Genomic DNA, 520,271 nt, shown 5'->3' on the forward strand with positions numbered 1-520,271 from the left:
GTTTTAGTCGGGGCTGCCTTTAAGAGAAACACTTATAAACACCCCTGAAAGCAGCTCGGGGGGAGTCCAGGCGAGCTCCCAGGACAGGTGAGGAGGCGGTGAGCCCCAGGGCAGGGACCCGCCGGTGTGCGGCCACCTGAGGAGCCCCGGGACCACCACGGCACCGCTGCCGCGGGGCCCCTGTGGGGGGGGGAGGAGAAAAACAAAACCAAAAACGCTGTGAAAACAGAGAGGGCAACCCCAGCCGGGCCGGGGAGGGAGGGAGCCGCCAGCCCCCGCCTCGTCCCCGCCTGAGGAGGGGCCGGCGGCCGCTCTCCGCCCTCACCTGCCCCGCGGGGCCGCGGCGCCCTCACCTGCCCGGGGCGAGGCGTGGCGGGGCGGCGCTCGCCGAGGAGCTGACATGGCGCAGGCCGCGGGCAGGAGCGGCGGCTGCCGGCGCCCCGCAGGTGAGGCGCGGATCGGAGCTGAGGGCTCGGGGCTGGGGGCTCGGGGCTGGGGGCTCGGGGCTGAGGGCTCGGGGCTGAGGGCTCGGCTCGCCGGCTGCGGGGCCCGGCGGCCGCCTCCCGCAACAGGTGCGCGGCCGCCCCGCCGCGGGCTTCCCCCGGCTCTCGCCGCAAGCCGCGGCCGCAGACCGGAGCCGGGGCTCCAAGGGGCTCCGCAGCCGGGCCCGGCCGAGCTGGGCTGACACCCCCCGGCCCCTCGGGCGGCTTGCCCGGGGCTCTGCCGGCCGGCCCGGAGCACCCCGGTGTCTGCGCTCGGGGCCGGTGCGGGGAGCCGAGACCGGCCGCCAGGTCAACCCGGGCCGTGGGCCGCCAGGTCAACCCGTGTTCTGCCAGGCGGGGTGAACGCCTGCGGGAGCCGGGTAACGGAGGCGAGAATTGGGCAACCCTAGGCGGGGGCCTGCGCCCTGCAGCAGCCCGGGCCTTGAAGCGAGCCCGCAGCGAAGGGGTGGCCCTGTGCCTTGCTGCCAGGGCGTTGTGGGACCGGTTCGTGTCGGCCCAAGGGCGAGGAGGGTGCAGGGAGGAGGTCTGGGCTTGCACCAGCGGATCGGCCGCTGCATCGCCGCTGTGGGCGCAGATGCTGCTGGCTTTGGGGAGCGGTGGAGGGGTTGCCCCGCTGGCACGCTGGCTGCAGGTGCTGCTTGTTGGGTTGTGAAGCCCTGCTCCAGCTTGCAGCGCTCCTTTCTTTGCCCCTCCTCGCACAGCGCGGTTCCCCTCACCCTTTGCCGGTCCCTTTGCTGCCCTGGCACACACCCGGGTTTATCGCTGAATCCCACAGCGAGGATTCCCATCAAAACAACATCTGAGCAGGCCGTATGGCTGTTGGTTAATCAAGCGCGTTTCCACAATGCGATATTCTAATACACATCTTATATAATCTGGTGGGAGTGCGGTAACAAGCAACAACTGCGGGCAGCCCCATCCAAGAGCTGCTTTGCGTTAATAAAGTTAAAGGCATGCAGCAAAAAGGCAAATCACAGCCTTCCCTCTAAAATTCCCCTTCAGAAAGGATGCACCTCTTTGGTTTCAGGGTTAGCAGCCACGCCAGCTTCACTTTCCACAGGAAAAGCAGGCTGCTGGTGCATTGTTTTAAAGCTGCTTTTAGCAGATTGTTTTCAAACTCTTTACCTTGCCTTGTTAATGCGGTGGTTTTGGTAACTGTGTCGTCAGGCTCTTTTGTCTATCAAGGTTGGAGATGAGCTGACAGAAGTGTATTTTATGTGTGTGTGGATTTGAACAGGCTTTTGGCAGAGCCCTTGGTGCAGAGAGAGCTGTGAGGGCACCACCACCCAGCGCTGCCTGCGAGCGGCAGGGGGACTCTGCCTCACCTGGCCTCAGCCAGATGTATGGGGCATTTCCTGCCTCTTTATACAAAAACGAAGTCAAGGGTTTGTTACTCTTCTGCAAGCCCTCTCCGGTTAAAGCCTGCTCAAACCTTGGAGTACCGCAGTGAGTCTTAAAATTCAGGCTCGCTACTTGATGCTGTAGCTCTGAGTGCTCTGACATAGAAACTAATTTATCAGTAGCTTGTGGAATGAAAACGATGCAGCTAAATTAAATATGAAAGTGTGGGTGGGGGCTATAAAAAACCCTATAGAAGCCACCCCTCGGCTTTAGAAAGCCAGAAACATACTGCTCCTTAGCATCTCTCACTGGTCAGGTAGTGTCTGTGCAAGGGCTACGCACCCTGGAGCAAGCCATTTGATATTCACATTCATTAACGTGAGCCAGGATGCTTTTCCCCACCCACTTCCTCCCAGCACTGCCAGTGTTAAAAAAGACATAAACCAAAATAGTCCGGATTTCACAGAATAATCCGTCCTGTTAAAGCATTCTGGAACAACTGGGCTTCGTGATACTGCCTCTATAGGAAGAGGGTCTCTGCTGATGTCACTACGTTTGTGTGCACCATCATTTCACTTTGGCTTCATATTGAGAATGGATGTTCTTTCCTGTGTGTTACTTCAAACTTTAAAAATCAGAATTTGCAATAGTCTGAGACTGCTGCTGTTTTATTTTAGTGATGATTGGTTTATTACTGGCACAGATAAATAAGTTTAATACTTAGCAGCTTGGAGTTATTTGTGGTGTTAAATGTAATTAAATGTGATCAGCGCAATAATTTCCTCAATTATGTAAATATTGTATAATCTTGCAACAATCTTCTTTTCCACTTGAAAAATGTGTACAGGTCTAGATACACAACAAGCCACAGCATGCTGCTAATGCTGTGGTGGCTCTCCACATGCCCACCTTTCCTGCAGGAAGGAGACCTCCTGAGTATGACTTCTGCTGCACAAATGCAGCATGCTGCTAGGAACTTCAGCACAACAAGCCACATTGTACGTGTGTAAGGTGAAAAAGACTGTGAGAAGATGGTGCACCTGTAAAACTGGTTTGGATTTAATTCTGCAGATGCTCCTGAGTATTGATTATGTAGTTGTGTCATATTTGTTTTTATTAAAGTGAGTCCTTGCTTTCATTAAAAGAAGTAAAAGATGTATTTATAATCTCAGTGGATTTTGAGAAAATTCCTGACAATATGAATTTTGGGAGCTTTGTCAGAGCTGAAGAGAAGTGACCTGAAGCTGTCCATTAAGGTGACGTGCAGAGGGCAGGCTGTCTTATCCAAATGGCTGGAGTTGGCAACTCTGCCCCCTCTTGACTTTCAGAGTCTTTGGAGATGCAGGTGGTGCAGTGACTTATGCTCTAGGTTGACAGTCAAAGTACAACATGCTTGTGGGGGGAAAATCAAGCACTGATTCCTCCATATATGGAGGAATCCACATCTGTCTGATACTCTCATGTATTCTCCTTGGAGAATTAGCCCAAAACTCGTGGCGTTTCAGGTTCACCTTCCAACAAGCACACTGGGAAGATGCCAGGAGAGTGCTGGTAATCAGCACAGCACCAAGTAGTTCACAGGATCTCACCTGCCAGATACTGTTGGTAATACAGCAATGGAGAAAACTTTAATTTGGTCTTGGCGCATTGCCTTTTCTTTGAAGTATTTCACATTTCTACCAAAACGTTTAGTACATGCGCAAGTGCCCTTTGTTTTCAGAGTGCTTTACAAGCATTTTGTTCTTTTGATGTGTGTGCAAACTGGGTATTTTAAAAACACGCTGTTTTTACAGACGGAAGCAGCGGTGAGCGTGCCCAGGCCGTAGTGTTAGTAGGGTAACTGGCCCCGACGACTTCTGTCCTCAGTTCCTGTTTCCTGCTTCACTGTCAAGTCCTCATTTCCTCACTGCTTTTCCTCATCTAACTGAGCTGGCACCGAGGCTGTGTGATATGTTTTACTCTAGGGCCTGATCCAGTGTTCTGCTGTTACATGTGCAATTTAAAAAGCGTTGGCTAAGAATGATCTAATGTGTTTTTATCCGTCATGGCACGCGTTGTGCAATTCTTGTAAGTAGTCATACTATGCAAATCCATTTAATTAAAACTGTGGCAGGACGTGGAAGACTGAGGGCTTCTGCTCCTTCTGGAGTTAAAGCACCCAATTCAATGAATGAATGAAGAGTAAGTTCTAGAAACTGCTGTGTTTTTATGGCCTTGACTTCCAGAAGCAAGTCAGCTCGTTGCTTATTTGAAGCTATTCGGAGTGCATCCGAACTCTTGACAGAGGGATTCTCATTAGTCAGAAAGATGTCAGTTTACCTTCTTATTCTCTAGCATTTTATATTCAATGCTACTTATTAATGCGAGTGGCTGCCTTCTTTCCACTCTCCTGGAAGGAAGGAAAGTGATGATTATATTAGATGCTTAATAGTCCAAATACGAAAAAGAAAAAAAAAAAAAACTCCTGTAAAATAATTTACTAGTTCTTTATTATCTTCTATATGTGTAAGTGAGATATCTTTTGAAGAGAAGCTTAGAAACTTCTGTAAAGATGAGGTTATTCTCCTTTTTCTCAGTAAGAGGTGTAGAAGAAGGAGAGGATTCAAGAGCAGTGGTCGAAAAAAGAAATGTGCATGATGTTTGAGGCAGTGGTTGGAATAACAGATGCAAGTAATTTTTCTGATGTCGGGAATACTTCTGCAATTTTCCACTTATAGAAAATGGTTCAAATGAGCGGGGGGAATCCTGTCCGTCTCTTTAAGGCTGTATTGCTCTGTCCTAGATTTACATGGCACTGAAAAGAAAGTGTCCAGTTCTTTGATGCTAAGTAAATAGCTGTTTTCTCAGGCCAAAAAAAAAAACAAAAAAAACGACTTGCTTGGTTTTTGGCCTGATTTAAAACCCACTGAAGTAAGCAGTAAGTAAATGCAAAGACTTGAATCTCATGGAGAAATTTATGGAGATATCAAATTTGGAGTTTAGTTAGCGTGCCCATGTTCTGATATTTAGCATTGTCTGTTATGTTTTAATGACTTCTTAAAGTTTTTGAGATGATGACTATCAATGTTTAAAATGTCCGCACAAAATATGGTTGCATGCTGTGTTCCATTGTCACACTGATTATTTTTATACAGTTTTTGGCTGGTAGGTACATCGTACTGTTTTTGCAGAACAGCATGGGGAGTCTTAACCATACTTGGATTTTTCTGATCTTTCTTTGGATAAAGAACCAATTGGAACCCAATTCCCAAAGGAATCTCATGCTGGGAGAACTTGTCTATAAATGCAAAATGCCATGTCCCTTCTTGATGCTACCATGTAGGATAGGGACCTTATCCTGTAGGATATGGATACCTGTATGTAGGATACCTTATCCTGACCTTCAGTACTAAAGCAAATCAAGAATAGATTAATGAAATATCTGCAATCTGGTAAGGAATTTATATTAAAATAATATGTTGACTCAATATATTTTTGATATCAAATGCATTTAAGGTGAGGGAAAACTTTCTTTTTTTTTGCTAAAAGGCCTTTAATTGTTATCCAAGAGCAGAAATTGAACTGTTTTTATTTTATATTCAGTAAAACTGAAGAACAGGATAGTAAAGAGATTGTGGATAATGCTCTAAAAGCACTAAGGTACATGTGACTTCTCTGTTCAGCTTGTGTTTGTCACAGTCCAAACTTTTTTTTTTTATTGCTTCAGTAGTTGCTGAGTATCTCTTAGAGTGGTAATAATAATAAGCTTATGCAAAGTACTTTGAAAGAGATGAAGTACGTTTATAGGAATCAGTGAGTACTTTCCCCAGAAGCCTTCTTCAGGATCCTTCTGAACATTCTGTTTCTCTCCAGTTGCCTCAGGCTTCGGGGTATGCAGGTGTCAGAAGGAAGGGGAGAGCAGGCTGCCCTGACTTCTGGAACTGGATTGAAACATCTGCATCTTTCGTGTCTTTCTGTTTTGGGTTTGTTTGTTTGTTTTACTGTCCTTCTGACTGGCAGTGGGAAGGAAGGGGGAGCTTGAAGGCTGGAGGTTAACTCAATGGATGGTTAGCTGGAGGTCTGCTCAATGGGTGGTCGTGTCTGGGTTGCACAATAGTGCCAGACAAGAGAAATTTTATATTATATCTGCTCTTATCCTAAGAAAACAGAAGGAGAAAGATGTCAAATTCCTGGAAAATGCAACTTTTTGAATGTACAGTGAGTGTCTTGTGGAGTGGAGGAAAAATCTGCATATTGAGATTCAGCAGCATCTTATGAGTGCTTCTGTATGCAGGGCTTTTCATAGGCGATTTGTCTATAAGTTGACCTTTTCTTCCTTTTGTAACTGTATATGATCTTGCATTCAATTGGCTTCATTTTCTGTAGTGTAACCTGACGTGCCCAGTGATACAGGATGGCTTCTAGATAGTAGGCTTGGCATGGTCTTTCTACTGAAGACGTACACAGTCTGAGTTAGCACCATCTCTGTCTTGTCTTCACAAGGATTTCCCTTTCTGTCAGTTAGTGAACTTGTGCTGGACACAGCCTTTTGTCTTTGCCCACTCCAAAAGAGCAGGAAGGCTCACCCTGCCGAGCAGAGCAGAAGGCCTTGGGCTGGCTGCGTGCTGCTCCTCAGGGCGGTGCATGTGGCTCGTTACACTTCATGTCACAATAATGAGCTTCATGTAGTGTGTGGATAGTTACAGGGATTGAGACAATCCTCTGAATGAAAGATAGAAATCTAGAGTTCAGCCATTGGAAATGATCAGATTACCCGTAGTAGACTGCAATAGGTGTCACAGTGACTGGCTTCAACCTGCTTCGCGTTTAATAGGTTGAGATATCAAGCGTTAATGTATGGTGTTAAAGCAGACACGTCCATTAGCACGTTGTTATAAATATTTATATGTCCCAGATCACAATATAATTATCCTAATAGTCTTTGTTCAAACTGCTGTTTGAGACTGTTGCGTATCAGATAATTCCTCGTGCAGGAAATTATACCTATCAAATCCAGCGGGTGAAAGTGGCTGTGTTTAAGTGTAGTGGTTCATCTGATAATGACTTTAACAGTGTTGTAAAAAGGAAAAATATATCTCTTGCCCTCAAGGTAAGAGTTGCCCTGGAGTTGTCCGGCTCCATCTCCTGAGAGCGTCAGTACGGGCTCTGCCGTGCTTGTGGTGGTGTGCACTGTGCCTAAGGGTTAGTGAGGGACGGGAAGAAATGAGTGAGAGGGGATATATAAACAAATGGCTTGTTTTTTAAAAACCACCTGAAGTTATGTGGTGTTTTCCAGGAGGTACTCTTGTTATCGGTTGCAGGTGTTTTGGATGCAATACTGTGAGGCATTCAGGAACACGTTGTGGGGCTGGCATAGCTTTTCGCCACAGGGCCTTTGAAGTAAAATCGTGCTGCATAGGTCAGATCTGCTGTCGATCATATTCCTGTCAGAATTCACCTCAGCGTCAGTAAGTCAGCAGAGGGGAACATGCACCAGTGCCTCAGCCACCTGCGCCTCTTGGCACACACTGGCCTTGGTAGGCCTCTAGCCTATGTTAGAAGAACTCCATGCTTGGAGCAAGCCCCTCGTATGGGCACAGGGGTCCTGCAAGGACCAGGGAAGGCAGCCTTGTAGCTGTCCTCCATGGCTCCTCAGAGAACCTCCTGAGGAGGACACCTGTTTCAGCAGCTCCATTTCCCTCCTGTCGTACCTGTCAGCTTGGAAGCCCCTCCAGACAGGCGCCTTCTGAGGTGCTGGATACTTCTTACATCATTTAGAACAACTATTTACATGGCTTGGCAACTAAAGGTGAACAACTGATGTCGTTTCAAAAATAACCACAGGGCGAAATGTTTAAATGGGCATCCTTTCAGGAGTCCTTTCTCCCTGGCTTAAGACAGCACGAGGGAGGGGAGTTACACTCAGTTGAGCTGTCATGTAGCTGCTGGTTTCTGCTACTTTTCTTTTGCTGGAACTCTCAGGCACATGTGAAAAGTATTCATGATACTAACTACGTCCCACTTTCTGTGGCTGTGTGGTGTTTGTGGCAGGCAGGTAAGGGGATGGGATTTGAGGAATGGAGCTGTTGCTCTCATGGGACAGTGTGGTAGGCGGTATAAACCCTGGAAGGTAAATTGCTGAGCTGCAGAACAGCTTGTTTTAGAGAAGTGATTTTTTTTTCTTTTTGCCCACACCCTGCAGCACAGAGCGTCTTTACCTGTGGGCAGATGTCATCGTGTACAGCTTCTGTGTACGCCCAGAGAAGCTGAGGTGGAGCCCGGTGGCAGGGCATGGCTGGGAGGAGACAGGGCCACAGGAGACAGAGGTGGGCTGCGGGCTGGGTGCAGGACTGGTGCCCAAGCACAGGGTGCTTCTTCTGCTCCGTGGCTTTCTCAGACAGTGGGCACACATTCAGCTGGAGAGGTTTGAAGCAGGTAAAGACTTGGGTATCACATGTGAAAGGCACGGGGTGTTGTGTAGCGGCGCTGGAGCTGTGCATAGCGGAGCACGCAGGCTGCAAAACTTGTGAGCAAGCACTCACAAGTCATAAGTCTGTCATAAGTGGCTGAAGAAAGTCCGGAGTGCCAGCATATAAAGTAAACCTCGTGGCGTTTTAGTTAGCTGGTTGGCTGTACTTTGCTCGTTTTGCAAAGCGGACGTTAACAGTTGGTGCTATAAAGCCGCAGCTGAGGTGCTGAATATTAACTCCCAAAGTCCTTTCGCTGTCCTGTGTTACCTGTACAAGCCAGAGATCCTGATCGCTGAGTTTCCACACACGGAAGAGAATTTTCCAACACCTGCCGGTAACTGTGGGCGTGTGCATTCCTAATGCAAGAGGTGTGCCGCGCAGGGGAAGGTGATTAAGGCGAGGGGAGGGGAGACAACACACACATATATGGGAGAAGACTCATCCTCGTTGTTTTCATTTAGATTAGGCTTAAACTCTAAACACGACTAACAGAGCAGCTGGCAAGAGGCAGGTCCATGCCCGGGGCCTTCCGGGCGTCTTCTCACCCGCTGCTCATCGGCTTGTGCAAGCGCAGCCCCAACCTCTGCCGGCAGCGAGGGGCTGCCCACGGCCACCAGCGTGTCGGGGAGACCTCCCTTGGTTAGGAGGTGTCAGTGTTGTCAGGGCAACTGCTAGCAGCAGCGGCGTATCGTGTTTGCTCCTCTTGCCTTGCCTGCTGAATATTTCAGCGTGCCGAAGCTGGCAGAGGGTCGCGGGGAAGGAGGTGCTGCGGCGAGGAGCCCTGAGCTGCGGGCTGGGGTCCGGCTGAGGCCGGGGAAGGCAGCGACAAGGAGCAGCATCTGAACCGACGTGCCTTTAGTTCGGGCTTCTCCTGGAGGTGGGGGAAGACTGCGAGCCCTTCGCCGCCGAGTGGATGTTGGCGTCTGTCAGCTGTTTGCATACCGCTCATCCGTAGGGGATCCATCAGAAGCGCTCAAATGAGCAGGCAGCGTTGCAGCTAGCTGCTGGGCAGGGGCTGCGGTTGCTTACTTTTTTTTTCTTTTTTGAAATAAGCAAGAGGCAGCGACAACATGCCTGGTTCAACTACTGGCCTCCGTCAAGAGCGATTGAAGAAGACAAGTGCCAGGCCAAATCCCCTGGGTTTATTCACCATTAACGAAGAGGACGAGCAGCAAAAGAACGGCAGCTCCAAGAGGCTGAAAGGTATGCCGTGGCTCTGCAGCCTGGGCTGGGCTGGGCTGGGAGCGCAGCGCGCTGCACAGCCGCCACAGCGCCTTGCTGGCTCCCGTGTGTGCTACCGAGAGCCTGACAGCGACTGGCGCAGTTTGGCGGCGCGTATTGGCACCCGCAAATGCCCCGTGTGTGACAGATGTATGTATTTAAGCCACCCCGATTGTTATGCAATCGCCTGCTTTGGATGTGAGAGAGAAAGAATACTTTTTAGTTATTAAGCCTGTTTTCAGGCAGAGATAAGGGGCCTGCATCACAAATACATCAGTGAATTTGTGTGCACAGTCTGGATAAATACCTGTAAAAAGAGCTGGTGGTAGGCTTAGGGAATACAGGACGGAATAGCAGCCTGATAGAGAAGACAGCTTTGCCACAGACAAGATAAAATTAGCTCTACTTCCGTGCATGTGCATAAGGGGCAGTGTGCCTTTGGCAGAGTATAAAAATTATATATACATGTTCAGATATGCTGACTTTGGTAAGCCTGACTAAAGACAGGGCTCGCTAACAAATTGTAGCTGCTGAAGAAAAATTATTTGTGGTGTTTAATGTAAGTGAGTGGTGGTGGTGGAGGGATGCTGATGGTCATGGATTTATATCAGAGGTCTGTCAAGCCTGTGTAGCCACGGACTGCCTTGCACAATGTAATTAATGCTTTCCACCTGAATCCTAGTGCTTAAATTCTGTTGGTCTGGCAGGGATGCTGCCTTAGAGTTGTGACTGGAATTTTAAGTTTGAACCATCAAAATTCTGATTCTTCTTCAGTGATCAAGTGATTACATTTACATAACCACTCCTTTTCATTGTCTTATTCAGGCGAGGAAAGAAATTGCACCAGATTTTTTGTTTGTTTGTTTACAAAACATCTGCCAGTTTGTAGCCTCAAGATAGTGTTTCGAATTTGAGACATTACCATTCTACCATGTAACAGAAGAGGCTAGCAAGCAAGCATTTGAATAGCAAATTTATAGTATGTATATTTATTACAGCTAACAAGCTGTTTTCTTTTCCTTGAAGTAAAAAGGTAGCTTGGTAGCTCTAACAAAATTCCGGAGTTTTGAATTTGCCAGGGTTTGCAGCCTCTGCTTTTCTTCATCATCGTAAAGAACTCCACAGATTTGAGCGTCATGATAACATCATATTGCCAGTCATTGTTAATGTGCCCATTGTGTTAGGTCTTGTGTACATAGTTACTTACTCTTCCGTACATTTGAAACTGCCCATATAAAATGGAGATGCAAACTCTAGTATGAGGTCAAGTTTTTTAATGTTTTAAGAAGGATTTGAGTTTCCATTATCACCCTCTGGGTGACTTCCAGAGTCAACAGTCCATAAAGCAAAGAATCAATAATTTTCCTGGTTTTGTTCAATGGCACAGATAGTTTAGTTTCCCAGGGTAAAAGTTCTTGTTGACTTGGCTGCTGTTTTCTGCTTGCAGCAATTATACAGATGTGATTATCCTTTGCTTCTTTTGTTAAAACTGAGATCCCATTTTTGATTTGTCTTTTTTCTTTTTATTGCTGTGAGATGTAAGTAGACGTGGTAGTACGTGGTTTGCTCTCTGTGCTCCTAGCACGTGCATGATGTTTCAGTAAGGTAGTAAATCGGTGATCTACCTTGAGTGCTCTTAGTGAGAAATAGCACAGCAGCTTATACTAAATCTTCTGGAAGGACACTCACTTGATTTTCTTTTAGTAGTTAATAGAATGGCTCTCACCATCTCCAGACTAGCCCTCGCGTGCTGATGCACGCAGTTGTTCACCTGTCTGCGGGTGCGGGCAGGAGCCCCGCACATGTGGGCTGCAGGTGCTGGAGGTCGGAGGTTGCTCCTCTACCTTGTCTGCTTCATCTCAGTTCTCGACCTCTCGTTTGCTGTATGCTCAGCCACTTCTGCAGCTGCTGAGATTTTTCTTTTCTCTTCATTCCCAGCACAAACAAAGTCAGTGCCATGTCCCTAGGAGGTAGGATGTCATCTCTGCTTCCTAGAATCGTGCCGAGCCTCTCCTTTTACAGCAGTTCAAGACCCAAGAGGCCTTTAATGGTCTGATACTCCGAAGTAATAAAGCAGTTCCTTCCTCCATTAAGGATATTTGAATATCATCCCAGGTTTTAAAATGTTCCCCATTTTGGGTAGTTCAGGTCTTTTCAGAATACTAAGTCTTGCTTTACAGCTCGTATGAGGGTTGTTTTTGTCAGCTGGGAAATAAATATTTGTGGGGATCGTAAGCTGGTTAACAGTTGTGAGATTTTCTGTAAATGGATTTCAGTATCAGCCATTTCTTTTCTCGTCTTTGGCTGTCTCTGCTGTAATCTGGGAAGTCAGGTGCACACTGAGTTTGTTCTTCCAGAGTAAACAAATAATGACATGAAAGTGTTTGTCAGGGATTTTATTTTTTATCTGGAGATATTAAAAGCAGTCTCTGTAGCCACATGCCCCTAATACTTCCTTTCCTTTGATGTGAATTGTTTTCAGTGCTTTTTCACCAAATGTTTTAACTTCCTCTCCTCTCTTCTTTTCCCCCGCCCCTTCCTAGCAGTTAAATGCATATTTTAGGAGGGCAGAAAGAGGCAGCATTTGACTTCTGGATTCTGAATAGTGTTGCTACTTGCCTCTGTGTATCAATTAGCTAACTGATAGTTAGAAAGGTAAAAGAACTCTATTTCATTTTCCTTCAGTCCATGCCTGAGAACTTCCTACAAGCCTGATTGCAAATTCCATTTGAGCCTGCATCTATTAAGACAATATTCTTAATACTCTGATAGGTTTGATGGGATTTTTGGCTGTAGCTGTTGGTCGCAAGGGGGTGCGTGGCGGGGGCATTCCCTTGATACATTTTAGTAGCTAACTAACAGTTCTGCTGCTAAATCTGCTCCTTGAAAGTCCTGAAAGTTGCCTTTCTCCTTTTTCCAAAACACTAGTTCAACCAAAATCTGTGTCTTGTTTGTAAGCCCAGAGTGGTGAGACTTGGCATAGGTACCCAAGCTGTGTGGTAGTTACACAGACCGGTGACTTCCAGGTAATAAATCCTGTGTGCTGCTTGTTGGGTGAAGTCTGAACTTGAATTAAGGCTCAACTTCCTACTGGGATTAGCATCTACCTAAAACAAATCTTGCAGGCATGTCTGGTTTTGTTGTGTTAAGCAGCCTTAGAAATCAATCCACAGCAAAGTGGTATGCTAGCGTCTCCAAAGTGACCTTTTTGACATCCTAACATTGGCACTTGCATTTTCAATTGTTAGAGCTGTGCTTCTCAACGCAGCATTGGCATTTACAGCACATTTTTCACTGTGTCATTTACTAGAGGAAAAAAGTTGGAACGTGTACCTCTTGCTGCAAAAGCCTCACTTCTGCAGTAATCCGAAGTGTCTGGATAAAGTAATGTGCTTTTCTTTATCTGTTTCCTTCCCAAAATATACCACATATGGAATATTTGTCATGCGTGACTATTTGCTTTATTTAGGCCTCATATTTACATCAGCATCAATATTCCCATAAAGCTTGTGTTGTGGAACAAATATGGTTTCTGTGACTGAAGATGGCGTGGGCGTTTTTTTTTTATGTAGATCACAGCATATCTAGATAGATAGTAAATGAAATGCATCCATCCCTGTGCGTGTGTGAACTGTGGCTGCAGGCACAAACAGCTCAGTTCACCTGAGCATTTCCCTCTCCTGCCATGCTGATTTTGTGCACCTGGGCTGTAGTCTCAGCAATTACTCAGCTTTATGAAATTTTTAAGTGACGCCTGCTCCCCTTCCTCCTTTGCTGGGGAGGGGGAGGTGAGACCTCTGACGATTTTTTGTGTTAAGTTTCTGAAACTATCACGTGAAGAGCATAGAAAAGTGATGCTCATAATTCTGGGTTATCCATTTCCATAATTAATGACTGAAACATCTACCTTATTAGGAAATACTTATGGTAAATGAAGGAAAAGGAAGTCTCAGCAAACCTAACCGTCAAATCCTTCACCTGTCTGCTGATTTGAAACTGAGGAAGGGGACGTACCTCTAATCTGCCGAGCAAGTACTGCTGCAAATAGAAAGCCAGACAGCTGTGCTTTTGGTCTCTGGACAGTCACACTGGTTCTTTGTCATCTCGGAAACAAGCAAGAGAAGGGCTTTTTCCAGCCCTTTGGTGCATGGCAGTGATGTCTGTGATCACCAGCAGATTCTGCTGCTGTTGCCCGGACGGCAGTGTTTTTGTGTAACGCGTGCTTGAGCTGGAAGCTTTGCTCATCCAGGGAGACGAGGGAGATTTCTTTCAAGATGACTGCTCACACGCTTAATTTGTCTTCTGCCTGTATAAGGGGAATAGCAATTCCTTCTTAAACTCAGATCAGCTAACTTTGAATTCAGTTGTTAATTTGTACCCATGTGTTTATACCCAAATGTAAGAGGCCAGAAAGAGGAGGGGATTCGGCATCTTCAAGGGCATTACACTGATAGTCCTGGAAACTGAAACCGTATACCTACAAAACAGGTACTGCATGGGGTGTGGAAGCACAATCTTATCCCACGCTGTGGAGTCTCTGCCTCAGGCTGGATCCGGAGTGACGGCTTGGTCTCTGGCTTCCACCCCGCTTCACATCAGCACAGCTGCACGGGGTGGGGGCTCTCCAAACGGGGCCTCACGGCACCAGTCAGAAGGCTGGGGTTCATTGGGGGCAGGACAGTAAGCAGCTGCTACAGGCTGCTGAGCTGGCTCACCAAAATTGGCTATCAGAGGTTTTTGGGGCAATTGGTAGCCTTATCTTGCCCGTCTTCATTTGAGGTAAAGATAGGGGAAGGGGTGGAAGGAAGGAAGGGAAGGTACCAGTGGTCATTACAGTACAGGATAGGTAAAGGGGTAGGGCTGAGAAACCAGGATGATGTGGTCTGTGAGTCTGCACCTGCTAGTGGATTTTGCTCATGTTTCTATGCATGTACTCCTTCCTTTCTGCTAGCCAACACCAGAAGGTGAGAATCCAAACTATCTGTCATTTTCATGGATATTAAAAACCAACCAAAAAAATGTACATTCACAGCTGGATTTGTAGCCCTTGGGGGTCCAGAAGGATGTTGTGTTATTACCAAAAGCTGCTACAAAGCTGTCTCCTCAAAGGACTTCATCGTTCATAGCTGTAGGTGCTGGATACCGTGAGACAACTTGTTTGTAATAAAGGCAAGCAGATCCTAGCATTAAGTAATTTATTTGTAATAATGTAATGTGACCACGCTGGAAGTCTCAGGGGCAGTGGGGAGTGTGTCTGCAGGCCAGCGGAGCAAATCTGATTTGTTCGGACTCCCTGGCTCTTGGAGTGAAAGTCGCAGGTCTGAGGACTCGGCGTGTGTTGTAACCCAGCCCGTTTATCAAAGGGTGCGTGGGGATTGCTGAGCGCTTATCTGTGCTGGGCAGGAATCATCTTACTTCTAGCTCAGCTCCCCCAGAACAGGCTCCCACTGCTCACTCTGGACAGCCGTGTCCGTATATTTTGTCAGCTGATTTTTTGGGGCAAGCAGCCTGTGATCTATTCAGGCATTCAGGGAGCGTACCTGACATCGAGTGTGCAGATGGCAAAAATCCAGAAATGGGCAGAGTTGGTTGTCTTTAAAGTTTAACAAGATACTTGTTAAAAAGAATCCAGCTGGACTTGGCATGCGAACTGAGGATAATCCTAATTAGTGAAAAGACTGAGTTCTGCAAAGTAACTTCTGTAAGTCACCAGGCTTATTGCAAACAAGATATAAAGGGTAGCAGAGCATTCGTCAGAGCTGTCCAGGTGAGAACAGGGTGCAGCACTTGGTCACTGTACGTGCGGGAGGGACCAACAGATCCGAGATCAATTTAATTCAGACCACTCTCAAGAAAGTTCTGTACAATAAGAGACACACACAAGGCTAATAGCAAACAGCTGAGTTTTTTCCTTATTTGTTGTAATCACTGTAAAAATAGTTGTTTTAAAAATCCTGAATTGGGAATGCAATCCAGGGGAAGGTGCATGTGAAAGTTTTATGGTCATTTCTTATCTGAGGGAAAGAAACCTGGGAAGTGGTAGATCCACCCAAGGATCTTGAACTTCTCTGTGGTCTTGTAGCATTCTTTTTTCCCCTGCAAACACACATATAACAGTTTTTCCAGGTGTCACTATGGTAATATATAGTTGGAATGAGACGACACCAAGAAGAAGCAGACCTCTGTGGCCTGTCTGTGCTGCAGTACAAAGCCTGGGGTACCAAGCCTGGGCACTCCCGTGCTTGCATGTGTAGTGGGAAAATGGGACAATAGGTAAGCACACAAAAAAGTTTCTTCACCTTTTGTGAAGAAACGTTGCAGTAAGATCCCCTGGTGGCTTTGTGACTGTAGCGTTGTCAAGAGTCTCCTGGCACTCCTGCTGTTTTGTGAGCTTGCTTGGAAACTGCTGCATCCATTTGCTCCTTCAAACTCACCTTTGTATCCAGGCAGAAGCCTGGCTTTATTTTTAACAGAAACCTTTGCTTGCCGTATCGCCCTGCGGAGAGCTCCAGGAGAGCTGGCATAGACTGGCTGTGAGCAAGTGATGCTGGACCTCCTCCCACTGCTGGGCTCAGCAGAGTCACTGGGAGCACGTCGTTTCCCTTGCACAAACTCACACGTATGCATTCTCTGCTTACTCAGCTACCCACGGAGTACTTTTTGTTCTTTTGTTCTTTTTTTTTTTTTTTTTTTTTTTCCTCCACGCTTCTTTAAATTCAGCCTGTGCTTTCCAACCGGAGAACTTGTTTTTCTGGTATTTGAGAATGAAGAGTTCTGCGTGAAAATGTCCCGACAGAGAGCCTTGTGTCATTGCCAGAAGTCTCTTCAGAAATGAGCTGCACTTTAAAGCCACACAAAGGAATCATTTAGTCCAGCCTGCCCAACCCCAGGCCGCAACAGTGGGGTGTCTGGAGGACAGGTGCCGTGATGATCGATGCAAGTTGGTCTATTTTAACGAACAACCCTCGCTCCCTGGGAAGGTGCATTTCATAAAGTGCTGTTTTTGCAGCCAGATGCTCCTTGAAACTCACACACCTGAGTTTCACCTGCACTGAAGCATGGAGTGGATGTTAATGGCTGTGGGTAAGGCGTATAATGACAGTGAGGGAGGCTATGGGCAACATTTCATCTGCATTTATTTGCTTGTTAAATGTCAGCAATGAAATTAGGGAATATTCTAAAATGTGGGCTTTCACACCTCATCGCTTGAGGCCAAGTATTCCTCTCGTTCAGAGGAGTGGAATCTGGTTTGCTGAATTCCACAAAAATGTCCCGTCCTGGTGGTTTGTAGGTTTGAGTGTGACAGCCATTGAACATCCACATTGTCCCAAACCCATCTTTAATGGTCTGCACGTGGAGATGTAATGGAACCACTTAGGCAAGCTTGAGGTAGGAATTACTCAGGGTATCAAGCAGATTGATGAAATTTTCGTTTTATGCTGGCAGTTTTGGAAGAGAAGCCCTTGAATGCTCGCTCCTGTTTCTCCTTTACATGATTAACTTGCTGCTGATGGCTCAAGCAGGCAACGTGATGTTCCTGTAGGCGCATCACCCTCACCTGGCTGCGGGCTTCTCCTGGGGTTTGGGGCAGGCTGTGTGGTGGAATGAATCCTGAGCTGCTGCGCCAGGGCTGGCAGCCGCACGTAGCTGCCCTGTGTCACCATTTGTTTGGGCTGGGGAGCTGGTTAGTGGGTTTGGGCCAGAACACACCTTCTGTGGCTTCAGTGGGATCCTCATTGTTTGCCAGATACATTTAGAAAATAATTGTTCGCTATTGTTAACGCTGGCAAGTAGATTATCTCCCAATTGTGTCAGATCTGCTGATGCCTCCTTTTATAACGAGGCATGTCAGCCTCATGGCCATGTCTCCAAAAGCAGGAAGACAGGTTGAGTGTTCGTGCCTTGAAGTATTTCTGCCTTTCTTCTGGCCTTCCTAAGTCACCCTTTAGCTTTGTAGAGGCAACACGTTATTCTGCAGGGACCAGCTTCCAGTTCGTGTCAGGGGCGTCCTGACCTGCGCAGGTGCCAACAAGGGAAAGTGGGCTCAAAATCAAGAGTTTGAGCAAACCAAGCACAGGTGTCTGAGACTGCTGGGAAGCAACATGTGGAAAGCAGCAGACTGCGAGGGGCAGGAATCCTGCAGCTGGTACGTCCTTCGCTTCAGGGTAGCAGAGGATAGCTCCTTTTCTGGTGCTGGTGCCTGTACAGCTGGCTGCGGGGGAGGCAGGAGTCTCCCGTGACAAGTCACAGGGACTGTGAGCCTCGTCTGAGGAACTGCAGATGAAGCTCTTATTCCCCTTGCTGCTTGGTCTCTCGTTGGGATTAAGCAATTTTTACAGCTGCAGGAATGGGTTGTAGATTTACAGTTTTTCCTTAACCTCAGTAAATTGTTTCCAGTAGTGTCTTTTGGAGGCTGGGTTTAAAATCAGCCCGGAAGAGGAAGCAAAGAGTCAGCTTGCTGAGGAGCTGAGTTACCCCAAAACCTCAGCAACCCCAGAGAAATACCCAAGGTGCTCAAAGTCCCAGAAGGAACTGGTTAATGCACTTACAGAGTTAATTCATGGTCCAATGGCCAGGTGAATGACAACCAGTCTTTATTTTTATTCTTCTGGTACTGCTGCAGTCTGAACCTCCAGTTGTGCCTATTAATTGGCCTGATCCCTCACATGGCAGTTGACTTTCACAACCAACTTTCTTCTGGGTTGTCTTCGTACATCTGAAGCAGATGTAGGGAGGCCTGTCCTATAATCTGCCGTGCCAGGTACAACTGCTCACAGATCTCTCCTGTGATCTGGTGATGACTTTAGTTTAGCACTGGAGTGTTGTAGAACAAGCTTTAGGGCCATTGCAGTCCCCTGCAGCTAGGAAAAATACTCCAGCTGGAGGAGCTTTGTATTCAGAAGAGCCCTGTTACAGCCCTGTGCCGTAGCCACCGGGTGCTGCATGGTGTGAGGTACTAGCGATGTGCTCGTCCTCTCCGTGTCAGGAATGGGATGCCTCTGGGGGATCCGAGTGCAGTGGAGAATTTTTATTGCCTGTGTAGTGAGAGGAGATGAGGAAAAGGAGTGAGGAAGCAGAATAACATACTTTTAAAAGTAACATTTCTGAATTTTGATTTGATTGTTGGGAATGTGATTGCTTGAGGTAAGCCCATCTGACTAGTAAAAACTCCAGTGAAGAGTCCTGTTTTCAACTGATTAAAAATCTCCTAACATCCTAAAACCCATCATTAGGTTTGCTGGAAGGCTTGGTTTTCCTTTCTTGAGTTCCAAATCTTTTTCAGCTTTGCTTTAAACTCCTGCACGAGCAAGTTTTATTACAGAGCGGCTGGCTGAGCTTGGCTCACACCGTTGTATCTGAGCACACAAAGCTCCTGTTTCTCAATTCTGTTTCAGAAAGCTTTTCAGACAGCGGTTTTGGAAGTTCAGGTTTATCCAGTTACCCACCCTTGACATGGGGAATCACTCATTTCTGCAGCCAATTTTTTTTTTTTTCCTTTTCAGTTTCCTCATTATCTGCGTGCTGACTAATGCAGTAATGAATATTACACTACGAAATTTTGGCTCGTATGCTGAGGCACCATGAATGAGATCAAACGTGTCTGAGCTGTTTTGGAGGACACATAGGTGTGATGTCAGTAGCAGTGTGGTGGAAAACCAACCGCTGAACTCTCTTGCTTGCCATTGCTCCTTAACTGCAACTGCTGGTTCACTGAGAAACGTCAGGTGAGGAAGGTGCACCCCATCCGAGGCCTTCAGTCCACACAAACTCCAGACAATGCTACTTTCACATTTTATGTGCATTCCCTTTTGTTAGGGAAAAAAATAAAAATGTTTCCCTCACTCTCATTCCCTCAGTAGAGGAAGAACGCTTAAAGTTTGCAAAAAATGCTTTTGCAGCCGTCTAGCTACAGTACCCAACTGGGTTTAGTTGCAGTCTGAACTGCAAAGTAAGAGAGGAGTGGGGTGAAGAAAAAGCAGATGGCAGCTGCCATCTGTAAACCAGAAAGGACAGCAACAACCAGCTGCTGAGCGAGGTACTGGCAGTAAAACCAGGCTGCAGACCAAGCAGCACGTGCCTGACACGGTGCCTGGGTTATCAGCATTTCAGTGTGTTCTCGCACTTCCAACTGGCTTTTTCTGAAATATTGCATCATGCATCTATTTACTTCTGCGCCAGGCTTTTTATTCACTGACTTATTCTCGCACTGAGGTAACAAAATGACTGTCAGTTTGTGTTCAGGGAGTTCTTGTGAGCATCGCTCTCCCCGTGAGTTACCTGGATGGCTGCTCTGACCCACGTTAGCCAAAGTGTTCTCCCACCATGGTGATGTTTATGATCGCCTCCTCTTTTTGTTAGGCTTTTGTTTGATCACCATCCTTACAGGTTTCACTTGTTTGCAGCATCTGCATAGTGAGCAACACTCCAGGGCTGGAGCTTTTAAGGTCAAGGTATGCGGGACTCATCTTCATCTCCTGTGAAATGAAGGCAGCATGTCCATGGTCGCAGAGTGTTTCTGAATCAGCTCCCGATCCCAAGGTTTCCACAGAAGGGATTTATGCTGCAAACAGGCCCTGCTATTGCTTGGCAGAAGCAGGAGTGCAGCGTGCCGTGCTGCTACTAGAAGCTCTCTTTAGCACTCGGTGAAGATTTAGCTTAAATTTTCAGTAAAGTGCTGTCCTTTGACTTTTCTCTAGACCTTGATTTTGAAGCTTTTTTTATAATAATGATGCTGTGGAGTATCTGAAGTGGGCTGGTAGAGTTACTGCATGCTAATAAACGGGATGCTCTGTGGAGTCAGCAGGATCCAACAGCTGTAATTCAAAGTGAGAGTTCTGATTTATTTTTTTTCTCTATACAAAACCTTCTGTAGCATATATTGGGGGGGAGGGGGAGTGTTTAATATTTTTGGAAGCTTTTGTTCTTCCCCCTTCACAACCAGTTCTCTGCCACACAGCACCCAACCTGAGGACCTGCTCACTCTGGCACTGAATGTGAAAGTACAGTGAGGGAGGAGGCTGGGAACGAGCAACAGTCATGAAAGGCAAGAGAAAACACAACAATATAGCTCCAGTGCATCACACAGGAGCATGTTCTTCGCTTGGGGGAGGCGTGTTTTTAGTTATAAAGCAACTGTCTTCTGAGACTGGTTGTTGGAAAGTCAGGTATTGATTAACAGTCCTTCAGAGAGCTGTGCTGCCATGACTGCCTTTTGTGCCTTTTCACATCAAAGTTCCTGTGACAAATATCACGTCTAATAACATTTTACAGGAACAATCTCTGTTTCCCTCTCTGGGGATGGGAAATTCATTTCTGCAGGACTTCCTAACAACAGTGATTACAATAAGAGCTTTCCCATCTGACTGCAGTATTTCAGCCTGAGTAGGGATTATTGAATATTACTCTGAAAAACAGCCAGACAGGGAAGCTTTAATTACTTGTGGCTGAGCAACAGTGCGCTGACTTCCCATTTTCTACACAGCACTTTCTCCTTTTCTTTTGACCCAACCTATCTGGTTGTCGTTTTGCTCTGGTATTTAAATTAGATCGCATGCTTCATATGTAACATAGCATAACATATATATGTATATATATATAACACAATATGTTTCTCACAAAAGAAGAACATGGTGCTTTGCTTGTAAACCTTTTGAGAAGACTTTTCTACATGCAAGTATTAAAAGCTGTTGGGAAATTGCTGTAGGCATAGATTAGACTTTCATTCTGCTTTGCCCTCTGGGATCATTAAATGGGGAAATCCAGTGGGATCTGGCTTTCCTGTTATGTAGCAGATACTGCATAGGGGGAATGGGCAACTGCATGCTGAAGTTGCCTTCCAAATACCTTTACTTTATGCTGCTGTAAAGAAGTGCAAAGCTGGATAACATCTTATACTTTAGTTGAGCAAATCAACTGCATATTGTGACAAAAGTGCTTTGCAAGCTGTCATTGACAAATACTCCAGTACTTGAAATCTGATTATTTGAGGAAGAAAATAGATAAGCGTTGCAAAGGCATTTTTTTTTCCCTTTAGGTAAGCAAAGTAGGAACACTTAGATACTAGGACAATGTGAGGGTCTCCTTCTCTCTTTCTCTCTCCGTCATATGACAAACTTTGGCAAAATGAAACACACAGTGTGCAGACCAAGATCCTAGATCCTCTTCTTGCTCTCTTAGAAGTCAAGTACTTTTCTTCAAAGACATTGGGGAAAATTCCTGTTAGAGCACTGCTTGCAGGAGTTAACAACTAGGTGAACACTGAATTTTGTAGTCTGCTGTCACAGCTGAGAAGACTTCCAGTGGTATCAGGTGGCACCCACTATGGCTCCACTAAAGCACTTCAGTTTATTAGCATTTAAAAATCTAGGCTGCTTTCCACAGTCCTTAAAACCTTTTTCCAAAGGTCTTTTAATAAAGTCCTATCTGAATGAGTTGAAACTGAGAATTTAAAAAAAAAAAAAAAAAAAGTGTGTGGACAAGACTTAGTGACCTTGAAGCTTTTAACATATTGCATGGGATGATTGTAACCAAATAGGCTGCTCTTCTCCAAGCCACAAATGACTTGCAGAGCTGTCATCCTGTCCTTTCTAGGTGTAACTTATGGCTAGAGCAGAGTTAAGTCTGTCATAAGAAGGGGTGCTACCTGTGGGGAATGTTAATTGTAGAGAAGTCTGTTTTGGCAAGAAAGTTTAAGATAAGGCTTGTGCAAAACCACTAAAAAGGCTCAGCTAACTTTGTCCCCGTTGTAATTCTTTTGAAGTGTTGAATTTGACCTCCTGTTTTCAGGCTTAGAGCACTTAGTTTTTCTCATGGTAATGGGCTGAAAGAGCTTAATGCTGCTTATTTGGTCTCTCTGGCTTATTTATTGACCTGAACCGCATTTGGCAAGTAAATAATTAGCTGTCTAATTGTTGCTTGAAAGAAAGTAACTGTGCAGTATCCATCTCAAAGAACAGAAAACTTCCAAGGGCGGGTATATCTCTAGTACCTAAAGCTGCCTTCAACAAACTGGTGCAATCACAGGATCAGAATCATTTAGGTCGGAAAAGACCTCTAGGATCATCCAATCTAACCTTTAGCTTCTCATCAGTCTTGTTATCTTCTGAATGAAATGGACTGCTTTGCAGCCCGACTATCAAGGTATTGCACTTTTTGAGCTGTGGTGGCCTTGAGTAGGCTCAATTCGACTCTACTGCATTTACTTTACTGCGAGCAGTGTATCATGAGTCAGAGAGGGAGGTGTTAAAAATGATGGGTTTTGGATGTCATCCAGCATGTATAAAGCTGGCACTTTCAAACACAGAAGCTAGAAGCGATTGTGCTGGTGCCATTGGCCTGCGCCTTAGAGATGGCATCACAAAAACAGTGGTACACTCAGTTCTTTGGTGTGTGGCTTCTGAAGTTTTAATTATTTAATAATGAACCCATCTCCAAAGTCATTGGCTAGCTTTGAAGGCTTGGGAGTTTTTGTTTTGTTTGTTTGTTTGTTTTGGTGCAAGCACTCTAACTTGTGCTAATGAGGCACTGCTCTAAGATGAGGCTTTGGCTGCAGTGTCCTCACTGTCCGAAAAAACGTCTTGGAAAGTAATGAGGTACATGTTTCTGCTATTGAATCAAATAATAATTAACTGTCCCATGGTTATTCAGGCTCTTTTCACAGGTCTAGTCATTGCTGTGTTTGATAGTATGTGTTTTCTAAAATTTATCTACCAAAATTCTTGTTCTTGTTCCTCAGTTCAGAGCTTTTTCCTCAAAGAGTTGGCAAACACACAGCGTTGCTAAATGCAGAAGAGACTGTTCTTTCTGCAGCATTTTGTCTCCTAGGAGAAAGGAGAATTTCTTGAAGGAAGTCACACCAGCACCCGAGGTGCAATTCCTGATCATTCTCCTGGAAGAACCCGTGGATGTGTAGTCATACATAGTTGCAGAGGTGATTGTAACAAACATGAGTGGTAGTGCTTCAGCAGGGCTTGTGGGTACTGCGCTGTAGTGAACATATAACATTTTGTGACACTGCACTGAGAAGTTATTTTTCAAAATGTGTTCATTTTGTAAAGAAAAGAGCCTACCTACTGAATGGCTAGCTGAAGTTCTTGGGTCTTTCCTGTAATAACATACTAGTGAAAGTAACTTTTTATTTCTTTAGCCTGAATTTGTAGGACCTGCAAAGTGGTGGTAATAAAATGGAAATATTTTTAATTTGTTAACACTACCTAACTGCAGATTACAGCACCTCAAGCTTCCACATTCCGTCCCTGTTTCATTCTTACTAATGAATCATAAATACTCTACTGCTTAATGCTAACTTCTTGCAACTAAAAGTTTCCTAATTTTGCTCAACAGTGGAAGCCATGACTACTTCCACAGTGTAACAGGCATTGTTGTTTAGGTACATACATTTATGGGATAACTCTTAATAGCATAGTTGAGGCAGGTCCCCTTGCTAAAAGTTCTGAATGTGTAATTGTGGGTAAAGATGGTTATTTTGCACAGTTGGATCACGTTGTTTGGCACAGAGGGCTGTTTGAAGGTCTCCAAGGAGTGGAGATTCCATAACCTCACTTGAGCATCTGATGAATCTTCTCAGACTGCCTGGATCACATACAAGCCTTGTTCCTGGGAAATGGTTTGTGAGGACTAGAAGAAAGATGTATTATTCATCTTCCTGGAATAGGAACTGAGGAGCACTTCTGCTGGCCAATTACCCTGCTGTTCTCTTGTTCTAGCTATAGCACGTCTTGAGCAGGTTGTTCCAGGACATCCCTTGAAGTGTTTTAACTGAAAAGGGCAGAAGGGATCTTTACATTGTTCTTTTTGGTCTTGTGTCATCACGCTCAGCTCTTTTCTGAAAACGTTCTTTGGGGTTAGGGGAATGATTTAACATATGATATCGGCTTTGAGAGTCCCAGTGCTGTGATTTAATTGAGCTCCTTGGTGTTTTACATACTAGCTTGCTGCTGAGAGCTAGGGCATCACCCATGCAGTTGCAGACCTGTGTAATCCCCAGAAGGGTGACTTTTACCGCAGGATAAATCTATCAAGAGAGAGAGTTACACAAAGTCTCTTTTAAAAAGCAACAAGAACAAAAACTTTACTATTTTTCTTCTAGGGAATAGGATAAAAGGACAGAACTCACATAATAAGCTAGGAGCAAAGCTACCAGTACAGTCAAGGAACCCTGACTTCCATTTATTCTCATCCTTCAGTGAATATTGACTTTTGCAGAAAATAAATAGGTTTTCTTACTCATAAGGGTTGGGTGGTGCTGGGGAGGGGGAGTGATTTGTTCAGGTTTTCAGGAGCTTTTTCTGTTAACGCACTAAAGAGTTTGGTGAGGACCTACAGCGGAAGCACGTGCTTTGTCAAGGGAGTTTCCAGTCCTGCAAATCTGACTGCCTGCTAATCAACAGAAATTAAGCAATGAAAAAGTATCCATCTATTCATGTTTTGATAAGTGAACAATGAAAAAAATATATAATAAACCTGTACTTGTATCATAGATACAAGCTATTTTATTTTTGATTGGCTATTTTATTATGGAGATAAGTATAGACACAAAGGAAGTCGTGACACTTCTGTTTTTAATTAATTCCACAGGATTAGGTTGTTCCTCACAAATAGGAGGTTTAGGCTTAGGAAATGGGAGACCAAGTTCCTAAATACTGTGTTAAATAATGCTTTATCAGTGTCTTCTGATGAATACTGATAGACTGAAATGTGAAGGAAACTTCACAAGGACAAATAGATTTCCTTATTTACAATGTTTTTAAGACACTATCTCTAGAATCTTTTGTACTGCTTTAAAGGGAGATGAATTGAAAGATATCGAAATTTATCCTTGAATTTTTCAGGCATTCTCAGGTTTTCTGATATTTTACATCTTTTCGCGAGCCCCCTTTCTCTTTCTTTGTGTAGACAGGTTTGTGCCGAAGCAGCTTCCTCCTCCTCCATCGGTGCTGCCCTAGGCACCTGGTAGCTGTGTCAGAAATGCAGGCCAGCAGAAGCGGCAGCTCCTGTGAATGGTTTCCCGTTCTTTCTCTTCATGTCTGTTCAACACTTTCTGTGCTGAACCTTCATGGAAGTTAAGTCTAAAAAGTTAAGCATGGAGTTAAAACGGCAGCTTGCCCACTAAGCAAATACAGTGCCGCCATCGTACCGCAGCTTTTACGAGGGCAGGATAAAAGCTGTGATAATGTAGGTTAATGTTTACGCTGTAAGGGCTGAACTTTAGCCCAGGGGAGCCCTAGACTGTCTCGGGGAGCTGAAGAGAAGTCGAATCCCTCCTGTTCCTGTTTGCAGTGATCCCAGGCAGCCCAGAGAGGAGGAGAGGCCGGTAGCCCTTCGAGTGACAGGCCCGTGGCAAGGCCTGCCGCTGAGCCATGCTGCGGCTGGAGGCTGCGCTCCTTCTCCTCCTGCTTCACCTGAAGGTGAAGCCTTGCCTGCCCGTGGAGGGCAATCCCCTGCTAATCCGGGGAAATCCATTTTGTCTCGGTCAGTTGATACAGGCAGCGATCTCCATGCCTGGCCTGCGCTCCCTGCCTCCAGGAGTTGAGGCGGGGGTAGCGCCAGAGCCACCGGCTGCTGTCCTCTGCCCTGCGCCTCTCGCCACAGAGCTGGGGCACTCCTCTCCTCAGCTCCAGGGGCTGCCTCCAGTGCACTCGGCAGAGCACTGAGGTGCTGGAGAAGACAAAACACGAGTTAGCCTGATGTTTGACGAGGGGCTGAGGGGCTGGTTTGGCACTCTGAGGTGTGTGACCCATCTTTGGTCCCTCTGAACACTTATCACACTGGTCCTGACTTATTTCGCTCATCCAGCTTCTTACCTGGTCTTACTTGAAGTGGAAATACGTCAGCCATTAGCTTTTCCTAATCTCTGCAGAAAGAGAAAAGTACGAAGAAAACCACATTATTCAGTTTCATAATGTTTTATTTTTTATTTTTAAAGAAAACATCCATCAATGCTTGGGACTGTACTCCTGTAGAGTCAACTCTGTATAATATTAAAAGAAACAAACAAGTACCCTTGTCTTTACCTGGCCTTTTTATAAAAACAGCACATTCTAAGTATTTGAATGTACCCTTTTACCCTTATGTTTGGTGCATATACACGTGTATTTTAGCTCTGCATGGAAATACCTTTCAGATGACCGTCTCTTTTAACCTCAACTAAATCATGTTTATTAAAAATTAACTTCAGAGGTATAAATTCAGCTTCTTCCCTCTTTCCAGTCCTGGCCCATTACGAAGGCTAGCGTCTAACCCTTCCTTGCGGCAGGGCTGTTCAGTCTTCCTGCCCTAAATGTATCTAGGGCATCCTGCAGCAGCTCTAGCACGCTGTGTGGCTATTTTTGGCAATGTAGCTTTTGTCTGGCAGTGCTAGGGAAGGATGGCATATGCTCCGTGCATACATGCTGGGCATGTGACTCATTTAAGGATGAATGATGTGGTTTGGTTTTAAAAAAAATAATAATAATAATAAAAAAGTATATGTACTTATCAGTATTAAAAAAAAAAAAAGCTCTCTACGTAATGTTACAAAGCAAACAAATTAATCTGCTTGACTGCATGAAATTTCATTTTCCTTTTTTATGTAATTGTGTGCTCAGTGGACTGTGCATTAGGGGGTGAATTAGCAAGTTAATTTACCCTATGTGTCCGCAAGAGAATAGCTTTTACGTCCTCAGGCCTTATGATCCAAACAGCAATGTGAATCTATCAGAATACACAAACACTGGTTTTTATTTTTAGAATCACTGTAGCAAAGGGCTTGGTTTAACCTGTTCTCTCTTCAGATTTTTAGTTCTGTTTTACAGTCACCATCAATGGGTTGTGTGTGCTTTTTTTTTTGTTTTGTTTTGGTTTTTTTTGGACATGTTCTGAATGAGCTTGTTGTGTTTTCTTTAAAGTGTTTTTGTTTGTTTGCTTCCTATCCTTTAATGTGTGCTGTACCTCAGGGGGACCTCTTGCAGAGCAAGTTACCTGCTCCTCATCAGAACAAGGATGGTATAATTAATTATAATTAAACTTCACTATTAATAATCAAAGATAATTGATGCTTACACTCTGTAATTTGAGTTGCAAGCTCAAGACAAGAGTGTTTAGCAATCTGCCTCCCTAATGTTCCACAAAACCAAGCGGCTTCAGGCTCTGAATTTCACAGGAAGGGCTCTGGAGCCTCAGTTCTCCTTTTGGCCATGGGGTAACCAGGTCCTCCAGCCAAAACTGGGGCCCAGTTGTACCAGTTGCAGGGCTGAAGAAGCAGATTTGCACCAGAGAGCCAGCAATTTGAATAAACGAGATGCTACAAAGGGCTGAGGACAGAAGCGCTTTCAGGGAAAGGCCTGGATCCAAGCAGTGAGAGGTGAGGTGGGGTTAGAGCTCCAGGGGCTGCCACTGGCGATGGGTTGGTGGGAAGGCTGTAGCAGGATCAGGCCCCCAGCCCCACGCCAGGCCCTTGGTTGGGCTGACAGGGCAGAGCTCTGACCGCTGTGGCCTTCCTGAGGGCACGGCTGTGGGGCAGCAGGCACAGCACCCGCAGGAGGTAGCCCTCGTGTGCCACTGGTTTGGTTTAACAAACTCATGATGTGGAGTCAGAGTGTTTGTAATGCTGGAGGTGTTGAAATGGGAGGGCTAAACACGTCACCAGCTTGCTGGTGCACCGAATCCAATCTTTATTTTTTTTGTTACGTACTTGAATTTTCATAATAAGGGACTTTCATAAAAGAATTATGTTAAGCCATAATACTTCTCACTGTAAGGTGTGTAATACTCATATGTAAAACATCATATAAAAAACGTAACATTCTTTCACAGGTATTTCTTTTAGATTGAATACTCTTTTTTTTGTTTGTTTGTTTTGTTTTGTTTTGTTTTCCTGAGGATGAAGAAAGTAATGTAGCCATTGTCAAGTTGCTAGTAACTGACATGCTAAGCAGTGGACAAAGTATTGCCATCAGTGATTGCAATGGGCACATTGAAAAGGCTCATTTGTTACCAAGCCAATAGAAGCACATCAAGAGTCGCCAATGCCCACAAAATGCCAGGTGCCATAAAGCTTCAATACTAAAATCTTGGACATACCTAGGAGAGCAGTCTGCATGTGTACATGTGCAAAAATCCTTCGCTAGCACAAGATTCCATCTTTATTTACTTTGTTTACCTTGAAATGCATCGTGGGTTTCTTAGTATTCCTTAGTATTGCTGTGAGGTGATCCTTGCAGGAAGCTGTCTGAAATTTTCAGGGAGTCGTTTTAAAAGGCAGAAGGCCCATCCAAGGCAGACGTGGAGGCTCTGCTGCCCTACTTCTCCGTGTTACTTGGGGGCAGGCTGGAGCTGGCCGGCCGAGGCCTCCCTCCCGGTGGCGTGCAGCGCGATGGAAGTGGGGCAGTGTGGTAGGCAGCTGCCGGCACCAATAACCGGCGGCTTGAGCTGCTTAGCAGGGGCTAAGCCCAAATCTACTGACGCAGAGCACAGGGAAGTACTCGGCAGACTTCTCCCCCTCCCTGCCCTCGTATATAATCTCATGATGCTGTGGATGTGGCAAACTCCGTTTTGATCAGTTGTTGGGCCAGAAATGGTGATAGCGGGTCAGATTTGACCTCCAAGGGCTATTTTGATGGTATGCACCTTCACGGTTCCTGAGGCTGCACCTTTTCTTCCCATGAAGTCTCCTTCTTTCTCCTCCCAGCTTGCATAATTGCCAGCCTGAATTTTTTTAAATGTAGGGTAGGAGGCTGAGCGAAGCCGTGCAGATGAGGTGATACGGATCATGCTATGGACTCGCAGTAGACCTCAGCAGTGCTAGCGAATGTACAGTACTGAATATAATGGATGAAATAGGTAAGCAGCTCACCCTTCGTATTTCCAGAAATAATCCTTTCAGATGGCTTCCCAATTAGAATTTTTAAAGAGAAAACTCAGTTATCTCTAGCCAGGGAGTGCATTTAGTCTTTTTCCCTATTTACTTTAATTTCTGATTAATTTTTAAAGAGTCTGATGTGATAAGGGGGCTGGGGAAGAGTAATCCGAGTGCAGTGATCTTTTGATTTTGATTTTCCAGGATACATTATCTAATGGGAGATTTATGCAGTCGATGATAACAGCAAGCAGCAAAGTTATTTTGGGATGTTTTATAGCTCAAAAGGGACTGTTTTGATGATATGTCACTATTCTGTTTTAAAAGCATGAGAAACTTGAATTACTGCCTTCTTTAGTACCTGCTTTGTATAACTGTCTACACAATACTGATTGTTTTCCAAAGCACCAGGCTTCTTTTAGTCAACTCTGGACTCTTAAGTAGGTATACTCTGGATATATAGTGTAGATACCTACTTGCTCACAACACCATTCAGTCAGTTTAATTAATTTTAATGTCAAATTTGTGAGACTGATGGATACAGAGGATGGTAATATGCAAAACAGGAAGGGACCTGCCTGTCTGTAATGAAATCTTTTATATAAGCGAAGGACTGTGGTTGCAAAAACAGCTACTGGTTTTTGGGGTTGGGATGTTGTGTTGTAGTAACTTTGGCATGAGAACATTTCCTTTTCTTCAGCTGCCCTGGGCAAGACAACTGCAGAAGGATGTTCTGTGGTGAGAAAGCTCTGTGAGAGGAGTTACTCCCCATGAGGAATTAGCAGAGCTTTTTGCAACTTACGACTCTTAATCTTTTTAGTTATTCAAGTTCGTACACGCAGAGCATGGAAGCAAGAGTATTATTTTGTGTTTTTCCATTTATTAGCACTTAGCTTATTTTCTGGTGACTAAGCCTAGCAAAATTTTTTAAAAATGAGTAAATTTGCTCTCTCATATGAAGATGCTTTTTTTTGCTGTCTCGTTTGGTCATGCAGCATGCCTGTTTTCCTCTTCAGTGGTTGCCTGGTGTGTTTACTCTGTAAGCTCTCAGGCAGAGCTGTTCTGCCATAAACTGTGGGCCGTGCCACGATGGTGTCTGTTTTGTTTGCTGACAGCTGTCTCTGAAACAATAAAAGAAAATGCATTTGATTCATTAATATGAATAAAAAAAAATCTTTTTTCCTGTGCTATGGCAAGTGCTACTTAACATACCTAAGAGTAGCCTGATATTTAATGTTGGCTTGATGCTGTCATGCTTTATATGTACGACACCATCACCGGGCCCTTATTTCCCTTTGTGGTGTTGTCCTCCGTACCCCTGGTGCCAGCTGCAGCAGTGGTTTTATTGTGTGTATCTTTTCTGTTTGTTTGTTTTGTCCATTGGTGCCTGGCATGCAGGGCTCTGGAGCTGATACAGAGGTGGAAGCCAGCAGTGGAGGTGGAGATGGAGAGGGCAGCAGCTCCAGGTGTAGCCTTGTGTTGTGGTGCCTGATCTGATGTCTGCCACTGCCATCTGCGTAAATCATGGCTGTCATATCAGCCTTGTTCTGAAAGTGGATTGCGTGGAAAGTTCCTTAATAATCTCCAAATCAAATTACGACAGTGAATTATCTGGATTTTTTGGATGCGTTTGGTTAAGGGAGGGTGGTGAAACTTAGTGCTCCTGGAAATAAAGGATTGCTAGCACTATCTAATAACTCATTAGTGTACGTATACACTTGGCTTTTTGCCTTGACGGCTACAAGAATCTCCTGTTTTCATTCTTGAGCTTAGGTTGTAGCCCTTTCCTCTTGGGAATGGAGGATTTAGGCAGGGAAGCAAGGGGATGCTGGGCTGTGGAGTAGCAGGGATGTGAACAAACCATGGCTGTAAGCTGAGACCACCACCCACACTTAAATGTAAGTAGGACCTTCAGGTAGGAAAGGCTTCAATCTGTTGTATCACTGCCAAAGTCTTTGGAAAATGGGTTTGTCAGAGTTACTAATGTAGGTTGCAAAAGCAGTGGAATTCTGCAGCAATCAGATAATGTCGCAATACAGATAGGGAAGTCTGGTGTAATAAAAAAACATTGAAGGATGTAAACAGAGACAGGATTTTGTTACAAGGCTTTGATTGGAGAATTGATAGAAAACAGAGCAAGCCTGTAGGCTGTTAGGGCTTACGTTGATATAATTCCTTTAACTGGTTATTTTTCAAAATAAACTGGAACATAATTGTCAAATTACCTAATTAAACAGGAAATTCCTGTTTGGGGGGGCTTTTTTTTTGTTACAAAAGATAAATACGGGGCTGGTATCAATTTCTTCAATGTTTCTTATATGAAAATACTACCAAGTGAGGCGTTAGACTTCTCTTGCTATTATCCACTGCTGTGATGTACTTGTAAGCAGTGGTATAAAACCAGACCTGCTACAGTTTGTAAAATGTATGTACAGGGACCAAAATTTGTAAATGGGATATAAAAGCAGGGGTCGAGATTGTGCAAAATGATGCAAGAAGGAGGGGAAAAAAGAAAAGACTTGGAATAGATTTGCACATAGTAATGTTCTTGTGAATGTATTTCCTAGAGTTTCTCCTCCTTTCCCTCATTTCTTCCTGCCACACAGCTGCAAAGCAGATCCATATAAGCAGAAAGATGGCATTGAACAGGGGCAGCTGAAGGTGCCGTTACTATGAAATAGAAGGTTTGGCTTGTTGTTGTTACCCCTCAAAATGAGGAATTGTGTCGTGGAGTCTAGCTTCCCTTGTAGCATTCTTGGTTGGGGTTAGAGTGATGTGATGTTAATAGGGTGAGAAGCCCAATGCGCACCCCAAATAACTGAACAAACTCTTTGATCAAGTGGAAATGACAATGCTTTTTTCCTTCCTTCTCATTTTCCTACAAAAAGATGTACAGGTTTCTTGCTCAAAAAGTAAGTAAAATAAAATAAGAATCTGTAGATCAGAATATGGGTGGTGTAGTCCGTTGCTCTTTTCTCTGTCATAGAAATAGGATGAAAGACATTTTTTTCCAATGTATGCAGAACAGGCGCCAACTCAGATCTGTTTCAGGCATCTGAAGCAAAGGAACCAAAATTAGTCTTCCTGCATGGATTTTTTTTTTCTTCTCTAAGCAACAGAAGACTTGAAATACTCATGTTGCTCAGCAGCAGAACGTATTAGAAAAAAGTTATTTATTCAGGCACCTGAATGAAATGAGTGTGCAGCTTGTTGTTCTTCAGAAGTGTGCAGCGAGTGCATGAAGCAAAACGACACATTGAGATTTGGTAACAAATGTTCTTTGGAAAACTTCAGCATTAAGCTACCTGGAAAAAAAAAAAAAATCCAGTCTTTTAAATTGTACCATTTTGGAAATTATGCTCTTAAATGAAATCCTGTGCATAGCTGAAGCTTAGCTGGTGATTTTGTATGCTTCCTGTAGGCAAGAAAAACAAATGTAAAGGTCTTAGTAAATGGCTGCTACTTGTACATATCTATTTTTAGAATATTATGTTTGTGGGTTTTTAAGATATCACAGGACATCAATGGGCACGGCAGATTAATAGGGTCGTGTATCTTTGACTTTCAAGCTTAGGTGGTATTTTTAACACAAGGAAGCTGAAAAAGCATTTGAAACCACTGTCTGCTATTTTTAACATGTCTAGCACTTTAAAAAAATCCATATAATCCTCTTGAAACAGATGGCTACAGTGAGTTAAAATCCCACGCTAGGATTTGGGCTTCTACCTGATGTTGAAACCAATGTCATGACAAAGGGATGCATCACTGACCTGGAGGTGACAACCTATTTCGGACTTGTATTAAAAAAAAAAAAAAAAAAAAAAAGCAATGTAAAAGCACAAAGCACATGGACTTATGCAACAGTTTGCTTTCCTGATTTAACAACAAAAAAAGTAAAAAAGTCTTCAGTATTTACGTGTGAGAGCTGTGGATCCCTCTGGATTTTGATTTGTCTGTTATTTTTATTTCTTGTAGTTCGTGCACTATCTCATCCTTTTCTATGCTATGCTGGAATATGGAAGTTAGTGGTAACTAACCGTCCCTGAACTTCTTTCATGTGCAGGAAGAAAGGCAGGAAGCTCAGGTCTTTCTTTAACTTCAAATCCTGTAATCACTTGAGCTGCCTAAGTGAAGGCAGGATTCAAACTCAAGTTATTGTTTGAGGTAAATGCAAGGATAACCCAGGCAGGGTCTGGGGGACAGGGCTGAGGTGAGGAGGAAGGTGTTGGTGTTGGTTTTGGAGCATACTGTTTTTTTTATTTTTTGGAAAAAAAAAGCCATCTGTCCTTCAGCTGTCTATAGGACTAGAAGTACTGTAATGTCTCCAGAGATGGTGACAAAGTGTTGGTGTTCTTGTCCAGATAACTGGAAATAATTTAACGCAGTTGGTGATTAATAGAGAAAGGGCGTACTATTTCACTGTGCTTGCTTCCTGCTTTTTTAAGGGTAAAAGGATACAAACGAATGGGAAGTGTTGACACACACTTCAGTTTTCACAACACAGTCACTCAGTGGCTAAAATGTATCCCAGGTGGATCCCAGCAGTTAACCAGAGGTTGCCCTGCCCCCATCTAAATGCAAAATTAACTTGCCTTTGCCCGGGTTGCCACAAAATGCCACAACTACAAGGATCTGCTCTGGCTGTTCTGCTCTCCATCCTCGTGATGTGTACCTTTCTAAGGGGCGCATCCTGCCCTGCAGCCCCACTGGGCACAGCCCAGCCACTCCGAGGATGCGCCTGCCCCTCTCCTGCGCTGCTGCCAGCTCTCCGTGGGGATGCTCAGTGCTTGTGCCTGCCTTCTCACCAACCTTCCTGCCAGCTGTGGCATTTGAGAAGCTGAAGCACAGAATGTATACTAGAATATGGAAGTGCTTCAAGAGATGTCAGATGCTTTATGGAAAGCTGAAGAAGTCCTTGAAACTGGCAGCTCACAGTATCTGGTGCTTCTAAGGCTCTTACTGCAAAGCCTGCTTTAGTGTTCTTAGTTCATTGTTCTAAGACCTGCAAATAGCACTTGAAAAGGCAGCAAGCGTATAAATACCGAGCTTATTGATGACACATTACATTTTGTTTGGTGTCTTCTTAGTGAGACCTATATGAAAACATGCCTTAGTGTGCTGGGAGTGTTTCTGCATTCTGGTTAAAATGTAGGATAACCGGGCAGCTCATAGGAGGGCGTGTGGGAGGTGTGAGCTGATCTTGGAGATGCATTCACTTGGGAAGCTGAGTTTCTCTGGACTTCAGTGACAGGTTGCTGTTAGGCGCGTTGGCACATGCTAGATTTAATCTCCCAAAAGCTGGTGATGTGACACAATGTTTTTCTCTCCGCTCGTTTTACCAAGAGGGAGCGTTTCAACTTGGTGACGTGCCCTGCTCTCCATTTCTTAATGCGGCTGCAGCTGATGGCTGCAGTGAACTGCAGAGCAAGCACGGAGCGCATTAGGAGGGATGTGGGGCAGGGAGTGGGAGCCCTGGTGCTCCTACAGCCCCTAGGAACATCCTGAACAAGCAGGATTGCTGCTGGGCCTGCCCGACGAGTAGTTCAGAAAACTGGGTTCTCGTGAAATAACTTGATACTGCTACAGCCATGGTTGATTTGTGTTCTTTTAGCTGATGAAAATAAAGTGTGTTTGTGCTGAAGAGTGTTTTTGTTTTGTGTGGTTATAAAAAAAAAAATAAATCTCTGCTGCTTTAGCGTATACTTATGCAAAAGTACAGGAGTGCTGGTAGTCTCACGAGGACAGATTTGGATGGGGGAATTTATTACCTTTAATTAAATCATAACCAAGTCTTTCCTTCAGCTGTACTGAATGCAAATATAGCTCTTAATCTTGCAGACTTTAATAACCTGAATGCATCTGCGGGGAAGCACAGACGACATTCCGTATGACTGCAGCAGGCTTTGAAACGATACGCCTAAACATGACCTGTAAGCAAGGCTGAGGCTCCAGGTAGTCACTTTCTGCAGCTTTCACACAGTTGCTGAGAGACATCCAGTCCCACAAGCCTCGTAGCCAGCGTCCCCGAACTCCTAGTGCTTAATGAAGGTGTGCCCCCAGACACCGCAGGGCCTGCAAACTTACAGGCAGGAGCGTGGCCTCGTTCCGCATGTCAACCTGGAGCAGGGTCTGTGACCACAGTCTGCAAAGCCTCCTCGTCTATCCTGGGACAAAGCTCTTTGTGCATTCGAGTCGTGGTGAAATATGTTCATTTGCAATAATAGAAGCATCTGTTAAATAAAAACACAAGACAGGGAAGCAGAGGTTATGTTCTTCGGGGTCTTTCCTTGCTGCTTCAGCCTTGCAGCTGGCTGGCACAGTGGCCACAGAGCCTCCCGAGGCTGCTGTAGCGTAAAATGTGCATCAGCTTCTGCCCTTTTTTTGTTAAAAGCTGCTATTCCTGTCTCCTGGGCACGGAGGAGGATGTGGAAGGGGTGAGGACAGGAAACAACAGTAAAAAACCTGACTCTCTCTTGTCCCTTTCCCAAGCCTGGGCTCTGCTTTCCGCTCTCTTTTCCCTGCCACATGGTGCTTAGGCCTGTAGCTCACATGCTAATACAGAGTGATTGTGTGATTTCCTTCTCCAGCGCTTTTAATTAACACTTACATTGCTTCATCTACACAGCTCTGCCTGCCTGCATGCCTTCTCTTGTTACAGCCTCCTAAATAAGTGATTTAAGAATTTGATAATTATATACCTTGGAAAAACTCGATTGTATAATCATCTTGCTGGATTCAAAGCTCTCCTACTCACTCTGTAGCTAGTTTTATGGTAAGACAGGGTATGATATTACTGATGGCAAAACTAGGAATGGATTCGGTGTTAGCTTTTGGGACTTTGGGCAGTCCGTTAGGGACTGTCGGAGCTGAAATCTCTTGACAATAAATTTTCTCTACCACGTGGAAGCAAGGGGGACCTGCTTTGGGGTAGAAGAAAATATTTATTGGTTGTTGGTTAAAAACTGTAAGTTTTCTGATTTAACTCAGTGATGCCTTACTCTGTTCCTATTGGGTTTAGTCTCCAGCTCGTCAACATCAGCATAACATGAAGTGCTCCTGGAAATCCCACACTGGAATACATTTGCTTATCATCATTAATATATATATTTTAAATAATGAGAACTTCAGTTGTCCTGTAACAAAATCATACTGCTGGAAGCATAGAAATCTGCATTTTTGAAATGCGGTCTCAGATGAAACCATCTTGGGATGGTTGCTGCAGTTTGCTACATCGCTGGCCCCATCCCCTGCAGTTTGCTGGCGATGTCTGTGGCTGTTAGGGGGAGCTGCGTTTGCTCGTCCTTCCTCCGCACCCAAAGCTGTAAAGGCAGGAGCTCTCGCAGATGGTTTAAAGAAGACTAGAAAAATCAACCAAAACAAGCAAGCTCTCAGCCACTGAGGAGCAATCTGCCAGCTGTTACATAAATGGAGAGAAATCCTTAGAAATCTGCACTAAGATGTCTGCATTTTTAATACGCTGTTAAGCACTTAGCCCTGGGGAGGGGAGGCCCGCAAAAGGCTTTTTCTCCATCTTCTGAGTCAGTTCTGCTCAGCAACTGTTTCCCAACCAGTCTGTGTAAGCCTGAGTGCATGCACTGAAAAGAAATCTTCCTTGGTTTGTGGCTGGTTCAGTGAACAAGGTGGCTGCTTAAAAGCAGGGGTGTTTCGTGTTGCACATCATGTCACCCTCCGCTTTCACCCCAGCTGACCTCAGCGCTGCAGGAGAGAACACATCCAGCGATTAATCAGCCCGCGCTCATTACTTCAGGTCACTTGCATGGCTTAGGCAGAAGAGGGGAGAGGAGCAAAAATGCAAATGTTTTCAGCCATTTGCTCGTAAGGGTAGGATGGAGCAGGACAACCTGGGTCGCCTGCTGCGGTACAGTAAGTTCTGGTGGCACGTTCCCTGTCGGTGGTGGAGCATAAATGCAGCTGGCCTCTTGGCTGCTCCTGCTGCAGCTGTAGCGGAAGGGCTGTCATGTCTTTGGGGTTGGGTTAAGGGCATCGTGGCTGCTGCTTTTTGTCCTACCCAGCTTGTTCTGTGGTAGGAATCATTTCTGGCTTGTGATCAGTGGAATGCGGTGAGCTTTGGATCTCATCAGGCACACAAGTATCTGTTAAAAAAGACAGGATTCTTTTGAAAGTAGTTTACAAATAAATATGAAGAATGAACCTGTTATAGTTAATTATTTGTCTGGTGTTCCATGTGTTTAGACAACTAAGTTCTCATAAGATTTGTTTTGAAAGTTTTTCTGTGGAAAAAATGTTAACTAGTCCTAAGCAGTGATGCTTAGCCAGTAGTGAGCTTGGTACGTATTCAGGACTTTCTGGATGATGCTACTGAAATTCAAGGGGTGTTTTGTTTCCATTTAACTGTTGTAGTTTCTTCTGATTGTAGCTAATAAGCCCAGAGGAGGCCATAGTTGTTGCCTGTCTTTCTGACCTCGTGACTTACTTTACTGTCTTGTTGCATCGGACAGGAATAAAGTGGAAATCTGCTCTGCAGCAGTTACAGATCCCCAGCCAGATCAGCCCCAGCTCTGGGGAATAGTGTGAATGTGCTTGAGTCACAGAGTGGTGCCTCGGCTTCAAGCAGATTTAGGTGTTAGGTATTGGAAGGGGTGCTGGTAGGGTGGGAGCTTTGGTTGCTGCTGCTATGATGAAGTTATTTAACATATGGAAGTACGTAAGCTCTTTATCTCCCTATTGAATACATCTTAGAGCCTGACCCACAGTAGTACAGTGCAATGCACGGACTACCTGGAGTGCAGTGTCCTTCTCCCAGGTTGCTTTCAGTGTCCTAATAATCATTACAATATCTAATCACAGATTAGGCGTTTAGGACGAGGAACAGTTTCCAAAGCCCGTCGTGATGTTCATTAGCTCCTGGCCAAATGACTCACTAATGGGTCTTTAAGAGATGCGCTTGGAACATACGCAGAGGATTGTTCTTCTAGCACTGATCTGCTGGGAGCATCACAGACAAATTCACATCCTCCAAATATAACAGGAACTCTTCCAAGGGGAAGATAACACAACTCCCTAGAATGTTTTACAAGTTTACAATATTACCAGTTGTCGTCTCCTATAATCACATCCTTTGGAAGGTGTAATGCTGCATGCTACCTGCGTTTCTGCCAAACAGGGATCTGACAAGCAGTCTGTGGCATTCACTACAACTTAGGTACCTCTGAGGTGGTACAGTACTGTTTTGACAATGGAAATACACCCCTTTATTCCGCTGTAAAGGGGGAGGAGAACGAAGTGATGGACATCCTGCAAATCAGAACAAGCTCTACCAGTCTGGTTTTAGTTCTACCAAAATTAAAGTCACCTTATTAATTTCTGGTAAGATGGGGAAAAAATGGACTGCTGTAATTCACTTTGTTATTTCACATTATTTATCGGAAAAATAAAAGATCAGGGAGACTTTTACTCAGGAAGAAAAGTCCCAAAACTAACTCCCAGCTCAGGATCTAATCTCACTGATTTGAGATTATTGGTCCCATCAACATAAAATCAAATGTAGACAAAGTAAAGCTTGTGTGTAGGATGCAGATTTGTCCATTTTCTCCCTACAACCTCAGATTAGAGAATATTACTTACAGTCGCTTTTTTCTCTAGCTGTAGCAGAAGTGGGAGGGTTCATTAGTATAGCTAAATTTAGCCTGCTCTTAATTAACAGTTGTTTAGGAGGAGGTGACCGCTAGGAACTACCTACGGCTAATTATGCAGGTATGATTATCAGTTCACTGTTATATTAATTGCTGTTAATTACTTGTAGTTTGAAAGCACATGGCTTTAGAATTGTTTTTTCTTAGACCCTTCCAGAATTTCAAAAAATGAGGGCAACTAAACCCTTTCCCGCTGGCTTAGCACCGTGGCACTGATGCGGCCCCATCTGGAATCAAGGGCCGTTGTTCAAGGCCGTGGAGGTGCCAAACAAAGATCCCTGTGCCCAAAGATCTGACAGTTTAAAGCTGTCAGGATGCTCAACAGCAGCCAAAGGATTGTGTTTCTGTAGATAAATAACAAAAAACAGCCTGTTGGAGAGGCGTGGTGGCCAGGGCACTTCATTCTTTGCAGGCAGCGTAATTCCAGCCCCAATTAGTCGGTATTGTATGAGAGTCCTGAAGAGAACTATAATTTAGCAAGAAAGGCCAGCACTTTGTCCTACCTTGACAGCTACAGCCAGTTCCTCAAGCACTTGTTTCCTGCAACCTCGCTGAAGATCCCAAGGACGTGTCTGATGCTAGCATTTTGTGCTCAGCTTTGCGGCAGCACCAGACCAAGAAATCAGTAGGCCTTGTGTCTTTGTGGCTTTATTTTTTCATACTCTATTTCTCTGCTTTCTAGGCCCTCAAATAATATTTCCCAGTTTCTTCTTAAAGCTATGTTAAAAGAGGTTAGCTATTGTAATTTTCCTTATTAAGTTTTTGTTTGTTTGTTTTGTTTTTTGAGTTTGCTAAATGTAGATTATTTAAACTAGTCAGATACCTGCTTACCTGCTAGGTATTTGACTGGAGTTGGAAACCTGTGCAGTTTCCCATTTGCTATTTAACTTTGGGGCTGCAGCAGCCCAGTGTTGTGAACTGCTCAGCAGCTTGTGGGGCCGACTTCATATCGGGTGCCTGGATGCATTTGGGCTGCTATTTGAGCTTGGCACGCTCAATTTCTGCAGCAGCTCTGGCTGCTGCATCCAGTTCTGCTGAGAGCAGCTTTTGGTGACCTTGGGCCTGGGCTGGGGCCCAGCACTCCTGCTCGAGATTGCACGGGGATGCAACAGACAACAATGGGCTCGCCAGGGGCTCTCACACCTTCCCTGTAAAAACAACATGAATGGGGTGCATCTCGAATGCCCGTGCACAAATGCGTGCAGTGTGAGGAGCAATTAGAAGTCCATAGACAGCTGCAGAGCTGTGGCCTCACTGGATTTGCAGAGACAGGATGAGGCAGCTTGCAGGCTCGGAGTGCTGCAGTGTGTGGGTGCAGTCTCTTCAGAAAAAAAAAAAAAATAGTGTCTGCTGCAGCCCTCCTGAGCGAGAAGGGGAGCTGCTGCTGGCATATCGCAGCCGGAGGAAGCCCCACAGTCACAGGCTGTGGGACTCGTGGGTGTCTTCAGCTGCTTTCTCAAAAGGGCAATGCAGCTGGTGCTAGGAGCTGGGAGATGACTTCAGGGCATTCCAGGGAAGTTCTTGCTGCAGGTGATCAGTGAATTGACATGGCGAGATGCTCTGCTGGACTACTCACAGACGAGCGGGTTGGTTATGTAAAGGTTGAGGGAACATTTAAACTGCTGTCTTGCAAAGCTTGGCTTTGCAGACTGCTTTCTAGTTGCATCAGCTTCTGGCATTGATATTCCATTAAGAGGAAGAGAGATGCTTATTGGAAGTAAAAAGTGCTGACGAGTTTGATTTTTTTTTTTTTTTTAATTGCAAAGCTGGCACAGCAGTAGGTAAGCACTTACAAACCTACGCTAACTCACACTTCAATTTTTGGAGCTAATGTTTTAGAGTGTATTGGACAGAAACAAGGTGCATCTTGTTGTGTCCTCTGTTGTGTGTCTGTGATATGAAGCCTAATTGCTCAGAGCATAGGCAGAAATGTTCTTGAGTTCCCTGGCTGTGCTGTCAAGGGGCTGTAGAGCCAGGTGATCTGTCTTACCCAGCTGCAGCCTGTGTGGATATGCTAGTGATTGACTTTAAAACATAGGTTGTGTGAGCAAAGACAAAACAACAAGGTAACATACCATATTATTTCAGTCACATTCCCGAGTGCTTTCATCTTTTAAGAGTTCAGGACCTCATTAATGGTAAGCTCTTGCCTGCCTCATCCCATGGAAAATCCTGTTCTCTCACAGATGAAATGGATGAGACGTGAGTTAACCAAGAAGGGACGTCCAGGGTTAAAGTGGCGACAAATCTTGTCTGCTCTGGAGGAAATCGTTCTGCTCCCAGCACAAACGTCCAGGTCTGGTTGGGTGGTACAGCAGGTATGCATACAGAAAGAGGAGTTTGATTAAAGGACAGACAGGCAGAGGAAATGAGCAATTACAACTTAATGCTCGTCTGGGTCAGCAGGAAGGCAGGGGCTGGCAGTGCTTTTGTGGAGCGTGGCTTTGAGAAGCTGATGTTCTGCTCTCCGTGACACTCAGCACAGCAATTGCTCTAGCTTTGGTTCACTGTGGGAGATGGGCAGAACGATGGAAAGCACTCATCTGGAGCTTGTCTGCAGTTGGTGAGGCTCTGTTAATTACAAAGGCCCTATCTGGACTTGCAGTGGGGCCTTGCAACCTCTGTGAGTCGGTCACTTTGAGTCCACGCTCCTTGTAATGCAATACGAAGGCCCGGAGCACCACTGATAGCCTCTGGCTCCCTGTGGAAGGGGAGTCAGAAGGGCATGGCTCAGGCAGGGCAGCCTTCTAGGAAAGGCCATTTTGGAGATCACTTCCACCACCCCAAAGCAGGGAGCCTGGGCAGCAGCTAGCGCCTGGCCTGGTGCCAGCGGTGACTCAGCTCTGTGGCCTGAGTCTGGCGTAACCAAGCCTTGGCGTCTGCCTCCCATGTAAGCAATAACTCGATAGTATCTAGTTAAGCCCCGAAGTTGTCTGTTTGGGGATCCAGGGGGTAATTTGTGAGAACTATTTTGTTGTTGGTACGCAGCCAGATCAGTTCGGTGGTTGCGCACAAGGAGACGTCATGGCTCTGACAGCCAGCCTCGCTGCCTCCTATCCCTGCGGACAGGGAAGAGCTGGAGGACAGCGGCTGAGTGACTTGCCCGAAGGGGAAGCAGTAATCAGGGCTTGTCCATCCCTTCCAAGGGCACAGAGGGGAGGTCTTATTGCCCCTGCTGAAGCCACTGGCCCTGTTGCCCCTGGCTGCCAGGCCCTGGAGCAGGCTGCCAGCGTGACTGAGTGTGGTGGAGGATGCATTGCCCTCTGGACTCAGATTGCAGCATTACGTTGCACATCTCTTCTCTTTTTGGTACCGTTTTGTAATCTATACATCTTTGTGTGATGCTGAAATGGAGCACTTAATGCTCATTACAAAGGATTAGATAAAGTTTGGGCATATTCTGGTGGCACAGTTGAGCCACTTGCATTGAACACTCTCACTTGACAATCACATTTTTCTCTATTTTTGTTGACCAAACAGGAGAATCCGTGCCAAGAACATATTCTATAAAAAGTTCTGAAGATACACACGGAATGCTGTGGTTTAGTCTAGCAATCCTTGTAAAACATCTAGTGTTTAAAGACAGAGACCTAACCACTGTATAAATTACTGTTAACGTGTTCTCATTGTCTCTGAAGGACAACCCAGGCGCCCTTCATGAAATTCAGAATTTATTCCACTCCTGGTGATAGCAGAGTTTTGCTTCATTTTAATTTTGACCAGTCCATCACCGTTAAGCTGCTGCGAGGAGGTGGGAGACTCAGAGGTGTAAACTCTTGCCTCTCCATCCAGAATAAAGACAGAGCCTCTGTGGGCTAAAGAGCTGTAATGCCGTGCAGCGTTTTCCTGGTGGTGTTGTAAAACCAAGATGTTTTGCATGGTAAAATAACTGGGTGAGAATTTTATCCTTCTTATACTTGATTTGAATTTTACAAGGCAGATGGCAAATAATTAAGGTTGCATAACATTTCCCGTTGAAGGAGGCTCATTTCAGGCTCTTTACACCTCTGCAAGATTTAAATGGTTCAGCCCCGGTTTCACTTTTTCTAAGTCCTGTTCTTCTTTTGCTTCTTTATTTCTCTCATCTTCAGCAACTGGACCAATATCTGAAGAATGAGACTTGGCAAAATAATGCCTTTTTTTTTTTTCTTGAAAAAAAATCTTCATAGCAGTCTCAAGGCTGGTTTAAAGCCACCAAGCTTCGAGGAGAGATTTGATTTTATAGCAATGCTTCCTCCTGTCTCCATGAAAAGCTATGCAAACTGGCAACACAAGTCACAGTCAGCTCATAGCTAATAGGGCTGTATTAAACATAGGAGTGCTAAATTTTTGTCCATTTTTTTTTGGTTGAACTGAGGCTGCACCCTTTGTCACCAAAGCTTTGGGCTCATCAGCGTTCGCATGACTTGCCGTCCCCACAGATCAAGCAAGCACGCTCCTCCCCGGAGCTGCCAGGGCTGAGCAGGACTTTTCCTGGGCTCCTTCCCATCTCTGCAGGCTGCTCCTGTGCTTGGGACACTGAGCAGCGAAGTTTGCTCTCCTCCACTGCTGGACCAACCTGCAGCAGAAGGTGATCTGAGGCCACGAGGGAGAGGTGGGGAGGAGGTGTTTGGGTTGGAACGTGGCTGGCCAGGAAACTACAAGGACAAAAAAATTAGAAAGGTGGGAGAAGTGCAAGGTAGCAGGTTCAGGAACAAGAGGAGGAGGCAGTAAGATCAGGAAAAGAGCAAAGGATGCAGTTCAGTAGAGAAGGGGGAGGAGGAGTGCAGCTGGCAAAAAGGAAAGGAAAATATTGGCAAAACATGTCGTTTTCCCCATCTGGTGGTAGGGCAGCTTGGTCTGCCAAATCAGCTTTGTCAGAGAATGCAGCATTTAGGTTTCCTAAACTGCTTCCATAATCTGTTGGCGGGAGGCTATAAAATTAACTATGTATTTTTATGTTTATGGTATTTTTTTGTGCATTTTTGTGTGGTTTTGTTTTTAGTTTTAGGTGACTACTATGTACCAGTACATAATGCAGTCTGCTTGTTCACATTGAAGATTCCAAGTTCAATCAGTGAAAAGTCAGGAAATCTCACAAAACTTGCCTGTGCAACTCGATTTAATATCCCCTATATATACTACAGATTTTTTTTATTTTTATTTTTATTTATTTTATTTTTTTTTAAGTATGTGATTGTGTTCTTGGAAGTTAGCAGCCCTCTCATCAGTAAGGCTACTCTACGGTGAATGAAGTCAGGCTTTGACCTGTCTCAGCTGTACTGCTTATGTAAAGTGGTGAAGGAACAGCTTAATGGAAACTGCATTGCAAACTGTTTTCTAGGTCAGTGTCTACAAACCTTTTGGGATTGTAAACAGTTTGTAGTTTAGTTATTAGAAACATTAGTCCAAATACAAAGGTCTGTGCAACTTCTAGTCGCAACTTCTAGGCATTCATTGCAAAATACCGAACACTTGAAGGGTTTGGTTTAAAATTACTTCTGATTTTTATTCTTGAATGTTTAAAACTTGGTGTTAAATAGATCTTGATTAGTGCAAGATACAGCACTTGGACATTTTACTTTACAAATGCTGTGATTTCATTCTTGTAATACAGCATAAAAGAAGATCTGAAGAACAAAGCACTAAGTTTAACACTTACGTTCTCTGTCCTGTCCACTATATACAAACCAGCCAGCACTGTGGTGGGGGTTTCCCAGGTAACGAAGGCACCAAATGAAATGACAATAATACTTTTTTAACACCACCTTTGACTTGTTGGATAGCTGCACTACCTACACATATCCAAGTAGAAGAACTGTGAGGAGCCAATGGGAGATTTTTTGTCGTTTTTGCTCCCTTAGGAAAGCAGACTAAGAATTGTTGGGTTTGATCTATTCTCTGTAGCAACCAATTTTTACTCATGTTACTTCTCTGGAAGATTTAGTTTTCAGGGGTTGTTAACACCTGAGTACTGCTGAATCCTTTCAGACTGGTTTTGAAATCACAGAACACTTTTAAAGTAAAAGCTGGATAGTCAGAGAGAAAAGGTTTCCCTGAAGACCAGAGGGGGTGAAAAAAAGTGAATTTTATGCCTCCTAAGGGTAAGAGCTGCAAATTATGGCAGTCAGGCAGTGTAAGTATCAAAACAGCTAACAATCAAATTCTTGGAAAGCAACAGACACAGTAATTAACGAACTAAAAGGAAACCTGCATGAAATTCAAATGTTTCATGTCTCTGCTATGAATTAATAGTTGTGTATGACAAACATTTGTGTTGCCACTAGAGTAGTCTGTGGCCGTCTCTAAGAAATCAGCTGCACAGTTTCCACAGAGCAACAAAATCTTCTTTCTGATAATGGTTATGTACATTTGGGGGCAGCATGTAAAGATAAGATCTACTACCAAGTACTCTGGTACTCATCCTGAGATCCCAGGAAGAACCTGGGGAAAGATACACTTTGTTTTATCAGTGTACCTAAAATAATGAATTATTATCATAACAAGAAAGCCAAAGAAGAGCTCTAATAACCACTTGATGTGTTCATACTAGAGAGGCTTAAAAATAAATGTTAGTGTTATTTGAGGATTGTATGCAGGTATATGCAATGTTAAACATGTAATTTCAGAAAAACTTTACAAACGAATGGTGTGTTTATAAAGCCAAAGATGTAGAGCTCAGAAATAATTAGGTTGGTTTTTGCAGCCTCAATTCTGTGTATGCAGTGCTGTAATTAATTATGAGGTCCTGCTGCTCGTATGTGAAGCAATGCCTCCTTCCAGGAAGTCCTGCTTACGGGCAGCTGAGTGAGGAAAAAATCACAGTGAAGATTACAGGAAAGAACTGGCCCCTGAACTGATGTGATGGTCACCTTGAAAGACAAATTTTTCAGTAAATGGTGTCTTGATAATTTAGTTAATCTCTTGACTGGTTGTGGCTGCATTCATCTTGAGCCTCCTTAGATGTGACGCCCTGGTTCTGGTACATTTTTTATTTTTGATAGTGAATGAGGTGATTAAGGCTCAGTCATGCAATAGAAATACATTTTTTTGAGTCAATGTTTCAGCTTTGTTCTCTGCCCAGCAATGGTAGGAAGCATTCCTTTTTGCTTTGCTGTTTCAGAATATATGCATTTTGCATCATATTAAATGCTTGTTCTATGTAGCTTACAGTTATAGGAAATACCTTTTATATAAGGAGCAGGAGAAGAATGAGAAAACTTGAGTGTTGCTCTTCCCCTAAGCAGTTACAGCATCCACTCTAGTGACCTTTCACTGCAGGAAGAGGCAGGCGTGCGGAAAATTGCCTCTTTTCCTCGGGCAAGTGTGGTTTGATGAGGGCAATGGCTTGGACGCACGGGTCCGGGAACTTAGCTGCTGAAGAACAGCATGCAGTCTTTGCAGCTTTAAATGTTTCAGAAATCATTGTCTGCACAGAACAGGGTGTGTAAACAAAACTGGGCTTCTGTGTACCTCTTCCTGCTGTCTTTAGCTGAGGCAGGTTGTTGCTATAGAGACTGGCAGTCATAATTCATGCTGTGTTTTATTAAGGCTGGAAGGGTAAGTCTGGACATCCATGCAAAATGCATGAACCTTGCCCAGGAAGCTCTGCAGCACTGGACCAGTTCCCCACAATGCTTGCACTGAACCCACCAGCTTGTAGGTGGTCCAAAACTTACCTTTAGGAGAGAAATCCCAGTGGATGTCCCAGACATTAATCTAAGCGGCCTAACATGGTGCTGTGTGAAGATAATTAGGTGCCAGAAGCGGTGTGGCAGTCTCAGGGTAATGCTTAACTTTGCTTCTCAGCCAAGAGGAGCTCTCGTGTTGGCCTGGTGTTGACCCAGCTCTCCTGCTGTCAGTACCTGAGCTAGCTCAGCAGGCTGAGGCAGTAGATGAGACCCACATGGCAATTAACTTTTTCCTTAGCAAACAAGGTCATGGCACTTGGATATTTAAGAAGCTGCATCTTGCAGGAATCTCTGCAGCTTCCATAGGCAATTACAGTCAGCGTCAGTATTACCCCACTGTCCTCTACAAGGAGCACTAAATGTCCTAGATGTTAGCATTAAACAACACTACTTCCTCCCCGCTGTCCCCCATCCCCCTTTCTTGTGCTTTGAGCATCCTTGTTTCTAGTGATTCTTTAGTAAAAGGTTTGAGAGGGTCTCCCGAAAGCCAGTTGTCGGCCCCTGTTCCTTTGGGAGTAACACACTTCTCAGTCTCCAAGTCACTTGTCTGTTTTTGCAGATGTGTTTTTGTCATTGCTGACGGTAAGCTGAACATATCCTTAATTCTACAGGCTAGGCTGATGCCCCCTTTCCCTTGTGATGAGCCCTCATTTATTCTTCCCAAACAAGCCTTCCCTTGCAACACAGTCCTCTTCACAGAGGCAACAGCCTCTGAAGCTGAAGAGCTGTTTAAAGCAATTATGGGATGAAGGCCAGGAGCCCACTTAGTTTGGCAGGCACAGTGATTTTGAGTTTAAAGTAATTTAAAGAAAAGGAGGTGAAATCTTGGCTAATGGAGATCTCTGTATTGTAGGTGGCTTTTGTTAGGCGTGGAACACAAAGGGAACTGGCTTTCGTGGGACAGGCTTGCAATTAGGAGTGCAGAGAGCTGCTGGAAGAAGCTCTTTGGGGTACTCGGAAGGTCAGAGAGCTGGTGGATGTGTCTTAAAAGCATTTTGTGGTCAGAAGTGGTCAGAAGGAGAGCTGTGTTATAGGCCTCTTATGTATCCTTGTGTGAGGAGACAACTTTACTAGAAAGAAGGATTTGAAAGGGAATTGTGCTGGTTTTGAACCTCCTTTCTTCTGCTTGCAAGGTTTGTGTCACTTCATTTTACTATATTTTTTCAGTGTTTTGTGTTTCTTTCAAATTCTTGCAACCTGTTTTGGGGTGAAAAATGCCAGAAGCATCCTCTTACTGAGTGCAGTCACCAGTTTATTACGCAGACAGCAGAGCTCATCCTCACGTGGGGTACACCCCCCCGCCTGGATATGGTGTGCCCGTAGGGGGATGTCCCCGTATGGCAACAGCCCGTGTAGGAAGGGATTAATTACCACGAGACGCACAAACAGTTGTGCCTGGCTTCTGGTGGCGTTGCCATGGCAGAAGTGCCACCGCCCGCCACAGGCCTGCGCAGTGTCAGGGTGGCGGAGCGGGCAGCTGGAAGCTGTTCACCTCATGGCGCTTCATCCTGTCAGGCCACGGCGGCCCGGACAAATTTGGGAAGAGCTGAAAGCACGGAGGAGAGCATAGTTATGCACCGAGTTCAGCAGGGGTGTGATGGCCTGTGTATGTCAGCGGGCTGGCTTCTTGCCACCGAAAGCACAGAGTCAGGCTGTGAGCTCGTGGGAGTCTCCTGAACTAACCTTAGGTACAGTTCACTTCATGGAATATTATTTTTAATTAAAAATACGTATTGTATCAAAATAATGTTTTTTGTTGTTGTTGTTGTTTGTTTTGGTGGTTGTTGATTTGGTTTTGTTGGTTTATTTCTGTATTTACTTTTTTGGGGGGGAGAGGCAGAGAAGCCATTACCTTCTCTTATTGCAAAGCCGAGACTAAAGAGGTTGCTTTGTTTTCAAAAATACTTAGCTCTCGGGATCAAATTGCTTAACAGAGCAATCTATAGCAAAGTATCAATTTTTCCCATCTCTCCATCCCCATATTGCCATTACTGGAGTTGCTGTCCGTGTTGCTGTAGAAAGCAAAGGCTGCAACGCGCAGCGGTCGCCGTGCCCTCTGAGCGAGGGGGTATCAAATAATGCACGCTCTAGGTGCTGTCCCCGGCTCCAGTGGCTTGACCTTGGGATCAGTGCGACGGTGAAAGCAGACAGGTCTGTGCCTAATTCTCCAGTTCCCGGGGGTAGGTGTCAGCTTCCTCGTGACTTGGACACTCTCACAGGAATTACCTCATTGTCTGGAGCAAGCTCGCTGGTCAAAGTCCAGAAAAGTGACTTTCACTCAGTGAAATGTACAGGTGTTCCCTTTCGTCCTCTGGAGCAGCCTTCAACACACAGCCATTAGGGCAGCTCACAGGAGCAGGTCCTGGCGTGGGGGTCTGTCTGCTGTAGCAGGAGCCAGTGCTGCCCACAGCACTCCCAAGTCAGGAGAGCTGCTGCTACTCTTGCACCTGGGGTGAAAGTGTTTTGTCCTTGAGGAAAAGAATCATGAACTAACAGTTGTAGGTCTGATATTGCCCAGTGTTTGTACACTGCCTGGGACAGGCTGCAGAGCACATGATGTTGGGGTTTGGTATCTGGAAATGAGTTCACTCAGCTAACCCTCAGCAGGTAGCATCTTGGCTTTTATTTTGGTGATGTGTAATTCAAAAGCTTCCTTTCATGTCTCTCATCTGGATCTGGCCAGACTTGCCAGCCAGAACCCCTGCTTGGCAGCACAGGCTTCTTCAGTAGCTAACAGGGACCTTTTTTTCCAGTGTTCCTCTAATATTGATATTGCTGTTCTATATTGCAGTATAATGACCTGATACAATTATCCAGAACAAATATTGAAATATTGTGAATATTCACATTTTTATAAATGCCATTACATTTTAGCTTTGTGTTTCTTTTTTTTTTTCTTTTTTTTTTTTTTTTTTTTTTTTTTTGAGAGCCTAAGCAACATAAGGGTTCTTCCTGCAAAGGTGCTCAGGTTGCTGTGTTGTCCTATGGTATTTAGTATTTCAGAATTCAGTACTTTAAAAAGCCAATGCAGTAAGCCAAAAGTAATTTTTTAGGAATAGAAAGCAGTTACACAGTTTTAACTTAAAAAAAAAAAATCCCCATGTGTCCCTTTTTTTGTAGATACTTGTGATATCCAATTTTGTCTGTGGATTGTTTCTAAAGAAATCTGTTCATGCTTCCATTTTTAAGTGTGTTACAACTTAGTGATGAATTAGCTGCGACAATTTAAAATTATCTATCTTCCGAGTCTACAATATGATGAAGACAACAGCAACTTTTATACTACTTCATGAGTAGTAAACAGCAATGCTGAGAAGTTTTCATTTCTGCTTAGCTCAGCCAGGACAGTAGAGACTGAGGAGTGTCAGTGACTGCGTTTGTATGGCAGCTCTGATGGTAGACTTCTGTGATAAGTGCCAGAGGAAGGAAATTCGGAATAGTCACTGTAGCTTGGTATCTTTTAACTTACTTATATTTGCAAACCAGACATTAAGTTCCTCAGCACTGGAATTATGAGAAGATATATTCCAGCTTCAAGCTTCTAAGAATAGAAATTATTCTAATGCATGTAAAATTAATTCTAGGCACATTTAATTGAGGTGTAAACTTTGCTTTACTGTTTCAGTGAGTAAAAATAAATTCTAATTACTCTATCACTCCTTTGAGTCAAACCTATATTTGTGAATGTACTATGCAAATACTGCAGTTTAGACTTTAAAAGAATGGGTATTTTCCATTTGCTAATGTTATAAATTTCAAAAAGCTTATGTCTTAGACTGTGAAGGCACATGTTAACTATATTCAAAATAGCAAACTGGTCTATTGTCTGCAAGTGCTCTTCATTTTACCCCAGTTACTTCAACAGTTCCATCAACCTACCTCCCTTAACAAGAGAATTGAAGTTTTGACATCCAACCAAAATTAGGTGCATCTCTTCTTTTAAAATGGAAGTAGAGGTCTTAGTTTGGAATCATTTAAATGTGTTACATTTAAGCTTATTTTTGTGAATTCAAGTGTCACAGTTTTTACAGCCTTAGTGCTATGGTAATGGGCAGACCCTTGTAAATCTTTTCTCTTTTTCTTTTAAAAATAATTTTATGAAGGGTGTTGCTAATGAGAACACTTTGTTACAAAAGGATTTCGCTTGAAGCTCTAATGGCTTAAGCAGACCCAGTTTATTAACAGTTTTCTGTAGCATTTGGATTAAGAAGCCTGAGGATATTGGTTTGGAAGTGTTTCAGTTTTTCCTCTGAAGTGGTAGGTCTGTTAGGAAAGTTTTTCTAGCCTCCATTTATGAACCATATAAACCAGGGCTCTTAAGAGGGCTTCTGGGTTTGGATGGAGGAGAGGGGGCTTGACAGTAAGTGTGCAGGGCATAGATTTTCCTCCCTGGTGCTTCAGTCCTGCTCTGCCCCCAGGGGTGTAACCTGAAAGGATGGCAGCACTGTGCCACCCACCACTGCCTTGGCACCACTGGCCCACAATGGGCTCACACCGCCTGGACTGAGCTGCTGCAAAATTCACATCAACAGCACACACTCTTGTCCCTTCTGCAACCTCTTCCTCAGTCCTACAGTCCTCTCTTCTCTGGAAGCAAATGATTGCTTCCCCATCCTGTTGTGTGAAAAAATCTCAGGTTTGAGCTCACCCCCAGTGCTGCTCCAAGCTGAGCCTTCTCTTTGGGGGCTGGCAGCAACCTACAAGCCATCAGGTATTGGAATGGAAGCTTTAAGTTCCTTTTTTCTTTTTTTTTTCTTTTTTTTTTTTCTTTCCCCTGGAGGGGAGAAGAAGGAGATACTTTATATGTGCAAAAATGCTGATGCTCGGTACCTGTGTTTCTGCACAGTTCAAGTGTCAGAGCAAACCCCTTAGACACAGCTGTTGTGAATAGTACATACAAATGAATTTCAGTGATGAGAGGGTTTGGTTTTGTGTTCAGATTTTTGTGGTTGGGTCTCTCTGCTTGATCCATCTTCGTGCTCCTCAGCAGGGCCCTCCTGTAGCTTGTGGTGTTTGAAAGTAAAAGAATTTTCTTGCTATCTTGTTTTGAAGGACTCTGATAACTGTTCTGTACACGTGCACGAGAGCTTACAAAAGCAAAATGGACACTGACTGTTGGTGTCCTCTTTTTACAGTCAGCAAATAATCTTATGAAAAAGCATGTACAGGTCCTGAGCTGCGTGGGCTGCACCATGTGCTTGCTGCATAAAGGGAATAAATGAAAGCAAGGAGCAGCCTTGGCTCGGCGTTCAGCTGAGGCACAGCTGGAGGAAGAAGGTCTGTCAGGAGGTGCTTGTGTCCAGGGTCAGCCCGACCCCCGGCACCATGCAGAGGTGCTAGGAAATGTTTGTCTCCAGCTGTGCTGAAGCAGATTGCCGGGCCCACTTCTCCCCAAGCTCGTCTTGTTACTGACAAGTGGATTTTGTGAGAACTATTATCTTTAACAAGCATGCATGTGTGGTGGTGTGTGTTTGTTTGTTTTTGATGCTTTTGTTTGTTGTTTTTTTTGTTTTTTTTTTTGAAGGTTTATTGTGTCCCAAATTTCGGAGGCAGAAAGCGACCATAACTTTGTCCAGACTTACTCTGAAGGCTTTGATATTAGACATCCAGTGGCATGATTTTACCTTTTATCTATCAACCAAGCTGCACGCATCTTATAAATGTTTTGGCCAACCATAGATCTTTCTGACCTATATCTCTAGAGAGATCACTGTCCTCTGTTCCTAGGTTTCCAATCTTAAAATACAAGTAGAAGATCAGCCTGGAGCACAGGTATGGAATGAATGCAGAGCTTACTCCTAGACCAATAAACAGCATTAAGGCATTGCTTAATATATTGCTTTGCCAAGTATATACATGGATGCTATTGATGATGCAAGGAATAAGACACGCTAAAGATTTGCAAGATGTTTTACTGTAAATATGAAGAGCGGTATTTACATGTGTACATGTCAGCGAGGTCACGTTCATCATCTGTGGATGTCAGAAAAGACAAAAGTCAAGAGCAGTAAGAAAGCTTTCAGTTGTGTTGGACTTTGTTGCCTCTGTATCCACCGCCAGGATCCTGGCTCACATGGATTTGTCAGTAGGATAAACATTCCTGTTTTGCCATTAGGGGGAATTTCACATCCAAACTTAACTCTTTAGTCTTAAAACTTTGTGCTGTTGCTTTCAAACAGAACAGCTAGGTGCTGAATGCTCAGACTTTTAGGCTAAGTCAGGTATTTAGGAGTTAGGTGTTAATGTGGTTTGGCATCCAAGCTAGAAAACTTTGTCAGCCCTGAGCTGTATCTGCACTTTGAATGTAACTCTCCCAACACAGCAACATTTGTGAACTGGTCGAAGTGCCAGCCAGCCATGGGTCCAGGGGACAGACTCCCTTTAGTCCCTCCTCCTCAGTCCTAGCAGGGTCTTTTCTCCTGGCTGTTTTTCACTGCTTCTGCTTCTGCCTCACACTTGTGGAATTAGAGCACACAGTGGAAGGCCGTGCCCACTTCACCACACAGCGCACCCTGTGCCCTGAGGTATCTGAAATGGCGGACGTGTGGTGGCCGCGTGCCTTGGGCTAACCCGTGCGTGTGCTCGTTCCCATTTCTGCAGCCATGGTTCGGTTCCCCATTTCCAACACCCACAGGGTGCGGTTCTGTGAGGGGTGCTGGGTGTGCCCTGAACCTGTCACTGGTCCAAGCACCATCTTTTGTTTGTGGTCTCCAAGTGCCCCCTCACACCGCATGTAATCTCTTCAGGGTGCTGCTTCTGGAGGTAGAGGCCCCGTAGCAGAGCTGCCTCTGCGCTGTGGCTGGCGGCCTTCCTCAGAGGATCAGAGCCTCAGACCCTTGCCAATGTGATAGGGCAAGCACATCAGGGTTGTATGCCTCAGAGGGGAGAAGTGAGGCAAGCATTAGGGAAGAAAAAAATCAGAAGAAACATCAGAAAATGCCTGGTGGGGTGGAGTGAAGAAGGCAGAGCAAGACTCCTCTCTGTGACACAGAGACAAGACCAGAGGCACAAGACTGAAATACAGGAGATACCATTCAGACATAATTAAAACTTTTCTGCTGTGAAGAGTGGCCAAACAGTGGCACAGGTTTCCCAGAGAAGCTGTGGAGTCTCCGTCCTCGGCAATGTTCAAAAACCCAATGGGGCATGTCCTGCTGTAGGCAACCCCACTTTGAGCAGAGGGATAGGCTTCGTCATCCTTTCCAGCCTCAACAACTCTGGTTCTGTAATTGTTTTCCCCAATGTATCTGCACTATTACTCAGTCTGTCTTCAACATTTTATGTTTCCAGAATGCTTCACAGAAAAATATCCTCTTATTTCTAATGCTTCTGTTAATAATCATTTTCCCTCCTTGGGAAGAGAGTCGTTCAAGATAAGCAACAGAGCAAGTACTAGGGAGTTGAATGGTGTCTCTCCTGGCACGTGTTAGGTTACTGAGTCTTGCTGGAAACAATTTTGTCAATATGTAAATTTGGATTTTAGATGCTTAGTTGTCTCTCTGATCGTCTGTTTGTGTCTTTAGACCAAGAAGTATTTTGTGTGGGAGTACACATGCACTGGCTTCTTAATACTCGTGCCAGTTCTTATTCGATATCGAGTGTCATTAAAATTCATGGCTGTGCCATCTGTTCCTTTCTTCATTGCTTGTTGTGGTCCTGTGCCTATGTACCGAAACTATGTCAAAATATTCCAAGGAAGAGTCAGAGGAAAGGAAATATGGAAGAAATGTTGCTCTGTGTAGCTAGGCTCTGCTACAAGTGTATTATCTGGATTATCTGGACACTTAAACCATTGCTTTGAAATTAAAGGAGTATCGCATAATCCTACAGTGCAATGTTTGAGGAAAATAATGCACATGCCCTGTTGGAGGCATGCAGAGAGTCTTGTGTTAAAGCTTTTAGAAGATCAGTGCTCTCACTAATGCTCAGAAACAGTATTTTTAATATTTACAGCAGTTTCCTCTTCTATCACATGATGCACTATTCAAAGGTAAATGAGCTCACAACGTAGATTCCTCAAGCATGACAGCGGGTCTTTCTCTGAGAATATTCTAAATAGCTGTTTCAGGCAGGAGCACAGTCAGTTTCCTCCCCCAAACTAAGGTGGTACTTTCTTAGTAAGATATTATATATGAATATTTGCACTTACTCTTATATATGAATAAATGCACTTACTCTGATGAATAAAACACTCATTTTCAGGTGTAGTTCCACCCATTTGGAACATTGAAAGGAAAAAGTATGTTTTTTGGTAATGGCAGATCCTACTAAGTTTAGAAGTGCCAGTGTTCAGTGCTGCTCAGGTTGTTTCACAAAAATCTGTGGCCTTGCTTATTGGTAGAATGAATCCTAAGCATGAGGCCTTTTAAAACAGCAAAGTGCTAAAATCTTTTGTTTGGCTGCCTGTTATGCCATGTTATGCCTGCTCTCATTCTGAGCTGGAATCAGTATTCATTAGGTTCAACAGCAGTTTCTTGTATGGACTAAAAGAGACTTAATGTAGCTGTTCCCTCCAATATAGAAGAGGATTGTCTTTTTTGTACAATTTAAATTTTCACTTTTTAAAGTGAAACTAATGCAGGAATGCTGGTTTAGGTTTTTAAAGCTAAACGTTTTTTTCCAACTCTCATTCCTGGAGAGATTTTCATTTAATTGAGTGTTTTGTTTTGTTTTTTCCTCCTCTCAGCTATATCAGTATAACTTTCTTTTTATCCTTGCTTGCAAATACTTCCTAGCTGTCTGTGGAGGGGTTTTTGGAGTTATTACAGTCTGTCTGTGCACTCATCCCAGATTGTAGTGCTCTGGAATCAAATGCTCCTGTAGTGGAGCTCTTGAAGATGAATCGTAAGCTGAGAAAATCGTGGCATCTAATTTCCTGCCTTAGTTTTCAAGTAAGTAGATGCTAAGCCAAGGATATGGTGGTGATCTGAAGTATGATAATGAATCTTTTCATTTTCCTTTATAAACAGTCACTGAAAGGGCATTCAGAGCACTAGAATTCTCTCTTTCTAGGGCCTGATTAGATGTCTAATAAAAATATTAAGAAATCTCTCCTCACTAAGACTTCATTTAGGTCATAAATTGCTCTCTGTTCAATTCTGGGTAATGGGTGCATTAGTAATTGTGAAGTCTGTGAAGTTCTTACTGGTATCTTGTACCATACCTTCAGAAACCTAGGGTATGTGAGTCACCTGTACCAACACAGTTTTCTTGCCCTGCATTGCAATATGTTTGCTCTTTCCAAGTTAGCCTTTGGTTTCATTCAGTTATTTCCACTAACTTGTTTTTATCATTGTGATCCATTCAGCTGCTTCAGGAGGGAAATTTTAATTTAAAAATAAAATTTAAAAAAAGATCTGTTCTTTGGAAGTAGTGGTTTCCAAAGCATCACTGAGAAGGGAAAAAGAGAGGTATTGTCTAGCAATATGGTTAATTACACCTTTTTTCTTTTTTTCCTTATTTTAGCAGCTGAAGGTTCTAAAACACAAGACAAGAAATTCACTTCAGGACAAAGCAACACTGGTACTAAAACAGGTATGCCCTTCTGCATGTTTCACATTGTACAGCTATTTGCCTCAATGGTACTTTAAAAACAGAGGTCTTCCTTTTAAGGACATTTAAGACGTTTTATGCTCTTATACCTCTCTTAATGTTTCAGTCAAAACTGTGACTGTTCATACTTAGTTAGGCTGGAGTCTGTGTTCACAAAGAAGCAAAAATAAAAAAGCTCCTTGTGGTTTAGTGCAGCTTAGGAATGCGAGCTGGGTAGCGAGATAAGGTTACGGAAGCCACTGTACTTGCATCTGGGCTTGCACTAGAATCTGTTGTGGACTTTCTAAAAACGCTTCTGTTAGGCTCTTCCTCGCTCATCACAAAGTATGCCATCTTCTGTAGTGTACTCTGTGCAGCAGGCAGATGTTTGTCATTTCCACACCCCACCTGACGGGTATATTGTGTGGTTTTAATTCAGAGTTCACTAATGCTGCACTTACACAGTTAAGATGATGTACAAAAATGCTTAAAGTAATCCTTGATGCCATGTGTCTGTTCCGTTTGCATGCTTAGACCAAGATCCAGATCACCACTGAGATACCCGCGTTTTCCCTGTGTTGCAGCACAGGTGTGCTGCACCTAGTTTGTGCTATTGAGGGCTCAGCATGCTGTAAGGACCCCCGCTTCAACTCCTGGGCAGCCTGGCAGCTCAGTGGCTGCTTCAGCCTGACAGCATCTTCCCAGTCCCCAGTCTGGGTGCCTTTGGCCTCTGTCCCTGCAGGGGAGCAGTCCTGGTGCTGCCTGAGTTCAGCTCACCCCGTGTCAGGCAGCGCTGGCTGCAGCACCAGGAGCTGACTGCTCTCGGTCAGGCAGTGGGAAGAGCAGGAGAGAATGCATTAACATGACCCACTTTTATGATGAAAACACAGCTCCTGGAGTTGTACAGTGTTTAATACCCATTTTATCCTGCAGTAGTTTAATCCCCGTCCCTCACTTCTGAGGCGGGTGTCCTAGATGCTCCCATGCTCCCTTCATCTGTGCTGCTGTATAGGAGGGGGTGCAAACACCTGGGCGCAGGGTTCAGCTCTGTGCCCAGCTGATCAGAGTCCCTGCCTTGAAGAGAGGATTCCTGAGAGCTGTTTTTGTCCTTTAGGCTGCATGAGAATTGTATGTCAAACATTGTTTGAGTCAGAAAGGAGAGACTGTTTGCAGCAGGAGTGACAGCTGTCATTGTAAAGGAAGTCATTGTCTGGAAGGTGTCTACAGGCTGAACAAATATTAGGATTCAAGGGAAACACAGGCAACTCTGAATGTGTGCGTGGGAGTGGGCAGGGAGCTAGACAGAGGGAAGGGTTTTTGAGATCCAAGCATGTATCTTTTCAAATAATGCTGTGGCTAACATATTTCTCCCGGCAGCTCCCCCCTGAACTAGCAAACAAGCTGGCTGTTGTTTTCCACTCTGTTTCTTTTAGTTTCAGTAATGCGAGAAATTGGAACCCTAGGAGTCGAGGACAGAAAGGAAGTAGCCATTTGTGAGAAGAGGCTGAGAGATAGATGTATGTGAAGACTGGTAGTAGTCTGAGGTAGTTTTGAAGTCACACTGAGTGCAGCTGGTAGTCACTCGAGCTGTAGAGACTGGCCATATATAATTCTTAGGTATGATAGCTAGGTTGGAATTTTTCAAAGGTTGTAATTTCTACAAATGCCAACTGAGTTTGAGAGTTCAGTGTTAATTATCTGGAAGCTTTGAAAAGGCCGTGGTTTCCTTTTCTTAATATAATGAAGGACCAAAAAAAGACTGGCATTTCAGTGCTGAATTTCTGAGGGGTGAGGAGAAAAAAACAAACAAACAAACAAACCAACAACAGTAAAACTATGACACCTAAGCTACTTAAGTGGACTGGTATCAATAAATAAATAATTTTTTTAAAAAAATGAACTCATGGTAAGCACTACAAGTTCACAAAAAGTGCTATTCAGGCACAGAATTTCAGCAATAGAATTTCAACAAAATTAATTTTCCCTTAGTAGAACTATGGCTTATTTAATCTCCAAACGTTGCTCTCTGGCATGATGTTAAGTATTTGTATGCTCTGTCTTACAGCTCTGCTTATGACAAACCTAGTGAAGCGTATCAGAACAGGTTTCTGAGCATGAGTTTCCATGCTTCGCATCATAACCAGACTGCAACTTGTTGCAGCAGCATGGTTGTCCTGGAGTGTCCTCTCTAAGGCTTTGCACTCACCCAGCTACCAACCCTTTCTGTAAGAATTGAGGAATTCTGACGGGACTTGTTACAAATGACATTTCCCACTTCCCCATGCAGCAACGTAAAGCTACTGCATGATGATGAATCTGAGCTCGATGAGCTTGTATGTATGTCCTGGTATTCCCACTAAAATGCCAGTCCCCTGGTATTTGCCTGCTGGGTTCTTAACAGAGACAGGAGAAATGAAATGGGGAGCAGTCCCAGTGAACTTTCTATTTTGCAGCAATCTGAAGCTATGTACTTGGGGTCTCAGCATATCATATTGCAATTGTTTGAGGTCGGGCTTGTAGCCTAACTATGAAAACTCGTCATCAAGGCCTGGGAAAGACATTTTAACTAATACTGTAAGACTTGGTCCAACTACCAGTAGAGCAAAGGCAGCATGATGGCTGGTGTGCTACAAATGTGGTTTCCTTGTGCCAATATTGATCTACTCCTTTGTGCCCCCAAATGTATTAAATATACATTTCTTGTACTGAAAACCTGCTCACATTCTGCATAGCCTGCAACTTCGCATGAATTCCTTGGGATTGTTCTAACAGCCTGGGGTGCTGGGAGGGGGGGTGGTGTGGACACTGTCAGGTGTGTGATACAGAAAAAATAATTGGATATCTTGAAACAGAATGTCAGAGGGCAGTTTTAAAAATTTATTTTATTCCTCCTATGGCTTGTAATTAGGAATTCTTAAGGGAGACATTTTCAGTTTGCCTGTCCATATAACCCTACTGCCTCTTTGAAGACTTGCTTCCTCTCCCCTGATTGGGAAATCTCTCAAGAAAGTAGGAAAAAAACTGAAGGAAAATAGTACGTTCTGAAAGAAGTGGGATTTCATATTATTCCCCAGGGTCTCATCACTCTGTCAACTCAATGTTACACTGACTTTGCTGACAGCCCCTGAAGGGAATCCTTGTTTTCCAGGGGAATTCGTATTGGGTGTGCATTATTCCAGTAGCACTAATTACTCATGTTATAGAAATTCATGTTTTGTGACTTCTGTGTGCCAGCCACAAGAGAGAAGGAATATTATTACCCTTTTGACCTGCGTCTGCATGCTGAAGAGGCTGCATGCAAGTCAGTGCGTTTCTCAATATCAACCTAATGTTAATTTCCACCATACACTGGGCAAATCTGTGCAATGGCATGGCTAGATGGAGTTTCATAAATGGCAGCACTGTGTGCTATTTAACCAGCGTTAAAGGTTTGATCCGTAGCTGGGTGATGGATTATCTTTGGCTTTGGTGACTTGTTCACTTCTTGTACCTTTCATCGGAGCTATAATGTTTGAATGTTCTTCTTCCTACCCGCTGTGCAGTGGGATTTCTCCCAGCTGCTCTTTTCATCAATACTGACACCATTAATTGAGGCTGTATTCTCTGGCCATTGCTGAGATGGACATTTTTCACTGGAAAGAATTTAAGAGTAGCTAAACTGCAGCTAGCCGCCAGTGGAGTCTTTCATTAAAGAAGTCATCCTGATGCAGAATTCTGCTGGAGTATGAAATACACACTGCTGATTTTTGTCTAATTCAAATAACTGTGTAAAAGTCAGTCTAACATCCCTACTTCAGGGATTTATTTCTGCACATACATATTTTTAAACCTCATTTTTATGACATTGTTTTTCTAGTATTTTTTTTCATAGGTATGCAGTCTGCACACACAAATAGGCTGACTTTATGTGTTTGTGCAGACTGCTTATTTATGTATTCCTACTGAATAATGAAAAGCATCTCAGTTATAGATATCTCCGTTTTTATGTGCACTTCCATGGTTACAGGAAGTTCCACATACTTCTTTACTTTAACATGAAATATTAAAAAATAGAATTCACTTCCATATTAAAATAAATCGTACTGCTTCATTATACACAGAAAGCTTTTCTATTTTCTGTGACTTTTTGTTTGTTTGTTTCTTTGCTTGTTTTTGTTCAAAGCGGACTTTTTCAGTGCTAGTGAAAAAGCAAAAAATCAACAGCTTTCCAAGTTTAACAGAAGAAGCTAAGGATGAGTAGGAAATTAGTTTTGGCAGCATGCTGAGATGAATAAGGAGCTCAGATTTTTTTCCTGTTTGGTCTTTGGCTCCACTGCTGAGACTGGAAGTAGGATGTTAGCTGTTTAGCATTTTGTTGTTTTCCAGATAACTTATTTTGTGACACTGAGCACATGATACTTTCCAACCAAACGTGAATTTTGTAGTCAAGAATGGCTCTGACACAGATTTTTCATAGTACCCTTGGTCTTACTGCTGTGATCCAAGCGTCAAGTGGCAGATATTTTTAAACAAATTGCAGGACTAAGTCACAACTTAAAAAGATAGTTGAGGAAATTCTCTCATTCTTTACTGGTATTGCACCATTCCATGTACGTGCTGCACTGTCTTACCATGTCAGCCAGAGCTTTTAACACATGCGTGCACAAACAACATCTGTAGGAGATCAGTATCCTGCTGTCTGAGTTCTCACTCTTCAGAACTTCAACCAGAACTGTGGCAGTGTTTTGAGCCGACCTGTTTTGCATGCACACTGAGCTTCTCCAGCCGTGTGGAATAGGACTGAGTTGTTTTTTGAGGCAATACTGGTGGGAAGAGGGTGCTGCATTATAATTGGAGAATTTCCTCTGAATGCATTTTGGAAGGAGGTTATGGAATAATGAACAATATTTAGTCAGAGTGCTTTCAAGCAGCCAAGTTGTTTTAAGCTAGGAAAAAAAGAAACATTTTCCTCATGAGTTTTCACAGGCAGTCGTCTTGCTTGGAACATTCAGGGTTACAACTTAGTCCATTTTGGGGGAGCATTTTACATCTTGATAATTACTGCACATTCATAGTTTCTTAATTGTTCTATATTTTTTACATAAGAGGGATTCAGGAAATGGGATCTATTTTGAAAGTAGAATGATTACAGGTGCTTAATATTCATTCCCCTAAAAACTTGTTTATGTTGCTATTGGATTTCATACTGTATAATTAATATTCTTCTCCTTCCATTTGCAGACTACTCACCAATACTAAAGGTTGATGACAGGCAACGGCTTGCTAGAGAAAGGAGAGAAGAACGAGAAAAACAGCTAGGTAAGGCCTATTGTATTGTTTTGCTGTTGCTTTTCTTATTAACTATCATTTACATTTCATGTTTTTGCCAGTTTGCATTTAGTAGCATTCAGAAAATCGATCATGCTAGATAGGCAGTATCATGCCGGAGGGACTATTACATCTTTAAAGTAGATCTTGTAATTCATGCACATCTCGGGATTCATTGTTGCTGTACCTTTTTTATAGCTGTTACTTAATCTGAATCTTTATGAATATGACAGAGGAACTCTTTGTCAGGGAGTGTAGTGATAGGACAAGGAGTAATGGCTTTAAACTAGAAGAGGGTAGGTTTAGGTCAGGTATTAGGATGAAATTCTTCACTCAGAGGGTGGTGAGGCACTGGCACAGGTTGCCCAGAGAAGCTGTGGATGCCCCATCCCTGGAGGTGTTCAAGGCCAGGCTGGATGGGGCTTTGGGCAACCTGGTCTGGTGGGAGGTGTCCCTGCCCATGGCAGGGGGATTGGAACTAGACAATCTTTAAGATCCCTTCCAACCAAACCATTTTCCCCACAACTTAATAGAGTGGTGCTTCTCCCCTCCTCAGAATATTTTGATTTTAAATATCATGGCACACCTTCATTTCTCATTGTTTGAGATTTAAAGATATTCAAGAGCAGGCTTGAGCCAGAGTCACCCAAGAATTAAATATTCAGTAGCTGTTAAGCACCTGATTTTCCTCATTGGCATCCCTGATACAACCAGGAAAACAAACAGAATTTAACCAGGAAGTGTGTACTTCTGCATGTGAACAGCCGCAGTTGCAGAAGATGAGCCAAGGCCTTAGCTCCAAGCAGGACCGTGTTGTTGCTGGGTTAACTGATAGCAGCGCTGCGTTGCATGCTTTACTGATGCAATTGCAGAACTGGCCAGTGTAAGCATGTCTCACCTTGCACAAGCTACTGACCTTCTGGGTGATGACTGCGAGGCACTAGAAGTCCAAAGGAGCTGGGGCACCAGATACTGGAAAGCCTGCTGGCTATTGAAAGTGAATAGTGTTGGCAACTTCAGTGCTCTTTTGACACAGTGAGGTACTCTTCAATAAGGGAAAAGTTCCCCTCAGCCTAAGTCATCTTTCTCTGAGGCCAGTGTGGGAATTCACTCCCTTATCTCAGCATTCATTCAAGGTACAAATCGCTTTTCATTGTTATTACCTTTCTATCATGCACTAATAACCAACTCAGACTATTCTGCCATAAAATTTCCTATACTGTCTGAAGCAGTAACATACTTGTATCCCAGCCGATGGGAGAGAATGAGACATATATCCAGGGGACAGAAATTAGTCACACTGCTTAACGCATTGACTTTATGGCATTGCAGGAAAAAATACACAGAACTGTTGCTTACATTCTTAGTCATCATTGTAAGTAACAATGCTGATGAGTTCACTTGGCAACAGGGTCTTGCCTGCTCCATGCAGTCTTTCCCTAGCAATACATCTAGTGTGAGCTAGAAGCAGCTTCAGGAAAGCTGCAAAGGAAAAGAAGGGTTATTTAATGCTCCGGAGGAACTGGCCATACTTCAAAACATCCAGTTTCTCTTTTAATGTGTGATAATGTGTGCAGGGATCAGACTCAGAAGAGCTGCTATTGGAGTTACTTGGATTTCTTTTTGGCAACGATGTCAGAAATATCTAGGTGCTGAGACCTTTCCCCAGACTATCTTATCTTTTGCTTAGTTTGTGTATGTGTTAGATCCTGTTTCATTATGGTTGGTTAATACATCTGGAGAGAGCTTGCTTGGAACTTCAGATACTGGGATTAGTCAGCTTGTCAGCAGCATAACTGAGGATTAAGCAAGCAGTTGCTCAGTAGCACTGAGAGCATGCCCACCCCCACTCTCTGGTGCACCAAAAGTATAGATCTTGTAAAATGATAAAAGGAAGAGAGGCTGCTGCCCCTTAGCTACACAGCAGCAGAATGTGGCAATGTAGAGAACGCTTCCATGTCGCAAATCAAGGAGTATTTGATGTTACAGTCAGTGGGAAATTCAAACAAAATATATTTTTTTCCAGTCTCTTCAAATTGATTTGCATCAGAGGAGAATGAAAACAGTTCTCAAATAATGCATATGTGAGTAACCACACTGAGTCAGCCCAAATGATGTAGGTAATGATGATACCCTGTAAGGTAATCATATTGTAATTTTTATTTATTTATTTTTACATGCTGGGCTTTCCAGTATGGGAACAGCTGTCAGGACCCACCTTCCTCCACCTACTGGATTATGGCTTGAATCATTTTTAAAGGCATATACAATAACCTTGAAATAGCTGAGCTTTTTTGTCCTAAAGTATAAGCATAGAAACAATACCTCACTCTATATACAATACTCTTCAGATGTCATTTTTCATTCTCATGCTGATGTGATTCTTTTTTTTCCAGTTAGAACCATAGAACCACAGAATGGTTTGGGTTGGAAGGGACCTCAAAGACCATCTAATTCCAACCCCCTGCCATGGCAGGGACACCTCCCACCAGATGAGGTTGCCCAAAGCCCCATCCAGCCTGGCCTTGAACACCTCCAGGGATGGGGGACCCACGGCTTCTCTGGGCAGCCTGTACTAGGGCCTCACCAGCCTCACAGTGAAGATTATCTTCCTAATATCTGATCTAATCCTACCCTCTTTTAATTTAAAGCCATTACTCCTTGTCCTATCACCGCACTCCCTGACAGAGTCCCTCCCCAGCTTTGCTGTAGGACCCCCCTTTAGGTTCTAGAAGGTCTCTGTAAGGTCTGTCTGGAACCTTCTCCTCTCACGCTGAACAACCCCAACTCCCTCAGCCTGTCTTCACAGGAGAGGCACTCCAGCCCTCAGATCATCCGCATAGCCCTCTTCTGAACTCACTCTAATCCTTCCAATGTCCTTCTTGTGCTGGGGCCCCAGAGCTGAACACAGTGCTCCAGGTGGGGCCTCACAAGAGCAGAGCAGAGGAGGACAATCCCCTCCCTTGCCCTGCTGGCCACACTTCTTTTGATGCAGCTCAGGATACAGTTGGCTTTCTGGGCAGCAAGCGTACCTTGCTGGCTCATGTTGAGCTCATCAACCAACACCCCCAGGTCCTTCTCCTCAGGGCTGCTCTCAATCCATTCTCCACCCAGCCTGTATTTGTGCCTGGGATTGCCTCAACCCAGATGCAACACCTTGCACTTGGCCTTGTTGAACTCCATGAGGTTCACACAGGTCCACCTCTTAGGCCTGTCTAGGTCCCTCTGGATGGCATCCCTTCCCTCCAGTGTGTCGACTGTACCACACAGCTTGGTGTCAGTGGCCGACTTGTTGAGGGTGCCCTCAATCCCACTGTCCATGTCACACACAAAGATGTTAATTAGCAGTGTCCTTTAAGAGGTTGCAAACACTGTGTAGTTGGACATGCAAAAGCATCACTTTATGATGGGGTACACTGCACAAGCACTGTTTAGACCCTTCCCCACCCTATTCTTCTGAGGTCTTGTATTAAAATGCCATTAGTCTCATGGTCCAGGATAAAAATAAAATAAAATAAAATGTTCTATTCTAGGTGGCCTTTCTTGAGAAACAGAATGTCTTTATTCCCATTTTCTAGCTTCTGTAATTTTGTAGAACTGTATTGTAACACCAGCCATAGTTATGTTTCTTTTTCAAACCTGGAGAGCCCTGGTTTATTGCCATCTACACCATAATAGCACTGATGACCTTCTTCTGGGACATGTTTTAACTTTGTACTAGCCATGCATGCATTGCTAGGCTTGTTTTTGGAGGCAAGAGGAAATCTTTGTTTCTGGCTTGCTGAAGTGGGTAATATGACAAAATGTTTAGGACAGGATGTCCTAAAAATCTGCTCCTGGAGTTGAGGTTGGTGGTGTATATATATAGACTTAGACCCTTCAGGTTCCAGAACAAATGAAGGTTACTGGCCCATTTTAATTAATTTATCATAGATAATACTTCCATGCCTTGATTTTTTCCCCCCTCAGGTTTGTTTCTCATGTTGTAATGATGTTTTGCTGTAGGATTGGGAGAGATGCTTTCCTTTAGTTTTCCTGACCTCTGATTTCCTAGCTACTGACAAATGAACATTTGTTACTGGAATGATGTGACTTCTCGTGAGAAACATTTCATGTCACATAAAAGCAACATTAAACTGTAGGTTGTTTTTTTTTTTTTTTTTTTTTAAATAAGTTGATGTGGAATCCTTCATTCCTAAAAGGGAGAGTTCTGCACATCCCCATGATGTATGAGTGTCTTGTGTCCTTGCGTGAAGAATTCTCTTGAACTAACAAGAAAATTGAAAGTTGTGTTGTACTTTCATCTGTATACTTGTCTGCAAACATGATTTAGGAGCTGTCTCTTGAGATTTGTATTCTAGTACAGCGAAGCAGAGATCTTTACAATGGCATGCAAGCTTCATTTTTCAGTGCAGAGCCTAGATAATCAGTCATTCATGTCATGTGAACCATAGCAAAGAAAAATCTACACTACATTAAATATCAGGTTTCCTGAAGTTGTATAAATGTGTGTCTTGCTGAAAGAATAGAGTTGGATTTTGGTAGTATTTGAACATTTGCCATACGACAGTAAAACATAGGAAAGAAGGGATCTTTTTTTTTTTTTTTCTATAGAACTAGAAGCTGAATTTAAACTTAATTAGTTTTTTTTGTTTTTTTTTTTTTTTTTTTTATTCAGGGGATCTGCCAAGTTTAGCCAAAGTTGAGACTTTGAGTCACCTCAAGAGAAATTATTTTTATTCCCCAAAGAAGGGAATAAAAATAATTTGTGTGTTCGCTTCTCTAAGTGATGGTAGTGATCTGTAAGACATTTGTTTCAGCAGCTTGAGCAGTAGGGAATCGTATCATTTATCTTCTCTTGAAAATTAATTTGCTCACTCCTCCTGGTGCTATCATATGGAGTACTAGTTTAATTGGTTTGGTGTTTGTTTACTGGGCAATATTCTGATATTATGGGAGAAGGGGGGTTGATTTGAGCCTTATTTCCACTCTTGCTTACTGTATACCTTTAATTTTTGTTCAAGTTCTGCTGTACAGTTGTTGATGTGGCTTTCACCATGGTGTAATGGGTCAATGTGCTCTGCACTCTTGAGGATTTGCTTGCATCTAGCAGTAGTATTTTAGCTGTGTTATTTCACTTATCACACTTATCACACTTGGGGGTCTGAGTACCTGTTTTCTTTTCAGTTAAAGTTAAGAGAGTAGAAAAAATGAGTTCTGTCATCTTTGTTGTCCATGTACGTGCAGCATTTATACATATAATAATTTTGTGTGTGTGTATATACATATATATATATATATATATAATTACTTCACTATAGGGTATACACTGCTTTTGAAAAGCCATCCCCAAACTTTCAAAAGGTGACCACCTTGGCTTTTTCTGCGTGTGACTCATGTTTCCCATGACTAATAAGCTGCATCATTTTTTTCAGCTATTTTCCCTCTGAGAATTGCCTTTTCACGTGGGCAGAAATGAAGCATGGCTGCTAAGCCATTACTTTAATTTTTTTATTCCCCTGACCATGTGGTAATGTTTGTATTACTTGTTGATATGCAAATACAGACCTTTAAAAGACTGTTAGGTTAATCTTTACGTGATTATATAAACAATGCTTTCACTGTGTCCCAGGCTCTTCAGAAGCCATATTTTCATTCTGCGCTGTTTCTCCTAGCACTCCTTCCCACAGTGTGCACGAAGTCAACACCCACCCTTTAAAATACAAATACTGCATCTGTGTGACACCAACCCTCTTGGGTCTTGTGAGATGGGAATGCCAGGAGGGGCTCTGGTCGGTAAGGGCATGACCCGCCAAACGGAGCTGTTCGTAGAGGGCAGGGCGAGGGGAGCTGTCGTGCTCATCTTGGCTCCAGCCCAGCACGATGGTTTCATCCTTGCTTTAGATCAGTGTCAGGCTGTGCTTGCCACTCTTGGCAGTGCCTCATACTTGTCAGGGGTGTTTTGTGGAACAAACCATAGTAGAGAGCCTGGTCAAAGTGGTCAAAATTTTAATAAAAGCTAATGCTTCTTTTCACAGAGAGCCTCACTCTTGGCATTGACACATTGGCTGCATCTTACTGGCAAACTGAACGGTGGTGAAGAGCATTCCCCAGCATTAAAACTTAATTGTTCCTGATACTAAACTGTTTGTTCCTGGCAGGGTTTTGGTGCCAGCCAACTCTTCTAGCTGATTCCCAGACAAGGTTTGGGAATTGGCAGAGAAAGTCCCTGGGCTTTTCCTACTGTATTTTGAGTACTGTCACCAATTTGAAGGTAAAGGTTTAGTAGCAGGGATGAGTTACTCCATGCCGGTTGGTCTTTGGGCACATTTGTTAGCCTAGACCTGGTTCTTAATAACTGGAAAAAGAAATAAAGGAAAATATTTTTCTACAGGGAAAGTTACTGGGATTTTAAAATGGTTTTAATTCTGACAGCCTGAAATAATGTTGTACAGTATCTTAGTCCCTGATTCTTGAGCAAACTGTTTTAAGTCTTACATCTATGCATATTTTATCTACACTAATCCTGCTTAGACGCTGACCCTTTTCATCACAACTGTAATCCTAACAAGGACATACGGCTGGTTTAGCTTCTGGCTCTGGGAACAAAAGAAGGTAATCATGCCACCCAAGTTAACTTTTAACCTAAGGAAAAGTTGTATTCATCTTAGGTTTTAGAATGTGTTTGAGCTTCAGGTTGGCTAGATCCATTGCAATCATAATACCAACAGTGTATAAGCACTGAAATAATATTTAAAGGATCACACTATGCTATGTGTTCTTGTCCTAACTGAAAATGATCATTGGCACAATATCACATCAGTAAAAATTATAAATCTGCTGGTGAATTTTTCTTGGCTTATTTTGTTCTCTGATGGTGAGGGACAAAACTTTCTCCCAATTTCCACAATCAGAAGCCCCACAGAAACTGGGAGGCAGTGGCATTAGTTAGCATCTGAATCATTTTGGGATGTCCTCAGAGGTTCTGAGAGTGCCAGAAGGGTTGATAAGACCAAAAAAAAAAAACAAACAAACAAAAAAAAAAACACTATTTTTAAGGAAGATTAGTTTAAAAATTTCTGTGCTGTATGTCCCTCAGAGCGTGGCTACCAGGGAGAGGCTGGCTTAGCGAATGTGACATTAACTTCAGCTGTAATTACAGTTCTGAAGTTCACCTTTTAATTCAGTCAGTCAGCCATTTCTGTGGACCGCTGGAACATTCCCCTTTTTGGGTAGGGTTAAAGCAACACCGATCCATTTTTCTGCTAAGGCAGCAAGGAGGGGATCACAGTCTCAGGCAGCGCGGAGCGGGCAGCCAGGAAAGGTGAAGCAGTGGTCAGAGGAGAAAGCTACTGCTGAGGTGAGTGTTGTGAAGTCAGGAAAGAAGGCTGGAAAGCTTGCCAAGGACTATGAGCTCTCTAGTCAGGTAAGCTGTCTGTCCAAGGTGAGCGCAAAAGGCAGGCTGAGAAGGGGCAGTGCTGATCTGCCCTCGTTATAGGCAGTAACCAGAAGAAAAAGGGCTGAAGCGAGAGACAGCAGAAGGGCCGGCACAAGGGGAGCTGGGAGGACATCCAGTTGTTCCACATGGACAAGCAGAAAATAGAAGCTTTGACACCTCATGCATGCTCCTCTTTCCCTCGCAGTCTAAAGCCCTGCAAAGCATGGCACACTGCATGCCTGAAACCGGATCAGGGAAAGGTGCTACAGAATGTGTTACACAAAAGAAATGTGTGTGGTTTGTAGTTAACTGAGCGTCTCCTGCATTAAATTAGTTAATTACAGTGTAAAGTTGACTGGTTTCAAGTCTTGCATGTCTTTTACTATTGAATTATTTCTTTCAGGATTAATCTTGTTTTTCTTTTGCTCAGTTATTTTGCTACTTCAGAATGAGGTGCCAGAAGCGCGGTCTCATTATGTTCCCTTGTAGTCTAATCCAACAGTACTCGTTTGCAAACAAGCAGAAGGTATTAACCACATGTCTAGGGCTCAGTTTCTAAATCCTGTTTTTATGCTCTAATTTCATGTCCTTGTATCGCACGACTGCATTCCAAGCTATAGATTGTACTAAGTAAAGAGAGAAAGCCAAGGTGTGAATTCTCTTTTCTACTTTCCAGCTTTAACTTATTCATGCTCCTCTGCTGTTTAAGCTTTCAGCACACAGATACTATTTGAATGACGACTGAGCTTCCTTTAAATGATTCTTGAATGTTGTCAATGAATGTTGATAAAGGGCTCAGCCCCAAGAAGAAGCCTTTTCTTTGGATTGTGTCCCTTGCTGGAGTCCAGGATTGGCTCTTAGCGCAACTTCTTTAAGAGTGACCATAAAACTGGGTATTTTCCCCTTCCACATCCTGGAAATCAGCTGCTCTTCCAAGTTGGTTGGGCCTTTTAGAGATACCTTCTGTTTCCTCTAGGCTCATCCACTCCTTCTATCTGCCAGCAAGATATATGGTATATGTGTCCCTATCCATGAAACACAGAAGCACACCTGTGCATTCAGAATAGGACTTAACATTGTTTATCCTAGAATAGGCTTTTTTTTTTTTTTTTAACCCTTGAGTAAACTTTTACCTTTCCTTTACCTTACTTTTTTTTTTTTTTTTTTTTTAATTTCTGTCTTGGGTAGCTGGACAAAAGTTTCTGCAAATTCATATATAGGTTCATGAGAATGAAATAAAAAATATATTTTGAACTCAGTTTTCCTTCATTTTTTTCCTGAAATAATCATCAAACACCTCAGGATATTAATTTGTTACTGTATGTGCCTGCCTTGTAGATGGCAACAACTGGGTCTTAAGTTTATGCAAGAATAACAGCAGTGCAACCAGGAAGCAGTGAAAATGAGAGATGTGTGTTTCTGGCTCTAATAAGAGAAAATTAGGAATTAATACCTCAAAAGAATAAAAACAAGACTCTGTTTCTATATCTGTGAAAAAGGTAAATTATTGAAAATAGATGTTACATTTCCTATCAGAAAACAGGTGTGTTTGTGTCATAAATCATGGTTATATGTACCAGTTAAACACTTTGTCCGAGCATAAAATTCGCAGTGCCCTCATGTTAACAGATGGATGTATATATTGTCTGTTGCCTTTTGCCTGTGTCTTGGAGGTTTGTTTGAATTTATTTTTTTTTCTGTTATAATTTATTCCAGCCTAAAATTTCCATTTGTTTTGGTAATCCATCACTAATTTATGGTTCTGTTATTGAGCAGTTTTTCCTTATCAAAAAGCATGAGTTTATTACCTCTTCTGCTAGGGGCAGAGAGTCAAAGAGGAGTGTTACTATCCAGAGGTTTGGTGTTCTGATTGTCTTCCCAGCAGTGAGAGTGTGTGTAAAAGTTAACTCTTTTACATACTAAGACATAAAAAATATTTGAAGCCTTTCTCTTCCTGAATTACCTCCTAAAAGCTCAAGTATGCTAATTTCATTACTTTTTCTAAATGACATGACAGGCCAAAGCCTACAGAAACAATCATAAATAGTATCCCAGGAAGGTCTGACATTAGTGACAACAGATGGAGCAAATAATCTCCACGTTTTTATCGGGCAAATCTGTGTTCCAGTGGCATCAGTTAAGAAGTTTATCTTTGCTTCCCTTAATTTCTCATATCCTTCAGGAAGAGCTTTATTTTCTGTAGATAACCAAGGAGCCTTTCCCTGCTGTGTTGCCATCGTAAGCAGATTCCAGGCGTGGAAGGTTCAGGATGATCTCAGAAGCTGTGGAAGTTTGGCCCACAGGATTGTGTTGTTTTGATATGCTCGCTGGACTTCTGGGACTCCTGGGTAAAAGCCAACACGCTGCAGCTACGTAGACTTTGACAGCATCTGCATGTGTTCGTGATCTCGGCATATGCTGACAGAAGCCATATTTCACAACTTTCCTTTTAGTTCGGTTTGCATTAGCCTGGTGTCGGCATCGATGAGCTCTGTCTCTGCACTTACTGCACTGGCCTGCTGTTAAATTCGGCAAACTGCCAGAGCTGTGGCTGGGGTGAGGGGAGCTCAGGTGGGCTGTGCTGCCCCGCAGCCCTGCTGCTTGCCTGAGGTGTCCTGTGACAGCAGAGCCCAGCAAACCCCTTTGACAGTACGTCTGCCCTGGCCGACAGCTCTGTACCTGGACCAGTCACAATTAAAACTGGCAGAATGAAAAAGACTTGGAAGAAACCCGGCTTTAACCAGGTTGTTTCTGTGGCCCGTCTGATCTCAGTCCTGTGAGCAACACTGTCAGCCTGGAGGAGGGCGACTGCTGCTCCCTTTGGGGGCAGCCAACAGTTCAGTTAAAATAGTCATGAAGTATCACCAGAAAAATTAAAAGTATATACTATTTTAAAAGGTTTTCAGTGGGGAGATCTCAAGTAGTAATAGTGTTAATTTCTCTGAAATTTTCATCAAAGATTCAGGAGAAAGAAAGAGTTCACGTGATGTTTGCAGCACAGAGTTCACAGGTTCACAGCTTTAGTTTTATTCTTCTTTCTTTTTCCCTCTAAATGTAACCTCTTTAGAAATGTCTTTTGCCACCTCGTAAATGGTATTAATGGCAAGTGGTTGGGTATAGTTTTATTTTTTGAAGAAGTGTAGTCAGTTGAACTCGGTCACCACTTGTAGTGAATCTTTTCCTTATTTTCTGAAGAAAACAAGATAAATGCACGTGGAGTACATGAAAAGAACAGTACAGTTCTGATGCAGCTGCCTGTTCTTGGACTGACCCTCTTATACAATCCAGCCGTGCAGAGACTAATCGGCAGAGGAAGCTTTCAAAAATCTCTGCACCCTGCTGACACGGTCACAGCCGTTCTGCCCAAGACGTTGGCTAGCTAAGTCAGGCTGTTAAGCAGGAGGTAAAGACAGAAAGAGGAGACTACCTCCGAGGTGACAACTCTTACACTTCAGTTCTTCAGGATGTAGCCCAAACTGTTGGAAAAGGTGGGCTGTATCCCTTTGCTCAGTCTTCTCCAGACCTTTTCTGGGCAATAAAAAGCATCATAACAGCTCATGTAGTCCAAGGAGAAAGGTAAACCGTAATGAGGCCACCTCTTCGTCCATCCATGCTCTTGATGAGCTATTGGACAAGATAAGGGCAGCAGATGCATGCAGGTTAATCCTACATTTGGAGCACTGATTTTGGGTCTATTTTGTTATGTTGTAAGGCTTTAATATAGAAGGAGGAGCTTTTGCAGGTTTCAGTTGGACCAGAAATTGCTTTTCTGCCGTGCTCTCCTATTTTCAGCCTTAGCTGGCAGTTCAGATTGCCACTCCAAATCACTTCACTAAGTTAGCATAGAAAATTACTTCTATAAATCTTCTACTGGCTCTTGCATCAGCATTTTGCATCTGTAGGTGTCAATTTTCTCAACTATTTTTAGTAATTATCTAAGCAACTGCGAGTTTCTTTATCTGTGATAATTCTGGCTATGTTAGTTTATTAAATTGCCTGCAAATATCTGTCTGAACTTTCATTCATCTTGCCTAGGGGATGTCTTCTGTCTGACGGTAGCTGTTGCACAGACATCTCTTTGCCAGCCTGTATTGCTCATGCTATCTGCTTTTCTCAGGAAAGCATTTGAAATCTGAAATGTTAAAAGAGATATTTTCAAAATATGAACTTGTCTTCCCGGGATGGAGATTTTCAAGAGACTGTGTACGTGAGGTTTAGAGTATAGTCTAAATTCTTTATCAGGTGAGAAGGGATGTGTTTGAGGAGGCAGGAACACGCATTAGAGGAATTTGGTGAAGACAACTGCTGGACTTATAAGAATTGATAGCAATGTCTGTTCTGAACACCTAGAATCAGTTTGTTTGTTTGTTTTATTTGGTTTTGGTATGCTGTTAAACAACACAAAGCTCTGCTAAGTAAAGGCTAGAGTTGCTGTCCTAGAGTATAGGATTGTAAAAATAGGCTGCTTTTTCAAGACTGAATTTAAAAAATGCTGCCTCAGTCTAAGGAAAAAAAATCCTTACCTTGGTAATTGAAAGGTTTTTTGAAACTGCTTTCCTGATTTCCTGCTTCTGTTGCATTATCAATGAATTCCTTTGCATTATTTTCTCTTGGGGTTCTTGGTGGTTTTGTTTGGTTTTGTTTTGTTTTTGCTTTTGTTTTTTTTTTTCTTGTGAAAAATGTATTTCTTTACATGCATTTACATGTATTCCTGTATTCCCATCTGTCAGTTTGTGAAGATCAAGAAGTATGCCATTTAAAAAAAAAAAAAAAAAGGCAAGAATTTTTTAAAACAGTAATTTCTGGGACCTAAAGCTTTCAGGGCAGAGAGAGGTCCAGTGTACCATATGTAACTGCTTTAATGTGAACTACAATTTGAGCATGAGTTCCATGAGAAGTCATACCTTCACAAAAATTCAGAGCCCGATGGGGAGTAAAAGTCCTCATGTATAGTGCATCTTGATTTATCTTGATTTGTGCTTCTGTAATGTTATCCAGAGCTCTGCGGCAGTGGAGGTATGTAACAGATTAAAGCTCACTTTTAGTCTGATTTCTTTGGCTGTTGAAGTTTCCTTCAACAAGTTTCCTGGTTAGCTGTTGGTACAGGTAACAGTCCAGGTATTGCAATTATCACCCCAACCACTTCTATCAAAAGAGATCTGCACTGATCACTAGAGGTATATAGTGGTGCTAGGGTTTCGTCTTTCTTTTTGCAGTGAAAGATTACAGCAAAGTAGCATGGTTTGTACAACAGAAGTGTGTTCACATATATCTGACTTAAGTACTTATGTATTTTAAGACATCCTTGCTTGCACGCAGAAACTGTATGCTTAAATAATTTGACCATTTCTGGAGGTAGTTCATAGTAATTAAATTTAAATTGAATTAAATGAATGTGTGATCAGTATAAACGAATTTTTAACACATGAAAATATTTTAGGAAATTAAGTATGTCTTAAGAAAAGGACTTCAAAGCTTTTTTCTTCAAAAGTTATTCAGATTTTATTAAAGATTTCATCACATACTGCATGTAAATATTTTTATTTCTGATTTTTCTCGTAGCTGCAAGAGAATCCATCTGGTTAGAAAGAGAAGAGAGAGCTCGGCAACATTATGAAAAACACCTAGAGGAGCGCAAAAAGAAGCTAGAAGAGCAGAGATTAAAGGAAGAGAGAAGGCGAGCTGCCGTAGAAGAAAAACGAAGACAGAGATTAGAAGAAGATAAGGTAAAAAGGAACGTCATGAGAACACTTTTCAACTTGCTTTCATTGTAAGATATGGTACCATCAAAATTTTTCTTTTAAACTTAACAGCAAGAATGTAATGTAAGCCGTGGTCAGTATGAGAGAGAACTCAGAAGAGGATTTTATTAAGCCTTACAGGCACAGATACCGCTTTTTCAAGTGCCCTTTGTGAATCTGTTGCAGTGAAGTTGAGCGTATCTGGGTTGTAACATGTGGCACTACTCAAAAATTCCACAGAAAAATACAAATTATGTGGTTCCTGTATGGTTGTGGGCTAATTTTTAGCCATTTGGTATACGAGTATTTATGTCTTAGTGACCTTCTAACAGATCCTTCAAGACAGTGAGTGTGTCTATAAAATAGACTTTTGGCTGATTTGTTCCAATTAAGTAGGGAACTGCTTGCGGTGTGATCTTAGGTAAGTCAGCTCATCCTTGCATTTTTTGTTCCTTCTCTCTCACTGTCCTAGTATTTAGTTGGTGAGAGATTCAAGGTGGGAAGTAACCCTGGTGTGTGTTTGTGCAGCAGTTGCCATAATAGGGCCACTGTTTTTTCTCTGCAATTCTACTTAAGTTGGCAACACACCTTACATTTTCAAAATTACAGTTAATAGTTCAATTTATTTATGGCTTAATTATTGCTTAATCCTGTTCTAGAATTAGGTTGGTTCATCTGAGTGTGTGTCTTACCAGACAGCGCATGAGCTTGAGCACAACTCCAAGATGCCTGCTAAGTTTAGTCCATGGGGAGGGTAGCAGCGTTTGAGAGGATGAATTTTAAAACCCAGTGGTATCCAAATGTATTATCCTGTTGTACTCAAGGAACGACATGAAGCTGTTGTACGTCGCACAATTGAAAGAAGCCAGAAGCCAAAACAAAAGCAAAACAGGTGGTCCTGGGGAGGAGCGCTACATAACCGCATTAATAACACAGGTAAAGAGGGAGGCCTGGTTTGTTAGCCAGTTTCCCTGCCCTGCCAGTTAAAAGGAATTTACTTTGCTTCTTTTAAAAAGACGGATGATTCAGTGTATGCTAGTTTTAATTCTCCACTCTTGATTTTATTATGGCTAGCAATGGCATGTTTCTGAGATTCTTGTGTAGTAAAAACATAACAAGGAGAAATCTGAACATAACTTAAAAGTTTGTTTCAGGATTTGACTAATTCCATAATTCTACTTTGCTACAGCTTCTCGCTTCTGCTGCTTTGCTGTTGTGTTTGTCTGTGTTGGTGTGCTTGTGCTATGTCAGTTTTGTAATGTGAGCTACTGTGTGCCAATGTTAAATATCATGGCTCAAAAAATAGTTCTGCTGGAAATGACCAAATACTGATATTAAAACAAGCCAAGGAAGAAAATTTATTCTTTGTGATAAGCTATCTGTGCCTTGTACAGATATTCGAGGAGACTGGAAAAGGCCCCCTTTTCCCTAGAAAAGCTTAGATGGGCAAATCAAGTGAATTTTTGCTGTATGCTTCATTCCTCAATTATCTTCTGTAACTGAATCTGCCAGTCATTAATTTATATATGCCCTATTAAGTAAGACTAGCCCAAAAGAGAGAACATAGTATATTTCTTTCACCAGAAAGTGATACTTAAAAAGAAAAGAACTCTTCTCTTTCTACTCTAACATGTACATTTAAATGCATGCAGCCTTTCATTAAGGAGGGGGAAAATGTTGAGAAAAGAATAGTCTGAAATTTAATTTGTCATATATAAGCTCAATAAACAGTTGTTTTCATAAAAAGTTACTTTTTTTTTTTTTTTTTTGCTTAACTCTGTATAACTTGATTTTTATTTTCTTTACTTGGAAAATCATTGTCTTGCATTCTGTCCCTAGGTTATTTTTTTGAATCATCATTCACCTTTCTCGATTTAGCAGGCCTGGAGCACCACTTCAGATCTCTGGGTGGTGCTAGAAAACCTGGTACATAATCACTGTGGTTTGTTGATTCCTTTACCCATAGCTAGTTCTCAGGAAATGAGATCATCAGTAACTAAACCACCCTCATGTAGTTGCGATGCATGCTTAACATCATGTCGATAGACTAGAACTGTTGTTAGTCCCAGATTTTGTTGTTGTTACTATTCATTTTTAATATGGAGAGTTATTAATGGCTGACTCTAAAGATCTGGCACAATTCACCAACCTGATATGTAATATTCTGTCTACTGCAATTCAAGGAGACCCAACTTAAATCTTTTGTGTTTTTTTTTTCCTTTAAAATGTTTTTGGCATACTACACGTCATGCTTACTCTGCACGTGAAGACATAAAACCAGCTGCTTTGATGCATACGTTGCTCAGTTTTTAATAACAAGAAACCAGCAGTCTTCTAGGCAATAGACTGCATTTGGCCTGTTCTACATTCATAGGTGTCCTGTTGCCAACATGTGCACGCAAATCCTCATGCTGAATTTCGTTCACTTGAACAGTGCTCATAGATCCAAGAGAAATGTCGGCATGCCAAATGCAAGTGCTGATTTTCATGCAGTCATTTGTCAGCTTCTGAAAGTTGTTTTATGCAGTATATCCTCTAAGCCAAATGTAGAATTTTTTTTCTCCTGTATTGATCTACTCTATATCCTCTCAGATATAGATTAGGTATCAGAGATCAAAATATAAATCCCCTTTCTCACAAATACAGTTCTGACCAAGTTCTGTGACATATGATGCCCATGTATCCTGTCTCCAGTACTGAACAACACACAACACTCATAGATCAATGCAAAATAAACTTGCCAGCCTACAGAGGTCTTGTTCATATCCATAATAATGATGTTTTTCCTTTTAAAACACATTTCTGAATTTTCATTCCCCCTTCCGTTACCTACTTTGCTAGTTCTGAACACTCACTGAGTCATCCTAACATTAGATAAAGTGAGTAAATGATCACATGGGATAGGGGAGAATCTTTCTTTCTTTCCCCCAGCCAGTTACAGTGAGTCCTATGTAGTTCATAGACCTGGGGAGAGTAAAGGCAGTTTTCATGCACTGTATTTCTATGCATTTTTCTCTACCTACAGTGAATACACTTTAATCCACTAGATGAAACAGTTGAATAAAATGTCGATGTACTTGTCATAAACTATTGCAGATAATCCTTCAGCGTCCTCCTCCTTAATGTTATCGGTGCCCTGCTCTTGTGTCTGCTTCCAAAACAGTATGTGGATGTATCTGTGGATACCCAGAATATGAATCAGTGGAGCATTTAGGCACGTGCTCAAGCCTCACTGGATTTCAGCGTGGTTAAATGCTTCATTGAGTACCACTGAGGCTCAGTACATGCAAAAATGTAAGCAAAAGGAGAATGAGCTCTCCCAGCATCTTCCAGTTGCCATATCTCTGAATAGACATTTGCAGTAGAAGATATTTAGTTGGTGCAATTAGCTCTTTTTTGAGGGAGAAGAGAAAGCATGTAGCTGGACTGTTCAGCTCATTCTTCCTCTTTGGCCCTTTCTAACAACTTTCCATGGCACATACACACATGCACAAAGCACGTATGATCTGCATTCTTGAAGGAGCCATCATCCTCCCAACAGGGTGCAGATGCTGACTCTGCAGCAATTGCACAGGCAAATGCTGTAATGCTGCTCTAAAACGCAGAGAGACTAAAAGCAAAATAACCCCCTTTAGTATTGTATACCACGTGTGCATCACAAGAAGTCTGTAGCCTTCTACAGAGATTCATTTTCTTTATCTGTGTGTAGTTAGTCAATCCAAAACTGCAACTTCACAGCAGGTAGAAAATGACTCTAGTGGGAAATGCACCACTTTCACAGAGCTATGGGAGTGATATCTTTGAATTCCTCTTGTATTTACCATTGCTTCCCATGTGGACTAGCCTTCCCATAATCTTTCAGTATGATTTTATTGCAATGCTGACCATCTGCCTAGTAACAGTGCCTTGCCCAATGTCACTTTTGATTCAAGGGTTTTATCTGAACAACCTCATGTTTCCAAGCCCTTTCCCTGAAGCTCTCTATTTTGAGTCATGAGCAAGGGGGTTCTGACAATATTGAAAGGAACATGGAAATACCATCTTGGCTACTAGTATCTACTTCAACTCTTCCATTAAGGTCCTTGGATTGCAACCTGACTGACAGTCAGTGAACAGAATATTTCAGACATTTTAAATTTAAATTGGACAGTTTTGTGCCCAGTCTTTGAGTCACCTGTACAACGTCTGCTGAGAAGCCCTTTCTATTTTGAAAGTTCTTGTGGTAGAGCAGGAATGACCTAGTCATGTTTTCCTCCTCCCACTAGTGAGCTAGGAACTGGCATTACTGCATGTGGGCTGTCAATTAGCATTATCTCCATTTGTTTTAGATCCAGACAGGCGGTCTGTTTCAACAATGAACCTTTCGAAACATGTTGATCCAGTCATTAACAAGCGGCTCTCCTCCTCATCTGCAACATTACTAAATTCTTCAGACAGAGGTACAGTTTCAAAGAGGAAAAAAAAAAAAAAAAGCGAGAAATAAAATGTTCTATACTGATGTATGGCTTTGCACGTAAAACAAGTTTCTGAAGTCATTTTCTGTACTTTATCTAAACGGAGTGAAAACACTCCAAATGTGAAAAGTAAATGGTTGAACATCTCTTTTCCTGTGAGAAGAAAAATGTGTTTCTCATTTTTAAAACAAGAGAATTTACCTACACAATCTTCCTTCAGCAAACGATAAAAGCGGTGCTTCTGTCAGGTTTTTAGTAAATGAGGTACAGCAACTGAAAGAACACATCTCTCCATACTGCATGCAATCATTTATGACCTTTTATTTACATTAGGCCATTTTGTCATTATTTTGCTTTTCTTTTACTTTGGTAGTTGTTCTTGAATATCTTAGAACATGTTGCATGAAGCTTTAAAGCAGTTATTTTATTACCACTTCTGATTTTTTCTTTTAATGCAGGGATATGGGGATTTTTCATACGGTGTCTGTTTATTGACTTTGTCTTTTCAAAGATTGCTTTACTTTGGTGTATGTTTTTGATGTTTACAACTCTGCACAACTGATAAACAATCAGGCTTTTATAAGTTAAGGTAGCTGAATTGCTGCCTCTGTTCTGGGGTTTTATGGGGTTTTGAAGCACTGAGCCAAAAGGAGTTTAATAAAAGAATGTCTCTTGTATAACTTGTGCAAATAGCTTTGTAGTAAAGTACTCGACAGGGATTTTTTGTCCTCTACCGAGAATGAGAAGTTCTGTCCCATTTAAATCCAGATAAGTGCATATTTTCAGAAACAATTTTTAGAATGGAGCTTCAGTTGTATTGCAAAACCGATTCGTAGGCATCATGATTTGTATGGTTTAGGTGCCATGTTTTATGTGCATGCTCGTATGTTTGTTTCAGATTGATTTAACCATGTTAATCCTTGTGGGTTAACACAGTTGTGGAGTCTGGTAACCTGTGGAAAATAAGTTTTTTTCAGGAAATAATTTATTCCAAAGCTCCAATGCTTTTTCACTCTAAATGTGGAAACCTAAATAGTTTTAATTTTGTTACCTTTTAAGGTGTGTGTGTGTGTGCATATATATATATATTGTTTCCAGGTGGTCCTTTGCCAGGGTTGATTCTTTGAGGAAGGATCTCGGGAGGAAGAGGGAACAGCAGCAGGCATTAAATATGAAGGGTCGTATCCTATGGGTTGTAGCTTGAGGTGCTATAGTTTTTGCCACCAATTTCAAATTCTGGAGAAGTTAGACAGTACTAGGCAGTCTAATGACGGGGAGAGGGAAGGAATAAAGAAGTGAGGTCCATACATAAAATACTTTAAATGCCAAAGCATTCCTTGCTGGGCATCTCCATTAAAACCAGCACAGAACTCCTCAGAAGTCTCATCTCTTTTGCAGACTACAAGACAGAAAGCAAACCCAAATGCTATAAATGCCCTCTTGCTTGTGCAGTCACATACCCTGGTCTAGCTGAGCACACTGGGTAAGTGCTGCTGGCAGCCCAGGTGGCCTCAGCATCTTAAGACACGTGCTTAAAGGAATGATCTGCCTGTCTGCTCCCCTTTTCACCTTCCAGAGGGCACCCAATCATGTTTTGTCTTGTAACACATACTCCTACCCACAAAAGAGGGAGCTGGAGATGAGGATGATAAGCTTACCCTAAGTGGCTTACAGCTGTCATCAAGAACATGTCTTCTGTTAAGCAGTAGTTTATTGTTTTTATTTATTTATTTATTACTATTTGAAGGATGGGATTTATTATGGCCCAGCCAAATACAACAGTTTTCATTAATGAATTGCCTGATTAATTTCTATTAAATGCAGTACTGCTACATAGCTCTTTATGAGAATTTTATGATCAGCAGCTCAAACAGGCTTTTATGTGAGTGGTACAGGTCTGGATAGTTCAAACTTTATTATAAAATATGAAGAAACACATTCAGCTGGAGAAAGCTGCAGTCAACCAATGAATTTTGGTAATGGTGCTTTGTAAGGAAAACTTAGCAAGTGGATACTGTTGCAGATAAAGTATGACTTTCTTAGTTTTGAAAAGCAAAACCTGCACTGTAGTTATGTTCTTCTTCCTCTGCAGTGAGAGAGTTTCAAAACATGTGGTGGTCTTGATCACTGCATCACCTTTGCCACGTGTATAGAAGTTCAAGGGCTCCAGGGTTGTTACCTGCTGAAGGAGAACCTAAGGACAGAATAGTCTTTCCCATCTGCTCCTCAGCACTTTTGCGTCTCTCTGTGAGCAACCACCACGTATCAGTGAGAGTCTTTCCTTTGCGGTGCTCATCAGGAGACCTGTTAAATCCATGCCTCCCATCTGTTGCTAGAAGTAATCAGATGCTGTTGTTTGCTTACTTAGAATGTATTCTGCTGCTGCTAAGACAACTTTCCAGTGTTCAGGTGGTACATATTGAAGATAAATACAGATGACTGTAAGCAAGTCACTGTTGCCAGCTCCCTGACACTTTGTGGGATGTTGTTAGTTTTGTTTTGTTTTGGTGGTGATGGACTTTTCTTTTTTTCTTTTTTTTCTAGTCACAAGTTAGGCAACAAGGACCTTCATTAATATGTTTTAGCTAGCCTGTTAGTAGCTGGAGGTAGGGGAACTTCCACCAGTATCTCTACCAGGAATGTGTTTCCAACATAGGACCAAGAAGCAAATAGCCCTGAGATTAGCCTAGCATACCATGAGAGGAAAAAACAAAACCAAAAACAAACAATCAAAAAAACCTTTTCCCCTTCTCAGTCAGGTGTTTTGAAGTATTAAAGCTTGAAAACATCACCCCAAGGCTTTAAAAACAAGAGCAGCAAGAAAAAAGATAAAACAAAATGACTTCAATATTTTAAAGCTGTTATTATTTTCTTAGTATTTTGGGACACTCTTTGTTTTGTATTCAGCTTGCTTCAGTGTGAACTGTACACCAAAGCCCAGTTGTTCAAAGAATTTAGTTATTAATGCTGTTGTACTTGGAACTCGCTGAGCCCAGGTTTATCTGGCTGTTCTGGGTTGATGGTAATGCTAAGGACTGGTAGGGTACGTATTTTAAGTGTCAAGAGTGGTGTTTTCAGGGAGCTGTGCATTGGGAAAATTCCTTAAGCGATGACGGCGATCTACAAAACCTACATGTGTTTAAATGAACTCCGACCTAAACCCGCTTTAGAGATTTAGGGAGATTCACCTCCAAGCTCCTGGCTGAAACTATTTTGACACCTTCAGACCACTGCTTGAAATAGGCCAACAAAACCCCGCGCCTGTCTCTTAGCTCCCAGTTGGAGCATGCCAGCTAACCCTCTCCCAGACACTGCCTTGGTGCCGCTGGTTGGGGGCTGTGGGCACAGCACTGCTTCCAGCAGGCAGGGTGAGCAAGGTACGGCCTCTTCACAGTATTGTGCTGTGGGGCCTCACATGTAAGATCTGCAGCTGGCCCCCAGGACCAGATTGCATTGTGGCATTTACTTATCAGCTTTTTGCAGCTATACAAACAAACTCCAATAAGTTCTCGGTATGTACGGTGATGACTTATTGGCCTAAAGTTTCAGGGATCACTTTCTAAGGTGTGGAGCCAATTTCTGTGTAGCATTCTTACTCCTCTGATGAGTTGTATGGTCTTTGTTAACGATGGTGGAAGAATTTCTCCAGACTCAGCACCTAGTAAAGCCTGAGATGACAAAAAAGAAGGTGCTGTCCTGCAACAGTAGGCTTAAAAATGATCATACTAATCACAGTGCACAGTGAAGAAAGGAAGCAAAGATATTGCCACTGTTGTATACAGTTTAATGGAAGTCCTTTGATTTTTTTTTTTCTTCATTGTTAAATAGCAAGTTTAATGATGATGTGTGTGCTGTAATGGAGGTCTCTTTGGTGTATTTTGTGTCTCTGTATAATCTGTGCCAACACACAAAGGAGCTATTAATCCCAGAGAGCGCTGGCAGCAGTACATTATGTAAGGACACTTATCCAGAGAGCCTGCTGTGTCGGAGAGTGCTATATTTCTCTATTAATGACACTTACTGAGTTAGCAGAATTTAGGGGAGCAGTTTGAGAGATGAAAAAACAGCACCGAGGGCAGATTAGGCCATTGTGTTCTCATAGGACGAGATTATCGAGATCAGCCCCTCTTTTCATGGGGCTCACTGTGGAGTGAAGACAGATTCCAAGTTTACAGCTATTAGAAGTGATGAATCTCCTGTGTTAAAAATGCAATTTAGTCTCAGCTTTGTTGCAGCCAGTCATGTCAATGAATGTTTTAGAGACTACACCTCCTCAATTCAAGTGGCAGGTTTCTTGCCATAGACACCAAACTTAGGGCAAGGAATGCTGAGGTGTAAGATGACATGCTTTCACCCCCAACACTGAGATTATTGCTATGGCCTAAGCTTAGTACAGTGAACTCTGGGAACTAGTTGAATGTTTTGTTCTGTTATGCTCCTAGTAACACCCTTTATTTATTGCATCAGAATATCCAAGAACCATCCAGTTATATTGAACAATAATTTATAGGATTCTTTTGGATACTCCTTTGCTGTAATTAATGTTTAAGTATTATTAAAAAGAAAATTAAAAAAAAAAAAAGAATTTTTATAAGGCAAAGGGAAAATACTGGCAAGCTAAATTTGAGTGTTAGCAGCTAGATCAGCATGCCTAAAGTGTTTTCAAAACAGACTAACAATGCAAAAAGTTGGGTCTTGTTACTGTTGTAAATCAAAAACTTGTCATTAGGGGGATTTCTCACAGAATTAGTGATCAAGTGCACACCATGTATAACTGAGATGACTGTAGCTGCTGAGCCTGGTATCTTCAGCTCAGGCACACTGTATCCTTTTGTGATGCTTTGACAAAGCCTCTTTCAATGGCACAAATCTGTATATTAATAAAAAAACACTGTTTTTTTCTAGGCTGGAAGACTGCAGAAGTTGTTTTAGAAATTGATCTTATTTATTTGTATGTAGTATGTAGAAAGAGTTTGGGACACAAACTTTTTCAGAGTCTGTATTTAGGAATGACAATAGCTCTCCTAATAAAGAAGTTATCATCCCATTCTTGATAGTAGGGAATGTGGGATATGTGCAAAATAGCAATATTAACCTGAACAATTTAGCCTAATGTTACAGGCAGTAGCACAAAATAAACATTCAGCACTGTGTGCTCCATAGGAATTCCTCTACTAAAATTGAATAAGAATAAAATGCAAAACAGAGTGATTGTATGGTTTGGGTCTCTAAAGCACGGTTTAAAATTTTCCATGGGTATGTAGCAATGAAGTTGCAATACTAATACTTCTGCAACGCGAAGTCCTTTGCAGTGTCTGATCTAACATCTTGCTTGTATGATGCACGTTCAGCTCGCCGTCTACAGCTCAGTCCATGGGAGAGCAGCATCGTTAGCAGGCTCCTGACGCCCACTCACTCATTCCTGGCACGAAGTAAAAGCACAGCTGCTTTGTCTGGAGATGCAGGTAAACTTCCAAGAGCAGAGACTTCATGTCTCAGCCACTTACTTTTCCAGGTTCCCTGTGGGATGCTGTAAAGTTACCTATCTAATCAAGCGTGTACGGTAGCATCCCAGAATGAGCTTGAAAAACATGGACTAGATGGCGTGACAGCATGAAAACTTCTGCTACACTTTCTTGTTTGCTATGCCTCTTTCTCTTTCTTCCCCCAGCTCTCTCTTAATTTATCTTTTACTTCTTCATCAGTGTAACAGAATAATGTAACACACACAGGGCAACAGTGTCATGCTGTCAGTGGCTGTTTAAGCATGCTTGCAGTGCTGTAAAGAGTGGTTTCAGCACACCCACTGCCAATGCTGTGAGCTGCTTTCTGCAAAGAAGTTGCCTTCTGCAGCAGGGCACTTCCTACAGGGAACGTGTTGGACTTGTAAAGTGGTAGGCCCTGATTGCAGTGGATTTAATAGCATGTAAAGTTAAATGTGCAGGTTTAGTGAGGTTTCAGTAATGGTAAAGTTCCGTGCCAATCCCAGAACGGCTCTTTGATATGCCACCGAGAGGAAAATTAGCACACAAAAATATGTAAATACAGCAAGGTGATAACTTAGGGCCCAGGCAAAACTATATTTCAAAGACAACCAGGACATACTGGTTTATTATGTATTTTAGGCACATGACAACTGCCTTTTTTCTTATCACAGGTTGTTTTATGATCACGCACTAGGGATTTTACCATAGCAGGAGTATGCTGCTGCACATGCTGAATGTTTAAGTCTAGGCAAGTCTTTCCTGTTTAATATGGGTAGATCTTTATTTTAATTAAAGGGCATAGAAGGTAAGAGGGAATAGAGATCTGCTAAGATTACTTTTAAAGAAGCTTTCACTTAAGAACTCTTATCACTAATTAGGCTGCAGTACGTTTCCATTGGGGGTAGCGCTGGAGGAGCAAAAATGTGGATGATATTCTTCAAACAGTGGAATTAACAAGTAGAAATGCCTTTTAGAGCTTCATGTCTTTTAAAGCAACAGCTTCTAAAATGAAAATTTAATGTCATCTACCAAGCAGGATATTGGAAATTCATCTCTTCACTAGGGAATAGCTGAGGAAAGTGTCTTGATTTTGTTAGTGGTTACTTAACTGAAGCAAGTATGAAGACTTTTCTGTGACTGCTATTGTTTTATACTGAACAATAAGCTCTAAACTGAACAGAATATTGAGAAAGATTGCAAATAGCACAGTCATCACTTTGAGGTAACTCCCCAGAAATGCCTTGTCTACACTAACTGGAACTGTACCACCCGGAAAAATAATCCATCTTTTCATTGTTTTCCAGGTATTATTCTCTAGGAGCAATAATTGCAGTTCCTTCATGCAGGACACTTCCTGGAGATTAATGATCAGGTGGTGGTAATGGCTCACAGCTGTGCTCTGAGCACTCCACTCGTCCCAGCCTATCATTATGCCCTAGAAAATTACCCTGCCCTTTGGCTGTAAAGATGAATTACAGTGAAAAAAAAAATCAAAATCAAATTAAATGTGGATTCATAGCCTTAAAAATGAAGTTAAGTGAACTATTAGGAACTATTAGGGACATCCAGCATAAGAGTACATCTGGATCTTTTTTTTTTTAAACAAAACTCCAAAACCAAAATGTTTTTTTAAATAACTCTCCAAAAGCTCCTCTCTGTATGTAATCCTGTTGGTATATCCTGATTCACTGGGAGTGTCTCATATAGCATTGTTTGGCAACCTTGCAAATGAAAATGTACTGCTTGTCTTTCAGCATTTATGATGTCATCCTCTGTGGTAACTTCAGATAATCAGCGTGCAGCAACAGAATTGATTCACAGAGGGTGAAAAATGCATAAATTATAAGCTGTTTAAGTGTATGTTTTGCCACTGCCTCCTGTCTGGTTAGATATGCTCAACTGAAAAAAAATAAAAATGTTTTCTTGTTTTTCAATTTTTACAAGTCAGTCACCTTTTAATACCTCATTAAACGTAAATCCCTATAAATAAGTCAAGCATGAGTGCCCTTGCTATAAAATTTACATGAGACTTCCTTTATTCATAACGTTAATCTCTCAGTGTGGGAGAATTTGCAGTTAGGACTGTTAAGTCCATGAAGTACTGTTAAGTCCGTGAGCTGTAACAGCAGCTGTACTGCAGTAAGACTGGAAGAAATAACTGTGTAGAACTGTGTGTTCTTTCAAGTGTGCTCAGAGGGATCTAAAGGCAAGAAATGTTTTCTATTTAGGAAAATGAGGATGTCATTTTTTAATTATTTCTTTTTAAGGGGTGGTGGGTAGAGAAGCTATCCTATAGAAGCTCTACTCTTTTCCTTCAAGCAATGTCCCGAATAATAATTATGCTAAGACTATACTAAATGACCAGGAGAGAGACAATCAGAAACAGACAAATAAAACTTTGCAGCGGTAATATAATTTTCAGGTAAATCAAGAGAAAGTCTGAGAATACCTCACCGCAAGTTTCCAATGATGCATCTTGCAGTGTCACATTTCTCTTTGAGACTGCCATCAGAACACCATACACCTAATAATTTGCCATTGGCAAGAGATCTATTGGTAATAGTCTTTGTCCTTGTGCAAACCAAAGAAAACTGCCTTCCTGGTTATTCTTTCAAGTATTTATTTCCAGGCTGATTTATTGTCTTCGGTCTGCTTTTTGTAACATGTAAAGTACTTTGCTGTCAAGAATGTGTTCAAGATGGCTGTTACTGTACCATTATCAAGAAATATTAAAAGTTCTTTTCTAGGCTTCAGATATTCTTTAAAAAGGGAATTTTTAAAAAAACACATTGCTTATTAAAACTTGTAGAAAGCAATCAATATCACTGATTTCCCAGATGAAACTGTTTTCTCTTAGTGTGTTTTGATCTTTGTGTGTCTCCTTTTATTTTCCTCTACTTCCAAGGCCAATTAATAGGAATTCAATTTTAGTTTGATTGTTTTCTATTCCCAATGTAGTTGAAATTCATGTCAATGCATATACTAAGCTAATCAATTTCAGACAGGCTGTTTTGTCCAATGCTTTTTCAGAACAACCAGCTGTGTAAAAGCTTAACAGAAAAATATTTTCCACTACCCAGTTATGTGACATACATCTTAATTTATTTAAAAGATATTATTGGTTTACAAATGGAAAAGTACACGAGTACTTACTAGAATTGTGTCATTACTATACACATGGCTAAGCTAAGGTATCAAGTTATGGTTCTGATTTGAGAATTAGTCATTCCTCTATTTATTAATACCTTCTTTCTTTTCTCTTTCTCTATTGTTTCTTTTCCTGCTGGCTTTCCTCTGTCAATTCTCCACTGCTGCTCTCTAATTAAAATTAATAATTAACAAAAACAACCAACACCGTAGTTATCCCCATTTGTCCCCGTTCAGCATCTTGCAGCCCCATCAGCCCTCTGTCCTACAAGAGCATGAGCTGTAGGAATGCAGCAGACCGAGCAAAACTTTTTGCCTCTACTGATGCTATTGGACGCAGGAGGACACCTCATCTTGCAGGGGTAAGCATGCCGGTTGTATGTAAGTTGGTGTCTCAAGCCGTAACCACCTGATTGAATTTCTTGCTGGAATAGGAATAGTTATGAATCTGATACTCAACTCTGCAGGCCCCCACAGCCCCCAGTTTGTTCCATTGTTGGTTGGATTTTAACTGTGTATATTACATTATCTGGTGACATAGCCCGATAACACACTAAAGAATCTGCTTGGAAAAAACACCCATGTTTGTAGAGCAGGTACCTCAGCTTCTGATGAGGCACAGAGGCTGCCACGCAGAGTTGTCCTTTTCACTTGTGGATTCTCTGATTTAAAGACCCAAGGCGGTGTTGCAACTTTCCCCGGACAGGAATCTTTTCCCCAGCCACCTGTTTTCACCTGTTATACAGGCAGACCAAATTCATACTGACTGCACTCCAAGCCAACAGGATGCAGTCAGTTTCATTTAAAATACCATTTTCTGAACCTAGGTAGTTATAATTTTTCTTGTACTCTGCAGCCTGAGTTTTAGAGTATGATAAGTGTGAAGTCATCTCTGCAAATGATTTGTGTAAGCAGAGCTTCTGTTTTCATTTGGTCTGATGGGCAAAACAGCAGGAGGCAGTGCTGCTATTAATATCTTTGTTGGAAGCAGTGTTAGATGAAAGTAGCATGAATCATAGCCAGTATTAATCTTTGAGGCAGATGACAGTCTATTGAAGTTGAGGCTGAGGCATAGCTTTGGGGTATGTGTGTAGAGAAACCTCACACTATGTGAAGAGAACATTGTAAGCTCCAGGGCTATCAGTTTGGCACCTCTCAGGTCTTTCTCATCGTTTTGTTTTTAAATTAAAAAGAAGGAAGGTTGATATGTTTTGGTGAAGGAGATGATGTAAGAATAACGTTAATACCGAATGACAGAGTTAAGAGCTATTTTCAGTAGCTTGCATGTTATGGAGAACCTTTTATTTTATCGGTAAACTTATGTAGGAATTCAGGTTTTTGGCTTTATTGAGAATAAACCTGCTGATGCTGTGTTTTCGGGACCAATGAGGTAGATCCTATTTAGACAGTTTTTGCTAGTGAGTCAAAATTATTTTTCATTTTAATTCATTTATTCTGGCTCTGTACGCTCAGATGACTTGGGTGATTATCATCATATTAATCAGTACAACTCTAGTAAATGATATTGGCAAATAGCTGGCTAATTACTCTCAAGTAACAACTTCTGGATTGAAGGACCACCTGTTGCTAATATTAAGTGATGTTTCTGGCAATTTAAAATAACTAATTGTATCCATAACATCAAAAAACAAACAAACAAACAAAAAAAAACACTCCTGGACTTATGAAGATAAACCAAAGGTTTATGTGCTCATGAAGTTGTTTTCCATCGTTCTTTTGCAGTTGTTAAACTGATTTTCATTTCAGGAGAGAGAATTGTTACAGAGCTCTTAACTAGTGCTGCATGCTGCAACTCCAAACATGTTTATTTGTTTTTAAATAGAACGATCTTTCATAGTTCTCATCATGAGATAAAAAATAAGGAATGAAAATGATGAAATCACTATGACACACAAAAACCAATGGCAAAAAAAAAAAAAAAGGTGCTGGCAAATCATCCAAGAAAAAAGAGAATAGGATAACTGTTGTACCATATTTCAGGGCTGCAGGGCATCTGTGGTGTTGATGCATAACCATGAAAACAAAAACCCTGTGCTGTATAGGGACTGCAAATAAGTGGGAGTCTGGGGAGTGGTTTGGTTTTTTTTTGTTTGTTTTTTTTTTTTTTGTGAAATCCGGTCTTTATGACAAATAAGAAGCAGAGGAAGACACTGTGTGGCAAACAGCATAGATCAAAATTTAGAAGGTAACTTTTTGCCTCTGTAAAAATTAGTGCCTTATGTGTAAAGACAGTAGAGTGCATAATTAAGAAGGATTCTTGTTGTCGATTGCATATTTACTGACAGACAGTGTCAGACTATGGAAGCTTATTAATGAACTTGTCAAACAGGCTGTAGAAACTTCTGACTCAGCACTACTTTTTCTCAGCCCCCTAACCCTTCATCCTTAACTGAGTTTGATTTGCTTTCTTTAGCCATGTGAACTCTGGCTTGACTTTGTCTTTTTGTTTGCTGAACTATAGACTGACAAAAAAGAAAAGGAGAGAGACCATTTGTCATCTACCTTCTCAGCCAGCTTTAAAGGAGGTCATTTTTCTTCCAACCCCAAAACTAGATCACCAGCTCCCTCTCCAGTTTGGTAAGCCAAGTACATGCTTAGCTGGAGGTTGAGCTATAGGCAGCTCTAATTGTTGTATTAATTACATGTTAGTCTCCACAGGAAAATCAATGCAAACTTATTTGGTGGTATAGATTTTTTCTCTCTGCAACAGAAGAAAGATGGTACTGCTTTTAGAAAAAGAAATTGCTGTTGCTTTAAGAATGGGGTAAAATGAGGAATGTACTTGCTTTCTTCCCTCTTGGCTGGGTCAGTGCTCACACTTCTGGAGAGTTGCAAAGAGAAGCATTTTGCATGAAAGCTAATTGCTTGCTCCAGGAGTTCTGCTTGATAGCAGAGAAATAGAGAGGTTGTTCTGTATTTAGCTATTGCACTTATAGAGGTGATATGTAGGTGGTGTCCAGCAGAACGTGTCTCATAGCGATTGTCACTCTTTGTGGTTACACAGGCATGCATCAAAGTCTTTGCCTTCTTTGCCTGGCACACCCAAGCAGGTAACTTCACCTGGTTCCTCCAAAGTGTCCTCTGCTCAGGCACGTCCTCCTTCTCCTGGCAATATCCGGCCTGTCAAAAAGGAGGTCAAACCTGAGAGTGAGAAGAAAAGACCAGAAAAGGCAGATGAAAAGGTCACTCAAGAGAGGACAGAAGAGAGTAAAGGAACATCAGCAGGTGCTGACGAATCTGCAAATCAAGAAGAGGTTGCTGTCCACACAGAGGTTGGTCAAGGTAAGGAGAGATTCCCCTTCAGATTAAGGAATGCCTGCACATCTTTCATGTTCTTTTTTCACTTTCTCTGAAAGTAGCTTTAAATAGTTTTCTGTCAAGTGTTAATCTAAATTCTTCAGAACGTTCCTGCAGGTGTATGTTCATTATGAGAGAAGTGTAAGCAGGCTGAAGCCCTTGTGTCTGTATCAGACAGAACAACAGGCAGGCCTGCCTCGCACAGTGTGGCTTCACATCCCTTTTCTCTAACCTTTTGGACCAGGACTTTGTCCCTCACAACAATATGCAATTTCCCAGACTCTGAAGTAGAAGAACAGTGGTCTAAAAGCTAACAATACAGGGAGCCATCACGTAAGGGCGAGATGCGTGGTCAGAGTGCCCCAGCTCTGCTAGGCACTCAGTACAGAGGTACTGACAGCATTAAACTGTACCAGCTTACCTATAATATTGAAAGAGTACCGCATCATAGGGAAGATTGGCAGGACAAAGTAGAATGCAGAGGAGAACCAAAGAGAGGAGCAAATAGGAGCATGCAAAATTTTTCAGGGAAAAAGTTATTTAAAAAAAAAAAAAAGAAAGAAAATCAACACATCTACAAACCCTGAAAAGCAGCAAGGCAGGAAAAAAAAAAGTAGATACAAACTAAAATAATGATCATAAAATGTATGAAGTGGAAAAGGTGAATCTTAAATTGAAAAATGTAGGTCTGTTCTAGCAGACATTTTAGACCATTGTAAGTATGGTAAAAACTGTCTCAAGGATGGGATAGAATGGCCGTTGTGACCACTGCGATTCCCAGGGTGGGTTACCTGGGGTCTTAATTTAAAGCTCATAGATTCCCTTATGATTGTCCTTCAGAAAACAGTTTTAAGTGTTAGTAATGCTGTATTTAACTGCAGGGTGCGTAGTTGCATGTTGATCTTCTGCAAGAAAACCTGTTGTGAATTGATTTGTTTTTAGTAAGTTCTGTTACAGTAGTTGCAATCTGGTACCTAGGTCCTGCCACACAAGGTGCAATCCCACAAACAGCTTACAGGATGGATGAAAATAATAAATGGATGCTATGGTAATGGATCTGTTGGTAACGGGCATGTGAATAAGGGTTAAGATAACTGGGATGATGGTGTGGGCTTTCACTGCTTTTCTGATAGCGTTTTTGTAATGTCACAGAAAAGGAAAACATTTCCCTTTCAAAGTATTTCAGGGATACAGCTAAGGTAACCTTGCAAATGTGTACAGGCTGGACTTCCCAAGGTCCAAAGTACAGGCCAGAGAAACACAGCGATGCTTGATTGCCTGCTTAGCTCAGGAGGAAGAGAGGCTCAACTTCTCTGCAGTCGGTCAATATTTGAGTTAGTGAAAAGGTTACTTAGCATGGAAATAGGTTATCTGTGATAAAGGAATTTGAAAGTCAGGTAGTTTGTATTCACAGCAGAGAAACAGGTAGTGGAGAGGGGCAGAGGAGAAGTGGCAAGCAGCATTTCAAATTGGATGTATTTTATCAAAACCAGAGGACCAAACCACAAGTGGCTGGAACCCTGTGACTGAGACGTCAGGCATTTTACATCTGAGGCTAGAGGACAGGCCTTGTGCTGCAGGGGGAGGCCCAGACTGCCACAACAACCTGGTTGAATCCAAGAATCTAGAGGGGAGCAAATGCAGCATTTGTGTCTAAAGCGACATTGCTGATGTCTCCTGCACCTGAGCTGCAGGTGAAAAAGAGCTGCTTTCAGCCTCAGCCTGAACTGCCCCTTAAATTATCTGGCTCAGATACCTGCTGGATGGGTAGACACAGGAGCCTGGAGGTCAGCTGGTAATGATCACTGATTGAGCTATTCAAGCTTTTGCAGTCAAATGTCATGATTTCCCCAATTTCATTATAATTTTAATGGTATTTTGGGTGTGCCTTTGCAAGCTGTCATCATCCTTTCTGTCAGCAGGCCAGGTGCGCACTGAATGAGCTACTTGTTAGCCAGATGCATCACCTGAGGGAAGAGGTGAACCCCAGGCAGTGCAAAGCTGTGCTCCCTTCAGGAGTGACAGCCCTGCCTTGGTCCATGTCAGTAAATGAAAAACGACCGAGGTGCAGGAACTCTGTCATTTCTACTGTTAAACTATTACAAGTAGTCTCTGGTATGTTTCTGGTCTAGGTTGTAACTGCAACCCCACATTTTCTTCTGTCCCCAGGGCTACTAAGAGCATAGCTTTAAAGGATTCCCAAGCTTTAGGAGTGTTTTTTTTTTTTTTTTTCCTATCTGACCAGGGTTTTCTGAGTTCCCCACTTTGTCTTGGGGGTTAGCCCAAGCCAGGGCTGCTCCCAGGGGTGGACCAAATACCCGCTTTTGCAGTGTGAGGCTAAACTGTGCCACTTCACCTCAGGGCTAGGGAAGAGACCCTGGTACTCTTCAGATGTTGTCATGGTGTGCCCATAGCCTTTGAATTCAAGATGAAGGCCCAGCAGCAGTTATAGAAAGACATGCCTTTATTGTACTTGATAACAGAAGATAATTCAGTAGATGAGAGCACTGAATACATAGAAAGGAGCTGAATTTGTGTTTGTGTATAATGAGGTGTAGGAGGGGGCATCAGAGAGGAAACCCTTATTGGAAGTTGTTGGTGAGGTGAGAAAAATAACATTCTGAAGAGTGGTTAAAAATGTAGATCTGTCATCTCCTTGTCATTCCTGATGACTTACTTCACATGTATCTTCTTGGGCTCTGATTTCCTTGCCAGTTCAAACACTTCCTGATGCATTTTTGTCTGCACTGCCAGATGTGATTACCCTGAGAGTGCTTCCTGCAGTTAGCTTGTGTGTTGTTAATGGTCCCTGGCCTCTAGAGAAAACATGTAGTTTAGGTGCTCTGTACCTGTGCTAGAAAATGACAGGCAAACTTGCAGAAATGTGAACAGTGTTTAACTTGAGAAATATCTGTAATGCCTTCTCTACCGGGTGGCTAAAGGCAGCGAAAGCTGATCCTGGTTAAAAAATTATTATAAAGGCAGGTGCTCACCTCACCATTGTAAAAAATAATGAAAATAAATAAATAAAAGAGGGAGGAAAAATACCTCAATGAGAATAATTTTAATAACTTAGTGACAGCAAAGTCTATTAAAGTTTGAACACAAGCTATAGTTTGCCAATAGTGGCAAAGCTTGTAAGAAGGTATGCTCTGGTCCTGTGTGTAGTCTTGTGGGTCATCATCCCCAGCGTATGTTGAAAGCACCTGTAGGAATTCTATTTGTCTGGTAAAGGTTGGAATAACTGCAAAACTGGTGCCAGTTTGTGCCTTAACGTTACTTAAGGTTACTTCAGGCAGCTGATGCTTGAGATCACAAAGTCACCAAGAGAGATTGGCCTATCATGAAAAAGTCAGGCCCTGGTATTCAGTTATAGACTATCAAACGGAAGAAAATATATTTTTGTATTTCATTTCTGGTGTTTGAATAGAATCAGGAGAAAATTAGCAAATGTGATGACAGGGACTTTCTGAGACAGCGTATCTCCTACTGAGACCCTCTCAGACTTTATTCTTCTGATGACAAAGTTAGCTTAGCCTTTCAACTGAAGCTGCTTTCACATGTTCTGTAAAAGCATACTTCCCTTGAGCAATATGTATCCTTAGCATCTAGATTTTTTCCCTCTGAATCATTTATAAAACCATGTAAGCTTGAAGATACTTTACAATCAATTTTGAAACTATTTTCTGTTCCCTTCAAGAGAAGTGTGTATGTGCACGTGAAAAGTGAGAGTGTGAAAAGTGTGTCATCTTGGCTACCGTGTCTGTGCAAACCACTTTTCCATCCCATCTATTTCAGCAGCCAGCCCATCCTTATCTCCTGCTCCACCAGCACTTTCTCCGCCACCAGCCCCCGCGAAGACCTCTGCAGGTACAACTGATCCTGAAGAAGCAACGAGGCTGCTGTCTGAGAAGAGGCGCCTTGCCCGTGAGCAGCGAGAACGGGAGGAGCAAGAGAGGAGGGAGAGAGAAGAGCTTGAAAGGTGATCCTAGACCTCTGCAGTGGAGAAGAAATGTTTTTAGCTGCTTCATAGCAGCTGTTTGTGTATTTTGTCGTTGTATTGTGATATACGAAGCACAGTACTGAACTGCAGGAGACACAAGTTCCTCCCCCCAAAAAATTGTTTTCAGTTGGATTTCTTCATAGAAGCAATATACACCTAAGCAGATCTGTAAGGTTAAAAGCTATCCCAAATAGATATGTACTTCATTGGCAGTTTAAAATAGAGCATTGCTGAATGCAGGAACAAGGCAAAGTCAGTTAAAATAGACTGGATTCCCAAAAGGCTCATGACACTGTCCCTCTCAAAAGAAAATAAGCTGCTGTAGTGTAAGCATAATAGGGTGAACAAGCACTAAGTCTGGAGGATAGAAAACAAAAATTAAAGAATAATAATCTTTCTCAGTGAAAGGAGTTTTCACCATCTATTCTATTCAGTGCCTTCATAAATGAACCTGAAAGGACTTGTGGCCAATGAGATAATGCTGCTCTTTTAGTGAGATGAAAGCCAGTCAGGAAGAGTTTCAGCCATATCTTACATTGCTTACATAAAGGAATGCATATAAGGAAATAATTATTACTTATGTAGTGGTGGTCTCTGGACTAAATTATTTCTCATGGAAGAGATCTTGTGTGGAGATGAGTATATGAAAGCATCAGATGAGTCATAGTCAAGAAAATACGTGAACTGTTGCGAATTACTAGAGAAGGATAACAAAATAGAAAATGTTATTATGAACTATCCATGGCGAATCCCCCTCTTGAATTTTGTATTCTAGAGAGAGTAAAACTAGAAAAATAAGTAAAGAAAGACATTGAGGATGATCGGAAGTACAGAACAGCTCCCATATGGAAGTATAAAACAGCTCTGAGGGAATGGCATGAAGCTGCATTGGGGTGGTTCAGTTTGGGTATTAGGAAAAGGTTCTGCAACTGAAAGTGTGGTTGGGCACTGGAATGGGTCCCTTCCAACTTGGGATATTCTGTGATTCTGTGGGGACTCTCGTAGATTATACCCACACCTAAATAGGTGAGGATTCTTCAACTGGGAAGCCCTCTGCTTCTGAGTGAAGATATGATAAGTTACGAAGTCCAGAATAGTTTGGGATAACATCAGAGGGGAAGGGGAAAAATTATTTGTTCCCATAATGGGAGCCAGGATGGGGGGTTTCAAATGAGATTAGGAGGTAACATGCTTAAAAATTAGCAAGATTAGAGAGTTTTTATTTAAATTCAAGAGTCATTGCTGCAACATCAATCGGGTTCTGAAACAGTACACTATTTCGAAATACGATTAAATGAAATAACACAAGGAAGTGTCTCTTAAGATGCATTTAAGTCAACGGTACTGCTTCTGAATCAGAAAGTACCTGAGCCATGGATTGGTGGAAGCCCAGCATATACCAGAGAAGTAATGGTATTGCCTTGCCAAATTTTTAGATTGTTCCACAGGGCTTCACCTGTGGCACCTTCAGGAAGCAGAACAGATGGCTTAGCCTGACCCCCTTCGGATGTTTTGTTGTTCTCATGAATGAAACAGCAGCACAGCCTTCATCCAGCTGTTCTGCAGTGCTGGTGTCTTGGGCTAGGGCAATGCTTTTTACTTTCTTTCTTTCCTTCTTCTTCTCCTTATACTTGTTTCATGATTGCAGGCAGAAGAAGGAGGAGCTGTCCCAGAGGATAGCTGAAGAAAGAGCTCGCCGAGAAGAAGAAGAAGCTCGCAGACAGGAAGCAGAAAGGAAGCGAAAGGATGCAGAGGAGGAGCGGGAAAGGGAGGAACGGCTGCGCCGACAGGCAGAAGAGAGAGAACAGAAGGAGAGAGAAGAGATGGAGCGTATTCAGAAACAAGTATGCTCCCCTCCTGGAATTTCTGTGCCAGTCTGGTTGGCAATAGAGTAAATGAAGCCACACTTCTTGAGCAGTACCTCAAGAGGGATATCTAAAATTTAGATGCTATATAGGGTTAATAGGATTGTGGCTGACTTCATTTCATGGAGTGGTTCAAAGAGTAAAGATGTAGTTTCTTGGCAGAAACATGTGGTAGGAAGTGATTTTTTTCTTGTAGAACTTACTTATTTTAGAACAAACCCTTTCTTAATACTGATAAAATGTGATTAAAAAAAAAAAAAAAGCTGTGGAGTTGTACTGGGGGAATTTAATGAATGGTGGTGTACCAGAGAGCTATTTGCCCATACAGTTGTAGAAAGTCTAGAGGCCAAGATAACTAAATATTCAGTTGAAAACATAGCACTGCTGATTTCTAATTCTATGTGCAATACTGCTTTTGGAGGGCTAGCAGGAAAGGGTAGGTTTTTATCACTTTACTCGAGCCAAGGAGCACCTTTACCTGGTGTGTTTCTGCTAACATCAGTACAGCTACTCAGAAGACATGAGAGTTAAATGAATCAAAAGACAATTTTTCAATGTGCTTTCATTTCTTTTATGATGGGCATAGTGTTGTTTTACCTGCTTTTGGAGGGACCATGGTAAGTGCTTTGGATAGGAATCTTCATTTTACACGATCTTCTACTTTTTGCAAATTCCCTTTCCCCAAAAAAAGTTCAGCACTTCAATCTGCCTCATAGATACTAGGCTTCTTCTGGTGCATAATTAAATGTATGCATCTGAAAAGGAAATGTTTTAAGGATTGTGTTCAGGTGAACATAACTTAAAAACAAGTTTTGATTTTCAGATTTGTAATGCCTCTTTGAAATGTTAAATTAAGCTACATCCACAATGTAGCACTCAGAAATAAAGGATGGCCAAGTTTATCTGAATGATACAGCCTTAACTAATGAACTGTTGTAGGAGTTCCATCCTACAACACTGCCATGTTTGTGGAGCAAAGCCTTTCAGCAGTATATTCCAGTGAAGTTTCACATGTAGTTTAAAAAAAAAAAAAAAACAGGCAGGAATGGAAAGTTTATGCAAATGTACCTGTGGTGGTTTGTTCTTGGTCTCATTAAGCAATGACTGTTGGACAAATAAAGCATTCTACTTCTTTTGTTTGACTTCCAAAAACATCCAGCACTCAATACATGAATCTCTTGAATGCTTTTCTGGCTGCTGTTCTAATGCTGAAGGTTAGGAAATGTGTTTGTCATCTTATCTGCTGTCAGCACATACCACACAAAACAGGCACACAACCAAATAAGATGTCCAGTATCTAATTATTCATCTTTTCCTCTTATGTAAATCATGGAGATCAATCAAGAAATGTACAATTCAGCCTGAAAAGGTCGTTGGCAACTTTAAATCCCCATAGTGTTTTTCCAGGGTGTTGTAGATACATATAGATGAGCAGCTGTCAATGTTATTCTGTCCTTAAAAAATAAATTTTTCCCTGCTTCTTTGTCTTACTATCAACTCAGAAAGAAGAGGAAGCTCGCCTACGGGAAGAGGCAGAGCGGATTCGCTTAGAACGTGAAAAGCATTTCCAAAGAGAAGAGCAAGAGCGCTTGGAAAGGAAGAAGGTAACAGTACATGCTGAGAAACTAATTCATCTTGTCTTAGCCATTTGCTTCCACCTCAACTGTAGAAAGTTACTCATTATATTAATGTGTCCTCAGAAAAGTTGAGGTCCTCTTCTGTGTAGCCTGATGTGAAAGTGAAGAGAATATTGCCAAGAGTAATAAATAATTTATCTTTTTGCAAATGCATTTTGTTAAATGCAACTTTGATAAATGACAGGCAGCTATGGTTTGGGAAGGATAATTTTGAAGTACTACCAGCAAACATTATTTTACTCCTTTACGTGTTTTTGCAGAGGCTTGAGGAGATCATGAAGAGAACTAGGCGTGTAGAAGCTGTAGATAAGGTCAGTGCTGCTAACTTGACATACGTAAATATTGGGTACATTTCAGTTCTTCCCTCTAGTGCCATTTTAAATTTACAAAGCTGTGCTTCCTTTGTAGAAACCCAATGACCAGCAAAATGGACACATATCAAAAGCAAATATTACTGGAGAAGCAGGTATTGTACTCAACTGTGCCCTGAGCACAGCAGGTGAATAAATACCTATTAAGCACAGTGACTTGAGATACAGTTCTGAAACTTGGCACACTAATTTGTGATGAAGAAAACCATTAAAAGAGTATATCTGAAGTCTTAGCAAACATCAATGAGTTAATCTTTCTGTATGGGTAGTTAGCCATTACTAAATGAGTCAACTGTTTCAGCAATTTCATTACATTGGTATTTAACAAGAGGGAGTTGTTTACCAAGTTTCATAAATTGTAAAGTAAAAAGAAACAAGTTGACCAAGTTAGCTTTGACAAGATCACTGATTTTTCAGATTCTTTTGCATAGTATTAGAAGCGCGATCAGTCATCAAAAATTGTTCATAACCCTAAACATTCCCCTGTGATGTCTCTCTTCCACAGTCTTTAGTCACTTGGTCTTAATTTCTGTTTCTTTTCTTTCAAAAGTCAGCGCTTACAAAACCTCAGAGTCTCCCCGTCATACCCGCACTCAGTCTTTCCTTCTCTTCTGTTGCCTCTGTTTCTGTGTGTGTTTCCAGTCTTTTTAGGTAAAGTTTTATCTAAAACTTTAATACTCACAATAAAAGAAGCAAAAATTCAGCTTATATTCAACAATAAGCAAGTATGAATTAGCAGAGTTGAAATATACTGAAGCCAATCTATCAAATAGCTTATCTTATTGTAACATAACATGCTAAATGACGGTAATCTTTATTTCTCTTTAGTATTCATGTTGAGTAACAGACAGGACAAATAAAAGCACTGGCTGCTGGTACTGCCTTTTTGCTTGGTGCTTAAAGTGAACACACTAATTAGCACTGCCAGGACACCTTTTGACACAGATTTCATTATGTATATTCGGTAGTTACTTGTTTACATGTTATCCTTGTAAATAAAAAACAGTTTGGAAACTGCTAATACAGAATGTGTCTGGAATGCCATCTGTTGCTGCAGGCACTGCTGAAGTTGCTATAAACCATTTAAATAATTCTTGAAAGGAAAAATAGCTCTGTAACCTGTGGCTAGTGCTTTCCTTCCAGAAGCAGAAAATGATTAGTCAGTTCTCTAAGGCAGAGGAGAATTTGGACCTCCATTTCCCCAGTGCCAAGGGAAAGCTGGAATCATTCAGTGACTGGATAAACAGAAAACTGCGCTCACCCCCCAGGGATGCTCTACTGTTTGGCTTTGCTTTATCTAGATATGCTGTTGAGTTAAAGATACAAATTAATGGACATATTTCAGCCAACTCTAACTTTCCGTATTACGTTGTAACATACTTTTTCTGACCATGTGCAAATTTTGATTTTTTTTCTCTTATTTTCAGTCATACTGTTTGGAAAAAACATAAGGAAGCCTATATAGGACTGGCCAAATCACACAATGAAACAAAATTCATCACCTTTTTGTCATTTACTTGACCTCTGCTTCAGAACAGGAGATAATTCTGCCTTTCTAAAACAGAAAAAACAGTCTTCTTTTTAAATGTCAAAATCAATGTAAATTCCTCTTGGTCTGTTTGTAGAAGTGCTAAAACCTATATTGCTAATATCTTCCATATAAAAACTTGCGATAAATCAGGCTAAGTCGCTCAGTTTAGAAGACTTTGGTCCAAGCATTTGGAGCATAGCAAAACCAGGAGCAGCTGATGGAGGATCCTCAGGTGATCTAGATAAATGCACCCAAGCCTGTGAATACTGAATTGTTCTCGTGATTATTGTAACAGATGCTTGGGTGCAACTGCTTCCTTTTTCTCAGCTGTATATGAATGAGTATGACTGTAGATACAACACAGAAAGCTGTAGTTATACTTTAACAGAACATCTTGAGGCAGGCCAGGGACATCACATGGTCTTTGTTATGTAGTCTCCTTTTATGCTGCTCTTTGTAGCCTTTTATAGTTGTGATTTAATACTTGCTGAAAGAAATATCCTTCCCATGGAAGTGTTCCCTCTTTATTTCCTTTTGGTTTACAGTCAGTGATCAACTTAGGAGCTGAGAAATAACACTATGAAATCGCTGATGTCCCAAAGTTCTTCTATTCCATTCTCTATTGCATCTTGAAAAGTGCCAGCATAATATTCTGTCAGATATCAGCCTATTGTGGCCTACGGCTTATGTGTTGGAATTGTTCATATCATTGTAAACTGACTAGTCCTGTCCATAAAGCTTTAGTTTTGAAATTTTTGAAATTTCAGACCTGAAACAGGGCTGAGGTGCCCAAAAAATTTGACAAAGGAAGAAGAGGAATTAACAGTATTTAAAAATTGTAGCTTGCCATGACTGTGTGTTTTTTGTTTGTTTGTTTGTTTATATATATATATATAAATATATATATATAAAAAAAAAAAAGCAACAAAACGGCTTTCTCTCTCTAGTCATAACAAGTCCTGTATCTCTCTTGGACCTTTCAGGAGGGCCTCAGCTTCAGCATGCAACACAATCTCCACACAATGGGAAACACGTCACCTGCATGCACATGATTACTTCAAATCAACCCCCCATAAATATGGACAGGTAAGAGCATTGCTAAGTATTAGAGGGTGTTTACAGGATGGGAAATACTAGAGTAATAAATTATTTTTTCAGATCCAGGTATTCATTAACTAAATATGAAGCACAGCTGTTCAATTAGCCTCATTTCCTGTTTATTTTTTTGTATCTTTTCCTGTGTTCAGGAAAGAACTTTGTCATCTTTCACTTAGCAGCAACCTATTTTTGCCAAGTGAAGAATTTTGCAAAAATACAGTGCATTCTTTGCAGTGTTTGGAAGAATGTGTTGCTGGGAATTACTACATAAACTGAAACTTAATGGAAAGGGCATTTTTTTGTGTGTGTTCCTTGAATGAAACTTCAAAAAAACTACTCTGGATTTGCAGGGTTAGTTTTCTTGGTTCAAATAATGAACACTGTGCTTTCAGCCTAGATGCATGGATTTTCGAACTGCTCAAAGTATTAGCAAGTTTTGAACACTAAGCAAAAGTCCTTCATATGAGGTACAGAGCTCCTCATTTTGACTTTGTATTTTAAAAAACCTTTGTCCTCTATGAAGGAGAGTTTGTGGAGGCAGATATTTAACATTAGGAGCTCTTTGTAGTCATGAGGCTAGTCACTGAGATTTTGAGAAATATTTGAAATGCTTGAAACCTCTGTGTTGAACCAAATCAAATCTGTTACATAGGCATGAGCTGTCAGTTACTTCAATTCCAGTAACACAGAAAGCCAAATAATCCCATAGTCCTTTCATGTTTTATGCAGGTAATGTCAGAATATGCATGGAAAAACTTGAATGTGGAAAGCCATCAGACAGTCTGTAATGAGCAGTATGCTTCAGGGTGTGATTGACACTAATTGAAGGGGGAATTTGCCCTCTCTCTGTCCTTCCATATGCCTGGGGGATCTTAGCCTGCTGTCATGCCAGCAAAGATGCTCCTGCTGAGATAAGTTCTGTCAGTGACATTGAGCACTGGACTGCATTAGATGAGCTGCACAGAGCCGTCTTATAATTATCTCAGGCAACTATTAAATGTTAATCACTCCCAACCTTAGATGCACCTTGATATTTGTAGTATCAGGCGTACCACACTAATGAATGCTGTCGTGTAGCATTATATTTGCTATGGAAGGAGCATCCGAATAGCCAAAGTGAAGAATGAATAGATGAGGCTGAAGAGCAGGAACAAAAAGGGGAAGTGTATGTGAGGAAGTGCATGTGAAAGGAGAAAGTGATATGCCAGGACAGAGCGCAGAGGGACTCTGCTTTGGAGGTGTATCCACACTGAATGGTAAGGCAAGGGCTGACGCACTTGGTAGCATCCTGGTGTTAGCTTAGCCCAGGTGGCTTGATAAACTGTTGGAAGGAAGACATAACACAGATTTTATCACGTGGTAAAAGCCACAGGTGCCAACAACATTGCTACTGCATCTTGTGTTGCACAGGTGTCTGGCATGTAGAAACACCTGGTACTGTAGCACATGCAACAGATAGAGATGGTCTGTGTGAGCACTTCGCTCCAGCCCTACAAAAGATTTGACTTGTGTCTGGAAAAGTCCTGAGCATGTTTTAAGGGCAAGATAGCTCAGATTTGTGCCCAGAACTTGAAAAGGCTTTGCTTGGGGGACTTCTGGAAATGTGTGCATGGGAAAAAAGGAGAGAGTGAAGGAGAGGTAAGGTCTAAAGCAACCATGAGTCTCATTGCTCCTCCTGCGGTGTTTTGTAGGGCAAGTCCCAGGCTGCAATCACTGTTTCACTGGGCCTGGGACAGCGGGAGTGTATGTGTTGGTGTGTCTGTTTGGTGAAGCTCTGGGGTCCAGCCTGGGCGCGTGTCTTTGGACAGGACTGATGTTTTTTGTTGTTAAGTGACCGAGCACAGAGTACCTGTACTTGGGGTCACTCCTCAGATGCTGCAGGCAGCAGCAGTACAGGAGGAGGGTGACTGTGAAGGCTAGTAGAGGTTTATGTGAGGGTAACAAGTTCTGTGCTGACTGCTGTGGTAAACCTTCGTCCCCGATTCCTCCCCATCATGTCATGTCAGCTGTGTGGCTAGGATCCGATTAGGAATAGCATGCCTCCTTCTGTGTTCGTGCTACAGTGTAGGTGAGAAAAAAATAACAGTTTTGGTGGAGCTAAGGCAATTCATTTCAATAATTCACTATCTTCTGTTGCTGCTTTTGATTAGCAATGTAGATCTCATTGTACTGGAACTTCATTAGCCTTCAAAGGTCATTATTCTTCATAAATCCTAATGCAAATGCTGTAATCTGTGATATTATTTACCAGACCTCTATTATCAACAACTACTAGTTTTATCAATAAATGTTTATTGCAGATGATACCTTGGTGCTATCATCTATCACACCCAACAGGGGGAAATCCAGATAAACAATTTAATGCTAGAATACTAATGAAGAATAGTGAATTACTATTCAGGAGGGGGAGAAAGAACAAGAATCCAAGTGTATTGTGGTGGAAAAGGCAACACTAAATATATTTTAAAATGGAGTGTACTGTGGAAATTTTCCAATCAGATAGTGAAGTATCCAGAATTACCAAGAAAACTGGTAGCTCATGGAGATGCTACAATATTATTAATAGTTTGTTAACTTCTGTGTCGATGCTGGTCATTTTGTGTGGGTTTTGTCCCCCAGCAACTGGAAGAAGTGAATTTGAAACATTAGTTTGAAAATAATACATTATGTTAAAGTATTTTCAAGCTTCTCATAAACTATAAAAATGTTCCGACAAAATTTCTTCCAGATTCTAGTTTTTTATGTACTATACTGAACAGCAGAATCCTGGAAGAATTGCAATGGTAGAAGTTGGAGTTGAATAACCAGTACAGCTACTTAAGTCATTTCTCATGTGGAGACTTCTGTTTCTTCTCCACTTTCAAATTATTTGCCAAAGTTGCATTCTGCCTGCTACATCTCAGAAAGCTGTTTAAGTACAGTGATCGATACTGATAATACTTTACGTGTTTTTCTCGTTTAATTAATTACTCTTTTTATTTTTTTCTTTTTCATTTTTTGGTTCTTCATAATAAATGCCTACACTGGGCCTCAGTGAGAGCTTTTTATCTCATCTGTCTCTCTCTATCCCATATAAAGGCAGTTGGTAGGTTAGATAACTAATTGCCTCAATCTCTTGTCCTTGAAAAAAAAACCAAAATGTTACCAGGTTCAAATAGTTATATTCACAGTTCAGTCTGTAGGTTGGCACACTTCAAATCTGCTTTAGTGCAGTGTTCCCCTCTTTAGGACTCCAGCTTCTCACGATTGGCTGTTTTCAGTGCCATTGTCTCAGAGAGTTAAAAATAAATGCTGCTTTATTTTAATCATCCAAAGCTGGGGGGCCATTCCGCTGTTAATGTCTACTCCTGACAGCTCTGCTAAATCATGTCAATAAAAGAGGAGACTGGTACTGTCTTTCAGATCAGGGATAACAGGTACAGAAATACTTTGGCACATTTCCAAGGATTGTAAATCAGTTTTTTTTATTTTTTTTAGTGTCAATCCCAGATGGATGATCAGAAAGACATACTAAATTCTGATTTCTTTTCATTCTCATCTTCTCTCTTCAAAGTCTGTAGGAATGGGTTATATCTGTACAGGTCTTGGTCTGAAATTAACCACATCAAATGTAATTTTTCAGTAGTTTTTTACACTTTTTGGATTTTCCAGTTCCTTTTTTGTTATATTAACTGCTCTTCTCTCAAATACCTCCAGTTTATCTTATTAGTATGGATGGGATGCATTAAGATCAAAATGCGAAACTGTACAAATGTTTCTTTTTTTAAGCTCCCTTAAAATGAATCTGTCCTTCAGATGCTTGCAAGACTGTGATGTTTGGAAATGCTCTGTGAACAATTCAGCCAACTTTTTTTTATTATGTAGTTATCTTGCTTCAAGCACAGTTATGGTATATGTTAAAATGCCAAAATTACCTGGCTATTAGAAATGTACCTGCAACGTCATGTGCCTGAAATGGCATGATGGACACTGAGACATTGCTAAGGGTGGAACACAAGACAGTAAAAATAGTTGTTGCATGTCAAAAATTCATTACTTTCTTGTGTTCTTTGTTTCAGTGAACCACAGCAGTCGCTTAGGGAAAGAGATAAATACCAAGAGATCCTCTGCCTAATGAAGGGTTGCTATGTATTGTGGTCCAAATGCATAGGCTCAGGTAGTCCCTAAGCTGTTAATTATCAGAAGCTGGAGGGTATACCAATCTCCTAGGAATTTGTCTAAGCTGCTTCTGAGCTTAGGGCCTCTAAGATGTCCAGTGGAAATGAATTCCACAGTTCAGATTTTTTTTTTTTTTCCTAAACATGCTCCCTAATAATTTGTTGGGAGTGCCACCTGCTTATAGCATAAAAAATAGAAACTATCTAGTCATGGTTACCTCTTCTGTGCCCCCTTTGTGATTGTATAGACTCCTGCCTTGAAAGACATCTTTCAATCTGAATCCTGGTCTAACTCAGTGTGTGAGTTAGATGACTAATAGGTACGATGAACTACTTATCTGTAAAGTTAGCTGATCAATCAGATAGAAGAACTAGTATCTCTTTGCAAAAACAAGAGAGTTCTCTTTATTGTCCCAGTACTTGCTGAGGTACTTACACTGCTTAATTTATAGGCATGAGCAGTTCCCTTTTTATCCCTCTTTCCTGACCTATCCATCAGATTTCCCAATACTGTGTTATTTTACCTCTGGTAAGGTTATTGGCCATACCCGGGGACGCAATGAGTAATAAGACACCTTATAGTGAATAATAACCTAATACCTACACATGATAGAGCAGTTTTTGTTGGTCCTAAAGCATTTCACAGATTCTGTTTTTCATCTTATAGATGTGAAACTCTGGCACAGAAGGGGGATGTGACTTGTGGTCTCTCTCTGGCAGCCAGCAGGGTTTCTGTGTCTGCTTTCAAACACACACAGTGAATCATGCTTTTCATTTTGAAGTTTACTCAGCACACCCACAGATTAAAAAAAGGGGAATTGACTTTCTGAAAAAGATCTGATGATGGTTGGAAAGACTGACATGCTGGTTTTCATACCAAATCTTTCCCGTTCTCACAGGAAATCTGGAATTTGGGCTTTGGATAAAGTGTTACCACCTTTAAAGTGCAATAATTATTCTGTCTCTTGGGAAGTACTGTAAAACATTTCTGCAATTGTTTGCAAAGAGTTGGTGACCAAAGAAGCCAGTAGATGAAAATAAACCATATGCCAATTACAAGCTAATTAAAAGCAAAACAAAACAAAAAAAAAACTGCTAACTGTACTGTCAAGAAAAAATTAGCCTGTGAAACCATGCCACCTATTCAGAAATGGCCTGAGGAAGCTGATAGCCTTGTTTAAATACAGGAAAACTGCATCTGAGCCTTTGTGGCTGAAGCATTTCCAAACAGCTTGAACAGGGGTGGTGTCCAAACAGGGAACATACACCCAAAATTGCCGGGATCTAACTACTTCGGGCCTTGAGAAGCACCTGTGAAAGATCATGATTTGTAAGTGATAGTTGGGTGCATGCTCTTATGGAGTAGCTTTGGGTCCTGTTACCGCCATCCTGTTCACCAAGCAGCCCCTTAGTTCCTCCTGCGTGGCAAGGCAGTGCATGCTGTGTGAAGAGACAGCAGGGTCTGACAACACAACAGCTAATGTACGGGTTGGGAGACGAGGGCAAGACTGACACACGACTGTGAGGGTGTGTGTAACTTGAGCGTAACTGTGCTTGTAACCCTCATGACTGGGGGAGATGTGTAAGAGCTCACTCCTAAAGGCACCTCTGTCTAATGGGAGATGGGAAAATGGGTGATGTGAGGGATGCTGGGAGGTGCTGCTTTTGGTTTGGGCATGATCAATGGGAGAAGCACAGAGTCAAGTAGCATCTGGTAAATAAGCTGCAGGAACTTGGACAAGGTGAGGAACTGAAAGGAGAACTGACTTGGTAAAGGAGTATTTTCTCTGAGTAAGTGGCAGGTAGAACAGGGTCCTCAAAAACTGGAGGCAGGTGGTGATCCAAAGAGTCACAAAAATGACAATGACCTTATCTAAGCACAATTACATTGATTTGCAGTAAGAGGAGAGGGGTATCGTAGCATTCAAATACAGCAAAGGTTTTGAAAGCTGAGAAAGGCCATAAACTGCATTAGGTGGGTGGCTCAGGATAGCAGTGGTTGTGCTGGAGAGGTTGCTTATTTACTGCTTCCCATTCCAGTCACTTCTCAGAACTGCAGTGTTGCTGAGGGTCTCTGGCGTGCTGGGTATAGCGTAGCCAAACGTAAGGACTACCCCGCCTGCTTGAGGGAAGGCATACCTAGTACCGTGCTGTAAAAAAAAGTCTGCTGTGGTAATAGCATAATTTTGTTTTTAATGGCTAAACAAATGCTCTGGATTAACTTAAATTTCTGTAATGTTGCTTTGACGAGGACTAAATTTCTGTTCTAGATTAAGTATATGAAGAAATACCTATGTTTCTCTTTCAGTAATCTCAACCCAGAGAAAAATACAAATGAAAACGGAATGTCTGTGCAGAATGCTAACTTTGAAGAGATCATAAACCTACCCATTGGTTCTAAACCTCCCCGGCTGGATGCCATGAACAATGATGGAAGCAATAGTCCTGGAATTCCTTTGAATCCAATTTTAGCTTTTGAAGATAAGGGGACTCTTTTGCCTCAGGTAGATAGTGTTCAAACACATCAAACAGCAGGTAGGTTTGCATTAGCTCATTAAAATTAGTAATATGTTGTAATTGACAGAATCCCTAGAGCTTCTAATTGATAAAGGTTGATCAAGCATTGTACACCTCCGATTCTCTGGGGAAGGGAGCATGTCTTCTCTTTGTAAAGCTGGGCGTGCCAGGTACAGACAGATGCTGCGTGAATTTTGATGGGCCCTCATTTTTTGCTGGAAAGGGGCTTTCAGCTGCACTGCACTGTTTGCCTTTTGAAATTGTTTGAAAATGTTTGCCCTGTGCTTAGAAGTGGAAATGATAACAATGACAGCTGCTGTTCTTCTCTTATGATCTGCACTCATGTTCCAGTTCTGCAGATGTAATATCTGATATGCTCATGCAGAAGGGGAACAGGTAGCTGCTGCCTTTTATGTACAATTCTGAGGGTACTTCCCTAATCAAGTTCTTGCTGACGTGAATACTGATGGAAGGTTTGCAGCACAACAGATTTTTCTGAATTTAAGCGTGACTTTTAAAGGATGTTAAGTAAACATGTCCATATAGAAAATTAAATTGGACTACCCTCATTTATTTTCTTTTTCTGTGGGTGGAAAATATAAGAAAAAAATCATCTTGTAATAAAATAGTTGCGTAAGTGCATAGCATTGTGAAGTAAGCACTGCTCCTGTTTGCTGACCTGTCATTTTTGATGCCTTCTGTTGTAGAAGTGATCTGATTATTTCTTCTGAAGAACCAAAGGTGATGTAAGCATCTCTGCAGTCATTGGAGTTTCTTCCATGCTATGAAGGAGTGTTTTATTTTTCTCTCCGGTTTTTTAAAGATTTCTTGAGTATCTTTTTTTTTGGAAGGACTTTAGCAAAACCAGCAGATGAAATGATGGGAATAGTCTTCGATCACCTTTCCAATAGTTTTCATCACTAGAAAAATCATGCTTCACGTGCATTACTTAAATATGGCTTTTTCCAACAAGCTTTTTTCTGTTAGTCAATGGATATTTCTGCATTCCTTAAGATACAAGACACTGGAATCTGAAAGCAATGGGCTGATTTGGGTGGTGGGACTGATTCTTTTTTAAAAAAGATGGGTGTTGGTTTAAAAGGCATAATTGTAAAATTGGCAACAAATCTTTTACACTTTGTGGTTCTAATACTTGAAAAATAAATACCTCATTGCTCTACAAGTAGAGTTAATGAGGTGTTTTATTTAAACCTGTTGGTTTAAATATTATTGCAGAGAACTCTAATTATGGGGGCAAAGTATAGGCTTCTGTATCAGGTTCTTGTAAATGTAATTCCTACAGGGACATTCTGTAAATTGAGAATCACTATGATCTTCTCACATTTTCTCTAAAAACACAAAACAAGGCAGGTTTTAAAATGTGAAAATTTGAAAGCGTTATTTTTTCACAGACAAGAGGAAAAACTATTGTTCTCCTAGATGATGTATTTATGAATTTTTGTTCAGTAAAGAAGTAAATTGTATAATTGAATAAATTAGAAAAATGTGCTAAAATGATACTGCAAACTTGATTTATTTTTTTTTTAGTTACATTCATGTTCACAATCCTATAAAGGATGTGTATGCACAGGCATGCACATACACCCACACAGGGAAGTACCTTGTTCCGAGTCCTGTAAATTGCTGCTGTTCCCAATGATGGAAGACATTTCCTTTGCCTTATCAGACTATTGAAGACTGTGTGAAACCTGAACTATTTGATTTTTGGATGATAAAGAAGGTTCGGGGATTTTTTTGGTTTTGCTCGTTTCAGAGCAAATGGCAAATGGTCATTGTTTGTGCTTTTTATGTAGCCTGTGATTTTCATAATGCACTACAGTTTGACTGATCGGAGGAGCAATGCAGGTTGCTTTCTCTTTAGTCTGATGTCGATTCCTACCATCCCTCACTTTTGGTTGCTGTTGGTTAAACACTAAAATCGTGCACCTTTTTATGCTTTGATAAACAATGCTGTTGCAGGCAGAGCTCACTAGATACTTCTGTTGGAAACACCCACTAGGGCTTGATGTGTCACTCACTGAAGTCCAAGAGTACGTCCTTGGCTGGTGGAAATGGGAGCTATGAGGCTTCAGTTCATGCTAACAGAGAATGGACCAGAAAGATTCTTGCACTCGCCTTAGTGAGCACTGCGCTAGGCTCTCAGGCTGTGCAGAAAGTCTGTGCTAGCAAAAGAAATCTTCTGAGACAGAAGCTGAAGAACTTCTGAAGTTCTGCTGCTGCCAAGTGTTTGTCTTACACAGGAGATGGGATAAAAACAATGGAAAAGCAAAAAGAGACCATCTGCCAGAATACACGGATGGGAAAAACAGCCATTCAGTCAGAATAACTTTGAATAACGGCTTGTGACACAGTAAAATTAATTGGGATCCTTTCTTGCTTTCTTTAGTTTTCCATGTACATAGCCACAATATTTTAAAGTGACCAAAATCTGTAGTTTTTCTTTAAACCGATGTTTAGCATGTAAGTACCAAATAAAACTTGTTTGAAATATTTACTTCTATTTATATTTTGATTTTGTTGCATAGGTGGAGCAGGAGTCAGTCTGTGGTGGAAAACTCTTCTCGCTATTCCTGGTCTTAGGTTTCCTTTCTTTAAGTTTCCTCTAATCTCTTTACTAGAAGAGAAACCAGTGCAGGGTCACTTACACAACTATGGACAGAACAAAGATGCAGCCGGTAAGACTTAGCTTCAGTTTTATGTCTGAGGATTCATTTAGGCTCAGGCTTAAGCTATGCTGATCTTGATTACTTCTGTGAGACTTTACAACACATGGTTTGTTGTTTGCAGTATAGAGAAGAGTCTGATTCATTTCTTGTATGTTTTTTGAACTGGGTTGTAGTAAAAATAATGTATAATTATTTAGGAGTTATTAGATTATTTAGAGACTCAGCTCCTTGCTCACATCTGAACAACAAAACGGATACTTATGTGGGTGACATTCAGGGAGTGGGCAACATTGGTCATTACAGCACAACTCCTGGGCTATCCACCACTAGCTTGTTTGATTTACACATCTCTTACCTCCTTATTCCTGAGGAAGACTGCTTTGTTATTTTCTTTCTTGCTACGACCTTGAAGTAATGTTTGCAATTAAATATCTAAGAAAATTAGATAGAGGACAGACTCTAATGTCATTACGTATCCCACTGGACATAAAGTATTGCACTAATTTTCTTTTTGGTAAATGATCTAAAATCACCTAAGGAGGTGGCCTGAAGTTTGAGATCTTCGAGTTTCATTCGTAGCTGTGTCATTCAGCTCTGTTTAGTCTTCTGCTTCAGTGAGCCCTACTGCCTGGGAGTGAGCGCGTGGGTCTCTCACGTGAAATTTCAGAAGAAAATTCCTGTCTGTCCCATTGAATATTGATAATTCCGTACTGCTTTATCTAAGATTTGTCTACTCTGTTCTTCAACAGGGCTTTTTGCTGTGCTGTAGAGAGGCTTTTAAATATTTGTTTGGTTTGGTTGTTTTTTTGTTTTGTTTTGTTTTTAACCTTATAATTGGAGAGAACTTGCAGTTACTGAAATTAAACATTAACCTAAAAAAAAAAAAAAAAAAAAAAAAAACACAAAAAAGCCTACCCTAAGCACCAAACCAAAGCTTAGAGATTTGGGACACTGTAAAATGGTGAGCTCTTACTTGGCAGAATGATTTTTCGAGATCTGCCTCAACATGTATTCCATATTTGTACCCAGTAGCAGCTCTACAGCTGTGTTTTGGTGTGGTACCACAGTCAGAAGTACCCCCAAAGACTTTTCTATTTTGTTTTCCATAAGAAACTATGCTATCTGGGAGCAATAATCAGTATAAAAGAGTAATCCCAAAATTTAAGTATTCCAGTCAGTTCAACAAGAAGCTTCAGCCAGTTTCTCAATGTTAAAAACAGTAAGTGTATAGATCAAAGGTGTAATTAGATTATTAGTAAATTATTGGTAGTACTAGATGACTATGATTAGATTACCTTTCTCCTAGAAATAAAAAGCTACATTAAAAAAATGAGTGCCCTATAAGTTCAAGGCTCTCTGCTACTTTTTTTTTTTTTTTTTTTTTTCTGAAAAACACTGTTTTGATTGGCAAAGAGAACCATGAGACAGCTATGTTCCCACTGGAGAAAAGGGAAGGGAAGGCTGTTCAGTAACCTGTGTACAGATACAAAAATTAGTTGAATTCAAAACTAAGCATACTAGTACATTTTTGGCTTCTCTTACTCCTTTTAAAATGAGATATCAGAATATAAGATCAGTTCCTAATTTTGTCAAATTTGTTCACTTTCCCTTTTGCAGGTCCCTTTGGAAATAATGTACCAGTTGCAGAACATAGATTTCTGTCCTCAGGCACATCTCACAGGCCTTTCGTGGTAGCTGCTATATTCTGAACATGCTCTGTGCAATGCTCGTAACATTTACCTGCCTCAGTGGGCCTTAGCTCTTGTGCTGGACAGTGGTGCTGGTAGTGTATACAAGAATCAGCCACAGTGCTTCTCTATTCTTGCTTCTTACAAATTGTTTGCATTTTTTCTGAGAGTTGTCCCTCCATGGTTACCTTCTGCAGTAACCTGCAGGCAGTTTTCTACTTCTATAGAATGTGTTAATGCAGTTAGTGTTGCTGGGGTATGCTCTGAAACAAGATATGGAACAGAAATAAAATGGAGACGAATGCAAAGTAGCCTGCATACTTGAAATGTGCCTCTTCGGTAGAATCAGCCTTTTGCCTGAATAAAACCTCATGAATACAGCTTTTTCTGATTTTTGGAAGGAAAAACAAAAAAACAGCGAAGATTATCCAAGCATAACATGTGTTTTCCAAGCAGCTGGAAGGAGCATAGCCGTGGTCATGAAGCACACTTAAGCAGGCAGACAAAGCATCCGAGGGATTGTCTTTTGACCTGGTCCCGTTCTCGTTATTGGAACATCCCTTTCATAAAGGTGCTGTGCACTTGCTGCTTGTACAGTGAAACTGCAAGTAGCAGGAAAAGTTTAACTACAGGAGCCAATGGAAAGAGTTGTCCTCACAAAAAGTTCTTGGATCTGGTAAGTTTTCATAAGCTATCCAGCTTAAATACTAACTCTCTGTGTGGCAAAGAGCTGCCCTAAGGAGCTCCTGTGTTTCTTCTGTTTGTTGGCGGACTTGCTCAAGGAGTTTGGCCATTTGGCTTTTCCTGAATGCTAATGAGAATTCTGGATCTGAAGAGGAAAAAGAAGCGTTAGGCAAGCTGCAGTAATTGTCCTCTCCAAGTGTTTTCCCATGCATTTTAATGCAGATGCTTACAATGTTTCTATTTTTGGTTGGATAAGGTTGTTGTTTCTTATTACAGTGTAAAAATATATAGAAGATAGAACAATATCTTTCTACCACACAAAGTGGATACTAGTTCGATTTTCATTCTTACAACTGTTCAAGAATGTTTGCTGCTCACTTCTCCTGATCCAGATGGCTAAAGCACAGTTGGCAAATTCAGCCTTATGTACTGTTTCTGTATAGCAGATACAAAGATGTATCAGGGTCTTGGCACTGGCTCTACATTTGTGAAGATACACACTATATATTATTATAAATTATTACCATATTATCTCTCTCATCGTTAGTCAACTTATATATTATATATATTAAAAGGAACAGAACTTGAAGTATAATAAACTAAAATTTCAAAACTGAAAAGCTTTTAAGCTGAGTCTAGTGCCACGCATCCTCATATTGGACAAAAATTTGGGTTCTGTTTCTTTCAGATCTGAAAGCCTTTAGTTCAAAATAAATAAATAAATAAATGAAATCTGCCTTTACTATCAGATATTCTCAGTTATCTTAAAACAGGTAAGGTAGCAGCTACCCTCAGGTTTCTTCTGGTGAGCAGGGCCGGCCCCAGCGGCAGCTGCCCAGCAGTGTCACTGCAGGGCAGTGCAGGTGACACACGGTGACAGGGCCGTGCCTGTGTGCCTCTGACGGGAGCAGGCAGCGTTTGGCAGCACCCAGCAGCGAGGACGTACCTGCTTGCAACCTGCAGAACGTGGAAATGCCCAGCTGCTGGAAGCGAATCTCTTGGTGCGAAAGAAAATTCTCGAGGTAGGCTTGAATCTCTCTGATGTGACACTTCAGCAAACGCATCATTTTTTCTGCGTAAATGGGAGAACAACCGGAGGTCAGCAGGAGCCTTTAAAACACTTCTAAAGCTGTTTGTTGCAATGACATTTAAGGTTGGCAATGACCCATCTGCCCTCAGCTACTACCAGGGTCATGGGAGGGAATGGCGAAGGGCTTCCAACCCTTAATGGTAGCACTGGTGCTTCAGGTAAAGGATGTGCAGGATTTCTGCTGAACGGGCTGCCACGCTGGGGAGCCCATCCTTGTGTGAGACACGTGCTGACGTGCAGACTGATCAGCCTTTCATGCTTCACCCATTTTGAAGCAATAATGCTGTCGGACTCGATCACTTCTTGAGGGTCCACTCTGTTGCAAATAGTCGATGGTAGGATTGGAACAGGTTTGTATTTTCCCTTACTAGAGTCCCTCCTCCAGTCTTCGGTTTCTCTCACATCTAAGGATTAACATCTAGCCATGTTTTTTTAGAGAACATGACAAGAATAATCTGGACACCTTTTTCTTGCAAGTCTGATGTCCTCAGCTGCATAGGGCAAGTATCTTGGGCATAAAACTATTTGTCTTCTGCAGGTTAAAATTATGCTCTCTTCATTATCTCTCACTGAAATTTAAAATGCATAGACTATGTTCTCAAAACCCACTTCATGGCTCCTGCTAGTCTATTTGAGAGTTACAACAGCAGTGTTTGCTTCAGGAAGATGCTTTCCTCCTCCTGATCAGGAAGGAGAAGTGATCTAAAATTTTGGAACACAAAAACCCTTGCAATTGTCTCTACCAGCCTCTGTTCCTATATGTGGGGAATGCCCTCACATTGTATATACTGGCAGAGGTCACACAAAGGTGCAGCAATGCCTCGTCTGAAACATTCTCATTTCCTTGGTGAGGAGTATTTTACATCATCCCAACTTTCTGCTTAAACCTGTTTTTAAGGACCTCAGAACTGGCTTACGGGCTAGCCCTGCAGAATGGTAGTGCATGAAGAGGGCAGCAAACACCTGACTCAGATCTTTATCTATGGTCCCTTTTCATCTCTTGGCTTTCCTGTGCACTCATGCACTGCTACGTCTGTATTTCTAGGGTGAGTGCAGGCTCTTTTGAGCTAACAAATTAGCTGAGACCAGATGGAAGATGACAGAGGAATGCTAAAGGTTGCTCAGTACCTGACAGCTCGCTCCTTTGGAAAAAGGCTCATTTCTCTTCAGACAGCCATAAATATCTTTGAAAGCACAGTCAGTGCTGTGTGACAGTTACCGTGGTCTATCATGTGCTGGATGATGGAGGCAGCCTGGAAGGATGGCTCGGTATGCTCCACTTGGCCAGCCAGTCTCACCAAGCGCTTCGTCAGGGGTTCATCCATCCGCTGGACCATGCGTAACGTGGCTCCTTCTAGGAGACAGAAAGACAGGAGAGCAGTCTGTAAGCAGAAACTCCAGTGCCCTAGAAAAGAAGGTAAGAAATCTGCCAGAACCCATAGCCTAAATCAGAAATCCTTTACAGAGTTGGAAAAGCAAAATAAGTGCTGAACCTCTGCAGTATTTCTAGGTTGCAAAGCCTAGGGCCGTGTGTTGAAGTCATGCTCTCAGTCAGGTAGGTCACTGGATTTGCTTCAGAGAAAGGCTGTGGGATTTCTGCCTTGTTGGGTTTGTGTTCTGAAAGACTGCACCATTTTGTGCACAAGGTTCACAGCTGCTGGGCACCTCTGGCAGAGTTAAATAAGGCATGTCACTGGCTGCATGGCAGCCACAGCAGATGCCAGATTATGGCAAAACTTCCAGTGAATTTAAAGGAGAGACCTGGGCTTTGACTCCCGTTAGGATCACTGAAGGATGCGAACGCTTCTCAGAAGAAGCCATTCGTGGTGAGGTTGCTTCCCTACCTTGCTTTGTCAGCTCAGCAAGGCAAGACGTCACGTAGTGAAGAGAGTCTTCTCGGATGTCAATAGAAAGCAAGGCCTGGAGGAGACCTTCAACACACGGGCTCTCGATGATTCTCTGCAACAAGAAGGAGATCGATGTTCAGCACTTCCATCATGCTTTGGTGGTGCCCAAGGGCTTCAGAAGTACTGCGTGTCTCTGAGCAATACTGAGGGCTAGGACAACGTGATGGAAATCTCTCTTCTCCCAGATCTAATGCAGCCAGCTGACAAACACTTTGAATTGTTCAGAGAACACCTGATTTTAGGTGTTTCCTAGGGCCTGCTGTCTGTGGCATGTTCTCATGATCACAGAGCACTCCTGGACCTCAAAGATTTCACTGGTTTATTGCCACCCTATCGGGTTGTATGTTAGAATTAGGCTGTCGTTTGCTAAAGTCTTGGTGCAGAGGTGAATAAGATGAGTACTGCAGGGCTGAGCATGGGGAAACGTGGAAGTTTACCAGATTCTCTGCATCTGAGGCTTTGAAAACTTTCTAGTGTTGAAATGCTCTGATCTGCAGGAATAGGAGGTGACCTCTGACGAAGGTGAGTCCTGTTTCTGTGGAGGGTTATTACAAATTAAACATTTCTGTGTACACCTCATTTTTTAGGTTGAATCTGCTATGCCAAAGGTGGTTTGGGCCAGCACATCTCTGCATCGGGATCTATATTTTAGAGACTGAGTTGACAATGGATAGGAGACTTAGCCTGTGCCTACCTGGATTAAAAGCCCCTGAGACCAAGGAATGAATCCTGAGGGAGTCACCCATAGGTGACTTATTAGGGAAGTTGAATCTCCAGCTCATAGGGAAATCCTAATAATGGGAGCTGCTCACGCCTCCGTGAGGGAGCTCAGATGACTGCCAACAAAAGAGATCATCTTTTTTGTATGCTCATTTTATGTTGCGATTTTTTAACTTGCCGCTTAGTGATTGAAGTTGGATTCAAGACTCCTGCCTTTCAAACTGTCGCAGTCTGTGTCTTGCTGCCATAAAAACAACAATTTTTTCCCTCTTGTCACAAGGACTCTGATGTGTTTTAGAACTGACCCTGGAAACCTGGCACTCCTACTCTTGTCTGTGGGTGTGTTTGTGCAGTGAGTGATAAATATGTTACAAGGCACAATATAAAGCTTTTATGAAAATGAACCAGCTCCCTGCTGATGACAGGATGAAGTCACAAAATTTAACTGACAAATATGGCTTTTTTTCCTAAAGCAAACTTTGAAAGCATGGTCCATTTTTACTTCTCATGTGGGCCTTGAGTTTGAGGAAATGCATTTCCCTGCAAAAATTGATTTCACGACTATATAAAATTAATATAATTCCTATCTTTGCTAGTATAAGTGAAAAATTTTATTGGAACTTCACATCCCCATTTCAAACTTGCTGAAAGGTTTGTCCCATTCCTCATCATTAGTCAGGTTCATGGACCCATAGCAGAGTTTTCCTTTTGAGTGGTTTAAATCTATTCCAGGTGGATTGAGTGCTCTCTTACATCATGGGAGAGAAGGACAAAGGAATGCAAGAATAATCTTTGTCTGCAGAAGAGACAACTTTATTTTGCACTGTGGTTTGGTATTTCAGTCTAAATTGATCTTGATAAAGCTAAACAGAGCACAAGAGCTTCAAAAATGGGAATTAACAATGTAAAAAAGGGAAGGAAAAAGATGTTTCTAAGCCTGAAATCAGGCAAGTCACAGAAGCAGAAAGGTTCTTGTTTCAGACACTGGATGTGTCAGGAAAGCAGTGTCTGGAACTAGCAGTAATTGGATAACGAATGAAGGAAAAAAATGTAATTAAGTCCCCAAAAGTGTGTACTAGAAAGTGAAGCAAAGGGCAAGGATTTTGGTGCATTCCCTTCCCCCTCAAATTGATTGTTTTTAGTGGCACTGTTTGATTGAGGTGATAGAAAAGTGGTACTTTCTAAAAGTGGCTAAGAGAACTGAGTATCCTTTAGAGGTAAGGAGAAGAGAAATGCATCTGTGGATGTGGATTTCATTAGAAAAGTCGGTGGTAGAGGTCTGTAGCATCTTGGCACAAGTATCTGGCCAAACAGACATAATATACATCAGGAGCTGGGAATATATTTAACAAACTGGGAGTGAAATTAGATCACTTTTGAATGCTATATATAGATAAGTGAAGGCATTTGAAGAGTGAGAGCTAGGAAATCAGGATTCAGATTCTAACCAACCATGGATTTTCCTGAATAAATTATTTTGGAATATCTTTGCCAGAAATATGTTTTATATCTATGATGTGGGAATTCAAATTAGTTAACACATCACTTATAGGAAAAAATAGACATTTCTTGTTTTCTTTAGCTTGTTTGCATTGTACTGGAAAAGGAAAACCTTTCCCCATGGCACATCAGGTCCTTTTATTCATACAATTTTGTGCAGAGTACACTTGGCATATGGTTTATAAGTAATAATAATAAAACCTTTCAGTGGGTAATGCTGGTTTTATATAAATGGAACCACAGCATACCAGGGTGTAGTTCAGTGAAAAAAACGGGTACCCACCTCTCTGTTTTTGGAAAGGCTCAGGTTTTTGATGATGCAAGCAGCATGGCCAGCAATCACAGGGTCTGTCGTATGTGCTGACAGGAGCGTCCCCAGGCTCTGCAGCAGCTCGGCACACACCAGGGCGTCCTGGGAAGAGCAAGCAGGATTCCCATTACACCCTGTACAGACAGCACCAACGCACAGCAATGCAACTTTGCAGCAAACTGTGAGAAGGGTATTGCTTAGTTCCTTTAATCCAGCAGCAAAGCAGCTGCACCCAGTGCCTTTCCTCCCAAAACACGGTCTACTGACTGGCACTTGCTATAGAGAGCTGCAGCCTCTAAGGTCCAGTTTTTACTCTATAAATGTCTAGAATTTATTCTTCCTTTGCAGCACCTTGCTTGCATCAAACACTCCCCAGGGGCTGCTGAGCCATGTGAGCAGTAGCTCTTGTAGCCAGGGGAAGGATGTGTGATCCTGAGTGGGAGGAGGAGTGGTTGGGACAGGAGTGGAAGGCGAAGGGAGTACTTGGAGAAGCAGCAGCAGCACTGTGTCCTTAAGTACCCCAACTATTTACCTTCCCAACAGTAACGACTTCACATTTAGGATGTTTTGTGATCAGGCATCAGTTTAGTAACATGCTCTGGCCAGCATCCTCTGAGGTGACATGTAAGTTTCTCTGCTCTGTGGTGAATATTTTAGAAGGACTTACACGGAGTCCCTTTCTCCCTGAATGTACTCTTCCTCCGATCACCATATTGATACTAAATGGATCAGACCTCACAGTTTGGGTCACTGCCCGGGCAGTTCCCTCAGTAACAGTATGGATTAAGGGGACACTGCTGGTTGTGAGAGAAACCTGATCTCAGCAGGCTCTGGGATAGGTGTACAGTTGAAAGCAATGTAGGATTTCCTCTTGGGATATTTTTTCTTTCAGTCTGTTTTCCTTAAGAATAAGTTATTTGTGCAGTTCTCATGTTCATTAGTAACAGACTACTTTATTCACATTACTTAGAAAATGTGACATTGGCGAGTGTGTTCAGTGTAAAACAGGTCATCAGTCCTATATACAACTGAGAAAAATGGAGGAATTCTGAGTCTGGAAAATGTCGGGATGACTGAAGCAGCATGGAAAGAGGTCTTTAAAAATAGCGTAACATGCATCTTTTTTTTTGCTTAGATTAAATCACAAAACTATATCTTATTTTCTTTTACCTGACATCTCCACTTATGTTCATTTTAAGCACTGTCACAACCAGCAATCCTAAAATCAGACATGCAAATAGATGGAAAAGGCAATACTATGGCTAAACTCAGACCATTTAAAGAATCCTATATGCAGGTATGGCTGTAAACTTTCTCTAGTTCTACTTTTCCTTCTCTTTAACAGTAGAAACCACATCATATTAGATTATCCAATTCAATTACCATTAATGACTGTTTTCTGTGCTTTTGGACTGTGTGTCCTCTTTTCCATATAATCCCATTGACTACAGTACCATTATTTGATTTGCTGCAGCCTGAGAGGAGGAAATTGTCTACAGGCTCTAAATGAACTTTCCAATACATAATGACTTCCCTGCCAAGCTTCTTCAGGTTATGCAGCCCTACATCAGCAAGTGACAGTACTCTAAATTCTGCTGAACCTCTTTCTAGGCTGTTGTGCAGCTGGGATCCAGATTTTGTCTCCTGGCTCAGGCCTGCACAGCGTGAGGAACCACGAGAGAATCTGAGTGGAAGTGGTTTGAGTGGTTCAAACGAGTATTGACCCAGCTTCTCCCCAGATTCAAAGTAAAAGAGCAAGGAAAAGCGTTCCAGCAGCACCTATGCTCAGAATTGCAGTTCTCTATTCAACCCCCCTTGCCAGGATAAACGTCATCTGTCCCCTGTTTGCCAGGTAGCACGATGGGAGCGAAGCAAAGGTCTTTGCATCTGGAGTGGGAAGTCTGCAGCATCACCTGGAGCTGGCAGATCCTTGTCATTCTGATTTCCAGGGCAGGAATGTGATTTAAAAGGCCATTTCCCACAGAGACTGACTCTTTCCTTACTGTTTTAGTGCTGGACTCTCCTTTGGCTGAGTAAAATTCCCCTGCAGGAGGGAAGTTGTCCAGCACTTGCCAGGAATCGCTGTCAGCAGCCAGGCCAGGGGACCAAAAGAAAGGGGAGGGGAACTCGTGCAAAGCACCCTCAGAGTTTTGATTCGTGGTAATGAAAGGGCAGATGAATTCTGCTGTATTGTATCTTGTGTGGCATTTGCAATAATTCAAGCATCACTTGACTTGGTTGTAAAGGTTAGCTTTGTGAGGCATTTTGTTTTCCAGCAGCTGTTCCCATGGAGAAATTCCTCTTTCAGGCACTCAGAATTCAGTCTGGGTGAGTGAAAGAAACCTTGAAAAGCCTTGAAAAACCAGGCCAGAGCAGGCACAGAGGTGGGGAGGCAGGCTGTGAGGAAGGAGAGGTCAGCCTCTTCTCAGAGCGTGCGGGCTCGCTCACACAAAGCAGCCACGCTCGCTCCTCGGGGCCAGCCCTGTTTGCTCACTAGAACAAACCTGGAGATGTAGTAATGTTTTTGCTGTGCAAATAGCCCCCAGCTAACTCTGCCTAGGTCAGTGGCAAGCTTGCTGAGAGCAGATTGTGTGTGGCTGCAGGAGGCAGTTCACACGCCAGGAGGGTGTTTGGTGCTGGCACGGCATGCTCAAAACCCTTGGGAAGCTCTGTGCTGCCTCGGAGGTGTTCAGCTTTCCCAATTTGTCCATTGTGTCCCCAAGTTAGAGGAGGCCAGATTTGGCTTGTACTGTGCTGTGTACATGCAACAAGGTGTAAGACACTCCAATACCCTGGGGACATTTCAAATCTCAGCCACAAAAGGCAGAGGCCAGCTGTGGTTACCCAGGCTGTCACTGCTGCTTAAAGCAACCTGACAGGAGAGGTTCTTGCTTCTTTTTTCTCTCTTTCCTTTTTTTTTTCTTTATCTGACCAAACTATCACTCCTAAGAGGTTACTGTTACCTTAAGATACCTACGAAAAACCCTTTGTGTCCACATTCCTATGGATGCCTTTAAACACTGTAATGGAAAAGCATATTTAAAAATAATAATTTGTTGATCGCTGCTTACTGGTTTCGCTGTTTTACGTGGAGGTTGAAAGTACAGCAGAAGTGTCTGCTTTGTTTGTTTGCTGTAGTTTATCTCTAGTCAGACTTTGTGTGTTTGCCTGGCATTGCACTGCTAATGGTGGTGTTTGCCCTGAGTGTGGGGAAAGGAACCATCCTGTATCCGAGGATGTGAGGAAGGATGAGTTCCCCTACCTGGTTGTGCGGGTGCTGGGACAGGATCCAGAGCAGGGCGACGGATGCGCGCCGCACGGCCTCGCTGCCAGAGGCCAGGAGAGAGCACAGCTTGGGCAGGACGTCCTGGGAGACCATCTCAGCCTGGGTGTCCGCTGGTTTGGGAAGATGATGGTGAAACGTGATGAGGTTAGAGGGGATGTCCCGATCTCTGTGGGATGGGACAACGCTGGGTACTTGGCTGTAAGAATTAAACCTCGTTTGTGGGCTCCTCTGGCCAAAAGATCAATGCAGGTTTGAAAGCAGCTTCGGACACCCTTCTTTTTGTGTCTGAACCTTGGTGAGAAGAAACGAGGGGCATTTTCTGAGTGCTTCATTGGCCTAAGGCCTGGTGGGAAGGCAGCAGCTCCTGCTGCAGACAGAAAGGCCTCCCCAAGCACCATCTGTCTCGGTCATGGCCCTCTCACGCCTCCCCTGCTACCTCAGCGAGCGCTCCCTGGCACTGGAGGCACCGCCAGAGCAGCCAGCAGATGGAGTCCCAAAGGCCACAGAGCCCACGCCAGGGAGCGAAGCAGCAGTGCCTTCACACCCAGCTCCGCAGTCACTGTGACAGCTGGAAAATGAGGTGCCTCTGCAATTGCTAGATGAACACCTCTGCTCCGGACCCTAAGGCTCTGGCACTGAGAGTGCGGCTTCTCTGCTTTCATCTCCGGAGTACGCCACAGGAGTGGATCACGGGCATTTCATAGGAGAGGATATTTTAAGAGGATGACAAATGCTTGGGAGAAAACTTTGTTTAATGACAGGCAGATTCGTGCCTTGGGAGAAGGCAGGCCCCTGCTCAAGCAGCAATTTCAGGAGACGTTCTGTCCTGATCAGGTTTAATGACTGGGGAACACGGAAGGGAGAGAAGGGCTCTGTGCATGCAAGACCTGTGCTGGCTCTCTCACGCTGGGTACTCCCCCTCATGCCTGGGAGCTCTGAGGCAGGTTTAGTTGGGCATGCTGCACCTCCCTCTCCTTGTAACATCGAACTAAAGAGTAGAAATAAGTGTCTCTGCTTTTAATGTGAAAGGTTCCCAACCCGTACTGCTTGCTTAGAAAGGCAGAGAGAGAAAGGAAAAAGTGTGTTTTGTTTATCTCCAAGATATTACTTACCACTGGTAGCCAAATTTCTTAGGCAAACACATGCCTGGCTTGACACCTGCTTGTGCCAAACAGAAAAAGAAAAAGAAAAAAAAAAAAGAGAGAGAGAAAAAGAGTAGTGGATTCAATAGTGCATGGTCTTGACTATTGTACTCAAAATAAATGTGACAACACTAGCAAGCTACCACATTATCTTCAGAGCACAAGTTTTTGTACACTTTTTTTTTGGTCAAAGTTTTGACAAATTTGTTTTAACTTCCTCTAGCATTAGTCATTAGTCATCCTGTTGATGAGGAAGAGAGCCAGTGAGGTTCAGTTGTTGGTTTAGTTAAGAAATGTCAAATCAATTACAAGAAAATATATGGACTGAATTTGTTTTCTTCATTTGCTTTGCTTTTTTTTTTTTTTTTTTTCCAACGAGGAGGGACTACACAGAATTTAAAGTTCTCCCCTTTAAATCCTGAATTGGATCTTAGTGAAGTTTTTTCAGTGTATGGCTCCCAGCAAAGCAAGGTTTTCTAGATGTTAGGCTTTGAAGCTATACAGTCAAAGCTAAGTATATTGAAAGAGAGAGAGAAGTAGTAGCATAATAGGTGCTCCAGATACTTGCAGTCACAAACACAATGATCACAGATAGCGAGAGCCCAAACAGACCATTTCACACAGAGTTTCAAGTTTAAAGAAAACAGGTCGTCTTAGCCTAAAGGAAGTGTCCAGGACTTTAATGATTTCCCTACGTATCTATCTTTCCTCATGGGAAAGATGCCACAGAGGCTTTGGTGCAGTATATAAGCGGAATTGTACAATGCTGAAACTGGTAGTCGAGTTTTATAGTTCTGCTCTGCTCTGATGCTAAACCTTCACACAAAGAGAAAGCTACAGCTTTACCTTGTCCACAGGGGAGGATAGGAGAGAGGTGAGCACACGCAGCAGGAATCTTTCACCGGTTCTCAGCATGGCTTCGTGGTGCTGAGCATTCACTGCTATGTTGCTCAGGGCAGCACAGCTGTAATACTGCAGACAGACAAGAAAAAAACAGGGAGAGAAGCAGTCACCGTGATGACACTGAAGAGCATAAAAATAAATCAGAAAAATGCTCAGATTGAGAACTGATGAAAATAAAGTGCTTTTTCATTTTCAGGTATTTTGTTGGGTAGGCATGATAACGGTCTGAGTGGGCTCCCTCCAGGACAAGCAACAGCAGTCGTGCTGTGGCAGCGCACGTTGCACAAACCCGTGAGGTCCCTGGGTGTTTGGGAATGTGCTGCTCTGCTCACACCTAAGCTAGCTCACCTACATCTGCTGTATTATATGTATACTTTGTTTTACTGAGGCTGGATGTAGTCACTGCCCTAGCATGCCAAGAGATCATTTTCAAAGGATTTAAACGTTAACGCTAGGGAGGATTATATATATTAAAGCATGTATTACTGGGGAGGTATAATTAGAAGAAACAGGTTGAACTGCAGAGAGGGAAATTTTAAGATGAATATGAGGGAAAGCACTTTTGGAGGCTCCAGCACTTCAGACTTTTACTAGAGAACTGAACAGAGATAATATAAACAGTGGAGGAAACAATCCTGTGCTTCTCTGGATGAATGAAATAGCGGATTTTAAACTTTACAGCTCTGATTTATAGTTCTTCATTAGCAAACTTTTAAACCAAGAACCAGTTCTCTGTTAAGTATGCAGAATCACAAAGAGGTGTCTGGGGTAGGCATAAAGTAAGAAGATTTCCCACGCATGTATAAAAATGAGGGAAAAAAAAACACTTTGCAAGTTATGCTTTTTAAAACACTTAGTAAAATTGCTTAGAGCGGAAGATCAAAGGATGCCAAAAAAGCAGCAGAACAGGCCTATCAGCAACTGGTCTGATGATCCAAAAGACACAGAAAGGTAGCTGCAGAGCAATTCTGTGCATGCTTTAGTGTGCGCTGGCATCATAAGCTTTCTCCTGTGGAGCTAACAAATCAGGTGTTTTGAATAGATGGTGTCTGACCAAGCTGCGTGTCACCAGGATGCTCTCACGTGCCGCCCCACTTCTCTAGAGAAACCTTCCCCTCTCTCCACCTTCTCATTTCCCAGTTCTGTGTTTTGTGCTCTCCCTACAGTCATGCTGCTCCTATTTGAAACTCTGACCTGCCTGAGCCATACCTGCACTTCTGAGTCAGGAGACTCCAGCAGAAAGATGAGAACGGGCAGGGCTCCTTCCTTGCACAGGACCTGTTGGATCCTCTCTGCCATTAAAAAAACAAGGTGCTGTTAGTGTATCCTTTCCCTTCCCTCCCTCTTGTCTAGAGGCATCATTCAACAGGTATATGCACAACTGACAGACTCTAGAGAGCGGTGACACTCATCCAACCATCTGAGCACAGCGCTGAGAGTTTGTACAAGACAGCAGTATGCAGTAATTTCAGCAAAATGACTAGCAGGCTGACTGATCGTGCCCTTGCTGTTTTTCCGCTAGTCCTGTTCAGAGAATCACAGAATCAATAAGGCTGGACAAGACCTCCAAGATCCGACTGTCAATCTGAATTGTTGGAGAATCTGGAAAATACTCAGGTACAAAGTTCACTGTGATTTTCATATAAAACGAACAAACAAAACTTAAACAAAATACTGAATAATAGCGGAAGTGTAATTGCCAACTCTAACAGTTCTTGCCAACCAGTCTCCCTACCATATAGAGATAAGAGGCATTACTCAGGACTGTGCTATCCAGTTGTGTGGCACAATGATGCCATGTGAATAGGAGGGATTTAATGTTGTCTTGTTTCAGAGCTATTGTATGGTAGCTCTGTTGCAGAGGACCAAATGCTGCTTTTGCTGAAGCTGTTAGCAGAAATCCCAGGAGCTTTTAATAAGAACAGAAGGTCCATAATATCTGTATTTTGAATCATCCAACATCAGGTTAGGGACATAAGTCAAACAATCCTAGAATTTGACATTAGATAAGCTTCTGAGATCGCTTAAAAGTACTAGCAGATTTCTGCTAGCTTTATAGACCAAACTATTTCTTTAATAAATGATTTTTCTCTCTCTTTAATGATCTAATTCCTTGTACTTTAACTCCTTGAGGTTGAAAATCAAGCCTTCCTGTTTTGGGACTACACAAAAAAGGGCTTGCATTAGCTAAGGATAGGCCAAATTGAAATCATCAGCCTATGTGGTATCATCAGTGAATACCACAGTGAAAGGAAATCACTCATTGCTCAGATAAGCTTTTGTTCTTGCCTTAATTCTTTTGAATTATGTATTTTTCTATTGGTGAGATGTTTTCTTTCAGCAATTCTAGCTAAACCATTAGTCAGAAGGTACCTGATTGTGTGAGGTTGAGAATTGCACCAACTGCATTTTGTTGGACTCTAGGATCATAGGAATTGGCAAGAGACAGTAGGGGGGTAACTCCTCGGGCTGCACCAATAGCATCTCGGTTGGATTCTGGGGAAGAAAATCAGAATAAGGAAGAAATGAGACATTGCCCAGCAGTAGCACCTTACTGAGAATCAAGAGCAGGACATCTGGCAGGACTAGATTTCTTTACAGTTCACTTCTCTGATTCTTTTGTATAGATCAAAACCTCTCTGCGTACTCCAGGGAACCTCTTAAAACTTTCAAGAGCTCAAAGCAAAAGCACTAACTTGTGATTTCTATATTTGTCATAGCTCACAGCTGTTTCACTGCTTTTGTTTTGTGAGTGGGACGATTAAGATAAAAGCAATGCAACTCTCCTTGAATGGGTTAGCAGAGTGTCATGCTTGCCTTGTATCCCTGCTATGTTTGACCAGGCTATTCACAAGGTGCTAACCAAAAGCTATGCAATTAACTATGGATAATACTGAAGTAATTTAGCAGGGTGTGTTCAGGACCTTCTCTCTTTGAATGCGTCTGTACCACCCCAGGGAAAGCTACAAACAAAGCACAGGTTTCTTAAAGACAGAATTTGCCTTAACTACTGGAATTAGGAAAGATTCTGCTTCACTGAAGTGGTGATACTTCCTTGCACGGCAGTGTATTAGGTGGTAAAGTTGTATTCACCATCCTGGAGTACAAGAAGAATTTAAAAAAAGATCTGCAGAGTTCCTTGGGACCACTGGATTAAAAAAAATAAAAAATAACAGTAATACTTAAATACTACTACAAAATACTATATCAAATACTATATAACGTGTTTATATACTGTCTAAATACGTATACTGCATATGATAAAGTTATACTATGCTAGGCAATACAATTTAATTTATTAAAAAATCTGCTTTTACTTCTGCTCCTCTTGTTTTGGACTTACTGTAGGTAGCCTCAGCTGAGTCTTATGGAAAAGAGAGTCCTTCCCTTGTGCTCTTCTCTACACCTCTGCCAGGAGGCCAACAAAACATTTGCAACAAATAACCTGCTGCCACACTGAGATGGCTATGGTCCTCTCTCACTGATTGTATCTTATCTCATTTACTTATAAGCATACTAATGGCATGGTTTTGAAATAATGTGTTCTTCTTTGAAGTCGATGACTTTAAAATGTGAATTAGACCAGTGAAGATTTCTCTCAGTATCACAGTATTCTGCAGATTTCTTCACAAACAGAAAAAGTAAAGTCCATAGTATATATCGTTCATTGTTTATTTGAGCAAAACTAAAGTCCTTTGGAGTTTTATTTGAGTATTGATTTATTTATGTACATTTCTAGACAGTTTAAACAATGGCCAGTCTCTGAAGGCTTGCTAGAAAAACATGAAGCACAAGAAAGCAAGAAATGTGAAGGTATTTGGATCAGATCAACTCTTCATGTGCCAACTAACTTAGAGAGCTAAGAGAAAAAAACATTACTTGTATATCTGGGGTTGTTCTATACTGGGGAACTGACACACAGATGATCCAGGATATCTACTCAAGTATAGCTCAGCTGAGATTAGCTTAGTGTTCCAGAATAGTGTTCTCTTTTTAGTGTTCTTTTTGCCTTCACATGTATATTTTATACTTAAGGAAATGCTTTCATGCTGGAAAAAAAATATTTTCAATTTCAAGTGAAATAATTGTTCTGGGAAAAGACGTGTATTTAAAAATAGCCGGGTCACGTGGAAAGCAATTACACTGGTGAAATTTTCAGGTCAATTTTGTAGACGATCATTTCTCCAATATAACAATCGAGGGGCTGGAGCACCTCTCCTGTGAAGACAGGCTGAGGGAGTCGGGGTTGTTCAGCCTAGAGAAGAGAAGGCTCCAGGGAGGCCTTACAGCGGCCTTCCAGTGCTTAAAAGGGGCCTGCAGGAAAGCTGGGGAGGGACTTCATCAGGGAGTCAGGTGGCAGGACAAGGAGTAATGGCTGTAAACTAAAATAGGGCAGATTTAGATCGACATTAGGAAGAAATTCTTTGCTCTGAGGGTGGTGAGGTATTGGCACAGGTTGCCCAGAGAAGCCAGTTCTGCTTCTTAAAGAAAGAAAAATCTTCAAGGTACATAGTGACAGGGAAACACATGTCCCTATCGTATTCTAAAGTAGGACAATCAATAACATCTACTCTAGCTGGGTTTGAATAACTCACCTGGAAACCTGCGTCTACAAATTCTTTCTTTCCACTTTCTGCTCTTTGTGTGCTTGAAAATTTTTCTGACAGTACAGCTTTGAATGTGCACTGCATCCTTTTTGCTTAGCTTAGTGCAGATGTTCAGGCCTCCCTGCACCCTTGCTGTGAACATTGAGTTCTGCTCTTCTCTGAGAAGAGTTCTTATCCCAGAACTGATTACTTTCACTCACAGGTTGAAAAGCTGCAGATAATTGCAAATGTACGTATGTCCTGTTCCTGTGCGGGCAAATGCTGGTGTTGGAACAAACTGGCCTTGAAATCCTTTTAATCTGAATGGTCTTGTTTGCTGTTTTTGTTTTCAGCTATTTCTGGCAGCTGGTCAGTCTCGGACATTGCAGTTCACATGTATAACTTGCAGTCACATTTCTAAACAGCTGCACTCTGCACAGTCTTGGATGGTTATTGCAGCAGAGTTTAGACACATTGCCATTCTTGGATATATAGATTTAGTCACTTCAAAGCTATCTAAAGGATCTTCCTGATTTTGTTCTGCTTCCGTATTTATCTTTTAAAAATCATTCTTAAGCATGAAGGGCATACTTGAAGGCCATGGCCAAACAGAATTCTCAAATGGACCCTATAAGGTATCAGAGTCTATGAGTCAGAATTAAAGTTTACTGAATTGCTTCTTGCTTTAGTCTCACTGCAACGGTAGCAAAACATACTCTGAAAAAGAAATAAATGTATCCAGTCCATCTAAAGCCTAGTTAAGCTGAGACAGAGATCTTCAAACCTGCTCTGAATCCCAGGCAGCAACCCAACCTATGTGTTTACAGCACTGCCTACCTCTTTGTTCAGCAGATGACTTCCTATACAGTTTGAAAGCTTCTTGAGTGTTTAACATGAACTACTTGTGCTCAGAAATACACTAGCTTTTTAAAGAGCATGCGGTAGTGTTAGGTGACCATCCTCAACAGAGAATGAAGGCAAATTGCATCTGAGGGTTCCCAACATCTTGGGATAGACAGAAACATCTAGGAGGGCCAGAGAACCTTCAGGACTAAAGAATATCTTGAGGTTCCTAAAGGAGTCCCTTCCTCTGTGTGTCGCTTAAAACAGGCACAGGAATCTGCCTTTGTAGATCTTCAGGAGCAAAACTTCACTGACTATACATAAAGAAAGAACTCCTAGTTCAAGGCATCTAAAATTTTAGTGATGAGATGCCTAATTAAAGCATTTAAATTAAGTGATTTGCCTTCCATACAAAGTAATATAGAATGCAGTGTACTTAACCTGACTGTAATAATATGCAATGATTAAAAATATATTTCAAAGGGAAAACTATTTTAAAACCTGCAGATAATTGAAAGATGGGATAAAATGCAAATCAGCACTTTGATGTAGTTGGATCCTGCTTATCCCCCTTTGTAACATAAGTACCTAAGTGAGAAAGTTACACATCCACCCTGCCTCTCTCAGCCTTCTGGGAGACCAACGTGGTAACTTTTCTTTTGGTAATTGGGGCTGAGCTTTGTTGCAGACCCTTAACAAACTGATGTCTGCGGGACATAGCAGCAGAGGAGGAGAACGACCAAGCGATTAAATCAGTTGCAGGATGACAACAGCACCATGATGCAATGATATAATGAGCAACTGCAATCATCAGATGTATCACACAACGTATTTTCCTGGTTGCCATTGTAAAAAAATCGGTGAGACCCCAACTGGAATACTGCACATTTCTGGTTACCTGTATTTCAGAAGAGATGAATTCAAAATGCAACTTCTGCAGCATTTATGTATGTCTTCTGACTGTAACAATGCTTGAGGTATGTGGTATCCCAAAACAGCAGATGGAATCGCTATGTTCCATTTCTGGAACATATACTTTATGCCCTGAAGGGCTATGAAGATAAATGGAGAGCCTCATCTACAAGAGGAGTTTTAAATGAGCTTGGCTGAGAAAAAGATCTTAACCAGAATCCCAACATGTTGAATTTCTGATATAAGCACACTAAAATTTGCTGCTGCCTCTTTTGACTCAAAGCAATTGCAAATAAGTTGTGTCACCTTGAAATATGTCACAAGAGTTGAATGAATTCACTGCAGAGGAGAAAGGGAAAGAACAGCATACTCACCTGAAACAGCCAAAGTCATGGTGCAGGCACAGGAATTACACTGGACAGTGGGATCATCTGACTCAAGCAGGTCCAGAATTGGCTCAAGTAAACCCATTTGCACAACCAGTTCCTTATCAACTATTCATAAATTCAAGAACAAATGGACAAACCAGGAAGTAAACAGTTAATGCCTTTGTGAAAAGAATATATCTTCCTTTGATTGCTTTGAGGCATATCTTATGATTACGAAAAATGGACCTAGCATAGAAACAGCCTGAAAGGCACGCACAAGCTTGGTTTGCTTATCTATCTTTAGACTCAAACAGTGTAAGAGATGTTCAGATGCTCCCAAACATTTCTGCTGGAAAGTCTGTTTTCAAACATAAGGTTCATGAAACTACAACTGCTCTTTTCCAACAGGTTCACAATTTACTCAGATGCTCCCCTTTTTAGTCCTGAAATCTACCTTAATTTTTTTTTAACTTGTAAATAGTGACTTGATATTATTTGCAGCAAGATCCTTGAAAAAAGAAAATGAAAGGAAAAAATAGCTTCAATGAAGACTAATCCTATCTTCTGTTGGTAGGGGATAGAGTGATGGATACCTGTTGTAGCCCAGGTGCCAGGGAGTGCAGTAGTAGATGAAATAATAAATTCTCCATTGAGGATGAGTGGGGCATTAATGCCTTGTCTATCAAGCTCTACTGGGAAGTGTGTCATCTGCAGTTCCCAGGCCTTATATCAATTAGGTGGGCCCTACTAGCTACAGAATAAAGCAAATTCTACTAAATTCTACTAAACATCTAAACTTTTTTTTTTCCCAATCCGTAAGCATTTTAAGACCGAGGCTCAGTTAATAAATAACAGGGAAATGAGCACCACCTCATAGACTGAGTTTGTTTTTGAGCGCCGTACCTATTGTTTCAAAAGTTAAGTGGTGGGCTCTCAATCCAAGAATGAGAGCAGCATAGCTATTCCCACATCAGCCTGAGAAAAAATTATCAGCCTTTGCACACAGATCCAAGATTTCTTGCCACATGATATAGCATCGGAGGCCAAATATATCCTGATGACACCAGAATCTATGTGGTTTGCAAACAAAAACAGACTCACACCTGTCCTATCTAGAACACAAAAACAGGATTTTGGATTTGTGTAGACTTAGCTATAGAGATGTGCCCTACCTCTGCACTAAGTCTTGCTGAACAGAAGCTTTTACACCAGAACAAGAAATATTTTGTTAATTACTCACTATTTCCTTCCAGCAGAAAGTTGACAAGGGACAAGGAAGACATCTGTTGCACCTCCAGGTCAGCAGACCGTAGTAAGGCATAGAAGGGTTCCAGATGCTCTGCTGGCAGGGGAATATTCACTGCAGGAACGAGAGGAAACACTCAGAAGTCTCATCATTAACCAGGGTTTCTCACATTTTTCTCTTGTCTTGGGCCCCAGGTGCTACCATACATGTAAATGGGCTGAGTGGTGTTCCCCACCATTTAAACTACCTTGCTACTGGCAAAACAGGCCAAAGTTCTTGAACAGGTTTTGAATAATCAAGTACTTCAAAAACATTATGGGAAGAGAACCAACATGCCTTGCTACCAAACAGGTCATTCCACCTCACAGCAGCTCCTCATGTTGTGGCGGTCTGCACATTTTAGCCAGAAGAAATACATGGGATAAAGCTCAAGGTAAAATAAAGATAAATAAATAAATAAATAAATAAATAAATAGCATTCTTCTTGATGCTGCTATTTCTGCCTTTATACACGACCCAAACTCTTGCTGGAATCTTATTTGGCATATCAAGGGTGACTTCTGCTTGTTTAAAAAGTACCTCAGGAGCCCAGCACTCCCATGTAGTAGTGGGTACAAAGCATAATGTTTCCTTCTTGTCTCCACTACAATCTAGCCTCTAGGGCTTTGTCCTCTTTCAAAAAATATATAATATTAAATATTAAAAGATCACTACATGTATGTCCATTTCCTGCCACCAGACTTTTAACTACGTGACTCTCAGGAGATTCAGAATACTCTAACTACTTGGGATTCTGCTGATTTTTTTTTCAGAAGTATTACAATTAGGTAAATGACAATCTTTTATAATGTTGAGATATCTTCTCATAGTAAAACCTAGAATGACTCTGCCCGCGTGGCAATGACACCTTTTCCATTTTCCTTGGCAAGCAATATAGCATGAAAGGAAAAAAACTTGATTAATGAATCTAAGGAAGTTTCACAGTTCGAAAAGATAATTTTATTTATAATTATGTGAAAAATTTCTAATGCACTGAGATAACTTACTGTGCTGGCTCATGTGCAAATAATAGAGAGCAGCAGACTGCTGTAAGCCCGGGTTTTCTGAGAAAGCTAAGGTCCTCAAGGCTTCCAGAGGGTCCTTTCCAAGTGGTGACGTTTCAAAACCTAAAGATATACAGATATAGCACAGACTCAGTTACACTTGAAAAAGGATGGTTCACACAGAGAAATTAAAGTTTACAGCCAAAAAACACGTAAAGATATTTGTACTGCAACAACCCCATATAGACCATCTGCCCTTACTCATGTTTCCAGGAGCAGCTGCAATAAAGGAACCTGGAATAACCCGTCCTTGGCAATGGCTCTTATGGTGTTCTTGAAACTAGTGATTGGAAGCAAGATAAATTATAACCTTTAGACACTTTTATGCAATCTAGTATAAATGAAGGTGTTCTTGTTCTCCATAAAACTTTATCTCTTCCTGAATCACACATCTTTGTTAAAATATATCCACCGAAAATTGTGCTCTTAGTTATAAGCTATAGAAGAGGTACGTATTTTTAATTTATTACTTTTTATTTTTGCTGTGGTTCTATTGCAGTATAATAAAGGATATCAGGGACCAGCAACACAGATTGCAAATGGACTTGCCTCAGGCTCAAATTCCTAGCATGAATCTACCTCTTCTTGAGAATGATAGTAGGAATAAACCAGATGTTCAGTAATAACCACCACGAGTCCAGCAATAGCAGTCACACATGACTTCTGTAAGTCACTGTATGATGTGCTTGTAATGCATGGAATGGAAAAAAAAAAAAAAAAAAAGGCCATTGAACCAATGCTCAACAGTATAAACTGCTGAAAAGGTAATGTAGGATAATTCACTGGTGGAGCACAAAAGCTCAAGATGTATTTTTAAACAAGAGATTAAAGCAGTATTTTAGGTAGAAATGTCTCTGTGAACAACAAGATCTAGCTACTTTACTTCCCATGGGATAACAGATGTGGGGGATGTGAGGAGCGTGAGCTTTCACATGCCTCAATGCAAAACTCAGACAATATCTCGAGCCATTAAAAGCTGCCATGTCAAGAGTAACAAACTCCTACCTTCAGGGTTAGGTAAGTGTTTCACAGAAGACCTGCTTCATATAAAGCTCAGTTTTGTTTAATAATTAACAATAAACACAAAGGGAAGGCCAGTGTGTGTAAAGTTTTAGAAAAAAAAAAAAAAAAACAATAATCTCTTCCTGTGGTCTAATTCCATTCCTCACACACTGACTATCTGAATCTCCCACATAGCTGTGCATTTTTACCTACTTCTAATATCAAGCATTTGCTGCCCTAGCTAACGGCTGAGTATGACCAACCACAAAGTCTTTCCTTACATTCCATCTGTCCAAGTGTTAGCTCTCTGATTATTATATTTTTTTCCAAAATTGAGGATGGGCTTGCCTCATCTTGGAATCAAATACACAGGCAAGTGTTTAAAGAGGGATGTGTCTTGGTTCTCGTTCTGAGATTTCTGTGCTTCTATCTATCTTGGCAGCAGGATTTGGTCACTCAGAGAATTAACCCTGGTCTGCTCTCACAGACATTGGGACCTTGCTGAGAGCATGCACGGCCACCTCTGCACTGCTGCCACAGAAGCTCAAGGCTCCCTGCTGCTGCACCCCAGCTCCTCGGGAGCCAAGATGGACCAGCCCCTTGTAGACCCATCTCAGAGAAAAAGGGATTTCTCAGGAAAACATACACAATCTTTTCAGGAAGCACCTGTGTGGGTGCTACAAAGGACCATATTGCTCTCACTGTTTTTTCCAGACCACCCTTTCCTTACACCTGATCTGTCAATGCACTCTTACATGGTCAGGAGCATGCTAGTCTTTGGAATACAATGTTTGGCCCTGGAAAAACTGTACACAAAGCTGAAAGGTCTGGTCCTATTCTGGATATGGACTTCTGGATTTAGCCAGTGCTTGATAGGCAACAGTTAGTGAAACACATCAACAGCACGGGGACCCCGGCACCCACAGAGTAAGGACACCGGCTGAGGCTGACCCAGGCATGTTCCAAACAAGCAGCACCACAACGGCCATGCCAGAGGTTGTCCCATGACAGATCGTTCCAAACAGCATTAACTGTGTCACACCAAGGGTAAACGTCTCTCTTGGTCCACCTCACAAGATGGTTTTACGTCAAAAAGGCCAGTAAAGAAATAGTAGTTTGTGGCGTCCCGCACCCTTCATGCAAATGAGAGTAGAAGGCCCTGCAATTTTGTCTGTTAGCTTTAGCCCAGTGTTGTTAAGCTTAACACAATACGTGTGAGTGGCTGTGAGACAAAGCACAAACAAACAGGCAACTGCACCCCCTTCAAGTGTGAGACAAGAAATGATTTTAGGCTGGACAACCAACAAGATGAATTCATCCAAGAAGACATTCTGTGACTGTAGGAATGAAATAATAATAAAAAAGCTTTCCTGTTAATACATTGTATCTCAGGACAGGATAGAGAGGATACCCAAGGAAGATAAGGGGGGGGATTAGAGTTAACACGTAAAGCATAGGAGGTATTTTAGGAGTGATGGGATCTACTGTGATTCAAGCAGAATCCCGTGATGGTGTTCAAGCCTTGTGTCTGAACATTTCCACAAAAGCACTTACTGCAGATCAGCTTCTTGCAGCCTGAGAAGCCCTGGGAGCCCCATGGCACTTGTCCCAGGGTGACTTTGACCTTCCCCATGTACAACGCAGGCACCCTCAGCACAACCCCAGCTGTGCTGCAGGCAGCGCAGGGATGGATGTGCACACCGCAGCCAGAACCACGCCGTAGTTTGCCTCGAACAGCTTGGGGCTCCTGCAGTGCTGTGCAGACTCTTCCCAGCTTTGACCGGACTCACAAAGTTAACTTCATTTACCAGAAGGACTTGCTTATAAGAAACATATTTGCATGAATTATGTTTTAGCAGTGATGGCACCGCAGAAAGGGGCTGACCATTTGTACCCAGACCAACTGCTGTGCCGCTCCAGCTCCAGGTGTCCCATGCACACAGCGCTCTGTAGCTCTGTCCTTTCCCACACCACCAAGCTGCTCTATGCCCCACCTGTTTTCAACCCCCCAAAAGCATCTCCTTGCCCTTTCACAACCCCTTCAAACAACACGTGCTCCTACCTCTTTCGATGTGCTGCAGAAACTCTTGTGCTGTCACCCGCTCGTGGGGCTGCAGGACGGGCTTGTACAGCTGCCTGGCTTTGGAGCTGCCCTGCTTCAGGCAGGAGCATTTGATTATCAGGGTTAAGCACTCCTTAATGCTGTGCAGCAGGTCCGAGGACATCCTCTGAACAAAGGCCACGAAGTCGCGCAGCAGCTGCATGCACCGTCCACACAGTTGACCCATTCTTGATCCAAAGCAAGATGAGAAGGAAAAGGACGGGATAACAAGTTTCTTCACAGCTCAGCCACAGCACTAACTTGCTGTTTGGTGTTACAGATGTCAACCCTACACCGCGTGCAGCTCCTGTAAAGGAGACAAGCTTCTGCACGAAATATTATTGCAAAGGCCAGACCAGAGCCATACTCAAACACCCTCCCTTTGCTTGAAGAAAAGTAAAATAATGCCCTAAACTCATTCTGCGGAGAACAAGCAGAGTTTAACTCCTGGAGTATCCACCAGAGCCTTCGTGAGGCTGGAAAGGCTGTGGGGTAATGACAAAACCACCTTCAGACTCCGCAGGGCAGCCTTGCACATGAAAGGAGGCACCACCTTGTCTGCATGTGTACAAGCAGGGCTGCCAATGGGAGAGGAAGATCAAAACCAACCAACAATTAAAAAAAAAAAAAAAAAAAAAAAAAGAAAGCTTGCACGCTAACAGGTTTTTCCAGTTTGGGGTAGGCCAGAACAAAAGCCCCGTTGGGCAAACAGCTCCCAACTCAGTCGGGTGAGACTGCAAATCAGCAAGGGTGGAAATTAAAAATACAGTGGCCAAGTGAATTTAGAGCGATGTTTTTCTCCTGCTGAGCAAATCCTCCAGAGCGGGCCGGGAAAGTTGATGATATTCCTGTAAAAGTCATCTGCAACTTTTTGTGCAGAAAAAGGAAGCAAAAAGAAAAAGGAGCTGTTCTCCTCTTACCCCAGTCTTTTGTGTACTTCACCAGTCTGGCGCACATGCCCACCCCTGGTTGAACAGTTTTATGGATGCCCTAATTAATTTGTAACATTCTTGAAGTTTTTGAGTGAAATCTGGTTTGATTCAAGATTCCCTGCATTGGGAAACCAGCAGGTGTTGGTCTGATGAATGTTGATCACTTTTATTAACTTCTCTTTATCCACAGATTTATTCTAACCTTTACATCTGGTACACTTAGTGATAAGTTTTAGTCTGGTTGTTCTTTAGTAGATCAGAAGTTTCTAAAGAACTCACGTTTGAAAATCCAACCTCTTGCTTTACACCCTTCTCCAGACAGTAGTGAGCAGCCCACCCAGACCTTATGGGTCTGCCTGCTTCCTGCTGTTTCTTCTGTCACTTACCCAGGATATAGTTCCCCTAAATACAAACACTACGGGGCACAGCTAAGCCCACCTATCCCCATAACCCAGCAGGTGTGAGACCTCTCTCTGACGTGCAATCCCTTACAAAGAATCAAGACTTTGATTCTTCTGGCTACTTCCTTGACCACCTTTCAAGCCCACTGACTTCTGATCCCTGTCCTGCTTCTTAAACCTAAACAGCCAGGCTAATATGCCTATTTTCACAGCAGGTCTTCTGGACTCTTTTAGAGGGAACCTTCTAAACTGTGGGGAACCTGTGTGATTTTTAGGTTCCCCTTCTGCCAGCCCTTGCTTTTCAGCTTCTGCTTGTGATTGTTCACCCCCGGGCCTCCATCCTAAAAGCAGTGAGGTGGCAGATCCCTGGGAACCCACCACAGATGCCTTCTGTCTCTTGCTCTGTCCTGTCTACAGAGCAGTGTGGTTGAATTGTTACTAGTTATTTTCAGGTAACTTGAACTGTATTGCTCTGAGATGAGAAAAATGTAGGAGTGCCTTAACAAGACACTTGTTAGCAATGGCTGCATTTCTGTAATATATCCTTACTGAGCATTTCAAAATGCATTACAAACCTTACAACAGCTTTCCAATGTGTCTGTAGGGAAGATAGTCATAAAAAGGTTCAAGAATAAGTTTCAGAGCAGCTGAGCTCTTGTAACTCCATTTAAAATTAATGGGAGTTAAAGGAACTCAACAGACCTGAAAATTAGGCTACAATTTGCCTAAAGGCATAAAACTCGGGTACACCAATACTTAGTCTGATGATTCAGTCATGAAATTGTCTTTGGTTTGAAACCACTACTTGAAAGCAAGTTTAGGAGGCTAGTTTGCGAGCCTGCAAGCCTCCTTTAAAATCACAGTGGCTGTTGTACACGCTCAGGTTGCAATCAGAACCCTAATGTTTTTGATCAGTTGCATGACCTAGATGTGATTCTTTATCTGATTGAACAAATGTCAGCTCAAGACTGCAGAAGTAGAAGGGAAGAAATTAGTAGTGCCACGGCAGCGTTTAACCTTTTTGTTTTTACTCATGTAAAAAACATGTTCTAAGTAGTAGAAGCCCCACAGCCCACCTCCTGATTCTTTTTCCAAAGGGAAAAAAAAAAAAATATATATATATATATATATATATATCCTTTTGTGAATTGCTAAAAACAAGTCTCTCCAACCCACCTCCATTCACACGTGTGCAAAAGAGGCTTTCGGTCAGCAACCTGACTGTTTGAAGACTGGTTGGAATTCTGTATAAACTGCCTTTGGAAGGTTTAATTAGTTTGACGAACAATAGCTGGATGCTGTAACTAAATGGCACTTTCAACAGAGTGCTTCCATTGGGCCAACATTTTACCCGATGTGCAGTTACTCTGGAGGGGACAGAAAACACTGGTTTTGGGCACAGTCCCTTAGGCATCTGATATCCGATATCCCTGGCAGGTCAGTTTTCTTTTGAATTATGAAAGAAAAATCTAAAACCACATTTATCCATCATTAAACTCATCAAGCATTTCACTCATGCAGAATGCACTCATTTCACTGCCTGAAACACTTCTGGTAATGGGAGATGCTTTATCTAGTTTCCAATGGTGCACCTTCAGTAGCTCAAAAATGACTCTCACTGGGGGGATGTATGCAAATACTTTTTTGTACTCTTCTTTCAAACATTACACAGCACTTCTTCATTTTAACAGGCCCAAACAATCCTCAGACTGATACGAATAATGGAAAAAACAGGGACCAACACCTTTATTTGAGCTATGCTAGCAAATGCTTTCCTCTTAAAGGAAGAAAATGACAGTCCAGGCTCCAAATGTTAGAAATACTGTTACCACTTCACTGTGATTTTAATCTATCTGTGGAAAAAGGATTTTGAGGGAGCTTAGGAGCGAAGCAAGGATGGAGAAAAGTGTGCTAGTCAAATAAGAAAATAGATAATAGATAGTTACTAGACAGAAAATAGATAAGAGAGGAGTGCTTAAAAAGCAGCAAATTGAAAGAATATACCTACAATACTCAAGAATACAAAACTTTAAAATTTCAGCTAACTAATTTTGAATTTTATGAATTTGGCCCAGATAATTTTTTATTGCAATCTTTGTCTTGTACGTGTTTCTTTCACTCTTCTTTCTCCCTTCTGTCTGGGATTGTGGAAAACACTGTACAATTCAGAAAGCTGTAAGATCTTGGCTTGATTTTGATTTAAAAGGTCATGGCTCCCCTAGTGCCTAGCAGGTCTTTATTGTCTCTGTACCTGAGGTTAAGGTCTCCTCACTTGTACTAACTCAGTGCAACTGCTAGGAAAAACTGGATATGTGAAATGTTGTGGCTCCAAAATAACACAAAACAAAACAAAACCTACCAACAAACCACAGGTATTAAGTTCGTGAACTGGATTTACCATTGACAAAATAGCAAAAGAAAATAATGAATTAGAAAAAAATAGCCGAGCAAGCAAAACAGTTCTAAACCCAGATTCTGATGTGTAAATTACATTACTACTAAGCTCTTAAAAATAAATAAATAATATATATATATGTGCATACATAGATATTCACTGTTAAGATTTCAGAAGAAATTCAGATTAAACAGAAAGTGACTATAATAATTTAAACAGGGAGGGAACCTGATGCCAGGACTCGAGAGATCAAGTTTTGTGAAAAACTGCCAGGGGTCTCTTCATTACATAGTTAGGCAGCGCTTTGTTTGCATTCATTATAATTTCTGTAGTGTATAAAGGAAGTTGCTCTCCCTGCATTAAATCCCTCAGCTGAGGAATTTGCTCATCTTGACTCAGAGGCAGAGTGCCATCTACTGAACCATCCCCTTTACACAGCACTCTCCAGCCTGTCCCACTCCTGGCTTAACAAAATTTACACAAGGGGGCTGTAAAACTGAGTAAAGTTTTAATCAGAGGAAAGCTGATTTAGGTGTGATTCGCTATTGTGCAGTAACAGCTGCAAGTAAAGGAACAGACCAACACCCATGACTTGCAAGTCTATGCTCCTGTTTTATGAAGACTTATTCTGCTCTTCTTAACTGATCTTTGGACTTGAGGTTACATTATCATTTCATAACACTTGAGAGCAGCATTCCCTGACAGATGCTCAGATTTCACTGCTAACTATTAACCGTGGACTTACCCATATATTTATCCTTTCTGTTAGTGCTCAGGAGATGTCCAAGTCTCAGCTGACTCACTGAAAAGTGAGGATGTGTGATAACAGCCAGCAAGAGTTTTGCTTGGGCCAGTGATGACACAGTACCACCCTGTGGCTCTGTCTACCTTTATTTTCTTGTTGCCTTGACCCTCATACTTCATTGTAAATTTTATGGACTGTTCCTGTATTCAAATAAAGTGGCACCTTATGTCATGCTCAGAACTGCCATGTGCTATGATAATAAACATATAAATAGGTTTTAAAAGAAAAGGCAGAAACAAATTGTTGCAGACGGCAGTGCCACAAATATGTCAAAAGTGTCAAAAGTGTCCGTAGAGTCTGTAAACCATGGAAATTTGATCAAACTTCATATAAACATCTGAAAAGTTGTGAGGAAATTACCACTCAAAATCAGCGAGTCAAGTACGTGAAGAAATATACAAGGTTGAAGAACAGAGGTGACCCAAGGCCATTGGGTTGTGTTTAATAAACAACACCCTGCAAAAAACACTTGTGTGGTGTGTTTCAAGGCAAGGGTCCTGGTGTTGCACTGAAGGATCGTGTAGCCTACAGCCCAAATGTCGAATTCCTGATAAAATAAGGCAGTAAGCAAAGCTTGAAAAAAGTGCACCATGTGTCATTAGGCAAATACGGTTGAAATAATTAAAATATATTTGAAAAAAAATCATATTATAATATATATTTTTTCTTCTGTACCCTTATTATGCTGTCTTAAATACAACGGAGACCTGAAGAGTAGAAGTAACCACTCTTTCTAATTGTCTCAATAAGATTTATCCCACATCTCAGAAAACCGAGGGGAGAGAATCATAGAATATCTCAAGATGGCAAGGCCCCGCAAGGATCACCAAGTCCAACTCTTAGTATGCTGCTATGCAAATTCACTAAAGGGAAATGACACAAGTTTCACACAAGTCGTCAGGGCCATTCAGAAATGTCTGTGTGCAGCCACAAGAATTCAGGAAGCCTCACCAGCCCCAGCAAGCTGACTGCAGCCCGCAATTTCATTGTCAAGCACTCCCACATTAACAGTCTCATCGTTGTGTATAGCAAAAGCTGTCGCACATGGGCTGCACTTGAGTTACAGGTTAGTTACCTTGTAGAGGAAAAAGTGGAAAAGGAGGAAGGGAACTTGTGTGTAGACCAGGCTGCTCATCAATTAATTGCAGCTGAAATTGAAATTGCAGGATGAAAACATCCCCTGTGTTTTTGTTCTGGCACAGGCCGTTTATCGGTTGCTGCCTCTGTAGAAAGCTATGTATGAAGTACTTAGCAGCCAAAATAAACGATATACCATATTGATAAAACAGCCATATAGGTTAGGTGTAAGTAAGCAGCGCTTTATTTTCTCTACATGGAGAAGAGCAAACCAACATTACAGGGTTATGTCTGCTTCACATCTTCCATTCCCTTTTCCTTCATCGGTTGGTTTTGTCTGCCTGTAATTGTCCCCTGAATTTAAAATCTCAGCAAAAACTGCATATCCATCGCTTTCTGCTCATATTTATGTATGTGGTGGAGTTTTTGGGGGTGTTCAAGGAAAGGCTGGACGTGGTGCTTGGGGACACGGTCTAGCGGGTGACAGTGGTGGCAGGGTGACGGTTGGACCAGATGGTCTCGAAGGTCTTTCCAACGTTAATGATTCTATGATTCTGTGTACTGTCCTGCCTCATGAATGCTGTTTTTTTAAGAACACACGGGCAGCGTGCCGCCCCCCCCCCCCTCCCCCGGCGGCAGCGCGCCCTGAGGCGCTGTCCCGGGGCCCGCCGCACAGCGGCTGCAGCGCTGCTGCGCCGGGTGCCGATGCCGCTGGATGGCCGCGCTCCCGGCCCGGCAGGTAACCCCGCGGCGTGAGGGGAAAGCCGGCGGCCGAGCAGGGCTCGGCGGGGGACAAGGCACAGGGCAGGGCAGGAGGGGAGCGGGCAGGGCAGCGCCGGGCAGCGCCATCAGCGCACTCCCCCCTCCCCGCCCCGCCGCCCGCCATCTTCCTTGCGGCCGGCTACCCACAACCAAGATGGCGGCGGGCGGGGCGGGCGTCCCGCTGCCCTCCTCCCTCAGCCCCTGAGCGGATGTGACGCGGGGCGCGGCCGCGCCCCCCCCCCCCTCACCCCCCCTCCCCTCGCTGCCGATGGTGCCTCGCTCCCGCCTCCCCCCCTTCCTCCTCCTCCTCCTCCTCCGCCCAGACGGGAGATGGCGGGCGGGCTGCCGTGACGCCGCGCGGCCGGCGGGTGAGCACCGGCACCGGGACCCGCACCGGGAGGGGAGGAGGCCGCGCTGAGGGGCTCCCGAGGCGCCCCCCCCCCTTGCCGTGCACGCGCCCCGCCCTTCCCCCCCCCCCCCCCCGCCGCGTGACCTCCGCGCGCCGCAGCCATTTCCCGCCCCCCCCCCCCCCCCTCAGCGCTCAGTGAGGAGGGGCCGGGCCCGGCCCTCAGCGCCCTGAGGCGGCCCCCGCCGGGCCCCGGCGGCCTCGTCCCGTGCCGGAGCCCCCCCGGGAGCCCCCAAGGTAGAGCTGGGGCTGGGGGGTGAGGGCAGGGCAGGGCAGGGGGCGGCCCCATCGCCCCCCCCCACCCCTCCCCGTGAGGCGGGAGCGCTGTGAGGGGGGTGTGGGGTGGGGGGGGACCGTGTGGGGCCGGGGCCCGGGGTTTTTGGGGGGGGGGGGAGCCCCTTGCCAGAGGGGCCTGCGCCGTCCCGGGGCGTGCTCGGCAGCCTGCGCAGCGCCCTGCCCTTTGTTTGCTGCCTGCCTCTCGCAAATCTTCGGTTTTCTGACCCAAAAAAAAAAAAAAACAACAAAAAAAAAGGTATATATATATTTTTTTTTTTCTTCAGCCTGTGGGAGCGATCCTCTGTTAAGGCGCTGCGTCTCGCCGCCTGTTTGTCTCCAGGATCAAAGTTTGGCCCTGGCCGTGGCTGTTAGGTTTTACTGCCGGAGGACCCAGGGGCATGCAAAACAAAGGAGTTGGGGTTGAGTAATGGTTGGTTTATTGTCAGTGTATCAAACCGGCCCCCGGAACCGCTGCGCTCGGCGTGGGCAGGGACCGATGGCGAGCGCGGGGCTCCGGGAAAATGCTGTTGTCTTTCCCTTCCTCCCTTCTCTTTCCCCTCACATTGCCCTAGACAAAAGGGGGCTAAATGAGAAGGGGCAAAGCCCCTGGCTTAGAGGTGCGCTTCACGCAGGCAGCTTCTTGTGGCGGGGAGGGTAGGAGTTGCTTCCTCCTACTCATCCCTTCTGGCGCTGAATGACAGGCAGAGAGAGCTGAATGGCAGGAAGAGGTTTGGTGCCTTACATGTAGCAGTACTTCGGCGGTGACGGCCTCTCCTGAGCACCGAGCGACTCCGCAGCTTGAGCAAGGCTTCTGTGGGCCTGGCTCTAACAGCAGTGCCGCGGCTGAAGGCTGTAGCTGAGGGTGTCTTTCTCGGGGACACGTACGGGGGAAAAGCTCCTGTTGCCATTGGGGATGCAGAAAACTTGGAGTGCTTTTAGGAATTTAGAAAGGGTCAGCAGGGAGCTGTTGTTTGTAGCTAGGGTGCGGGTGTTTGGATGGATTAGATTCAGGCTGGTTGCGAAGGAGCGATTGTGGAGTATGGGCCTGAGGAATGCCACGGAGCATTTGGGGCTTGTTTACGTGTAGCAGAGGTAGGTGAAGGAAACTACTGAAGAATGCAAGTCTTCGGGTTACAACGGTGTTTGGTCTGACCTGTGAGAGTTTTTCCAGAGAGGTATTGTGAAAAGGTGCACTGCTGCTTTGCCGTTGTGCTGGCAGTGGCCCTCCCACAGCCTTGCTGTAAGCTGGGTCTGGAAGCTGATGTGGCTCAAAAGCCAGCCTTGTCTTTTTCTCCAGAACAGTTTTGTCCTGGATCAATTCGCTGATCCAGCTCACCAGGTACCTCTGAGTATCAGCCTTGGAATAAGTGAGGAAGGGAAGAGACGGCCTTTTTGTATTCACAGCGTGCTCGCAGGCTCCTGTAAAGAGATCATAGAAACCACCCTCTAAGGGCATATCAAAACACTGTTAAACAAATAACAACATAAAACAAAACAAGGTTAGATACCCTGTTGCTTTGGATAACCAAAAGCACACAACTCCTTCTTGTGTACCAACAAAATTCTTAGAAATAGGCATTTTGATTTCTGTGTTGTTAGAGGAGAATCATGCTAATACTTGCCTATTGTTTTACATCAAAGAACAGCTGTCGATCATATGATGGCTTTACAGAGCTGATTTTGCTATTATTTGGATGCTGGCTTTTGACTTAATTTACAAATATATTTTCTATAAAGAAATTAAGTTAGGGAAATTGTGTATTTTTGTACATAGAATGTACAAACATCCTTATATGTTTTACTGTTCAATTTCCATGCTGTAATTCCTATCAGGTCTCTTTAGTCTTTGCAACTGTGTATTATGAAGATGATCTTACACAGGAAGAAAGTAAGAGGGGGGAAAAGTGTTCCTTAGCTCTTACTTGTACTACCTAAGATAGTTTAGTTAAATTCATTATGGTAGTTTAGTAGCATTCTGGGCAATGATTATCTTACAGTCACTGCTGAAATGTGTTCTGTTCTTATTTGTGAGGTACTGCTGGTAGTTTGCGTACATTTTTTATGTACGAAAAAAGTCAGGGATGCAGAGAGTGGATAAAGAAAGTGTGGTTATTATGTGGCAGATAGGCAAGCACTGAATAGATGCCATACGCTACTGTCTCAGTGAGACTGACTTCCCTCTAATTTAACAGCAACTGTAACAGATTCTTTGCGATTTCTTGAAGGTTGTTATTCCCCCCTTGTTTTGTCCCGGTTGTATAATCCTTATTTCTTTGGAAGCTTGAATCTCTGAATGAAAATGCATTTTGGCAACAGCTTGTGAATTACTTTAACAAGATTTTTGACTTAAGTCCTACTGACAGGTTTCAAGTAATGCTTAAGCAAGAGTAATATAGGCTACTAAATAAGTATAAGTAAAATATAGCTAAAATATAGTGGTTTGCTAGTGTAAATTGGGGTGGCTGTCCTAAAATGTCGTCCAAGACTTCCACGTGGTGTAGAGCAGCCAAATTGGTGTGTTTAGCTGATAGGTTTTATCTGTGGTCTCCGTATTCTGAAAGCATCAGTGGCGTAAGTGGAGGCTCTTAAAAGTAATGTTCAGAAGGAACTGGAAATAACGTTCATGTTAGCTTTTCTGTCTTTTATTTTTCTTTTGAACACAGCAAATGCTATTTCCTCTTTATTGTTTGGCTAGCAGTAGGATAAGCCTGATCCTGTTGTGTGTCTTGTTTTGCTTGGTGGTCATGCTCACTGGCTCAGGCTGGTACAAGACACCCAAACGCACGCTGTTATGGTAAGAAACTTCTTGACGCTCTTTGTGGTCCTGGATGCACCCCAATATTAATTTAATAATAATAATAAAAAAGCATAGGTTGCTGTGTCAAAGTTTTTTTATATTATTATTATTTTATTTTTATTTAAAAAGCTAAAGATCCAGGTTTGTTGCTGCTGGTGGTTTTTCCCAAGCTAGTTTCAGGGACATCTGGGGATTGTGCTGCTACCAAAGGAAGCAGTCCTGGCTACTGGCTGTTTTAACATCCCCTGTGTTGGCCCAAGTTTTTGGGGCTTTTTGTGCCAAGTGGTTGTGGGGCTGTGTCATGAGCCATATCAGAAAAGTCACGTGTGTTGAAAGCAGTCCTGATGTTTCATGTTTTGTGAGCCAATTCCCAACGTGGCTGCACTAATCCTTGTGCTGGCCTAAAGCAGAAGACCATCAGGAACATGATATAATGGTAGGAAAGGTGGGACCGTTCCTTTATGCTAGTGGTGCCAGCTTATTCTGATTTAAAGTATTGTAGAGGTGCAGCAGCTTCCTTCGTAATACCTGGATTTCTCTAGAATTGGGGTGAAATGCTTGAGAGCCTAGCACCTCTTTCTCCACTTGTAGGGTAGAAAGCAAGGGAAAAAGAATTTTGCATGGCCAGAACAGCATTGGTGTTTCAGGTATAGACTGTGTTTCTAGCAGTCTTGGTTCCTTCTTACAATACTTGGTGTTGATGATGACATCTTGCATCACATCCTTCACAGGCACCTTTGCAGCCTCTGGGTCTCTTCAGAGACTGGTCCAGAGATGAGCTTCACGCAGTGAACAGAGAGCAGCTACTCTTTTGCTTTAGGGATTTCAGTGTTACTGCTTAGAAGCACTATGCTCAGCACCTCTCTTCTGTTGTTACCTGGCATGATGTTGCAACTTCAGACTGTGACGGGGGCACTGGGGTGTCCACAGGAACAGGCTGCAGGTGATTTGTATGATACCACGAAGCACTGCTTTGTAGCTGTGACACTTTAGGACCAATACCTACTTTCTGCAGAAGAGTGAAACATGTACAAGTTTACTGTTATAAAGGAACGGTTTTCCTAGGTGGTTCTGTATGTATCACTGTGAGCTTTAATAGAAGTTAATCAATTTCTCATTTCTTTCATATTGTAAGAATATTTACGTAGGCAAACCTTTATTCAAAAAACAGTCAAACAGTCGTTTCATTTTTATTAAGTATGAGTTCTTTAAAGAAGAGATTTTGCATTTGAAGCTTTTACCTGCTACAATTAAATGGAAACAAAGCTGAAAATAGTTGAAATTTTCTATTCAGTATTTATTTTCTTTTTTAATTTAATATTTCATGTATATTTTTTATGCTAAAGTCAAGAAGGGTAGTAGCTGTCATGGTTGGACATGGTATAGCCAGTGTCTGTTTGGGGGGGAAGAATAAAAAAAGGCAAGCAGCTACTTACCGCCTTTTCCACCTGCTGGAAAAATTCCTAAAACTGGTGCAGAATGGTTGCCAGGGTTTGAGCTACAGTAATTTAAGATTCTGCCTACTGCCTGGAGGTTTTAAAGCTGAAGTCATGGTCTTGTTCTGTATCCTGAGGACATAAAAGCTCGTCTAAAACAGGATTCTGAATTTCAGTTAACACTAAGCGATTGTTTTTAATAAAAAGTTGGAAGTAGAGATGGCATTGAAGTGTGTTAAATATTGATTTAAAATCTAGGACTGAACTTCAACCATTTAGCTGAAGTTTGTATTACTTTTTCTGTATTAGACTTCTGAATGCCTTAATTAACCTTTGCTAGCTAATACCATCTCGCCTTTTGTCTAGACAAGATCTGAAATGGTCCGATACTACTGTACTCCTTCAGAGACTCATGCTTGCTGATGATGAGAAGTAAAAACTTAATCTTTTTAAAGCATGTGTTTTGTAGAAATTGGAAATATCTTGGTCCCTACTAGTGAATGGTAAGTGGAATTTTGATAGTAGGATTTTTAAAACAAGTGCTATATTTCTTTTAGGTGAGGGAAACATTAAAAACATATGAACAAGCATGATAGAGGAGCAGTGAATGTCTTATGGCTTTGGCTTTAATGAATAAATTGAGATGCAGAATTTCTGGGAGATCCATCTGTACTGAACTGGGACAAAATTCGGAGCCACTTTGGTGGAATTTGCAAGTTTTCTTAATGTCAAGTCAGATTACAAATGTGTATGCACGTATGTATGCATATTTGTGTGTGTGTCTGAAGGCTTTGAGGTAACTTAGGTTGAGACCAGTGAAAAGTTTGTACTTCTGAGACTGTGTTCATTATTACAGTTATGCTTTGTGTTCCTGGAAAAAAAATTCTGAAGAAAGAAATGTTGGTTATTTAAAGTCACATATGTATTTTAAATAAGCTATAACAGAGTAATGCTTGTATAACTGCTGCAGAGAAACCTAAAAATAAAGCTTTTATTGTTGTGCTAAGTTCCCAGCCCGATTATCCTTTCTGGGGAAAAAAAAATCACCCCAGTTAAGTCCAAGGCGGTATGTCAGAATTCACAGGTTGTGTATGAGTTCGTCACTGTTCTCTTTGCCGCGTCCAGCTGGCTGTGTGCTGTTCTCTTCCCCCATAACCCAGCTGTGGCACTTGTTTGGGCCTTCATGAATGAAGCCAGTTAGTTGACCTAGCCGTATGAAATGGTCTCTGGGTGTCAGAAGCCTTCTCGCTGAAGGACCCACCGGGTGCGAAGGTTATGCAGGACTGGAAGCCGGCCAGGAGGAGGAGTGATCACAAATGGAAGGGAAGTAGGGCTTGCCCCTTGGCAGTGGCTAACTCTTGAGCTGCTCCAGTCTGTAAAATGCAGCTTCATCCAGTCCAGGAGTAAATGTGCCACTTCTGAAGTGTTACCTTTTCATGATAAACAGTTCAATGTTTGAAGCACTTCAGCAAAAGGAGTTACTGACCTTTTAGTAAAAGCATGTGTCTCTGACGGTCTCTTTTTCTGTTCTGTAGGGATCAGTATTGCTGAAAGCACAAACAGAGAATTCTGAAATAATCGCTTCATTGGCACTGACCAACGGTTTGAGGTAAGATTAATTTAATTCTATTTTTAAATGTTCTGATTAAACTCAAACATTCAAAATGAGAATTGATTTTGTTTTCTTAAAATTTATGCTTGTGATAAACTGAACTATGTAAATCTCTGAAATTAATGCAACTCTTGTAAAGGTCAACTATTGTACAGTGTATACACACTTGTCTTACATAAGAATGCAAGTGTTATTGTTAAATGCTGGGAAAATCAAACATTCCTTTTTTTTTAAAAAATGGAGACTGGGTTGTGTTAAACTTATAGCACGTGTAAAGTTTGGCCTGAAATTTTCTTTTAATAGCAAAACATTTTTTTTTCTATCACTCTAGGAAAATCAGTGTACTTCACGTCTTCAAGAGTTTAAAAACTCTAAGTTTGTTGCCTGTGAAGCATTTAATCATGAGAGATGATAGTCCATTTTCTGTGAGTTTAATTGAACCCAAAGAATTAGAACCAACCTTCTGAGTATAGGTTATGTGAGTTTGCTTTTTTAATGGAAGGAACAATTTATAGACAGCTGACAACATATTCTTCTCCGAGTTGAAAAAAAAATAAATCTTTCTTAGCCTAAACTAAGTTTCTAATTAAAATTATATATATTATTTATTATATTTTTTCCCCTGGGCTAGTTTCAGATGAGATTAATCTCTTTGGGGCCACACAAACTCTTTGGTACTGTGATGGGGGAAAGTTATATGGGGCAAGAGTGACCAGCGATAAGGGAAAGGTTGCTCAGTATTTTTTTTTCTTTTGGTTTGCTTATGTGGGAGTAAAATCGCTGTAATTTTGTTAACTTTAGGCTGCAATGCTGTTTATTTGTCTTTACATAATTGATAAATCTCCTATGTAACAAGAAAGCTTATGTAAATTTCCATGTGACAAAGCATGCTTGTGTTGAGCTTATATTTTCAATACAGTAATTTGGGGCTTTTATTCTTGTTTGCAATACATAAGTTTGCTTTAATGGTTATTAAACATTAATAATTATAAATACTGAGCATATTAAGGACTGAAAATGTGAATAGTTACTTGTCAACGGTTTATATTGAGGTTTTCTCATGTCACTCACTATTTTTAAAGCTGGGCAGTCTCAAAAGAAAATGTTAACGAGGCAAAGTTATTATTAGTTAAATGAAATCATTTTTTTTACAGTGATTGCTCTGCAAAAGAAAAGGTGTGTTTTTATGGGTAGTGGTAATAGATTCTAAATGTTTCTTATGACTGTACATAAAAAAAAAGATTATTATTATATTGTGAGATTATTTTCATTTAGGACTCAATGCTTTTAATCTGTTTCCATAGCTTGTGTTGAGCTGAAGATTGTTAAATTCTGCTGTGAGCTGTATTCTTTATCGAGTTACTGTTAAAATCTTAGTTGGCTATGGATTTTACAAGTAGTTTAAAAAAAACAACAAGGTGTGGGGTGGATATATTGAATGGTGGAATATCGGATCAGACAGATTAACTGTGGGATATTCATTTTGTGGAACAAAATGAGACAACAACAAAACAAAAACTTGGCAGATCTGGGCAGTGTTTATTGTGATAACTGTAAACTATATAAAATTAATAGAAGGTTTAAATTTAGTTTTAGATTAGGTTTAGTTCAGATTTAGGTCACAAATATGTAATAGTCCAGACTTCTTGCATTTTCTGTCTTAGTTTGTAGAAATGTTTTTTTTTATTTTTTTTCCTGTTGCCTGTGTTTCTCCTTCCTTAGAATCAGTTTGCAGTTGAACCCGGGAAGCCTTAAGCTGTTATCTTCTCAAACTGCTTGCACTGTAGCTGTGTTAAATTAAGTGTTATGTTCTTTAAAATGTCATACATTGAGATTTAAGTTTAGATTAATAAGATTTATTAAGATTAATAAATGTACTCATACAGTCTCCAAAGTTGTTTTGTTTAGGAAATGCTATACTTCTTTCTAATACTGTAATTTTAGGGCATAAAAATCATATTCACTTATTTTTTACATGGTCTCTAAATAGTTTCCTCCCTCTTTTTCCCCTCCCCTCACTGCTTTTCCATTTGGGAAGGAGTGTATCTACTGGGAAAAATGGGTCGATCTAACTCTAGATCACATTCTTCGAGATCAAAATCCAGATCGCAGTCCAGCTCTAGGTCAAGATCCAGATCACACTCTAGAAAAAAGAGATACAGGTAAATTGATGCCTTACTTACCACATGAAAAGTTGCATTTAGTATTTTGGGGTTTGTATCATAATAATCTTACTCTTGCATGAATCTGTGGCAACAGTGAGCCTAGTATTTTACTTCATTTCAGGCAGTAGGTAGATTTTGCTGTGAATGTAACTAATTGTAATTGTTTACTCTTTGCCTGTTTTGCCCTTTTCCTTTATCTCAGGATGATATCAGAATGCCAGTGTTTCTTCTTGTATTGTGGCTGGTTGGTTTCAGTCTCCCCTCCCCCTTTGCGTGATGTTTTCTTTGTCCATTTTTTTTTCCCTGGGGCTTATTCCGTCTTTGTCACGTAGCTTTTCAGATCTGGAGTAACTTGAGGCTTCTGCAGATAAGCTTTTCTGTGCTATGTCTTCTCAGTTGCCTCCAGCCTTTTCCTCCACTTTCTTACTAGTGGATGTTACAATCTCTAATAAAAGGAGTGGCTGAATTTAATGTTTATGGTTTTACCAGCTGCTGCTGTCTGCTGGCATAATAAATTAAACTGGAGGTGATGAAACTTCATGGTCCAGGCTGTGAACTGTGGTGGTGGCTGAGGAACTGAATGCCATGCTCCAGAGTGGTGATAATCTCTAATGAAATAGCAGGGCTGGTAATGTCTTAGTCTTGTGATGCTGAAGTCTTAAGTTGCACAGTCCTTAGAGAACCAATGTTTATTAAGATCCTTTATGAGACAGGAATAAGTAACAAAGATATATTGAAGAATTTACTTTGACTGTTAGTCTGCCTTCTTTACAATTCTGACTTCATTTGAGAGATGAGCATTTAGTCTTGAGACACTTTTTTTTTTTTCTTTCTCCGATGGTCAAATGTTAACGTTTGCTTTTTAATTTTAGTTCTAGGTCTCGTTCAAGGACGTATTCGCGATCTCGCAGCAGGGATCGTATGTATTCTAGAGATTATCGCAGAGATTACAGGAATAATAGAGGAATGAGACGCCCCTATGGTTACAGAGGAAGAGGTAGAGGGTATTATCAAGGAGGAGGTGGTAGATACCATCGTGGAGGTTATAGGCCTGTCTGGAACCGAAGACACTCCCGAAGTCCTAGGCGTGGCCGTTCACGTTCCAGAAGTCCAAAGCGAAGGTCTGTGTCTTCACAGAGGTCCCGGAGCAGATCTCGTCGATCTTACAGATCTTCCAGGTCCCCAAGGTCCTCTTCATCTCGTTCTTCATCCCCATACAGCAAATCACCTGTCTCTTCCAAAAGACGTGGGTCTCTGGAAAAGCAGGCAAAGAAAACTGAAGGGGCTCCTTTGCAAGATAGCCCTTTGAAAAATAAATCACAAGATGAACAGAAAGATACATTTGAACATGACCCATCAGAGTCTCTTGACGATTTTAACAAATCATCAGCAGCTTCTGGCGACATTTGGCCTGGCCTTTCAGCATATGATAACAGTCCAAGGTCACCCCATAGTCCTTCTATTGCCACCCCACCTAGTCAGAGTTCATCTTGCTCTGAAGCCCCTTTGCTTAGCACAGTCCACTCAGCAAAGGACACACCTCAACATTCCCATTCCATTCAGCATAGTCCTGAGAGGTCTGGCTCTGGTTCTCTTGGAAATGGTTCTAGCCGTTATAGCCCTTCTCAGAATAGCCCATTGCATCACATCCCTTCGAGGAGAAGCCCTGCAAAGACAATCCCATCACAGAGTGCTCCCCGTGAGGAGCCTCGAGCACGTTCATTTTATCCTGAGACTGGAGAACAGGAAACTGCAAAAGGTGGAAAGTTTCTGAAAAGGTAAGAATTAAACTATACAATTAGCATTGCATCTTAAAATGCTCTCTATAACAGAGTTTTGACAAGATTGTCACTGCTCCTTGAAAATTGGGGCTGGGATTCTCTTGAATATTTTTACTAATTTTAGTCTAGTTGAATTGAGTTTCCTTCGTACAGACTTTTCAAGTTATTGGCAAGAGACTAGTGGAGATAGGGACCTATATCCTTGAGGAAGATTGTTTTGTGTTGTTCCTTCACAGTTAATTTTCCTGTATCCCATTCACTGTTAAGAAAAATCTCAAATGGATTAGTGGATCAGACATGCCTGTTTGACAGTGACTCCTGTTCAAGTACTTTAACATTTTAATGCTTCATGTAATTTGAAATGCAAATCTTCTGGAAGTTTGAAAACCCAGATGCACAATGATTTCTTGGTTAACATAAGCAGCATTCGTTTCTAATTGTGTGGTGAAGTATGACAACTTTGATGCCTTGACTTGCATTACTTAAGAAAGAGGGTAGGTCTTGATGTTCTTGGAATATAATCCTATCGATAAAAGGGGCAGTGTTTTTAAAGTGGAATGTACATTTTTCCAAATAGTGTAAAATTCTCATGCTCAGTGTTTAATGTATTTGATACAGCAGTAATTGGGGGAAAAAAAAAGTTGTAAAAATCTTACTGTTGCTAGATTGTGCCTTTCTAATGTGCTACATACTTCAGTGGATTTCTTACAAAATGAATTATAGACAAAACTTAAAAAAAGATAAACTATGATAAAGACTATGCTATGTAGATTTGATTATATGTTTTAAATGAACTTGTCCAGTTAGTGATTTATTATTTAAAAATATCCTGATAGAAGAACAAACATCTGACTTGCTCTAGGTTAGATGTATTGCAGCTGGTGAATGGTTTAGGACCTTTATGAAGGTATAGACAAGGCAGTGTCTAAAATCGTTGATTTATAAATGTGGTTAGGACATACAGCTCTCCGGCATATAGGAGAGCTGCCTTCTGAAGGATCCCTGCTTATACAGAGTGTAGCGATTGAAGAGCTAAGTCTGTGTCAGAATAATTCAGATTTGAGTTATCAAAGTTTATGTGAACTTGATGGGAAAAAAATGGCTGGTGTAAGAGTGTGTGAATCCGCGTACCAATCCAGGATAAACAAACCAACCAACCTCTAACTTTTTATAAACTCAAATGGACAATTTCTACATGTTCTATGGAAAAGCATTATTTTCTTCAGATGCTTGCAGTAGTACATAAATGGCAGTTGGTATGGTATTAATGGTGTGCAGAAAGTTACTTGCTAAAGTTGAATGGCTTGGAGAAATGTATTTTCTAGTTGGTGGTGTGGGATGGACACAAAAGAGGAATGCAAGTGAACTGGAATGAATGCAATCCAGAGTTACCAGTCTCTTCTTTGCTATCCACAGGTACACAGATGAAGAGTCTAGAGTATACCTGCTTGATAGGGGTAATACCAGGGAGAAGGAGGCCCAGAAGGAGAGAGGATCAGAAAAAGGGAGGACAGAGGGAGAAAGGGAATGGGAGGATCAGGAAACATTAGATTATTTCGTTGATAAAGAGACTGGGAAAGAAAAGTTTAATGACTCTGAAGGGGAGGACACAGAGGAGACAGAGGATTACAGACAGTTCAGAAAGTCAGTCCTGGCAGATCAGGGTAAAAATTTTCCTACTGCATCTCATCGGAATGCTGAGGAGGAAGGAACCAAATACAAATCTAAAATAACAATGAAGGGCAATAGAGAGAGCGATGGATTTAGAGACGAGAAAAGTTATAAGCCTAAAGAGACTGGCTATGTAGTGGAAAGGCCTAGTGCAACAAAAGATAAGCACAAGGAAGAAGACAAGAGTTCTGAGAGAACGATGAAGAAAGAAACTCAGTCACCTGAGCAGGTAAAGTCTGAAAAGCTCAAAGAACTCTTTGATTACAGTCCCCCTCTACACAAGAATCTGGATGCGAGAGAAAAATCCACCTTCAGAGAGGAGAGCCCACTTAGGATCAAAATGATAGCCAGTGACTCCCATCGTCCTGAAGTTAAACTCAAAATGGCACCAGTACCTCTTGATGATTCCAATAGGTAAATTATTCTGCTTGACAAAGTGGTTCTCCACCTGCTTGCAGTGTCGCTCATCTTTATTTAAACTAGTGGTTTCTTTTTGTGTGTCTTTTTTGTTGTTGATGCATTTTAGACCCGCTTCCTTGACTAAAGACAGGCTGCTTGCTAGCACACTTGTCCATTCCGTCAAGAAGGAGCAAGAGTTCCGATCCATCTTTGACCACATTAAGTTGCCACAGGCCAGCAAAAGCACGTCAGAGTCATTTATTCAGCACATAGTGTCCTTGGTTCATCATGTCAAAGGTATGTGTTCAGTTTACCATACTGAATATACGCATCTGACAACTGCATTTAAGACTGTTTGCTGTCTCTAATATGGGAAGATTTCAGCCCTCTTAATATTGATTTAGACTTTTCTTTTTGAGGTACACGTAGAATAAGTAGCAACAGAAGCAAGTATCAAAAAGCAAGCGATGTAGAGCATAGTAGCAGTCATATTATATTTCTTGATAAGTTTTAAAGTAGCACAAAGTTTTATTTTTTCGCAGTGAAGCTTAAGCATACTACATTAGTCTTTTTTCATCAGTTTTATTTGAATATCTTTAACGTATAATTTTATATTAAGGGGTACGGTGTGGGTTCATGGGTGTCTTTTGCACTGTAAGTACAATGGCATCTCCTTTTGGAGCACCTCAGAGCTCATCTCCAGGTGTTCACTAGAAAGCACTTTTATAGTCTCAAAATAGAAATTGTGTAAGAAATCGTACTCTAAATGACATTAAAATACACTGGTACTTCATTTTATTCTTATTTGACGACATTGTAATGCTAGAGACAAAAATTTCTCCTGGAAATTCATCATGGTAGGAAGTTGGCATTGGCTAAGTCTCCACTAAATAAATTATATACTAATAGTTTTCTAATTTAGCAGTATTGGCTGTTGCTTACTATAAGAAGACGAAAACGCAATTTTTTTCTTCTTGCGGATGTAAATTTTTTCCTTGCGGAAAAAATCTGACAAAGTGGATGCATTTTATTTAGGTCACATACTGTCAAAGTCTTCTTATTGAAGAGTAGATAACTTCTTAAAATCCAAAGTTTCAGTGTATCTCTCTATAAGCATTGTTTTAAAGATACTTTAGCGTATAAAACTGCAAAGATTTGGGTGCTAGAGGTATGTTCTAAGATTCCCTCAAAAGTCATTGTTTTCAAAATAACTTCAAATGACTAAGACCAAATGACTTCCTGCATTTTGAATTACTTACAAAGAAAAAAAAAGTAATAGCAATAATTGATTATGTTAATATATTAGATTGAAAATGTTATTGGGACACCTGCTTAGCGTATAACCACTTTTGTTATAAATTTATCTGCTTTTCTTGATTAGTAAAGAGACTGAAGGATAGATCCAATGAGAGCTTCTGTAAATATTGGCTCATATGGCACATGTGCAGGCTGTAGGTGAAATATTGCTGAAACTCTCACATATTGATCACAAACTGTTTTTCTGTAAACTTTGATGTGTTAAATTAAACAATCAACTGTTAAATATGACAGCTTAACAGTATCTGTTCAAGTTTTTAGTATGTGTAAAGTTATGGCTGTTTTTTGAAAGGAGAACCTCTCTATGCATTTCAGATGTGCTGTGGTCTATGATCAGATTTAAGTAACTCTTTTGACAAAATGAAATTATGTTCATTATTGGTGTGATGCGACCAGTCTGAACAGCTCTTTATTAATGTAGAGCTGAAAATGCCCAGTGATGTTTTCTTTTTCATTGTAACTAGGTCCTGGAATGTGTTTTGAAATGGCAAAATCCATGTTACAAAAGTAAAATAGCTGTTGAAAGATACAGATGCCAAACAGGCAAAGTTGAACCTTCTGTCTTCCTGGCAAAAATGGCATAAAAACAGAGTTGCTAGCTCAAATTCCTGTGTTTGATGGAATTATGATTGAGGCACTACCCTTGTAGTGGCCGTTTCAAGTTTTAATGGTTGGTTATGAGACAAATACTGGATGCCGGGCGGTAAGTTGATACAGATGTATGTTGACCTGTTAAGCAGATAGCTTGCTTCATATGTAACATTTCATAGCTCATGACTTTATGTATTTCTATATTACATTTAAACACATTTGTTGAGCTGGTTTAAAAACTTGAGTTTTGCTGTTGCTAATTTAACTGTCTCTGAAAGCAAGAAAACTTGTCAGAGAAGTTGTCAGGTTTGCCAAGATGCCAGATGCTTAAATGAATTTATTTACATATAGATGTGTTAATTGTCTTGGATTGCTTATCATCACAACTTCAAAGAAAGAAATTATATTACTTTAAGAAATGACTTGTTAGGTCATTCATGTAGTTACTGAAGCATACGTTACTTATTTAAGTGTGTTCACTGAATTAGCTCTTATTTTTAGTTAAAGTTGAGATGAATTGTGAAATGCACTTCTTGCAAGTATTCATAACTCAAAGTAACCTCATTTTGTCTGATGGGCAAAGTAGAAAATCACTTAAAAATTGTTCCTTTATTTCATTAGAATAAAATGTCACTGAAAATGAGCAAGTCAAATCAGTAAATGATGCTTAAATTACATGTAATATAGTCGTGGTGTAGTTCTAAGTAGACTTGCAGTGATGTTTGTGCACTGTTAGTTTGTTAGGATTACAGAAATGTGTAAGAATAGGGAAGACCCCACACTTGCTTGTCCTTCTGATACATTTACTGAAAATACTATGTTTTTGCCTGCTACTTGCCTTTCTGTCAGGAGTAAAATACCTGTCAGTTGAATTAAACTAACGAAACAGTGTTTTTCTATTGTAACCAACAGAGCAATACTTCAAGTCAGCTGGAATGACCCTAAATGAGAGGTTCACTGCATATCAAAAAGCTACCGAAGAGCACTGCACTCGGCAAAAGAGCCCAGAAATACATAGGTATATGTTAATTGCATGTATTTCAAATAATAATAATAATAATATCTGCTTATATTTCTTTTAAGAGGTCAAAATGTTTTTTAATCCATATAGAATAATTTGTCAATTCTTATGTAAATACAAAAACCAACCCAACAAAAACAAATGGGGAAAAAAAATATGTAAAAGGAAACTCATCTGAGCCAACTCTGGCTTCATCTGTGGCTTTGTAGCAGATGTCTTCTCTACCTCTATCTCATGTAGGATATATTTACTTTTCTCACATGCAGTGTTCAAATATTGAGGGGCATATGTCTTGAAGATGAAAAGAAGCCCAGTACATGCATCTTTATTCTTCAGTGTGAATGTTCCATCTCATACTACTTTAGTTTTTGTGTCTGTTAATTTACAGCAGTTTTTTGAGAAATCTGAGAGCCTGAAAGGTAAGAAGGTAGGCATGCAGATGTAGTTTCTGATCACGTACTTTACTTACATGATGCAGTGTACTGTATTTGTGTTGCATGTGAGGATATATTATCTCCATATTCCTTAGTGAACTGCATAAAATCTTTAACTGATGAGTAATTTTAACTATACAGCAAGCTATCAGTTTTCATGATTTTTTTGGGGGGCTGGATTTTGAATTGGCTATAAATATATTGATCTTATTGAAATAACTCATTAAATACTTTTTATATCTTGAAAGCTCTTCTTGAAATGTGAAAAATCAAACTGTTTAATGTATTTATCTTTTGTGTACATCAAAGAACCAAGGTTTTTAATTTTTATTTTTCTTCTCTGTTCTGATCGTGGGTCTTTTATATGCAGAAAGTTTGTTCTTCAAGAGTGCCTTTTTGTTCAGATTTCTGTTGAAATGTGTGAGGCCATAAACAATTACATACCTGTATGGCTAGACACTGCTTTTATTTTTCATTTAGGAGGATTGACATCTCTCCAAGTGCCCTGAGGAAGCATACCCGTTTAGCAGGTGAAGAGAGAGCCTTTAAAGAAGAAAGTCAAAAAGTAGGTTCTGAGTAAATGTCATATCTGTATTTCTAAACTTAATGCGATGTTTTTCTCTTTGAAACTGAACTTTCCCTTCATGTGAGTTTGTGTACAGTAATCTTATAAAAGAATTTGCAGTATGTAGAATATTTGTGTTTCAGAATGTTTTTTTTTCTTTAAATAAAAAATCTTAACAAGAAGACAGTCTATGTAGCATGATGCTAGCATATTGATAATGTGGCTTAGAAGGTCAAATTTTCTCCCACCCTTCCTTTCTTCTTTTTGATACTTCTTGGCAATTTTTGTGGTGCTACTCTGCCCAAGGACAAAGAATATGAGGAGGAAAAAAAAAAAAGTACTGAGGTGCTCAGTGAGTAGTATGGCTGAATTGATAAGGTGCTTGTGGTCTGCTAAAAACAATTAACCAGAAAAATATGTATGCTTAAATAACCTACCAAAAATGTTATTGTCTGCATCAAAAAATAGACATTCTGTTGGCTTGATGGGAACGCTTGTTTAAAATGTAAGTTCTTACCTGTTCTCTGTATAGATCTAGCATGTAAAGGGCCTCATTTAAAGTCAATTTGTGTGCTGAAGAGTTTGTTGTAAATTCTGTCTTGCCTTTTTAAAAGTGGAGGCACAATTTGCTTTTTTGGATTCTCTTCTGGGTGTTTTATCTTAAAATTTTGTTCAGAAATATATTTTTGCTTACAGGGGGATAAAAAATTACGGTGTGATTCTGCTGATCTTCGGCATGACATTGACCGCCGTAGAAAAGAACGAAGTAAAGAGCGAGGAGACTCAAAGGGTTCCAGGGAATCCAGTGGGTCAAGAAAGCAGGAGAAAACTTCAAAAGATTACAAGGATTACAAATCTTATAAAGATGACAGGTAAATATTTTAAATCTCTACATAGGTTTTATCTTCCAATTAGCCTTTTTAAATTGTAAGCTTAATTGCTTTCAATTTTCCATGTATACTGGAACGTTTAAATTTAAACAATTAAAATTATTTGTTTTACAGCAAATATGTATTATCTGTCTTTTACACGGCTTATGGTGGATGAGGACAAAAACTTTGGAATAGCAAGCTAACACTGAAAAAAAAAATGACAAATTAATCTGTCCTATTATCCAGGCTACATCAGGAGGTTGGACTTCAATGCAGTACATTTCTATAAACAATTTGTGTAAGAACTTTGGTTCGTTATGCTTGATTCCGCACTTTTTCAACTCATAACACCCAGAGTATGAGAATACTACTGATATTTAGGTTTAACATGGGTGAGAAGGGGAATCTTTATTTTTTTCTAAAGCCAGTGGGCTGTTTTTAAGAAAACAAAATGTTAGCATATTTCAGTGGATACTATGTAGCAGTGGTAAGAGTTACTTCAGGTATAACCTTCCTTTGAATAGTATTATTAAAAATCTTGTAAGTTGGGTCAAAATAGAATTATTGTGGGATTACTGAAAGTCTGGCTTTGGGATTTACTTTCCTGCTTTGTACTGGATATACAATGAAGTTTTACTTACGCTTCCTGTTTGCCATATACTTTCTGACTTTGGTATCCACATTACCTTCCACTGGCTAATTCCATACAGGCACCTACATAGGGCAGCCATATGTTCTAAACAGTGTGCAAACTGAACTATGTAAATGTATTATAAAGGCATTGCCTTGAGGGTTTTCTGCCCTTTGGTTTCTGTTTTTCTGCCTCAGAGGAAAGGCAGGTCTTAAAAGTAACAGAAACTCTTCATGGCATCAAAACGTGGAAAAACTCATTGCAGTTTGCAGACTGCTGCTTTCCAACTCATTAGCAATAATATACATTTAGTACATTTAAACGTGTAAGAGGAGGCTGGAAAGTGAAACTATACTTCACCTTAACATCTGAAATACATAATGTATATGTGACTTTTATAATAAAAGGAAGGGGGATAGTTTTTTGTAAAATATAAATAGTCATTTTAGTGTAGCATGTTGCAGACTGTCTAGTACTTTTAAAATAGCACATAGCATGTCTTTTTATTTTTCAGTAAGCAAAAAAGAGAGCAAGACCGTGCTCGATCCTCCCCATCTTCCTCCCCATCTTCTTCCTCATCCAGTTCTCGAGAAGAAAAGGATAGCAAGAAAGAAAGAGACGAAGAGTTCAAAACTCACCATGAACAGAAAGAGTACTCTGGTTTTGCAGGAGTCAACAGGCCAAGAGGCACCTTTGTAAGTTGCTCTTTTCCTGTTCTTCCCCCAAATGATGAAGACGCTAACAATAACTGTAGTATAACAGATTAAACGAATTGTTGCAGTACTTAATGTTAGGGTAGACATTTTTTGTAGCATTGGTTCTTGAAGTAGGTTCTTGAATTCTTTTGTGATTGTACCAAGCCTTTCATTTTTCCAGTGTTGTCCAACAGAAGTTTGAATTGGTGTACAAATATACACTAGCATACTATTAGAGGGCCTAGTGTAAGGGTGGGAAAAAGAGTTTCTTGTTTATTCCTTGCTATCTTGTACTTATGCTGTTTCCTAACAGAATATTAAAATTGACCTTTCTATAAAGATGAAATCTTGTGATCTGTTACCTCTTATGCCCTGCAGTTTGTGCTTATCCCCCCCCCCCCCCCAGTAGTTTTCAATTTGGCTTTGCCATCCTTTGTGTGTGATGTCTGCAACTTGTTAGAGAATGGCACATAATGAAAATAGACACTAACATTGAAAACTAGTGAGGAGAGGAGGTGGTATACTGTTAGTTTTCACTGTTTCTCTAGCATGGACTAGCCACAGTGAGCATGAAAGCATATTAATTTAGCTCTGGAATGTGTTTTGGGAAGTGCCATGTTGATCTCCATGGTCATCTTAAAATTATTAAAGGTTAAAATTGCATATTAGTGTAGCTTACTGGTATTTCACTGGGAAATGTAACAGCATTAGAAAGATTAAGAAACAATGGAAAAGGCCTTGAAAATAATGGACATCTATAAAAAAAAAAAGTGCCTTAATGAAAAAAATGTCTATTTGTAGGTGGAAAGAAAGTCAGACTTAATGGTTAGGAGTAATTTCATTCTATAGTAATTCCTTTGTGTAGCCTGTAGTTAGAAATAAAAAAAAAAAGTGAAAAGGCATCATTTGGTATAAATGAACCTAGAGTATTTTTTGTAGTAGTATAAAAGAAGTTCTGAACTTCGTAGAAGAGAGTGTCTGAAATGCACGTGGTATGTGCAACACTTAAGGTTTAAATCTTCCATCTGAAGAGCTTGTAGCTACGTAAAAGAAAAAAAAAAAAGAAAATTTCAAAGTTCCAAATTTCTAACACTAAAAATGCATCTTTTTCCTCCTTTCTTGTTATTCTTATATACAATTATACTAAGGAACAGCTATGTAAGTGTATAAACACGTGGATGATAAAGATGTCAAATATGACAATATCAGCACAATTTCTGGGTGCATAAGGTAACAGCACAGCATTAAACAAAAGTAGAACTCAACCCTCTCAAAGAGAATCAGTTGGAAAAAAGTCTCATAATTAGTGGCAGCCTTGCTGCTTTATAAAACCAGATTGTACATATTGCGAAAGATGGTAATTCACATGAAACGTAAGCAGATGTGAATGGACAATTCATTAGCAATCTACTAGTTCAACTGCTGTCACCTGCCAGTTCTGACTATGAAATAACTGGGCGATGTTTCTTAAGGACTGTGTGGTCACTCATAGGCTTACTGACCAAACTGTCTGATCAGGAGAATCTAAATAGGTAGGACGTGTGACTTAAACCTTCTGCTTAGGGCTACAGCCTGGGTGGCATTGAAAGATTATGGGCTGGCTAGTGTAAAATGTCTTTGTAATTCAGGCTAACAGTGACTGAATTCAAGTAAATACTGCCTTGCTTTTGGATTAAAAAAAATGTTCTAGTTGCGAATCTTCCCCAGAACAGGAAGCCTTGACACCTTGGGGTGGCTGGGTAGGGGAAATCTTAATGTAAGCTAAGCTGTCAGTTTGGTAGTAAATAAGTGTTGATTTTTCACTAATGCTTACTGACAGACTAAAATGTTTAATTCTAGGATTGTTGGTACGTGGTATAAAAACATAAATGCTATGGGTAGTTTTGAAATAGGAATATAGGAAGAAGGATGAATCTTTTCACAGAAAGAAGAATCTTTTCACAACATTATCAGTAGTATCCAACTGTGCATAACAGCCCTGATTAAAAGGAAGTCTCTTCCTATAGAGAATGTATGCTCACCATTTTGTGGTGAGCTTTGCAATAAATAGGCCTGTAAAGGCAACGCCTTAGTGGATTTCACCTCCTGTATTTCTTTGCTGGAAAGATAACCTGGAAAAAGTGTTAATACAGTGTCAAGGAAAGTGCTAGATACTCTTCTTGAAGTAACTATTCTAAAGAATTCAGTCCTAAGAACTAATACTGGGAAATGCTGATCTTACTAGTAGCTGTGACATTGTTTTGTCTCTTCATCCTTTTTTCCACGCTGATATTAGTCGTTATGGTGTAATATCATAAAGCTTTCAAAGCTGTTGGAAATCAAACATAGCTATCCCTTTCTTACGCAGCTTTCATTAGCTGATAGTCATGCTGCTCTCTAAATGATCCTCCAAACAACCGTGTTTCTCTGGTATATTTGTAGGTTATGTGAGCCTTTTACTAGACTGTTTACTAGTCTGATTTCCGAAGTACTTTTAAAGCTGTCCAGCATAAATTTTGCATTAAAGGTATTGGAGCTTAGTGAAAGTAGGTGTGCATAGGGCTACTTTTTCAAGTTAGTTAATTATATCTTTTTGTCTGTGTTTATGGAACGTTCTTCATTTTAATAATTGTAATCAATTTCCAGTCATGTTTTTGTACAGTTAACTCAAAAAAAAAAAAAAAAAAAGCCAGCACAGTTCTGCGTTTTTATACTAGGCTGTTTATGAAAAGCATGTTCTGTAGTAACTGCAGGTTTTAAGCAATATATCCCAGCCTAACATTTCTTTTCCTCTTAAATGGGGGAAATCTGGATAAATTCCTCTTTATTTTCTGCAAGCTAAAGACAAGCAGGCTAAGGTAACTGGATATATTACTACTCATCATACTGAGTTAAATATTTTGTTTATTGACATGACTTCTTAATCCTAACACTTCAAAATTCTGTTGATTATAATAAAAATAAAAAGAACACTTGAGATACTTATTTTCACTTCAGACGTTGTTACTCTGCACTGTATATAGTGTTGATGCTCTGAGTAAGGAGTTTCCTCATCTGAAATTTATCTTGGCGTAAGTACAACAGTGAATCTCAATTGAGAATGAGTAACACAAAGTAGACGCTTGTTTGAAAATTGCATTATTTGTATGTACTCTAAAATAATTTCCTAATAACAGATGTGGCTGACCCAGTGAATGATTTTGCTTTCCCTTGACAACTCTCCCTCTCCTTCAGTCTAATTTGTTTGTTTCTTTGCAAACAGCTTCAGAAATTTCTTGTGACCTTTTGTTACAACAGGTTGCTTTACCAGCAGGCAAAGGACATTTCTTTTTGATTGTTGTAGGTGAATTTAAACCAAGAGCTCAAATGTGTTTCAACTCTTAAACTTAAGAGAATCATTATATAAAAGTGAATGCTTGAATATATTACGTAAGGTAATGTGTAAATTTAAAATGGTTCTACACTTGTAATTAAGAACAGAACAAGCATTTTCAGTAACAGACAACTTGAGCTTTTCTTTGTGGTTTTATGTAAATGGCTTAAATAACATTTTGGTTAATCAGTTTCGAATTAGGGGCAGAGGAAGAGCCAGAGGAGTCTTTGCTGGAACAAATACTGGTCCCAGCAACTCAAATACTACTTTTCAAAAGAGGCCGAAGGAAGAGGAATGGGATCCTGAATATACCCCAAAAAGCAAGAAATATTTCTTGGTGGGTGTAGAGAACTCAATATCTTATGCATGCTTTTGTTTTTTCCAAGTGCATTTTGTATCTGATGTTAAGGAGATTGACAGCTGCAAGTATAGAAGTCGCATGCATGTACAAAAAGTGACTGTAGTTTACATAATCTAGAAAATACCAGAATTGTTGCAGTGCCTGGTTCTGCTTATCTTGTCTTTTCTGCAGCAGGCTGGCAATAATAATTTATCTCCAAAATGTATTCATCAGTGAGGTAGGGAAGAACGCATACTCAGGTTATTAAAAACAAATTTTAAAGCAAAAAGACGTGTGCTGTATCTTCCTGGATTTCTCTATGTATGGCACTTGAGCTTTGTTTTACGTTTGTCTGCAAATCTGCACAAGTGAAAGATGAGGAAAAGCTGTGGATGGATGTGGGCCAACTTTGTTATTAGCAACCTTTCTGGTCTTATCTGGGTAGTGTGATAGTCATAAGAAAGCAACATTAGTTTTGTCTTTTTCCAATCTGGGTTATGAGGGGCGGACTGCTGATGTAACTGCTCAGTAAGTAGCTTAGTAAACTGATTTCATAGCCTTTGCTGCAGCTGGCTTCCCTAACAATGCAAACTTGTAAGAATGTTGTTTCATCATCAAAAAACGTTTAGTGAGGTTGAGACCTTCTCCTGTAGCGTTAAGTTTTTCACAAATATGTTAACAGGTATATGTAATATGGTAACAGGTGCAGTAAGTAATGCAACTGCAATTTGTGTTCATTCATACAGAGTTCTCTCTCTGTCTCCCCCCACATGTAGAAACTCTTCTGACGTATAAAACTAGAAATGTGGTGATCTATTCACTAAAGTTCTATGATAGCTAGAGCAAATTGACCAACTGTAGCCCTTATTTCTTTTCTCATCTCCATAAATCTTTATTAAAGAAAGCTACCCTGTAACTATTCTAATAATAATGTATAATGGTTATTAAGCTGCTTTGTTTGGGTGTGATACATTTAATAATTTAGACTTTTTTCCAAATCTGAAGTGTAAAAGAAAATAAATTGAAGTAGGTGTCCCTTGCTTTAAACATTTTGTATTAAATAATTATCTAGGGTTCATCTAGTGCATGGAACAGTCATCAGAAGACTTGGCTAAACTGTGTAAGGCTGTATTTGGTAGCAAGACAGCAGACTGAAATCTTAATATTAACAATCAAGCTTCTCTGGTTAATAAGCTTAAAGTAGTTTAAAACTTATTTGCCTTATTTTGCACAGGCAAAGCAAGGTTCCTGAAAACTGCTTTCAATTACCTTTATTAATAAGTATGAAGAACTCTCTACCTTAAAGTAAAAAAAAAAAAAAAAGTCTTTCATAAACACATTCTTAGAGGTTCTTCCATTAAAATGACAGTTTCTTTGGGGGAGGTGGGCTAAAAACCAATGAGTACATATTTCTCATGACTGAAAAGTGTGACAGAGCCAATTTGTTACCCGTGACAGGGAGACACGCAGCTAATAAGGGCTCTTAAAATTTTTTATCAAGGTGTTTTAAGTTTTAGCATTTTAAATTGTGAGGACATGCTTCATAATGTGATCTATAGATTATTTGAACTGTTGAAGTTCTCTTGTTTTTCCTATCTATAGTCTAAATTTGGTTTAGAGTACCACTGTTTAAAGAGGTGTTCTAACCTTATCGTTTGGTATTATTGTAGCATGATGACAGAGATGATGGTGTGGATTATTGGGCCAAAAGAGGAAGGGGCCGTGGTACCTTCCAGCGTGGCAGAGGGCGTTTTAACTTCAAAAAGTCAGGTAGCAGTCCAAAGTGGACACATGACAAATACCAAGGGGATGGGATTGTGGAAGATGAAGAAGAAACAATGGAAAACAATGAAGAAAAGGACAGACGCAAAGAGGAAAAGGTAAACAGTTCAGTAAATTGCAGATCAGACAACTTCTCTTGCAGTAACTCAAGTAATGGTGGGGGCCAGGGGGAAATCACTTTAAAAGATTTTCAGATTGGATATGAACAGTTTACAAAAAGAATATTTTCTTTCTTTCTACAGGAATAACCCTGGAAGAAAGCTGAAAGAGCAGCTTTTGCACCACCCCCACAACATTTTTAATATGTTTTTTTTTTGTTGTCAAATGAATGTAAGCATTTTACTTAAATTTTACTGTTGGAAAGTAGTTTAGAGGGATTGTTTTTTGTTTTAAGCCTTTAGAAAAAAAAATCTTGATATAGTAAACTATGTTAATGATCGTACAGGTAGAAAGTAAAATATTTGTAACAACTTTTAAGAAATTTTACTGTTTGTTATATGCAGTGTAATTCTGCTTTGTCCAAATATATGGTCAAGTACAACTCTAAAAGTTTTGATTCTCCCCTATGTCTGTGTTTTATTCTGAAGTAAACTTGCAGCTCTGCACACCTGAAATCTTGGAGGAACATTTTTTTTATCAACTGATTACTACTTCTATGTTGCTTTTTTATTAAAAGTGGTTTTAATGGCACTTATCCAGTAATAGGGTGAATGCAAATAGATGAGCAGTAACGTTGATTATACACTAGCTCACAAGAATCACATTTACACAGGATGATGGAATGATGAACCTGGATTCTCATGCTAGAGGGAGCAGCCAGAATTTTATCTCGGAGAGTGAAATTGTCACTGTTCTCTAGTTAGTAGCCTGAGGAATACAAGTTTATACTTTCTCTTCTGGAATGTGAGTTCTAGAAACCTACTTCCAGGTCACTGGTGCTAGAAACTCTGAACAGATCTGAAAACTGGAGCTCTTTCACTCTCTATTTCTACAGCTAGTATAGAAGCTAGTATAGAACTATCTACGGCTACTTTAATTCCTGTAACTTGTGACCAGAACAGAACAGTGATATTATGGTTACCTAGTGATTTGTTTTGTCATTAAAAACAAACAAACAAAGCCCACACTTCTCTTGCTAAAGGTAGCTTAGGACAGTGTTTACGGTTTTGTAAACTTAGAGTTTAAACATACTGCGAGAGAAAAAAGGTGCTGTCCATAAAGTATAAAGTATGTGTTGCATTGTAAGGGCCAACAGGAATTACAGTTTGTTTTTTTGTTGATAGCTTAGTCATCAACAGAGCACTTTAGTAGAGGAACTGATGGCAGTATCAGTCCATCTTTTGTATCCATATTTGTTCCAATTTATTAAACTGCCTCTTTAATTTCTTTATATGGGCTTCCATCTTCAGGTAAGTCATCTTGCAAGAGTAAGTCAGTCTTCTATCACATCACTGACTTAACTGAAATCTTGGAGGAAACAAACAAAAAACACCCACCACAACCCCCTCTGAAAACGCAAGTTATTTTAAAACCTGAATCAGTAAAGATATTTGGAATATACTAAACACTTCTGTGAGGTGCGTATTCCATTACAGTGCCCTGGAAGTACATTCCTTTAGTATCCCACTTCGTACACTGTGTAAGTTATAACTTGATGTGGTTAGCTGAAGCTGTGAGAAGTGAGTCCGACCCTCTTTGACACAGTTCCCGAACAGTTGTGCTCCTCTCAATGTTACAGCCAAAGTGCAGAAGTTAGTCTGCAGTATTAAAACTTAACAACACCAAAAAACACCATCAAAACACAAAACCAAATAAACATACTTCACTGGTAAATACACTTTAACTTACAGAATATTAAGGATGACGGTAGCATATTTGAATTACCAGAGCAGTGACATTCTGAGCAAATAAGACTACTTGTTTGCTTTCTCAGACTGCTATGGAGAAAGTAAACCTTAATGTCCTGTGTAGTATTGTTCTTATTTTGTCCCTTAAAACATCAGTTTTGAAAAGAAAAAACAAAAACAAACAAAAAACCACTTTGGTAAAGAAAACTATTATGTGTGCTCTCCTAGTAGCTTTACTGTTACTAGTTAACCGTCTAACCTATCCCTAGTAACTGGTAGAAGGCAGAATAGTGCTCTCCTACCTCTATTAGAAGAAACTGGATTTCAGATTGCACTAGTTTGCCAGCATCTGCGTAGAAAGAGAAATAGGATTAGTATTTGCCCTTCAGTGGTGGTTACTAAAGGGTGATTCCTGCCTTACATTTTAGGCAGGCTCCCTTTCTGCAGGATTTGCTTTTACATGTGCAGTACATCTTTTAATAGATGTTTGACATGTAGAACGTACTCTTTTTTTAAATAAAGCTCACGTAAACTTTGTGTATGGTAAATCAGATGAAGCAAGAAAGGGAGCAAAACAAATCTGGCAACAATGTCAGAGTCTATCAATCCTTCCACTTGTATGAAATGTTTAAATTAAATTTAGAGTTAAGTGATTGATTCTGACTTTCTCTCCAGCACTGAGACAGTTTCTGAATCTGCTTTACCTCTTCGTGGTGTGTTACTGGTGCTGGTGCAGCTAACTGCACTAGGTGAGGGAGGCGTTTTGGTTTGCGTTTGAGGTGCCTGCCTTTAACCAGCTTTGAGGCGAAGTGCTTTGGGTTCCTCCTATCTTTCCATGTTGATGTTTTTCTATCTTGGATAAGGAGGTGTTGGAGCAGTTGGGTAAGTATATTTGCTGAGGAACAGTATTGCAGTACTGATATTTTTTTAAATACTGGTTAAAAAGTCCATCGTTTTCTCAAACCCTCATAAGCCTCTGGAAGTTCAGTGCTGTTACTGCAGCTTTTATTGCCAGTACTATTTCCTCCTTTAGGAGTCTCATTAAAGTAGATCTCCAGGATCACAGCAGCAGTGTGGCGAGGTTAAAAGGACTCAACCAGTGTATGTGCTTCAACACAGCCCGATTGCTTTAGGCGTGACCCTTTAATGCAGGGGGTGCCCCCAGCCCTCCCCTCAGCCAGGGCGCCATTCAAACGCGCTTCCTTCCCGACGCCCCCCGCGCGCGCGGCCCGCCCCCGCGCACCGATTGGCTCCGCCCTGCGCTCCGCCCTCATCCTATTGGCTCGCTCTCCTCTCCGCCCCGCCCCCGTGCACCGATTGGCTGTTCCCCCTCCTCCCCACGCGCGGAGCGGGTGCGGGCGGGCGCGCGGCCATGGCGCTGCTGCTGCAGCTGCTGCGGCGGCTGCTGGCGCACCTGGGGCAGGTGAGGGGCGGCGGGGGGAGGGGAAGGGGGGGCGCCTAACGGCTCCGGGCAGCCGTTAACGGCCGCGCTAACGGCCGCCGCGCTCTGTCCTGCAGGCCTCGCTCCTGGGGAGCCGCGCGGCCGTGGCGGGCCGTGCCCTGCAGCGCTGCCTGCCCGCCCCCAGCGCCTCCCGCGGACGCCTCCAGCAGCTGCGCGCCGCCCTCAGGAGCTGCCGCCTCAAGGTGCGCCGGGGGAGGGGGCGGGGGCCGGGGGCCGCCTCACGCTCAGGCGCGTAGCTGGAAGTTATCCAGGGGCTCGGCTGCGCTCCCGGGGCTAACGGCTGCTCTGGTCCCCAGATCGCAGCGGTGTGGCACAGGAAGGAGTACGGGCCCACGCGGAGCGTGGTGCGGAGGCTCGGCACGATGCTTTCCCTAGAGCCCTACCCCAGGCCTTATTTCCAAGTAAGTGATTTACTGCTATACGTATCCTTCACGTGTATTTACATTTCCTAGCTCCTTAATGTAGTAATAACTAATGTTCTGCTTACCTGATGCTCGGTATTTTCAGCTTCCTCACAGCACTTTAAAACTTTTTTGCGAAGGCAAGATTTTCAATGTGTACTAAATCCAGTTTCTCTACACACATATATTTGCTTATTTGTTCTTAGCTTGTACAAGACCCGTGTCCTCCGGATTATGATGAGCGAAGCACAGCTCCTGTAGCTCCATCGCTTGCTGATGTCTTGTGGGTGGCACATGATGAGGGGCAAGTATTTGCTAGATTCAGGTAAGTACAAGTATGTGTGCAGAAAGGGGTAATAGCAGTAACTTGTGTCATCAGTGCTTTCCCCTCCTTCAGCCTTTTCAAGGTTCTTGTTAAACCAGCCCTGCAAACTTTGTTTTAAGGGAGTTTCTGCTCACCTGGAAGTTTTTATAGCGCAGAATATTCTCACCTGGAAGATTTCTGGTGCTGGGTATTGCCTTTCCTCTTCCCAATAGCGTGTCAGATGCGTTAATGGTATTTTAACTTGTGTTTAACTTTGTACGCATGTCGTATATAGAAGTCTTATAGAGGTATAGAAGATTTGGATACTTTTTTGTGTTTGTGTCTACATTGGATAATGTAATTGTACTTCATGCTGGTGTGTGTTTGTCCATGATCGTTGTGTACTGCTTGCTGGTAATGAAATTGCAAGACATTAATAAAAAGTGTGTCATCTGATTTTGTTAGAGAACTTGTGATATGGTTGTGTTTCATTTCAGCACTCCTCAGCTGTTACTGTCAAATGACCTCAGTCTTTTGTAGCAGCTGCAAAATCTTAAAAATATAAGTGTATTGTTAAAAGGAACTCTGGCCTGTTTTATCCTGCTTGGTGCTGCTTATAGCAAGTCTAACTCAAAGATCCATGGAACTTCAGTTTTCTGTTGTTTCCATTCTTTCTTCTTCCTCCTCCTCTTCTGACTCAGTGGGATGTTTTTCAAGGACAAGTGTTGTAATCTGTATCTCTTCCTTCTGAGCCAGTGAGATTTTTTTTTTTTTTTTTTTTTGCAAATCAGAAAACTGTTGTAGGTGTGTTTTGAAGTAAAAGGGTAAGTGTAGCAAAAAAAAAAAAAGTCTGCTTTTGTTTCAGTCAAAGCTTAGTGGATTTGGAACAAATAAAGTGAACTTAATTTCTTCCTTTCACAGTCTCATTCTGATAGTTTGAGTTTACACTCGTTCTGTATTGAAAGATAAGGTTCTTACTCCGTCAGTATTAAAATTCATGATTATTCTCCAATGTGTTTTCTGAAAGATTACAACTTCTTTGTCACTTGCAGAGTTTGATAAATGACTAGAATGTGTGAAGTCTAGTTAAGAGATCATTGTTATCTGACTCTTCCCTGCCTTTTATACTTACTGTTTCATGTAGAGAGGAGGGAAAGGCACCCCAGTCAAATTGAATAGTAACAGCTCAATCCTGTACCATGACCTTGCAATGTCTAATTTATCCCTGAGTAAGTTATCTATTTTGATTATGACTGTTCAGGATTTTTTTATCTTACTTGAACTGAAGAAGACTTAAAACATTTTCTTAACGTTATGAATAGTGAATTGTTTTCTTAAATAGTTTGTGAATTTTATGTCTTGCTGAACATTGATAATTTGCTTGGACAGACCCTGAAGAAACCTTGAGATTTCTTTTGCTGGCTGAACCTTTTAAACTGTGTTTTCTGTTTCTTTCTAGGACTGAATTATGGAGAAAAGAAAAAAGTACAGCTTATCATGACTTACATCCATCTACAGATTCTATACCAAGTGTTCCAAAAAACAGTATACAGAAAGACAGTCTTGTTGATCGAGCAGCACTTCAGAAAATTTCTGCGCTTGAAGATGAGCTGACTTTTCTTCGTGCTCAGATTGCCACTATTGTTGCAGCACATACACTGGGAAACATTCCATCGCGTAAGCCTTTCTGGTTTGAAGTAAACCAATTTTCCTTTACTGCGTCAGAGATCTTGTTCACATCTAACCACGTCTCTGATATTGATATAGAACATCTCTAACTTCTTCACCTGAAGTTATACCAACAAAATTTACTGAATGTATTTTTTTTCCACCGTTTGTGCCCTTTGTTTCCTGTCTTTGCTTTAATTTTTTTTTTTAATGCCATCTTTCTGATTTTGAATGCAGTTGATTCTAAGTGATCTTCATATTCTTTTCCATGTTTGTGAAGGAACTTAGTAACAACACTATTAATAAACCACCAATTACTGGTTTTGTTTAAAAATATATATATATATAACCTTAGACTTATGTACCATTTCTGACAAGTTATCAAAATATTGAATAAAAATATATGGAATTGAAGCTCAAGATTTAAGAGAAATGAATGCTACAAATTATCTAATGTCTAACCACCACTGGAGTACCGAAGGTAGTCTCCAATATGAACTTCAGTCTTCTGATTTTTTTTTTCCTTAAGTTTTGAGGTCACAGTTGTGTTGTATGCTAACCCTAATGTGGTTGTTGAAACATTTGAACTGATACAAGACGGTTCAGGGGCCTCTCTCTGTGCTTCGACTTGTTGTTCTGTTGTCACTTTTTGTCTCTTCTCCATTGTACTCTGTGCATTTTGTAGTCTGTTTTATGTGCTTTGTGGTTTTCTTTGCTGTTGCTTCATCTGGGTTATTCTAACCTTCAGACCATTGAGAATGATCTATGTGTAGTTGCAGGCTGCTTTCTGTTGCAGGTTTCTGATTTACCTAGTACATGGATGAAAGACACATCAGAGCAGCCCAGACCACCTCAAATCCATTATTTCACGTGTTCTGAGTCTGTGGCTTTGAAATCAAAATTGGTTTTAGTTTTAAATGTAATTATTTTCTTCTGTGATGTTATGTGTGAGGTGTGTAAGGAATTGCTTTTAGAGGGCTGTCTTATCTTGACTTAAAACAGAGGCATACAAGACGTTGCTTAGTATTATTAATTGCTAAGGTATTACAGACTATTGATAATAAAATCCCTGTTTTTCTTTTGACTGCATCCAGAAGCCTTTAAAACATTCAGCATTCCAGATGGGTCTTACCCAGTGCCAGCCATGACTTCTACGCCATTGTCCGTCTCTCACAATCACTTTGTAATTCCCTCGCCGCCTCCGCTCCCTTCTGGTGCACCATCTGCTGTTGATGCTAGTAACTCAGCGATTGAACTCATCAAACAACGCCGTGCTGCAAGAAATAGTGCTTTGACTGCAGCTGATGGTGCTGATCACCAGAGGACAAAGAATGTTCCTAGTATGATGGATGTTTTGAAAGATCTAAACAAAGTTCAGTTGCGTGCTACTGAGAGGTAGGTTGGAATTCAATGCGTGTCTGATCTACCTAAGGCCATGTAACCGTTACAGCGTTTGAGTATAAGCAGAGAACACCACGATGAAACAAATCATTTAATACGCAGCTACTGCTGACAGACTGAAGTTGGCAGCGTTTACGTTCACGGCTTGGAATGTGACATGGCTTTTAGATGCGTTTGAAAAATGCTGAATGTAGCATTTAAAACTTCTCTGCTGCACTAGTATACAGATCTCAGGTTGTTTGCATCTGTGTGTGTGCGCGTGACTTTTGTGTCCTTTTTTTTGTTGAGACTGGGTCTGTCGCAGGAAACTGATCTTAACAAATACACTTTTTCATTCACTGTGAAAGGACTGAAAAAGTGTCTTAATGTGTCCAGAATATTCTGGTACTACATTTGAAGTGTTAAAGCAAATATGTGCTGTATCTAACTGAAAGCGTTTCCTGAATTTAAATAGTGCAATTGGATTGTGATATTTTTCATGCTATGCCATTTTGATTTTAAGAGCAGTTGACCTTACAAAGATGCTTTAGTAAAGACTGTAATACCTCTTTGTGTCAGTGTTGGTCTGCTATACCAGATGTGATAGAAGTTGTCAGATGTCTTTTCTGAACTTGTGGAGCTGGAAAAGCATGTAAGAACAATCGAATCTCTACTGAATAATAGGAGCTCTTAATGTGGGAAGAATGTCACCAAAAATGATTGCACTCTTATTTCAGTACTTTCTTAAGTGTGAGTTTTATCCCTGAAAATACTTAGCACAAGTCTTGGACAAATTATCTATATGCAATCCTGGAGCATACCTTCATGCTTTTGATGATATATTTATACAGTAAATAAAGCAAATACAAACTGCACTAAGGAAAAACTATTTCTTGATGTTTCCTTCTATGTATGGTGAAAGAAGAGAGTGAAACGTTTGTAATGACAGTTTTAACCGCCACCATGTTAGCAGGGGCAAGTTGAGTAGGAAATGATAGGTCTGCACCTGAAATGCTCCAGGATTTAGACGTCTACCCGAATACTGAAGGTAGAACTTCACTGCCAGACTTGCTGCTAATGCACAATGACAGCAGTAAGCTCAACTATTTGGTCTGGAAATCACACTTTCTGCTAGCGCAAGTGTGCATATATCTAGATTTGTTTCAAATACATCAGTGCTTAGGATGTTTTTTGTGATTATTTTCTTGGATTAGTCACTAATTTCTATATGTTAGGCTTTGGGGTGCTAGATGCTGTTTTGATTTTGTGCGTTTTGCTGTCTTGATTTTGTTGAGAATGCTTTTTTATAAATTAAAATAGAATCATGGAATGTCTTGGGTTGGAAGGGACCTCAAAGATCATGGAGTTCCAACCCTCCTGCCATAGGCAGGGATGCCACCCATTAGATCAGGTTGCTCAGTCTTGAGTCTAACCAGGTCTTGAACACCTGCAGGGATGGGGCATCTAACAGCCTTTCTGGGCAACCTGTGCCAGTGCCTCACCACCCTCTGAATGAAGAATTTCCTTCTAACCTCTAATGTAAATCTTCCCTCTTTTAGTTTAAAAACATTCCCCCTTTTCCTGTCATTATCGTTTTTAAATGTAATTACTCTGAGAAATTTGTAATTCTTTTTCTTTCTTCTAAGACCACAGAAAGGCATACTGTTCTGAACTTAAAATTAATGAAATTTAAGTCAAATTATGTTGTAAAAGGTTATGAAATGTGTTAGTAGTAATCTCCAACTAACATGCCTTAATATAGCTTATGAATGAAACCTGCTATGCAAACTGTACTTTTTTTTTCTTTCGCGTTACTTTAACACTTTCTGTTGATTTATTACCACTTTTCTTTAAGGAACAGCATCAAGTTTTATTTTTGAACTAAGAATCCGGCTGACGAGTTGTTGGGTGTACTGTTATTAGACCTGTCTGGTTAATTGCTTTAAAACAACAAAAGCAGCATTATTTGTGCGATCAAGGATTTATAAGACGAAAATATATACAAAAGTTGTCTCATAGGATTTTAGATCGCTAAGCACAAGATTAAGGACGGGAGATAATAAATTTTCTTTCTTTGTAGGTCGCCTGGAGGCACTCCTCTTTCTAAACCCAAAAAAAGGCTAAGTTCAGATTGGGATCCAGTTGCTATACTGACTCATGCACTAAAACAGAAATTTGCACATAAATTTGAAGATGATGATGATTCACTGGACAAAGAAAATAGATCTTTTGATAGCTCCCCATTTTCTAGTCCAGAGATCCCACTGGTATGTCTTTATGTAAGAATGTGTTTTTATATTCTTGAAATGACTGCAGTTTTCATGGATAGTAGCAAGGTTTTGGAGTCGACAACTTTTCTACAATGATTTTAAGCCATCAGCTTAGCTGTTTCTTTCAAGTGTAATCAAGGCAGAGAATCCCAACAATTTATTATGAATGGATTTCAGCTGGGAAATGCTTTTCTAGATACACCAGAAGGAAAAAAGTTAGACTGACTCTAAAAACTCAGCTCATCGTTGGTTAAACTGTGGACATTGGCTCGATAGTAACTAACAGGCATTTGCATATAGAAACTGTATGTGCAGTTAGTAATACTGACTATTAATTTGTTAACTAATTTTACAAATCAAGATGCCAGGAAGGTAACAGAAGTCTGCCTAGCATGTGCTGAGTGTTCAGAAAACAAAATTAAAGCGTTGGGTTTAGTATCTTCCCTCTTGTGCAAGCATCATTTCCACATGCTCTGCATCTTTTATTCTGAACATTGTTGCAGAGCCCCTGGAAGATCCAGTTCTTTGCTATGAACAAGATGCTGGTTTCTGTAGAGCAGTCCGCAAGCTACTTTAACTTCTGCAGTCCAGCGGGTACTGGTGGTTATTCACTAGAGACATCTGTAAACCCCAGAGCTGCTTAGATGAGACAGACAGAAATAGGTGGAAGTAATTTAAAGCATCTCTCTCTGCTTAGCAATTACATCTTTTCATCTGTGAAATGAGCGAGATACAGAATCTTATTTGGCACTGTGTGTTTTTTTTTTTTTTTCTTTTTAATAGCCTAATGGAGAAAAATAGTATTGGAAAGCATGTGGTGGAAATCCAGACATTCTTTGAAGGCTGTAGCTATACTCATGGCTAGTTGCATGACTGACAATTTAAAGAAAACTAAGATGTGTGTTTCTTTTTCCTGCTGTAACGATTCTTTGAAAAACTTTAGCTGGCACAAAGATTTTTGCGAGGAAAACGTAGCTTTTATCTTATGCACTGTAATGAATCATCCTCTCTTGTACAGCCTATATAAATTTCCCTGTGATTTTTTATTTTTTTAATTTTTTTAAGGAAAAATCTGAAACTTGTAAAAAGCAAGCAAACAAAACAGCCAGGCTTGTGTTTTGGATGCAACAGACCATTGCATTGTGTAGCTAACATACCTGATTCTAGATATGAAGATTGAAGTTAGATCCTGGAAGGGCGTGTTTATGAATCTTCTTTTGTTCCAGGTTCTAAGTTAAATTATAGTCTGGAAGAGGGACTGATTAAGGCCAGCATGTTCAGGAGCAGATGAAGGAAGATGGGCTTTTCTGGTTGAAACAGGGGCTTGATTGCAAGATCATGCTTATTTTAATTGTTTATCCTTGAGTGTTCTGAAGAAAAATGAATGTAAAGCAATTTATTGGGTTTATCTTATTCTTCCTAGATTAAGTGAAGTGCATAAATTCTCCCAAACTGCCTTTATCGTAAACAGCTTCTCATTCAGTTGTCTTGGATATAATTTTATCTAATTCCATCCCTCCTGGCCAGGTTGGACGTTGCAGCCTGAAATCAAGTGCAAATTCTAGCCTCGTGAGAACTGATGAAGTTAAAGTATCAACGTGGAAAGTGAGAGCTCATATTTAACTGATGGAGATTTCTGAGGAAACTTTGTAGTGTGTGTGTAAGTGGCAGGCCCACTCTGTGAAACTGCTGTAATATGTTCTAGAATGTATCTGTCTTATGCTGTTAATGTTTGGGTTGTAGGGCTTGTAAAACTGCCTCTTCCTTCTCCTTAGTTTCCCAGCAGCCAAACTGATGAATGTGATGCTTTGTGAGAAGCACACAACCAAAAAAAGGGTTTTGTTACTGTAGAGCACTGTGTCTGAAACCTGGGAAACTGAGAAATACAGGAAAGAAATGTTTGTGAAAGAAAAGTAATTATTTGTGTGGCAGCTTAGGTGAGCACTGTCTCTGTACTTCACTGTAAATACTGAAGATGTATAAACTTCTGGACTGTATTTGTATAGCTGACTGTATATAACTAATGGTAGCTAACACTGTGATAAAGTTTCCTCAGTTTTCTTTGCAGTCTGCTAATGTGACTCCTTATTTCATGTGCAAGCAGTGTTCTAATTTGTCTTGAGTCAGTAGAGAAACTTTCATGTTTGTGAAATTTTGTCTTGCTGTAAGTATGCTACATGCTGTCTGTTAAATGCTTATCATGTGGAGGAGTTTTTCTTTTGAGACAAAAAAAGACCTTGTAGAGACATCTGCTAGCACATAGTCTAAATTCCACATGTAAATGAACATTAATTGTATCATCTCTCTGGCTTTTCTGTATAAAGTCTGTTTCGTTCACAGAGTTTATAAAATAAAATTTCCTTTGTATTACAGATGTGTGTGATAGTGACATTTTGTGTTGTGGAGTCTTGTATCTTAAGAGCTGACCATATTAGAAGACTACTTTATTTTAGATAAAATAAAGAGCTTACTTTTTTCCTGTTAGAGGCCTTGGAGTCTCTTATTTACAAATTTGTTGTGATCCACTGCTTACAATAGCTGCCTTCACTTAATCTTTTGTCTAATGATCCATTATCAATTGAACTGTGGATTGTGTCCCTTGTATGTACCATGCACCTTCTGTATCCCTACCCCCTTACACAGAATAGAATGACGTCTGGATTCCCTGTTACTGCCAAGTCTTATTTGTACAATTACTAGAGGCAACTGTTCAAATCCCATACTTTTGTTTTAATTCCAGAAGTTACCTTTTGACTAAAATTGGAGCTCATAGAATTTCTAGGTTGGAAGAGACCTCAAGATCATCGAGTCCAAATTCTTTTTTTTTTTTTTTTTCCTCACAGAATTTCTAATTTCATGATGTAACTGTTGTTCTGTTTTCAGCTGTGAGGCTGGGTGCTTAACCACAACAAATACTTCATTTTTTAAATCATGTCTCCTATATGTTTTTTTCTTGAATTTAGTAATTTTTATTCTTTATTATGTTCTCTCATTCCTTTTGCAGTCCGTAACAGCCTGCCCTTACCTTTCTCTCTGCTTTTAAAATACACATTTTCTACATTCTCTACCTAAGCCTCAGAACTGCTGTGAAATCCTCACAGAATAGCCAGCTTGGCCCTCTGCTTAGTAATCTTAACCTCTTCTATCAAAGCTCTCTGTTGTCTTTTGTCTGCTGCTCTGGTCTCTGAAATACTAGGGCAGCAGGGAACAACTGTGAAGGAAGTCCATGGGCACCTGCAAAAAAGGATATGAGGGCAAGGGGGTCCTGTTGAGAGTAAAGCTTGTGAAAGCGCTCCCTTTTTTTCAGCATATGAAGTGTGAAGAGGTGGAGCAAGCTCCCTCTTCTGCTATGCCAGCCTCCGTAGAGCCAGGGGCTCCCTGCGTTTGTGACCATTCTCTTGAGACTGACAAATGCTAAGGTGGAATTCCTGCTGAGAGACTCTGTAAATCTGGAAAGCTCTGGACAGTGTAGTCTTTTCTATGTCAATTGCTTTATGTGATCAGTAGTTTCTTTTCTTTGGGAAGAACTATTATTTCGGACTCTGTGTGTATATCTTCTGTTCTCTCCAGACTGCAGTTCACAGCAGGGATTTGGGATTTGAAAGTGGATTCCCAGAACTTTAGAAAGGAATTATCCCCACAATTTCTCTTGATGTCACTTAAGCCAAGTATCTAGTGCCAGACTTCAGAAGCATCTAGAAATTTTAATGAGCTGTTTGGCCCTCCAGGTTATTGGGTAGTATCTCTGATTTTTGTGTCAAAGTGAATTATGCTACTACTTTGTAGTAGTCTGTACAGTTAATACACTTCCTTAGAGGTGTGGGGGAAAGTCATGGTCCTGTGTAGGATTTTTTGTTCCTAGCTATGTACTGCCTATGTATGTTAAGAGAACAGATTCTTTATTTTACGTAGTTCTAGCTGTAAATTTGATGAGGTGATGAACCTGGCGTACCTTGAGAAGTTTGGGAGAGATAACTACTAGCATCTGACAGTTTCAATATAAAGAAGTTGCAAAATTTAGTGATGGTCAGTAATGAAAATGCAAGCACCCATTGCAGAAGAGATTTTTCTCCCTTTCAGAATGAATCATCTTATCTTTTTTTACCAGAACATCTGTATCAACAGCTTGGAAGCAACTTGATGTTGTCTAAGGTTATCCATGCCCTGCTTACCTACAAATAAACTTGTCTACATGTGGTCCCTGGATGAACTGCTCAATGGCAATACAACTCCTGGCAATACAGGGGTTGGGTGAGGAGACTCAGAATTAAATTACCTGAACTGTAAGAACATCACTTTTGCTGACAAATTCCCGTAAAATAGAAGACCTGTCTTGATACTTATTACCTGTGACGAACAACTTAAATGTAACTTGTTATGTCTGCCTTTTTAGCTACAGAGTATGGGGGAAAAGCACAGCTGAGAATATGCAACAGTATCTGCTGCCCTCAGTCTATTGCTCTTTTCAGGAACTGATTACATTGTTCTTTAGTCCTACTAAAATAATTATATATGGGGCTCTTGCAAAAACCTATTTGACAAAGGTTAAAAAGGTTAGACTTTGCCTTCCTCATCTGAACTCTTGGGGTAAGCCCTGCAGGCAAATAAGTGGTTAGTAACAGTGCTAGTGGTCAAAACAGGCATTATAACCCCACTGGGATGAGAGAAATGAGTGAGAATTTGAGATTCAGATTATCCTCAGTCATTGGCATGATTTGATTCAGCAACTTGTGGCTAAAGAGTTGTTTTAAGATGCAAGACCTTATTATTACAACTCTAAGTGAGAAAATACTGTTGTTTTCCTGAACAGTATTGTCCTTAATATTAGTAATTATTATTATTTTTCTTTCTCAGGCATTAGTATTCATGATGCTGAACAGTTTGGCATTGAGAGTGTATTGCTATGTACAGTCGAATGTATAGTTTAATGAGTATTAATAAATAATAACTTTATTTTTTATCTGTTCATTTAGGCATTGAGATTTTATAATAAATCAATTTATGTTGTAAATATAAGATTTGTTATAAAATATAAAAAATGTTCTTCAACATAATTTAATAATAACTTATTATAGAATCACAGTTAGAGTAAGTTACTCAATATACAAGGTCAGCTAGCTTCAGGTGAAACATCTTGACAATTGTGCTAAGGTTTTTGAAAAGAACTGAAATGAACAACAGTTCCTTTAGGGATTTGATTTAGGCTTGAAGGCTTGATGGTTCTCTTAAAGTTTTAATGACAAACCTCTAGAATTTGGAAACTGACAGGGTTCAAGACTGTAAAACCAAGCAGGTTTTCACATACATGTATTATTTATCCTGCTTTATATTCTTTATATGCCTGACATTTCATAAATTTTTCTTCATGTGTCAGCCCACAGCTCATTCTTTTCCCTTTTATCTTGTTTAGGAAATTTTTTGCCAGATACAGAAAATGCTTCTTGAAACTTTTGAAGTGTAAGTCTAGGCATTAATTACCAAATTCTTTCAAACTACCTTTAAAGCGAACTTTTCATAATTGACTTTGTAGAGACTAAATGGTAGTTAAAAGATTTATAGGACTAAAAGGACACTAATTGATTTTGTGATTCTGTTTGAGTTCCAAACTAGTGAACTGATTCATATTTTTGGAGGTATTTTAAAGGAACACATTGTCCTTTCTCAGTTCTATTTTAAAGCTCAAACTTTTGTTTCTTTTTCAAAAACTTTTGAAAATCTTTTTTTCATGGATAAAATCTACACAAGGTGGGTGTGTGCTTCTTATTCAGTTATATTTTTGCCTTACTTACATAATTTAGTATAATTTAGAAGTGAAGTCATTGTCATGTTTCTGCAACAAAGGTACTAAATTTTTTTCCTTTGTTACACTACTGCTTGCATGCAACGGCACATGTTTTGTAGAATATATATTTTCTAGTTATTTCCCATTTGGATAACTGACCAACCTCTTGTCTCAATATTTCTTCCTGGGTTAGCACAGTCAGACTGTCTACCTTGGACACTGTCTCCTTCAAGATTTACTGTTTCTAAACTATATGGATTATTAAAAGAGAATATTAATGCTCAGGGGATAAAAGAAACATGTTAAAAGTAAGAAGAGAGCATCTATTATAAAAAAGGCACACTTAAACCATCAGTTTCATCAGCAAGTATGCTGGCTTTAATTAACAAAAATAGTTCTGCCTCTGAGAAACTGGAAATAGATAAATTTCATAGTGATAAATATATGAGCTTCCCTCAGAGACCCTCACTGTACTTAAAATTATCCAATTTAATTTCAAAGATTTGTGTTGGAAGTATGTAGCTTAACTAGAAGGAATAGGATACCTACTGTAAATCACCAATGTATATAGAGAGAAACTTTCATTTTTCGGATATTGTTGAAGTATGAAGCTGAAGCTACTGTAAATTGCATAATAAAAATGGACAAGTATCAGAAAGTAAGCATAGAAGAGATTTTGTAAGAAAACGAAGAATCTAAAAAAAGTTATCAAAAATAATGGACATGTTGTGGGATTGAAAAACTCAAGTTATAAAAAGAAGAAAGACATGCACTATGTCTTGTTACATTTACCTGTTTATATAAATAATTCTGGTTTTGTTTCTTGCAGTTTGACTGACACATCAAAGAAACACAGAATGGTCGAGATTGGAAGGGACCTCTGAAGATCACCTAGTCCAATAACCCTGCTGAGCAGGATCATCTAGAGCACATTTTGCAGGATGGCATTCAGGTGGGTTTTGAATATCTCCAGAAAAGGAGATTCCACAGCCTCTCTGGGCAACCTGTTCGGTGCTCTGTCACCCTCACAGTAAAGAAGTGCCCTCTCATATTCAGCCGGAACTTCCTGTGCTTCACTTTGTGCCTGTTGCCTCTTGTCCCGTTCCTGGGCACAGCTGAAAAGAGACTGGCTCCACCCTCCCCTCAGATATTTATATACATTAATGAGATCTCTCCTCAGTCTTCTCTTTTCCAGGCTAAACAGGCCTGGAAGATCTCTCAGCCTGTCCTCGTATGACAGGTGCTCCAGTCCTCTCATCATCTTAGTAGCCCTCCTCTGGACTCGCTCCAGTAGTTCCATGTCCCTCTTGTACTGGGGAGCCCAGAACTGGACACAATACTCCAGGTGTGGCCTCACCAGGGCTGAGTAGAGGGGGAGGATCACCTCCCTGGACCTGCTGGCAACACTCTTCTGAATGTAGCCCAGGATACCGTTGGCCTTCCTGTCCACAAGGGCACATTGCTGGCCCATGGTCAGCCTGCTGTCCACAATTAACCCCACGTCTCTCTGCAGAGATGTTCTCCAGCAGGTCAGCCCCCAGCCTGTACTGGTGCTTGGGGTTATTCCTCCCTCAGTGCAGGACCCTCCACTTGCCCTTGTTGAACCTGATGAGGTTCCTCTCCGCCCAACTTTCCAGCCTGTCGAGGTCCCTCTGAATGGCAGCACAGCCCTCTGGAGTATTATCAACTCTTCCGAGCTTTGTGTTGTCAGCAAACTTGCTGAAGGTGCACATCCTTTCCATCATCCAGATCACTGATGAGTAAGTTGAACAAGACTGGACCCCTGGGGGACGCTGGCCTCCAAGATCAGCTCGGGTTGGAAGGGACCTTAAGGATCATCTAACTCCAACCCCTCCCTGCCATAGGCAGGGATGTCACCCACCAGATCAGCTTGACCAAAGCCCCATCCAGCCTGGCCTTGAACACCTCCAGGGATGGGGCATCCACAGCTTCTCTGGGCAACCTGTGCCTCACCACCCTTCTACAGTGAAGAATTTCCTCCTAATGCCTAGTCTATCCTCTTCTGGTTTAAGACCATTCCCCCTTGTCCTATGCCTTCTTTTGGTAAGATGTATAAAAGTTATAAAACGTGCCTGATTTTTACCCCAGATGAAGCTCCCATGCTGGAGCAGTGTGTTTCTGAAGGACTGCACCCTGTGGTATGGCTCCTGGGCTGGCACTTCATCCTCTTGACACCCTTCCTTCAGATATTTATATACACTAATGCGGTCTCTCCTCCATCTTCTCTTTTCCAGGCTAAACAGGCCCAGTACTCTCAGCCTGTCTTTGTACGACAGATGCTCCACTCTAATCTTTTTTTAGCCCTCCTCTGAACTTGCTCCCTTAGTTCTATGTGATGTGTAAGGCGCAGTCTGGAAGGGTTCTTGAAAAGCCTTTTCATCTCCTGGTGTTTGTAAATGTTTCAGTGGTTTATATCCATGGACATCATGCTCCATACGTACAGCTTAGACCATTTTGTTTACAAGCCCGCTGTCTAACGGCTGAAGTAGTTTCAACAATATATAAAATTATGTTGTGGGTAAAGGCTAAAGAAGACAGCTGTATCCATTTGGGAAATATTTTATCCTTTTTAGTATTATTTGCCCAGCTTATTTTTAAATTATTATGCTTCAGAAATATTTTCTCCCTTTAATACCAGTCACTGAAAAAAATAATTTCTATTTATCATCCATTTTATAATGTATTTTTTGTATCTATAATTATTTGGCAAAGGACTGTTTTGTCTGTTCATCTGTGGGCATGTGTTTATAAAATAACTATTATATATAACACACAACATATAAAGATAGAAGAGCATTTATCTTCTGTATATTAGTATAAGATAACTGATACTAACCAATGTATCCTTAATTCTGTTACGAATAAATAAAGTCATTTGGCCTATGTTTAACAGAACTAGAAAATAATTGACTGAAAAACAGAGAACTTAATTTGTCAAGAATAATTTCTAATTCAGAAGACTTGATGAGCCTATTTGGGAAATTTGGGCACTTAATTGTTAATATGAATCCTAATTCATTCAAACGTACATGGAAACACCTAAAATTTGAACTTGCTGTCCTAGCATAAATGAGGTTTCTAAAACCTGTGTTGTTTAAGAGAGCTTTTTCTTTAAATTCAAATGTTAATGTTTTGCAGTTGGAGTTTGGAGTAGTTGTTTGACTTGCAATATCACAGCTTTGTTTTAGCTAGCTATTATCTAGCTACTCAGCTGAGAGACATTCTTGATTGTGCTAGACGTTAGTTTCCAGAGCATTATTTATTTAGAGAATTAGTTCTAACAACTACTTATAATAATCAAAAGACCATTCTTCTTATATTCATTATTTTTCCCAATAATCCTGTCAGCAGGATTGTTCTCTCTGCAATGGGGATTTGATTTGTTTGTTGAAAGAAAAACAATGGAGTCCATTTGTTCCAGCTATATTTGTAGTCCTCTTTACATTTTTGTTCAGGTTGTTTGCCTGAAAGGCTGAAGAAGGCTCTAAGAGCAGGTTATTTACATGTGTGAGCAGAAGTGTTCAGACTTTCATTTTTGTTGATATTGGAATAGAAATACTCAAACCTCTTGTTTAAGACTAATAGAAGTATCTAATTTCCATGGGTCAGAGAACCAAAAGCAGGAGCCTGAATTGCCATATTTAGGCAGCAGTAACATGGCGTGGAGGGGTGGAGTTGGAACTGGCTGTGGTAAATTCCCTTACCAGCAAAAAACACCTTAGAGTAAAACAACTTTGAAGTTTCTGAAAGTTTCTGAAGTTTCTGAAAATATTTGATGAAAATCTTTCATATATTCTGTGGCTGAACTGTACGTACTTAACCACAAGAGAGCAGTGTTTTACCAGATCTATGCTGTAAATCTTAAATTTAAATAATTTTATTTTGTCGGTAATAGGTCTAACAGTAAATCCCTTTATATTTTTATCTTTTAGCGATTCTCACTAGATTGTAGAGGCACATGTTTCTAATTTACTAGTGTTACAATGAACTATATTTATTGTACTTGGATTAATAAAAAGTCAACATCAGGCTAATTTATTCTTATGCACAAAATAAACCTGCTACTTCGTTTCCCTCCATGTTTAGCATCTAGAACAGACAGAAGATTTTATGTGGTGAATTAAAGAGCTTTTCTAGCAGAAAGCTTTTCCTGAAGAAATATCCTCTCATATCCCATGTTAAAAAGACTCGGAGAAAATTTCTGTCTGTGATGTAGTACCTAAGTAATGAGAATTGCCCCTGAATTGAATGGATTTTTATGAACAACTTTTAGATTCTACTGGAGAAAATATGTTGCTACTTTCTGATTCAATATCAAAGGGACCATCTGGCATAAAAAAATTACATTTTTTTTTCAGATGAAAGATTATACTTTGCTCCTATCAGTATGCACACCCTTTGCTCTTTATGTGTAAATAATGATTTGAACAAATTTAGGTGCAATCTTAAGACTAAATAAGAGTAAGTTTGCAGAAAGCGTTAACTTTCACTGATGCTTCTGCATCACTATTGATTTCATCAGAGTTGCTGCAGTGGAACTTAACACAGCATTTGTCTCCAGATTAAATAAGCATACCTAACCTATACCATACTATAGTTCACCTTGAACTATGAAGAACTTGGGATATGGTCCATCGGTCTGCTGCAAGAGACTAAGCTGAAAACAGAAAGATTTCATCTTCCTGAAGTTAGTTTTATGATAATTTGCTGAATTTGTAGAACATAATCTAGAAATAAAACATAGCTTTTAGCTTGGCTGCAACATTTAAGTGAAGGTGTCTGTTTCTGCCTTGTGTTTCAGAATTAGAGCCACCTGCTGTAATGCAGAGCAAGCCACTGAGCAACAGCTGCTGGGTAAAAGGAGTACAGAGAAATTCAAAGTAAGCTTAGTTTTAGTTTCTTCACATTGTGTTGTTGCCTTACTATTGTTTAATGCACTGTGATCTTATAGTACACAGACTGTATTTGTTCCTTTTTCTTCTTTTTAAGGTAGTAAGAACTGTAGAAATATCCTTTAAAAGTTACAAAACCACAGTAGTTGTCATTGAGGGTGGTTGTCTGTGCTACTACTGGTGAGTTTTTTCTTTGTCTTTCAGATTGCTGTTATTCTGTATGTGCATTCCACAGTTTGTTACTTATTTTGTCCAGATGGTATTTTAGTTGTCTTTCTTCCATTACCCTTTTTCAAGCAATTATATTGCTTGAATTGTATACCGTATTTGACTACCATCTACTGAGGCAGACTTGATAAACCAGGCTGTTTTTGTTACGCTCTTTGCTTGTGAGGAAGTGTTTCTGAATAAAGGTCAAACTCAATGTTCTTGTTTTTAATTTTGTTAAGTTAGGAGCTACTGTACCAGCATGTATAGTGGGAAAGTAATCTGAAAGTCAGTGTGTTTTGTAATAATAAAAATATCTAGTTTGAAGTTTTACTTTGATTTGACTCAGGTGAAATGTGGGCATTATCAGCAGCTCCTGTTCCTTATCTGCCCTTTTGACCATTCAAATGTTTTTGAAATGGTTGTGTTTGCTTCTATTCCTCTTGTATTCCCTGTCTGTGTTTATACAGATTACAATAAAGTTTTGCTTGTTGTGGTTTTACAAGGGTCTATTTTTTTTCCCTCCAAATCTTCTAGTATGTCTTCAGTCCTTTAGTTATTTCTCAGTAATGGCATAGACTTTTTAAAGCTGTGAAGAGTATACATGTACTTTGTGTTTTGTATGTTAGAACAAAGAGGCTGCTAGTGAAACTGATCTCTACAAAATAGTCTGCTCTATAACCTAATTTGTCAGTATTATGTTTCTTACAATGTTGAATTAGAATTTTGAGATCACAAATAAAGGAATATTAACATCTGGTAAGTTAAACAAACTGAATTAGGGAGATCCCGCTACGTGCTTTGTGAGCTAGTAGAGCTGTTGCTAGGAGAATAGCCTGAGCTAGAGAGTACCCTAAGCTAGTAGTTGCCTGGGGAACCCACAGAAACTTGCTCTACTTCTACACAGCTGTACAAATTTGCTATCTTTTTCTTTCCCATAGACCTCCTTCTCGCATAATAAGAGCTATGGAGGAAGGAGGTTGCATTGTGATCATAGGACCAAGTCCTTATTCTCTAGCATACAGATCTCCATTACAATCAAGACCAGTGATGTGTGGTCAGACCTTCACTGAGCAAAATAATTGTGAAGAGCTGATCTGATGTGAGTAGAGGGTCATGAACATCACGTGTGGTAATGGTCACTTGTGCTTTAATTTGAAAGTTATTGCTGATCAGATGATTAAACAAGAATTGAAGTCTCACTAATTGCATAGATTTTAGGGGAAAAAAAAAGTATTTACTTAAAAAAAAAAAGTCACTATTTAAGCAATTCTTCTTTAAGTAATTCTTTTCTAATGGAGGAATAAGTTAAATCTTGATGGTTAGGAGTGAAATAAAAAGACAAACAAACCTTGAACTGTGGATGCTTAAACAATGTGAATCTGAAATTTCTAAAGAAATGGGCTGAAGGAGGCCTTTGGCCTTGTATGTTTGTTTTGAATAAACCTTGGAAAACTATTGTGGTATCTAAATTTTCTTTTTAAGTAGAGTAAAATGGGTAACTTTAAGTCAATTAACATGTGTCTAGTTCTAGGCAAAAAGATTGAATATGTATGGTGAGATCCTATTGCAGCTTTGGAAATGTCTAGGTAATTACTGGATTAATCTAACGTATCTTTGTTAGAAAATAGATATTTTAAATTATGTTTGACAAAAAATAGCTGTAATACAAAGTGTATTGTTAATTAAAATATAGTATTCATATTATCCATAAAATACATGTTAAATAGATGTAGAACTGATTAAATGCCACATAATAGTAAGTAAGGAAGTGTTTCCGCTGGGATTATAGGGAATTCTTCTAGGTTAATGAGATTAACCTAGATTAACATGCTTTTAGTAATGAATTTGTGGATAATTAAAAAAAATAATAATAATTTAATTTTGAGAAATAGTGAAGATGGGAGTGATGGCAAATGATAATACTGTAGTAAATTAGGTTCTCAGAAACAGAGTACGTTCTAGTACAGCTGGATGGAAAGTGATAAAGGAGTTCTCTCCAAATTGTGCAAATTTATAGTTTGTGCCTGGTATTTTTCAGAAACAGAAAGTCTGTTTCTGTTTACATTGACCTGATATGGCTGTGAATGCACGAAGAGAAATAATAATAAATAAGGTACTAAAAAACTCTTTTTCTGACAGAGAGAAACATAATAGTAACCAGTAGCAGGAAGTGAAAGCTAGAATAATTTAAGTGAGAGTTCATTTCAACGGTGAGCGTGACATCTACAATAGGAAGTGGTGGTTTTTCATTACTTGTTCTCTATACTATAACCTAAAAAGTAGTTTTAAAGTAAATTCTCTACAGAGTACAGAAATATAAAGAACACCTTGTTTTCTCCCTCCCCCCCAAAAAAAACAAAACAAAACAAAAAAACACACCAAAACCCCTATAAGTTCTAGATGATCAAAACTTATTACATTTAAAAGCTCAGGTCTCAGGTAAATGAATCTGTTAGGTGAACTTTCTAAGAGATTTTTCTTGGCTGAGTTACCTCTCAGAAAATGAGAAGTTATTTCTCTTTCCTTTTTCTCAGTCGAATTAGGAGTTCCTTATGTTACCTCCTGCAGGAAGCTCTGAAGTATGTATATTTTCTAATGTATTTATCATAGCTTATTTCACAAAGAGACCAGCTTTTTATTAAAGGTATTTGTATCTTTTACATTTTAAAAGTACTTTCCGTTTCAGAGGGAGGAGTCTGTGCTACTTCTGAAAGTGCAACTCTGCTGATTTGCAGAGCTTTAAGAAGAATCCATACTCTGATGGATCTCAGTAAAATTTAAGTTCGTAGATGTGCTGTGCCAGCTGAAAAATGACATCTGCATTATTATATAAGATGTTCCTGAGAGCAATATAACACCCACAGGCAAAACTCTAAGCTGTCAAGTAACTCAAGAGTGATGATGTAACTTCTCCCTTTAAATTAATGATACTGAGGTACCAGAAAGAATGAACTGTAGTTGGACTAGCGAAGGAGTAAACTCTTTCCCAGAAGAAAACAGCAAAATGTATATACATTTTTAAACATACTTATGTCTGATCGGTTCACTTTTTCCACAAAGTTGAAGGAGATGAACTACTGTATCATTAAAATAAATGCTTTCCTTTCAGATCTAGTTCTCCACAGGATCTGTGGTGGTTTTCTTTTGAGTTTTGAAGTAACATGAATTTGTTATTAAATTGCATGTTTTGTGAAGACTTGTGGTAGAAGCAGCATAGCAGTATTGTTCATATCTCTTGTAGGGTTCTGGTCTAGTAGTAGAGTGCTCCAAAACGTTACCAAAGTGAAAATAAATAGATTCCATCTTTAGCTAGCATTTCATGTACAACGTGACTTTTGAGCTATAATAGCAAAAAATGGCAGATTGTTTTGTAAGCATCCTATATTTGAAAGGCCAGGTTCTGCAAACATGTAGGCTTACATAGCGGAACTGCTCAGAAAGAAAATGAAGGCTATTGGTAATGCAAGGTTACATACTGGTATGTTTAAACCTCGTGCAGAGGAAAGATGTGGCAAAGAAAGATTAAATTCAGGCTCTCTTCCTACACTTTTTCCTAAGCAAACACTTCTTCCTAAGCTTTTTGCTTTCTAATAATTGCATGGAAATATATTTATCCAATACAAAATGTGCAAGATACAAATAAAGTAGTCTTTGGGGAAAAAGTAATCTATCTTCTTGAATCTGACCCTGAATCTACCATATGTTTTAGTACTTCCTATTTTCTTTGGATTTTGATTGCCTGCAGTGACTAGCCCTGAGTTTGCCTCCAGGTGTTGATAGGTCCTGTTATAGAAATGAGGCCAGGTATCAAATACATGTATAGATGCAATGCTGGTTTTATTTTCTTTGGAGTTACATTTCTTTCATGAACATGCTTATGCATGAACTAAGTTCACAGGAATCCTCTGAATATACAAATAAAAGCTTTGGATTTGGACTGTAACGGTTCCTGACCTGCATTAGTAGGGCATGAAAGTTTTGCTCTAGACCAAAGCTTGATTTATGTCTTAAAGTACATTTTCTACAAGGTTATGATTTTAGTAATACTTGTTTTTATCCATGGATTTTCTTTTTGTTTATGTAAATGTTCAGCACCCTTTAACCTTTAAACACATAGCTGAATTTAAATGGTTTTTTGTCGGAGCGACTTCCACTTTTTTTTTTTTTTTTTTTAATTTTTACTCTGTTTTCCCTTGCTTGGATTTGGGAAAACGGAAGCTCTCAATCTGTCTGTTCAATTATTTTTATTTTTTTAGTCATATTATTTTTTCTTTTGCTGTTAAGTTTGGTGATTCATTTCAACATGCTAGCCTACATTATATTTGTATTGAACCATTAAACATCAACATCTATACAGACAGTGGCTATGCACAGTAGGAAGATGTATTGACTTAGCTGTTATTGAAACTAACACTGCTAAAATCCATTGTGGAACATTCTGAGTGGTTTTCCAATGCTGACAATGTAAAACTTCTGGAGAAACCATCACAACTCCATCCATATATAGGACAGATCTCCAAGGGGTTTCCTTCTAGAATCTGTTCTGCAATCCAGCTTGCATTCAGGGACATATGGAAATGCTTTTTCTTGTGATTCTGAAGGATTTCTTTCTTTCTCTCTCTCTCTCTCTCTCTCTCTCTCTTTTTTTTTTTTTTTCCTTCCAGAGGATGCATTTAAAATACTGTCTAAATAACACTGAAACCAAAGATATTTCCTGCTCCTATATTTGACTCTGTTGTGGCATATGCTCTGCACAAACTGTGAGCATTGTTTCTAAAGACTTTGAGGTAACGGATAAATTCTGCCTTTAGAAGCATGCCAAAATCAACAAGAAGAGTCCCAGAAGTGGCAAAATGTCTATCAGCAATAACATTTTTCACTTAGAAGCATGCACCTGTGGAGAATATCAATGCTTTTAATATTTTCAGTTAAAGTTCACAAAGCTCATATATGTTGCACGTATCATAAATAACATGGTCCACAAATGAGAAGTGAAATTAAAACTGAGCAATGATATTAAGGAGAACTAGATACTGGAACTGAACCAGAGAATTGCAGAATTCAAAGCCAGGCTGGATGGGGCCTTGGTCAACCTGATCTAGTGGGTGGCATCCCTGCCTGTGGCAGTGGGGTGGGAACTAGATGATCTTTAAGGTACCTTCCAATGCAGGCCATTCTATGAAAAGAATGGCTGAGGCTGGAAGACCCTCTGGAGGCCTTCTGGATCAACCCCCCTTCTCAAGCAGAGACACCGAGAACAGGGTGCCCAGTACTGTCCAGGCAGCTTCTGAAGATCTCCAAGGAGGGAGACTCCACAACATTTCTGGGCAACCTGTGCCAGTGGTCCATCACCCGCAAGGTAAAGACGTGCTGCCTGGTGTTCATATGGAACCTCCTGTGTTTCAGTTTGTACCCGCAGCCTCTTCTCCCGGCACTGGGCATCATTGAAAAGAGCCTGGCTCTGTCTTCATTGCGCCCTCCCTTCAGGTATTTATACACACTAATAAGATTCTTCCCCTGAGCCTCCTCTTTTCCAGGCTAAACAGATCCAATTCTTCCTGACACTCAACATAGGAGAGATGCTGAAGTCCCTTGGTATCTTAGTAGCCCTCTGGGGGACTCTTTCCAGTATGTCCATGTCTCTTTTGTATTGGGTAGCCCAGAATGAGACAGTATGCTAGATGTGGCCTCACCAATGCTAAGTAGAGGGGAAGGATCACTTCTCTTGACCCGCCGCCTATGCTTTGCCTAATGCAGCCAAGAATACTGGCAGCAAGGTTGACTGGTTGACTGGTGACTCCCAGGACTCCCAGCTCCTTTACTGCAGCATTGGGCTGCCCCCAGCATGTTCTGGTGCTGGGTTTGTTCCTCCACAGGTTCAGGACTCTGTGCTTCTCCCTGTTGAACTTCATGAGATTCTTGTCAGCCCACCTCTTCAGACTGTCAAAGTCCCGGTGGATGGCCTTCTTGTCAGTCTCCCATGTCTGACTTTGTGTCGTTTGTGTGAATATGCTGAGGGTGCACTCTTTCCAGATCATTAATCACAGAATCACAGAATTTCTAGGTTGGAAGAGACCTCAAGATCATCGAGTCCAACCTCTAACCTAACACTAACAGTCCCCACTAAACCATATCCCTAAGCTCTACATCTATACGTCTTTTGAAGACTTCCAGGGATGGTGACTCCACCACCTCCCTGGGCAGCCCGTTGCAGTGCCTAACAACCCTTTCAGTAAAGAAATTCTTCCTAACATCCAACCTAAAACTCCCCTGGCGTAACTTTAGCCCATTCCCCCTCGTCCTGTCACCAGGCACGTGGGAGAACAGGCCAACCCCCACCTCGCTACAGCCTCTTTTAATATACTTATACAGAGCAATAAGGTCACCCCTGAGCCTCCTCTTCTCTAGGCTGAACAAGCCCAGCTCCTTCAGCCGCTCCTCATAGGACTTGCTCTCCAGGCCCCTCACCAGCTTCGTCGCCCTTCTTTGGACCCGCTCAAGCACCTCGATGTCCTTCTTGTAGCGAGGGGCCCAAAACTGAACACAGTACTCGAGGTGCGGCCTCACCAGAGCCGAGTACAGGGGGACGATCACCTCCCTAGCCCTGCTGGTCACACTGTTTCTGATACAAGCCAGGATGCCGTTGGCCTTCTTGGCCACCTGAGCACACTGCTGGCTCATATTCAGCCGACTGTCCACCATCACTCCCAGGTCCTTCTCTGCCTGGCAGCTCTCCAACCATTCCTCTCCCAGCCTTTAGTTCTGCTTGGGGTTATTGCGCCCCAGGTGCAGGACCCGGCACTTGGCCTTGTTGAACTTCATACAGTTGACCTCAGCCCATCGGTGCAGCCAATCCAGATCCTCCTGCAGAGCCTTCCTACCCTCGAGCAGATCGACACACGCACCTAGCTTGGTGTCATCTGCAAACTTACTGAGGGTGCACTCAATGCCGTCATCCAGATAATTGATGAAGATGTTAAAGAGGACTGGCCCCAGCACCGAGCCCTGGGGGACGCCACTAGTGACTGGCCTCCAACTGGACTTGGCTCCATTTACCACAACTCTTTGGGCCCGGCTATCCAGCCAGTTTCTAACCCAACGAAGCATGCGCCAGTCCAAGCCAAGAGCAGCCAGTTTCTTGAGGAGAATGCTGTGGGAGACGGTGTCAAAAGCCTTGCTGAAGTCAAGGTAGACCACATCCACAGCCTTTCCCTCGTCCACCCAGCGCGTCACTTTGTCGTAGAAGGAGATCAGGTTCGTCAAGCAGGACCTGCCTTCCATAAACCCATGCTGGCTGGGCCTGATCGCCTGCTTGCCCTTCAAGTGCCGCATGATGACTCCCAAGAGGATCTGCTCCATGAGCTTCCCTGGTACTGAGGTCAAACTGACCGGCCTGTAGTTCCCCGGGTCTGCCCTCCGGCCCTTCTTGTAGATGGGCGTCACATTTGCTAGTCGCCAGTCAGCTGGGACCTCCCCCGATAGCCAGGACTGCTGATAAATGATGGATAGGGGCTTGGCCAGCTCCTCTGCCAGTTCTCTCAGTATCCTTGGGTGGATCCCATCCGGCCCCATCGATTTGTGCACATTCAAGTGCCGTAGCAGGTCACCAACCAGTTCTTCGTGGATGGTGAGGGCCACATCCTGCTCCCTGTCCCCTTCCACCAGTTCTGGGTACTGGGTATCCAGAGAGCAACCGGTTTTGCCGCTAAAGACTGAGGCAAAGAAGGCATTGAGCACCTCCGCCTTTTCCTCATCTCTTGTAACTAAGTTTCCCCCGGCATCCAGTAAAGGATGGAGATTCTCCCTAGTCCTCCTTTTTGTGTTGATGTATTTATAAAAGCGTTTTTTGTTATCTTTAACAGCAGTAGCCAGATTGAGCTCCAGATGAGCTTTGGCCTTCCTAATCTTATCCCTGCACAGCCTCGCTACATCCTTATAGTCATATAGTCATGGCCATGTAATGGAGATGTTAAACAGGACTAGAGCACATATTGATCACTGGGGTACTCGTTTCTGGCCTCCAGCTAGACTTTGCACCACTGACCACTACGCTCTGGGCCTGGCTGTTCAGTTTTGGATCCACCTCCCTGTTTGCTCATCCAGCCCATACATCAGCAGCTTCTCTATGAGGATCCTACAGGGGAAAGTCCAAACTTACTGAAATCCAGGAAGACAGTATTCACGGCTACCCCCTTGTTCATCAGGCTGGTGATTTCATTATAGAAGCTTATGAGGTTGGTCAGGAATGATTTCCCCTTCGTGAATCCATGCTGACCGAAACAATAGTAAAAGACAACTCCCTGTCATTTAAATACTTAAACAGGGAAATGTTTTCCCCGAGGTTTGAAAATCCTTCCACTGTATATTTAAGAGAAAGATACAGAAATACTTTCTTTAGTGGTAAATCCATTTGCACTCCATCCCTAGAGCAAAGCTAAGGGTGAATTTAGACAGAAGTTCATTTCAGAAACAGTGCAACAGACATAATTTCTCTGTTGGTAGGAAGGCAAGGCAGTGGGAGGATGGCAACAGAAGTTTTGCTGTCTTGACAATCCAGTGTCTTCAGCAAATTAAGGACATGCTTTCTAATCAACTGGTTATACCAAAGAACTTTGGACACTTTCTTTTTTGTTTATTTATTTATTAGTTGTCATTCTTTGACATGATGAATACTTACAGCAGTATGTTAAAAAAGGTACAGTTAAGTCTCTTGGCATCACTGCATAGCAGTCACAGCATTTTCACACAATCTAGTGCTTCCTTTCAGAATGATGCATATGGCATATATACGCACATATGGGGGCTGATTCTTGGTCCCTGTGAAGTTGGTGGGACCAGTGTTTGGCCCGTAGAGTTGTACAAGATATGTGAATATGTATATATAAAATGCTTTACAATAAACATGACATATACAATCTTGAATTCAAAGATAAGCAGAATATATTTTACATCCAAGTCAAACTTATGCTCTGCACTTAAAGTTTATGTACCTAAAATATTGGATGGATTATAGAAACAAATAATACAATAATAGTTTGCACCAATCAAGGTATTTTGGATACATATTCATGATATTAATGGCATGAAGCTTGCCATGTGTGTTTTTTAATATTATTATTTTATTATTATTTTGTTTGGGTTTTGGCATGTCTTTTTTTTTTTTTTTTTTGATTTGCAGGATCTTAATTCAAATTTAAGTATTAGCTCTGTAGACCATGAGCTGGGGGTGGTGGCATCAGGAGGGGAATGGGAGAACCTTATGGACAGCTTAGCTGAGTATCTTAGAATGTAAGGCTATAAATTATGTATGTTATCCTGACTGATACCTGGAAATAAAAAAGTGACTACTTGAGTGTTTCTCCTTTCCAAGGAGAGTCGATTTGGAAGGGCTTATATGCATTCTGTCTGTTTTGCTGGAAACTTCTAATAGTTCAATCAGAGCTTAGAAAAGCTGGTGAGATAACTATGCAGTTTGAAAACTGGTTTATTCCATTTACTGTGGTAGCAGCCTTCTCACTGATCATTCTGTGACTTTGCTTTTTTTTTTTTTTTCCCCACAAAAACCAATACTTCATACAAAAAATATCAACGTGTTCAATACTAGGTTAGACAGAACTGCAGATCCTCCATAGACTCTACTTAATGGCACCTATTCCTCTGTCTATGTTTTTCAAAAGCACACATTTTTCATACTCCTTTTTTTTTCCCTGTTTTGGTTGGTGGCCAGAATGTTGACCCTTAGAAACGCAAAGGCAGGTCAAACCTTTACTTAATGAAAGTGCATACGTATGCATTATTTTAACCATGCTAAAAAATTCACTTATCACCACTCTTTTTTAAAAGAAAAATAAAATAATTATTTACACAGAATTTGTCTCTGATGAAACAAAATCCACATTTAAAGAAACCGAGTTTTAATCAAGTGAACTGTATTTGTGTGGCTTAGTTAGTGTGTTAAGCTCTTGTTTTTACTGATTCTCTGCTTCCTTCATTACATATATGAAAAGCCTAACTATTTTAAAACTGCAGAACCTTTTAGCTGCACTGTCCCAGTAAGAAAGAGAAATAATTTACATGGCCTTTCTGTAAAATGGCTAATAGGGCTGACAGCACAAACATCCATATACTTGATATATCTGCATATAAATTTTTCCACTCAGTTCATCCAGCATTCTGTTGGGATTCTGGGGAGAAATCCCAGCACCGAAATGTCCTCCAAACCAGGGAATACCAAGCATGTATCACAACAGTGTATACTGAGCACTGGTGCTGTTGAATCGGCCATATCAGGTCTGATTTGCCGTCGTCTATGGGGAATCAAACAATAGCATTTTGCCTTACAGACCCCAATGAATCTCATTGCCAGACATCTGCTGCCAGAGCCTAATTTTTCAGTTCACTTCTGTTTAGAGCACCTGAGGCAAATTGGTCCAGACCCAGTCTTGTGTAATGGGTTTGGCTTACAACTACAGAAGCATTTCTGGAGGCACCCTGAACCTATTTCAAACATTGTTTCATTAGACAAGGTGATTGAAATCTAGCAAGTATGTTCGGTGTACCCAAACCCTCACCCCCAAACAAACAAAAGAAAAGCCAAAAAACCCCACAAAAACCAAAGCCAACAAACCCCCAACCCCCCAACCAACCAAACCAACGACAACAACAAAAAACCCTGTTCATTTTAAGAGCAGCTTTTCAAAGTTTATTAGGAAGCTTTAACTTGGTGAGAGCAGTCTCGTAATAGGCCCCATAGGCTCTAATTACAGAAAAGGTCTTGGTTGTGCTGTAGCTATAGCAGATCTTGATGTGCACTAAGCTCTCCTGTTGGACCTATTTTCTGGAAGCTCCTCAGGAACAACACAACAATGTGTCTGTCAAGAGCTTTTTATGCTGCTAGACGCCAGGTTTATTTAACTAAACCTCAGAACATTTTTAAAAATTCTTTGAACTAGATGGAAAATGGCTTCAATTTCTTAGTAAAAAGGCAAAACAGGGGAAATGATATTCTTTTGTAGGTACTTAAGTGCTTGTAGGCAGCACATTATACTGCTTGTATAATGTCCTAATAATTGTCCTAAATCTGTCAGAAGAAAAGATATATCTAAAAAGCCATAAAGCAGTGATACTCCCACCCCCACCATCAGGTGGTTAAAAAGGCGTTTATGTCCTATAGTTAGAAATAATTTTATTCTACAACTCCCTCTCTTTGATGGTTATAGTACTTCTAATATGTGAGTCCCATTTAGAAGAGGGAGGAAGGTTTTCTACCACTTACAGCTTATAAAATGGTAGAGAAGAAAAGCATCTCTCCCAAGATGCTTTGTTTTCTCATAGTTAGTGATTTCACCTTCCTATTTCACTGGATTTCAGTCCCTTTCTCTGAAGATACATGTCCAATAAATTAGTAGACTAAAACATCCCTTACTAAACCTTATGCTTTTTGTTTTCCTTTAAACATATTAGTCACCTTATGCGCACAAAAACTTTGTCTAACAAAGTCAATGTTCCCTGCAATGGAAAAAAAATTCTACATCTCCCTTGCACTTCTTTAAGTGAGCATTATCTTTCTCAAACACCTTCTAGTGCCTATTTAAGTGCTTTCTTTGTTGGCCTGTCCAAAGTAATCGTGTCCAAACATGTTTATATGGACAGATATTTTGTAAAAGAGTTATGCTGATTTGATGTACTGGGGGCTTACAACAACATTGCACTTTGACTGAATACAATTAGTTTTTTCTGGGGGCAGGGGAGAGGACAATCACTTTGGTGCAATACAGTAGTGTCCAAGAATGCAATCTCATTGAAACGATTGAAGCTTAAGGAAAGCTTTACAGAAGAATATCTGATCTGAGGTTATGACATAGATAAGGCCATGTATCTTTCAAAAACAAAGAGAACATAGGGTTCATAGAATTCCTCAGCTATTACGGTAGTTAAAAGGATTTTTCTTAACAGACTGCCTGGAAAGTATTTTATTTCCTTCAGTGAGTGAGACAGATCTAGCAGTCAGTTGAAGTTTTTTTGTTTTATTTTTTAAATAAAAAAAAATATAAATGCATTTAGATGCCAGCTATCTAAGTAGGGAATGTGGGGGAGAATATCAGCTACACTACAACATCACTCGAGAAAACAATCGGACTCCAGAATTACTAGAATGTCGTGCTTTGTAGATCACTATGCTATTTAATAGAAATTCACACTCTAGAATAAATGTTAGTTGTGTTGAATTGTCATATTATGTGGTGTTGCTGTGGGGTTTTGGCTTTTACCTTTCTGTTTGTTTGTTTTTTGAACTTAAACTTCAGGCTCTGTGAAGCATTTGCCTAGACTGAATGTGCAAGGTGCCATGAATTAACAGCATGGACCCATATGGAATGTGTTTGAAGTTTTCAAGAAGTTATCCTGCCAGACTTCATTCCTTAATGACCTTTGATACACCTTTGATAGTGGAAAGGCAGTTCAGAATCATAATCGTATGGTTTTGGCAGCTATCAGAAAATGAAGGATGCTAAAAGTTAAGGCTTTTATCCACAAACAATGGTGTATATTAATAAACTCTATACCATATTTACAAATGCTTTCTCTTGTATTAAAACTAACAGTATTCTGTTCACAGTGCCAATGTTTTTACAGGTAGCAATCCCACAGTACTCCAGTATTTTGGCATGGGAATCAGTAGCGCTTCGTATTTACAGAAAATGTACACGTATGAATATAAACATGTTACTTGAAACAGTACTCAAAAGATAGATCTGTTCATGTTTTAAAGGTTTAGACTGTACAACACCTTCCCTTTCATTTGCGAGGGAATACTGTTCCTTGCAACAAGAAGATGCCTGTCTTTTATCCAAAGTGGCATAAAAATGATTACCAAAATGAGCCTTGTTACACTGGAGTTGTGTATATGGAGAGAAACTTCAGTCCAAGGTTTATAGATCTGTTTAGTGCACAGAATACAAAAGTTAAAAAGGTTTTTATTTTAATTACTAAAATAACCAGATTCTCTCTGCCCTCTGTGAGCGCTGTCTCACTCAACCAGTGTCCTCTGGGTTCTGAAGATGCTGGTGGTTTAATGTGCAGCCCAGCTGCCAGACTGGAAAGTGTATGGTGCTCTGGGCCTATATACATATGTCACAGTATGACTCATGGTAAATGAATACATAACCAAGAGTGCCACTATCTCCTCTGTTTTCTCAGTAATCTTCCCTGCTTCATGGCAGCAGTAACTGGCCCGGCTTCAGTACTGCTGGCTGGGACTCCGCATTCAGGCAGTTCGTGATCAGAAGTGACGAATGGCATCAGGCATGCGCAGAACGAAGAGGGGGAGAGGAAGATGAAGGAGATCCAGAAAGGAACCCAGCAGAACCGTGGGTTTGTTCATGAGGACCCTTACAGCTTCTGCTTTGCTGTTTCTTCCCTTTCCATGGTCTTGACAACAGGCTCTTAGCTCCCCGGGGTTTTGCTTGCTGCTGTGATCAAGACAGAGATAGCAGTGCTATAAGGAAAAGTGCAAAGCTGCCACTAAGGAGTCTCTTCTTCATTTAAAGTCTGTTCCTGGCTGCCAGTCACTTGACCTGAGTGGTCATTGCTCCTACTACTGCTGTGTTGCTTATGGAGCAAACTCCTCCACTTGGCCTTGTTCCTCCTGAGATGGTTTAGCATATTTTCAGATAAGGGGGTATCTCCTGTAAACTGGGCCCACCTCTCAAAGAGTGGCTCTACAATGTACGTCATGAACCCTGGGGAAAGAAAGTACAGCAGGTGAGGAACAAATTCATTCCCTGAGGGCATTTCCCCAGAGAGTGCCTCAAGAGAATACAGCAATACAAGTAGCAAAAACCTTGAAGAGAAGTAACAATAAACCCTCCAGCAGTTGTCAGCTCCTCTTGAAACTGGCGACTGCTGACCAGCGCATATAATGAAGGTCTGGATCTATCTGTATGTGTAAATAAAGTCAGAGACCATCCTACTCTGAGATTTCAAATTAGAAAGTAACCTATGTACAATCACATGTGATGGTTGTGATTTTTTTCCATACATATTAGAATGACCCCTTTTTTCCTATGTAATGATTCTTTTTATTGAATGGTTGGTTTGGACAGGTTTCTTTTTTATTTAGGTTGAGAGAGCTGAGAATGGGCTGTAGTGGTGTCTGGGCACCATCATGTACCTGAGGTCATCACTACAAAAGCAATGAGTGCTGCTGTGGCTATTCTGCTTCCCATTCCAGAGCTTTCCGGGCGTGTATTAACTTGAGGGCTTCTGTATGCTATGCTGTATGTCATAGATGCCTTTTGTACTGCAGAGTGCAGACAAGGACAGTGCTTGAAATTTGTGCGCTGACCTTTACTGTCACATGGGAAGACTATGCCACAGCTTCTCTGCGTCAGAAAGGTTTGTCTATTCTGACCCACAGGGGAATGGCTTTAACTTTGGGTTGGCTTTTGTACGAGTACAGCCGACAACACCTACTCTATGCAGGGGTGGCTTGTATTTAAGTGAATTGTTACAAAATCTCTTTGATAGAAGAAAACAAATGAAAACACTTTTAAGATTTAAACTGCAGTTTGATTCCAACAAAAAGGAGCTCAGAAAAAAACAAACGTTTTAAAAACAGCTGTTTTCTTGTTGTGTGGGTACAGAGAAAATGTAGTACGTTTATTTGCACATCATGTCTTACGTGTCTGTAGGCTGCTGTAACCTTTATATGGTTGGGTTTATAATTGTGAAATGGCTGGACAGGCCTGACACAAAATGAAATTGCTATCTGGGGATTGCTGCAAACCCTGTGGCTGGTGTCTGAGGTCTGCCGGGTTCTTCTAGTTAAAGAACATTGACGTCCATGTCAGGACTGTTAGCTGAGTTGCCAGCATGAATGGAAGAGAAACTGTGCAGCTTCATGGGGAGTGAGCAGTGCAGGTGGGACTGGGGGAAGCTCAGGGTGGGTAGCTGTGACCTGAGGTGGCTCTAAACTGTAAGCTGTGGCTAACTTTGCTGTATATATATATATATATATTTTTGCTGCTCCTAAATGAATTATTTATGTGGATGAGCCCTGTTTAAGTTTTATTGGGTGTTTGAACCTAGCTGCAGTAAAGTTTTTACATCAGTTAAGCTGAACCTGATCTCTCTGGTAAAGTGAATCAGCTTTGCCCAAGCAATTATGTGAGAGAAAAAGCCCACCAGTATTATCTATTATCAGACAATTTCTTTTAAATCATTGCTTTTGCCTCGTTTTTTCTGGCAGGAGGAAAGGAAGATGAACACCTTAGCAGCATTTGTTCAGCTGTGAGACAGGTAGTATTGTATGACTACACAGCTGTCCACTTAGCATCCTCTGCATATGGTGTGAAACTGCAGATACATTTATGGGAACACCAAATGCAAGCTAACCACTGGGCTGCTGAGAGTTTTCTGCAAACACTGCCCTGGGATCACTCTCCCTGCTTGAGATCAATCTGCTGTCCTGCACAGGGAGGCTGTGGGGATGCCAAGGTGCAACAAGTGGGGAGAAGTGAAAATTGCTCAGTGCTCTACAGTGTTTGTGGAGGACAAGTTAAAGCGTTGAAAAAAAGATGGGAAGATGGAAAAACTTGTGTCCTGACTTCTTGCCCCTAAATCTCCAGAGAACTGCTACTAGGGGAACAATGAATATGGTCTGAAGGCTCTTAATGAATCAGTCATCTTTTCACCTCCTGCACCCAATTCTGCAGCAACCTGCTACTGCAGGAGCATTGTGATATGGAGTGTTTATGAAGAATCTGTGGGAAACTGGACAGAAAAATAATGGTGACACCACTTTAAACTGGAAGGCTTCTCAGTATGCTCAACTGTTGTGGGGATGCTTTCTCTCATCATCACAAATAACTGCTCCGTTGAAATAAGCTTGCACCTGGCTGATCATCCTCGAGGTAAGGTCATGTGTCATCTCATGAAGTCAATCCTAGATCAAGTGTTCGGGATTCACAAAGTTGACCTTGGCTGTTGATTCACTGGGTTTATGTCACAGATGGATTTTATTGCATATCGTGTTTCAGTTTCTGTTTGAGCTTGTGCCATACTGTGATAAAGATGAAGAGAACAGGATGAAGCTAAAACTTACCTATTTGTATGCTTGGTATTGTATCCTTCTGCTGATTACAAAGAGGACTTATTTCCAGTTCAAATTTTTGTTCCAGGTCACCTACAATGTAAAAAGAAAATAATTTGCTGCCACTTATGTCTGTTCTCCATACCTACATCAGACTTGTATGGTGACTGCAACTATGTGGATTTAATCAGTTGTAGTCTTGCACCAATGAAAACCATGTTAGATGTCTAAGTACCTTCATTTTTTGGACTTTTTTTTTAAAAGCATCTAAGCATAAACTTTTTAAAGCATTTTTTCAGCATAAACTAAGCAAGCATAGAAAGAAAAATATCTCTAAGGAAAGGCGAGTTTTGAAAGAACTTTAAATGTGAGCACTTAAGTGTTCTGAGGACCTTCGTTTTAAAAAGAGCTTCTCTCACTTCCTACTAGAAAACTGCAGAAAACATATTCTAGAAAAAAATCCTCATCTTGGTTAGTATGGTTGTGTGAGTTGCTCTTGTGTGCTTGTGAAAATTGCTGTTAAAGGCCAGCTCAATAGAGCCTGGCAGTACGGACCCTTTCCTAGCCACCGCATGGGAGGGATGAGACCTGCTACCTATAAGCTAAGCTGTGCTGCTTGTCCTTTTTATTTACTAGTATATTTACTAATAAGGATGTTGTGAGTGCTGTTTAGAAGAAACATTCCCATAAATCAGACAAAACATTACATTCAACCTCAAAATAAACATTTTGCTTCAAATCCACGGATTTTGTTTAAAAGCTTTTTTTAATTGTCCTGTCTGATTTTTGGCTTTAGTGCTGGCTGGCCTCTATAGCCCAGTACACACTATGTGCATTTTTAAGCTTTCCCCTTCTCCTCCCTGCAGCACGAAATAGCTTCTTAAATGTAAGTGAGGGGCATGTTTTCAGTTTTAACTAGATATTTAGGAAATACCAGGGAAATGTTTTGAGCTTCACAAACAATCAAAAGGAACTATTCATCAACACTGAGACAAAGTGAGTTTATGTTTCCAAATGTGCAGCTTGTTTGTTCTCTTCTTCCCTTCTACCCACTTCAAGAAATCTTTGACAGATAAAAGAGAACTCCAGTGATGTAAGTATGCTGGGTTCCAAATGGTTTGCATGTATGGCTCAAACTGTACCAACATCTTGTCTTTGACAAGCCATTTAATTGAGAAAGACAAGATTTTTCTTAGCATGGTAAGAACTTAAGGGATGGTCATTTTTTTTTTTTTTTGTGTTCCAAGTTGCTAGAAAAGTAACTGCATGAATTGGTTGCTGAGAACTCTCACGCTGGGGGAAACCTTTCAACCAATTTTACCACCTCTAGAGAAACTGAGCATGAATGTTGTTTAAACATGAGCCATTTTCTTGAATCTTGTTCCTCGCCAATTCCAGCTTTATGTAAACAAATCAAGTTGCATTATGTTCCCTCTGTTCCTAACTGACTTTTGAAATGCCCATTCAAATGATCCACTTTCAAGGTTTTTGCTGTACTGAGATGCTCGAATTTCTTAGGATCAGGTTAAACTATTTTTCTATGAAAGGTTTGTGTTAGGAATTGTTGTAGGGATCAGCTGCTCCCTGAAATCTAACTGATGTGTATATTTTATTTAGTGATAGGTGTAGATGCACCAGATGATTGGAAAATCAGGGTTTGAGTCTATTTAAATGGCATTAGAAACATTTCATACAAAAAAAAATTCAAACTTCTGTATACAGCAGGAAGATTAATCAATGCATTAATTATCTGCCTCATCTACAGTTAAAATTCCGACCATAAGAGCTATGGTTTCCAAATACCAACCTTAGTGACAAAAAAATACCTTTGTGCCTCAGCATTGTGTGTAAGGGGGTAGCGAGGTCTACAAGAATATGTTTTTAAGTGGTAATGGTATCTAAATACAATATTTACTGTTTTTTCTTTTTTTTTTTTTTAATCACCAAGATTACACAGCCACCAGTGACAGTCAAACCATTGCTTCTGTAGGTTCTCCCACATAATTGCCCTTTTCCCCCTTGTTACAGCTCTAACTCGTCTTGTATACTCCTGTGTCCCCTTTCAGAGGTATGTTATAGAAGTTTTACTAATGCATCTTGAGTCTTAGGGAAAAAGCATAAGTTTGTAAGAGCTGAGATTGCTGTCTTTCACAGCATTGTCCCTCAGTACCCCCCAATGGTGAGATTTCAGACAACTGGGACCCTGTCCTCATGTTAGATATTGATTATGCCTTGGCTATACATCTGACTAAATAAACCTGCATCTTGCAAGTGGCTTATGTTGCTTCAAAAGCATCAAAGACGTTTCACCAGCTTGAACTGATGCTGGCTAAAAATTAACTTGTTGAACTATTTGTCCTTGTTCGTTAATGTTCCGGACTAACTGTACTAGGTACCAGCCCAAATGTGGCTTAACTCAGTACTGCAGAGTTTTAAGTGAATTGAGTACTTCATTGTGTGCTCTTCCAGTGTTTGTACCACTTGCCTTAGGCTCTCAGGATGCTGCAAACAAAGAATTTAGCAGTGATTAAACTCTGCTGCACCCTGTCCGTGTTGTAGCACAGCATGACCTTGCCTATGCAGATAGAGCCAAATGGTGCAATTACTGTGTTTAAAAAAGGCCCTGCATGACTGAGCTCTCTGCAGGGGTCTGAAAGCATTTGCAATAGGTTCTAGCAGAGCGTTGGCTTGCCTACTTTGGCCATTTGAAGCATGTTAGGGAAGCTTACTGTGCTGGGAACTGAATTTGAACTCTTTCTCTGCGGTTCTATGCAGAAGAGTGTGTCATATCTGGGAAACACGGAGGCTGAGCCTCCTGTAGGAGTTGTGAGAGTCTGAAAAGTGAGATAAAATGCAGTCACTAGCAGTATGATGCTGGCGCAGTTTCAGCTCACAAGAGCTAACGACGGCTGGAGGGTTCTCAGCGAGGAACCAAGCCGTGGGCTCTTCAGCAAAATTCAAGAGCTGAGGCACGGCACAGCTCTGCCTCCCTCCTGCTAGAAGAGCAGCTGGGTCACGTAAATCCTCACTGCTCCTCTGCTCCGCCTTCCTTTCCAGATGAGGCAGCGTGTCCGTGCAACTGCTTGTCCTTGAGGGAGATTTCAAGGCAAAGGGCTGAACGCTCCCTGCCAGGGTCAGCCCTCTGTCCTGCTGCACACCGTGCCTGAGAGCAGGCGGGGAGGGGGCTGACCTTGCCGGTAGAACTCCTCGCAGACTCGCTCGCTCCACTGTTTGCTCAGGTCCCACAGCCGGCACGGGTTGCAGATGTCAGCACACTTGAGCGCAATCTGAAAGCAAAGGGGAAAAGCAGAGGTGAGACAAGAAATTATCTAGCAGGGCTTCCAACGGTCGTGAAACTCTCAGGTCTCACCAGTGATGGTGGGAAGGGTTAAGATCACCTTTTGGATACTGAGCCTCACCCAAAGCTGCCTTTTGAGGAAAGAGCATTTACTTAAGCTGCAAACAAACCTTTCATTCAGCCCTCTGCTTTACTGTAGTGAGAACAAGAGGAGGGCCAAATTCCAAGATGGCAAAGTCTTTTGGATATCCCTTGTAAGGAGTAAGCCAACAAAAGCTTCAGGTTGGCTCCTGCCGATTGCCTGGCTCAGCATCCGTGAGTGATGATGAGGGAAGGAAGAGCCAAGCTGGTGTAAGGCTGTTTGGGCGTCGTTCCTCTGTGGTCTCAGTGAGTGACCTTGCATCCCACTTCAGCTACACTTCATTTTAATGTCCACGTGCTTTTCCTTACAAAGCACAGGGCCCTGTGCACCGCCTCTGGCTTGGTTTCACTTAGTTAACCAGGGCTATTAAGTGCTTTGTAGGGGAATGAGTACAGGAGGGCAAAAGAATTCTAAAATCATGTAACTGCTTCATAAAGTGAGCTATGTAATGGTCCATCCATTACTGCCTTGGAACAAGATGTTGTGTACCTCACTTCTTCCTAGATAGACCGAACACAGTCAGTAAGTTTGACAGAGGACAGAATTCATTCTGGCACCCGGAGAGGAAAACATAAGAAATATTTCCTGTATAAATTCAGACCTGTGAACTGGAGGAGGGAAGTCTCCAAAGTCACTTTTCTTTCTGGATTAAATTGATTAGCCTTAATGTTACTGTGTACTTAAAAGAGCATTCCAGCCATTCTTTAACATATCCTGACCAGTCTAGAATTCTTGTTTTTTTTTTTTACTTCCACAAATAATCCACCAAACAATTAAATCTCACTATGTCTCTGTCCGAGTTTTTATCTGTCGTCAAGAAAGTGCACGAGGAATTTTTTTTGCCATAGTTGAGATCTGTAATCCTTGTGCCTCTGGCATTTGCACAACTTTCTTGCCTAATCTGTCCAGAAATATGATAAACCCATCATCCTGCCCTGCACAGGCCGTGCAGGAATCTGACAGAAGGCCGTGTTTCTTGGAGGACAGACGAGCAGATTGCTACATTTCCCACGCTTCTGGAGGGAGCAGAATTAACAGATCAGCACTTCTTTCCCTGCAGCTGTCACCTTTCCCGTAACCTCAACAAAGTGATAACGTGTAGATGTTTGTTTTGTAAATGACAATGCTCACTTTAACTCCTTTGTGCACTTAAGAGGGAAATTGATTCTCCCCAGAAGCATGTATATACAGCTACTTTAATCCCAATAATGCTTTAATAGGTAGAGGTTTATTCTGAAGGGCCTGTTAATGACTGCAGCTTAGCTGGGAGAATCTATTTGATTTTTAAATAAAACATGGTTTCTTCATTAGCTACGATTCAATGGCGAAGCCCCTGCTGCCATGGCAACAGCTGCCTCTGCAGCAGCACTTTCTGAACATCAGTCGCAGGACCAGGGCTTGGGCACCTGGTGTCAGCCTGCCTTGGAAGAGCACCAAGAAGGGTGCTGCTCTCCTGCCCATCACTAGGAAATAACACCACTGAAGTGACACTTGTCATAGGGAGAATAAAATCAAGGCATTACCTGGGAAGAAATGTAGTGTTCTGGAAATAAAGTAATTAGTGGCTTATCATCATTTCTCAGCATATGGCACTCTCCTCCATCTGTTGCATTGCCAGCTTTTTAACTCAAGGAGCTCACATAAGGAAACATGAGAGGCACCTTATGCTTGTCTGACATGCCAGGTGGCAGAAGCAAAGTGATTATGACACTAGGTAAGGCAGTGCTGTTGTTCAGAAACACTATCCCTATGTTATTCTAACGTGTACTGGGAAATAGCATGACTTGAAAAATGAGTAAGAAAACAATAGTGGAAAAAAAATAATTTTAAAAGTTACCTGAAGCATAAAATGTCTGTCTTGTGCATCCTCCAGCCTCAAATCCTGATTGTCAAGGTGAGACTTCAGGCGGATCAAGAACTCGTTCTGTCTGTTGATGTCTGTTGCCAAGATCAGGGAGCCGAGCTGCTGCTCGATGTCCTGTCTGCAATTAAGGAAAACAAGCCTCTTTAGTCATGATACCACTGAACACTTAACAGTGCAAAACAACCTGCTATGGGCCATAGCTAGCACAAAGTTTCCTTGTTCTTCATGGATCCGATCTGGTCTGCGTGGTCATTCTCTGGTGGGGTGGGCAGGGTAAAACTGCTCTAGCTGCCTAAAGGGCTTCAGAAGGAAAGGATAACATGGAAAAAAAAAGTTTGTGTAGGTGGTTCTGACAGCTTCCAAAAAGCTCTAGGAAAGGAAAAATAAACAGGATGGAGCATCTAGAAAAATGGTCATGTTTTACTTCAGCTGCTCGGAGCGGGGTGCTGAATACTGCAACTCTACAGTAGGCCTGAACAGAAGTTGTCAGTCTGATGTGAGGGATTTCTGGAGGAATATGGAGCTTATTGCTTCCAGGAAACTTGTTTACATTCTTGGCAAGGTCACCTGTGATTAAACCCTAGTATTGCAGGCTGTTCATTGGCTCCATCTCCTTTCCTTGGTGGGAAAAGCACTGAACAACACCAGCAGGTAGGAAACGAGCATCACCTTGGCCTAGGCGATGAAGTTGCTTTTTTTTTTTTCCCCTCACTTCACCCAGAGAAGGTGAAAAAGGAACCCCACACCTCCTCTGCAATATCTGGGATTCCTTAGCAACCTCTTAGCTACTTGACCAACTCCTCAATTTTTCTACTACATGCTTTTTAGTCATTAAATCTTTCCATGTCTGGTTGGTGCTGTGTAAAAGAAAAATGACAATGGATCTGAAAAGGTCTGCTCTGGCTGGGATGCCCAATGTTTCCACTGACCCTGTCCATCCTCATGCTGCAGAAGAGGCAAATTCTTAGAAAATACTTCTGCAGTATAACTTAGTCTCGTGATTTCATACTGGCACCAAGAGAGAGCAGGATGTTTAGCCTACTCTGAAGTCTGACTTCTCTGCCTGTGTCCTTTTGAGAAGAGTGAAGGAAACCAAGGATTAGTTTTTCAGTGATGATTTCCTCTAGCTGACACTTACGTCACCTCCTTGGGCAGGTGGGCGAGGAGCCGTGATTCTCGAAGCATGCCTATCGTAGATCTCCAGTGATGATTTTCTAGCACTGAAACATTCTGGGATGAATAAAAGGAATACATAAAGGATTAGGTAAGTGCACATGGCACACATACACATTTGCCATATCACTTGATGCCTAGAGCTGGTTGGAAATTATTTTCTGTAACAAAATGAAAGAGTTTGAGCCTAAAATGTGTGCTTTTTAGCCACTTTTGGGTACGAGGAAGTGCTCTGGATTTCTAGAGTTAAGGACGTTGTGCTTCTAGGTTTCCTAGCTACGGTCAACCCTGGAGTCCTACTCTGCATTTTTTGAGCCCTGCTGTGAACAGAGGAGTTAATCACATCTGAGTGCAAGGTAGCTTACATTTTAAAAGATCTACTAACAAAATAATTAAATCATGATTGCAAAATCTTATCTAGCTTATGGTTTACCTTGTACTGATCCCAAGCTGACTTTTCAGGTTCTACAGTCTGAATGCGGAGCAGACAAGTAAAAGAAAACTGAACTGCCAAACTTCCCCTGAAGTCAGGGAACTGGAAGCTCCTGGCAGCTGCTCAGTGAAAACAAGATACCAGCATCACTAAGCATCTGCAGGCTTCAGCAACAGAGTCTGCAACAAATTTTGAGTCCTTGTTTGTTTGCTTCCAACTAAGTGGAAACAAAGTTAGACAGGAAAAACAATAATCCCAGGGAACAGAAACACAGCTTTGTAGGTCGTCTGCAAATTATAACAAATTGGGTATCTTGTGTCTGATGATTTCATATTACTGTCCTAACACACAATGCACTTATCAATCATCAGCCATTTAGTCCACAGAATGCTTTCTACCACTGAACAGTTCAGCAATGTAACTTTTTCAGAAACCTCTAGCGCAATTTTTACAACTCAAACCTGTTTGCTGCAGTGGCACAGCTCAACAAAAGACACTCCAATGAACTACTCAGTCCCTGAACACACACAAAAAGCACACAGTACAAATGAGATGACTGTCACCCAGCAATGGGGACACTCTTGGGAGAATTGCAACATCTTTTGGGCACTATCTGTGGCTTTTTCAGTAGAAGAGCACTAGATTCAAACAAGCAAACAACAAACAAACAACCCAACCTTTTGGGCAGGTAGCAGAACAAGGACTCCACCTTGTTGCTACCTTCTAAGAAACTAGCATCAGCATCCCTCTCTCTGGCCACTGTCAGTCTTTGTCTCCTTTCTACACAGTCACACAACTCTGAGCTGTAGCTGAAGTGGTGCTGCCTTTCCCGTTGGATGTGATGCACAGCTCCACTGCTCCAAGAAGGACTCAGAATTATGTTCGCCTTAAGGTTTCCCTTTCCTTCTTTGTTATCCTACTGTATGGAACGACCACTGAAACAGAAAAGATTGCCAGTGTCCAGATCCAGTTTGCATTTTGGCTATCTTTCCAAAATTTTCTTGACATTTTGTGCTCAAAATTACTGCAAAGTTGAGAGCACACAAATTTGATTGATTTGCCATTACTATATTTTCTGCACTACGCTCTGCTGCTTTTTGAATTCACATATTGCTTCCCTAATAGAAATTACCGATACAAAAAAAAAAACAACAAAAAACAAACAACAAGAAAACAATTTTCCAACCATCAGAACAAGCGAGGCAATGTCTAAATTACTTTTGACAGCAACTCTGTTCACCAGCCAACTTAAATATCCTTCTCGTTTTGCCTAAATACATCAGGATGGACTTTTGCAACCCTGTACCCTGACCAAGAAAAACACGGGACTACAGTAGGACACAATATCTTTTTTCTTCTTTCACCTTCCTAATCTCAGAGCTGAATCCTGGTACCAGTGGTTGCTCCAGGTTCATGGGCTGCCGTCTTCCTGCCCTAAGGTAAAGTAGACAAACCCTGCCTGGCTGTCACCTTTGGGAAGGCTGATGCTTGCTGCAGACCATGACTGCATGCACAGTTCCTGCAGCTCCCATCTGATATCCCCAGCCCCTGAAACCTCCTCTCAGCCGAGGTTCCCTGCAGAGCATCCCACGCCCCCACATCCTTTCCAGAGCTGCAGTGGGATAGAGCTCAACAATTCCCACTGGGTTGTCTTAATTTCTCTTCTACCATTCTGTGATGCTTCAGATACATCCTTCCCTTCTGTGCTTCAGAAGGCAGCATGGTTAAAGAGTTTACAACTGACTGTCAGCTTATCATTCAGTCAACTTCCCTGCATTTTCTGGGACCTCAGTCTCAGATTCAGCCAACCACACAAGCTATAGGCCTTTCATATTGACGAGTTGTCTTTTGAGCTGGGGTTTGTTGACTATAAGACGTATGACTTACACGTTATGCTTAGGGGCCTGAAATACCTGGTTGTCAGCATAAGTGTGCAAGCAATTTCTCAAAAGAAACCTAACAAGATGATTACAGAAAGTTCTCTGGGTAGAGAATGCAGAGCAAGCTTGTCTGTGAAACAGATCACACCTGGCTAGCTGAGGAAAAATATGGAATAAAGTGAACTTCAAATCAAAACACTGTAGTTTCATGTGTTAAGTGCCTATGTTGTTGTGTGCTCCTCCACCCCCCACCTCCCTTACTGTTTATTGGATGATTTTTCCTGTTTATTCTCCTATCCATCCTCAACTACAAGAGGAACCCCAAAAGAGGTGTCTTGGATTCTGTTGTCTCCACACCTCTATTGGCAGTATCCACTTCTAGCCACCTTCACAGAGCAGAGCACATTGAGAGCTGGGGCTCATTGGCCTCCTCCCTGACAGACCTCATTTTGTTCCTGGAAACTCAGTTTCCAGCCCAAATTTGTACCTGCTTTGTCATCTCCCCTGTTTCCCCACAAGTGGTCTGGAACTCTAAGACTGCTGTGCTCGTGAAGAGAAGGACCTGCCAGCATCTACATCTCAACACTGCTCCCCTGGGAAGGAAGGAGCACGCTGTTGCTTGCTGGTCCCTGCACACACTTAATTCCCACTTTGGAGCATCGCCCATCTTTGTTAAACAAATGCTTTATTTGCATGGCAAGAGGCTCTTTTTCAGTTTTCTCTCTAACTGGCTCACAGCTGAGCTTGAGAGATTGCCAGCCTCTGGGCTGTCTTACCTTACTGTACTGGCCTAGAGCTCTCCCATGCTCCGTATGGGAAGCCTGCTTGCCTAACGTTTGGCCACACTGAAGGCCAGCCAGAACAGGACTGAGTGTGTAGGCATCCAAGAACTTCCTTGCATCCAACTAATAGTTACTCAACAAACAAACAAACAAACAAACAAAAACACTTGGGTATCCGTTCCAGAATATTTCCACTCCTGTAAATTTCTGATCTTTGCCTGCTGCTATATGAGAACTTAAATCGAAGCCGCTACAGTGTCTAGTATCTCATGTTTAAAGTACAGGGAGCAGGGAAAAGGAGAGGTCAAGTTAACAAGTGACAACTGAGCATGAAGTCATATGACTCCCCTGTTAAATGCAAGCAGCCAGAATCCCCGAAGCTGTTGCCAACAATTAGTAGTCAGCTATTCCACCCAGGAACACTCTACTGCCTTATTAAGTCTAATTGCCATTAGTTATCTGATGGCTTAGGCTGGGGGATAGGAGATAAACCATGCAGGGAAAAAAAAATCTATGTGATGGCTTACAGACTGGTGTTTTCAACTGTGATTTTGAGAGAGGTTGCTTCACCACTTCTTATTTTTTGAAAAACCATAAGTAGCACAGATTTATTTTAAAGACTGAATGCTAGGAAGTCTCTGTCGTATCAGAGGATTGAACCCTAAAACTGGGTTTCCCAAGACTGGGAAAGAAAAAAATCCTATATTTTATTTTATTTTATTTTATTTTATTTTATTTTATTTTATTTTATTTTATTTTATTTTATTTTATTTTATTTTATTTTATTTTATTTTATTTTATTTTATTTTATTTTATTTTTTTACTTAAGACTATTGAAAGATCTCCAATCTGTGACTAGGCCAGTCACAAGGTTTGGAGTCTCTGAGCATTACCATGTCCTGGCTGAGGCTCCCATGGCTCAGCCTTGTTCCCAGGGCTGAAGGAAAACCGAACCCTTACATATCCAACTTATGTTAAACACCAGTGCTGCTTGAGCAGGGCAAAACAAGACAGAACCTCCTTACAAGTACTTAGCAAATCACAGCAAACTCTTCATTTACTATGTATAGAAAGGCACCCAGCTATTAGTGAGTCTTCCTCAGTTAGATTTATTTTTAACTGAGGATATTCTGATTCTGACACCTTTTTAAAAAGGCTGAAGCCAATTCTTCCAAAGGATAGAAATCACTACAATCTCCATTTGTTAACTACGAATTACAGTTAGTGCAACCAAAATGATTTATGGCATTGCCCAAGTGTGTATATATAAACATAATGTAAAGAATAAAGATGTGCATATACAATAAAGTACACATGTACACGAAGATAGCTTGATTGTACATATATGATAATTATAGATAAAATCCAGAGCTACAGTAATTGCCATGGACCAAAGCTAGAAATATGTTCAGGAAGGACCACAAAAATCATCAGAGGATGAATTCACTGATAGTTATTTGAACAAGAGGATATATACCAGGTGAAGGACAACACTATATTTACCCCAGGCTTGTATTTCTCTGAGATGCTTTACTGTCTGCTCTTAGAAACAGGATATAGGTCTAAACAACCTGTGGCATGACCTGTGGTGGCTGCTTTTAAGTTTTTTCTTTATATCTCTAGGCATGGTTGTGTAAATATCTACAACTATTTTTTCCCCTCTATCTTCTATTTCTTTTTTAAATTGCAACATTCGTGAAACGTTCAGTTTTCCTAGAGCCACATGAAGCTGAAGTTTCTTTTAACAAAATGCCAATTTAAGACATTCTTGTTGTTTACTTCTATGCTGAAGGAAAATGAAACAAACCGTTTCTCTGATTTTAAATCTCCTACCCAGAGCTCCTTAACCCAGATAATCTACATTAGAAATAACCAAAGCAACTGATTTGGCTTAAATGTCCTCAACAAAACTGCATATTTCTAACTTCTTTCTCATGTCCAGCAGCTTTACTATAAGAAAAGATGCCCAGTGAGAAGCATAGCTGAAATTGTTCAGACTTACAATGTAGGTCATTCATGACTGTGAAAGCTCACTGCAAGTTGCTTAGTCCCTCCTTGACATTATTTTACATATTACCAGTCTGAAGAGTGTTTTTACCTGGTACAGGCTGGCAAGGTGGTGCTTAGTTTTGATCAAAAAGGGCTGGTTGACCCCTGGATGATCCACATCATGAGCTGCAGCAGCTAGCAGTCCAAGCATGATGTCCGATGGGGTGAGGAAGTTGGCAAGCTGAATCACACATTAATCACAACAAGAACACAAACAGTAAACACTTCCCCCTTCCCCCCCACCCCCTTTGGCAGATAAACAAACCAGCTGACATCATGGCACTGCTCAGTTTTGTAGGAGTACACAGATGTCAAAACTAAAATTAATCATGCTCAATCTTTTTGAGGCCATTATTGAAAAAAAAATATAAAGTATATCAGACTACATCCACATGTTACAACAGCTTGTATTCCTTATCCTTTTATTTTTCAGGACAAGATATGGCTTGTTATACGAGTGTTTAAGCTTAGTCTAGAAGATTTAGTTTAAAAAAAGGAAGTAAGTGTACAAGCAGGTCGTTGTATAGTAGCATACGCTAAAATGCGTGCCCACTTTTGGTGTCCCAATGCCATATTCAGTACTTTGAAATATTGATGTGAGGGGCGTATTCCCTGAAGTGGCTGACGCATGGGCAGACATTGCCTTCTACTGGCTTTGCTGGGAGCACTGCCACCCCAGGTGGAGGGCTGGTGCACACTGCCACAGCAGAACTTGCCAGAGCTCATTTAATAGAGCTCAGATACATCATCTGCATATGGGAAGAGATTTCAGTAGCTTGCTTGGAGTGTCTGGAAGCTGTAGCTGACTTTGCTACTGACTTGTTGGTGACTTCAAGTACACAGTCATTTTCTGCTATCTAAAAATAGTTTTTTATTGTTGTTGTTGACATTTGCTCGTTTTTTAATCCTGAGAAAGCAATTTGAGAATTATCTGAAAGCAACATCAGCGTGAAAGGCTGTCATTACCTTGGGCTCCCTTAGATAGCAGTGCATAGCTTGTGTGACGTCAGCAGCATGGACAGCATTGTGGTATGGGTTTTGGCTGTGGTAATCTTCTTGAACCATAACTGGGAACCAAAACAGAAAACAAAGACCCTTTTGTCTCTGGATTCCATGCCCACAACTGGCAACTGGACTTAAAATACAATTTGGGGTTTTTCAGTCAGCTACCTATGGGGTTTCTTCAAATACCTGTAGCTTACTTAGACTGGTGCTCTTATTGGGATACCTTCAGAAAAAAAAAATGCATGAAAGGATTTGTGAGGCCCATGGGGATACACTGGGTCTAGTTCATAAATCAACTCTTTCTTGCCTTAGTGAAGGCTCTCATTCAGGAGTAAAATAAATAAGGAAGAAAGGCAAATTTATCCACAACGGAGTGTAATTATTTAGGCTGCTGTCATAGGGGAGCAATATGTCATTACAGCAGTACTGCCTATTTTATAGCAGCAGGGGGAGAGGCCCTGACATCCTGGCACCATTTGCTGTTCAAGGACTACAGTTCAAGGCATTCCCACTGAAAATCAAAAGATAGGGCATTTGGTTATTTGAATCAAAATCTTCGGTGACAACCACACGATGCTTCCCTTTTAAAATACCAGTCCTTTTTGTGTCAGTTTGTGGAGCTTTAAGTGTACCATCTGAAGACTGAGTGCCACTCAACTCTCATCTTGCACTAGTAGAGAAAACCACTGAGGTTTGTGCCTCAAGCTCATCTTCTCCTTGCAGCAGTGCCCACACTGTCAGGGGATCCTGGGGCAACGCAACTTGAATGGTGGAAGCCGCATGCGGCCTTGCCCAAAATGCTGTCCTTGACACCATCAAATTGATGAGACAGAAAGGCAATGGGCAAAATTAATGACAGTGCTCACCTCCAGCATGGGCCATTCCAGAGGAGTCCTAGCCTTCAGTTTGTTTTCAGCTCATTTGAAGTTACAGTCAGTAACTCTTTAAACCCTAACTAATTCTGGCTCTAATTATCTGAACATCCACCTCATGTCAGGAGCTAGCAAAGGCAAGGAGAAGTCATCTCTCTCCACACTGGAGGAAAGCCTTCCAGAAGAAACAGTCGTGTGTTAGTAAAGAAGAGATCCTGCCTTTGAAATGTTGTCTGACAGTCAAACAAAACGGCATTCAGCTGCATTCAAAACATGATGCAGAAAGCAATTGATTTTGGCCAATTTCTTCTTTTGGTTCGCTGACAGCATGGGGCTAATATTTCTGTTGGCAGTAACAGCAGCAGGGGCTTTCATCAACACTGTTCAGTGTAGACAGCTTGATATAATTTGTTAAATTTTGCACATAAGCTTTTAACTGCCCTGGGTCTCAGTGGTCTATTAGTCACTAAAATAATGTTGCTGTACCACAATTGTATTGTGCACGGGTAGGTTCTGCAATGTGTGTCTGCCTGTGTGGGCCTCCTCTGCCTGCCACATCTCTGCACGACATACTTTTTTTTTTTAAATCATCAGTGAAACTGCAGTACTGGGATTTTTAAGTCCAATACAAAGTCTTTTAAGTTTCTCCACTGACTTAACAGGTACTGAACGGAGAGTCCAGGTACCTGTAAATTGTACACTTATATATATCACAGAAATGTTTTACTGCAGTTATTGTAACAACACTGTCATTTTACATAGATAGGCAGAACAAGACAAGACCTTTTTTGCGGCCCTACTTAAGCTGTAACCTGCATTTAACAACAATTTGGAGGTGACCACTTACCTAAAAACCTATGTAACGTAACCATATCTAGCTGGAAATGGTGAATAAGTCCATGCACGTTGAAGAGGTGGCAGAGCAGTGTTACGAGACTGTTTCCTAAAAGCAGAGAGGAACAACTCTCAGATTCCTTTAACATGGAGTTACCAACCACGCAAGACTAAAAATTGACTAAAAATTTTGGTAGTTTCCTAACTATTAGTCAGCTCCTATCACTTTAGCTCTATTCACATCTGATTAGATGACACTCATAAAGTAGCTTATCTAAATTACTCCCTTATACAATCAAGACTTGACAGCATGGCTGTGTCAGTGCCATTCTGTTGTCTAGTTGCCATGAAGTCGTGCTTGCTATTTCAGCATGACACAGGAGGCCAATTAACATAGTTCAACTGGAAATCTTTTGACAAGATTGTTTGAGAACCACAGCATCTCCATAATCCAGGTTACCTCCAGAAATGAAAGAAAGAGTGAATGGCTCTTCTGCCTTTTTGGCTTGCCGTATTGTACTAAGTAATTAATTAATGACAATTCTGCAGCTTGTAATTAAAGTTTATTTATTTTTTTTTAATGGCTGTACAAACACGTACACAATCTACATACCTTTCTCACCTACAGCTGCATCTCACAACAATGATGCAAACAGGAAAAAATGAGTTACTGCATTTACAGTCTTAAGTCCCACTGTAATATTGGTCTTACTGTGAATTCAATACTGGCAACATTGACAAAATTGAGCCTAGATATCAATTATATATCAACTGTACTATACTAGACATACACACAATGTTTAGAACTGTTTGCACTGTATAATTCAGTACCAACGTTTCCAGAAAAGTTCAGAAAAAACCTCAACCAACCCCTACAAAGTGTAAGCAATGTCTGAAGGGAGTCTTTTCTCATTTAATATAACTCGGGAAAGAAAACAAACATATGTATGAAGAAGACATGGAAACTTACTTGGCCTTGGCTACTGACTAAGGGCATAGAAAGTAGAAAGGTAATTTAGAAGAATTATATTTTTACCTCCCTTGCTATTTGCCATCCTTTCCACTCTTCCCTGCCAGTCACTCAGCTAAATTAACCTCTAAACCAACTTCTCCTACATCATCTGCTGCAGCTGAGTCTATCTGAATTGAGGGGTGAGGACTGGGGAACCTAATTTCTTTAAGCAATTCAGAAAGGCCAATGGTGTGATTGTGTCCTCTTCAGCAACTACCTGACTAAGAGGCACTGCGTAGACATCAGTGAGGATGTGCTGTTACAGGCATATGTTTAGATAAAAAGTTTCACAAAGTTTTAGTTTTTTATTGACTTTTACTATTTTTCTATCCAGAATAAACACAAAGCAAGGATATGTTTGGTTAAAGGTACTTTATATTGACAGGAATTGCCTGATTATCAACATACCAACCAATGTATCTTATAGGTCTATCTTAAAGTAGCTTTGGAGTTTCCCATAAAAGGAACTGAAATACTTCCTTGAAACTAACAAACAACTCATAATAAACAAGCAAAAGGTGATCATAATAAATGTAAGAGATTAGATTAATACAAAAAATACACTTTATAAACATTATCCTATAGTTCTGAATATTCTGGGAAAAGCCTGAAATGTTCAAGGGTATGATTTTAAAAGGAGTTAATTGTATCAATTTTTTTCAATAATCTAAACTTGAAAAATTTAGCAAAATATTACTTAGGAATTTTTAGGATAGTCGTATATAAAAAGATCTTAAATATATACACACATTTCTTTTGAAATTACTTACCATTTGTCAAGCGGTCAAACAAGAAAATGTCAAAATCCCACATTCCCACTTTGGATAGCATATGCTAGAAAAACAAATTCAAAGAGGCAAATGATGGATATATCAAACTGTAAAGCAGATTTAAATTATTATTCCATATTAATCACAGGATTGGTTTCCGCAACTTTAAAGCTTTGTTCTGGAAAGGTATAGACATGTATTTGAAGTTATCAGAAGCCAGGAACCAAATTTAGTTACACTGCATAAAAGTATCACTTGCACTTTTAACTGAGGAGGTTTCAAACTTGACACTTAAAAAGGCCTCAAATGGAGCGCAAAACATGGAATAACATAAAATATTATGAAAACAATTACTTTTACTGCACAACTTTTTTAACATTCTTTCATGTCCCCAAATCAATCCATTACAAACTCTCCTAGGATTTTATTACAGTAAAATACAACTTTAGATCTCATGGAGAATATGAACTACATTTTGATAAACAGATAACCCAAGTACAATTTTTATGAACTTAGAGTGCTTCTGTGAAACACACTCAGCCATGCAGAAGGATCCATTATTGCTACCATATGTAGCATTTTTAGAGCTGCATCAGTTCAGCTAAGAGATCGAGACTGAACAAACGGTATGACGTATACATATATGAATGGCAGATGGGTGTTCACTCCAATTGCTTTGTCTATATTCAAACTAGTTCTGGATTCTTAATTATTTCCTAACACCTCATACGTAACCTTTTCCTGCAGAGAGTAAAAATTTTCTAGGCACGTAATCTCAGTGCCATCAGTTTTGTTAGCAATGTCTTTAACAGGAAGCATAAGAGCTGCAAAATTATAATATTATGACTATCATGAAGTTCTATGCAGTGATTGTTCCCTGTTTGCCATTTTGCCAACTTTGCCATTATGGGTTTTCTTGTAGGTTGCCTAACAGCTGCTCTGGACCAGCTGTGAGACAGGGGCTTTTTTTTCTTTTTTCCTTGTTTTCTTCTTTTCTGAGCAGATAAATTAAATCTTGCATTGATGTTGTATGTATTTAAATCAGTTACTCAGTCAGGGATACTTCATTTAATAAATCCAGATTATAATTTCAATTGAGAGAACCTGAAATTGTGGAACAAATTCAGACATTTTCTTGTTGCTTTGAGATTAAGTCTTTCAAGTTGTAAATATGAAAGAGGAATGGACAGTACATTTTCTGTAAGACAGGCAAGTAACACGGGTCATTTAAGAAACATCAACCATACACTTTTTTGTCTCTAAACACTGAGACAGAACTGACAGTCTGGAATATTATTAAAAGACATGGAGGTCTGGAGACCTTTCTTACCCTTGCTTGCCCAAGGTAGTCCTCATCCAGCAGGTACAGAGAGGCTTGCGGTACAATTCCACGCAGTAACCGGGATGCATGGAAATACCTCTGAAAACTTAACAGTCTTTTCACCTTTTTCTTGGTGCCAATTTCCCCTGAGAGTGTTGTATCTGTGAAAAAGAATCAGTACAGAAACCATGAAACCCAAGATCAAGGATGACAGTCTCAATTACTTAAATAAAGAGAAATAGCAAAAAGGCTGTGATAATGATAACAGAAGTCATCAAGTTCATGTTTCTTGCCAATCCTTATGAAGGGGCAGTATTCAAATTCCTATACTTCAGTACAGTATATTTGTTTAGTTCAGAAAGAAAATATGTCCCAGTAGACAGAGCACTAATGTAGGACTTGGAAAGTCTGAGCTCAAGAGACTGCCTGCCACAGCCTTTAATGCGATCCAGGCTAAATCACCAGGGGTGTAATATATCATTATTATGTAATATATCACCTAACCGTAGATGTGCAGAGGAAGCCTAAGTGACAAGGCAGAGTCAGGCATGGGAAACCTGCTCTCACTCTTATGTGCCTCTGTTCTGTATCTATAAAACTGAAAATAGCATTACCTTGCTACTTCACAGAAGGGTCATGAGAATACATCAGCATTGCAGGGCACTAGCATACAGAACAATCAACTTAAACCTTAATGGAGTACATAGCAGGAGGATTGAAAACAGTAAGAACTTTTTTTTTCAAATCTTCTGGAAAATGCATATGCTAAAACCAAGGTACAGTGAGAGGGAGGTGAATGGGACGAAGTAGAAAACACCCATATGGCTGTTTGAACATCTTATCCTTCCGAATGGTCTCTTACAGCATGTGATGAGGGGATTAATATGAAGCTACAGATAGCAAATGAGACAAAGGACAGGCATCTATGCCACTGACACAGCACCATGAGTGGTTGCTGGTGAACAAATAGAAACCATTTTTTATGATCTGTAATAAAATGATACTCCTTTTTGTAGGTGTGCAGGCAGGAGGCTTCTCTCTACAGACAGAGCTTGCAAGAAGTTAAGAGCACTTCCTTACACAGGATAGTTTCCTACTCTCAGGTTAAATTCACAAAAAATCAAACACCACAAAACCAGCCACACCAAAAAGGACCTCAAAATACAGTCTGAAATCACAAATGCATGAACCAGTTTTGGAAGAAGACAGAAAAGAGAAAAAGAAGCAATAATAGGTTAATAATTATCCTTCTTACATAGTAAAGCAAATTATAAATTAAAAAAAAATAATATTTCAGTCCTCCACTTAGGAAAGGAAGCATATAAAGGCAATTCCTTCATTTTTTAGTTACACAAAAGAATACATTGTTCTCACTCAGGATAATTTTAATTCCCTAATGCTGAAATTTCCTAATACTAGGAAATTTTCATATCTGGCTAAATGTGCCACAAAAACCAAGGTAGTTTTTACACAGTGATTAAATCTGTAGTCAGAGTAATTAAAATACTTTATTGTTAGTAAGAACAATATGCAGGCTTCCTAAAGCTGATAGTGGTTTAGGTTATTTCACCTGAACTTTTAACAGAACCTCACATACAGTTGCAGTGTTTTCATTATGTAGTCTGGTATAAGTTTTGGAAAAAGAGAGGACAAACTGGACATTTGTTAAAGGCTATTAAGATTCAACAGAGTTTTGTTGATGAGAGGAACACTGTAAGAAACTGAAGGTTAAGCACTCCTTTCACAGAACAGTAATGATTGCTTAAGATAAGATGCCACACAGTAATTCACTGGATTTCAGGTTTAAATAAGAGCTCCGGAAAAAACGCCCATGAACTGAAGATGTTTATCTCTATTCTGCTATTTCATTTTATATATAAATGCTGAACCTTTTTTCTGCTATGAAATTAAAATATGACTTTGTATGCTACTGTTATGAGTTTTACTATTCTTAATTTTTTTTTTTTTTTTTTTTTTTTTCAGAGAAGTTATTAGTTTGTTTGAACCTTAGATGGGTCAGTGCTTGATTTCTCCAAGACCAGATGTGAGCAGTTTCTGTAGCAAGTTTCTTCTGTATGTAATCCAACTGCTATCAAACATCACCGCTACTGAGTGACAGATAGTCAGTAACAACCACCAAAAATGTACTTACAAAACTGAGTAACAATAGCTGAAGTATTTTCTTAGACCTGTTGCAGGCTTCTTGTGGGTACCCATTGTGTTCATAACACAAAAGCACACAATAATTTTATTACAACTTGAAAAACCAAGAATGCAGACAGTAACAATGTCACTACTGTAACAGCCAGAAGGTTAGATTTTCACTTATCCTGTGCCAGTACCTGCCTTAACTCTCTCTCACATTTTAAATACTGGAACAATTTTATGGTTTATTGAAAGGGTGATTAACATAGGTGCCCAGTTATACAGTGACATGTGAAAGAACTGTTAGACTTTTTAATTTTTTTTATTTATTTTATTTATTTATTTAGTCTTTTGCATTTCCTTTCACTTAGAAGTGAACTTCTAAGAAGTTGCTGGCATTCAGTTTAATTCCCAAATACCAAAACCCTCTTAAAATTAATTCCCTTTTAAAACTTGTGTCAGCTGTTTCTTGACTTCTCAACTTTGCCTAAAACCAGTCACTGCTTCCAGGTAATGAGTTTGTATTTTAATGCATGGAAAACTTCCATTTTGTGCATTAAAAACAGGTAGTTGCTCCAACTAATTTTTATCTAAGTTTACATCTGTTTTCTCAGTTAAACACGGATGACTGAAATTACCACCTATTTTCCTTTACCCTTCCTTTAAAACTCAGATGTGGAGTTCCTATGGATGATCTAGAGGTGAAGGTTTGGGCAGAGTCCCAACAAGCAGCTGTACACTTGAAGAAGTGCATATTTTATTCTGTGTATTGCCAGGCTATTTCAGTAGAGCAGATAATACTTACCAAAACACTAACACCTCAGGTTGAAATAAATAATTTCTTATTGTGAACACACTTTCTGAATTGAACCGTTAAATTTGTTGCTGCTGCTTTGTTATATTGCTCCATAAATTTGTCACAGATCTCAAACGAAATGTAATCCGTGGACCACCAGCAGACAGCACCTCTGAAACAGGACCTGCTGCTTCAGATGAGCACTATATTACAATATGTTATGCAAAAAAGGTTACCCACAATAATCTGTTGTCCTGTATTTCCATTCTTATGAGAAGGAACTCATGTTATTGACTGAGAATTATAGGAAGTGTATTTTCAAATTGGGCTCTTGACAGAACAGTCCAAATCCTGCACTGCATTCTATCCACATGCTTAAGGGCTATCGTGCTAAAACCGTGTCCATGGTCATTCCAGCAATAATTGATTTGTCTATGAGTCATAGGACTTGTCAAATTATTGCTGTGACCTTTATTGGGTTACTAGACCATCCTCAGTAAGGTATCTCATTATGATGGGGCCTTACATAACTTTGGTCTAACACTCTGCCCCTCTCCAAGCACAACACCCAATCATTACCATCTCATCAGCCCTCTCTGAATCAATATTAAACAAACAAAAAATACAACCATATGAAACAGAGACAAAAAGGATGCTTAAAACACAGGAGCAAACAGTGAAGCAGTTCAGAGCGAATGCTGAAATTCTGTCTTTCAGCTCAACAACTGGGACAGAATCTCCCAGTAGTGAAGAGCCATTCCTAATGTACGGGATCCAGCAGCTGACAGAAAAATTGAGATGCAATCTTAAGATGAAGTTAAAGGTTTATGTGAATAACAGTTACACTCTGAACATACCACATCCTAATTGACAATTCTAAATTTCAATTTAAATTGTAAATGTAAAATTTTGATGATTACACCTGATTTAAGTCATGCAATGACTTTGAAACTTATGGGTTAATTAAAAGCTATTTCTAATTAGATTAAAATGAGTTACAAGTGAATCAAAAATGTCTTCACAGATACCAGTCAACTTCAGTTGTGGAACTAGGGGTACTAAAACATATGCTATGTTGTCTGGCTCAGGAAAACAAGCTGCAAGGCTCACATGGGAAGGATGTAGTAATTATGTGCAATTTTGAAATGAACATGAAAGACAAGCAAGAGCATCTTTTGTTTATACCCATAAAACTTCTCTTGAGAACTGTGTTTATCTTTAATCATTGTTGCAACTTCTGAATGTTTTGTTTACCTAAAAAAGGATCACATGTCTCTCAGAGATGCACATTCTCTTATCCTGTTGAGTTACTGCCTAGCATGGTGGTTGGAGAATCTCATCTTTGTATACTAAACAAAGTCACTGTAGGGACTGTACCTATATGTACCTATATATCTACAGAAGCGTCCATATGAGCTTTTGTCACAAAGCTTAACATCTGCTTTCAAAAACACAGCTTGCCTGTGCTCACAGTGCATCTCCTGGTGTGTTTTAGCAGGCAGCAAGAGTAGCTGCACTCTTCGTTAGGTCATTTGACATCCATATCATGTGTATTTGCTACCAGATCATGGACAATTTCTGGATACTGCATATAGACTTCAAGAGGTTAATAAGCTCTAGGAATCAATGTTTCCATTCTATTTTCTAACACAGCTCCTCCAGTTACATAGATCTGCTTGCTCTACCACAATCTACAGCTCACTACACCCCAAACTCTGTTATTTCAGGGAAAGAGGTTTCCTGCAGTAGGAACTGCTACGAGTTTTCTTTCAGATTTCTTTCATATTGCTGTGCTGCATGTGCCCGCAGGCAGAATGAACATAAAAATTACAGAGGTTATGTTAACAATGGTTGAGTTAACATCCAGAAACGATCACATAAATCAAATTTGGACAAGGATGTACTTAACTCTACACCAGACATTCATTACAGTGTTATTGTTCTTTTCAAGTAAACAAACTTGGTTACGCATTCAAATAATGCCTCTAAGTTTTCTTTCACAGCATCTCCTTTTTTATTTTATTGCACCTCAGTGCACAATAAAAGCAGGTCACTCAGCAGTATGAGTGGATAACAACAGGCTTATTAATTTTCAAAAGCCAACTGATTCAGAAACAGAAAATGTTTTTCTCTTCTTTCTAAAAGGATGCAAAATAAAATCAGTATATACAAATCAGGTCCTCAAACATCTGCTTTTGACTCATATTATTTACAATACCCTGTCCCCTCTTCTGAGGATGTAGAGACATACAGTACTCATCCACTGCTCTTCACATTTGTGTGTGTATATATATATATATATATATATATATATATATGCCTGAAGAAACAGGTAGGATTGCCAGCAAAAGTGCTGAAATATCTGGAAGAAAGCTGGAGGATCAGGCCAGCAATTTACTGCCCAGAACGTTTGCAAACAGAGAGGGCCCTGCAAAGGGATTTGTCTCTGGTCCTATGCATTGGGGAGGCAATTTCCTGCACTGGTTCCTCGTCTGACAGCCTACTAGTAATCCATGCATTTAGAACTCAAGATACATTTAATTGACTTTTGAGGAATAGTTGGTATTTGTCCCTTATTTTTTGGTTGTTTTTCTGGACTAATCATGCCAGGCATTTAGATCACCTTTACTGAAGTCTTGTTTGGCATATCCAATGCATGATTTGGTTACTAATTTTTTCTTATAAAGATGAGTGTGTAGCACTGAAGATAGAGAAAAGGCTTGTGTGAGAAACTGGTAAACAGATTTGATTTATAAATGGTAAGATTATACCAGTACCAAATTGATCATCTGAACTTACGTTGGTCACCACAACTAAGACAGCAGAGATGAACACCTTGCTATGTAGTAAATATATGTATGTATATATATCTATACTATATATATATATATATATATATATATATATATATAAAATATATAAACACCTTACTATATACATGTAGTGTCTACGGATAAAGTGTTGTGCTGAAAGCTATTTAGAAATCCTAAAGAGACTTCCTCAAACTAGAGAGGAATACAAAAAGTTTTTATAAACATTGTGTTTTCACCTGTTCCTCAAACACACTTAAAAATTGAAAAAAGCTAGGTGGAGGATATGCCAAGTCCTCTGTGAAATGTCTTAGAAGCTAACAATGCACATAGTATTGCAAAGATTTTCAAAGACGTTGAGTCTAAGTAACAATTAGATTTTAGGGGCAGGACTTATTTGTCCTTTTGTATTTTATTTTTTTTTTTAAGTATCCTGCCCAAACCTTTTTTTGCTACTGTAGTATAATTGTTAATTATACTAATATTCAAAATATGTAAATGTAGGTGAGTAATGACCAAGTAAAATAAATTATTTCATTCACAGTCTTCTTTATCCTTGTAGTAAATAAACAAAACACAATGTATCAAAACTTTTATAAGGAAGTATGAGCAAACTGTGTTCTCTGCTCCTTGACTTTTGATAAAATTCAATTTTAGAGGTCAAGTGCTTTCTGTTAGCTGCCATTGTTTGCATGGGTTACAATTTTATTAATTCTCTTTGAATGGGTAAACAGTCTTTCAACTAGGAAGAGGCTGGGAGAAAGAGTGGGATTCTGAACACAGAGAAAAACAAAAAAATCAACAGAAAAAAAAAATCCAAGCTGAGTCAAGATTCCATTCTTCAACTACCTGCACGATTGCACAAAATCAGTGAAGTGCCCCGTTTACAGAAGAGGTGCTTGTATGCTTCTTTGGAAAACATGGTTAATGAAATGTGAGAGGTTCCGGGACACCAATTTTCTAGGTCACCTCGCTATGGGGTTTCCTCCTCTTCAAACATTGTGCCTCAGGTAATGGTGGCTTGTAACTTGTCAGTTTCCGAATCATAAAGTTCCTGCACAATTGCTGGCATCTTGAAAAACACTAGTCATATAGCTTCCCTCCGCCCCAAAACTTTTGAGAGTGTTTGCAAGAGACTACAGAACTTAAGAACTATTATAAAAATTATCCTACTACACCAACTCCTGGAGAAGCCAGGCTTTCAGAGGCCAATTAAGTAACAGAATATTAGTCTTAACAACAGGAAGAGGAATAGATTATATCCAAATTTAAGATGAATGTTTCTCCTCACATTTTACAGCCTTTATTGGGGGTCATCAATCATCTTTATGCAAACAAACATTTTGGCATCTCTTACTAAGCCTCCTACAAGCACTTAGGAAATGGTATGTTGTGTTCCGTTTCACCACAAAGTCTTTATCAATTCAATATGAACCTCCACTTTGCCACTTCAATCTTTGTACAGGAGTACAGTCAGAACCTTTTTTTTAAATTTTTTTATTTTCCTAAAACTGAAAACTGAAAATGTTCTATAGCTGATTATAGTTTCTCTAGCAGGAAATGGTACATCCCCTCTCCTTTCCCTCCCCTTGAGAAAAAGCAACATAACCTGTAATAACAGCAAACCTAACTTCCATTTATCATCTTAATGATCCCTTCTCCTTGTTCTTTCTTTTCCTCTGGTCATTTGGAAAGTATCCTCAGTGTTATCTTCAGTACACCCTTTCCCTTTGCTAATCAGGCAAAAGAAGGTGGGGTGGTAGAATGGGTCACGCATCATTTGGAAAATTTTAAAGGGACATTCTTGGTTGAATTGAATCCTAAATCTGTATTAAAAATGTTACAAACCCGCATAATCATGCCAGTGTTCACTAAGGCTTTGTGTTTGCTGTGCTGCTTTTTTGTTGCAGTTGTTCTGCTTGCTCTCATGAGTTCTTCTGAAGCATTCATAACCCCAACTACGGCATTTTGTTAGCACATGAAAACACATATGTCAATCAGTTTTACATTCTGGCTTTCATATTCTATAAATGAAAAGCAAAAGCTAAACAAGGAACATGAATGGCAGGAAGCAGAATATACATTTCAGACTACCTTTTTATTAGGTTTTGCCAATAAGAACTCTGAAAAACAAAAAAACAAAACCGACAACAAAGATCAAAAAATCCACCCCAAATCAAAAAAACCCAACTTTGTTATTTGATTGAAGGAGGATGGGGGAAAGGCAAGGAAAGACTGGGATGATTTCTAGAGACATGAAGAAATTTTGAATGTGAAGTATTACCAGAAAAGAGTAAACAATCTCCATGCTGCCACACTATTAACAGAAACTCAATTCCTCTTTCTTGAATAGGAAACTGAAAGCAAGGCCATAGGCTGACTTCAGTTCTGGAAATATTCTTGTCATTCAAACCAGACGCAAGCTAACCAGATTAAGAGGCCTGTGTGCCTTCAGGATGTTGACGAGTATCTTTTGGATGTGCTTATCCACGAGGAACTAAGGGAGGTATTATGTAGAAATGATGCAGACCTCATGAGATCTCTCACTTTCTAATTTAATAACCATCTGGAACTTTGGACTCATCTCCACAGGCTGGGTTGGGATCCGAGTAATCCAATCAGTCCTTTAAACTTCCTCACAAGACTTTTAGTGTCCTAATTTAACCCGGGTCAGAAATATCTAAAAAGGCATCTCTCACTCCCACTTCCTTTTCTAGCCAAAGGCAACAAAACAAGACAGTTAACCAAACTTTTTTTAACCTCATTCATTTGGGTTCAAGTTACTTGATGGTTCAGTTTTGGGTTGGTGGCTGTGGTTAAGTTTTATTTTCCCTGGAGATGGGCCCTACCTGAAAGTCTTGGAGTTGTTCGAAATCCAAAACCAAAAATGAATGTAAATTTTGCAAATGGATCTTTCAGTAGACAAGCAGAAACCACAGATTCAAACGTCCACAGACGTTGGTTCTTTGAGATGGAGACTTTTTCATGAGTTCATATCTTTCCTTACTAACCCGGACAACACTTTTCATTTCTGTAATACCTAGTTCATCACATGCTGGCATCATCTTATGTACAAACGAACTGAAAAACTTGGGCTTGACTTAAATCAGACTGCAAATCAAGGACAGACTTAATAGTAGACAGAGACTTAATAGTAATCATCACCACTACTAATCATCATCTGTTACTACAAACATACAATCTATACTAACTTTAAGCAAAGCTTAAAATGTGCAGTTTTTTTTTTTTCGGAGGTCACAAGTCACGTACTACATCCTTTCCCTGTAATCCCTCCTATATCAATACACAGATGTAAGCGCTGTCAGACACTTTGATACTGTGGAGATATACTGTGGGTAACGAAAGAGAGAACTGACACTGGGACAAAAACAAAGTGTCCCTAATGCAGAATTTTTCAGGAAAAGTTAAAAATGTGAGCAGAAACAGTTTTAATATTTCTCAATTTGATACAGAGAAAAACTTAGTAAGAAGATAGAAACTGGAGAATCACTGTGCAAGTCTTAAGAATTTCCTTGTCTTTTGATAAAGAATGACAAGCAAATTAATAAATGAAAAGTTATTCATCTGCCATGTAACTTGCTATTTTGTTACTCTGTTTAATTTAATTTGGCAATAAAACAAAGCATCTAATCTAACTAGAACATGGCAAGGTCTGCTTGGTTATTGCTGCATGCTCACCTACAGCTCTAGGCTTATCACAGGGAATTCCCTCAAACTTTTAATTAATGCAATGAAGAAATGTACCATTGCAGTTACCAGCACAACTCATCATGGGATAATGAAATCTCTCTTAATCAATGTACATTAGTCACTGGAGGGATCTGGTTCAATGACTCACTGAGCAACTTTCTCAGTCAGAGAACTGAATTACAGCTGCCTTACTACTATGACCCTTTATTTCTGAAATCCAAACCATGCTTTGCTAAAAGAAAAACTGGATCAAGTTAAGTTTTCACTGCAGAGGTGGTTCAAATTCTAAATTACGTTGCACATATTCAGATTAACCACTCTTTTGTCAAGTGAATGCACAAAAGTTCATTTAATTTACAGAAATGGAAAAAATGCCAATAAATGGGCATCATTAATTTCAACTGCGTTAGTTTCAGTTACAAGCAAGATCTACCAAGTTCAGAGTTAAATTCTCTGCAAATTTTGGAAGTTTTGGTTTGAAGTCAGTATTACACAATTTATACATTATATTCACCTGTTATATGGCACTTAATACTTGCTTATTCCAACCTATTTCTCCTTCAGAAAGTAAGAATTTGTCTTTTCTTTTTCCACTGCATCCATTTTAAGGCATGTCTTACTTGCATGAAAAGAAAGCTCTTTCTCCATTTTCCTATAAGCCTACAAGGTTGTGCAAAGCTTGTATCCTTCCATTTAGGAGAAGTCTGTGAAGTCTGAATATTTCATAAGCTCTCTTGTGAGCAAAGAACCTCAGGTCTGCCACGTTCAGCTTTTTATTTATTTATTTATTTATTTATTTTTTCCTGGGGCATAGCCATGGCCATCAGGTCGTGCCCTTGCCTTACTGTGGCAGGATGGGAAAATGGAAAGCCTCCTCTTCATGTGGTGCTGGCTAACGAGCACCATCTGCTGCAGTTTTACTGGAGAGTGGAGCTGCTACATAGCTTCCCCAAAAGCTTCTGCCTCAACACTGTCAGTGCATACATGTATCTGGTTGGCCATGCAAGTCTCCACACATCACAGGCACTTAGGTGGCTGTGGTTCCCCCCAGCACAGAACATAGCAGATGATCTTGTGGCGAGGAAATATTTCACATGCAGTTTTGAATTCCAGAATTATGTTACAGTCCCCAAGAGCCATGGGTGCAACTACATCTCAAGGAAAGCTCGCAACTAGGTCCAGTAAAGAGAGGATGCTAAAGCCTTGCATCTCCTCCAGATAGGATGCTGTAAAATACTCATGGTCCTCACGGTGTGGCACTGACAAGGTGAAATAATGCCCACCAAGTTTCTGTATATTACAGGGAGGCACTGGAGGAACATTTAGATGGCATCACAGATGTTAGCTCAAACAGCAAGAAGCTAGCATTAATCCAGTTGGCTTTGATTATGGCTATAGAAGATCACATTTTGAGAACACAGGAAGTTTTCCTATCCAAAAAGACTTAACAGTGTCTTAAATTACACAGCGACTTTACTACAGGAATCCAGAAAAAACAACAGATATGGTCTATTTGGTGTTAACCCTTGCTAGCCAAAGTAGGGAAAAATCCACTAATTTGAATCTGTAAGCATGTTCAAAAGGTTACATGTAAGTAATACTGTGCAACACCCAACTGCAATGTCCTGAAATCTTTTAAGAAAACTTTAAGTCTTCATTTAAGAGTGAGCTTTAGTGTTTTCTTGTACTTTAAAACAAGGGCAGTACTGTTACTTGGAATAATATTTCACATGGTATAGGGAACTATTTAAACTCCATTTGTCTGAGTTGGTGAGAAGCTGGAATAATATTTATGATCCACTTCTTTATAACTTCTGAGGATATCTACCATAAAATTTCCTCTGCCTCATCCCTCTCTTACTGTAGCAGCTTTCAATATACAGTTAGTTGCTGACTATCAGTTATTGCCCCCAAACAAATATAACATTGTGCCAAAAATTCACTGTAAGTATTAGATACTGTTAAAAAATGCAGTAGTGACATTTATGCATATTTCATTAGGATGTGTATTACCATGTTTTTTGATGCTTGTAGGATATGCACAGAAGAAATTGATTTGATAGATGGATATATATGAACAAATAATATAGAAGCCTGTTTACGTCCTGGCAAAACACATTTGTGCACTCTGACAGCGAGGGTCTTCATTTACCTGTAGGCCACCAAGTGAGCCAGGCACAGTGAACACCTACAAAGATGGTAGCCTTGTGCCTAGAAATCTCACTTCATTTTGGAGTGAAAAATTAAGCTGCTACCACTCCCCAGGCAGAAAACAGTAAGCACAGAAAAATCTGAACAAAATGAGAAATCCAAAATCAGGATCACTAGTTTTTCTTGCAGAGATCCTGATCAGACTTAGTGGCTTCTTTCAGATGAAGGACAAGCAATAAGAAGAAAGAACAAAGATACATAAAAAACCTGGCTGCCCTGCCCACGTAGGAGCAGAGGTGCCTGCAGAGAGAGGCATCTCTTTTTAAGCTCAGCAGCCAGAGCAGAAGAGTTCGGCAGACTGCCCTGCTGCTTGTATGATCAAAGGCAGAGAATTCATCAGTCCTCTCTCCTCCCGGGCCTCTCCCCAGACTACCCCTGAGCAGCACGAGCACTTCCCTCAAGCTGGCAGGACCTGGAGGATGGCAGGACTCATCTACAAGGGATAAAAGCAAAAGCCCTGTTTCCAGGAAAAAAAGAAAGCTGAAAGTTTCTTTGGTTTCTTTAACCAGGGAAAGAACATATAATGAGAATTTTAAATAATGTGCATGTATTCAAAATAGAAAGGAAATAATGAATGCATTTAGTCATACTGAAACGTGAATATAAATTCACTTCTACTTCATGAATGAGAATTGTTTTTATTTTCTCTTAGTCTTCTTTTTTTCTCTTTATTTTCTCTTAGTCAACAACAATATTTCCAGCTAGCCTAAAACAGATTTTTCTTCCATTTTTCATTGGCAAACCAGGACTAAATTATCCTCAGAGGTCTGCTCAATCAGCGTGTTGTTCCCTGTTTGTCCTGGGAAATTTTCTGGACACATGTTATCCGTTATGCCTTTCTACCACAGCCATAGCAAGCACTCTGATGGACTTATGACCTAGAAAACACCTTTTATGAGCAAGGCTGAAAGCAAACACTTTGCCAAACTGCAGTACTTTCTCGCCAGCTCGTGCGAATGCAGCAGATCGGAGCCCAAGTCCTCCCCTTCCTATCAGCTGCTCCTTCTCCTGATCTCCAGCCAGACCTTTCCCTTCACAGCTGGTCTTCTTCTTCCCCTTTCCAGCCACCTACCTCCTTTCTCTTCCCAGTTATTCTGGAAAGCAGTTACAGAAAGAAGATTTAAAACTTTGTTTTCATAATTGCTTTTTAATGAAAAACATAATCGCTGGAAGATTAAAACTGTAATCACTAAACAAACTGTTGGAGTTTCAGTCTGTTTTGATGAAGACCGTGAATAACTTTTGTTTCAGAGGTTAAATGGAGTGATCTGTACTGTACATGGGGACACATTGCAATTTGCCTGTGTCTGAACACAGGAGTTAGTACAGCATCCAGACAATGCTGTAAGGCCCAAGACTAAGAGCTCTCTGTTTTCTATTTTATTTATTTACACACTGGCTACTTGGCTTGCATCATTATAGAGAATTCATCAGGTGAAAAAAAACAAACCAAAACAAAAAACTGTATCCTGATTTTTTTTCCCCCTTTTAAATTTACCCTCTTTTATTTACAACAGTGGCAAAATAACTTCAATCAAAATGAGGTTAAGATTATTTTTAACAGATGTTCACTGCTGGCCTGACCCAAAATCTATTGACGTCAATGAGAAGACTCCATGGGGCTTTGGATTGGGTTCTAATTGTTGGAAAAATTAATGTTATTGTAAACCACTGGTCAGCGCTGTCACATGCTCCCCTTCTGTGCCAATTCTATATGACCGGATAACAGACTCGCATAAATCTGTTCCAACTGTTGGCTAAGAGGCTAAAGGACATAGGGATTTATCTTTTTAATTCTGAAACACCCCCCTGCCCCCACCTCCCCCAAACACGCTCCATGGCACTATGGTATTTACTTGACGTACTCTGCATTATGGACACTGTTCATGTAATCAAAACATTTCACAGTCAAACACTACGTGGAAATAACAGAATTATTAATGCTGACTGCATGAAGACAGCTGAACAACAGATATGTATGAAATGAGATACTTCCATTCATGTACTTTCAATACTGATTTAAAAAAAAATTACAGATGTTTTTTAAATTCAGTTGCAAAGGAAGGGTTGCACTTACTGTTAAGAAGACGGAAGTCTATGAACGGGTAGGAGCCGCGGCGCTCGGAGAGAACCCCTGTCTGACCTCTCACCCGTGCATCTCCTGAAAAACACAAGATCCCCAGAGACGTTAATAGGGGCAGCTGCTTTCCTCCACTGTTTAGAGCTAGATCTATTTTCTGTTCAACATGACGACGCGATGCTCCTCCAGTGGGAAAACTAAGGACCAAAAAAAATCATCTCCCATGACATCCCTGGGTAATTGAGTAAAGCAGTACAGCTGATCCTCTTATCAGAAAAAGCCACAAGAAAAAACATGTTCTTCCTATGGAACGGCTTCTTGTGTACTGAGAACACTCTCAGCATTTCTGGAGTATAGTAGATATCTAGTATTCTTGTCCAAAGACCAGTTGAACGTTCACTGTAACGGCATCACACATGAAAGGTTAAACCTTGGACTAGACTTACGGGCCAGCAGACCTCCAAAGCTGTGGGACTGGTCTCAAAATCATTAGATAATGAAAAAAAAAATAGACCCAAAGTATGAGTTTTTTTTTTTTTTTTCCATTTTGCTTGTTTTTGTTTTACTTTCTGCTCCTTGAGCATTCTGGAAAACATCATCTGCCTTCTCCTCATACACAGAAGCTGCTTTATTTAACCAAAACCTGATGTTCCCAGCATTATTCTACAAATTTAGTATGTAGCATTATGAAGTGACAATACGATGATACGAATTAATATCCTTGTGTAATTCATGTTGATTAATACCTGACTTGCCACGTAGCATTGATGAAATGAAAAAACTCATTTGAGAAAGCAAAACACTACTCAGCATGCACAAGCGGTACAAAAATCTCTTTTGAAGTAGATAGGAAGTAGCAGAAGCAGATGTCACTTTTACACTTCTCTAACTTTAAATATCTTGTACAGTAATTTCCCCACTTCTTTGTGTGAAAATTCATCAGACCAATACCTTAAATATTCTTAAATAAGATTAAGTTTGGATATTTTAGGGATTTATATCAGAGTACTGTAGTTCTTTTAATACCGATTGCTCCTCCACAGGAGCACAGACCATCACGTTGAAAATGTACCCACAGTACTTCCAGACAGCTCACTCTGCAGGCCTCTCTCTCAGAAGTTCACAAAATTATGAATTATTAGTTATTTTGAATTGAGCTTCCTTTGGGATACAAATGCGGTATCTGACTAATATAAACAAAAATTATTGAAGAATTTGGCTGCTAGTGCAAGTTTCTACTGCTTATATTTAAAAACAAGAAAACATCTTCCAGCATGAAAGAAGGATCTAGTTATATGCTGTTATTTTTTCTATCCGATGCTCACTTAAAATGTGCTTACAATTATGCATAAGGGAAGAAAGCCAAGCAGAATGATTAAGTTGACTATCTGAGGTGGAGAAAAACTTCTGTGCCCTCTAGGGGTCCTTAGAGGTACAAAAGACAAGAGTGTGCACTCAAATTAAGAATACATCAAACACAGTCACTTTAGATTAAGAATACGAATGTATTTTCTCTGATCCTTATTTTTGTTTTGTTGTTTTGTTTCTAGAGACAGAACATGTGCTCCCTGCATCCATGCCTGCCAACCTGCAGCTCTCTTGCTAGCTGAGGAACCAGCCCCAAACCCTCTAAGCTGCTGTTGACCCCACTTATCCCTTCTGATGTCAGGAGGTGAAAACCTCTGCCTGCTCTTCAGCTGTTGCAGTTCAAAGGTATGAAAACAGCAGGGGTCTACCTTCATCAGAAGTTTCAAATCACTTGCAACTGTGGTAACAAAGGCATATAAACCTATTCCTGAGTCTTAAAGGGCAGAAGGGTGGGGCAAATGGGGTTTGTAAAATGCTGAAGTGAGATCCATCAACACTCATGAATCAGAGCTCCCAAACCAGCACCCTTATCTAAAAGCACTGCTCACTACCACAGGTAGACCGATCAGATTGGCTGATTCACGCAGGTAAAAAGTAATAACGGCAAGCATATGGTGCACATTATACGAATAAAAAATAAATAAATAAAAATCAGACAGGCTTGAGCCTGTCACTAATACAAGCATCAGCAAATTAAGAACGGGTGTAAATTCAGAGCATGCCTTGATTGAGGATTTTGTTTTTTCTGTATGCACCAATGAATTAACAGGGAACTGCAAATAACCCCCTGCATTAACAGCCTGATAAACATGTCACTCCTGACTAAATCAACAAATACTTTGAAAGAAAAAAAGAGAAATTCCAACTCCAAAAATCTGAAAAAAAAACCACCTCTAACAACCATACAATACCGTAAAACCAGAAAGGATGATTTTCTCTCTGGACATGAAAGAGAGTGAGTACTGGAGAATAGCAAAATCATACATGGTTATGTATGGGAAATCTGCCTCTCATCTTAACAGTATGATTCCAAATTTTGATGAGGAGAATGTTAAAGGTAGGGAGACAACTGGAATGCAGAAGAAAACACAGTGTGGGCTTGCCAAAGGTAGACCATATAAGATAAAATCTGATTTTGAATTACCTCAAATAAAATAGCTAACTGTTAGGCAAGAGAGAAAAACAACAACACTATAGTGTATTTCAGCCATATGGACTTCATCAAGCACATGAGAGAAGGCAAGAGATAAGTACAAAAAGTGTAAGCTGGAAAAAGACTAAAGGCAAGAAGATAACAAGGTGCACTGAAAGGAAACTTCTGCTTGGGAACAATTACTACATGGTCTTTAAATGATTCGTATTGGGAACAGTCTTAAATGTTATTAATGATCTTAGCATAGAAGCAGGAGAGAACTAATGAAAATTTTTGAAAGATGACCTGAAATAGTTAAGGGCTATGCACGATGACCAATCAACTTGCTATCAGACCCATGCTCTTCAAACTAAGAAAATGGGAATGAGTTTTAACCAGCAAACCTGAGGTTCCTGAAGTCATGGAAAATTACTTATGTTTCCTATCAACTATTTTTGTCCTTTTACATTTTTTAGACAATAGAAGTCTGGGTTGTGTCTAGCATTACAGGAATCTATATGCAGAATAAATCTGTATCCCCACTGGCATAGTCAAAGCCACTAAAACCCTTATATTCCAGGATCATTAACTTTACCCTCAGGAAAGGCAAGTTTCTGATGAGTCAAAGATGTTATCAAGTAGCTCTACCTCATCAATCTGTTATTTCAAAATACTTCGCCAGGTGCCACCTAGTCTCTTTCTACATCATTAGAGAAAGATTAGTTAGGAAGTGGTGGTGGGCTAAATCAACCACACCTGCCTTCCTCTATTTTAACTTGGCGCACTGATTTGGAAAACTTTTATATTCTTCTCTATTGCTTTTAATTACACATAAGTACACTCAGCAGAGATACTAAAAGTAGGGATTGCACCAGATGTGTACCACACCACATGGTTTTTAATTTCTGAGAGGCAAGGGCCGTTAGCGGCAACACACCAGACTTTTGCTCTTTGACAGATGACCTTTGAGGGGAACTTTCATCAGGTCACGAGACCTTTACATGTCTTTGCTCTCCACCTTAAAATCAAGCTAAGCAATTGTTCTGACAATTTATACAATTAGCAGCTTTAGATAAATAATCCTTTTTGGAGCAAAAGGAAGGATTCTGTGGAAACAAGGCAGGAAATTTTGACAGCTCATTGTGTTCCCAAGTGAAACAAACAGGGTGAAGGGAAACGGCAAGGGTACAGGTCCTCTCTGGCTCCTCTGGGCTGGAGTTGTGTGGCTGGAACATTTACAGTCACAAACACAAAGAGCTGTGCAGCCAAGCCACCACGAGAGCTTCCAGCGGAGACATCTCCCAGTGGCTGCAGCACACTTCGGTTTTACTTTGTCCTCGTTAAAACAAACAGATAAGAAAACAAAGCAAACAAAACGAAGAAAGCTGTGTTAGGTAACAGGAGCCTGTGTGGCACATTAGGTAACTGATGGCATGTGACTGACACGCATGGCAGCCTGCAGTCACGGGAAAATCAGATATGGGGCAAGAGCCACGGGGCTACGGCACCAATAGGGCAGCGTGGCTTCAAGACGGGCAAAAGGGTTAAGAGAAGAAGGAGGCAGCTCTGAGCCGCCTCGTACATCTGGAGAAAAGAGCCATCTGCACCGAGGAAAACAACTTCTCCAAGGCTTGCCTGAAATGACGTGGGATTCAATTTCACTGAGCAAGCACAACAAATTAAGAGAGAAAACAGGGCTGAAGCTGGGACAAAACAACTAAGCAGCTTCATGCAGCAGCAGAAGTAGGGACGAGCCATCTAATTATTGATTTTATTTAGTATACAGCTCCATGTGGTAAGTCAGAATACCACAGAAAATTCACAGGAGGTTACAAGTATTTATTCTAGTCAGACTTTTCTACAATTTTCATCCAAATATTTCTTAAGATGACTGTTTTAGGACACATCCTGCAGTTTCTGAGCGCTCTCCATGGAAAACAGAGGGGCAGTAATAAGGCCTCTAGTGGACTCCACAGAGTCCCTGGCTCCTTCACTGTTTCAGTTATGAAAAGGCTTGGGATTTCTCAGATGGAGGAAGATGAGCTGGTAATGTTTTAAACATCATTCTGGTTTGGGTGGAAACTTTTCTAAAAGAGGAAAGTGTTGCTGCGTAAAAAGTTGGCAAGCTGCAAATAAAAGTTAGATTAAGAACAAGTAGCAGAATTACTGAATTATTTTTAATTTGAAGATGTTTATTGCTTGTTTATGGTGATTTGTACTTTTACTTGTTTGGATTATTTTCCTTCGGTTCTCCTAGTGTTGTAAGGATTATAATTGTAAATTCCTGTCTGCAGAAAGTGCTTTTTGCTGATTTCCTCATGTGCATAAGATTGAAAGTGAACAAGAACATTTCCTCTGAGCAGATACAATGACTGACATTAGACCTTTAGGAGTCAGGACGACTCTCCTTTCCAGTGGGAGAAACTGGGGAAGGCACCTCACTCCACTTGTATGCACCAAAGTTTTAAGTACCTGAATGTTCCCAACCATGAAGTTTTCTGAACCATATGATGCATGGCTCTGCCATTGCTGGTTACCGTCCTAATTAGTTCTCAAGTAGTGTATTCACTCAATGCATTCTGCAGCTTTGTTTCAGAAGGTTTTACAAAGGAAGACAACTGTTGATAGTCCCTTTTTACCAAAAGGGGATAAAATGGTGGAGTAGAACCTGACACAGAAAATCACTTAATTCCCCTCGCAGTGGTCTACCTTGTGAACACACAAGCTTCAGAGGCTGATAAGTAAATAAATGAACAGACTAATACTTGTACTAGTACTGCAGCTTTCTTGAAGCTTCAATTAAAGTTTGAAAAGTTTTGCCTGTTTCCTTTTACAAAGGAGAAACTTAAACTTGAGATCTGTGAAAACAGGCATTCTCTGTGGAGATTTCAATTTCAAGGAAAAAGTCAGTTAGATAACAAATATTTTGGGCTACTATTATTATTATTTTTAACCTGTCAGTTACTTGAGTTTCAGCTTTTCAAAACTCCATCTCCAGACCTGCAACAGTTGCAAATTAAACATTTTACTCATCCTCTGTTTTCTTACAAAACTCTATTCAAAGTAAATTGTGGCTCTTACGTCAAGCATGAACAACTTGCACTGCCTGACTGTACCAGGTAGCTGTAACTTCTGCCCTCCTTTACTGACCAGAATCTGTACACCTGCTGTATCTTATTTTCTTAATGCTATCAGAGCTGTTTCTGCCAGTCTGGACACATGCTGGAACAGAAATCTGCTTGTAGAACCCTCCTCCGTACTAAAAGTGTCCTGGTGAGATCACTTACACGCTGATGCACTGCCTATATATATAGCCAGAGGAAGACACTTGGGTCCACAGGCATGCCTTTAACAGCTCGTCCAGTCTGGCAAATGGACATCTAGAGTAAATGTAACTAAAGTATTTCACAGACACCTTTGAAATCCTTCCTTAAACTGTATCAGTAACTCAGGAGAAAGGATTTTGAACTGAAATATCTTGAGGCAAAATTATTACAGCATGCAGCCTTTGAACTGACATCCAAGGGGATGAAGAAGCTGCCGCAGAGAGCCAGGTAACAGCAGTCATCAGAAACTCAGATACTTGAGCAGCACCCATACTGTCCTCTTCCCATACCTGTCGGTTCTTGCTTGAGCAAACCCGGAGCTTGCAGAAATAAGTAGCTACATACAACTGAAATAATAGTGAGAGACGATTACAACAGACAATCCTACATGTTCTAAAGAAGGTAACTTTCCAAAATGTCATATTTCCAAATTGTTATGTTGCATTGGAAATGCTTACAATTGTTTCTGAGCTTGATAATGCACTATGAATTATTGCCTTAAGGTCAGATGTATTTCATGTAACCTTAGGTGTAAGTCAGTGAAGAGAATAGGTGCCTCCGCCCAGTGACTAATGCTTAAGAGACTGATTGCCTTTAAAGCCGCATGTTTCTGATTTTTACTGCAGATTGAGTCTAGGACACCTCTGCTCCTAAATTTGGTGCCACAGCTATAAGCGCAGCACGATGAGGGAAGAATCCAAGACTTTGTCTATGAAGATCGTGTTCAGGCAGCTGAAGCCACATCAAGCCTCCTATCTGTGAGAAGGCTTTGAACTATGATTAGCCCTGTGACTGCTAAGACTTATTTTGTAATAAATGCAATAGATACACACACCTTCAGTTCCCACCAATGTGTGAAGGCACACCCTCAAATAAATACAGTGTAATCTCATCTGTGCCCTATAATCCCACAGCTCAGTTAAAGAAAAATCACACTTGTTAAGCAACACTAATTGGACTACTGAAATAACTAGGTCCTTGATACTACAGTGTGATACTTAACGCTCAGTATTTTCTAGCCCCACATCCAAAAGTTTATATATAGAGTTTGCATCAAGTGCTGAACCACAGAATACAAAGACAGAAAGGGAGCATAAGAACATGGGTAAATCACACAGACTGCTTATTCACAAGCAAACTTTTTAGTTTGGAGAAATGAAAAATTGAGACATTGGAGTTTGCCAGCAGGAATTTTGAAAAATTCAGCCAATGGCTTTTGTATACAAAAGAAAAGACAGACAGACTCTGGTACCTGGCAGCAAAGAACAAAGTTACAGAACTAAAAGCATGAGGCAGGTCCTGAAAAAAAAAAAGGAAAAAAAAAAAAAAAGAAAAAAAAAAGACAGAAAGCACAGAGACATGTGTAATTATCGTGTTATAATGCAAAAGGCAGAAATCATCTATCTCCACCTCTGTTCCTGAAGGAGACAGCACAGACAACCATGGTAAACATTTTGCTTCTCCTATATCGTAAACATCTAGCATTTGCTATGTAGAGGGCTGAACGCACTACTGAAAGCTGAAAATGAAAGCCTGTGAGAACAAGAAGCTAGGAGGAGATGTGATTCTGCTTTTTTGAGTGATCCATTTATAATTCCCATTCTTGCCTGAAGCTTATAGCACTCACAAGCAGCAGCCTTTCACTGATGGCATCTTGAGAGTCTCACTGCTGCTGTGGTCCAGAATAGCATCAGCACTCAGAGTAGTAAAAGAGGTCCCAGAGCACTCTGCTGGATCAGGAAACCAGACTTGCTGCGGACAGGCTCCTTTTCATAATCTGAATGTTATCATTTCTAGCTCTAGTGCTAAGAACCATCTGTCTGTATTTTGAGGTTTTTATATTTCATTATTATTATCCCGTTAGTGTCTTCTGTCTCCAGACATTGATTACTGACTTTCCAGAGAAAGATGATATTAATATAGCTAGGGCACTGAACTATCTAGATAATTCTTGTCTTTCTACACTGTTAGATAGCTTGCAAATTACTCTGTGCTGCAGGATGGAAGCTATGTAAGCAGACTCAGGTATTCCTATCGCCACCATTACTGCTGCACGAGAGCCCTTCTGGGAAGTGGCAAGACATACTGGTTTTCTCACACATGATGTTAAATCTCAAATAATGCCTTAAAAACTAAAGGATATGTTCTGAAATGTTAAGAGCTGTAATAAAGGTAATAACATCAGCTACAGCATGATCTTAGCAACAGGTAGGCTGCATTGCCATGGCAACTTTGAAGATAATATCTTACTGTCATGTTACTTTTATCTCTCTCCCAAATAAAATATAGCATAAACACATCATTAATTGTTTAAATTGTACTTCTTGTAGTCTTCTGCCAGACTCTGAACTACTAAAATAAACATGCATTTAATAACAAACTTCTAAGGCTTGTACACTTCCAATACTATATACGCAAATTTGCCAAAATAGGTTAAGTAGTTTAATATAATGACTTTGATTCTGTGTAAAAGAAAAATCACAAGGAATTTGTGTTTTGTCTAAGACCAATGCTAAAAACAGGTCTAGAGTTCTGATCTATAGGTGAAGTGCATTAGGCCAAAATACTTGTACTGCCAGTGCCCCAAAGATAAGAGTTTTCTTCACTCACAGTTACACCCAGACCCTAAGCCATCCAAACTATAAATCATTTCCTTACCAGAAATAATGTTCTAGAGATGGCTGCTCTTTCAGAAACCCCTTTGCATGTGGCGTCTCTCTCTCTCTACTATAAGGATTTCTGATTTGAGCATTATCAATGCTTATAATGATTCCACTGTAAGGACACGACGTAACTCCCTGAATCTGCCAATGCAGGTTTTACAGTGGAAAAATAGTTTCTTTTTTCTGCAGAAAGTTGAGGTAATCATATGTTCCACTAAGGTTGCTTTACTGGTCTTCATTCTCATTGCTTACCTATCTATAATGTTTATTAAATGATTTTTTTAATGTGCATTGTTAATGGAATCTTTTTCATTCTACAAGTTCCTCATGAAGAACTGTTTGCAAGTACATGCATTTTATAGGTTGGTTGCAATGATGGGTTACTTGAGCCACAAGGCATCGTTCTCATTTGCTGTTCAGGCACTATTAGGTACACAAGCAGAAACCATTTGATGCTACAGTCCACATGTATCTAACATAGTCAATGATTAAAATTTGATATATTTGATATACTTGTATAAAATAATAATTGATAAAATGTTATTAATAATTAATGAACAGAAGAATTATAACTCTGAAGCTGAATAGAACAATTGGAGCTTGCTTTTGGGAAACATTTAATAATCTGAGAGTAACATTTCTGTGAAAGAAAAAGAGGGGACATTCCTGAACTTTAAACACAGGATGACAATTATAAGTCCTCAGCTCATTTCCTGGTTTCCTATGGAACAAATAATGTCCTTTCCATGCCTTGCTTTTCCGTTTCTGTGTTTTGTTTGTCCTGTGTAGACACTAAGCTTTCTGATGCAGGGCAACAGTGGTCCAGCAGTATTGTGTGCCTGTAGTCCAGGTCATGGTTTCTACATCACCATTACACAAACATTACTTATCTTTGTTTTTCATACTAGCAACAGTTAAGTCATACAACATCCAAAGAAATTCAGTGTAGAAGTTTTTGCTCATACCATCAAAAAAACCAAACCATATTCAACTCTGAGAGGACATCCAAGAAAATTCCTCTCTTTTTCCATGGCTTTGCCCACAAGATTTCTATGCTTTCTATCTCCAGTAAAACTACAACAGATATATATTCAAAACTGTAAGTAGTAATGCAGTAATTACAATTGCAACAACACATCGCCTACTCCTGTAATGCTTAACATCATCCAAATCTGAGTGTCTCTTAATAGTTTTTACACAATGGCAGCCTTGCCTGTGGAAGAGTTGAGTATGAATTTAGGATTTACTCCCTTTTTATGTTGTACTAGAATTGCTTGGCTGCCAATTCACTGCACACAAGAAGAGATTTACTATTGATTCAGACAGTCTTGCTGTATCTTTCTGTCTCAAGATCATATGATGCTTGCACAACACTTCAAGGTACATCAGTATGGAATCAACTTTATAGACATAATCAAGTGAGACACTAAAGTAAACGTCTCAGTCTTGTGCATTAACCACAGGATCATCCTAACTCATCAGTTGCAACACGTTCTTCATCTCCTCTTTTCCACCCCCCTTCTGCACTGTACGTATATATATATATTCCAATCTCTGGCGTGACTTTTCTTCCTTCCCTTCTCTTTGCCTCAGTGGTAATTCAGCCTCCCCACAACTTACTGTTTTCTCCTGAGGCTGGAGCATGGTATGTTCATCAGCATTGGCCACTACTTAGCCCTGCTGATGGGGCTCCCCCAGGAGTCTCCATGGCTGGGAGACAGCAGTGAATAAGGAAGGTGGGGAAGGAAGTGCTGCTTGTTGTCTTGGCAGCACAAGAAGATGCCTTGAATGTCTTGCAGGAGAAAACTTTGCTCAATGCCTGAAGCTTTGCTTTGAATGAGAGTTGTACCCTACACCTGAGACTGCACCAACAAATATTTGAGATTAATGAAGGTCTTTTATTTGACTTTTGTTTGTCCATCATCATTGACTTTATTTTTTTTTTTTTGTATTCAAAACCATTATCTGTGGCCAACAGCTGCAAACCTTCTTTCATTTTGTTTTGAATCTGATTTAGTTTCTCTGTGATACAAATAACTCCATAACTCAGTGAATTATTGAACAATAAGGCAAGAGAACTTTGTCCAAAATAAGGTGTTTTGGACCCCTGTATCATTCGCTTATTCCAGACGAGTATTTCCTGAACTAGCCCACATTTTATCATGTAATATTTCTTCATCAGAAAATATTATTTTGGTAAAAAAGCCTTTTTCTTATAAGAATGTTTTTCTGATAGAAAACAATAAAAATGACATATGTAGATAATACAAATATTTGGAGTGGAACCTTTTTCATTTTGATGCTAGACACAGGAATAAAACTGCATAAAGTGGAAGCAGATCTTGGCTGTTCTACAGCTTGGAAAACGCCTCTCTCTTCCTGTTTTTACACTGTATTTTTTTTAAACAACATATATACCTTGTTTATTATCAATTAGATCTTGAAAACAAAAACATAAAAACACCAGAATCCTAGCCTGGTTAGAATTAAGTGAATATGCTATCTCTTGCAAACATTTCCATTTCTAACATGGATAACCTTGAATTTATTTACTAAGAAAAGGAAAGTTCAGGTTGGTTACCACAAAGTGTTTCTAACACTCTATGTTAATGAAACTAGATTGATTCTGTCTCAGTCTTTTTTTTTTTTTTTTTTTTTTTTGGCTAGGGGAAACTAAAACTAATGCTTTCACTGTTCTGTTCTTCTTCTTCTGTGTATTGCAGTCCAAACTGAAGGACTGAGCATGTATGTCTATATATAAACCTATATGTACCAAGAGAAGCCTCCCTATAAACATGAATGTGAGGGAATGCATTTACAGCCATATTAATTTATAAAAATAAACAATATTATGATGTTATTAATACTGTGATAATACTAATTTAAATACAAAACCAGTATTTTTCATTTATTGAAACCTGCATTTTCAGTAAATAAAAATCAATGCCTATTTTAACAAACACAATGATCAAGTTTTTCAAAATTTAAAAAGGAAAAATATTAGAGGGCCATTTTTCAACAATACTACCAGGTCATTAAAGATATTCAGATATGATCAATACTGAACTATTCCGTAGCTTGGGGAAATTAATACAAACTTTCTGTGGCCAGGATATTTCATGGAAGCCCCCTCTCGTGTTTCTCACACCCTCCTCTGAGGCAGTTTGTATATATCAAAGCTGGAAAACGACCACTAGGCTTCAACAGATTGCTGATGTGGACCATCTTCTGTGAACGCTACATACATAAGCATCCAACATCTAAAAACTTAGAAAAGCTTCTGGGGTGGGCACAAGAGTAAGCTCTGGATCAGTCTCAGGTTACTCTAACACTAGCCTACTCTCTGCATTCTCTTCACGCTTATGGTTCATTTGTATTAAATATTTACTATCTAAAGTAAAATTAAATAGCAGTTTAGCTTTATTCATAGCACATTCCTAAGAGAGGTAACCATGAATTGGCTCAAACAAAAACAATCAGTTACATATTTCTGTAATTAGAAAACTGTTGACCAACAAATCTAATTAGGTGCTTGCAAAGGCTCGTATTCTGCAGACCCTTGTTTCCCTTGTTGTGGTGCACAGTTCTTTCTAGCTCAGCCCCTTATTCCAGAAACTGCAAAAAATTAGTATCTGAAAGGGAGAGCAACCACCAAGATATGCAGAGAGGATTCAGCACAGCTCAGTGTAACCAGAGCCCCTTTCAGTGATCCTTTACACCACCATCTTCTTCCCTCATCCCATAATTATGTACACCTAATTTAGACTTGGGTTTGACATTGAAGTAATGAATAGCAGTGTCATGTTACGGCCCTGCACCAAACACCAGCCTTTGGGAGGGAAGGCCAGGCGTCCTAGAGGGAAGGACAACCTGCCTTGCCCTAACAATTTTACATTAGAAATGCCAGGTCCTCTTGTTGGCAGCCTGCACTGCAACACTGCCTTTCTCCGCAACGAGGGATGAAAACAGAAGCTGAGGTTTTTGTCTCATGTTTTAACATGTTCTTAGGGAATTCAAATAATTGCTAAAGTCCTTCAGAAAGAGGAGGAAACTGCAATCTAAAACTTTGAATACAACAAACAGACTTTTTTGGGTGGAGGCAAAAAACACTGGGATGTTTTTATAAATCCCAAAGGAACAATAGACTGTACAGACAATAACTTAATTTTGTCTCAAAATTTACCTTTAAATTACCATTTAGCAACCCAAGAGTTCAGAGATTCATTGAACTGATCCCTTACACAGCAATCCAAATCCACAGGCTCCTCCTCACACAGTATTTTAAAGGAGAAAGAGCAAGACAGTGATTCTGTATTTGCTCTTCACAAACCCCTGTAAATTCCAAGAGAGAATAACTCTGGCGAGGACTTTTTTGGCATGCGTGTGTGAAGGCATATAAGAAGTATTTCTCGACTCTTCATATGCTTGTGCAATTCATACTAAGCAGAGATTTTATCTTTTTTATTATTATTCTGGGAATTGCAAGACATAACACAGAAAAATCAGTAAGATTGTATTTTTCTTCAAAACAGATCTGCTTGAATAAACACTGAGTATGTCTTAAAGTAACATCCAGAAAACACTGTGCTTTTCCTAGACTCTACCTTAATCGTATATTCAGTAGCTAACAATTACCAAGGAAAATTCAGGAACTGAATGAAAGAAAATCTTGATTGGTGAGACTCTACTTTCAACTGATATATAATGCAAAGGTTCCGCAAATTAGATTTAGAATTTAGAAATTAGATTTAGAAAAGCTATTCAGAAACTTGCTAGAAACCCCACAAGAGCCTTCCCTCCTCAGGTGTTTGGCTAGGTCTCACCAAAGCTGTGAAACACTGACCTAAACACATTAAGAATTTCAAAAAAGTCAAATTCTAATGTGGTTCCATGCTGACACGGAAGTCCAGCTCATTATTATCACATTAGTGAAGAATGTCAGAAAATTCTGCCCATCATTGTAAAACTGACTAACATTTTGTACCAGGCTATAACACAAGATGCATATTGCTATACTCTGTTAGTCCCCACACAAGCGTAGCAAGGTAATGTATACTGTATTCATGGATGTTCGAACACAGATCCAGGTATCAACTACATGGAGAAAGAGGTTGTCTAGAATTCTGTCAATAGGCAGGAGTGTGCCTAAAATCCTGTCAAAACATGTATTTTCCAATTCTCCTTAAACTAAGCTTCCTTTTTTATCCATCCCCAAAACCTCATGCCTGAGTATTTCTCTCTTCAGAATATAACAGGAACCATCATAACATAAAGGGATTGTTGTAGAAAAAAATAAATCACTTCTTCCAGCACCAGGTTATTTGTATGGCAAGTACACAGCAGCAGTGAGCTCCCGGTTCAGGTTTGTTTTTTCGGCATGAGATGTTCCTATTCTCTGTTTTTCTAAAATAGAGCTCAGCAAATGTTTTTTCCTAGAGCTGAGATATCAGGTACTGGTGCAGAATTAAGGCATTCTGTCCTCATGTTGGCTCTTGTGATTGCTCTGAGAAGAGCTGTCAGCCCATCACCAGGTGCCTCAGCAGCCCTGGCTGCAACTGGCTGCTGGGCAGAGACCTCTTGCACAAGGGCCAGTGGAAGTGCCTACAAGTGGTTACTCCCCACAAGGGAGTTGAACAGGCTGTTCTGTTTTTTCATCTGGAAAGATACATCTCAGTTTCCTGAACCAACTTTCCATTTGCACATAAAAAGGGAAAAAGTTTTCAACCCCTGTGGCAAGTGGAAAGGGGTTCTGGATGTGACCCAGGTCCTCCTGTATCTTGATCTTCTCTGTGACCACATTTTCCTACCTCAGAAACTGACATCATCACTGGGGCCCCTGACGATGCAGATGTGTTGCTCTGAGTTGGAGGAACAAGAAGGAAGGGACAGGTTGCCCCAAGCCTTCCACTGAAGGATCGGCACAGCCAGTGCTCCACCAGGCCCCTGGGCAGGGGCAGCAGTCACCGCGCCCGATTTTTCCCTCTTGTCAGAAACTGACTGAGTGGCTGCACTTGCATTCAGATGCTGTGGAGTCTGAGGAATCATAGGGGTCAGTGCAAGAAGAAATACAAGTTGCTGGGGGAGGAAAAAGCCTCAGGCAAACAGTACCCTATCATAATTATAAAGGCATGGTATTCTCTTTGCATATTCCTGAGGAGTGTTGACTTCTGATCAGAAAAAGATCTGGAAATTACAACTTGAATTTTTTTTTTATATTCAAGACCTTGATTCAGCAGTCACAGGACTTTGCTCCTCAAAGCCAGCAGTGACACCACGCACTCCTACGGCAGTCATGTCAGGCTGCAAGGGCAATTCAGCAATGACCAATACACTTTCAACAAAATACATTCAAAAATAATTTATTTATTATCTTATCTTTTTTTCCAGTCAGGTAAAAACCTGGAGTGGAATCGGCAGAAATTTCAAAAAATTGAGGTTAATATTAGCTTTATAAAATACAATATATTTAACTGCTAGTAAGAAGCAAGCCTTGTATCCATCATCAATATTAACACATAGAAAGGAAAATGCTACATCATACAATGATATCTACTGGAATTCAGAAGATTATGGCTACAGAATGATTATCCTTCAGTTATTCGGATAAATAAAAAACAGGTCACCTATTTTATTTTTTTGATTGGTCTAATCTAATGAGATACGTAATGGAAAAACTGAACTACTTTTTAAAAAATCACAGGTTTGGTAGGGTAGTAAATTACTGCTTTGGGCAATAGTTGTCTAGCAGTTATGAAAGGTAAGATATCAGATTTTCTGTCTCTAAGTTTCTCACAGAAAAGTGTAGGTAGCTAAACCAGAATATAACAGGAACTGTTACACTACTACACAACTACTAGGTACTAGAAAAAGAAGTTCCATTCCCTACAACAGTGCCTTTCCTCTGTACCATCGTCAGAAAATATGCATGACTGAGAAGGAAAGTAGTAATGATAGAGTACAAATATTTTCTTTGGAGTACATTTAGGATAGGGCTGAGGGAGAAGAGAGACAAAGGGCAACTATTCTACATCTTTCCTCACTATCCAGTTATAAGTTCTTTCCTTTTTTTTTTTTTTAAGTTATTTATTTTCTTCAAGATTTTATTTACTTTTGCTAAGTCTTTATTTTCTGTTGAAATCAAACAGATGTTAGCTCCCTTGCAATCATATGTCATCTACTCAGCAGTGGTGCATGTAGCATTATGAAAACTTTTTATAAATATTAACATTACATACAGTAAAAATAAACATACTGGAAAAAACACACACATACACAGACACACAAAAAAAAAAACACACAAAAACACACCACCACCAAACCCTACTCCATAGGCTATCTTCAAATATCTTGAGACGATTTCATACCCTAGGCCTTGCAGGGCAATATTTCTTGACCAAAACAAGCTTATACATTTGATGGATTCTGGAAAGAAATTTTTAACTCCCTTAACTCTCTAATCTTAACAAAAGTAATAAATAAGACAGGTAGCAGGAATATATTCATTTCACTGAAAACTGTTCTGCACATCCAAAAAAGCACCATCTCTACCTACTCTCCAAAGGGTTTTCTTAGTTTGTACAATATAATAAAATTTTAATAAGACCTTGCATTATTATTTTTGTTGTGTGTCAGATTTGTATGAGTTCTTACCCTGCTCAATGAATTTGAGGGGTTTTCCCCTACCACTATATTTTTTTTTCCAATATAGCAGCCACTTAACATTTCAGATTTATCATAATTATTTTTATGCCCAAAGACTGCCAAGGGTATGTGTTTGCTATTCTATTGCTTTTAAGAGGGAAAGTGGGTTTGTATAAACAGCCCTACATCATTTGCCTGGCAAGCTATCCACTCCATCTGTGAGCGGCCCTTTAGTCTGGAAGCTCCTGCCTAATTGCTGCAGACAGATGTTCCCCTGCTGTAGCTGTAGACACCACGGAGGCTCCTGCCATGTTAATTAGCAGCTTAAAGACGTTCCACGATCCATCCCCTAATTCAAAAACCTAATAACCCTTTTGCACAGCAGAAACATGAGCTTGCAACTTATCTACAAAGACACTTTCCTAAAAGCAGTGTTCCTCTACATCCACTCTACCTGCTCAGTGGCATTTTCTCTGTTAAGAGACCACCAGATATTTTACTATTACCAGATAACTAACTTATTGTTCGGCACTGTATAGCTCATAGTGGAGCTTTTCTGTTATGACGTGAAATTCATCCCCTGCTGTGTGTATGCTGTGCTGGGTATACAGACACACATGCTATGTTACCAGTCTGTCAATATGGGGGAGTGAGAACTGTCAATTCACTAGAATGAAATACAGATGACAATCAGTCTCTTCTTTTCTTTAATGGCATCACAAATATCTCTACTTTCTTTCAGGAGGAGGAGTTTCTCCTCCTAAGGAGCATTGATTAAACAAGGCTTGTATTGAGTTTGCTAACTTTTCTGTTTGCTGCTTTGTGTAGCTATCATTTTGATCCATGAAGGGCTAGACTTGTAACCTGCCTACTGCCTCTACCCCAGCACAGACTGCTGCGTAAATATCTCCCTCCAGCATCTGGGGACTGTGCACAACAGCAGTTCTCGTGTTCTCAGATGTCTCTTTCAGACCACTCAATAAATGCATGTCTTATAATGGCATGATGATACATCTGTCTTTGCTCCATATAAAATACACTTTGGACAAGACTTCATCCCTCTAACACTTACTGAAATAATTTTTATTGGCTGACCTTTTCACCATAATTTCATAAGCCTCTACACTTTTATCCTCTTCATCTTGAGGACACAAATACATCCCTCTCACAAACATAAACCCTGGCTAATGCTTTTACAACCTGCTGAATATCACCAACCGTAGTAGGAAGCTCATTGATGAAAACTACTATTTCTCTGAAGTAAGAGGCAATCATTACCCTCATTATTTTTCCAGTCTTTTTAGTAAGGCCTCATCTTTTCTCTGTTTTAGCCTTTAAAGGAAGGTCCAGTCAGCTCCCCCCTTTGTTAACCATTCAGTTGTACATCCCACTCGCCTGGGTGCCTTTTCTCTTTTCTTTTTTTCCACTGTCCCCAACATGTGGAAATTCACCCCAGCTTGTTGACTGTGGGTTTTTTAACCTCTCCTCACCCAAGCAGTAGTCTCTTTTTAAGATAGTTTTGGGCAGCTACACTGGGAGACCAACGATGCACTGCAGTTGCCACAGACTGTTACCAGGGCACAGAGGAGGAGAGATCAGTTGTTCAGAGCTGTATTTTATCCTTTCCCCATCCTATGCTTCATAATACACAATTCCCTTTATTGTTGTCTTTACAATCCAATTTCCAACTACTTTTTCTTGTACTTATTATTTCAAATATTACTACCGCTCCGATACAGTGTAGCACCGTTTTTTGCTATTCTTCCTCTCGGAATTTTTATACTTTCAAAAGTTAAAAAGAACAGCTTGTAATTCAGTATTCCTCTTTTGTCCTCATCATATCCTGTATGACAGACCTGTTCCTTTAAAACAAACAATAATCTTATTCAGGCTATTTATGTTTGTTTTGTTCAGCCTACTTTTTGCCAAAGTTGTCTGGGACACTGCCTGAAACACTCTCATGTCTTCCCACGCAAGTTGGAAGACTCTAGTTCTCTTGAATTTTCTTGAATTCAAGAACTGGTTGCCCGCTGAGGCTGTACCATCTCCATCACTGGAGTTTCTAAGACCTGACTGGGCAAAGCCCTGGGTGACCTGGTCTGAGCTCACAGAAGAACCTGCTCTGAGCAGCAGGTTGGACTGCAGATCTTCGAAGGGCCTTTCCACCTGCATGGTTCTGGGGATTTTAACTCGATGTCACAACATCGTTAGCAGTTGGACTTGATGAACTTAGAGGTCTTTTCCCGCCTAAATGATTCTATGATTCTGGGCTTGTTTGAGAGTAGAGGATGGCAAACTTGCAGGCAGCTCCGGATGATTCTTTACCACTAGAGCTGTTCCTCCAGGAATGGAGAAGACATCTTGTCTCAAATGTTTAGCAGGATCTCCCCTCTCCTCTGTGGGAGAACTCCATTATGTTCCTTCATGGATGTGTATGTCCCCCATATTCTTTGAAAATTCTGCTCCTAAAAGAGGGGTTTCTCCTAATTCTCCATGTCTCTGACCCTACTAATCATTTTTTCTACATCAGCTTTAATCCCATCAAATCTCATTTCCACTGAAGATTTTGAGAGCTCATTTCTGAGACTAACCAGTGAAGCCCACCTCTTATGGCAATGTCAATTTATTTTTCTTTGCTTTGGCAGAAAATAGAACAACATCTTGAACTCTACAAACCTCATCTGCTGTAAGTTAAAGTTCTCACTCTGATTTTTTTTTCAGTGCAACTGCTTTACAAAGCCTCTTCTGAAGTCAATTCCCCCACCCCCCATTCATCACAGGCAGGTCTGCAGGTTGCAGACAGCCAGGGTGTAGCACTCTGTACCATCTAACCCATTTTTCTCTCCATCACAAAAAATCAATGCCCCTCTTCACTTCCCCAGCTGTTCCTTTTTTTTTTTTTCTTTTTTTTTTTTTTTAATATGTCCTTGTACACTGTGGGTTCAGATAGTACTGAAAAATGCCACTGTAATATCAATATAACTGCATTAGGAATGGAATAGGCTTGAAATCCTGTAAGAAGTCTTGCTTAAGTGTTAACCTCTGTTCAGAGCTGTTGAACTATTAGGCTGCCAAATCCCTGACAAGAATATGGTTGTTATTAAAAGCCGATCTTCTCAGCTACAAGACCTCACTTGAAGTTCTGTAATTGCTAGTCTGGGGGACATATTTCACACTGCAGTTTAGCCTCATGTACTCAGAGCCAATGAACATTTTCTTTGGCTCCACGATGCATTAGACCTTCAGCAAAGTGCAGGTGGGTAGGTGGTGGTGTTCCAAATCTAAGCCCCTCTTGCCCACTAATTGTTTGCTTTTTTAATTTATATTTTGATTTTGTAACAGCTTTCCCACAGCCTCTTGTATGCACTCATCTGCTGAGGTGGATGCAATCTCTTGCTATATAGATGCATGCATCTCATTTCCCTGATATTTCTCACCTAAAGGTATCTATACTGCAGCTAACCACCAGTAGAACAAAGTTTTGATAAACAGTTTCCCTAATCAATGCAACTAATGAAAGCCGCTACATATGTTTGCAGAAATAATTTAAATCTTGTGGGAAAAGTTCCTTCTTCTACTCATTGTCTCAATTGCATGACACTGAAGCCATGTTTTATTCCTGGAGCTGTTCAGCTTGGCAGATTTACACCAGTAATTTGTAAGATTTTAAAATATAAAACATTGTCAGGTTCTAGTTGGGCATTTGGCATCTTTCAGACAACATGCCATCGTAAGACATTATACGATGCTTTGATCTTTGAAGTTTCCCATGCATTAATTGATTTTTAGAATGCAATTGCTTCAGAGTACACATGATCCATTTGTTCCTCTCAGTTAAAAATACATATTTTAAAACACTAAAATTGAAAATACATGTGAGCTACCCAATACCAAAAACAATAAAGACAATCATAGTAGTCTCATTATAGGTCATGGTGCCATCTGGAGAGAAAGGTACTGAACTAACATATTTTACTCAGCTTGGCTATGTCATCTCCACATTTGTCTATACTATCCAAAAGTTGTCCCTGAAATGCTTCCCATGTTTTACTGCTGCAAATATTTGTGCGGCAGCCATGACAAAAACTGACTCATCTGAAAAGAAACAAAAGCAGTCCAGTACAAATTGGGTTCTCTCAGGCACATCAGTTTCCCAGTTATCACTCAGCATCAGCACAGAGATGGAAAGCAATTACATGAACATTGCCACTAGAAATGTTTACATGGAACTTCTGTATAGGAGTAAAATTCAAGTACTTTGTCCTTGGTTTTATTTATTTATCTTTTGACCATAGATCGCACATATTAATTATTCTAAGGATAAACAATTAATACATGATCCAGGACTTGTCTAAAGGCTATATTGGCAGAGCAAAAAGTGGCTTAATTTGGCCATGAACTAAAGCAGGCTGGTGTAGCATTAGAGCAGCTAAGTGCCTGAACAACCCTCCAATAGGAACAAAAGCTGACCACAAAGAAAAATGAAATGTAAATATGTATAACCACACTTTAAAGATCTTTAGGATGTGATGTCTCCCACAGCAGTGAACTGAGCTAGTCAAGATTGATCCAGTGAATGTTGTTTATCAAGGGAAACAAAGATTTAAACACTGCAAATATTTCAGGAACAGGTCTTGTTCCCAAAATTTCGTTGTACAGTGTGATTCTGAGATGAAGAACTTTGAGAAAAGGATTGAAATCAGGAAAACACACCATCCTCTTACTCTCCTGTTTACATTTTTATTCACTGGGAAAACAGATGTTTGAGGAAAAACTGAAAGAAAACACATAGGTCCTGACACTGTTACGTCTCCAACAAATACTGAAGATTTCTTATGTGACTAGTGAGTAAGATGGAGAAATATACGAGGCTACAAAACAAGTTTTTCAACTAGTATTGTTAAGGGTTACTTTCCACAAAGCCTTCTACAATGGTCAGGTGGATTCTGTCCAGTCCAAAATATAGCAAGAAACACTCAGGTTGCTTTGAAATACAAAATCCACTTCACAGGTGGGAAACTGATGCTGGAAACTGAATCTGGTTTCTGAGAATCTAAGTTTTTTCAACAATCAGGTTTAAAAACTCCTTCAAGTCAAACATGACCAATCATTTACCCATTTATTAATTAGAAGGTTTGTCCTAAATTAAAATATTTCAGTCTCCAAGAGATTTCTGCACCTCAGGACCAACGTGGAGAACAGGGTGGCATCTCAGGCGTTCAGTACCTGTCATACCTACAATAGGCAGATAAGTGAAAAGATGCACTCAGATGACCACAGCAGACAAGCAAATGAAAACCACCACTCTCGCCCAGTGTGACTTGTTTTGAAGAGATTCCATGGCACTAAACATCACTACGACATACTGAGCAAGGTGGTATGGACCGATGTGGGCTGGGCCCAAGTTTTGAGATTCGCCTAATGCAGCCTAAGGGAGGGGTGGCTCCTGATTCTGGGCTCCAGGCCACAAATTCACAGAGTACACACCATGCCTTTTTTTTTTTTTTTTTTTTTTTTTCCCTACTTGGATGCAGTAGAAGGTGAGTCAGGTGCAATTGAAGCCCTCTATCTGTCAGGACAATGCACACTGCCCTAGAGTAATTTTTCATAATCAGTACGGCAGAAGCAGGAGACAAATGGTATATACCAAAACCCACTCCTAACTAAGGGAAGTGCTGATTCAGAGAACTGAAAATCAGATGAAAATTAACAGAATAGCTAGAAGAAAGCTGCATTACGTTCTTGAACCAGGAGAGCATTAAATAACTTCTATTCCATCATCATAAGATATAGATAATTACCTATCACTAGAGTTTTGAACTTCAGATTAATACATTTTGTGAAACCTTCTCAGAACTTAGGATGAACTTCACAGGAAGTCTTTATAGGAGATACTCGTCCCAAGGAGGTCACATTGCTAAGCAGAACAGGAATGGCTTTGAAAAAGAACTTGCACATTGGCTGAGGCAAGACAATAGCCAGTACGGATCCGAAATGGCTGCAATGTACCCAAGAACAGGCTACCAAACAACTGCACAAAATGAAAACGGCAACAGAGACACATGCCCAAAATTTGCGGGCACACAAACGCTGCAGTACAGATGGCTGCTCTGAAAGATGTAAATACAAACAAAACACCCCACTGCCTAGAACACGATGTTCTTTGGTGTGTCACGGCTAGTGTGACATCTTTAAAAATATCTCATTTGTTAGGTACGAAAGATGATATGTAATTACTTCTTCACAGTTCTACAGCAGGTCCAACATCCCTTCTCCTTTGTGTGAAAAATCTATTACAGTCGTCTCTGAGCACTTCATAATTGTTCTCCATTAGTAAAGATTTGCATGATATTACAGCTGTCACTGAATGTCAAGGCAATTTCCCTGTTTTCTTTCTTTGAATCCTTTTAGAAATTCAAGTTTAAAAGAGTACCTACCGTAAACATGTTCTAACAGAGGAGACTGCTAAACAGAAAAAAAACACCTAAAGGGCATGAGACCGCAATTTCAAAATATCTTGTCATTACAGAATTGACATTAATCAGCTCTAGCTATGAAGACTTTCTATTTCTTTTTGCACCCAAAGAAATGTCATGAGGAGTGAAGAATTCAATTTTTGTATCAGACAATGGTACCAGGACAGGGCGGAACAATCTGTCACTCCACTCGGAAAGTCAGTAACGTGATGTTTTTAATTCCTGCAGCTTCGGTGCATCTCAAAAAGACCCAAAGATTATCTTCAGAAAACACACTTCTGAGGATTACATACCAAAACTGGCTTTAAGTTTTTGAAGGCCTCAAAGCTGCCAGGAAGAGAATAGATCATGAGTGCCTCCAATTTCCAGCTGCAAGCCTAGAGAAGAAGCAAACGCTGGAGCTAAAGCGCCCTGGCTGTACCCAACCCTGCGTGGCAGTGGACCAAAAAAAAGATTCAGAATAAGCATCCTGATATTAAAGGAGTTCTTGTAGATTACATGGCATAACCTTGAGCTTGGTGAGTACAAGAACCCAGGCTGCCGACAAAGCTTCAGTGGGCGATGATCAGCTAATGCAGCTGATTATGCTGGTGCTTGCAACAGATTTTTTAAGAGTGTCCTCTCAGAGCCCAGAGACCCAGCCTATGTGCTGCATTATTGACAAGTGTAATTAAAAATGGTACTGATGTCTAATCAGAAAGATCAAGAGTTTGAAAGAAATACATAAGGAAGTCTTTCATATTGCCATTTAGATATGGAAACGGAACACTCTGGAAAATAATATAAGGCAAGAAGAAGGCATTGGCTGACACAACTGGACTACTGCTTATAAAACTATTCCTAAAGTAAATGTAGAATTTGGCTGATATTTTTAGTATGGGTGTATCTTTAATTTATATTTAGAGAAGATTATTCAGGAACTACTTATAAAAACATAAAGGGACATGAATAGGAGAAAGATCCATAGGAAAACTGTCCCAGGCAGATTCATTTTCATTTTGAATAACCCATCTTGCTTCCAAACATAAATCCCCTTCATTATCACTATGGAGGAAATCTGTTTTCCTTTAAAAAGCAATTAAAAATAAGTTTGTTTGCATTCATATCTCTGTAGCCAAGTCTTCGTGTCATAAAACAACTGTTACCATTTACACTATTGGGTCAACTTCTCAGAGAGATTAGTAAGGAGTTGTGAGGGCTCTCAGAACTGTTATTTCCAAGGATCACAGTGTGGATCAGGACAGAATCATGCAGAGGGAGCTAAAAGGGAGCAGCTGCAGTAACCAGTGGCCATGCCATGACTGAATGGAGCAATTCACTCCTAATGGCTCCATGCTGTCCATAACAACCAGTCCAGGGTAGAACATCCTACTTGAAAGAAAAGAAATGCCAAGTAGTAATTTTTCAAATAAAATTAAAAAAAAAAAACGGTTCTTGGAGGTTTCAGACTACATGAAACACAAGATATGTCCCTATCAGCCAAAGTAAGCAGAGAAAATACTGTGAGACTGTTTCCTTGCTGAGGAGGGGGACAATGAGAAATGTAGAAGGCTAGAACTGTTTTAGATTGTAATTCATTACAAATTAAAAGAACAACCAATAAAACCAAAAAACAAGCAAACAAAACACCAACCTCCTTCCTCCCCCTCCCAAAACAAACAAACAAACAAACAAAACCCCCACCAAATTTCCCCAAAACAAAAGTATGCATAAAGCTGTAGCACAGCAGAGATGTTTCCTTAGCGATTTAACATATGGAAGGATAATATCATTTATTTGGAATGAGGAAACAGTTCAAGATTGTGGTCTACATTTCCACACAGTAAATATTTAGGAGAGACATCAAAAGCATGCTTTAATTGCTAACCTTTACTACATAACAAGTTAAGTGACACACAGGCATCACTCAGTTGAGGGGAAATTTCAACTTTAAAAAAAAAAAACACTCTTCCTATTTTTACTATTTAACATCACACTAAAGTAAAGACAGTTGCACAAATGAAGAGCTAAGAGCATTGGCAAAAGAGCAAATCCTAATTCTGTGAACTTTACCAAAGATTATTTTGGCAAAAATCCTTAACAAAAACTCCATAAGCTTTTAAGCAGATGGGGGGACAAGCAGATTTAGGCCCATCCCACAGAGCTACACAAGTAGGCCGTTCCCCTTCCCCGTGACTGCAACGGAAGGGATCTGGGGTAAGCAACAAGGGCTGTGTTTGCTGTTTCTCTGTCTGGTTCTCTGTGCTTTCAGAGCTGCTGGGCACTGGCAACAGAGCAGGCGAGCAGGCTGAGGGCCAGGCATCTGTGGGTATGCAAGAGCTCCAGGGTGCTCTTACCCTGGCAATGTAAGAAATGGAAGAGGGCTTGGGAAGAGGGCAGAGTAAGGAGCTAAGATGTAAGTTCCTCTTGTGTGTCTGATCCATGCCTTGTCCTGCCATCAAGGTGAGAGCTTCCAGGTTCCCACCCCAGCCTTCCAATGAAATCTCTGGGGGAGGTCAATTCCAGGGAAAGAAGCTCATTCACAGCCCATACATCCCACTGAGCATTCCTAGCCCCTTTTCCTACGTAGTTATCTGCTTCTCTCAGTTTCCACTCCTTTGTAAGGCCTAGCAATTTCCACTAGTCTTTCTCAACTTTCCTTGTGCTGAATTTCATTTACCAGCAACAAAAAACTGAGCTCTGCTGCCATCAAAGGTAAGGACAAAATATGAGTTCCCGTATCATTGTTCCCGGAGTGCAAAATCCAGTTTTGCCCTCTCCATTGAGAAACCTTGAGCGGGCCCTACATCAGACCATCAGAAAGTAACCTCGCTGCCTCGTAGCGGAGTCTGAGAGAGACTTCAACTACTTCAAATATTGAAATGCAGGCATTTACATGCTATCCATTACAGGTAGTGGTGCCCAGAAAAATGTCCGGTTGACTAGACTTCCACCAGCTGTAGCAGGAGCTGACATACCTAACTACAACACCTTTAAGCATCTTTACTTGGAGCTGACTCACCGACCCCTACTGACCAGGAACAAAATTCTCTAGGACTACAACTCTGGAACAAATCATGTAGAAAGGAAATAACTATGTTAAGTGCTGGGGGTAATTTATAATAATGCAAAAATTCTGTTAGTGCACCTTATTGTTTGGGGAAAGGATGTGATGAAATATTTTCAAATGATATCTGACACAAAACTAACCTGATTTAAAGGCTATTAATTCAACAGTATCAAGGGAAAAGAGACATTTCAATAAGCTTTCAGCAGAAACCTATTTTCTGAATATTACCCAAGAACATTTTAGTTTGCACTGTGCTATCTTACTGCAAATTCTTACTTTCCCAGTCTCAACTCAGGAAAACCGTAAGATCATAAAAACGCTGCTTTTCATAGCAAGCTATGTTTAAACCTAACTAATTAACCTAAACCCTAGCAACCAAATACTAAAACTACACAACTATGCTTTGTGAAGTCAATACTCAGAAACTGGTCATGACCACAGTAATTGTAATTGTGGTCAAATTCATTGAACTACACAGTATGATGCCCATATCTGAATATTTACTAACTTACAGCTTACCACAGTTCATTAACTACACCCTCATACATTCCTGAATAGCAGTATGTGAGATGCTTTCAGGCCGTACAAACCCATTACAAGACAGGAAAACATCCTTTGTCAGCTAGACTACATCTATAAATCATTGTTGTCTGAAACTACTGAATACTAATTTAAAGGCTCCTGTTGTCTTTCCAAATTCAGTCCCACAATGTAATGTAAAAATCTCCACTCAGAATTTCTAATACTTCTAATTCACAGCACCTGCACAGCACCCATATGCAACAAGAGAAACTGAGAATTTTCAGCAATACACGAATGAAAAAGGGATCTTCAAAATGTAGTAATGTAGTTGTGGGGGGGAGGGGGAGGCAAAGTGTGATTTGAGTCAGCATGACATTTACAGCCAACTGAAGAATGCTACAAAGGTTAGGCAGTGTTCAGTGAATTTTCATATATATATATACGAAGTCCTGCTTGCATAATTGAATTAGTGTTAGAATGAGCAGCTTTCATCGGTGGAGATAAGGTTTTGCTTTAATTTCGTGCCTTTAGTAGGCTAACAGAAAGGTGATGTTTTTGGTCTTGGCAAATAGTCACAAAGAAAGTTAAATTGCACGTTGGCTAGATTGGAAATACTGAGAAAACTCCATCTCACAGCATTTTTGCTCAGCTTCCACTGTTTTTTAGGTAAAGAACTTTAATTTACTCTGATAAATTAAACAAACTTACCACCTTTGGATCAGCAGTAAAATTACTTAGACATTTCTCTACAAGCATGCAAATTAACATCTATGGCTGTGACTCTATGCAGACCTATATATATATATATGCAATATATATATGCAGAACACTTAGTTTGGTCCAAATCAAGTCAAGAACCACATAATCAGTCCTTGCATGATCAGCAGCCTTCATGTCCTCAAAGTAATATTGAGATAGGACTTTACAGATTTTTGTGTAAGTATACATTTAAACTAGTGTGGGCGAAGCCCAGAAACTGTAGGGGAAATATGAAAACACTAGGAAAAAAAAAAAACAAAAAAAAACCAAACACTTTCTTTCAGGCCTTAGAAGATGCTGTTCTCTGTGTGGTTTATCAGTGTTTTGGGGTCCCCCCTACAATTTCCAAGAAATGGGTCTAAAATATCAGAGTATTTTTGAAGCATGGGTGCATCTGCAACAGGAAACTGCACTGTAATATAAATTTTGCAAATACGCCCCTTTGGATAGCAAACAAATTCATCTAATTTTCTAATTTTTTTCTAGGCTTTTTTTTTTTTTCTTGTCATTCTATAGTAAGTTGATAGAAACGGCAGTTTTTAAAAAGTGCAGACATACTGACTTAATACTGGCATAATATCTCCAGTTAATTACAATTGCTAGCATCTGCCCTATTTGTAATTCTTAGCAGATACCTTTCTATGGAAAGAGTAAGTCAATGAACAAAAGTACTTTACCTCCTGTGTATTTTTATTACATAATTTATTCGTTATACTGTTATATCAGGATGAGAGAAAATAAGACACTTGTAAGAAAGGAAAACTTAAGTCATTACATGAATATTTTCTGTGATTCGCATCTTTACACTTACAAGAAATCGACCTCTCTGTGGAGAGGTTCATTAGTTCCTCATCAGTGCTGCAAAGAGACAGGTACATGCTGTGCTTTTCTGGAGAGACTTTTTAACTCTTCTTGCTTTTGTTTTTAATCTAAAGCAAACTCTATGCTTAGTAGATATCTATGAGCACTTACAGTATTATTTTTGAGTTCAGTGGCTCAGTAACAAAAACTTGCATTAGAAGAAGGATTTTATCTCTCTCTCATCCACTTCTGGCCTCTTGTACTTCCTTTGTTCACCTCTCTCTTATCAAGAGAGTTGTACAGAGTTAAAAATGTACAGCATCAGACACTTCGTGCTACCTGTTTAGTGCTGCCAGCCATCTTTGTGCACGAATCCCGCAGCACGGCATCGCTGGTACAGTGCAGTTTATGGCATACTGCAAAAGGACAGGCAAGGTTTTGATAATCATTACATTTATCACTGCATCCTCCATATTCAAGCTAAATAAAATACGTGTTTACTATGCCAGTGACAAAGTTTTCAACAGCTCATAGATGACTAAAATCTCTGAGAACTTGAATGTATCTCTGTTTAAACAGAAGGAAAATGGTGGGTAAATAAAAGAAATTCATGCTTACCATTTAGCAACAGATTCTTTCCATGATTTCATTTTTTGTAATCTTCCTGTCAAAAGTTGTTTATTTCAAACACAGGCACTGCTGAACAAAACCCTACTAATCTATCCTTGCCGCCTCCTCCTGTGCTCCAGATATATCAAAAGGTAATTTTCTCTCCTTATTTTTGTGTAATTGATTAACGCGAAGGATGTGTACTTTTCATTTAAAACCTTCTTTATGAAAATCTGAAATACCATGGCTTAGATATCAGCATTAGGTATTTATTAGATATAAAGCGAAGTACTGTCAAACCTGACACTCAGAACAAAGAAATCTCCTTTACCCTGCACCTCTCTACTCTCCAAGTTGGAACATTATTTCCTGTACCATGCTTCTGACCATAAAAGACTGTTCTAGTTAGCAAATGCAGTTTAAATTTCCAACTCTATTTGTATCCAGCACATCTGCTTGCCTAAAAGCTTTCGTTTCTTTCATTTAACACAGAATCATACAGTGAGGTGAAACAGATTTGGAAATAAATGCTCAGGCTTTCAGGCTGGGTACATCACCCAGAGCATGACAAGATGTTGCAAATGCATTTTTAGGATTTCAGAAGAGAAATGAGTTAATTGGATAGGACTCTCTCTTGTGCAGTCAGCAAGAGACATCACTGATGTGGCTTGCAAAACTGGAGGCTCTGCATAGTGCCAGGTTCAAAAGAGGCAGCTTGGGAGATGAGAACATCCCCGGATCTCTCAGCCCTTCTTCATAGGAGAGGTGCTCCAGCCCTCTGATCATCTTTGTGGCTCTCCTCTTGACCCACTCAAACTCATGTCCTTCTTGTGCTGGGGACCCCAGACCTGGATGCAGTACACCAAGTGGGACTGCACCTGGCTTGCTTGGTAGTTGCTCTAAGCGGCCTTTGAGGGGTATGACTCCAGTAGCAGGCGTTGCTCAGGCCCAGTTCTCTCCTCTCCGGCAATGTTCTAACACTGTCTTTCTCCAGCTTCTCCTTCCTAAGAATTGCCACTGCTGTCCTGTAACACTGAGTTGCTTGACACTTAGGAAACAACCAAAATCAGCTTGGTTGGACTTACATTTTGAAAATTCAAAGCCATTAAAAGGATCCACAGCTGAAAGTGACCAGATAGTTAGAAAGGACAGAAGTAGAGAATGCAGCCTGATGATTTCTTGTGTCAGCTATGTTTCAGTCCCTTTCTACCATAAAATCACCTTCAAGCCCAAACCCAGTACAGCCCTAAATCAGCAGTAGGGATGTGCCTGATATGCACATGATTTCACCAACTGAACAGCAGACTAAGTCTGAATTTTGACCAAGCAAGTCTATCGCTCTAATTAAAATAATAAAAATAAATGTAAAAAAAAAAAATCCTGCTCCAGTCCCTATAGGGTAAGTCAAATCTACAACAGAGTGTTATAACAGGAATTTGGACCCCTATCTATTAAATTTCATAACTTTTTAATTTACACATCTGTGCATAAATAAGTATCACTCATGATTGCTCTCAACAACTTACTGTTGTGTTCAGTGACAAAATACATAACCTTGAAAAGCCTCACCAACCCAGCATTTCAAAGGCATTTCATAATTGTTTACCTCTTGGCCTGAACAGTAGTACTGTATGTACAAGGCCCCCTTGAACTTGTGTTAACTCAAAATTGCTTAGGAACTTTTCCTCAAATGATTCTTATTTCTTCAGGAAACAAAAACAAACAATAATTATGATATATTTGAACAAAGGATTTTTGTTAGGGCTTTTTGTTAAAAATACAAAATTCCTTTTTCTTTTACTCCAGAAAAGCAGTTTTCATTCCTACTTATTTCAAAGGAATGCCTGCAATTTTGCGGTATTATGCAAACCCCAATTAGCAGTCCACAAGGTGTTTTGAAAAACAGTGCCTAATGTGTTACAGACACACATAGTGGCCAACTTCCAACAGGCTGAAAAAATGCCTTTTTTGAAAGAAAGTTTGGGAATTAAGTCACTTCAATTTTACTGGGAAACACTGATAGAAATAATTCTTCCAACAGTTAATAAAACTTTTTTTATTATTATTATTAGTTGTTGGTTTATGTTCTCTTACAGGAACAGAGCAGGATATTTGTGGCAGTCGAGCAATTTGGTTTACTTCAGTCTTTCCTTAAAATCCAGTTCTGCAACTACTTACTGCTCAGCAAAGTGGTTAGTGTTACAAATCATAACTGTTATTTCAGAACAGTTCAAAACACATCCATTGATTACATTTGTTTATTTAGATTTTCTTTTCAGTCTTCTGAACCTAATAACTTTTTTTTTTTCCACCTGTGCTAGCATGATAGAGCATGCATACATAGGAATATATAGGATGCACTACAGAGCAATATACATGACCAGGTTTTACAGCAATATGAACTGTAAGGGATAAGGAATACTATTCACTCTGGATGTTATCTTTAGCTATAAGATTGTCACAGATCAAAAAGTCCCATCTGACACAATTTATCAGCATCTCAGAAACAAGACCACTGATTGAAAACACCCAAGGCAACACTGACACACAGAAGTAACAGTGAAGTTACTGCTTGTCCCAAGAGCTGAGGTTTTGTTTCTCCCTTCTTCACCATATTTGTGGATATGTTTTATGATATCAAAAGTCAGAAAGAAGGTAAAGGATACAAAAGAGGATATTACATACATATGCATTTCAAATGCTTGTGACTGTATTACGACGCCTATTTTACATTCCTTTAGTTTCCTTTGCCACTGAAGAAAAAACCCTCATCTTTTTGTCAGTAATCTTTTACAACAGATCACACCCCAGCCAACTCCAATAAGCACGTTTTATTGCTCAATTAGGTTTTTTATTTCTATCATGCCTAAGAACAGAAGCTAGATCTTCAAAAGCTTAAACGTTTTTTTTTTTTTTTTTTTCTTGGCTTGAGTTCCACACACACGCGTCTCTAAAACTCCCATCCTTTCTCACTGACACATAAAAGTTCCCGGTCTCTCCTTTTTCCACTTTCTAATCATGCCTCGGTTCCTCATGAAACTCCAAGAGGCCCTGGCAGGCTCTGCTCTTCTCTGTGCCTCATTTGCTAGCGTGAAGTGGAGCAGAGTGGGCCTTACTGAACAGACTGCTGAAAGGGAGAAACCTTTATTAAAGAAAGATTGAACAATTATCTAGAACTTTGACAATTTTTCTGAACTTGTTTTCTAGGATAAGATGCATCTCTATAAACATCATAAATTTCAGGTGAGCAATCTAGAGATACTGTAAATATTCGATTAGGTGAGTTAGATATACATGTGAACGTATGGGGATGAGCACCATTAATTATTTCAATAGCAACTCAAAAATGATTTGTGTGTTGTTTTACCCGAGATCTCAGCTTTTCTGGCCAATTGCCATTTTACTCTTCCTTGTTTTAAAACTTTCAAAAGGAAAATTAAAAAAAAAAAAAAGTTATTTGCTTTACTGCTATAACATCAGTAAATTAAGTGTTTCTAAGGAAGGATCAGAGCTTCAGCTGAGTGATTCTTAACCACAACTTTGGCTCTACTTTATGATTTACTGGGTCTCAAGCAGCCAAAATGGGGTCAGATGGTGAAAAACTTTCCCTTCTGGTTGAATTGCCAAACTGTGAAATTGGGCAGGTTTCTAGGTTGAGTCAGTTACAAAATATGGGGCCCAATCTGTTCTGTGACAACAACCGTGGCTGTAGCTGGTCTTCCTAACAGGCCGCTGCTTTCAATAGCACAATTTGGCAGACACCAAACTTCAAGGATAAAGTTTTTATTTGAAGGCAGAAGAAGATAAGGCGATCGTATTCAGAGTGTATATTGTTTTACGATGTAACTGCTGTTTTGCCGAAGGCCCCATCCCTGCAGCTCTGCTGGGCTGAAGGAACTTCTCAGCTCCCTCAGTGCAGAATGAGCTTTTTAACCTAAGGAACTTGTGGGGCAGTAACTTGAAACTACCACAGTGTTTTCCGAAGTTATTATGCATCCATATCCGCATTCTCCTCCGTTGTTTTGGAGGTGAACTACATAGGACATGATGGGAAAAACTCTGTTTTCACTTCACTGGTAGGCCTACCCTCTGCACCAGAGAGCAGCCCTGACAAGAGTCCAGAATGAGGAGGAATGTCCCCCATCTTATCATTTCATTAATATGAAGGCTCTCTAAGTTTCAAAGCTGGAAACTTGAAGACCAGATTGTAGGCTTTTTCTTGTTGAATTACAGAAGTAAGAAAAGCCGCCACTCTGAGCGCAAATAAAGTGTGTTTAAGGCTTGGGCTCTATTTCAAGTTCTTATTAGCTCCTGGAAGGGTGCCACCGCAGCTCAAAGTCCCTCCTGCCTGAAGTCGTACAAAGAGGTCTGCATCAGCACGAAAAGAAGACTGTTCCTTTTGATTCCCCGTTTGCAGTCCCGATCAGCTCTGTGCAAACCTATTCGAGATGCACCCGAGCAGCCTGAGCTGGAGATGCAGGCCTGCTTTCAATCTTCACGTCTTCCTGCAGCCCAGGAGACGTAACCCCGTGCCACACAGCAAGAAGGCTCCACCAGACCACCACTGATCCCAGGCACAGATCACCTGTGACATGTCAACACTGCTAGCCCTGAGCAGCTCCTGAGAGCCTCATCCATAATTCATGCTTCCTTAAAGTGGTTTCTGCGTGTATTTTGACGGCTGACACTCCACGTTCATTTCTGATCTGTTGCACACTGGCATCTGAGAGCTCTAACTACTAGCTGACTTCCCCAGCAAGGCATTAAGTTACACACAGAGTCTTTGTTCCCCACCCCCCCAAAAACCTAGCACCTTTCCTGTAAACCAGTTCATGCCTTAAGCAGCTAAAAAGGAAGCAGAAGAAAGTCGGTTCCCTCCCCCACTCTGCATCTTAGGGCAGACTAGCAAAAAAAACCTTCTGCAGCGGTCACCCACTCGCCTCCCTCCTCTCCCAGCTATCTTTTCGAGCAGTGGAGGCTGCCCTTTGAAAGGCAGCTCTCCTGGTAACAGTTTGCAGGTTGCATTTTCGGGGCCTGTCACTGGTGATTTAGGATAATCGTGCTCTGCGGCTCAGCCAGCCTGACTTCTTGCCTCTTGCAGCTGCCCATGCAGCGTGTGGCTTTCCACCCAAATCAGGCAGGAAGATACATACACCACTCCAGCCTCTAGAACAGGACCTGGCAGGCAGCTTTTTTATTTTATTTTATTTTTTGTATAATTTCCCCCGTGTTTCTTAATTTGTGGAAACATCCTGTAAACAGAGACGGCAAAATTAAATATTTGCCCAGCTCTTCCTTGGTTCCATTGTAACTTCTGTGTTTGCAGATTTTATATTTGATAACAGAGGGAGAGAACCAACAGAGAAAACAGTTTTAATTTTTCCACCCAAAGAAAAAAAAACAAACAACAAAACAACAAAAAATAGTAGTGCTGTCCCCAAAGGACAGAATGCCACCTCTTCTGTGCTTTGTCTCCTGTACACTGCCTACCTTCTGCCAACCCCTATTTCCTTCAAAAGTTTGCCCAAAACAGTAAATTCAGAATAATCTGCTCTCTTCCTCCTCCAAAAGGCCAGAGACACCTATTCACCTGCATCAAGCCTTAAAGAAAGCATTTTTTTATGTCACCCTCAGGAATGAGAGCCTACAGTGGAGGTGATACACACTTCCCTCCAAAGAAGTTTTTGATTTATATAGCATTTAAGTAAAATAGGCTATTTAGATTTGTGATGTCCTTTAGCACCACACGGGTAACGTTTAAGAAGCCATTCTTTCCTCATTTCAGTGCTGATTATTTTTGTTTTCTCCTCCACCCAGTATAGTCAAACTGCTGGGTTAAAAGTTAAAACCCTTTTAAAAGATTTTAAAATAGTCATCCAACTGTTCCAATTTCCCATGGATTAGTTGCACTCTCCCCCAAAACATCTGTCTGGCATTCATATTTTTACATGCTTTTCTTTTTACTATCATGCTGCTTCGTATTATTTGATCTCTGCTCCTTCCACTTCTGCCTCTGTGTGTGGCTCAAACTGTCCCGTGTTATTTTATCCGTCTCAAACCGTAAGACCAACATGGGAGAGACACAAAGTCTTGCTGTTGTTTTCCACTTGTGCTTGCTCAGAAGAGGTTGAGGACATTCTCTTGATAAAAAAAAATATTTCTGGGAATAGGAACAGAACTTTTGAGCAACATTATTAAAGCCAAAGAAGCTTCTACTGTCAGCACCTTACCAGTTCACTTGGGAAAGCTGCTGACTCCTACAAGCCATATGGCTTTGGTGGTTGCCAAGTTCAAGATCCGTAATACAATGAGGTTTCCACAGAAAATTAAGTCTAGGTACCTACTCTTTCCTAGGGGAAAAAGGTGAAAGAGAAGCTCCCCCCACGGAAAAGAATGTTCCCCTCCTGGCAGGGGTTAGACATCTAATTTAAATAGTTGCTGGCTGTGAGCATGACTGTCCTCACGTGTTGACAATCATTCCAGTAGCTTTGTCTGCTGTAACTAAAAGGAGGTGTGGAATGATACTTTGGTAAAACTATGGGTCCTTAACTTGAGCGAGTGACCAGATATTTCTGAGGCAATTCACAAGCTGTTTACACAGACAGTGAAAGCTGTGTTTGTGGAGATTAACTGCCTGCAGACTCCAACAGGACAGTCTTCTCTACTATGTGCCATCCTTCTGTGAAGGAAAAGATGAGGAAATAAAATTCTGTCTGTAACAAGGAGGGAGAGATGTGCGTGGGGTGGTGGTGGTGTAAGGGATGTCAGTCTTCTGTTGAAAGGGGATCAGTGAAAATCTGCTTTAGAGAGAGATGAAGACTGCAGGAAAGGAAGATTTAAAAGGATATCTAAACCAGAGAAGAGGCAATAAGACTGCAGGGAGACTGTGGGAGTCAGTTAAGCTGGAGACAGAGGTGTGTACTGCAACAGAAGAGAATTAATTTGTAATGGTCAGCCTAGTCACAGAAATTTGGAAGGATGCTCAAAGGCATGGCAGCTGGCAAGCACACCAGGACAGACTTTGCAGTAGGAGAGAACAAATGCCTGCTAAGAGAAAAGCAGGACTTGATAATGATGCTGAAAAAGGAATCCTGTAACAAACTGGTGCTGTGCCTTTCTAACATGGAGAACTGGACCAGGAGATTGCATTTAGTTCTCCTCTATGTTCTTACCTTCATCTCTCTATCTGATCTAAAGTCAGCATGAAATTCGAAGTCATTAAGATTAAATGTGACTACAGGGAAAAAAAAAAAAAAAGTTAAACAGATGACCAGAAAACACAGATTCACAATAACAATCTAAGTAAGCTTCAGTAGCTCTGCCTCTACTTTGTAGTGGTGCTCTTAACTCATGCTGCTAACAAGGTCACATGCAAAACATTTTTCTGTCTGTATGACAAGACAGCTAAGTATAGTGCGCTTTCCTCTTCTAGTCATTTGATCCTATTCAAAACATATAATCTCCCAGGTCTCCAGTCTGTGCAAAGCCAGACATCAGCACATTTTTGGCTACGGGGCACCTACAGAAAAGATTAGTGACAGTCTTGTGAGGCTTGTGTTTACAGATTCTGTCAAGGGGCCAACATTTAAATAAGGTACCTTGCATTTTCATTATGAGAATTCCAGCTCATTATTAGCAAAGTTAGTTTAACTTTCAGTCTGTTATGCCAGAGACTAAGTACAAATTTAATGATGTATATTGCTGGCAATGGGGGTAGGAAAGATCCATTCTAATGTAATTCCACTGGGAAATTAAATGAATTTGCGGAGTCTGCCTAGTTAGAAGTTATAACTTTATTCTGAATTCCATTTCTTTAATATAATTATGATTTAATAGCTACGCACTTTCATTTTATGATCCCATTTTACAGATCTCTCAAGTCAGAAAAACAGAATGCTGGATTCTGTAGGTGGCTTAAGCATTTATTTGACATTAATCGGATAGCTTCTCAGACACTTAAAGTCAGACCTGTATCTTAATGAACCACAACTTCAGACCTAATTATTAGTGAAGACTGAGCATCCAGGTCCCACCAAAGGTCTGTGAAATCTTGTCAAAGATCATACATTTCTCTTGAGTACATCACGTAGGTAAGCCAGGCAGAAGAGAACAGTAGACCTCCCACTGCACTCATGCCATTCTACTTAGGACAGAAAAATCTCTTCCACACGATTCTCTTACTTTTTCTCCAGACAAAACACGGTCTTGAAGCACACTTCTGTTTTAAGATACTTAATATTATTTGCTGCACTACACCCTGCACACAGTATGTTATCTGTACTAGCCAGTTAAATCCTGCCATCCCTTTTACTTCTACCACTCTAAGTTAACTAGCATTGAGGAGGAAACAGAAGCTCTCATACTGAAACCTTCTAATTACTCATGAAGCTGAGCTACTGTAGTTCTGTAACTGCTCCTCTACCCTAACTTTTCAACATTTTGACTGCAGCTTGTCTTCAACATGAGCTCCCCAGACTGCCATAACTTGAGTTGCTATCCTTGCTCTTTTCTGTCACTTCATCTGAGATGCGTGAAGCTAGGAAAAGCCGGTAATTCACAACTCGCGAGATGTTCCTTAAAAAAAAGTCTCTGAGAGTCAATGCACAACTGCATCGAGCCCCACTTATCTGTGTCACCCTGCCCTTGATCCACAGCTGCAATTATGGTTTCCAGTAAGAAGGCAGGACTACTTGACAGAAAGACAGTGGGGGGAAAGCTGTGCCAGCACTGATACATAGCAGTGATAGCTTTCTTATTCTAGACTGACAAGGAGGGAACTCAGGATGAAACTTAAGTGCTGTGTCCTAGTGTATTGTACAGCACTAAAGAAATTCCGCTTGTATCCTTTCAACTACCCTTTGCAAGTCTTCTGGAAGTGCCCCCTGTTCCTCGCTGCCCTGCTTTCTTCATAGCTGTAAGTTTACTGATTCTAAGCAGTGTGTTCAGGCTGACCTTGCTTGGAAAAATGTGCTGACACTGCCTCACCTTAAAGCCTCCCTCCTTTGCCATTTTAGGGCTGCAGTCCTCCCTTGTGCAGTAAATTCTTCTCTGTTTAGTCTCTTTTCCAGTGGTTACAGAAAGCAACACACCTCTTTTACACACACTGAACTTGAGTTCAAGAAAGGCCGTGAGCTATTGCCAGTACTAATTTATTCAGTTAGCTTCAGCTCCCAAATGAGAGCATGATATGTATGCTCACTGGGGCTTCCAGGAAGAAGAGAAAGCAAGTATAATAGACTAGTTGCACAGTATGTAGAAAGTTCAGCATCTCTCAAAAGCAGTTTCCTCAGTTTCTCACTGCTAATGTGCTTGAGCATTATCTGAACAAAGTAATCTGCAAACAGTATGTACAGAATTATTCCCCCCCCTCTCGTTTTAAGGACACAAACCTGCATGAAAAACCCAAGCTGGATCAAATCACTCTTTTTGGCATTTCACAGGAGCCCAGTCTCTCTTACTCCTTTATTCTCTCAGTTCCATTTGGAATTAGAAACGCAATTGCTGAATTACTGTGAAAGCAGCTGTTCCTGCAGCATATCCACTCAGGCTGGAAGCAGGAACTACAAAATCTTCCATGAAAGCCTATAATTACAAGATTTCCAGCTTAAGTTTTGCACATATGAACTGTTTGGAAGATGTTTGGACAAACAAAGTTTAAAACACACAGCTATTTGGATAAGCACCTGAGTGCTTCACTGAACCAGCTCTACTGATAATCAAGATACAGGTATAGATAACCCTAAAAGAAATAGATGCTACTGCCATTAACTAATGGAAAGGTTGTTCACAGAAGCACTTTTTCTGCACTAGAGTACAGCACTAGAACTAGAACTTCACTGGAGTGAAGCACTAGACACTGAAGAAATTAGTCAACAGCTATTAAAAACAGACTAGTGGACTGTGTACTTAAAAGTTTTTTCTGCACCTCTCAAAGTTTTGTTAATTTAAGAATTATTCTCTGCCTGCATTTTCCAATTATTCTGCTTACTTTTTAATCAAATACTTACATGGCACATTTGTGTAGCACACTATTTTTTGATGATTTTGGTATATAGCTCCACCAAGCTTCAAACCAATTCCTTCTACTTAGCTGAACCTACTTTACAACTTAACTTTCAAGAGCAAAGTTAAAACACTATCGTGTCATACTTAGTTCAGAGTTAATCTGACTGATTTGTAATTCCAGCAGCTAAAAACAAAACATTAAATCCCAAGACAGTGCTTAAGCAACTGGGAATGAACCAGTGCCTGTCACAGCACACTGTTCTTAAAACCCTCCAGGATACTGCTGCATCTTTAACTGCACCTGCACAGAGAATCTTTTAAGTAGGCCTTAAAGGTAATGCTTTGCCCGTATCTTATGTCAGGGATAGCAGGAGAACACTGAGATTAACAGTATACAAAGGGTACTGCCTCTGTACGAGCTGGAGCTGGCTATGGAAACAGGAAAGGATTTCATGTTCTCCCGAGGGAAACAGAACTCTACACACTTCCCTTTCAGAAAGGATCACAGCTGGGGAAGTTTACAGCAGTTTCTCCAAAAGGTCCCCGTCCATACAGAGATGCGTAAAACCCATGAAGCCTTCTGCAGGCTTCATGCTACTGAGCATCTTGGTATAGAGCAAAACTCATGTGCTTCAGTGCAAAGGCTCTCCCTGGTGTCTGAGAAAGCTGAACCATGTCCTCGTTTTCCTGGACCAGGGAGCACTCACAGGGAATGCCAGCAGCCTCTGCTAACCGATTTCAAAGGTTTCATTTGCTGGGAGAACTTTGTGGATACCTGAATATCAGGATATTCTATTCAAAGAGCAGTGGAAGGACTTTGTTTGTCAACTGCTAACTGTAATAACGTATGGATCTGATGGCAATACTACTGATGATGAGCCTGCTAAACTCTTGTTGCATTTGAACTGCCTCTTTGTATACGCCTGACACCAAACCATGTTCAGCATTGCAGCATCAGTAACTTTCACAGAACATCTCCTTCTAGCAGGTGACAGGTTAAGATGAGGAAACTGTATGATCTTATGGTGATAGAAGGAGGAGAGAAGGAAAAACATAGCTGGCTCTCCACAGAAGAGCAGAAAGAATGTTTTATCCAGGAGGTCAATAAAAAGGATTTATTCCTTCTGTCATGCAGAGTTTGTTTGTTTGTAGCTATAACAGTGATATAAGAAATTATGTGCTGCAAGCTGAGGAAAAAAAATGAAGAACTGTGACATTTTTGTCTTGCATTTGCAAGTTTACATCAAGAACTTGAAAAGTACTTCATAAGTTACTGTGATTTATCCCATGATTAACCAGGCTTAAATGCTCTTTTTAGAAAAATGTTAGGACTTTAAATAGTTTTTAACAAATGTCAAGGCATGTTTCAAGCTGGAAGTCTCAAGAGGGTTTCTTTTACATATTTACACTTTCTAGCCCAGACTGAGAAGACAGCAGGACTAGCATATTTTACAGCATCACAGCCCAAACTGGGTGCATAATTGCTGTGAAGAAACAGCCTGAGGTCAGGTGAGTTTTGTCAGTCTACCTAAAACTTGCACTGCTTCTGCAGTACAGCTCTGACTCAGCCAAGTTTGTCCATTTGGGAAGACATCCCTTAGAAATCTGACAGCAGCAAAGCATCATGTTAGCAATCCTAACTAACATGTTTTAGGACATTCTGAGGGCAGAGCTCTGGGAAGGAAATCATAATAGTTAATAGTGGAGAAAATGATGAAATGGGCACCCATTTCCTTGTCCTGCCAAGAAAGTCAAACTTGCACTTCCTGAAGCAGGACTACAGAAAGCTGTTTGGGATGCATGTCTCCAATAAATAGTTTTAAGAAATATGACAGACCACAAGCAGTAAGTTTATCATGAAGGACAGCTAAAATAGCAAACATTGCATACAATGCTCTACTCCTGTCTTAGAAGCACTGGAAGCTAGATGCAGTACCAAGGCTCCCACAATGCATTTTAAATGTTTCTCTCATGACATTTAAGCAATCAGAAAATTATCACCACTAGCCAGGCATGGCTAATATCACTGCTGCTTTCTATTGGTCGCCATTTATCAGTTTAATTCTTCATATCATATAAAGCACTTGAGAGTTAATTTACCAAAGATAAAAGAGTGAAACAAAGAAGCACACAAAAATAAAAATTTCAGAAGCATGTTTGTATTACAGTGCAGCAGCTTTTCCTTTTGAAATACTTTTTATATATAAAGCCCTACTTTTGGCTCCTGATATTTAGCACAGCTTCACTGACAGCAACAGATTTCTCCACCATTTTACAACTGGCTGGAATTTGCTCTATTTGTGTTTATAGTTTTCAGCAGACTGCTTCTTTGTTTCTAGTTGTCATATCAATAAAAACTCTGTCACTTTCCCAGCACACCGGCAGCATTACTTTCTGCATGCTGGCCAACATCCAACTTGGGCAATTACATTTTATCTGCTAACTTTAGCTATATACTGTAATCTTCTTCCTTCTGTTGTGGATGTACATAGCTGAACAGCTGCTTGAAGAGCTTTTCCAAGTATTTCTGCAAACAAATTTTGTTTTCCGACATTCACAATAAAGCAAACAAAAATTGTGCCAGGAAGGCCAAAGTGAAAGACCATTCAGAAATTGTTGAGATTTTTAGATTATTTCTTTGTTTACTTTAGGTCTAGCACTTATTTCCAAATATCCCCAAACACAAACAAATCCACAACAGAAAATTTACATAACAATTAAGTAGGAAAGAATCCTTGAAAAAGCCCTTAAAGGTAGAGTTCAGTGAAAAGTTTCACCTCCAACAAAACAAATCCATCCAGAGCTTGGCTGGCAAACATATCAACTCATTTTGACAGATGCAAAACCAAAGTCTCTTAATATCAGTTCAACTTTTCATTCTAAACAGCATTTTTAAAATACTCCTAAGATAGGTGCTAAAAAAGGGCCAGAATTCAAACAGTGACCATGATTTAATGTCTCAAAAGGGTTTCTTTTTGATCTTTGAAGACAATTCTCTAATTAGCACAGCATTTTGGACAAAAATAAGTGCGTATAAGTGCATAAAAAAAAACAACGTATATTACTGACCTGTGTTCAGCCAGTAAACTGAAGAGTTACATCTGAGCAGCACAACCTACTGATGTACTCGGAATTTGGTCTTTTATCACTTGGTCTAAACACACCCGACATGATAGCTATACCTCATACAATCTAATTTTCCCTGTTCTTAGTGAGACCACCATGCATGGTTCCACTGATTTAAGCAGCTCTACACGAGAATACAGAAGAGCACATTTTCTGTTCTTGGGTGCTGGAATTTCAACACAACAGCTGGAGAGCAATCAAGGTTGCCACAGGTAGCCTTGATTCCATCAAATTCACATTCTTTGTCTCTGCTAAGTGTAATGGATTTAACAAGTCTCAACATAAGCCTTAAAAAAAAAGAAAAAGAAAAGAAAACCTAACTTCAGAAAGACATTGTAAGCAGCCCTTCTGCCTGCTGTGCATCTCTCAGTGGGACACAAACAAAGTTGTTTTCGATCTAAGGAATAACAGAAGAAACTGGTCAGATGCTGAGACAATGGCACTTGATAGTTTTTGTGCTTTATTTATCACTGGGATCTACATCTGTGGAACCTACATGCTCAACAGCAACTACACAAAACGATGAACTTTCCAAGCTAACCCGCCATTTGGCATAAAATGATTCAGATTTAATCATTTTATGGTTATTAATTATTGCAATGGGACTATAAAAGCATGCATGAGTTTCAAGACGTCACTACTAAAAATGATTCAGCAAGTAATGACAGGATGGGGAAGCATGAAGTTTATTTTAACATGCACAGCATGATTAAGAGTTGTTCACCACAAAAGAAAAATGAAGAGGAAGGCAGGTTTCCTTGGTTATCATGGAAGAACTAAGTCTTTGGAGGTCTTGTGAATAACTTTAGGGAAGTCCTTTGAGCAGTCACTGAAGAAGTACACATACGATTTAACTCTGACCTCTCTAGCAGGTGTATCACAGGGTCGCTCAGCAAACAGCTGTAAGATCTGAAAGAGCAAGGCCTGTTGTGCAGCAAGGTTTGGATGATGGCAAGAAGTTCAAATAAATTGCTGAGCAGGGAAGAAGGCAGTTGACTGAAGAGGGGTAGTAAATGGACACACCAATAACTGGGGGAAATCTTCCCAGCAGCAAACTGTGATAGGACTGATGTGTGGTACTGCTTGTTTTTCCTCCTCATGGCAAAGGGACTCATCAGTTAACAATGAGTGTGATGCATGCATGAATCAGAACCTACATTTCTGAGAAAACATCTACAGACAGAGAGAGATAGGTGGAAAAAAACATTCAGAGTTATTTCAAAAACCCACAGAGATCAGTGTCTCAAATGGCCTCGATAATTCTAAGTACCACGGTACTTTCTCTGAAAGCCTTGCAAGTCTGCACATGTGCAAGGCTCTAACAGTACAGAAAGTCTCACAGGAGTTATCTGGGATGATCGCTGTAAATCTAACAGGTTGTGAGGTTTCATGAGGAAGAGTCTTACAGGCAGAGCTATACCTGTTCCTTGATTGGGTTTGTTTAATCTGCAAAGTTGCGGCTGAACTGTAAAGGAGGGTGATAAGAAAGTTAGGGTCATAAACAGAATACATTTCCCTCCTAGGCATCAACATGGTTTCAGTGCAGAAATATTTAAATAATTCAGTTGTAGGAGTATCAAGACTTTATTTATATATATATAGGTAAAAAACATTGGTTTGCAAATAATCTTTGAAGCACCGCAAGGAATGACAGTGAATTATACCCATTTCCCACCCAATGCATTTCAAATTAATTATGTTCCATTATTGCACTTTCTTACTATCACATGTCCAATTTGAGAATGTTAAATGGCTTGTGGCACAGCTGATGAGAGTCCTCACCAAACCACACTTTTGTACTGATTTGGTCAGGGATTGAAACAGGGAAAGAAAAGAGTTACTAAGCAACAGCAGGCCAGGAGCAGGAGAAAGGTCTGCAGTCTTAATTGACACTAACTTTAAAAAGCAATGCAGCAATAAGAGAGGGCTCAAGATGTGAATTTTACTGCTTTGGAAAGGAAAAAAGAAAGAAGACCAGAAATTCTAGGCACTCAGTCTCTCTGAGATCTGGGTTCTTCGTTCATCCCAACCATAAGCTGCATGATGTACTGCAAAGACTTTTTTTGCAGGGACATTCAGTACCTTATTCTTAGTTCTGAATAAGATGAAGAGCCCAGATACAGTTCTTGAATTTGAGAGCCCAGGACACAGAGATAGCTCTGCTCTGTAATAGCTACCTCAGGAAATAGGAATGTGGTATGATATAAGGCTATATGGGTCCCCAAGACATCCACAGAACTGATATCACATCCAGATATAGCTCTCCTTCCCCGTCACTACCTATGGTTAAGAAGGTTGTTCCTTTCTGAAATGCCAGCCCAAAGCCAGGTCCAATCACTCAGGCTAGGTCAAAGGAATTTGCTTTGCTAAGATTGAAGAATCTCTATTAACATGATCAAGCAAGGCAGAAATCCTGAGAGTTTCCTTGCAGAATCCATATCTATTTCCTTCTCCTCTACTGTAAGCAAAATAGTTTCATGAGCATGTGATAACAGAACATGAGTTATCACATGAACACTTACAAACTTAAATGAAAAAGCCCTTGATGTGGAAAGTGCTGTGAACTCTACTGCTGAACAATCAACCTTTATTTGCCTAACTAGCAGTACCTCAAGCAGAAGTTATTTGCTTTAGCTTCACCTGAAGAAAACCTGATCTCCTACTGAAGCAGTACCTTTTTATAAGATGCAAGTTACATATTTTTTTTCTTAAGGAGCTTAACGCATACAAAACACCCACCAAGCCAAGCACCTCAAACTACTGATCCTTCCAAATGATTTTTTTTTCCCCTATTGCTACAATCTTTGATTTTGCACGTACTTAAGTACACGGGATTTCAGCATTTACTGGTTTTCCCACGTACTCCAGTGTACTTCAAGTGACTAAAATGAAACCACAAGAGGGAAAACTACTAGGATGACTGTTGCTGAGGAGGAAAAACCAGCAACCCAGGTCTGGTTCACTTGAACTGTCTGATGATTCGTATTTAAAGTGTTGAGGGCTACAGTCATCTTCTGCTCTGATTTGCAGTGCTGCAAGTCAACCGAGGTTATGAAATCGGATCTGGCACCACGAAGGAGACTGTCCCTTCACAGGATACGAGTAATAGCCACTTGAGTAAATGCAAGTTACTCATATCCTGCTAGTGGAATAATCTGTCTCTGTACATTCATGCACATTTTTAGTTGCCTCCAGGAATCTGAAGGCGAATCTCATTTGTTACCTAATGAAATTAATTTCACTAGATCTAACACAAGCATACTGAAAAACCACTATTACTCATACATGAGGTGCAACCGATGCAGCATTTCTCAACTTCTGTTTGATTAGGGTCCATCTCTGAACGCTCACCATTCACCACACAAACCTCAATCTCCCTGGTTGGCTGCTTAACATTCCCAGCTGATTTGCTCCAAGTCTTAAAGAGCAATTTGACCTCCCCTTGCTTTATCCACAACAATCTCACTTATTATTCTTTTAAACCAAAGTGATTCCCGCACAGCAGGGAGGCAGGTTTTTCCTTCTCTCCAAGGATTTTCCTTGGAGCCTGAAAACTTTTCTTCCCTTTTTCAGAATACAAGTAAACCATGCATTTCTTAGTTTACCTGCAAACATGTAAAATAACATACAATGACCAACTGGCTGACCTTGGCCAAAAGCGATGCACAAATGCAGGTTTACTTTTCAAGTTTGTACGCAGAGTTACATGCACACACGATAGATACACACACACACACAAGCACTTTGAAATATCTGCAGTGATGTTATTGTACGTAAGAAATTAAATTATTCTGGTATGAAATACTGTAAGATAAAGGTCTCGGTAAGTGGAGCAGCAAAGGAAGATGAAGATGTGATCTTTGAAGACTGAAGGCGCCGGAAGAGGTCGGTGACCAGGTTGCGGAGATAAGAGAAGCCAGAGTTCGGAAGGCACAAGCCACAAACTTTCAGCAGGCCCATTAAGTCAAGGTGGCGTGATGACAGGAGGATAAAAGAAATATCAACTGAGGCTGAGACAGTCGCTGGCTTCTGAGCCCGACTTCAACAGGCGGCATGAGGTTTTGAACCGCGAGAGATGTGGTAGGGCACGGGGAAAGACAGAGCATCAGCTAACTGGAAGTGAGAGGCGCCAGGCTAACGTGACAGCTCGTCTGTACCCAGTGCGAAGCCACGAAGTCCGGTCGGGACTTCAGTGCAGCCTTCGGCACGCTGCCGTATGGTCCCGCGTTAGGAGCACACCGAGCCGCGAGGGAAGGCAGCGGCACGGCGCGGGGCCCCCCCGAGACCCCGGGACGCCCCCGGGGGAGGGAGCCTGGCCTGAAACGAGCCCCGCACGCCCGTGGGGAGCCGAGGCCGGGGCGGCAGCACCGGGGAAGCCCTGGGCGCACGGCGGCTGCGGCCGCCCCCGCTCCGGCAGCGGCGGTGGCAACCCCCCCCCCCGCGGCGCCCATCCCCAGGTCGGGGGGAAGGCAGCCGCCGGCAGCGCGCCCCTGAGCCCCCTCCAGCCCCCCGGGGCTCTGCCCCACGGCGGGACGGGGCCGGCTCCCCGGCAGCCCGGCGCCCCCTTGCAGGGGGGCGAGGGAGACCTACCTGCCGAGCCGCCCAGGGCATCGTCGCTCTCCAGCACCCCTCTGTGCTTCGCCCCGCGCAGCTCCCCCTTGGATTTCCAAACGAGCTTTACCATCCTGATCATCTCGGGCAAGTCCCAGGCCAGGGTCCCCTGCTGATAACCGGGCAGGCTGCCCATGGGAAAGGGCATCGGCTCTTCCCCCGTCCTCCTCCTCCTGCCCGGCTCTGCCGCGGGGAAGAAGCGCTCCAGCACCGGCATCCTGCCCCGCGCCCCCCGCCGGGGAGCCGCAGCCACCCCCCGGCCCGAGCAGCCGCGATGGGCATCCAGAGCGGGGCGGGGGCGCCCGGCCGCCCACCGCCGCCGCCCCGCGCAGGGGGCGCGCCCCGCAGCCGCCCGGCCCCGGCCCCGGCCCCGCGGCTCCCCGCGGCTCCCCGCGGCTCCCCGCGGCTCCCCGGGACCCCGGGTCGCCGGCCCCGGCCGCGCTGCTGCGGCCGCCCTGTGCGCGCCCTCAGCCCGCCGCCAGGCGAAGCGGCTGCCGGGCAGGCGCGGAGCCGCGGCTCATGCCGGCGCCGCGCAGCGCCGAGCCCCGCGGCGGGGGCGGGGGCGGGGGCTCCGGCCGCTGCTGCCGGCGGGGGCTGGCGCAGCGCGGATCGAGCCCCAGGCGGCCGGGGCCAGGGCCGGGGCCGGGGCCGGGGCCGGGGCCGGGCGGTCGCCCCTCGGGTCGCCCCGGCTGCGGGGCCCGTGAGGGTTTGGGCCTCCCGAGCGCAGCACGCGGGGTCCCGGGGTCGCGGGTTCGCGTCCCGGACCGGGCAGCTCGGCGGTGGCTGTGCGGGGCGGCCCTGCCGGCAGAGATAAGGGGGTGGAAAGGAGAGCGGGGGAAGGCAGCGGGGCTGCGGGACGGTACCGAAAAGTGAGAGTTGGTGTGTGTGTGTGTGTGTGTGTGTGTGTGTAGGGGTCTCCCCGTTACTTTGGCGGCAAGCACCACCAGAGTGGGTGCCCATCAGGCCACTGCCTGGTGGCTGTAGTCACTCGCAGGCGCCAAGGAGAAGACAATTATTCACCCCGAGTCTTTAGCAACAACGCACAAAGTGCTCTGTCTCGTACAGAAGCGAAGTGGCTGCCGTGCCAGGGCTGAGCAGGGCCCGGCCAGCACCTGCCTCAGCACGGCCGCTGCCTCTGGCTGGCACCACGGTCACCCAGGACCCCGAGGTGCCTCCTCTTTTCAGAAGTTTTATTTTGCCTTTATACAGGCTGTTGCTGTTGGTACTGGTCTGTCCCCAAGCCATTACTCCCAACAGGAGAGATGGTCTTGTGAACCTGCGCTTAGCTTTCAGTAAATTCACAGAAGAGATAATTACATTTTAGTGGACACTATAATATTTCCACGCATGCTATTTCCTCTGCTCTAGGACTGTCTGCCACACTTATCTGAATGTTCCCACCTCAAACTGGCAACTCCAATACTAGTTTTCCAAAAAAACAGCCTTATTTTGACTGTAGGCTGCAGTGCTGCAGTGCTAGCACACTACGCTTTCAGGTGACTCTGTCTTGAAAACCGTGAAGTGCTTCCAAAGAATTATACCATTGTTGTCCTACTGTTATTTTGCAGAGTCCTTAGCGTCAGGATATCCTGACTCTTGGAACAAAGGGGTTAAGAACAAAGAAAACAAACAGATGATACACAATACAGTAGCAGAAGCATAAACACATTCATACAGTGTATGGTTATAAATCTTGTGAAAAGTCAAATTTTACTGTTTTTATGTTATATGGCTTATTAGGTTTTTAATATTGGTACATGTTGTGCAATTACTTTTTAAAGCAATATTGTTTCTGTTAGGGATAAACTAGGCAACTGAAGTACAAATTGCTTGAAGACAGACTCGCCTACTGAGCGAGTTAGACCTTATCCCCAAACTACTTTATTTTGGTTTTGATGTACAAGAAGTTCCATTAACTTTTTTTTTTTTTTTTCAGTTATTGTTTTTCATCTTTGTTTACCTCTGCACTTCCTGCTCCCCGCTGGGACAGAAGCAGAAGTGCCAGAAGTGCCAGAATACCGTGAAAGAAAGGCTATCCTTGTGGCATTTCCAGCTTGACTGCATGCAAAAAATACCAGATATCTTGGAAGAGAATGTATTCACAGATACATGCCCAGCCCAATGTTTAGATAATATCTGAACATTTAGGTGCTTAACCAAACTTAACCACCAAATCTCCTGACTGTAGCAATAAGCAATCTTCTGAGTTTTCAAAATCTACACTACTTTTTGTATCCTTAAATTTGTGAAAAGTTTTGTGTTGACTGTGGTTGGGTCACTTGAACACATACCTGCCTTGTGGATACGTTCAGGCAGTCAGAACTGAAGAGTCAATTGTTGAGACTTTTTTTCATTTACAGTCTACAGATGCAAAGCAGGAGGCCAGTCAAAAAAACAAAGTGAAAACATGATCTGTTGTTATAGATTTATTATTTCAAGAAACTACATAATAAATGTAGCAGATGGTGTGTCTATTTTTTTTTTTTTTTCTGGGGATGTCAAATAGTGTCAAATAAGAGTGGCTGCTCTAGATAGCTTGTAGTTTCTTTCTTCCTGCTTTCTGGTCAGTTTGAGGATCAGCAGTTGCAAATAAATAAGTTGTGTAAAAAATGTCTAGCATTAATGAGTCTACCTGTAAATGAACACATCTGATTCTTACTGAACTTGTGCCTTGAAATTGTACAAGATCCAATGATTAATTATCCTTAACTCATCTAAGATTTCTGCTGTGATTAAGTGAATTTCCCTTTGTCTTTTTTTTTTTTTTTTTTTGGTGTGTGATAAGAGTGGAGCCAGATCAGCGCTACTTACAAGAAAGCCTGAAAGATCGATATTTGATTATGAAGTTTTTGATATCAAAAATCAGCTGTAGCATCACTTTCAGAGACTTTCAAGACACAAAAACATCAGAATTTGCAGGTTCTATGTTTCTCTGACTTCAGCTGTGCTGTAATGATTTATGCAACTTGAAGATGTGACCTCGCCATAACACTTCTCACTTTCCCAAGGCACTTGGGAAAAACCATCAGAATTAAAACATAACATTCCTACACAGAAGTGTACCCAGCCATTTGTGACTGTATTTAAAGCAGCCCTTGAACAAGGTTAGCTCACCTAAAACTTCTCTTTTGCCTTCTCAACTCCAACTAAATTGGAAGGAATTCTTTGAACAGAGATGGATCACTTCATTGCTTCTAACTGCATTTCTTGAGTCAAAGAAGCATGAGTGATAACAACGGTAGTATAAATATGTTGGCTCTGGGCCTTCTTCCTCTTGAGAAGCAATGCCAGTGGACAGGTGACCAAAGTCAGCTCTGAAAACCTGACAAAGCAGTGCTTATTTTCACAGGTAGACACGAGAACTGGAAAAGACTTGAGGAAAGGAATATTGCGGTGGGAGAAAAGGGAAGGGAGTAAGCTGACAGATTAATAGCTGGTGTTTCATAATTGGTGTGTCTTAAAAAGTTTTACTTGTTTGCTTATTCACTCCAAAGCTATGCACCCAGAGCAGCAGCAGCAGAAGTGCATGCCAGATGGTAGAGGAAGTGCTTCGTGTATCTTTCCAGTCTACTGAAGCCTGCAGGGCCTTCGCTAGCCCACTGCTCTGGTTTTCATTGCAAGTCCCTTTCTTCCCCTTTTTTCTTTTCCCTTCTTCAAATAAAAAGGAGGGAGGGGGAAAGAAGAAAAAAAAAAAGAAAAAGAAAAAGAAAAGAAAAGCCATGGTTTAAACTGGCAATAGCACCATCCTTTTGGCTTTGAGCTACCCTGGCCTGTGCCAAATACACTGTCTCCAGCAGCTCTCCCACAACAAATCAGGCCAGACACACAAAAGCTGTAAAAAAAGAATGGTGAAGAAAGATCCTTGATTCTCCCCTCTAGCCCCCCAGCCTTTTCCTTTTGCTTCCCTCCCCAAGCTTCACTGCCCAGCAGTGACCTCCTGCTTGCCAGTACTGTCAGTGATGCTGGGATCTCCGGTCTACAACTTTGCTGACAGCTTCCTTAGAGCAGAGGCATCTGTGCCTTTCTGTATTAGAAGAGCAATGTAAAGGACAAGTTATATTCTGTTTTTCCTGGCACTTCTATCTGAGAGCCAATGTTCGAAAAAATGCCACACAAATTGTTAGGATAGCAGATTCATCACTAGTAGAAATTGTCTATCAGCTAACCCACACCACCTTTGTGTCACAACTTATGTTAGTGCATTCCCAACTAGATACCTGAAAAGATCTGATATTGTCCGTTTATACAGCACATTATTAAAAATAATGGAAAAACAGACTGCCAATTTTTTCAGAAGTGATTAGTTAAGTGCTCCAAGTTTAGAGACCAGTTTCAAAGATATTATGATAGTGATTTTTAGAAAGTGTAAAGCATGTGTCTTTAGATGGCACTCATTAGCAGAATCGGCTTAAGTTAGTAGTCACTTATGAAAACTATGTCTTTGCCTCTGTCCTTGGGGTCACAGATTCATACAGAGACAATAGGACAGGCATTTGCCTAGGGTCAGAACCAAGTGATGATACCATCAATGGCATCAAGCTTTAGAAGGCTTCAGGGGTGTGATGTGAGTTTAAGAAAATAAAAGATTTCAAATTGTGGTATGTCATTGTTACACATAAAGAAAAAAAAATGGGCTGCACTTTTGTAGGGCAGCATAAAAGGGGCAATAAAGAACATAAGAGTGTGAACAAATAACATTTAGAAAAGACAAGGGAAAAGAATGCTGGAGAGGACTGGAGGTTATGACAGAGGACACATAAGCAGGCAGAGCTGTGCGGAGCTTACACAAATTTTTCTAATGACCTCCTGCTTTAAAAATGAGCTCCTGCTTCTTCATTGCTTTAAAAATCTTAGTATAATTGTCTTATTCTTTACCCCACATTTGTCTCATTCCAGATGTTTATAATTTTAATTTTATTCTTATTAATAAGAACAATTGCTCTTAGCTACCTCCCTCTGTTATTACTGGTACCTTATTATACATGAATATTTTTGTATTTATTTGAAGACAATTACTGTATCTTTGCTCCAGTCTGGACATGCTAAGTTCTCTAAGCCCTGCATCAGAACTTTTTCCCCCAACCCTAACATAATTTTAATCTATTATTTTTACTTTGAATTCTTAACAATGTACTTACATATTTTCATGCGTACTCAAAGTACATGGTAGGAGATTTTATTTATCTGCTACCAACCCACTGTTAAGGGTAGTGAGATGAATTTCTAATGGAATGGTAGGATGCACTATTTATTATTGCCTGAGCTGTATGCAGCATCATTCCTTGAGATTCTCACCTAGTGGGAAATGTTAAACACAGTCAGTACTATAGGTTCATGGTAATCTTACAGTTATTGTGGATACTTGATCAGAATCCTTTGGAAAAGGTTCTGGAAATGGAAGACTGAGGATCACTTGAGTTCTGTAGGGCAAGGAGTCAATTTCTTTTTCATTCTTAGCACATGTGAGATAGCACATTTTTATGATTAACAATTTGTACTACTAACTAAGCAAAAATGTTTGTGGTAAAGGAATAAACAGAAGTCCATAACTAATTGGAAACAGTGAGGTTGTGTAATTTTTCCATTGCCTGCTTTGGAGAATTAAAAGTTCAGCATATTAACTATGATGCTTCAAATCTCCCACATTCTATGGAGCATTAAAGAAAATAACAGACATTGGAGATAATAGAGTCACATCACCTATAAACAGTTAGAAAAAACTCATTGCCATCCCCAAAGAAAGCTCTTATGCAGTGATCATTGTAATGGTTTTATATTGGATGGTATTATATTGGATAAGCAACATGGATATTGGAATGGGAGGTTCAGAAAGCTGCATCGAGTTGAAAATGTAGGTAGAATTCAGGTAGGCTTAAAATAATAACTTATTACATGGGATAGTGGAAATGCTATTTATCGTTTTAATAATCCTGTAACAGTAGTAACTACAGCATCCTGCAGGATTCCTTTTTGCGAACAGTTTTAAAAAAAGATTGAGTAGAAAAGGGGACTAACCAGGTGAGAGATGCATATCGCTTAAATACATAACTAAGATTGAACAGTCTCAATGAATTCAAAAGGATTACTGCTGTCTTTAAAGTTGAACATGTGCATACATATTTTCTCAATTAGAAGATAAGTATCTAAAAATTATGGCAGCAATGTGAAAGATGAGAGATGTGTCACATTTGAAATATTTCTTCTTTCACTTATTATCTTAATGAGATTGTATTAGTGGCTGTATAGCCTATTGTGTCCTTGCCCTTTATGGTATATGGAAAACACTAGCAACTATGATTTTGTCTTTTCTTGTCTTTTGCCATTATGAAAATAAAGTGATTAGCCAAGAAATCTTCATTATCTATTTTATCTAGTTTAATTTTTTGTCAAAGAAAGCACATTATAGTAAGAAAAAATGGGACATAAATAAAGTGATAAATGCAGAGGAACAATAGGGCTTGCTTCTTCACTTGTAAATCAGATATTGCAAGATCTGATCACTAAATTTTTCCTTTTAGCTTTTCCCTGTTTGCATCATGCATAACAGCAGCGTGTGCAATTTGCTGCAGGGATGGAGAGGAGATACAGATGAGAAGTCATGGGAAAGGTCTAACTGATGCACAAACAAAATAGTGAATAAACTAAGCTCCCTCTGACCTAGATTCTCCTGACTGCAAAATCAGGCCATATTTACTGTAATCAAGCTCTTAGCGTTTCTTACAAATGCATTTGTGTAAATGTAGCTACACTGGTATTAGCAACTTTGGACCTCTGGTGTCACAACTGTGCTGGCATTTTATGACTGTGCTATCAAACCCCATTGATAGTCATGCAAACATGTGTTGGCTCTTTTTCTTCACTAGAGCTTCCATTCCAAATGTAATCTTGATGCTGCAGAAAGAAAAAAACTGTGTAGGTAGTATCTATAACTGGTTAAAGGCATCCACTAGGTTTGCAGATGGAAGGGAGGTTTTCTGGAAAATCTGTTTCTCTCAGACTTATTTGGGCAGGCTGCTTTCAGTAATGTAGTTCCAGCTGTAGTATGCTTTCCAAGATATCCTGACCATATGTAAAACCATAAATGTTTTCCAGTGTTTCCTAAGATATCTGCTACAATTTTCTTTTCACTCCAGACAATCACACATCATTTTGTAGGGCTCTGCCCAGCTGTTATGATAGGAGTATACATCTAGATACACAGTGCTTGTAAGATACTTTATTTGAACAAAATGCCTGATTGATCAAAATTGTGGTAAAAGAAGAAAGTATTAAGGTTATTCTGGCAAGACAGTCATGCAAATGCTGTACTCTGTGCTTGTTTTTTTTTTTTTTTTTTTTTTTTTTTTTCCCAGACCTCAGCAAGGCATCAAGATGTAAGATTTGGTCACAGTATTGACATCCATAAACAACTCTTTCCATCAGTAGCAAAGAAGTGACTTCAGAAGTTTTCAGGTGGGAGAATCAGGAAGAAATTTCCCTTTAACTATCTGCTCAGTACTTTCCAGCCCAGGGACTACATCCGCCTCTGCTTGATCTGTTTTTCTGAGGTCCACAATATCATATGTCAAGTCAATTGGAAGACATGCCAGTTACTTCATTGCAGAATTTTAAGACTTTTGGTTTGTTCTCTTTAGCTTGCCCTCTGCTGACAGAAAACCTCTAATAAGAACAACAGTAAACTTTTCAGCAATCTTTGGGGGAATGAAAGAGCTAAATGTGAGAGTGTTTTCCCACATGCATTTTCAGCTACTCACCTTTGCACTTTGAAGATGCTTTATTCAGAAACCAAGCTCAGATTCTTAGAATGATAGGCAGTGTCTTGTCTCTATAAGCACAGACTTAGCAAAATGTCACACTTTTTGAAGTCTGCAAGGTACTGATCACACTCAGAGCAGTTTACTGAAAGATTGTGTGTGTCCATTAGCCAAGGAAAGAAAACTTCAGTGCTCAAAGGAGCCAGGGACAACCCTACTCCCCAGTTCTGTATTGATATTCTCCACTTTCTATTTAGCTCTATTCATAAACCTGAGCATTTTGAGAAGTGAAGATGTTACAGAATCTTTGTTACTGTGTCCTAAAACTAGACAAAAAAAAAAAAAAAAAGTTTAAATGATGGTCTAGTTTATCTCCTTGCTAATGTTGGCTTGTTTTTAGTGGAATACTATGCATAAATTAAATAACTGAAGTAAAATTATTTCTGTTATTTTTATCAGGAACTTCTTACGCACTTCAATGAAACCCATTACATAGTTTTTGCTGTTATTTTAAAATATAATATCAATGTTGAAGTAATACCAGATGAAACTGGTTTCAACCACCATTAACTTTGGCTTTTCAGAAAGGGAAAGAAATCCTCTGGTATTTCCAGCCTCGGTTGGAACGTTGGCACAGGAAACAATTTAGTGGGGCTAGCATGCAAGGAAGTGATGTAACTTTTACCAGATTGTGTGACTATGTGGAAAAAAAATCAAACATCAGTTGGCCTATCACCCTATTAAACCACTAGTTTCCTATGCCAATGAATTGGAAAATGAACTGCATCTCTTTTGCTGACATTTGCCATCTGCATCAGCTGCTTTTTTAACACCTAAATCTCAGGATTCCAACTATGCCATCACATGTGCTTGTATAACTCCAATAGGAAATACTTATTTAAGTCTCATTTTTGCATGAACATGTACTTCCTTTTCTAGTCACAGTGCAAACAGAAGTGCATGCTCATCTAAGACTGCCTGCTGGTTCCTTAACACTTTAAAAAACACAGTTCCTTAGTTCAGAATACAATCACTAGCATAATAAAAACAGTATTAATGGTAGCAAGTTGGAAAGCAGAATTTGTTTCATGGAAATGCCAGATTTTCTTTTTTATTAGGAATTAGAAGTTAAAACCAAATGTCCATCAGACAGAATTTAAAAACCTTTCAGTAAATTACTTCGGAGAAAGTATTTTTTCTTTTTGATGTAGCAAGTATTCTCTTGAGATAGCTTTAAAACACTGCATTAGAATAACAGATTCTATAACCTGATATTTGAATAACATTTAACCTGGTATTTGAATAACATTTGAATAAACAAGTTAGAATATTAAAGACTAAATAAATTAACAAAACAATAGTGAACAAAAATTACCAGAAAAGGTCAGAATGTGGTGCTGGTTGTTTTCTTAACAAAATGAGAAATGAGAAGCAACTTTTCCTCCCTGAAAAAGATGTTTATACATACATATATATATATATATATATATATATATTTTTTTTTCTGAAAAAATTAACACTGCTTTTTCTAATACAAAACTCCACTGAAAAATTTTCAGCTAGCTTTAATAATCTTAGTGAACATTTTCTATCTGAATGCATTTGGAAGTAAGGGTAAGCACTGGACAATGCTAATGCAGGGTAAAGAGATCAGTGGCTTGCAGGTATGCTGTATGGAGCACGGAAGAGACAGGAAGATCTGATAGCATCTCTGTAGTGCTCTGAAATAACTCTGAACCAACAGTGGTAAAAAAAACACAGACTTAACAGCTCTGAATTTAATGCCTTTTCCTGTGGCTGCGACCAATATCTTGGGATGTACCGTGGTAAGAGGAACTAGCAGAGTTTTGCACATGGAACGAGTTTTAAACTATGGAGAGAAAAATGGTCAGGAGTGAAAGAAAGCTAAAAGAGAGCTATCCACATTCAGTGATTTGTAGCTGTCTACTATAGTTAATTATTTTTGTTTAATGGAAAAGACAATGAAAAACTCTTAGTAGATTATAAATTTAAATCTCAAAGGCAACTGTAAGTTTTATTTAACATATACATCAGTTTTAAGTTATTTTTATAACTTCCCTGCAGCATTAACCAAGTATAACTTTCCTAATTGTTTATTTTTTAAAAATCTTTATTTATTTATTTATCTATCTATTTATTTATTTATTTATTTTGATTACTAAATGTCAATATACTTCAGTGTGTATGTAGGTGTGCAAATCAGTTTGGTTTAGATCAGTTTGGTAACAGATGTCTATGTGGTCAGAGCCTCGTTTTACTAGATGTTTTAAACAGGTCCCAATTTTCATTCAAAGCTCAGTGTAAGAATCTCAAATGGGATGGTCACTGAAGATACAATTTAAAGTACCCAAACTCATATCTGTATCTCAAAGCTTGTATCTTCTGTCTGGCTCAAAGAGGAGCCCTGTGCAAATAGCTGGATAATATAACCAGCCAAGTTCTGTGCTGTTATTTGGGTAGGCTGCTTGCACCCTAAATTACAATAATGCATAGTGGAGTAGCGTTTGGCACAGACTAAATGCACTAAATTATAACAATTGCTGTTTAACAATTGTTTAGTAGAATTCATCACATCTTTGGCAGAAATTCAAACAACCAAACTTTCCTTCTTTTTGTTTTGAGGTTCAAAATGTTCCATTGCTCTCTAAATAAATAAATATTGGAGACAGCTGTGATCCTCAGTTTCTGTGGAGATCAGAAGCGGAAGGATGAGAACAGTCCGGAAAGTGCTACCCTTCAGTTGTTTCCAGGCAAAAGAATCTGATGAGAAAATCCTCATCTTAGGTTTTCTGTCTGAATTCCAAGATGCTAAGATAAATTACAATAAACATTCAGAAATTTAAATATTTCTTTGAATAAAATGGACTCACCAAAGCTTTGAAGCTTTGCAAGTTATCTACTTAAACATATCAGTGATACTGCTTGAAAAGAGACCACCCGATGAAACTGAACATGTACAAGTCTATGGGGCCTGATGACATGCATCCCAGGGTCCTGAGGGAGCTGGTCGACGTAGTTGCCAAGCCATTATTCACCACATTTGAAAAGTCATGGCAGTCAGGAGAAGTCCCTGGTGACTGGAAAAAGGGAAACATCGCTCCCATTTTTAAAAAGGGTAGAAAGGAAAACCCGGGGAACTACAGACCAGTGAGTCTCACCTCTGTGCTTGCGAAGATCATGGAACAGAACCCTCCTAGAAGCAATGTGAAGGCACATGTAAGAGAAGGAAATGAACTGCTACAGCCAGCATGGCAAGGGCAAATCCTGCCTGACCAATGTTAGCCTTCTATGATGGAGTGACTGCATCAGTTGACAAGGGGAGACAAACCAATGTCATCAGGGTCCTACATGACATCCTGATCTCCAAATTGGAGAGTGATGGATTTGAAGGGTGGACAAATCAGTGGCTGAAAATTGTCTGGATGGCTGCAGCCAGAGAGTTGTGGTCAATGATTCTATGTCCAGGTGGAGGCTGGTGACAAGTGCTGTCCCTCAGGGCTTTGTTTTGGGACAGGTGCTGTTTATATATCTTTATTAATGACATAGACAATGGGATGGAGTGCAAGTCTGCATATGACACCAAGCTGAGTGGTACGGTACAGTCAATACAACAGAAGGAAGGGATGCCATACAAAGGGACCTGGACAAGCTTGAGAAGTGAACCATGTGAACCTAATGAGGTTCAACAAGGCTAAGTGCAAGGTAGTACACCCAGGTTAGGGCAATCCCAGACATGAGCACAGACTGGGAGAAGAGTTCATTGAGAGCACCCCTGAAGAGAAGAACTTGGGGGTTCTGGCCTCGTGAGGCCCCACTTGGAGTTAAGCATCCAGGTCTGGGGCCCCCAGCACAAGAAGAATGTGGACATGTCAGAGTGGGTCCAGATAAGGGCCACATAAATGATCAGAGTTTCTGGAGCACCTCTCCTAGGAAAAAAGGCTGAGAGAGATGGGGCTGTTCAGCCTGCAGAAGGGGCTCCAGGGAGACTTCATTGTGGCCTTTCAGTTCCTATAAGCCCACTTAAAGGGGGCTTGTAAAAAAAGATGGAGAACATCTTTTTACTTGGGCAGATAATGATAGGACAAGGGGAGATGGTTTTAAACTAAAAAAGGGGAGATTTAGATATAAGGAAGAAGTTCTTTATTCAGAGGGTGGTGAGGCACTGGCACAGGCTACCCAGAGAAGCTGTGGATGCCCCATACTTGGAGGTGTTCAAAGCCAGGCTGAATGGGGCCCTGGACAATCTGATCTAGCTGGTGGGATTCCTGCCCATGACAGAGGAGTTGCAACTGGGTGATCTTTAAGGATCCTTCCAACCCAAGCCAGTATGTGATTCTGTGATTCTATGAAAGTATAAATTCAACAAGCTCAGACTTTGAAGCTTTAAAAAACAGCAGTGATAATGGCCGTATGAATATTCATAAGAGAAAAACTAAAACAGTCTTGTTTTCAGAAGTTGTCACAATAATTTCTCTTATTTATGGGGATTCATTTTATTAATGACATTTACTGCCTTTCCCTCTCCTTTAGACAGCCTCTATGGGGAAATAATGGACAAAGAAATGTGCTTTACTAATGGTCTTACATCTCTATAGATGTCAGCACAAGAGCATCCAAAAGATATGCCACACATTACATACACCCTCAGCAAGTAGTTTTTTTTTTTTTTTTTTTTTAATAATCAGATACAAAGTAACTTCCTGCTCTGTCACATGTTGCTTGCATGATCCTAAGAAATTCCTCTGGCTATATCTAAGCTGCCTAAACTCAGGAGGTTTCTTCCAAACTTCCAGGTTTGATGTGAGATAGCTCAGCACTGGGATGAGATCTGGAGCCTACTTCTCACTTCTCTCTTGCCCTGATTTCTCTGTGAAGAAGACCATGGATATAAGCTGCAAAAGCACCATGCTACACTGGACAATGTTGGCTGATTAGGAAACCAGGACTAGGTAGCTTATAGAGTATTATACCAACCATGTTGTATAGCTGTAACTGTTTTCTTATGGTTAACATGGGAATAGTATTACTTCAGAGGAAGAAAGCAAACATAAATATACTATGAACAATAAACCTTTAACATAGCTTGGTAACAGAGGCTTTATAACTCTTCTTAGATGCTGACATATTTTTAAGGACCTGTTTTCAAACAGCTATTCTGAACTATTATGATTTATAGCTATCTGGTCACCCTTAGAGTTTAAGTGTAATTGGCAGGAGTGCACAAACAACAAATGCATGTTGAAATGTAACACTGTTAGCCCACTTCAGAAATGATTGTGTTTTCTTCAGGGAGCTGAGTAGGAGTTTATCACTTTGCAATGCCTGTGAGTCATGACAGGTAGCAGTGGCAGCTCTGCATGACCTTGAAAGTGTTATATCCCCAGCTGACCTCCATGCCCGCGTCTCAGCCTGCAGGACATGTGTGCAGCCTTCTCCTGGGCCAGGTGTGGACAGGGACAGAGTGCTTGCAACCACTGCTGAAATCCACAGCAGCAGGTACAAGAGGTGTTAGGTATGTCCAGGTGTCAGTCCATTTGTTATTGACGAGAGTTAATAACATCTATGGCTGCTTTTATTCTGAAGAAGTATTTTAAATATTTTTTTTTCCCTTCTGCACTTGAACATCTTTTTCTCTTCTATTATTTTGTGTTGTCTTGCCAATAATATCTGGCCTATTAGATGAGGAGGCTGTTACAAATTAAGGTAATAGCTACCAGCTCTACTGTCCACCCATGGCTGAGGAGTGGCCACTACTGAAAAAAGAGGGATACAAAGGCTATTTTTATCCATGTTACTTGGCTCTATTCTGAGGGAAATTTTAAAATAGTATGGTGACCAAAGCAATATTTTGGTCAGAGAAGTGGGCTAAGGACCAATTCTAAAAATAATCTTTAATAGTGACAAGTAATGAGGGCCCCATGTATTGTTTGGGACAAGACATTTCCCTTAATTTACCACAGAGAAGAGTGCTTACCTACTTCATCTTTTATTTCAGCCCCAATTATGACTGATAGGTCAACTGAATAGAAGCTGTTAGAAAAGGCAGCCACAGCCCTCACTTGCAGCTCAGCCTGTGTTGAGCAAAGCCATAGGCCTGGCTGGAGGCTCTGGAAGCCAGACCCACTCACGCTGTCAGAAACTACCCTGCCTGGCCTATCAGAAGCACTGCGTGCTGCAGTACTGAAATTACCTAATATTGAATCTTGTGCTTAGCTAACTACCAAAAAAATGTTGCTGATGCTGAAGTAAGCCTATTTGCTGAGTGAAGGGAAAATCTCTGGGAAAAGCTAACACTGATACACTTTTCAACATAAGCTAATATGTATGAAGAGCTGCAAAACATTAAGGTAGGGAGGCAGAAATTCCTGTATATGATCATTCTGCTCCATCCAGCAACAGTGGCTCATTCTTGGGCAATACTAATGAACTTGAAAAATTGTCATTATCAATATCTATAAAGAATTTTCATGCATTTATGTATAATATTTTCCACATTACAGAAGATATTTGTTTCATTTTGTTGTTAAATTTTGATGAGAGCTTACATAGAAATCCTCCAATTGTGCTACATTAAAAAATATGTAAATGTATTTAATCCCTTTTCATTATAAGATAATAGATGTTAAAATATAGAAGCTGCAAATTTCTAAGAGGACTGATGAATTGGGTGTCCCTATTCCAGACAACCCATTCTGAAGTACCCAAATTAATTGATTTTCGGGAACTAATGAATAATTATCATTTGACTAAGAAGGATATCTTTTTAAGGAGTTACACATTGGTATCATAAAATCATTGCCTGAGGTTTTAAGTTATGCTGGAAAAGGTATAATAGCTGAGTAAAAGGCATCATCATTCCTTAAAGAGCCAAATTTCCTTAAATATATAGTATTATGTTTCTTGGCTGGACTAATTCCTCCCACATCATGGAATAGTCTCTGCATTCACAGAGCATGTCTAATTGGGTGATTTTTCTTCATTCATTTCTTCATTTTTTATTCATTCAATACTGCTCAATGAGAACTGTATTTTTTCTAGAAAACATATCCCCCTACTGATGCTCATGTATATGCAGTTTGTATGTTGTGCACTCATGGAAAGACAAGGCAAAAAGCCACTCAATCCTACATGTGCACTTGTAGGACATTGAGAATTAAAACCATAAATATGAGGCAACACTAAATTCCCTCTTTACTCCTCTGTCTGAATTACCTCTGCTTATTTTTAAAAACTGGAGGTTGGACACCCATTGCAATCAAGTATTTTAAACTCTCTTTTTTATTTTTTACTTTTCTTTCTTTATTTTTATTTTTATTTTTATTTGTTTTTCCTTCCCTGTGATTAGGATATGCTGTTTTTAAATACAACTCCTCAGTAGATTGGCATAAGAAAATTTTGAGCAGACAAGTGAAAAATGTTTCAGTTATCCGATTCTTCACATATGAGCCCTCTCACATTCTTAATACCCTCTTTTATTACCCTTTCTTATTACCCTTTCTTATTCTCATTCCTATTTCTCTTCATCGAAGAAACTCTTGAGCTAATCACCTGTGGCTCCAATAGAACAAACGCAAACAATTCAATGATTTATGTAAGGTATTTTCACTGCTATACTATGAGCTGAAAAGAGCTCTCAAAATCCCTGTGTCTTTCTGTAGGCTGTCAGAAAGCCTCAGCTATAAAACATTCTTACTCTGGACATATAAAGGTACAAACGAGGTAAGGAGAAAACATGCTGCTCACCTCAAGATGCTATGTGCACAGAATGTGAACAGAATTTACTACTGTCAGCATTGTGCAATATATATTCTTTGATTAGAGCTGAGACCCATCATTTGTATTCTTTAATTCCACCACTATACTTTAACTTCTGATGCCATTTATTTCCCGTTTTCTCCTGTTTTAAAAATCTTTTTGCCTTCTCTTCTTCTCCTTCTCCTTCTCCTTCTTATGTAGTGATTTAATGAACTGAGAGAATACTGCTCAGGCTTCAGAACTGGGAGATTTTTATTACAGAGTTCCATAATTTCTTTTGTAAGTGTATTTAATATGTTGAATCTATGTGTGAAAAAATATGCATCAAAGTATGTTGGATCTATGCATAAACATGACTAAACAAGCCTAGAATCATATGAGTCTTGATATTTTGGCTCAGTATCAGTCTCTTAAAACTCTTTTCTGACTTCACTCACCAAAACCCATCTAGAACTTCAGCCAGGGTTATCTATTTCCACATGCAGACAATGATGCTAAAAGGGCTTACAAATATTAACAGCAATTCCATAATGATAAGACAACAAAATGAAATATCTCCTAAGAGCTCTAGTAGATTTTTTTTCCCCCCATATAAACCTAAGAAATTACATTGAATCCTAATGTGAAGCCTAAGGAATTACATAGCCCAAGTTTCAGGGGACAATTGATGACAGAAACAGTAATTACAGGAAAGGTTACCTCAAAGAACCTGAGTTCCACATCAGTAACGAAGTGTTACTGATGAACCAAGAAGATAAGGCTACCTTTACGGAAAAACGGGAAAGGGTCTAAAAACAGATATTCCTTTTAACAATGGGAAAATATCTGGAGAAAAGCCAAAGCCTCATTTATTTATGTAGCCATTATGTAGCCATTAGGGTATTATATGTATGGTTGCCATGCTAAGAATTTGAAAAAGAAAATGAACAACCAAGAAGCTGTTTAAACAAAAAAGCCCTATCTTTAAAGGTAAAATATAGCATTTACATTAAGGTTTCAAAATGCTTATATGGATGGTTTGTGGATGTTTATAGTGAGAAACACAAAATGTGTTTTAGCGTATGAGAGAGAGAGCAAGTGAGCACAGTATGGAATTTGGCTTTCTATCATGTGATTCAGCAAAGAATTGAATGAGGAGATAGGTATCAATTTTCTGGTGCCAAAAGAAGTGAAGGAGAAGGCTACTGGGATTTGCAGCTGGCTGGAGTCAGAAGAATTACTTTGTCTGTTGTAACTCTGTGAGCTTTTGTGTGTTTGTTTCCCTGGGGGCAGGAGCTAGTACCTATTGTGATGTGTGTGATAGTCCTTTGCTTCCTGGCAGCAGCAGATCTCCCACCCAATGACCAATTGCCTCAACACACCAGAGCAGACTAGTCTGCTACTTCCTGAAATCTCCTGGGTCAGCCAATGAGTGGTGTGATAAAAAAACTTCCATTACAGTCCCTAGGGACTCAGCTTTAACACAATTTCAGCAGAGGGACAGTGGGGCAGCCAGAGAGCTGAAGTGGAAAGCAGAGGAAGGTGAGGACAGGAGTAACAGATTCCCTGGGTCTTGTGAGGTTTCCCAGCATTTGGGCAGCCCAGGGTCACATGAAATTGGCAAATTCAGTCACAGTTAATGATTGACTCCACCTGTATGGCATCTGGAGTTCTTATTGTATTGTAGGATGAAATGAGCCAATGTGTAGGCAGAACTTGATGGCAACAGAAAGTACTCACTACAGCTACTTCCACTCACTAGTAAGTGCTCACTTCTCTACTTCTGCATCTGTTGGGGGATGTACATGTCCCACACTCTTGTAAAATGATAACTTCCTGGACTTCTGATTTAGCAGAGTCTGATTTTTACCCTGACAGAGCAATGAAATTCCAAGAGTCCCAGGTCTGTAATTTAACAATAATCATGAAGCCCGTAAATCACAACTTTGTTTAAGTAGGACCTGGTTAGGTCACATCTCTTAAAGATAAATGAATAGGAAAGATGAAAGTGGATTCAGCAGAGAATGATTATCTTTGACCACATATTATAAACAAGACTGCCTTATGCCTTTAAATCTGGGTTAATTATGGTTTTCTCCGACAATATCCAATTACATGACGAATAACCTTGGCGTCTAAGGCAGGAACCTCTGATATGCGTCACTTCTTACCTCAAGAAGACTGTTTATCAGAGTTATCAGTGCTGGCTGCTGAAAAATCAGCCTGCTATTGTTGCATTCTCATTCAGAGCACGCTGTCTTCCAAAACATCCAAGCAGACCTGACAGACTGACGGCTGGGAGTACTTTGACATACTCTACCAGAGGGAACTCCTGGGGGGAATAAGCTGACTGCATTCATTGCACTTCTTCCTTAATAGTGTGTGATAATGTAGCTGGGGAATGCAGGGGCAGGCTCTCCTGTGAGAGACAAAGCAGCAAATACATATAGGAAATCTTCAGTGCATATTTCTGATTTGCACTGATTTCATTCCAGGATCTTGTTAATACCAGGAGTTGCAAAGTATAAAAACTGAAATATCTTGCAGTGGGAAAAAAATTCTTTTTATATACTGGGATCAATCACTTTCAAATACAATGAAACATTATATTTCTTATTAGCCCTAGATCCCATAAGTAATAAAGACTGAAAATTGTTGTTATAACAGCAGGTGTTATCATTAAAAAGTTTCCTAAGAATGGATTAGAAGATAACGTGAATGAAGTTTGTCCAGAAACATTTTGTACTGCGTTAGAATAAGAACAGTTTTATAGAGTGGAAAAACAAGGCATGAATTTCCTGACAGAAGTTTTTGGGATATTCTTTAATAGAAACCGTTATTTGATATGTTATTTATTTAGCAATTTAGCTATATAATGTGCAAATTATCTGTGGATTTGCATTTAATATATTTAAATCTGGTTTAAATTGTGGGTTATTACTTTAAAAACATCCACTGCTAGAAAGAAAAATTATCTTCCCAGGCCTTTCCCAGAAAAAAAGAAGCTTTTAACTAATGGCTAATAAAACTTTTATTAATAATTGAAGACTGTTGATGATCAGTAGCATTCTACAGCTGCCATGTGTAGTTATTGCAGATGAGACCTATCTGTCTGTTTCTTACTGACTGTGAAAGCATGCAATAGGCCATCAAGATATTAAGGACTAGATCAAAAAAAAAAATGTTCCTGAAATGGGACTTAGAAATTCCTGTGATTAAATCCAAGGGTAAGACCCTGAAAATTCACCCTTAGCTTTTGTTTGACATTGAAAATGCTTCATCACAGTGCCTGTTACAAATTTCTTGTTTGCTTTCATGCTTTTAACCATAAAACCCAGTAGGTGTCTGAAAGATCTGAATATAAGTATGCCCAGAAGCATCTCAAATTGGGGCAGATCTCAGAAAATACTGCTGTTTTCCTGTTTGCATCCTACTTGCATCAGCCATGAAGCATTCATCTATCAGAATCTACTTGTGTTCAGTCCAGCCTGGTGGTGCACACCAGGTACAAGTTGCAGCTCATCACAGACTCCAGTGGTGGCCATTAAAAATATGATCAGGGAAAAAAAACTACAAGCATTCTGTATATAAAAATATGTTCCCTTTATATAACAATAAAACTGTGCATGGAATTTACATAGTAATTAAGCATTTTCAAGCACAAATTCAGGCTGGGTAGAGAATGGATTGAGAGAAGTCCTTAGGAGAAGAACTTTGGGGTTTTGGTTGATGAGGAGCTCAACATGAGCTGGTAATGTGTGCTTACAGCCCAGAAAGCCAACCATATCCTGGGCTGCAAAAGGAGTGTGGCCAGCAGGTCAAGGGAGGTAATTCCCTCTGCTCTGCTCTTGTGAGACTTTACCTGCACCCAGGTTTGGGGCCTGCAGCACAAGGACATGGATGTTATTAGAACGAGTCCAGAGGGGGACCACAAAGATGATCAAGGGAGCACCTCTCCTGTGAAGACAGGCCAAGGGAGTTGGGGTTGTTCAGCCTGGAGAAGAGAAGGTTCTGGGGAGACCGTATTGTGACCTTCCAGTGCCTAAAGGTGGCCTACAAAAAAGCTGAGGAGGGACTCTTTGTCAGGCAGTGTTGTGATAGGACAAGGGGAAATGGTTTTAAACTAAAAGAGGGGAGATTTAGTATAGATATTAGGAAGAAATTCTTTACTCTGAGGGTGGTGAGGCACTGACGCGGGTTGCCCAGAGAAGCTGTGGATGCCTCATCCCTGGAAGTGTTCAAGGCTAGGCTGGATGGGGCTTTGAGCAACCTGGCCTAGTGGTAGGTGTCCCTGCCAGTGGCAAAGGGGTTGGAATTTGGTGGTCTTTAAGGTCTTTTCCAACTCAAACCACTCTATTCTATGATTTTCATGAGTTATCCATGAGGAGGGACAGATTCAATTTCATTGTCTGCCTGAGGCAATGCTTCTTCCACAACCTGTAGCTCCCACCAAAATGCCTTACCTGCAGCATGAGGTGAGCTGAGCAGGACCACCCTGTCTGCTCCCTGCTGATGTTGTGTCATTGTGTAACATAAATTCAAAGTTTGTGTTGTACATACGTGCAAGAGTGTGAAAACTGTAGTGTCACAGTTGTGATGTGGGAGAATGGGTATCTCATCTGTACTTCACAGGCTGCTCTTGCATTTCATTACATGACTTTATGGGGACTCCAGGTTCAGAGACCATAGTGTAGAAATGCTTCTTCAGTAGTATGGAATTTTATTTGGAACAGATTATGCTGTAATTTTAAAAATTATTATTTTTTTTGTCTTTTAAAGTGATTATTTTATTTATTTATTTTCAATTTAGACTGAATTTACAGTAACTCTCTGTGGTTTAACAGTTGGTCAAGTGCTTGTGAGCAAAATGAAATGCAGGAGTGAGAGTCCTCAAGTGAACAGGGACAGTTTGTCATTAGTTTCTTCATATTCTTTCCCTAATTGTCCGATAAGGTATATGCAGATGCTTGCAAAGCCCTGCTGTGACTAGAGTGACTGTTTCAATACTTGGTAACTATAGAGGACAGAACCTGCCAATTCCCCATTCCAGTTTTGCCACTTCACTTGGTGGATACATATTTGAGCATACCCTTTGAATTGACATTTGCATGTCTCAGATACGCTGGGACTTAGAGACAAATTGATGTGATAATTCCCCTAGGAGAAATTACAAATATCTTGCCACAAAGTCTTGCGTTATATACCAGCCAAGACCTTAGGGTAGCTTTATGAGGGTAGGGGAAAATGCAGATAAAAACTGTTCTACCAAGACTGATGCACTCATTTTGATAGCCTGGCTTTGGGAAAGCTGATTAAAAACAACCTTTTTTTTTTTTATATTATAATTAAAGGCTAACTGTCAAGTGTTCGTACAGCAACACTCACAGGAACATGGGAGCAGCTGTTGCATTGGCCAATTGAAGAGGGGGTAGGATGACTAAAACCCTCCTTCATTCTTGTCCCTTGCCCAATTTAATCTGATTTAGAGTGATGTGTTACGACACATTGCACCAAGAACTAAAGAGAATGAAAGGCCAAGTTACTTATTTTACAGTTGAAGAAGTCCTTTCTTAGAGTGTCATAATAGCTGCTTTCACAAAATATATACCACAGCATCATCAATGAGCACAGGGAATTAAGAGCAAAGTTTTTATCTCATCTAGCAGCCAGCTCCTCCATCAGCAGGACACTCACAAACAACACAATAGCACTGACCTAGCATTGATGTGGGCACTTTCTAAATCAACTCCATCATTCCCATTATGTCATCCATGTCCATGTGTTAACTCAACACCATCTTACTTAATGTCAGGTAAATTATTACCACAAAGCTGGGTCACTGCATTTGCATAAAGATCCAACCTACTAGATCTCTGTGAAAAAGCTCAAACAAGAAACGTGGTGGAATACTGAATTTTTGGCTAATATATATATATATATATATATATATATATATATATATATATATATATAATATATATATATATAATATATATATTTTGTCAAAAAGTTTCTGAACTCTGCAGTGATTGTTTCTATTTTTTAGAGAAAGTTAGTACTCATTTACTCCCACAGACAAAATTTCAGTTGCCACTTGGTAAAATTTGACTCAGAGATGCCGTAGGAATTCCTCAGGTGAACTTTAGCATGTCTATGTCATTATCCTGTTTTCCTCTGTGACTGATGTGATTCAGACAAGCTGTTCCTGCTGTGAGGTGTCACCAGGGGCTCCTGTCATATGCTGGAGTAACTCATTGACAGACATGGTGATGCACATCCCACATAAAAGACCAAAGTATACAGTCCTTCAGTGACCACATTAGTAAAATGCCATAGCACTCTTCTGAGTCTGAAGCTAGTTACTGGCCAAAGGTTTTTCACTTGAAGTTGTTGCATTTCGCTCTCAAATTTTCATCTTTTACTGAAGTGTAATAACACAATCCAATTTCAAGAAGACAGTTTTTGTCAACTATGTCTGAAGAAACTTTCTCCAGCCAGCTTAGACATGTATCAAAGGCAAGGGAGTTTTTGAGTAGAAGAGAAGCTGGGATAGGGGCAGGAGAAATGAAGACAGGAGCTGAATCGTGGCCTGTGCTTATGTGGACCTGTCCTTCTGGTGTTGCTCCTACCGAGGGATTTCAATGTGTCCATAACAGGAGATCCTGCAGCACATCTCACTACTTTTCAGGCAGTTTCAGAAAAAATATAAAAAACAGACGGATGAAGGTGCTAGTAGTTTAGTAATTCCTACAGATGATCTTTCCATGTCGAGGAAGAAGCTTTCTGGCAGGATGGTATTAGAAGGATTTATGCTGTTCCCTCTTCAGAGCCTGTTTTGCAGAGGGAGGGCTTGAATCTGCACAGCTGCCAGCCTAAAACCTTTCTAGATTTACTACTGGAAATTCACTTAAAATTAAACATCAGCAACGCCCTCCCCAACACAGATTAAGAACAAAAAATGTCAAGGAGGAAATGTTCAGGCTAAAGAGAGAATTGTGGTGCTTCTGATTAAAAACAAAATCAAACTCTCCCCCATCCCATCGTAGGATTTCAAAAAGCTTTCCAGCACACATCTGCCTTCAGTTTCCTCTTTGTTTATTCAGTCATCAATTATCAAGAGACTTTTTGTTTTGTCTCAATGAGCTGCACAATTTGAAGCAACTGTGGTATCTAAGATGGTTCTGCTTAAACCAAACACAGATTCTTTCTTGGCACAGAGAAACTGGATTGGATTAAAATAAAAAATATCCAAAAACAACAGAATTTTCTCTACAAACTGTTCTGAGGGTTATTATAATGTCATTTTCCCCCGTGAAACAAATAATACACAGACTTCAAACACCCTGAGTGCTGTTCTCAAACAACAGAAAATAAATGAGATTAGACATCATGATTTATGATGCTTCCATTCCTTCTTTTTAAGAAAAGGGAAATATGTTAATAATTAAAGTCACATAAACTTGGATTCTTTTGGCTTCTAAAATATTGTGACATGCACTTGCCTAAAAAACCCTTTAGGACAAATGTACAATGACAGCAATTGCACTTGCATCTTGGAAGTGGTAGCTCCCTGGACATGTTATTACCTCTGATTAAACCAGTGGATTAATGCCTGCGTTATGCTCTCTGCTGATAGGAAGAAATTACAATGGAGCATCTGCCCATTCATCTTCCTTTTCCAGCAGAGCTCTGTCAGTGACTGCTATTGATGCTGCATCGTATGGCTACTGAGAACTCGAATAATTTTTTCTACCCCTTTGCTTACTTTGTTATCCTCCCAACTCATACCATAATTTTATTTGAACATTAACAGAATGTCCGGATGTATTGGCAACTTGACCTGAGGTTTCCATAGCAAAGCAAGATAATACCAATTTAACTATGATTTTGTTGCATGGCAGATACTGACCCAAGTCTGTAAATATGAAATTGTGGAAACCAATAGTTAAAGACATTAGGTTCCATTAGAAAGTCCTTTCAGGGCTGTTAGAACAGAGGGAGGTACATTTTCTGTCTTTTCCTTAGACAAACAATGACCTGTCTCTTGATAAATGCCTGTCTCAATGATTAAAGTGCCAGCGCATTCTGAGACTTGATGAAGTGCCCAGTCATGTACCTTAACTATAAATTTGTCTTTCTACTTCTGTAAAAACCTGAAACACAGTTCATGGAGCAAAAATACAGAAGCTTCCTTTAAAAATGATGTCAGTGATTTCAAATAGTACTTAATAACAACAACAGGACAAAAATACTTATATCTGTAGAACCTATCTTTACCTACTGTTATCTAATTGGTTGAAAGACACTGAAAATAAATCTCTCTTCTGTTATCACCATGATAATATATTTCTTGTTTTGATAATGTTATATGACTTTGATGTCAGTATATGACCAACTCTATTTTCAGAGGGAGATGTCAATTCTAGACCATTAGTCCTTGCTTTCTTTCAATAAATTTCTTTCAAGAAATTTCTACTTATAAATTGTATGATGCTAGCATTTCTGAGTTCTTTTCATTAGCACTGTTTGTTATATATAAATATATATGTGTAAGATGCTACAATATTAATTTACATCTTGTATATGCGTGCATAAAATGTGAGGATTTCATTAGTTCATGCCAATAAACAAAGGCCTGGAATATTATTAATTCATCTGAATTAAGTGTTAAATTAGATTTGCTCTGTATTCATCTATAAACTTGGTGTGAAATCCTGACAGAGTTAAAAGACATTTTACCTTAGGTTTTAATAAGGATAGCATTTCACATTGTGTTAAATCATATTTACCATTCCTCATGAACTTGTCCTCATTTCAGAGTACAAGAAACACCTGATTAGGTTCTAGGTTGCATGCACAAATTGATGGCATGTATACTGGAAGCAGGTAAGCAATATCCAGGAAAACACATGCTCAAAACCCATTTAAATTACAATTTATCTACATTCTTTGCATCTTCAGTTAAACCATAGCTGAATGCAGTGAATGGTCCTGAAAGCACTGTGTGGATACAGGAATCTGTGTATTAGAGCAGCCAAGGGGTTAGAGCTACAACTGATGATGACTCTGGCAAGGTTCATAGAAGCAAGCAGAACAACACAAGAGCAGAGTCAAACAGCTGGCGCTGAAGACCCAATGTCTGTGCTGTATATGGTTTGGAGGATTTAGTTTGGCCTATTTGTAACATATTCCCATGGACTAAATGTCTACCAGCAGCTAGAATGCACTAGAAGCGCTCCTAGAGCATGTAGCTTGCTTTATTTCATATGAAAGGAGTCCATTTTGTGCATAAAGAGACTGCTCCGCAATACAAACAGAAGGCTGAAGTAAATTGGGGTAACATTGAAAACACAAATGTAGAGACACCATCTACAACAGGCTATGGAGTACCATCCTTAGAAAAGTTTCCATGGGATAACATTTGCGTTTAAAATGGTGTGAAAATCAAAAACATATTTTACATATTATTGGCTGAATTCAGTCTTCACATCCAAACATTCTGTGACACTGTTGAGTTTTCTACTCACAGGACAGCGTGACCATCAGGCCAATTTACACCTCTCAGAGTTCTGAAAAGTCTTTTATCATGCTTTCAACTTTATTCAACTAAAATTCAGGAGCTTTTCAGATATCAGGGGAGATCCTCCAGCTATGTCACACAAGAGAACGAGAAATTAAGACTTCAGAAAAGCAATGAGAAAAAAAATAATTCAATAAATAAACACAATTTGCTATCTACATTACTACAAATATGCTGAAAACTTAGAAACTTCTTAATCAGTTAGCAGGGAGAAACAGGCACTCTTTCAGCAGGATTCCTCGAACCAGTTTTAGACATCTGCTTTGCAATGAGCCGAGTGTTAAGGAAATTTGTCTTTCTATTCTTTCTGACTACAGAAGGGAAGATCAGATGCTGGCTATAGATTATTTTTTTAAAAAAATTATTAATATTATTTATAGATTTGTCAGATGACAACTATCCCAACCATCTTTAGCGTTATTTCATCTGTGTAGTGAGAGGAATGCCCTATAAGGGAAATACAGTAATAAAGTCATACTCTCCAAAGTCTTCTGCAAGAAATAAAGTAATCTCTTGAAATGGACATTTGAGATTCAGAAATTCCATTTCTTGTTGCTAAATCGAGTTCTCATAATATTCAGAGTCACACTCCATGATTTCATGAGCCCAGAGCCTTAAGTATTTGGATCAGATCAGGGCTTGAGCAAGCACAGTGCTAGACACTGTGACTGATCCGTGCACTGGAACATTTTTCAGCCTACGCATATTTTGGCTTCAGTAAGAATATGTAAATACTTGCTTAAGTAGTTTGATGATCAAGGGATGGTCTAAGACATCAACTTAAAGCTTTGAGGAATATGACATGCATAGGAAAGAAACAGATATAGATTAGAAATTATAATTTTATAAAACAGAGAAAGGAAACTAAAGACAACAACGAAAGCTAGTTACCTAGCCAGCAAGGCCAAAGAATATCAGGCATTTGATTTTGTAGCTTTTTCTTTATGATATTAAAGATGAAAAAAAAAAATCCTACAAATAATATACTCCCTGTTCTTAGCAAGAATGATAAAATTATTAACATCATTTCAGAACAGCAAATTTGTTTATGTCCAAGATACAATGAGACATTTTTTATAATATAGAGCAGAGAATAATATGGGAAAATGTATTCTCAAGCCGAGAAGCTTACAAACATTTAAAACCAGGGACTGATAGCTTGTGAGCACAAGAACTCTACGGCTTTCTCAGACATAAATCACTCTTACTAAGGGTAGCTACCTAGTAATCTGTAGGAAATTGCAGAGACTGTGAAATTACAAGGTATCATGAAGTAATAATTAAAGAAACAAAGATTAATTGCTAGAGATGAGTTCAAACCACAAAATACGAATTTGAACAATTTAAATGAAAGTTTGGAAATACTACATTTGGACATATCATTATACCTATGCTATCATAAAGGCATAGCTGGTTGCAAAACTGTGGGTAAGTGTTTTACTTTCCAGTTTGGTCCCATTAACATCTCTAAATTGTTTCTTATCCCCTTTCCCATTTTGTGAGAGAGAATTATTACAGCAATATTAGTCACAGCACTTTTCTGTACACCACGTACTTTGGGTGAACACATCCCACTCATAACAGTTTGGACAAAGAAGATGGGAAATTACGTGAATGCAGTCCATGTTTAGGCACAAGGTTAGGCATGAGAAAAAATCAAACTGTGAGGCAGCAAACTGAATAGGCGCTTGAAATCTTTTTTCCAGCAGGGGATAAGCAGTAACTCATGTGACAAATACCATGAAATAAGATATGAGATCATCATCTGTAAATCAGTCAAGCAACTGTTTCTCTACTCTATCTAAGAAGTGTCTATTAAAAAAAAAAAAAAAGTAATAATAAGGGATGGGGTCTGGGAAGCAAAACTTGGGATTTTCCTTGTGTTACATATATGCGCTCCCCCAGGCAGAGTGCTAGCCATAGGTTTATTTGCTGTCGTCCCAGAGCTATACCCATCATTTTTCCCTGTGTGGGGTCAATAGGTAGAACAGTAGAACAGACAGTGCCTAACCCCAGGCTGTGTTGCCTTTAGCTTGGTGTACCCATCAAAGAAAAAAGTGGGTGCTGTGTTTTTTTTTGGGGTGTTTTTAATTTTGTGATCATTTCTTGAGCTTTAGTACCTCAGCTGAATCCTCTGGTTCCAATGAATGGCTTCTGTAGACATGAGCAGCAGAGCAACTCCCCCTTTTACAGAAGGCCATAGTGGTATGTTTGCATCCTAAAGTCAGTGTCAAATCCTAATGCATGACTTCCTTATTACTGTGTTCCCTCCAGGTCCCCTGATACACCCATTTCTCTCCAGTACCAAGCTCAGACATAGGATAAATCTGCAACTGTTCAAGTTAGTATTTAAGTGATAGGGGAAAAAATAAATTTAGAAAAGCATTTTATATGCCTACACAACATGCCAATGTCAGTTTTTGTCTCCTTCAGTACCCTTGTGAAAAGTGTAATACCGTCAAGACAAGTGGTTTCAGTCTGACCTGATTTACAGGACAGAACAGGATAAACAGGTGATCGCTGTCACTTAGCTACCAGGCTATATAATCACCTAAAATAGTAATTAAATCAAAATTACTGCAATACTGACAAAACTTTCAAAAATTATTCTAAGGACCTCAGAAAATTTATCTGTATATATATATATATATTTATAATCTCTTAACCAAGTTAATCTAATTGTCATGAAACTAGAAGATGGGTTTGATATTTACATTCTTTGTGGTGTGGGGCATAAAACTCATGATAAATAAAGGCAAAGAGTTCCTACTTGTTTAGCATGAAACCACAACACAGTGATGAAGTGGCACCATGACAGCGTGTGTACACTGTCAACCCCTTGACAAAAGAGTCTCTGTTGCAGCCTCGTGCCCACCAGTTTGCCGCTTTCTGTGTCCAAGCTACTCTCAAACGTAGGCAGCCTGGCATCTTGACCGGGGCCTTCCAGACAAGGCACAGCCTGATGCACGTAGCCTCCTCTGCACCACTGCAGTGAACAAATAATGAGTGCTCTTGAAGAAAGCAGGTGAGATTCAGAAAATACTGCATTTCGGGAAGAGACAATCAACCAGGGAGGAGGCCTTAAGTGAAGTGGCACAGAGAAGCAGTTAGCCTCTGTTTTGATGGGAGTAAGGTTACAGAGATACCACTTTCTGAATGTGTGTACAAACATAATTGCTGGATCATGAGTTAAGTGTTATTTTTAAGTGTGTTTATCCACTGCAATATTTGACAATCTCTACCTTTTGTCTACTTGACTGAGGAAGAACTACAGTTCCAGAGATCTTACCTACATTGTACTGTTCTCATCCTAATAAATTTCTAGTAGAGAGACTTTCCTTGGCAGTTACAGTACAAAATACAAGTGAAGAGCTCTTCGCATGGGCTTTTATGTTTACTTCTGAATTTATCTACATTAACAAGATACCAAAAAGAGGCATTGTGTTTATCTTTCTGTACACATTCATACCGTTGCTTTAGAGTGGAAAAAATGTCTTCCATTCATTCTGTGTTGAAAACTGCTCATGGAATAGGAACCTATCTTTTTGTAGCAGACGTCCTAAGCCTCCCCCCCCCCCCCCAAAATAAAGTTCTGATTAATCCCAATAGGCAGCTTAGCAACAAATAAAGATATCTTGCTAGTCAGAGAAGATTTGAGGCCTTTTTCCCATAACATATTGCAATTTTACAATGATTAATTCATGTGCTTATTCTCAAGTCACTTGCATAGACAGCATACTTAGTCTGCATAAGGTCAAGTGCACGTGTAAGTCTTCGATGACTGGGATATAAATAGTTGGTGTATTTGGCTATTTAGAACACCATTGGTCATGAATGCCTATCAGTTTCAGCAGAAGTTTTGCATGTACACGAGATATAGCGTCACATTTCACATTATGTCGGTGAGGACTACATAAAGCTTTCAAAGCTGTAAACTTTGACCATTGCAGAACCATTTGATTAGCTGTCTCATTTCTTTTTCTCCCTTTATTTCAAGGTGAATCAACACATTAACTATTAAATATTTAATTTTTCCACTCAGTAATATGGTTACTCACCTGATTAGGTTTCTCAAAGCAAATATAAATAGATTTATTTATTTTTTTCCCAGCAAAGGTGAGTTCAGTAGTTATGTAAGCTAGAGGCCAGCCAGCCAGAGCCTTGCCAGTACCCCTCAGTCCTGGCTTTCAACACAGTTGTTATTCCAGTAACGTCTCTCTCTTAAGCTGCAGCTGCCAACTCTGTTCAAATGTGTGGTGGTTTTCTGCTGTGGGCAAAGTGCCACTACCACTGAAGCTGGTTCCATGAAACTCATTTCATGGCCAAATGCTGATTTCTTTATCTGTAAGTCTTTTTAGATGCTTAATAGATACTTATACTTAATAACAGAAGTATACCAAAAAATGAGCAAATGAGCTCTTCTTTTTTTTTTTTTTTTTTTTTTTTTTTTTTTTTTTTCCTAAGCAAGGAATCTGTCTACTCCTGCAAGGATTAATGCTACACCAAAAGGGAAACAAAACTCATCCACATTATTCTTGTCTGTATGGAGTTAACAATAATGAAAAGAAAGCACCTCAACTTTTGCTGTGGGGCGTCTGGTAGGTTTATGTGTTCATCTTAATAACTAGTTCCTTAAGGATGGCAATTCACATTTCCCCTGGAAAACCTGCTGTAGACAGCAGAGTTGACCAGCAAGAGACATGACCTCTTCAAAATCTACCCAGTGTTCCAGTAAGAAGCAAAGACCAGATTTGGTAGTGGGAGACTGCCCACCAGAGTAACATGCTCATTTTGCTTTCATCCTCCATCCCACTTCCTTCATTGAACAGATTTAAACTGATGGGGTGATGTAATTTTGTAAGTGTTATTATGAGTGCACCTGCCTACTTTCTATATAGCAAATATAAAGATAACTGTCTATCTTATATAAATTGGTATTTATTTATACACTGAAGTTTATCTTTGAGTTTGCAGACATTTATACAAAATGGAAATATGAGTAGTTAAAAAATAGATTAGTAGGTCGGAGTGGTTAATATACTGTCATGTATCAGTGACAAACTGACTTTGACTGAGGTGACCACTATGCTTTGGAAGAGCCATGTGACCTACATTTTTTCTTCTGTATCATAATAGATGGATGTTTTGCAGGCAAGTATGGTAGCTGACCACCTCTGTAGGCTATAAATTCATAGGTCCAGGCAATTTGAAAATTATGTTTATTTCTCAGAAGTCTCAGACAATTTTTCCCATGATTATTTCTGGGGTACATGCTTCTTGTCCTAAGTTTTCACACCACTCTAAAAGAGGTATAGCATTAGAGCAATAAAGGATAGAGTACAGCAGGACTAAGAGGAAAATGCAAAATTACCACAGACACTGTAATACAAGTTTCACATAGACACCACAATGTAAGTTTCACCATTGTAAAATATTTCAGAATGAGCATTGTCCTTCTGTACCAATCTTACAGACTGACAAAGTTAAGTTGCCTTAACTTTGGATTCTTCCAAGCTAGTATGCAATACTTCTCAGCAGAGTTAATTAGCTTAGGCATCCAACCAGCAATTTTCACAGCAAACTAACCCAATTATCTCTGCATGATACGTCATTGGGTCATGCCTGAGCCCAGAAAATGTTTGTCTACATATGGGAAAAATTTACTGCAGGTTGTGCCATTGAAAACAACAGTGGGCCCTCAAGGGAGAGGGATAGTTCCCTTCTGCTGTTCACAGTATGAATATCTGAACTAATAACCACATAGAGAATACCCTTTTATTTTCTCATTTATTTATTTATTTATTTGCCAATTACCATTAAAAAAAATAAAAAAATCAAAATCATTACAAGTAAGGGGCATGAGGAGCCCAGGGTTCTAACTTCTAGAATGCAGAATAAAGCAAAAGATTTTTGACATCCATTTCAGAATTTCAATTTTGTCACGGTAAAACAATCTCACTAACTTGATAACCACTCAAATTTAAGCAGAATGGTACAGATTTTCTACCTTTCATTGGAAATGCTGATGAGTTACTGGAGGCTCTGGAGAGACTCAGAGCTTCCAGGGAAACTTCTGACACCACAATTATACTGACTGTATGGTATTCTTCTCAACTGCCAAATGCCAAAACCCAGAAATCTGTGATAGTTTAGGATCTGATAGTTTAGGTCTTCAAAAGGCTAAGATGGGCCACTGACCAACTTTCTTTGGCAACAGTTACAAAAGTTGTTTTACTTTAACTAGTACAACATGCAGAAGTATAAAGAAACCTGTATCATATAAAGTGTAAGGGGGAATACATCATATTCTTTAAACACTTGAGTTCATGTAATTGCACTGGTAACAAACATATCCAGGGTATAACATGCAGTCATTACGTTTTATATCGTCAGGAAGTAGAAATTAAAGAGATCATTTAATTATTTCTGTTCAAGTCATTTTTCACACTTGGATTTTAAATATCCATCACTCCAATACTAAAAGACAAGACACTAAATTGATTATTTTGCTCTTAACCTCATATGAAGCAATATCAATTCAGTCCATTGAAAAGTTATCTGCTTTCACTGTAGCCATTGTAAGCATTTAGGCATTTCTTTATTTACTATTTCCCAATTTCCAGTGAGAAGATAGGAATAGAATAAGACTTTCACTGAAAACCTCTCTTCCTCAGCCTTTATGGAAAATGAACCTCACTCACATAACCCATATCAATCCATAATCTCAAGGAGTTTGGAATCATGCTAGCAAGCCTAGTGTTATTCCAAATATCTTTAAATTTGTAGCAAGCTCAGAAATACTAGTGTAAACCAGATATAAACCTTTTTTGACAAAAACATCTATTACCATTCTAGAATACTGCTTGATAATATACCGTTGCAAGTATGGACTGGTCTTGTGTCAAAGATCCCTGAAGAAATAGAGTCAGTGCTCCAGATTCCTGTCTTTCTTTTCGTACAAAATAATTATCCTCTTGCAGCTGCTGGGACTTGCCCTTCTAGATTTTTTTCAGTACTTTGCCAATGTTACAGTAAATGACAGCATGACGATTTCAGCACATTTCAAAGACTGTGCAGTCAACAAAGATACCCCTCTCTGAAGGCATGTTGTGCTTTGTTCATTAGTTATACCCACAGATGTTATAATGTCAGTTTTGCATTGATCAGTGACAAAATTTTTCTTTCATTCTCTTGGAAATTCAATTCCCCTGTAAAATCTGAAATTGGATACCGCATGACGCACTCAACACAAAGTCTGAGGTCTTTTACATTTTCTGGCTCATGCTCTTCCTCACAGAGTTGAGGAGAAGTATCAGCATGGGAGCCCTCTGGCTTTGTGACACTACCAGAACCACACACATTTCTCTGGCAAATCAAGACAGTGAAGTTAGTTTCCAGCAGCTGCCCTCAGAGCAAATTTAGTTTTTACTTCCCATACCTCTTACAGAGCCAGTTGTCGGGTATTCCCTTGCTCTTAGAATAACCTCAGCTCTGTACATGATTTGGAATACCTTGGGATGAAATAGAATATCCTGTATTATATTGGATACTAAGGTCCTTAATTTATTAGACACTGATGCATAAAATTAGCAGGAGAAATACTTTAAAATACAAGAGATATCACCTCTGAGAAAGTCCCACTAGCTAGTCCGACTTTTGGTGTAACCCCTTAGAGTCATTTTACATTCCTAGCAGTTCCCCTGTAGAGTACAGTATAACTTCTTATTCTTGCATATGTACATACTAGATGACATAGATAAGAATATGTCTACTGGAAAAAAGATCATGTTCTCTTCACTCTTCCTAAAGAATAATTCGCACTAAGGACAAGCTCCCCAGTTTCAGACCAAAATGTTATAAAAATGCCAAACCAAATAACAAACCAACTAGTGAAGACTTTCAGCTGTAGGCAATTTTTTTTTTCTTCCTGATATCTCTTCTTTTTCTCCTTTTTTTTTTTTTTTCCTTTCTTCTAATGGTTAATAACATTTGCATGCATATAACTTCCTTAGAGCTACAGTATTATGCACTCAACAGTATTTTAGCTGTAGATTATAGTTGACATGATAAAGGATCAAAAGTGTATCTTTTCTGTCAGCTTGTGCCATTAAGAACCTCTAACCATGGATCACTGATGTAACAGATCATTACGGTCCATTGTGTCAGTTCATCTGTTGGGATCTGTGCACTATAGGCATGACAGATTTCCTCTGCAGCAATTATAGTCTATTGTGACAATAGGATTTAATGAATATAAACAACAAACCACATAATCTGTTATTACAGAACACAGCTATGCACCCAGATGGGAATTACGTTCCTAGGCATTGCCAGTTGCAGCTTTTGTAATTGTGACTATTTCAGTCATTGTGTTTTTAACTGTAATACTCTAATTTACCACATATATTTATCTCAGTCCTGGCAGGTGAAAGGTACTCAGAATTTAAAGTCTAATCCTTCAAATGTTCCGTGATTTTATTTTTTTCTGAGTAAAAAATTATCTTTTATTTTTTTAGACACTTGCTGCTGACTTTTGCTGTGATACTAATGGTGCTATTAATGTTTCAGTGCTACCATTGTAGATGGAACAAGTGAATACACTAAAATTGGTCACAGAAATTAATGAAGCATAGCAGAACATTCCTGTATTGTTTCCAAAGAATAGACACTTCTGCTCAATATTAATTTTTACAAATGATGGGCAAAGTGCTACATCAGCGCAAATCTGTAAGATCACAATGATGGGAATTTTGCTGATTGATGCAGCTGAAGGCCTGACATAGAGGCTTTTGATATATATTTGTGAAATTAATACTCTTTTTAAAAGCACATAAATGCTCTATTATATTAAAGCTGTGCAGTCTACAAAAGTTCACATTATCCCCAGGGTGATTTCAAAAATCTGGCTCTGTTACAGAGATTTTCAGCTTTTTAATATGAGTTCTGGGCTTGAGTATATCAGAGGTCACAATTATAGTGTGGTATTGCTGTATTTTCATCTATGTAGATGGGCACTATTGGAATATATATATACTTTAAGTAACAGAAAATTGCGTGTAAAGAATAAATTAATGAGGACTACATGTGGATTAGCTATATAAATGCCACAACACTTATCATGTACTTTTGAGGGGAAATCTCCAAGTAAACATATTTCCACACACTTCTTATTATCAAGAGGAGAAAAGACTCTTACCTAGCATGCGAACACATTTGGCATTCTGATCAGGACTATCAAATGAGATTTCTCCGCACCTCTGGAAAAAAAAAGAAAAAGATTTAGTTAATATATATTTAGTTAAAACCTCATCCTCTGATATATCTCTTTACGTTTGGCACTAGAAATGCTCAGAGACATGATGATAAAATGCAAAAATCAGAATAATTTCAAGTAGTCAAAGTTAGAGGAAAAATGGACATTGTTAATAGGTAAAGATGGGTCAACTCTGTACTCTAGGGAATTCACCAGGTATTCACCAGATACATATGGCTTAAACAACTGCCTCATCTCTGTTACTATTTGTTAGCATTGGTCCAAAATATGCAGGAGGCCCTCATTTACCACTGGTTGGTATTGCAGCCCCCTCCATACACTGATTTAGTCGTCACATGGCTGCACCCTAACCATGAGCTGTGAAATGATCCAGCTGAAAATAAAACAAAACAGAAATGTATCTTTTATTTTGGCTGGCTTTAAAAATGCAGTCATTTCCTAACCATGATTCAGAGCATCATTTTGTGAAGGACTGAAATGATAGAAGGGTAGAGGGTGTGGCAATCTCTGTCATGGACAAGTGATGAGAACAAGCAGATCAGGACAGTGAATCACCTGTATATCAGATCTGCCACTAACAGGGACAGGAGCATGAAGCCACAGCCTTTCAGTGTATGAACAGTTAAGTTTAGGATTCCACTCCATACTGCTGCTTTGCCTATGGTTGGTCCAATGTTCACTCCAGTGTCCATTCTTTAACCCCTCCTGTCAGAGACCATCTCTTCAGCCAAGCTGATTCAACAAATTGTATTTCTGTAAAATTAGCTTATTTTAAAAACACAGCTCTTAAAATTAAAGAAAACTGTAATTTTGCTGAATTTGAGCTCTCTGTAACACATGTGAGTAAAACCAATTTTTGTAAAGTGCAAATAATTTCTGATTCTATGCTAATGTGTTTTGTCATATTAATTAATATTAAAAAATAATATTCACAGGTGTAGATATATTTGATCAGAGCTGATGTTCTGTCCCGATACAAATCCAATGAAGGAACATCATTAGATTTAGGGGCAGAATACAAAACGTTTGGCTGTTTTCAAAGATGAGGCATCATTTGTGAGTCTTTTATGCAGACAGATATGTCAGTTTAGCTGCCAGCAGGAACATAATTGATGTGGTTCATGGGTCCGATCCAGCTCCGATTAAAGTCAGCATACAGAACCCACTCAGTTCAGGAGTGGTTGCCTCAGGCTCTCCAAAAAAAGGTTCATTTTTTTATCAGTACACTCAAAGTTTGTGATAGGCTTAATATTAACCTCATATTCTACAGGTAAAAGCCTCATATAGGACAGCTTCATATTCTATAGATAAAAGTGGTCCATACTTGTTCATTTTCATTTATGCTTTTAGCACCTATAACCAAGTGGGAATAAAAGAACAGTGATGCAAGTTTGGGAAAATCACTGAGAAATATCCATTTCCATTCCTCTTCTTTTCTCTCTTAATTCCTACACAGTTTCTGTTTTTCTGCACATATGCTTTTCTGTTTTATGTAAGACAAAATGGTTATTCCCATCCTTTTTTATTTTTTATTTTTATTTTTTTTGGTTAAAAAAAAGTGCCACTTACAGCAGATAATGTTAAAGTAAAGTAAGTACAGGTAAGTAAAAAATAACAGGGATTCAAAGAAGTTGTAATGCAACAACAGCTTCATAGGTGAATAACACAACACACTTGGAACTCACTGTTTTTAAAATCACCTTCACCTCCCTCATACTGAAATAAATACAAACAAACAAACAAAGGCCCATCTCCTACGCACAGTCTCTTTATATATCAGTACATCTAAAAAGAGAAAACAGACATCTGTACTAGCCTTCCCAGGTGGGAGAGCATACTACTGAAATATTACAAAAAAGAAACAGTATCCAACATTTCAAAGTTAATTTTACAAATGCTCTTATACAGGCTCCTTCTCAGGAGACAAAGAAATTTGCTTTTTATTCTTCAGGGAAGAGTGTTAAGATAGGCGCTTTTTTTTTTTTTTTTTTTTTTTTTTTCACATTTCCCTGTGTTTTCTTCTAATATATTCTAATATATTTCTATATTAGAAATATATTAGAATATATAGAAATATATCTATATCTATATATTTTCTAATATATTTCTTTCTAATATATTTTCTTCTAATATATTCTAATATATTTCTTCAGTATATTTTGACAAACATAGATTTAAGAAAGCACTTCAAAATTCACTGTCCTTCTCAGCCCAGAATTTAAGCCACTCTTTCAAAACTTGTGGTTATTTTTGATTTAGTCCCTCAGATGTATTGTATGTTCCAGACATATTTACATAAACATCACATTTCAGGCTGGTAAATGGTGTCTTACAATATCTAGCAATACTTATCAGTCTTAGTATTAGGAAACTTGGAAAACAGCTAATGTTCTACTGAGTCCACTAACATCCCACAGGATCTATTATAATGATGGATGAACTTTGAAAACTTTGCAAGTAGGATTCAGATAAGTGTATAAAAGTTCATAGGCTTATCTGAATTCCGTCAATCCCTGCAATCCACACAATTGACTGAAAATCATGCAAAAACAACTACATTAAGAGATTTTTACTCCTTTCCCTGCAGCTAGAAATATCACAAGAAAAAAATTCTGCAGCAATTTTATTTCTGATGCCAGTGAAAGCTCATAGGTGTGCATATATAGGATGAAAAATAAGCTGTTACTAAACTCCTCACAGAATCTGAAAAAGATTTGTTTGGATCTTGGGTGTGTAAAATGGCACAGAATTGCAGTAGGAGCTCATTTTTGTTCATCTGAAAAATAGAGGTTTTGAGGCATTTTTGCTGTTACCAAATGTTTTCCATGAATGAGAGGGTAAGGAATGACTTCAGGATTTAATTTTCAGGATTAAACTGAGACGGTGTCACCGCTGTTATGAATTCCTGCCAGGGCTGGATAAGCTTCTTCCTGGCCCAGCTCACTTCCCTTTCTGGGTTGGGTTTGTTCCACCTGCTTGTATGCCGGGATGGTACTGAGAGACGAAGCCAAGAGTGTCTCCACTCCCTATCCATTTCCAAACTGGGACTAAAGCAGCGGCTCATTCTCCTCTGTAAACTTCTAAGTTGTCTGCAGAGTCAGCAGTGGACCCACCAGAGCAAGAATAGGAATTTGACATTAGATGCTGGTTATTCTACTTTTTAAATTCAATCAGTCAGAAAGTAAAGGAAGAATAATTCTGGACATATCAGACCTATTGCATGCATGTAGATCACCATATATATCTGTTAGGGGAAGATGAGAGATAAATAAATCCCTTCTAAAGTCTGGCCAAACAGCTCCTAGAACAACTGTGATCCTGTGATTCTGCAAAGCTACTCCTTGTAAGACAGCAGTTTTGATACTCATATCAATCAGGTCTGGAAGAAAGTATCAGTTTTCCTTACTCATTTTGGATAAGTAAGAATATCAGTGGTGAGCTGTAAACGTGAAATATATTATCCAGTTAGGAAGAGCGTAAACTCAAACAGGAGAGCAACCTCTGAACTTCATTTCTTGAAATATATGATGCAGATGGATTCATAGAGCTGACCTATAACTGAACATCATTCAAGTTGCAAGGTTTTTCTCTCTAAAATATGATAAATCATGTTCTTGGATCTAAATGATCTCAAAGTGTGGGAATTTTTAAATCTCAGTGTGGACTTCATGGTTAGGACTGTTAAGCAGTGATGGGACTGGTCCTGTTATAAGTAGCCCTAGATGCTGGACTGCTGATTTTACAGGAGATTCCATGCTGTAAATAATACCACCAGCTTTCACTTCCCCTGAAGTACAATAACATATATTCTTGTGAGATAGGATTTATTGCTGAAAATTGAAATACTGCTGTGTTTGGAAGTGATCAAATTATTTTTTTATTAACAAAGAAATGGGTAAATACAAGTAAAATCAACCCCTCCAAATCTTCATTGTAGTTTCATAGCTCTTGAATCACTGAATTCTGGACTAGACTGTGGGTTGCTTTTTCCCCCCTTTCAGTTAGAATTTCAGTAACATGGATGCATTTCCACACAGGATTGCAGCCTCAAATTCATTATACATGTGAGAAAGGACTTATGTTTAGATAAGAAAATAAATTAATGGATTTTCTACTCTCAACTCCCTTTCCTGAGATAAGATACACACCCTGATGTAGAATCTGTTACATAAGCTGAAAAGTGGTAAGCTGAAATGGTAAAAAGAGCAGCTTAGAGCTGCTAAAAACAGAGCTTAAAAAACAAAGAGAGAAAAATGAAATAGTTGCAGTCAGAGAACAGGGATGAAAGGATGTGATAGTCAGAAAAAAAAAAATAAAAAATGAAATGAACTCAGTTCCTTTGATGAGATAAATTAGAAGGCTTGAAGCCAGCCTGCTTGGCTCTGATGGCCCAGTACCACCTGTTGGAAAAAGGAAATACCATGTTACACAGGCACAATCTTCTGTATTAAAAGACTGCTGGAGGAGGGATCTCTCAGGCAAGATGACCTCTTTACAGGACATTATGTGGACTACAAATGAATATAGGAAGTCTTCTGCGGGAGTTCTATGCCAAAGGAGTGTAAGCAAAACTGCAGAAAAGTAGGACACAACTGGTAGAAAAAAACATTCACGCCAAGAGTGGATGGAAAATCTACCCTAGTCAGTTGTGCTAATGTAGCTATGTATCTCATATTACTTTTCCAGTATTATGTGATCATTCATAGGTTGGGTTTCCATTTCCAGCATGCCTGGGGTCACACCACCTGCATTTGAGTACTTGAGATATGTAGCAATAAAGAGTGTATATACCCAGACAGAGTATGCCCTGTATGCCCTTAGTTTTTTTATGCTGTGAAGAAAATGATTTCTAGCAAAAAAAAAAAAAAGTTTTTGAAATCATTAAATTTATCTTCTATCTGTATGTTAAGTCAGTGCATTACACATTCTAAGCTGAGAGATGCAAATCAAGAAATTGAAATAAATAAACAGGCTCGACTATGACAAAATTCAGCAAGTAGAGGTCTGAAATGTTTGTCATTAGAATTGCAATAAGTGGCATGTTAATTTTCTACTTATTAAATGCATATAATTAACATTTAACTATTTTAGTAATTTTAGAGTGTATAGTGTTTTAAAAATGTAATAATTCTTTTTTGGCATGAAATTTGAATATGAACAATTTTGACCTTTTTAAGCTACAGACAACCAAGTTTTGAAAAGCCAGCTTCGTCAGTTAAAAGGTTATTCAAGTAGGAATGATGTTTATAGGTTTCTTCACTCTGTTCTGTTCATCATGTCCTGAATATGGTGTTCAATATAATAAAATTAGGTACTTAATATACATCATCAGCCAAACATTACAGTAATCAGTGGATAATCTTTTTGCAAGTGACAGGATTTACTATATCTCCAAACATGTGTTAATTAGACTTTGATTTTAAGTCCAATATTTTTCAAGAATTCATTTGATTTCTTGTTTAAAAGTAATCTTAAATTAATATGGTTTGCTGTTACCAGTAGTGGAAGGAACTGTATTCTGCATAACAACATTCTTTGGTAAAAGAGCTTTTTCTTTCTTCTCAGAGTACCACATATAATTTATGAAATCAGAATTAAAAGATATACTCACAAACACATCTGATTAAAAAAATATTAAGGCGAAGCAAAGAGCTTCTGTGCTTATATCAAAAACTGGAAGATCTCAGAGGAAAAAAACCCACAGTGCTACTTTTATTCATATTTCTGTTTTCCTATTGCATTCCTTTCCCCATCAGCATTAAAAAGTACTTGAATAAAGTTCTCTAGTATCTAAAAACACCATTCTAATTACTTAATGATTTATAGATATAAAGTCTGCTAGTGTGAAATGCAGCAATGTTTCAAAAGTTTTAGCAATATTTTAGAAAAACAACTGGTTGCTGAAAATTAGGGGCAATATTTCATTAGGAGTCAGTCCTCATGACCTTCAGCTTCAGGCTTCCTGAAAGTACATTTAAGGTGGATTCATCCTGAGTGCTGATGCAATATCAGGGTGTAGGAACAGTAGGAATTCCAACGCCTTGTTAAGCTTGTGGTATTTCCAATTTAGTGTCCCCTCTCTGACAGGAGCAAAAGAAAGTACAGGACCTATCACAGGCTGACATGAGTTTTCTGCCCTACCTGCAGACTTTCCTCAGTCACCTCCCCTCAGATGAAAGCCTTGTGACAATCTCTGGTAGAGATAAAAACTAATGTTTAAGTAAAACAAATAAATTCCTTTCCGATACTCTGCATGTTCTTGAGATATACTTACACACCAAATACTTCTGAATTTTGCTGAAACCTTAGCTATTACATATGCTGGTCTTAGCGGAGGCAATGAAGTAATTGCTTTTACTTGTATAGAGACAACAGCTACTTTTCTCTACATCACACATTATTTTAAATTTAACAGGTCCACATTTTGTCATTTTTCTCTGGAGTGAATGGTTGCAAAAAGCTCACTCTGTTCATCTGACCTTGAATTTCCATCCCTGAGTTCTTCAAGAACTTTAGTTAGCCTTTCTTACATGAAAATATGCATATAATGAACACAATTTGAAAATTTTATATATAAATATTTCCAGCGGAGGTGAACAACACTAGAATATTTTAGCCAATGAAATTACCCAAGACTGATAAAAAAAGAACCTGTAATTTTTTGCATATTACCTCCTTGAGGCTTATTAACAGTTCCCATAATGATTATAGATCACATCTTATGTTTATGTAAAAATGTAGACCTGCATTTAGCAAGTTAATAGTTGCACTAAATTGGGCTGAAAAAAAAAGAATGCTTATCTTGAACTGGTATATACTGCATGTATGCCCACCCATTTATAAATATGGCACAATCACAGCATACTGACAACTGTCTTTCAAATACTATTAGCAGCCAGAATACTGCATTTGCTTCTCTACACATTACCACCAGTATTATATAGCAGTTTTATCATATTTCATGGGTAAAGTTCTAGCTTCCCTATTTGGTGTCAGAATTGAGGCATACTTAAACTGAAAATTCAGGACCTTTTAACATCTGGATAAATTTCTGCAGAGTAAAATGACTATGCCTGGGCTATCTTGTTTTGAAAGTTTTTCCCCTTACAAGTTTTCCCAGTGAAAGACGAGGTTTCACTCACTTCCCTCCAGGAAGTGAAAACACATTGCTCAAATAACCTTTCAACACTGTCAGTGTCAATATCCAGCAGCACCTTGGCAATACATTTTATTCTGGAATTTACCATGATGCAGACCCTCAGTGAGTGCAAACAGAAGACACACACACACACAAAAAGTAATTACAAAAAACAGGTAATTAGAAGTGAATAGAAGTAGTTATAACTAAATTGAGCAATAATTTCCAACCAACCACTATTGCCAATAGTCAGCAACTTGTTTGTGGCTAAATAGCCTGAAGCAAACTTTTAGCCAGTTCATTTTCTGACAAACCTGTCATTTACTTTGGTTCGGAATGGTTTGAAATGGATTAATGTTGCTGGAAAATTGGTACAATGGTTTAACTGCTTTGTTTTCTTCTTCAGTTCAGGAAAAAAATGTTTAACAATGTGTGACTTCATTAGGGAGGTGTCAGTAGCCCTGACCCCCCTGAGAATCTGTCAGTGTTTCAATATGGCATTCCTGTTTTCTAAGTTTTTATAACATGGGCATTGAGAGCCAAATCTAGAATTATTAAGCGATAACAATGTTGGATTTCAATGAGCGGTAAGACATAGTTGAGTGTGCATTAACAGGCAAAGCATAACTTGTAGGCCTGTTCTGAGGGGGTGCTATCATCCAAGAAACGTTAAAGAGCAGACTAGATTTTGCTCTCGTGGGATGATTTTGTATTATTGTTCATTTTCAAGTTTATATTTTAAAGAATGTAAAACATCTGTAGATTACGTAATGGATCCTCCCACCATGAAAACAGTTCTAAGTGGGAGGGAAGATGGGGTGGAAAATACTGATACTAGGGAAAAGGCAAATTCATTGTCTCTATTTATTGTTGCTCTGATGTGAAACATCAAAGTTCTATGTACCTAAACATTTTCTGGATCACAAAATTATCTTTCCTCCTCCTAGGAGCTGCAGAGCTAAGCTGTTCTCCTATCTGTTTTCTATGGTCACTGCCATTTAACTTTCACTTTCTATTGAAATATGTAATGGGAAGAAAATATAGAATTAATTTCTAAGAATTTAGGTCTCCACTTCAACACATGTATTTCTCATATATTTTCCACTGGAAGGGTCAAAGCCTCAGAAGTATTGACTGACATACTGCTCTTTCCAAGAAGCAAATAACTGTGTGAAGATTCTCGTCAGACTGTTAAATAAATCAAATACATCTCAAAAACATGTATGTTGAAAGTCTAGTGAAGCAGCCACCTGGAGGACTGAAAACAGAGCACTTATAAGGAGAAGATAGGAAACTGCTTCACTGATAGCGTCACTTGTGTACCACACTGCATTTACCTGAAGTAGTAGGGTTGCATGGGTATCTATGCAAAATTTATTGTCTCATTGAAAATGAAATTTCTGCTTTCTTTTCTCTCTCTCTTCTTGCTCTTTCCCTGTGATAACTTTGTGTTTGATGCCTGCCATCTGTGAGAGACTTTGCAAGTAAAACTTGTCCAAGCAAACTTCTTTTTGCAATACCATTTCATCATACGATGCAACCCCAAACATGAATACAGTCTGGGCAATGAGTGGATTGAGAACAACCCTGAGGAGAAGGACTTGGGTGTACTGGTGGACAAAAAAATGAGCATGAGCTGACAATGTGTACTTGCAGCCCAGAAGGCCAACCTTATCCTAGGCTGCATCAAACGAAGCATGGCCAGCAGGCTGAGGGAGGTGATTCTCCCCCTCTATTCCTCTCTTGTGAGACACAAACAGGAGTACTGTATTCAGCTCTGGGACCCCCAGCAAAAGAAAGACATTGACATATTAGAGAAGGTCTAGCGTAGGGCCATGAAGATGATCAGAGGGCTGGAGCACCTCTTCTATGAAGACAGGCTGAGGCAGTTGGGGGTGTCCAGCCTGGAGAAGAGAAGGCTCCAGGGAGATCTTCTAACAGCCTTCAATTATTTAAATGGGGCCTACAGGAAAGCTGGAGAGGGGATCTTTATCAGGGAGTAGGGATATTGGTTTTAAACTAAAAGAGGGTAGATATAGACTAGGTATTAGGAAGAAATTCTTTGCTTTGAGGGTGGTGCAGCACTGGCACAGGTTGCCTAGAGAAGCTGTGGATGCTCCATCCCTAGAGGTGTCGAACATCAGACTAGGTGGAGCTTTGAGCAACCTGGTCCAGTAGAATATGTCTCTGTCAATGGCAGGGGACTTAGAACTAGATGATATTTAACTTGCCTATCAACCACAAACATTCTGTGATACTATACATGTAATTCCGTCATTCAGTGACGTCCAAAGGAAACCCAGGCCCAGTTGCTGTGCAAAAGAGATGCAACCAAATAATGGCTTTGGGCCTTGTCTTATTAGTTGTATAGATGATATCAACATGTCACAGCACAAAATCCTCACTTCAGACAGTATCTCCTGAGTTTAACACCAACCACTTACACCTGTACTCCCATATTTCATTTCAGTCACCCTTCTGAAGATGTTTGAGCTCTTTTGCTTCATACTCTATTTTAAACTCTTTTGCCACTATAAGTAGTGAAAACATTTTATACAACTGCATGTTAACTATCTTTAATTGTTCTGTACCAATAACGTAACTAAAAATTTTGTGGGCATCTGTTCAGCATGTGATCAAACACATACTGTAAAAATGAGCCTCTATGGTGGCATTTTAGCCTGTCAACACGTCCTTCTACAGTCAAAACAATCTATTAGAAGTACTCATATAACTAAGTAACCTCAGCACTGCAAAAATGACCTTTAGAACTTCAAGTACACTCAGTGTACAGCTAATCTTTGCATGCAGAACATATGGAGCTAAAAAACAGCTCGTGCTGTTTTGACAAGAAAAATTTGTATTTCAAAATTGTCATATTAGACAATGTCGTATTAGGGAAGAGCATCTTCTGCATGAAAAGAAACTGTATTGCTGCAAACATATTTTCAACAACTTTCAAAGTGCAGTTTATAACATATCTAGAGTAATACAAAAGCCATTATTATCAGAAAACATTTAGATACTTTTGCGATATGCACTATGAAGATATTTCCAGATACATGGAAATTCATGTTTTTTTTGGACATATTAGTCAGAGTTTCCAAGGTTTCAGTCTTTCAGAAAAATGCTAAAAAGACAAAATTTCTCTCTGAAAATAATTCTCAGAAGCACAAATTTTCTTTTAGAGTAGTTTTTCTTCATCTTCTCTCTCTCTCCCCCCCCTTTCTTTTTCTATTTAATGTGTGAAAACATCACTTCAAAACAGGTTTATTTTTACAAGTGCTGCACAAAGCTTCTCTTTTCTCTTGCCTCTCGACAGATGCTGGTTATAACCTCTTTTACCTGATGCCTGTCCTTTAGCTGGCAAAAGGAAAGGACTAAGCTCCTGAGAATGTTTCTTGGAATTTCATGGGAATAATCTTATGTTGTTTTTTGGCCATATTGTGCTCATATCTTTCACTCAGAGCAGCCAATGCCAACATGGTGAGCATTTTACTTGTGCAGTTTCTATCATATATCCCCTACTAGTCTGTACTGAGCTAGCCAACGTCTTTGATTTTCAGTGTTAACCAATTTGGTTCTGACTAATACGCATGGTATCATTTCTATTTAGTGTCTTTTACCAACCTTATCACCATAAGTCTGAATTTGTTGCAGTAGGAGTATAAAGTAATGTGACTAATATCTGCCATATTTAGCTTGTTCTTTATCTGGTCCCTCAAGGGTAAAACTGTGTGTGTTATGTAGTGTTTTCTTGTCAAAGGATTTTATTTTTGGATGTGTTTGTTTTTGCCTTGTACTATTTAAGTGTCACTGTTATTATGTATTTATATTAAAGAAGGTGGGATTGAAAAACAATTCCCAAGAACTATTGTTTTTCAAGTTTTTTCTTGGTTTTCCAATTTTTACATGATAGGCTTCAAGAAAATATTTCCCCCTCATATATTTTTTTAACAAATGCTAAGATATTGAAAGTCCTGCCTAGTTATTTCTCTAAATTAATTAAGATGTGCATCTGTAAAACTCCTGAACAATATCTGTATCATATTTAAAACTATTCTTTTGAATCTCACTTGAGGAAAATGATCTAAGATTTTTAAATTCATAAAGAAAGAGAAATGGAAAATCCTAGAGATTGATTCAGCCCACCTGATTACAGAGAAAGACTAGATGCCTAACTTTTAATCAATTATAATTAGAAGGATTTAGCTGACTCCATGGGCATTAACAACTGTTGTACATTTGGACCCTAAAATCAGTGTTAATCCTGAATGACAGAAGCTGGATTTGCACAACAGATGAAAAGTTCTCCCAGTTGCCATAAGACAGCAACAGGACTGGCAGATAAGAAGAAATGTTACAGGGAACTTTGAATGCTGTCACCATGGGATATCTAGAAGGTTGGGTCATAGGGGTACTTGTCATAGTGGACAAGGCCAGCATGGCTTTTTTTAACAACTCTGGATTCATAGCATTTTTGTGAAGGAATTAAAAATACTCCTCTGGTTGTAGCTATTAGGACTATTGGACCACTTTGGAGGAATATAATGTGAATTCTGCAGTACAGCTGTGAGGATCACAAACTAAAGGCAAACTAAAGCAAAATACATTTTTTTTTCACAGTAAACAGACTATCTTTTCTGAAGTTACAGTTAAATCCTGTTATTTTCTCACACAATGATAAAACAGTAGGGAAAATAATTCTTCCACTTTTCATATTTTACTTTGTTACACACTTTTGTGTTTAACATGTAATGATTATAATGAAGTAGAAAAGACAGCTAAAATCTGTAGGGGGTAAAGACTGCTGTGTGAATTCTACTTTGTGAGGTGCAGTGGTACATTTAAAAATTGTCAAGTGCAGTGATCAAGAGAAAGGAGCAGAAGCACTTTTCACATCAGAATCTGAAAGCACCTCTTAGTAAAAGTTCTCTTTTTAAAACATTAATACACTATTATGTATCTGTAGTGTTTACATATGACACTTGTCATTTTTAACAAATGAGTCACGATTTCCCATATATTGCAATGTATCTGAGCCACGTGAATCTGATAAAACTGCACATATTGCAAGTGGTACATCTATCTCATTTGAGGAAGAAAGATCACGCACAATGAAGTTTTTTACAGTAGCAATTAGAAACTTTGTTTAAATGATTTTCCTAGCATTTACAAAATTCTTTTGAAATAGAATTTGCATAATACATAAATGATAAGGTCATATCTAATTATCTTGGCTGACTATTTTACTGAAAGGTACTATTCATTTTATGCCACATGATGCTGATTAATAACTAAGGTGAAAATTCTATTCAGTGCAAACAACCTTTGCAGTGAAAATGTGTTTGGTCCCAATTAAAAGAGGTTTTGAAGTACCTCCTGTTTATGTGAAAACACAGGAAATTTGCATTTGGATCTAAACTCTTGTGGTTCAGACACGTCTGTATTATGCATGCAGATGCATTTCTATTATCTGAATGCTGGCCATACAATGCTAACCTGCTGAATAATGTGACGGCAGCAAGTCTCATGATGAAACTGATACAAAAAGCGTAACAAGTTTTAACAGTTTTCTGCATGTGGCAAACATTCGTTGTGTTTGTGAATTTAATTTTTATTTCTTAGTTCTTTTAATTTTTATGTTAATTATTTTTTGCAACATTATTTAACTTCACCCTTGAGGCAGGCAAAGATTTACATTTAGATACTCTACAGATGGGAAATGGAGGAAAGGACTGATTACACAAACTTTCTAAAGGTCACCAACCTACTGGAAGAAGAGGGAGTAACATTCCAGTTGCCTCTAATTCTGTGTACCATTTCCTACATTAACATTATGACTACATTTATCTTGTTGAGTAATGGATGAGTAAATACAGGAACTAATCATGCAAACTGATGAGCAGTTTCACCTGAGTCAACTGAGCAATTTGGGCCAGAAAAATCATCTTTGAGGGGAGTTATTTTGAAAATGTTTCACATTAGATCAGAAACACTGTGAAGATTTTATTTCTATAAGGCACCTTTTTGACGTAAGACTACAGTTACTAAATCAGCCCTATGCTTGTTGACGATCTAGTTTTTCCTTTTGAACCTGTATGTAAGTAAATTCAACACATACGTGTAAGGTATTGATGAGTGTATGAGAGGGTCTGTTTGTCTCCAGTCTGTGAAGGGTAAAAACATCCTGGCTGGAACAACAGGGATACTTTAGCTAAAGTTGGATCACTCCCTGCTTCTCCCTCCACATCTGAAAGCCACTTGCCGAATCCCTGGAGTATCAGCCAGCATAACACATTGACAGCAACAGGAACTGTGATACATTTAAAGAATAGAGTGAGCATTGCCAGCTCTGCTTATCAGTTCATCTGTTCTGTGTTTAATATTGACATGTTCATCTTACATGAAGCTAAGTGGACTTCTAGATAAGTATGGATGAATATAGAGATGGAATTTGCTTTCTCAATACTTGCATTCAAGGGGAAACATAGAAGTGTTTCACCCCATTGAAATATCTGTTTCAGACGTGGTATAAAAATAATAAACAAAAGAGATTCTAATTTTAAAATCAATCACCAAAAAGACAAACAACAAATTCTTAAGTTAAAAAAGTCTCTAAGTAAGACTAAGTAATCCAGGAAAAGGACAACAAAGTTATTGTGTGGGTTTTCAAATATATATATATTTTAATTCAGTGTGGTATTTCACCAATGAGAGCACCCTTCCTCAGTGCATTGGGAAACATCCATTGCAATATTAGATTCTGTAAATTAAAAATTTGTTTGCCAGAAATCTAACTCCTATAACATAAGAAGTTGGCTCTTTGAGTAGCTGTGTTTCCAGGCATCGTTAAATTAATCTAGATGACAGACAGCCTTCTTTGGCTACGGGGAGTCATGCTGTATCTGAACTAGGATGTCTACTGACACTGGGCTGGTGTTGCTTAGAAATTCCAGCTTCCACAACCAGTAATTGCCAAAGGGACTGATGTGGAAAACACTCTGCATCCACGACATGCAGACTGGTCAGCATCATCAGCACTGATCCCAAGAGCAGAAAGGTGGCTTTCCACACAACCCCTAACTCCTAAACCATCATAACTACTGTCTTCTGCTGTTTTAACCACAGGCAAGTTAAATAACAGGTTGATTAACATCACTGAATGTCCATCAAAAATCAAAATCATCACTCATTGGTGGCATTCTCAACATTACTGTGATGAAATAGCCCCTCATTTAAGACTGTTCACCTCTACTGAGCATTAGATGTTTAACGAGTAATAAAGTGCTCTGTCAGTGCTCGCTAAAAGCAGCATCTTAAAATATGACATGGGCCAGACTAGTTAGTATTTTGAGATGCATTTTTTTTTCCAACCACAATACTTCTTTAGGAGGGAAACCTCTGCCTTAAACTCACTTTTTTTTTATTCTCAACATGGTGATCCAACATTGCTAGACTCAATGTTTATTTTTATCTGGAGGCTATATAGAAAGGATTAAAAAAAGCCTATTGTAATAATACAGAAGCCTGGAAAAGATTAAAATTGTATCTCTCCCATGGAAAGGATGTTAATCCAGTTTCAAAAAATGTTTAGGCTGTGATATCTTTGGAAGTCCACGGATGTCACCTTACAATGGTGTGATAAATATGAGGGTTCTGACTTGAATCAAACAAAGCTGAAATTCAATGTCATCCTGCTTATCCTTCACACGTTATATCATACTAAAGCAGGGTATTTCAAAAGAGTAAATCACTAAAACCCCAATGGAAAATCAAGGATGGAGAATTTCCTGTCCTTTGATATATAAAATCAGAAATGCTGATGTTTTCTTTCAACTTACTTTTATTGGTTTTGCATAATACTTGAAACAATACATAAAATAAATATTTTATAATTTTGTTCCTGAATGTTTCCACAAAACAAACACAAAATACCACAACCTTGTCTACTCTGTTGACCTTCACCACAAGTGGCCAGGACGTGGATGTCTCCACCCACCAGATAGCTACATAAAGGATTAATATGGTATTTTTAAAGGTAAAATCAGGAGTGTGCAAGGACTACTTGTGAAATACCCATGAGAGAGATAATGGGGAAAGTATGTTGTTAGGAATTGAAGTTCTCCAACAATATTTACCAAAATCAGGACAGTGCAAATTCATGGCTTTTTTTTTTTTTTTTTTTTTTTTTTAAAGGAGAGCAGTTATTAAAAAGTTCTCAGCCCTCTGTAGCTAGACAAGCCAAGGTACAGCAGTCCAAAAGTATCCCTCTGAAGTTTTTCCTAACTGTCTACAAAAATGTAGTACAACCATAGTTTTGAATCCTGGCTACATGTATCTCACATCTGACACCTGGGGGACTTGAGAACAAAGATCTGTCACTTGGCAAAAGGAAATGAACTGTCTTACCTTACCTCCTGCAGAGAAAACTAACAAAGAACACCAATAAGCTTTGTATCAAAACACTGATATTTCAAAAGCTGCTAGAAAAACAGTTTTACTCCCAGCGAAGAGGGGGTCAGCAAATCTTAGAAGAAACATTGCCCGTCAACCATTTCATACTAATGGACTATGAAACATTCTGACATACTGGGAGACTGCTTCTATCCACAAGCCTGGCAAGAAAGCTAAGTTCCCCATTTGCAACGTGAGGTTTGTGTGTTTAATTACCTCACTGAGATGTTGTGAGGCCCACCTACATAATGTTTGCAAAGTAATGTTTGTTGAGCACTGTATGGCACATGCCAGTAGGAAGGGAGCCAGGCACAGAAGCGGAGACTGAACAGGAGATCAAACTCTGGGTTCCTACCTTGTTATTCACTCTGGCAGCTTTTGCACTGTGGCTGCAGACATTTAGAGAGCTCAGCCTTGCAATGAATTAAGTCATTTCTCAGTATAAACTGTGTTGAGGGCCCCTGTGTAAGACTACCTTTTACAGATGGCTTACAAGTTGCTGCTGTTTTCTATTGCATATTACTTCCTGGCATAGATACTGTATTCATACACACAGGCAGTGGCATGGATTTTCAGCTCAGTGCTGTCTCTGGACAGTTTAAGCTCCCAAGGAGACTGCTTAGGAAACGTGTGTGAAAACGTTAAGGGAAATAATACTCATCTGAATTGTAGCAATTCTTACCAGTGACTATTACAGTGATACTTGTGCATGTGTGTGGAGGAATTCACTGTGTGCTCACAGAAAGCAGGGAGAGCCAGAGTATCTAGCATGAATAGTGGCTGTTCACCAGGGCACAATATTGCTACTGTTACAGACAGCTGGGAGGAAGTCTTAGAGGAGCATCACGGTCCACTGACCGCACACTTCTGTCTGACAGCTTTGAGAGATACCAGCAAGAAAAACCTATGCCCATTAAGCAGCAGAAAACCCTACTCCTCCCTGGGGAACAGTGAAAGGTCGGAGACAAAAATTGGTTACTTTAACCATTCCCCGCAGAAAAGAGAAAAAGCATACAATTTAAATCTCCATTTTACCTTCTCTACATTAGCTCAAATGTATTAAAAGTGTTGGAATTGCAGAGAGCTGGTCTCTGGCTTTTGAATCCTGAGAGTCTAAGTAGGTACATAGTTATAATCCCAGCATATCTCCCATTTAGACCATTTGGCTCTCTCAGTCTTAGAATAAGCTAGCCTGTTGCTGCCATTGCCACTTGTAAACAGGAAGCACTTTGAGCACTTGTACAGCACAGGAACATGAGACTGGTCCAAATCTGATCTGAATGTATGCAATCCATATGGTTTGAACTCTCCTCTATCATTTCATTAATACTCAAGTAAGGCAGCCTTCTCTGTTATTTCTTGTTACCCATGCTATAATGATATGACTTCTATGCTTTAAAACCAGTGAGCATGGCTGGATGACTCTACAGGAGGTAGCTGATTCCTATTTTTAAATCCTCTGCACAATTTCCGTTGGCAGAGACTCATGCAAGCCAAAGTGGTTTTAGCTGGTCAGAGAGTGGTACCTCATAGCCAACTTTCAAGGTGGAATACAGTGTAGAATTACACTGTGAGTTACAGCAAGGGCCAACAGGGAGAAGCCTCCCTGCATTGCCTGGTGCTGCAAAGGAGAAGGATTTATGACTCCTTCATGAGTTTAGGAAGGAGTCAGCTGTAGATGGTAGCTAAAATGGCACAAAAGAGAGGCTAAATTCACACTGGATTTATCATTCCTTAATTAACAGAATTGCATCAGCATCACGTTAGTTTGATTTTCTGTGAATAGAGTTAATAACAATTGATGCAAACTCTGAAAAGCACTTTTTTTACCCTGCTCCTTTTCTCCTTAATTGATCTTATAGTGTTAAACATCTCAACTTCCACCCTTCAAAAACATCAAGGATGCCTGAATACTAATTCTTACTGACTATAGATATCACAGTTTTTAAAGTTAAGAGGGGGGACTGTTCACGAGAAATTCTGTGCAATTACTGAAATCTGTAAAGATACCTACATTAGTATGTTATATTTACAGTTAGAATGAGCTGTTCCTAGTGAAGGTGTAGATATGAATGTGATGGAATGAACACGATGTGAGAAGTCACAAAAAGTTTTAAAGCATGAAAAACTTGTTCCTAGAAAACAAAAATTGTGAAAAATTAACAGATGCCCAGAATTTCTATTGTCAAAACTGAATTTTGTTTTAAAAATAAGAAAAAATGTTATGAATTATATATTTAGTATAAAGGAAGCACTGCTATATACAGCAATGAAAAAAGTAGTTGCAAAATCTTATGAATAACAATCCACCTAATATCAGAAATGGATCTGAAATTAAATTGATATTTGTTGATGTCTTTCTCATTTAGAGAAAAATTGAATTTTTGAAAATAGAAACTTCAATATTCTTAATTTGTATATAACAAAGAAGAGCTGCATGGTTCAGAAATAGTATACCATGACAATGATTTGCTATTAATGAACATATAATAGCAGAGAAAGATTACCTGCCTACAGGTGCTGTCCCTCGAGGTATGTTCTCTATAAATACATTCATGTAACCGTTGTTCATATATACAAATAATTCACTATATCCATAGAGAAAGCTGCAGTTAATTTGCTTCATAGGTAAAATTTTCACTGGTGGAGAATACAATCCATGTTCTCCATTAACCACCATTTAGTGGAAGGAAGTGCTTGGCATCTCAGGCTGAATAAAATCAGAAGGTTTACTGTTCAAAGGCAGCATGATGTCTGGAGAACTCAAAAGTGTCATGAAAACCAGTGAAGGTGTGACTAGTGCTCCAGACTAGTCACACCTTCACTGCTTTGCACATCTCAGAGTTGAGGACATTGACCAGCAAAGGTCACTGTTTAAGCTCTGGCATTTCACCAGAGTAGTTTAAGAGTAGACTTCATGCAGACTTAGCCAAGAAGACACTTCCTACTAATACCTTACAGATTCCAGTTGGAGGCAAACCTAAGAGCTTTTCCTGTAAGCTTTGCCTTTTAAAAAAAGGAAAACTGACCTAATGTCCAGCATGTATTTGGCAACACAACATGAGAGCAGTTTCAGGTTGAAATCCTCAATGAGATGGAGTTTTGATAATATATGCTGAAAAAAAATATGTGTGCAGTCTACAGTCAGGTATTCTGCAAGCATATGCCGAACAAGACTAAGTTATCATTCTTTTCTTTGGTTAAGCAGAAGATGGGACCAAAACTCTGTGAAGTATCATCAATGTTGAAGAAAGTGAATGACACAGGCTGATACTGAACATAGTGCTAATTCCTACACACATTCATAATTGATTTAGAATTAGAGGCTTATGTCTTGTAGACTGAGATGCGCAAATTTATTGAGAAGACTGAATCACAACAGCATCCCAATATATGCACCTTTCAAAGCTAATGACAGAACTCCAGTTTTCATTGTTATTTGTGAAGTGTTATTGGTTAAGGCCTGAAGGAAAAGAAAAAAAAATTCTAAACTCATTCTCTTTACTGCCAAATAATTCCAGACACCAGGAGACCAAAACAGGATGAACACAGTTAATATTTTTTAGTGAGATGGAGATTGCTTGAGACGTGTTGTAACCTTAACCTAAGGTAACAACCCCCAGCACTAGGATGGAAATTTTATGGCACAGAAAATAAAGAAAAACAGAATGTCAGAATTTAAGAGTAAGAAGAGTTTAATACAATTTTTCTTATATCCCAGGTGCCAGAGGACATTCAGCTGGTGTTGGAAAAAGGGGATAATCCTAGTTAGGTATTGCTCTACTAGTCTGTACATTTATGATTAGACAAGATATAAAAGTTGTGGTGAAGGTTTGAAGGCTTGTTTTCAGGAGTCACCACTTACTTGTGGGACACAAGTTACAATGGTATCGATATACTGTTGTCTTGCTACTCTAATGATCTAGTTTTTATCAAAAAAAAAAAAAAAGAAAGAAAAAAAAGAAATTTTACTGCTTTTTGTTTTGACAGGAAAAAGAGACACTGAATATTTCAGAAGATGCACCCACAGAACAAAAGACTTTTTCATCCTGTCCAAGTCTGAAAAGCTCATGGGCTTTTTCAGTGTTCCAGGGACAACACTGCCTTTTGGGAGCAACAGGGTGCTTAAAGTCATTGTAAAGCGAACACCTCCCAGGATGTGCTCCTCTTCCTCTATACATAACGAGTGTTCAAATCAGTGGTGGAGAAACAATTACATTTAATATACCTTTTGAATGCTATCCAAGAGGCAGAAACAGTAAAGAAATATTTGAAAGAGGGACCATGCAACACATGCAAGGTGAAAAAAATCCCTTCGGTAGAAGCCTTTAAGGGTAGGCAGGGAATTCTGACATGTTCTTATTGGTAAGCTCTTCGCAGTGTATCATATACCATTGCTTACAGTCAAAAAGCAATGCTGTTAAAATGTCTTTCACTGCTTCTACAGACATATGGTTATTCAGTTTCTCAACAGAGATAGGATAAACTAACAAGTAAAGGGGATTGTGTTGTGCCTGCTGTAGAGAGGTAGACAAGTGAGTCTATGAACAGGGTGACACTCAAGACACATTTTTTATGTTATGTATCCTACTTGCTATCTGGAAGTGCAGTGTCTCAGTTTACATAACTGGCTCAGTTTATATAAGCCTAGAAAAAACTGTGTTAAGAGAATCACCCCTTTTTGCTAGCATATAGAAATGCTTTCAAATATTTTTCAACTAGAAGTCTATGCTCTGGGAAGATTCAGATGCATAATTATTATACATGGTAAAGAAAACGCAGAAGGAGTCATTAGAAGCATGGACAGCAAAGACTTATTAACAGCTAATTAGCAACTTTTAAGGTGGCACATTTGGGGAAATAGTTTAAGGAAGAGTTTGGTGCCACAGATAGATGTATAATTTAGAAAGAAGCAAATAAGAGGTTACTAGAATATAAAAATCCTGAATGTTTGCTTAGTAATCATGGGAAAGAACAGTTGCACAATACATGAGCACTCAGTTCCTATAAGTAACAAGATCCCTGTGAAAAACATTTTGTAAAAATTAACTGTAGATTAATGGTGAATGCTGATATTTTAAAACATTCAACAGCTGATTCTGTTTTTCAAGTAAACTCTCTTATACCCTGGAAAGATGCTGTATGGAATTCTCTTCAATAAAACTAAAATGTTATTGCTAAAGTATTATTTTACTTGCATTTTCCATACTGCATATGTGTTACTGGGTAAAGTATGTGAGAATATGTTTGCATGGCAGATGCTTCACAAAATAAAGCTGCACTGTACTTTTGTTTGCCACTAACAACATCTTGGAAGTTGGGAGATATGCCAATAACCATGAGGCAGCTATGTTGTTGGGATAAACCACAAAGACTTTGCAAGCTTCTACCATGTACTTTTTTCTGCAATCATAGTTAACAATTTCATTTCCATAGTAGCATTTGCTCATTCTTACCACAACAGCTGATCTGATTTATTGATCAAGAGAAATGAGCACAAATAAGCACAAATGAGCACAGAACAAAACAAAACAAACAAACAATACCTAGCTACAACCAGTACTTCCAGACCAACAGTTCTTTTATGTATGATAAATATTGGAGCTTTTAAAACAGGATACAAACTTTTTCTGTACTTTTTATCCACTGTTAAGCATCAAAGCTGAACAATGGAAAAGTAGTTACATGGGCCATTTATGAAAATGACTTTTAGAAAAACTTTTGTCCTGTGGCAACTGGCACCACAGATTTGTTTATTAGAATATAAAGTTCAACAAAAATACCACAGTGATATAATTTCATCAGACTCATGCTGATGGAAATTTCTTGCCGTGTCTTTCTGAGATGGTTTCAAAAAACAAGGATAATTTTCCTAGCAACATGCAATTAAAGAGGTGCCCATCTCAAGGACACTTTTTATTCATGAACAGGTAGATTTTCCTACTTACTAAGTAGAATGTTTTTTTCTTTCCCAACTTGCTCAAGTGTAATTTGTTATATAATTCTCCCATAAAGAATTTATCCAGGTAGAAGTGAACATATTGCAGAGGACAAGGAGGAAGCAACCTGATTTACTTCATGATAACAGCAGTATAAAAATAAGAAGAAAGATAAAGGGAAGACAAAAATGCTTAGAATCACATATTTGTTCACATATATAGGAAAAAATGCAGCCAAGAACCAAGAGGCAGTCTGGGAAGAGTAAGAGCATGTAGAACTTTCAAGCACTGACTTTGAACTCATCCCTAAAATGTAAGCAACATAGCTGCAAAAACCTTGGGCATAATATTTCATAAAACTTTTGTGGCTATTCTGTATAGATAACCTAAGTTCTCTAGGGTTACCTATACCCCCATAGAAGTCCCAGTCCTGCTGGCAGACTGTACAGATTTCAATTTTGGTTGGAATTTTTGTTTCTTTTACAAAAGCTGAGATGAAGTATACAAAAAATCTTTGCTAAAAAGATGTCAGAAAGTATGTGATGTCATTAAAGTCCAAGTAATATATGTCCATGATGGAGTGGCATTAAGGTAACCTTAAACCTTGTTATTCTTTTAAGGAAATGTCACTGCTTTCAGGCTTGTCAAGTTTGTCATTGACATTAAGTTTAAATCTTTGCCTTTACAACTTAAATGTCTCTTAACATAGTTAATAATAATAAAAAAAAACCACCAGCAGCAACAACAACAACAACAAAAAAATACAACATCTTATGACATATATGGAAATTAAAACTATGGTTACAAGAGGAATGTCAAAAAATATATGTGGAAATACATATGTGTATGTTGCTTCTGGACTCAGTTGTTGACAAAGTTAATTGGAGCTCTGGTGCTGCAACTAGTTATATATAATCAGAACACATAAGAGCAAAGGCAGTACAGTATCTACTTCTAAATTTAAGAGCAGGAGGCTCAGCTAATTATCAATTCTGTCCTCATGTCTACACATTTAGGATGAAACTAATTTCTCCCAGAAATGTTCTCAGTCTTAATTAATTATTGATATGGGAACACCACAAATCTGAGATTAAATATATTCCATAGATTCAAAAAGCCTTATTTACTATATCATAAGGGGCTTCAAATTGCTGACAGGTTGCTGCAATGGTTTTTAGAAGAAATACAAACCATATTGATAAACCAAAAAGACAATACACATGATAAGATTAAAGAAATTACTAGGTACAAATTTATCAGTTTTAAATCTTATGGCCTTTTTTTCTCCAGACAGCTGAAGAAAATTTTTGTTGCTATTGTCTAGAATATTTTGCAGAGAATTCTGCAAAAGTCAAGGAATCAGGTCTCTATTTACATACTGTGACATGGTGAACCATTTTTCTTCTTTATATGAATTTATGCTTACTGCCATGTACCTATCATTTATTTACAGATGGAAAAAAAAAGGCTGAAAATGTTGGATCCCAATCCAGATCCACTTTTTTTTTTTTTTTTTGGACCAAAGCTCATGTTGACTTCAAGACTTCAAGATACAAAATTAAAATTAAAATTGAAAAAAAAAAAAAAAAAGAATGGTAAAGGGGATAATTTTCATTGAATTCATGCCTAGATTTGCATTTTAGTTTGGATTTTACTTCACTATTGATCTTGTGGTATTTGAATTAAGAACAGAAGTGAAATCAGAATGATTAAGAAAGAATTTTTCCTTGAAAGATGGACTGCCCAATGAGGGCATTATTTTTGTGTATCACAAGCCTTTCACTTCTGTCCTCCAAAGTGCTTCTCAGTGAGGTATTATCACCAGATGAAATACACCAATCTCCACAGCTGCGATGGTGTCATCACCAATTTCCAGACTAGGTTTCATACTGCAGTATGAAGCCCATGACACTACACCAGAACCCTCCAAACAATTTGTGTGCTGTACATTTCTCTGCCTTGTTTATATCTTGTAAGAACAAATTACACTATGGGTGTAACAGCTTCACATCTTGATCACTTTGATTATTAGTCAAAGTTATAAGATAAACATTTAATTTACTTTATCACAGTGAAGGTAACGTACTTGTGATGTCTTTAAACAAGCCACACCGGATAAAATATCATGCACTGTACATCTGATACGTATGTTCTATCTCTAGACTGCCTCCAGATTCCTTCTTGCAAGATCTCTCCCATTAAGGAGAACCAATATTGACTTGTGGTCCTACAATTACAGTTCACCTTCTCCGTTGTCCCTAATTAAACTCTTTTTGTTTAATGTAAATGAAAGCATTGAAATCTGGGAACCAAATTTGTAGAAAATCCTCTACTCACTTAAAAAGAGCAGTGACACCTAACAATTTGATATTCAGAAAAGCATCTCCGCTGAATATTCAGTATGTAAACGTGCTAAGATTTTATCTACCTGGCATTCCCAAACTGAGCCATTGTTTATGACACTATGAAGTTCTTTAGTAGCTATATTATGATAGAGGCAAAAAGGTGCTCTAGAGCAGTAATTTTTTCCCCCAGTATGCTGGTAGATGACTTTTGCTAGGAAGATGACCCCACAAAATGTCCCCACAAAAATCACATTCTCAGTCTTGCCCTACAAGGACTGCTCCCCCATAGAGCTGACCTTCACGTTTTCTAATTCTAGTGTTTTCTTGTTGCCAGAGGAACACTTTTGGTTTGTTAGAAATTGACTAATGTTGCTTTTTCAGCTCTAAAAAGTTTCTATCATAAATATTTGCAGAAGAAAGCCTGCCAGAAAAAATATTCAACATTTCAACATTGCCACTCACCACCTAAACATAATACAACTTGGACATATCCCATCTAGTTTTGAACAGAATCAATCATAACATATCTGTTCTTTTTTGAAATAGACTATTTTATCCTTCTATCAGCAGAAATAGGACAGAATATTTTGCTACAGAGCTGGTGTTTCCACAGTAAAGAAAGTAAGTGCTGGGTGCTCCCCTCCGCACCCCTCAAATGCATGTATAATACTCACATTTTATATGTGGAAACTTGCTTTTTACTGGAAAGTGCAATCACTGAGCCTAATATTTTGGTTAAAAACTACTAAGAATTTCTTTCAGACATCTTAGTAGGCAAATGTCAAAATATAGCAGAAGTCCTCAAGCAGAGTAACTAGTACAGTAAAAAACAAAACAAAACAAAAAACAACAAACAAACAAAAAAAGATCTGTTATGGTTAATTTTGAAATGGACAAATTGAGAAATAGTAAAAACCTGTTTATTTTTCATTTAACATTAGAAAGTTCGCTATGAGACATGCTCCCATATATTTTCTAGTGCAGTTTTAAACGTCTGATGCAATAAGCTTTTTTACTTTGTGGTGAACATTTTGACAAAGAACAGGTGGTACTAAAGATGCATGTATTCCAGATATTTCTGTTGTTAATATATTTCATCAAAGTAAGCCTGCCCATTTTTCTCATTCATAGTTATTCTGTGTGAAACCTTTTAGAGATGAAGTATCCAAATATATGTGCTTGCCCACTATAATGACAGTAAAAGCCTGTGGGTATATTAAGACAGTAATGCTGAGTATAGCTGTTTATCAGAGGCATAAAAGAGTGCTTACTGAGTTCATCTACCAATGTTTCCTTAATGCGATTGCACCAGGGAAACACTTTGTAACATGATGTCTCTGCTGACCTCATGAAGTCAGGGGAAACTGACAGTGTAGAAACCCCTTGTTTAAAGACCTAAGAAAAGCAGGGTAAAGGCAGGAAGAAGTGTTTTGCAGCCAAAAGACCTGTCAGTGAGACAGAAATTCCAGAGAAGGAAATCGTAGGTGTCATCACAAAATACTCAAGGACAGGTTTGGTAGGCATGATAGGAAGTCATCCAGGTTGTAAGAGGCCTAGTGATTCAAGAGCTTTCATGTAACTTCTTAACATTTAAGAATTTGTGTGAAAAATAATTCTGCCACATATATCTCCATATAGATGGAGAACTTCCCCTAATTAAAAATATTAGAATTTATAAACTCTAAGTCAGTAATAGAAAAGACAATGCAAAATATATTCCCCTACAAAATAGAATAGGAAAAAAATTGAAATAGGAAACAAATGGCACTCTTGTGCAAAACAGAAGTACTCTTAGTGTCACTATTACTTTGTTGATCTGGAAAATAGCACAATGACCCTACTTAGCTTCACTTCAGGAAATGTCGGAAACACAATACAGCTGACTGCTATTCAGGCCTATAAACAAAGAAAGCTAATTTTTATGATCTCATTTATATACCACATTCAGATATGCATTTGTCCATGTCCATATTAAACATAGACACCCCATTGTGAGTTTTGAATATGACAATGTATTGCAACCCTATAAAGTAATACAAAAAATGTACATACATTTTCAGAATAATAAAATTAAAATAAAAACACAGTCTGTGTTTCTTTAGCTCAATATGTAAATAACTCTGATTACTGCTGCCTCCAGCATTATTTTGATATTATAGAAATTTTATTAGAAAGCACTACACTAAACTTTGATAGATAAACAACTATAAGAAATATGTATGAGTTTCAGTTCTGGATCTTTGACTATCTGGTTCTGCTCCAGTAGCACAAAATGTTATGCTTGGTTTCAACACTATACAAACATGCTGAATTGTTAAAAATCAAAATGATTAAATAAAATATAATATTTCAAAAGTTAATTTATAAAAAGAAAAGCATCCTGTGTTAACAACTTAGTCTAGAGCTTGTCAAACTATTAAGATCTTCCAATCTATATCCCCAGGCAAGTAATGAACAAAGATGACAATTTAAATATGTTAAAATTATTTCAATATTTCTCCCATGAAACAAAACTTTTGAAATAATTCATTTTCTGAAAGAAAAACAATTTCATATCAAAATGTGTTTCGGATCTATCACTTGTTTTTTTTTTTGGTTTTTTTTTGCTAGGTGCTAGATTTTAGTCTTTTCTCAATAAAATTAAAAAGACTTTAAGAAGTGTCATTGGTATTTCCTTCACAAATTAAAACAAGCAGATAAACTAATTTTCACAGATTCTTCCAAGCAGAACAATGTATGAGGCAAATATTTCAGTCATTTTTCTTGCTTTATCACATTTTGCTTCTTTCTCCTGTCTTTTTCAGGGAAAACTAGGAAAAGGAGAGATATTAAAAAAAAAAAGAGAACTAAAGTCTTATACAATATAAATACATCTTTTTAGGCAATATTTTTTTTTTCAAAAGAGAAGATTCTTTCTTGCACGAAAAATATCATTGGTCAAAATCATAATTTATGAGAAGATTTTGAAAAAAAATTTGAAAACATCAGCCACTCTTAATAACACTCCCTTACAGCTGTCTTCTTTTCTTGTTTGGAAAAAATTAAAATAGAAAAAAAAAGTATACATCATTTTGCACCACTATTTTATTTTGCTGGTCTCTTCTTTTTAAGTCTGGTGAACAAAGAGGTAATCAAGTTTTGGAAAGTATGGCCATAGGCTGTGCTGGAGGGCACTGACCTACTCAGAAATGCTCCAAGCAGCTGCTGCTCCATGGAGTTCCAAGGAATTGCAAACACTTATGCCGGATCTAAATATATCTACATCTGAGGAGTACTAACTAAAATAATCAGGCTTCAGATAAAGGTGCAACTTGGCCATGATATCTGTATCTGGGCAACTCACTTACAGCACTCCTTTGAGCTTTCTTTGAAAAAATTAGTTTTTGCCCCAACCTGTAGTAGAAAACATTTAGTTTTCAATTTCCTGATGAAGTACAGTCAAAGAGAATGGATGCTTTCCAATAAAATTTGTCAACAAAAGAAAGTAGCGAAAGGTTGTAAAGTGTTGAAATGATATATTGCTACTGAAAACTTCTTCAGCAAGTTTTGTGTTAATAAAGTTATGTATCTATAGAAGTAAGCACGAACATTTAGTGAATATAGCACATCCTGCAAACTAGCAAGTAATCACTTAGGTTATCTAGAACACTTCTAGACTGATCAGTGAGTACAGTATGGATGGGACACAGATCCTTTGCTTTTTTCTACTTCTGTCCACCTTCATGTAGGCTGCAAAAGAAAAAAAAAAAGAAAAAAAAAAGCAAGCTTCCAGGAGTTTGCCTTTTGTTAAAACCCAGTTGTGGAAAATTCTTGAGATAATGCCACATGTATGTTAAGTGTCAACCCAAACAGATATGTAAATAGCCATATGATATTATAATAATATTCTCTTGGGCTGTCTCTATAAAAAAATCTGAAGCTGGGAAAGACTTTAGGAAAGGATAGTATCAGTTCCTGACATGCTCGCTGGGATACTGGGTTTAGCTAAGGAGAGAACACAGCTGTACCAGGGCTGTGCTGCACAGGATTTTACTGCAAACTTAATAAGATAGGAATGTTTGGGTATCCTGGAGTTTGTTATCATTCTTTGTGGCAGTTCATCCCTGCCTGTCCCTGCTTCTGAAGGTACCAAGGTATCTGAATAAGTTTCTTTTCAAAATTAACAGAAATAGAACCAAATGGGATCACATTAAAGATCCTTCTGCTTTGGAATCCATTTTTAGCAATGACCAGCAGTGGATAGTTAGGTGAAGACCATAAAAAATAGAAGACAGAGTAATCTCCTCATGGTAAGTACATGTCCTGTTTCTGAAATTCAACAGTAGTGGGATTTCCTGAGGTGGCTGCATCTGGGCCATCTTGTACAGCAGCATTTAAATAGATCTATCTAACATGAATTTGCCTTATCCCTTTTTGAACTTGTTTGTACTTTTGTCCTCCTTGACATCCTCTGGAAATGAGTTTCACATCTTAATTATGTCTTGTGTGAAAAAGTACTTCTCTTTTTATTTAACTCTGCTGCCTGACATTTTCATTTTGTGTTCCTAATTCCTGTGTTATGAAAAATGTTGAATTACCATACCTTATGAAACTTATAGACCCCTGCTGATTCCTTCTCTTTCTCTCTTATCACTCTTTCCCTCCCACTGCTTTTTCCAAACTGGAATACAAATCCATTTACACAGGTCAACAAATCCCACTGCATTGAAATATGGTTAAAATGACAGACTGGCTGCCTGACCTTGTCACAGCAATAAATAATGTGGCCAAATTGCATGTATTATTTAACACATTTTTCTATGAGATACAAGAATGCTAATGTCCATCACCACTTCTCTCTACAAAAGAGGGTTCATAAAGAAGGGGTTTGCCTTTTCAGTGCTGCAGTGCAGTCTGGTTCTTAGATACTACTTCACCTTTATTTTTAACTGAGAGTTTAGGGAAGGGGAAATCAAGAATTACATTTCCCTCTCTTTCTTTAGAATATTACCAAAATCTAATATAAAGGGGGACAACCTCTGAGGCCTAATTCCATGGAATAGTACTTTAATAATATCTTTCAATGTCCACAAAGCAACAAACTCCTAGGCTGTTCCTTATTTGGTGTCTGGGGGAAGGGAAGTCTCTTCCCTTTTAATCAGGAGAAAGAAGTCTTCCTGGTAAGACACTGCTCTAGCTTTGACTGTTAGGAATTACCATAGCAGTTCATTCATACAGGCTTGAAATAATTTTCTGAAAGCAATATTTGCCTCTGGATTTACGTGACTTTCCTGGCATCAGTTATACAAGGGTACCATAAAAATGGTTTATTTAGAGAACTTTTGCCCCCATGTCAACACACTCCTGTGACAGCATGGACGGCAGACAAATATGGCCTATTTGTGAGTCTCTTGAGAGAAGTACATTAATCACTAAGCCCAATGTGAAAAGGTACAACCAACTGCTTAAGTATGTTCTCTGCTACAATCCATGCTTCAATTACATTACTGACGTCTCTGGAACACATGGTTTCAGGAAAGAGGGTGAAATTGTCGACAACTACAAATCTTGAAACCATTTCTTTCTGGTTGCACAAAAACTGGCCTGAGTAATTATGAACTGTCTTTGTCATCAACTTCAAAGAAAGTAACACTAAAGTACACACGGATGTGGAAACAAAATGTTTTCCTGGATCTAATCCTAGCACTACTAAGGGTTGCCATAAGCCAAGCTTTAGGAACTTTCTGCTGTCGTGCTAGATATGGAGAAAGCTGGAAGAGCAACAGATGGTGAAGAAAAGCCCCACCTGTTGCTTCAAACACACATTATTTTATTACAGTGCAAAATACATGGACAATGACATCTCACTGATGCAGACTGCAGAATTCAGAATGCAGAAAAAGATGAGAAAGAAAATACTGAGAATACTAATGTAATGGAAAAGAAACAGTGTAGTAGCAAAAACATGTGCTGACTATAACAAAGCAGATAAGGTTGGTATTTGACACAGAAAATGGGAGAACGGAATGTTGGCAAATTTGAGGCTCCTGCAGAGTCATCATAAATTCTAAATGAATTCTAAACGAATTTCCTTTTGTAAAAGAAAAGCTAGTTCTTAGAAGCAAATTGGAACTAAGAAAAGAGGAACTCCCTACATTTCTCAGAAAATCTGACTGGCAGTCACTTGTAGCCACTGGAAACTAGAATATGATGAAGAGGAGAGACACGAGAAGCATAAAGCAATCTGAAGTGTAGTCATACAGATACTGCCCTGTAAAGCAACAGTATAGGGATAGTCAAAAGAGAAAAGCAACGTTGCAAAGGAAATTTAAAAAGTGGTGGTGATTAAACTTGCAATTACCATTAAACATGCTCTTAAACACATACCCAGAATTTGTGTTTAATTCCTCTATTGCTAAGTACTGAAACCAAAGTACCTCACATTTTTCTTTTAAGGTTCAAAAATTATTTTTGTTTGTTTGTTTTGACTTTCTCTTTCATCTTTTGTCACCACAGGAATTTAGTTTTAGAAATATGTCCTTTAGTTATATAACATTTTATCCAATTAATATATTTTAATTGGTTATTCAATTTATTTGTGCGATGAAATTTATCATTTGGGGTTTAGAAATTTTAATTTAAATATACCTGTGGATGCAGCATACCCATAGCTGAACCTATATTTCACTCATAAACTGCCTTTCCTTAAATTAAATGAATATGAATGTTTCTGCTACGTGGAATGAATTATTTGTCCCTGCTGGCCAAAAAAAAACACCAAACCAAACCAAAATAAAATAAAAAAAAAATAAATTGCTGCTTAATCAATCAGAGGTGCCTCAGACATCCAAAGAAAAAAAACATATTTAAACCAGAAAGAAAAGAACTCTTTACTGTAAATTAGACTTGTTTCATGTTCAAGTTCTGTAGAGAGAAGATGTCATAAGTTTAGATTAAAGGAGACCAGAATTAAGATCTAGAAAATTCATTCTGGTAAAATAATTTAAAGTTACTTCAACTTCAAAGAAAAATTATGGCAAAGCAAACGGACCAAATAATACAAATGGTTTATAGACTCCAAAAAAACTTTCTCTGTTTAAGTATGAACATAGAAAGTTAGGTAAATTAACAGGCTGCCACCTAAACCTGTTATCTTGTTTCCTTCCTTTTTTCAAGGAAATAATTTTCAAGGTTTGTAGTCTAGTTAAAATCCACTGGCCAATGATCATAGACCCTATACGATGTGACCATTTGTGCTTGGCTAATTTTAAATTTTGCTCCTTATGAAAAAATGCATACAGTTACATGCTTTATACTGCTAGCTGTTTTGTAATTTTTAACTCTCTCTTCTTAATCCAGTCCTATTGAAGTAATTATTGTGATGATTTTCCTTCTTACCAAACAAGAAATAAATGAACCTCAGTATTTTGTTTTTAATGTATAATTTAACACCTAGAAAGCAACATTTCTAGATGTGCCAAACAGATAATTAGTTGTATAAAATAAATGTAAAATAAGATAAATTCATAGCTCTATATATTTCTGATAAAAATTAGTTTTCTATCAGAAAAACAAAACAAAACAAAACAAAAGACTCCTGAAATCTATACATTTAATTTCCTTCAGAACTCCACATCTGGAGCAGCCTTATTGATAAATGTTTTTCATTGTATATTGAATTTCGGCATAGTTGGGTTATTTCATATAAGGTTTTCTGACTTGGAGCCTCTTTACAAGCTAAACAGAAGCAGGTCTCGAAAAACATCAGTATTCAGAACAGAATTTAAAAGTATAAAACAGAGTCTTAAATCAAAATTAGAATCGATTAGGATGCCAGGGCAGAGCACACATCAGCCACAACTTCTACCATAGTCAGTGCTGGGGTAATTCATACCCTTTGATGCTACTTCAGCTATTTAAACTGGCCAGAGTGTAGCCCTTGGGCTACACAAAAAATAAGTTGTAGAAATCAGAACAACATATCAACAGAGGAAGTGATAAATATATAGTCCTTCATGGATGGCAAAAGATTACTTTCAACCCATATCAGTAACTATAAATAAGACTCAATATCCCACATTTATAAACAACAACTGAATGCACTGCCTGAGTCAGAAGACATTAGCTTCACTCTATGAGGTGAACTTTGCTCCATATGCTGCACCAATATCACTTCAGCCTCACTCAGCTGTACTTCACTCAACTAGTTTTCTTGAGGACTTTAAGTACTAGGCTAGAAATTCGAGATATGAATTGGATAAGAAGACTACATAGAAATAAAATGCTGAATATCACTCACACTTCACACTTCAGACCACCTCCTCAAAGATCCCCCTTAATGACCCTAGTATATGCTGAACAGAAAGGATGACAATATGAACATTGAATAATTTTACATTATAATACCCCTCACAGAGAGGAAATTCCCATATAAATCAAAAGGTATTTTGTCTAGAAGGAACAATGCTTCTCTAATATAAAAACTGATCAGTATCAAAGACATTTAGATGCCTGAACTGTTTAGGAAACACTCGTTTATCATAATTTATAGGAAAAGATTATCTGTTAATGCAACCAGTGTCTTTCCAGTTCCAAATGTGAGTGCAAAACCTATGTATGGTGCAAGAATATTTCAGGCACCAATTCACTTGTTTTGTGAAATCCTTGCTGCCTCATTCTATCACAATGAACAAATGGGTTCTTCAAGACCATAATGCCAAGGTATTTTCCACCACATATTATTTCAGTCTTAATGTAAGCAAAAATCAGTCTATATTATATTTCTTTCTAATTTGAAATGACTGAGCGGCATGTAGGACATGATTTCATTTTAATTATAGCCTGATTGGTTTCCTGAAACAGAGCATTAGGATCTCAGTAGCTAAATAGAGAAAAGAGGGGTAAATAAATAAATAAATAAATATAAGATTGATTGTGAGGAAAGAATTTTATTTCTGACATGATATTGTGAAGACCTCCAAACATTTAGACAAAAAATGCTGAGTACCTATTAAAGGCACAAACAACTGAGGTCACTAAGAGAAGTGCAGATGCCCTGATTTTGTGTAGACACGCTCCTGCATGGTTAATGACAATCAGCTTCACCATGGCTAAGGCTAAGTTAAGAAAACAGAATCAACTTCAGGTGTAGTAAGTGTTACAGTATAATATAATAAGAAACAATTTTTTCCTGCACGTCTTCCAACTAAGTTTGCCTTCCAATCAAGAATAAGGTAATATATAATGCAGATCCTTTGCGGAGGAATTTGTTTCCAATTCTATGGTTGATTTCCAAAGGAAAAGATGTCTTTTTCCCCAGTAGAACAATGAATAATGCATGTGTTCCCAGATTATGCCACCTCATTTTGTGTTATTTCTTTCCCCTAAAAGAGCAGGAACTGTTCTTATTTCTACAGAGCTAAGTGTATCTCATTATTAAGTTTCTTTCTGTCACCTAGAGATGTGTTTAAACTGCAGTACCTGACTTTCCATTCCTGTGTCGAAGTACTGTCTCTTCGGTCTGTCACATACAATGAAGGTGACAACATTTCCTTCAACAGACAAGAGTAAAGTACCTTTAATGTATATTTAAGGTTTCCAGTCACATTGATTGACACAGTAGGATCCCAGAAACATTAATTTATACCTTTAAAAAAGTGTACATTTAGTTCTGTTAGTTCAACCTACAGTGGGACAAGTACCACTGAGCATGAATCATTTATGCTTGCCAGGATCTTGCAAATCAATAGCAACCTTCTCTGATCTGCTGCTTTGAACTGGGTGAGTTCATAACGCTGTACTCAGTCTAAATCCACAATGGACATTGTTTAGATGCTACTTAAAACAGCCGTACAGCATTAATAAAATCAAGAAGGAAATGTTTACCTTGCCATCTAAAGAAGCATTGCGTACTACTTATTCTAAAGTGTTAATAATTTATTTCTTCAGAAATTTCATACTGGAATATCTTTAGGGAACATCCTCCTAGCACTGAAACTGTTTTCATAAAATATTATTAAAAGAGTTCATCCAACAAGAATTGTAGACTATATGTACTTTGTCTTGTTGCTACAACAAAAATTGTAAAGAAAAAAGCTGTCAGATTTGAGAAAAAGAACATTTTCTTCAGTTGAAATAAAAACACAGTAGCCTGTGAGACATGATTCTGCACTGGATTTGTAGCTACACTGCAATAAACAGTACCATAGCTGGAAAGAGTGAAAAGTCCAAGCGTCCTCTAGAGTTGTTATATGCTTAGATAGTAGCAATGGAGGAGCTAATTAAATAAAACTGAATTAGACTGGAGCCATACTTGGAAAAATATTTGATTAATGACTTTGATGAGAAAATGTCAACATACATCTGCAAAGCGTTTCCAGCTTAAAATGTCAGGTACTATTAGAAAATCCTATTCTCTTGAAAAATCTCTAGGCCAACTCTTCAGATTGCAGAGAACAAGATTTCATACTTCTGAGTTCACAACAAAGCTAAGTTACAAGTATTTTCAGATTCTTCTCTCTCTCTTTTTTTTTTTTTTTTTTTTCTTCTGTACAATTCACTTATGATAATATACAAGCATTTGTACTCACTCATAGCATCCAACTCTGATTATGCAGTCTCTTTTCTAATTAATGGATACCACTGGGCAACATATGAAGAAGAGAATCTTCTGTAGAGAATCATGTAGACCCAATGATTGCAGTAAAACTCTACCTGGATTTGCTGGAACTGTTCTTTTTGCATTATTCCCTCTTCCATTTGCGACTTGCATGATCAAATTACAGGAGCTGCATTATCTTTACCCCTTTAAACTAAGCAGCACATGCTTTCTCCACAGTAAGATCTCAGATTCTAATTTATTCCCACACATTAAAGGAAAAAAAATAAGTATTGTGTGCAAACACTGTGTGTGTATGTATGTGTGGGAGGTATTTTGCAATGTAGATGCAGTGATTGGTTTGAGAGCTACAGCTAGTAAAACTAGAATTATGAGCTGAAGGTGTCCACTCTCAGGTTCCCCTTGTGGAACTGTGAAGCCCCCTTGCATTTTTGTTCCTGCTGTCAGGAAATATGTCTTCCAAGCCTTCTGAAAATGATGTTTGTTGTTGTCTGGAGGGGATCTCATATGCAATGAGGAGCTATTCTATTGACTGTATGTGAAGTCTAGACACTGCTGTCTTGCTGAATCATGTCCATAGCAGATAAGAACTCTCTACATTAAGTTTGTTTCTTTAAAAGATGTAGGAATCTGTCCTCCTTTCTCTGTTGAGAATGTGAAATCAAATATTTAAATGAAAAAAATGCCAGTAGTCTGTTTAATTCTGATAAAACAAAAATAAAAAAATCCACATTCTCCTGTGAGAATGTATTCTGAGAAAAATCTAATTCACCACCTCCTGTCTATTTCCCAGTGGACCTCTGTCTGATTTATCACACAAGTAACTGCACTGTGTTTTAACCAGCACTCAAATCTAGGATTCTGTTCCGGCTTCTCCCACAGAGTTCCTGGGTTACACTGAGTAATACAGGGACAGATTGTTACTTTGGCTCATGAAGATGCAAATAGGCACCAACAGGGATTTCAAGATGAGATATACATTAGCTTTACAAATGCCTTAAGCACATTTTTTAAAGTTGGTTATGAAGTTATGTTAGCTGCTTTCTCAGGGACCAAATTCAGATGATGGGCCCTCTTTTAAGAAATCTAAATATTTTCTTCTAGATTTGAAATCAGCTTTTAAGATATGAAGTTCTAAATAATACGAACAATTTGGAAATTTAAGTCCCAGGCATATCAGACGGTGAAGACCATAACACAGTATGCTCAAATTCAAGGAATGAGTTATTTGTCAGATCTGAAGATTCTGCTGCTTGAACCTTAGAAGGATTCAGCTTTGATTCAGATTTTATAAGTGATGTTCTACTGATTTGCTTATCTGCTTACCCTTGAATAGCAAGACAGTTTCCTGTCTTAGGAAACTACAGGCCATGTTAGACAAGCAGGATACTGAAGACGTAAGTACCTAAAAAATGGAAGAGGAAGTAGGAGAAGAGCAATTCCACAATGAAGACAAGGAAGACAAACGAATTTTGCTTGCCAGAAAAAAAAAATAAATTGTAACAATACTGAAAAACAAACGAATCTCAGAGAGATCACAGGAGAATATTTCCATAAAATCTGAAAAGTGAAATTATTAAATGTATATGTATATTTATGTGTATAAATAAAAAGTGAAATTATTAAATGTTATAGCTGGTAAAAGATGTGATGGAGATGGAATCATGGACACCTGACACATGCTGATTGCCATATAGAAGTATTTGTTATACTCAGCAAGAATCTGCAGTACGAGTTCATAGTTGAATGTGTCTGTGCATATATCAGAGTAGCAGCCCTGCTGCTAGTATTAAGAAGCTAGTACATGTAAATATATAGGATATGCATATTCACAATAAAACTCTGAAGTACATAGAAACAGAGAAATGGAAAAGATGGCAATAACTAGTTGTGGTAAAATGTGAGACCACGAACCCCTGCCAGATAAAGTTCTTGTTCCTGCTTAGGGTAAGGTGTACAAACATATACGCAAAACTTCAAATACGAGCAAGCAGGTATGATAGAGCAATGGCAATCCTTCCTTCTGCCCTCTGCAAGTCTTACTTCAAATAAACAGTGATATCATAATGTGACAGAGGCTAGGATGCAGAACAAAGCCAGTAAGACCTTAAGGGCTCAAATAATAGGTAAAGGGCCCATTCTTGCATAGGCACTCTTTGCAGTTCTTACACGGAAATACAAAATGTTACGTGGCAACAGTCAGTGTAAATGCAGCCACACGTGGCAAATAAAATGGGTGTGCCTAACATTAAATATTATTACTAGGTTGTGCAAATATGGTAAATGACAATATTTACATGTCATTTACAAATGACAACTATTAGTAAGAAGCAATATAAGCACTGAGCAGACAATTTTTTGCTATCAGGAACCTGTGAGAAATGCCCAGAAGAAAGAGGCTTAAGTAAAAGTTTACTGAAGTATAGGAGAGACTTTCTTTGTACTTTAATGTGCTTTGGATCTGCCCTTAAATTACCTAGAACATTGCACCTGAGAATAAGAATTTTAAAGAAATAGAAACAGTACGTAGTATAATGCACTAAAAATGCTTAGAAATTTTTAAAATGCATATTCATATTCTGGCATGATTTTTGTCTATTTTGTAGCATTACTGTATTCTTTTGTCTCTGGCAAACAAGTGGGATACCACTATACTGTACATTTGTGACAGCAGATTTCTGTAGTTCAGTGAAATAAACAAGATCCATATAAGTTTCCAAATGTAATATAATTAAAGATCCTTCAAGATGAGAAATAAGCTCTTTGTCCATAAATTATGACATGTTCAAATATTCTATTGCTAAAAGAACACTGTAAGAAATTGGGCAGAAAAATATAAGTAAGCCATGATACTTCATAACAAAATCCGGGTTGTAGCTGATCTTAATGTGACAAGATTCCAAATAAGTCTGTGTTACATTAAAATTTCAGCAGAATATATGCATAAAGACAACACATCAATCAAAACATACTCATTCACTTTCATTAAACTGAATGCTGAACCAATTTTGATCGCTAAACAGAAAAGAAATATGTTTACAGCTTCTGATTGGCTGCATCCCCTACCAGTGCTACAGACAAAAATATTCCTTAAAATCAACACCAAGCCTAAGTTAATTATTGCCAGCAGGTGGCCAAACATTGACATGTAATTAATCTACATCTTGTAATAAAGTTTAAGAAGTTAAGCAGTAAGTTCATCATCCAGATGTGTGATTTCCCTCAGATGTTTTGTGCAGGTATATTTTCAGCGTATAACTACCAAAAATGACTCCACCACAACAAAGAAGTGACAGAATACCACATTTTGACCACTTCCACAGGCCTGTTTGTAGTGCTGCATCCAGATAACTTCTTACATTGTTAAGAAGTTTCTTGGCTGACTATTCACACTGAAGCGAAATTAAAGGAATCCTATCCATGAAAATAAGCACAGTAAAAGAATGAGCTTAGAAAAGAGAAAATATTTAGGTAGAAAAATAAATTTTGCATGTGAATATAACAAATCTGACTCAGATACCTTGTGATAATAGAAGTGGATCTCCACTTTACCGGAGTGTAAAATAATCTTGCTGAAAGATCCTTTGACCTTTCTTGATCAAGATAATCACATGGGTGATTGTGTTCATCAAACAGAACAGATTGGTACATGTCAGAAGATTTCATGAATTCTGTGGAGTTTTGTTTCCTATTATTGTGATAGTTCCTCATGGGTTATTGTGAAATTTTGGCTCTGTTGTTGTTCACAGGAGATTTATTTCTGAACTCATTACATTAATTTGATACACTTCAATTAAAATATTAATTAAAGATAATTTTAACAAGGGACCTGGAATGTGTTGTGTCAGATGAGTTTCACAGAATGACATGTTGCTTATCATCTTTAAATGTAGAATTTTACTCAGCACTGTAACACAAAAGAAGACTTTCTTCTCTACCCATGTTGAATGAGACAATATACTATGTTTTCCAGGGTTGTTCCTAAACTGAAAATTATTCAGGACTTTCTCCTCACTTGTACTAAATTTCAAATAGTATTGGTTAAGAGTTCTAAAATATGTCAGGGATGTCATCTCTCAATTATAAGTTACGATTCATTATTAGTTATAAAAAATGGAACAGTAGTCTATTAAAGTACAGAACATATAGCTGATGCTTCTCTATACCTCTTTTATACAGCCTTATCCCTTTAATACAAGATATTAATCAATGGGCTCAGAAATATTCTCCCTTGTGAATAAACCTAGCAAATACAGACATCAGATGCTCCAAAAAAAATTTAAAAGTTGTAAAAGTAAAATATGTGCAGATTACAATGGGGCTTCCCTGTGGATTTCTCTGCTTTTGAAAGCGACACAAGTAGCAATGTCTGGGTATGTACACACACACATATATGCACATAAATAAAACCAAGCCCTCAAACTAACTGTAGTAGAAAATATTTATAACATTATAAGTAATGCAATTTCTGTTTATTTTCTGAAGCATAAATACTGAATGAAAGCATATATTTGATTTGAAACATTTACTATCACTTTTGAACACTAATAGTATACTAATGGATGTGCCAGAAAATATCAAAGCACAGACAGCCTTGAATACCCACTAGCAAAACAGTACCTTACTGAATTTGAATTAATAGATAAAATGCACTGAAATCGAATTTGATCAAACTACTAAAAGCAGCAACAATCATCACAGAATATCCTGGAAATATTCTGAAGCTAAGTGAAAGCAAATTTTAAATTATCTGAATTGTTTTGCTAAAGAGCAAAAGATGAGATGACAAGTCTGATGGATGAGGGGTTAGTGTCAATTATTGTCTTCCTGGACTTCAGTTAGGCCTTTGACACTGTCCCCTACAAGATCCTCATAGAGAAGCTGCTGTAATAGAGGCTGAATGAGTAGACAGCAAGGTGGATCCAAAACTGGCTGAACAGCCAAGCCCAGAGTGTAGAGGTCAGTGGTGCAAAGTCTAGTTGGAGGCCAGGAATGAGTGGAGTACCCCAGGGATCAATACTGGGTCCAGTCTTGTTTAACATTCTCATTAATCATCTGGATGATGGAGTAGAGTGCACCCTTAGTAAATTTGCAGATGATGGTAAACTTGTGGGAGTGGCTGATTCACCAGAGGGCCATGCTGCTATTCAGAGGGACCTTGATAAGCTAGAAAGGTGGGCTGACAAGAATCTCATGAAGTTCAACAAGAAGTGCAGAGTCCTGCACCTGGCAAGGAACAGCCCCAAACACCAGTACATGCTGGGGCTAGCTAGCTGGAAAGCAGCTCTGCAGCAAAATAACCTAGGAGTACTGGCGGACACCAAACTAAACATGAGTCAGCAATGGGCCGTGGCTGCGCTATTGAGTTTACATGACAAGGTTTTGGTAGCGGGGGGGCTGCAGGAGTGGCCTCTGTGAGAAGAGTCCAGAAGCTGCCCCACGTTAGAAGACAGCTCCAGCTGGCTCCAAAAGGGACCCGCTGCTGCCCAGAGCCAAGCCAATATGAGAAGGTGGTTGGACATCTGGGAGAGCAGACTTAAGAAAGGAAAAAATAAACTGCTGAACAGCAACAGCTGAGAGAGAGGAGAGTGGAAATAGCCCTGCAGGACTTGATGATCCTTGTGGGTCCCTTCCATCTTGGGATATTCTATGATTCTATGATTCTAAGGCCAGTGCAGCAGGAGGTGCTCCAGGCAGGCAGCAGCAGTTCCCCTGCGGGCTGTGGAGAGGCCCCTGGTGGAGCAGGCTGTCCCCCTGCAGCCCATGGGTTCCACATGGAGCAGATCTCCACGCTGCAGCCCCCCCATGGGTGGAGGAGCCCCCGGTGGAGCAGGTGGATGTGGCCTGGAGGAGGCTGCGGCCCATGGAGAGCCCCCGCAGGAGCAGGCCCCAGGCCGGAGCTGCAGCCCATGGAGAGGAGCCCCCGCAGGAGCAGGGGTCTGGGGGGAGCTGCCATCCGTGGGGGACCCGTGCTGGAGCAGTTTGCTCCTGACAGACCCCATGTCACGGACCCACATTGGAGCTGTTCTTGAAGAGCTGCTGCCTGTGGACAGTCTCCGCAGGCTCAGTTCAGGAAGGATGGCATGCCATGGGAGGGACCCCACGTGGAGCAGGGGCAGAGTGACCGTGATGGAAACAAAGCATTAGGGACTGACTGAAGCCCCCTTTCCCTATTCCCCCGCAGCACTTGGGGGGAAGTTGTAGAAGAGGGTGGATGGGGGTTGGGGGGGGGGGGGGGGGCAGGTGTTTATAGTTTGCTTTTAGTTTCTCATTGTTAAAGCCTGTTAGTAATAGGTAATAAAATATATTAATCTCCCTATGCTGAGTCCGTTTTACCCATGATGAAAATTGTTGAGTGATGTCCCTGTCCTTATCTCAACTTTTGAGCCTTTTTCCATCATATTTTCTCCCCCCCTTCTCCTTGAGGAGGGGAAGAGAGAGAGCAGTTGTGTTGGAATTCAGTTGCCCAACTGAGTAAAACCACCACATCTGCTAAGAGGGCTGCCAGTATTCTTGGCTGCATTAGGCAAAATATAGGCAGCAGGTCAAGAGAGGTGATCCTTCCCCTCTACTCAGCACTGGTGAGGCCACACCTGGCATACTGTGTCTCGTTCTTGGCCCCCCAATACAAGAGAGACATGGACATACTAGAAAGACTCCAATGGAGGGCCATGTGAAAATGATGAAAGGAATGGAGCACCTCTCCTATGAGGAGAGGCTGAAAGAGTTGGACCTGTTCAGCCTGAAGGAGGCTCAGAGGGATCCTATCAATGTCTACAAGTACCAGAAGGGAGGGTGCAAAGAAGACAGAGCCAGTCTCTTTTCAGTGGTGCCCATGGACAAGAGGCAATGAACATAAACTGGAACACAAGAGGTTCTGTCTCGACATCAGGAAGCACTTCACTACTGGGTGACAGAGCACTGGCTCAGTTTGCCCAGAGAGGTTCTGGAGTCTCCGTTCTTGGACGTCTTCAGAAGCCATCTGGTCATGGTCCTGGGCAACCTGAGTGTCCCTTCTTGAGCAGGGGTTTGGACCAAATGACACCCAGAGATCCCTTCCAACCTCAACCATTCTGGGTTTCTTTGATTCTGTGAATTCCTATACTTGAAATAATTTGTTAGCTTGATCCTCCTTGTTACAGAAAATCTGTTAATAGGTGGATATTTCTTCTGTCCTCTCCCTGAATGATATTATTGCCATTTGCATTTATAGCTGGTGTGTGCTGGCAGTCCTATTATGTCTGTAGGGCTTGGCAGCCTACTGTGTTTTGTGTGCCTTGTCCATTGATCAGTCACAGGATTCACAGTCACAGGTTGGAAGAAACCTCTGGAGATCACCGGGTCCATAGTCTGTCTCTGTCTTTCAAGCACTTTTCCATCAGCTTATTATACACACTGATAAAATCTCCACCAATCCTTCTGTTCTCTGAAATGAACAATCCCAGCGCTCTCAACCTTTCTCCATATGATGGATCATCCCAGTCCTTAATCACCCTTGTGGCCCTTCACTGATGGCACTTCAGAAACTTCATGTCTTTCTTACACTGGGAAGCTGAATGTAATTCTCTAGATATGGCCTCATAACATGGATTTTTAACAAACTATTACCCTCTAATAATCTCAGTAAAAATTGTTACGACTTGAGAAGCAAGAAGGCCTACAAATTTTTTGTTAAATTGAATCAAGTCTGATTGAAAGTCAGGATTACAACTTCATCTAACTCAGCAAGTATGCACTGAAAAGAGCAACTTCTAATGAAGCTACAGCATGAATTCCTCAAAAAGAGATAATTTCAGTTACATTTCTGCTATGAAGTAAGTATAAAGGTTAACATCTTTACCACTGATAAATAATGCGACTTCTGAAAAAGTTTGATTTCATCATCTGAAAGATTGTGTCTTTCTTTGTGTGGCACCTTGATTATATAGAATCTGGCACCATGGAGATGTCAGAAAGAAGCACTCAGGCACAACTATAATGCAAGTAAATACATAAGGAGTAAAAAAAGATAAAATGGTTAATACTAAGAAATATTCCCTTATATTTCATGCAAGTCTGTTGTTAGTTTTGTATTTTAAAGGAAAGACAGACTTTGTTATGATATCCTGAAACAATTTAGAGATCAGCTTTCAAAAAAATAGGTGTAAAAAGAAAGAAAACAGTTTGTTACAATAGAGAGGTTTGCTGGTTTACTAAAGTGTTGATTAGATCGTTTCTATTGTATGATTTTTACTGATGAATATAGGAGTAGAATTAATTTATCTGACAAATATTTGTCTATGTTTCATTAAGCTGTCCAATAAAGAAATTACATTAAGAAAAGCCACAGTAGATGACAAAAACATCAGATCAGATATCTGTTTTCTGAGAATAGATAATTTTGATTTATTCACATAGAGATACAATACGTGAGATATCTGTTCATATCGTGATGTCATACATGTTGGTTTTGGTAATGGAAAATTTATTTCTGATTTTGTGGAACACAAACTCACATTTTCAATTGTGAATTTACTACCCTTACCTTTTGCAAATATCACAAATATATTACAGCTTTCCTCTCATGTATTTCCAGTAGCATAATCGTCTTCAGATGATAATTACTTGGAATCTATACATTTTCCTGTTAGTTTTCAAGTCTATCCTTCACGTAGAAAAACATTATACTAAAAAAATAGTTTGTTCACAGTAAGAACTTCCTCACCTTAAAGATAATGAAGGGATTGAAGCAAGACAAATATGCTCTGCAGAACCCAGATGCTACAGAGAAGAGTTGTGGCTTTGAAATAGATGGCTCCTGCAGACTGTTGTTCTAACAAGCTTCTAATAACTAGAATGTGGCAATCTGACATTTGTGTTTGAATTAACAGGAACAGCATTCCTGAATGGATATTGGAAATGCTAATTTGACATGGGTATGATATATAATAAGAAGACCAGAGGTAAAAAGATATTATGGATAGGTCTGATTTGGTAAGCTTTTCTTATTCCATACTTGCAAATCAGCACTTTAGGCTTCCTAAATGTCGTAACAGAAAAGGATGTTATGGATCAGTGATTTATTTCTTGTGGTATTGAATCTCTGTTTAGAGATACTGGTTTTACAAGAGTTCTGATCAGTTCATTCATGTAAAAATTTCCATTTGCATTCTAAATTATCCTTCTGCTGTAAGTAACAAATCAATTCATAAAAATTCAATAAGAAGAAATCTAAGTGGGTCTGGAAGGCTAGCTTCACTAATCCTAATATTGATGCAAATGTATATATATTTACACTATAGTATCTTTATTTGGACTTACTTGCTCTAAGTATTTACTTCTTAAAGATATTTTCATACAATTTTTGGACAACCTTATGTTTTAGGGAAAAAAAGCAACAACAACAAAAAAAAAAAACACAAAACAAAAACAAAAGAAAACAACAACAACAACAAAAACCAAACACCTAATTTCCAGACATTGTTGTGAAATCAGAGGAACATTTTTTTTTTCTCATTTAAAATTACGATTGTGATCTGTGATTTTCTGTATCTGAGTATTAAATGGAAGGGTCAGGTACAAAGTCTATTGAGCTTGTACAGAGATGACTAGTAAGTAGTGTCTGAACTAATGGCACTGCCAATATTTTTCCTTATTCTCCCCTGGCATTTAATTAGTCCTTTCTCCACCCCACTTTAGTAAATGTTGATCTCTGAGGTTCCTCAGCAAAAAATGTTCTTCAACTGGCCATCCTAATTCACTATTACAGGATCTTCCTCATCAGCAGGAGAAAAAAATCTCTCAAAAATATTAGGTAGACATTAGTAATAAATAACAATGATATACCCTAGTATATCAAAGGACTTCTATAATTGTGTCATGGGCAGAACAGTTCCTGTGGATGGCCAGCAATGGCTAACAAAATACACTAATGACATTTGGCATGCTTGATGGCTTGTTACATACACCCAGAGGCACATTTACAGAGACTTTTCATGAAGTAATGGTCTAAAGGCAGACAAATCAGGGAACACACTTGATTCACAAACAACCACCAGAAGACAGGTGCCACCAGAAGCCTAAACAGGCTTGTAGGTTAAACTTGCAGTGGACAGAAATATAATTAGAACTTCAACATAAAAATGAATTTGTGAAAAACGAGTTGTCTTCCTTCCTTTTTTAGCAACATATATATACACACATATATATATTCTGTATATTTGTGGCTGTTTGATAAGATACTTTTGTTTATGAAGAATGACAAGATCTGCTGTTAAAAAATAAAGAAAAAGCTGCTTCTTGTGTGCTTTTGGAACAGACAGTGAGAATAACTTCAAGGCTGAAAATGAGTCTCTTAAGATTTCAGAATAAGAAAAGCTAGAAAAGTCCAGGGTTAGAAATACACAAATCTTTTTTTTTAGGCCAAGATTTCCAAGATTTCCTGTAACATAGCATGATATTTCAAGAATAATGCACAGGTGATATTTCAATGTGGCTGGTATGAATGGAGGTATAAGTACAGGGAAAATAAGGAACAGACCATGAAGCCTAGAGGCTTAATGCTTTGTTTGTAATCAAACACTAGTGGTCTAGTTTGATGTTTCTAACAGTGATGTAAAACATAGGGTAATCTTTGCCTATTCCTTACTTTGGAATTCCCATGTACTAAATACCTCCAAAGCAGACCAGCTTCCCTGGGATGGCTGCCAACACTGTGAATACAGCTTACTGTAAATCATTTGGTGCCAATAATACACAAAAGGCAATCACTGAAAGTGAAGGACACCATCAGAAAATTTAGCACAAGCACCAGATCACTACAGCAACAGTGACTGAGGGATATATGTATTTAGAGCAAGAGCTAAGTGACAACTGCAAAGCAACTTCTGCAGTTTGTAGAATGTTTTTCAATAGTTCCAATAATTTCAGATGCCTGTAGGCAAATTTATTTAAATTTTGTATGATATCTTCAGGATCATTAAGCAGGAATTCAAACAGAGGTGTAGCCTGATTTGCTGATGTGTTAGTGACAGGAAGATAATTTTGCTGGACTAATTTGTTTGTGCACAAACATGTTGGGAGATATGATGAAGCCTACAAAACTGCTGCATTATGTCAGAATATATTTTTTATATCAGAATACAAGATACCAGGTGAAGAAATTAAGAAGAAATTAAGAAAGGGGTAGACCCCAGAAAATCTTGAACTGTTAGATGTTTTGGCTTTTCAAAATAGACATTAGTTGTCAGAATAATAACCTGCAACATACAGAAAGCAAAAGCAGCAAGGCTGGGTTGATAGAACAGAAGAGCAAGATTTTTCTTGTTATCAGACTCAAATGTAAACTGAATACAAATCCTAAAAATCTTGCTACATTCTTTCTGTAACATATACAACCGTCTTCCATACATGGAATATTACCACAGAGCTAAGCAGACTTCTTCTTGCACATATGAAAAAGAAGTTTGGCTTGTATCTACTAAGTTTCCCATATCATGCATTTTTTCAAGACCCTTTGACAGGGAACATTCAGTCATAGTTCATTAGTACAGTTTTTCATTTTGTGAATTTCAGTTAGATATTCTTATTTTTCCCTCATCTCTATATTTAATAACTTGTGAATGATTCACAATTACAATTTTTGTACTACTATAAATTTTAAAAAAGGTAATAGAAATGACCAAATTTCCATAATAGAAGACTGTCAAAATAAAGTGCTTATATAAATGTTAGGTTGTTTTGCAGTCAAATAAATAAATTCATACACAAAGAATAGAAGATCTAAATGTTATATTTAAACAAGAACTAATTTCTGTCTCAGTTAGAAAATCTAGTATGACAGAAGCTTGAATCTCCAACTCTTAAATGGTTAAGATATAGGTTCCCTATGTGCAGATAGGGAAGCCATTTCAAAAAAGTAACCTTTAATACATTTAAGTCTGCTAAGCCTCTGTGCTACTACTTGGGAGCAGAGATATCTCACTTAACTGCATCTTACTGATCTTACTAATATGTTGTGTGCAACATTTTCATATGCCACACAGCTTTGCATCATAGAGCAATAGCCTTAAATAATCTCTTAGCTCAATGCAAGTTTTCCTAGGTTAGCATTTCATTTGGTATGAGTCTGAACATGATATCATGTTCCTATTTGAGATCTTAAGTCTCTGAGATCACCTCTACTTGCCTTTCTGTCTTTCATCCTGTCCTATTAGAAATGTTTCTGATGTTTCATGGTAACCTACGAAATAGGTTATGCCCCTTATACCTGCCCTAAGTCTGCCTTAAGATGGTGCATCAACTTCCTGCAATGATCTGCTGAGCTCAGAGGAACAGTGTAAATGTAACATTCCAGAATCAGAAGACAAAATAGTCTATTTCCTTTGATATTTAATTTTTTTAAAAATAGTTAGAAATAATTTTTTTTTTTCCTTTAAATATAGAAATGACTAAATAATGAGATAAGTCCATTTTGCTGGATTTAGATTTTTTACTCCCTAAAGAAAAAAAGCAGGAAAAGAAAAAAAAATGGCAACTTTTTAGAAGAAGCTACTGTGAATGTAATCTAAAAGACAGACATAAGAGGAAAGATGGCATTAAGTCAAAATAAATAAATAAATAAATACACATCACTTAGAGAAAATTGTTCTATATTTCTGAACAGTGGAGGATGTAAAATGTTTGCCCCAGCAGGCATCCTCCAGTTGTTCTATGAAGTAGAAGGTGATTGGAAGATAACTCTGCCCCTTCTAATGAAGGGCAAATAGCATCAATTTCATTTTTAATATGGTCCTTAAAGTAATCTTTATTTGAAGGGAAAGTGTGCATCTATGTTTAAAAATAATAATAATAAAGCCTCTCAAAAAACAAATAAACAAAAACAGCCCACAGATTTTTTGTTTGTTTGTTTGCTTGCTTTGTATTCATCAGAAATGTTCACAAATACCCCCTTGAACTATTTTTTTTTTTCATTAATGTATCCTTTTATACCAGAATCTTTTGGAACAGCGAATGTCATTACATGTATGAAACATGTCTTAGCATTTCTTATACTGTACATGATGTCACAGCTTCGATTGACTGAATTTCATGACTGCCTTCGCTAAGACTATGGCACGACTGACTTTCCAATGAGTTCCTATTCCATCCCCATGCGACTGTGGAAGGACTGCTTGAGATTCATGGAAAAGATGCAAAGGAACATAAGCCTATGCAGGTTCATGACTCAAATGAAATGAGGGCAATCTAAGTGACCATCCAATAAATACACCACTGGTGATTTGGGTAGAAATATCTGGTGGACGGACTCTTCTCAAATTCTATTCCTGAACTCTACAGCTACCCAATACTTCAGAACCACCACTTTCTAGAGTGTAGATTATTTGTTGCTGGTACAGAAAAATCTATAGTATGTCAAATGTGAGGGTAAACTTTGTTGAATCTTATCTCTCCATAGGAACCACTACAGCAACTATGTCAACAGGGTTATTCATACTTGACTTTTTAATGTAAATTAGCTAAAACAATTTTTTCTCTCTGCTGCACTCAAGTGGCACTTCTCTGCAGAATGCAGTGGTATCAGAATTCAGATTCCAGTTTGCCAGAGGCTTACTTACAGTAGTGACTTTATAAATTAATTATTGTCCCATATATTTGCAACATGGACAAGAACTCCATGGTTTGTTCAAAGGCATTAGATTTGCCTGTGTTGAACTTAATAAAGTGTAAAACAGTTTAGGTAATGAAGAAGTTGTTAACATCAGATTGTGACTAATTTTCAGTCTGCTACTGGGAGAAACAGCATTAGTTCCCATGCCAAAACCTATAAATCAGTGTGATGAAAAGGTAATTTTTAGACAAGTGTTCTCAGCAGAAAATGAGGATAAGAGAGTAAAAGGGAGAACATTCTCCTTTAATATAATTCACCAGAAAATGTCTCTAGAAATTGAGTAGCTCAGCGGTTTTGAAATTCTCCTAAAATCAGAGCTAAGGAAGGTCAACTGTCAAATTATTGTAAACAGCTGACAATTAAGGGGTGTCTACAATGCACTGAAACCCCTCTGCTAATTGTTTTCTACATTTTAAACATCTGGACCTTCTGAGACTATTTTTTTTTGAGAATGGATTGTTTATTTGCAAACTAATTTTCATCAGCTATCATAAAAAGCTACAGTGCCAAACACAGGTTGACATTAACTGCTTTTGGCTTTTATGAAATATGAAATAGTTTTTACTAATACTTAGAAAACAATAGAAGTCAGCTGTCTTGTTCACATTACCAGTGAATGTGATTAGAATTTAAAAAAAAAAAAAAAAAAAGGATTAGCCAAGTGATGCCTTACATATTTTTAAACTAAACCAAATTAAAAATTGTAATGCAGAGAAACTGAATTGCTGTTGCATAATAGATGGTCCAGATGAGTATGGGGTTCCCCTCCTAGCAGTTTTCTGACCAGTCTACATGTTTAAACATAATAATCCTCCCTTTCTCCCATTATTGGATATAAAATCATGTTTGCTATGGTATTAAAGCAAGTAAATAAAAATAAAAATGTTTAGAAAAACAGAATCCCACACCCCTTTATTCTGCTACAGAAATCCTAAAGGGCTACATTTGGGGGAAGGGCAAGAAGAAAGAGAATACATCTGTGGTGCATGTGCAAGCCTCTTTTTAAAACAAGTTTCTTCCACAGATGAAAAGCTGCAACTGCTACAAGGAAATCTTAACATGAAGAAGTAAGCTCTTCAGTTATTAAATAAATAAAGCATGAAGTATTGTTAATTTTTTCACTTTCAAAGTAAAAAATAAGGTAGCACTAGGCCTTTTGGAGGAAGAGTGAAAAAGGATTGCTGAAAGATGAAGAAATCAGAGGCTTCAGTGACCTTTAGAACTTTTAATTCAGGCTCAATAAAATAAAAAGATTTAAGCAGACTTTTCAAAATGATCACAAGATTGGAACAAGGTTTTTGATCACCTCTTCCTGATAACAGGAACCCATGTCAAGCAACTGGGTTTTAAAAGTCCCTGTGCCCCTCAGTCCTCACAGGCAAAGTCAGAGTTCTTCAGTAGTGGTGAGATTTTTTTTCTTCTTTTCCCTCAAAATATACCTGTGCTTTTCTCTAAAAATCAACGATTTGCTGGAATGAAAGCCAATGAGGAGTTGCCCATTTGGACAAAGCACCAGTTAGAAAGGTCTTTTGGTTCAGGACAGAGTTTATCGACCTGCAGGTGGAGACCTGTCTGAAACAGCATTCATTCATTTCCACTATTGCAATAGCAAAGCTCCAGTTTCAAGCCACATCTCTGCATGGAGCAAAGGGGGTGTAGTTTGAGTCTGCCAGGCCCCACAAATACAGAGGGCCACTGCTGTGGCCATCCACCCTGGGGAAGTCAGCACAAGCAGAGAGGGAACTTGAATGTTTTTCTCCCATATCCTCTTAAGAGCACTAACCACAGGTTGTTGGCTATTTCTTTTTGAAGAAGAAGGTGAAAACACTTCCCAGAAAAGCTCTAGCGCACAGCAGTTTTCTAGACCTGGCCATTTCATTAAAGACTAGAGTGGACTGAAGGTTTTGAAAGCTTGACCAATCCTCTCAGCTTTGATGATGATGTATAGCATGAACTTCAGTCAACATACTCACGTTGCATTGCTTTTTGTTTCCATGCTATCAGAGAAGATACATATTTGGTGGTGGATATTATTATAACAGCTATAGTTTCATGGTTCAAAGAGACAGGATGTTTACAGCCTTGCTACATGAAAAATACCTTGTGATACATACAGATCAGTGTATTTTGGTCCCTAGGCAAAATTACCATTTCCCTGTGGTTTATCAACATTTTAAATTATTACTTACATTGCTGTGTCATTGAAGCAGATTATGGTCTATACTGAATGACTGAATGCAAAAAGATCAGTCCCCTCTGTATTATAAATATATGCACTTTTGAAGATGCTACCACATAAACTAAAAATTAACTGTGAGGTTGTGATTTCAGATAAAATCTGGTAAACTTTTTTTTTTTTTTTTTTTTTTTTCTCTCATGAGAAAAGAGGAGAGAAAGGAGGTGATGGAAGGAAAGAATGCATCACAGTTTCTGTGGAGCTATCAAAAGCAGCTAGACAGTACCTCAACTGTGAGGAAGCTGTGGAAAGCAGTAGTATAAAATAGGTTCTTATAAAGGCTAATGAGCCTAAAATTTGATCTAGCTAGTGAAGAGGAGTGTTTATAAGACCTGAAAGCTCAGTGGGTCTGATCTTTCAGAGATATAAATTGATGGAGTCCTATTAATCTCAGTGGAACCATACCATTTTACACTCTCAAACTCCAATCCAATTTGAATCTTCTTTTTATCTTTCAGTGGTTCTGCTTTTTAAAGCAGTCCTACAAAAAACAAAGCAACTGTGAACCTGAGGAATTTGCTTGGTACATAAATACATTCCTGTTTTATCTTTCCAGCTGGGACTTCTAGTTTGTTCAAAAAAAAAAAAAAAAAAGATTATTTTTTTTAACAAACAAAAAAACCCCTCAAAAATCAGAATAATAGAATTTGAAAATATTCTCTAATAATTCTACAGTAGTTTATTTTCCACTTCATCTAGTCTTGTAAGGGCATTTTCAATGTACTGACAGAGGGCTTTTTAGTATCTGTGTCCTCAGATCTACTACAGCAGAAAGGAACTCACCATGCTCCAAATCCTCAAGAAGGCAAAGCTGCCTCCTATCCTTTGCTGATGTGTGCAAATTCTCCTTTCTTAATCAGGACTAATTATTGTTTTTCTGGCTGTCTTACAGTCTTCTAATGGCCATGTTGATTAAAATGGAGATACACTGCCTAATTAAATTTATGATGGCCATTCTGATGCCACTCGAACATTGTTATTAATAGACACTCAGATATTACAGCAGTGTGAAACCGAGATGCCTATGAATAAGTCAGACAGAGCCAAGTCATATCCTAGCATTTGAACCAGAAATGGGCAGTATCCTGTTTCAATATGGTTATCAGTTAGCACAAAGCCAGAAGTATGCTAGGAGACTAATGGAAAGCAGAGAACCCCACCTTCACAAAGATGTCATGCATCTGCTTTCATCTCTCCCTTGACGTCTGTGTGAGCTCTCCCCATCTGCCCCAGCAGGATGATATGCAGTCCTTATTCTACCTAACCTTCTCAGAGGCTTAAGGCTAAGCATAAGTGGCAAACTGAGTGAAAGGTGAAACCAAACATCAGATGTGCCCATATTTCAGTGTGCATCTGCATACAGAGTGAAGCTCACAGCACTGCTACACCCTCAGTTTCTGGTGGAAAGTGGTGCTCTTCTACAGAAATACTAAGCAGATGCTGTCCTCTGGGACTGTCTAAGCAGCACCCTCAAGTCTATACCAGGCTTATAATACATAAATTGGAAAACACCTACATGCTCTGGCTGACAGCTGAATGCCTGGGAAAGTACTAAGGCATTTCATGTCAATAAATGTTATTTTCTAAAGCACAACAAACACCTAGGAATCATCCTCTCTCTTTCCAAGGGATAAGTACTTGCACATTAATGGCAGCTCTGCCACCCCATATTAGCAAGTGTAAAACGGGCAAACCCCAGAGCTTAGCCAGCCTGCACAAACACTGCAAAACCTGAGCTATGGGAGAAAGGTTGGAATGGGAGAGAGAAAGAGAATAAGAACATGAGTGTATAGACCCTTTCTTTCTGAAGGAATAACGGTTAATTTCCAAAAACAGCATAAGCAATTACATGGTAGCTCAATATCATCCTTCAGTTCTCTAGTTAAACATGAGGTTTCTTAATTTCACTTTTACAGATGTGCATTTCTCTGAGCCATCTCTTAGTTGCTGTGTATTCAGTCAAAACATGCCTACCTCCCACTTTATTCTTGGAAAGGTAGTGTTTGTCCTTTCCAAAACCTCTTTGCTACATCCAGATGGGTTAGTATCATCAACTTTGCTCTGAACAACCACATAGAGAATGATATACAGGTCCTGACAACAGTTGCCCCACAAGTGTGTTTATGCCTCCATGACAATTAGCTAAACTTAGTTTGAGGGGAGATTCTGTGCTGTTCTTTTAAAAACCTTACACTGCTGGCATTAACACACGCTGCAGTGAGAGATTAGTTGGTGAGTTTTCTCATACCAGGAATTTTTGTGGGTAACTAGTATAAACCTACCAGCTACAGAAAAAAATCTCTCTGCAACTATCTTCTGCTAAATATTTGTTTCCTATTTCCAATATAACATACCCAAAGAAAAATAAATGTTGCTGTTTGTGTCTGCATACAAGTCTTCTTTACCTAAACTATAACAAATTTGTCTCTCTATGTGACTGAGAGAATCCTAACTGCTCAACCCCCACCTACTAAGAGGGAGAGATCATCAGCTATGTTTATCCATCCAGGCAACCTGGATGTCTTATTTGGCTGGATAGCAAGCTAGCAGAAGCATATCATATACCACCATGAGACTATGCGGCTTAAATAAGTAGCTAAACTCAGTTCTCATCCATCCTCACTCACAACTCCCACTGGGAGTAAGAACGGAATAAGAAAATAACTCAGTTGGGCCCTTTCATTAGTTTAATTTCTATAGTTCAACACTGTTTACATAATAGCTATAGAATTTTCAATTTCTATGACCAGAACAAATGAAAAATGTGCGTTGAAATCACAGCATCATTGGACTGCACATGCCACACTATTAAATATGTGCAAGAGAAGTACTTAAATCATTTAATCTTTGCTTTTTGTGAATTGTCCCTGCACTAAATTTTTCACTTAGAAATTTGCTGTTGAAGTTTGGCTTATGGAACTGCCCTCTCTTCTATCTGATCTGGCTCTGATTTCTTAATTTTCTATTTTAAAACTGGTGGCCTTAAACCAGATAATAATAAGCCCAGGTCTGAGCATTGTGTACTCTAGCAGTGTACCTTCTGAATCCGACATAGTCTGCTACAGGAAAACAGAACCGAAAATTTCAAAGGATTAAATACTGTTTTTTAATGCAATTTTATTGGGATGCTGCTGCAGTAGGTATAGTAGTAAAAATACAATTTTAAAATGTTCTAAACAATTTTCAGTATGTCAAAAGAATTCTTTTGCTAAATTATCTTTCAGATACATTAATAAATTAAATAAATTTACTTAAATAGAACAAATACAACCTACCTCCTTAGTATTTACACAAAGTTAAGACTTCAGACTTGTCAAATACTTGCAACTATCAGAAGACAGATTTTTTGCTTTTCCACTCACTTACTGAACCAAAGGATAAGTTTACCAGCCCCACTTTTCTGAGTGCCTATAAGGGCCTGGCTTTACAGCTATCATTGCCTAGATAGCTACACCTCATGATGGTCAGAGAAAGAAAAAGCATCAGAACTATTGAATTGCTTATGGATACAGAGGCTGCATGTCTGTGTGTCCCAGTGACCCCAGGGCATAAACTCTAAATAACATCAGTTCCACATCCTGAAGCGTATGGCTGGAAAGTACCATTTTCACACTGAATGTAAAGCCAACATTTGACTGAAAGTGTAAAAACTGATGTTCCTGCAGGGGTATGCTTGTTTTCTGGCCGAGGAACAAGAAAAATGAATACAGTAATTCTAACACAGAGAGACCCATCTTCCACCCAATATGGTTGTGGGAGGAGGAATACTGAGCCATCATTTCATTACAAAACACTTAATTTTGTTCTGGCAGCTGGTAAGACCCCAGCTGTCCCTTTCACTTTCACCCTGTGACAAACACATGGTGAGCTGTAAAATTTCAAGCACTAAAATGGAAAAAAAACGAACAATAGCGAGTTGCTAAAATGCTCATTTACATGGGAAGTCTCTCTGGCTGCTCCAAATTACCTGCTTTTCTGCAAGACAAACTGCATCTAGAGCTTTTGGCCATATATTTATGAGATTAAATGACAGATTAGGTTTTAAATGACAGATTAGTTTTTAAACACTTCATATGATGAAATGAAGAGGCATCAGGCCTTAGTCTTTTGTTACCAATGACTTGGTTAGTAGCTGACATTTCTGCTTCAGACAGCTCTCCTTCAGACAAGGAAAATACCAGTACAAGAGATTTTTTTTTTTCCTATGAGACTGAAAAATTACAAGAAAACCATATATATGTCAATTTTCAGATGGCTTCTCATTAAAATATGCTTCAACTATTGGTAGAAGAACCATTGGGTGAAGAATTTTCAGTCATTGTATGACTGAATGTCTCAGTTATACTTGATAATTGTAACGAAGACACTGGAAAATCAGTCTGCTTCAAAGACCTACCTAGAGGTCTGGTAAGGGCAAGCTGAGAGCTGGATTTCAGAAGGGAAAGCATTTAAATGGGGAGGTAAGGGAGAAAACAGCTGTTGCTATATGGTATATTTATATACTAGGTTACAGAATTAAAGATTGCACAGTTTAAAAGTGATCTGCAGCACACTGACTTAGACTTGATAGAATATGCATTACTCTCCTGGAATCACTAGAACTTCACTGGTGACAACTCTTGTCCACCTTACAGAAATAACCTAAGAAATAGCAGCCATTTATATTGCATGAAACTTTTGTAATACAAACTCTTTTTGACACAATATGACTCCAAATGATACTAAGATTCTTATCCGCTACAGAAAGGCCAAACTTAAATTGTATTTTGTTCTTGATGTTGAACGGAGAATGTTCAGAGAAAGCACTGAAGAGAAACTTTCATTAGTAAAGTAGAAAAACAGTGTCATTTCCTCAGTCCAGTTGGCATATTTACTATTTGTATCACCAGTAATTGTTGCTACTAAATACAGATTTCAGAGGTACAAAAGCTAAGCTTCTCTCAAAAGAAGATTTTGTTTATCAAAAAGGTAAATGATTTAATTCTAGGAAGTGAGAGTAAATCAATGTCTTACAGACTGTTATTTGGAAACTTGGATATCTTCATGTAGCTATAGGGTTGTTCCTTACAGAACAGAAGACAGTCCCTCTAGATTCAGGGTTTCCTTTGATCAAATTTACTAATTAATCATTGAACAAATACTGTATTAACCTTTCTAAACTTGGAACTAGAGAAGCAAAGCTTTAGTTTTTAAAAACAGCTGGCATTTCACATGAGATTTGGGGAGGGCTGCAGAGGACAGAATGGCACAGGGATTACAGAATAATAGCTCAACTAACAAAGCTTGACTTAGGGTTGTTGGATGACATGAAAAAAAATTGTCTTTAAGTACCTCAAAACAGATGTGGCACTAAAGAGTTTATCTGTGACAAGCTTCTTTGTTTCTGCAGCCATCAGTGAAGATACAGCAAAGGAAATGGAGGAGCTGCAGTTATGCATTTGCAATACACAAAGTCCTTGTTTTCCCACTAGGCACTGCAGAATAGCAATTGTCCATTCACAGCACATATCACATCCTCTGCATTTCAGAGCTAATATTTTTGCAGTCCTTAAGCTAGCATGTTTGAGCCTAGTATGCCTAATTTTTGTAACCCTTTGAGGTGCCTTGCATGAGGTAGATGTACTTATTTTCTGTTCTTTGTTATATGAATAGTTTTATCAGGTATAAATTTTAAAGTTAAACTAAAAGATTTTCACATCGTAGACAGTTTATATCTACAGTAACATCTCAAACAGAGCTGTCTCATTTCAAAAACTGGGAAAATACGAAGATTGCTAGTCACTGAAAAAATTTGTATTTTAATCTAATTAATCATGGACATTGGCTATGTTGTCTGAAATTGTTTTTAAGATCATTCACACACACACACACACACACACACACACACACACGAGCTCTGACAAGTGGCTCCTCCTCTTGTATGTTAGAATCACACTCCTGAAAACAATGTTAGTTTTATGCTAGCAGTTGCTTTCGCTTCCTGCAGCACACACTGTCCACTGTGCTGCTGCAATACTCATTCAAGGCAGATCAGTAGCTCAAATATGAATTGAACTTATATGCTGTTAAACAGACGTCATGCTTCATTACTTCAACTTCCAATTAATTTCCACTTTTCTCTGGTTAAGTAGCAAAAGATATTTGACAACTGGTGTTAATATAAGCTGAGCAGCTCCCTCCCTCACATTGAGGATCTGCTCATAAGTCAAAGCTCAAGCTTCTTAATTTTAAACTTCAGAATCCAAACCAAGTAAAGCAGCGTAAGCATGTAGGAAAAAAATGATGTGGTACATGTACTCCTAAATATGAGACTGACTTTCTTTCCTGCTTGATCTCTTTATTTCAAACTCCTTCTCTCTCTCTGCTCTAACTCTCAGATGAACTCACAGCACCCTCAGGATATGAATAAGTTTCTGCTATCTTCTGCCTTCATCTAAGCCAACCAAGTCGCAGGTATCCTCTCCTTCCATAGAGCAGTCAGAAAACACATAGAGAAAACAATCACACTTTCCTCAGCGGATCAGAAAGGACTACAATAACAGATTCTCTCTGCAATCTCTTTTTGCCATCAAACAGTTAAACCAACATAAGTTAAAATTCTCATCTAGTTTGAATAAAGAGAAAAAGGGAGGAAATTCAAAATCCTGTTGCTGTAGTAACAATCATCAGTAAAAATCTTTTCCAATAAATAATAGTATTATTTCCCTCTCCCCCTCACAATTTTAGTTCCCCTTCAGAAATCATCATGCTGGCTCTTTTAGATTTGCTGTACATACCTCAACCATTAAACAAGACATTTAACCATAGTGGCAGTTCTGTGACCTTTGAATGCCGTGAAATCTCTAAGCGGTGCAGCTTGTTCATGAAGACTTGTACTGCAGAATCCAGTAACTGCATCCAGGATTAGGAATACAAGTAAGTAACAACAGCAACCAAAAAAAAAAAGAAAAAAAAAAAAAAAGGAAAAAATAAAAGGAAAGGAAAACCTCCCCAAGTCCCCCAACCCAGCCAATAAAACCACCTTAAGAAGCAAAAAGAATCAGAAAGAGAGTGCACTTTTCTGCCAGTGTAAGGGCTGGGATAGAGCTGAGCTTGCTGCAGTCAGACTGGCTGTGTTAGCAAGCAGAAGGCCGTGCACGGCTGGGAGGTGCTGTCAACTGCCACAGGCAAGGGAAAGCAGACCAATCCGCTTCGGCACTGTCAGCTCGCTGGAGTGAAGCCTTTTCTGTTTATGTTTCCTCATTTCAAGAGTGACGTCAAAGGGTTTAGTTTTTCCTCTGCATGTGCTATTAATTTTAAACGACTACTATGGGAAGAATGTGGCAGTGATTTAGGCAGGCTACCCTACTAAAAGAAGCCAGAGTCATAATTTATCTGTCCTGGATTTAGCTTAGAAATATTTTATAATGAAAGGTACCAGGAAGATCCAAAATATTCACACAAAATGGAGATAGGCTATAAATATACATACATAAATTGAAGTTTTTTAAAATATACCTAAGATATAAGATATTTCCCAGGGAGGCCTGTTATTTGTATGGATTATGATGCAAAATCAGACCTGATTCTGCCCTTTCCCTGAAGTAAATCAGGAACTGCTTGTCTAAATTCAGTGCTGCTACACCAGTGTAAACCTGGCAAAAGCGATAAGACTGAGACTACTGTACACATCCCTTTATCAGTCAGCACTAGCTAGATTGCAAATTAGCAAACTTCTTTCATTACTACGTCAGAGTAATGAAGGTCTGCTGCTCTGAGCAAACATCCGTTCAATCAACTGGTCGCAGTCCAGCACTGCTCTCCTTGCAGTTCTGCTGTGGACCACCCCAGGGGATTTATTGCATACCAGTCTGTGTCAAAAGGCAAGAGGCAATGGTAAAGCCTGGCTTCTTGTGTCACTGTATCACTGTCAGAAGAGAAGCTATACAGCTGAAATAGCAGGAAAGAAACAAGCAGCATGCCAAGGTCAATTAGCTCGGGCAAGAGAGGCCACACCAGCACAAGATAATTGACAGGAAATCGGTTGGTAACAATAACAGTTTAGTTATCTTCATCGTTTTAATATTATTGATTTGCTTTCCTAGGGATTCTTTTCAAAGAGATTGGCTTATGAGACATGGTTCGCTCCTATTGACTTAACAGTCTAACATTTAATTTTAAAATACATATAAGTGCTTTTGAAAGTGGATAGACTAAAAGCACTCAGTGATGGAGAGATCAGGTAAAAAACTAGTAGAAGTAGCAGAAGTTTCTCCAGGACAATACACTCATGACAACCAATTGATGCTATCAAACCTTGTACTGGAAAGACCAAATTTTTTAATGATATTTTCATAGAAAGGTCTGCTTGGGGTATCACTGCTAATGTAATCAGTTTCAGCAGAAATGCAAAGGGTTGTCATGCTGTAAATTCTGGCATAACATGTTAAAAAGTATTAAATATGTTAGAGATTTACAAAATCAATTAGAGCTCATTATCTTCATCTGACTGTACTTAGAGATCTGTATGAAGCAATCTGGAATGTATAAATAGCAATACTATCTGTAATACAAAGAAAATTATCATGTTTAACTTCAATCAGCATTGGTGACGGCACAGCTAAGTATTGCACTTTGGGAATTTCACTTCAGGGACTAGTTTGGAAACATCAGCTGAAAATGATATGGTTCAGTGGGATGGTTCCAGTGAGAACGATCAGATCTGAATAAGCTGATATCACTTAGACTAAAAAAAAAGTGGAGTTGATAACAGTTATTAACTATTTAAAGTTAAAAACAAAACCAACAAGCACATAAACAATATTAGCACTTATTCTTTGGCCTGGAGACATTACCTGGCCTTTAATCTCTTTTAGAAGCTTCATGACAACATATATGTAACTATATAGTAAGTCTCAAACTGTGTTTGGGCATTGCTTAGGAGAGTGCCAAAATTATGTTAGGGCCCACTCTTAAGCATTAAGGCATTATTATTACTATTAAGGCTTTAATAAGGTATTCTAAGTAATCGGGGTCCACCATCCAGGCTTGTGTTCTGGCTGTGTTTATTTTACTAGTACAGACATAAATAATTGGCAAAGAGGAAGGGAATCATTTTTTGTCCACATTCATTGTGGTTTGAACAAGTAGACTACAGCAAAGGGAAGTTGTTGGACATGGGAAAAACTAAAGGTAGGAGACTGAAGTACTGAAATAGATAGGCAGTGATATTCCAGAGTATCCAATTACTGGCTATTTTTAAAAGTATGGTTAAGCAAACATCTTTCACAAGCAGTTTTGGTTTAGGTATTACTTTTAGGTATAGAGACTAGGTGATTTCTCAATGTCTATTCCAATTCCCCCCTCCCCCCCCCCATTTTTTTTCCCCATCTTCTGCATTTTAGTATCAATCTTATTATTAATATTACACTGTGTTTTTTTTGAGTCAGGGTCCTGGTATGTTCAAGGTCTACACAAAGCCTTAGACAGATACTGTCTCTCTCCTATGGAAGTTAAAGGCTAACAGCCTCTGGGAATCATATGGCCCTCTGACAAAAAGTGGCCGCTATGTTTTTTGTGACGTAGATGCTTCTTGGGTGAAAAGGTAGCCTGGCTGCACTTAAGATTGCAGTCTACTTAGAGAAAGACAATCTCAAATGAGTACATGTATGCAGTGATGGAAAACAGAAAAGCAGAATGCATGTCTGTGTACAGTGTTACAAAGAATTTGGTTTCATCAGCATAACTGCATGCTTCCATGATAGGATGGGAAGGACTGTTGAGAAGACACGGGCTCAATCTCACAAAGAAAGAGAGAAATGCTTTAGCACAGTTTTAGTAATCCAATCAGATAAGCACTAAATTATCTGGACAGGCAGGTGACATGTCTGTCAAACAAACCTGGCACACAGAGGCCTAGGCAAAAAAATGGAAAGTCTATGATTTTTTATCAAAGGTCCTAGGAAGAAGAAGAAGAAAAATAAAGTGAACCAACTTATGCTCAGCCTAGATGTCTTTATATAAATGTAAAATGCATTGATATGAATAGAAGGAGCTGGAAACCTTAATGCAAGATTAAAATTACAACTTAATTGACATAACAGAAACATGATAGGGTACAGTCATGTGAATATGTGACCAGAATACTAATATCAAAGAGCACAACTTGTTCAGGAACAACAGGAGGGAAAAAGGTGAAGGAGATTATGCTATGCATCTCACTCAGATAGGTATTCAAAATGTGGGAGAACATGTACTGAAAGTCTGAGTGATAATACAAAGGGAAAGAATATAGACATTGTTGGAGGATCTGCAGCACATCCAGGAAGATCAAGTGGATAACACTTTTTCTTAGCGATTAACAGGATAGTCTAATGCACAGATTTTGGCCATAAGGGGAGATTTTAATCATGCAACTCTTGAAAAAAGAGCGGAGCTAGGCACAGACAGCTTGGTTCATTCTCTCTAGAATAAGTGTTCAGAGTACATTTGGGAATCCCACAGATTTATGTGCCTGCCTTTCTAAGTAATCCTGCTTGACTAAGTAATTTATTTGCCTTCCTTTTATAGTCCTGATTTAGCACTGGAGGCACTTTACAGGTCTTTAGTGATTCTCCCTTCTTAGCATAGGTGGCACACCAAGACATTTCCTACCATGGGATGGCATTCCTCTTCTCAAACCCTCAACAGTCTAACACACCCATCCATCATGGTCTTTAGAAAGGAACCTGTTTTTAGGAAAGCTGCTTAATCTGCCTCACCCAAAACACACTTATTATAGACAGACATACTACGTGAAACCTAAAGAAAATAAATACATCCAAGAACCAGTAACAACTGTGTTTGAACAGAATAGGATGGCTGGCACTGTGTGTGGACAAAGATGCCTCCTTCCTAAGGTACCTTCCACTTTCTTCCTTCCTTTAGTTCTACCTTGGGCATCTTTATGAAATGCTTGAGCATGGGACCATATATTCTCTTCACACTGCTATTAATGACATCTGAGGGAATTAAGCAGTTTTGGACTGTGAGAATAAGGAGTGGAAGAATCATAGAATCATGCATCAAGAAGTGGTATGCTTAGTAACCTGCTGCCATAGCTGAGAGAGTTCATACCTGATTTTCCTTCCATGTGCCTCAGCTGTCCTGAAATTGGTCTGAATTGCAAGGTTGTAGATGTTATAGTAATTCCCAAAGTTATTGCTATTTTTCCTTAGGGCATGAACAAGTAAGTCTCAAGAGGCTGAAGACTCTGTGATCAAACTTGCCCTTTGTCTGTTGCAGCTTTCTTTGTTGTGAGACAGTAATGGTGAAGAACTAGTGTACAGGCACATTCTGCTGTAGTCATGAAAACAGAAGAAGGACAGGGTGGACAACCACAGTGGAAGAGTAGCATAAAGAAAGTTTATGTTTATCCCACTCTAGGAAGATGGATACACTACACTTGCAGATTAGTTTATATGCTACGCTGGGTATGTTTCCAGTAGGAAACTTTTAAAGATAGATTTCTCCTTACTGAATCATGGAGCGGTTCGATAGTGACTAGAAGAGAACATCCTATGACTGCTTGTTTACAAATTAATGCCCTCAGTTAGCTTTTTAACCTTGTTAGAGAGGGAATGAATGAGAACCCTTTGTTTGACATCTGTGGAACACACTCCCTTATATTTCTCTTTTTCACCTGGGATCTGTGCATTTTTTTCAGTGAATTCAGACAGTCTGATGTCTGAAGATGCTGTAGTCTAGTGATCAGCTGAGGTTCAGGGTTTTCTGTGATTACTCAGGCAGGATGCAGGGGGCAGTTCATCTCAGACAAGCATATAGATAGGTGAGGGCATGAGGTTGCTGAGCAATGTCATATCAAAAAGAAGACAGATTGCTGATGAGACCATAGGACTCATTTATCTGACCCAAAAAGCTGGTGTGTTGGTGCATGATAGATGGCAGGGCTTGACTTCATCTGACTGCTGTTGTAACAAGGATGACACCACTCCTGAGTGTCAGCAGCAAAGGAATGGTCTCCAGCTCCCACAAACTCATCTGTACATTATTCTGTCTGACTTTCTAGTCTTGGTCTTAATTACCTATTGCCAGAAATCTTTTCCAGTATGATCTAGAAATTCAGTTGTTTCTGTCAAATAACTTCTCTCTAACTATCTGCAGTGCCCTAGCAGAGTTTCCTATCTCCTTTCCATTGCACATCTGCTTGAATCGGAAACACCAAATTAAAAATAAAAGTAAAAATCTTTCTATATATAACTTTGTTTCTGTTAGCTTTATCACTTTCTCCTGGATAGTGCAATAGAGAAAGAATGGTTCCTTTCTTATAACATTTTCTGCAGCTCAAATAGGGTTTAAAAATCTCATTTTGGAAGTGGTTATGAAAATAGTTGTGATCTGAGCCCAGCTATTATAGTTGATTCCCAGGTAATTTGGGCTGGCCTCAGACATTTCCCTCATAAGAGAGTACATAAGGGCATTTGGGCAGAGGGTCAGCTCTGTGGATTTCTGAATAGCCTCCTATTTCAGAGGGCAGAAAGGTACAACTAGGCACATACTTTAGGTGTCCATGCATACATACCCTCAGGATTCAGACAGCAGTGGATTGAAGGAAGAAAGAAATTTACACAGTAGGTGAAGTAGGGAGCGCTATCTGATCTGGGGGTGTGAAAGTGCCTAATAATAGGGAAATTAGGTATGACTATTTATGTATGATTGGTGATAATTTTTCTATCAAGAACAGGGAGTAAGTACCTAGATAAAAGGCTACATGTGTGGTTTATAAAGTTTTAATAGATCACATTACTGCTCTATATTTTTTACGGGCCAGTATATTAAAATCTATAGAAAAGGAGTAAAGTTCCAGAACTTTAACTTTTTTTTTTTTCTTTTTTTTTTTTCCTCCTTTGGTTTAACCTAAGAACTTTTGAAGTTATGTAATGTGACTAAGTTTTTAGAAAACATCTCCACTTACTTCTATATACTTATTCATTGATATTAGTGATGGGAAAGATCCCTAATCAAATGTAATTTTATTCCATTGTGAAAGTGCTGAAATAATTTCTAATCTATGCATTGGGTAGTTCACATAAACAGCATTCAGTAAGATCAACAAGCATAATATAGGATGATGAAAGCATCAGGAAGAGAGTTTCAAATTTCCATTAACTTGTGGCACTGATCTGCAATGTAGCATGGACCTTGATTTTCAGCAGACATAACTCCTAAATTACTTTAAAAAATAAATGCATACATGAGTACTCTAAACTGATTTAGGGTTTAGTCATAGTCTGGTTTCTGTTTTACAACATTTACATGAGTATCAAAAGGTGTCAGTTGGATTACCAGTAAAAAGGACCACAGCACAGCTGCCACTAACTTGCTCTCTTCCTGTAGCAGTAGGCTTCCTGACCAGTAGCGCACACAGTAGTGGTAAATCCCCCAATGTCCGAGTACAGCCATATTGGCAGAAGTGCAGCACAGTTTGTACTGCTGTTGTAGATACTGTACATAAGCTTCACTATCTGGAACTACGAAGCTGATTTGGAATTCCCAGGCATCAGAAAAGAAGGGTGAGAAAAAAAGTGTGAGTGACCAGAGGATATAAAAAACATTTGTCTTCTTCCTAATATACCATTTGATTTCAAATCCAGGAAAACTCATAAAAGGAAGCTGAAAATTTTACTGTTCCTCCTTATCTGAAAGATGACAAACTTCAATTTAGTTTCACCAGTGATGAGAACTTTTAACTGCATTCTGCTCACTTATAGGTGGGTGGCACGAATTACCGCTCAAATCAGAACATGCAGGAAAATCTTTTAGCCTTAAAAAGTAGCAAGATCGGCATATCCAAAAAACATTTTAAATGTTGCTGATGTTGTTGTTATGTCCCCAGATTTATCCAACCCTAATCCTTGCAAATATATGTATTTTAATTAAGGGAATTCTTTAACGTGGTTCCTGGCATTTAGGGCAGTTCAGAAAGAAGAGAGAAACCAAAAGCAATAGATGAAGCAATAGAGAAACTAACCACATACAATTCTGCACTGAAATACCAAAAACAGTGAAACATACTGAAAAAAAAATCCTTTTTTGTTCAGTCTAGTGTCTTATATTCTATGGCCAACAAGTAAGGAGAGGCAGAAAAAATAATTATATGGTGATTTCCATCCCAAGTTTCTTTTTTTTTTTCTTTTTTTCTTTTTTTTTTTTTTTCCAAATGTCTAAAATATTGTTTTACACAGATAAACACACAAATAAATGTTTTTTTGACAAATATTGGAGAATTCACCAAATTCTTCCAAACTTTCTTTCTTTCTTTCTTTTTCTTTCTTTTTTTTTTTTTCTTTTTTCTTTTTTTTTTTTTTTCCATTAATTAAAATTAGCCAAGTGGTAAAAGATGAAAAAGAAAAATGCTCCCAAGGCAAGCAACAGGAACAAATTCTCTCTTACAGGCACACAAAAGAACCATGATTTCTCAGTAGATCATCTCAATGTTAATCTCTATCAGACTGCATGTCTCACTGTTGTTCTGTCTGAAGTGCCAGGAAAACAATATCTTTCACTGAAGGGGAAGGACATTGTTGGGGTCACAAAATTCCATTTCCTTAGCATTCTGCAAAAAAAATCCGTAATTATTCTTCCATCACAAAGTTGTAAAACAATATGCAAAGTTAAAGCATATATAGCAATATAGAATCAATAATATTTCTGCAGCAATAAATTGGTGGCTTTAAAGGAAGAGTAGTGATTTGTGTTGTTTTTCCATGCAAACAATTTCAACCTGTAAAGACACCAAAATTATAAACTTTTTTAAAGAAGTAGTTGAAATTGCTAAGGAAGTCATTGAAATGTAAAAGACATTAATGCCCTGTTAGGTAGGCAAGAGTCTTGAAAACTGTTGGAATGTGTTGAAGATACACAAAGGACAAAAATTGTTAGGCTGAAGTCATGTGAGTCCTTTCACATTAGTGGATTATACCTGCTATAATTTATGAGGATACATTTATGGGAAATATATTCAGTGTTAACAGTGTAAAGCTGTGTCAATCATTCTTAATGTTTACATTTTCTTCACACAAAATCATTAGGTAAGACACAAAATAAGTATGTGCTCGGTCCTTCCTGCAAAGGTAGCCCCACTGAAGACAAATACAGGTTGCTTCAATGTTGTGCCAATCATATGCAGTTTTGTCAATCCTCTAACTCCAAACAACTCAGATCCATGCCTTTACAGACCCTAGCCAAGACCAAAGCTTTCCCCTAGCACTGTAGGCAGCATATGAAGTTGGATGATGGAAGTAATGATCATCTTAGCTCCTGGTGCTAGCTACCAGCTGTAGGCTGCCTCCTTTGTATAGCTGAAATTTAAATAATTAAATTAAATAATTAATTAATTATTTTTTTTTTCAATGTGACAACAGTGAAAAGCATCTCATCATGTGGACTGATTTCAATGCATGAATACATTATGTTGATGCAAAACTCAGGTTACAGAAAAACCTAGGTTACTGGAAATTGTGGAGAAAATGCTGTAGAAGAAGAGAGCTCTCTTTTACTGCCCTTCCCTATATCATCTCATATGAGACATTCTGTCACAAAAAGTTAGTTTGGGAATCTACTGAAGGAATCTATATCATCCATCATCCGACTTTTCTTAGACGTATCTTTTTGCTGGTGACTACAGTGAAACAACTTTGGTAGCACCTTCCATCCTGTACCCTGGAGTCCTGTATTAGTTGGAATAAAAATGTTTTCATTAACTGTTGAATTTTAATTTCAGGAAGTATTTTGCTTTTCTCTCTTCAGATAACACAATGCTATCTGATATTATGAGCTCTTGGCTGACAGATAAATTCACAGACTTGTGTAAATTAATATCCAACAAAGAAATCCATCTGAGATTATATTTCTCAGTCCCATAAATTTCATAAGATTAATAAATGGTTTCCTCAGATTGTCATCTCCAATGTAATATGTCCCAATGCACATAGCAAATCAATAGGAGCATCTTCCGGTAGAACTAATGTGAGAAATGTCTTAGTTCTAAGAAATCTAACAAGAGGACTGCAATACAGTTTATCATAGGCTCTCTCTGATTAAGGTTTAATGGTTTCTCACATCCTTTAAACATTTGAATACAGTTTAGAAGACATTTATGATATTATTATAAACAGTACAGCAAGACATATTTTCAAATGTAAGGACTTAATTGAACACATTACATATAGAAATACTTGTTTTAATGTGTCACTGGTCTTTTGTAGGCACTGATTAACTTACCAAATCTTTCTGTTTTGTTTATGTTTAATACTATCTCATTTACACATATATTGCAAACTTGAAAGCACAAATGTAAATGATAATTTGAGAAGTTGGTTCCTTTCCTATAAAATCCTATAAATTTTAGGAATCAGCTTTTCCATTTTTTCATGTAGAAATATTATCAGTGGATAATTTTGATAGGACATTTGAAAAGTAAGCTCAAATAATTTAAAGGCAGCATTTAACACTAGCTGTAAGTAATAGCTTAATAAATATATTTTCTTCCGGACTATATGCAGTATATTGTACTTTCACTGCAAACCTCTGATGAAAAAAAAATATACACAAATAGGGTAGAAAAACTCTTCCTACAGTAACCCACCAGATCTGACATTATGAATATTTCTATTAACTAACATTAGTTAGTTAATAAATATCAAGGCATTTCTTAGCACATCAATAATTATGAACTTACTATGGCACCTAGCCATTGAACTACATTAAAGATAAGACACAGTTACCAAGGCCTTCTGTAGTTTAGAGTATAAAGCTTTGCTTTATGTTGATTTAGGCTGATTTTTAATTATTTTAATCAAATAGGACCTCAGTTAATATTCCCTGTTACTGCTACTGACTCACCCTCTTCTTGCAGACACATTTTTGTTTTGTGAGCAGACAACTTTCCCTGTGACCTCTGCAGATCCAGCCCACAAAACAGATGCTTGGCATCTCAGCTTTGTGCCTTTAAAGTATTCAGTCCCCTTTCCAGATTCTTGCAATGGCAAGGTACATATAGTGCAGCTCTTTTTGATTTGTCTGTCATTGGTGTACTGTCTGAGTTTCCTCTTCAGAGTCACAAGGTTTGCTAAATACATGGCAATACATGTACATGGTTCTGATTATAATCCAGGAGTAGCTGTTAGGAACAGAGGTCAAGACAAACTAGGGAATTGAATCCATATCCTTAAAATTAATAAAAGCACATTAAAAGAATAGCTAAATAAAGATTGTTTAAAGCAATTTCAGTTCTATGCAATTAAGAAGTATTGATACATATCCTGTCCTCCTATAATTTGGTTTGCATCTGAAACTCCAAGTTATTGTGTTGCTAAGTGAAAACATGGCATCAAAATACTAAGAATTGAAACTGCAATGTTTAAAGAACACCGGTCACGAGAACTACTGCAATTGCCCCTTAAGATATTTTTCTAAGTGATTTTTTTTTTTTTTAATGTCATGAGTAGGATTGCCTAGTACAGTGAAACAAAGCAAGTTTTTCCCTCTAATAGGGGAAAAACTGACATAAATGGAAGCTACTAAAAAGCAAAAATGAGTAGTAAAGAGAGGCAATTTGAGAAAGAACAAGCATTAAGGAGAAGAGATACATTTTTATGTGTAGTCCTAAGTCTTCTCTGTCTGCCTAATTTTTAATCTTAAATACAAAATATCTCACGCGTGAGATACGTAAACAGGCTAAACATGACCCAGATCAAGGGCAAAAGCGAGCACATCACCCGCAACCACACAGAAGGAGATGAGCTCAAAAATGCTCAGAGATTAACTCAGCTACACAGTAAGGATCAAGAGAGATTTGATAGGCAATGCCTGGTTAAAACAACAGCACCATTACAGACCTCTTTCATACATGAGGTATCCAGTCATCTGGTCAGGACTGTGAAACACACTTTGGTCTAATGAGTTTGGCTGATTTCTTAACACAAACAGTGATTTTATTCTTTGAAGTCCCAACATAGACTTCCCTACTTACACACAAATCTTCTCTGGACTGTTCCTCTGTATACTCACAAACACACAAACACATACACTAATGGATTTCTTACTCTTGTTCAAAATGACAGTATTCACCATTATATAATCCAAGGGATCTTTATGTATTCCAAAGAGAGAACAAATATGTCAGGCACAGATAAAATTAGCTACTCCTTTTCATCTGGGCTACTTGCCTGCTGGAAACATTGTTTTTGGTTTACCATCAGCTACACCATCCCATCTCTGGAATTTCAAGGTCACAGGAGGACAGGATAATTTACTACAAAGTTAGTGCATGTTGAAAGAGAATTAATTCAAAATTAAACTCCCTTTAAAAATGTTTGACAGTGACCGAAGGGGCAATTCTTTAAAACAAGATGCTGTTATACTTCTTATGACAATGTGTCTTTATCTACAACTTCTGTTTTCATTGCTGTATTAGATTTGTAATTACCAAATAAACATTTATAGGGGCAATAAGCAATTACAATTTTATTTTGAGCTACTGTTAAGGAATAGAAGTGGCACTGGGCAAAATACACAGAGATGACAGTAGACAATCAGGTTGATACAAAAAAAAATAGGTACCCAGATTCAGGGCCTTATATGTTAATCACAAAAGCAAAAACAGATAGAGTAAGTTTTTTATTTGTTGGAACTGAAAATTTGAGAAAGAATTTCCAGTATCACTGGGGGTGGAAGCACTAGAAATCTTCTGAGAAAGCATCTTCTACCCAAACATGAAAAGCCCAGAGACTTGCCTTGCTGAACTTGGATACAACTTTGTAAATAATGAGCATATATCAGAGAAGGAACACTGATTTCTGAGTTTTGCTGTATGTTATTCATCTCTACCCTACTAAAGACCTATAGAAGCAGAAGAACTTATTCAAGTTTGCCACCATTCCTGTATCACATGTTATGTTCACATTTCGTACTTGAACTTTTCAGCTGAATTGTATACAATGAGTCTTTGGTACAGTTGGGTTCTAGGAAAAGAAATGTCATTGCTTCTGGTAGTAAACAGACTAAAAGAAGAGGAGCAAGCAGAGCAATCAGTAGGCAGAGGAAGAGAAATCTGGCTTGTGTGATGAATTCACCCTAGAACTTGAATTTGTTATTGCCTGCAGGAAGATCCCACCTTGTCTGCTCATCATGCTGCTTTTCCCCTACTGCTACCAGAGGTATCTATTCCTACCACTGCTTGGTGCTCTTTTTTTAGGAGGCAATGATGCTTTCCCAGGCTTCCCACACATTGTAGAAGGACAGGTGGAACACCTCCTGTACTCTCTGAGGCCCGCTGATCACATTACAAAGTCCTTGCCACTTTGTAAATGCCTTTTCACCATCAGGTCCAGAGTTCTATAGAGAATAGATTTGGGTAGAAAGGACAAATAACAAAATATGGTGGGAAGAAGTGGGTGGCCAGGTCTCCCTGTTTTTTGTATACATTTGAAATCAGAGCTAACCTCTTCTACCTGACACACAGATAGTTCCCAGAAGTTTCTCAAAAAACAGAGACAAGGTTTCCAAACCATCAACTTGCCAGCTATGGTGCTTGTTGTCTCCTTATCTAACAGAGACATAAGCTTTTCTGGTTCTAGCTCATTCCCAATCTATAGAAAAGTGCAATTTAGAAATCCATAGAAAAATGAAATTTAGAAATCCCCACAGTTTGGGGGGGAGATAGTGTGATGTGTGATAAGCCATGTCAACACAGACATTCATACTACCCAACTGTTTTTGCCCATGTTTCATGCTGCTGCTGAAAGAGCAAGCTTAGACATAAGAATCATAGAAATGTGTCCAGGTAGACAAGATCTATACACAACGTTATAAGTGAGACTTTATGACTTACTTCATTAAGTCTTCAAGCTGTTCAGATCTTTGTACAGTACCATATAGCTGCTTATAGAGTGAGTGGCTTTTTTTCTGAATGATGGCACTAGCTGCAGCTTGGCAGGAGCTGCCATCTTCCACAGAGGCAGGATTCAGCTGACAGCTGGTCCTAAGAAATCAGTGGCTCCTTTGAAGTTCTTGCAGACAATGTGTCCACATTGCTGTAGGCAACTGCTTTCTGGAAAAAAATCTGTTAGACCCAGTAATAATACTCAGTGTATACTAGTAATGGCCAAAGGCTGGAACAGATTCATAATATTTTTTTCTAAAATGTGCTAAAATACTGAAAAATATTTCTAAAAGAAAAGTATGTCCCACCAGCACTGCCAACAACTTGAAACTGTTTGCTGTCTCAAACAGAAGGCTGCATATTTTACTTGTTTTTGCTCAGCACCTATCACTGTAAGATCCTGGGCCATGACTCACAAACTAACAGAAGGAACAAGCAGACATTTTTTCTTGCACTTCATAGCTCCATTCTCTCATTGCATGATGAACTTCCTGATAGGATGAGAATTTCATCCATAATTAGTAGTTAGAAAACATTTGAAAGTGTAATAAACATGCACGTTCAAGACTTTATTAATTCTTTTGCTTTTGAATATTTTACTGAATATATTTATTAAGTAAAGCAGAGGTTCTCATGAAATTAAGTGGCTGCAAGGGACAGAGAAATTCCTTGTACAACAGTTCAACAGATGTGTCTGAACCACTCTGATGGTAAGACACCACTGTTTGGCTGATGTGTTGAGTTTAGCTGAGTCATTTCCATCAGGTCAACTGTAAGTTTATTCAAGACCATTGTAGAAAGCTACTGATTTATTAGGAGACATGTACAAGCATTGCCCTGGAAGAGAGGAAGTATTTAAGTTTTTGCTAGTATAACACATGTTTTATAAATTTGAAACTCAGTAAAGTAGGAATTGCTCTGGAAAAATAGAAAAGGTTGATCATAATTACTAAAGACACTCATTACAGTAATCAAGAGTGGTAGAGGTCATGCAAATGAACAGCATTCAGAGAACAGGATATGAGACACTTTGACTTCTCTGGATTGAGGACAGGGATACAGGAGAGAGGAGAAAATATTAAAGGGGAGTGCACAGGAAGGAAATGTGAGGCAGAGTGGAAGGAAGGAGAGTCTACAATATTTACGTCAAAACTGTCTTAAATAGGAGCAGCCAGGAAGATATTTCAACTTTTTTTCCATTTTGATGTCACTGAAATAAATTATGTATGAAATCTGTAAAGAAACTATAAAGAAATTGCAATCCTTTGGTTTTAGAGTAAACCACGGATGTTTGAGATCAAACACAGAGGACTTGATCACGAATAAGAAGACAGAATGGGAAATTGGTTGGAACAAAATAACTGAACAGACCTGACTTTGTCACTAACAATCCCTTTGAATGGATATACACCCTATATGTCTCAGTCCTTCCAGGAACTTTGCATTGTTCTGACTACAAATAAGCCTGCATGGCAGTTACAGGAGTCTTCTTTCCAGTGCTCCAAGTGCTTCCACTCAGTCTTCCACTCAGTCTTCATTCTAGGCTCAAAGACAATTTTTTTTTTTTAATCCAGTTCTCCCTAAAAGGCCTGAAGCCCTCCATGTAAACTCTCCACAGCTTCTGATCAGCAGAGCACAGCAGAAGATGAGTAAAGGGCTAATCCTGATGTACTCAAGTTCTCCTCAGCTCACCTGCTGCTGAATCTGGATGGAAATCTCCAGAGATGCCAGGGGAGACCTCTGCCTAGAACCTTCTGCAGGAGCAGGTATGTATTTTGATAAACACTGATACCAGTGTTCATCACATTCATAGTTAGCAAAGATTTGCTGCTGGCATATTTATTAAAGACAGTCTCTTGAAGCTTTTGTCATGGCATTTTTTCCTTACCTGAGCTGCAAGTGCAAAATCAGTGGTGTGTGGGCAATGCTATGATTTAATAAGCAATTTCTCAAACACGAAGCCACAAGTATGATTTTAATTTCACTCATTCAATTCAGTTCATTCTCAGGAAATTAAAAGCTGCAGACTTTTTGCTTGTTGAGTCTTCCAGTTAGGTTTTTGTTAGAAGGCATTTTTCCAGGCTTAATTCTGCACTGTAAATGAGCCTTAAACAATAGATATTTTCTTCATGTTACTCTGTAAAGATTTGATTGATCGATCCAGCCCTCCTCTTAGTGAAATGACAAGTGAAGGAAATCAGTGCATCCTTTATAAAGAGTCAAAGGCTGTCATACTAACTACAGTTAGACGGAAAACTAGGACAACTGAAATTACATATAGAAGTTGTACAAAGAGTGTTTGTAGGAGTTATCGTGCTGTCCCAGCAATCCCTCAGTGTAAGAACACATTATAGGGAACTACTGTCTCAGAGATTAAGAGAATATGTTTCTGTACAGACATGTCTCCAATAGGAGCACTGAGATCTCAGAGGTTAAGTTTATGTTGGTTTCTTGTGGTGATGTCAACTCCATCTATCTATGTGAACCCAGCAAATTCTTTGTAGATTATCTCTGCCATCCTGTATGTTAGTCCACTGCTTACCAGACATACCTTTTTCCTTATAACCCACTGACAGACCATTCTTGGAGAAAGCCTTCTGAAAATAATTGTCCAAGTTCAGCTCTGGATGTAAATGATCAGTAATGTATATTTGAAAGACTGAAAATTTCACCTGAATTTTTCTTTACCTATCTATAAATATATAATAAGCTGATGAGAAAACATCAACAGAAATTAATGTTCTAATGCTTGGTTTCAATTGATTCTCAACATATACTATTTAATTAAAACACCAAGAGTTAGTAATTTCTTAGTATTGTTTTCCACAACAGGAAACATCTGATTTGCTGTAATTAGGCAAGACAGCAGTACATGCCATCACTTAGCAAGCTGAACAGCAATTGACTTTCATGATCGTTCGCCAATCTTCAGGCATTAAAAGGAAGCCAACACAATTTCTTTTGACGTAATCTCTGTACAGTAAATAGGGCACTTGTACAAATTTGATGGGCTTCATTAAAGCTCACAGAGCAAGAGAAAAGAAAAAAGATGGTGCAGTGTAATGGAGTGTAGCCTTGGGGCATTGTACCCTGTGATACTAGAGAGTTGCCAGGGGAAACTGCAAGATGCAGATTCCAAACATGTTTTGTAAGGGAGGAAAAAATGATATTGGAATGGTGTCCTCTCTCTCTTTCTCCTTTGTGTGATTGCAGCATGTTCATGGAACTCATATAGAGTTCTCATGTTGTGTCTTGTGTATTGCCTTGAGAGATTTCTGAGTTTTAAATTGAGTGCTGCATGAACACTTAGCAGAAATTTGCTAGTGCCGGGCTACTGCATGATTTGCCTGAGAACAGCTCAGTTTTCAAATGCATTGTACCCAACTTCATGGGTGCAGTGAATCACACTTGGCAACCACTAGACAGAACAACAAGAGCAGTACAGTCAACTGATCTTCCTTCCTGTTCTTTTTTTTTTTTTTAATTATTATTATTACTATAGACATTGTCTGATTAGATCAACTCCTTTTTTTTTTTTTTTTTTTTTTTTTTCCAAGAAATGCAATCAAATTTCTGAGATAGTCTTATTAATTAATATACAACCCTGACTCTATTTTTTACTACACGTTTTACTTGGGGTAGGCTTTCAAGATAACTAGAAACAGAACTATTTTCACCACACTTTGTAGCTGAATCAGGCACCTTAATAAAAGTACATGTCACATATCAGGAATGCAACTGAAAGCTCTAAGTAGATCAATCAACACAGTCAGATAATAACCATGGCTTTTCTTTCTGTTCCATCTTTGTGATGTAGTTGACTAGATAGTTCTAATAATTGCACATGTGCAAACCAAATTTCTCTCTTACAGGCACATAAACCAGAGAGCACAGAGTTTTCCCATTACTCCATTACTCTAGTAAACTTTTTTTTTTTTTTTTTTTTTTTTTGATGATGGGATAGCAGATGCTGCCTTTCTGTGCATCTGTGCATGTAATACCATATGTATTATACGCTGGACAGAGCAGACTGGCATTGCCTAAGTGCTGTCCAATAGTTAATAACCATAATCAAGCCTCTGAAGACAAACAAAATCAAGGAAGGGAAGGAGGGAAGGAAGAAGGGAGGGAAGGGAGGGAAGGGAGGGAAGGGAGGGAGGGAGGGAGGGAGGGAGGGAGGAAGGAAGGAAGGAAGGAAGGAAGGAAGGAAGGAAGGAAGGAAGGAAGGAAGGAAGGAAGGAAGGAAGGAAGGAAAAGAAAGACTCCACCCACTTTTCTTAAGGCAAAGTGAATAAATCCTTCCATTTATATCTAATGTGCTGGCTGTCTCAACATAAAGCAACCACCCCTGGATCTCCAAAACCAAGTCTGGAGTTTTTGTACAAGTGTTTTTAATTTAGAGTTGCATTTATGAATATCCCCACAGCACCAGAGGAATCCTTCCTTGTAATTAGCAACTCTGAGCACAGCCTGTGGAATACAGCTGCAAACCGCATGTTTTTATCCTGTCCCTGAGGAAATTCACAAGGGAAATTCTTCCTTTCTTTATCTCATAGCCTAAGCCATCTAGTCAGCCTGCAATTCATCAGGTTGTGGTTCCTGATGCTGAGACATGCTCTTATGTATAAATTAGATTTATCAGATGCTGAATTGAGCTGATCTTTACAATGAGAAATAATTAGTTAATCCATTTTCATTAAATCAGCAAAGCTCCTAGGAAAAAATAACTAACATATTAGAGAAATAAGTACAATGAGAGTGGATTCTTATTGCAAAGTGCCAGTTTCAACTTAATATAGAAAGAAAACCAGTTCAATTAGGAACTCATGGATGTTCATAGATCATCCCTAAATTTGAGATACTCTGTAGTGTTTTGACTTTGTGGTGTTCAGTCTTGTTTTAAATACCTGTTTTTAAATATTTCCATGCTTTTTCCCCACTGCTTTTATATAGTGTTTTTATTACAAGCTATCAAGAAATGCTTGTATTCAAACATTATCATTCTTACTGTCTTGTGTTTTACAGACTGAGAAAGAGACACAGTGGTACAGAAATTTATCCAAAATAGTGAACATGGTTAGACATGTAGATGGGTGTTCTGTCCAGGAGATAACATTGTTTGCAATACAGACATGATACATGTGATACATGTTGCAAACAAAGAAATACTAAAATTGGAAATCAATCTGTCTGCAAAATACTGATAGAAAGCCAAAACACCATTATTAAAAAAAATAAAACATGCTAACACATATAAAAATGAGGAAACAAAAGCCCCAAACAGCTGAATATAAGGCCTACTCTTAAACACAGAACAAATTCTTAGCTAAATTGGAATATAGGGGGAGACAGGAGAAAAAAAAAAAAACAAAAAACTTTTCATAAGAAGACAAAGAATTTATTGAATTTCAACCATTTCACCAACAACACCAGCAGATGAATAGAAATATATATATATATAAATACATATATATATATATATATATATTGTAGTGATTAGAGTAGCATATGTCATTCAAACCATTTTGGTTTACTCAGAAATTCTGACAACACATTTAATCTCTTGGATTGCCTTCTTATTGTGTATTACACAAAGGCTCTTGGCCTTTAACTGAAATTAAAGCTTACAAGTTGGAAATCTAACATGCTTCCAATAAAGTAATTCTCCAAACAGGTAGAGCCTCTGGATATGTCTACACCTATGGACAGAACTGAAGAGTAGAGGTTAGGTTTGTATATATTTTGAAATGAATATAGGACTGACATTTAATTCTTACTGCAGGGTTAGTATTTGTTAACCTGGCATTATTTAAAATTTCTTTAGGTGGGATTTAATGTTAGCTGCATCAGTCATGTTCCTCCTCATGACCTTCCTAATGTCTCAAATTCTTATAGATTTTCAGGCTGACCAGCTGGAAATATAAATACTTTCTATTCCCAAATTACCAGAATTTTTGCCAGATGAATACCACAACCTTTCTGTATGCACAAAAGTGATTTACGTGGAGCTCTCTGGGCAATGTGACCTTGAAAAGGGATGGCCCATTCTAGTTCATCAAAAAACAAAAATGGAAAAGTGAGAAGATGAACTACATAGGTTTATTCTTACTTATTTATTAGTCTGGCTTACTGTTGGCTTTTTTTCTTGTGACATTTGCTAGTGGTTTATAGCCGTGATATGACACAAGGTCTTTCTATGGTAACCATTTTCTCTAGCTTCTGGATTGAGTGGATTCATGTTTTGTATTTTTTTTTTCTCCAGTGTTTTGTAATATATACGCTGAAAAACCTTCCTCTTGTTGATAGTGCATGATATGTATGTGCATGAAAACCATAGAAGGTATTAACGTATGGTAAATAAACAATTCTATAAATATCCAAACAGCTTTAGAGCACTATGCTATCTGCTGAAAAGACCATATACCAGTATGTTTTGAGGAACGAATGATTCATATTCAGGTGTGAGATGGTCAAGCCAAAAAGCAGCTTGAAAAACAGCTTGCAGAAGTTAAATAGTAACCAAAAAGTATTTTTGTAAAGCTTCTAAAAGTACTAATAGAAGACAAAGTCATAACAAAAAAACAAAAACAAAACAAAACAAAAAAAAAAAACACAAACAAACAAACAAAACAAACAAACAAACAACAACAACAAAAAACACTATTTAATGTCATTCATGTTTGCATCTGGGTACACTGTAGAGGAGTTTAAGAAAGTTGTCACTTTGAAAGGTATCTTTTCAGGGCAGACACATCAGATTATCTGGCTCAGATTTACAATTCATTAAATGAGATTATGGAACAAACTATTAACGCTTATTTTGGCAGATCACAAGGCCCAGGTGGTACTGTTTGAACGTTTTAAAGAAACTCAAGATACAACTGTATCTTGAGTATAGTGTATAGCGGTGATCAAGTGACGGTGAACTCTTCTGCCTTACAACATTTACAGACCTGTTGCATAACTAATCACTTCTGCATCAGTCAGCAAGCTACTCTTTGCTATATTTCAAAGTACTTATTTAGATGGATGGCCCTTTGTTCTAACCCAGAGCAGCTGTTTTTAGTAAAAAAAACTTTCATTATGTCTGCCATTTGCATACTAAATGTGACAAAATGTACCATCTTAAATTAAACCTGTTTTTTTCTTTTTGTTTACTTTCATGTAATTTTTCCTCCACTTTGTATTAGCTTTAAATTTAGTCTGACCAAATATTTCAGAATAATTCTATTTAGTTTCAAACATCATTATTTTATGATGAAGCTCATTGTAATTCATAATAGAGGTAGAGCTGCATTCTCAGTTCTGACTTGAACCTAAGCATGTTCTCTGTGCATCAATTAACTAAACTCAACGTAAATAGATTACTTAGCACGGTGTCTGAGATATCCTGTTATTCTGTGGACTAATAGGAATATAAAACTATTCATAACAAAGAACATTCAAGGAATTTTTGGACTCCTTTCTAAGGCTTAATATATCTTTAAAATACAGTAATCTGCTAGTTAGCTACATTTTTTTCAAAGAAATTTTCTTTAGGCTGATTTCATGTTATGCTTTTGTGTAGTTATGAATTTACCACTTATCTTGCTTAATTCTTTGTTTTGAATATTCAGACGTTAACATTCCAGACATGAAGTCTCATAGGAGAAATAGTAAGGCTACTTCTTGAATACATAATACCATTTTTCCCCTTAAGCCTTCCCCCTTTACTCGTATCATATCATAATGTTAGAAACTGTTATTTTCCAGAGGAAAGTCAAGTTCTTCAGTCATTGTTTCTTTTAATAACTGCAAATTTCAGAAACTCTGGGCCATTGAGTGTTTGAGAACACCTTATCGACAAACAACCCTACCTTATTCTCCTTATAATCTTTACAGATTAGTAGAAGAAATAGGTATAATGTGCTGTTTCATGCCACAAATTTATTTCAGCTACAGACTCAAGTTTTAAACAAACTTTGTGGCCTATATGCTTATCTCTGCCAAAGGTTTGTACCAAAAAACTAACTATTTCTTATAAGCTGACTGCCTAATAATTCATACTGTTTAAGACAAGAAATTCTCAATAATAGTACAGAACTAGCCTACTTTTATTGTTTTCCCACTTTGCATTCAATTAAAACATGCTCTGACCAAATATTTCAGACTAATTCTATTTATTTCCAAGTACCTTTACTTCAGTATGAAGTTCATGATAGTTTTTTTGGATGAGTCTCTCTAGGTAATGATTTCCAGCAAATCCAGCAGGGGTATACCAGTTGGGCTTTCCGTTGAGTCTAGCAAGTACACCATAAATATAGTCAACACTGTTGTTCAGTATTTCAGATGGAGAAACAAAATGTTTTCTAAATTGAAAATTAACTTTGATTAGTTAAAAACAGAACCAACCATACTAAGATAATCTTATGACTTTAGCAAATGTCTTTGATTACATTTGAACATTCCTCCATTGCCTGTCTACCAGATAAAATCTTGATATACATAACTTGGCTGAGCTTCAGAACTTCAAACGAGCATTTCTTTGCTTCTTGGAGAAGAGGTAAGGATTTAGTGTTCCTGTTGTTATGGTTTGACAGATATGATTGTCTTGTCCTGAACTGTAGCTGAGAATGATGACTTTTGGAATTAGTCTCTAAGGGGAAGAGACAGAAATCTAACCTGTAATATGGCTAGTTAACAATTTTCAAATGATTGCTGGACATTTATTAATATATTTCTGTATCAACAAAATGTATAGATTGCCTTCATTTAATCCCATTTCTTGATTGTTTGTTTGTTTGCTTTCAGACTTTTCTAAACTTGCAGTATTTTCCCTACACATCATGTAAGGGGTAAGGAACATTGTTTGGCAAAGGACAGAATGATTATATACACAAGCCTCTTCGTTATTGCCTATTGTCCTTGCTTTTACTAATGAAGAAAAAGTTTTTAGCTCTTGGGTTTTCAAATTAAATACTTACAGTGAGATCCAAGTGTACCCAACATAACTAATTTTTTGAATATGCAGAATGATTAAAAAAAAACATGCTCTGAGGCGTGAACAGCCCCATTCATTGCAAGACTGTTACCTCATGTAAATAGTATTTTAAAAAATCAGCACTCTTAACTATTTAGTTACGGAATGTAATGTTTAGTTACAGAATGTAAATTACATGAATGCAATGAATGTGAGAACAGAAGGAGAGTACAATATGAAGTGAAACATAGTGAAACATAGTGAAACATAGTGAAAGTGAAAAGCTGTCTGTCTATATTCTGAAGAGAGTGAAAGTTGATGGGCACGAGTTCCCTAAGCCCTGTAGGCAGGGTGTCAGTCACCACAGTAGCTGTGGGGTCTGCTTCTGGCTCTTCAAATGTAGCTTGGTGCTATCCCAGCTCCTACAGCACCTGACCAGCAAGCTGGTAATACTGCCCCAGCCACTTCTTCCCATCCTGTTTTGTCAGGGCTGTGATAGACTGAGTGTTGCAAAGTCTCCATACAAAATCAGGTTTAAATAACAACCAGAGTTGCTCAACAGTCAGGCCTGGAGCTGTCTCAGCTAGACTAGAAGATGGGCAGTCAGTCACTTTCCTGATAGCTTAATTCTCCACCTTTTCCTGCCCAAGATGCTTTGCTTTCAAATCAAAGGAAAACCTCGGTGCAGAAAAGTCTAGAATAACTACAACATTCCTATCTTGGGAAAAAATGTGGAATTACTTCCTTTAGTTATGTAGTAAATGGCATGTTAATTTATTCAGTGGCTATAGGCATGTGCTGAAGCCCCTTCAACTTGATCAATTCAGAACAGGGGAATGTATTTCATCACTTTGTATTTGAACTCCTCTGCTTTTCATAAATGTAGGCCTTTCTGACCAGGAAGTTGCATTTTAAAGTCCTTAACTGATAGCTCTTCAAGTAATATCTGGCAGTTTGTGGAAGATGTTATGATGTTTTGAATAAATCAACAATGTAATTTTGCACATTAAGGTTGTTACTGATTTCTGGTATTTATAATCTGATGGGCCTCAAATTCTCTAGCATGACTTCTACATCAAAGATGTGATGTGATACGTAAAGTTACTACAATTGCCAAGAGTTAATATCAAAAGTGTCTTATTGCTTCCAAAACAGACAATGCAAAGCCAGGCACTTGGCTTAAATTTGGCGTGATTTACCTTTGGCTTCACCACCATAACTAGCTAAGCATCAGTATTTGCGGCATCCTGTGCTGTGTGATGTGTAAATCATTTTGAATACTATGGTATGTAAGACACAGTCAAGTCAGTATCATTATAGAATACAGAAACAGCTGTACTGATGTGTATTTTCTGCTATTTATTCTGAGTTCTTTTACTGCTAAAAGAAAAATGCAGCCTTTTGCTTTCATTGAAAGGGATGATTTGCAAATGTTCAGAGCCTAAATCTGTTCCTGTCTAGCTTTTAGTTCTTGGAATTGCCCTCTGACGTTTTTTCTTTTCATTATGTGATTTGAGGAAAAAGTAGTACTTCAGCAAGTTGAACCCACTGACAGTAGAGGGCCATTATGAGAAGGGTTATCTGTTTCAGACACATATCTTTAATTTATTTAATCTTATCTCCTTTAAATAGTACTGTATATTCATCAGCTTGTAATACTATTGCAGAAAAGTTCATAAAGACTAAGAGAGAAGGCCATTCTCAAATATTTTCAGTATACATATGTAACTAACATATTAAGCAGTAACTATGGTGTCTACTTTCTCTGAGACAGAAAAGCAAGGGATGAGCAATTATGACTGGGCCAAATTATTTTGCAGTACTCCTCATGTGCACTAACTAAATGCGGTCATTTATTTTTCATCCTTTATACAGTGCTGCATGAATTTAGATGTATGTTTTGGACACATCTGACATACATCTGAATGGAAGGGTGCCTGATGCACTGTTAAGACATAAAATCAAAAGCAGAAACTCCAGGCTACAAGTCTGTGCTGATTTTGACATAAAGCCCTTTAGCTCTTTGAATTCATGCTTTTTTTTTTTCTTTTTTTTTTTTTTTTTTGAATCATAGATGCTTTTTAAAAATTGAGTGTATGAAAAAGATGTTTTACAACTCCATCTAACACACACCTATTGCTCAGTTTTAATGCATTTAGCAGATAAAACAGTAATTTGTAGCATCATAATTTCTTAGAAAAAAATACTGTGCTATCTCAGGACTGACTCATGTTTCACAGGAACCTAAGTATACACAATCATCAACCTTAGCTTTATAAACTAAACTTAGCAGCTCAGTAAAAGAAATATTTTGACAAGGCCTGTTGTCCAGATACTCTTTTTGACTGCTAGTCATTTAAATAAGCCTCTTTTAATTGAGTTCCATTCCAACATTTCCACTGTTTTGCCCAGGATTGATGTTGATCTGTCAGACCTATTATTGCCTGAATTAGTCTTTTCACTCCTTTAATTGCTGCATTATTTTTTCATCCTGCATTGCTGAAGTTCTATAGTAATCCAGGACAAGCTCTAGATCCGTTTTGCTGATATCTATGAGGGCGTCTTGCAGTATGTGACCAGCCTTTTTTGATTATTCTCTGCTGTGCTTGGACACTATTAGAGACAGCTGGAAACTGCCACCATCAATAGTAATAAAAAAGTTGGACGTTTTCATTTCATCAGCACTGTGATGTGATGTGCAAAGTTCAGGCTCTCTTCCCAGCTGGTGAAAATGATTTTTCTTTCCTTAGTGCTTCTTTCTATTTTTCCTCTATTGCCATCAATATCAGCTCCCATAAGTACTGAAATGAGTCACTGCCCCTGCCCCTACCTCTTTATTCTAACACTGAAAACAGAAGTTGCTCCGGATTTTCTAGGGGCCGTATATTGGTCTGCACATCCAAGCATTTGGTAAACACTTCCGGGAAGGAGACATAGTGATGCTTGTTCTTGGAAATCAGAAGGTACAATGAAAGTGATTTTTATTTCAGTGTAACATGCAAACCATTTTTTGCCTCTGATGTAAAACTAGACAGAAAAAAAAAATCTATGTTGTGGATAACTGCTGTTTATTTTCTCTCTTCAGAATCACTTACCATCACAGTGTCATTAATAATCACAGTACTTTAAAGACAAAGAAGAAGAGATTAGTTCTAATCCTCCAGTCCTATGAACTGTTCATTTTAGGTAGATCCATGAGCCATATCTACCAAATTGTCCCTTTGTGAAGGGGCTCAGACCTTGGAATCTCTTACTAGCTCTGAGGACTGCCAGAATATCAGCATGAACCATGTCAAATGAGGTGATGATTAATAAAAATGAATAATAAAATAAAAATAAATATAAATAAATTAATAAAAACATATATATATAAATATAAAATATTAGAGGAAGAGACTGAGTTCATTTTTGTTGTGGTAATCTTACTCTACAGTAAGATCATCCTTGTGGGACCCTTCAAACATGGGATTTCCTATGATTCTAAAAGGATATGGAACATTAAAATAAGAGCAGCATAAAAATAAGTCAAGAATGATTTAAGTAACAGAGAAGATAATGTAAAATTTCTTATAGTGGACACAACTGAGAGATACTATGACTATTACAGGGACAGAGAAATAATATTCAGAGGCAGAATAATTAGAGATACAGAAATGCAAAGAAGAAAGTGCATTACAGTTTTGAGAAGAAAATGCAACTTTACACATAGAGCAGAAAGAGAAGCATGAAATGTAACTATTGAGAATGGTAACAAACAGCATATAAGAAAGGAATACAGAAAAGAACACTACGAAGGATAACATGACTTTCAGTTACTGTGCTACTATGAAACATAAGTGAACAGATGATCTAAAGTAGTGAATGGATACTGTGAAATTGGCCTTATTTAAAATCTCCAGTTTGTTAAGTACTGTGATCAAAGTACTGTGAATCCAGTCCTCTAACAGATTTGTCAAGGATCTTATTTTTCAGTCACTTAAATACAGAGAGATAACTTTAAAGTAGTCTTGCATACAACACCAAACAATCTGACACACTGGACTACTTAAGCACTGCTTAATTTTACGTATTTGCACAATTTAATTCATTCAATTGTATCTAAATTTAGTAATATTCCACCCATTAATTTTGTTTTAAGTATAGTTCTGGAGGCTTCAATAAACAAAGCTGTGAGGATTAGTGAAAGAGGATTTGAACAACAGTGATTATTTATGAACTTGAAAGTTTATTATAATGAAAGACTGAATGAACTAGATTCAGATCCAAACTCTGGTCTCAGTTATACTGCTGTAAATCCACAACTCTACTGATGTCACTGAGCTCTGGGGTGAGACAGACGGAAAAGCATGTGTTTCAGTACGCTAATCTAAAAGAAGCCTTAGGTTAACACAGGATAAAACTGGACAAAGTATTTTTTTTTTTTTTGTTACTAAAAACAAGCAAACGCTTTTGTCCTCTTCCAAGTTTGTTCCAATAGAAAAATGGTAGTCAAATTACATATCCAGACAGTAAATTTCCAAACAGGAAAACTTGTGCTTATGTCTAGACGTCATCTTCATTCTTTGGGGAAAGACAAAATAAATAAATAAATAAATAAATAAATAAATAAATAAATAAATAAATAAATAAATAATTCTTTTTCCAATCAAAGGATGTATGCAAATGCCAAAACAACAACAACAACAACAACACCTACAAATCTCACAGCACACATAACAGGATGAGGAGGAAAGGTATGCAGTGTCTGACTTATCTCTGTCAGTGTTCCTGAGAGTTGCATGCATCACATTAGTTTGGCCTTGGGTAATTTAGACTACTTAATGTTAGTGAGGTTATCCTGGATTTATAATGATACAGTCAAAAACTTTCTAGACTTTGAGAAAAAATATGAAGACTGCTATGACAAGAACACAAAAGTCTTTCCAGAGTTACAGGTTTGTCCTGGAGAGTGTGAGTTTCAAGGTATTTTCAGGTGCCTTGGGCAACATGCAAGCCATAACATTAAAAACAGGTTATGCCTGACTCACAACTTGTGTAGCCAAACTTGTGCACAGGCAGGATGCTTCACTCTGAATGTCACAGTGGCTCCTGAGGCACTTTTGACTTGAACCAGTAAGGGAACATTTTAAAGCTCCAAGTGTCATTTCTGTACCACAGACTTGGCAGGAGCCAGGCTCTCTGCAGTGATGTCTACAGAGCTCGAAAGAAGACTAGTGCTGCCCTTGTAAGACTACTGCTGCACTTGTTTTGGTCTAGACTGATCTGGTAGATCTGCCTCAAGTTAACTTAGGAAGATTTTTATTTCACATACTTGTCAGTTTGTTTCTCTCAAGCTGATTTTTAGACAGTGAGTAAGCCTTGCTGCAATATTTTTCATCCATTTAAGAGGCTTTGCAGATGAAATACGGTCTGCAGCTTTAACTTCTGTTTCTAACAGGTGATTTTAAATAATTATTTTAACATTTATTTTGCATATTTTAATAAACAATAACTAAATTGTAACATCAGAGACTTAAGAAATGTTTATGACCCTTTCCAAACACTTTTTGTTTAAGATTATGCCTGGGCTGATTATAACTTACTTGCTTATCTGTTACTGCATTATGTTAATAATGAGTTAACTTCTTCCTTATTTGATTATAATCAATGGGTTATGCTGAAGCCAAATTGCCTAAGGACTTTTTCAGTTCTCTACTCCCAAGCTTCTTACAGAACTTACATCTTGTTGACCTATTTTCAAGCCAACATACTAAGTACATTGCAATCTTAGATGTGAGAACCTACTGTTGTATTATCAAAACAGACATTAGGGCCAGATCCAACAGTAAGCTGAGAAGCTAAAATACCATTTTAGGCATCTGAAGTCAGATGAGCAATTTACAAAAAATACCCGAGGTGCTAAGAATTTCAAATAAAGTCTTTGGTAGATCAAAAGCCAGGCACATCTGCCCAAACTTACCATAGAGTTCAGTTTGCTGAGTATGCTCAGAACATGGCACAGGTACAGCACTGAATTTGGTTGAAAAGTATGGTGTCTGGGTGTCTGTTATAGTCCTTCATGTGCTAGAGGAGGGACCAAAATCCCAGGCTCCTTCCTTCCTGGCTGAGTGCTCAGACCACGAGGCTGGAGATGGGCTTTGATATCTGGTGCTGCCCTTTCAGCCCCACCTTTTCATATTCTGGCTGTGTGAAGATACAGTTCAAAAGGAATGGCAAGCTACCCCATAGCCTCGGGGTGGAGGTATTCCCCTGGAGAGTACCATCTGTGAGTAAAACCCACAAACAAAAAGATGCAGAGCTCTCAAACCTCTAACTGCAGCTCAGCACATAGAAATTGGTCTGCTTCTGTTTGCAGCAGGAATCAGACTGCTGCTTCAACAGAAATGCCTAGCTACAGACTTCAAATATATATTTAAGTGGATGCAAGAGACTTTGTCTCTGACGCTTCCCTATGCTTGGTTATTTATTTATTTATTTTTGCCTAGGATAGGCTTCCCTATGCCTAGGAAGCTGGCTACTCTAAGTGTCAGCCTAGGTGCCTAATTCATCTACAACTAAAGATATTCCAACACCTAAACTGTGTAACTTTTATCGGGGAAGAGATACGACCACCCACTTTGCCAAAAACCAACCTCATTAATTATTTTACTGGAACCATAACCTACTGCTTATTAATCACTTTTAAAATCGTTATCATAAAACCAACCATTGTACTTGTTGTGATTGAAACCTAGTACTCAGAACACAGGAAAATACTAGCATCTATAGATAGATTATATATACATATTTTCCATAATTTAAAAACTATTAGTATATAAACTATATTTACTATTGAGAAATGTTAATATTTCACCATATTCTGTGGATCTCTAGTACTGATTAGTTTCATCTCCTGGACACTTACAAATAAAGATAGATTTTTTTATATTCATCTAATAAAGACAACTAATAGGAAGGATTTAAACATTCAGATATACCTATACCTTCAGAGATGTCTTTGACTATATGTAAACCTCTTGTTTTGGACGGAGTGGCAGAATACATTCTGAACAGAAGTATCTGGTATGTGGTTGTCTTGTTTAGACTCCTGACTATCATCCCCACAGAGCACTGAAAAGTAAAGGAGATTATGTTTTATCAGGTAGCCATGTCTGGATTTTCACCTGGAAGTTTGTGGTACAGATATCTGGACCTTTCTGACTTTGCTAGCTAATTGAGGAAAGGACACTCAAAGATGCAACCAGCTCCTGATGCTAGGGAACAAGGACACATTGACCCATGTCTTTTGATGAAATGTTGGTTTCTGCAGAGGGAGTGAAGTCACATCTCCACATCTCCAAACCACATGTTGAACAGAGACAGAACTGTCAGCATTTACGATATGCAAGAGGACTGAGCTTGATTCCAAACCAAGACTTCACTTCTCCCTCTTCAATGTAGACCACCTTTCCCTCTTGGCCTCATAATGCTGGTAGAAAATCCCTAGCATGTTGATTTAGCTTAGGTGTTAGTTAAAGCCTATCCTTTTGGTAATATGTTTTACATTTCTATAAAATAGGTTCTCAATTTGGCTCGTGGTTTTACAGCTCAAATGGGAACATTTTAAAAAGTAGAAAGAAGAGAGCTTTTCTAGCTTTGATAACTAATGCTCAACTGTGTCAGACCTACATCTACAATTATACATAACAAAGCAGCTGAGCATTCCTTGCAGGGCTTTGTTGAGGTTTCAAAAACAGTCTCAGTCTTTCTTTACTTTGTGATTTTGTCACTGCTGCTAATTGTTAAGTAAGCAAATAAAAACAACATCCAGTCCTATATATTATTAATAGCTGTAAGTTATGGAAAAATAAAGATGTTTAGAATGTTCTTAATTTTCATTAAAAATAAAAATACTATAACTAATGTTGTTGTATTACCCCGTCAAACATAAAAATCCAGTGAATCACCATGTCAGCAGGTTGGCAGTATCATACAATAGTCCTAGCAAATTTGTCATAAATAACACTAAAAGCATTACCTCCATGAAATCAGTGAGAGTTTTATCATTCAAAGTGGCAAGATTTAACTGAAACAGAACATTTTGCTGTTATTTATTTATTATTTATTTGTAGTGTAGTGCTATTCAGAGGATTGGTAGTTCATTCATTGAAGAGTGCTGAGGCCCAAAACTAATTCAAAAGTTTACACAAATGAGCTCTGTTTGCATTTTGTCTTTTTATGCATTATTTATTAAGTCTTTCTTGTAGCAATGTTATGTATCAACTCAGAGGACAAAAACAATAATGTGACTCAGTGAGTGATACCATATTTCAAGTAAGTGAGCACAGAAAAAGCTATCCAAAAGCTGAAATTTGTTTGTATAAATCATTTGGTGAATAATTATGACTAACAGGAACATTAAAACAAAATCTGGATTATTGCAGAAGAGACTGGAAGATGGCAAGGAAGAAAGCAGCCAAGAACAAGATGAATTAGGCCATGCAGAACACTGCAATGCCACAGCCAAGCTGCTGCTGGTGTTCAGACACCTCATGTCAAGCCAGCTTGGGTACCTCTCCAAGTTGCTGCCATCTTGTCTCAATAATCCATTTACAATAGCTGCAAGCAGTTCTAAATCTCAAAACACATCAGTGTAATGATAGATACTGACTCCAACGGTTTCCAAATTTCTGTCACTCCTTGCTATGCACTTTAAACCTACTTTTGAATTAGCACAATTAATCGTAGTAATAACATTGAGACAAACAATGTTTTACAAATGTTTGAAAACAAAAAGAAATGGACAACTAAACAAGACTGTTTGAGTTATTTTTCTCCACGGCACTCTAGATAAATACATACAAAGAAAGATCAGGTTTAATTTGCTGCTAGCGATTTCTCCATTGTACTTTCCTCATTCTGGCTAGGATTCCCTATGGCTGAATGGTAGTAGTATAAATTAGAATCAGAGGGAAGTACTACGGTTTTGAGCTGTGTGATGTCCTGCCGGGCTTTCTATGTGGAATTGCCATTCAACCAAACAAAACAAATGCAATCTAATAAATCCAAATACATTTGAAGTATTCAGCCTGTTTTCCATATTACTGGAGGGAAACACTGCCATTTGCTTCTTCTGACTGAACTTAATTTAAAAAAGGAAGCAACATCTGTAGAAAATGAAGGTTCTTCTGGGTGCCACAGAGAACACACCCAACCTCAAATTTCTGCCACTGGATATCACCAGCTGTTTAACAGAACACAAATGCAGAGAATATAGGTCTTTATATTACTTGCTAGAACCATGCTAAATAACTAAACTCTGTGAACTATATTTCCTTAAATGGAAGATGAAGACAGAACACACTAACCTTTTTCTCTCACATTGTTTAACTTTTCCTCTCACAGAATGTAAGTTTAATACAGTCTTAGGTCAGGATAAAAATATGAAAGACTACCTCTTGTGTTGGGTGTCTGCTTCCAGTTGAGAAGGCCTATTTGCCAGGAACAAATGATGACAATTTGATCTGCTCTGGGATCCACTCAAGATTCTGCTTGCCCAGGTTTTGCTATGAATTGCAACATTATAGATGAACAATTTCTACTACAGAAGTGGTAATTTATGTTTGAGCATTAGGCTTTTATTTTATTTTGGTTTGTTTTCTTTCCTTTTCCTTTTTTTCTTTTTTCTTTTTTCCTTTTTCTTTTTTTTTTCTCTTTTGCTGCAAAATCATAGTAACTCTTAACAAGTAAGGTTTTGAATGAAAAAGTTTAGTGTATTCCTCCAGAAAACAGAGCTTTTTCCTTAAGTTACCATAAATGGTGCAATGTTTGGTTCACTCCATTTGGGGGTTGACTGATTCTGGGTCAGCTTCCTGATCTACTGCAGAATATATTGCAAAAAAATCGGGAAATGCCCTGGCTCTACAGTGCTTCTGTTACCTTATAATGAGATTATAAAGGTATTTTTCTCTCTCACAGGGGCTTCATAAAAATCTGCACATCAAGGAATGGGAGTAATGTAAATTACAGTAGAGAGAAGATAGAAAACTGTTTGGATAGGAAGTAGTAGAGAAAATAGTTATTTCTGTGATAGCACCAAAGGCCTTGATGTGTTTTATTCAGAAGTAGGTCGAACTTCATTTCCTTGTTTTAAGAACTTCACTCGGAATTTCAAAAGCTTGCAGTGGTTCTTGTTGTCAGTAGTTTCAAGTTGTCATGTCCACCCAAACTGCAAGAAGGTTCTGTTTGTACAAACATCTTTCTTATTTTCACCGTCAAAAACACGGTCTGTACCTTCACATACATATTATTTTAAAAGGACAGAAATGTTCAAATATACTTCAGAATTTGGGTTTTGTGAAAGCAACTTCTGAAAAACTTGAAATCATTAGAAAATGTTTCCAAGTTTTTTTTTTTTTTTTTTTTTTTAAATGCCAGTGAGGGACTATATATGTTATAGAAATATATTTATATAAAGTAATAAAATGAGAATAAAAACATAATTGAAGTACATTGAAAATTACACATTTTTCTGTGGCAAGTTTGTTCAGCTGCTGTCAGTAAGGTTAGTATTTAACTGTTTTCTAGATGGAGATGGTTTATCCTATGAAAAGGTTTTATTTTATTTTTTAAAGGACATAGTTCAACTTTGGCTTGGCTTTTACAGTGGAGTACAGCAAATCCTTCTTCTACAAACAAAATGTCCTAATTGACTGCCCTCGATAAGATCCCCAGGCTTGCTTAAATTGTTCAAAGTGTTAGAGGTATAATATTTGCCAAAAACTATACTAGAATAAATATTGCATATATTTTCAATTTGCGGGTGAATGTAATGCAAAACAATTTTGGTTGTTAGGCACATTGCAAGCAGGCTCTGTGCAGGCTTCCCACACACATTGCTACCAAAACACTTCAGTCCTGACAGTTAACACCATATGATATTCCACTCTTGGGTTACCTTCTGAGTAGCAACTGCCAACTTGGTCTGCAAGATTTGGAACATTTGAACCCTATAGACCTGACAACTTAGTGGTTTTTTGATTTGTTTTCTTTAGCACTATGCTTTTTACACAAAAATGCTATGAATATCTATTCACTGTGAAGGATTTCTACTGCATACTTAACTTCGATTGCCTCCTAGAAAGCCAATTTTCCTCAACTAACTTTCATTTAAAGTCATAGGCCACCTTCTTCCTAAATGAAGTTACTGGCTTTTCAGTCCATCTTCTATTGATATAACAAACTTGTGTTTGTTCAGAATAGGAATACATAAGGTGGTCTTCTGTCTTTTTCTAAAATTTCATAGAGAATAAGAAAATGGTTAACTGTCTGTACAAGTTGACTCACTTGCCTATTAGAAAAGACACACTTAGTACTTTGAAATAGGAATCGCCCAAGAAGTGTCTCAGAAGTACAAAAAATATTCTTCCCCCAGCAGTACTGGAAAGAAAAAGTAGCAGGTTGTGCGGAGAGAAAGGACAGCATGCCTGGTTTTATGCATTAACTCAAATTTATGTTGGCTCATTCTGTATTGCACACCAGACATTTTCCAGTTTTGTTCCACAGTGGTCAGATGAAGAAACATTAGACGATAGAGGAAACAGGCAAAGTGAGGATATGCTGCTTTGAAAAGACAATGAAGACCAGTAAACATTTTATTTGTTCTTCATTTTATTCGACCTTGCCCTCTCTCATTCATATTATGAAAGCTCAGTGTCACATGTGGCTTTGGACCATTTGTCATAGCAACCAAACAAATTTGTGTATGCCTAACAAGATAAAATACTGTCCAGTCATACTTCCTTCAGAATCTTTCTGTCAGAAAAGACATCTCTAACTATAGTTTATCCACAAATATTTCCAACAGAAACTTAAAAAATAATATATAATAATAATAATAATAATAATAATAATAATAATAATAATAATAATAATAATAATAATATATTACTGCATCCATGTAAAAATGCTTTACTTTTTTTTGGAAATATACTTACCTGTAGTTTTAGAGAAAGACATTGAACTAATGGTGCTAGAAAGACTACCTACCACCCAAAAAACAGTAGAATCAAAAATACAGAAAAACTGACTGAAGCAGTGCAAAGATTCCTAATTTCATTTAACAGACAGAGTATTGGGTATGATCTTGTGACCCTTTATATTGAACTCAGTGTCATATCAAATTCACTAGAGATTAAGGGTGTTTTCAGAAATAAATCTGGTTTCAAGGAGCTGCAAAGGTCATGCTGATGTTTGGATGGGCATGCAAATAAAATTGAAGTACATCATTCTCTTTAAAATGTAATAGCTATAGAACTCATCTGTTTAGTTTATCTGGTATAGGTGCAAATTTTCCTCATTCCTTTGGCTGGTCATGCTAAGAGAAGCTCTCTGATGTTGAGCCTTATGACTTTTCCCAGACTGGAGTAGTGCAGTTCTCACACAGCTTGATGTGATACTGTAATACCTGCCCATTTGCTATGCTTAACTAGTGTGCCTGCTGGGTTCTGCTCTTTTCACATATGGTTCATTTCCAAATGAACTATTTTCAAATATGGTTCATTTCTAAAATTAAAAACAAAGTATTTACTTGAAAACAACAAACTAATAGCATGCTGATTTAATTTCATATACAAACACCCTGCTTAACAGGAACTAGCTTATTTGCTAGAATTCTCTGAGCAGTTCCTCAGTAAGCGACTATATTTGTCTAGCTCTGGTTCATTCTCTGATTTTGCCTCTGTTTGTCCAACCAGTTCATCAGGCTCATCAGGACACTGATCTCAACCTCCTCAGCCCAACAGTTATGTCATTAACATTAACGGCACTCATATGTTTGCTGAGGTGTGACTAATCCTGGAGAAGCCTTCCTTCCTCGTCTTTGAGTTTAACTGAAAGTATTTATTTGCATGATAAACAATTCATTAACCTAGTCAACTTCTCTGCTTCATTAAGAGCCTCAGCTCAGAACTACTCTGTGCTTCTCTGTGCTGCTCTTCATCCTTAATAGCCGTTCCTCCTAATCTTTCCATCTCCTTGCAAACTGATGTCCTTCCTGTCTTCAGTTTGATCATATTTGGTCACGGTTTCCATGGGCATATTTTTGTGTAAGAAATTCATGCATATGGGTACATATGGATGGGATGGGTAGTTGCCCACTAGCATCATTCACCTTTGCTGCAGCACCTCTTCAGAGCAGCAACAGAAAAGAAATGAAATGTCAGAGATTCTTTTTGAACATTCCTGTACTCATTACAGAATTCTAAAATTTCATCTTTATCCTGCCTTATTCCTGTTCTTCAATCACAAATGCTGATCAGAGACCCAGAAAAGTGCCACTCCCACATTCACCACAAGTAGATACAGTAAGATAAGAGTTCAGTTAACCAGAGAAAATCATCCTGACGCACCTTGTTAAAGTCACCAAAGGGAAGCAGCTTAGCTGCTTCTGTCTTAGTTGAACAGACAGCGTTGCATTAAACGGCCATTAGAAAAGGTAGAGAGTACTGGGAGAATATTGATTATATGGCATTTTAGGAGGCCGGAGGACTGATGCACTGTTCACATTGACATAATTCAGCAATCTTTTCTACGCAGTGTGACAGCCATGCTAATCCTCTGTTAAAGCCTGATGTGTTTATATACCACTGGCTTTTGACACAAAAAGACCTGCATAAATATCTTGTGTGAAATAATATTTTGTTACAGAGTAATCATATACCTGCTGTTTTTGGGGTGCATGACCTTCAGCATCGTACGTAGCCATCATTACAAAGGACAATAAGATAATATCCAAAGACAAAAACTGGCCAAAGGGAATAGAACAAAGTATTCCTGTTGCAATTCCCATGTTAGATTATCAAGATGAAGGTGTGTCATCTGTGTAGGAATTACATTAAATGTGCCGTTTACATGTAAGAAATTATTCCATTAACCTCACAGGGAAAACACACAGAAAACAAACAAAACCCCTGCTTTTCTGTACTGATCTGATTATCTGTGGTGAGAGAATCCTACTGGTTCTGGTTTTCTTGGGAAAAAAGCAATGAAATTCAACAGCACAAAAAAAAAGAATGTGAGGAAAGGAGTTGAAAAAGATTGTGATGCAGTACAGCGATCTTGTAATTACAGAATAACTCATTTACTCATTATTAAAGCATTTGGATTTAGAAGAACGGATGAAACATAATTTAGCTGCAACAAGGTTCATTATGTAAATTCCTCAGGGCAAAGATCTTGTAGGTTTTCTGTTGTAGTTGTTTGTTTGTTCAGTTTTGTATTTACATAGATTCCAACACCAACTGGAGCTTCTGGGCACTAGTGTAATACAAATGTTATTGCTGCTAATACTACTTCTATGCTAGTAAATGCTACAAAAATATTCATAAAGAACAGAAAACTGACAAAAATCTTCTGTAAAGAAAAATAAGATTAAAAAAAAACATTCTTGTGATAAACTGGGTTCTGAGGATCCACTACATGAAGCTCGAGGTCCTTACCTGTCCCTACACTTTGCTATACCTTCTCTCCAAGTGCTAAACCCAAACACTAACATCTCCTTCACATGTGGCATCGCGTCTTGTTCTTCCCTCCTCTCTCCCTTCTGGACCAGCTATTCCTTCCAACTTTCAAGTGACACCACTCCCTCTGGGCTCTAATTTCCCTCCTCTGTATTGCATCTGATGTTTATCCCAGTCACCACGCATCCCTGGAAAGGGGGAAAGGTACTTTCCAACGTGCACCATTCTCCCAAACATTTTCCTGGATTAACAATATCTCAAATTTCCCCTCCCCCAGTCTCCTTTTATCTATTTCCCTTTTCTTCCCCCTCAAACAACCTAGCTACTTGAAGATCCTCAGGCTAGTATGCTGACATGAAACTTGCATGTCATGCTGACATGCTGCCATCTTGTAAAGGAGAAATGAAGCTATACCTTAATATTTAGAAATTAAAACATATTTTATTCCTTTCCCCAACCATATTTCCTTGCCAACTTCCAATTTTCATTGCTAGCTTGTTTCTTCTTTTTTCTTTGTTTTGTTTCTCCTAGTTCACAGCATTCATGCCTTTTCTGTTGAAATTTTCTATGTACCTTCTTGGATGCAGAAAGCTGTAATGTTCCACCCACTGCATTGCAGCTGGGATTGAGAAATAGACTGTGAAGTACAGTGGGACTCCCATACAATTATATATATACTTGTAAACTGTTAATGTGTTACGATAATATTTATTTAGGAATCATAGATTCTTATATAGTGGCATAAATACTGGCATTGTTTCTACTCACAAGGTCTGTACTCCTCCTTTATTTTAAGAGTTTGACTTTTTTATTTCATTTTCATTCCATTTTCATGAGAACAGCTAGCTGCTTATTCCTTAGAAACAACTCTCTTACTGAAGAAATTCTAGTATAACAATACACTTTATGCCTGAGAGGCAAAGCTTGCCTTCAGTCAAGTAGTCAAGTGAAGATTTAGAGCTGTCTTCTGCTTTCCTGGCCAGTCCAATCCATGAGCCATTACTGCACAAGGTGTAGTGGAGCTCACAAAATATTTTCTCAACTCCTACTACCCAAAATAAATTTTCATGGGGCCTGAAGAGTGAAGCCCAGGCCATAATAATAGGTCAAGACATGTATAGATAACTACTGTAATGAATATAATATTATGCTCTGAGAGGTTCTCCAAAACAGGAGCTACGATCACAAGAACCACCAGAAGAGCTACCTAATGTAATTATGGGGCCAACAGCTGAGATTTTCACATTTCATGTATTTCAAAAGTATTTTTCTAGCAATACAAATATCCTAACAGCTAATTGAGCTAATAATTTTATGCTGTTTTAAAATAGATTTTCCTGCTTGTTTTGTAGTAGTTTAAAACAAAGGAGCAACAGCGCATAAAGAAAGAGCACCAGAAAGTGAAGAAAAGGAAGGGAAGGATGGAGGTGAAGGAAATGGAGGGAGGGAGGGGAGAAAGGAGCAAATATAACTCTCTTCATTTCTGTCTCTACCTGCCCACGCTGAAGCAACAAGTAGTGTTAATTTTAGATTATTTTTTAAATTTCTTTCAGAAGACTTGCAATAGATTTTGTTTCAAAAAATGTGTATATGTGGTATACAGAGAACAGTGTTATCATAACAATATAATGCATCACACACTTCTTTCTATATCATTCATTTAAAAAACTAGCTCTGCCAAGAACTAGTTTACCATGTGAAGAAAGTACACCGATTTCCTATGGGTGATGACAGATCTCCTCCCTGTTACACTTGATATCTGGCAACCAGTTATTTGATACTGTTAGGGAAAAAATCTTAAAGACAGGTAAAGGAAATGTAAGTCCGACTTAGAAACTCCATTGGAAGGTGAAAGGCAGAAAAAAGTCTGTTTACTTTAGTTTAGTTTAGTTTAGTTTACTGGAGGAGAACAGATAAAAGTTAAGAACATTTCAGCATACACCTGTTTCCTACTTAAAGAAAAAAAAAAAATGGATGTGTCTTTGTACATGACTTTTATGAAAAGATTTCTAAATGTAAAGCATGAATTGGGCTTTTGTCTCATGAGACTTGTAGTCCAAGCCTGTGAAAATAAAATAATTACAACCATATATATTACAGCAGGATTTTATGTTAATTTGTATTGTATGTTTTACATTAATTTGATATTTTTATGTTTCTGCATTTATGGAAAAGACTCTGGGGAAGACTAAGCATACTTCATGGTATATGTTTCATAAACTTTAACACTACATTCCTTCTCATTAGATGATGAGCTGTTCCTGAAAATTTCTTGAAAAATCAGGAAACAATTACTGGAGAACTGTGTCAATTGTAATTCAGTTGAAATTCAAATTAAGAAAGACTTTTAATCTCCTACTTCTGTCTAGAACAGAGAACTTTCCGTGAGTTTGACTAATATGTGGAAGTCAGCCTTTTGTCCACAAAATTTTGGTTTGGTTTGAGTTAGTGTTATAAAAAAAAGTTTTTATAGTGAATGCCAGTGTGTTCTATGGCTTACTGCCTTCGGTGCAAAAGCTGATGAAGGATTCACAAATAAATTAACACTTCTCAGAAAATATACCCTTCATTCTTCTTCAGGAATAATTTACTTATTTAACTTAGTAGCTTCCTCCTTGAAAGAGAGGTGAGACCACCTTGGAAGATGCTGACAAATCTGCGTTTAACACTTGCTCTCATTCTGAAAGATTATTGAGGAGTTGGAGTAACAGCAGTGAAACTACAACAGGCTTCCCTTACCCTGTATTCAAACAGTGAAAATAATATTCAACACTGATTTGAAACAGATTTTCCAGAACACTTGGAAATCTCATCAGATATTTATTATCTTGATCACACCCAGTACAGTAAATCAGAAAGAAGAAATTGCAAGTCTTCAAGAATAAATTTAAAAGTCTTATAAGAAGTGGTTAAGGGAGCTGGGTTTGTTCAGCCTGGAGAAGAGGAGGCTCAAGGGTGACCTTATCACTCTCTATAAATACATTAAAGGAGGCTGTAGTGAGGTGGGGGTTGGCCTGTTCTCCCACATGCCTGGTGACAGGATGAGGGGGAATGGGCTAAAGTTGAACCAGGGGTGTTTTAGGTTGGACATTAGGAAGAACTTTACTGAAAGGGTTGTTAAGCATTTGAATGGGCTGCCCAGGGAAGTGGTGGAGTCACCATCCCTGGAGGTCTTTGAAAGACATTTAGATGTAGAGCTTAGTGATATGGTTTAGTGGAGGAATTGTTAGTGTTAGGTCAGAGGTTGGACTCGAAGATCTTGAGGTCTCTTCCAACCCAGACAGTTCTGTGATTCTGTGATTCTCTAGTTCTGCATTTGATCTCTTGATTATGCTCCTCTGAAAAAAGATGCTGGTCTGGGCATCTTGGCACACCCTTTTATGACAGTAGTCCATTTGGCCATAGTCTTCAGTTGTGTGTTACTTACGTAGATTGAACACCAAAATGCATGGCACATGAGAAATTCAAAAGTGTGATCTTAATTACGCAAGCAAAGAAATAAAGCAGATTTTATTTATTTATTTATTTTTAATTTCCAGAAAATATTGCACCTATAAATTGATGTGTGTATTAAAAATTTAAAAAAGCTGTTCATACTGTCTACCACTTGTAGCTTAATCTTACGGGACAAGACAACGTTTGATGAAAGAATACAATATATATACCTACCTTTATATATTGCAAGGATTCTTGCAAGAAAAATGAAATGACTGTGCCCCCCCTCATCTTAAGCACAAAATTGTTGTGTAAACAGAAGATCACACCTACGGCTGAACAAAAATACAGTTAAACTGTGTATTTAACTCTCAATTAAAAAGAAGAGAGTTTTTGTTTGTTTGTTTGTTTGTTTTTGAGTGATGCTTTGGGCAATATTTGCATATCCAGAAACTGGAAAGAAAACAAGTCCAAATACTTGTTCTTAGTTATCCTATCACTTACCATTCTAACCAAGAAGCAGGAAAAAATAATCCCTTTCCATCCTAATTTATAACTCTAAAGAGAGAAGCCAAAGTCTAGACTCCTCATTTATCCTATGGCATCTACGCTTCTATCTTAGCTTCTTAAACCTTAACTTTAGAAACACAATATGCATTACAATTTTTTAACAGTTTCTTTATCATATTCTCTCCATTTTAAAATGTTTAGGCTGAAATTTTCCTTGTTGAGTACCATCTCTGGTCTGAGTTTTTACATAACAAAATTATGTGGGAAACCAAATATTTCCCATATTTACAAATTCTTGCAACACTTCTGTTCAGAAATATTTGGCTTTTTGAAATGAAGATGATGGATGATTTCTCTCGATGTTTTTGTTCTTCAAGAAAAGCAACCTCAGTTGGACGCATTTTAAGTATCAAAACAAATGCAGTTCATGTGTGTTTAAAATAGATTTAATGAAGCCTTTTAGCTCAATTTTCTAAAAATTCTGTCTGTAGTGTGCATACACAAAGCAACACAGATTTTTCTGAATTTCTGTAGACTGTTGTAGGACCAGACACTAGAACAGAGATCAAGGAAAAAAATTGCTTTCTTAGCCTAGTAATATTTCCCTTGCTGAGGTACAGGCAGGTTGGAGGGAAAATTAGCCTCTCATTTTTTAGTATTGTTCCGTATTTTAAATATCTTTTCTGAAACTTTAGGGCCTTTTTTTTAAGGAAATATCTATATTAAGTAAGGCTCTCTTCTGTTGATCCGTGATTGACTCATTATTGTGAGCAATTCATAAAGTACAGTCTATAGATTTAAATCTGTATCAGCTCAAGGTATCTAAAATTTGTTTCTGAGCACAAAAATACAGGCTACTTACAGCCTCTTTTCTATGACTGTTCAACCCTATAGGCAATGTGTGGCTTGATCAAGAATTAGAAGAGACTCATACTGGTCTGTCTAGACCTTTCATTTCACGCCATAAGCCCAGCACTAGTGTCTGCATTCACCTTTGTCTTCCCTTAGCCTTTCCATTTTTGCCCTACAAAATGGCCGCATCAACTTACGTTCTCCCTTTACCTGAAAGTTATCAACAAACTTCTCCATAGCACTGCAAGCTTTAATCGACCCTCCAAACACTTTAAGTTTTTACTGTGCTTATTTCATTAATATGAAACAAAACTAGCATCTCATGTAAAAATAATTATTAGACTGAACTTTTGAACCCATCCAGAGCCACAGCTCTATTTAAATGCTGTAGATATGCATTTTTCAATTACAAATGTAGGCAACAAATTTCACCAAAATATTTTCAAATGGGTTTTAATGCAAAATAAGTGGTCAAAGAGAGGCTTTCCAATAGCAGTCCCTTTAAGAACATCAGCTGTAGCTATATTTCCCTCTCAGAAATCCTGCATTAAAAAAACTGGCTCCAAGCTTAAAAGATCTCAAGCAACATACATTTTCAGTTCAGTTGTCAACATCTGGTCACAAAATACATGATGAGAACACATCAGAAAAGCTCTGAATATGGTCAGACATTGAGATAACTATTTATCCTGATTAATTATAAAATTCTCAATGTCTTCTGTGCTATTTTTAGAACCTTGATTTAATACAGAGGAAGATTATTAGAGGGAAGGACTTGGTGCAGGATAAAAGACAGTTTTCATGCTAAATGCAGTATTTAATGTTAATAAATATTCTATATTAATGCCACAACAAAAACTATCACCTAGTGCTTTCCCATGCAAAAAACAGCAGAAAGAGCTTTCAGTGGCTATCGCTATTTGCCCTTCACACCCGCCTCATCCACTAACTGAATCTATCTTGGAGGAGAGACCTTAAATTCCTGCAAGCAAGCTGCAAGGCACATGCAGTAGCAGCAGTGTACTGACATTTGCTAAGCACCAGCGTCCCTCAAGTGACTGGGAGCGAAGCCATTGACGTCACTGAACAATAGGCAAAATATTTCCTCCTCCTCCATAGTCCTGAACTGTAAACACCCAGCTTGCACACAGCAGGCTGAACATTTGGGGAGAGGCGGAGAAGGAGAATGTGAAAAACTCTCAAGTGATGCTGCTGAAAACAAGCAGCTGTTCCTGCATAACCAGCCTCTTTTTATCCCTTCCATTTTGCTGTGAAGCTTGCTGGTGTCTCTTTAGTGTAGGTCACATGGTGTAGAAGACAAAGCTAAAACATACTATAAATAAAAATGTGTCTTCTGAACTCACAAGGAATTTTTGAAAATAAAATGCCTGATCTTGATTTAAAAACAAAAACAACAACAACAACAAAACACTCTCTCTGGATAACTACAATATTGTAACAGTCATCCATGTATTTTGGGCACCATGTGGTGCACTGCATATAAGTGAATTTATAAATGAATTTCTATCTTGGTCACCCTCCCTCCAAGCACATACACTATTGCAAGCCAAAGGAAAAAAAAAAAAAAGTAGTATTTTTGTATTCAGAATTACAATTACAAAATCACACAGATGAGTATATGCTCTAGATTCACTATAAAGACTGCTTTAACCCCTTAAGTTGGAGTGTTATGCAGAGTTAATCCTGAAAATCGAAACCTAATGCCTAATGACAGCTTCTTTTGACTGTATCTCAGAAATACTGATACACAGATTTGTTAGGACTTGTCAGTTCTTGAGTAGAACTATTTATTTATAAACAGTTAAACAGTGCTGGCAAAATGTGAATTCAAGGAACGTTGTCTTTTTTTTTTTTTTTTCTTTTTTTTTTCCTGCAGCCTCTTGATACCAGCTGCAGTCTTATGAGTGGTAAATCTTCCCTGTTTTCAAAGTATCCCTGCGAAGATCCCTGGAATGGTGAAGAAGGAGACCACCAGAAATACAGAGTAGTGACAGGGCTGAACAGAGCTCAGAAATGCTCTCCAAAGACTGAAGGAAACTACAGAATCAGGGAGCCCTGAAAGCTGCTGTATCCTACCTCAGGGAATGCACAGGCTTATTTGGTCCAACGGTGTCAGCTAGAAAAGTGGATTTCTTCCAAAAATTCCCTGGATTCTAAAGCCAGCATTTGAAGAAACCCTAAGAAAGAGTCCCATAAAAAGACAAATTTTGTTTAAAAGGCTTGTCTGAAAATACTGTTTGACATGCCTGGAGAGAACCTTGGAGTGCCAAAGGAAATACTTGCATCACTGGATTGCTAACTGAATAGTCATCTCCATGGAAGTCAAAGTGATCTAGGCAATCACCATTTTTATCTTCCTCTTGTTTCATTAGGTTTTGCCCACTTTGCCCACAGAAGGTGGTGAATAAGCCTTCTTCCATCACATTTGCTCTCAAAACAAATACTCAGAAGTCACCCCCAATACCAGGTTCTGCAGAGGGCAGCATTAAGAGTCATGGAGAGACAACATTTTTTCCTGTCCAATGCTGCTCTCTGTTGAATAAAGCTGTAGGCAGCATATCACATTTGCAGTATATATTGATTTATGATTTCAAAATGCTGAACAAACAGCTCATTTTTCCAAACAGACTACAACTAATTACTCATTATCCCCCCATCTAATGTGCAGGAAAATTGGGTGGACAAATAATGTAGTTTTGTTTTACAATTAATCTGCTAGGCCACAGAGCATTAGGGATGTTGTGTTCATCTGCTCTGCCTGTGCTGAGTTAGCTTCACTGTTTGAAGCACACAGCCGAAGGAGAAGAACCTCATCACCTCTTCTGCACTGCACACGCTGTGGCACTTCTGGGGTTGGGCACCTACTGTGCACATGTTCTGTCCTGTTAGTCGATGAACCTTTGTAAGCAAAGGTTGAAACACAGATTCTCATTTTCCCAGGGAAAGGACGTGTAGCAAAGTAACATTTCACTGGATTCTTTTTCGTTTCATCTTTCTTTGTCTGTTTTGTCTTTCCATGGGCTGCTCTATTGTCAAAGGTCTCCTTTCTGCTGCAGAGCTAGGTGGCAAAATCAGAACATACAAGGACAAAAATAAGCAGATAACTGAATAAGCATCTGCCTGGCTTGACAAGGTACAGTCAGACATGTATGTGTAAGATTAGCATAAAATGCTATTTTCCTGCTCTGATAGACTCATATCCTTGCTTTACTTTTACCTGAACAACCACCTGTAATGCAAAGCAGTGCACTTGCTCCAGTGGCATACTTCTTGTTAGAGACTGGAAAAGCCTTACGCTGCTTTGGGAAGGTAAAATGTTAAGTACATTTATTTTATTCATAATAATGTACTTTTTAAGTATACCTTTAGGCAAACATTTGTGCACTTAAGTTTTACTAGCACAAATATTCACAGAGCATGCATTTCTTCTTGGTTTCTTGCCCACACAGATATGAATAGCATTTGATACATTCTTACTCTTGGTAACTTCCGAGGTTTTCTACCTTTGCCCTTTCACGTTGCTGAAAGCAGGTCTTTCTCAGTAAATACTGTGTTTGAACACACCAGCATTTCAGGTTACTCCCTGAACATGTGTGTTGAAGGAATAAGGGATAGGAGAGGAGTGAGGGAAAGAAAAATGAAAGCAAACTTCCCTTGGTGAAGGAAATGGGCTTTTTTTTGTATTTTTATAACTCAAAACATGAATAGCTAAATGGATTCTACACAAATTCACCTTCAGGCAGAGCCTGAGAAAAGAAAATGTGGTGAAAGTACTGGAAAAGTGTGCATTGTAATGAAGTCTCCTAAAATTTTAACTTCAGAGAATTTGCACATAATTAAAAGATAATGGAACATAATATTTCATTTAGTTCCCATCTAAGCTGAAACAGTAAAAAGTGTAATTTATTAAAAAGAGCATAAGGAGCATTTTCCCTTCCTTTAATCAGACCTATGACAATTAGAAAAATCAAAGGTAAAGCTAAACCACATGTGTATAATTCAAACCATTAACAGATTCTTTAGCTTATATACACTGTGAGAAAATACTTTGGTAAATAGCATCATAGTGTTCCTGGGAAAAAATGGTAGAGCCATTGCACGGCTAAATTTTCAGAAGCTAATATTTCTTTGCAGAGCAGTCTATAGAAATTCATACTGTAGATATTGCTTTAGGATCTATAACATTACAGGCATTTCAAGTATATTGAATTAAGCCTCTCTTTGATGAGTTCTTCAGCAGTCATGAGAGGGAATTTTATTGAAAAACAGGTTTTTATGTGTCCAAAAGTTGTTGGCATCTCTAAGTTAAGTAATTATATGTCCTAATTATAATTTAGAATTTAGACTCAGATTGTGAATTTTGGCAAATATGCTACAGCCAGAATTCTAGACTGAAATGCAGTGTGTGAAGCACATATTTCTACATAAATCAAATGAGGGAATACTCATTCTCTTCACCAGAAAAAAAAAAAAAAAAAGAAAAAAAAAGATTTTTGATATGGAAAGCAGAGAATTCTCTGGATGCCATCTTGAACTTCTATGGAGGTCACCTTGAATTCATATTGCTGTTAACACAGAAGAATTTGATGGTTGGCCAGTATTTCCAGTCTTCACATAACAGCTAGATGTGTATTTGTTGTGGTTTAACCTGGCTGGCAGCTAAGCACCACGCAAAGAGTACACCCAGAAAGAGTATCAATGTTGTTATCATAAAGTGATCAGAGCAGGTAAAAATAACATAAAGTGTGACTGAAATCAGATCGACAATGATAAAAACCAAAGACAGAATGATACGTACATCTTAGCAGTAATTTTCAAATTGCTGAATATCTTGACTCCGAAAGTATGGTGGTTTGGTTCATAAAAATCTCAAGGGCTGTAAAATTAAAGCAATGTGATTTCTACTACTTGGAATAATTGAACCCAGTAGACATATTAGGAGAAGCATGATGCTTCTGGCCCAGTTTTTGAGAAGTCCAAAGGCAGCGCGAGTAAACACATACTTAATAAAAAGTATTCAGTAAGCCTTAGTGAACTGTAAAAGAAAAGTTGAATTCAGTCTTTCATTGAGGACCTAAGTTAGTTTTTATCCAGTAACTACTGCAGTGTAGAAACTGATTATACTGCTGCTGAAGACAGTAAAGCTTTGACACTTAAAGGAAATTAAGCACAGGTGGGTCTATTGTTCTCACTCTGACTAATTGCATGTTTAAAATTAGACATTCATTAAAGAACACTTAATTGAAGTACAGAACTGCAGTGAGAAGAGGATTAGTTCTTACAAAACTCTCATTATTCATTGCTCTGCGTATAAGCAAAGCTTCTTCTCTGGCTCTGTGTCCTATGTGGTAGGTCAGAGAAGATAAACTCTTATTGCAAGCACAGTGGCTTCAGCTTACAGAAGCTTACAATATGGCTACAGTGTTTACTTTTTATCATAGGAAATTAATATAACTCCCATCATAATGAATTATTTGTCAGATACTTCCCATGCAAAACTCCTAGAAAACATCATACAGCCTGGAAATGTTCTCTCTCTTTTTATTTTTTTTTAAATTTTATTTTCCTAGTATGTTGCTAAAATAAATACGATTAAATTAATGCAAAACCCAAGATACTCCATATTGTACACAATCAAATGCTGATAAAGGCTAAGATGCTGACATGCAAGGTCATAGCAGCTGTGCTAAGTCTTGGCTTATCCCCAAGGTTGCCCTGACATTCCTGGTGTTATTTATAATTCTGGAAGTTAAGAGCAGATTTATTTACTTAATAGGAGGCTCAATCTATTGCTCCAGAGCTACCTTAGTAGAAAGGCTGGTGTATATCAAAGACTGATGTTTATGGATTGCTGAAAATATAAGGCAAGCAAAACAAATCAGAAAGAAAATGCACTAAGAATTTTGAGAAGTACCAGTAAAGAACAACATACTTCCTCTGGCTAGATATTCATTGTACATTTAGACGAAGAACATGATTTCTTCCAACATTTCTGTGGTTAATTTGCAGCCAGGATGTTTATATAAAGTAAATAGCTGGAATTGGAAATTTGATTCTTTGCTTACCAGTAATATCTTAAAACTGAAATGCATTTCATGAATTTAGCTCAGAACCTGGCTTGTGCACAGCTAGAATTTTTACATTCACATCTACAATTCACTTAATAATTTTCTCCTGGCCCTGGTCACTCATTGCCATACATCTCTTTCACACAAATACAAAGTGAAAACGAAAAAAGAGGTTATAAAATATTATTGCCCACACACTTTTTTAAAAGTACAAAGAAGCAACCATACAAAACAATGAAAAAGAGTTTCATATTGGTAATTGTAGTGGGAATCATAGTATTAAATGACATATATTTAGAAAGTGGTCATTGGAGTTATCACATTTTAGGCATAGACCTACACAGTGGGTAAACTACCCTAAACTAGCAACTGTTTCAGCTGAGCAGTAATGAGGCTGAGTAATGAGTAAAGTTATTCTGTATTATACTGACCTTAGAGAAAAAAATAAAAATTAAAATTAAAAAAAAAAAAAAAACACCACAGAAAAATCAATGTTTTGTCAATGTATCTTTTTTATTTTAGATTAAATATTTTTCCTCTTCCATCTTAACTTGTCTTTTCCAGATGATTGTATTATCTAGAAGATTTTACTGCACAAACTGTCTGGATTAAATTTAATCAATAAAACATTTTTAAAAAATGAGATTCTGTGTAAAATGAACACTATATTGTGCACCTGTAATCTGGAAGAGAGCAGAAAATGGGGATACAATCAGCTGTTATATATATTTTCTCTTCAAGCATTATCATTAATTTTGTTACAGGTTGCAGTGTTAATTTACTTAAAGGTTTATGTCAATTGCCATGAGAATTCTGCTATTCTTTCATTTTAAGACACCTATAAGAAGGAGCAGTTGCATTTAACAGACTTCTAAAGGAAGATCTAAGAGAACAGAAGCTCATCCTTCATGTGAGTAAGAAGCCTGTTCAGTTAGAATTAGAATTTGTCTTTAGGCATATACCAGCAAAACTGCTAAATTTCAGGCATTGAGCTTCAAATTCTCAGAGTGGACATTCTACACAAAAATGAAATGAAAAAAAAATATAATTCATAGCTATCAATAAAGGCTTTCAGTCCTTCTTATTCAAGAGAGTTACTAAATAACAACCATGCAATTTCAGTCTCAAGCCATGTGATTTCTGACCTGTCACAGGATCTTACAATTTTGATAACATTTTCAGCTTTGAAAGGTCATCAATTTGAAATGGAGCAGTATATCATAATGAGTATTTAAAGACAAGGATCCCTTATGTGTCTGCATAGTTTTTGTTAGATATGATACTGTGGACAAAAATCTTAATGGGTTCTATTGCTTTGGCAATAAATGCTAATCTAATTTTTTCCTTAAGACAAAAAATATTTGTCAAAAAGATACACCTTAAACTGAAACACACAAAAAATGAGGCTTTTTGTGAGTAAGGCATTCAGAATACATTATTTATGTACCAGAAATTCACTTTCTATTAATTCTTAAGAGCTAGAGTGTTTTCTGTTTTGTTTTGTTTTGTTTTTCATAGTGGCATACAATTGTTAATCAAAAGGTCTCCTCTGTACTTCTTGGAATAAAGCCATAGCAAAATCACATTATGCCTGAAGGGATAATGCAAATTATTTCTCTTGTTTATTACCTACTTAATTGCAAACTTTTTTCAACCAATGTTTGAGTTTTCACTCCTAAATTACACTGAGATACTGTTTTGTACAGACGCATCTACCATTCCACTGCCCTCTGCTGGAAGGAATACATCCAGTCTTTTCATGGAAAAGTAGAGTGCAATGAGTAAGGGCTGGTGTCTCAAGACTCAAGAACTGGGTGTTCCTGGTGACGTGTGCAAGTGGTTGGCTGATACATGACCCGTGTATCCACAGGCAGATGTTTGATCATTATCTGTCTCCAGTACAAATAAAGATTCCATTCAAAAAAGTAAAAACACCAAGTTAGGAAAACGTGAAAATTGCACAGTTAAGTACCCCAAAGTCAGGAAATGCCAGAGGTAAAGTTTCAAATGGAAATTTGACTCTAATCCCACGTGTGTATACATATACAGTGCAGATTTTAATTATACAGACAAAAACCTAACTCTTTTTCTACATGTTTTGGGGATACTCTTAAATTCAGGTAGTTCTTTGTATTATTAGCCACATACAGTGATTTGCCTGAACCTAATTATCTACATTAAATTGCCCAAAATAATTTCAAGTACTATTTTTTTTTTTATCCATCCATAAACATCAGATGCAAAATAAATTCATTCATAAAGAGACTGAAAACAGAAAGTCAATCTGAATTGCTCAAATGCTCTCTTTTTAATCAATAAATTATTTATTAGAATAATACATTTAGCCACCACTTACTACCTAGCCAAATAATTATAAATTACTAGTATTTTGCATAAGAAAAGGACAATTAAATCAGGACTTGCTTCATTTTGTAACCAGTTATCTATCTGAAGTGAATGAAGGATGAGCTGAAATCATTTGTAAAACATAAATTGTGAAATGAAAACAATTTCTTTGAAATTTTGAAATTTTGAAATTTTGAAATTTCTTCATGTTTTTGACTGGCATAGATTTTCTCTGGAAAATAAATTACTTTCAGGTCAAGAATAGCATTGCTATGCAAAAAAAGGCTGGTAAAAGTGACTGGGAAAGAAACAGTACATGGAAGGGAAAGTCTTCCTATATTTCTTACTTCTGGTTTTGATTTAGCTTGCAGTGACAGATCTGGAAACCACTTCTCTTATTCCGAATTCATTCTGAGGAATAGAGGGGAAAATAAGAATCAAAGAGCTTAGTTGTTTCAATTTCAGATAGTTAAATTAAGCTTTATTTACAGATGAACAATGAAAAATAGAACATGTGCTGCTGTGTTCAAGGTACTACATATCCTGTAAATGGCACAGCTATCAAAATCTATTTGTAAAATCATTTGTGTGTATTTCATGTCCAGTTTTACCTTAAGACAACTGAAGTTAGGCACAAGCTATACACAAGATACACTTTTGTTTAAAATCATACCCCACATACAATCTAGTCATTCAAGTTTTCATCAGAAACCAAAATTGTTGTTCACTTGCAGATGCTTTTTGTCAGCCTAGAGTTTATTTTAGAGAGCATTACAGTAATATGAGTAAATCCCTCCCAGCAGGAGTTTGGTACAGACTGGAGAAGCCCTTCCCCTACATTACCTGGAGGCAGCACAGTGTTCAGCAAGTCCCTTGGATCTGAGCAGATGTGGTGGGAAAATCTAATTAAATGGATTTTTTTCTGGGGCTGGTGGTTTTGCATTGCTCTGGAGCAGAAATGCTAATAAAGCAGTGATAGACCCAGCCGTGTTTTGCTGTGGAGAAGTCAGAGTACAGAGTGTACGAACAGGGCATGTTCACAGACCCCAGGCGTGGAGACGTGTCTAACCTAGCACTACCAGCACAATCGGGCAGTGTAGCTTGTCTGTTCAAAGGCTTCCATCAAAGATCTTTAAGGTTCATTCCTACAATTTAAACCCACAAAGGAAAACAAAACCATCTTGACTTCCTTTGCTGGGGGAAGTTCATGATTTGACTAAGTCTGTCTGGCATGTGCTTATCCCTTCTTCCAGGTCCCATAGCTTTCCAGCAAGCGAGCCACAAAACTATTCCCCACTCATTCAGACAGGAAAATCCAGCAGTACAAGAACATATTTTTCTTTCCCTTCAGTTGAACCTTTGCCCATCTTCATGTTGTGGGCCTCATTTTATTAGAGGGATTATTCCCTGTGTATTTAAATATATAGGAAAAAGGAAATTGTCTAGAAGCACACAGTGATCTCACTGCTGTATCACTTTTCCCACCAGGCTTTTTTGGACTCAAGGACAGGATCCTGGGGCTTACAGCTCAGGGCCACCCGACCTGAGAGGCTGACTGTCCTTCTATTCCCTTCCTTGGTTCTCAGCACCATGCAAATGAATCAAGAAGTCTGTAGATTTTTTGAATAACATAATATTTGACTGTTAACACATGTGGTGTTGCCTTCATTAGTGATTTCTTCATCAATTTGGTGACATGCAGTGGAATGCTGTGGCAACTGATGAAGTGGAACAATCTCAGTCTTAAATCTAAATGAAATTACTGCTACTTTGAGTTCATACAGACCTAGCATGAAAATTAAGTTTAAAAGCCAAAAAATAAAATGAAAAGACAAACAAACAAAAAATCAATCTAACTAGAAATGACCGTGGAAGGATTTTATTTTTCTTTTTAAATTAATTTCCAGGACCAATTTAAAAATTCAGTGGCTGAAGCCAGCTAAAATAGTCTTATGTAACCATTAGTCCTATGATAACACCTCACAAGCATTGACAGGTGGAATGAAAAATAATATTTCTCACATTTCTGTCTAACTGTACAAGAAAAATGTGTTACTTTCTAGAACCTTTGAGAATGAAATGGAGTTATTCTTGCATGTATTCTCATATCCTTAAGTGAATAAGTTATTAGGGGAAGCTATGTTAAAGAAAAGAGTTTCAGCATAAAAATGTCTTGTTTTATGATCATGAAGCATATGATATGGAAGGAGAAAGACAATAAATTGATGTCTCTTCATTCAACTACCATGAATTTTCAGTTTTTCTCAGAAATGCCTGTTGGTTCATTGCTTATATATTCCAATGAAATACAGCTTTTATGAAAATGTCCGCAAAAGAAGAATCTCCCTTACCAGTAATTTGAACTGGTTTAAGGGAATTTCTGAATCCTAAACCAAAAATCTTCCAGTTGACTTGGAAGCTTGCACAGACAGCAGAACACCAGGCTGGTGAGCTCTTTGCAGTCTGTGTTGCTAAGGAGACCAGGAGCTGATTTTGGAGAGCAATGTAAGTACATTTATATAATAAGGAGTTGCAGGTTTCAGTGCCACAAGTTTACAGAGTTCTCCAGTAAAATGGATTGAATATACCTGAGAGATCTCTTTTCTTTTCTTTTTTCTTTTCTTTTCTTTTCTTTTCTTTTCTTTTCTTTTCTTTTCTTTTCTTTTCTTTTCTTTTCTTTTCTTTTCTTTTCTTTTCTTTTCTTTTCTTTTCTTTTCTTTTCTTTTCTTTTCTTTTCTTTTCTTTTCTTTTCTTTTCTTTTCTTTTCTTTTCTTTTCCTTTTCCTCTCCTCTCCTCTCCTCTCCTCTCCTCTCCTCTCCTCTCCTCTCCTCTCCTCTCCTCTCCTCTCCTCTCCTCTCCTCTCCTCTCCTCTCCTCTCCTCTCCTCTCCTCTCCTCTCCTCTCCTCTCCTCTCCTCTCCTCTCCTCTCCTCTCCTCTCCTCTCCTCTCCTCTCCTCTCCTCTCCTCTCCTCTCCTCTCCTCTCCTCTCCTCTCCTCTCCTCTCCTCTCCTCTCCTCTCCTCTCCTCTCCTCTCCTCTCCTCTCCTCTCCTCTCCTCTCCTCTCCTCTCCTCTCCTCTCCTCTCCTCTCCTCTCCTCTCTTCTCCCCTTCCCCCAACCCCTCCCCCTCCCTTTTCCCCTTCCCTTCCCCTTCCCCTTCCCCTTCCTTTCAAAACTGATTTGGGAGAACTGGAGAAATGTTTAAGAAAACTGCAAGGGCATTTTAAATTTATTTATATTTATTTATTCTTGCTTTCATGCTATTTGTGTAATCAGTAGCATAAATATGGGAGACATACATTTCTTATGATTTATTCCTAGAGTTAAAATTAATAGCAACAGCTGATAACAACATACTTTTCTGCTTCCCATGTTCATTGGGAACATTAATTTCTGCTAGCTAAAATTCAGAAAACAGAAGAAAGCAAAAGAAAATATTCTTCATTTGCAGAATAAGATGTTTCAAACTACATTTGTTTCATTGTATTATTTCAGCATTTAAATGCCTCAATGAAGGCAGAAGCCACTTGCTGTGGAAGCATGATGAAAGCATCTGAGTCAAAGAATTTACAGAGTAGCAGACAGCATCAGTGAAACAAGACTGGAAGAGCAATTTTTCTATCTTATTTTTCTAATGGCAAGAAAACATTAAGATTACTTAGATTTAAAATCCCCAAGCAATTTAGAATAATTAGAAAAGTATTATTAATGTGAAATTATGAACCAATATTATTGAGATATATCTATCTATATAAAATAGATAGATCTATCTGTATAAGATAGGGTATATAGTTGCATATTTTAAAAAAATAATATTTTTCAGATTTTAAGTCTGAATATATATGAAGGTTTTTGTTTTGGTTTGTTTTGTTTTTCTGTGTCCCTCTCAACTGTAAAGTGTTAAAGCAGAGGTCTGGGAGAGCTTTGGGGGAAAAGGGGAAAAAAAAGAAAATGAGTCAAGTCATCTGGAAAACATCTCAAAGAATCTGTGTTGGTGTATTAGTAATTTCTCCTTCTGTCATGAGAAGACAGAAAGAATGTTCACTTTTTGGGTGGTTCAAACCTCTCAGTAATCACATTATTTGAACGTGAAGGAGATAGTCTAGTAGCATTCGACTCAAGTAGGGATAACAGAATTGCTCTTCTTTGTGCCGTCATCCTGGGGCACCCAAGGACAACACAGTCCTTGAAGAAGCTGTGCCCAGAATTCCAGAGAGCTGCCTAGCTGATGCCATGGACTGAGAAATGTCTCTCTGCCTGTCATAGTCTGAGCTCCAAAAGACTTTGCTTGAAGAGGGAAGTGTGTCTCTACCCTGATAATACCACATCAGGATACAATCTGTCACCTGCTATGACAGTCTACATTCTGTGGCTTTAAAACAAAATGCCCTGAAGAGTGTTTGAATTCTATGGACTTTAGATGATATGATTTAGTTTTGACCATTCCTCCAGAGGTCTAAATTTGCAGAATGATTTACAGAGACTAATGGGCTTGGTCTCTTCTAGTTTTGTATTCAGGGAGTTTCCCATATCAGAAAACAGGTTTAGCCTAACCCATATGAGATAAGCTGTTATGACTCATAACAACTTGTTGAAGACCATTGATGTTGTAGAAAATCAAAATGAAAGAACTTTTATTTGATACTAAACCCTGGTCTTTGTGAAACCTAAAGGAAAGTGTTTAGATTAGAGAATAGGTGTCCTGCATGTTGAAAAGCACAAACCAATCTGTCCCGGAACAGATGAGATAGTAGTGGCCAAAACTCAACTACTATATGATGTGATAAAACCTTCTTCAATGCAAGTAGATATTTAAATGTTCCTTATTTTAGAACACTTTGTTCCTATATTTTTGTGGTTGCAAAAGATAGATTGTTTTAAGTTTATTGTATAAATCCAGTGTACTTTTCCTGTTATGTTAAAGAGGTTGCATGGGTGGCAACCAAGAAGGTCTTAAGTTTATCTCACTTTGGCTCCGGTGCTCTGAGTCAGAGTGAAACTTCCATAAAGAAGAAAGGGGGGAATTGCTCCTTTCTTCAAGGGCAAGCTCACCTCTGTGGAACTTTTTGAATGCAGAGTGGAAAAGGCAGTGACAGAAGTACAGCCTGGGAAATACCTGAGAGGAACAAGCTGCCTTCCTACAGCATGGTCCTCACTCAATGCTGAGCTATGGAGGAAACAGAATGGGAGAACCATTCCTAAGAATGCAGAGAAGACTTCAGTGTTTATTTCAACCTACAGAGTCACTGCCAGCTGCTACTGAGAAAGAGCACTCATCCTTCCAGAACCATTGGTTAGGACTGATTTTTTTCAGTCTTCTCTCACCCAGCAGTTTTGATGTTCCCTGCTTCCTCAGTCATCTTGTTTAACTGCATTTACTTTTGTGCTAACAAGTTACAAATAGCACAAGGGTTTGGTGTCTTTCATACCTTACATAAAACAAAGTATGAAAGGAAGATAGTGGGATGGTTCTGCTTCATGATTCTGGCAAATTCAGTGTGTAGACAACAAAGAGACTTAAGTATCAGGGAACCTCCAGCTGGAATGTAAGGATTCATATATCCTCTGTGTTCTGCTACCACATTTGTTATTAAACTGCTCTTCACATGACAAGGATAATAGGATTAAAGGAATAGGAAACAACGATACTAAGTAGTTCAGTAGGGCAGCTGCATCAAAAGACAGGTATCATTGACTGCTGAAGACTGCTTATCACTGAAAATCTTGAAATTTGAAATTCATTGGACTAAGTCATCAGTAGAGTGCTCAAAGTCGTTTTTGCCATACTCCATGTCATAAATAACAATATTGCAGTTGCTGGCTAGACCTTGGAAGAAATAGTCATAATTTTTTCCCAGGAGTTAATTGCAATGAAATGGGCAAAAGAAGCTCATTTATCCTACTACACCAATAGTTGGTGGTAACTGCCAGAGAAAAGTCTGGGGAAGTGGAGACTTAGGCTAACATGTCTAGACTGGGTGTTCATAACTGTTATCATGGATCATGGGCTTTGCTTTCTTCTGCTTTGAGAACTAAGGATGAGAATTAATGGATATGAATATACAATCCGCAGTCTCAATTTTTGCTTGATATTTCTGGGTGAAGAATGAAAGAAAATGGGTGAATGACGCAGACTCCCCCATGTGAGATGAATCATATCACCTTACCTAAGGCAAGTCACACTTGAAAGTGTACAGGTTAATGCATGATACTTGCCCAGCTGCAAGAATGATGAGATTCACCCTCCAAGAGAAATTGTAGGAATCAGAAAATTGTTTGAAAATGAAAGGGCACCTTATACAATGAAAGGTGACAGATCTTGACTTCTAGAAGAAACTGAAAAAGCAAAGAGTTACTTTACTAACTGAAGTAATTTAAGATATGGGAAAACTACATTGTTGGAAGGGTATACAGGTTTACCGAAGGAGAAGCTGAAAAGATGCCAGACATACTCTGCAATATATTATAATGAATACCAAAGGAGATGGTTGCTTGTAACCATGTCCCTATGGATACTGTAAAGTAAGAAAATTATCTGCTCTTGAGAAGACCAAGACAACACTAATGACAATCCTGTGCAATAGATATTAATGAACATGTACAACACTTACATATGTTTTTGAAGTAGCCTATGAGGATAGAGATTTGATCTCTGCTCTCCAAGTTGACCTCTGATTCAGTGGTAAGAGGAATTAGATCAATTGCGACCTCATCACAGCAAGGGTCATTTCATTCTAATAAGAGTACAGAAACAAAACCTCATCAGACTACTAACATATTCACAGCTATATGTTCTACTAAGTTTTGTCTTGAAGGCATATAGAACTTAAGAAAAGATTAAAATTCATGATTCAGCTGATTTGCATTCCTGATGACAGATAATCTTGGGGAAAGTGGTACTGAGATAATACCATGGTTCATAAGGAAATAAAATAATTCAATAATTAAAAAACAAGACCAGAGCTTGTTACTAGGACATGTTGTGGAAGAATAAATATGTAATCTTTCTGCTAAGTCATTGGCAATGACTAATTCCAAAGTTTGTTTCTGCTTTCCAAAACCATTAAATTTAACAGGTTTATTTATTTTAAAATATTAATGAAGAGTTAAGGTGAAGTTTCCAAAAGCATCAGTCATTCCATTCTATAAACTGATGATCTGGTGTATACCTGCAGCTACAAATTGTCTTTCTGCTACGGAACCCAATGTACTTTTTCACAACTATTTCAAACTAGTCCTTAAGTCCTGGCAAAAGATGTCTCAGCTTCTAGAAGAGAGGAAGAATGTTGCAGGCATAAATCAGTTTTACTGGCTTAGTTACTATGCAGGGAAGACATTTTCTTTGAATCTGCTTTACCCACATTCAGTCTTTCTACCAGACAAGCTTTAAAGTGAAAACAAAAGCATAATCAAGAGAAGCAAAAAAGATTAACTTCTCAATTTCAAGACTGGAAAAGTTAAAAAAAATAAGGAAACCAACAACATATAATCATTAATTATTTGGCAGTACTATACCTTGTGCCCTGCCCTGAGAGACTATCTCAAATACTCTTACTGAAGGAACAGCTTCAGCTAGTACAGTTCCATGATAATCCATACTATTGTTCACAGTATGGCTTAGAACTAGCTTGAGGATCTGAACAGTTTTCAGACTGCTAGAGTTCATCAAAACCTTTGCGATTTATTTTTCCCTTTACTCAGAACAGAGTCTTACTCCTCTTTTTCTTCTTCGACATTATTATCCCATAGGAATATAGCTTCTGGATGTACACAATAATGACTGTGATGACACCAATCCTCCCACCCTGTTTTTCAGAAGAAGCTATAATAGGAGTTTTACCTTCAGGTAATTAGTAAGTATATGAAGTAGATTTGAGCACCCACAGCGTGAATGCATTTAGATGAGTAGTGAAGGAGAAAGAAAAGTTACTTCCAATGACTGTAGTTCTTCTGCATTCTTCTGCATTTTGTCTAAGACTCTTATGCAAACTTCTGTGGTTGAAGGGAACTGTCCTCTTTTCTGCCTGAAAAACAGGAGAGGGAATATGTGTGTCTTTCCAGTACTACGTGCACAAGGAATATTCACTGCTCTAATAAAATATATTATTTCTCACTTCATGTATGTCATATTCTTATTTCATCATATATGCAACAACGCTACGATAAGCATTAATTTTCTAGGCAAGTTCACTGTAGATACAACTGCAGCTGATGTTGCAACTGTATTCTTCCAATTTCAGTATGTATACAGATATGGCTTAAACTAGAGAAAAACTGCTTTGGTGGTCTCATAACTAGTCCTTACATAACATATTTTCCATCTGATCAATCTCTTCAGAGAGGTGGATATGCCATTTAAATTTCTGGCAGTTGAAACACACAGATACTAGAAAATACATAAGTGGACTTGTTCTATGAATAAATCAAACTAGAACTTGAGATTCTTATCTTTATTATGTTTTACTAGTGACTATCAGGGACCAAAGGTCTTCATGTTTCCAACTTATCATAGTGAAGGTACAAGAATATTTTAAATATTGGTTTAGAAGTCCTGACATACCTTGGAGGTCACTAGTGTCCTCCAGCACTGAAAACAGAAGTGGACTAGTAGTCAATATAAGTGCCAAAGCTCTTGACTATTTGAAAGCCTCTTGACTATCTGGATTCAAAAAGAAGAGAAAGTCTAGCCAAGAAACACTTATGCAGGTAAAGTTCACTTTCTGCTCATGCCCAAGAATTGAAAGAAAGCAACTGGAATATCTATTCCAAACCCACGTTTGGGGACAGGTTATGAAACCACATGCAGAAACTGACAAGGTCATGACAGAAATATGAAAGTAAAGTATTAATCAACTGGAATGGAAATCCCAAGGTAACATGGGAAACAATGGCAAAAAAAGCCCTATATGGTCTAAGCTGGATGAAACCTTCATATTGCTTTACAGAGTTAGGACAAGGAATATAAAACAGAACCAAAGAAAAAGCAGCCCACAGCCAAAAGTGGTGAACAAAATAATAGACAAAGGGGGTTGTTTGTTTGTTTATTCAAAAATGTTTTGCTTAATTTGTAAAGTGTTTTGATTCAGGAGAGTAGCTGAGCTGGTGGACATGGACACATGTAATATGAAGACCATCTTCCAGGTGTATCTATGGCAAAACAGAGTCTGACTCAAGCCACTGCTGTATGAAAACACATCATAACATGAATGTGCATATAGACAGCACTCAAAGTAGAAGTGTGTGTTTACTTTGTATTTTTCAGTTGAGGACATTTATGGAACACTTCTGGTTTGACAGACAAAATACAGACTTAGACTTTTAAGTGCTGAAGTCTGTTCTAAAAATGAAACTTAGAAAAGAGTCTTGGTAACTATTAACACAAATGTTGTTGGTTACACCCTTGCTTCAATAGGATTTAAAGTTTGCTAATTTAGGTCTCCAGCAGTATTTGCTTCCTATTCAGCAGGCATTACACAAAACTATATCCAATCTGTTTTTGAAAATTCAAAACAAAAAGAAACTTGGGGGCAGCCCATGTCATTGATCAAAAAACTCAGATTAAGCAACTGAATGAGAAAAGGAGGAGGCATTTATCAATTTTTTTCTTTCACAATAACCCACACAGAAATTTGATTTCATTTTTACACTGAATGTTCAGAGGTTTTAAAATCCAGATTATTGAGAACTAGAAATAGGTCTTGAAACAGTTTTTTTCAAGCATTCTGGGCTACAATTTAATAGGGCAACTGCTGAAAGACAAAGCTGAAAGACCTATAAGTTTAAGATAAGAGAGAAATTAAAGAGCAAAACCTCTTTTATTTAGAGGTTCCTAGTACAATTGCCCTCCACCAAATCTAAAATATATTTTTAACACATTTGAAGCCCAGAAATTAGCCAAAAAAAAAAAAAAAAAAAAAAAAAAAAAAGAGGAGAGATGAGGAATTAAACAGACATGTTGCACACAAATGTGCAAATGCTGGCATTTCTAAAGACATGCAGGTGTAGCACACCTGGGAAGACAATGACTCTGTTTATACTTGTATGCTTCTGAATGAATACTGGATGCTGCTCTGTGCAGGATGTTGGACTGGATGAGCTCCTGAAGTCCTTTCCAACTTTATAGTTTAATGGTTCCACCACTATGGAATCACTAAAACGGTTTGAACTATTTGTAAGAATTCAACTATAAGTAAATACTACTATTGTATGTCTAGCTACCTGAAAATGTTTATCTGAAAAGCTGTCAATGTATCTTAAGAAAATCATCTGGAGAACAAACTGGTCCACAACATGGTTTATCTGGCAAATGAATGATGTCATATCATTTCAGTCTGAAGTTATGCAGTAACAAATCTTATTTAGCAGCACATATAACAGCAGAATGCAATTCTGTGTTACATCGATAGACCTGGAAACTACTCCCTTCCTGTCACTCCCATTAAGATGGGGGATATTTCAAAACACTGTTCTTATGTTTGTGTTGGGTCACATTAATGATCAAATCAGTTTATCTTGTATATTGTTGGAACTTGCTTATAAACTTGTTGTTATTCTCTGGCCAGTTGCCACTGACCCACTTTGTCAGGTAGAGCTGAGCTGGAGTTTAGCAGTCTTTTAAAATTTAGTATTTTGTAAGCTTCACTTCTAACATTCCTTTAGTATCTTCAGAACACTAGAAATCTCACAAATATTTCTTTTTCCATTGGTAAATATTTCAAAAAGAAGATGTTTCAAGCAAAGATAAGAATCCCAAAAGAAGAAAAATAAAATGTTTGCCATTTTCAGAAATCTTTTGAAGATCTTATTTTTAACATCCTTTATACAAAAACATGGAACATTACATCAGAAAAAATTGTTTTTATCTAAATGAAATGGTTTAATCAAACAAATAATTTTCAGATTTTTTTCTTCAGTTGAAACTGAATTTAATTTCTTTCATTTTAATTTGTAATTGAAAATGTAAAATATGTGAAAATCCTGCTCAAAATCTGTTTTGTTCCCAATTCACATATAGATCTCATTTCAATGTATGCAAAATACATACATTTACCTTTAAAACTTCATAACTGAGTGTAGTCAGTATTTAGTTTATTAATTCTCCCAAGAGCAAATTAGTCTTTTTTTTTCCACCTTTCAAATACTTTCTTTACCTAAGAAAACCTTCCCAGCATTTTTAAGGTTATAAAGAAAATCTATCATTCCTTTAAACTCAACATTTCAAATATCTGTAGAGGATAAAGACCAAGTATAAATTTTACATCTTACATAAAATTTCTTCGTATTTATTGTAGTCTTACCTCTATTTTCAAAAGATAATATAACAGTCGTGAAATCACTAACATATATAACAATGAAATCGGTCTGAGAAATATCAGTGGTAGACGAGTGGGCTGTGACAAAATATACATTGCTATGGAGAAGAGGTAAGAGCACTTGCAGCATACAGTGTATGTGTGTTGAAGTGGGAACAAAGGACATTTTCTGCTTTACTTTGCTTAAACCTTTCTTTCTTTCTTTCTTTCTTTCTTTCTTTCTTTCTTTCTTTCTTTCTCTCTCTCTCTCTCTCTCTCTCTCTCTCTCTCTCTTTCTTTCTCTCTCTCTCTCTCTATCTCTCTATCTCTCTATCTATCTATCTCTCTTTCTTTTCTAGTTAACCCCCTTCCTTCCCAAACAAAGGCAAATTATATCCCAAATATGTCCCAAAAATTCTAAAGAACATGAAAATGATTTTTAAGTGTTACTATTGTTACTGTCTGGATGAACTGCATGCTTCAGTCATCAGCTTTCACTTATCAGCAACACAACCATCTATGTCCATTGTACTGAAACTGTAGTCCCAGGTGTGCAAGTGCATGTATAGAAATATACCCGCATAACGCAGTTTGTGTTACCCAAAATGTAATCTGTAACTCTGGACAAAACTCACTCTGTTAGTACAGTCAATCAGAGTTCTTCCACAGCAATTTGGCATCACAATAACAAATTACTAAAACTTGAATTTGTGTACTAAAAGAACAGGAAAATGTAAGCCTAGCAAGACAGTCTCTTGCAGAATCAGAGTCAATTTGGATAGCAGTCTGGCCAAAATAAAGGGATTAGCACTTCTTTGAGTAATCACCAAGACTGGCAACTGTAGCACGCACCCTTTCTTTTTTTCTACATGTCTGTGAAACAGCATAATGAGGTCGGATTCCAAGACAAAAGTTCATAGGTATTACAGTAAATAAGACAAAGAATAAACATTAAAGAATACCGACTAATTCTGGAACAAAGTACAACTGAGAGTAATTGAATAGCCACCTCTTGGTACCTTCAAATCATATCTGAGTGTCTTTACCATATCACAGTCTTACTACTGGAGCTGGAGAATGAAATTACATGGTGTATGAAGGAAGTTAAACAAGATGACTTAATAGCACCAACTGGTTAAAAAATTTGCTTAACACAAGTCATAAATAAAATATTCAAATGGGCTACATTTTATTAGAAGGTAGTAATCACTGTTAAGGCTGCTATGATGTGATAACAGCTTTGTTTGTGGCCTATAAAATGCTCTCATGCTTTGTCAGTCTTTTGATTAGCCAGTAATTACATGCACATACCAAAATTCAACTACTTCTAAAAATCTATAGATATCCTTGTTATCTTAACAAAATTAAATGCAGACATATGTCTCTTGATTTTGCAATGGTACACACTTTGTCCTTGACTGCTTGTCCAGGACATATGATTATCCATTCACTTGAAACCTGTGAGACCTGCACAAACACAACCAAAGGGGAAGTGAGTGCTACAGAAATATTTCTGCAGTAACAGCAAATACCAGAAGTCCTGGGAAGTCCACAGCAGTATCCTCTTGAGAATATTGTTAATGGTGACTCTGTGTCTTCTTCAGACAAAATAGCTGCTGTGCTGATACCAAAGTATACATCGAAAAATGAAGGGAAAGCAAGGGCAAGAGTGACCCACAGTTTCCTTCCAGCTGTGGTGAGCTTCAGTGACATTGAGCATTGCACCCCAGTGTGGCTGCTCTGGTGCAGCTTACGAATGGAGCAGTAAACCAAAGCATGGTCAAATGTTATCAGTTCTGTACTGGGACATGTTTCAGGAGTTTAGTCCCCCAAAGAAGGAAGAGTTTTATGGATTAAAGAGAGCCAAAGTAGCGAAGAGGTGGAGTGTGCATTGCTGAAACCACACAATCACAAGGAGAACAGCTTGTAAAAGAGAGAAGGGGACAGGCTGAGAAGGCATGACTATTCTGTCTAAGGAAATATATGAGTGTATTTGGTTTGGGAAACAAGAAGATTTCACAGAATCAATTATCAAACTCACCCAGTCCAACATCTTATTTACTGAGCAACCTAGCCTTTCAATTGGTCATTTATTTTTACACATAACCAGAAACTGAGTCCTCATCTGTACCTTCAGGGTTCTCTTGGTTAGAAAACAATGAGAAGTTGCAGAAAAAAAGCAGGACCACGTTTCTAAATGCCCTATTGCAGCAGCTAGCCTCAGGGAATTCAGAAAAATAACCTGATTTAGGGGCTGTTTAAGGGTAAATCACGCAGCTTAAAAATAACCACAGGCTTAGATGAGAATTGTGAGTAACAGCATCCCAGCATCATTCAGCACTGCCCTCATCATATTGCCATTGCAGATTCACTGATTTGTAGAGTATTTGTTTCTATGATTACACAGTAAGCTATAAAACACTTTCTTACAGCTGTTTTTCTCTTTCAATAATGCATCAAATATTTTTGAAGGCTCACATAGGTTTATTTGAACTGCTTTTTTTTCTGCCATTTTTTTTTCTGCCAAAACTAATGTCATTTCATTTCAGATAATGATGAAGGATGGCAAAAATGCATAACAATGGAAATAATGTTAGAAGAATGGGCTTATGAGGTAGGAGTGGCTCCCCAGCAGCACAGACTGCACATACAAAGCAGTCAGATGTTGTTCCAGTGAGGCAGAAACTCCTGTTATTGATATTTCCTTTCCAGCTCATGGCAGTCTGTCTTAACTGGATTATGAAAAAATAAGAGGAAAGTGAAATGGATTAGGTAGCTTGGCAAACATTGACAAGAACACGGGTGTGCACACGATGTTTGTGCATGCATGCGAGCAGGCACGTATGTGCATGTCTAAGGGTGGGTATCTTTCTCTCTACCACATCATGAAATGGGAGCTCCCCTTGCAAGACTTGAGCCAGTGGCAGCATCCTTTCAGTCTGCAGCTGTGAAGCACACTGGCTGGTCTGCTTGAGCTGGCTCTGTTGAAAGCAGTGCTGCCAGGCTCCCTCTTTGCATCAGGCTCTTGCTTTTGAAGGAGCCAACCACACTGGTTCTCTCTGGGACATTTTTTTTTTGGTTTGAGAAGATATTACTGAAGGGAAAAGCTTCCACTCTTCAGTTGCCTTTGTAGCTTAGTGAGGAGAGAACATATATTTTTTATTTGCAACTTCATGTATTTTAAATATAGAAATAGTTAGAATTTTATGCTTGAAAATCACAGTGAAATTCCCCCAAGCCAAATCAATATTTTCATAAACTGGAACATGATTTGCATAAGACAGTTTCTTATTATTTCATTAGCAAGAATAAATAAGAACACGTTTTAGGTCTACCATTAGTCTAGTATTTTGTTAGGTACGCAGTAGACATTGTGCTACATTTGTGTTCCAATCAGTTGCTTAGGTAAGACTTTTTATTTCACTGTGCATTCACCAACCAACAAGTACACATTTCCATTATCCTGTGTTCAGCTCTGTTATCCTTAAAACTTAGTGATGATTTTGTGCTAAATGATGGTATGGTTTCTCTGAAGATGTTATCACTGAGACGTTGAACATACTGTAATTCTTTCTTGCTGCAGTCAACCTCTGACAAAGAAGCTCGTTTAGTGCAAGCCTCCTGTCAGGTCTCACTCCGTGCAGGGTATGAGACTCTCACAACCTTCTCCCACGAGTACTCTCCCAACCAGATCTGTGTGTTACAAATATGGTGTTCAGTTCAAAACCATCTCTGGAGAGTTCTGACTCACATCTGCTGGAAACAGTTGGTCCAGCCTATTTGCAACCTGTTAACCAGATGCACCTGGTATTTTAGGCTACAGCAGCAAAAAGTCAAAGGACAGTAACACAGCAGGGATATGTGCAGCTTTTACCTTATTACTGGTTTTCTTACATTGATTACCTGATTTAATGATGCCCTGATGAACTTCATGTGTTTTGCAACACAGAACTGTCGACCCACATCATACAAAGACACAATTATGGGAGATATTAATAGAGTTGTTCATGTACAGAGGACTGTACCACCATGGCTTTTAAATATTTTTTTCTATATACTTTTATATTTATAAAAACTGATTGAAAAATTTTTGAAACAAACAAAGAAACAGCAAGAGACAAACAAACAAACAAACAAACAAACCACTCTTTTTGCTTCCTGAAGTGGAATTACTCTGTTAGACTACCTCTATTTTTCACATACATGCACACAAACAAAGCTTTTTAGTTTAGCCTGTATTTTACTCATCACAATCTTAGTTCAATCTAAAGTGTAATCCTTCTGCTTCTGAGACCAGATGGATTTTTTCTTTTTCACTGGAAGAAACCAAGGCTGAGTCAAATGGTTTCAGTGGCTTTTTGTTCTTTTCTAGTGTTGTCTGGAAGCAATTTTCTCAAGCTTTGTAATTTATTTGTCATCTTCCTCAAAATCCCCACACAAGAGAGAATGAGAGCCTTTCTTTGGAATTAAAAACAAACAGAAGAAACCTTGACATTTGATTTTTATACATATCTTTCATATCCTGAGTGTAATAAATGTTTTAAGGACTAATGCCTGGAATCTTGAGGAAAAAGACTTGACTGAAGTGATGTCTTATGGAGAATAGAAGCGAAGGCTGGCACATCCAGGGCTTTTGCCATATATTATCTATAAACTCAGGCCCTTATAACTTTTTAATGTTGTAAAGTCTAGAATATAACAGGAGAGTGTGCATCCCAGACTTTAATCCTAATATTTAAAGGTTTCTTCTATACAATCATACCAACAAAGCAACTTTACAATAAAAGTCAAATATAATATCATTGTCCTCTCTTACAAATGCCATTTTCCTCTGTTTGACTTTTTTTCACAGTCTGGGTAAGGAGGTTAACTGTCTCTTGAGCACAAAACAAGATTAAATTTTGGCAATGTAAGACCAAACAAGAGACAGGAAAAAAAAAAAAAAAAAAAAAAAAAAAAAAAAATCAAAGCTGTAGGTCCCTAAAAAAAAACTCATCTTGGATTGCTGTTTCTCTTACTTTTTGGTATTACTCATTTTTCTCCTTAGTATCTTGCTCCAGTTCAAATGCTCCCATTGACCAGACGTGTGGCAGAATGATATAGGATATAAAACTGGTTCTGAAACACATAGATTCTAGACCATTCATAGAATCATAGAAACATTAGGGTTGGAAAAGACCTCCAAGATCATCTGGTCCAACCATCACCCAACCACCAATGTCACCCACTAAAGCATGTCCCTGTGCACCAGGTCCAACTTTTCCTTGATTCTTGAAAAATAATCCATATCTTCAACTGCATCTGGAAATTAGCATGGATGTTTGCAAGAATTCATTTTGGCCTGTATTCTGCCAAAATGCAATGCTTTAGTATTTTAGTATCAGGTGTCACATTCTGTACCAGCTATGGTTTCTGGATCGATTTAAAGTTCAATCCTTCATAATATGTACAAACAATCTAATCTTGAAATGGAAAAAGCATAGCTTGCAGTGACCTGGTCTGTGTTCAAACAGACTGATGCAGTTTGCAAGCCAAATATGGAGAATTGCTTTCCTCAGCAGCACTGAAATGTGATTATTTTACAAGAGCCTGGCATCAATGCTATCGTAGTTTGTAAACATGAGTTATGAAAAACAGAAACATTCAATAGGAGGAACAGGTGTAGTCTCTGCATGCATTCAGTTACTTCTTAAAGGTTACCAAGATTACCTCAGGCTTACTGAACTGAATGCTAGCCTATTAGATAATATCTATGCACAATTTGTTTTCAAGGAAAGACACAATCACTCTCAAATGTTACAAATAAATAGTGGCATTGAACTTATTCATTGCTACCTTAAATTCAGTTCCAGACAAGTCCTAGATAGAACAATATTTATGAATTGAGACAAGAACACACTAAGATATTCTACAGGTATTACAATAACTATAGCCTTGAGCCTATTCACTACTTCATAATGTCTTTCTCACTGAAAATATACAACAGCAACAAGCTGTTTTCCTTCTTAAAACCATGTACATTTTCAAATTCTGCTTCATTACCCAAGGATGAATATTCTTGACTCTTGCTAAAAAGTATTTTTTATAACTGAAACTTTGGTGGGTTTATAATGCTGAATTTACGTAAATGACAACATAAAAGCCTATCAATCTCTTGCTGTTGCATGTCATATAGTCTTTTTCATGAAGGAGTCAGAAGTGGTTAGGATGCCTACCTACACTCGTCCTACTGGAATCTTCTTTTAGAGTCTCTTACCTTTGGTGGTTAGAAACTTTATTCTAACTTCCATCCTAAATTTAGATATGACACGTCTAGCAGTTATTATTAACTTTTTTCTGTTATAAATGAACTTCATCAATGCATATCAATGCAATGCATCAATGCAATACAACAGTATTTCTCCTCAAGCTCCACTTTGCTAGGGTAAACAAACCAAGCTCTTTTTCTCATTTTGTAGAACACTATCTACATTTCCTCATTTATCACTACAGGCTTCCTTTGGATCTGTATTACTTTTGAACAAATGCATCTAAAATATAAGTGGGTAGAACTGCACAAAGTTTTCTAGCTGAAGGCATTCACAGGCTATCTGATCTTTTCCAGAAAGTGCCTTTTTGGATACATCTCAGGATTGCGATTGCCATTTCTCTACAGCCACAAAAGATAGGTACATGTATTTGTGGCCTTTTTCTGATTGACTAACCTATGCTGGTATTTATTCTCTCTCTCTCTCTCTCTCTTTTTTTTTTTTCTTCTTTTTTTTTTTTTTTTTTTCCAGGTACTGAACATCCATCTTATAAAGAACTTTCTCATTATAAGCAGAATTAGTAATTTGTATTCCTTCTCTTACTACTACTTCCATTTTAAATTAATTCTTTCTCACTGATTCCTTAAAAATCCTGCAGTGATCAGAAAGACTATACAGAAACTGAAGTAGTGAATTTGAGTGATCTGGCATCAAAGATATTATTAGAAACATGTTTCAGGATTTAAAACTATCTGCTTCTTGTACATAAATCATATTATTATGCTAGGATGACAGAATATTCTTTGTAAATGTGAACATGAGTGAGACTTGTAGACTCATTTGTCCAGTTCCTATATTAAAATGTGGAAGTCTCCGCAATTTTTCCTTCTCTTCCACTTACATTTAAATATGAGTATAATCCAAACCCGTGACAGTCAAATTCACATGGTCTTAAGTAACAAAGTAGTTAGTGACTGAGAATTGCTGCAAGATGTCCTATGATATTATTCTGTAATGAGTTATTACACTTCTGACTGCAGATCCGGATGCTTAAAGTCTTATTTACTATTGGCATATGAATGCTTTGGAAAAATATTTTGACTCAAAATTATAGCCTGATCAAACCATTAAACTAGAAAGTGTGGACCCTCCCCCAAAAGGTTGTAATCTCACATAGCTCATTTTAATGTATCTCAATTAATTTATACTACAAAGGACTTTTGACCAGCTGTTGAAATATCTTGTAAAGAAGACTGATTCCAGGAATTAAAGTTTAGAGAAAAGAAACAAAAGGAATACTGTTAACGTCATTATGTTTATTTATTTTATTTTATTTTTTTTATTTATTTATTTTTATTTTTTTTATATTATTTTTAATGCTTACTAGATATTACAGAAAGGCTTTTATTTGTAAAATTGAGCAAGAACCACAAACCACACTGCCACACTGGCTGAAGAGTTTACATCAACATCTTGCTCATGAAATTCTTTTAAGCCTGTTGCAGGATTTATCATATTGAAGTGCTTTTTTTTTTTTTTTTTTTTTTTTTTTTGTAGTGCAGATAGACTGTAGCTTTGTAAAGGACCTGGACAAAAGATGTCATGTTCTATAAACTATCTTTTTTGTTCTTCTAGCAGATGGACTTCAAAGCATCAGTGAACAGCATTTCAGACTATGGGTAGATTTTCAGTATACTTTGCACTGAGGCTTAGCAATTACAATTTAGCAGTTACAATGCTCAGGGGTTACAATTTTGCCAGGCTGAATACACTCATATACATAATTATTTTTCTTAGTTTGCCTATAGAAAAGTTTACCAGGCAATACTCATCACAATCATTTCAATTATATACAGCTCAAATTTTCAGTGTTATAAAACACTCAGAAAAAAGGCTGTTAAGGACCTCATTTTATTGATCCATATCTGATAATCATTGGAAAGAGCATCCAGCAGTTTAGAAATCAGCAGAGTCCAGTAGCCTGCTAGAATTCTGATTAACCAAGGGAAACATTAGCTGTGACTGTAATGCCAAACAGCCCTGACTTTGTATTTTAGTTGGCTGAAATAAACTTAATTAAAAAATGCACTTTCCCATGTCTTCCTTCTCCAAACACACATAACAGCATCAGATTTCAAACATTTACGTAACTATTAAAATCAGAATATTCAGCTAGTCTCTCTCTAATCTTGTTCTGCAAAACACAGCACTTTTATAACCAGTTTATAAGTCCACCAGTTCTGACTACCATCACAACTGGAAGCCACATCTGCCTGAAGATGAATTTGTGTGGCTATGTGAATATCTATAGCTATCTTTTATAATGTAACTATCATTTACAAACATTTTTCCCATAAAAACTTTATGTAACTTCTTCTCCAGGAAGTGATAGTGCCCTGAAGTTCCCAAACCATAGCAAGTTATTTGATCTTCTTGACAGCTAATAACCTTACCAGGTCATATGACTCTCTTGTTATTTTTCTCTAATTGAAGGTAGTCTCATTCTAAACTGAAAAACATGCCTGTTTACAATTCATGATTCTTGAATGCTAGTCCACAAATTAACCAGCTTGATACCATATTTTTGTATTCTTTTTCTGCAAACCTTACTTCGACAGTTGTTTTTTTTTAATTTTAATTTATTATTATTATTATTATTATTATTATTATTATTATTATTATTATTATTATTATTATTATTATTATTATTATTTAGATGTATGGACAGCAGGACCTAATTGTTAGATGTAGAAACTCTACTTTGTTATGGACTTTTTAATGTCATGACATATAACAGAGATGTCTTCCCAGTGTCTACTATGCTATGTATAATATAGGTATTAATGAAAATGGTGTTGTGTTTTTTTTTCAGTACAAGCCACGATACAAGTTAGAACTTCCTCAAGGGAATATGAATAATGTTCAACACATACTTAGGATGTTTCTTCTTTCTAGCTTTTATTTCTAGTAAGCATAAACAAATCTGTCTAATTTGCAATGATACCACTTCTTCCCGAGCCACCAACAGGAACTGTCTTTTTTATTATTATTATTTATTCTGTATGTGTGACATGCTAAGTTTCTGCAATGGTGCTATTTAAGACCTCTAGAAAGTATTCCTTGTCCCTATGATGGATTCTTAATTCTTGGAAAAATCTTCATATAGGTGTTTTTTGCTGTTGTTGTAGGTGGGTTTTTGTTGTTGTTGTCTTTTTCTTTTCCATAGAGCAGGAGAAACTGCATGTGAACTTCTAATAAAATTCCAGGAAGTATTAAGAACTCTCTCTTAAGTATGCTGCATTTATGTTTCAATACCTTTGGGTCCAGAACACAACTTAAGTGGTAGTGTGATGAAACATTATCTCCCTAGAAAGGTGTTTTGGTGTACATAAATGTGTATTTCATTTATTGCTTTCTCATATACATTAAGAACTTCCCAGGGCTGTGAATTTGGGACAGTTGAGTCTTTCAAAGCATGTCTTTTAGTGCTTTACAAGAGGAAGTTGCAAGGAAGACTACATGTAATTTCCTACTTTCACAGTGGATGATCACTTGAAAGTATACAACTAATGAAGATGGAAAGTGAGCAGCAATGGATAAGGAAGCAAGAAAGCTATGGCTACTTTGAAAAATGATAGCAGGTTTCTGAGTATTACACATCCATTTTGCAGTTAGAAAATAAATCAATTACAAGGAACCATAAGTAATTTCTTAGTATAATCTGTTTATTCACAAAATATTTCCTCATACACACACTGTCAGGAATTACACAGAAACTTTAGCTAAACAGCTACCACTCATTGAAAAAGAAGCAACTGTGGTTTTGTTCCTCTCTGACACTCTAATCTGATCCAGACCTTCTCCAGACCCTGAGTTTTAAACTTGACAAGTACCTTAGCCTCAAGTTGTCTGTAGGAGAAGTGGAATGATAGGTTACAAATAAAATGTCTTCTTTTGTTTAGTTTGTCATGTGGAGTTATCATATGGTTTTAAGCATCAGACAAAAGAAAAATTGTTTATAAAGACAGAGTTCTTACTAAATGATGAACATCTATATGGTTATTAAAGGCTTCAAATATGAATCCTAGCAAAGATGAACATTCTGTAATGTTAAAACATTCTTGAGCAAAGATTATGTTGCAAATACAGTTGACAAAAATCAAGAGACAAGTGCTTGAAAATGTAATTGGTTTTTCACATATAATATATTGCTGTAAATCTGTATATATATGTAAATACCTAAACCTTGAGTCATTTTTCTGTGGTATAAAGTTCTTGTGAAAAGAAGATTCAAAATAACTTTTGTATTTTATCACATTCCACAACAACAAAATAATGAATTACTAAACTAATAGCACTCAGAATAGCACACAGAAATCAGACCACAGTAGGAGCTCTTAAGCTTTTAGCCACTTACTAGTCTGTAAGACACTGTGCCAGAGATCTATCTGCTGTGACCTGAAATTTAATTGTATAGCTGTAGCAGAAGCACTTCTCACTTCTTCAGCCAACTTTCTCACTCTGGATGTCTTCTGCAGTAAACAAGATTAACAACCATATATCACTGATACGACAGTATTCTGGTTTTGGCACTGGCCCTTCCCATAAGGATTTAAGGACTATGTTAATTCTGAGTCACTTCAATAGTTTTTAATTCTCTTCCAGGAGTCTAGAATGTAGAATACTGTCCTTGGGAAAAATTCTATTTTTAAGTCTCAGAAATCTTTCATGACTGTACCTTGTTAAATTGCACACCAAGGTATAAAAGAAACAATTAAAACAGCAAAAACTTTTTTCCAGATTATTTTCAATAATGTTTATATACCAGGACACTATGTAGTGTGCTGTACAGTATGAATGGTGAAGTTAAGTTTTCACACCAAATACTGTGTCAACAAAGAATGAAATCAGAGAAGTGGCAAACAGGGAGAGAGAAAAAGAATTATTGGTTTCCATGTGCCACACAACCTCCCTCTGGAAAATTATTTAGAAATTTTAAGGATTTTGAGGGAATGCTTAAAAAGACAATCTCATCAACATACTGAAATTAAACTGTTGTATTAGAATCAAACATCTCCATCTCTGTCTCCAGCATTTTTTTGTCTATTTCATGTCTATCTCATGTCTATCTCATCTTTGTCTATCTATGTTAGGACAAGTATTGATAACTTTATTTTTCCTTATTAAAGGCGCAGAAATGGAGTCATAGAATAATTAAACCTTTTCCCCAGGTTCACAGGAGTCAGCACTGAAGGTGGAGACACAGTCTGTATCCTAGAGCCAGGTTCTACCCACCAGAACCCTGCCTTGTTAGTGAAAGCTGTACCTTGACAGGGTCTGTTCAACATACTTGGAATGACCTCAACAGAAAGAACCTGTGGGATAAACTCAGTATTGCAACAATATCTCAGGTGAACAGGAAATAAATTGTTGTGTAACAGAGGCACCTCTTTTGAACATATTGAGGAAATGAATTCCAGCCATGACCAGAATATTTTCTGTCATATATTCCTGATAGAATGTTGTAATGACAAATACAGAGTATACAGAATAAAAAATATCAACAAACTGCAGATGGAAAGGGGATCCTGAGGGTAAGGGGAAAAAAGAAATTGCTTTAAAAATTATCAGCATAACAAGATGGAAAGAAAAATGGTAACTTAATTAATTTTAAATTCTGTAAACTCTGAATCCACACCTCCCTTCAGATCCTTCTCAGTCAGGATTGTGTAGGAAACAAACTCCTCTTTACAACTGTCACCCCACTAGCTTGTAAAAATCCTCATTTAAAACTGTAGCAAAAGCCATACTTTTTTATTTATTTTTTATTTCCATATCAGAGTAAAAAAAGTGTGGCAGAGGAGTGATGGCTGTGGAGAAAGGAGTGAATAAATTGCAGTTACATAAATTTAGGGAAAGGAAAACTTTCCAGGTTATAAAAAGCTTTGAATAAAAGTAATCAATAAATTTTAATGTAAGTTAACTGCACTCTTCTGTCTTGGTTACATCTTGTGATACCAGGTTGTGGTGAACACTAACAATCCTTGAAAGGAATATACTCCATTAGTATCACAAGAAAGTGATTAGGGCTATTTGTAGTATTTCTATGGGGAAATTCCTGCAAAGTGAGTTTACTTTGTGAGTTTACAGCATATGAGCTTCTTCGCATTAATTTTACATTAGTCATGCTTAATTGAAGAGACTTGATTCATCTTAACTTCATTTATTAATAGGATACTCATCTAACTTAACAAGGTTCCATTTATAATCATCTTCAGAATGAGTAGAAGTGTCCTTTGGAAGAGCTCAATGTTATTCATTGATTATGAAAGAAACATGGCTTATAGTAGGTGCCTTATATTTAGAAATTTAACATAAAGTGAGATTATTCACAACATTACTACACACTAAATAAATGATATTTTCTTATAATGAAGAAAACTTTCAAGAAGAGTGAGCAAAAGTAGCAAAAGCAATGTAAATTCCATCCAAACATATCTGTATCACATAATAACATCCCCATTGTATGTGTTAGAAAAATACCAATTTTAGACATAACAATATGATTTAGACTCCAAAATCCAACTTCTGTCCTCATTGGCACTGGACCACCACCCTTTATCCCCTTCACATACAACTTGTATATGAAGCATACAAAGCAATCTATAAGTAACTAAGGACAAATATTTAACACTTAAATTGAAATGTGATAAGGAAGATGTGTTAGGTTATCCTTTTGCTGTTAAAATTTCCCCTCTCTCTATGACAAAGCAATCTATTTCTTTGCTGATCTATTGCTTCCTATACTTACGTATTGTACATAACATCTTTGTTGATGTGTTGCTACCTATAGAGTTTGCAAATCAAAATCTATTACTCTACAGTTTATCTGCTTTTGTGGTCTCTCTCATTCAGGTTTTCATATGCTTGTTAAACTTCATTCAATTATTTGTTTACTGATACATTAGCTTTGATAGTGCAGTGAACTATATATTTTTTTGTCAAGAATTTTACCCTGCTTAGCATGCTTGGCACCCATTATGTTATGTTTTCTATATTCTACTGAATAAGATACCATTTGGTAAATTTATTCACTGTATTATGTCAATTCAATTTTATGCTCAATTTATGTTTTCTTATCCTTCTTGGAACACATTATATAAAATCTTGGTGTTTTCCCACTTACTGCTGCAATATGTTATGCATCCTACAGCATTTTAATCAGTAACTTGCAACTTTCTTTCTCTACTGTGAATGCACTTTGTCAGCCTTCCATCTGAAACAGCTGTGAAGTCTGAAATAAAAGTTTCTTTTTTTTTTTTTTTTTTTTTTTCCATGAAGCAAACTATTAGTGTGGCTCCAGTACTAATACTGATTTCTTTTAATGTTATATTTACCAAATAAGAGAAGTGGAGGACTGGGATAGTCAGATAAGAGTACTTGTAAATGTGTAAAATGTAGAACCCCAAAGGACTGCTGTCACTGTGAAGCAGCAGTTCCATCAAGTTTGCTGGAGAGTTGAAAGCCTTAAACACCTCTTAGGTTTGTCTATCTTACAGAATAACTTCACTGTAATAATCTCAGAAATACTAGTTTAATATTCTAGTGCCCTTGTTCTGAGGTGCCAATGCTTCATGAATCTGTCTTGAAGAGTGCTTTGGGGAAGGAATATTAGCAGATTAACTAGTAGTCTTGCTTTTCCTCAAATTGTTCAGATTTAAGACAAGAAGGAAAGACGGAATAAGGAAGTTACTCTTTCCAGAAAGCAGCATTTATAGAAATAAGGTAAATCAGGATTTTAAGTGAGATTACACAAAGGTTATTACTGCTGATATGTAGATTCGTGGCAACTGTCAGAAGAGAGTTACATTGTTTTCTTAAGTATATTGTCCATGCAAAATGCTGTTGAAATTTTTTTGGTACATAGACTGACACTAACAAAGCACCAAATAATTGCCACAACACAACTGATCAAATTATCTATGAATTTGGCCAGAATTGATGATCTCCACTTAAAATTTTCACTTTCTCATAATTTTATCAGATATAATGATTCAGGTTAGGTTTCTTTTTCTTACTATGTGTCAGCTTTTTTTTTTTTTTTTTTTTTTTTTTTTTTTTTCTGGTTTGGAAGGAAAAATAAAAAGGTTAGCTCTTTCTTTCAGCATGATTGAAGAAATGTAACTTTTCTTCCCATACTGAAATCTTGGAAATGTTTTAGTGATGAATTCTAGTGTCTCCAAACCTCCAAACTTTGCAATACAAACATAAAACTTGGCAGGAATATCTTCCAGGAGCTGGGCAATCATATGCTGCTTCCATCATCAAAATTATGTTGCTATAAATTGTAATTTGGTCAAATCTACCAGCCATAAAATTCTCAGCAAAACACTTCTAAACTTCATGATAAAAAATATTTAACAATTCTCTCAGTTTGTGCTGAAAATGCAACCGCCCTTCCTAGCTAATTAAGAACCCAGTCAAGTTAGGTGCTAATTTTCGCTTGTACTAGTGTCCAGGCTTCAGGGAGAAGAAAAAAGCCTGCACAGGGATAGGAGAATGACTGAAGATCATGAGATAGCATGGAAAGGTAGTGACAAAGCATAAGACAAACATATACGAAGAGTGTCCAAGTCATTTCAACACAACAGCTACAGACCATACAATGAACTCCAGTTTTCCTGAAAGGCAACTGTGTGGTATAATGATTTGTAGAGACTCCCATGTATGTTTGTTTTAGCCTGTGAGCTTCTGCTTCTCTTTCTCTTTCTCTCTCTCTCTCCTGCTCTACAATCCCAAACCCTCCAGCAAAGTGCCATTTTAGTGACTTGGTTTTTTTTTAGTATGGTAAATAGTTACCTCTAACACATGTAAACAGGGAACTTGAAAAGTCTAAGATATTACACCCACCTGATTTCACAGCTGTGTTAAGTAAATCAATACTTCTTTGTACTGCTGACTCAACTTGTCATAGTGTGTATATATAAAGATTTACACACAGGCACTCACACACGTATATACATATATCCACCTATTTCAAACACTGTGAGCATTTATGCAGATTTGAACATTATATTACTGTTCTTTGGACATTATACTACTGTTTTTATACTACTGTTATTACATTTGGACATTATATTACTATTCTTTTAATACAGGTAACAAAGTATAGCAGTCACAGGTTAGATGGATTTTGGCATTTCTGTGGATATGAATACAGCAATTTATTGCCATCATCATGTAGTATTAGCAAATGAATTGTACTGTGGAAATAAATAAGAGTTATGCCCTTAATAATTTATATGAAGTACCTCTATTGTATTCACTGCTAAGTAAGAGAACACAAAATAAATGAGTCAGTGCAAGAGAAAAAGCAGCTGTAAAAAACAAGCATTGCCTTGGAAAAGTGAATTCTCTCTCTATTCATGTAACATATTTCCCACTATGTTTCAGCTAGTCAGTTTAGCTACCTTCATATTAGTCTTACATATAGTAAATTAACTGATAAGGGCACCTTATGCCATCACAGCTACAGTGCTTTGGATATTCATACTAGTTCAGGTGTTCTAATACTGTGAGACACCACTAAAATCCCCACATGATATATGGCCATCAAAGACCATCTGCATTTCTCAAAGGGACCCCATTCTAGCAAACTAATCTAGTTTGATCTGATCCTACTAATTCTTAACATTTTAGTTTGTGTCTTGCAATGTTGATACTCATTTTATCCAGATTTAAGAAAATATTTTATTTTATTTTTTAAAAAAAGAAGTAATTAAAGTTATTGAGAAGTGTTCTTCATTGCAACACCAGGGTGCAGTGAGGGCCAGTGCTGCTTAGAGGATGGGAAATGGTGGGAGCTAAGCTCAATATGATGGCCAGCAGCTGCAGGGCCATGCCAGCTGCACAGTGTAAGAGAGACACCTGAGCCAGTTTCATCTGGGTCTTTCCTTCATCAAGCCAGTTTATGGTGGTGGGGCAGGTCAAATACTAAGCCAGAGTCAGTCTGCAAGTCAGTTCTGCTGAGAGTAACATGGGTTGGACACAGCCCTGGGAGCCCTGTCTGAGGTCATTCCACAGGTCAAGGAGAGTGAAAGCCCAGGCGTGGTGGGAAATGTGTCTCTTGGGCCTATGGACGAGGGTGGGGTGGAGTCCTCTTTGTTGCTTGTCAGGACCAGGAAGGCCCCTGAGTGCACTCAGGGAGGGTCCTGACATGAAGTTCATGATTTAGATTAAAAACTAAGAAGAAACTTAGGATTTGTCGTTTTTATTGGGAGATGCTGCTATGATTACTGGATAAACAGATGTGAAGACTAAAAACACGTGCAGGCCTGGCTCATGTTGCCCACAAGGTTTTTATATTGTTGGCTCATTTAAAAGAGTGCCCTTGAGGAAGTACAGTGTGTTCTGCATAGCTGTAGTCCAATCTGATGGGATAAACTAGGGAATGTGCATTGCTAAAGCACTTTCATAAAGTCAGTCCCTCTTGTATTTGGGTTTCTAAGAAACGAAAAGTGAGAATACATTTTCCATTTTATTAAGGGCTTCAATTAATGATGACGCCCACAGACAGACTGTGATAGCTGGAGTCCAGTGCAGCAAGCCCTCCTGCTGAGAGAGCACCTATTGAATTCGGGGTCGCATGCTTTAGGCTCACAGAGTTGCCATCATTCTTTGAGCAGGGCTTACAAAGGCAAAGCTCTATTTCTTGTGTCGGCTCATGACAAATGGAAATTATGTCCTCCAAAAAAGCATGCAGACCTTCACTTCAAAGCCTAAATCTAACCTTACAAATTCACAGTGGATAGAGTTACAACACGTACCAGAGGAAGCAGCTCTGCCTAATCCAGGCTCTTCTTGTAATTTCCCTGAAAAGCCTATTTAGGATTAACTTTCTCACTCTAGAGGAAAGCTGCCTCCTCTCCTGGGTCCCATAGGAACTGAAGACCCACATCTGCCAGAATGAATAAGCAGAAGCGTCAATCGTTGAGGCAATCAGCAGGCACATTCTGCAGCATAGTGGGAGATTGCAGCGTACAGGGGGTTTTCCCAAAAGCCAACCCTGGGGAGTGCTGAAACCAGGGTGGGCTAACAGGCCCACATCAGCCAGGGAGCAGCGCAGAAATTTGTGCAGGAGGATGCACAGGGAGGGTGCTGTCACTGCCACTTCCAATGATGGTTGTAACTCACTTGCAAGGAGCCCCAGTCATGGCATCCACCTGGCAGAAATTTATGTCCTCTGTGTCCCCTGTGCCCTCTCCAGCCACAGAAAGTGATGCAGCTACTCAGACAGAGCTCCCAAGGGAACACGCAGCCATCCAGATCTCAGGCTGCAGAGCGTGCCCACGCTTTCTGTCAGTGTCTGACAGCAGCGGTGAGTACACCTGTGGGAGGTGCACCCAGGTGGAAGGACTGCTCAGCCTGGTGGCAGACCTGCAGGAGGAGGTGGGTGGGCTGAGAACCATTAGGGAGTTGGAGAAGAAGATGGACTGGTGGGATCGTTGCCTACCATCCCTGAGAGAGATGCGTCAGCCACCACAAAAGTGAAGGATCCCCTACACTCTCGCCACCAGCCAGAAGGAGGGGACCTAAGGGATGGGGGAATGGAAGCAAATTTCTGCTCAGGGCAGCAGGCAATTCCTCTCCCTGTCTACCTCACTTTCCCAGGTGCCCAAACAACAGGTGTGAGGCTCTTGTGTGGACAGACAAACAACAATGTGGGCAAAGGTCCCCCCAGGTTGGAGGGGTCACCTAGGGCAAGTCAGCCTACCACCTGTATCACGAAAAAAAAAGGGTTGTTGTCATTAGCGACTCCCTTCTGAGGTGACCAGAGGGCCTGATTTGCTGACCAGACCCAACCCACAGGGAAGTCTTCTGCCTCGCTGTGGCCTGGGTAAGAGGCTTTACAAGAAATCTCACTAGCCTGGTACATATGGCCCTCTGATTGTTATCCATTGTTGTTTTTGTTTTTTGTTTTTTGTTTTTTTTTTTTTTTCAGGTCAGCAGTGAGCGATGAAGTAGAAAAGGGCAGCCAAAAGATCAAAAAGGACTGGAGGACTTTAGGATAACTGGTTAAAGGATCAGGAGCACAGGTAGTGTTTTCCTCTATCCTTCCGGTTGCAGAGAACAATATTGAAAGGAACAGGCAGACCTAGTTGATCAATACATGGCTGCGAGGCTAGTGTCACCAGCAGAATTTTGGGTTTCTTGATCATGGGATGGTCTACACAACACCAGGCTTGCTGGGTGGTGAAGCTGTATGTAATGGAGGAGCTGGACTGTACTGGACTGTACTCATGGCAGCCTGCAGCTCCCTCACGAGGGGAGCGGAGGGGCAGGCACTGAGCTCTGCTCTCTGGGGACAGCGACGGGACCTGAGGGAATGGCACAGAGCTGGGACAGGGGAGGGTCAGGTTTGGGGTTAGGGAAAGGTTCTGCACCCAGAGGGTGGTTGGGCACTGGGACGGGCTCCAGAGGAAAGTAGTCACAGCAGCAAACCTGCTAGAGTTCAAGAAGCATTTAAACAGACATAGGGTTTGCTTTTTGGGTGGTCCTGTGTGGAGCCAGGAGTTGGACTCAATGATCCTTGTGGATCCCTTCCAATTTAGGATTTTCTTTGATTCTATGATTTTAAGTTAGTCAACATCTTCTTGCAAGCTTTTTGTGACTGCCTGAAGAGGCCTCTCCTACTCTAGAAGGGATTTACACTTTTTATCTGTTCAGTTATCAATATCTACTACCGTTTCAACCTTCCAGATATTTGGGAAATATTCAATTGACTTCACAGAAATTTGGGCCAAATATAAAGCATCCCTGTATCTAAGGCCAGCCTTCCTTTTCAAGGAGTACCAATAAACACTAGCAACTGTATTCAATGGTTATGTTTGTACATCTCTTCTGAAGGCCACGTTTCTGACCTCATCTACAGCCTTAGCCTCCTTGCTCTCCCAGCCACCTTTTCTATTCCACAAGATCTCTCTCTTCCATAGTTTACATGTTAGAACCTCTGGATGTCCTGGCTCAGATGCTTTAGGGCTGACAGGGACCATATAAAGTCCACAGCAGCAACTTTTGCCTAAAGCCAGCTCTGGAATTAGACAGCATTAATAGGCAACCTTAAAGCCAACTAGCCTTTCCTAAGCCTTCACAGATTATTGGAAAACTGAAGAGACTCTAGTCCCCATTTGCATTTCTGAGGTGACAACAGTGTGACCTACAATAGCTCCCAAGGCTCCTGCCCTCATATGTGTTGCCGGTGAGAAACTTGGCAGCTCAGAATGCAATCTTATGCCAGACTGCATGAAAAGCAAAATAAATCTACTCCCGAAGAAGATTTATAATATGAGCTAACACAATATACTTATAACTTTTTGTTGTTGTTTTTCCCTTAGGTCTGAATTTCTGAAAAGCAATAACTAAACGTAGAGATGGCATTATTTTACCTTATTTCACCTTAACTTATACAATGTACAGTTTGCATACATCTGCTCTGCTCTGATCTGTGCTGTAATCATTAAATGTATTATGTAAAATGGGTACAAACCACTAGAAAGTAAATGCTGATCCATCCAGTCTTATGAGAGTTTTGACAACTACACTTCATACGTACCATCCGTGTGCGGGTTGCTCATCTCTGGTGTATTTAACTCTTAATAGCTAGCCCTCTGCTTCATCTGATCCTAGTCCATGGAAATACATAAGAAACAAAACATACACAATTTTAGAGTTGCAGTTACATGAAACCTAAGGAAAGATACTACAAGGGACTCAGATGAAATATCTTGTGGGAAAATGGATTGCCATCTAAAAACACCCGAAAGACAAAAACTGGGAAAATCTACTATCTTCAGTTTAGGACATGTTTTACTAAATTGTCACTATAGTAGAAGCTTCTTGGAGGAAAGAAGGTAGAGCAAGAAGGGCACATAACCTAAATTTCAGCTATACAGGACGTGCTTTCACACAGAACAGATTGTTGTCCCCCCCACCCTCCCACTTTTTTTTTTTTTTTTACTAGAATGATGGCCATAAGATTAAAACATGCAATTCAGCAGAGAAGACTGAATACTGCAAAAAAGTCTGCAGTAATTCAATGACTTTGGTACTACAACAATTCACAGGACAACCTTTGCTCGTGTTCATCTCCCTTGGCTTTGATGCTATCCATGGATGTCAAAGTCAGGGTGTGGTGGTATAAACATTAACTGAAAACAAAATATTGACTTTAAAAATGCTAGTGTTGACAACTATTGGATTTTACAATCACATAGCACAGTATTTTTTGCAATAAATTATTTTTATACTTAACCTGCTTGAAAATGAAAATGAATCCATATGACATCTGGTGTTAACAATGAAAAAACATACTGAAATAAATACAAAATGCACACATATGTTTTGGAGTTGAATCTCATTGTAGAAATTTTGAATACTTCTCAAAAGCAACTGAGGAAAGTGAGATATGCTTTTATTATCCTGTAAAGAGAAAAAGATGTAAAATTCAAATTATTCAAGATGTATTATTCACCTGGATTTCATTTCAAGCCACACAGCCTGGCCAGACCTGAAAACTTTAGGAAAATATTTTTAACATACATTATAGCTGTATTCAAGCTAGTGGCAATTTTGATAAAGCAAGTATTTTTGCACAGGATCATACTGCATACACCTACTTTTTGCAAGGTTTATCCAAGCAATCACTGCCTAGAATGAATAGCAAATTTTGCTGAGAACTTTCAAATAGTGTCACATACCGTCTAGCAGCTGCTGCACTAGTAATACCATAAAATAAATACCAGCATCTTTCATAGCGATCTTCTTTCATGGATTTGAAAGTGTTCTGCAATGAAAGACAAGCACTGGCTGCCAAATTTGCCCCCTGCTCATGTGCATATGCACTTCAGTGGTGGCTTATCTTGTCATTGCAGGAGACAGAGCGAACAGCAGGTGGAGGGAGCCAGTGCTGCAAGCAACCAGGCTCTCAATATGAGCTGAATGCTTGAGCTACCCTCACCCAGCTTGACTATTGGAGCACTGGCTGGGAAAGCACATGAACCATAAAGCTTGCCTGTTTTTCCTGGCTATTCAAGGAAGATATGGTTCTTTCCCTTTAAACTTGGCCTCTCATATCCCTGCACCATCACGGCTACTGCAATCCTAATGCCATGAAAGCTTTGATTCTAGCAAAAGGGGAATGTTAACTTCGCCTTTTGAGTTCTGCCAATTTAAAAACTTGTCGGGAGGGGCATCAGTAATTTCAAAGTAAATTGGCCAAAGATGAACGTAACAAAAGTAGCAGGTACTAGCAATCTAATTTGACTCTCAGATCTTCCTCTCAGACAGTTTCAGGGCAACCATGATATTCTTATTAATTCTTAATCTTCACCTCATTAAAATATTCATTTTCCTAATAAGTCAATGTATCTTTTTAAAACATGGCTTTCAGTTTTTTGGTATTTTACTTACCTGAAAAGTCTGTCACCCTTTTCGTTGTAAAGTTATTCTCATCAGCCTCTTTTACAGTGGGCCAGCAGATATATGCTGTTTCTCCTATTCAGACATCATAACCTAACCAGTGCATTCCTGGATTTGTTTCCTTAGGCTGATCAGGAGTAGTCTCAATTCTGTGCTGCCACATCTGCGGAGAAGGCTTCTTAATCACGTTATCTTTCACCAAAGGCAGCTCTCCCTTTTCCATTCCCCTTTCCATCCTTGTGGTTTCATTTTCCTGAAGGTTACACCATTCTCCAGAGCTTTAGTCAGACAGTGGTAATGAAGACTGGACTTAGGAAATTAGGTCAGTTATCTGTAACTTTCAGGATTAGCATCACAGATGCCATCATGTGAGTTCACGCATAGGTACATGACAGCTGATGATCAGCAAATCAGGATTGGGTTTCCTGATATTGATATTCTCTTCTTGTTCCCTGGTGTCCCAAGAATGCTTGTCCCTGTACAGTCCTCCTCTGAACCCTTGCGCCCTTGAGCAACTTGATAACCAGGGAGGTGGATAGACAGCATGTCCCCAGGAATTTCCTCGGGTTTCTGGAGGGAGAGAGCTGGTGACTGCCTGTGAGGGTTCAGACTCATTCTGAAACTGTTCTGAATTCAGAAGGTTGACTGCAGGATGTGATCCCTGCCATGACACACTCAGGGAAGAACTTGCAAAAAGGTTATGTGATGAGATCCTCTAGGGAAGAAAGATTGCATAGAAAGACCTCACAAATGGGATGTATAAAACCAGTTCATGGGCAGAAAAAACAAACTCAAGGGCCTGGTAATCTTTTCCTGTACCGACCTTTCCAAAATGTGGTGTATAAATACAAATCTACTGTTAAACCCAATTAGCAGAACAGTTCACTCTCTGAATGACTGCAGCAATCTTCCCTACTCCACATAACCCCTTCCTGCCAGATAGCCCTGTCCAGAGTCTAACCACTTTCTCATCCTGTTAAAAGTCCTTTCTTACTTGCCCAAACATCCATATCAATGTATTTATGTTCCCACAGCATTCTCATTAAACCTGTTGTTATTCCAGTTCAATGTCTACTAACTGCTAATATAATTTCAGTTGCTCTGAGTAAATAATTTTTCTACTGTCTCTGCCTCTTGGCTCATTCCCTACCAGGCTAGGAAGAAAGTTTAAAGTTAGATAAATGGAAGCCCTGTGGCTTTTACATCGATGGATGAGCTTTTGTTCTTGTTCTTAAATGAATCTCACCTTCAATTTGTGTGCATGGCTGAACTAGGTCTATAAACTAAAAGGAATAGCTCCTCAGATATCTGGGTTGTAGTTTATGAATCTGCCAGGTGAGATCAAGTGAAACATGAGTAGTGGAAGAAAAATGTACTCAACATATGTATAGCAGGATGAGGATTAAGAGAAGGGAAAATGAATCTGTGAGACAGGGTGTGGTTCCAGGTTTATTTTTTTCTGATAATAAAACTAGCTTAAGAGGCTATCTGCTGTTACTAACCCAACCTGCTCGTTTCTTCCTTTGCATAGCAATTCATAACTACTGCATTAGTTATTACTGGTACACAACTTATTCTGTTGTAAATTCATAATTTACATCATGGAAATGGCCAGGGTAAACAAAAAAACAAAAACAAAAACAAAAACAAAACAAAACAAAAAAACAACAAACAAAACAAAACTTAAACCACTAGCTCCTTTCTGTCACCATTAGCCATATAGATCTTGCCTTGGCATTTACCTTAAGCAAGATGAACTTGTGATGTGAGATAAAGTTTTGTAGTGCCTGTCAGCTAGCTCAGTTCCACTATCTGGTGTTAAATGGAAAAGACAGAATTATGGGGGGATGACTAGACTATCTTGTTTCTATATCTGCTAAACTATTTCTGTAATATTTTGAATGGTAGTCTCCACTAAAAAGAATGGAAGGATGTAGTTTTCTTTCTAACATCCTATTTTTACAGGCTTAGCAATATTCCAGTGATGTATATATGATTTAGATGAAACTAGCAAAATCAAAACGAAAAATATTTTATGAGTAATGCATATCTAGTTATTGAAGTGATATGTCAGCAACATAAATGAAGAGTACAAAGAGCAGAGATTTGTTCAATTCTTAAAACTTAAGCAATTCTTAAATGACACAAACCATGTATCAGTCTGGCTAACCACAGAGAGACGAGGGACCATTCTAAGAAAAGGCAGGAAAGATGCTCAGCATGGACTCAGAAAACAAATATTTTCCTAGTATATTTAAACTGAGAGATTTGCTTTGCCTTTCACGTGTATAAATTATTTCTATCATTTTATCATTTTATATCAAGTATACACTAATTTTGTGCATTGGTTATCTTCCTTGATATTAATGAGAACTTTGAAAGTAAAATTAATCTCTATTTCTTGTATTATTATTATTGTTTTTACTTCCTTGTATTGTTGAATACCCTTGTTTTTACTTGTGAAAACAAAACTTGAAGAAAAAATTTAAAAAAAGAGAGAGAAACAAAACCAAAACCAAAACCAAAAACTGGCCATTCTTTCTTCCCCTCCTTTCTCCAAACAAAAAGTCAAATACTAAATTACCCAGGTGAAGGCTTTAGCAGACAACTTCAACATCACAAAAATGACAGTCATCTCAGTTAGTATGGCTGTGAGGTATGCTATCCAAAATACCCCGGGTGGAACAAAGGATCAGTGTTTGTCTCTCAGAAGAAACTCCTCCGCTGTTAGATTTTGAATTCCTGAAACAATGCATAGACCCATGTATTCAAAACGGAATAAGTGAAAAACTGAATATTTGTCAAAAGAAGTACAGCAAGCTCTAGCTTCATAGAGCATAAGTAGGGCACTATGAAAGATTTTGATCTCTTGCTGCCCTTGTTGTATTTGTGCTGGGAATGGACCTCTTCAGGGCCCTGGAGGTCAAACCATCATATTTCCAAAATGCTATACTAATGCAAACACTTTTGAGGAAAAATAAATAATTGAAAGAAAACGCATTATGTGAAATGCTGGTCATATTAAAATAACTGGAAAAAATGTCCAGTGATTTGAATAAGACTTTTACTCTCTAAATCTATGGATATAGCCTAGCATTTATCTTACCCTTACTCTCTTCCTTCTACTTGTTCGACCTATACACTATTATCCTAGTTTGGAGAGAGCTGCCCACTATTGGCTTAGTTCTTAGTTTCTTTGAAGCTGAATTATCAAAGACTGTTAGAGATGCATCTTTTTTTTTTTTTTTTTTTAAGCCCGCTTCTTTGAAAGAGCCTTTATCAAGCCTCTTTTGATTGAATTGTCTGCATTCCAGCAGAGAGCAACACAAACCTGAACAAGGACAGAAATTCAGGCAATATTAGTATTTTCCTTGGGCACTTTTACAGTTTCCACTACTTTAATGAGCATGCTTAACTCTTTAGTTCCCCGTTGCTCCCCCACGACATATACTGTCACAACATATACCATAAAAATCACACACCATTTTTATTTATTTTTCTTATTGAGACACTACTTCATTCTAATTTCGTAGCCCTCCTTTCTCCTTCCCAGCTGGGACCCAGGATTCTGTCCCAGCACAGTGGAGGTGGAGCTCTCTGCCCCGACTTCTTTCTCTTATGCAGAAATGTTGATGCCAACCCCCTTGTCTACTTCCACATGCAGCCACATTTTTCCAGACACAGAAGCCGTACCCTAGTCTTATAGTAGGATGTAGGACAGCACCTTTAACTACCTGGACATGCCTGCTGGTCCCATCCCTTCTTTCTTCCTGCATCAAAGGTGTTGTAGAGACTTAGTAAAAAGGATTCCACAAACCAACCCCTTGTGGGAGAAAAGGCAGCAGCCAAGAAATTCAGGATGAGTAGTCTCTGGGACTGTGTGTGTGACCGTCTTCCAAGGTACCACTGTCCACACACCAGCCCCAGTGCTTGCAGGCTCCAGATCAGCTCTAGAGATGGCTGGAGGAAGCATCCAATATGATTAACAGCCTGCTTAAAAGGCAGGGCTGGCTCTGTGCTGGTGTGAGCACAGCAGTCCCTTCTCTCTGCCTGGATACATGTATTTTTAGTTCCCTTTCACTTTGAAGGTGCTTTCACCTCACCAGGGCCATTTCTCTGGGATGCTCTGGGTCATCACTGTGAGATCGGTGTTGTTTCCTGAACTGTTCTTTTTGTGTTTCTCTGAAATACATCTAGAGAAGAGCACATAGTGAGAATTCACACTTTGAAGAGTGGAAACCCTCAGCTGCACAGACAGCTGCATATCGTGGCAGCTGCTACGTGAGGAAGAACAGTGCATTGCCTTGGATGAATGCTAGGTTGCAACACTGGGCTAACAAAGTAAGGCAGAATCTGAAATGTTAAAGCACTAGTTACTCAAGATACGACAGCATTTTTATGTGCAATTTAATTGGATAAGATTCAAGATGAATAATTAACCAAAAGCTTAGGGAGATTTTTACAGGGTCAATCTATTCTCTATGTCCAGCCCTTGGCAGATAAATGCTGTTATTCTGCATTTTCAAGCAGTTAATGTGTCCTATCCCATGTTTCAGTAGCTGGGGAAAATGGTGGTGAAATATAATGTTTGAACAATGTCATGCTTTTAAGGCTGGTGAAAGTGTGGAGCACGTCATGTTATGCTAGATAATCTGAAAACATAAAAATGACACAGGCCTTACATTGAAGCTTTTATGAGAATTCTGAAAAATGAAAAACAAAGAAAGGAATAGAACAAAATGAAAGACAGCATTTGATTTCCTGCAAAAATTCAAGTTAACTAAGCCATCTCTGGCTTTATAAAATACTGTCAGTGGGGTTGTTTTAGAGGCGGATAAGTGGCAAAAAGGAGAGTTGAGGAAGGTGAGAGCAGTGGATAAGCAGGTACAGGAGCTCTTACAGGCAGTCAGGCAGCAGAGAATACAGATGATGAGAGTGATCCAGAAAGGAGCTGCTTGGTGACACAGAGCCTCTAGTAGGCTCCAGGTAAATGTCCCATGAAAAATCTACCTGTTTGTGCAGCACTGAGGAAATGCCACATAGGTCTTAATGCCTGTGGTGAGTACAGCATGCTCCCCCGGCCTTCATACAGCAGTAGCTATATAAGCAGTATTCTGCAGATGTTGAGGCAATATCAACCTCTGAATGAAATGGGAATTTAATATGTGGATATAGAAGATTACTGTAGTAAACACAGGTCTTCTGTGCCAAATATTCAACACTTGCTAAGCAAAAGGATTCATAACTAGTATTTGTGAAAATCTTCAGGCTAAAGGCACACACACACTAAATTTTATATTTATACAGATATATATGCTGTATATATACTATTCTGTATATTTACTATATTTACCACTTGTTATTTTGTTTACAGCTTAGTGCAATACTTTCATTCCTAAGGCTTTAAGAGTCTCAGCTTGTATTTAAAACATTGGACTTCTGCAAGAAGGTTTCAAAGCTTCCAGAACACAGATTTGTCCTTGCTAAGCAAAGACTTTTTTTTTTTTTTTTTTCCCCTGTAAATTAAATGGCATAAAACAAACATTAAATATCAGATACTTGTAGTGCAAAACAAATAACAAAGATATAACACTTATATACACTTTCTGTATTCAGCCAGATTCTTCTATTGTTGTCTTCAGTCTTACTGCTAGAATGTTGTTCAAGGCCTACTTGCATTCAATATATATATATTCCTGGTTTTATTGACCACTGAATGAAAGCTCTTCTTTCTTAGGTTAATATTCTACATATTGCTGACCTTGGTGATTCTCTTTTGTGTAATATATGAATCAATGTAGAGCTGGCACATGTAGCTAGCTGCTGAACCTAAACTTTTTTTCCAAATTGCGGTGTGGTAAATGGAATATGAATGAAATAATTACCTAGAACATGCAATCAGCCTGGAATTTGTGCCACAAAGTGCCATTTAGGTCAAGAGTCCAGCAGGACTCAAAATGTCTTGGATGTGTGTGGATAATAAGAACATCCAAAGTAAGCATTTCTGAAATCCCAAGGGAGTTTGTGGAGGGAGTTAGGCTTCAAGGCACGTATCAACATCTAACTAACCTGGGTCAAGAAGAACATTTCTGTGGCCAATTCATTCTTTCATGTTTTTTGAAGAAGCTGATAAAGGTCCCTGTCAGAGACATAATGCTAAACTACAGGCTGTTGGCATGATTGCATGTGCCACTCTCACATTTCTTGCTGCAAAGGGCAGATCTGTTTTTAACTGTCCCCAAATCCAAAGTAAACATTTCTGATGGTATGGAAGCTAGGAAAACTATTTCTAAATGTCTACTTGGTAAATGTCAGTATTTCTCTTTGCAAATTGACTGTTTTCTTTGTCTTTCCTTGCTATCTCCCATGAAAAACAAATCCTAAAATACATTAGATATTTTCCATGTAAGCAATTTCACTACTACCAAAGGAATGTTATATGATGACAAGGTATGTGAAATGGTCATAGGACTGTGTAGTGAGATCATGAGATACTGTCTGCACTGTGATTAAATGTAGTCTACCTAAATGTTTTTTGGGATCCCTGTGATAGAATGTTGATGGAAAGCAAAATCAACCTCCTCCACCACCTGACACTATCGGGGCCTAAAGTTTTGGTATACAAAATATAAAAAATCCTTGATGTTACCAACAATAATTTAGTTCATAATTAAGTTGTATTTAAATGACTTAGTAATGGCATAATTTGGGTAGTATGCTAATTTTTCTGCAGTTTCTGGCAAATTCTCTAGGAGTGCAAATAAGTTCTGTGCTGATGTCCACCATAAACCATCAGGAATATTTGCTTCTGTTTATACGTTTCAGGGGCCATTTCTGTCCAGCACTTGATGGCGAGAGGTGGCATAAATGTCACTACGTAGCCAGAGCAGGTAATTATTTAACACTTTTTGCAGAGACAGAAAATGTTCTTTCAGAGTTAAGAAAATCTTTTACTTAGGCTGCTCCGGTTTGTTTTTCTAATAAAGAAAACAGACAAGTGTTTCAGCATCTTTGTTTCGTTTGTCAAAAAACTAATATACCCATGATATGTACAGATGGCCAGTCAACAGGGAAAATAACCAAAAATGACAAAAACAAACAAAAATTAAATCTGTGATCAGTACAGTACTTTTCAAGATATCAATTCTGCTAACTAAGGCAAATAAAATAAATAAATAAATAAAATAAAATAATAAAGTGTTATGGAATCTGTCTTAAAGAACTTGAGCCAATGTGAACATCCTGTGAACTCTAAAAAAGCAGCTCATTTACATCTGGATATTCTGGTTTAATTGGAATAACACATGATGGAGTCCCATGAGTAAAAGATAATCTCCCATATTCGTGACTTTCTCAGATAAATTAAAAAACAAAAAAGGTAATCAAATTTTGCACACTAAAGTACTACAATTTTATTTCAAAGAACAGATCAAATTCTGCTCCTAATACACTGGTGCAGCCTCCCTCTCACCAAAATGACTTAGACAAGAACCTTATTCTTTTTCCTTGGAAATAACTGTTTTGATTATCCTCTCTCTCTCTCTGTGTTTTAACTTTGGAATGAAAAGTGATCCTTTCTGTGTTTTTGGAACCATTTTGAAAAGAACCATTCAAAAGGTGTTCAAAGCTTGAGAGATCTGAAGTTAGGCACTAGCTGTAGAACTATGACATTTAACATTAACTATATTAAGACTCAGTGGTTTAAACTCAGCACTGATCAATTCCACTGATCTTACTGGAGATATGGTAGAATAATTTAGCCTTTCATTCCATCTGATGGACCAACGAGTGTCAGAAAAATTATTCATTTCATCCACCTCCATGGATAAATCCCTTCTAGATCATGATTGTACACATAGCACATGGGATCTTGTGAACTTCAGTGATAACAGGCACTATTAGCCACTGCCTAGGCCTTCTATTTCGCCATCATCTTCCAACTTAACAAGCTAACTATGCATTTAAACAGAAAAAGTTCAAATATACGCCATATACATCCAAGACTCCTGTGGGTCATCAAAGCATATAAATACTGCTGGGCTTCTTACACCTTCTTACCAGAAGACCAAAACACAATCTGTTTTAGCTATAGATATTTAATCACTGATACAGAGCTACTGCAAGGATTACTGTATCTGTAGACAACTGAAGAGGAAAACGAATGCATTTGATTAACACATTGGGAACTATAAAATAATGGTTTTAATATGTACTTCAAAGCCAAAACTAATAGTACAACCTATTTAGATTGCCTGACACCTCCCATGTAATTGCCCTTTTCAGGTGCTAGTAGCTTTGCCAAGTTTCAATCATTTGGGGTAAAATTTTCCATCTTACGTGTCTACATTGGGCCAGTTTTCTTTTTTTTTTCTTTTTTTTTTCTGTTTGTTTTGGGAATATTACAGAAAAAATAGCTTAGCTGCTTTGAAGGACAAGGCTATGGAAAAAAAAAGAAAAAGTTTTGTCCATGTGAACTAACTTCTGTGACCTTAAACTGAGTGTTTCAAGTTACAGATTAAAACCTGGGGTGGATAGAGGAAGGAGTAAACCCCCTTTGTATCAAGGATGTGCCTTTTGTCATCCCTCTGAAACCTGACCCTAGCTGATTAAGTTTCATGCCATTGGGAAGGGTGGGGAAGGAAGTCCACACATGTTCAATAGATTAAAATTTTAGCAGCTTAAGAGGCTTTCCCTTCACTTATAATATCCCTGACCTCCTGAATATCTTGGGGAAATTTTGGTCATGTCCTTGGAGGACTTCATACCATTATACAAACTGAAGAGTTAAGTGGTATTGGACAATGTCTTCCTCTCCAACTCGTCCTTAATGTATAGAAAGTGTGTTTTGCCTTATCCATTTAGAACATTGCTTGTCCCTACCTGTGCCCTATTTATAGATGTTTCTGGGCTTTCTTTTCTAATAAGTTGTCCAGTTCCCCATATTTGCAGAAATACAGAACATTACAGCTAGAATTCATGCTTCTTCCCCACTCATTATGTCTCTTTTTGTCCAACACTGCAGTGCAAAACATCTGGGTCACATAACTTTCTCCCCCATCTCATCCTTTCCCAAACATTTTCCCGGTACTACCACCAGTATCCTAGCAGATGAGCTGCTGCTCTGTTGTGAGCTGAAATACTGGAGAAAAAGAATCAAGCACACTGAAACAGGATATTTTCTGCTGGAACTAGATTATTGTGTCTTGAGCACAGCCGGTAAAAAAATATTTTATCTTCTACAGACAATTCTGATGAAACTTATGGCAGAATTTCAAATACTGAAAAATTTCAAATGAAAAACAGATTTATTTCAATGTCAAGATAATACTTCATGGGAGCTGAAGTCAGCACGCCTCATGTTTTCATATTTCAGTATGGGGTGGATTCAGGTGTTAGGCCAGACAACATCTTGCTGTGTCCCTTTCTGGAAATGTCAAAGAATCAGACGCTAAACAGGAAAATTCTTTGCAAGTAAAGGTACTAATAACCTAGTTCAATAAAGTGGATTTGTTTATTAAATGGAGATTTATTTTTCTTCCAAATGTGCATCAGATAAGTCAACTGGAAGACAAAGTAAATAAACTTGTTTTTCAGTATTTTTTTAACTGAAACACAGAAGAATTTGAAGAAAATATAATAACAATGAATAACAGTGAGCTAGTTACACAATCTTGTGACCACTCTCTTCAATCCTGGCTATGACTGCGGAACCATGGTTAACCTAAATTAGAGACAACATGCCTGGCATCAGTGCATGTGACCAGAGTGAATGACCATACAAATGCTATTTGCAAAAAAGGCAAGTGTCCAGTGGGTAAGAAGAGATGGCATCTGGTGCAGTGGGAAGTGACTAGTGAAGAGCAGGAAAGGCTGCAGGTTCACTCACCATGAGAAGAAGTAGAACAGTGACCAGAACCGGTTATTTTTCTGCTGAAAGTCTGAAAGATAGTGTGCGTAATGGAAGAAAAATTCATGAAAGAGGAATGGTTTGGGGAAAAAACGAAAGTATTAAATTAAGATAAACTGATTGTTATGGAAAACTAATTGCTGTGATAGTATTTAAGTGATCTACATTTTAACAGAGAGCGATGATTTTTTTTTTTTTTTTTTCCTTTTTACAAGAAACAGATTAAAAATACTAAAGCCCTAAAAATTTCTATTTAAAAAAGAAATGTTTACTGTAGCAATTCATCTGTTTCTCTCCAGGGGAAAAAATAAAAATAAATAAAAATAAATAAATAAAAAACAACTCGCTAGTATAGTTATCTTAATAAGATAACTTGCCATTTGTAGTGCATTCTGTATGAGCTAGAGACCGTACTGCTCAGAAGGACAATGGTAAAGCCAGAAATAATGGAGAAAAATTCTCTTCAACTATAGAAAGTAGAGATAATGTTACCAAAAACAAACAAGCAAACAAACAAAACCCCACTAGCAGATAGGAGGAATGAACTGAAATTAACAGGAAATGCAAAGCATTTAAGCAGATAAACTACCTGAAGCCTGCCAAAAATCAGATGCCGATATCCTAACAGTGCTGTGAACTATTTTGTTGACTTTTGAGCTAGACAGGAGTTCACAGAGCCTGCAGACCCCATGACAGAGCACCATGGGCTTATCTTACCCAGGGAGCACAAGGAGACAATGGCAGAACCAAAAACAGGATTGAGATTTCCTGAAGCACAGTGCCTGCCACCACTGCCACCTTCCCTTGCCCCATCTCAGCCTGGTGAATTACCCCCACTCCAGTGTCATGAGGAACTCATGGACAGTGGATGGACTGCCAGGGTGCTACTCCTCCTGGGAGGACATCATGCCAGCAAATTGAGGCCTTTGCTGGAGCAGCAGCTGTGTCACAGGACTGCATGCAGCTGCGGCCATTTCAGATTCATTCTGGCTCTGGTTGAATGCACCACCTCCAAGTTAGTTTAAACAGATCTGTTGTTTCTATACTCAGAGACATTCCACATTCCTACATTGTTTTCTGGGCAAAAGCCTTACCTCCTGTAAGCCAGCACAGTGTGAATTAATTTTAGGGTGTTATGATGATTTACACCAACTGCTATGGGATCCAAGATAGGTCAGAAAATATGGAAAAAGAGAGATTTAAGATGCAGCAAACAGGTTTCAAGCAGAGCTTGGAGGCATAGCATACAACTTAGAGGAGTATCATTCCAGAAAAGGAGAGGTTTAATTCTATCAGCTTTTCTGGCACTTTGCATAAGCATGAAATTAACTGAAACAATCAGTATAAGCCTTGTTTTTTGAGGTGATACAAGAGTGATACAACCCCGACTGATCTAAGTCCAGAAATGTATCATAAGATTCATTTAAGAAAGAAAGCGGAAACAATAATCAAGGATCTCTAAACCTTTAAACTCTCTAATTCTTTTTGTTTTGGGTCTGTGGATAAGGGCTTAGTCATACAACTAATTATACACAAGCACAGTGATTGCTTTCAAGCAGGATGACACAAAGCCTCGCTCTGAGAGGTCACCAAATCCTGTCACATTCTTCTGCATTTGCTTTTACTGGCCGCCCCGCTGCCTGTGCCACCTCTCGCACCAGGAAGCACATGGAGTTTCCTTTCCATCCGGCGGCTGAACAGGAAACGTTGGAATCTCCGACCACCATGAACACGCAGCCAAGAGCAGCGGTGGAAGAGCACGACAGGAACTGACACGCTGTCAGCCAGCACGGCTCCTTCTGACTGGCAGCTCAGTGAGACTGCTTATGTTATCTCCCACTCTACCAAAATGGTGCATTCTTGAAAAATTAAAAATGTTGACCTCAGGTACAAATACTGGAAATGGGACTGATTAGCCTGGAAATCTAGCTTGAGAAAAATCACTTGCTCACATAATCCAGATATCAGCTATGCCAAGACTATACTTGCTCTAGACTATGTGCTTCCTGTCCCTTTTGCTCTGCAGTATTTTTTAATGCAAGTACATGGTGCTTTTTCATTCTGTAGGCATTAGTAGTTACGTGCAAAGTTTGATGTTGTTTTCCTTCTACATCAATACTAGCGAGAGATTTCTCATCAAGATACAAAATAAACTGAGACTCTTTATTGTCTACTCCTGTAATGCATTCAACTTCAGAAAAACCTACTGCAGGTACCGCAATATGGAATGTTTCAGGGTTCCAACACAAAATGGCATTAGCATCAGTTTACACTTTTCTTACAATCAGTTCTAAGCAGATCTGTAAGTACAAATACAAAACAAAACAAAACAAAACTACTACTAACTAAACATAGTCATAGATTACTTCACAGAATAGTTGAGGTTGGAAGGGACCTCTAGATATTGTGTAGCCAACCCTACTAGTCGAAGACTGGACAAATAGAACAGTTTCCTCAGTATTGTTCATCTGGGTTTATGCATTTCCAAAGATGGAGGTTCTGTGACCTCTGGGCAACCTACTCTAGTCTTTGGCCACTCTCACTGTAAAAATGCTTTTTTTTTCTTATGTTTTAATTGAATTTCTTGTATTTCAGTTTGTGTTTATTGTCACGTGCATTCACTAAGTACAGTTGAGATAATAATAATACATATAAACAATGTTAATATAAGTGCATGAAATATTAATATCAAAAGGGATAAAGAAACAAACACTGACTTGAACACAATAGAAGATATTGCAGCTAATGATATTTATGACACTTTGTCTTAGATAAAGACCGGAATAAATTATTAAACCATGTGATACTGTACCTCATAGGCTAAGAATACTCATCGGGGAATTCCTTTACTGAGTCTGCTAATTTTGTTTTCAAAGTGGCATCCATTCTTTACACTTCTTTGTGATGGGTTCTTTAGTTTCAGTCTTCATGACTGTCGGTGAGATCATACATACATGTAGTCCACCTTGCTTTTAACTAGCTCGTCTCTAGCTCTATGTAGACAAAGAAACGTGTCTGTCCATTCTACCCCTACAATTCCTACCTACATTTTGGATATCTAATGAAGCAGTCTTTGTAAAAGAGGCACTTAATTTTCTCTGCATTCAGGACAAGGTGTTTTTCAGCATCATTGGAAGCAATTCCTTTATCCTAAGCTTAGTATGCAATATAAGCTAACCCACCACATATCCTCTAGGAAGGCAATGATTACTTCGTGCCTGTGCATGATTTCTTCTGTATTTCCAGACTACTGATTTACAGTTCTGCATTCTGGAGCTTAGTGACAATTGGAATTGATATAATGATCAATTTTTCAGTCTGAAAAGTGATCTCAGAACATTAACATCAGCTATTCTGTACCATGATCTTATCTCTTTGCACATGCCTTTTAATTGCATCAAATTTACATTTACCTGACGAGAAAGACCTTTGAAGAAAAAAAAAAACAAAAACAAAAACAACAACTTTCTATAGAAGATTCTATTACATGCTGAAAAATAAATCTCCGCAGACTTAACTAGCAGCAGGGACACATCAGTCTAATGCAAGCCACAGAAGAATACAAAAATGAGCTTTACAGCATTTTTATTTTTTTTTTAATTTAAAAATACTTTGTATCACCTTTCTCACAAGGGAAGACCTGAAATGAAAGTACTGGCAAGTAAATATGCTCTATTTAGCCACATCACAACTACTTAGTCCATTCTATGTTGCTAAAATAGTACCAGCAGAGGTGACAGCTTCTGACAACAATAGGCCAACCAAGGATTAATGTCAATTAACTCTGTGGTATTTGGCAAAATGAAATGATATCATGACTGGTAGGGAGGCAAGTAGTTAAATATGACATTCAGTTATACCACTCTATGAAGTATTTAAAAGTTGTTTGAGTTTTCAAAAATATGCTTACATGTATTCTTAAAGTGACATATTAACAAATATCTGTCCTGAGGAACTGCCAAGCAATAACTATTCATTGTATGTGAATTATTGTTTATCTCCTTTTGGACTCCAGATGAATATCTGAAATTTTTCAAGTTGTCCAGTAACAGAGAGGTAAATAATGAGAAATGAAATCACCTATTCATATTTCAACTTCCCTTTTCATTACATAAACACAGATATTTGCCAAAGAAATGTCTAAATGGTCTATGAATCCAATTCTGTCTTTGTGACTGTTTGCACAGTGTAAGTAAAAGATTTTACCATTGCTCAGTACTATACCAGTTTGGTGCTTACATGAAATTAGTTTTGCCGTGTTTGACTTGCATTTACTATGCTGGAAGTTTTGTAATGTGGACTCATTCCTAGTAATAACCAACTTGAAGAAAGGTATTAGATCTGATTGAATAGCATCACTAGTGCACTTCAGTTATTATTTAGAAGAAATCTTACTGAGAGGTGATGATGGAAAGCAACAGGCAGTGTTACCATTTTATCTATGCAAAATTTGTGATACTGACCTGACTGGATTCTGACAAGTTGAGATGAATCTTTTTTCTTAATGAAGTGGCAGGAAAAAGCAACTTAGCTATTCCATCAAATACGATGGAATAACAATAAGGAGATCTGAAATAGTTTTGTCTAAATCTAATATGATAGCAGAGTATTATAATAGCTCTCTTGCAAGTTTAGATTGAAAGGTATTCTACCCACCTCTTAGAAGTCCAGCACTAAGCTAAGCTCAGGATTTCTGGTATTGTAAGATTCAGTTGCATCTGAAAAAGAAGAGGTTTTCTCATGGGAGGGGGGGGGGGGGGGGGGAGGAACAAACAAACACACAAAAAAAACCAAACACTTTTTCCTGAACTTACTTTCAACATCTTAATATATGTATGGAAGATGTGTTTTAAAGAAACAGAACCCTAAGAACCCTTCAGCTTTTCAGCAACAATGCTTCAGAAAACTGCTGCATGTTAGTTCTGTCTCAAATATCAGTATGAAGGCAAATGCCCAAATTTACAGCATAATCAGTGTCACAGTTATCATCATACTTAACAGAAGCTGAAAGTTTGAGTTCACAGATCATTTGGATGAATAAGCTGAGGAACGTCTACAAGGAAGGCTGAGATCAAGCCTTGCAGAGCCTAATTCCAGGAGGGAAGTGCTCCACAGTCATGTGTGGCCCTCAGGCTACACAAACGTAAATGACTTATGGTTTCATAGACCAGTCTTCGTGAGCAAAAATACAAAATAAAGAGGAAAAATGATCAGCTATAGTTATATCATCTGCTCACTATGATGAGATTTGGTGCTGATTTGCCCTACAAAAATCATATAGTTTTCTATATTAAAGTAATTAGACAGAATAGAATATCCTTTGAATATTCAAGAGAACATTTTTTTTCCATTCCACGTAACTGTGTTTTTTTTGAAAATTCGCAAAACTTCATGATAAATATTAAAACAATACTCAAACTTCTAACAAAGTTGAGACATTATTTTGAAAAGAAAAAAGGTACATTATTTGTTGTGCATGTTCCTATATGTATATTCATGCAAAGAATAAATTAACTATATGAAGAAAAACATATTAATAATTTCTAGTAAATGATGTAGATTTCGTCCCAAGTTTCAGTTCAGACATAAATTACATCCTCTTAGAAATAAATATTCATTACACTAAGATATTGTTTCATTGAAGAGCCCTTCTCTGAGTCTGTGCAAGTGTTTTAGATTTAATTTCAGTCTTCGAGTCCTACAGAAAGAGATCCTGGCTCTGCATTGTTGAATATTTACTGATAAGAAACAATAATAAAACCTATAATCTTGGATATACTACAATATTCTGCTCTTAGGCATGGATGCATCCTTAAAATCTTCAGTTACATGATCATGGATCTGATTAGACACAAAGGTCTTTAGTCTGGAGAGAGATGCAGTCAAGATCAGCAAGGCTTCTTTTCAGGGATTTCTGATGGCAGACTGTAAAATTCTTTAAAACAGAGAAATGGACAAAACTCTGTATATGTGCACAGATACAGGAGGACAAAACCTTACCCACATAGAAGGAATGCAGATGTACATCAGATGACATAAGTGATAGTGCACAAAACAGTGTTCAAAAGCTTTCTGCAGACCTCCATATCTACCCTGGTATATCTGACTGCATAACATTTTGAAGATCCCACATGATATCCTATTTGTTGCCGTGGAAATCTTGATTTCGGCATTTTATGTCTGAAATATTAACCATGGCTTCAAAAAATTCTTTCAGAACATTTTCCTGTGTGTTTCATTACACACAAAAAGAGACAAGATACTGAAAAGTTTACAAGCTACATTGCAAAACAGCTTCCCTTCTTCTGCTTCTTTAATGAAATGTGATGCACTAAGACTGAAAAAAAAAACACTCTTTGATAAGGTAGATTAGCAATTTGGTCCAAATAATATACATTAGCATTCATCTGAAAGTAAAAAAGATGGGTTGTTTCTTAGAGATAGTGCATACCTGAAGAAGGAAAACCAGACTAGGTTTCAGAACTGGCTTTAGTACCCAGTTACAATTTATAGAGATTGATGGTTTCTTTTTCTGTTAACATTTGGCATTGTAAAACAAACAAACAAACCTAATGATTTTAGTGTAACTCATTTTTAATAAATAGGACAGCATCTTTCAACTCATGTTTGACATTCTTTATAATGAGTCTTTCTAGGCATTGACCAAGTTATCTATCATCAATTGTTATTAAAATAAAAGACCAATTTCTTTAATTGCTACATATTGCAGAGTTGCTGTGAATTACACATCTGCCCAGTCATGTCTTGCTTCTATGAGCAATCATAATAACATCTATGAAAAGTCAGTAAACTGTTATAAAGATCTATTTAAATGAAGCCTAATTTATCACAGTTTAACTATTCCCTGTGATCAATAGTAGGAATGATTATCAAAATGAAGTAGTCCATTCACCAATATTTATTCCAAAATTATTTTGTGAGCAGCAGTAACTTTCTTTGCTATTTTGGAAGCTGTTGTATTTGGAATACTGCAGTATTATTTTCCTAAGTAGTAAATAATAAATAGACCTCAGTCTGTGAGGCTTTCTGGTCTGGCATCCTGAATGCCTTGAAGCAAGCTCCTTGGGGAAGTCAAGGTGACCTTCCAAGGTAGTACATTTGAGTATCAGGCGTGATCCTTCTGCAGGCCAAATTAAGGTTGTTTATATAAAAACACAGCTGTCTTGATAAAGGAAGCCATGTAGTTTTGTCAGACCACAACATTTAGCAGCATGCTTGAGATCTCTCATCCTGTTGCTTCAATCCTATCACCCTAGAAAAGAAAAAGAAAACAAATATAAAAGAATGGAACTCAACATTAGCAAAATAAACAAACACCTTCCATATGGCAAAGCTGCTGCCAAGCTACATAAATGGAAAACCTTCCATTTTTATACTGGAAGCAGAGGTAAAAATACTCTCTTTACTATCTTTGCAAAAGATGAAAAGCTTTTGAGTCTGGGGAGGAATTTTGTGTTTCTTTTCTTGTTTTCAATAACCAGTTTAACCACTTCTTGTCTATGAGAACATGCAAGTCTTTTTAACACTGGTTCTCCCAAAAAAGTACTGTTGAATCACTGAAACACCTCTTAAAGTGTTACTCCTTTTCAAGACAGCATATGGTCAAGTGCTCTCCAGAGAAATAGGTTTACTAAACTGAGGCCCAGAATAAGTACCACTGGTTCTGACATAAAGTCTATATATGCATACGAACTCCAGGAACATTCCAGGCAGATTCCAGGCAGTCTTTGTGTCTGGCACTAATTTAATGCTGCCACATGGAAATAGCCAGATTTTTGTATTCACAGTAACATTTTTTTTTCTCTTTTAATATGACAACAATGAAATATTACAATTACTACTAAATAAATGTTCATTAATTTAGATATCAAAATTTCCATTAATATTGTCTCTTGGTTATTCTATTTAAACCACTTGAAACGTGGTTCTAAATTCATGATCTAAGACTGCGTACTCCAAAAGTCATAGTTTAAAGCTATTAACTGAAAGGCTAGATACAGTAAGAAGCTGCAGTCATTCTCTGTTAGCCTAGCATCTACAGGTTTGGAATATTCTGGTAGCATCTTTTCATGTTTTGCTAATGAACAGCAATTTACCGCTGTCAATTTCACCTAAAAATTGAAAAGCAAAAATGGTTTGGAATTGCAGTGGTGGGAGGGGAAGTAGAGATTCAGAAAATTACCAATTTTGTATAGTAGCATTTTGTATTGAAATATGAATATATTTATGGTGATTTCATAATCAACATTTTAAACAAAACCATAGTTCAGAACTATTCAGCCTAAAACCCTAAAAAACAATTTGGCTTCCATTTTCTGTACTGTATTGTAGCCATCCAAGTGCAGGATGCAGGTTGTGACATGGCACTGGAATGTGATGATAATGTCTTGAGGGTAAGCATGAACTTGAGTGGAGGACAGACCTTCATTAAGATGGACTGTCAATACTGGACTATCATGCTGATCTATACGAGACTGGGTCTGCAGGATTCCACAGGTTCACATTCTTTTAATCCTGGATGAGAATCCATGTTTGGAATGTGGCATGTGATATTAGCAAAGCCCATGATGGATGTTCTGAACAACCAAGAGATAGTGAGACCAAGCCCTCTGTCAACACCTTTCAAAACCTCCAGCCATTCCCTGAGTCTCAGAGGGCCATACTGTACAGTTTCATTACTGTGTCTCCTGTCAGAGGGTGTCCATCTGGCCTTGCACAGAGTATCAGTCTTCCCTTCGAGACGGACAGATTAGTCTTCCATGTCTCCTGCTCTGCCTGTAACTGTTCCTGGTACTTCCGAATCATCATGTGTTACAACATAATGCTTCACTGTACTGGCACAGATAGGATTTTCCTTCCTTATGGCAACAGACCTAAAAGAAGCAGATTAGCTGAGTATCTTGAAGAGAAGTAATCAGAAATAGGCCTGAAATTGATCTTCAAAGATGCAATGCACTCTGTGTGAGTCTCTGTAAAACAAGAATAGTAGCACCTGGCAGTACCATTTGAATTAGATTCCCCATTTTAGCTTCTAGATAAAAAAGCTTCTAGGGTAAACATCAAGAGGAGTTGTGCTAAAAAAGCCTAAGAAAAAAATGAAATGGGTATTTCAGAAGCAAACATGCAAGGAATTAAGTTTGATGGAAGACTAAAAGCAGAGAGGCAACATGAAATAAAGAACTATCTCATTCACAGGGTTTTCATCTGTAGGGTGTCAAGAAAGGCAAAGATGAGACTTGTAGGACATGGAAAATCTCATTCTGAAGAGTATTATATAAAGAAACTAGTTAGAAATCTTATTTCTCTACTCTCCCCCTCCTCCCAACTCTCAAGGTCAAGTGTTCCCTATCAGACTTCCAAAGCACAAACACAAGTTAGAGAACTGTGTTATAATTGAAAAATTGCTTCTTTAGAAGTTTTAGTAAAAAATGTAAGAAGTGAAAAGTCAGGAAGATTGTTGTGGTTTCAGTGGGAAGTGTTTGTTTTCAAAGTGTTGAGAAAAGATGGATTGAACATCCCATGCTACAGATAAAACATGGACACTCCTTTCTTTCACTGTCTCTGCACTTATTGTAACTAAGATATATACAGAATATGGATAAATCCATTTCACAAGATCACGATTATGTAAGACTACAGGCTAAAGAAGATAATTCTTTGTTTTTCCTTCAGACTCTTGCTTATCTGAAAGGGGCAGCCTTTTAAAAGTCAATAATGGATATGAAAAAAAGGATAGAAATAATGGATATTAGAACTACAAAGCCATTCACTCTTCAAACTGCTAAATCATTCATTAGGTATAACTTTTTATAAAGTTTTAACTATAATTATTGCCTCAGTAAATTAAAAGCCCTCAATAGTGCTATAAATTTACAGTAAAGGGGGCAGACAGGTTTTACTGAACCCTTTTACTTTGAATTCTTCAAGTTTGAGAATTCCAATGGAACTAACAAGTTAGAAAATTGAGATAAGAAAGGAGATGCCTGGAAAAAAATAATTAAAAATAATTAAAAAATAAGAAAAAATACTGGTGTTTCACAATTTCTGTTACTGTGAAGTATCAGGATAGAGTCTGAAATAGAACTGAACATTATAGAAAATGCTGTGTAGTTTTTAAAAATTAAAAGACATATATTTACATTTTTATTCTGATTTTGTTCGCTCTAACATCTGTTCTTCAGTATAAAGCTATATATGTGACACATTACAAAGATAATAGTCCAACCTATACTGAAAGCTCTACTGCATACTGCCAAAGAACTCTCAAATACAGCAGCAGTTATATATAGTAATTTCTTCATAGCTAGAGTGGACAATCTCATTCAGAAGTATATATTATTCTGATGTTAATGTTTTGGAGACTTAGAGAATTAGAACCCCTGTGTTAGAGGCTGCCCAAGAAATAAAGGAAGACATGATTTTGGCCTCAAAAGTATCAATATTAGCAAGTATTTTATATGATGGAAGCAATCCCTACAGAGACTCTGATAAAGTACTTGGAAAAAGAATAAGGGATAAGATACTATCAATCACTCCAAAGACTTCTACACTGCATGGCAAACTATATACCACAGTTTTATAACAAAGTAAAAAAAAAAAAAAAAAAAAAAAAAAGCTTCAGAGAATAACATGCCCTAAAGATGTATCATGTCAGTTTAAAGAATTATCATTTAACTGGCAAAGAAAATATTTTAGTCATTTTGTTTCAGTGAATAATGTTATGGGAGGTTTCATTTGAAGTTATAAAGCAAAATCTCAAACAAGTAATGCAAAATAAAATAAAATTTAAGAATCTCTCCCTTTAAGAATGATTCAGACTGGCCTAGTAGTCATTGTTTTGTTGGAAAAATAGATACATGAATAAAGTGTAAAGCATAGCGCTACTTATACCTCCCGGGGACAGCTAAAATGTATTACTATATGCTAAGAAGCTACTGATAACTTTATTTCTTATGTAATTATATGTAGCATTAAAAATAGTTTCAATCTCTCTACATTAAAAATATTTCACAACCTTGCTTCATTTGCAGACCAGAAGAGCAAGCTTGCACAGAGAGGTGATGGGTAATGCAAGATGTTTCACAGTGTTTCAAGCCTGTATATTTTCCTAAAAGTTCTAAGGAAAGACACCCTGCCTCTTCTCAGCTCCAGCATACAAGAAAAACTATAAAGGAACTAATCTCCACATCTGAGTAATTATGTCTGATAAAGTTGCTTATCCTTTTGTGTCTAGAATATAAAGAATAAAGCATTCAAAAAAGTAGAGTTGTTCAAGAGATACCAGCATCTTGTCTAAAAGGATGAGACACTGAAGTGTAGAAAACTGAGCTGCCATATTGTCCTCAGACACCAGTAACAGTAATGCAGTTCAGTCCATCATTAACCTATAAACCTCTTTAATTTCCTGAGAAACACCATAGTGGGAGGACCTTGCTGAAAAGTCAGTAGCACAGAGTGACCTTAAAATAGGAATGCATCAGCTGCTGATCAGATTAATCCACTGGTAACCAGCCCAGCACCTGTTAGGGTGATTTTATGATCCACCAGTCACATATATATCTATATTACCCCTCGCATATTATTCCTGTTACTTTGTAGGGATGACATTACACAATCTTTAGGGCTTTTCTTCTCCAGGATGGAGGGATTTGATGGTCAATACACTCTGATACAAAGGATAATTTATGGATACAGTCAGATGAAATGCTTGGCTAATCTTCAGGGTATCTTTCAAACAATTGGCATTTCCCCATCAAAGGTAATATAAATGTTAACTGCATAATCTGTAGAGGTGACAGCAACATGGAATAAAAAAAAAAAATCTGTCTTTCTAAAGAAAATACTCTGTAGCCTAAAAAATATTGCTCTAGTGCAGCAGAAATCTAATTATGTGGACCGACTAATAATGCTCAAGGCTTTGTATAGGAGACTAGGCACTCTTACTGTATTTTTTTTAATACATATATTTTTAGTTTAAATTCCTATTTAAAGGAGTATTTACTATTATTCTGTCACCAGTAACCCCTTACCATTCAGATTTTATATATGACTGGCCAGTGCAAAGCAGTTTTGAACAAAGTCTTAGGCAACTTAAAGAGAGGTGTTTGGAGTAGCACATGAAAAGTGACAAGACAGTAAAATTTTTATGTTGCATAATGTATGCTTAGTGATATAGCAACTGGAAAAGGATTAAAAGGGTGTCTCTGCCATGTGATGGAGGCCTGTTAGTGCTGGCACCAACCTGACCTAACTCATCCACATGACATTATTTCAGTACCTTAGCTCTGCCTGATTCTGTCTGGTAGTGGTCGACTGAGTTTCAGAAATAGTGTAGTCATGAGAAAGTACAGACATCTCTGTTCTATGCTCCACTGTACTGTATAGAGATATTCCTAAATCTGACAAGCCCTCAGAATTAAATTTTCTTACTTCTATTCTTAATATTCAGTGAGGATGAAGTGCAATTGCAGCACAAGTCAGTCACATTCATCTTTAGAATCGTCTATTAGAGGCTTCTGCCATCTACATTATTTACCACTGACTTATAAAACAAAAATAAATCAGTATCAATCTGCTTCTCTAAAATAAAAGACTCTCCAAATACCACATCACAAACTCAGAAAGAAGTTTTTCAGCTAGTCCTAGAGGTGAATAGATCAAAGCTCTGTTAGAGACACCTGAAGATGACAGTGAGAAGTAGATTACCGATGTGAAGGCAGTGAATTTACAAAGCCCTTCTGTAAATGAGAGTACATTTAAGTACTTCCATTTAGCATAATTGCTATCATATACTACAGTGGAAAGGATGTTCTCTGAAGTTGACAGAAGCTAAACCACCTAAACTTTGGGGGGCAAAATTTTTGAAATATAAATGTACCAGAAATACTGATAGCTAATGTTAACAGAGGCACAGATATAAAACAACCATTATTTAAGTAAAGTAAAATTTTGCCTTCAAAAGTGAAAGCATAATTGTTAAGTGAACCTATTCTTAAGTTATGGCAATCTATTATTTACTACAGAAGGGATGAAGTCATATGCTATTGGTGTATGCAGCTGCTATTGATAAAGAAAAACACATTTTCTGTATGATTTAGCAAGCCAACCATCACACTCTACACCAGTAAAATTACTGTTTCATCTTTAGTTGTAATATAAACCTCAATGTTGCAATAACATGGAGGATCTTGAAAAGCTGGGGAAAAGTCTTTGACTAAAACAGTAGATAGCAATTTCTTGCTTATGAATGGACTAAAATAAACAACAATAAAAGCCATGAAATAAATACCATTAGTAATCACTACTTGCAGATGGGTTACTTAAAAGCAGGAGAAAGTCCAAGGTGACCTCTTAATTGCAAACAATGTGATGGGTGTAGATAATAACCTCAGTTATATCTCCGGATAATTCCCACAGCTTGTAAACATTGTTGCTTTCCCCTCAGGGGAAGAGCTAAAGAGTAATTTTATTATACCCTACAAAATACAGGAACATAAACAAATCTAAAAACGTAAGTATAAAGTTGGTTTACTGGAAAAGGAGACTCTTATTCTGGGGTTGACCTTGGTCCTGCAAATAATACGAAGGGAATAAATGGAAGTGAAGAAGGTACTGACTTTAAATCCCCGTTGCTTTCTTAAATCCTCTCTCACAAGCATGTTAACTCAAATTTATTTTGTCCATTCACAGTAATGAAAAATCACTGGTATCTGTGTTAGCTGGCTGGGTAGCTTATGTTATTAGTGAATTAACTAAAGATAATTGAGATACCTACTGATCTGAAACTATTTTGTTTGATTTTGTCTTTTCAGTTATTAGACTGAAAACTGCCAGTATTAACCAGCTATCCATTCAAATTATTTTATTGCACTTTACATGCAATAAACTAAACTGTTACTGAAATTACTCGATTCAGTTCCAAAACAATCAAGGACAAGATTTAAAGCTTAAAAAGGACCAGACTTGTCTCTATTTGCCACAGACTACAGCATTTCTTCTTAAATCTATAGATTTTTTTCGGGCTTTGAGCCTTCTTCATAGAGCATCACTGTTGGTCTTTAGCCACATTGCATTGTTAAAGATTAGACAATGATAAAATGGATTATTAGCTGCTGTTACTGCGTGGTATAATACTGTTCTTACAGACTGACATCTTGTGGAAATGCAGGTGTAATTAGAAGAAAACATCATATACGACCAATCTCAAGCTTTATGTACTTGTGACATTAGGCACTCACAGCACTCATGTATAAAGAGGCTTTCTCTGAAACACTGTGCTCATGGAACACTGACTTTTGTTATATTAATAGAAAATGATACAATATAGGGAAGAGTGAGATTTAGCTGTTATAGCTTATATGTGCCATATCTTCCTTCCATCACACTGTCATAGTGTTAAAAGATTCTACTGTCAGTTCCAGCTTATGTAAAGGTTTAAATGATGAGGCAACTTTTTTTCTACTCCACATGTACAAAGCCCCATAGTTTATACAGAAGGAACATATATATGTTTTTGTTAGGGAGTCTAAAAATTAAAAAAATCAACTGTGTAAAAACTTGGTCTGTATCAACAAATTCAACTTAAGCTTAAGCTTATATATATTATTATTTTCTAACAAATGGCTTTCATTACAAAAAGCTGAGGTTACTAAACACAATCAAAACATTTATTTGCAAAACTCTTTAAAGAAAATAACTAAAAAATAAAGCCAGAATTATTTACACATTTCCACAGAGAGCAGTCATTAAAAAGTTGTTTTGAAGCTTACATGCAACACTGATGAGTGTTAAGGAGGAACTCCCACATCTAAAAACCCCCATGCTTGTTAATTCCTTCCACATGCAGAGCTATTCTATGTTGTATGATTCAAGGTACTTTTAGAAAAGAGAATATGTTCAGCTTGGTTTTACATAAGTGTTGGCAGAGATACTAAAAGCAATGCAGGAAAGCATGGAGACTTTCTAGGTAACACAATGGTTTATTTCTTCAGAGATTTTTTTTTCTCTTTCACTGACATCTTTTGAGATGCTGAAACTCAATTATTAACCTTTCAAGCTTTCCATACAATTTTATTTCTTGAACACTTACATGCTCATTACATGTAAATAAATTATGTAACAATTAAACAGAGTTTTTATTCTCAGGGCTCCTCCACCTTTAAGTCCAGATTCTGATTCTGTTAATTTTAATGTACTCTTCTTTTGGCATCAACTTCAATGGGGCTTTAACTTTTTTTTTTTTCTTCTTTTTTTCTGTTTTTCACTAGTTGCTGACCTTAGCTTTCAGAACATAACAAAGTCCTTTTGAAGCCAACAGTTTACCAAAGTGCGACATTCACCTAGAGTGGTAGAAACCTATGTTTTGGAGTTGTGGGGATGTAAGTCCTTGCCCTAATATTTTTAAGATTAATTAAGAGACATTACTTTTCTCTATATTTATTCCTACTCAATACTTATTACATTTTTAATCCTATTATAAGAGTGGATAAAATAAATTCTATTGTAAAGATGAATTTAATCTTGCTTTAAGACAGTAATTTATCTATTCAATGCTCAATATTTTGGGAAATTTTCAGAAAAAAATTATGAAGAAGGTGCTTTTCAAGGACAAGCACATAAGTTTTAAAACTTTAACAATATCTTTAAAACTTTAAAACTGGGTCTTGACCTGTTCTCTCACAGCCTCCTATGAGGAGAGGCTGAGAGAGTTGGGACTGTTCAGGAGAAGAGGAGACAAGAATGCAGCTTTTAGCATTGCAGGAAATCCTGCAATTTAAAGGTAAATGAGCTTTAACTACGATTACAGGATCAGTAATCAAAGGTTTAATTGAAAGCAAAAGGGATTCTTACTCAGAAAAAATGTGTAATATTTCAATTAGCTGATCTATTCTGTGAACAATAAATAAACTGTATCCAAAACTACAACTGTAAGATTTGATGTCTCTTTTTTCAAAGCAAGTATGCTTTATACAATGGGAGACAGATGTTTCCATGTTTTTGTATAATTTAGTTCACTAATTTAGATCTCAGTTTATTATTCAGATGTTTTATATTGTAACTCTGCTATATTCAACTATTGATCATTTAAAGAAAGGAAATTTGCTATAGTGTATTCTAACAACTAGGTTGTTAACTATGTTTAGCAAATAGTTTAGCAGATTATAATGTGTTTATGACTGTGTGTGGCTACACTGAGAAAGATAAAGGTCTTTAGAAATACATTCTGCTTTGTACAGTATAAATTGTGGATTAAAAATGGAAAGGAAAAATGCTTTAAAACAAGTCAGAAAAAAGAAAAAAAATCCCGTGCAGTGAAACAGAAGGAGGTTCTATCTCATGGTATCTCCCAAGATTTATTTATTTGATTCTTTTAATCTATTTTGTACTAGAAATAGTACAAATCTGAATCTGAATAGTACAAATCTGAATCTGCCAAATAATTGAATTAGTCTGTTTACTAATAATGCAGTTTAAAACTAAATGTCCAAGGTTTTGATGAAACACAAAGGCACCATAGCTCATGATTAATGTTGATGGTCATGGGAAATATTTCTCAGGAGGAGGGGAGAAATGATCCTCCAAGAAATGAATCTCCAGGCCTCTTTTTCCATGGTCAGTTATTCATCTTCCAAAGATTTCCTACTGTCACACTCTCATCTTCCGACTCTTTTCCTGCGGTGCTCTTCTGCAAGAGGATTGGGGAACATATTTGGGATGTGTGGTCAAATTCCCCAACAGACCCAACCTCAGATTGTCCAAAACAAATAAACCAACCTCTTGGTAACATTTCCAAAAAGGTTTTCAGAAGTTCATTACGTAAGTTATTATCCATCTCACGTTACCCTAACCCCGCGATGCAAATGTCAGCATTCTGATGAATAGGTCATGTCCAACCCTTTCCTTCATCATATTGCTGTGCAAAAAGAGCCTTACACAATCACATACTGTAAAGGTTTTTGCTACAGCTGAAGCAACCAGAAGACCAACTTGTGTACTCTATTTATAGTGTTTCTAATTATGTGTTTATTAAGTAGCAGTGGCACTTAAGATGTGCATTAGAATAACTTCCTTTTCCACTGACGGTGGCTTTTTTGCAAGCTGATTCCAATTATCTCAAGGAGCTGGGCTCGATATGCTAGCATACCACTTATATATATGCTTAGGACAGATTTGCAATAGTAACATCACTCTGCCTAGAGACTGACAACTTCAGAGATGTTCAGAAACCAGTTTAGGCAATTCGAGCAACCCTGATCTATGGTGTCCCTGCCCATGTTAGTGGGACTATAACTAGATGATCTTTAGAAGTCCCCTCCAACTCAAGCCATTCTATGATGCTGTGATTCTAGGAAGTTAGAGAAGTCAAGATTATATGCAATGCAATTCATTGTGATTCTTTTCTCTCCTGTTTTCTTCTATTTTTCCACCATAGGACAGCTACAATATTTTGCTCACTATAACTTCCATTGCTACTAGTACTCCAATCATTTAAACTACATTTTTGAAAAAAAGTAGTTTCAAATGATTGTAGCAAAAAAAAAAACAAAACAAAACAAAACAAAAAAAACAACTGAAAACAAAAATCTCCTTTGAAGAGTTAATAGTACGAAGGTCTGATACAGTCCTTCTTATTTAAATTTATCACCACAAATTACATAGACAGAATAAAATAGTTGTACAAAGAGTGTAAAATTCCACCATGTTACATAAATATTATGTCCATTGATTGAAATACAGTTGTAAAATCTCACTGATTGTTAATTCAATCAGTGAATTGAATTAATTCTCTGAATCCAATATTATTTCATGCAAGTTTTGAAAATCTTTCAGTATCAGTAGTGGAATTGTTGTTGCCATTTTACCTCATCCAGAAAAAAAAATATGAAAAGCTATTTATTCTTGGAAAAACTGCATGTAGAAAGGAACGAAAACAAAGAAGAAAAGTAAAACATACTCTGCAACAATAAAAATAATTTAGTTCATGTTTGATTATCTGTAAGTGAACTTTTAAACATTACAAAGAGCTTGTCTGAACAGAGGATTCCCTTCACAGAACTTAAGTGGAAAAATGAATGCTCAAGTCTTGGACCCTAAGGAAGAATCTCAGTGTTTTCTTAAGGAAGCACTTTTTGATGGCATAATTCTTCATGTCATTTCATTATTTCAGCTAGACTTGCTCCCACTGTAGAAAAGAGTCATCAGCATCTGGTAAAGTTATTTTGCTATTTTTGTGGAAAAAGGCCAAGATGTGCAATAACAGCTAGTAACTCTGTAATAATGAAGTAACCATTTCCTGGAAATTTAGGAGTTTAAAAATATTTTAAAATAAGTATCTAAAAAGCAATATGACAATGTAGAAAACAGAGTTCATGTCTTACTCCTTTAAAAGAAAATAAAAGAAAGTTGTGTACTGATAGAAATGCTATTAGGCAGCATATTATTCAGTAGTTACAGACACTCTGCCTACCTGCCCCTGTTTTGCTGGTCAGTATAGCTACATCTGAACTCCACCTCCAGCAAAGGTCTGGACCTGTGTTCATTTACAGTCTTGCCTTGCACACTTTTTAGTACCAACCACTGAGCAAACTTGGGGTTGTTTCAAGGAACACCCAAAAATGAAGCCTGTGCTACCTCTTCACGAAGACCTAAACATATAATTTGAGGTGTGGATTAGGAAGACATGAACTGTAGTCATTTTGGTACATTTTGGACATTTTTGGACATTTTCATGGACACAATTGTAAATTGTGGGGACAAAAATACAAGCAGGAAAAATGGGAAAATCTCTTTACTTCGCAGTCATTATTGTCAACCCAAAGCTATTGAGAGAGAAGGGAACAGAAGCCAGATTTCCAATATCCCTGCCCTGTACTAGACTTCTTCTCCTCCTTCCTGTTTTTCATTTTCATCTTGTTGTGGATGGATTTGTTTATTTAGAAATCTCTTCAGCACTATTGCAGAACAAGCTGAAGCTAACAGACTCTCAGACTGAAGTATTTTGTTTGAACTCTAGACTTTACTCTGGCACTTCTTTCTTTTACCGGATTACTGTCTCCTCATTCTCAAAAAAAAATAAATAAATAAAAAAAAATAAAAAAATTATACTAATCATTTTAATTGGCTTACAGGGCTCATGATGATTTTGACAACTGATGTAGGTTTGATAAGTACATGGCAGTCATTTATTAATGTTTTGGTCAACATTTCTCCATGTTTCATTCCAGGAAATCCTTCTATTCAATCACAGTCTCCAGAGGTGGATGAGCTGGGTGTGGGTACAGCTTGCTGACCTTACCAAGGTTTTTCTTATGCTGCAAACTGATGATCTTGGAGAAAACTCTTCTAAAAATACTAAAAATATCACTCATCCTGTGTTTTTAGTTTCACCAGTGACTTGATATTTTTTCTTCCCTCTCTGCGTTGGCCTTTTTCACTCCAATTCTCTCTTTCCCACATAAATGCACAAAACACACCGCCCACACTTAGAGAGTTCCCTCATCTGGTCTTGTCTAATTACTGTCTTCAACATATACAAACACCTGTATTTTCCTCTAGGAACCACATTTGGCTTTGCCCACATATTTGGATTAGTATTACCTCCTATGATGGCCAGTCTCTCTTTGGATGTCTACAAAGAGGAGGGGTGAAGAGTGCAGGCAGGGCATAAAAAGCAAACCCTTACACACTGAGGAGATTTTAAGACTAGCTGATGCAGTCTAGATAGATGTTGCAACCTTTCTTACTAGCACCAGACATAAACTCAGATGGAAGAACACTGGAGAATCATTTCAGGAGATCATTGTATGGCTTCTTCCCATAAAACTCATGGTAAGGAACATTAGAAATGAAGGAGTAATATATCTATGCATGTATCCCAGGATATATATGTTTAAAACTGTAATTTCTAGGCTAGAACTATTGATCAGGGTTGAGAAAACTTTAAAATAATATCTTGTAAACAATATCAGTCATGATATGTTGATACAGCAACTTAACCAACAGCACATATTCTAACTGATAATTTTGAAGTAATGAAGTAAAATCATTACAGTGTTGAGGCCTAGTTCTGCAGGACCATATGTACATCTTTGATTTCAAACAATGACTTGAATTGTGTTCACAGATCTAAGGATTTCTTAAGTCTTTGCCATATTCCATCAGAAATGAAAAGAAAAGAGGTAGAACTGAACAGACCCTGAAGGAAAATAAATAAATAAATAAATAAAAGTACAAGTCGAAATAGCTTTGTGGGCCAGATGCAGCAGACAGCTCGGGTGCCTAACGTGCACCTAAGACTTAGATGTATTATGTATCAAGCGTTTAAATCAGACACACTCCCCTTTTCATGTTTTCTATTAGGGTCCTCTGGGTACTTCTGAGGATGATGAGAATCGTCCATATCTCAGTGAAATAAATTCATAAAATACACATGAAACTTTGAGGTCCCTATAAATGCGGTAGCAAAGTGGTTTTCTATATTATATCCTATAAGCCAGGACACTCGCCTTATTGTCTTCCATTTAGAACCACCCCAAACACCACCTCAGATTGCTTTTGTGTTTTACCAAATAATTCCTCCACATGAAACTCAAGAATGATGCTTAAAACAGGGATTAAAGACCATGAGATTTTTCTCCTAGAAAAAGGTAGTAAGTAGTAAAATACAAGAGATTCCTGATTCCTCATAGATTATCTTCCAAAGATTCCTGATTTCTCAGAGATTTTCTTCCTGACCCAATCATTATTGAATTCCTGTATACTTTCAATTAATACAATGAAAAATGTTATCTCTCCTTTAATATTCTCTAGTCTCTGATTAGGATCTTATTATGGATGGTGAAAGTTGTGGGTCTAAAAGCCTTTAATCAGAGAAAGTTACTGACCAAAATCTTGTACTTTGAGAGCAAGTGCTGTGAGTAGTAACCTATTTTACAAAAGATGGGAACCACCACGTGTGTCTCCAGATATAACTTAATGGAATGAGCCCTGCCAAGCTGTTTTTGAACTTAGAGACTGTTTTTTAACCCAGTGTTTAGAAATGCTCTCTGAGTTTTTCACCTAAGTAAAGAAATATTTTTTAAAGTTTAGAGCAGATCATCTCTGGGCTTCAGAAAGGGGAAACATTCAAGATGTGTGTCTACCCTCAGCAGCTTCCTTTCCAGCATTTCCACCATATTGTTAGTTTAAGGCAGCTGCCAGTTGATTTTAGGCAGCCAGATTCTCCAGGTGCTTCAAGTTTTGAATCTCATTTTGATGCACTTCATTCTCAGAAATGCTGTAGAAGCATCCAGGATGCTGATTTGGTGTTCTGAATTCACCAGGAGAAATGGACTGAAAAAGGTTACGTTGCAGACAGACCTAACCTGGGCCACTGCAGATTCTGTGTTTACCAAGGAAATAACTTAAAACAAGGTTGGTACTACTTGGTACTACAGGTCATGAAGTGTCTCAAAGCTCCCTAGATTCACTAAGCAATCCTTGTAACCTTACTTCCCTCATTGAATTAGCTTCTATGAGCCAGATTTTTTTTTACCATTTTCAAAACCAAGAGTAGCTTTGCTAAGTATGACAAACTTTCCTTTTCTGTCTGACAACTCTGCTGTGATTGGGAAGAATCTGCTTCACACCAATTTGAAAATCTTCCCAGTAACAATTGTAGCCACAAAGTGGAAAAAAAATCTCATCTTGTAACACTACTGAAAGCTATTAGAAAATTGGGGACGTGTATGTTTGGGGATGTGCGTATATATGTGTGTGTGTGTATATATATATATATATGTATGTATCACTAAATTTTTCTTCAGGAAAAGAGTTTGAGTGGAGTTTCTAAAATTTCTCCAATTAGCAGCAGCGGTATCAGTTTGATTCTGTTACTGGTTTGTTCACAGGAAATGGCTTTACAGCTTAGCAACACACCACAGACAGGATAATTAGGTACTGTGTTTGGGGCACTCACATTAGGTTTTCCTCTAATATACCAGAAGAGGAATATTTAAAAAAAACATTTCAGAAGCAGTCCGCATGTCTTAACATCCGGAATAGTAAACTGTCTTGCTACCTGCACGTAATCTGCTGCTCCCCAGTATCTGCAGGAAATCCACAAGAAAAACCTCACTTACGCAAACATTCACCACAACAAAATCATGTGATCAGCAGGGTGAAAATAACAGCCAAAGCCTGATGCTGCTGGAATACACATGAAAACTAAAAAGCTCAAACCATCTACTCTTCAGCATTTCTTATACAAACACACATATATATATATACACTTGCATTTTATTGTGTTATATCACATACATATAAATAATATCTACACGTACAAACATAACATTAAAATATACAACTTTACAAAAAGAGAGTACCACCAACTTTTATGTGAATTTTTAAAATTTATATAAAATGACCACATTTGTACTGGGAGGACACACACAACATGTCATCTCTCTGTGTTATTATAATCCTCTATGTCAATAGAAGTCTTCTGTTCTGGTTCTAACTTGTTTGCTTTGTAACTGTCTGAAGTTGATGTCTGACCTTTTGGGTTTGCAACCTACATATATATTAACTTCATCCAGAACTGTAAATTTTATAAAATTAATCACTAGATAGTTGTCAAGAAAACCAGCAAGATCCTGCTCTAATTTACTACATATCTCATTAAGAGATACTAGACAAGTATTCTTAGTCCTAAAATATTACTTCATGGTTAGTTTGGTTAGTTTGTTTGGTGCCATTGTACAATACTTATTTCTTTAAAATGTAAAATCATCAGAGCTTTACAGAAAAAAAAAAAGAACTTTACAAAAAGCATGTATGTACATTAAAAAAATGGCATATCAGTGTTTATTTCTGAACAAAAATATATCACAACACTAGGGAAGAGTGAACTGCTGCTGTCAGAACTCAAGCCAAATATGAACATTTTCTGGAGTTTGAAAAGATTACACAAAAGTTGCTTTGTTTTCTTTCATTTTTATGCACCATGGCACTCCCTGGCTTCAGCCAGAAACACAGATACCATACAGTATGAGAGAAAATCTCTTCCACTGCTACTGTATTTCAGCTCTGATGAGAAACAGGAAATACCAGCAGTCTCATGAGAATGCCTGTTTTCTGAAGATCTCCAGCTCAAATTAGGATGATTACACAAATCCATCTGAGCCTGAAAATCTTCTGAAATTGGCCTAAGTGGGATACAAAAAGCATAGCAGAATGTAGTAGCCTCATCATTTGAAGACACCCATAAATATGAGGTGAAACAATACTGTTTGTCTGACATCTCTACAAAAAGAATTAACTCTTGCTAAATATCGAATTGGAAACCTTGCCAACTCTAAGCAGGGATCTCTACATTTAAAACCTCCTTTAACAAACAGATGAAAGTAAACATTTTCAAACAAAGGTTCCTGTCTTTGTGATAGCTTAAAGGGACTGGATTTTTACAGGGTGCTGGTCACTTTTTCTGATGAGTATAATCCTTCAAGATTTAACACTAAGTACACAAAACCTCAGCCACTCTGAACTGTAGTTTTGAAATTGTTGATAAAATGTTTTAAGAGTCAAACCCAAAAGTTTTCAATTTTGATGAACAACATGTGAGTACACAAACAGAATGGCTACACTGGTCCTAAAAGTAATGCTGATGACAGCCAAGAGCAGATGCTTGGAGACAGAGTACAAAAGTAGGGCATACAGAGTGTCTTACATGCCTTAGACAGAAGGCATATCTGGGCCATTATGTTTACTGTCAATCTGGCAATGTGAATATATCGTATGTTGTGTTTGTTTCTTTTTGTAGTTGCTTGTTTGTTTTAACTTCATCTTGAAAACCATCATACTTTTGGCCTCAAAATCTTGGGACAATGAATCCAACAATTTAATTATGCACTGTGTCAAAAAGTACTTCCTTTGTTTTGCTTTTAAGCTGCTTTTACGGTTCCTGTGTTATGAATTGCATAATCATTCCTTACCTTCTCTATGATTTTATTATACTTTTGACTTTCAGACTATCTCTGCTCTTTTTCCACACCAAAAGGGTCTTTCATAATCTATTAATTCCCCCTGTGCCATACTCCTGACCATTTTTTTTCCCTATACTTCTTTATATCTTAATATTTACTTTCTGGAACTAGGCAACCAGAACTGCACTTAATATTCAAGATGTGGGCATATCCTGGATTATTTAGTGGTGTAATGACACTGTTTATTTTTCTCTCTTCCTTTCCTCATTCTTTTCACGTTTTTGACTGGTAATGTGTCAGCTGATGTTTTCAGAGGCCTACCCAGAGAGTATAAGATGTCTTTCCTTAAAAGTAACAGCTCATAACTAATTTAAAGTCCATTGCTTTGTAGACATAATTAAATATCATTCCCTCACCCTCCCTTTACATTATCAGTATTAAGACTCAAGACTCTTTTTACCCAGTTAGTAAAAATTACAAAATCCATTTGTAGCTAGCCCCAGTTTTGGCCATCCTGAACAATTTTTGATTATTGGAAAATTTCTTCATATCCTTGTTCCACCACTTTTTTCCGCCTCCTTATGAATAGCTGAACAGCACATTTCCCAGCACATAACCTCATGAGACTCCAGTGGAAACCTCCCACCACTGTGAGAACTTACCCATCTTTTAACCAGTAATTTATCCTTGAAAAGATATTTTTTTATTTTCTCCAGCAGAAGTTTGGTCTCCAGAAATCATTGTGAAGGCCTTTGTGAAAAGTTTTTTGGAAATCCAAGAATTCATTATTCTCTAGACCACCCTCATCCACATGCTGCTAGCTCTTTATAAGAACTGCAATATTTGAGACTGGCTGTAACATGATGCTACACATATCGTACAGTTTTCATGTGTACTACAGATACCTGTATTATTCTAGGGAACTGCATTGCTGCCTGATTGCAGCTATGCTAGAGACTGGATTTCTTATAGCAGCTCAGTTAAACTGAGTTCCAAGACTAAAATATGAACATGAAATCTCTGAGAAAAGCAGCCAGGCTAGTTCTTAAGAGAATTGCATGTATCTGAGAAAAAGCTGAGCTTGAATCACTGACTAAAGAAGCCGTGGACAACTATGGGGAAGTAGCAAGTACCTGCAGAAGCTTCTGTCCTGTCTACATCCCTCTGGAAGAAAAAGAATAGCTAAGGATGTACAGCCCTGCCAGGTACATACAAACTTTAGCTGGGGCAGCTCCCGAAAGATTTTAAGAGCTTTGTCATGGTGCCCAATGTTCAAGCAATTTGATTTTTTTTTTTTCATCCATTGAGATGTTCTAGAGGAGGAACATAAAACACAGGAACTGAAAAACTGAATCAGAAAGGGTGGTCAGACTAGGATCTGTGATTACTATCGTATTTGCAGTAGATCTCAGTAGATGTACTACAGATTCAGTTGAAGATTATAATGAAGTACAAAATTATATCTGTTCTTAACTTTCTAAATCTCATCTAGTTTGTGTTTGTGTTTTTTGGGGGCAGTACTCTCATCTCACATTGAATCCTTATTATTTTTAGACTCTTCTGTCCTGTGGAAGATCCATTTCACATATTAAATATCAATTGTATTTTAAAATTGTATTTTAAATCTATTTTAAATGTATTATCTTAAAATTCCATTAGCATAGCCTAGGGTTTGTATTGTGAGAGAAGATAAGCAAATATATAATTATCTCACCACTTTTTATCTAAACTTGTCTTAAATCTAATGATTATTCACCCTAAATTTAAATCAATTATTATATATTTCATAGAACAAGCTATGTCAATACAGCAGAAAGGTACAGCAACTTGTATTCCCCAGAAGTTCTAACAAGTACAGATTACAAGAAGGCATCTAAACACTTCTATCTTGAGGTTTTAGGGTCCACAGTTTCAGATATTTTTGACCAGATTTAGAAAAATATGAACTCTGGATGACTTTCAAATTAGATATCCAAAATATTTGCCTCTGTTTCCCTTTAGTACCTTTCCTCTTCTCTGTACCCTCTTACTGGTCCACTTCTTTCATTTCTCTCTTGTTCACGTTCATGTCTGACATTGTTTTCACTCCACAAGCATGCATTCAGATTTTTACGACATACTTTTTTCTCTCATTTTGTAAAAGTACTAGATAAAAATACAACTGTGAAAGCCTTTTTATAACACTGTTACAGGCTCCCATTTTAATAGCCTCATTTGTCATCATAATACTGACCCTGGTGCAAGACCGCAGCAGGGTGCATTGCGGCCTGTAACAAATCCCATCAGACAGTCCCGATAAGGCCTTTCCAGCTAGAGACCATTCAGACTGTATTTAGACATAACCACACTAGGCCTGCAAGCTGTCATATTTTCTCTGGCCCCAGCAGGCTGCTGAGGCAGGCTGCTATAGCAGGCTTTCCCTGCCTGCTGTACGGTGTTTCCTGTATATAGATTTTCTAATGACCCCCAGGTCTGTTTTCCTGGGCCTTCCAGACAAGGGCTGACTCTACTCCCATCCTCCCTTCACCCTCTGGGGGCTCGGGGATTACAAGTCATCCCTGAAGAACATGCAGGACTGAGGCATTGTTTGCATGCATCTGCCTGGTTTGGATGGGTTTAAAATAAATTTTGGGCATTCTTTCAGGTGAGGTCATAGGACTCTCAGGAAACAAGAAATCCAGTCCAAACCCATCCCACATTCTGCCAAGGGCTTCTCCTCCAAATCACGAGATCTGTCGTCCGTGCAGCATGCTTTCCTTTTTCTTGGCTGGCTCCACAATGGAACCAGTCCTTGTTATAATAAAAATACTGTCTGTTTTACTCTCTGTCCAAAGCTTCCTGCCTTAGAGCTTCACTGGACAAGTCAATACCAAGTGTTGCCTCTGCAATTATGGCCTAAGGCATGATATACTCTGAAGCCTGTCTACATCCTTACACAGGTGCTTGCAGGTGGTATGTTGGTTGTGCCAGTTAATACAGGAAGACTTCTAGTACCTCCTATACCTCTACTGAATTTAGGATAGTATATGCAGGGCTGCCATCATTAATATGTCCAAACATACTGTCTTGAGGGCAACTGTCATAAGATAGCACATATATAACCTTTTAGTCTTCCCTCCACCCATCTCCTGAAACTTGCCAGAAGTGTGTTTTTTAAAACTCAGCATTAGGCTGTCATTTCTTTGTCTTCCTTTCTGGAGGATTTCCACATTCAAACCACCATCTCCAGCAGAGCTGTTGGAGAAAACCAACTTCATGAACGATGTATCTATCTCTTTGATATAAATTGGGCCCACTCAAGTTTTTTCATTGCTGTAGGCAAAATCAAACACAGAGGTGGCAGAGAAACTGCCCTGTGCTCCATACCCCACCTAGTCACCCCTCTGTTAGTCCACCGGCCACACAACCTCTCCTTTCAGCTGCAAGGAGTGCACATGGAGACTGTGCAGAACAGGGCTGAGCCAGCACATAGCAGGGCTGCCAGCATTCATTAATATGGATTTTACTTGAGATGCTCACTGAAAACCTTGTCTACAAGAACTGCCCTGCTGATGGTAACAGAAGGGTACAAGCAGCACAGTTTTGGAGCTGCATTGCAACTGAAGAAGAAAAGAATCCTTTTCTGTCTTATTTAAAGACAAGATTTGCCCACTTTTCTCTATCTCTCTGCAGGCACCAACCCTTGTGTGACCATGCTGATAACCAGATAGCTTCATGGTCCTCCCATCTGCGTGAGAGGGACCCAAGCCCAGTGATCCCATGCTGTCTACATTGGACACAGAAGCTTGGCAACATCTGTCTGACTCCATACACATGGAAATGTTCCCCAAATTGCAGCAGTATTTCTACAGAGAATAAAATGTATAATCTAGAGCTAAGAGCAACAAGATAAGGAGGATAACAATTTTATTTTATGCTTTACATAGATGGTACTGCATTGTGTATCATTAATACTGCATTGAAATAAGCAGTGGGTAGAATATGTGCCTAGGCAGTAATAAATTAGGCACTGGAACTTAAATACATAATCTTCAAAACTGAACTTTAATCCCTGGAAACCTTTCCTAAAACTAAGTATAGTGGCCCTTGTTTGTTTGTTTTGTTTTGTTTTAAAGTTGATAACAAAACAATATAAGTTGGATGGCAAAGAAAAATATCAGTTTCACTCTACTGACCTCTCAACATGCCTCTAAAAATACCTATTTATCATCATCTTCTATACTGCATTGAGATGGGGGATGGTAACGACAGAAGGCTATAGTCTACTTTATAGTCCATAGTTTAGCAGGCAATACTATCTGCATTTTATTTGGTGGATAAAAGATAATCAGAAAAAAAAGTGTCATATGACCTGCAGTTTCCTTATCTTGTATTATCAGCCCACTTTCTGTCAGAAAGCTAGGCTTTGTGGAAAGTGCATTAAAAGCATTTTTGCAAAAGGTCATAATTGCAACAACTGCTAGCATTTCCTAACTAATCTACTCTTCAGTTAATTATAATATCCAGTAGATGACATTTCTCTATTTGTAGATACAAAAAATGTCCTGCTCTTCATAACACGTACATTTCTTCATACAATTTCACATACATATGGAAGTAATTTCTTGTTATGGTATTATATGGACTATCAAAAAGAAAACATTAGCTTCAAGGTGCCCTGACTGATAACTCTTGTATTTTCTAGCAGGCCTAGATGCATGGTATGAATGTCCTGAGGAACAGGGCTTTTACATCCTATTTGTTATCTCTGCAATAGAAACAGATTTGTAGCATGATGAGAAGGAGGATGAGTATGGTGATACATGTATTTCCCTAGCAAAAGACAAATACTATTTTCTCCTGCAAATACATATGTAACAGCTACTGTTTCTACTCTTCAAAAGCATTTTTGTTAAGGAAAGTTAGCTACTTGATCTATGTATAGCCTTTTTTGTAAATACATTTATTCTAGTTTGTAAGCAAAGGTTAATCAAATAAACCAACATGATTTAAAATGGAGTGTCAGTCAGAAATAGACTGGGGATTCTTTATATATCTGATGCTGCCATAACTTAAAATACTGTCAAGTTTTAGGATCGGGTTGTATCTCTTGTTCTGCTTGTCTTTGAAAGACAAACCAAAACCTGGAAATAAGTAAAATAAAAGACCTTTAGAAAATGTGATTATATCCACTGATCACGTAATAGTGAAGAGATGAAGAAAAAATTACAGCACTTCAGTAAAGCATTACAGTGCCTTCTGTCAAGTATTCCTATGGATTATTAAATGGCACATAAATAGGAAAAGGTCATCAGGGCACTTTCAATGATAAACAAACATGCCAGGTCTAGGACACACAGTCTCTGTGTCCACGGTACTTATAAACAGACTAAGTGTCACATTTTCTCATCCCAAAATTGCACATTGCAGAGAAAAATTTCAGTTAATTGGGAAGTTGGAGGCGATGACTTGAAATGCAAAAACATTTCAGTTGCTGAGAAATGTTTCTCCTTATTTTAAAAAAAAAAAAAAAAAAAGACAGAGAGAAAGAAAAAGAAAAAAAAATACAAAAAAGTAAAATAAAATAAAAAAAGAAGCATCTCCGGAGGTTCACTGCTAGCTTAGTTTCTGGTTTGTGTCAACTTGTTTATATCAGCTGCTGATTTGCGTCACTGGCTTGGCTTTGTGGTTGTATCTGGGGCCTGATGGACACCCTGGTGCATTAAGAAATTCACCACAACAGTACAGCATGTTAAGATCAGATAGCACAACCTAACGTTGTTTTCTTAAGCACACACACCACACACAACTCGATGAAAAAAAATTACTGGAGGCAGCTAAGAGAGGCAGATTATCAGTTTGATGCAAACCAGCTTTAAATTCAGATAATGAGGAAAATGTCCATGTAGCACACACACACAAAAAAAAGTGCATGCCAAATATTTTTAAGGGTTCCAAAAAGTTGTATATACATTTGTAAAAGTGTTTGTATTTCTAGGAATCAAGATACCTTGCATCCCTTCACTTCCTCTGATTTTTTTAGTAAAAGCATCTTGATCTACTGCATATTCCCTGTGGTGTGCAGGAAAATTTTGACTTTAAGATGTAAAAGATTATTTCAGTTATGGCTTAAATTAGCTACTTGGAAATGAAAAATGAAAAAAAAAAAAGGCAGAAAAAAAGTTGAACCTCCTGAATAAGTTTGAGGGTTTGATCTGGTTATTTCCAATACTAAGCATGAGATACTTTAGATGCTCTGTTTAAAGCACACACACTTTATAATATATAATTTCTAGTGTTCGGAGTGCATATACAGCAGAAATCAACATTGCATTTTATTACATACATTGCATACACATACATAACTAGCTAATGAAAATGCCTATCTAATTGGGCACTTTAGAAATGAGGAAAAGGTAGTGCATGAAGCTTCTTGCTATACCTGTTCTTTCATACCTGAGAGGGACAAACAGGAACTACTGCAAATCTGAGGGCAGACTTCAACTAAGCTAATAGCAATTTGTGGCACATTTTCTGTCCAAACTTAAACAACTAAGCCTTATAATTTTTTAAAGTTTTGTGATAGTTCATAGCAGGCCTAGCAAATAAACAGAGAATAAATGACTGAAATCTTAACAGAGATATAAGAGGAAATAGTATGCTTTCAAAATCACATTTGCTTTAAGTGAACTTCCATTAAGAAAAAATGAAAATAGTTCCAATGGCCTTAAACATTAAGATGTTTGTGAAATGATTTTTTTTTTTCCTTAGAAATTATAAATTTGACCAAATTTGTGTTAAAATATTAAAATGTCATTCAAGGTAAACGTTACAGCTAAAATGTTTTATTTTTTTATCTATTTTTTTTTTTTCCTGAGAATTTTAAAAATATTTGGCTGTTGCCCAATTTGAAATTAAGTCAGATTTTGAAATCTCAAATTCTTTAGTAAAGTAGAATGATTATCCTTGAGGTTGTTCTGATAATATACCATATTTCAGAAGTGGGAGCTGAAATTCTAGACATCATGCAATGAGTCCAGGAATGCCTATCAAAGCAAAAACTGTCAAAGAACAATAATCCAACTTCTAAGTAACATGTCCATCCAGCAAAAGGCATGTTATAGTCATGTTCTCTAGATCTATTTTTTTGTAGTATGGTCCCTCCCAGCAGAATGTGATAACTGCTTACCTGCATCTTCCTTATCTTTCCTTGTTCCTCATGAGGACAAACAGATATGATGCTGTTGCCTGCACAGAAAATGGAAAGGAAGGTCAAGAGAGCTGCAATATCAACTTGACACATACGAAAAGATCCTACAATGCAGGAGTGACTCCTTTAGCAGTGAGCATAACATCACGGGGGGTATGCAGTATCACCCCAGTGAAGCAAATAAACTGACCTCTGTATCTGTCCAAACATACAATGCTCCTTCTCATGCCAAGAGCTTTCCCTCCTTGTACTATCTCCCATGTGTTAGTATTAATTCAAAGCATTGTACACCTGATTGAAAGGTATGCTTTCAAGAGTATATAAGGCTGGTTTCAAGAGTATTCTAAGACTGGTTCCATTAGATCATGTGGATCAAAGAGAAACGTATCACTTGACTCAGTTCACTATGTTTGATCTGCCTTTTAAAGTAAAACATCAGATTCTGTGCAGGGAGGTTATGATTTAATCTTTCAGAAATGCAAAAGTTTAATAAAAATATTAGACTATTATTATTATAATTATAATCCCTGTTAAAGCATAATTGTGAAAAATAAAGGAGTCTTGATTTCAGTCAACATCTATTGTAGAAGTTTCCATCTCTCTCACTCTCTCAGGACTCCTCAGCCCTTGAACTGGGAGCTTCTGAAAACATCATGAAGTGTTAACACAGCTGGTGGGGTCTGCCACACAGCTGGAAGAGGCACATTGAGGATCTGGTGAGTACAAGTGAGCCAGAAAACTGAGCTGGAGTAGCTCTGTGGTTTCAGGGCTGTGGCACATACCCTAGGCTTTAAGGTATCCTGACTCTGCTAGCTCGAGCATTAGGAGGGAAGGACTGAGGTACAGAGGAACACTAAAGAGCAGTTTGACTGTAGTTCAAGCCATGTAGACTGTACCAGCACCCCCTGGGTGTCCACCTCCAGCATGGGGAAGATGGGAAGAAGAACAGAGGAAGGATGAGCAGTGGTATCCGGTGGCATTCCCATTGGATCTACTTGCCAAAGAGCACCCTTGTCTCATCCAAGTGGGAGCTACATCTCTAGGGAGATCCTCTTTTCTTCACTGCTACACTGAATCAGGAGTTGTAAAGTTCCTATTTTCTCAGGTCCCTTTTGTACCTCATTAAGGCATCTCAGAGAGTTTCTCTGCTTCACAAATTCTGTCCTTTCAGGCCTCCTTAAAAATAGCTGTAGGGCCCTGAAGTATGCCATTATGACAGTCTGAGAAACTTGGAAAGGAGAGTTTGCAAAAATATTTACTATGTGAACTCCCTTCTGCCTGTCTTCAGAGAAACTGCACTAAGTGACCAAGGGAGAAACTTGAAACCAAAGCTTCTAAGTCAATCCACAATGAAACAGAAAATCAACATGTCCTGAAATGACAACTGAAAAGTTATGTCAAAAGCACAAGTCTTCACAGTCTTTATAGTTTTGCAATCCTTTTTTCTTCCCCAATTTGTTTATGCATGTACTAATTGGATAAAAAATACAGGAGGATGACTTTCTGGTGCTTTGCTGACAGCATGAACTACTTCAGTTTAGTGCAGAGGTTCGACTAACTGCCTATTGTCAATTCTGACTGTTAGTCACTTTGATGTAAGCAAAGTTGGAAAATAAGTAAAGTCAGTCCTTTAGTCCAACAATACTCTCTAGCTGAGATCATAAGAATGTGTAATTTTGGCTGTAATACTTACATTTTATTTCTTCAGCCATTTCAGTATTGGGAGATTATTGTTTTATTGTATGTAGAAAGTATATATGATTTGTTTAAATTAAAGAAATCACTTTTGAAATTAACAGCTGTGAATTGAAAAGTACATAACACTGTGAGTATTTTCACTTAGTCTTTCACACTCCAACTTAATTTTGTGTAACTGACATGATAAGAATAATAGCATGGGTGAGACAGTTACCACAGTTAGATAAAGTGATAGACACGGTATCGAACTGAAATTATTCCTCTTAAAAATATCTTGCTCAGTTACAGATTTGTATATCAATAAATATACACACTTACTTCCAAGATCAGATTTTTTTCCTCAACACTATTCACAAGGTGTGCAGGCAACCTGACCTTCCCAGCATGCTGTAGGAGCTGGTATAAACAGAAGAGGTACCTGCTGTGCTTCGCAGCCTCAGAAGTAGAAAAATTCCAAAGAAACAAAGGGAGAAGGGTATTTGTGAATGTACACATAGACAAAATATCTTAAAGGAGAACCATAGATGGCCATTTTTCTCTTTTGAGTACTTGCTTATATGCATTTTTACACAGCACTACTTTCATGACTACATGAAAAACACCTAAAAAATTATTGACTTGGAGAATGATCTTGGACTCTGAAGCTGAACAGTATGTCTTCCAAAAACAAAGACAGAAAAGGACTTCTGTAAAGCAACCAGTGCTCAGAAGGTGCCTATGCACTCAGGGATGGAGGCATTTTGCAGAAAGGTCACTGATGTCACTTCAAGTCCAAGGCCTTGATATTTGCAGGCATACTATAATACAATTAACTACTCACCAATACGTTTTTGTGTTGATACACCTATCCTGTCTTTTTGTCACTGAAAAGAAGAGGTGAGATACTTTGTAAAAGTCTTGGCCAATCAACATAAAACATTGACAGCTTGCCTATCAACCAAGTTATAGAGGAAAATCTGGATGATGACAATCTGTGAAAATTTTAGAAAATAATTACTGTGATTAAAGTTCTGACTTAAGTGGAATTGAACAGAACCTCAGGAAGAAACTCAGAATGGGTCTGAACTGTGCCTTTGTCCTGAAAAATATATAATAGAGTTCTGCATGAGGGACAGCATACCTTACTGAGGCCTTTGGCAGTTGCCATCATCAACAGTTGAAAGAAAATAAGAAACTGATCTCACAGTGAGGTCTCTCCCCTCATAGTGAAGCTTCCTGAACCTGTCCAGGAAAGTCCAAAGGTTGAAGCCAAGAGACGCTTCCAAGCATCACTTCAAACACTTCACTGAAATGTTCAATGAAGTTCTGAGTGTTGAGGGGGACAGCCTTTGCCAACAGCAAAATAATATCTTGGTGAAATTTGTACAGCTGCATCCTCATAAAAAAATGCCAGATGATAAAGCATAGCTACACCAATGCCAACAAGAAGAATCAAGAGCATTAGACTGATGCCAACAAGTGCATTGCCAAGACTGAGTTCTTTGGTGATGTTTCTGTAATGTAAATCATGCTCAAGCAAGAATATTTCAGACTCAGGAAGCACAGTTTCTGTGGAGCTTTGCCCTACCATGACAAATGGAAGCACAGAGCCAGTTAGAGAAACACAGGAGAAAGTCATTCTGGGCCCAAGAAACTTTGGGCTTGGCACTAGTGAAAGCTGCTCTGACAATACCTGAAAGCCACTTCAGTGGATACAGACATGTGGGTTGTCCACAACAAAGAATATCAGGTACTGTTCAGAAGAGATTCTTGAGGCCAAATAGTAGAAAGGAATCAGATAACTTCAAAAAGGACTCACAAAACTTTCACCTAAAACAATGCAGATATAAAAGGTTTAGGGCAGTCAAAAATATGGAGTATATGCACTTTCGCTCTAGAGTGGAAAGTGGGGAACAGCTTGTGGCCATGGCTTATCAAACAGTAAGCTTTCTCGTGGCAAATGTTTGGCTGTATATACAGAGACAGTGTGAATGCAGATATGTGAGGGAGAATATGAAGGAAAATACGGTTTTGTAAAATGGCCTGCCAAAGACCTGGTTTTCTTTAGGGATTTTTGTCCAAAATTTCATTATTTTTTAAGCTGTTGTATATCAGGGAAAATATAGTTATGTGAGAAATATGTAAACAAGTCAGTATGACACTCATCATATGAATGGATAACTCATTTTAAGACAAAGTATAAAGCCATAATGTAGTTATTGCTCAACTTATACGTTTAAGTGGTGCCAGTATCAGAAAATGAAAACAGCTTAATATATTACAATATCCAACTACTGGCTTTGTGACCACTTCAGGACAAAGATTCAGTCTAATTTTCCCTACAGTTTAACAGAACACACGTTTTGGGCTCAGAAGAGCAGAATTCTTTTCCAGAGTCTGCCAAGTGACCTTCAACAAATCACTTCACTGTGCCACAATTCTCCACAAATTAAATACAGCATAATACTTGTAATTCCTAGCAAATCATTTCTGAAGTAACTGATCAAAGCACTAGAAATTATTCAAGTGTCATTACCTGTGTATGTTCATTTGAATGTACTGCTTGGCATGTTAATATTATAGACTTCATTATTTTTGTGTAAACATATCAGTATTTTAACCCAATTTCTTAATTTAATTAATATATTATTGTAAATTACCACAGCTGTCTTTCTGGTAACTTTTGTAAACACCTGAATGACGTAAAGTGAGGCTGCTCTCCCCTATCATTATTTTTCAAGTATTCTGTGTTTCTCAATTTAAGCTTCTTTTAAAGTAGTTTCCCTCACACAGAAGGAAGGGGTCTAACAGAAATGCAGTTAGAACAGGCCATTAAGATGCTAACCCCTTCATCCACCCCTGCTGGAAACCTAGTAGAATTGGTAAATGGGAACAGGCATGCAATTTTCAACTAATACAGTGTGCAATCCACCAGATCAGAGCAAGTTCCCTTTCCCTGTTGTTAAAGCCAAGACTCCAGACTGAAACTGAGAAGCCTTTATGCCTTGTTTTGTGAATCTGGAAACAAGAAGTTCAGGGAAAACAGGCAGTACAGCTAAGGCACAACATGTCAATACTCTGGTACTCATGAGAGAGTTTACTGGCTCATCATTTTTAAAATTAATTGGATCATATTCATTCTATCACAGGATAATCCAGGCTAGAATAGAACTCTAGAGATTTCTACTCCAACCTTCTGCTCAAAGCAGGGTCACCTGTGGGGTCAGTCAAGGTTGCTCAAGGCTTAATCTATCCACATCACAAAAAACTACAAGTATGGAGAACGTACAGATCCACTAGGCAAATTTTTCCAGTGTTTGATTGTCCCCATGGTAAACAAGTTTTTCTTTATGGACAGTCAGGTATGAGATATGTATATATGTCCATCTTGCTTCATAAATGCTGTCTCTTGTCCTCTACCATACAGTGTTCTGAAAAGTCCGGATCCATTTTCTTTTTAACTTCCTCATGGATAGGACAAGACTGCTGTTAAGTCTCCCCAAAGTTTTCTCTCTTCCAGGTTGTACAAGACCAGTTCTTCAGCCTTACCTCACAAAACAAGTACTCCAGGCCTTGATCACCTTGGTTGTCCCCTGTGGAACTTACCCAGGTTTATCAATGTCTCTCCTAAACTGGAGGGGCTTGACACTGGATACAGCATTCCTGATATTGTTTCATGAGTAGGGATCTTCTAAGTGCTTAGTAAAGGGGTATAATTCCTTCCCTTCACCTACTGGCTGTGCTCCTGTTAGTATAGATCAGGATACTGTTGGCTTTCTTTGCTGCCAGGGCATGCTGCTGGCTCATGTTCAGCTTGCTGCCTGCCAAGACTTCCTTGCCCTTTTCTTCAGGGCCCTTTCACTGTCTCTCTCTAACAGTCCTTAATGCACAAAAAGAATCCTGTGCTCATAAAAGCCAAATTCCTGTCAACAACATCAGCCATGTAACCAGATGTTTATCCACAGAATCTGTCTCCTCTCCTCTCCTGTCTGACTTTCCTCTGCACCAGCAAGATCGAAGAGAACACTACCTGGGCCTCTATGCCTTTGACCCTTACTCCCAAAGCTGTCTAGTCATTCTTGATGTGCCCAAGGTCCTCCCAAAAGTATTAATGCTGCCAATGTAATTCAGCAGCAAGAAAAATAGTACAAAGGCCAGACAAGCCTTGGCAGTTTCCTTGCAACATGCTGGATCTGAGTTCCCAGCAAGCAACAGATCTCCCTAGACAGGAAGTCAGGTCAGCAAACTGGGGCATCTGTACCTTGCAGAAGGGAATCCCCCAATGCTATCAGTTCTGGGCCTCCTCTTGGTGCTAATGTGTAGTTCTTCAAGTGGCTCTGATGCATCCCTAGGGATGGCTTTCTTCCCTTTTTCTGCTACCAGCACACTGAACCAGTGCTGCAACTTCAGATTTGCCAGTTGGGAAGTCATCCTCTTCTTGCTGAAGCCACAAGCTTCCTGCCCTTCCCAGCCTGGAGCCCTCCATTTAATACACAGCTGACCACAGTCTCTGGCTGCCCTTCCCTCTTTGCAGCTAGATATTCAGGCTCTTGCTCCTGTTATGCTATGCAGTATTTTCTCTTGCTCTCACAGCTCCTCACCTTGGCAAAATATCTCTGTCACGCACCTTCTGCAGGCAAGTGCACCGTTTTCCCCGGCTCTAGACTCTGGGAGAGGCACCAGGCACTCTCTAAAATCTGGGGTGCTTTGTCTTCCCACGGGAGCTGACTTGAGTAGAGGCCTCTGCTGTGCCTGGGGTAGTTGCTCCATTTGGTGCTGAGAACTGTGCCCAGTGGTGCAACACTATTGTTAACGAGTCCCATATGGTCTTCAGCTAACTTCTGGCTCCTTTCTGTGTGCCCTTCTGGGCAAAGAGCTGCTTCTAAGAGCTGTACCTTGGGACATATGCTCTGGGACTACCAATTATGTGGCTGCCTCCTAACACTAGCTGAATCCCCTAACACTAGCTGAACTAGTGTTGACTCTCCTTAACCAAGCTTCTCCTTTTCCGACAGCAAAGGCTGAATCTGGGAATGACAGAAAAGCTCTCAGAAGATCTAGAAACAAAGCCCAGAACTGCCCAGCAAATGGCAAGCACTGACAGGGAACATCAGGCCAATGAGCACTGCTGTTCCCCGGCATGTGCCTGACCCCATGAATGACCACTCTGATTGCCAAGTCCCTCTTTGCAGCTCCTAAAGATTATGTTCCATAATGGCCAATAAAATAGTAGCTGAAAGCCCATCACAGGCACCTCTCCTGCTCCAGGATTAGGTGGACTCTTCCACCACCACTGGGCCCCTTCTCATGAGACTACAAACCCACCTGAAAACCTCCTGGCAGTGATTCAGTTTGCTAGATACCACTGCCTGCACTGCCATCGCAGAGGCTGGAAGCCTGGCAAAGGTGACGGCCGCTCCAGGATAAAAGTCTCCCCTCTACCCCACCAGCTGCTTTCCTTCTTGCAGGACTATGAACCTGCCAGAACACCCCTAAAGCACTTGTCTCTTGTGAAGGCCATCACCACACAGCTGCATCACCTCCACAACAACTGGAAACACACCACAGGCATCTTCTGCACCCTGTCAAGATCTCCTCACAAAAATCTCTTTTCAGGAGACTATGAGACTGCCCCAATGCCCTCTGAGTGGGACTCACTTAGCTCATGACTGTGGTTACCACCATGTGCTGCTGCCACAGGTATTGCCAATGACATTCCTGGAGAAGTCATCACCTGATTGTGGGAACAGGTTCACATTTTCTACCTTCCAATAGCAGTTGGTTTTGAAGAAACTACCTGGTTTTGTTAGCATCTCAGACACTTCATTGTTAAATTCTTCAGAAACCTTGGGCAGAGAGTTTCAGGGCTTACATACTGTTCCTTTTTAACTACTGTTTTATTCCAGTACTTCTTCTTGGATGCTTCAGTTGTTGAAAAGTGCTTTATCTTACTTAGACAAAAAGTGGATAGAAAATTCCTTAAAATGTCAATTGTATTTTGGAAATGTTAAGAGTTGGTTGAACTGCTCACCTAAATCAGTAGATAAGTCCTGGGGAACAACAACTCTCAGACATTACAAGAAAACAACATTTTCAGCCATGTTCTAAATTTGACTTTTTAGACATGGTTCCCAGTGAAACTCAGGGCCAAAGAACGAGGCTTGCTGTTAGATATTGTAAGGCCTGCAAAGCAGACAAGGAGGCTGGGCCTGACAAATGGTATTTGTCTCATAGTTCATTTGGCATTGTACTAGGGTTGTTGGCCTGCAGTTAAGGCCAGGGTTCAGGTCTGATTGTGTCAGATTTTGAATTTAGGACAGTCAAGACTGAAGACATGTTTATCCCAGAAACTGCTAAGAGTGGTGCTGATGCAAGCAGCAAAGAAAGATTCATGGCAAATGACTGGGCATCTGGTGGTCACTGGACTGTAGTTACCTAAGATTAGTATTATGCTTAGGACTTACGACACCAGGGCTGCAAGATTTTGCTTTGCTGCCGCACTTAACAGACGTAGTATAAGAATAGTGGCAAGGGTGAATGGAACCAGCTAAGTGTTGCATCAGTCACTTGGCAGGGACTATAACTGCTTTGAAATAGGTTTAAGGTTATGACTTGTTAGAATATGGGCTGAAAGTTAGATTTAACGATGGATCCTCTATGGCCTAGGGTGAGATCTGATGCTGGGAATGTTGGAAATGCTGAGTTGCTTATGGAGGCTTCTACAGAAGTGTGGATCTTGCAGCTGTGGTCAATTCTAAAACTAGAATTGAATTTTAAACAGTGTTGTGTACTGGGGTCTCATTCCTCTCACAGGGAGATGTCATTTGTGTGCACTTATGTTGGGAAAGTATTCAGCTTTAGTGCTGATTCTGCGAGACTTAAAGCAGTAGAAAATAGCTAATGCTGGGCGAAACAATAGCTTATGTTAGGACAATTATGGACTATTTGGCTATTACTAACTAGGAAAAATGTGTTAAGGGATTCTAGCATAAAAATATGTTACAGTAATCATGTATATTTGGTCTGGTGGTGACAATGAATTATAAATTTTTCCACTTAAATGTTGGTATAAAGCACACAGTAATTGTGCCATCACTGTCCTCCTCCTCCTCCCCAACTTCCTACCTTTTATCTCAGAAGCTGAATGGCTTCAAGAAGTCAGTTAACAGCTGTGACATAATACAGAAGGCCATCTTTCTATGGCAGTGAGCTTTGAGTGGCAAAACACTATGGTACATGTTAATCCCATGTAGATTATTTCATGTCTTTAATCAGTGTGTCCAGATACTAATATTGCCATCTAATTATTAATGTCTTTTTTCTTGTAATATCTAACACACCCTGGGGGAAAAAGTGCTTGATGAAGCCAGACAAATATTATGGCATCATTTCCCTTTTTTCTAATTTAGAACACATTACTGCTATTGCAAGATGATGTTTCAGAGGATAGTTTTCTGTTTACATGCAAGAGGTGTAGTATTATTGATCTAAGAAAATACTAAATATTTCATATCTTAATCAAAAAATAATTTTAAGTCTCTGCAGTTCTCCTGTTTTCTTTGAATAAAGAAAAAAAAAAAAAAAAAAAAAGGAGTTTTAGTCTTTCAGTCAGTAGGACTATTAAGTTATATTTGCTCCCATGGTCCTCAAGCTTGGGCACCACTAATACATCTGAGGATGTACTCTTTAACAATCTACCATGAATTGAACTTAAATAACTAGTTGTATAGCAAGGCAATTAATAGTGAATTTATTAGTGTGCCAAGAGTACTTTTCACTGTAATGTGGAAAATTTCAGCATGAAATTGAAACTTTTTAAATAAACCTCATAAGATACTTAACAGGGATTGCAAACTTCAAATGTTCTTTATATAATAATTACCTCTGTTAAATAAGTAAGCTTACAGAAAGTTTAAATTCCTCAGCAGCTTCTCATAAGCTATGACCTTGCATGTGACCACTTTAAAACAAAAACAAAAACAAACAAAGTGACAAAAATGATATAAATCTAATGAATATTTGCAGCAGGTAGGATGATATTGGATTGATTCAACACTGCTCATTAGTCTTCAGTATCAATTAAGACACGATGCCACTTCATATTCAATATTCAAAATGTACAGAAACAGTTGTGACTATTTTTAAACTGAAAATATTTGATCTGTTTAAAAACAAAGAAACAAACAAACAACAACAACAACAACAAAAAACAACGCAATGCTTTCCCCAACTTGCTAGGTTTCCTTGGGTTTCCTCAGGAAAAAGAAAAAAGCAAAACCACAGAGTTGAGTGGGAACCAGAAAATCAGCTGGCTTTCATCTCCTTGTAATAACTCTGCTAACTTCTTTTTTTAAAGCTTTTCTTATACGGAACTCTAGGTACACGAGAGGCAAAGTTGTTTTCTTAACTTAGACTATTCCATATTCCTTTTGAAAAGGAACCTTACTTTTGAGACTTTTAGCCTCCACTTAGAGTATAACAATGAGATAATCTGTTTTAAAATAGATATGCTATTTTACCAGTGCATCACTTATTTCAGTACTGGATAGAGTTATACAAACCTGTCAAAGTCAAAATAAAACTGTATTTGACTTCATTCCCCTAAGGAAAACAATACACAGACAAGACAAAGTAGAGGTGAGAACAAAGCTCTACAAACAGTACACATAAGCATATCTCATTCGATTTCTGTTCAAAACTGTTAGTTTTGAATGCAAATGACATAAATGTTGGCTTTGTATTTTTCTCACCCAAGAGGGAACATGGTATCTTTACGTCTTTAATATTTTTTGTGAATGTACAACCCAGTTTACATCCTTATGTTTGCTTTGTGACAAATCTGAAAAGCAAAGTTTCTGCAAAACAGGTGAAAGATTTAAGTCTGAGTGATCCTCATGTATAGAGGGACAGTGAACTATCAGCAAAATATCCTTCAGAATATAAGAAAAAAAAAACACATCTTAAATAAGGAGATATTATGAGGGTTCAGGAAGAAACTCCCTTTCTCTTCAGTTCCAGATGGACACTGAAACTAGTGCCAAATGAAAATTATTCTTCCATTTATTAGTCCTCTATTAGATCTTAAGGAGATCCTGAGATTCTCAAACAAATATAATGCACCTATAACACACACACAGCTAATTTCTAGACCTTTCCTAGTCTCAAATCTACATACCCTGACTCTTCCTTTCAGAAAGTAATGATTCCTTCCCTGTTTGCCTGAGAAAGTCTTATTTTCCACTCTCTATACTGTCATCATTCCCAAGAAAAAGCACGTATATACTTTCTATCAAGTAAGCAGCCTCAATCTTTTATATATGTTAGCCAGATACATAAATGGTTCTTCATTTGGCCACGATCATTATTTTCACCAAGAATGTTTTCAAAAGCTTACTTAACGTAGAAATGTTACAATATTCTAAGAATAAGTTTTTTGTTTGTTTATTTGTTTTTTATAAAGAACATCTAGTGTTCTGATTTTTGGATCTGTCTTTGATTATTATTTTTTCTCAGTTTTCTCATCCCTGAAGAATGTATGTATGTAACAGTTTGTTAACTTGCCAGCTTTGCCTGGAGTATGAATAGGACAGTTCAAGGCAATCCCCGACCAGCAGATCCTCTCCCCATAGAGAAAGACTTTACTAATGCTCATTAAAAGAGGCTTCTTTCTTTCCCCAAATCTGGCATCCAAGCTGCAAGCCAAAGCCATTTCAATTTAGTTGAGATGTTCCCACCAGATTCTTTGGTACTTCCCAATCTATAATGGCATGACACTCCAAGAGGAGTCAGGAAGTGTTCTCACCCACAGGGGAATGGAACATCTATTATCTGCCTCCATGAAACTGAACTTCCTAGCAGAAAAGATGTAGGAGAAAAGTAAAAATAAGTTTATTTCAATATAGTACAAAAGTTACATTACAAAGAACATATTACTACATCTGGAGAAAAATAGAAATGTCAAAAAAACATACATACTGTCTGTTGGATACTTTGTTTGGAATGTCTCTTCTTTTGCATGGTTGGCAGAACTAAGAATTGAAAATAGTGGAAAATTTTCGCAATGGCTAGAAATGTGACCCAGTTCTTGGAAGGACTGCACCCCCAGGCACAGCCTCCCAGAGTTAAGAACTACCATTTGGAGTAGGAGTAAGGAAACCTCCTGGAGTATAAACATACCCTTGCATATTTCCTATGATCTTTAATCTTGGCAGTTATTTCAATAGCGATAACAAATTTTAACTTCTCTGCTAATGAAATGTAGTTTGTTGCCTAAGAAGTAGTCACTTGCTGGATGGATGAAGAGATCTTCATTCATCAACAAAAACACATTTTTATACTGGCTTTTAAGTGTAAACTTAGCGTGGTAGATAATTTTTTTTTTTGGACTTGTGCACACAAGCTCATCTGACTACTTAATTTTTCTATAAAATATACATTTGAGGGCCAATTATTATATAATTGCATGATAATTTATTCAGTTTTCTGTCAGCTCTTTGTAACAATAACACATGATCATTAATGAGAAAATGACAGAGATAATGGTATGCTTTTATCAGGTGCATCTGAATCACAGCTAGTCTCCATTGAAATATGTCACCATAGCAAAGACGAGAACTTCATCTTATGCTACAAGAGTTCACAATTCTGCATTTATCAGATCCCTGGCCTCCAAACCAAATTTGTCCCTTGAGACTGAGAAGAACAAAATGAACTCATTTGTTTTTTCTAAGCCACCAACTCAGAGCACTTCCAACGCCTACACAAAGATGCAAAAGTAAAGGAATATGAAGAGAATTACTCTGACAGTCACGAGTTTAAAAAAAAAAAAAAAAAAGCAGAATTCCCTCAAGCAGCTGGACTTTCTTCTTCTCCTTTACTGGTTCTGAGAACAATCCAGACTCCTGAAATCCTAAGGACAAAGCATGGCCTGTCTCCCAGGACAGTTCTGCTACCACAGAGATGGCCAAGAGAAGGCTATTGGGGAACTAAGGACAGTCTTTCAAGCAGCCCTGTAAGACTGCAATTGTAACTACAATTCCAGCTAAAATCTACTAATTCATGAAAGTATCATGACAGTTGTCAGTGTAAATGACTTTAGGTTAAAGTGCTATCTCTGTCTAGCTTTGTATCAGTGTGAAGCTTGAATCATCAAGCTCAACAGCCTCAGAAATGCCAGACCAAATGCAAGGTTACCATTTAAAGCAGTCTGGATACAAGGATACAAGACATCAGTATCTTTGTTATCAAATTGCCTTATATTGTAGTTGAGTAAAACTTGAAAAGCATAAGAAAGACATTCTTTAAAGTCTCAATTGAAAATATCTTAATATGTAACCATACAAACTCTAAAAAAAGAAGGTAATTCTCAGTGCCACAAAAAAAAAAAAAAGCCTACTACTTCATATTTTTTGTATTACTAAAAAAAATAGGCAGTGCATTTACTCGAGTCTTTTTTTTTTTTTTTTTTTTTTTTTTTTTTTAAATCAAAAACTTAACCCTGAAACAAGCAAATGTCAGCTGCAAGCAACTTGAGTGATAAAAAACTTCTACCTCTTATGTGGCTCATGGGAACAATGGTACACACTAGAGAACAACTTGGTCCTACTTTCTGGCTGAGACACAGTGATATGTTAAGTATGCACTGAATCTTTTTGTTTGTTTGTTTGTTTAAATAGAAAGAAGACAAAATATAAAACTAATTCTCTAAAACAAGCAAGAAAGTCTCTCAGTTTACTTGAAGCAGCAGAAATCAATCTAAATTATTTGCCTTTAACAGGGGTCTTGTTATCTGAAATTGTTCATATCAGTTGTGGATGCCCCATCCCTGAAGAAGTTCAAGGCCAAGTTGGATGGGGCTTCGAGCAACAGGGTTTAGCAGTAGGTGTCCCTGCTCGTGGCAGGGGGGTTGGAACTCTTGTAAAACATTTCTGTTCCTTGAAGATTAAGCTATATGACCCAAGCAAAGAAAATGGTTTGGCTCTCAACAGTTACGACACTGGCTAAGCTGAGATGAATATTAGCAAGCAAACCATACCTGAAGCTACTGAAAGAATAAAAAGATCTGCCAAACAAGCCAGAGAAAATGTTCCCACATCCAAAGATAAGGATTAATATGAGCCTGAGAAAAAGAACAAAATCTCTGATTTAACAACAAAAAAAATCTGCTCCACCTCAAAGCTATTTTGATGTCTAATAGTGCTGAAGTCTGATACTTCACAGGAAGATTGGAGGTAAAAATATAACGTTTTGTTGAGTACTAATCTTTGTATTCTGAACTCTGCAGGCACATCTTCAGGATAATAACTGAAGTGGAATAACTGGTGATGCTGAGTTACAACTATTAAGAGTGTGCTGCAGATAACGTAATTACGATTTTCTCCCTAGAATGTCCAAGAAGGATGAATCCAAGAATGGATTTTCAGAGGCAAATTTTCCATAGTGACCATGACTTGTCATAGCCCCCTAGTTTCTCTGCCTTTCAGATGCACCTTCCATTCCTAAGTACCTCAAGACAGTCACCTCAGTTGAGTCACCTCACTTTTCATTCTAATACAGAGAATTAGTCCTACACTGTAATACTTTTACAGATCTGGTTTTGTAATCCTTCTCTGTACTGTCTCTAAGAACTTCAAAAGCTGAATAAGGGCACCTATTGAAGAGCAGAGAAAAGAGTAAAGGTTATACACAGGAAATTATATAACAATCAGTTTAGCAGCAGTTTCCTATAAAAAAAAAAAAAAAAAAGTAATGAAATGAATAATCAACCCCCTAAATGACTGAAGTAACAACCATCATGGCTGTGTTGAAAATAAATTGTTTCAGATTATACAAAACTTTCTGTGAGAGGGTAAAAAGCTTTGGGTATTAGATAAAGACAACAGCTGGCACACGTCCATTTCTTGTAAATTTTTGGTAGCCTCACATATGACTTGCATAAGCAAGTCATAAGATACCTAGCCTTGATAAAATAAGCATATGTATGATATAAAAATGGTTGAAAAACAATTCAGAAGTAGCTATCATTAATTCGCTGTCAAAATGGAAGGCTGTATCGATGAGATTTGCAGGAGTCTACCCTGGGTCTGATACTGTTTGATGTACTAGCTATTAACTGGATGGTATAATAAAGAGGAAGATTTTTAAACTGGCAGTTACACCAATCTGTGAGGAACTGCAAGCATTTTAGACAAGAGTGCTATAATTCAAAGTAATCTTGACAAACAGGAAATAAATCTGAAAAAAAAGAGAATGCAATTCAGTAAGGACATGCGCAGGACAACATGCAAAACAATAAGCATGTATACAGCTTGGCAAATGTTTAGCTAGCAGTTCTGCTGAACAGGATCCAAAACTGCAGGGATCAAGAGCTGTAAGTGAGTCAATAATACCAATGTCATTGGAAAAAGCATTTATGACTACAATCCAAAAGACCTGTAAAGCAGTTATTTTGCATTTTCAACACTAAGACACTAGCTGTAGTACTGCCTTTCATGTAGGCACCACAGTTGGATGTTTGGACCAGTTCCAGAGGAGAGAGCTCCCCTTCACTGACACAAAGAGAAAGGCAATAATCTAGTCTCTATGTGGTGAACAGGATTAATGGATCTAAATGGTAGAAAAAGGGAGAATAACTTCCTAAGAGAACGGGTAACAGCTCCTCAGAACCCCATGGGTGAAGAGGCTGGGGAATCTCCATCTCTGGAAGATTTTAAGAATTGCCTGCAATGATATGGGTATAGTTCTCCTTGCCTTAAAAAGGACAAATATACTGCAGGTCTCTTTCGGAGTTCTGTATTCTGTGTTTTGAGGGCAAGTATATCAGTCTCTTCTCTTCCCAACTCATTTGATCAGTATTTCTGATATAATTTCTGGTCATTGCAACTGCTAGAACTAGGAAGTAGAGGTAATTCAGTGAACTAGCCTGGGATAGACAGGCTCTACCAAGTCATAAAATATTCGAGTTCAGACAACACAAACAAAAAGTGAGAGCTATGTGACATGGAAAATGCATAGTAAATCAATAGTAAATCAAAGTACACAAAAAGCATAGTGAGTAATGAAAACCATTTCATATCCATTCACTAGTAGCTGAACTTATATATTACATAGGAATGAGGACTGAAATGTTTTTCAGCTTTATCCAATAATGCAGAGAAGTACTGGGCTGTACTGTGGAAATGGAAAAGCAAAACCATTTAGACAAGAGAAGGTAATTCAGTAAGCACTATGTGAAATCTTCAGAGAGTTGGTGTGGTTCAAAAATAATCTTTTAATCCTATGGGGATCTGCAGGCCCGAGTCAGAGAAATGATAAAGAGACCAGAGACATGTAAAAGCAAAGTGATTGAACCCAGAGGTATAATTCTGAAATGAAGAATGATGAAAAATTACTGTATCTGATAAGCAGAATCTGACTGTCTGAAATCTTAGGAAAAGACTGCTAGTAGAAAATGACTGTGGGCAAGAAACAGAGTTTGCAAAAATTGTAAAAATGCATAGAGAAATTTTGCCCATCAAAACACCAAGGAGATGCAAGTAGTAAACATATGTAAAAAATATTTCAGGAGGAAACAAATGAACATGGTTACTGTTATTTTCCAATACATTGGTTTTATACAAGGTAGGTTTTCCATTTGATCTGTGTACATGTATGTGATGGCTTTGCTTCTGATGTAGTCAGGTTCCTATGTCCTTGTTTTACAAGACTTGAAACCTGTGGAAAAAAACACATGGGTATCCTACTTCCTGAAGAAAAAGAGGACTTACCACTATCCTCTTGCAGCAACAAGAAATAACAGCTGTCTTTAGATTATCTAGTTTGACAGAAAGAGGATATAGAAAGATGATAACACAAGAAGCTGTATGAGTCAAGGAAAAAAATGGCACAAGCACAGAAAGAATTGGCAATACCATGTTAAGCACAAACAGCATTATAAAAGACAAAACAAAACAAAACAAACAAACAACAAAAAAAGGCTTGTAGAAGGATAAGACAGAGGATCAGAGAGGATCAAGGGCAATTCCTAGATTTCTGGATTTAGAAGCAAAAGTTAGGAACTTAGTTAATAAAAGTGTATTGAAATCAGATACAGGGAAAATAAAAATAAAATAATAAAAAAAAAAACAACACTTTTTGATAATAACTTCAGTCTAAATGAAGTTATGCCTGTGCTCAGGAGCTAACAGAATCAAGATGGGCATATAAGTGGGATTTAAAAAATGAAGAATTGCTAATATGTTCGTATTAGCTAAATAGATAATGGCTAAAATATATTTTCATTATGAGTTGTAACAGGATAAAGATATATAAAGAAGCCTGCCAACGGCAGATTCTTAAAGATCTCTAGAGATGGGGAAAGAACAATGTAGACCTAGTCAACACTGAAAAGTGAGAAGACAGAAAAGCATCTTCAATCAATTTTCAGTTTCTAGCTCAACAGAAAATGCAGAAATGGGAGAACTGAGGTTTAGATCATGTCTGTGCTGACTTACTGATTTTTTTTAAACTACAAGCATCTTTACAAGAATTTTTTGCTATTGCTTTGCACATTATTTAAGGAGGAATATTCCATGAAAAAAAAAAAAGTGTTCATTTCTATGCTCTATCATCAAGATATCATTTGAACATCATTTTGACGTTCAATTAATCATTTTCTTCACCAAGTTTCATTCTGAAATCCTTTTACTTCAAAATAAATTTGAAATGTCAACTTGGACTGATTTCTAAAGTATCTTTAACCTCATATTTGACTTGGACTGAATGGTGTCTTTAAGAAAGACAAATTAAAGGTAAATTTTTCACTTTTTCTGTTCAGATAACAAAATCGGACTACACCATAGTATCAATGCACCACCCTAATAAGGGCAAAATTACCTAGCTACTCAGTGCCCATCACTGCAGAAATAAACTGCACATTTGGCTGAATGCAGAATTTCAGTACAAAGTTATGAGACTTCTCATCAGATTTGGTCCCAGATCACTGCATAACAAAGCAAAACCCAGTCAAAACTTATCCAATCTTTCCTGGAGTTGGATTAAGTTGAAAAGACACTGCCAAGAAATCTCACTTGTGACTGCGATTTAGACATGTTCAAGCCCCATCTGCTCTCTACCAAAAGCAGGTCTTTCATGTGTATTGGCCATATGCAACACAGGCAACAGGATTGCAGCCTGGGTAGACTAGGTCTACCTAGAAATTCAGACTTTAATAAGTTCAGAATTTCATTATCCCATTTCTAATAACAAAAGGATGAAAAGTTTTACTGGTTTTGATATAAAAGACAGAAAGCGCAGGCAACAATAGTGTTTTTGATAAATAAGTCAATAAGTCTTGCAAAACTGCAATAAAGGCAGTTTTAATAGGGGGAAAAAAAAAACACTTAAAAACACTTTAAAGGAAATAAAAGATATCAGATGAAACAAATCAAGAAATACATTTTAAAGAATAAATTACTTTTCTCAAAAGTGATGGTGACAAGTAGTATACAAATAGAAAACTGTTAATCATAGGGCACAATAGGAAAACCCAGGAGAGCCAAGCTCTCATAATCATTCTTAATTAAAGCATATTGTATGGCTAAAAACAGCCCAAAAGAAAAACAATGTAATTAAAATGTGTGCAGAGATGCAGTAACCATACAAAGGGAACAATGACATATTGAAAAGTAAAAAAGAAATAATGCTGCACTTCGTTGTAGGCAAATTTTAGCTCCAATGAACAGTGTTTTCAAAATACTTCCGAAAAATTAGATTTAATGACACTTGCTGTTATACTGCCATCCTGTGGCAAGGTACCTGCAGTTTTATATGAACATAAAACAGTGTTCTCGGTAACTCGCTTTCAGGAAGACAGGACTACCTAAACATTCTTATTCTGAAGACGTGAACAAAATCAGTAGAGATTTAGCTACACTTCAGGAGATAGTGCTGGAGAAACTTTAACCCTATTGAAATTGGTATCAAAATTTTGCTGCAGAAGGCTCATGACCTCATTCTCTGGAAAGACAATTTGAATACATGTATGTGGCTTCTGTCTGAATCCTAGTTTTCTGGTTCTCAAACAAAATGAGTTTATTTCATTCTTTTCCTCCTGTTATAACAATAAATCTTACATTTCCCTTTAATACCAGATCCTAAGACCATGCTACCTTTTAGTTTCAGCCTTGGTCCAAGTCTCTCTATTCATATGACAATTAAGGTTGGACATTCTTATAATATTTAAAATATTCCTAAACTGAAGACATCTTCAAATAGACGAAAGTAGATTTATTTAGATGTTTCTCTGAATCTTAATATGTGAATTTCCTGTTATCAATCTACAAGTGAAAAATGTAGTAAAGTGTGAAGTAAATCTTCTGCATTACAGAAATCTGAGCTTTGGGAGAATTCTCACCACCAATAAGGTGATAAAATGGAAGAGAAAACAAACAAACAAACAAACATCTATTGCCACAATTTTTTCTTGTCCTTACTTAGGAAAATACTTACATTTAAGATGATAATTACAGCTCAACAAGTGGATGGGGGTAAAGGACATTCTTAAGCACATGCAAAAACTCTTTTCTAAGAATGGACTGAGTACATTACATGCTTCTGTATGCCCCTGACAAACTTGAGGAATAGGGGATGTATCAAGGATTGAACTAAAGATTTGAGATCTTTACATTCAACATAGAATCACAGAATTTCTAGGTTGGAAGAGACCTCAAGATCATCGAGTCCAACCTCTGACCTAACACTAACAGTCCTCACTAAACCATATCCCTAAGCTCTACATCTAAACGTCTTTTGAAGACTTCCAGGGATGGTGACTCCACCACCTCCCTGGGCAGCCCGTTCCAGTACCTAACAACCCTTTCAGTAAAGAAATTCTTCCTAACATCTAACCTAAAACTCCCCTGGCGTAACTTTAGCCCATTCCCCCTCGTCCTGTCACCAGGCACATGGGAGAACAGGCCAACCTCAATCTTTAAGATTGAGATGAAAACATTTCACCTCAAAGAGCTGAAGCTCTGAGAAAAGGCCATAGACATCTACACTGTCAAATAGGCATGTACAGACATTCATAGTGCCAGTATCTGCACATTTAGTGAAAATCAGATTTCCAAAATAGTTAAGACCTTACGAATTACTTTCAAAGCACTAGAAATTTGGCATGTAAGATACACTGAGCTCAGAATACTAAGTATCTTGCACAACCGGTTTCTAAGTTTATTAAAGAAGTTGGTAATTAACATTAGCCATTTTTGTGACATTTCTTTTTCTTATCAATATCATTAAAATTCTGCTAAGAGTTGCTCCGTAAATTACACTAGCTTCAATTTATATGAAACCGTCAGATCGTTTGCTCAGGATACCCAATAATAGAAACTAATTTGTATTTCACTATCAAGAGAAAATAACCCACTAATCAGTTAAACAACACGCGCTAAAATACCACCGCATCTCTTCAGCTGTGTGAATTACCCAGCTCAACTCCCGTGTCTATTTTATACCTTCAAGTGACACCTAGAGGTTGTTCCCTGAATGTGACCAATTTTACTTTTTTTTTTTTTTTTTTTTTTTGAGTTTGGCTCTGACAAGAAGCTTGCTCCATTCTACATCATCCTAGAATTGCTGTAAGATTTACAGAATACCCATGATATCTGCAAACTTTATCGTAGACTACAATACATCATCATTGTGCATGTTTCTTTCTATTTTCCCACACAGCAAATGGAAGGTAAATAATGTGAAGCTCTCTAAATACAAGCCCCTTCACCTAAAGGGCGAATAAAGTGAGCGCAGGTTTTATAGTTCATTGAAGAATAAAATTCCATACAGCCATGTAACTTCTGTTTCTCAAGAGTCTTCTTCTTCTCTGTACAGCAGAACAAGATTTGTTTACTTGTGTATGCTTTCGGGCAGGATGCATTTTGTTTGGAATATACATACTTTGGTGTGGTCACCAAAGTACAGACAAAAATCATCCCATGATTTTTTGGGCTGATGAGCTTCCCAGGCTGGATCTCTTAGATGTTGCCCCTGATTTCCATGGAAACTGTCAGGAAATGGAAAAAAGAAATTTGTGACCCTGCCTTTGGAAAACACATTGCAACATTCTGAGCTGCAGTGCAAGTGTCACTTGTAACCTTAAGAACTACTTAATATTAACAGATCGTGCTATGCACTATGAAAAGTACATAGGAAGAACTACAAGATATAGGTCTGTTTCTTCATTGGAAGAAACATGGAAAAAAAACCCTTCTTTAGATCAGCATGTCAATTGGCTTACAATAGATTTGTATCTGGAATATTCTTAATGTCAGAATAGAGATGTCTAACCATCCCAGGTTGAAGGTACCAAATTCAACATGTATTATATACATATAACATATATTCTTGGCTTTATCACAGAATACACTACATCTGTTCTTTATCATTGTTACTAAGAGCTGTGGTGTTTCTTTCTGCCTATTCCCAAAAAACATCTGACTAAACAAGTCAACTGAAGAGGTGTGATGTCATTTTCCTCCAACATGGAAAACTGTCTTAACAGCTTTTTGTTTAGCTGACTGCAGACTGCAGGACCACTCAGACTGCAGAAATACTTGTGGTCTTTCAGAGATGTAATGGCCACAGAAATCTATAAGATGCTTTTATAAAATAATTATTACTGGAGAATGTCCAAGTTTGTATTACTAATAGGAAAACTTGTTGATGTCTGGTGAGAGCTTATTTAGAAGATCCTGTAGTCCATTTTTACTGCTGACAAGCCAAATCTTTGACAAAATCAAATCTGGCTTCAATGTCAAAGATTAAAAATGACTGTTCTTGTTTTAAGCATAACCAAGCCTCCTAACTTTCATATGTCACTCACTCTGCCAGGCCCAGCTTTCATCCAAGCCCTGGGGCTTTGCATGATCTTGCTGTTCAACACATTTGAAAAGAAAGATCTTCAGTCTTGCTGTAAGATCTATCTGGCAAAAGCCCCAGCAGCTACCATTCTACAAATGACACCCCTGCATATCCTGGAAGGGATTTTACATGGTAGGCACCAATCCTCACCTTAGTCCTCTGAGCCACTCAGGCTCTCATTTAACCTCAACCCTAATCTTTACAGGAAGCATAAATTCAAGACTGACAGCACCCTTCAGTGTTCACCATAAAAGATTAATCACTTTTCATTTCAACCTGTCTCAATTATCACAGGCCTGTTCGTTTGCCAAACCCAGCAATGTATACTATAGTTTGTTCCATTCCACCTATTAGGAGAACTTTAATCCTAATCTAAAAGCATTAATACAGTAAAGAGAACTCCATAACCTATTTAATTAGCTATGAGTCTTCCCCAGAGATCCCTACATGCAGAGAGTGAAACTTCCATGACAGTACTAAAGACAGACTCAAAGGCAGTTAATAGCGATTCTGCCCATCCTAAAGTAGACATATAGCGGGTAATGAATGCAGTTGCTCTCCGTGCTGTACTGACCAGGGTTGTTAGCACAAGCCTCCTTTGCCATTTGAAATGGCCCTAAGGTGCTTAAGACATATAGACAGATGTGGCTTATCTGTGTTCTTCCGGAGGTCTTACAGATCTTTGTGAATCTGGAAGTCAATCAGGGTATCAAGGGTTATTTTAAATAGCATCAGACACCTACACTGTTCCCAAGGAGAGATTCTGAGATAATAGCAACTGAGATATCTAAAACTTTATAGGGATGACAGAATAATTATTTGATATGTTTCAAAACTGGTCAGGAGGAACAATAATGTTCCAAAAATTAAGGGAATCATATTGCAGTATTCCAGAACCTGAAGTCTAATGGGCAGAAGCAGAGGTACTTTAAGGAATTTGGAGGATGTAGACCCCATAAGCTAATTCTCTAATCACACATTGTGATTAATAGCTACAAGGATGCCAAAAAACTAAATGGGGTCAGGGCATGAGTCTGACATCTGGTATATTAACAGCCCAGATAGCATGGTTCTTGACGCAGTTTCGAACTGTGCCAAGAAGCACTCACGTAACAACACTGTGGTTAGCCAGGAGTTAGCTAAAGTCATAGATTATTCCAAGCAGGCATTGGTGGGTAACAGAGTTTTTCTTTATGGAAGCCGTGCCATGCCAGTTGGCCTGGTTCTGTTGGTCTGAGCCAAAGAATGGATTTCAGGCTGTTTTACTTAGTACTGCCTAGAAAAATAGCCAATAAAGCAGCAGTTACTGTCAAATGTGAAGGGACAGAATGTTCTGTTGTCCTTGGTAATACATACTAGTTTACCTTTCAGTCCTACAGATTCTCAATGACCTAAGTTTGTGTAGCCTTTTACCAGAGGACTATCCCTACCACAGGCATGTTCTTCTACAATTGAAGGTCCCTGGGGAAGCCGTTCAGATAAGAACACAAGTAAACATTCTCCCCAGCCATCAAGAATCCCGTGATGTAACATGTGAATAGGGTAGCAGACTTAACTTGGGGAATTTAACTTAATTTCTTGGCAATTAGCATAAATATTTAATGACTGATTCATGTCTTGGGAAACAAAACAAAACTAAACTAAATAATAGACAAATTTAGAATATCTGTCCTCCACCTTTCCCAGGCTCATCTTCACTCTCAGGCTCATTTCACCTCAAACACCTCTCTGTGGTGGTTTTACTCAGGTGGGCAGCTGAGCTCCACCACAACCACTCTCTCTGAGGTCAATACATAAAGGTTTCTCTCTGCTGTTCCTTCCTTTTCACTCTTTTAGTATGCTCCAGTGTGGGTCCTCTGCAGACTGTAGTCCTTTTTGGGGTGTACACGATCCAATGTTGGCTCACCCACAGCTGCAGTCTCTTCGGGCAATTATTTTTTTTGAAAAAGAATTATTATTTTTTGAAAAATAATTTTCAAAAATATTTTTTGAAAAAGAATTTCAATGAACCAGTTTCTCACAACTCTAAAGATAGAAAGCACTAGCTTCCATATTTGGACTTCTAATTTAGTGGGGTTTGCATCATTTTAACTGTAATCGTGGGGAAAACTGCAATATATTGTCAGCAACAAGCCTCGTATTGCAAAGATTCCTGCACATTAGTAATTAGGAATATGAAAAATGCACTTGTTTACAGGCAATAGTTTTTCCACTAGTATTTCATTCCCTAACAATCAGTTAGGTGCACATAAGCATTTGAGGATGAGCAGAGCAGGTAGTTAGTGCAAAAAGAAAACAGCATCTGACATAATACTTGAGAAACAAGCAAATGATTTCAGTATGTATATTCTGGTAGAAGGTCTAACTCTGACAGAATTCTAGGCATAGCACTCTTGGGAACTGTACGTCATTGTCATGGTAAGGTTGGACTGGGACTGGTGCTTAGGGACATGGTTTAGTGGGTGACATTGGTAGCATGGTGATGGTTGGACTAGATGATCTTGAAGGTCTTTTCTGACCTTAATGATTCGATGACTCTATGGTATCTATCCCAAGCATTAACCCACCTCTAGGTTGTACCAATGGCACATGTGCAGCTGAAAGCTAATTGTACTTGACTTCACTTCTGAACAGGTATGGCCATGTTCGCCCCAAACCTACATGCATTTCTGGGTCTAAAAAGTGACCCTCCCACTGTTTGAAATAACTTGGACATAAACAATTCATTTGCTTTTTTATTATTAACAAATTGCAAATGAACAAAC

At 39.0% G+C, this 520,271-nt stretch overlaps 5 protein-coding genes and 4 long non-coding RNA genes across 35 annotated transcripts; 5 read left to right on the top strand and 4 right to left on the bottom strand.

The window, feature by feature from the left end:
- The first annotated feature begins 290 nt into the window (after nt 1–290).
- Nucleotides 291–110,829, top strand: MAP7 (microtubule associated protein 7). Of its 13 annotated transcripts, none has more exons than XM_068677313.1 (19): nt 303–446; nt 9,347–9,496; nt 56,179–56,247; nt 61,465–61,542; nt 74,552–74,715; nt 75,555–75,666; nt 79,059–79,169; nt 84,536–84,649; nt 88,031–88,179; nt 90,300–90,415; nt 90,843–91,120; nt 94,937–95,117; nt 96,787–96,982; nt 98,506–98,607; nt 98,901–98,951; nt 99,049–99,106; nt 101,526–101,628; nt 108,106–108,332; nt 109,022–110,829. In XM_068677313.1, the coding sequence occupies exons 1-19, from the start codon at nt 401–403 to the stop codon at nt 109,030–109,032; spliced, it is 2,316 nt and encodes a 771-aa protein (XP_068533414.1). In that variant the 5' UTR covers nt 303–400; the 3' UTR covers nt 109,033–110,829. The 13 variants fall into 13 exon arrangements, with proteins under 13 accessions (XP_068533421.1, XP_068533414.1, XP_068533419.1 ...); XM_068677315.1 differs by having other exon boundaries at nt 307–446; nt 88,055–88,179; nt 94,934–95,117; XM_068677324.1 differs by having other exon boundaries at nt 315–446; nt 94,934–95,117.
- LOC137854201 (uncharacterized) lies at nt 79,177–83,773 on the top strand. Its single transcript, XR_011095011.1, has 2 exons — nt 79,177–82,319; nt 82,367–83,773. It is a non-coding gene; the product is annotated as an uncharacterized lncRNA (long non-coding RNA).
- A 767-nt stretch (nt 110,830–111,596) lies between the features above and the next one.
- On the bottom strand, nt 111,597–136,968 carry LOC137854199 (uncharacterized). Its single transcript, XM_068677326.1, has 14 exons — nt 136,354–136,968; nt 133,233–133,352; nt 132,181–132,300; nt 130,947–131,066; nt 126,605–126,727; nt 125,441–125,523; nt 124,175–124,300; nt 123,299–123,344; nt 122,163–122,296; nt 118,874–119,002; nt 116,308–116,422; nt 115,683–115,817; nt 114,320–114,445; nt 111,597–113,518 (listed from the first exon to the last, which is right to left on the bottom strand). Exons 1-14 carry the CDS (start codon nt 136,577–136,579, stop codon nt 113,397–113,399), a joined length of 1,725 nt encoding a protein of 574 aa, XP_068533427.1. The 5' UTR covers nt 136,580–136,968; the 3' UTR covers nt 111,597–113,396.
- A 5,688-nt stretch (nt 136,969–142,656) lies between these two features.
- On the top strand, nt 142,657–167,521 carry BCLAF1 (BCL2 associated transcription factor 1). Of its 11 annotated transcripts, none has more exons than XM_068677330.1 (14): nt 143,003–143,132; nt 148,046–148,182; nt 149,215–149,288; nt 151,330–151,453; nt 152,329–153,234; nt 154,654–155,322; nt 155,435–155,604; nt 158,128–158,233; nt 159,151–159,235; nt 159,932–160,107; nt 161,253–161,433; nt 164,976–165,122; nt 166,796–167,005; nt 167,150–167,521. In XM_068677330.1, exons 4-14 carry the CDS (start codon nt 151,350–151,352, stop codon nt 167,153–167,155), a joined length of 2,760 nt encoding a protein of 919 aa, XP_068533431.1. In that variant the 5' UTR covers nt 143,003–143,132; nt 148,046–148,182; nt 149,215–149,288; nt 151,330–151,349; the 3' UTR covers nt 167,156–167,521. The 11 variants fall into 11 exon arrangements, 9 of the variants coding, with proteins under 9 accessions (XP_068533435.1, XP_068533436.1, XP_068533438.1 ...); XM_068677333.1 differs by lacking the exon at nt 143,003–143,132 and adding an exon at nt 143,290–143,407; XM_068677334.1 differs by lacking the exons at nt 143,003–143,132; nt 148,046–148,182 and adding an exon at nt 142,657–142,741.
- Nucleotides 167,522–170,030: 2,509 nt separating this feature from the next.
- MTFR2 (mitochondrial fission regulator 2) lies at nt 170,031–178,611 on the top strand. 2 transcript variants are annotated; one of them, XM_068677338.1, is made up of 8 exons: nt 170,033–170,177; nt 170,273–170,398; nt 170,513–170,617; nt 170,824–170,942; nt 172,381–172,598; nt 173,684–173,984; nt 176,050–176,236; nt 177,767–178,611. In XM_068677338.1, exons 1-8 carry the CDS (start codon nt 170,127–170,129, stop codon nt 177,860–177,862), a joined length of 1,203 nt encoding a protein of 400 aa, XP_068533439.1. In that variant the 5' UTR covers nt 170,033–170,126; the 3' UTR covers nt 177,863–178,611. The 2 variants fall into 2 exon arrangements, with proteins under 2 accessions (XP_068533440.1, XP_068533439.1); XM_068677339.1 differs by lacking the exon at nt 170,273–170,398 and having other exon boundaries at nt 170,031–170,177.
- Nucleotides 178,612–179,096: 485 nt separating this feature from the next.
- Nucleotides 179,097–203,474, top strand: LOC137854210 (uncharacterized). Its single transcript, XR_011095018.1, has 3 exons — nt 179,097–182,973; nt 186,844–186,922; nt 202,392–203,474. It is a non-coding gene; the product is annotated as an uncharacterized lncRNA (long non-coding RNA).
- Nucleotides 196,677–372,439, bottom strand: PDE7B (phosphodiesterase 7B). Of its 4 annotated transcripts, XM_068677341.1 has the most exons (14): nt 372,255–372,439; nt 372,010–372,124; nt 314,796–314,856; nt 234,420–234,503; nt 220,679–220,830; nt 219,349–219,412; nt 217,580–217,675; nt 215,822–215,922; nt 214,905–215,036; nt 209,677–209,768; nt 208,512–208,656; nt 206,425–206,521; nt 203,247–203,327; nt 196,677–200,883 (listed from the first exon to the last, which is right to left on the bottom strand). In XM_068677341.1, the coding sequence occupies exons 2-14, from the start codon at nt 372,028–372,030 to the stop codon at nt 200,666–200,668; spliced, it is 1,344 nt and encodes a 447-aa protein (XP_068533442.1). In that variant the 5' UTR covers nt 372,031–372,124; nt 372,255–372,439; the 3' UTR covers nt 196,677–200,665. The 4 variants fall into 4 exon arrangements, with proteins under 4 accessions (XP_068533442.1, XP_068533443.1, XP_068533444.1 ...); XM_068677342.1 differs by having other exon boundaries at nt 372,010–372,439; XM_068677343.1 differs by lacking the exons at nt 314,796–314,856; nt 372,010–372,124; nt 372,255–372,439 and adding an exon at nt 313,038–313,110.
- Nucleotides 204,433–206,418, bottom strand: LOC137854209 (uncharacterized). Its single transcript, XR_011095017.1, has 2 exons — nt 205,211–206,418; nt 204,433–205,132 (listed from the first exon to the last, which is right to left on the bottom strand). It is a non-coding gene; the product is annotated as an uncharacterized lncRNA (long non-coding RNA).
- Nucleotides 372,440–469,541: 97,102 nt separating the features above from the next.
- Nucleotides 469,542–496,571, bottom strand: LOC137853013 (uncharacterized). Its single transcript, XR_011094158.1, has 3 exons — nt 496,124–496,571; nt 495,913–495,971; nt 469,542–472,036 (listed from the first exon to the last, which is right to left on the bottom strand). It is a non-coding gene; the product is annotated as an uncharacterized lncRNA (long non-coding RNA).
- Between the last annotated feature and the right edge of the window lie 23,700 nt (nt 496,572–520,271).

This window comes from Anas acuta, chromosome 3 (genome assembly GCF_963932015.1).
Source record: "Anas acuta chromosome 3, bAnaAcu1.1, whole genome shotgun sequence".
Taxonomy (NCBI): domain Eukaryota; kingdom Metazoa; phylum Chordata; class Aves; order Anseriformes; family Anatidae; genus Anas; species Anas acuta.

Bases quoted from the DNA above. Each gene is read 5' to 3' on its own strand.
- MAP7 (XM_068677324.1), top strand. From the start codon at position 401: ATGGCGCAGGCCGCGGGCAGGAGCGGCGGCTGCCGGCGCCCCGCAG. The intron at 79,170-84,535 runs GTACAGTTTCAA...ATGCACGTTCAG, and splicing joins ACTAAATTCTTCAGACAGAG to CTCGCCGTCTACAGCTCAGT. The intron at 98,608-98,900 runs GTAACAGTACAT...GTGTTTTTGCAG, and splicing joins AGCGCTTGGAAAGGAAGAAG to AGGCTTGAGGAGATCATGAA.
- LOC137854199 (XM_068677326.1), bottom strand. From the start codon at position 136,579: ATGGGTCAACTGTGTGGACGGTGCATGCAGCTGCTGCGCGACTTCGTG. The intron at 124,301-125,440 runs GTATGGCTCAGG...GTCTGTCTGCAG, and splicing joins CTCCTGACTCAGAAGTGCAG to TATTACAGCTGTGCTGCCCT. The intron at 116,423-118,873 runs GTGGGTACCCGT...TTCTTGTTGCAG, and splicing joins GCCTTTCCAAAAACAGAGAG to AGAATCATCGAGAGCCCGTG.
- BCLAF1 (XM_068677334.1), top strand. From the start codon at position 151,350: ATGGGTCGATCTAACTCTAGATCACATTCTTCGAGATCAAAATCCAGA. The intron at 155,323-155,434 runs GTAAATTATTCT...GATGCATTTTAG, and splicing joins CCTCTTGATGATTCCAATAG to ACCCGCTTCCTTGACTAAAG. The intron at 161,434-164,975 runs GTAAGTTGCTCT...TTGGTTAATCAG, and splicing joins ACAGGCCAAGAGGCACCTTT to TTTCGAATTAGGGGCAGAGG.
- MTFR2 (XM_068677338.1), top strand. From the start codon at position 170,127: ATGGCGCTGCTGCTGCAGCTGCTGCGGCGGCTGCTGGCGCACCTGGGG. The intron at 170,399-170,512 runs GTGCGCCGGGGG...TCTGGTCCCCAG, and splicing joins TCAGGAGCTGCCGCCTCAAG to ATCGCAGCGGTGTGGCACAG. The intron at 172,599-173,683 runs GTAAGCCTTTCT...GACTGCATCCAG, and splicing joins ACTGGGAAACATTCCATCGC to AAGCCTTTAAAACATTCAGC.
- PDE7B (XM_068677344.1), bottom strand. From the start codon at position 280,727: ATGCCGGTGCTGGAGCGCTTCTTCCCCGCGGCAGAGCCGGGCAGGAGG. The intron at 215,923-217,579 runs GTAAGTGGTCAC...TTTGGTTCCCAG, and splicing joins TACGTTACATAGGTTTTTAG to TTATGGTTCAAGAAGATTAC. The intron at 200,884-203,246 runs GTAAGTTTTAGC...TTCTTTCCCCAG, and splicing joins AATACCAAGCATACAAATAG to GGTTCATGACGTACATTGTA.